Below are 468,331 nucleotides of genomic sequence, written 5' to 3' on the forward strand. Positions count from 1 at the left end.
CCATCAACATGGCCCTACACTTCATCCTGCAGCATCTGGACTCCCCAGGAACCTACGCCAGGATCCTGTTTGTGGACTTCAGCTCTGCCTTCAACACCATCCTTCCAGACCATCTCCGAGACAAGCTTTCCCAGATGAATGTGCCTGATCCCATCTGCCGGTGGATCACTGACTTCCTGATGGACAGGAAGCAGCATGTGAGGCTGGGAAAGAATGTCTCGGACTCCCGGACCATCAGCACCGGCTCCCCTCAGGGCTGTGTTCTTTCTCCTCTGCTCTTCTCCCTGTACACCAACTGCTGCACCTCCACCCACCAGTCTGTCAAGCTAATCAAGTTTGCAGATGACACCACCGTTATTGGGCTCATCTCTGACGGGGATGAGTCTGCCTACAGGAGGGAGGTTGAACGTCTGGTGTCCTGGTGCAGCCACAACAACCTGGTGCTGAATGCCCAGAAGACAGTGGAGATTATTGTGGACTTCAGGAAGCACACAGCCCCACTCCCCCCCCATCATCCTGACTGACACCCCCATCACCTCTGTGGACTCATTCCGCTTCCTGGGTACCACCATCACCCAGGACCTGAAGTGGGAGCCCACCATCACCTCCGTCATCAAGAAAGCCCAGCAGAGGATGTACTTCCTGAGGCAACTGAAGAAATTCAACCTGCCAACACGGACGATGATGCAGTTCTACACTGCAATCATCGAGTCCATCCTCACCTCCTCCATCACCGTGTGGTACGCTGGAGCCACTATCAGGGACAAACAGAGACTGCAGCGTGTTGTGCGCTCTGCTGAGAAGGTGATTGGCTGCAGACTCCCATCTTTGCAGGACCTGTACACCTCCAGGACACTGCGGCGTGCAGCTCCGATCTCAGCGGACCCTTCTCACCCTGGACACAGTCTGTTTGACCTGCTCCCCTCAGGCAGGAGGCTCCGGTCCATTCGCACCAGAACCTCTCGCCATAAGAACAGTTTCTTCCCTTCTGCTGTTGGACACATGAACAATAACCATATGACTGTTCCCGCCACTAACACATGACCCTACGCTGTGTTCACTGCATCATTCCATGTTTGGCACTGATCACCACCTGCACTCATGTATATATCTTTCTACGTAGCACTTTTAATTCTTATCCCTACTTTTTTTTCATGTCTATTTAAGTACTATTTATGACACTGTTTGCACTGAAGCACCGCAGCAATTTCCTAATGTTGTAAACCTGCTCAACATTTGGCAATAAACCCCTTTCTGATTCTGATTAAAACAAACAGGCCATGAGCAACGTCAGTTAAACAGCACTCCCTGCTGGTGACAACTGCTCATTACAATCTGGTCAAAGCAATTTCACAGTCAGTGTGGAGAGAATCTACACTGGGGTTTGTCCTTAAAACAATGTTTAATAACTGTAAATGCAGTCTTGTCTCGATGGCATCCATCTACCTAATTAAGGCCAACTCACTCATCTGAAACAGTCAAACGGGACATTAGCCTGTTAATGGCGTTGCATCTATGAAGTTGTCAAAAGTATCAAATATCCAGAGTTGAAATAACAGGCCGAAAGCAAGATTACATTTTCTGAAGTCCATCATTTATTTATATAAATACATATAAAATACAATATAAACATTTCATTTTTTGTTGCATTTTTCTCCATTAATACAAGGCGGGGTCTGGGGAAAAAGCCATTACATATCTGTAAATATTTTGTGTTGTGCATTTGCAAATGGGGAAAAGAATTAAAACAAAACAAACAAACAAAAAAACAAGTGTAAATCTTTCCACACAAATCTCAATCCTGTGTCCTCAGTCACCAGAGACGCAGAGTGTTATATTCACTTAAGGTTAAAAGGTCATCATAACATACAAAAACTATTCAAGAATTACATCCAAAAAAAAAAGCTAACTCCAGCTATGTGAAGACCCCGTTAGCTTAACAGAATTTCAACACATGAAGCGTAGCAGTCAAGCAAAGCTGCTCATATCTTCCAACTGAATGGCTAAGTTGTGCATATTGTGCAAGTCTTGTAATAGTCTTAATTTTTGCATTATGTCTCTGCAAGGAAGCAGCAAAAACTCACTAGAGCTCTGCTCTGGATCCTACAAGAACTTAGTCTGCCCTCCCCGGCATGTGTCACAGCAACGGTTCATAGGAGACTCAAGTCAGAAGTGAAAACTGATGCCGTTTAAAGACTGCATTTTCAATGAATGTCTACACCACAAGCAGCAGCTGTGAATCAAGCAGCAAAGGAGTGGACGTGCGCTCTCAAACACCTAAACCCGGTTGTGCTTGCTTGTAGCCCTTTGAACAAAGACCTGAAAAACAGGACGCGTGGCTTCTAAACAGTCGTTCTTTTAGGTAGAGTGAAATAAACAACCCTTGATTTCAGTGCAGTCTTTAAATAATAATAAAAAAAGTATATTGAGAAGTAAGATCAAATCTGAATAAAAAGGGTAAAAAAAGAGAAAAAAAGATCTGTTTTAGAAGCTTTGTGAGGAAGCCAGTATTCCTGTACAGCTCAGGCTCTCACTGGAAGAGCCCTGTAGAGCAGGTGGTCAGTTTCTAAGACTTTATTTTATTAATTTCTTAAGTGTCGACATCTGTGGGAGAACTTTGGCCTTACCCTTAAGTAGAAATCAGAAAAGCTAAACCTTTTGGTTTGGTTCAGTAACCTTAAATATAGTTTCGCTTATAATTTAAAGATTGTCTTTTGCAGTTTGTAAGTAAAGGAGTTATCAAAAAATATATATAAAGTCCAGACGAACTGGGTTTGCATCTCAGACTACCACAGTAGTTTCCTTGTTTTACTCAACCCCAAACCCCTGAGAAGCTGCTGCGTCACTCATCCTTGTCATGATTGGCATTTCCATTCATGACGCCGTTGGTGTGGTGCGACCATGTCTGAGCCTGAAGGACCTTTGGCAGTCTCTTGCCCTTGGTGTAGGCATGGTACCAGAAGTTGAGGAAGAGAAACAAGAAAATCAGCCCGTACAGGCCGATGATGTAGACGAAGATTGGGAACTGGTATGGGCAGTCCTTTATGAAGAAATACTGGGAGATGTGGCTGGTCACCATAACAAACTGAATCTACAAAGCAAATAAAGAATATAGTGGTTGACTTATAGTGCCAAAGTTTAACCCAGGTCTTTGTAAAGAAGAGCAAAAATAAATATAAAAAGCCATTTGACATACCAGCTGGATGGTTGTGAGGTACTTCTTCCACCACAGGTACTTCTGGTATTTGGGTCCCATGGCAGTCAGCCCATAGTATGTGTACATGATCACGTGAACGACACAATTTAGCAGGGCGTGGAATGTTCCCAGTCCACCTGTAACAGGGAGTGGATGAGGCATTGCGAAAGAAAATGTCAAGGAGTTCATATACTGTCATGAATGAAGGTTGCTTGTACATCGAAGAAGAGGAGGTGGTGGTTTTTACCTGCAGAAAAGCGGACACCAAACCACCAGGTGAATGGCATGATGGAGTGATGGTAGACATGAAGGAAAGTCACCTGGCTGTTCTTTTTCCTCAGCACAAAGAAAATCTGAAAAGAGACGCAGTGCTTTAAAATAAACTGGGTGAGGCCTGGGTGGATATTACAAAGACATAGGTATGCAACTTCCCCCCCCCCCCACTTACTGTGTCTAACATCTCAATGAACTTTGAGAAGTAGTAAAGCCAGCACGTTGCTGCCATCTGGAGGAGAAGTGAGAAAACTTTAGCGCCAGACCCACATACGTCAAAACCTTGAACTACTCGTTTGTAATCAGCTCATCTGAACTTAATAGTGACTTACCCTCAGGCCTTGTGGCGAGTCAGAGTAGTCCACCAAGTCGCAGCGGAAGGAATATCCGGTTCCCCATCCTGACATCACAAACTATGACACAAATGGTGGAAGTTTCGGTTACATGAACAAACAAGACAAGCAGGAAAGTTCCATGTATCAGCTTCTCACGTCATTCACTTTCCACCACCTTTTCATTTAAAAACAGATTTTTCATACAAATAGAAACAAAAGCAGTTCTGCTAGTGTACACCACCCAAACCAAACCCTATTCCAGGACATGCAGTTTGAATTTCTAATTCTGCCAAACCATTTCATCCACTTATTTCTCATCTCTTCTTACTTCCTTTTCACCTTCACTGTAACTCAAATCATGCTGCTGAATCGCATGTCTGCAGGTTAATTTCTTGACTTGCATCACCTGCTCCACCCAAACGGCACACCACATGTCTACAATTAAATCTAGCTGCAAATCACAGCTTTCCAAACAGACATGAACACAAACCGCAGCGCGTCTGTGGCTGAACATTCAGTGCAAGTAATTTACAAATTAGAGGTTGTCCTCCATCAACCCAATGCTGTAATGTTTTCCTTCAAGTTTACCTGAATATATCCAATCTCTGGTGTAAAAATAAATTCTGTCACTCAGGTTCATTCATGGCTCATTGGAAAGCAGTGAAACCAAAGTTATGTGGGACCAGAGAAGCATTTGCTGAATACAAAGCATTTTAATAAGGAAATGACACCTGCTGATCTGGTTTAACCTCAAATAACCAGTCCATGAAGGGGAGAAGAAAAAAAAGAAAAAAGAAAAAAAAGTGTATTTCACAAGAGGGCATGTGTCATAGCAATTTGAAACAATGCAAGACGTTCACTCCCTGTACGGTATGGAGTGCAAAACCTTCCAGGAAAGGATTTCACTTTTAAAATACCCGTCAGCACCAACTGAGGTAATAAAAAAAAAAAAGTATGTGGACTCACCTCATAGCACATGTAGAGTGACAGGGCCACCACGCTGAAATTGTAGACTACAAGAACTCCTTTGAGGTCAAAGGCTTTGCGATTCTCCATGATTCGAGGCCCCAGTGATGTCACAAAGTAAATGTATGCTGTGATGATGATGGTTTGGGGGATAGGAGACGACATGAGCAGCCAATTCTCCGTCCGTGTATCTGCAAAAAAAACATGTAGAGGGGTTTGAAAAAAATATGCAGACAGAAAACCAAAAGTGATAGCACAGAGTTAGTTTTGGGCAAAGACTCACCTGCATTTTGCATGAACTCATCATAAATCAGCCCAACAGTGGACTTTATGCTTCCAAACTCCATTTTCAGACAAGCTGCTTGTACTTCACCTAGAAGGAGCAGAGGCAAAGGTCACAGTGTCAGTTTAGACTACAAGTTCAGTGGTATTTGGATGAAAAGCAGAGCACAGAAGCAGGCTCGGTGATATTTGTATCTAGCAACTTCAACCCATGTATGTAGGGGCTTTTGAATATGTATGAAGACTTTACTAAACAAAAATAATAAAATAATTGTAAAACAGATATTTTTTTAATTTAAAAAAAGAAAGAGCCATTAATGGTGGCAATTGTTACTACCTCTTGAATGTTTTATACAAAAAGCACAGAGGAGGAACTGGAACGGTTTGTCTAGGGGGAGGGAGAAGGAAAAACAAGTGCAACAGGACTGCTCACTGAGACAAATTCCTCAAGATGCATTATCGCAGGATGAAACTTTAACGCATGTTCAAAATCAAAAATCATGAACCATGTTGCCGTTACAGTTCGGGTTAGGGCACACTGAACTACAGTCAACTACAAAGTCTCAAAGACTGGACTGTTTGAGGGAGGAAAGAAAAAGAAAAAGGCCACTCAGCTATTCTTGGCTGCCCTTCTGAGGCAGACAAAGCGAGAGTGTGATGGGAGTACAATGAGTAGCAGCCCCTCTCTCTCGTCAAAAAACAAGCCACTGTGTGACCAGAATTCATTCAGTAATGAATCAAAACCCAACTTCAACATAGTCCACGTCACACAGACTCTTAGTAGGCTTTGTTGGCAGTAATCTACATGCAGATACTGGGCGCTGTTGCTTTTATGACACTGAACCTTATTTAAAAACTGTTCCTGATGAGTGAAAACACCCCATCTATACAATGGATTCAGGACTAGTGCTGAACCAAGTGAAGGTAAGCAGTGAGTGATCAGACAGGTTTTAACCTCTGTGATACTATATAAAGTTTGCCAAAGGGAAATGCTCAATCTGTCATGCAGACAAAGCAGAAGTGAAGCAACTGTAGAGCACAAACCAACAGGTTAGCCTACAGTATTGTTGTAGTTTGTGAAGAAAGAGCAATACATTTGCGAAAGCAACACGTAAAACACATCATCCCTCGTCTGCTGTGGAACCTAACCCTACATGACAGGTTTTCGAGGTGTGTCTACCTGTGTGACACAGGAGCCTAACTGGCTAAAGTGATAAAAGGCATGGCCGTCTGGATTCTCCTCACTAATCAAGACACGGCAAGCCTTGACACGCCAATTAACGTTATAGTCAGAGATGATGATGTGAAAGCTGCTACTCCCATGGCGTGGCTCCTCATTTGTGCAACGTCAACTTCCGCAGGTTACTAAGACAGAAATGTACTTTCAGGTGAGAGGTGGCTACCACCCTCAATTATTAGCTTTTTATAGACCACGAAATAAAATATTTAATATTCATATTATGTGCCACAGAGTGAGCGACAGTACTAAACCCAGACTGGGATTTAGTTGTCAATTAAGAAAAAAACAAAAACTTAAGATGAACTTAGTAGACAGCCACTTCGCTTTAAGCATCACAGCAAGTTTAAAATGTGCTGTATAAAAACGTTCATCAATGTATGGCCTATACTTAACATTCTATATCTATAAGCTGAAGATTTACAGTATCCAGGTGGAAAGTTTAGGTTTTTTCGTCTTTTTTCAGAAAACAAAAGCAGCCATCATGCGTGTCACAGTGACCAGAAATGTTTCAGTAATCACGGGCAGGTTTATGGTCGTTGCGCCGGTATTTTTACATCCTTCCCGTCTTTGTATTTTTACCCCCATTAGAAAGAAAACTCACCAGCCCTCAGCGCCACGGCAGCTGAAACTCAACGACAATCCCCCTTCAACCGCCGAATCGTTGCTATCCAAATTCCCGTTTCCACCTGCAGCCCTCCTACAGGTGTACGCTTCGCTCTCCTGTCACTCGCTAACAGCGCACGCGCTGCTCGCTCCCTTATGCCGGCGAGCCGGAGGCGGGGTTCTGCCTCACGCCACGCCCCCCGCGCTCGCTGATTGGAGCAGTTGTGGTTCAACTGGACCCAGTTTAATTCTTGAGCAATGGCTCATCCGAAGCGACGTGACATTTTTTAACAATGATACATGTCTATCTTGACACGTAATTAATCATTTGTTTCAGTTGGAAAACTGCTAAATTGTAATTTTCCACTATAATCACAATAACAGTGGCATTTCCTCTGATTTTAATAAAGCAGACGGACAATTATCCCTAATGTTTATGACAGTGATGTCTTAAATGTTTATATGTCAATAAAACCAATGTGTAAAACTTGTAGGGGGTGTGTCCAACAAAGGTTTCGCCATCGCTTCTTTACTAAGCCCTGACGGCACAACAAATGCAAATTTTTTTAGTAATGACAACAGGACAATCTGTGTTTTTGAATGCCACCTGGTTACTCCCATGTAAGCAATATGGGTAAAGTCTTTTAAAAATCAGGTGTAGACTGAAACCACACCTTTTTAAATGGCCTGCAGATGTCTAGGTAAAGGTTTCATTTCAATAATGTAAATGTAGTATCAGCATTGTGACAGTAAGTATTTATTCAGCTTCCTTTAACAATAGCAGATACTGCCTAAGACTAAAAGAGACTTACTGAAAATACTAATTAAGGACCATTTTGGTTTTACATGTTTAAATAAAAAATAAAAAAAGTAACAATGATTTATCAAACGTACAAAAACATTTACAAAGTCATACCGTTGTTAACACGTTTAAGTTTTAAGGCTTTTGGAGCATTTGTTTTACAGTAATTGTGAATAATCAGACATTAAATGTTGTCCACATGCTCAAAACAAATCCAGCGTTAGTCTTCATCACTGCTCCACGCATCCTGAAAGGCAGGGTTCACCGAAGACTGGCCAGCAGCACCCTGTGAGAGACCAAAACATTTAACTCAGTTTGCACAATAAAGAAAGCTCACTTCTGTGAAAAGTACATAATATATATGCACGTGTCACATGTATGATTATATAACTAAGAAAAAATACAAGTATCTGCAGTTCCCATCAAGTGTGATAGACAACTATGTAAACATTATTTATTAACATGAAGATAACACTGAGGTTTCATAAGTTAAATTCTTCAGATGACACGTGCTTATCTATGATCTCGTTTCTGGAAGGAAAAACAAAAAATCCAGAAAGGTCCAAATCAGAGGACGTTCATTTATAGTAAATGACCACAATTATTGAAGATTAGCTTAAAAACATATATATTTATATATATGAAGATTAAAAGAGGTTTGCAGACTATAATCATTATTGTTTGCACTGGGTATGATGATGTAACATTCATGGCCTTTCTGTACAAAAAACAACCCTACAAAAGCAAAAAGAAGAAAGATCAAATCTGTTATATCATCAAGGGCACTTTATGGAAGCTCTTCTTCACCACTGAAAAACAAGGCAGGTAGAGCCACGACAAAATTTTGAATTATCTCCAAATATTTTGGGTTGTTATGTCAAAATTTCAACTTTTGTCTCAAAGTTGAAACTCTGGAATATCTAAACTGAAATTTTGAAACACTAAAAAATTTTGACTCATGCATAGCAGTTATTATTGTTGTTATTATAATTATATTGTTTTATTTTTTTTCAGTGGTGGAAGCAAAGTTCAACAGCATTTGGATTCCACAATTTTTCAGATTCTTCCATCTACTATTGTTTCCTGTTGTTATGACCTTTACCTTTACTTCATGGTCTGAGTCTTCCTCCACATCTGAGGGACGGAGGACAGGGACCCATGCTAGAATGTTACAGTCTTTACCTCCACTGTACACCTCCTACATACAGCACAAACAACAGGGACAATAATGTACACATCGACCTTTTCAGCAAACCTCAAAGTACTTCCAATGACATCAGTGCGGGGAGAAAACCAGTGTCAACAAGCATAACTGGTACCAAAAGCAAAGTAATGAACACACTTAAAACTGTCCATGTACAACAGGTGATGTCACAGGGGACAGTTTAATGACTGCGGGTCATTATATCATACAGGAAGCATAAAACGTTTTCAGAACAAGGTGTCCCTTCCTGTGACTCTTCAGAGTGACAAGCTGCCAAACTGCATTCTTATAACTGTCAAACACAGAAAATCGATGTCACCGGATGCAGCAACTCCTAATAAGGAGTGCACGGGTTAGACGGCCTTCTCCATTTGTGCCGATACATAATAGGCTGTTTCTCAGCACAAAGGACTGGCTAAATAAACATAACTAGGATTTAAATTAATTAAGGAACACTGGAGTAGAAATACATAACTGAAGTACTAAACAAAAAAACACCATCTTGAATGAAAACAAGCACTGTTTTCACTAAAATATTACTCTTAAAATAAAATGAATACAACCTATCTGAAGAATAATCTTGCAATTAATACTTATTTAATAAAAATAGAATATAGTTACTGGAATCACAAAGAATAGGCAGGGAAACCAGTAGCTCTAGATTATTGCATCCACGCTTTCATGTTGTTAAACCAAGTTGTGATCCTACAATCCAAATATCACAAAGAAGTCATTAGTACAGACAGCATTTTCAAGTCTTCCATTGTCCAAGTTTGATGAGCCTGCATGAACTTTGACACATATTACACCTATTCTTATCAATATTATATTGAAACGTATCATATAATCAATAACTGTACATTTATTCTCCCATTTACATGTTTCGTCTCAGGCACAGTGTACAGAAAAGATGACAATAGCCACCATGACTTCACCCATTGATTATGAAGTCCCATTTTGACTTGAGCGGGAGAGTGAATTTATCTGAGAAAGCGACAACGTTGCATGCTAACAAGGAAGTGACTCGTCAGTCACAACATAGGCCTACACTAGAGTGTACACTGCTTTAATAGCACTGTAAAGAGAGGAGAGAACAACTGCACCACCACTGCAAGATAGGAGTATGGTTGTTTTCTTCTGGCAACCAGCGGTGTCACTTCCTGCTTGCCTTAAGAAAAAAGTAATGGGTTCACTTTTTAAGATGCATAATTTTTCTGTATATACAGTCGATGATTCTATCACATTTTGGACTTGTGACACCTGTGAAGTAATCCTGAATCACCTGTTGCCTGTCGGTTAGCACATATGTCCATATACACAGATTTTAACATGACTCATTCACTCATTGCCTCGATTAGGTAATTCATTGAGGCACAAATGAAAGAAAAAGCTTTTGCAACATATCTGGTAGCACTGACGACTAAAGAGTCAAGAATTTATTTAGTCGAAATGGCTGTGATAAAGCACAAATGTCACATGGAACTAACTGCTTCCAATTCTGTCAACACAAGCAGAGCGTTTTACAAGGCAACAGGAAAACAACAGTAAGACAGACTGCACTGTTTTGCTCCTAGATCTGATAAAGCAGAGATAAATGTGATGGCATTAATTTTCACACATGGTAAAGAGGCTATGAGCACAAACCTGAGTTTCACATAAGAAGCACCTGCATTTGCATTTATGGAAGTCAGTATTGACTCTACCCTGTTATCTATCCGCAGGAAGTAACTCATTTGAGAGTACCATGGTGACTGCAGATTACTTACAGGTACTACTGCAGAGCTGATGAAATAAAACAAAAAGATGAGGAACAGAGAGAATCCAGCAGGGTTACTGTAAGCATGCGGGGGACAAACCACTCTTGACTGTGAGGTGATAAATCAGATGGACTCACCTGGTAGTCTGGGTGGAACTCACAACAGTCCACACTGTTATAGTGACCCCTAAGCATGGTGACCAGCTCTCCCGTGTGAAGGGTGTACACTGCAACAGAGCTGCCGCATGGCACAAACACAAACTCTGGGCTGCAGCCACGTGACACTGTGAACTGTAGCCTTTTCCGACTCTCGTTGCAGACCTTCCCATAATTTACCTGAGGGATAACGAGTGAAGGGGCACACGGTTCAGATGACATCCGAATAAAAAGTCCAAACATAAACCTCAGGCATTTTCTGCATAAGGATTAAGCCATTTTTAATCGAATGCCAAGATGTTGCAAAACATTCTGGAAGATTAGAAATTTTCTGCACTTTCATTTGACAAAAAAAACTTCAATTAATTCATGAAAATGAAAATAAGATTATCCAAAGAGCCCATTAAAAGACACTAATATTTAAAGGCTTCTAAAGCTTAACTGTGGACATAAAACTTGGACACAATTCCTTTAAAGGCTTTATATATCATGGCATTTCCAGCAGACTCTTCTGTATTGCTTTTTGGTCTAAATTATTTAACTATTTCATTTATCAGTATAAAACTCACTCATATCGTGAGGCTTTTATAACTGATCGCATTTTATTTCAATTATTTGACACTGTTTTTGTTTGATATCCTTGTTCTTGCAAAAGATGCTAGATTTTTTTTTTTTTTTTAAGTGTGTCACTATTTTTCAAGACTTGGTAGAGTTTCCAAAATGAAGACAAACAGAACTTTAAATAGGGCAGCTATGTGAACTTGAAGGCAGAGAATAACTTGTATTTTTCCTATGCATCTGTGAAACAGGCCGAATGAGGTAACACATTCCAAGGCTCGCAAAATTTCTAAATCCCTGGAAGCCCTTCGGGCCGGCACTCTACAGTTTTTGGTAGCCCAAAATAAATTTAAGTAGCCCGAATAAAAAAGGGAGCAATTTTTTTATGTTTTGTTTCCGTTACAATATTATGCTTTAATGTTTAATATTGTAACGGAAACAAAAATTAATCAAAAAATTTTTAAAATACAAATCACAACAACTGTATAAAGATTCCAATCATCAACTCAAATACTTGGTTCTCATTGAACAGAAATTTCTATGAACTTGTAAGAACTGTGTAGAACATGAATCAGTCTGTGTCAGATCCTGAATCTGACATTTCCACTGGAGTCACTGGTAAGTGGAACCAAGATCTAGGACATTTGCTTTTTGAAGTTTGCAAAGACTGCTAAATTTTGCCAAAGGTAGTTCACTCTTTGCAACATAGTACGCTGTTCTAAACAGATTTTTCAGGACTTCTTCTCGTGCTTGGTTCATTTTTAGTATGTTTTTTGCAATTGCTGTTTGTTCTGGGAAAGATATTGCAGACTGGGAAATAATGCATTCCTTGCATTTCTCATGGGTTCTGATGGGGTCTTTCTTAAAATTACTGGTCCCAGTAACAAAGGCGCTTGTCGACTCAGAAATTGAATGAAACTCACAACACACCTGGCAGAACATCATGTTATTTAGTTCGTCATATTCCAGCCACAGAAATTCTTTTGTCCATGAAACCAAAAAAGCTATGCTTTTTTTTGCCTCATAGTCTGATTTGTCATAACTTTTCCGTTTTGTGGTAAGCTTTTCTTTGGCTGTCCCTTCTTCACCCTGTCTTATTTGGCTGAGCAGAACTAAAATACCGGCTTAAATCCTGCTGCTTTTACACACGCACTCGCATAACACTCAGCGATTCTCTGCGCAATCAACCTCTCACATGTTTAAGCTTGCTGTGGGAGATTTCACTTGTCATGTTTGAATAGTAAGCTAATGAGTGATAAGACGATGTCAGAGGAATTGGTGTGCAAGTAATCATCACTCACCAATCAGTGCTGCCGCTCTCTACACACAGTTCGCGCAATCGCAAAGTGAAAGCAAAAAACAAGCGCAAATTCAAACGCGATTTCAATATGTCACATATTGACAGTGGCTCATCGATGCCAATGACATAATTACTCAGCTACATTTTCGAAAGAATGCAAAAGCATTGACATATATTTTCCTATGATAGCCCGATGGGCAGGGCTGAGATAGATTTTGGTAGCCCGACTGGAAAAACCTTTTGCGAGCCCTGCATTCCTTTCACATGTCACTCATGTGCAACACAAGTTTTGCATGGAAGCACACTTTTTTTAAGTACCCAATTTTCTGGTATCCATGTTATCTCAGTCTAGACAAAAAAAAAAAAAAAAGAAAAGAAAAGAAAAAAACAAAACAAAAAACAATCCGCCTTTTTTATTTTATGCTATTTCTTTGCTCTGATTTCTCTAACTTCTGGGCAAAACTAAAAGCAAAAGTCGAATATTCAATCTTTGAGGCTGTGAGATCTAACACGTAAACCTGGTTTTTACAACCACTAACATTTTCTGATCGTTGGTAACCAGTTAGGGATTGTCAACTTGTTTTACCTGTTTAAAAATCTGATGGCACAAGTTCATTGTTCCTGGCAGATCAATTATTTTGGGTAAAACAGAACAAAAAAGGCAAATTATTCAAAAACAGATTTTTTTCAGAAGTACATTATGTGAATTTTAGTAGCTTATAAAAAACGAACATTTATAATACTTACAATAAGAAAATGTTTAATCTGTTTGTTTGCCTGGGTGCCTGGGTTTCACTATATTGTATTTTGATGCTTCGGCAATATTCTTTTTAGAATTTAAGCATTGAAGCATCTACGAATCTGAATTTTAGTAAAACTAAGTCTGAGTCTCACCGGGATAACGTACACTAAGAAAGCCTGTGAAGTGCGTCTGTTATAAAGCCTGTGTAGCAGCATTCTTGCTCAGGTAGTTCAAGCCCTGAAGAGAAGGCACCATAGTAACCTAACTCACACCCTTCTAGGATTGAAATTCTAAAAATCTGTTAACTCCTTTCATGTTTCTAACTGTTTAAATGGTGTAACTACAACTGGCCAAGAACCAAGAACACTTGTAATAGTCATCAATATTGATTTCATCAATTCTCACACCTATTCTTATCAGTATTATACTGATATAACATATAATCAGATAATCAGCACCCAGCCTGCAGATATACTATTTGTTGTGTTATTTAGCTCACTGATAGGATTTCAGGCTTCATGTATGCGGCCTTTTGTAGCTAAAACTGAGCATAGTATTACTTCTATCAAGCTCAGCTGCAATTTCAACAGCTCAGTTGATATCAGCGTCATCAAAGAACTGCAGGGCAGCACGGTGGTGCAGTCACTGTCTGCAGGAAGGATCTGGGTTCAAATCTACTGACCAGTTTGAGCCTCTGTGTTTGCTGTGTGTGTTCTCTACAGGTACTTGAGCTTCTTCCCACAGTTCAAAAACATGCTAAATTGGTCTGGATGTGCAAGTACATGAATGTCTGTCTCACTATGTTGCTAAGCTGGGACAGGCCTCAGGCCCCTTCATGGCCATAAACTGGATAAGCCCTTAAGGAACTGGTTGGAAGGATATAGTTGTAGGATAGTCCTGACTAGATTATGACTGAGCCTCTGTTCAGCAAAAGACAAACTGGTTTGTTGTAACAACATTACATGAAGTGCTTTTTTACACAGGCTGTGAGGACAAAGCCTTCATACACCTTACCAGTGTATTCTCCCCGGTGGCACTATTCCATAGCCTCATACGGTCATCGGTTCCAGTAGTGAGCAGGTAGAGGCCATCACCAGTGAAGCACAGGCCATTCACTCTGCCGTTATGGGCGGTGTTTACTGGTTAAAGACAGATTAGATATGGTAGCAGTGTATTTGTCACCTAAAGAGTTTAAGAAATATTTGTCTTATACAGTGACAATCCATCAATGATAAGTTTTTAGTGTCCATCAAAACCATATGTCTCCCAGAAAAACTGGTTTAATTGTAATCGGCTGTTCTCTGAACTTCTGACCCCCTGGTTTGAATGCAAAGGCACTTCAAACAGGAAAAACAGATACCATTTATGCAGAATGTTGACCTTTTCCCAAGTGAGCCAAACTCAGCACTACCCTGAATATCTTGGAAGTCATTAGACATGACAATTCAGAGGAAAACAAAGCTGTCGTGGTTCATATAAATTAGAAATGTATTTTTAATTTAAAGCATCAGCAATCGGATTGGTTCATGTTGATGCTCTGAGGTCTCCCATCCAAAAGACTTCCGCTGAACTATTTTGGTGACAGGACACACCTCAGCTCCCATTTATCTACTGCATGTAAACTGTATATACAGCACCACTGTACAATAAATACTACATTATGGGGCGAAAGATGGATAAATGGGGTATTGAGGTACTGAACTAGAACTGTTTCTCTGTCAATGACATAATAACACAACAAGATCTCCTTGAAGTCAGCTCCACTCAGGAAAAATGAGACAAAAAATTTAATGAAAAGAAAAATGCCAACAATACCTGCCTCAGAGGAGGCTTTCGACTTGTCTCCATTGTGTTGGTCCAGAGTGAAGAGACTACCTGAAGCACGGCGCACATCCCATACTTTCACCTTGCTGTCTGCACTTAAGAAGGAAAACCAGGGAAATGACTTGTTTACTTTCTATGCTCCCTAAAAATTCAGGTACTTAACAAAAACATGATTTGTGTTTAAATATTCCATTAACAGGATACAAGCTGAGGCTGATGCACTACAGACGAGCTGGTTTGTGTACCCTAGTGTTTGTTTTTAAAGGTCAGTTTTCTGTAGGGAATTAAAACGCTGCTCCATATTAGAATATCATACACGTGTGTGTGTGTGTGTGTGTGTGTGTGTGTGTGTGTGTGTGTGTCTCTGTGCCAGTTGTTTTCAAAATCACTTACACTCTTTGGGGACAGAAGCACAGTGATCCCAGTGGGTTAATTAGCAGGTCTAATGTGGCATAAAACAGGTGGGGACAGTATCTACCATATGCTAAACTGGCAGGCCTGCTAGAGCGCCACGGTGCTATCTAGTAGTGTTCTGGTGCCATTATCCTTGATGCAGGGATGTGATGTAGCCAGATGGCTGGGAAGTGAGATGACAAGAACTGCTGGGAAATTACATAGAGGGGATTGTCCTGTAGCTGGCGTTTCACTTTGATGTGGCTCTGAGGGCAAACTAGGGTAGCCAAGAATGGCAAAGAGAGCTTACCTGGCAGTGGCTAAGATATGCTCGTATCTGGGTGACCACCGCACAGACAGGACCTCTGCTCTGTGACCTGCAATGGCAAATACGTTACTTTCTTTCTTCTGCGTGGGTGGATGAAAAGAACAGAAAGAACAGAGTAAAAGCACTGTGATCAACTAACCCTGAAGAATATGAATCCGTGAACCGGACTTGAGGTCACACAGTTGGATTTTAGGATTTGTGGTGCCCACTGGAAACACAGAGACACAGACATAGTTCAAAGATTAGACTTACAAGGATGATGTAAATAGTGAATAGGGGCACTCCTTCTAAAATGTAAAATCCCCAATTATCGTTATCAATGTGTAAAAGGTGTGTTATCAGGGTAAAAACAGGAATTTGAGGTTCTAAGAGAACGCGTATGATACTGTAAATATTGCTGTTTAGGAACAGATTCCCTTAAAACAGTTTCCCTTGTGTTAGTGTCTTTCTAGAAAAAACCGAAGGTATTGGGGGAGGGGGAGGGGATTCACTCAAAACTAGTTTGACAAGAATCTGTAAAACTTCTAACGAGGAATGAATTGTTTAGGAACCAAAGAAAATAAAAGAGATTGACACTGTGATTGTCTCTGAACTAGAAACAGGTGTGTCAAGGGACTGGTTATGTAAAGGACATAGAACACATTCTCCAGTAGGTATTAACAACCTGTTGGTCCAGCTCAGTGAAACAAGAACACTTCTGCTGACCGAATTATGCACCCCAACCCCACCCCTTCATACATGTAAAGCACTTAGCACCTTGCTTAGCATGACAAAGCAGTGACAGGATAAGTATTGCGATTTTTGTTCAATGAGTTTGAAAACACAATGACAGAAATGCAAGCAGCTAGTGCAGCTTGTTTACTCTGTGTCACTGAGATCAGCAAAAACTCACTGGGATCATGCACGCACCTGCAATGAGACTGTGCTTCCTGGCGATTGGGGACAGGTGGTGACAGTAGACGTTGCCTTCAAACTGAAACACTTCAGCAGGCTGCATAATCAAAGGAGGAGACGGAGAGAAAGAAAAATGTTACTTATGGTAGAAATACAGCAATCTCCATATTTAGACCTGTGTGTATTTGCTTATGTTTGCCTCAGTGACAATCTATAGAAATATACAAGCACAGTTTTAACATTTAACAGTGTTAGAAAGTCACTCTGTGAAGGGAAAGAGCTCCCAGCTTTAAGTAAAAATAAAAGGGCAATGCAGATCAGAGCTCAGAAGGCAGATCGCCTGAGCACCAGTGGCGGTTACAATGCAAATTCTTCAGCAAACATAAAAAGCCTCTCTGTGCTCCATCTGTAAGTGTGCGCCAGCACCCACATGGCCTTAACCACTGGCTGCACACACAGAGGAAGCTCTGTTTGCATAAAAATGCATCCACAATAATGCAAAACACACACTAATGGACAAACAGCCATGAGCAATTAGGAATTTAATAGATGCAACTGTGTGTGTGTGTTTGTGCGAGAGACAGAAACACACAGGTTAAACCGAGTGAAAGGTTGACAGGTTCTTTTCTGTCCCTTCCCTGACCTTTTAAAGCAACTGCGGTGCCAGTGTAACTCTAGCACAGTTCAGAGCCTGCCATATGGGACAATGTGGCATAGAAAGGTAGAAAGCATGAAGCAGAAAATAAGAAAGCGAGGGGAAGAGAAAATGAAAAGAACAAAAGGCGGGGGTGGGGAAGCCATAAATTAGAATTTGATAATGAAATGCAACACACTCTCTGTGAGCTCTACAATAAATCCCACCTTTGTGGAGTTTTAATACAACACTCAGTATTTATTGAGGCTGCACAGAGAGGTGTTGATTTAGCTCTGGTATTACTGAGTTTATGTTGGGTGGCACTGTAACGCTTCCAGTATCTCTATCTTTGTTCATGCCACTTCACACACATTTTGCAGGTGTGCCTGACAAAACTAAGCTAGGTAATAAACTTGTTAGGCATTAAGCCTCTCTGCAACCCCTACTGGCTTTGCAGTGCCAGTACAAGAGCCTTTAGCTGGCAGATGTGTTTAACTGTTCGCTGTCCACAGCTGTTACCTTATGTATAAAAGCATGACTGATTTAGCTTAGGGAAGGCCACAACTCCTTGCAAGACCTCCTCTTGCTCATCTGGCTGACCTTAAACAATCATTTTTCTAACCTCTGCTGTCAGTCTCCATTTCACCTAGTGGCTTGATTACCAGATGATACAGTAGTTGACATGCCTTACCTTTAATGTCTCTGTGTCCCAGACTTTCATGGTCTTGTCAAAGGAACTGGATACAAACATTCCTGTGTCATAAGGATACCACTGGACTGTCTCTACACTAAATTTATGGACATAGCGGCTAGACCTAAAAACAAGAACAAAAAAAATAAAAATAAAACATGGGGTGAAAGCCATGTGTCATGTTTTTGATTTGGGATTGACAAAACCAGATAGCGCAGGATGTTTTCTGTAAGAAATGAGAAAAAACTCTCATGTACAGTTAGTTCTATAAATGTTTGGACGCTGATACAATTTTCACATTTTTGGCTCTTAACTCTGACAGCTGAAACTGAAATAAAATAATCAAGATGAACCTGAAATGCAGACTTTAAACCTTAAACTGAAGCGGATGAATAAAAATACTGAACTGAAGAATTAGAGACATTTTTACACACACAACTAAACAAGTTGCTTAAAACCTGTATCATGGATGGCTGTAGGCTGTCTTTATTTCCTAATCAGTTATGCAGGCAAAAGATGGGAAGTTGACTCCAAGGCTTTCTGTGAAGCCTCAATAGTTTTCAGTGAAAGTGAAGCCAGCCATGCTCATTATGCAAATGAGCATGGCCCTGAGTTTCATGCTCATGACCAGAGCATGAAACTCAGATTAACCTGTTCCAAAATGCAAGAAGAACGTTCTGTAGGTCCAGCATTTGAAGCGTAGAACAACTTCTGCAGTGTGATCCATGGGAATAGATGGTTTCCAATAGCACTGGGTATTGGTGTTTATTGAAGACAGAAGCAGATTGATAAAATTTTGAATGGTATTGCACAGATGTGATTTCTTTTCAGATTTAATCAAATGCAGCAACGCTAAGTCAATGATACTTCACGTTACAGATGCGCAGTTCCCAAAAAACTATTAAAACAAGCTGGAAGTTTATTTATAAGAGTGGTATTCTGTAGTAGCAACGTGAATCCCCTAATCTCAACACAATTAAAGATGCGTTTTATTTGATAAAGACAAAACAACTGTAGACAGCTGTTGTAAAAGCCTGGCAAAACTTCACAAAAGGAAACTATTCTCAAACCCATTCAACACTCATTCGTTTTAGTAAAAAGATTACGCTAATTTATCCAAATCCATTTGAGCTCGTAAAATTATGGGAAGGTATTAAACAACAGCTGTAATTTCTCAGTGGTTAATGGGTGAAGGTCTGCGTTTTGATTGCATCTTGATTATTTAATTTCAGATTTACTGTGGTAGATCTCTTCTAGTTTCTGTGTATATTTTATAGCCAAAACAAAAAGCTGTAGGTAGCTGGGGACAGCACTGTGTGTACAGCCCGCAATAAAATGCTACTCTCTAGTGGATGGAATTAGTAAATGGGCTAACATTTACCTTCCTACTGTGCAGACTACCTTGCAGCTGTACTGTAGTTTCCCACTGAAGTTCTCCAGGTCATAGATGACGATTACTCCGTCTGCACCTCCAGACAGCATGCTGAACAGCAGAAAAAATGTAATCTGAAATACTTTTTTTTACTTTGTCTTACAAACCTTGTAAAATATACACACATAGATTCAATCATCAGGCTCACCCTCTGAAACCAGACTTCTGCCTTCATATTCACTATACTAACTAACAAAGATTGGGGTTACTTGTTAAAAATATGAATTTCCAGAGCAGTCAAGTCACAGTGCAGGAATGTTTCAATACTATGAATAATTGTTCTTTCATCTAAGGGTTAAATGAGTGTTTAATGTGACGTAAATATACTTACATTGTTATCTTTACTTCTACTTTATTGGGTTTTGCTTTGTTGTCATTGCTTTTATATGTTAATCTGTCTTGCTGAAATAAATTGCCCCTTTGGGATCTTAAGACTTATTTCCTATATTTTTACAGCTGCAAAGGTCTTAAACAGATTAAAAAAACATCAAGCACTTGGGTAATGTTTTTGTATTGTTTTTACTTTATTCTGGTCTGTATTTTGACCATCTTTTGTAATGCCTCTGTAAAGTACTATAGTTCTCGGATTGGTTCTTGTCTTAAAAAGCGCCAAAATAAATTAATTTTACTTACTTACATACTTATCATTGAACCACTGACAGTGATTCTGCAGCATTTCAAAACTATACAGTAGAGATGGACCGATCTGATATTACGTATCGGTCTGATCCTCAATAGTTACCCACAATAATAATAATATGAATAATAATAATAATAAACTCTCAGACCTTTACAGAGAACCCAAGGTTGCTTTACACATAAAGGTTTAAGGTCAAAGCCTCAGTGAGTAGTTGGCATTTCAACTATTTTATGAAAATGTCCAGAGACAGCTTATGGTGGATCTCAAGCGGGATCAGCAGCAGTGAAGGTTGTCCTCCGAAAGATCGCAATGTAGTGTGTGTAGAAATTAAATATTACAACTTTCACAGCCTATGGTTAAGATATTTATCTCTGTGTCAGGACAGCAAGTTATTTAGTCAGATAAATTTTACTTTTCTGCATGATTTTTCCAATAGAGCTTATTTTTTGTTGTTTTTATGCAACATCCCAATCACTGCAATATTGCAAGAATTAACATTCCAAGGGGGGATATTAATGAATTATTTTATGAACCTGTATGGGACATGGGAATGGCACAGTCTGGGTTCAAATCCACTGGCCGAACGGGGGTCTTTCTGTCTGGAGTTTGTATGAAAGAACTGAATAAGTGATTAAGAAAATGGATAGATTAAGCTTTGTTTACTATGTTACTCAGACTTACTATCTTCCCTCAACTGCTTCAATGTCAATGGTATTAATGCCATTTCCATGGATTCGGTCCACATCTCTGTCCGGATTCAACTGCAGACCGAGGACCCTTTGGAAAGAGAGAGATCGCTGGGTTTCTTAAGTGAGTCACACATATTATAATGTAAAAATGTATGAAGGCAAACTGAAACCTAAGTAGTTAACTAACTCTAAAACGTTAGAGATGAATTAACAAACAATGGCCCAGACTAAGGCGCTTAAATCTAGAGTTAGTGTTTCTTTCTTTTGTTAAAATAAATAACTTTTCAGTTTGTGGGAATTTCCAAAACATAATAAGTCTGGCACAGATTCGAGAGTCGTATGTAATACAGCAATGATGCTAACAATAGTTAAGAACTATTTATAAACAAAACCTCATGTATGTGTATTAACTAAGATGCTTGTTATGTTACATAATGTTCATATAGTACCGGTATAATTTCGATTTCATAGTTTTATTAGTCCAAAGCTTGCTGTGGACTTCTTCTTGCTAGTTATGTTTATAAGAGCTTCTCTCTCACCTTCTCGTTGATTCCGCTCGTCTCAGTCTCAGAGGGTCATCCAGACCAGCCCGCCTGGCTGTCAGAAAGCCCAACATAGCTTCAACATGAAGACAACTTCTTTCTGTTTTAACAGTTAGCCAGTATTTAAACCGCGTTACAGTTCAAAAGCTAACATGTTACCCACAATGTAGTGACGTTTTAATCCAAAGTAAGTCTCGGGACGTCCTGTAAAACATTACACGATATGAAATAGAAAAATACCCAACTTAAATACTTCCATCGTGATATTTTTACAATTCATTGCTTATAATTCAAAGAAATTTAAGTGGCCTCTCAAGAATTCAAAACAAGTCGCCGCCATGTTGGATTCTAAAGCATTCAACTACAGATGCGATGATTGGTGGGTCTGATACCGTCACCCAATCACAAACTAGTTTGTTCATTCTGTTCCCAACCCATGAACCCTTGCATAAACGATCACCGTGAGAGGACAAACAGCGGATAGAGCTGCATTAAACTATATTTATATATACATATTCACACACAGGGGCTTTGGGTAACCCTATAAGATGAGCAGGATTGCTGCAATCCTACGGCGTGGCTTCGGAGTAGTACGCGAGCACGTCGGGACCGATCATTTGGGGAACAAATATTACTTAATCCCAGAGCAGAAGACATGGACAGGTAAACTAACATGTGTGCTAACATTAGCATCTACAGCTTTAACTACTGTTTAACTACTGCTTCTTTCACTTTTAAATAGTTATTAATGCTAGTTCAGTGCCAATGCATGTGACATGTCTTCTTTCTCTGTATTGAGTTTTTCATATGCACGTTAGCCTTGTAGTGTCATAAGATTGCCACTAGATGGCGTATTAGTCTTAATAACAACATTGTCGTATTGGATGGAAGATTTAATGCATATAGTGAAGGAGGACCTGCACAAAGATGTGTTGACAGTGGAGGATAGTTACGGATTGGGTGAGATGCAGGCAGATGATTCGCTGTGATGACCCCTGAAGAGAGCAGCTGAAAGAAGCAGAAGAAAAAGAAGACGTCCATGCTGCAGTAACTGCATTTAAGGTTTTTTGGCAGTGAAGTTTTCTGTGATGAGGTTTAAATACCTGGATTAGTTTAAATACCTGCGGTCAACCATGCAAAGCAATGGACAGTGGACAAGACAGGTGAAGAAGGGAATGCAGGCAGGGTGGAGTGGGTGCAGGCACCTGTCAAGGGTTGATTTGTGATAGAAGGATAGCAGCAAGAATGAAAGGAAAGGTTTACAAGATGGTGTAGTGAGATCTCATTTGAGGGGTGGTGTGACAGAGGAGATTACTAGGCAAAGAGTGAAATGGAGGTGACCCCTGAAGGGAGCGGCCGAAAGAAGACATAAAAGAAGACGAGGCAGACAGTGCAGTGAGGTTTTTGGCTGTTCCACTGTTGCAGATGAAATTGTTACTCAACTCTGTGGTGAGGATTTATAAGGTCATATATCCCTTCTGAGACGTGGCAGTTCTACGGTATGTAATGCTCAAGCCAAGCAGTAGAACTGTGTCAGGCCTGTGGGATGCCAGTGGTGTCCTTCACACCCTCTCTGACTGACTTAAAAGGGCAACAACATGCCTTGCGGGTCACAGAGCAGGACCTTTGTCTCCCTTGGACTGATATTGCTTAGAAAACATCAGAGACATCTGGCTTATTGATTCCAAAGGATTTTTCCAGAATCACTGCATGTGAGCAGGATTTGCTCTCCTACACAAGCTTGTGTTTGTCTCCCTCTCTTGGTCCCACATTTTACAGGCTAGATAAAGTTTTTCTTTCACTTGCAGCGGGTGAATAGTCATTACACACCGAGGTGCTGTAAAAACAAAACAAAAAACCCCGAACTGCTTGTTTGTCTGCGTTTTTTTGGTTTGCTGAAGAGGAGCGAATACCTGGCAGGTTGCAAGCCTGCTTTCTTTTTCGACTGAACTTGACTTTGTGCTTCACCTTTTCTCAGCAGTTTGCGGGGAAACCTGCACCCACCTTGTATTTATAATTCATTACAAGGCCGCTTCTCTACCCCTGGCTGTCAGACTATTCAAATGAGACATCACAGCAGCCCATTTTTTGGCACGCTACAGGAAAAAGTGTTCACTGTCCCATCACAATGACTGACAGAGTAGAGAGGCTAGTTGGCTTATAGGAAAACTGGTACCTAGCAGACACCATCATGACTGTCAGACAGGCACGTATACAGTCTCATATATACATTCATAATAAACATAAAGGAATATATGGCAGACACATTTGCTTCCTTTTATTTCTGGCACTCAGCCTGTCCAGCCTTGTGGAACTAAAGCAGATACATTATTCAGTCCATATGTCTTGCTAAAGCGAGCTCTTTTTGATCTTAAACTGATAGGCCAAGAAGGGGCTTTAGGTTCTTTAGGCATGGACCGCAGGGCTTTCCACTGCAGCACATGAGTAGCAGTCGATGCAGGTGAGGCGGTCATCCTCCGGCATTATCTTCACTTCATTTTGTTCACCCCTAGTGCTCCTTCCATCCACCTCTACCTTTATCCATGCTTTCCTGGTTCCATTTTCTACCTCTCTCTCAGTCTGTTATCTTTAGAAATCTGGGGCATAAGCAATCCTGACAGCCAGGGGTGGTCTTTTTTGTGTGCATCTGTCCTATCTGATTTCAACAACTTCTTCTTAGGTTGCCCTTCTTATTTGCGTTCACGTAGCCCTTCCTTCCCTCGCCCCTCCCTTTCATCGCTGCCACTGGATTTTTCCTCCTTTGAAGTATTTCCAGTGAAGATTTCTATTCAAAACACTGGAGTATTTCAGCAGTGAGGAGGGCTAGACCCAGCAGAGAGCTTTCTAACCCCTTCTCCTCAGATGCTGCTCTTCATCAAAATGAAAGAGCCTGGGTCTGAAGCACTTGCCTTGAGAGAGAAAGAGCGAGAGTCTCTGTCTTTATAAAAAAGGTTGGGCTATAAAGGCCTACCGTGTGCTGCTGCTTCATAGAAAGAAATGCGCTATAGGCTGTGGAGGCCCAGCGATTGTTGTCTGTGGCAGAGCTACTAGAGAGCCACTGGCAATCTGGCCATTGGTCTTAGAAGGTCTTTGCTTCGGTGTTGTCTCCACAGAGCTAAATAGAGAATCTATATTCTTTCTTTCTGTGTGCATCTCTCCCCCGGGCCCGGCTCTTCCTCACGCTGCATGGGGCTCCATGTCATGCTGCCCAGATGAAAGCAAAGCATTCTGTGGATGGGCTCATTTGTCTTCGGCAGTGGGCCTGCAGCTTTGACGCCTGCCTTCCCTCCCTTTATTTAGTAAGAGAGGCGCACTGACATTATCGGCCGCTGCAGGCACATTTGAAAATAATTGCCTGTATGATTGCTATTTTTCTTACCTCTTTGAGGAGGTGTAGCCTTTGTCTTGGAATCAATGGCTGCTCAATACTGGACAGGGGAAAGGCAGTTTCCTTTCATGTCTCAGTGAAAAGGATGTATTTTTAGCGCTATTCATTTTCGCAGTGTGTGCCATGCAGTTTTAATCTATTGGTCCTCTACGCTGCACGGAGAATGGAAGAGATTCAGAGGTGCACCACGCTGTTGCAGAGAAAAGATGCATTGACTTGTCGTCCTATCACTATCCCTCTTTCTTTGTCTATTATTTATTTGATTCCCCAGCTCTGTTCTATGAAGTGAAAAACTGAAAAGGCCTCAGTTCTGCTATTTCAGGATGGGCGACTCTGGGGACCGAGGGAGGAGGTGTGCGCTTTTTGCACTGGCGTACGCGTATTTGATTGTGTGTGGATGTCTTTAAGTGAAATGACAGCTACACACTTTGTGTACTATCAGCTTTGTATTTAAAAAAAAAAAAAGGAAGAAGAAGAAGATCTGCCATTGTGTGTTTTCTCTCCACTTCATGCCCTAACACACTTAAGACAACAACAGATGGCTGTGTGTCATCAGAGCGTTGATTCAAGCCGCATATTTCCACAGAAAGGAGTCACAGCGGAGAGCGACGAGGGTCCAAATGGCTGTTTATTCTGCCACGACTCATCCCCAGGGTGTGATGAAGGAAGGTCTACCCTAGAGTAGGACACCAAGTCGGCGTTTGCCACAGTGCAGCTACGTCCAGAGACGCCACAGTAAATCACGCTAATTGATGAGCAGCTTTGCAATGCTTGCAGTTTAAATGAAGGTTGTTTAATCATTATAGGCTTTAGCTCATCTTGGTGTATACTGGCAGGGTCCTTCTAGGCATTTTAATGTCTCTAAAAATGGCTGCCAAGTGTGTATTTGTATGTGTATCTGGTTGTACATCATGGAGTGGCTTAACTACTTCATTAAAAAGGCATTTGAAAGGATAGAGGCTGAAAATGAGAGATGGGAACATTTATTTTCTATGGCGGAACATTTCAAGTGGGCCTCCATCCAATATTAGGGGTTTAAGTGGCATTTCGCAGGTCCATTAACCACTGCCTATCTGCAGTAGGACTGTATCTGTAATACATTAAGTCTGAATGTCAGTTGCATTGTTTTCACATCTTCCAAACGGACATCTTGCCAACAGAAGAAAGACAGCAAAATGGATTTAAAGAAATGTTGCCAGATGACCCAGATGTGATTCACATCCAGCACGGTCACAGCTCTGCGCGGTAAGATAGCCAGCGAGGTGTTTTGACACCTCGGGGGTCTTTGTCGGTCAGAAACTCAACCAAGAAGGCTGACAGACAGGCCAGCGCACGAGCAGCCTGCCACTGCTCATTCAATTCAGAATATTTTAATAAAGCAGACAGGCAGAGAGAAATAAGGTGAGGAGTATGGGAGAAAAGATAAGGGCGAGGGAGACTCGCGGAGGGTGGAGAAGAAGGTGGGTAACGGGAAAGTGAGTGACGAAGAACAAAGGGAAAGCTGACATATGGGGTGAAATTATAGAGTGTGGGGAGAATGGAGAGAGTAAAAGTGAAAGAAGGGTATCCTGACAGAAAGAGGGTGAAATGAGTGGGTGGAACAGGCGGGCAGATAGAGGGGGAGAGAGGGGAGGTGGGGATAGGTTAACGCGGAGAAACAGTGGGGGGACTCAAGGTGCAATGGAGGGAAAAGGAAGAGGGCTGGATGGGAGTGATGCGGGTGAATAGAAAGGGGTGGACAGCTTGGTGTATGGACATCACACAGATGGGCCTCTTAGGAGCCGCTGAGGTAGCAAGGGGCTCCATGCCGCTCCACAGCCTTACAAAGGACGCTGACTTCCTGGCTCACTACATTCCTTTTTTATAACCACTGGGCAGGAAGGAAACTTGAATTTGGGTGGTCTTGGGCAGACGGGGCCACGGTATCTCCACTAGCCTTAAGCTTTTAGTTAAAAGTAAAAACACAGGGGAAATCCAAGTATTCCTCTTAAAGCGCTACTACTTCGATATGAGTTGTTCTCCCCTGTTCCTGCAGTGAGGCGCTCCAAGCCTCAGCGGGATCGACGGCAACAGGGACAAACAGAACGAGGGCTGAATGGAAGTGAAAGCAGCGGCAGGAAGCCTACTTTAGACCTAAGCTCCTCCTCCCAGCTGAACTGATGCAAAACAGCGACTGGCCTTTTCCCTCTAAACCGCATCCTGCATCACTTGGCTCTGGGCTAATGGGTAACCATGGTTACAGGCCTCGCACATCCCCTCCATCTTTTTTTCCCAGGGAAAGAAATTGGAGTGAGGGAGTTGTGGGGGCTGTCCATATTGTTACCTGCTTGCCCTTGTATCCCTGAAGCTTATCGGATCACTCCATCTTCATAAAGCTGTCCATTACGATGCACGTACTGGTCCCCCATTCCTCTCCAGTAGCACGGAGAGGAATAAACGAAGCTCAAATACTGCTCGCTGCTTCAGGGTGGCTTTTTTTGTTTCTGCACTGAACCAGGCCTAAAAATCTCTGGTTCACCTCCCACAAGCACAAGGAGTGGAAGGAGAAAAAACAAAAAAAACAAGCCTCTTTCTGCTGAGATGTTGTTGCAGTTTTTTTTAAAGTCTGCAGTTTTTTTAAAGTCTGCATTACAATTCAGACCCACAAAGCTGGGGTCAGATGCAGAGAGCTCATTCAGCTGCATCCTGTCTACGTTAAAGGACTCTCATTACCCGGATGTTGCAAATCGAAGTGCGTTCCCTTGACATCCGCGTCTGTAATGAAAAACGGAGTGCGGGAGAAAAGTGTGCAGTGGAGGCGACAGCGCAAGATGCCTGGAATGACATTGTGGAGGTGAAAAACCTCTCAGGTCGCCCTCAGCGGTACTCACCTGGGAGCTGATGTGTGAAGTTGGGTGTGTGCGTGTGTGTGTGTGTTGAAGCAGGTGATGGAGTTTAGCGGGGTGTGTTCGGGGTTCAAAGAGCAGCCCTCGGAGCGCATCATGTCTTATTTTAACGAGTGGGAAGGATTGAAGTGTGGCTGCCACAGCAACCCCCCTCTGTCACCTCCCTTCCTTCTTTCCTTCCTTCCTTTTCCTCTCCCATCCCTCCCCCACAGATTCCACAGCTAGGCTCACAGATGAGTCGCGTTCAGACAGGTGAGATGGCTCATGAATATTTATGCAGTGGGATTTCATTCCTGTTGCCGGTGGCCCCTCCCCTTCTCCAACGCAGCACTGCGTTTGTCCTTCACAGTAAGAGGCAGCGTCCTCGCTCCTGTCCCTCAGGTTAATCTGCCTGCTCTCCAGCCAGTTGTGCGTACGCGCGCGCGTCCGTGGTTGTGCGCATTTGACTGGTAAGTAGGTTTCCCCTAGTGAGTGATGAGAAGGCAGACCTGTCACAAGGGGGCCCACCGAGATGGAGAGCTCCCAACACCCTTCATACCTCACTTTCTCTCTCCCACCGCTCTCTTGCTCTCTCTAAAGGTGGGGGAGTAGGTGTGTGCAAGGCTGAAGTGCGAAGCAGAAAGATGGCTTACACCTGGTCTGATGACTGTATGTGTCAGGAATCCTAAAGTCTGTAGACTCCAGTAAAGCTCACACTAACGATATATAACTGAGATATTTTAGGTACAAACGCAGACGAATATGAATGATATGAAAAGAGATGATTTGTAAATATAGTCATTTTTATTGTTGTTGGCAGTTTGGTTATGATACATTAATTAAAAAGTAAGGCTGTATGCACTAATTGTAGTTCTAATACTGCGTTCTTATATCAGCTGTTGTAGAACTATGACTATGGCCCGTGTCTCTGTGTTTGTGCATGTTTCATTTCATAGCCGTACAAGAACAGCGATTACCTACAGAGGGAGATTCACCATATCAGACTGACACACCTCCACCCAACACGTATGTGATGGGAGGATCGGTCGTGTTTCATAAATATATGTACATACTGTATTTGTTATTTAAATGCGGGGATAAAGGCTGTGGTGGAAGGGCTGCAAAAAGCAACAAGACAAGAGGACAGCCATGTTGGAGTGTGACGGAGAGTAAAGGGGGAGGATGCAACCCAGTGAAGAGCGATGGAGACAGAGAGAGACAAAGTGGGTGCCTCTCTTTATGCTTATTAGCCAGGCATTAGCTGCAGCTAAGCACATTGCTTGTGGGGACTGTAATATAATTGTACCATTTTTGTCTGCTGCCACCCATACCCGATGCAAATATGGATATGATCTGTTCATAATTAGCATACCTGTTAAATGCATTTGTCAGTATTGCCCGGAGAGCACAGCATTTTTGCTTGCTGGCAGTTGTTTTTGTGTGTGTGTGTGGGGGGGGGGGGGGTTTCGAGGAAAGTATTTCTCAGAAGACATTTTAAGGCATGAATGTAAATAAGTGACAATGTTTTTTTGCACATTGCCGGGCCTATTTTGCAGTTTTGGGGTGTTTAAAGTATGCAGTGTTTTGTCAGACCTGGATACCACTAAAATAAGGCTGCAAAACTGGAGCCTGTGGGGCCCTATAGTGACAATCTAGTGGGAACCAAGGCAGAACCAACGCAATAGTAGCCTAATTAGATGACCTGATTACTATATAGGCTGGATAAAGTATGGAAAGGAATCATCCTCATAAGAAGTAATTACAGAAGGGAACATGGATGAAAAATGCTTTTGTCTTCCCCAAAACGAACTTGAGCGGGACAAATACATTTCAGTGACACAAGTGAAGCAAAAACACAGTCGACACTTTCTTCTTCTTCTTCTCTTTTTTTATTTCCAGGATGTCATCATTTATCCATCCCAGTGCCATAGCTATCTGTTATGGCTGAAGTAAACATTAAGGCCATCAGTCTGCAGTGTGCATGGAGGTGGTTGCCTCCATTTGTCCATGTCCAGTCAGCTCCGGAGAAACTGTGATGGATTCCTGACAGATTGTCTGTGTTTTGGAGCGTGTTGTTTTTCCTTGCCCATCCATTTCTCTCCTTCTAGCCATGTTTGCCATGCATCATCACTCTCCCTCCTTCCACCTCCTCTTTCTTTTGCCTCATCATTTCTCAGAGGGATGGAAGCGATAGGATAGACACCCGGCTACCTGTGAGGAGAAACTATGGAAACACAGCGCTTGTTATTAGTGAACACTGTGTGACGCTCTGTAGCACCACCCAAAGACATACACAACTGGGTCTTTTTTTTTTTTTTTTTTTAAATTCTCTTGCTCTCTCTCTCTCTCTTATTCTGCCTATATCACTCTCCGTTGCTCCTGCCACCATCTCCGTGTCATTGTGTGCCAGCCCGACTTGTCTAATCAGCAGATTTGTCCAAAATAATTGGCGGTGGCCTTGCTGCTAGCGAGCGTTGTGCTGTATACAGATAGGGAAAGGAGCACTTAATATTCCACGCAGCTCGTGCCTCTCCTGTTCTCTGTCATATCTGACCTCTTTTGTCTCCCGCTCGGCTTGATGTTGATTTTGGAGGGCATTGTTAGCCGGAGAGCTGTGATTGGAAGAGGTTGTCAGTGAGGAGGGCTGTGGTTGGTTGGTTTAAAGGAAGGCTGATTTGCATAAAGGCTTAGCCCAGATTTAGAGCCACTCAGCAAGATCTGAGGAGAAGGGCCCGAGGGCCGCGAGGTAATCATCCATGGCCTGTCACGGCGCTGTCATCCCTCTGCGTATTTGTGTGTCTGTCTGTATCTGTGCGTCTGCGTGAGCAGGAGACTGAGAGCATTGTGTCTGCGCTTTGTGTTTGTCCTGTTTCGCGTTTTGTATGCATCGTTGTTGGGCGTCTCTATCTCACTCTTGTTTCCTCATGCTGTCTTTTTTTTTTTTTTCTTTGCTTTTGTTTTTTTTTCCAGGAAGGATTGTCCGTGCCAAGCGGATAGTAGAAGCAGCCAATGCTAAAGAATATGAATATATGGAAGGCAGCATTCCGATGGAGTGGGACGGTAAGTCTGGGCAGTAGCATCACTGTTACATATTTTAACTATCACTAACATGGATAAATGGCAGTGTTTACAAAAAGAGCTATCCGGGAGAGTTTATTTAAAAGGAAAAAAAAGTGCTGCACAAATAAACTGGAGTGACATATTCATGGTTGCATCTTTTGGGGCCTCAGCTAATCCACTGATTTGTTTTTTTCTTTTCCCCCAAACTGCAAGATGGAGTTGGGGGGCGGGGTTGTGAAAAGGGTATTCATGAGTTTATCAAAGATGCCTTCTGCTAGTGTTATACAACCGTACCATAAAATAGTGTTTCAAATTTCTTACAACTGGATACAAACTGTTCCCTCTGTCTCAGACTGGCTTTATCCACCTTAAACCCCTCATCCTGCTTCGCCCCATCCCTCATGCATTTTCATCAGGATGCAAATAAGAAAGGGATAAAAGAGGCCCAGAATCCCCGTGCTAGCTGGAGGAAGAGTTACAAAATCTCTCTCGCTCTTTCTTGCTGGCTCCCTTTACCCTTCTGTGCTGTGCAGCCAGCTCAGCCAAAATAGAGCTTCTTAAAAAGAAGAAGTGTGTGGGGGGGGGACAGACAGACACAGTTCTGCTCGGGAGGAAGAAGAAGGACAGAGGTATTGATGAAGAATGACAGAGTGTGTGCTTTCAAATTCAAAGATCAGAGCAGATCCCCTCTTTCCCCTCTGAGATGCAGAGCCCGATGGCCCTGTTCTGCCTACACTAAAGCAGTATTAGTGTTTTGAGTTTGCCATGTGTATAACTCTGGATGTTTTCCCTATAGAGTGCTAAGTAAAATGAAACAAAACAAACCAAAAAAAAACCCCGCATACAGTCCCCGAGCTAGTTTGGTTACCCGGTAGTTACGCTGAGCTACTGAAGTGCCCCCGAAACTCTGTGATGCTATAGTTGCAGCTTTTAAATATGACTGCAGGTTGTGTTTGTGCAGCATATGTTTGTGTGGGTGTTCTCACTCGTCTTATTTCTGCTCTCTCCTCCTCCTGCTTCTCCTCCAGCTTGGATCCGAGGCAGACGGAAGGAGCCCCCCTCCATCGAGGTACGTCTCCACCCAGCCTCCCCACTGTGCTGATGGTTGGACTCTGGGGGACTGGTTACAAGGGAGGGAAAGAAGCAAAGATGGGAAGGAGAAAGGCTTTGATTTGTTTTATCTTACAGTCTCGAACTGAATCCGGGAACTTTGGGGGACAGGTGTTAAAATAAACAGCAGCTGAAGTGCATTGATGGTGAGGCTGAGAGCAAAATCAGCCTCTGAACAAGGGGCTCACTGACACCATGTCCTAGTTTACTTTCTTTCTCCTTTTTTTTCCAGCAGAAGCCTGCATCTCGCCTTTTTTGTGTTTTATTTCTGGCAGCCTGTGATATGGGAATGGTGAAGGAGTGCAGTTTTTCCCCCTTGTGTACCTCTCACTGGGTTTATTGCTCTTTAAATGTGAGAATGCTGGAAATTATTTGGCCTGTGAAATGTAGGTCTATAGGAAATCCCTTGGAAGGCCAATACCCAGGCACTCTTTCTATCTCTCTGTCCACTCTGCCTGCCAGTAGCCAATGCCATCCCCTGCCTCTACTGCCAGAACATTCTCTTCCAATTTTCTGCCTCGCGTCTGCCCAATAGCTGCCATTGACAGCTGGACAGTGTTGATGTGGCCAAGGCTTCACTCCCCACACATTACCCTACCCCTTGTCACGCTCCCTCTTTTCCCGGTCCAAGCCGACATAAATTGATTGGATTAAATCCTGTCATTAACAGGCTGGAAAAGCAGCTCAGTATGTTTGTCTCCCTCCCCAAAGCAGGGCTTTTTGGCCACAGCTCTCCCCTCTCTTTTCCAGTCCTTCATTTCAGCCAGCACACAACAGCATTATGCCCATTCCTCCCTTCCTTTCTGGCTCCTTGAGCTAGGGCGAGGCTAACATCACTGGACACTAACAGTGGCTCAAGTGGGTAACTATTCCACCAGTGGACTGTGACCAGTTTATAACTGTTTCCATGGAGTGGTTTATATTGCGAATGTCTCCTGTCATGTTAGCTTACCGATGTGTTCCAAGTACTACATTTTTAACCAGGTTTTATTGGACCAATCCAGGTTAACTGAACACGTTTGTTATTCTTCTGTTGAATGCCCTACTTCATACTGGACACGTGCACACATTTGTTCCTGGAAGCTTCCCAGTGCAGCTTAATTTCTCCTTTAACTTTGACTGGTGAGCAGCTGACGCTCTAAGACGAAACAGAGATAGTCGATTAAGGAGTGGAAATTATCACCGCTTGAGTTTTGCAGGAGAGTTTGTAGTTTCCAGCAAGTAGGACATACTCAGATTTTCCTATCTTCACGAAACTGCCAGCTCAAGATTTCCAACACCACAATCAGATAATGTCCAGCTGGGTGGGTGATGCAAATGGATAGAGTGTCAGAGATGTTGCGTGCCCTCATGATCTCAGGAGCTCATTGTAACTTATTGTTAAGAGGTTCCAAAGAGTGCAGTGTTATACATTCACAAAGCAGAAGTGGTCTATTTTTAATCTTCTCTTTCTCTGTTGAGTTTCACTGAGCTGAAACCTGCAGAAAACACTGCTAGTCAGCTAGTCCTGAAAATGTTGACTGAAGTTAATCTATTTCCTTTGTTAAAGCCAGCTTTCCTCTGATTGGTTGCTGCTTGCAAACAAGTAAACGTTAAAAGTGTTTGGGGCTTCTGGGGCTTAAAGAGAGAGCTGTTTGCCTAAACTCACTGCATCCAGGATACCTGCTCTCGCTGACATCATAGAGAGCTGAGAATTAAAAAAAAACTGTAAGAAACAGAGACATAAGTGCAGTCTGAAGTCTGAGCTTGACCCCCAGACTTCAGACTGCTTATCCATATACAAAACCTGGAGCCTCAGCCTCTCTAAAAGCATAATAGGGTAAATTATTATATAATAAATGAATAAGCTTATGACATTTATCTGAGTCCTGGTCAGGGGAATTATTGCTTCTAATTATTATTGTTATAGTCTATATCTAGAAACCACTGATACAAGTATTATTTGAATTATTATTATTATTATTAGTCAGAAATATCCTCATGGGATTTCCATTATTCTGTGACATTTAAAATGGTGTTCAGCTGCACTGTGTGCAGTATTGAAAATGTCTTAGAATTTGACGATGGCTGCAGAAACCCTGAGTATCCACGTATGTTTGTGCATTTTATAGGAGCTGCTGAAGAACCAATCCAACAGGGAGCAGATAAAAACAAAAGCCAAGGAGGTGGAGGAGAAAGATCGGGCTCTGCTGGCTAAAGAGTACAAGGAGGGTCTGGTGGCGACTCCAGCAAGGACTGTGGCCAAGGGCCACGCAGCTGCCACCAGCTTCGACAAGCAAGAATTCAACGAGGAACCAACCAGCACTGCAAACACGTTCCAGCCTGGCTCCTGGATGCCCACTTCCAAGAAAGACTAATCCAATCAACAAAAAGGGGCCCTACAATAAAATTACTTGAGATTTAATATTGGAAATTCCTTCCAGTACAATGTCGTCAACGTCCCCATAAATTTTGGGTGTTTACGTTACCAGGAAAGTGAAATAAGTATAATTATTAAATGTGGTTACATTAAATGAACTATTGTCTCTTTGTTACAGAATATTGATTTGAAGATCACAAATAATAATAATAATGTTGCAGTTTATGGATTTAAAGACATTCTTCTCTCACTTATGTTGACAGTATATGTTGGGCAGACACGGTTCTGTGTAAAGTCTTGAGCTACTCCTGATTTCTTTATTTTGCTGGGAAACTGGGAAATAGATGCAGCAATTTATCTGAAATGTGCAAACCTATAAAAATACAGTAAACTAGGCAAAAAAGTCGATATTTGGTATTCCTGCCTTTATTCTTCAGAACAGCCTGAACTCTTTTAGGCAGGTTTTCCTTGTAATTTCTACAGGAATACTTCTTGAAGGACATTTAAAGCTCTTCTTTGGATTTTGGCTGCTTTTTGCTCTGTTTTCTGTCCCGATGATCCCACCCTGCTTCAGTAATATTGAGGTTTGGGCTCTGGGGAGACCAATCCATGACTGATAGTGTTCCATTGTGTTTTTTCTATCCACGTATATTTTTTACTGCATTTGAAATGCATTTGGGATGATTTTCATGCTGAACAACGGTATTGCATGGAGGATCATAATCTGATGTTCGTAATTCCATCAGTTTTATTAAGATCTCCAACATCAGTGGTTGAAACGCAGCTCCAAACCATGACAGAGCCTGTGCTGTGTTTTGCAGATGGCTGTAGATGTTCACTGTTGTATCTCTCTCCTGACCTCCTCTGTACAATGCTCATGACGATTTAACCCAAAAATGTCAAATTTGCATTCATCACTGAATTTTCAGTCTAGTTCTTGTAGAATAACTCAGCCTTTTCTTCCTGTTTCTCTTTAAGCATAGATTCCTCACAGCCACCCTTCCACTGAGACCATTTATGATGAGACTTTTGCATCTGTGTCAGATCTTTGCTGCATTTTTTTCCCCCATTTCTTAAGGACATAACTTTCAGATACCGATCATCTTCGATAGATAGTTTTGTTTAAGGCTGTCACTTCTTCGTTTGTCCAGATTCTTTAAGGGCAAACTGCTCAGCATGCCAAAATATTCCTATTTGTCACCCTGTTGTTGCAAAAATACTATTTTACACCTCTACAAACCATGTTGTCTTTGGCAGTTTTCATAGATTCTACTACAGAAATGGTAATGATGTATTTTTGTGACAGGCTGCTAGTAATAAAGTGCCTAGAGGTACAATTTGAAATTGTTTTTTTTTTCTTTGTTATGTGTAGACACAACAGTGGTTCATCCCTAAAGTTATAGGAGTCTTTTAATGCTTGGATGATTCATTGTAAAGTTAGTGGTTAGTGGCTTACCAAATTTTTTAAAAATCCTCTGAAATGGTCAAAGATATACTTTTGCTCTTTTTATTGGATACTAAGTAGAGATGGACAGGAAATTGGGGAGAGAGAGAGGGGAAGACTGTTAGCTTAAAACAGTCTTCCTTCTCATGTCTGTCATTCTAAAAGCAGTCATGAGACATCAGTTCTCTGAACGCAGGGAAGTAAAACTAAGAAATAGAAAACAGTTACACTAAACTGCTTTGACTGCCTCTTTATAGGCTCACGAGTACTCAAAGCCAGTCGCCACCCATAAAAATACCAACCCCTGTGGACTTTTGAATGTTTTATTTTACAACACTGAGTCAAAGCGAAGGTTCACTTTCTCCTTATAAACAAAAATAAAAAATGTCTAATAAAATGAGCAAAGGTCTGCATCCAAATTAAAAGCATACAGTACATGAAACACGAGTTGTTTAATATGTAATCCTGGTTTACTATTTTTAAATTGATATTTAATAAAGGCACACCTGTTAAATATTACTTTTCACCTTCCTGTACCGCAGATCATGCTGATTTGTTTGATGCTTTTATATTTTAGAACTCCATAATCAACAATAAGACCTTGCACATACAGGAGTATTACCCTTAAATGCACTTGCTGTCACCTTACTGAACATTGCGAGCCTACTTTTTTGAATTTGTGGTAGTGTATTTTATTACCAGCCCTCTGATTCAGTGTTTATGGGTAAATAAGTACACAGCATAATATTAAATCCAAAAAAAGGAAGCTTTCTTACCAACCATGAAAATTTTATTGATCATAAAGTAATCATTTGGATAGCTTGCAAGTTATCAAGCTTAAAAAGTTCCATTATTCTCATTATGTCATCATTTCAGCAAAACGGGGATGCCAACAATGGAATGCAAGGTGTTGCAACAGCTGCACGATATAACAGCAGGTCACTGTATAAAAACGTTATACAGATGACTACTGTGCTGTTGCTGACCAAAGTCCCACTGAGACAAGCTTCCTCAGGGCAGTACTGTCCATCAGCACTGTTAAGTCTGTGGGGCCAGCGTCCCTCCTCCTACCCTGGACATGAGGCATAGTGGCCCTGTGCTGAGAGTAGGTCTGGGAGAAGGAAGGGCACCGTGTCATTGTTTAGAAAAGGAGGCCTGCGAGCGTGATGGTTTGCTCGTCCTTTGCAATGCCCCTATCCTAGCCCTCGCCAGCTCAGTCTTTCTTGGTCCTCTTGGCTTTGGCTATGTTTTCCTGACGTTTCTGCTTCTTCTTCTGTTCGCGGTCACGTGCCTCGATCATCTTGGCCAGCTTCCAGGACAGCAGAGCGCTGGCAATGAAGAGAGGGGTGAGAGCCAGTATGATAGTTGTGAGAAAACCATAGGGGTCTTTGGCAGCCCACTCCACCACATACTCTGCCCATGCTTGCACGTCGATCATCCTGTTCAGGAACGATGAGGCTCAGACCTGAGAAAGATGGCCACGAGAGAAAGCTGTGAATATGTGCGACATGTCATACTCAAAACATATGTGTATATTCAAATATTACAAAAGGGGGAGTATGCTTTATGGACAACTTTCAGAATGAACTTAAAGGAAAGTTAAATATAAAGTTGTTTATAGGTTATAGTCTTAGTTGCTCTTTTATATCATCATATATCTTTGGTTTGTAAACTGTTGGTTCCCCAAAGAGTAACTTGGCAGCATTACAATCAACTCTCAAATCAACACAGATATCATTTCATTTTTCTGAAAGGTAAGATTAACCAATTGTTGTATTAACTAGTAAATACACTGATCAAGGATACCATTATGACCACTAGCAGGTAAAGTGAATAAAACTGATTACATCTTCATCATGGCACGTGTTGTTGGTCGTGATACATTAGGGAATAAATGAACATCGTCTCCTCGTGGTCGATGTGTTAGTAGCAGGTAAAATGGGCGGGTGTTAGGATTTGAGCGAGTTCTTTTTCCAAGGGCCAAACTGTGACAGCTAGACGACCGGGTCAGTTCATCTCCAAAACTGCAGCTCTTGTGAGGAGTTCCTGGTCTGCATTGGTCAGTATCTATCAAAAGTGGTTCAAGGAAGGAACGGTGGTGAACCAGTGGTCGGGAATGTTCTGCTGGGAAACATTGGGTGGATGTTACTTTGGCACCTACCTAAGCATTGTTGCAGACCATGCACACTATTTCATGGTAATGTTATTCTCTGACAGCTGTGGCCTCTTTCAGCAGGATAATGTGCAGTGCCACAAAGCAAAAATGCTGCTTGAAAAATGTAATGAGGAGCACACCAACGAGTTTGAGGTGTTGACTTGGCCTGTGGATTCTCCAGATCTCAGTCCAATCGACCATCTGTTGGATGTGCTGGACAAACAAGTCCAATCCATGCCCCACCTCGCAATTTACGGGACCTAAAAGATCTGTTGTTAACATCTTAATGCCAGATACCACAGCACAGGGGTCTCAACAGGTCAGGACTGTTTTGGCAACAAAAGGGTGCTCAACACAATATTAGGTGGTCATAATGTTATGTCTGATCAGTGTATATCACCTAACAATGTGAGGTACTTTTTAAAATTGTAGCAAGAAAAAAAATCTAGAACTGAATAAATGGAGAGAAACCTGGGAGGTGTTCAAGCAGCAACTGCATTATAACACAAAAACATGTCTCACTCTCCTGTCATATACCAAACACAACCTCCCAGCATCCACCTGCAGGCTCCCAGAGGATGTGTACACACCACACATATTTGCAGGGAGTGATAAGTCTTACCGGATACGACAGCAAGACATTAATGAGTTAAGTAAAGACATTTAAACAGAAATAAAGAGATCCAATGCTGGTGAGACAAATGCAAGTTCTAGAATTAAATATTTCTAACACACTGATAAGGAGGAAAGTCTAATTCTGTTACTTTAGCAATCCTAAGCTTGATATCAGATCAAACTGGAACCATACAGTCTCATGGACCATACAGTCGCTGATCCTCACAAGCATGTCCGATCTTGGTGGAAGAACACCTCACTTACACATTTGTTTAACATAATATTGCCAAAACATCTGAAAGATCCATCTGGACACTGTTGAACTGCTGTCCTCAGATGTTTAAGTACATTTAAAACAAGAACAAACATGTAGAAAAAAGCTTTTACCCAAAAGCTACAACAGCACTAAACACTGCTGAAACCGAACCTTGTAAGATAATTGTTTTGCATGTGTGATATGTGTGTTTTACCTTCTTTTTTATGATTACTTTTAGAAATTTCTGTGTATTTATAGACTTTTTTTTTTTTTTATAAATAATTACAATGGGAATACTTTCAAGCCTTTTTTCCCAGACCTTTGCACTGCACCCGATTTCGTTGTACATGTGCAATGACAACATTATTATTAGTTTAACTGCGGTCCTTTTACCCAAACACAGTCACTAACTTTGTCCAAGTGCCATGAATAAGAGGACAACAGAGGCGCACTTCTTTCATTGCACACGGACCAGCTGGGCTGTAGTTAGCCCCAAAGGATCATTCAGAGCAAGGAAGTATAGCGAAGTCTTTTTTTTATGTTTGATTACAGTTAAAAACGTCAAATGGACTTAGATGATCTGTTAGATAACTGAAGTTACCCCCAAAGACTTCCGTTCCCACAGTTTTCGTGTATCGTCCCTACGACAGTGAAAAGATTTAGGGCGCCATTCAACAGGAGTCATTTGTAAAGCGCTCCGACCAGCGGTACACAAGCAGCTAATGACCAACGACTAACTAACTAGCTAACCAACTAACCACAGTCTCTAGCTACAACCTTAAGACATCAAGTTATGCGAGCGATTTTAATGTGTATGCATATAGGAACAGATATGCATTTCTTAGACGCGGATGAAACATTTAGTTTCATTTCTACTGCCGCTAGCTAGCCCACCCGTGCATTAAGGCCTGACTTTTCGATACAAGAGCACTTACTCTCGGTTAAACAGTAAAACGACCGTCTAAATGAACGCAACAAACCGCCTAATTTATGTTTTCAAAACAGTTAGTCCTGATAAAACTCAGAGTGGCACAAAATACACCAACTTACCAAAAGGAACGGAGATTTGTGTTTGTATCCGCGATAAACTACCCAGCTCCTCCTTGTTCCGGGAAGTGGAACTGGTGTGGCAATGAGGCATTCAGGTGATATCGGCAAAATGTAAAAATAAGAAAAAAACATTGGTTTTTGTTTGTATTCATGAATTATTCTAAATGTGTAACACTTTCACTAATATTAGATGCCAAATATAAATAAATATCTAAATATAGATAAGATAAATACCCTTCTGTGTTGCATTTGCAGACCGTCAATACCAAAAATGCACCGGTATAACTTATGTAGAACAAGCCAAATCGTTCAAATATAATTCAGAACGTAATTGTAATTCCAGCTTAATATGTTTTTTTTTTATCTTTACTTAAAAGGGTATGAAATTGTCTGAAATTTGTAATTTTTTCTGTTTCCCCGCTAGAAGTTTTCGAAATTACACTTAATCAGTATTATTTTAATGCACCATGAGTTCTCGCTTGTGGTTGGACATGATGAGATTCCTTGGTTATTGGGATATGTAGTCCTCTGTACCATCAAGCTATAGGAATGACTCTAAAATCTAAATATATTTAATACATTTATTTGCCAGTTGCTCTCAAGAAAATTAAGGAACATTTAGTTTAGATTACCTTATTTATACTCTAGTTGGAGGTTGCCTGTTATGTCCATCAGTATCAAATTGCTCAAAAGAAACACGGAAACGCAGCAGACTATGCAATAAAGACATATAGAACAATTTATAAACATATATATATATATATATATATATATATATATATATATATATATATATATATATATATATATATATATATATATATATAAATAAAGCTGAAATGTCTGATTGTGTGTGGAGCTGTTCTGTCTGGAGAATAAAGCAAATGATAACTGTGTTAAAATAAAATAGAATAAAAAGGCTTCATTGACCCTCTGAGAAAGATGACTAACATAACAAAGGAGGACCTGCTGGCTTTGTGAACTTCCTGTGGGGAAGTATTGAAACCAAATCAGGTTAGGCCACATCTGCTCCGTCCATACGGCATGGATCACTTTCAGAGCAGTTCAAAGGCCAGCCTTTTAGACTTACTCACAGAGCAATGAGAGGGGCAGCTGGGAACACATGCGGCAGGCAGACACATTGCAAACACACATTCTGGTATACCAGTGTAGTTTTGAGCCAACTTTTATAGACAATTTAGAAAAACATACCCCAACCTGGCAGCTTTTCTTTGTTACTTGCTTATAACAATTAACTTCTGTAGTGGCTCATCATACAGGAAAAACCAGGGGGCAACAGCAGCCACACCCTAACCCCTGATGAGTATTCTACCCCTATAAAATTGGGGGGGGCCCTTTCATGACACACAGACATGGAACTAGCATTATCAACAGACAAGGTGGGGGCCAGTAAAAATGAGTGTACCACAGTTTGTGGTTAACTGGCTACACTAATCCATGTGTCATAAGTGTTTCAAGAAAGAAACACACTAGGTCTGGCTCTCCTATGAGAATTTTCTAGCATTTCTTTTCCTTTTTTTGTTTGGCAGAATGATAGACTGAAATACAGGAAAGAGTAAAAAGAAGATAACGTGATGGCTATGAGAACTTTAAAAAAACACACAAAAGCCTAAAAGTTATACCTATAGCTATCTAGAACTACAGTTGTGGCCGGTGCTGTCTTGGTAATGTGAGGCTTTCAATGACTTCTTTGGACTGTATTTTTTTTCCCAGGGTGGAATAAAAAACAAGAACTGAGTGCATAAGTTTGAAATTATTTAGAATTGTTACTAATCCACACAGGGCCAAACCCCTTAATGGATTAATGCCATTAACATTTTGTGAAATGCCCCTCAACGCCTTCCACAGATGTTTCTGGTAGCTGTTAACAAGCTTCTGGTATAATTCTTTATGGATATCTCACAACTCTTCTTGGAAGAATTTGTAGAGGCCATTCCAGAGTTTGATTTATCTACTCCAAAACCAGTTTTGATTTATTTGGGATCATTGTCCTGTTGGAACACCCAATTCTATGCAAGTTTTAACTGTCCAGCTGGTGATTTGAGGTGAATTTCAAGAATTTGGAAGTTGCACTCCTTAATTACTCTACTCCACTTTGTGCAATGTACTAGTGTCACCTTCAGCATCCCCAGAACATGATGCTACCACCACCATGCTTGGGAGAGTGAATAGGTTTGAAAGCTTCACCTTTACTCTGCCAAACCTACCTTTTGTAATTGTGGCCTAATTGCTCAATCTTTATTTATTCTGACCATCAAACTTTTCTTCGGAAGGTATCTTGCTTTTTCATGTAGGCAGCTGCAAATTTCAGTCTATAGATTTTGGAACAGGGAGTTCTTTCTTTGTCAGTGCATTCGTGGTCCATGGTGATGTAAAACTGGCTTCACTTTGGGCAGTGATGCTGGTATTCCAGCAGTTTCCAGTTCATGGCAGGTTTGAGCCTCGGATGGTTCCTGGGTTGTTTCTGAACATCCTAACAAATTTCCTGCCATCTGAGGGTGGCGGTTTGGGTCTTTCCAGTCCTCGACAAAGTGTTGACATGTCTGAATAATTTGTGCTTATGTACAGTTGTTGGAATTGATGATCTTGGATCATCATTGGATCATCTGCAGTTGTTTAGAAATTCCCCTATGAGACCTTCCCAACTTGTTTAAATTAGATCTTCACTGAGGACCTTGGACTTTCCTATAGTTTTGAGTACTGCTGTGTCAAACAAATCCTTTTGATACAGACAAAGAAAGTCAATAGGGCTTGGAATCGTCAAGTTAAAAGGCACTGTAGAACCTTCAGAACCACTTATTAAAATATTGATGTGAGTGTATGAATATATTTGAACCTGTATGTTTACTTTGACCCTGTGTGGATTAGAGAAAACCCAAAACAAACTGAAACTTGAGCAAACAATTTTTGTCGTTTTGAAGTCTTCAAAGATTCATGCAGTGCAATCATTCCACCCTGGAAAAAAGAAAAGTTCAAAGAAATTGTTAAAAGCCCCAAATTACCACTACATCGGTGCCCAGGATAAAACTTCTACTTCGAACTAGAACTCTAAAAAACACTACCTTGATAGCATCATTGACCCGTATACCTGGTAGTATCTTAAGTTACCGCAACCAAACTTTTGGACTTATTTTCTCAGACTTTATGTATCCAAGCAACAATTATACTGATCTCCAAGTAAAAAATCAATAGAGTCGCCCCTTAAAATAAATAATATAGGCAAAAAGCTTGTCTTTCATGAGTGCATATGATTACTTGTCAATTGGCTGCACCATATAAGAGCTGATGTGACTACAGAGGACAGGCATGTCCACCTTCATATGTTCTTACCCTCTGCGGCCTGACAGCTGAAACCACTTTTGGACTAAAAAGCCGCAAAAACAACGATCAAGTTGTTATTGAAGAAGCTGGAGCCCGGGGTGGTAGCTGAGGCTCCAAAGGAAAAAAAAAGTCAGTTTTCTTGCCCCCTTTTACCCCTGTGGGAAACTGCGAGGCCGCCCCTGGATTAAGTCCCCGCCTTTAAACTCAAATAAGAAGGAAACTTCAAAGGCCGTCGGCCGCCGGGGCTCCACCCTCGCGCTCCCGAAAAGCTTCACAAAGGATTTGCCGACGTTCGGGAATTCCGCCTCCAGTTCCTTTTATAGCGCCACTCGTGCGCTGGCAGCTCTCCAGGATCCCGCCCATCCGGTTACTTTGACAACACAAAGGACTTCACTGAACTCACAAGCTCCGCCCACTTATCCAAATAAGGGCAGTCTCTCCATGTACGGCAAACAATCGGTGCGAGATTGCCCTTTTCTCTTCCTTATCCCGTTTATATGATCGGAGAGGAACTGCGCTTCAGGTTGGAAGCGGTGCGAACATGGCCGAGCGAGTCCAGCAGCCCCCAGCCAAGAGGCTCTGCTGCCGGCCCGGCTACAACCCGGCGTGCAGGCAGGGGCAGCGGGCTGGAGGTGTCCTGTGTGGCGGCGCGGGGTCCGCTCCGGGAGGGTCGGGAAATGGGAAAACGCACAACCCCGAGTCGTTGCTCGATATCGCGGCTCGCAGAGTCGCGGAGAAGTGGCCGTTCCAGAGGGTGGAGGAGCGGTTCGAAAGGATCCCGGAGCCCGTCCAGCGGAGGATCGTATATTGGTCTTTCCCGAGAAGCGAGAAGGAAATCTGTATGTATTCCTCTTTCAACGCTGGAGGAGAGGAAAGTGGAACTAGCGGGGACAATAATGACGAGACCCAGCTGCCTTTCCTACGGGGTGTCACTCTGTTGGAGGGTGGCTGGGTGGACAACGTATTGCAAGTCGGTGAGTGGACCATAGCGTTAGAGTAACGCAGGGAAACAGCATATAACCAACAAAACACCCAACTAGCACGGTTTGCCTTTTCCATTGGAGCCATGCCAGACTTTTAAAGGGCTCGTGTTTGCCTCCCTTAGTCTCGTCTATTATAAACAATGCAGGGTATTTCCACACCAGTCTACCCTATAGCTGTGTGTGAGAGCAGCCTATTTTCAGACAAGCCCGTAATAGTAGCCCACTTCTTCTTGTTTTTACCCACTGAGCTGCGCGCATTGAATGGCCCACAGCCATCCCAATTGGAAGCTTAGCACTTTGTTCCTATTTTTGTGTCTTTCTAGCTCTCCATGCCCCCACCGATGGGTACGCAGACAAAAGCCCCCTATATCTTTTCACCGCTGGCTAAATAGACGATATTTAGAAAGGGTGGGAGGGACGGTGATTTAAAGCCACAGTGCTTCTGTTTTGTTTGCCAAACACCTTTGTGAGACGGACTGAAGTCTTTCTTTCTGCCTTTCCAATATTCACTTAAAGCCCAAGCTATATGCACGGGGTAATGACAAATATGTTTTTTCCCCTTGGCGGCATTATTTTTGGTAAAGCTCGGGGTAATTAGAGGTGCTATAGGCTCAGCAACCCCCTGGCTGGCTGGCTGGCTGGCTGCCTTTGCCAGAGCCACAATATTTCACTGCAATCGTCAGTGCAATAGACTCAGCTGTCAATCCGACTCCCCACCCTTGGAAACGGTTCAGGATTCTAATCCCATTACCCTCCCCAGTTCATCTGAATCTTAATGCATTCTGCAAACAAGATTTTATGCATGATCTTCTTCCTCCTCCCTCCCTCCCTATCTCTCTCTCTCTTCCCCCTCCTTGTTCCCTCTTCCTCTCTCACTTCTTGGCTTACTATCCCTCCAAAGAATCTGTGTGGAGATGGCTTCAGCTCTTGTGGGCTCAGAGAATGTGCAGTGCACAATAGTAGCCATGGAGTAGGCAGACAGGAAGGCAGCTCTCCCTCCCTCTCTCTGGCCTGTTTACCAGATTCCCCAGCATTAGTCTCATTTATGGGCTCGGTCATTTGGGGCTTTAGGAAGCAAAGCACTCAGCTTAGGGTTAAATAAAAAGTGTGAGGCGTCAGCGAGGTATATGTAAGCAGTGTGTGTGTGTGCTTTGGGAAATAGTGACAGGCAGGGTAACGAGGTCATTTACTGTGGCCATGCATGTGCTTCTGTCTGCTTTAAAGAGATGGAAAAGTGTGTCAGAGTGTGTGTGTGGGCTTGATAAACACAGAGGGAAATTGCACATGCATCTCTCTCCCTCTGTGTGTGTGTGTGTGTGTCTGTGTGTCTGAGTCTGCATGGGCTGTCAGTCTCATCCCGCATGCTCACAGAGAGTGGAGAATGACAGGCGAGTACACAGCAGGAGGAGGGCATGTTATGCTGATTGCAATTTTCACCCCAGAATTTTTTATTTTTTTAAAGCTTGGGAAGATAAAGCCAGGAAGAGAAAATGATAAATAAAAGATGCAATCTACTCCAGGGGACAGGCAGCCACTGGAGGATGAGGGCTTAAAAGCAGGGCAGCGTGGGAGGGAGGAGGCTGTCAGCCACATCACACACCACATGTATTGGCCCATCAAACACATACAGTGGGTCTGGCCTGGAAAACAGTGCAGGGTGGCTGTTAGGGCGTGTATGTGTGCGCACACAAGCGTATATGCATGCATGACTTTGTGTGGCTTCTTGTGTGCAAATGTGTGTGCTGTCAGTGGGATGGGATTCAGTGTTGATGATGAAAGACAGTAGAGCAGTAGAATAGATGCAGAGGTTATTGTGTATGGGGGTTGGGGGGAGCTAATATACTTGAATGGATCTGCTGTCGCTGTATTCCACTCCTTCCCCTCCCATCCCGTCCTCTACCTCCCTCTCTCCCAAGTGAGCAGCTATAAAACTCTCCATATTTACTCCCCTAAGGCCAACTACCAGCCCCCAGTCTCCTGTGATTATTTATCTTTTTCTCAAAGACATTAATCACAAGCCTTTTTCCTTTTTTTTTGGGTCCCTCCATCTCTTTCCATACATCAGTGCTATGGAGAGAATGGATAGGGGGATGGCGCTTAAGGGGAAGAGCAATAGATCGGGTGATATCAAGAAAAAGAGGGGAAGCCTAGAGGGAAAATGTGGGTGGAAAATGCAAAAGAGGAAAGAAGCATTGAAATGGTGATTGCAAGAGAAGGGAGATGCATGAAAGTAAAGAATGAAGTGCGGAAAAAGGGGGAGAGAGTGAGATGGATGGCTCGCTCTCTCTCCCATGCGGGCTCATCTGTTCCAATGCCAGCCTCTGAGATAAATTTTCATATACGAAATTCAGGCGTTATCTTAGCGGTCCACTGCTCCTCGGTTATAGCGGCGTTATAACAACCCGGCTTCGGTATTTTTGCGCTCCTCACTGATGTTCCGGTCAGCCACAGAGCAGGTGTCGGACCACATACCTAACCTTAACCTCTAAAGGCTTCTGTGTGTAATAATACATGAAAAACTGCAAACGAACAGCATTAAATATGCATCTTGCTTTGGAAAGCAGTCCCCCTAACAGCAGCTGTCTGTCATAAAAAATTACATTGTCATGAGGTGATCACAGAAACATCAGTAAATCTCACCAGTGGTGCCAAATTTTGAATCTTTTTTTAGCTTGTCAATCACACTGTACCGTGTGGCAACTGAGCATCATTTACCGGTATAGAAAACTTCTAGACCAGCCTGTTCTGATCACAGCATCTGTTCTCTGGTCCCCTTGTGTAATTTAGACTCAGCGGCTCATCTTCCTGAAAAGGAAGGCTAGTGTTATTGTGCCCCATCCTCTAATTATAGAATTCTAATCCTATGGCTGTAACATGGCATGACAAAGCATGTTTGCACTTCATTACCCTCCTTCCTGTTTTAGTCCTCCAGCATGGGTCAAGTTCATCTCCGCTGCTGTCATTTATTCAAGACTTGTACCTTTCCCTTGAACTCTCATCCCTGTGTTTCTAAACCCTCCCACCCCCCGTCTGCCTCCAGGGCTTTGTACTAAGAGTTAAAAAGGAAAAACCCCATAACTCACCACCGTACACACCACCACCTTCCTATCCTGTTACCGTAAGCCCCCATGTCCCCGAGGAGTGACATACTGATGCCTGGCATATGTCGCTCTCTGCGTCGTCATTAGCATAGTCTACGCGGGACAGCCTGTTTATCCAGCTCCGCTTGTTAGGCTAATTTTTTTTTTTTCTTCCACATGAAGCTACATGTCATTTTTATCATCCTTACTGCCCCAAATCTGAGTGATGAGGCGGACACTTTGAGGGCGCTTTAAATTAAACTTGAATGAAAGTAGATACGCCATAACCTGTGGACCATTTTGCTGTGTTTTCCATGGTGGTGTTATCGGACTAAATGGCCTGTAATATTTTGCCTTGGCCCTGCCAAAAATATCACTGAGTGTCCATGGCAGTCATGCCGGTGTAAGTGTGAATGTCATCCTCCCCGACTCCACCTATTCCAGAGATAAACTGTTAGGTGTGTGTGTGTCTGTGGGTATGTTTGCATATATGTGTGTCTTGTCTTTTGCTTCTGCATGCTCATAACTCAGGTTAATTTGTTCACGCTCTGGAGAATCTTAATTAGGTTTCTGCGTCATCTGCTCTCACCAACTCTCCGTTTTCTTCCTTCTTTTAGAAGAAAAATAAAAAATAAATCATGATGTCAATGAAACAGTGAAATAACAACCAGGCGAACCACCCGCCTGGTTGTTATTTCACCTGTTTTTTGATTGTTTGTTTTTTTTAAAACCTCTTCCTATTTGTCACATGGAGAAAATCATAACACAGACTCTGCTTAAATTGTCTGTGTGGCTCCATTATTGTGCACCATGGGTGTGTTAGTGGAGATGCTGCACAAAAACTTTTATTTAACATTCGGCCAATATGAGACGACAATACAACATACAGAGAACAGCATTTAAACAAAAGGCTTGGTAAAAACAATGAAGGTTTGCACACATTGTTAAGTTATTGCTGGTATGACAATGCCAAAGAGAAATATTTTACAAAGTTGAAGGAACACAAACTTGTTTGTGCAAGAACAGACTCATGGATCCACATCCTTTTTTTTTTTTTTTTTTTCCCTATGCACTTCTTTTGAGCTAAGGATTCATAAGGCTTTTTAAAAGAGCTTCTTCGGGGCCCACATCGACAAGCATTCAAACATTCTGTCCACAAAGGTGCAGAATTTAAGATGCGCAACGCAAATCTTGCAGGAGCATGTCGTCTGCGAGACGCTATCGGGCTGAGCGTTAAGGCTGTTTTTGTTGGGTGAGGGCTTATTCTTTTTGTTTGTGTGTGGGCTGTTTCTTTTCATGTGGGTGGATCTGGTTTTATTTTCCTGTTAGGTTAGAGAGTTCCTTTATCTTTTTTACAATACCCGTCGAGAATGAGCCCACATGCCCACCGCTGAAGACAGGGAGAGCTAGAGAGAGAGACTGAGCATTATTCGAATATTCTGGGAGGCCATACTGCTGTAAAGAGGCAGAAATTGCCAGAAATGCTGTCACAATAGAATTCAGAGGCTTTTCAAAATTATTCCCCATGAAGGTTTTGTGCTTTCCTATAAAGCAAAAGTTCTTTTAGAGGATTCTGTGAAAGTCAGGGTTATCAGATGTCTGTAGATCAAGCTTGAAGGTGATAGCGACGAGGGAGCAGTGATCCAGGATCCGGTGCATCAGGTCTACCCCTAGGCATATGACTAACCCTGGGCTTGTATCGTCATGGAAACATGCCTGAGCCTAGAGCTAGTGTAAACATCTGGCTGTCCAAGAGGGAGCGAGAGGGGCAGCAACTGCGTCCATGTGAAGAGAAGTGGAGTCTTTAAAGAGAGCGCTCTCTCTCTCCGTCTGGCTTTGTGTATCTGAGCCTGGGAGAAGGAGATTCCAGGGCCTTGTCTCATTATGTTGGCCGAATGGAAAGAAGATAGGATACCTTTCAGCTGTCGTGTAATGGAAACATGTTAGCTTAGTACCTCCGCGTGTGTGTGTGCAAGTGTGTGCACATGCAAATGCGGCTTTGCAGTCGTTTGGTTAGAGACAACAGATTGTGTTTTGTGTTTATCTTTTGATCTCGCTATTGTTTATTTCATAATATTACTTGATGAGAGATAATGCCTAGATTGGCAAAGCATCCAGGAAAATGACTCTTTTTTTTTTTTTTTTTGTATGTTTCCAGCTGAGCAGAATATTTTCCATCTAAAGCAAAAGTTGCGTAAGCGTCACAGTAAATCCAAAATGTGTTTGCATGATAATTACTTTAATTCTGCAATAATAAGTTTCAGCTCGATCTCAGTTTCCGCTTTCTATCGCTTGAAAGCAATGTGGGTGGCCTCCTTAAGGATATACCCTATAAAGAAACAATGCCATGCTGCAGCCACTAAGTGATAGATGACCACTGGTTCCTCTGCTAGCTGTGCCTCGATCCCATCATGTCAGAATTTTCCAGAAGGTCCCTAATGCTTGTCACAGCCTTAGCTCCAAACTCTAACCAACCCCGTTCCCAGATGTGCCTTTAGATAGATTTTTCCCACCACAGACCATAACTTCCTGTAGCCAGCCATGTTCCATCTCCTAAACTTGGCTTTAACTGTCCCCTGCTCCTCCCATTTCCAATGCCTATACCTGTAGACAGTCCTGTCATTTCAAGCTCGGACTAATGTCTGTGTGCCCTGTTTCCAGTCTTTCTACCTGACTGGAGCCAGCCTCTGTCTCATTCTCAGTCCCAGACATAGCCGTTTCCTCCCTACCCCTCTTAAATGAACGTTCCCAGTTCCAACCATAGCTTCACTATATCTGCCACACTGCCAGACCTATCGCAAGTAGACCAAAGACCTCTTTTCAAAATGACCCTGCACACTAATAGAAGCATATATTCAGAGATGCTCAGCGTTTAAGATCAGCGTGTGTTGGTGCTTGTTAAAATAAACCAGCTAAAGTAATAAAGTTCCAGCATGAGCTCTGTAACGTCTGCCCCAGTCCCTGTTCCAGCTTGACTTGTCTCCTGTCCCAGACTGTGGCTGCTGTGTGTGCGTCAGCACAGCTCCTCGGCTGGCTGACTCTGTCTAGGAATCCAGTCCTTCCTCCACACAGCTCCTGCCCCTCTCTTCTCTGTCAGCAGAGGGAATGAAGCACAGGGAGCAGGCGATAGAAAGGGTACTAAATCCACAATGACAAGGCCCTATTAAAAGACGTTTTTTCTATTTCATTTAATGACTTTTATTACCAGCCACCCCTCTCACTTCGATTTGGCAATAATAACAACAGGGGAATGCAGCACTCAGCGTTATCCTATCTGATTCTCCCTTTCACTTTTTTTTTCTTTTTAATGAATTCCACTTTGCACCAATGTGCTGCTGAAATAAGCACAAAAGCAGTCCAAGTCTGCGCTTACTGCAGCGGAGAGCTAAATGTGTATATATTTATTGTGGATGGATGCCTGTCTTTGTGCCTTGCATGCATGCTTGCATGTACATCTGTAGTAAAGACTTTGCACACGTCTTCACTGTTACCACAATCCAAAGCTTCTCCATGTGGTTTGGTCAACAGCTGTTGTCACCTCAGAAGCCAAACGTTTTGCGGTTTTGTGTGTGTCTGTGTGCGTACATAATCACTGTGTGCTTTGCTCAGAAAGTAGAAAGCTACCTGCCGTGGTCCAATATTAAGAACAATTACTTTGGTCTATCCTAAACAAATACACAGCATAATGATAATAATAATAATAACACAACTTTCCGTTGTAGTGAGTGTATAATTCTTGTATCATGTTCGTCTATATCAAACGAACAGCCCAGGGCTTTCTAATAAGAAGGCAGTCAAGGCCATAAAGATTTGGACTTGGACTTTAACTCGGGTGGATCTGCCTTGTAAAGCTACTTCTGAGACACAGCTCGCCCAAATTCCTGCACAGCTTATAAGTAAAGGCAGGATTCTTTCAGTCTATTTAACTTTGTGTGAATAGGCGAATGTACGTGTGTGACTTTGTGTGTTAATGGCTCGCTGAGCGTGTTTATGGCTGTGTGTGTCAGGCTGAATAAAGGTGAGGCATGTTAATGATAAGAGGGTGGATGACATTCCCGTCTGTCATCATTCCCACCCTATCTCGTTTCCACTCTTGCATGTACACACACACACACACACACATTTACCTCACAGTGCCGGGGTGCCGGTGACTAGGCGCCTTTGAATAAACAACAGCAGAGGATGAGGGTTTACCTGCCACTGACCCCTGTTGCTCGCACACATACATACTGATAGAGGTGTTCACTCATTGACTGGTCCCTCCCCCATCACTAAGCTGGCCCAGTGTTGACCTCTTCATCTGATCTCCAGGGATTTACCGAAGTCAAAGGTCAATCTGGTCAGACTGTCCCTCCAGTGGCTGACTGCCTTCCTTGAAAGACAGGCCCCTGCTCGCATTATTGTTTTCCAATAAGTAGCACCTGACCAAAGGAAAAGGCTGCTTGCTTGATTGAATGTGTGCATGCGTCTTTACACGTCCCAATAAGCAATTTCTCACCCGAGAGAACGGTCCAGGAGGAGACAAAGAGTATGCCCACTTTTGTTGTCCCTTTTGTGGAACAATCGGGAATCTGAGCCAGATTGAGACGAGGGGGGTTATCCCCTTCTCTCTTCTTGCCTGGCAGGCTCAAGTGCCGTGTGAGCTATGTAGAGGAGGAGGCTTTGAGAGTGCAAGGTGCCTCTGGCTGTGCCTGGTCCAACGATGTCGTGGCGGTGTGGCATGTGAGACATGCATTCATTGCTTTGTGGCAGAGCAGGGCTGAATAGAGCTGGAAAGGCTCTCCAGGCATGAGAGACAGAGAGACAAAGAAAGAGAATGAGAGAGATTCAGAGGGAAGGAGTAGAAGGCTTTCAAATGACTATGGAATTTAGTTTGCCCTTCTAAAGAGGTTTTTTTTCTTTCTTTCTTTTCTCTCACTTCTATGCTCTTTTTTTTTGTTTTGTTTTTTTGCTTGCTTAGTTTTTTTTTTCATATTTCATTCCTGTTTTCCTTGTTCTTGCCAGCCTGTTTTCTTGGTCTTACCATACCTCCATACTTGCACTCCCTCTCTGTGCTTCTAAGCTCCCATTGTCTCTGTTTCTCTACTTCCTGATTTTCAAGTTTCAATTCCCAAGCCAGGCTAAAGACACCCATATTGTATTTTACACGGCTCCTGTCTAGATACAGCATGTTTCCATCAAGCTTCCTGTGTCTAAAGTCCCAAAAGAAGGCTAACAAGCTTTCTAATTCCTCCTCTCTGTGCTTTGCTAGAACTACCAGTTTGTGTCCAGGTCTCAGGGGCAGTCGCTCTTTCTACATTCACAAGCTCTCTGTTTACTACAGGATTTATGAGAGAAACAAGACTTGGCCTACTTGCTGTGACGTGTATTTGTCTGAAGTTTTTAAATGATCCTCAATCTGATGTTGTTGTTTTTTTTAGGCATTGCAGACCATCCTGGAACCTTTTTAGGTCGACACTGATGAATTACACTTGTTTATTGCCCTGATCACAACACTTCTGCCAGGCCACAAACATAAACCTAACTAAAAATCCTGACTGATCGGCTGATCTGAATGCTAGCCCACAATAGCAGATAAACTTCTACACATCAAAATGGCAAATGTCATACACGGTGTGCTGTTTAAGATGCTTTACACAACCCACAGTGACTTCTGCAGGCATCTGCAAGCTGCTTTGCAACCCGCCTCCACTGCAGTTCCTCTTTTCACTGCTGTTTCTCAATCAAATCTGCTGTGATGATGCCTGCTCTGTTCTCTGCTGGGGGTTTTGCTGCTTCTCTCCCCTCTTCCCACTTTCCATGTCTGAACATGAAATGGGATGCAGGTTCCCAAGCAGAGCGAAATGTGGAAATAATAATCTTATTTTGACTGAAACCGGTCTATGCCTGTCCCACGCTCTGCTCGTTGAACGGCATGGGTATAGTGTGGGTGAAGTATTGACGCTAGCATTATTGCCTGGCATTGTTGAGGATGATTGTATGCCATTGTGTGTCACTGCCAACCTGTCTGTCTGCATTCTAGCTGAGACTGGCTTGCTGCTAGCAGGCTAGCTGTCCCTCCTGGGTGGCTACATCACCTCATCCTATACCCTCCTCACAGCCAGTGACAGCCCAGCCCAGGGAGACATAGGTAATGGTCCTCTCTGATGTACACCCCGACTCAATTGAACTGGATGGCAGACACACGCCTAAAATAACAAAAGGAGGGGAGCGAAAGAGAGGGGGTGGAAAGGAGAGAAGGGGAGGGAAGGAGCGAAGCGATCGATAAAGCAGGGACACATTGCCTAATAAAGATTTATTCCTTTCCCCCCCCCTCGCCATCCGCCTTGGCAGGGCAGACGAGGAGGGGGGGAGGAGAGAATGTGATTAGTGGACTTCTTCTCCCAGGGTGCTTCTGATAGCATGTGTGTATGCGTGCATGGCGGTGCACTTGGCCCCATGCGTTGTGTGTATTTTTGCATCTCGGTGTGTTTATCGCATGTGTTTGTCTCTCTCCCAAGAGCAATAGGGGTTAAAAACGGTCTCTGTCGTTTGTTCTGCCAGCAGCGGCACTAGCAGCTGCAGCTGTGTCCCTGCCTCTCTCTTCCTGTCAGCTAATATTTAGTTAATCTTTGGTCTGGGACCTACGGGACTGGCCGGAGCTCCTGGTGCCCCATCCATCTCGCACTGATCTATATTCCACGCTGGATCCCTGTGCCATTAACCACTACCAAGGGGAGGAGAGCAGGGGATGGAGCGGCGCAGAGGTAGAACTAAGAGGAAAGGGCAGATGGGTGGAGGTAGAGCTGTAGAGAGACAAGAGAGTGATGGAGAGGAAGCGATAGAGGGAGGAGGAGGAGGGGTAGCTGTCTACCGTATCAGCGCTAAATAAGAGGGAAAAGACAGGCAAGGAGGTGGGTCAGCTATTCCATACATGGCAGAAATTGCTCCTAATAATTTAGGGGAAAGTGCAGCAAAAGAAATATGCACAGATTTATTTATTTATTTTGAACTCTGCAGCTCCATTTATTTCCTGCTTTATTGGATGCCGTCCCGATTTAAGTCTTTCATATAGAGGAGCAGGTGGAATTACTTCAATCCGACAATAAACAACAGAGAGGTAGAGTGTTTCCACAAGGAGGTGTGAAAGGTTGAGGAGGAAAAGGCCGACGTGGGTGGTGGAGGAGGATGGGCAAAAAAGAGAGAGGCAGAGGCGTGGGAGTGAGCGATCCATATGCAGTGAGTGGGCCACTTCATTGATATGCATTGTGTAGTTATGAGGGGGTCCACCTGTGAAGGCTCCAAGTGCTGAGTCACTCAGTAACGCACAGACTAAATGCTTTTATCCCAGACGCCTCGTCCATCTGAATGGAATATAATGGGCCGTAAAGTGCTTTGCTAGCAGCGGCTGCTTGCCCCATGGCAAACCCTTGCCCCTCGCTCTCACTCATCCTTCTCCAAATCTAATTTCGCCACTTTCATGGAAACAAAGTGTGCTTAGCTTTAATTACATTGTTGTTTTTTCTATATATTTTTGTTCTTCTTTCCATCTTTCCATGTTGTTCCTCCTGCAGTGCTTTTCTGGCAGCAACACTGAGCTTTCTCTCTCTCCCCGCTACAGCCCTTCTGTCCACACTCCCTGCATATCTTCCCCCTACAGTTAAGTGTGATCCCTCTGCTGCTGCCGCTGCCGATGCTGTGTGTCTGCGTGTGTGTATTTTGTGTGTGGGGCACCTGTTTGGGATCTCGGTGTGTGTTCAGGGTCACGCCTGCAGGTCGTGCGTAATGAATAGCAGAGCTGTTGGCGAAGCACAACTGGTCGGGGAAGGAGGTGGCCAGAGAATAGCTCACCAGTGACGGAAGGAGAGGAGGAGGATGGACGGATAGATGGAGGGAGGGAGGAAGGAAAGAAAGAAAGGGATGATGGAGCGAGAGGACCAGTAAGGGAGGAAGTGAAGAGTGGTTGCGAAGCCAGTGAGCCTTAACCACCTTCTGTCAGTCTGTCTGGTCTTGGTGCTGTTTTCTCTCTCCTCGGAATCTAATGGCTTTTCCACTGTCCTCTTTCCAAACCTCCACACCTCCCCTCCTCACCCCCTTCTCTCTACTCTTACCTCTCTCTCTCTCTCTCTCTCTCTCTCTCCCCCCCTCCCCCTCCCTCCCTCCATTTTTTTTCTTTCTAATTCCTCTCCATCTCTCACTTTCCCAGTTAAAATTCTCCAACGAAGTCCCTGTCTTCCCTTGCTACCTCCCCTCCCTCACTCTCCCTATGTACTTCCAGCTGCTGGCCAGGGGAACAGCTGACTAAATCTAAAGCTGGGGCCCCTGGCTCTGGCTCTGGCTCTGGCTCTGGCTCTGGCCCCAGCTCCAGCTCCAGCTCCAGCTCTGCCATAGCCTCCTCCTATTCTCAGCCCCCCTTTTCCCTTCCTCCAGCTCTCCCTCTTCTCTCTGGCCTCTAGCCCTGGCTCCTCTCTCAGCAGCCCCAGCTCAGCCCTGGCCCTGCCTCTGAACCTGGGCTCCAGTTTTGCCTGACTCTCAGTGGTTCCTTCCAACCATCCCCCTCCATCCCACTTTGGAGCTGAAAAGCCTCAAAACCCTTCGCTCTCTCTCTCTTTCTCTCTGTTTTGCCTATAAGCCTTCTGTTTTGCTTTCTCTTTTTCGTGTGGGTGTGTGTGTGTGTGTGTGTGTGTGTTGGCTTTTTTGTTTTGTTTTTTTTAATTGTGTATTTCTTGCTACTTCATTTGCTCACCCTCCTCCCTGCTCTGACAGGCTGTAGCTGGGCCCCTGGTACTGTCCCAACATATCTGGACTGAGGCCTCATCCAGGTTGGCTGCAGTTCAGTTCTCTGGCTCCTTTGCCCAGCATCCATTGCCAGGCATCTTCCTCTCTCTGGCTATAACGTTAGTCACTGTAACTCAATGTGGCTCGCTTTACTCCAAGCCACACTCGGCTTGTACATTCGGTTGTTTCTGGCTTAACACTTTCCGTGAAGCTCTCAGACTCGTCGCGTGTCTCCTCCGTCTCCTCGACTCCAGTTTCCGTGCGTGTCTTTAAGTTGTGTAGACGGGCTCTGGCTCAGGCAACGGCACAGACACACACGGCAGGCGCATGAAAGCATGCGTCGTGCGAGAGTGTGAAGCATATGACACATGATTGGCAGTAGGGGGAGGATGGGGAAAAGCAGCGAAAGGGGAAGTGGGCCTTGTCACAATTCTAGACAAGCCGAGGGCTCAAGTTTGATCGCTGCCCAGGGAAAGGGAGCCTTTGTTCACTCCCCCCGCCCACCTCCTCCCTAACCTCTGAGGCTGTCAGAGCGAAGGGTGCAGGCTTGTGTGATTAGGTGCAGGCACAGGTTCCATCATCACTCTTTTGAACAGACATTGCCCACAGAAGACACACGCCAATACGCTTCTTCCTTCTTGACACAGAGCAATTCTGAAAGGGCGACTGTAGGGACTGACAGGGTAAAGTTCAGAGAGCAGCCTGCAGCTACACTGGGATACACATTCCCTTTGAGTGGAAGTGGGCCAGTGAAGCCCAGGCAGGAAGAAAAATAGTCTCTCCTGTGGAAAAACTTGCCGTTCTTTGCTTATTATTCAACCCATTCCTGTCTGTCTAATGCCCACAGCAGTCTCTCCCCCCCCCCTCCTCTCTTGTTGCATTTGTTGTCGGCTTTTGTTGTTATGTTTTAATTTTGTATGTATGCGTGGAGAGTGATTTGCTGGGTGGGGGTGGAGGGGTGGGAGAGCAGCAAAAGTTTCCTTTGGAGTCACGTTTTCTCTTGCTGACTGACAGACGCGGGATGATGAAAGCGAATCGCAAAGTGCCACAGACATCAAAGGTTCCTGTCTTCCCTCACTTATTGGCATCAGTGCACAACAACCCGGCGTGGATTCCTCAAAACAGGGAGGGAAGCAGGGGCGGGTGGGGCGTGGAAGGAGCTGCAAGACGTGGAGGCATATGACAAAAGAAACTACCGTCCAAACAGCTTGAGGGGGCAGAGTCAGGAGGTGGGGCCGCTAAATAATCAAACCTAAGCGCTGTAACTGAATCGGACTGCTTTTCAAGAGCATTTTCAATCAAAACGGGCTTTTGATGTGCACTGATTCTGATACCAGCAATGTTTGAATAGAGAAATAGTGACAGGCTTGAAGTTATGAAGAACTCTGCTTTGGGCCCTCACTTTGAGGCTGCTTTCTTTTTTTGGTGTGCATGTACTTTTTTGTATGGACCAGTGCAACAGTAATTAACTGAGTGTTAAAGCTGAGATGAAGTAAGCCGCTTGGTTCTGCTCTCCTAACCTTATAGACCCCCGCCCCACCAACCCCTCTTCTGTGTCTGTCTCTCACTCCCTCCCTTTTATCCTTTCTCTTGTTCAGGATGGCACCCATTGACTGCCTCTGACCTAATTTGGGCAAATTTCACTGACCTACTTCATGGGTGAATGCTGACTTGCCCACGGGAGGTGATTCTCTCACACACATGCACACATAATCTTTTCTATCCTTACGGTTAACATGCAGGCCCCTCGATGCCCCGTACAGTGGATGTGGTGGCGGGCAAGTGACCCCCCCTCAGCTCACCCCCTCGTTCCCCAATCAAACCCCCTTCTATCCTCTCCTCCTTCAGCAGTCTGGCATCCCAAATGAACATAATGAGGATATCAAAGTGTGAGCGCATAGTAAAATATAAACAAAGCTGTTGGCCTCTGTTTGATGTGGTCTCAGAGGTGACATAGCGCTTCACTTCACTAGTCTCTGAAGAGATGTAATCAGCATAATTGGGTAAGGATACGATTATTCTTCTGTCATTTATGAAAATGCTAATTTGAGGTAATTCGATCAAATAATCTGGAGGTACTTTGGGTGTACTGGCAATCACAGTAATTCATTTTTTAAAGTTTAAAACGATACAGACTATGTGCATGTTGAGCAACCTGAGAATTAGTCTGTTAATGTGCTAAAAATGAATTCAAGCATCATTGCATTCCTCTGGCAGATTAATTCCCAGTCAACTGGACGAGGTCCTCTGGAGGGTTTTGGAAAGGGTGTTGTCATTCTTGGATTAGTTCCCCCCCCCCCCCCCCCCCCCCTTTTTTTTTTTTTTTTTCTTTTTTAATGTGAGGATGATCAGTAATAGACTTCTCTGCCTACAGGCCTTCACAAGGACATGATGGTTAGAATGAAGTCTAGCTTGAAACTGTGTTTCGGTCACGCTTGTTTTAGTATTCTTTGTAATATTTTGTGCAACCGGTGTTTTGTGTGTTTGACAAAGAAGATACTTGTGTTCATATTTTTATTGTCTGCATATTTTGCACTGTGTGTGTGTGTGCTTGCCCCCTGAATGTACATGCATATAGACCCAACACCGGACAGACACACATTGTCATGGCAACGCACACGGATGTCAACAAAAGAGGCTCCAGGGTGAATATTGTCCCCCCTCTTGTCCAGCAGGGTGCAATTTATCTCAATGTAGCCATGAAAGGCAGCTATTTACATGAAACCAGAGCTGTTTCTGGGAAATAAGGGTCTCTCTGAAGGTTTTGATGTCAGCTGCCTGCTTTTAGTCCAAGAATGGAAACCTTAACCATCCAGAGAGAGAGCGAGCGAGCGAGAGAGGGGAGAGGAGAGGAGTGAGTTGTAAACCTACCGAGAGAGATCTCAGTTCCCCCATGTGTTTCAGGTCCTCACCCTGAAAAGTCTCTCATCCTTTCCCCTTCGACTTGCTTTCTGAAGGCCGAGCGTAGCGTGTGATTTCAGATGCTTACAGTTTGCACAGAGTAAATCTGACTCTCTCCCACCCCCCCACCCCCCTTTGCTTTATAGCTTATCCTTAAGAGAGTGGTGCTAACATCAACGTCAATATTTACAGGAATAGCCCGCAGGCAAGCGAATCGACCACCTCGATTCAGCAGAGACATCAACCTTTCTCGTGCTCCCCCTCCTTCCTGCCCGTTCTCTTCTTTCCCTCACTTGTCTTCATCCCAGCTATTCCCGTTCTCTGCAACAGCCCGTCGATCAAGGCGCCAGGTGGCTGAGTTATTTGTCTTTGGGTTGCCTTTGTTTTGTGTGTGTGTGTGTGTGTGTGTGTGTGCACAAGGTGCGTCCTGTATGCGCAGGATCTTTGACAGGGCCACGGCTTTGACACAGGCTCAGCTACTGTTTGAGAGATGCTGGATGACGCGTGTCAAGCGATATTAAATGTGAGAGAACCTCCCCTCCTTTCTTCCTCCATCCCATCCCCCACACCCCGAACCCCCACTCTGCCCATCCTGCCACCGTGGACTGTGTCTGCTGTGGTTAGTGTGAGCTATGACACTTTCCACTGGGTCTTTTTTTTTTTGTTTGTCTTTTTAGGGAGGGGGGTAGGCGGCACATCTGATGCATGAAGCCTCACATCACTTCGGGTATAGAGTGGAGAGAAGGTCAGCAGATACACAGAGGAATAGATGCAGTGCACAGACACCTTACCTGTGTCAGGTTTTTCCCTTTTTAATGGTCAAACTGATTATTGTGCAAGCTACATATTTTTCAGTTATGGTGTTTGAAAACTGCTGCTGTAGCTGTTGCACAGTTTTGTCTTATCTGGGGTGTCGCTGATGAAGCCAGGTCACTTTCCAATAGACTGCCCACCTGTTTAATTGTTCCATGTAGATTTGTTTATTTTCTTTGTGCAGGGAGACGATAAATAACTTTTTTGTACATTTCACTGTGGCACTAACACACATGTGCACCTGCTTCCATCTCTGCCAGGTAAGGCAGAAGCACAAGTAGCATGCCAGCAGGCCTGATGCTCTAACAGGACGCTCCGAGATGGGGGGGTGCCGGCAGAGGCAGCTTTATGGCAGGATGTAGCACGCGCCGGCGAACAGAGAACAGCCAGTGTGACCTCAGTGACTCCAGGAAAGAAGGGGTTAAAAAAAGCCAGCATGGCTACATTGGCTGCGTTACGCAAACTGGCGGCTGGCTGGAGCTGAAAGGGGAAGTGCTGAGCTCAGAGGAACACTGGCTCAGAGCCATCGCTCCCTCCTCCCTCCTCTGAACCCCCCACCCGCCATCCTCCCCCTCCTCCCCGCTACAGCTGAGTGCTCCCCATGCTTCCCACCGCCAGGCGTGGTGATGTGTGTTTGTGTGTCTGTGGGCCTGTGCTGGAATGCAGCTTCCCCCTCGGCTGGGGCCTGTGTGTGTGTGCGCACGTGTTCGTGTCTGTCTGGAATGATGCCTCTCCTTGTCTATAGTGTGACGTCAGTACACACACAGCAGGTCAGCTTAGGGCTAGGCAACATTCTGCGTGTGTGTGTGTGTGTGTGTGTGTGTGTGTGTCATGGGAGGGGGAACAGGGGAGGAGTCAGTTATTGGAGAGAGAAAAAGGAAAGAGGAGGGGCTGTTTGTGAGCAGAAGGAGGTTGACTGCAGAGAGTCACTGAAGCCAGTATGCGTGCATGCATGAAGGAATCATGAGTGTGTGTCAAGGGGTGGGGTTTTGTGTGTGTGTGTGTGTGTGTGAGAGAGTGTGTCGGGTGACTTTCCAAATGAAATGGGAAGGGTAAAGAGAGTAAGGTTATTTCCTGGCGTGGAGAAGTGAACCTAAAAACACGCACATAACCCACGCATGTGCACTCGCAGTCATGCTGCAGTTTTCAGTCCAGTGCCATTAGTGCCCAGCTATTTTCATATGCAAATAAATTCTGTTCACTTTCAGCAGCATTAACTTTCACAGTGGCTTTTTGTCTGTGCGCTGTGCTGCATTTACAGAATCTTTTTTATTTAAACCACACTTGCTCTTTTTTTTTCTTTTTTTTTCTATTATCGATTTTAATATTTGAGCTTTAGTGGCTCGACAAACTTCTAAAAGCTGCATTATCGCCAAAGGATTTCTGGGTCAAAGTTCAGATTAAGTGAACGAAACGCATCTACAATCTATTTTGCATGTCAGTCTGGGAGTTTCTGCATGCAGATTTTGCATAAAAGCTGAAAAACACACTTTTCAATAATCCCCATTTATTCCTTTTACTTTGTCTACTGAACAGACCAGCTCATTTTGAACAAGGCTAGTGCTTTACTGTCTCAACTTACTCTATAGGTTTCCCACCAGAAAGTTACTCAAGTGCTGTAGTAGCAAACAATGGCTTTTCAATGGATCCCTTTACCTTCATCTATAGCTTGCGTGGGTCTTCTGGGACAGACTTCTGCTAATTACACGCATTCATTTCCAGCCATCTGTAATTTCATTCACACTAATGAACCTTGCACATGGATTGGGATAATGTATAGTTAATTTACAGATGGGAGACAGAATTAGCAGGCTGCTAACTTATCAAGTGACAGAAATTTGTTGGATACCAACTAAAGGAACAGTTCACCCAATACCACACAGGTGAAATTACACCTAATAGTAATTTTAGACTTAAGCGTTAAATACTTAAATACAACTAACATAGCACGTTTTGTTAGACCCCAATTTTAGTTTGTCACAGTCACACAGGTCTGAATGCCAGCCATGTTCACCGGGCAATTACTGGTTGTAAGGAAAAAATGTAGATTTCCCTAACCAGTTGGTGAGTGATTGCAGGATGTTGATGGTAGTCACTATGAAACTGATTACTAAAATCCTAGTCACCCTGGCCTAGAGACTGGTCAGTGACCTCCTGGCAACCACAGGTCATTAGGGATAAATATGTATTTCCTGACCAGGTTGTTTGTAGTCAGAAGATGAAATTGGTTGCAAAGAAGTGTACAGTTATGATTGCTTTGATTATAAGCAGTTTGCTTCAGTTGCCCATTTTTGGAACGGGAGACACTAACTCGACTGCAAACACTTGCCATCGAGTCTTCATGCAGTAGTGAAACTGAGAAGTGCAACACAAACCGGAAATTGAAAATGCTTGCCTCAAAGGAAAATTTGTGGCTTTTGAAATGTGTTAGCTGCAACTTTTGTGCTCAGTACACACTGTAGATGATCTGCTCGTCAGCTATAGGTTTGCAGCTGACTGCTGGTCACTTGCCTCCATTCCAGGCTCTGGTCGCCTAAGCAGCCTTCTAATATATTTACTATCTGATCATATGTCAGTCGGCTGTATTCTTCTTATAAGTGATTATTTCAGTCGTTTGCATGGAATTTCAACAATGTTTATGCTGCTCATTTCCCATCACTTGAAGTCGTGGGATGTCATTCACTTTTTATGCTTTCTGGTCTGACTGAAGGCAAAGAACGCCTCAGGATGCCAACAGCTAGTGTTCTCCTAGTGGCCCATCATAAGCCCAGATAAACTGGAGGATTGTGTCACATAAAATCTGTGCCAAATCGATATGTGGATCCATCCACTGTGGGAAGTAGCTGAAAGTATTTGCAGTCAAGCTGGCATCCCTCATGCAAAATACTGGTGACCTTTCAGGGAGGTTTTTCAATCTCAACTGGTGGTTCTCAGATGGCCAATCAGTCTCTAGGCCTGTGTGACTGAGGCCTAATAAACTTTTACAGACTTTTATGTATCTTTTTATATAGAGTCATGCTAGCTGGTTATCCCTGTTCCCCAACATTTTCTAATGAATATCCCTTAAACTGTTTTTTTTTTTGTTTTGTTTTTTTTTCCTCTTGTCTCAAGCCCGTCCATGACGAGAGGCTTCACTGTCTTCTTATACTGGTCATTTTCTTGAACACCAACCTTTGGGATCCGTCAGCAGAGCAGTAACACCATCTCTGTCTGACAGGCCCAATCCAGCAAAATTAGAATCCATTTTGAAAGTGATAGTTAGAAAATTGCAAGTCATTCCTGATGTACCGCGTGGCAACGAAGTGGCAGCAGCCCAGTAGTCGACTGTCATTTCAACCGCCAGCTGATGACAACTCCAATCACCCACACATCCGTCAGCGTGCGCGCACACTCGCACGTAGACACAAACACACAGACATACACGTATACTTTCCCTCCCGTCCCTATGATTAACATTCAGATTTTGCTGTCAGATTCTCAAACGGAAGTAAATGCATTGAAATTCATAGAATATCTCAGAACATTAATTTATGCTTATGTGTGTCTTGTCAGGATAAGCATTCGGACTGGGAGCTTGTGTGTGTGTGTTTGTGTACAAATATGCATGTGTAAATGTGTGGGTGATGAAAACACACCCGGGGAGGAAAAATACTTTTTTTTTTTTTTTTTTTTTTGGTGCACCAGTGGGTTTAGGGCATGAATATGGCTGCCCCTGGAGCTCAGTTGTGTTATTCAAGCCTGTCCCATACCTAGGACACACACACACACACACACACACACACACACACACACACACACACACGCACGCACGCACGCACGCCTGGAGCAAGGTCTCCTGCAGAATAGCTCTGATGTCTGTTTATAGTCTCTGTATGGGTTCTTCCTTATAGGACCACACACGCATGCACTTATTGTTACTCACACAGACCTACCCTTTTAGATGCTGCATAGCCTTGTGTACGTCTTTGTAACCTTATTAATTGGGCCAGTTCAAGGAGCTGCGACGAAGGAAATGCTCCTTTAGCTGTGGGTGGGATGGCGTGTTAGAGGGTGGGGGTTGTTCATCAGTTTATGTCCCTTTTCTAGCCTTGTAGCAGTTCAGATCTCCTTTCAGCAGGGCCTCTCAGTTTAGTCCGACCAAATGGATTGGATTCCAGGCCAATAGCCTTTTCTCTGTTAGGTTTAAGCAGGCTATCTTTGGTCAACATAAAATAGGATCCCATGTTAAAGCTCACACTGCTGCAGGTGGTCCCCTCTGGATCAGAGAAGCTCTAGCAGGGCAGAGTCGGATTTAGGTGTTGCTCTCTCTCTGTCTACAGCCCACGAGGTAATTTGATTAATGTGCAAGGCTAAAGTGAATCTGTGCAGGCGACTGGGCCTTAAATATTTGCTCTGGCTGTTTCTCCCTCTTTGCCTTTGTTAACTTGCTTTCATACCGGCCCATTTGTTTAATCTTGGTTCTTTTTATTTTTTTTTGGTTTTGTTTGTTGTCTTTTGTTTTTTCATTCAAATGCATCATTTTTTCAGAATAAATCACACACAAACAAACTCTCTCTCACACACACACACACACACACACACACACACACACACACACACACACACACACACACACACACACACACACACAGGATGAGTGCTGTCTGAACTGCAGGGTGCCATATTAGATTTAGGTGACAGTCACTCATGGACCAATTCAGCCAATAAACTTAATGACCTTCCCACTGCTGGGCCTGAATTTTCTCCATTGACTTGGAATCTTAATTTGATTGCGGAAATATATGTATGTTGCTCAATCTAATTTAGTTCACTGATTTTGGAACACTGGGCACTTTTGTGCTTAGCGAAGCAAACCCCCTCTCCCCACCAACTGCCTTCATGTGGGAAGCTAAATCCTGTTTCATAGGGAGCATATAAAGGTGGCATTCTTCCGTCACAGCAGACGTACGTTGAAGGGGCTGCAGGTCTTAGCCCAGGTCTTTCCTCCCTGAAATAAGAGCACAAATCTGGCATTTCAGGGGGGCCCTTGTTTTTGGAATAAGCAGAAGTGGTCATAGCTGGTCAAGACGTCACATACTGGCTAATCTGCACTTACACAATTTGAGAATGAAAGATCGAAGTGCAATATGAAAGAATGCTTTGATGTGGGTCACCCAAAGAGTGTGGGTGGTCCACAGACATTTTTGGATATCTATCTGTCTGTCTGTTTAGCTGTCTAGCAAGCTAGCTAGCTTTACACACACACACACACACACACACTCATTCTCACTCACTCTTTCACACACTGTCATTGCCTGCTTCCTCTGTGTTTTGGGCCAAGTGTGATTTCACCAGGGCGGTCAGAAGGGGTTTCTAGGGCAACCTCACAGAGGCCTTGTTCTAAAAATGGCCGCCATGGTTACTTTGAAAGCCAACACTGGCCTCTTGAACATGCACAGAAAAGAGCCCTGAGTACCACTTGGGGAGGAAAGCTGGGTGGACTGGGTGAGGGGGAAACCAGGCTCTTTAATAGCTAGCACATGAGACATTGAAGGTTTCATACCCACCCAACCAGGAGTCAGGGGAGGTGTGTTTGTGTGTGTGTGTGTGTGCTAGTGCGTGTATCTAAACAGTAATATCCCTGTACTCAGCGCTTGGCTAAATTAAAAGGGCATTTTTGGCGTGGGGGGCAGGTTTTGGTGCCCAGACGATTGGACGGGGAAAGGCGAAACTCATTACCTACCCATCTGTCAGAGAGTGAGAGAGAAAGAGCTGTGGGAATGTGGATGGATGAAAAGGGCTTGGAAGGGGAGAGAGTGAGAATGCCTATTAAAGCAAGGGAAACACGACAGAATTTAGCTTTTTAAATACGCAAGTCTTTTATCGCTGTTCAGTGTTTTATACTCCATGTGTTCTGAATCCAAAAAGTATCCCTGTTCATTTTCTCTATGAGAAAGAAAAATAGTTTTGGTTTTTAAAGTGCAGCTGGTTTTACAACCGTGTGTGTGTGTGTGTGTGTGTGTGTGTGTGTGTGTGTGTGCAATTGTATCAAAGGTTCATTTTTTTTGGGCTCTCTAAGCCCCACATGTTTTTGATGTTCTCTCTTTCTCCCCCCTCTGTGGACCAGGGGCCACTCTCGAAACACAAGCTTGACATCCTCATTTGTATGTTTTTTTTTTTTTGGTTTTTTTTTACAGCTTAATAAGCTAGCTTTCTGCTCTACAACCAGGTGCACCATGTCAGCGTTTTTGTCTAGTTTAAGATTGTCTCAGTGCTGGAGTCTCCCACAGCTGGAGACATATAGGCTTTGATCACTGCAGATGCGAGTGGCTGCCATATTTGATCCACACTCAATCTACTGTGGATATTGTTAACAAACATGTGTTTCCTCTGCCAGCTGGCTTTCAGAATGGAAACGCATATCTCCATGGCAGTGTTGTGCAGTGTTAGGTTTTTGCAGCCAGCATTTCTTAGTTTGCAGATAATGCTAAGCGAAAGGGTAAATATCATAATTCATTGCTCTTTCTGTTTTACAAACTCCAATTACATTCATGCTGATAGAGCTTTTTGAATGTTGTATTGATAGATTTATATTAGGCATCCGTCTCATAAAACCGATAGCAACTATTCTCATCCAAGGGAACAAGCATTAAATGGACACAAATGCTCAACTAATCCAAAAGGGGGGGGAATTCAAAGCAATTTAAGAATGGAGGGGCCTGAAGAGGCTTGAGAAGAAAAGTTAACTGCTAACTGAAGTTAATGGATGTGAAGCAGAAAACAGACAGTCAAAATAAATAGGAACACATAGTTTATTCACAGTTTAGATAAACACGTGAAGTGGTTATCTAAAGTTTACTCAAAGTAAAGCTAGAAGTTAAGTTTGTTAACTAAAAATATAGATAAAGAAATAAAATTGTTAGTTAAGCAACAATAATTTAAATTGGCTTGTAATTTAAATTGTTAGCTAACTGTTAAAATGATTATTTTCACTATTTCAACTGTTAAACTATAACTAAACCGTTTAAAGTGGTTTAAAATGATTACCCAAATGCATGCCTTGTAAGTGACATTGTTAGCTAACTGTTAAAACAAATAAAAGTCAAAGTATGCTATGCTAAGTATGCTATTCAATGCTAAATTAATAAAAAGTTTGAAATTAATAGTTTAAAAAATTGGTTGAAATTGAAATTGTTTCCTTAATGTATTAACAGCTTAAATATTGAGAAAAGTATCCACAGTTTGTTAGCTAATTGTTAACTAAAAATAATGAATAAACATTTAAATTAGCTCAGTAAAATTTTAAATGAAGACTCTGAAATGAGAAGCTAATGGTATGGCTTGCTACTGAAATATTTAGCCAGATGTATTGATTAACAGTTGAAATGGTGAGATAAAAGTGAAATAAACAAACTAAAATGTCTGGATAAAATGAATTAAGAGTTTTAAATGACTAGCTGAAAGCATACCATGTCATTAAAATAGTAACTATTGAAAGGATATAAATGTATAAATAAATGCTTGAAATTGTTGGCTAAAAAGAAGGAATAAACCAATGAAAGTGGTCACCAAGTATGAAATGCTATTAGATGCAGGACTAACTAAAACTTGTTGGCAAAAACTGTAAGACAACAGCTACTGACAGCCTTGTGATATGCAAGATATTTAAATGAAGTTTCCAACTATGCTTTTCTAGAAGCTGCTTTAGGGACAATGCTGACATTTCACATTATCACTATTTTAGTCACCCGCTTTCTTATTCCACTCATTGAGGACAAAGAAAGAAGGGTGTCTATTTTGACCTCTGTTTAGCTTTCCTGAATAATCCTCCACTCATTTCCATCTATATCCTATAAAATATTCAACTCCTGCCCCTCCCTTCATACCAAATATAGAGCCCCAGAAAACACTTTGATATATGCGTTAATACATGCTTGATATCACATCTATGTACGCGCTCGGTCCTTTGATAAACATATTAAACATATGTATGTCTTTGCATGGTCCACATGAATTTCAGAGTTCTCTCTTGAGCGCATAAAAGCATTCATAAGCTACTCCTGGCCTCTGCTAACCACTCCCATTATTAATAAATGCATGATCGCACGCTGTGCCTCAATATGTGTGTGTGTGCCCATATGTGTGTCTCTTTCATATGCTCATAAGTGTGTGTTTTAGGCCACTGCTGGGAACCCCCACCTGGTTCATTCATATGTATTCTCGAATAATGACTAGCCACGCCTCTGGATGGTGCAGTCAGGACAAGATCAAACATTATATTCAAATGAGAGCCTGTATAATTCATACTGGAAAAGTCAAGCACGCTGCTCACTTCCTTATCTCTTTCTCAATTCCTTTTGCCGTGGATCAGCAGTTTCCTGCATCTAGATTTCTGTCAGGCCCTTCTACTCTCACTCACAGTAATGGTAGTAGACTGCAGCTGGTCCTGATCATACTGATAAGAGAACATGGGGCCTTTGGCAGGTGACTGCGGCCGAGTGAGTCTGTTTAACATAACTCCATCCTAAGTTTATTCATTCTTGTAGACAATGTGCACAGTAGTGTCATTTATTAAAGAGCACACTTGGTGAACTAGCTGCTGTAGTACAAAACGTCTTGTTGCCTCTGTGTGTCTGTAGATCTGTAAACCAAGCAGCAACCTTCTTGACTAAAAACTCAATCCAATGCAGAAGCTTCAAACGCTGTACTACCTCATGTGGCTACCTTAGACTAGCCCCTTTTACTCAAGCAAACCACAGTGAGAAGCATTATCCACAAATAGAGAAAACTTGGAATAGTGGTGAACCTATCCAAGAATGGCCATAATGAGCTCTAAGAGTGCATCGATGATTCATCGAGGAGGTCACAAAAGAACCCGGCGTATGATCTAAAGAACTGCAGGCCTTACTTGTCTCAGTTAAGGTCAGCTTTCATGATTCAGCAATACTAACAGTTGTGGTCATTTGTATATTCTTAAATCTGGCTCAAAAGTAACACAGTATTTCATAAAAAGAACAACATACCAACAGTCAAACATGGTGGTGGTAGTGTCATAGTCTGGGACTACAGGACCTGGACCATCTCCAGCTGAGATCTATTAGCATCACCCTAAACAGACCTTTCATGCTTAAAAACCCTCCAAAGTAAACCAATTCTACAAAGAAGAGTGTAAGCACCGTTAACTAGTGGCTGATGGTGGTTATGTCCCTGTATTATATAAGACGTTGCTTAGTTGTCTGCTGTTTCTGTAGCTTGGCTTGTTGTTTTAGTTGCAAAGACAAATGGAAAACAATGAAGGATTTAACAAAAACGTTCCTAAAACAAAGCACGTTCTCTTTTGTTTCTAACATTTTCAGGCTTCCACCTGAGCGGCACAGTGACGGACCCCGCCACCCCCTCGTCACCGGAGCTCGTTTGCAGCGTCAGCGTGAGCTTTGATCGTTGCAAGATCACGGCGGTAACGTGCACTTGTGGAAACAAGGACATCTTCTATTGCGCCCATGTAGTGGCGCTGTCGCTTTACAGAGTACGGAAACCGGAACAGGTCAAGCTGCACCTGCCCATCTCGGAAACCCTCTTCCAGATGAGCAGAGACCAGCTGCAGAAGTTCGTCCAGTATCTGATATCAGTCCACCACACTGAGGTTCTGCCTACTGCGCAGAAACTGGCAGACGAGATTCTGTCACAGAACTCTGAGATCAATCAGGTCCACGGTGAGGAAACCTGTGTGTTAGTGTCTTTGTGAGGTAATGGGCATGTTTAAGATCGCATGTGGGTTTTAACAGCCTCTACGTGCGCACGTATTGACTGTGAGGGGAAGGTGAAGTGTGGCGGGATCAATGTTACTCATTAATAAGAGCCAGACAGCAAGCAGAGATTCTGTGGCTGCAATCAACACTATAGAGCTCTTCTTTACCTCTGAGAGAGAGAGAGAGATATAACAATGCAGAGATACAGATCAAGAGGTTACTAGACAGATTTGTTTATCTCTTGTTATCAATGCTGTACTTACTGCTTACCCAGAAGAGGTAAGCAGCAAGTACAAATAGAAGGGCAAACAACTCGGGAAGAGAAACCAAGGAAACCAAGAAGCACAAAAAGGCATAAAAGAGTCTGGATGCGTTTTTTTTTTTTTTTGTCTGTGTGTGTTGCTGCTTTGTAACTGGAGAAGTGATGAAGGAAGCAAAAAAGAAGTTATGGGGAGGTGTCCAAAAATAACGGGACACAGGAAACAGACTTGAGCAAAGGAAACTGAGAAGGAGGGCCAAAAAAAGAAGACGGAGAACAGAAGAGACAGAGTCTTTTGAGAATGAAGAGACCTGTCAATGAGCCATTGATAGCTCTAGAAATGTAAACTAACTCTTGCTAGCAGAGTTACTCCTGTTCAGGTTCTCAGTTTGAGCGTCTCCTCAGCGAGTCTTCGGAAAGACATCTTTAAAACTCAATTTGTTATTGCATGCTTTTAACAAAAATCTATCTCAGTGAAACCAGTTAATTTGCTTAATCGGTAATGCAGTTTAATTATTGAGGGCGGCACTGAAATAATGACGTTATGTTATATTAAAATTAGTTTTATTAAAATGCAATGGTGGCAAGTTTGTCTATTGTTAAGATCAAATAGCTAAATGGCTTTGCTGATGTGTGCTTGGTAATGTTATAGAAACAAAACACCACATTGCTGCCTGAAGTACGAGTAGTGCACTTGCAGGTTGCTGTAGTCATAGGACATAAAGGTGTAGAAAGATGAGTTACATTGTCAGTCTTTTTTTTTTTTTTTAATTTCGTGGCTATTTATGGAGATATTTTTGATCTTTTTCTTAAAAGGAAGGGCAAATGAACTTGGAAAGAGATGTTTTTTTGGGGTTTTTTTTGTAGACTTAGCTTTTAACTGTGTTTGCTAAGATCAAAGTGCACTGTTTTTGTGCTTTTCATGAACAAAATTAAACTGACTTTCATCTCATTCCCCGGAATATAAAATCTGCACGGGGTTTTATTTGACAAATATATATTCACAAATGTCCTATACCAAAAATGCCATAGTATTAATTAGGATAAGAGATAATGAGGGGAAAAAATGTTATGGCCTTATGCACATTTAAGATTTGAAGTGTGTGTGTGTGTGTGTGTGTGTGTGTGTGTGTGTGTGTGTGTGTGTGTGTGTGTGTGTGTGTGTGTGTGTGTGTGTGTGTGTGTGTGTGTGTGTGTGTGTGTGTGTGTGTGTGTAGGGGCCCCGGACCCCACAGCGGGAGCTAGTGTGGATGATGAGAACTGCTGGCACCTGGATGAGGAGCAGGTTCAGGAGCAGGTCAAGCTCTTCCTGTCCCAGGGAGGATACCACGGCTCGGGCAAGCAGCTCAACCTGCTCTTCAGCAAGGTCAAGACCCAGGAACACTCCCACATACACGTACAAAACACACCAGCTCTCATACAGTACATACCAGCCCTGCCAGTCACGGACACGTTCACGTTGCTCTTTTGTCTTTCTCACAAGAACAAACAGCTACTTTGAATAAATATTTTCTCCATAATGTTAGCGCACTTTTATAAGAAGCAGGAGTAAAAACAACATAATACAGAGAGCACATACACTGAACGTCATGCTGGAGCTAATTGCAGGAGGGACAGACACTGTAAGATGAAGAAAGAGAGAGGTATCGGAAGGCGAAAGCTCGCGCTGTATGCTCCTTTGTACCCGTGATTAAATGATTACATGAGAGACGTGCCGTTCGCTCCGTTACCTGGTATTACAGTGGCAGAGCTAGACCAGCATTAATGCGCTGTGTGCTATGTAAAGACTGCAAGCCAAGGCCATTATCATCCAGTCCGCCTGGCTTTTAGAATATCTCTCGGCTTCATCCTCTTTGTTGCCTGTTATATTCATTTCAGTGCGCGCGCACGCCCACTAACAGCCGCGTATATGCTTACACAGACGTGCACGCCCACATCGAGAGTCACGTACGCACTTGCGCTTACGCAGAGCTCCCCTTAAATCTAAAGCACACATCCACTGCATTTGAACTTTTGAATCTACTGCAAGTGTCCATGCGTGTGTGTGTGCGCGTGAGTGTTGTCTCCGCACATGTTGCAAAGTTGAAATTGACTGTTTTTTGTTTTTCTGGTGTTTCACTGAAAAATCCCCTCCCCTGTCTTTAAAGAAGTAGCAAATCAGATTAATATTTGATATTCCTGCACACCCAAGAGTGTTAATGCCTCCTAGAAGAAGTTGCTGACCACCATAGTTTACAATAAACCAGTCCCTCTTGTGATTAGCGCTTCTCACGAAAAGTGAAGTAGAGAAGAGAAAACTATCGCTGCTGTTTATGCACAAAGAAACATGTTTACTTTTTTCTTCTAGTAACTGATTTTATTGAAGTTGGATTCTCATTCTTTTTAATTTTTTTAATGATGCCATATTGTATGTAATGTAATGAATGGATTTTCTTTGTGACATCTAGTTTTGCAGAATATTAAAACCCCTAAGTGAAATCGGAGAACTATTTAGAAAACATAAATGATTATTCCGTTTCTGTGTCAAGAACTGGATTTAAAAAGCACAGTAAGTATTTAAAACAGCGTTTTAAGGAAACAAAACACGACGAGAATGAGAGGAATTTTGTCATGCGACCATTAAACCTGATTTGACCGTTGTCAAGTGCAGTAGCTGCAAGATTAAAATATAAATGTTTGCTGCCACTGTATTTACCTCTATCACCAAGATCAACAGATTACACACAGTAGATATGAAAACATGCCCGGCCATCTTTAAATGTGCTACATGTGTTTTGCGCCATCCCGAGGCATAAAAGTTGTGTTCTTCATTGATTTAAGCCTGCGTACGTGCCATGAATATTTCAGCGCGCACACGATGTTAGAACAACGTGCCGCTCGTGTTATCGCTGCTCTTTGTTCCTCAGCTGCTGTAAACTACATGTGTGCGCGGGCCTGTCCCTCTTGTGTCCTCCTCTAGGTGAGGGAGATGCTGAAGATGCGTGACTCCAACGGAGCGAGGATGTTAACACTGATCACAGAACAGTTCATGGCAGACCCTCGGCTGGCGCTGTGGAGACAGCAGGGCACCACCATGACCGACAAGTACAGACAGCTCTGGGATGAGCTGGGTGAGAGCGAGAAACACACTGCACACGCACATACTGTCCTATAAATGTGCACACACCTCTTTGCCTAGACGGATTTAGCAAAAATCGACACAAAGGTGTTGTTTTTTTTTTTTGTTTTTGTCCCGCACACACTTGTCACTGACAGCCCAGTCACTTTCTCACTGTGACTGGTGGTGTATAAAAGTGTCTTTGTGAATTACAAGCTATTTAATGCATCGTGCTGAAACCCTAAATGTTATAACCTCTGCAGTGTTTTCAGACTCATCTCATTACATATTAAGCTGATGTGACAGAGTGCCGCTCGCCGTGCTCTCGCTCGGCTTGATACATCCTGTAGTTCTCCTGACAGACGTGCTGTACCTACAGCAAAGCACATCCTCACAAGCCGCAAAACCAGCAGGCTCATCACCAGGACAGCAGCCGTGTTGTCTCCGCGTCTTTGTTGTTCTTTCTCTAATGCCTTGGTTGCTGCTGTTGTTGTTGTTTTTGTTGTTGATGATGATGTTCGTTTTCTCCCTTTGGTCTTGTTCTGCACTTTGCGAGGACAGCGCAGTGATCTCATCTGTTTCAATCCCACGTATTTTTGGAAGTGTGTGTGTGTGTGCACGGTCTCTTTGAAGTCCACACTTCAAAACCTTCTTCCCAAGTCCTTATCACTCCCCCTGATGTGTGGTAAATGCTGCCTCTTGGCGCCGCTCTCTTTTTCCCTCTCTCTCTCTCGCTCTCTCTCCCCCTCGCTCCCTCTTTTGTCTTGCTCCTCTTTGAGTTGCAGCTACTCCTCTCCTCCAGACACAAAGCCTTGCCTCATTCACTTGTCCTCACCCGTGTCTTCTCGTCCACATCATCCGCGCCCCCATTTCATTTTCTCCACTCACCCCCTCCTTTTTACACTTTCTCTCTTTTCTCCGCCGTGTTTTCTTCTCCCTTCTTATTCTGTCTATGTCCTTGCCTTCGTCCTTCCTCCCAAACTCTGTCTGCACACATATGCATCTGTAGAATACAGTCACACACAGTCTCTCTCTCTCTCTCACTCACACACACACACACACACACACACACACACACACACACACACACACACACACACACACACACACACAATGTGAGTGTATACATATCTCTTGGAGTCTGGAGAGTAAAATCCCCGATTGTGCTTGTATCCCCAGAGACATAGCCACTTTTCATATTCTGTTTGTTCCAATTTACTCTAAAATGATGTGTGTGCAGTCAGCGTTGCCTCGGGACTAGTCAAGTTCTCTGTTTTCACAGAGTTTTGTATTCCAGTACAAGATGGCGGCAGCACGTAAAATGTGCTCCTAAAAGAACAAGAAACAGTGTTAGGGTGTAAAAACAGCCCCGAGCTTTCAATCTCACATGATATCTGTATTAAAGGTATTTTAAATCTCAAAAGACACACTTTATGGCATTTGTATGACTCATTGCTTACATCACTGTTACAAACTGAGAAGTATGGCAGGTAACTGAAGTGTGTGTTTGTGTGTGTGTCCAGGTGCCCTGTGGATGTGCATCGTACTGAACCCCCACTGTAAACCGGAGCAGAAGTCATCATGGCTGCGCCAGCTGCGCAGATGGAACAGTGTGGATGTTTGCCCCTGGGAGGACGGTAACCACGGCAACGAGCTGCCCAACCTCACCCACTCACTGCCTCAGGGCGCCCATGGCAACCAAGGTAAGACATCGACAGGTTTTGTATGTCTGTCAATAACGTATTTATTGGTCGTGACACGTGTCTGGCAGTTGTAGCAGGTGAGAGGTGAGTCTCGTCACAGCTGTGGCACCTCCAAGATCTGTTGTGCAGGAATGAATAGCGAGCAACCAAAGAACTGTTTTGGCAAATTTCTTTCCCATAAATTTAGTCCATTCACGGTGGTGCTGTTAGCAACATCACCTGGTCCAAGGTTTGAGTCCAACCTTTGTGTGTTCTCTCCGTGTCTATGTGGCCTCTCTCTGTTCCCATAGTTCAGAAACATGGGGATGGGGCTAGGTTGCTGATTGCTGATTGGCCATAGGTGTGAATATGAGTGCGACTGGATGTCTACCTCTGTATGTTTGCCCGGCGGCCAGCTAATTAATTTTGTTGACCAATAATTACCTTCATTTTTTGTGTAATTCAGACAATAATTACATAGAAATCAAAGCACAAGGACAGAAGATATGCTGAAACACATTGACGAGATCCAATAAGAACTAATTAATTTGTTCAGAAAGGCAGGAATGTGATCTGTGGTGCAGTGAGGTTAGGTGCACACAATTGATCTGTCCATGAGAAACGGTTCTCTGTTTTTCATGAAAAGACAAAATGTCAAAACTTGGAAGGAAGAGAAAAGTAGGCATATGAACACATTCCACATTAGATGTTAAGGCAAATAAGACGCTTTGTTAAATCGTGTGGAGCAACTCTCACTGGTAAAACCACGACAAAAGTCTACACTTTATTTTTTTTACTGAATCATCTCAAGTTTGCTGTCAAAATGAACACGGCCTTGCCTCTCGCCCCTCCGTGACCCTGATTCGGACAAGGAGAAGAAGATGCTTTCTTTTAACGATCGATTCAAAAATGAACAAGAAAAAAGAAATTTTTTTTTTTTTTTTTAAATCATGATGTCAGCAGAGAAGTTCAATTTCATATTGGTGTGACTCATATTCGGTTTATTTAAAATGAATTAAAAATTGTAAATCAAAGAATTGTTGCCTCACTGTGAAAGGGCTCAGGAGCTTTGGCTACAGGGTGGGCGTATGTGTGTGTTCGCTTATCAGTCTGTCTCTATCCAGTATTTGTCCTAAAAGATAATTTTACACAGGCAGCAATTCCAAGCTAAAAGAGCCACGCATGTGCTGGAGATGAAACAACAGATTTCCATTTTTTTTTTTTCTTTTCCTGTTTGTTTTCATACACATTTTATTTTCTTACAAGATGGACAAAGCAAAAGAAACAGAGAAAAACCGCGTCGACGATAAATCTCAACTCAACAACGAGAAGTACAATTCCATACATTAACCCAACAACTGCAAAAACACAATAATTTTCCTGCCCCACATAATTGCTGTGTGAATCCGGTCTGCTGGAGTCGAGAGGAGGCCGCTTAGATTGCTGTTTGCTTTCCGGCTTTAAAACACCACAGCAGATTTTCTGTGGTACACAAGCCAGATCAAGCTGCCAATCTTCCGAGTGATGGTTTTTTGTTTTTTTTGGGGCGGAGCAATTATGCTTATGTCAAAAAATTAAGCTATTGAAATGCTAGGGCTGTCTTTTAAGACAAAAAGAAGTCCACAAATTATCGAGCGTTTGGCTGTTATCCATCTTTTTCTCACCTCACCTTTCCTTCTCCTTCAGAGATGCGCCCCCACAGGACTGTGTTCACACGGGCCATCGAGGCCTGCGACCTGCACTGGCAGGACCGACACCTCCAGCACATCATTGCCAGTGACCTCTACGCCAACTACTGTTACCATGACAACCAGGAGGGTTCTCTCTTCGACTCACGTGGTTGGCCCTTATGGCACGGTGAGTGTGTGTGTGGAGGTGTGTGTGTGTGTGTGTGTGTGTGGAGGTGTGAGTGAGCACGTGCCAGAAAAGTTATTTATACAGAGTGAGCCGAACTGAGATTGTCCAGGAGGTGAGAGAAAAACGCTGGTTTTAAAACTTCTGTCTTTCCCTCAGAGCATGTCCCAACAGCCTGCGCCAGGGTGGACGCCCTGCGTTCCCACGGTTACCCGAGAGAAGCCCTCCGTCTGGCCATCGCCGTGGTCAATACGTTACGAAGGCAACAGCAGAGGCAACTGGAGCACTTTCGTAGGCACAAGAAAGGTGAAACTAAATTGCGGTATTCAAGCCTTATTTATTTTTTTTATTCTCAGAATCCAATTTGGCAGCAAACCATTCTTGGAAACTCACTAATTACCTACAAACAACACCAGCTCACTGTGATATCATATATAATGCCTAATAATCTCAAAGGAAAATTTAAAAAGGAACAAGCCAGAAATGCTTTCAGTTCCTGTGAATCCTTTTGCCTCCGTAAAGTGTAACTTCTAAACATCTAATTACTCTTGCCAAACTTCAGAGTAGATGAGCTCTTCATGCAAGGTACTGAAAAATAACAAATACTCATGCCATTGCTGAGATATGGTCTGTATTGATTTTTGGTAGTTTATGGGGCCTATCGCTGCTGTTTCTTAATCAGGTATGGATGACAGCTCTGTGCATATTAGTTTTCATACCCTTGCGCATTTCACTTTAAGGGGTGGAAGAATTAAGATGAGGTCTTGCTGGGACAGACAGTGGTTATTTATGTGTATATGTGTTAATATGCTGTTCAGCTTGCAGAGGCTAATGATGTGCATTATTACTTTAAGATGTTGTCAGTTTTTGCACTGAGACGTGTCCCCGTTTGCTTTGTCCTTTTCTAGAGTTGCTCCATAAAGGCCACACTTCCATAACCAACATGGAGGGCTGGGTGGGGCATCCCCTGGATCCCATTGGCACCCTGTTCAGCACCCTAACAGAGTCAGGACGAGTGGGCGAGGAGGGCTCTAACACCTGCTTAGACCTCTCAGGTACTGCTGGTTTATGGAAACTGGCCTCTTAAATAGCTACAAAAAAACCCCCACACACATCAAAATGCGACTTTATCGTATTCTTTATTCATCCCACACCCTTTTACAAAGTGATTCATGTGTCTGTCTTTATGTATCTACATGGAAAAATCAGCTACTACACACAAACAAGTCATGAAAATACAGATGTTTTTGTGTAATTTAGCACAGATGTTTGTTCTAATTCTATAGGACTGATTTTTAACATGAGATAGGAAATTTATACTCTCCATGTATATTTCTATCTCATCGATTATAGTGGAGTAATTTTTAGTCTATACAAAGCATAGTTTAAGTGTAGCTTCACCTTCACTCTCTTTGTCTTATTCTTCACCATGTTTTTCAAATTCTCCTCGCCTACTCTCTGCGATTGCTCCGTCCCTCGGTGCGTCTCCTGCTTACAGAAATAGCCCACTCCTCTGAGGAAGAGCAGCGAACCGAGGAATGCTCCTAAGGGGTCGATCTTTATTTTGGGTGGTCACTGGATTAAGACCTGCACTGTGTGACGAACACAGTGTGTTTTTCACAGGAGACGGACTCCTCTATTGTTCAGCGCCTCAGAGAATTACACAAACGTTCCCAGCCAGTTTATGCTGACTCATTTCTTCTCATCTGCCTCTTTGTCTTCTCCTTTTCCCTCTTCATAGATTGCTCCAGCGTTGTAAGCCGAGCGGACCTCCAGCGGATGCCCGTGCAACGATTGCTGGGGGACGGCGAATCGTACGTGGCGCTGGCCGTGGAGACCGCTCTGATCGGCCTAGGCCAGCAGCGGGTGATGCCCGATGGGCTGTATGCTCAAGAAAAGGTGTGTCGCAATGAAGAGCAGCTCTTGGCCAAGCTGCAGGAAGTGGAACTGGACGACTCCCTGGTCAAAATCTTCCGTAAACAGGCCGTCTTCTTGCTGGAGGGTAAGAGAGATAACAGAATATATTCCAACTATACTTTTGTTTTGGTTTGGTTTTTTTAAATTTACATTTAAATGGTTGCTCCCAACGTGGTCAAGTGGGTGTGTGCTCCTCCTGTCCACATGATAAAGTGTGCTGAGGCAGCACTGAACTCCAGCATGCTGTATGGGTGAATGAGAGATAAAGTCTAAAGCTCTTTTCATAAGTGTAACCTGTTTACAATTTACTTTTTTTCACCATATTTCCCTATAGCTCTCTTTCTCTCTCTATATAATATCTATATATTTAAATCTATCTATATATAGGCACACCTCCTCCCTGTTCTTCCTCTACCTCCCACACACCAAGAGCCTACACATTCCTGCTAAAACAGGAAAAACACTTTTGACTCTGTCTCGCTATTTATTATCCTTTCATTTTGTGGTGCAAATAGAGGCTGAGCTGCCCTGGGCCAGACCAAAATGAGCTCTTTACACAGTAACACCAGGGGTATTGTGTCAGCACACATATATGCGTGCACGCACACCAGTGTGTACATTCACAGGAGTGGAGCTAGAGCAGAATGGGGTTTGGTTATGGGAAAACGAGAAGGAGGAAGAGGAGGAGGAGGGGTGCGGTGGTGGCTCATCCCTGAGGGCCCAGCCCAGTCAAACTCTACTCCAATCCCCACCCAAACCCCAACCCTGCCTCATCCCTGGCGCGACCACCCACCTCTGGCTCCGTTACTAATAGAGCACCGGGCTCCGAGGCCTCTGTGGGTCCCTGGAGACTGCAGCCGCGCCACTGTGTGATGTGGTCTGTGGCTTAGAAGCCTGTTGGGGTTTAAAATAACCCACCAGAGATGAGGGGGGAAGCACAGGAAGAGGGGGAGGGAAGGAAAAGTGTGAGGCCAAGGCTGCACACACGGCCATATGGTTTTTGACGTCAAAGTTTGTTTTAATGCCGCGTGGCTTCACTGCTTCCTGGCTACGAGGGACAGACCAGATAAATCACTCGTCAGTGTGCAACAGGAAAATAATGACTTAATGTGCAGCAATACCAGAATGTGTTAATTGTATGGTATATATTATAAAATATAATAACTTGAGGACACACTTCTTCCTCCTGTGTGTTCCATAGCTAAAAAGGACCCACTTTTCTCGGTGTGTTTATATTGTTTTCTTGTGCTTTTTGTCACAGCTGGTCCGTACTCTGGCCTCGGAGAGATCGTCCACAGAGAAAGTGTCCCCATGCACACCTTCGCCCGCTATCTCTTCACCTCTCTCCTACCTCACGACGCTGAACTGGCGTACAAAATTGCACTGAGAGCCATGCGGTAGGTCTCCTGTGTTTGTGTGGGCTTGTTTCCGTAATCATGTCAAAACCTTGTAAATCAGATTTTTACCAGCTGTGACAGCAGGTCTCGCTTTGTTTTCACTTTGTGCGTCTGCGTGTGTGCGTGCATGTGTGTGTGTGTGTGTGTGTGTGTGTCTCCGTCTGTGCCATGTCATCATGGCAGAATGTGATCCTGGGCACCTTCTTTAACTATTACCAAAGCTTGGCAGGTGTTTATATGTCTGTCTGTGGATGGGTTTTGTCAACATGATGGTGTCATAAACATGCAAGGGACAGCTATGAAACTTTACAGGTGTAGTTAAGGTGACTATTGAGGAGAAGGCTCTAGATGTAGAGAGGCCCTGTTTGGACTCTCAAATAAAACTTTTTTGAGCTTTGGAGATTTCCTATGAAGTAATGAGTAAAACAATCAGAGATGGAGCAGTGCCCCACGCTCTAATAGGAGCTGTTGTGGGAGAGAAAAACTGGTGATCGTGAAGCAGTAGCATCCATGTTAGCATCCATGGCCACAAAGTTTTAAGTTACCACTCAGTGATGATCCTGAGTGTGTTTTACAGATTTCTGAAAAACAAATGAGCTTACCTGTGCAGCACACTAATATGTGAACAGCTGAATATTGGTATGCACGCCCCAACCCACTATATGATGTATCCTCGCATCCTGTATAACCATAAAATATTTACGTGCGGCTTATAAATGGTAAAATGGACTGATGCTCATGTAACACTTTTCTACTCTGCGGACTCAAAGCACTTTTTACTACAAGCCACTCTTATCCATTCACACACACACCCATACAGCGCTCTATTCTAAGCACTGTCTGACGATCACACACACTGGTGGGGAAATTACGGTTCAGCTGTGGTAGTGCATTGGCGTTGGCTGCCCGTCTACCTGCAGAGAGCATCTGTTGTCAGATGGGGGCAGTGTCAAAAATATGTGGCGTAACTGCTCTGTGGGATACTCTTATTTGTGCTGTTGTTGGTCCGTCAGTCTGAAGCTGTAACGTGCGATTTGGTGTTCACTAACCTCCCCGAGGATATGACGATGCAAACTGCATGAGCCAGCGATTCACCAACCTTCTGATTCATAGACGACCTAGTCACCCTCGCTTAAAATCTGAGTGAGGATTGAAGCGATTTGAGTTTAAGTTTAAGATCCCTCCTATTTGTGCAAGCTTGTCTTCAAGCTTTAAAGCTTGTAATGTCTGCAGCTCAGTGTGCGTCTGTGTTTTGAAGGGAATTCCACGCTGTTTGCTGGCCTGTGCGTTGTCCGTGTGATCTCTCTATATTAAGCTCCTGTGTGTATTCATCTGTGGACAATGTGGACATGTGTATGTACGTTAATCAGTCTGCGCTGCTGTGTTTTGATGTTGTGACTAGTGGGAGCTGGATCAGTGAATATTAATTACATTAATGAGAGTATAATTAGTGTGGCTGTAATGAGGAGGATTCACACACGCACACACTTATGCACACACACGCACACACAAACACATGCATATGCCGAGCCAACGGGGAGAGGACACAGAGGAGGAAGATGTTTGTTATGTTTCTACAAACCTAAGCCTTGCGAAGTCCATCACTGTAAAACTAGCAAATGATTTGTGAACGACTAAAAATGAAGCGATTCTTGTTCTTCTTTTTAACTTTTTCGGGTTCTCGTGATGTGTCACAGTTGGCCGAACGGAGAACTAAAAGACAAGAAGCGCATCCCTTGCACCTTTCTACAGTTAACCATTTAGAGGCGTCAGGATGTAAATAACACACTTACAAAACCAAAACGAGATGGTTTGGATTTCTCAGTGTGGTTTCAAGGTTGCAAATCCAGCTGGTGTGTCCCTTCCATTCCCTCTAAACCCAAGTCCCAAGCCTGTTTTCCCTGAGTCAGCCACTCCCTTCCCTCCCTTGCTACTTCCCGTCACCTTTTTTTTTTTTTGTTTCCTTCTCCTCCGCTCCTCCATCCTCACTCCTTTGGCGTGAATGCGTCGATTTAGAATAATACGGCCACTTATGGGTGCTCCTGGGAGCCAGGGGTGTCTACTCAGCACATAATGAATGTGTGTAATGTAGCGTAGTGTAATGTGATAGCATATACCTTCCCGCTCCCACGGGACGGTGGACAGTTAAATATAGAGGAGGAGGTAAAGTAACCAGGGCTATTTTAATGGACCTATTATAACACTATCATTGATACAAGGAGAGAGAAAGAAAGTCTAGCTCTCTCTCTCTCGCTCTCTTGTACACACACACTCTCTCTCACACACTTTTTTTTTCTTTCTACTTGCATTCTCGATTTTTCTCCTCTGTCACAGTTGCTCTTAAAACGGCTTTTTTGCAAATGAGAGGAAGTCAGACTGCCTCCATGTGTGCATGCATATCCATGAGAGTATTTTAAAGTGCCTGGGAGTTTATGTGTCTTGGATGAGGTTAATTAAAGTGTGTAAGAGCAGCATATGCCGTGCAATGGCTCGACGTTAGCGGCCAACACAAAAACAGAGAAGCTGCCTACTAGTTCAGGGGCTGCCCAGAATTTGACTGCAGCCACAGAGGAAGAAGAGGAAGAAGAAAGAGAAGAAGAAGCTCACTGCCTCTCCAGAGACGGTGCTTATCTCAACTCTTTTGGAAGCCAAAGAAACAAATCCCAGTCGCCTGTTATCATATGTGATTTCCATATGAGATATGAGCCTTCCAATGCTAATGACTCTGGATCTTCGCTGTAATCCACAACCTTTGATCCTCTGCATAATCCATAATCTTTGAATATAAAGTACTCTATATCACGATTGCCGTCTGAGGATAAGATGAGACTGATACATCACCAGTGCACACAGGTAGCAGCCATCATTTCAGTCGGGACCACTTTATTCCAAAGACGATTATTATTTCCAGACGGGGGGGAAGGAGAAAGACCTGTGGTGCACAACACAGCAGGCATTGGTGATATGACATCGTCAGACGTGGCATGATAAGGACGAGCTGGGATCAAGGCGGGCTGCAAAGCGGCTTGCATGAGCAACAGTTGACAGAACGTTAGAGCAGTTTAAATTGTATACCCTATATGAGATTCTGTTAGCGCTGTGTGATAATGCAAATTTTGGTATAGAGCTGATAACAAGTGAATACATGGCCAGTATTACCGATACTATTACCGATACTTTAAACCTATAAAGCACTGATCATAACTGTGACCTGGAATGTAAATGTCCCTATGGATATTTGGTTAGATCCGCCTACCTCTAGATGTTTCAGTAGGACACACAGAAGCGTATCAGCTGATGTCGTGTGACATTGAGATCTACTGTTAACAGCTAATGTGCCTTACCCAATGCTTTGGTGGCTTTTTTCTTTAGTCTGCATAGTAAAACCCCTATCTAGTCTCTCTCTTTTTTTTTTTTTTTACATGACTTTCAGATTAAGATGCTGGGAATCATTGATGTGGGACATGTAAACAGCGCAATACTATCGTGCTGGTCCCAGTGAAAGAAATAGACGTAAACCACACTGCCAAAAGAAATACTAGTAATGTAATGGGTTGATTTCCCTTTGAAATATAATGTTTTATACAATACAATTTTACTATCAGTCAGTGAAATCTTTAAGTCTGTCCCTTGTTGCCTTCTACCTCTGCATATAATAGTTTACTGTCTGTCCACACAAAGCTATAAAGAATCACCACTACACAAACTCTCACACACGTACAGGCAGTGTATTTGCAATCACTTTGCTCATGCACATGTGTTTATTGTATTGTATGAAATTTATTGAACAATATAAAGAAACATGCTCATCTGTGAGTTGCAGAAAATCCAAGTGCACGGAAATAAACAAACCTCTCGAGAATGATATTTTAAACACAGATTTTCATGTGACTGCGACAGTGATGACTTTAATGTAGAACATGTTCCTCAAAAAGCATCACTCAAAGCAAATGTCGTTTTTAGCATCCTAGGCTCCTGACGGCTAAAATATCTGCTCATCTCGTTCATGTATGACTTCATCCCTGCTGCCAGGTGTTCTGCAGGTTTTATCCCACAGGAGTTTGTGTATGGTCTTCCACCGGATGTGTCACTTAGCTGATAGATGTGCGCTTGATAAATTCTGGAAGTGAAGGGTGTTTACAGTCAAAGGGGGAACAGAGAAAGAGGTAAAGAGGTCAGTAGTCATGGTGATGCAGACCAGAAACCCAAAGGGCCTCAGGATTTAGGTAAAACCTGCACGCACTGCTTTTTATCATTGTATCCTTGCAGCTTTTCTGCAAAGCGTTACGCATTTCATTCTTCTTACATGGGCACGTGAATGTGTGACCCTAAACGCTGGTTTACCCATCACTGCCTCGTCACAGGCTCCTCTTCTGTAATCTGTTGCCAGCTGCCTCCACGTTGACTGTATTGCATATTTCTGCCCCTTTCAGATGTGACAGCGTGCTACAGTGCCGCAGGAGACATTTGACACCAGAGCGACAAACCCTTCTCACTGACCCTCACAGGAATTGATTGCCTCTTACCGATCACTCTGTTTCTTTTTAGATAATATATTTATACGCAATTACTTCAAACCATGGCAAACCTGTAAAGAACCGTTTGTTACAGTTTTTTATGATACTGTAAGCACACAGTAAATTGGTGTTGGATTTAGATGTGCAGCATTTTGCACTAATTATATTAGCTGGCTGGGATTAAACTGTACTTGTGGTTGGATTGAATACTTTGGAGAAGTTCATGAGGGTTCATTTACCTCTCCTACATTGAGGTATTCTTCAGCAAATCCAGGTCCTTAAGCACCCATCCGATGCAAGTACTCGGCTCTCTGGTGAACACCAAACAAAAGCAGGAATGTTGATGAGGCCTCCATCTTTATCCAAGGCATTTTTTTTTTTTTTGCTTTGCTTTGCTGCACCCCAGGAATCTTCCAGAAGGTCCCAGTGTGGCAAAAGCTTTTAGCAGCTCTTAAGCTTTGTGTGGAATGAATCCGGCTGTTGCTAGGGCTTCCAAACATCTCCATTTTCCACCAAGTGTCAGCGTTCACACTTGCGTGCATCTCAACTGGGTTTTTGACACCTTTTGTCTCTGAGAAACGAGCTCCGCCGGTGCCCTCTTGGGCGAAACGGAGCGAAGACGAGGCTGTTTTTGTACATGCCTTTACTCAGGTGGCAGCGGTATCACATGCACCTTGCTCTGAAACTGAAACTGGCATTTAGCATTACATTGCTTTTACTGGGCTGCTTTGATGTGTTTTCAAAAGGGCAGGTGTGTGTGTGTGTGTGTGTATCTGATCTTGTGTGTGCGCGCGTGCGTGTGTATGCTCTGGGTTTTTTCATTGATGTGTGTTGGTATTTGTTTGATGTGTGTCCAGCCTTACGGGGCTAGAAGGTGAATTCCTTAATTTCCCCATGGACTCAATTAGCTTTGTGATTGGCTGAGAGAAGGCCAGGTTGCGCTGTCTTCTGAAGGAAAGAAGACCTTTGAAACTGAGGTGGGAGGGAAGAGAAGTGAAGCAGAATAGGAGATGAGCCGGCCACAGTGGTAACTGTGTTGTGCTCGTGGCTCTTGTGAAGACTTGGCCCTGTCAGTATTATTATAATGAGAGACAGAAACTAGTGAAGCTCCTCCATCCACTAGCAGGTGTTGCACGGCTCTGACTTCATTATGACCAATTAGAGTGAAGAAAATACTAATTATACCATGGTTTCTAGGTGATTAAATACTAGGTTGAAAGTAAATTGCTGGGAGAGGCTAACTGTAATCCCCCTGTGTCGACTGAAGTCATTTTGATTTTGAAGTGACTTTCAGGCATTCATAATGAAGCCCTTTTTTTTTCTCTCAGTACAGTATTCTGTTTGCTTGTTACAGTATGGAGGAAAAAAGGGGTTTCATTGATGATGATTCACGGACCTTTGTTGTCTAATTTCTCTTCACTCTTGTAGTTCTTTAATTTAGTGTTTTTGAGTTTAATATTCTTAATTAACTGAAATACACTTAGTTCTCCAGACTTCTTGAAGGACATTCCAAGCTCCTCTTTGGATGTTGGCTGTCTTTTGGTCCGTTTTCTGTCAAGATGATCCTACACTGTTTCAGTAAAGGTCCGGGCTCTGGGGAGGTCAGTCCATGACTGATAGTTTCCCATTGTTTGTTTTTCATTCCATGCATGCTGTTATTGCATTGGCAGCGTGTTTGGGATCATCGTCATGCTGAAAAGTAAAGCTGTTGTCAGTTACAGGCTTTCCAGATGGTATTGCATGGAGGATTAAAACCTGATGGTACTTTTCTATGTTCATAATTTCACCATTTTTGATAAGATCCCCAGCACCACTGGCTGAAATGCAGCCCCAAATCATGACAGATCCTCGTACATGTTTTACGGATGGCTGTAGACACTGTTGTCCTCCATATATACCATTAATGATTTGAAACTCATCGCTCTATAAAACCTGTTGCCACTGATTTTTCAGTCCACTTCTTCTTCCACTTCTTCTCCCTGTTTCCTTTCCTTAAGACTTGCTTCTTGGGTGACTGCCCAAAACCCACCTCTGGGTCTCGTGTCAGTGATGATAGTGTTCATCTACTGCTTCTTCCATTGTTCTCCACTTGTCTGGTTTCCTCATCATTTTTAAAGGCATACTGTACTCCTTTGACACTTTTTTTTTGCAAATTATTTTGTTGCTACAAAAATACTGCTCTTTGCTTAGTTTCCTCTAAATATATTCAGGCATAAGGATGGACTAAATCTGAGTGAAAAAGCAGCCAGTGTCCAAAGAAAAACTTGGAGACCTGGAGAAATATTGCTCAAGACCACTTTAGAAAAGTCTGGCTTCTTGAAAGCAAACTATAAAGAAATAAGGGGTGGCTCAAGACTCAAGACTCTACTTAATATTTATGTATTTAATTGAAGTACATAATTCTCCACAGAATATCTTTAATAATTGTGCTGTGGGTCTGTTTCTCCGTCAGGTTGCCGGTGTTGGAGTCGACGGCATCATCCGGTGACCTGTCGCGACCTCACCACATCGTGTCCGTAGTGCCCAACCGCTACCCGCGCTGGTTCACCCTGAGCCACATAGAGTCCCAGCAGTGTGAGCTGGCCTCTACCATGCTCACTGCTGCCAAAGGTGCACAGATATTTGCACAATTACAGATCCCGCCATTAACTTTCCTAATGTTGACGTACTATTAGTAACACAACACATGCGTTTGCATGTATACAGGTAGGGGTAGCAGTAATTTCTGTGCAATTATAAACTATTTCTGTGTTTGTACCACAGGCGACAGTCGCAGGCTGGAGACGGTCCTGGAGTCCATCCAGAAAAACATTCACTCCTCGTCTCACATCTTCAAACTGGCGCAGGACGCGTTTAAGATTGCCACGCTCATGGACAGCCTGCCTGATATAACACTTCTCAAAGTCTCTCTGGAGTTAGGACTGCAGGTATGCTTTTTTTTTTTTTTTTTTTTTTAAGTGTACTTCTGTGAATTTATTTTCACCTTTTAGTGGAAGTCAGGTTGTAAATTTCCATGGCACACCTTTGTTTAAAAAAAAAAAAGCCTAATAATACATCCACATGTGTATGTGAAGGTAATATTCTACTTATACCAAGCCGCTGTTCACTTGTATCTTTGAGTAGAGATATATTGGATCATTTTCTTACAAGAAAAGCTTGTAGCTCTGGAGGATGACATTAACCCTGTACATCACAAGGGTTTAGTTATCTTGGGTCAGTAAAAGGATTTTACCCTGATGTTCATGAAACAGAATTTGACATTATTGTCTTGGAATACAAGAAGATTACCTGGAAACGGCATTTACACTATAGGGTGCTCTTAATCCTGTAAAATAGCTCCATTATATGACGAGTGTAGAGGAATCAGAAAAGATATTGTAACAGATCTGTATCTGTGGATCCTTTGGTTTCCTGAATATTTAATTCTAGATGGAACAGCACTGCAATGCTATTTTCTAAGGGGCCTTTATTTTGTGCACCTCAGGGAGGAGAATGAGCTTTTGAGAGGTGATGCTTGGTAAATGTCACAATATTGTTCATTATGTTTTATCACCTTATTCGCCTTTGCAGACTTTAATAAATTATTTATAGATTTACCTTGGATTATATATTTGTAAAGGTATTCACTTTGATGGTTTTCCTGTGGGCCTTTCCCCCCAAGGCTGTTGCAAAATGTACCACAGTCTTTTCCGCCACAGTTCTAGTGCGTCGTTGAAGTTACAGTTGAACTGGTTACAGGAATATTTATAATACTCTTCAGCGGTAATGGTAGATATAGCTCATCTTCCCTGTGCATTTTAATGCTTTACATGTCTGATCAGTAACTCACCTTTCATTCCCTCCTGCTCCATCATTTTTCACCTTCCTCAGGTGATGAGAATAACTCTGTCCACATTAAACTGGAGGAGGAGAGAGATGGTTCGCTGGTTAGTCACATGTGCCACTGAAGTTGGTAAGCCACGCTCTCCGCTTAAATTGGTGTTTTTCAGCTGTTTTAAGGATTATTATTAGCTTCTGCTCTATATCTCTCTTCACATCTATTCATGCCTCGATGTGTGCCCCAGGTGTGTACGCACTGGATAGCATCATGCAGAGCTGGTTCACCCTCTTCACCCCCACGGAAGCCACCAGTATCGTGGCCACCACTGTCATGTCCAACAGCACTATCGTCCGCCTGCACCTGGACTGCCACCAGCAGGAGAACCTGGCTTCATCTGCTCGCACCCTCGCCCTACAGTGTGCCATGAAGGACCCCCAGAACTGCGCCCTCTCCGCTCTCACGCTCTGCGAAAAGGACCACATTGCCTTTGAGACAGCCTACCAGATTGTACTGGACGCGGCGGCGACAGGAATGAGCTACACGCAGCTGTTCACTATTGCGCGCTACATGGAACACCGTGGGTATCCAATGAGAGCGTACAAGCTGGCGACGTTAGCGATGGCCCACCTGAACCTCAGTTACAACCAGGACACGCACCCGGCCATCAACGATGTGCTGTGGGCCTGCGCACTCAGCCACTCGCTGGGGAAGAACGAGCTAGCGGCCGTAATCCCCCTGGTGGTCAAGAGCGTCAAGTGCGCCACTGTGCTGTCTGACATTTTGCGGCGGTGCACGCTGACCACGCCGGGCATGGTGTCGGCGCTGCACAGCCGCAGGAATTCTGGGAAGCTGATGTCGCTGGACAAAGCGCCGCTCAGGCAGCTGCTGGACGCAACCATTGGGGCCTACATCAACACCACACACTCACGGCTCACGCACATCAGCCCGCGCCACTATAGCGAGTTCATCGAGTTCCTGGGGAAGGCCCGGGAGACTTTCATGATGGCTCACGACGGACACATTCAGTTCACCCAATTCATAGACAACCTGAAACAGATCTACAAGGGCAAAAAGAAACTAATGATGCTAGTGAGGGAGAGGTTCGGCTGAGGGCGAGGCCGAAGGGGAGGTGGTGAAAAAGCCCGCCCCTCCCCGCCCTCCTCCCACTCTAGTACTTTTCTATTAACTTGAGTCTGCCTTTTGAACTTCTTTTTGGACTGATTAAAAATAGACAAGTAAAAAAAAGAGGGATGCGACTTGTAGAATGAAGCAAAAAAGAGAAAGGAAAAGATGACAAAAAAATCAACAGAGCCACACACGGTATTATTGTTCTTGCTGTTGTTATTGTCATAAACATTATTACTATTATTATTATTAATAATAATATTATTACTACTATGTGTACAGAAGTGTTTTTATTTTTCAGAAGAGAGGAAATTTGTCACATTGTGAATGTTGTGTGTATTTCTCTACATGTGTGCGAGACGAAAACGAAAGCGAAACGGCTTTTTTTTCCTTTACGTTCCTTTCCGTTCCTCTAATGATTTAAAGCATCTCTCCCCCCCCCCCCCCCCCCCCCCCTCCCGTTTCAGTGTATATTGAGTTACATGTTGTCAAGTGGCTGAAGCCCTTCTACAATGGCGCTCATGTTAAAAAAGAAAAAAAAAGAGAAAAAAAACACAACAAAAAAAAAAAAGAAAACTTGGTATCCTCAAAGAGAAACTAAGGCTTTAAAAAAACACACTCAAAACACACAGAGCACCTCCCTCTGTCCACGCCCTCACCGGCGGGCGCTGGCCAGCACTGCACAGCTTAGCTCGGCTCGGCACAGCTTGGGTTAGCACTGAAAGAAAAGCTGCCATCAGCATTTTCTCCAGACACAGCAGCAGTAGCAGCAGAAGCAGCAGCACTGGAGCAGCCATTAGTTTTCTCTGGGTTCCAGGCATTAGTTTCATTATACACAACAATGCTCTCAGCTAACTTGTGTTGTTGATATTGTTATAATCTCACCCACCTCCATAATGAGTACCTGTTCCAGACAGAAGACCGTAATGCAGGCGCTATAGACAAAGATAATGAGTATTCTTGTTATAGCTTCAACTACTTCAAGCTGAAGCAGAACCCCAGAGGCAGACGACTACCTCATGATACGGTATTGAACTGCTCCCAGATATATTTTTTCTTCTTTTTTTATTTGCTATCGTGATTGTTATCGTCTATGATAGCTGACAGTGTTAATTAAACAGGGGGATTCATCAGTGAGACCGAGGTTATGAGGAAGCTTCAGATTCCCGCTAAGTGTTTCTGCCCTTGGCTCTGCTGTACGTCATTGCTCTGGCATCGGTACTTGCACCCCCCTCTCCAAAAAGCTTCAACACGCGCGCGCGCACACACACACACACACACACACACACACACACACACACACACACACACACACACACACACACACACACACACACACACACACACACACACACACACACACACACAACATGTGTCAGTATATCAGTCCACTCTCATCTATATACAGCCGCCATCATCGTGGTGTTTTCCGACTCGGCCAGTGTCACCTCCCTCTGTGCATGTGAATCATAGAAATTAGACTTTCTACTGTTATAGTTGATTGTGTGGAACCTTCAGTAATTGTCAGCCAGAACGTTCTCAGGGATTTCTCTACACAGGAAGAAACAACAACAAAAAAAGGCGGAACATACGAACAACTGAACTTCGAGGAGAAAAAGAAAGAAAGGAGAAAAAAAAGACAAAAACACGACACAACATGAGCGAGCATTTATTGTACTCTGTATATATGCCATAGTATATGTCTGAATATGGAGGATCTGAAAGTATATGTTAACTAATTTATACAGAGTATTCTATGTAATGTGAAATACTTGAAGCCGCTGTAGTTTGCTCTCTCTCCCTCTCTCGCTCTTCATCTCTTTCTCCCTTTTTGCCCTTTTTTTTTCTTTTCTTTTTTTGAGGGTGTGGGCTTTCCTCCCTCCCCTCCACTCTTTTGTAAAAAAACAACAACAACAAAACAGAACATATCAGAAGGACTCGACTGACCTTGTTGACAGCTTTTTGGACTCGCATGTGTTCACGCACGAGACGCTGGATCCTGTCAGAAATGTTGTTCCGCTGAGTGACGTGTAGAATGGGAAGAGAGGCAGACTACTCCACGCCAGTGGCGGATAAATGTTTAAAAACACGATACGTGATTTCATACTTAGTTATGCATGTAAGCTGTTGTAGTAGCCTAGATTTCCATGGGATCCTATTGGAAAAATACTATAATGTGCTTTATACAGGAGCTAATTGGCGAACAGAGCGTGTATTATGTGTCCAGCCTTACAGTCGTACATTTAAAAGGACATATTTTGCTGAGAACCTGCCTCATGTTCCAGTAATATATAATAACCGCGCAAGTAACTTATTAGTCATCAAACTCGACAATTCTGCACATGGACAAATGAGTGTCCTCAGCTCTCTCCTTCATTCCCTGCAGATTTTCCAGTGTCTCCACTGCAAAGTTCAAGCTGTCCCATCATTACCTGCCTTTTTACCTTCTCTCTCTCTCTCCTTCTTCTTCTCTTTTTTTTTTTTAATATCTCATTTTCTCTGCGTCTTTTTTCTATCTTGTGTTGATTAAAGATAAAAGCAGCCTTTTCTCTTGCCTTGTCTTAACGCTTTAAAGTAACCAAACAGAAGATCTATCTAACAACCAAACGCGTTCTAAGAGGGGAGAGACAACCAACCTTGGTCCCAGCTTTAGTGTCCTTAATTAGTAAGTGAATGGCTGTGTAACTGATGCTTTAACAAAGCAATTCCTCACGTGTGTTTGGTGGAAAAGTTGTCCAGTGTCTCTTGTTCTCTTCAGAAACAATTTCCTCTGAGTCTTTCTAGCTGTTTGTTTTATTTTATTTTAATTTTCTTGTTTTTTTTGTTTGTTTGTTTTTTGTTGATTTTGTTCGTGTAGGAATGTTCTGCTCTCCCATTTTATTTATTACAATGACCCATGTATACATGCTTATGAAATTAAGATTTGATACACCGATATCAATTTATTTATGTAACTAAATCACTGTTTTATAATCTTGTTAATGAGTCAATAATTGATTCTTTTGTTTTTTGTTTTTTTTGTTTTAATAAAAGTTAGTTTTTTGAAATGTATATTTATTTCCTCTCAAAGTTGATTTTTTTTCTTTTATACTTACACCCTGCCAAAAACGGGAAGCATTTCTTTTATCTATTTATTTAATTTTTTATATGTTTTACAGCTGCACTTTTGTCTGAGAAGGTCTGTCGTAGATCATTATGTGACGCGGTCCCTGAGCATGACGGCGCGCGCTGCTCGGCGTATCGGCGAGAGACGATCAGTCAGGACGGTTCAGATCTCCATCAAACGGCGATGTCAGAAAAAGGCAGAGAGGGATCACTCTCGCTGGCAGCAGCTTTCACGCTGTCATCCCGGGCGAGCTGACGAAGAATGTGAAATGTATCAATTGATATTCCCATGGTCTTTGTAGCTTCTGTCAGGCAGCCAGGCTCAGCCAACCACAATAACCTGTTTACATGTATCCAACACTGACAGTGGTGCCACAGAATGACTAAATCAGTGTATGCAGTTTGTCAAGTATGTGCGTTTGTGCAGGCATGTTTTGGTGTGTGCTGCTCCTTGTTTGCGTGCCTCTGCGTGCCTGCATGTATTTTAATGTGCATATGTGTGCACGTGTGTGTGTGTGTGTGTGTGTGTGTGTGTGTGTGTGTGTGTGTGTGTGTGTGTGTGTGTGTGTGTGTGTGTGTGTGTGTGTGTGTGTGTGTGTGTGTGTGAAGGTCTTTAGGGAGCGGATGGGAACAGGTGGTAGCTCCAGACTACAGGAGCTCCTGACAGCAGTAAGGTCCCCAGACTCCCAGCCCCTCATTAAACATTGACACAAAAACACTGCAACTGTCTGTGTGTGAACAGTAATGAAGCGCAGACGGCTACACTGGTATACACACTGCAACTTAGCACAGCACGAGCTTGCAGTCCGCATGTGTGTTTGTGTGTGTGTTGTCCATCTGTGTGCGCTCATTAATGAGGTGCATTTGTCTGTAGAGGTGTCCACTTAGATATTGAGGAATTCGTCTGGTTCGCCAACAAAAGCACCGGTCTGCTGTCAGAGGCCAGACAGCACTGTCCATTTGTTATCTTATGGATGCCATCCTGTGAGAAATGGTGTGTGCGCTGAAGGAAAAACGCACTCATGCAAGTGTGTACACATGCGAGGAAGAATACACTTGCTTGCATGCGTTTGTAGGAGATACACGCTTCCTGTGTGCCTGACCTGTGCTCGGGTCCCTGCTCAGTTTCAGCTGGTAATGACGTCCCTTGGGTGTAGCACGTTACAGCAGCCTCCTCCAGTCTGTCTCACTGTATACTTCTAATGACATCATGATCACACGCTGGCCCCTTTTATGCCAAAAGCCCTCTTCCTCACCATCAACATCAAAAATCCCATCTAGGGTATTAATTCTGTCTTTCTCCCCCTCTCTCTCTCACACACATCACGACTTCACAACACATCAAGACTTTGACAAGGCCGTGGCTTTTTTTTTTTTGTCAGATGGTAAATTCAATATGCTTTATATTTTCACCTATAGAAAGTCAAACCTCAACTGTTTCTGAGTTTTAAATGTGCTGTGCAAGACAGCTTATAGTTGCGGGCGATCGCTGCCAAGCAAAAAATTGTACACTTTATATTGAAGTCGTAACCTGCAGACAAGGATGCTTCTGTACAGCTTCCCAGTAGAGAACACTGACAGCAGCATGTTACACCATGAGTTGCTCATAAATCATCCCGGTCTTGTAGGAAAAAGTTTCTTACCTGTTGTCCAGCAGACAAGTGACAAAATAAAGGGAAAACCATGAACAACCTCCAGTTGTCCCTTTAGATGAGGGGTGGGCAATTCATTTTTCCAACAGGCCACATAAAAACCTGGGCTGCACCAATAAGACATACATTCATATTTAATACAACTGGCTCTATTCCACAGTGTGTCTCTTGCCCTGTCTTCCTCCGCTCACCCCCAACAGTCATTGTAGATGTTCAATTGTTGTTTTTTGTTTTTATTTTACTGTAGCGCCTTGTCTTACAATATAAACCATGTTGAGGTGACTGCTGTTTGGTGCTATATAAATACAGCTGAATTAAAGTAAATTGAATTAGGTTCAGTGTATTGGTGCACACTCCACACAACAGTCCCAGTTTCTCATGTCCTTTGGGAAAATGAATTACTCCCTCCTGCTTTAGAGTTAACAGTCACTGCAAATTATTGCAAAGTTTTTCTGGGCAATCACATATTTCCTATGATTAATTATTTGCGTTCTGATCTGAGTACATCTATCCAAAAAGCACGAAAGTTTCAATGCTTGTATGGTTTCCGTTTTAATGAGTTTGATAACAGTTTTATAGGCTTTTCAGTTGTATCGCAACCCAACTGAGCACCTATGGGACGATTTTAGAACCAGCTGTTTAAACAGCTTTTTCAACCACTGTCTGTTTTCTTAGTTCTTATCCAATTCATGCTCACAGGTCGCTCCAGTTGTCATAGACCTGGACAGGTTACCCTTTAACCTAGCACCCATGGCTTTGGACCTTGGGAGTGAGCCAAAACGCATAAAGGCCCTAGCCTGGATTTGAATCCAGAAACTTCTTGTTGTGAGACACCAATGCTAGCCACTGTAGCACTGTGCCACCTTACGAAAAGCCTAGAGAACCACTTCAAAAGTACACTAAAGCATCTCTAATGGCACGTGTTGGGCAGCTCAAAACGAAGTTATTTTCCTTTGATTGTTTTTGTCTGCTTCCACTTGTCTTTGCACTAGGATGATGTCGGAGTAAATGTGCAGTCATATTCGTTGTGTTCCCACTAGTGCTGTCAGCGTTAATCTCGTTGAAATGACGTTAACGCCACAACACAGCAAATCTCCGTTAACGAGCTACCGCGGATCGCACCGTGGTGGGGCTGGACGGCCAACACGTTAACGAGCAAACTGCGCTAACACACTAGTTCCCACCAATTGAGCATTGCGTGGCACATCCAACATACTGTTTTACTTTTGTCCATAACGCGCCATAACGCACCTTCAGGGTCATACGTCACATGAAAACCAAAATAGTTCCAAACGCCAGATCTGAATGAGGGTGGGGGAGGCTCAATTTGCCATGTTGCAACGACAGCTTAACTTCTCTCTCGCTAGCTTGCCCTGCGCTCAGTGAATCTGCGTTCGACTACTCCGGCTAGGCTGCACTGTCGAGCGCAGATCCACTGAGCGTTCAACACAGACAGCATCGTCAGAAGAAAAGTTGATAAAATAAATTAAAAATTTTGTATTGTTCGATACATATGCGTACCGAACCGAAAGCACTGTATCGAACGGTTCAATATCGATACGAGTATCGTTGCACCCCTACTTTATGTCTATATCTTTTACGTGGAATTTTCACATATGTTTGAGTGCACTGTTTAGATGTTGAAAAGATACTGTGATATTATTAGGTTTAACAGGCATTGCTTTGTTTTTTTCCATTGGCCTCACATTTTATCCTTGCAGGCACATAGTTGACTTTTGTGGATCACAGAAATGTTTTATCGTTTACAATTGCAGATGGCTCTGAACACTGTAAGACCCTTGTGAACAGGAGTTGCAGCAGCTTCAAAAACCTTCATTGCTCTGGCAACAAAACCCACAATTCAACTCACAGAACTCTTCCAGGATCTAAAAGTGACCCGCAAAAGCAATGGCTGGATGTTTCTTACTGAAATGTTTCTTGATCTTTGATTTTTCTTACATTTTATTGGCTTTTCGATGCTTATTAGCATTATTGGAAAACTGAGCTTCACACCCATCCAGCCCTTGAAAGACTGCAAGTCACCTAAAGTTATGCAAAAAAACAAGTCTTTATTATCTTTATTTGCTTGTATATCTGTGACTTAAAGCACATTCTTGCAGAAGAATATATGAAAATGCTTTTAGACCCCCAGAATTTGATCCTTGTATCTTTAATATCTCTGCAAATAGCACGCTTTTTGTGATCTTTTCAGCACTTCCAGCATCTGTCTAGGAAAAGCTCACAGGCTGAGCATTTACAGTATATGAGAGTGCATTCTGTATTCCTACTTACTACGTTATTCTGCACAGGGTCTGGGGCCTTTGTGGTGCACTGAGCTTGCCATCATTACAGGAGTACAAAAAGAGGATCACAGACATGTGTTCTTCAGCACAGCCTTCAGCATCGGCCGCGCTACCACAGGGACTGACTTCCTTTCCTCCTCTTCTTACAGAAGGCCGTTGGATTTTGATCTCCTCTCTCCCCCTCCATCGGCCCCGAGGCATCTGATTAAATGCTAATTAAAGCCGTTAGCGCTGCTATCACCACTGCTAACTCCTCTCTCTCTGTCACAGAGATTAATGTCCCTCGTTCATCATCCCACCTCTCCCAGCCTGAGTACCTGCCCGGCTCGCAAAACCTGATCAAGTCATCAGCCACCACCTCCCCCCCCAAAACCCCCTCTCATCCACCACCCCTCTCCCATCGCGCAAAGATGGACGAGGGGTTTAAATTTTAATTTGAAAATTGCCCTCAATTACTTCTGTGCCGACCACTTGCCGGAGCTTCTCATGTGGTTGAGTGGGAAGGGGTTACAGCAGTGGGTCAGCGGCCATGATGAGCGATAAGGGGACATTAATAAGAAAGGCAGAGGTTCATTTAAAAGCAGAAAGGACAGTGGGAGCAGCTTTCTCATTATTTAACTCCCCCAGCTTTATTTAAAGGACTTTATTTAAGGATACCAAGTTAATGTGTCCTCCAGGACAGACGGTTAAAGCGCCTGACAGAGTGAGAAAGTTACAGCCATAACTTACACCCTGAGCACACACTGCGGTGCCATCTTTTTTACCTCTTTTGACATTCCCGCCGTTTTCAGGCAGAACGGAACGAGCCTCTGAGGGACATAAAATGTTAGAACAAAGTTACACACATCATTTAATTTTATTCTTTCACAATTTCTGGCCCACAAATGTTTTATTGGTTCCAATATCGGTAATCATTATAAGCTATTGGAATATATTGAGCTATGTATAACAAGTCAGCCAAATGTCATTTGAACTACCACCAGATTGGGGGAAGCTGTGCCCTGGAATATGCAACTGCTCTGCAGGGCCTCATCTGGTGTTTGTTTTATCCTTATGATTTTTACTGAATTGCACTTCATGACTCACGAATGATAAACTTTCCCAGCACCTAAGAGCAAACATGTTGCTGTTAAGGTAGCTTTTTGGGAAGACGTCAGGATATTGAAACAAAATGTCACACTGATAACAAAAAACAACAATGTTCCTACCTGGCAGCCAAAGCAACACAAATAAGCCAAAAGTGCTGTCATCCAGCGATTTCCAAAGACAATTAACAAATATACAGAGATTTATGCACCTGTGCCCCAGCTGTTAGCACACCAGGAATACTTTTCCTTAATTTCTCACAGTTTTTTCCAACGCTCTGCCGGATGCCTGTCCAAAAGGCTCTAAATCTCCGTGAAAGTGTTTATAACATCACAGCGATTGCCGGGAAATGGGGGGAAACCCACTTGACTTCTCTTTTCCTCTTCATATATATTTCACTGACATAAGACACACATGTAAGAGGACACCATGCTCACAAAGCATGTGAATTGGATATTCCGTGGTACCACAATGGGGGGAAAAAATGTGCAGACTTTGATAAAGATGCCAAGGGGAAAGAATCTGAGCCACATTCTTTTGGGCTTGCAGGAAAAAAATCCTCAGAGCCAAAGAGAGTTTCAGCTTCTAGGTAATGTGACATTTAATAGGATGTGCAACACGCTCGGAGGATCTGGGGTTGCGCGCTGAGAGAGTGAACAACTCCACATAAAGGTGAGGCAGGCTTTACAGGAAGAGATAGCTTTAACATTTCACTGGTGCTTGATTAAAAGCCTAAATGAGTAACAGCATAATGTTCCCACTCCTTCCATCATCCGTTCATTCCTGCTTCTTCATCTTCATTTTTTCCCCCCCTATCCGGCAGCGGCAGGCACCATGTGTCCGGCGAATGGGAACAAAGAAAGGGGAAGAGAGACAGAGAAAAAGAAGGATGGAGCGACAGGAAGAGGAGAGAATTAGAGCATATATCAAGGCCGTTTTCTCTGACATTTGTGCTCTCGGTGTGGAGAGGCACTATGAATATCAATATGAACCCATGGAGAGGAAACACTTTTTTTTTTTTAACTTCTCACTGGGCCATTCATGCACACAAGAAATCTATTCAAGTCAGTGTAATGGCCAGTCTCTGAGCCTGTGCACAGTTGTGTGAACAGCGCTGCCTCGCCTCTACATTTTTCCCTCTCATGAGTGTGGCCAGGCTTGTATTACTGAAAAACACTTTACGTCAAGTGCAACTGTGGTGAACACTACAGTATGTAAATCAGACTGGATTAAATGCTTGCATGAGTTGAGCCTGACAACACCAATCAGCAACACCTACCTACCAACAGCTTTCTCTGTATAGTTTTTTGTGTGTGTGTGTGTTTTCACACAGCCTCTCTTCTCCTCTCGGTTCTTAGAGATATAGAGTCAAAGGGATGCAAATCTACCCACTTCCTTCCTCCCCTCCCCCACCTGCAAACATAGATAGCCCCAGGCCAGTTCCAGACCTTTCTATATGCAGAACCAGTGACAGGAGTTACACACTATTCTCCCCCCTGTAAGTTCCCTCAGTAACAAGCTGCGAGCCATGCTCTCTCTCTCTGGGCTGCATGTATGAAGCTGTGTGATTGGTTTGGTATGGTAACAATATGGGAATAGTGCGATGCCCACGCCCCCACCTTCTGCCTTTTTTGCACGTGAAGCCTTTCCCTGCTCGCAGTCGTGCATGCATGAGTGTGTGTGTGCATATGTGTGTGTGTGTGAATGTGGACTGCTGGATCCAAGCTTATTACTTTAAGTTGTCTCCAGCCCCAGCGCTAATCCCTGTCTACTTCAGGGAGGGATAACAATAATACAACAAGATCCAGAGGTACTAATGAAATCCTATCAGGTTCCTGAATGTCAGAGAGGGGGCGGGGGGGGGGGGGACTGAGAGTGTATGAGGTATTGATTGAATAGAGACCAAAGCAAGAGAAAGATAAAGGGGGAAGTGAAGAGGAAGAGAAAGGCAAGGAAGCGTAGTTGGTGAAAAGTAAGTGAATAAACAGAGGAGTTCAAAAATAAAATAAATTAGAGGCAGACTGAAAGGAAGACGAGGGGAGAGGAAAGCAAAGATTTTTAGAGTAGATGCAAAAGTTGGGTGCAGTTGTCGACAGAATGTTTTCTCCTCGGTGACTGAGCAGGCAGCAGCTAAAGTGCATCAGCCCTGACTTGAATAGGTTTCAGACCTAGACCAATTCTCCCTCTGCGTCCCCGCCAGACCCACCATTCGCCCCTGGGATTGAATTAGGCCTGCCCCATTATACAGTTGCCATGGGGACTCTGACACCTCCGCTGACGAAGTGAGAGCCACGCAAGGCTGAGTTGCTGATCAGAAAGTGTGTGTGTATGTACGTGTGTGTCATTTGTGACCGTACAAATGTCTTTATGTTTGTTACTGATATGTGTACCTATTCTCTCCTACGTGTTTGTCGCTATAGAAGTAGCTGAAATAACTGAGGGCTTTTCTATACATCCAAAAGAGGGAGAACTGATTATGCCTCTAAACATCAGCACAATGGATTTAAAAGAAATTATTTTACATGTGATTAAAACTTTTAGCTTAAATATTGCAATAACGTTTTTAGGAGGCGCAGCCTGTTTTCTCTTTCAAAGCAAAAGAAGTGATGAAATTATATCTAGTAGCTGTCAATGGGAACTTTCAATATGTGTTCAAAGGAGTTGTTAATGAACGGAGAAGATGTCCGTGATCACAAAGCTGAAAACACACCGGATAATACAGTCTGGTGTATTACTATAATACACTGGCACTCTGACACGATCAGGAGTTCAGCATTAAAACGTAGACAAAACATACATCCTGAAGGTTTGTGCCTATATCAGATACTATGACCTTATTAGGATGCCTAGCAGCCAGCAACCTGAATTAAAAATATTCTAGAGATAGTACATAAAAATCATTTTTATGTACTATCTCTACATAAAAAATAAATAATAAAATTGCATGGAAAATTCTCTCTTTCTTTATACTTTATTTTTAAACAGTACGTTGTACTGTGTTTTTACTGACTTTTTCATTTTACAGCGTTGCTCTTCACCTACACCACTTTATAAACAAACAGTCTAACTAAGCTAATAATACACAGACAGATGTACCAAGCCCACTTAGTAAGCAATCACAGCGTGGGTTGGAAAACGTTGGAAACGTTGGAAAACGTCAATGAACTTTTGAACTGAGAAAACCCATTGGGGCTTACCCAGATGGCATGTATAGAATTATTTCAAAGCTGACATGCTAATGTCAAGAAGTTACTTTAAATGCTAAAGAGGTACCAGGTTTGAGTAACATTTGATATGTTTAAGGCCCAAATAACCCTGTAAAAGATACTGTATAGCTATCTGTATAAAGCACTTTCATCACAACCGTCAATGCCATGTTAAATCCAGACTAATCACAATGCTATTTAATTTTAATGAGGAAATCAGGTCTTACACCAGCAATTTAAGCCTGGCTAAAAGATTAGGCTTGACTTTTCTTTTTTCATTCAGCTGTATAACGTTTAGCTATTGTCATAATTTACACTTAAAAATGTCAGCTACTCAGTAGAATAGAATCTAGACGTACTCAATTATTTTTTAACGAGCACTCAATCTGAGTCAGCACGTGCATATAAAAAGTAGGTACTTACATAGTACTTCCAGTGTCATTTTTCCTTATTTCTGATATACCCTGTAGGTGCCCATTATATTTAGAATATTAGAACATGTTATTTTTCATTTCCACTGAAATATAATGTTGTTCTGCTGTCCTGTCAATTATTTATAAACTCATTTGATGTCAAACATAGTCTAGAAGTTCAGATAAATTTGATGAATTAGTAAAATGCAAGATTAATGACAAGCCCAGTTATGGGCTGAGCAACACAGGACTCTAATCATCTTAACAGAGATATTGTAGGGGAGACCGGGGATAGTTGTAACATTTTTGACATTTCTGTCTGTAAATTGAAGCTCTTTTAAGGTAGTGGATTCAAAATGTAATGCAAAGTATTTACATGTCTCTGCTATTAAATAGTGCAGCTATTTTCTCTGCAGCACAATTACCCATTGCATGGTATGGTCTCAAACACGAAGAGTGAAATGTTACAATTAACCCCATAGTCTGGGTTAGTTGTAACATATCCTGGGGTAAAATGTAACACAATGAAAAAAGGGTACTAACAAAACATTAACATGTAATCTTTGTTTATTCAACACATGAATGCACTTACATCCATTTATGTAGCTATGTGCAGAAATCTAGCTTTTGAACATATTCCAACCCCCCAAAAAAAAGACAAGTTATGGAATTTTCTGCAACTGAATATTTCATTAATTTTGGTTGGTCTTCCTTGAGTTTGGCCTCATTGGATCAGTGGGCATTATAACCTACAACTCTTGCACCAATTTTGAATATAACAATGAAGCTGAAAAAATGTAGTTGTTCACCAGCATCGCAATTCCATTACTTTTTATCATGGCTTACCTTTGTGTGGTTTGCAAAGTGCTTCAGAAAGATGAGGAAATCTGTTTCTTGCACCCATCTTGATTTATTTCCACTACCAGTACTTCCTACTGGTCCATCTCTGACACAGTGGTCTGCATAATGTATGTGTGGGAACACAAACAGTGGAGGAATTGTGTTGCCAATGGCATTAACTGCATATACAAATGCGACCAGTGAACCTCTCTCTGCTGATGTCGTTGCCCCAACTTGTTTAATATAAGTTAAAGTAATAGTGTGGTAAGTTTTAACATCTGCATTATTGTTACAACTAACCCAGACTGTTGCTGTTACAACTGACCCAGACTCCTATAGCCACGAACTAGCTAACATTACAGCCAACGGCTAAAACATTAGCACTAAAGACCTACGCAGAATATATCCCCATAGACATACAAATAACACAATTTAAGTTTGATGAGTTTAACTGCAAAGCAGATAATGTTATTAGAGATTGAAATAAAGTAGAAAAACGTACTTTTTGGCATACAAATTACTTTTTTTCATGTTAAATTGTCTGTGTTTGACAAAATGTGCTGATTTTTCACATGTGATAGCAGAACTGAGTTGGGCATGCACAGGATGAGTCACATCATTTGAAACTTAGCCCTGATTGGAGAAATTGGAAGTGTTACAACTGACCCACGTTACAACTATCCCCGGTCTCCCCTACAGTCTGAGCCTGGATTTTAGAGCACTGTGGTTCTTTTTACATCTAAGAAGGGTCAAATACACCAGAAAGATCTTTGCCTTGAGCTATTACAGCAACTGTACAAGAGGTTTCTCATTTAGGTCTGACATTTTCAGGTTATTAAAGTGAGAGTTGGTGGCTTTTCTTCAAAAAACGCTTTATAAAGTTTAAATATCTAATGTTTTCAAGAAAGATATATTATTATTCATGTTGACTTTGGAGGATGTAAGTTCAATGTTCACTTTGCTTTTACCTCAATTTTGGTCTCCACCAAACTCTTCTCATCTGACTTTTTTTTTTTTTGCCGTATTCTCTACTAACATCAAACTTTGTATGGCTGTTATTTGGTTTTGGAAAGGTAATGCACCATCTTCTAGAATTAAATCTTTTAATATCATTCAATTTGCAACTGAATCCACAAAGTAAATTTAGCTGTATGAACTCTCACCTTTACATATTAGTATACTAATATGTAAATATGTATTAGTATACTAATATGTATACTAATATGTAAAGATTGCAGAGTGCAGTGAACTTTATTCTGTTTTCTTATCCTGGCAATGGTGGCTGCTGTAGGACAAACAACTCTTGCTTCTATTCGTCTGGAGTGAGGAGTCCAGTACGATTTGATGAGTTAATTTCTGACCAGTGAAAACGATACTGAGGAGAATTATTCAGGATAACCTGAACGTTTTGCTTTTGTTATTTGCTATTGTCAGTTGGTGTTAGCCTCTGTTAGCTATTGTTAGTCTGTTAGCCAGCACTAGTGAAACTTTCCTTGAAATGGGTCAGACATTGTTGGACTTGGACATTTCACAAATAAACTCTCATACAATACAGTATGAGAAGGCCATCGGACTGTTTATCAGACTGTAGGACACTCAAGGTTAAGATTAGATGGCATAAGTTAGCTTATAACCAGCTGTTGATGTTTAGCTAGCTCGTTGTCAGCAGTTTGAAGACTGGAGGGTTGCATGTCTAATCTGTTGATAATAAGTAACTGCAATGAGTACCATTAATAAATAAGCATGTTTATGCACATTGTCACATATCACAGCTGTGACTTCAGCTCAGGAGATGAGGTGTGAGGTGAGGAGGAAGAGGATGGTATTTCTTTGGTGACGGGGATCCCTTCTGAGATCATAAAACACAGGTACGATCCTTTTTATCTGGAATCTGAAAAGTAAAGGTGCAAGTAAAACAACTCTTTTCTAATGTTTTTAATGATTTTAAATGTCTGAAATAAAGATGAATTAATTAAAATATTCACTGAAAGCATACCACTTGAATTTTCAGGGAAAGATTGGATTTTGGTTGCAGAACCTTAGACTAATAATGTCTTTTTGTTGCCTGACCTTAACAACAGACTGCAGGGGAGATGTATATCTGCCATTCACCACCATATTCCTGCAAATCATTAAGAGCAGCAAGTGATTCAGAATTTTGTTATGCCCCATTTTAACAAAACAATAAATTGAACAATGATTAAAAAAACATAAAAAAAAAAAACCCCATCAGAACTGAAGGGATGGGAAACACAGATTTGAATGAATACTGACTCAATGTTTATTGCTGTGAGTGACCTCTACCACTTTTTGTGATCTTTTTGTACTTTTTTTGGATCTATTTTTCATATGAAATGATTGATTTCCACAGCTTTACAAATCAGATCTTTGCTTGCTGTTTATATTTACGAGAGAAATGTTGCAAGTCTTTATGAGAATGCAGATATTCCTGTGACAAAAAGGGTCAGTGAAAGATTAATGCGTTTTTTGTTTAGTTGCAGTAAATAAAGAGGTGAGACATAACAAATTAATGGGCATATATTTATATTTCCAGCTTTTTCTAAGTCCCTGTGGCTTGCAGTCTTTAGTTTTCTTTTAGGAACATTTTGTAGGTTAGCTAGGAACTGATCATAAATTTCAGCATAGTTTCACTGTATCTAAATATATTCCTGAATTTATTCATTTCTCTAATTTAACTTGTCTCCCCTGAGAGAGCCGGCGTTCAAGAGATCTCAGTTATCCACTTATTGCAACCTCACTGCACAAACACCAAAACAAACAGTTGGATGGGTACTGAAAGCGGATACCTTGTCTGTCTCCTCACATTGGAATTTTGTCACCAACACAGTTCTAATGGATGGCCAGAGAAAGGATGCCACCCACAGCACCATCTGGCTAATGCCCCGTCCTCGGCTTATGAATTACGCTAAATTGTGCCCAAGAGAGAGAAGCCACATGTTCATTATGAAAGCTGCAGGGGTATTAGAGATCCCCTGAGTCGCGCCAAACGAGCTGCATGTCACAGGATGGTGTGACACACAACATGGTGCCATGAAGGGGGGGGGGGGAGACACAACCTTCTCCGGATTTAATAGGATGCATTCATCAGGCAACCTTGACTGGACTCTGACAGGGTTCGTTTTCTTTTGTTTCAACAATGATTCACTGTTCAGTCACAGCTGAATACATACAGTATGGCCAGGTTGTTTGGGAAGTACACTGATGGATACGACTACCAGCACCTGGGAACACCTGCGCCTGATGTGACAAGCTAGTATCATGAAATGGCGAATGAATAACAAGCCAGTTTTTCCACGTTATTGGTAGCATTTTGGGTTTTGACATGTCATTTGTAGTCCCAGCTGACTGTATTCATTCAGCTCTGTGCAAAGAAAACAACAAATACTATCACATATGGATACTATCACTCAAATTAACCAATCATTTAACCTTAATGTTTCCATGATTTGTAGTCATTCTAAAGATATTAAAAGATGCTCACAAGCCCACAATGTAAAAAGTCTGCTTGGGCTATTTTAAGTACAGCTAATGGACCAGCCAATGAAAAGTGTCCCAGCCCTCTACTAGAAATATAGCACAGATATTTTTCCTATCTCTGTTTGGCTATATTTGGCATAGAAAGAGGTTGAGTGCAGGTGAGGATCAGGGTTTGGGACTTTGTTGTCATTGTTAGGACAACTAACATGCAAAAAGGCCATGGTCAAAGTAACGTGGACTATCAGCTTGAAAAGGTAATGAACATTGGCTTTTGATGTTAAGGTCCTGTGTTTTATCCACTCGCCCATCCACACCACAGTCTTCCATGTAGACCATATGGTTTTACAATCCCATTCTTTTTAATCATAAGTACTATGGCTACTTTAGGGCAGCGGTCCCCAACCCCCGGGCCTCGGACCAGTACCGGTCCGTGAGTCGTTTGGTACCGGGCCGCGAGAGTTGAGGCTCAGGTGTGAAATGTATAGTTTTCGGGGTTTTTATCTGTTTTCAGCGTTATTTTGTTATCGTTTTTATCGTTAATTCGGTTTTCCTGGGTCTTTTCACGTGTGTTATGAATAAATATTCTTTTTTTCGGTACCGGTACTGCTTTTATTTTGTTGTATTTATCCGCGACACTTTAAAGGCCGGTCCGTGAAAATATTGTTGGGCATAAACCGGTCCGTGGCGCAAAAAAGGTTGGGGACCGCTGCTTTAGGGCACTGTTACAGTGAAGTGTAGCCTTACCACTGGTTGTAATGAGAGGCTTGATCAAAAAACCATTTGGTTAGTTTTTTTTTTTTTTTAATGAAATAAAGGTCTCCATTTGAAGCATGGTAGCCATTTTGAAGGAAAATGCCTGCACCAGCAGCCACTATTAGGTGTCTTTATCTGTGTCTAGACCATCATGAGACCAGGCTTACAGCATCTGTCAGTCCCTGCAAAAACTCCCTGGGTACCATAAAAGACCGGGCCCCCTCGCTAAAAGAACTGAGGCTAGAGAACCCAGTGGGGACCCATCGGACGGTATGGAGAGAAATAAAATTATCTGCTGTGGGTTTTTTTCTCCTTCTTTCATTCCGCCACAGTGTATGCCATGCATTGCCATGAAGGCAGATGGGGGAGGTGGAGGTGGAAATAAAACATGCATGAGTCGCCTGCAGCCCAGGAAAATAATTACTGTCATTTAGCAGACATGTAGAGGAGAGCAGCGCAGCCCAGTCTGCCCACAATATACCACCACACTCCCTGCATACCGATGAACTGGAGGCAAAACAGAGAGGGGTAGGGATGCACTGGCTGGGAGAGGGTTAGGAGACTGTAATAGATGCTATGGCTTACTTTTGGGGATGTTTTCATAAGTCGTTCATAGACGACAGAATCCTCACAAACTGTTGCAATCAATCGAAAAATAAAAAGAAAGAGACTTTCTTTTTTCTTTCTCTGCACTCACAGGAGCTCCAACATTGCTTGACACATTATTGAGCACTGTTCTGTCTCCAGTAGTCCCGAATGACACAAGATGTACAATATATTTCTCTAAAGATCAGAGGAAAAGATTTGACCTCCGTGTCTTGGCTGAGGCTAAATCAAGCAGTCCTTCTCTCTCATTTAGCCTGTCACTCATCTCTTTTCTCCCCCCCTCCTCTATTTTCTCCACATCTGTCTATCTCCTTCCTGTCTTTTCCTCCTTCCCTTCCACTTGCCTGGAGTCAGACCACAGCACAAATTTATAGGAGGTGGAGGGATGCCAGTGGAGGTCAAATGCGTGAGCAGCTTCCCGTCTGCCTCCCCTATCATTCTTTATGGCTGATCTATCGTGGCGGAGCCTTCATTACCCTGAATTATACGCTACGATTATTACCTCTCCCCCCGGCCTATGCAGGACGGCCCTGGCCTTATCATCTTCTTGGCTTACCCAGGAGGAACGTAATATAGGGAACCCTGGATATATAGCGCAACATCTGCCTCCAACATGACTCCACTGCGAATCTTTGAACTTTAGATCTCTACATTCACAGTATGTGATGTATGTGGTGTGCGACTGGGCTCACTGGGTTTATTTGTGGAGAGCTATAATGGGCTGCAGAGACACATCGCCTGCTGCGGGTGTGGGATGCCATGCTGTATATATTCTGTAGGTTTAATTACTGATCACCACATAACTTTAAATAAGAGGATATTCCTTCTGATGCTAAAGTGGAAACCCACCTCCTGTTGTTCCGAGTCCTTTGACTGACTTAGACCGCATGCTCTTCAAAAGATACACAGCACCTCAATTGTAACTATCTGCAATGTAGTATTTGGGCGTGCAGCCTGCATTTTGTAGAGCATTTTCCCAAGAAGCAGCAGCTTCCACATACTTATTTTCCTTCCATCTGGTTTTGATGTTTAGGGGAAAATGCAGCAATGACCCAGCTGCAAAGAAATCATGGTACTAAACTAAATGCTCACTCTCATTGAGTTTGCAAATGACAAAATCCTGGAATTTTGCACTGTATAAAACACTTAGTTTGGACTCCTGTTGATATTGTTCCTCTCCTCACCAACAGTGTCACTGCAGATGTTTAGTACCACAACTTAGTTGCCAGTGTGAAGCTCGATAATCTGAGAAATCAGCAGGGTGTTCAGATAGCAGCAGTCTTGATATACTCCACTTTTTCACAAGTCATTTTCGAGTGGGCGCGCTGAGAGAACCTGTGCTGAATCTTGGTGTAAATATCAGTGCAGGCACAGAGGGGGGTAACAGACAAGGACTGGATGACACATACACTGCAGCACACTTCATCATCTAGGCTGCAAATCAGAAGTATTTCTCAGGGGTTTTGCAAAAGTTTTGCCTTACAGATATCTTTCTGTAATATCAGAGACAGAGAAACAAATTCTTCTGCTCTAGTGAAACCTCTGTGGATGCAAATGCACACCAGGCGGAGCCAGAAGTAGAGTTACAAGCCCAATTCTGAAAATGTTGAGATGCTGGGTAAAATATAGATAAAAATAGAACGCAGTGATTTGCAAATGTCATAAACTCTTATTTAGAACACTGAAAACATCAAGTGTTTAAACTGGGAGATTTTCATGAAAAATATTAACTCATTTTAAGTGTGATGGCAGCAACTCATTATAGGAAAGTTAGGACCAGACTGGAAAAGTAAGTTGTACTAAAATTAAGCAGGTATAATAAGAGCAAGAGTTTCTCAGAAGTAAAAATGGTTCAGAGGTTCACCAATCAGCAAAAAATGGTGTAACACCTTCTACAAATTGCAAAGAGTTTGAATATCTCATCATCTACAGTAAATAAAAGATTCAGAGAATCTGGAGAAATCTCTGTGTGACCTCGGCCTTGCATATTTTAGCAAGACAAAGCTGTAATATTAATGCTGCATCTAGTTTAATAGAATGGCTTTTTTGGTAGAAGAATCCAGGTGTTGAACTAGAGTGCCTACAGACCAGAACTAACCAAGAAATCGCAGGACTATATTAGACAAACATGAGGCATTGCAGCTGCCTCCTCAGTTCCCAGATGTTTACAGACTATTGTTAAAAGTTGAGGAAATGCCAAACAGTGGTAAACATGGCCCTCTATTCAGATTTTACACAGCATCCCAACTTTTTCTGAATTGTGTTATCCAGCTGGAAATGTGTCATTTGGCTTGAAGCTGCAGACATAATCAGATCTGTAATAGCATTACACATCAAAGTCGCAAACAATCTTGTGTTTCAACCATTAGGTTCTTTCCATTTATGAGAATAAATTGGTATTAGTGCAGTTTAAGAGAACTGCAAGAGAAAGCCCCCAAATGGCCATAAATTTGAATGAATAATATTGTATTGCTTCAGCAGGTTTCTAATTTTGCCAGATGTTGTGGGTCGAGTTTATAAAGTTAATGTATGTCATATAAATAGCCATCATATTACGCTATGAAAGGCAGCAAACTATAAAAAGAGTAAAAAAAATCCTAAAAAACAAAACAAAACAGGAGGATGAAAATATTTGCTTTTTCTTCAAACTTAACTGTGTATCTAAAGTGTACTTTTTCTGTACCAGAAACATCCAATACCTATTAAAAGCAAACTGATTCACTCACCATGGAGCTGGACAGATTGGTTTGGTGGATCTTTGTACTGGTAGTCTAATAAATCAAAGACCAGCACTGGTTGTGGTCCTCTGCTGCTGTAGCTCATCTGCTTCAAGGTTTGATGAGTTTTACATTCAGAGATGCTCTTCTGCATAGCTTTTAACGAGTGGTTATTTGAGTTACTGTTGCCTTCTTGTCAGTTGTCAGGTTTTTCTCGATAAACCTTAGAGATGGCTGTGTAGGAAAATCCAACTCACTTGGATCACCTCTCTTCCTCTACCATCCTCAGGTTGTCTTAACTGTGTCTGCATGGCTAACTTGCTGCCCTGTGACTGGCTATTTTTCTTAATCAGCAGCTGTACAGGTCTACCTAATAAAGTGTCAGCTAATTCCATGTGAAAATGTATTATTTGCTCATCTTGGAAAACAAAATCTTAAAACTAAAGGATATTTTTTTTGTAAGAGATTACTGAACCAGTGTTAAAGATTTTAATAGGAACCGCAGGGATCAGTTGAACAGAGGAGTCGGAGAAGCCAGAAAGTACAGAGAGTTGGACATTGCTGGCTTCAGTCTTTTCGGAAAACTTGTTGACAGCAAGAAATAATAACACCAGACCTGATCTTTGAAGGGGTCCTCCAGCAAATACTGCTATAAAGTTTTGTAATCTCACCAGAGACAGATAATAAAACAGAATGGTCAAAATCAATACGGCAGAGATGAAGATCTCCAAACTTTTAGTCAGTAGTATGAGTCATGCTTCAAAACAGCTGGCCCAGCAATTCCCATCGTGCAACTCAGTAACATGTTTCATCAGGCCCTTCCTGTCTACAGTGTATATCTTTGAGCCTCCACACATCAAGCTTCTAAAGCATACATCAAGACATAATCTTTCAGACCTTAGAAACTCTTTACCGAGCAGCTGTTTTCTGTGGCTGAGAAGCACCACCCAAACCAAGTGAACTGACAAACATGTATGAAATCCAAGCATGCTGCCAAATAAGAGCGTCTTTATTGGACTCATCTGCAAGACTGGATTACATTCAGGGACCAAATGTTTTTGCCAGTAACAGAGACGTAAATGTACACATTTTGAAATTTATGTAAAAGGATTTGGTTACAGCAAAAAAGAAATACTAATTAAAGGCCTGCAATCTGATGCACACAGTCTCATGGATAAAGGTCTTGACATTCACATCACATTTTTTGTTTTATAAATAGGATACATTGCAATAATATAATCTTTAGGAGACTGTACTGGGATTGGAAAAGTGGCCCATAAAATAAAATACAGATACCTGAAAACTGATATAGTTACACCACAAACGTAGAGTTTTTTGTTTTTGTGTGAATGGCATTTATTGTATTGCACTACTTTCTTGTAGCTTACAAGGCAGAAAGCCAGCACGTACAAAGCCATCAGCTCCACCGATGGGCACAATTACAGAACTTGTTGTGTTATATCATGTCCTAAGTGTAAGTACAGACTCAACAGGGGGTGGTAGACAAGATCTGGATGCCACACACACACAGACATATACAGAAACACACACTTCTCACCTCCCAGCATGCTGCTATATCGGGCAGTCAGGCAGGGAGTCAGGGAGCAGTAACAGGGCTATTAGGACTCTCAGGGACCCTATCGATCTCCTCATTGATCCCCTCCTGCCTTGGCTGGTTCAGACTACTGTGCGGGTTTATACGGTTACTCCAGGAAAGAGCAGTGAAACACTACAGGTTAAGAGCACAGTGTAACAGCTGAGGACCGACATTAAAAGAGAAGCAAAAGAGTCAATTAAAAAGCTTCAAACCTTCCTCTCCTCCCTTCCTACCTTTTTTTACTTCCCCCTTTTCCCCCACTTTTTGTCCTATTTTCTTAAGAAGAAGCTTTTAGCTCACTTTTTCCTTTCGTGCATCTTCTACAGGATAAAATTACATCATCCCTAAAGAGTGAAGTGCATGGTTTCACAGTGTAAAGACGTTAACTTTGCGCTGAGATTTATAATCTGTGACAAAATAGCAAAGAAATTTAGCCACAATCCTCAGTGTGATAGAGCATCAACATGGTTATTGAAAACAGGCAGGCTGGAGCCTTCATCCTGCTTCAAGCTGGGTCATATTAAAGTTACATATGTGACTAAAGGAATAAGACATACATTTGCTCCACATGACGAACCCATCAGATTTGTTTTTGTAGATGAAAGGGATTTTTTTATGTATTTATTTCAAACCTTTCTTTATCCTGAGATTACCAAGCAGAGCTGCGGGGATTTCACTCTGTAGCCACAGGCTCTGGTAATAGAGAATAATACAGCAGTGCCCCCAGTGGGCTTGTTGTGGTACTGGTCTACAACAAACTGTCAATCTCGTACACACCTTTTTTTGTGTATGCATAAACTACCCTCTTGTATTTCAAGAGGGTCATCAAAACAGTCTTATTATTGATAATAACATTATTGATTGAGCGAATAACTGTATAAAAAGCGCAGTTGTGTACTGCTGAGTGTGCAGTGTGACCCTGATTAATGACAGGGGATGGCAGGTCCTCATCAGAGTCCATCTGATTAATAACCGGCCCTTCAGTCCTTCCCTCACAACTAATGGCTCTCTGTCTCGCTGTCTATTATTATCACTCAATAATGAGATCTAAAAGAAGGTGTGTGTGCTTGTGTGTGTGTGTGTGTGTCTGTGTGTGTGAGAGAGAGGTTTATCAGATATTTGCATATCTAAAATCTCTTGATGTGATGAAATGTAACTATATTTATTTACTCTGTATTTGACAAACTTTACTACTCAGTTCAGTTCTTCGTTATACCACCACTCTGCTAAAATGAGAAACATGCAGTACATTTAACTGCATCAGAGTGCAGAAAAAGAGAAAAGAGAGCACTGAAGGAAAATATCAACAGTGGGAATTCTAGTATGTGACCAAAAAGGTGAGGAGGGAAGAAACAACAAAAACAGAGGCTTCAGTATAGGGTTGGAAAGGATCACTGAATTTCCTGATAAGTATGAAAATGATATAACTTAGTTCCCTTGACCTTTGAAGTCATCAGATCAAATAATATCACATCAGTGTCCGTCCTCTCCACCTATAGGAGTATAGGTGGAGAGGACGGACACTGATGTGATATTATTTGATCTGCATCAAAAAGATTATCTTTTTGAGGAATTTTGTTGCAGCTCCACAAATGACTACTAAAGGTCTTCTGAATAAATTTTGTTTTAGGATTAACCTTCATTCAATTACTGTTCTGAAAGTATATTATAAATGATAAGTACTGTAGGCTTTCTTTAAATGTGGGTGAACTGAATGTTTACAGTCATGTGAAAGAGATAGCTGCGTATACGACTGTAAGTTAATGGTACAGGGATCAATGATAACTGAATGTGTGAAAAGCTACTGTAGTTACCATGGAACCGCCATAATATGACAACAGATAATATCAGCTAATCAGTTAATGATAGGGGCCCTTGCAACAAAACAGCTGTTACGCTGTGTTGGTGTTATTGTGCTGTGAAAAAGCATTTGCCCCCTGCCTGATTTTTTAGTTTTAAATAAATACAAAATGCAGCTTTTAAATGGTGATCTATTTTTTTAAGGGGAAGACTTTAAGAAAAACGTATTGTGGACTGACGAGACAAAAGCTTAACTTTTTGGAAGGTTTGAGTCCCGTTACATCTGACGTTAAACTAACACAGCGTTTCATAAAAACAACATCATGCCAACAGTAGAAAACATGGTGGGGGTAGTGTGACGGACTGAGCCTGCTTTGCTGCTTGAGGATGACTTTCTATAGTTGATGGAACCATGAATTCTGCTCCCTACCAGAAAATCCCGAAAGACCAATGGACAATGATCTGAAACCCAGATCGGACATTCGTGCTCGAAAACCCTCCAATGTGGCTGAATTAAAACAATTCTGCAAAGAAGAGTGGGCCAAAAATCCTCCACAGTGATCTGAAAGACTCATTGCCAGTTATCACAAACACTTGATTGCAGTTCTTGCTGTCATGGTTAGCATGATCAGTTTTCCCATGGTGGTGAGCATTGTTTTTTCCATAATAAATGAAATCATCATTTAAAAACTGTGTAATGTATTTACTCGGGTTATTTTTTCTAAATGTGAGGAATAGGGGGAAAAAACTAACTAGGAAATCAGAAAGAGAGCAAATACCTGTTCGTGTCACTGTACACACACAGAAGAAGAAAGTTGGAGGTACACTGAGATATTATTTCTCACCTACAGTCAAGCTGTTGTAATGGCACAGACACTGAAATCCCCATGGGCAATGGTGCATTCCCAGATGAAAATTACACACAGCAGCACTTGTTCCTGATTATTTCCCGGCTGTCTGCTATGTACAGACGGCAAATTGCGTGTCATTTATGTCTTGCAGGTCAGCCTATTCATACTATCGGTCATGCCAATTTGCAATAGTGTGAGAGGTAAACACTCTTTTTTTTTTTTTTTAGTCGTCATCTCCAAATTCAGCCAAAGTGGTCAGAGTAAAGTTTCTGTGCTGCTAAAAATACCTCAGTTTGAAATCTCACAGGGCGCCGGGCCCTGTGTCAGGATTCTGAATTCCTGTTACTGATTCATAGGAGTCACTGTGCATGCTAATCACTTTCTAATTCCAGCATACTAACAAGCTGATACATGACACGATCGTCACATACAAACAAGTTGTTGCAAAAACATGGCTGTGGTGCAAGCTCTAGATCAGGGGTGGGCAAACCACCTTTATTTTTATTAAAAGACAGCTTTTTTTTCTTCAGTTTCATTCCACTGTTACATTTGTTCAAAACAGTAAAACAAAAAAGAACACTTAAACTACTGGCCTGTATCCAGTATTTTTTGGCTCCAATATTGAGCAGGTTAAATAGTAATTTTTTAAAAACAAAAAACTATATTTACTAAGCCAAAACATTTAAAGTTAAGCAGTATTTGTGTTTCAGGCATTTTAAATAATGTCCTTGATGCTATACATGCGGGGTATAAACTTAAGAATGGTACTTAAAACTGCCACTGCACTTAGAAAGGCAGAATATATGAAGGAGTACTGTCCTTTTTTGTGTGCATTTTTACTTGTAGACTATGTAAAGGGATCAGGAAATAACTGCTGTATCCACTACCTCTTAGTTAGTCAATAATTATGTGATAATTATGAAGAATTAACTTGTATTTATATATCATATTTTTTAGAACGTTTGCTAAGTGTGCACATGCATTATGTTCTAGTGAAAATCAGTGGTTTACAACCTTCTTAAGCTTATAAAGCCTTAAAATGTTTCAGAAACAGGGTTGTTGTTGTCTTTGACTTCCTTTTATTTTGTGATATTTTGCTGGGACTATTTTATCTGGTGTTTCAGAAGAACAAAAGTAGCTTTTCATTTTCTTTTTTGTTTATACCATTACACATCTTCGTGACTCAGATTTTTACATAATAGGTAACCACTGAGTCTTCATCTTCTCCTCCAATCAAGCCTGTCTACATGCGCTGCTGATACCTGTCTAATAAGCTTTGGTTGTTGTCTTTTCAGAGCTCAGCTAAAAGACGATCCTCTGGCTGTGTGTCTGCCTTGCAGTATCGCTCTAATTCTTCTGACCTTAGAATAATACTGTGTTAATATACAACCGAGAGGAGGGCAGGCCCTTCCCCGTATGTCTGAAGAGGCAGGGCAGCTTTAGCAGGCTGACAGTCTCTGCTACAGTTCAGTACTCAAACGTAGTCAGGATTTTTCTACTACTGGCAAGGCTACACTCATGTCATCCTGAAAGGTACCGAAGAGATACTTCATTGCTACTTGTGAAAGAGCGTCTTTCAATCACAGGACAGAATAGACAAAGAGGACTGCAGTAAAATGCAACAAGTGACCATGAATGTGAAGAAGCAGTTGTTGTCCTTATTTTGTTTTCTTCTGCCTTCTGTGGGACTTGTGTTGATGTGTACCGGGATCTACCTGGTGTCCCAGGAGAACGTGCATGAGAAGGCTCTGAGGGTCATTTTTGTGTATATCATGATTGGCTGTGGCCTCCTGGCTATGGTCATTGGGGTCTGCTGGGGCCTCTGCTCAGGCATAAAGACCGAGAGAATTGGACGCGAGCGACACATCCAGGTCTTCACTATTGAAAGGTAAATCTGTGTTTTCGTAAGAGGTGTGCATTCAATGCAAAAAACAAATGCAGAAAAAAATGTTTGTGTACCATAAAAATTCTTTGAGTAGAAATTGTACATATGATTGTACATATAACATTAGCCCCTATATTAAATGTATATATGAAACAATACACCAAATATCTATCTATCTATCTATCTATCTATCTATCTATCTATCTATTTTCCCTTACAGACTGAGCTCTTTTCCTCCTTCATATGAAGATTCCCAAGAAAGTCAAGTCTGCCCTGATGCGTCTCCTGGGTTTATGGTCATAGTCGATAGCACAGACATGCTGATGAGCCTGGCTCCTCCGTTGTACAGCCAGGACAGCCCAGAGGCCCCAGACTGCAGGTTTAGCTGGGAGCAACCTCCACCATACAGTGAAGTTGAAAGTATTCAGCAGGGACATATGGATGCAGAGGAGCTGAGGGAGCGCTTGTCTGGACACTGAGGGAAGAACAGTTTTTGCCTGACTGGTTGAGAGAAAAAAAGGAATGCAGATTGCAGAAGTGAATGACTTCCACACCAAGCTGAGTGAGAAAGTTCCAGAACAACTGGAAATGTTTTTATGTCACTGGATCACTCAAGTGCCAAAAGATGGACAGCAGAGATGTGCTGACATCATCTTTCTGCCATGAATCTACAACCTAGTATCTGTCATCCGTCGTCTAACAGGCCTGAGGGTCTTTACACGGGTACGGCCAGAATGAGCCCCAGTTTTAAGCTGCAAAAATTATTTGTTGTGACCGATAAGCATGGTTGTATTACTCCAGGTGGACGAGGTTTCATTTAACAAGGAGAACTTACTTTTATCTGCACTTCATTCAACCACTGCTGTGTTGGATGATTTATGCATTAGAAAATGCATAAACTAGTTTTTAAAGGTTAATCTTTGAAGCCTGATATATTGTCAGAGTTGAATCAGCTTTACTCAGCATAGCAAACGGGTAAGCTCACTGTCTTTATCGTCTGTTTGTTCATGGAAATAAAATGTCTTTATTACATTTCTAACAATATTTACACTACAGTGAGTAACAAATGCCCTGCCTATTGCAAACAGAATAACATTGAGTTATCAATTACCTCTGAATCTCAGTGCACCATAATTTATATGAATATTTGCTGTTTGTTAATCAGAAGTTCTTATTTAACCTTTATTCAGCTGGGCTATTCACAGAAATTCTGAAAACCTCTTTTCAGTTAACAGTATTGGAACGTGTAGATGAAACACTGAACAACATGGCTACTTTTACACTTTTTACACTACAAAATTTTTGCATTTCATATGAATTTCTTATAAGACGCATTAATTTAAAGTCTTTCATCCACTTTTTGCTGTCTTTTTAAAAAAAATGGATGAAGTGGTCCAATCTGCTGATTGCAAGATCATCTTGCAGAGATGGACAGAAAATGGAGAGTGCATTGATGAGTGGTTTTTAATTTGCAGTCTTTAACAAATTTACTATGCCATTACCCAATGTAAGGTTTATGCCACAGCTTCCTTAATGAATAGCGTTTGTAATTACCCAGACCATTTTTTATGTTTCTGCAAGTTAAGCTACCAGTGTGTGCACGCACTTTAATCAAAGTTGTATTTTTAATTTTGAAATTAATTTTTGCTGTTATCCATAAATTGTAAAATTTGCTCTTTTACAAAAATTTAATATTAAAGAACTTTTTTTTAAATTAAGATGCCAAATTACAGTTCTTTTTCTTGTATTTCTGAATAAAAAAATATTTTGGACTTCTCAGAGAAGTCCAGCGTGCCAGCTCAAAGTTGAAGACCTGCCTAATAAATAAAACTATCATTTTTAGTTTTAAACAAATTTTTTGAAATATTTTTGTTTATATGACAGGTGACCTAACAAATTATTATTTAGCACTGTAAATTATTGTCTGATCTTTTGAGTACATTAATGTGACTTGTAACTATGTAACTAGTGTGACCTAACAATATACTGTGACTGAAAATACTGTCTGACTGTTACATGTTTTCTGCCTTTGCTGAATGTGCACATGCTTTCTGTGTATGACACTATAAGATGTCCTAATAAAGTATTTCAACACATGAAGACTACAACTGACGGCGCACTTTATCCCAATAAAAAGGCCGGTCGAGCACAAACAGCAGCATTGCAGCTAACCCATTTTTATACACAATATAAAGAGGAAAAGAGTGGTTGCTGCCATTTTTTAAATTACACTATTGGTGGTATTTTTTGATGGTATTTTTTTTTTTCTAATCATGCTTTTGGCTATAATATGCTAAAGCTTAAACAATTTTAACTAAATTGTGTTTTTAGCAACTTGTCTAAAGTTGATAAAGTGCCCCCTATCCCCGTCCAGCTTAAGAAATAACACCTGATGCTATAAAACTGTTGTATGGGGCAATAACCTGCTATGGCTGGCTGGTAATGTCTGGCTGGCTGAGTGAACACATCCTTACGGATATCCACTGGCATATCCTCAACTGATAAAGACAGCAATCAGGCTGTTTATGAGTTCTGCGTGTCTCATTCAGGCCATATAAAGATCAGCCTTCTTCATTTTTTTGTCTCAACACAACAACTTCAACACACTTTATGCTTAAAAGCACGCTCTTTCCTCGAAAGAGCGTGCATTCATACACCTCCTGATATATGGTGTCAGCACAACAAAACACCCAAGGGCAACATATTTCACTAAGTCTGTTTTTTTCTTTTTGTCCTTAAAGCCATCTGACTAAATGAAAAGGACAAGAATTACACACAAATATTTTATTTGGATTAAAAAAAAAAGAAATAATGAATTCAAACATGATCATACAACATTTTCAAATCCTAAATTAAAGAATAAAAGCTAAAACTCTGTTGAGAGTACATTTTTCTTTTTAACTTATGTAGGTTTGAAATATGACTGTGGTTACTTATCAAGTATTCATAGAAGAAATATGTTTTAATTTTATGGCTTTAATAAAGTTAACACATATTTATACCACAGTATGCCTTTATACTGTATGTATTATGGTGCAGTACTAGCCTCGGTTTAGGCAAATATGATGCAAATTTCAACTCATACATGCAAATTAATATTTAATTTGTTTTAAAGTTTAAACAGAAGGTTAACTAAAGTGTTCAGATTTTTAAAAGGTCAAATAGTTGAAAACATGCTGTGATAGGTTCGAGCAATCTGAAATGTGAGTTTGCACGCTCATAATCTGTTCGCTGTCGACCTTTTTTCATTATTTATCCACAACAATAATTACGCCTGCCACGTTGATCCACTAAATGGTAGTCGTCAATAAAGAACAGAGAACACTGTATGCGACTTTAACTTTATTTTTGAGAGACAAATGTCAGCGGTAAGCATCTGAGTCAAAAAAGAAATGAAAAATGAGGCTGAAACTACAGAGATATTTTAAAGATGAAACCAAGAAAGTAACAGGTGCTTTGAGGATATTTTTCATGTGTTTGCATATGAGTGTGAGTGTTTTTTGGTTGGTTGGTTTTTTTCACTTGCTCATGTGATTACATTTGGGCCACGGCGTCCTGTCCTCTCGTGAATGTTAGAGATCTTCAGGGCAATGGCAATGAGAGGACCCAGCACCACCTGAAGACAAAGCAAAGAGAGCTGAAGGCAGAGCTTCGAAACTCAATCAGACCTTTAAATCTTTCACATTCACACTAAGTTACTGTCGAGTTCTTGAGAATTTCGTGAGCTTTTTGGTCAGTTTTTCTGTGCGAGGTTGGCACATTATACTTATAGACATCACGTGTTAACAGATTCCAGAGCAGATAACCAAGTTAGACTTACGTAAGTCTAGACCTTTAAAACTGTTTCAACATCCGCATTAAGGGGATTTTATAGGAGCTTTAACTTGGTTATTCAACTGGTTCTTTTTTATTTTTACATTTAGAAAATGCATACAAAGTGAGCATGAGACAACAAATAATGACAACATCCCACAAACTTGACATTATGACTAACAGGTTTGCTGTTGGGTCAGTGTTAATTTGAACCCTTTACTGCACAGCAGTAGTAATGAAGGTGTTTGAGGCTGCTGAAGAACATCATCTCCTCCTCCATCCCAGACACCACAGATCCGCTGCAGTTCGCCTACAGATCCAACAGATCCACAGAGGATGCCATCGCCCACATCCTACACACCACTCTCAGCCACGTGGACAAGAAACAGGGTAACTATGTTTGTTGATTACAGTTCAGCGTTTAACACAATAGTGCCCTGCAGACTGTTCACAAAGCTCAGGGATCTGGGACTTAACAGCCGTCTGTGTGCATGGGTGTTGGACTTCCCCACTGGCAGAACTCAGGTGGTGAGGGTGGGTAGATGCGTCTCTAACAGCATCACCATCAACACAGGAGCACCTCAGGGATGTGTCCTCTCGCCACTGCTCTACTCCCTCTACACTTCAGACTGTGTGGCCACCCATGGCTCCAACACCATTGTGAAGTTTGCTGACGACACAGTGGTGTTGGGTGCCATCTCCAACAACGATGAGGCGGCCTACATGGATGAAGTGAAGAATCTGGCATCATGGTGCCAGGACAACCACCTCCAGCTGAACGTCGGCAAGACCAAGGAGCTGGTGGTGGACTTCAGAAGGGGTCAGCACAGAGACTACAAGCCCATTATCATCAATGGAGCTCCAGTGGAGAGGGTGCAGTCCTTCAAGTATCTTGGTGTCCACATCTCCTCAGACCTGACATGGGCTGCCCACATTCAGGTCCAGACCAAAAAGGCTAGGCAGCGCCTGTATCACCTACGACAACTGAGGAAGTTCAGGGTCTCTCCAAAGATCCTCAGGATTTTCTATACAGGCGCTGTGGAGAGCATCCTCACACAGAACATGACATCGTGGTTTGGGAACAGCTGTGTGAAGGACCAAAAAGCTCTCCAGAGAGTGATCCGTACAGCAGAACGCTGCTGCAGGATTGTTCTCCCCCCGCTTCAGGACACCTACACCAGGAGATGCCGGACTAGAGCAGCGCAGATACTGAAGGACCCGTCCCATCCTGGCAACAAACTGTTCCAACTTCTGCAATCTGGTAGAAGGTTCCACATCTTCCGGGCAAGGACAGAGAGACTCAAGAGGAGCTTCTATCCCCAAGCCATCCGTGCCCTAAACACACACACCCGCCCTCTCACATCATCTATAATTGACTGAGACAGGACTCTCTTCCAGACACTCTAAAGTTTAGAGTGTCTGGAAGAGAGTCCTGGTTTAGAGTCTAAACCAAGGCACAATGTACATTTAAAATTCCTTTAATTTTAAATATGTTTATATTGTCTATCCTGTAAAATAGTCAGATGTCTATTCATATTAATGTACAGAATTCACCTGCTTGCTGCTACTACTGCACATTCACCCAATGTATATACTATATATATATATATAATGTTCTCCCCCCCATTTTTGCACATGTCGAGGAGCGTGTCAGGCTACATTTCACTGTGTGTTATACTTGCATAACTATGCATGTGACAAATAAAGAACCTTGAACCTTGAACCTTGGACCTTGAACCTTGAACAGTATTGTGTGATGGAAAACAACAGACATGTACAGGGCCGTGCAAAAGTCTTGAGACACCCCTCATTTCTTTATATTTTGGTTGAAAGTAGCCAAACCTTGTCTTTACAAAAATCCAGCAAGGACCTGAGAGATGCATCTGAGCCTTCAGCTGATCCATCTACTGCTCACTGAACCCTCATCAGAAATGGTCTCAGTGGAAGAGTGGCTGTCAAGAAGCCATTGTTAAGGAAGGGAAACAGGGAGAAAAGGCTGAGGTATGCCAAATTACACACTGAATTTCAGCCAGATCTTGTCAAAATGCATGGAATTATAAATGCAGGAAAGTACAGAAAGATTTTAATCTATCACATAGTACCATGTGGAAAGCAACTGATAGACAACAAATGCATTTTTCAGCATGACATTGATCTGACATATACTCCCAGTCCGGTAAAAACATATGTGGATAGATAAACACACAGTAAAACACAATCAGTCATGGACTGGCCTCCCCAGAGCCTGAACTTCAATATTATTGACAAAGAACAAAAGAAAAACCAGCCAACATCCAAAAGAGAGTTTAAAGTGTCCTTCAAGATGCCTGGAGAACTATTCCTGAAGAAATTATAAGTACATCACTAAATCTATTTACCATTTTCTGGTGATCTCAAGACTTTTCCACAACACTCTACATTGTATGATATTCTCATCCCAAAACTGCTACATGCAAAAAAACATGTATTACACTGAAAGCACAGATTTTACTAAGGCTGCACACAAACATGTGGCTTTTTTTTTAGCTTGGCTGAGAATCTTGTATATAAAATCTGTCCCTCTAATCTAGCTGAGTAAGCATGGCGTGCAATCATGTATGTCGTCTCTGATAATTCATGCGCGCTGGGTAAGGGCCAGAATGATTAGATGTTGAATTTATGATCTAATGATGGATAATCCGAGGGTTCAGTGCAATGCCACAAATAACACATTTTTATTGGCTGAATAAACACAGCAGTTAAATCACAGTTCAGGTATGCTTATCGTAACAGCAGTTTAGCGAGGAGGATTTTCTATTTTCATGAATAAAAAGGGGGATGTAACATTGGGACATAACTTCATGCTGCCCTATACGTTTTGAATTACCGCACCTGCATTTTAATAATAAAAGACTAAAAAGTAATTCTCAAATACACACTTTGTTGCTTTTCTTTGCTTTTTTATGTGGCAAAGTCAGAATTGAAATGTCGTTAATCTGAACGCACGCACACACACACACACACACACACACACACACACACACACACACACACACACACACACACACACACACACACACACCACTCTAAATTGCGAAGGCATCTTTATAACTCCCGGAAGTGTTTAAAGTACACTACCTATCCCAAACATCCATAGCCACACAACAAGCTTTCATTGTTAAACACTCCAAAGTCTACAGGCCAGTCATCTAACAGTTTGAATGAAAGTTATAATACATAATCACAATACAACCACAGTACATGCTGTATCCTCTTTTTTTTTAACTGCTCAGCCTGACATAAACCTCGGATCAAAATTTAACCATACTTCATCAATTATTGTCTGAAGACGTGAGCTCAAGACAACAAGTGATGAAACCCTTAGACATTTTATCACTACAGAGTATTTACTCTGCTAATATGTAGTGAATTACAGTATGTCAGAAGTAACATGTAAACAATTAGTAAATAAACTGCAGCAGGAGTGTTTTCCCCTGTTCCCTGCTGAACAGCCATCGAACCGTCTTCTGGCCTTTAGACTCAATTAAAAGTCGCGGCCCTGAATACTCAAAAACAAAACTGCCTGGGAGCAGGCGCTTGTAATCAGGCTGACTGATCAATGGTACACCGTGTGCTAGGTTTAAGATATTAAATAGAGTCTGTTTCTCAACTTCTAGATAACATATTCCAACATTATTCCTCTTGCAATCTGAGCCATAGGTTTTATTTCTGCTATAAACGTCACAAGTTTTGGAACGACTGCTTCATAATTATGTTAAAGGTTTTAAGGGACCCAGATAAATATGGACTCTTTTCATTCCTATTTTTGGGGTTCCACTTGTTCCTCTCTGCAGCACAAATATTTTTCCTTTACATCCCTGTTAAATTTCCTCCTCCTCCTCCTGGAAGTCATCTAATTCCCGCATCCAAGTCTTTGTTGCTTAAAGACATGATGTCAACTGGAAATAAGATGAATTTCACAGCCTCTATGTTTTATCCCAAATTGGGATAAAACAGAGGCTGTGGTTATTGCTTATTTAAATTCTGTACCAACAATGACTGTATATTACTCCATTCATCTTGTGCATATATTTAATCTATGTTATTATGCTTACTTGCATACATAAGTTTGGACTTTATTTAAATGGTAAATGGCCTGTATTTGTATAGCGCTTTACTAGTCCCGAAGGACCCCAAAAGCGCTTTACACATTCAGTTATCCACCCATTCATGCACACATTCACACACTGGTGATGGCAAGCTACATTGTAGCCACAGCCGCCCTGGGGCGCACTGACAGAGGCGAGGCTGCCGGACACTGGCGGGCGCCACCGGGCCCTCTGACCACCACCAGTAGGCAACGGGTGAAGTGTCTTGCCCAAGGACACCATGGCCGAGACTGTCGGAGCCAGGGCTCGAACCGGCAACCTTCCGATTACAAGACAAACTGCCAACTCTTGAACCACAATCGATTTAATTTTATGTTTGCTAAATCACAGACTTAAGTAGTAGTTTAGGAGTATATATGTATATAATTAAAGTTTTTAAACATTCAAATGATAGAATATCTCCTGTGTATCACACAGATACATATCATGCATTTAATATGTTGAAAAAGCTCATTATGAAGCATCATTTCTGCTACTGTGTGCCAACAAAGCTTTCCTGCGGTGGTAAAACTGGCTAAAGATGACATAATAATGCTAAATTAATAATGTTGGAAGAATTTACAAATGGCAAACAAATGGCCACACCATAGTTCAAGATAAGGATAGTACTTCTATACAGTCCTCTATTTTCTTTGGATCGTGATTTGGGTGGAGCCCATCCTGGCTGTCATGGGGAAAGAGGTGGGTACACCCTGGGATAGTCACAGTCTATCTCAGGGGAAAACACAGAGAGACAAGCACACATTCTCTCATCCATGTCTTCGGACAATTAACCTCACATGCACCTTTATTGAACCCAGAGGGAAACTAAAACACAGAAAGGCACCAGAGCCAGACAAAGAGGTTCAAATGTTCAACCTTGGCTAGATGCCATTCCTGAAGGGATTTAGGACAGGATTTTTCCACTGAAAGGTGAGAAGTAATTGATATAAGCACAAATGTCACAAAAAGAAGGTACATAAACACCATCAAACCCATCTGCGTACCTGTGTCTCTCTGTTGTGTCTCTCCGGGTCTCTCTCAAAGCTCTCAGCATAAATGCGAATGGTGGACCCCATCCCTCCGCCGCTCCCGCTCATTCGAAACACCAGGCGGGACGCATCATTAAAGATAATCCTCAAACCCTGGAAACAAAAAAAAAAAATTGTTTTCTTAATTTTTATCAATTGACTTTTGTCTACTTTTTCATTAACTTACTATTCTCTTTCTCTTTTAAATATTAAAAATTATATAAACATATTTTTTTAAACACAAGTAAATGGCTAAAAGTAAAAGACAAATAAATGGTCATGTATTTGAGTGGATAGGATAAAAAAATCAAAAATCATTTGAATGCACAAATTCAGTGTGACTTTACAGCACACAAAAGTACAAATCTTGTATCATCAGACCTCTGTTAAAACATTCAGTCCTGTAATTAGTGATGCAGTAAAGGCAAACATCCGCTAGATGTCACTGTTACTGTGTGTTTTGTTGGCGCATGATTCAAACTGTACTCTTGATGCATGCAGCGCACTCACATTCCTAATGATGTTGGCTATAAAGTTGCATAAGGTTATAACTACAGCTGCACTTTCCAAGAATCTCCTGACTCTTACAGCAGATAACATTCTCGCTAAGGTTCATAACTGAACTCTGTGTGTGACTCTTCAAACTTAATCCCAGGATATCACTGCATTGGGACCAATCAAATATATCTCCTGCTGACTGACGTAAGGAAGAAACTTTTCGACTAATGCATCTGTAACAGCGCTTATCTGTCCTGAATTCCACAGTCTCTCCTTCATTATTCGATTAGAGTACAAGAGTTCAAGGGAGGTGACGGCAACATGTTATGAGAAAAAACAGGACTCCAAACTGTATTGTCAAAGTATCCCCACCTCAGGCGTTAAGCTGTACTAGATGTCTCGATACTGACAAATGTTATTGCAACTATAGTAAACAAAAGTTTTGTATAGTAGTAAAAGTCAAGTGGATGCACTGTCCCAGTTCCAAAGCAGCCAGTCTCAGACAAATGGCTGTGAGCCTATTAGTTAACTGTGGCTCAGCATTATTGTTTACAGAACGCAGTACTAAATGGAAATATCTGAACCACTCTGGGAATGAAGGATAAAATGCCAGAGTCCAGGTGAAGAGAGACGGCAATAATCAGAGACGTCCGTCCAGCTGTCTGTCTCTCTATCTGTGAGTCTGTCAACTCACTAACAATAGAGTGGCAGTTATCAGAAGGCTGACTAATGCTTGTTAAAAACACTTGCCAATGCAGAGCTCAGAGGCCCCGAGTGGAGCACATACCAGCCATAACTCATGTGTGTCGTGCATGTGTGTTCATCTTTATTCATCTATCAATCCATTTGTTCATCTACCAGCCTAAAGGTGCTTAGAGATTTTGGAGAGGTCTTTGTCTGAGCCTCCCTCCCACCTTCCAGCATCCATGCCAACTGCTGTTCCTCTGCAACTGTGTGGAATTATTCATGGATTAATGTTGGTGTGGAAATGTGGGGAAAGAAAGCACAGAGCAATAAAGTCCCACTAACACAAGAGGGGAAACAAGTCATGGCTCTTCATTTGCATTTTGATTTCACACATGAAATGAGCTGCAGCAGAGAATATCTACACGAGTCAGCACTGACCATCGTAATCAACTGCTTCTTATAAACACATTAGGATTTTTTAAATTTACCTTCGCCTCATATGTCTATTGTAGTTATTGAAACAGTTCAGTGAAGTTAGGATGTCCTGTTGTCAGTTCCAATGCGATAAATCAGCATACATTACCATATTGCCAGGGCCATATGGGCTATAATATAAGGGCAAGTAATAGTGAACGAAACCGAGTAGTCTTCAGGAATAGTTCCCTAGACTTGTTGAGGGACATCAGCCCTCTTATTTTGATGCTGGCTGCCTTTTGTTCTGCTCTTTGTCAAGATGACCCTGCACTGCTTTAGTATTGTTGAGACTCTGAGGAGGCCAATCCATGACTGACAGTGTTCCACTATCTGTTTTTCTATCCTGCATAGGAAGTGTCTTTGAGATCAGTGCCGAAAAGTCAAGCTGTTGCTAAACTGATGCCTTCTTCCTGGCATTACACGGTAAATCAGAATCTTATAGTACTTTTGTGTATTCATAATCCCATCAGTTTTGACAAGATCCTCAACACCACTCACTGAATTACAGCCTGAAACCATGACAGAGCGTCCACCATGTTTTACAGGTGGGTATAGACACTCACTGTTTACCTCTTACCTCTCTGACCTCCACTGACAACAATGTGAACCAAAAATTTGTATCCATCACTCTATAATCCCTGTTGCCACTAATTTTCAATCAAATTCTCATGTAATTTATCTCAGTCTTTTCTCCCTGCTTCCTTTCTTTAAAGATGGCTTCTTCCCAGCCATCCTTCCACTGAGACCATTTCTGATGAGGCTTCAGTGAACAGCAGATGCATCAGCTTAAGGATCGAATGACCCTCTAAGGTCCTTTGTCAGAATTTCTGCCTATTTCTTAAGGATGTGATCTTCAGATACTGTTTATCTGCTGTAGATCATTTTTCACGCCTGGCAGTTCTTCTTTGTTCCTCCATTTATCTATTTTCCTCAGATTTTTTTAAGAACACGGTCTGGCTTTTTAAGGATGAAATATGTCAAGTTTCTAATAGTCCTTTTAGAATCACCTTGTAAGTGCAAAATTATGATTTCATGCCTATGAAACTGTGGCATTTCTTAATAGATTCGACTAAACAAATGGGGAAAAAAATCATCTGTTTTTCAAGACAAAGCATGAAAATAATAAAGATCTATTGCACAAAACCACTTTTTAAAAAGATAAAAAAAAAAGATAAAAGATAAAAAACAAAAAAAAGATAAAATAATAAAATAAAGACAATGCCTTTACACAGAACTGTAGATCAGACTTGATCTTAAAAAGTCTGTCTATCTACACTCTCCCGAGTGTAAGTGCTTGAAACGTGTGCCTAACAGCGGACATCTTAGAACAAAAACATTTGTGTTACTACAGCCCTGCTTTCCACACTCTGAGGCACTTACAGTCAAAAAGCCATCAAGACACTGCTAATTCTATAGCTATCTTAAGAGATACAGCCACAGCCAGCCTTAGCTAAAGATACAATCAAAGTCATTCTTTTAATGAGCTGTCATCTTTATCATTTAGTCATTAGCTATTAGGTAAAGCAACATTTGATCAAATTCAGTCATAGATTAAAAAAAATTACCACAAACATAAAGAAGACAAGTTTCTTACTCGTTTAATAGAAACCTTCGCTTCTTTTTGTTGGTAGATATTTTTTACTAAACAAATTTCGCATAATACCAAATTATCCAAAAGGCAGTATCTACATTTAGCGCACAAGTTGTTCCATCATCTGATATGCAGACGACGTGGAATGAATTCAGTAGCCAGCTACAAAAGGCCGCGATGCCACTGCTGTGTAAATCCCCCAAGCTTTGTCTTGTGTATTTGTGTATCGTGTTTGAGTGTGTTTGCGTCTCTCGTGTGCCAGCTCTTCCCCCTTCAAACACACTTGCAATGGAGAGACTGCAAAGTGAGACGACAGCTGATATAATTCTGTCCTGGGAGGAATGTGTGTTGTAATAACATTCACTGGGGCGACTGGGATGCTGAGGATTTATCAGTATTTTGGGGTGACTGACTAAAAAGCTGTTGGCCTGCTGTATCCATGGTGACACAGTGGAATAGTCACAGCAGGATAACAAAAGACTCCTTCACGGCGTTAAGATATACAAGGTGAAGCCGGTGGTCAGAGTGGAAAACACAAGTGCGAACAAGGATCGGGAGTGGAAGGGTACGCATGTGTTCACGCTTACGCTCATGGACAACTGGACGGATGTACACACCAAAATGCACAATGTGTGTGTGTTTGTGTGTTTGTGAGGTGGGGCGGAAGCTAAGAAGTGTTGACAAATTTCCACAAATTTCTGGGCAGGAAAGAGAAGTCAGCTGGGTGAAAGTCACAGACACAAAGAAGAAGAAAGAAGGGAAGGAAGGAAGGTTGCATTAACCTAGCGAGTTATCGGTGTTTGTAGTGATACATGATGTATGTTATGTGCGTGTATGCATATGTTTATAATTTCAAAAGGAAGATAGACTGTCATGTCCAAACATGGAGCCTTACTGATCAGACAGCACTGAAGCTTAGTGGGTGGTCTGGCTTACACCAGGCTGAGTACATGTATGTGAACAAAGGGAAGAGAGAGTGTGTGACCTGATGTGAAGCAGCTTTTCAGTCACTTTTCTAATGCAATGCAATTCGATGTTGGGTTGAACAAACAGGTTTGCGGCTTTTGGTTGGTCAACTTATTGTCAATCTCAGTTTAAGGTAACCAGTCTGGAGAATGGAACCAATAAATGACTTCAAAGTTGTTCTGGTTGTTTTTAATCTAATTGAGACCATGACAGAAACGACTATATTCTGCTGCATTCTACACAACGTCTGCTCTTTGCAAGCATCTGCACGCACAGCATGCTGACACCAAGCCAGTGAAGAATCCAACACTTAAGTGATGTAAACAGTAGTGTCATGAAGCACTTTCTCTAGCGAGTAATTAAGTAATGCGCTGTGCTACGAGTGATGTGTAGTACTTTACTAAAACAATTACAACTCAACAGAAACAGCAGGTTCAAGAGATAAGTAAAGCAAACAGGACACTAATAGCACCCAGCTTCTAAGAGTAACTCTAGCCTGAGTGGCAACTATTTAAAACAATCTTTTTTGCACTTTTTTGCACAAAAGGATCTACTGATCTGTCTTGTTACAGCTTAAGGTCCTTCTATGCTAAATTAATGTGTCGGTTCATGCTATGCTGATTGGTTTACAGGTGAGTTGGGACAGGGAAGGGGTGTGACTTATGTTTCCTGGTTTCGTTTTCTCCCGCTCTTTACTTTTTCTGTATTTCTAATTTAAGTTGTATTGTTTGTTATGTGGTCCCTTTTAGGTCCTTGTCTCTGTGTCCTTCCCTCAGAATCTCCCAGGTAAGTCAGTCTTGTCCTCATGTTTGTTTGCCTGTCAGTCTCCTAGTTTAGTTGCCTGTTTTCCCAGTCGTTTCTCTGTGTGTCTCTCTCGTCCCTCGCTCTCTCGTCTTTCATGTAGTAGTCAGTTTGAGTCTTATTGTGTGCTTCTTGTGCTTCCTGTTTTATTTTGACAGTCTCTTGTCCTGTGTCTGTCGTGAACTCCTTCTTGCTGTGTGTCCTGAGCGTTGTGATAATTCTCTGTATGTCGGTTTAGTGTCTGCCCTTAGCCTTCTCAGTTTTGTTATGTATCTATAAATTCAGCAATAAAGATTTCGTTAAGTTCAGTCTTGCCTGTGAGTCTGCACTTTGGGTCCAGTCCTGCCTGCCTCACACAGCGTCACCTGACATGTTGTTCTCCGTTGTTGAAGCGGGTCCTGAGATTAGCTGAGTGGGATTTGTCACAATGTAAAACACCTAGCCAGTTAGCCAGGGCTTTTTAAACTCTGCCTTCCTGTTGACCTGTGCTCCCTTCACCTGTAGTGATGCCTGTGTCGTCACCATGTTCAGTTTTGCACTACATGCATTTCACATTTGTCAGAACATCCAGCATTGGCTGCTTTGGTGGGCCACAATAAGATAAGAAACACTTTATTTATCCCATATTTGGGAAATTCTTGAAGAATTTTTTTCCCTTGTGTGCAATTTATAAATTGGTCTTGGGATTCCCTCCTAGTGTGTAATTAACCTTATATGGTACGGTGGTGGCACTGTGGGAGCTGAACGGAAGCTGACGTTTAATTTGTTGTAAAAAAAAAATTCCTTTTTCAGGGTGCTTATGCTGGCAGCTGGCCTTTGTTCTGCAGCTGGACGATCGAAGTCAAGAGCTGCACCACAGTAGACACCGTATCTACTGGAGTGTTTCCCATGGTGGGCTGTATATTCCCATTTGGGCTTCTTTGGGTCAGAGCTGTAGTGTGAATGGCCAAATAATAACGTGTCATGCAACATCCTGCTGTTACAGCCTTCCTTACACTGACCTGGTTTCGAGCCACTGTTCCATCCACAGGGTCAGTGTACTCGAAGTTGTCAGCCTTCTCCACGCTGTACATGTGGTCCCCTACAGCAAACTTCTGGCTGGTGAATGCTTTGTCTGAGATTACTGCCTCCAGATCTCTCATTAGGTAAAAGGCTGCACGTGGGTCCAGACCTTCATAGTCAAACCTGACAATCATAAGATGCACACAAGATTTATGAACACACGTAAGACTCAATGAGGTCATGAAAGCAGAAAAGGGAGAGTTTGCTTATGTTAGGTACGTTCAGTTTTCTTGCCGCATCATCTTACTTATGTTACCGAAAAGGGCTCTAAATTGCAAGAGATGTACCACAGAGATTCTGGGGACACGTCTTGTATAACCTGTCCATCTACTTTATGTGTTGTGGGAAACAAGCATCAGTTTAGAGAAGCTCTCTGTGGGAACATAAAAACTACTGCAGCTATCAGTGGGAAGACTGACTGTGGCAGCTATCTGTGCCTCTCACAGGGGAGAAGTTAAAATAAGAACGAGTGAGAAGGACTGGAGGGAGGGGGGTGGATTAAGGTGAAAGCCAGCGAGGCATATGCGGGGTCGGTAAGGACTAAGACGAGGTGAAGAGAAGTTATTACTGAAGTTAGTCAGCATGTATTCACACAATCATGATGAAGGTTCTGACGAAAACTAGTAAACGAGTGAGAAAAGATTTGAGGTAACCACACGGCATTAGCTTGTAGGCTATTTTGGATGTGTGACAATCACAGTGACGTTGTAGGATCAAGTGAATAAGGTTTCAGTCACACCAGCTTAGAGGCCAGTCGGTGATCATCTATCAACCACTCATCGTGGGCTGTCCGTAGTCTGAATGGAAGTTACAGGCTTGCCTACAAACACCATCCAGCTACTTTTTGAGCTGCTGTGAAACTGTAAAAATGCAACACAAACTGGAAACAGGAACCATTAACTTTCAAAGTAAAAGATTCTTGAACAACTTTTGCTTTGAAGGCAAATCGTCTCTATTTCTGTGTCACACTTTGTCAAGTTTTACTACAGCTTGGCTAGAAGTTTACGAGTATTGAAAACCAAACATGAAAATGCTTGTGGCTACCAGTGCGGCCCCCTAGCCTTCTAGTAGATGCACATGTGTTATCAATTTCAAAATCCTAGGTGACTCGCTCTGAGAAATTGCATTCATAAGATTTTCAGAAAAACTGACCTCTGACCTCTTAAGGTTGAGGTGACTGAGATTCAAACTGACCCCTGAGTTTTAGTACATGCACCTGTTTGCATGGTATAATTTTGAAAATGATATATCGTCTCATTTTGAAGTTATCGCATTGACAACAATACCACATCACCCTCCAGGAGCCACTATCAACTACTTGGGAATAAGCCTTTTTTAATAGCAACGTGTGGTTGCATCGCACCATAATATAGCGGATGAATCTCGAGCAATGTGCACATGACGTCACATGAGAAACCTCAATAGATACACAATGTTTTGATTACTTAGCTGTTTACCTGCAGAAGTAGTTACGCCCAAACCTGGCCCAGTGTTCTCTGACAATCTGCTCAACGCCTTGTTTCTTGGCTGCCATAATGGACAACCACACCAACACGGACCACAAACCGTCCTTCTCACGAATGTGGTCAGAACCTGGAAGAGAAGGAAAACGTGCAAAATTCAACATCTCTGTGTAAACTTCTCTTAGTTATTGGGGCTAAACTTCCATAAAAATCTGCAGTGGAGCTAAATGTGGCCTCATGCAAGACATTGAAGGTTATTTTAATTTTGGAAATTATGATTAGCCCTTTAGCTCAGTGTAACACAAACATTAGAAACAAGGATAAGCAGTTAGCATGGGTCTGTATAAGAAGTTGTTTATACTTTCTGCACTGTTGCTTACATGGTAGCGCAGGTGGTCTACCAAGCTGAAGTTTGGCATATTTGTCACCAGCTCCTCCAGTATACGTTTCAAATTATCTTTGGACAAGATGCTGAATCTCAGTCTCAAGGTATAGATAAAAGTGCTATATGAATAGGTTTCTATGATTAGGTGAATGAGCTTTGCAGTAGAATGTAAGGCTCAAATTCAGTAGAAAAGCCCTACATAAGTACCATTACCTAGCACAGGACTTCCACTAAATCCAGATATACGGTACCAAGGTAGGAAAAACATGTTAGTTTGGAGTTAAGCTAGCTATTTTATCTAGCTTCTCATTTTTTATAACACCTCAGCTAACCATCTCCTAGTAATAGCTGCATGTTCGACTTGATTTTACTATCTGAATCTTGTTACAGTAACAATGAATTAAAATTATGAACTGTTACTTTATCAAAGAAAGGGAACAATACTTTCACCTGCAGTTTAACTAAAGGGAATGTTTATTGTATTGACCAATTATTAATGTAACTGTATAATGGTGGGTTAATTTTAATCTACAACATTCAACTGAATTCATTCACAGATCCAATTCGCAACAGTTGCCTCGGGCTCTTGGAAACGTACAAAAAGTTGCAACACAAACAATCTTTCCTGCCAGCCCAGAGCAAACAAACTCAAACAGAGGAGCGCATCACACCCACAGTCTCCTTCACTGGGGAGCTTTCGCTCTGTTCTCAGAGACAGCTGCACTGTAAAGGTATGTGTTGAGGTTAAGCATGTGTTACATTCCCCTGCTTGAGCTTTAAATGGAAAGTGAGCTGTTATTTTAAGCTGGATTTATATATATTTTATAAATCGGAAAGAAAATAAAAACTAAAAAGCAGTACTGTGTCTGTTTTACTATTCCTCTCAACATCTACACTAAAAATAAGAACCTAAAGCTTTATGTCCGGCACATTAGGAAACTGGCAGTTGTTATTGTTAAGTCCCTGCCTCATTCTCTGTGTCTTTGTCATTCATCTTAACAGAAAAGGTGGCGGAGATTGACACCTAATAAAAGACATCTAATATCTATGTCAACAAAGCTTAACCTGATGTGCCTTTGTTTTCAAAGTGACACCAATAAAACCCACAAAGTTTGACATAGCTCTCTAAATTAGCACTGTTCTTGCTGCGTGTCTCAGAGAGAGCAAGAGTGGTGTGCAGCTCTGATGATTTACTATCCAGGGCTACCTCTGAGCTTTTTTGCCTTACATGGATAGATAACGAGTAAGCTCCCATAGTCCTCTCTGAGTCTCAGCTCCTTCCCTTTCTCTCCTCCTTCTCGATACTTCTCATATTTGGATTTGCTCGCCATCTTCTCCTCCGTTTGCAACAATCATGGGTCTTTTCTCTTCTGTTCACACCCACTGGCGTGTTTCTTTTTACTTCAAGTTATAAAATGTTAAATGTGTCCTCTCTAGTGAATACAAAGGGTTGAGTAGTTGAAAGAAAAAGAAGCAGAGGAAGTCACAAGGAATTAGAGAACAACGACTAAACTTTGGGTGAGGTTCGGACTGTAGCAAGAGGGACACGCATCTAAAATGCAAGCCTATACATGTCTGTATTTTTATGAATTGTTTATACTTTCCGGCGTGAGTGCGTGTCTGCATTAGTATTCACAAAATGCTACCACTGGAGGAGTGTCGGTTTGTTGCCGTGATTCAGGGAGCCCCTGTCTCCTTTTATAGCAGAAGAATGGGGATTATTTACACATGCAGTCAGGGTCACGGCCCTCTCATCTATTAGTTGACTCTGAATGGAGCTATGAGCAGGCAGGATGCACTGCTTATACACGTAGACCTCGAACAGACTGGAAGAGAACGGAATAGGGAAATTTTCACCTTTAAAGGAAAATGATGATTTGATAAATAGTTGAATGTTCTTTTTTTGTTTGTTTCCTTTTAAGCAATCTCATCAGTCATCAATATTATTACACACAGCACACTAGTTACTAAAGAGCTGGAAGGAATGAACCAAGCAGGAATGATGCCAACACAGTGGCAGAAACTGCAGTTCCTGTAATGTCCACTTGAGTGCTTCAATCCCACAGACGCCCATGTTTAGATCAGAATCAGAATCCGAATACTTTATTAACCCCTAAGGAAATGATGTGGCCACGGTTGCTCCAAGACAATAGGAACAATAAAAAGTGAAAAGATAAGAAATAAACATGTTTATAACCAGCAAAAAATAAAAATAAAATTACAGTTGTGACAACTGGAGTCACATTATAAATCACGTTTTTTACCCAGGGTTATTAGATGATATTATTCCAGCTCTCATACAAATAGATCACCTATTCTTAGAGGTGACAGGTCGGTAGTGTTTTGTCTTTTGGTTGCATCCCAGCAATCAAAGTAGTTCCAAAATAAAAGCTTAACCATGGTCGCCGAGGTTACCACGACATCAGTTGGAGGTATCACTCAAACGTCGTCAGGATGTCCTCGTTAGACTTCCTATCAAGAGAACTTTTGCAGTTTGAGTCCACCTGCTGTCACACTGAGGATTTGATTTTACATTAGAATGAAAACATTCCTGAGTTTTTAATAGGGACACTGTGAACAAAGAGGGGACGACTGTAAGAGTCCGATTTGTTAAAGTTACCAAGCGACAAATTAACTTGAATTTAAAAGGGCAAAACCATAAATAGCTTAAAAGTGTTACAGTAGTAACTAATATACAGGAATACTTGATAAACCGTTTGCAAGCCATATTAGTTGTCCTTTTAAAAAAACAAAAAAAACAAAGACAAATCTATTTAATTTCTTCTTTACAATAATCTGATCTATGTTTCTAACTTTGTGACATGCGTCCATCTATGGTTCAGTTTTTGACGTCGTACCCCGACCAGTTTTGACCAGGGAGATTCTGGTCTTCAACCATGTTTGCTGGGATGCTAAGGAATGAGCTGTTGAGCTGATGGGGTTGTTATGGCTCAGGAGGGGGAGTTGGTCGTCTACCAGTCAGAAGGTTAGTAGATTGGGTTCGTCAGTCTGCATGTTGAATTATCCTTGAGCAAGCTACTGAACCATGAATCCCGCGATGCATCAGTCGGATTGGCCAAAATGCCAAAAAATTAAAAAATATCGTCTTTAAAAATAACACTTACAAACAAAACAATAGAGCAAGAAATATTACGAACCAGATGACCATAAAGCTTTTAAACAAACCCTAGCATTATAAATATTAACTGACTTGACTTACTTAAAAATGTAAATGTGCAAAGTAATAACGTGTCACGTGTCTTACCCTGTTAGGCTGGATTTTGTTGACTTCTTACAGCTCAGCTTTTTTGGCAAACTTAGACTATAATAGTAGCCGATTGGCAGACAAAAGTAGCAAAAAAGACCAAAATCGTAGGGAAAAATGTAAAGGTTTTTTTTGTGGTGGTGGTGGTGACTGTTTCAGCAAGTTCTTGCTGCACATTTAGCAGCAGCAGCTGCTGGCCACTGCAGTCCTCTAGTGACAGCTTTGTTTGCAGGCACCAGTTGTTGCTGAGGGGAAAGGATGCACATACTCCCACTCACATTTTCAAAGATAGTCCGGGGATTTGAATGAGCGATCCTCTTTTCACAATCTAACCAGCTGATCCTGCCTTGCATTTGCATTCAGTAGAGATCTGTACTCATAATATTCAGCAATTTCAAATCTCTCTTTATAAAGGCAGTGCTTTTTTCTGTTTGGATAGTAAGTGAATGTGCTAGGTCATACCTGTCCCAAAGCTTTCCTCCCCACAGACGGAACAACGCCCAGAATCCATCAGGTTCCCGAAGTATCTCCAGCCTGTGGGAGTCTCATACAAGGCCAGTTTCATTGCTTTGGCAACCCTACAAACACGCAGAGGAGAAAAGTCAGAAAAACTGCCTGTACACGCGATGTATTTGCTCACATACACACAATATATTCATCTAATATCTAATAAAATCTAACATCTAACATCCCAGGTCTGATGTAGAAACTAGCTTACACACAAAAACTCTGACCTTTGAAATAAAACAAACCAAATGCTGTATGACAAGCGCAATCTGCCAGCAGCTCATCCAATAACTTAATAAGGCAAAGGGAGTAGGAACAAAGTGAGTTAACCTTTTAGTTCATGTTTACTTAGAACCTCAGCCGTGTGCTAGCATAGCGAGAGGAGAAGATGGAGTGCGTGTGCGCGTGAGTGTGTCTGTGTGTGTGAATACATGTGTATGTTGGGGTCACGTGGAGGGGAAAAAAGATGCCAACAGTTCAATATGTGGGAGGAAAGGGAGTGCAAAGAGCCAAAGTGGAAAAGAGCAAAGAGAAAGTCTAATAAAAGTTCCCAGTTGCAGATTACAAAATAGAGAGTAACTAATCGATTTACTGGAACTGCAGTGATGCGATAAGAAGAAAAATGCACACTTTATGGTAAATGGATCAGTACTTATACACTGCTTTTCTACTCAGTTTGAGCACCCAAAGCACTTTCTGCTAGACATTCATACAGCACTTTAAACTCATGGTTCAGCATCTTACCAGAGGATGCGTTACCACTCAGACTGGGGGGAGGGCGGGGATCGACACACTGACACTGACTTTTGATTGGTACTTGAGCCTTGAGCTTTCATTCGACCATTTCCGCAACTTTTGGTTTTACGGCCAACAAATGTTTTTGTTTGTTAGCAGGATTAAGACAATTTAATATTTGCGTTCTTGCTTACAGCTTGATATAACTATCGCTTGAAGAAAAGGTTCGGTCTTTGATCCTATTAGAAAAGTTACCAGCTCAAGCCTGCTTAGTTTAGTTTTAGTTTTAATGATTAGTTTGCAACAAACATCTCCACAGCAATCATTGCATAATATATAAACACTTTACAGGAGAAGTCTAAAAACTGCAGAACCAAATATTTCAACCAACAAAACAGATTTTGCAGCCAAGGGAACAAATACATGGATACCAGCATCTCAAATGCTCGTACTGTGGGATGTGGTGAGAGTTCATGGTGCAATACTATAAATGTGAATATGGGTGAGTTTCAAAATTTTTAAGTGGTTTTATACATATACACATGCATAAAACCCCCAGTGCCCTCCGCAGCTGTTTACAAGAGGATGGGATAAATGACCAAATAAGAGTAAACCAGCTTTATTCCCCCACCCTGGGGAAGAAAGTACTGGAATGGAAAGACTGGCATTCCTAAAAGAAAACAGGAACTCTGAACTTCTGACGAGCATTTGATGTTTTCAGAATCAGAATCAGAATCAGAATACTTTATTGATCCCTGGGGGATTTGAACGGCACGTCCACGGCCAACATAAGCACTGACACTGACTGTAGCAGTGCTCGGCTTTCATGCAACGTTGCAAAAATGTAGCGTCCGAACAATGTGAGAATAAAGCAAATCGTGCTTTCTCAAGTTTGATGATTGCACCAACAGAGCTTTGCACACACACCCATGCATAGCATTCACATCCATACATCCTCAGGGATAAAGCACAAACAAGAACAGGTTTTAAGATCAAATTTCCAGTTCCACTAAAAGACAACTTCTTGAACACACAGTGCTAGAATGACTGTACAAGTGCATTTAAACAGATATAATAAAATGTCTCAGGATAACCGGGATGTTGGATTCTTCTGACGAGATTTAAAAAAAAATTTTTTTTTAAAAAAACCTGGCAGATTAATACGTCTGGAGACACAAGGAATGAAATTGGAAGGCCTATTTAGAGCTGCAATCCCCTCGTGTGTAGGTGTGAGCCGTAAACTGTAATGCTCTCCAGTCAAAGTTCATTTTCTCACACTAGTGTTGACAATTTACAGGCAAGGAATCTAAAGTCGGTCACATAATATACAGTATTTTTAAATGGTTAGTATCAATCATTTATTAGCTATATTATCCTTCCCTGTGAATACCTTCTTTAGGGTATTAAGGAAGTTCTATTTTTGGATGTTGATTATTTTGATGTTTACTGTCTGTGTTTTACTTACATTTAATCTTCTAATATACATGAAGCGATGAGCAAGTCCAGCCTTGCATGTATGAACAAAGCTAAATAACTTCATTCTAGGATGTGACAACACTGAGCTGCAGTTGAGGAAAGTTAGAGCAGGTCTGTCTTGAATGGTTTGGAAGCTCTGCTCCGACAAGATTAGAGCTGGAAAGAAATTTCATAACTGAGCAGGTAGGAGGTATGTCCACTTTCCTTCATCTCAACTCTCTGGAACCTCTGTTGCACACACGCTTACAATATGACCCACACTAAGTAACCTTTATCTTGCACCTCAGTAAATCCCAGCGGAGGGGGAAGGTACAATGAGTGAAGATGTTTCTCTACATCCGTGAAGTAAAATAAGGCCAGCTTTTGGCTTTGGCTTGACATTTTACCAAACATAGCCTTCAGCACCCTCACGCCTCAGTTTGGATTTAGGGCTCAGGCTAAAAGAGCAGCAATGCCGGAGCATTACTTGAGCTTGACCCGAACCAATAACCCTTAGTAGTCAAAGCAGAAATGCAATGTTAATTGCTGATAATGCTGCCACGGAACTCAACGCTGAACTTCTTTTTCTTCTTCTTTACGCTGCTCTCTTCAGGGGGCACCACAGCAGATCATTTGCTTCCATATCCCTATCCTTAGCAATCACACATTCTTCTCTGTGATCTTATTCTTCTCCTCCTGTCGACATCCTTTGTCCAATGCATTTACTGTCCATCTTCTGAGATCTTCAAACCATCTCAACTTTGGCTCTGTTACTTTGTCTCCAAATCGCTTAATCTGAGCTGTCTTTCTGATCTACTCATTTCTAATCCTATCCATTCATCCTGGTCACTCCCAACAAAAATCTAAGAATCTTCAGCTCTGCCACCTCCAGCTCTGCCTCCTGTTTTTGGCAGCACTACCATCGCCACACCACATATCATATATCATATGTATATATATATATTTACAACCATCTTGTAACCCTCCCCTTTCACTCTTACTACTACTATCAGTCATAAATCCCCCCTGACACTCAGTACATACTGTATATTCACCTTTCCATCCTCCTCTGTCTCAGTTGTACACAGATTCTGTTGCTTTCATTCCTCCACCTCCACCCCTCCAGTCCCTCATCCACCTTCACCCTACTCTCACTGCAAGTCACAATGTTATCTGTGAACATCATAGTCCACAGGAATCCTTCTCTGTCAACCTGTCCATAATCACTGGAAACAAGACGGGATCTTGAGTCACTCCCTGATGTAATCCCACCCCGACCCTGAAGCCATCTGTCTCTCCCTACCTTCCTCTCTTGGCATTTTATTCCATGATTTTTCTGTTAGTTCTCTACAAGTCAGAGCTGAACATACTTTAAAATTAATTTTAGCATAATTATTGGAAGTGGTCATAGCTATTTTGGAGTGCCAATCTCAACATACCTTTGTGACATAATGTCAAAACAGTTTTCTAGGATTTTGCAAAGCTGTGTCAAGAATATATTTGCTATCGATCATAGTAAATCAGGCGATAAATGTGCTTGTTAGAGCAATGTTTATCTTTGCCTGCCTAGTTCTGTGTTCTTGATGCTGCTCTCCCTGCCTGACCTGATTTAAGTGGCCTTGTATGGCGTTACCCGGCACAGCGTCGAGGTCAATTACTCCTAATGTTCTCTGTCAAAGTAAATATAAAAGGTACTGTGTAAAGGTTTTAATCACTTTAGGTTCTTATTCATCATGCAATACCACTAGAGAGAATTAGTGGCTTGGTTTAATTACTAATTCTTTCCTCAGCACAAAAACAATCCCGATGACCACAACGCCAACGGTCATTAACAGCTTTCTGTAACTGTTTAGCTACAGCACAACATCAAATATTTGACCTTTCTACTTTGCCGTGCTAATCAGTAAAAGAGCTCACATTTCATGATCGTAACACGCACACCAGTGGCTCAATCCTACATCCTTCCATCCCTGGAACTGTGAAAAGAGAGGCAGATGTTTCCTTTACCAACATTTCCCACCCACTTTCCCTTCCTCCCTCACCGCGTCTTGCATAGCATGTGCACAAAGACATAAAATCACCCACGCACACACTCCAACCAAAGTGATAGATTTAAATCCAGCCTCCTGTCCACCTGAATCCAGTCAGTTTCCTTTGCTTATCTGAAAACAGTTGCATTCACTTTCTCTCTGTCTTTTCTGTTAACACACACTAACATACACATCAGCGCACAGAGTATATACACCATCGCATTTATCAAAGCTTTTATAACACAGTTTGCTTGACTTTAAACACATAGCAGGGAGGGAACCTCAGTCTAAACACTCAGAACACAGATACACACGGTCTCCTAAAACAGCCCACACTTGGACAGACTCCAGGGTCCGACTTCACACTACTAAGCACTTCAACACTTTCTCGAGTTTATCAGGTTCATGCCGTTATATACATGTGTGTGTGTGTGTGTGTGTGTGCGCATGTGTGTGATGAGGCCAAGCTGACTGGGGAGCCAGTGTATGCAAACCTTTCAAGCAACTCATTCAGTGTGATTATTAGGGCTCAACATCATAAGACATGACCTTAGGCAAGGAGTAGTGCAATATCAAGGGATGCAGTCTGTGTGTTTGTCTGCCTTAGTGTGCAACAGCACCATGTAAATAAAGATAACCAGCAATTCTGTGACGTAAAATTCCAATTCGCATACAATGGGGAAATAATTATTTGATCCCCTGCTGAATTTGTAAGTTTGCTCGCAAAAAGTTATCCTTCTCTAATTTTTATTGTAGTTTCATTTTAATGGAGAGAGACAGAATATCAACCAAAGATCCAGAAAAGAACGCAGTACATAACAGTTATAAATTGATTTAAATGTCATTGAGTGAAAAAAGTGTTATCCAAAAGTAAAAATGACTTAGTACTCAGTGAAGAAACCTTTGATCACCAGATTTATTTGCTGCTGCTTGGCAACTCACAAGTTTAGCTCCCTCCACTCATTTTCTATAATGTTGAGGTCTGGGGACTAGCATCTAAGCCCCTCCATGACCTTAATGTGCTGCTACGGCGTTATGTTTTGGGTTACTGTCATATTGGAAGACAGATTCATGACCCATCTTCGGTATTCTTTATGAGGAAAGGATCAGATAATTTCTTTGTAAATTAGCAAACTTACACATTCAGGAGGGGGAATGACAAAATTGTTTCTCTTACTGCCTCTAAGCATCTCTCACAACTGTGAAACCCAGATGGATCAGGGTTGGTAATAGCATCACTTCATGTGCCTTTCAGCAGTTACACACAGTAAAGGATTAGTTCTTTCACACACATAAAGACACACATGAATAAATGAAATAAATTTCACGGATGCTGTTTAGATTTTAAATCACACATGGTGGTTTAAGAAGACAGTGTGACACATCACTGCCCACCACAGGCCTCTCTTCATCAAGTACCCTTTTAGGAAGGAGTCTTTTGAGCTAAGAGTAACTTCATCGGGATAATGTAAAATATTGAAAATAGTGATTTACTTTCTTAATCTCGTCCAAATGCTTTTGGAAGTCCATTACCTCACTTTAGTGCATCTTTAATGTGTCTAGTTCATGGACACAAAATAAATATGCACCTATACGCTTCTTCTGGTAGAGGGTCAGATTAAATAAATATAGGCAGGGGTCAAAAGGAGGTTGTGTTGAAAGTTACTAAAAGGGAGGATGAAATCTTTGCACTTCTATAAGGTCTATTATTTATAAAATATTAAATCAGGATGTTAAATGTTTTAATGTAGTTAGGTAGCACATTTTAAACAGCTAAACTTCATGACTGCCATCCATATACATAGTCTTTAGCAACTATAGTAGATTCATCATTCATCAAACGGCTCCCTTGAGCAGCATTCTGCAGAAGCGTCAGCGAGGTGCTGTGCCGGGATCTCTCCTGCTGGAACAATGTTAATGGAGATGACTTTGGCGGTGATCACATCCTCTCACTCACCACCCTCTGCTTAGCTTTACCCTTACATAACACACAGTATTTATAGGGGGGTGAGTAAGTGTGTGTGTGTGTGTTTGGTGTGTGTGTGTGTGGGGGGGGGGTGATCTCACAGCTTTATTCATAGTGGGTGTCGTCCCTCTCCGGAGACTGGACTGATGCAGGAGTTTGTAGGAAGAGTGTGGGTGGTGTTATAGAACTTCTTACATCTACTGATTGTGTGTGTGTGTGTGTGTGTGTGTGTGTGTGTGTGTGTGTGTGTGTGTGTGTGTGTGTGTGTGTGTGTGTGGTACCTATCAAGGGCAGCACTGGTGGCCATACTTCGAGCAAATCCTTTGACGCCATACTGTCTGAAGTAGGGGATGGTGGAGAGGTTAGCACCCATGATGGCCACTGAGTCCGATGGGTTCACAAAGAAGCCATTTTCTCCAAGGATCATGTATCGGTCCTGAGAACACGACAAAACCATAAAGTGCTTTGTGAGTCCTGTGTAGTTAGTTAGCATAACTGCATTAATTAACCCTTTTTATAGTACATGTATTGCCAACAACCCCCACAAAAAGACCAAAACAAATTGCTTAATTCTCCTCAGGCCACCATTGTTGTATGTCCCTTCATTACAATGAATATAGCAACTCTAGTTTATTTTGAGTCGGTCCCCAGCACTCCATCCTGCTGCCGTAAATACTTTTGAACTCGCCAAATAATGACTTAAATAGTAATGAGCTGAATTCTGCTAAAGGGATAGGAAAGCTGTCACATTTAAGACACTGATTAGAACATTGTTGGTCTTTTCATGAGCGTTACTGATAATGAAGAAACATAAGAAACAACATCCTTTAAGGACAAAGTGTGTTTGTATCACAAACATTCACATTACTATAAATGATCTTTAGTAGACGGTTACAAAACATAGAACAGTACAAGTAACAAATTCTCAGTACTATCCCCCCACCCCCCAGGATTCATTATTACTGTGGGGAGCGTAGAAGATATCGGTTACTATATATCCCCAAAAAAGAAACATCCACCCAGTATGATAATAACCACCGGTGCTAATCACAGTGGAGATACCGATCCTTGGGGGAGAAACAGAGCAGATGTGATGTAATTCTCCTGATGTTACACTACTAAGCAAACAGTGTGTGCCTGTGTCTGTTTATACAGAATAAATGTCTATTGGATGACATTGTGGAAAAAGTGAGACGCCCGTTGGATTATTGTGCATGCACTGCAACTTTGCACCCATTGCCTTCACTCCTGAAATCAACGTGCAATTATAAACAAATAAAAAATAAATAAGGATTTCTCTGCTGCCTCTGGCTGGAGTCAATATCTTGGATTTAGCTTTTATAGCAATAAAAGTCAGCTAGGCTTAAAGAAATGAATGAATAGATTGTGGAGCAACATGGCATGTAAATACCACAAAAAGGATCTATTTAATTATTTAATATTATGGATTATTAGAGATATTATGTATGTATGAGAACTAAAACAGCCACAGCCACTTAAATATGTTCTTAAATATGATCCCAGCGCACACTCAGGTCAGTATTTTCTGTTTCTTTTTAAAAATATATTTTTAAATGACTTATTAAACCAAATTTTGAAGGATATTTGCAGGAGTCCAAGTTACTAAAGATCTCTTCATGCATTTTCCAATCCCTGTATTTTAATTTCCTTTTAAGCCAAATCCAGTTGAAGGAATACTGGACAATTCACAGGGGGCAGCTCATAATGTTCTTTAGGAACATCCTCCTGTGCAGTACAGATTAATAAGACCTCAGAAACATCCCTAAAATGTACAGTAAGTGATTTCGAGTATTACCTATTAATTTTTGCGCACTTCTTCCTTTGTCCTGGTTAATAAGAGTGTTTGCAGTACAACACAGATCAAAATAGGTTTTAGTGGAAAATTGCCGGTCATCCTATTGCATGTTATTTTATCCAGTTTTTGAATAACTTGGGGGTCTGTGTAAACGTTTCAAATGTCGCCTTAAATCTGTTGTTTTTTTCACGGTTGTTTGTTTTTTAAGGCAAACAGTACTAAAGCAGCTTTCCCCTCAAGACAGCCCAGAAGACATCCTACATGACTTTTGTCATTGTGCAGAAAATAATTATCTATATGTAAGAAATTGGTTCTACGGTTATGTAACTTTCTCCCTGCTCCCTTTTTTCCGGTGTAAATTAGTAGCCAGTTGTCAAAGGATGAATGTCCTGGGCAGAGGTAAGCTTAAGATTACAATTTTTCTTTAATAAAACTTTGAGTTTGAGTTCTTTAGGTCTTGCGCATGTTTCACAATATAAACAGTGAAGCCTTTCTGTTTCCTGAAATAATAGAGGGCTTTTAATTTGAAACTTAAACAGGAAATCTTGTTTGTATAAAGCGTTTACTGCGGTAACCAAACATTAACAGAGGTACGCAACACACTCTGTGATTACTGAATTAGATTAAAAGCCACTTCTGGCCATTCCCTTGTCACAGTGGATTGCCACAGTAGGTAGCACTGTTGTTTTGTTTGACTTGGCAGTTTTATGCATGATGCCTTTCCTGACAAAACCCCCAAAGTGGATTTGTGTCTTCAGGTAGAATTGTACCAGCAACCTTTCATTTGTGAAGCAAATGTGTAAACCACTATTATATGGTACACTTGAAAGTATCAGACCATGGGTGCAGTGCTTTTCAGCACCACTACACCCATGTAGTCTTGAATAAATGATTGCACATTCTGGAGTAGGACTTCAACCAAATGGCTTACCCCATCTGCATCAAATGCCGCCCCAAAGCCAAAGTCGCCTCCTTTCATGGACTCTACCAGAGAGGTGGCATAAGTCAGGTTGGGCTCAGGAGGTCGGCCACCAAAGTCCTCCAGAGGTACACAGTTTACAGCAGAGTTAGCAGGAGCTCCCAACTCATCACACAGAATCCTACGTACATAGGGGCCCATCACTGTAACAAAGCAAAAGGTGAGTAGAAGTTAGCAGAATAATATGAATAACAGTAACTGCAGTGCAGGGCTTACAGGACGTATGCTGATGAACTGACCTCCGTTCATGGCATCTATGTGTATTTTAGGCTGATCTGGTCCTGTGAGGAGACTTTTAATGGCAGTGAAGTCAAAGATGTTTCGTAGCATTTGTAGATACACTTCAACCGAGTCTACAATCTCCACTGGATAGAGACAGAAGAACCTGTTAGTACTGGATGAGAGTATGTTTTTTTTCTGTGCATTTTGAGTGACAGAAAGAGGGGTTCTACTAGCATCACACAACAGGAAAGTTTGTAGCAATGTGAGGGAAAATCCACGCTTGTGGATAACACTGAAGAATTCAGAATGATGCAGAGAAGCTTTTTAACTAAACATGCACGAATGTTGTACCTCTGAAAGGTTTGAATTTGTTCTCGAGGTCAAACTCCTGTCTTCCGAGCCTAGAGAGATCAATGCGGAGATCGGGGCATATGGCGTACTCCTCGAGTGTCCGGCTCACCTGGTAGATCCTCTCCATCACTGTGTCTGGAGAGGGCCCTGCCAGACAGAGAAACAAAGACAATGAAAAATGCATCCCTCACTGGTGTTACAACTCCTGGCAGTGCAAGAGTCTTTGGATACATGCATGAGTTTACTTAACTGCCCATCCAGGAGAAGGTGTGGCACAAAGGCATGCTTAGAGAAACTTGTAATGTTATTAAAGTTTTATTTGGTGCCCTAGGTTTTTTACAAATCTAGGGCACCAATCTTTAACAAATCTTTAACAAATCACCTGTATTTGTCAATTCTGATATCACACTCCATTTTATATCATGGCCTAGGAGCCAAGTTGTAACATTAGCATTAATTTTTGCTGTAATATATATATTTTTTAAATCAAATTGTCTCAAACTTCTATTTTTGACTTTAAAATTTCTAAATAAGAGTCAGATGGAAAAGCAAATGTATTTTCTAAATCCTCACCTCCATTTGCCACATTGAACTTGATTCCAAAGTCTCCTCCAGGGCCTCCAGGATTGTGACTTGCCGTGAGGATAATCCCTCCAATGGCCTTGATCTTCCTGATGATGCAGGAAACCGCAGGGGTGGACAGGAGCCCACTGTGGCCAATTACCAGACGACCAATCTGTGCATCACCAATATTAGTGAGAAGCAATAATGGTTTCATATCATGGCAGATATCACCTGGTCTAAAATCATAATATAATATAATATCTTTGTGTTTCAAAAAGAGTCATAATGCTTTATAAAAACAGAATGCAACATATTTGTAAAAAATGTTAAAAATGTTTGTTCCATTTTCAATCAAACATATGCTTTGAATTTTTTTTTAAATCCAATCCATTTGTTTCTCTCCTGATTTCAAAAAGTTAAAAATCACTTCCTGTCCCAAAGAATCTTGTCATTCTGCAGGCGACTAATTGGCTGCCTGCTTTAAAAGGCAAATGATCTCCCTCTAGAAGGATGCCTAAATAACAGAACTACGCCTCTATTTATACTAAAGTGGTAATACCACCAACATAATTCTCCTTCTCTAAATAAAATTGTCCTCACTGGAGAGGAATTTGCTCTCCTGGCATCCTCTAAACATCCGGGATGTTGCATGTGTATATAAAGGACAGATCAGAAAGTGAGGGAAAGCCCTAACAAATGGAATCTTCTCAGTAACCAGTGTTGAGAAGGACAGCACATGCACTGGGTGGGTAGTTGGCAAGTGTTTCTATTATCCTTCTGGTTCTTTTCCTTGCAGTATGACAGAGGATCCCCAGCATGTAGACTTAGCCCTTGATAGATTGAACACCGAGGTGTAGGCAGTGTGTTAGCGGTGGTGGGGGGCAGACGTAGGCAGGAAAATAGAGCAGGATGGATGGAAGTGCTGATAAGGCTGACACCAGAAGACATTTGGCTGGACCAGCAGAAAGAATTTTTTTTAAACGCACTGATCCCCAAAACAAATTATATTCCTTTCCAATTTTCCTTTGGAACTTTTCCAAGCCAACTGCAAAGATCTCACAGCCTAAGAGCTGCAGGGACTTTCCTCCTCAGTGCCTCACTTTGTCTTCTTATTTTAACCTATTTGCAGCTGACTTGTTAAATTCAATTCAGCAGGTTTGTATGTATCAGTATCAACAATTACTGCAAATGTGAAAAAACTATAAGCGACTGCACAATTCTGATTTATTATAAAACTCCCAAAGTCCCACCAGAAGTAGCAGAATAACATCTGATGACCCTAAATTTCCCAGCCCAGTGAATTGTTCCATCTCTGTGTTAATGATTTAAACATATGTGCAGGTCAAAAGAAGCCATAGGCTACATTAACATCCTGAGTTTGTTGGTGAAGTTGAATAATTATTCCGCTGGTCTTCCATTCCAACAAGAAGTGTTTTTTCTAAAAGCGTTTAAGCCTGCTTGTAGTAACTCACACCAACGCAGAGCAGAACAGTAACATTACTGCTGGTTACAAGTGACTCCTGCATGCTGACAGAGAGGAACAAATGCATGACACTGGTGGTCGCCCTATTCTTACCCCGTTTGCAGCTGCCATTTGCACTATCACCTCGATGGCAGCTCGGCTGAAGTAGCGGCCGTCGCTGCCCACCACCATGGTGCAACCCTGTCGGTCCCGCAGGTCGATGGAGGACAGCACGCTCTGGATGTAGTTCTGCAAGTAGTTTTTCTTCCCCTCGAACACCGCAGTCTTCCTCCGCAGTCCATTGGTACCGGGCCGCTGGTCCTCGAAGGGGGCGGTTTGGACCGTCACCACCGGGATCGGGCTCGTCTCCATCCTCTTTAACCAATCAAGCAAGTTTGGTGGAGTTTTTTGTTTGTTTGTTTTGTTTTGTAGGAGTTTACAGCACTGAGTACAAAAATAAGTTCGATAGAAACAGCTCAAAGATGCAACTTGTCAGTCTAGAGTGAAGTAAAGGTTGTTTCCCCACCGTCGAGGAAAAAAGCGGTGACAGCAGTCCTACACAGGGACGAAATGGCTATAGTGACAAGAAACAGCCAATCAAAAATGTTTTCACCTCGACCCAAGCCAGGAGTCGCATCCTATAGTACTGGCTGAGCTAAGCAGCCACCAGCACTCTCCTCCTCTGCTGGCGGACAACTCCCTCTTCTAATAAGCCTGAACAACTGACTATGAAGAAAAAAATAAGGGAGGGGTGGACTCGTCAAGACTCACAATCAGCTGAGCCTCCGGCCAAAAATAGACATCTGACTGATGGCAAAAGGGAATTGTGTCGGCACCGGTCTGCAACCGGACACGCCTGTGTGTGTGTGTGCTTTTCACTCTAACCCAGGCCATTACTATAGTCACAGAAATCTAGAAGTATCAGAGTGTACCGTTTTTATTTAATTGTTATTATTTTCTGAATTGAAAATGTTTTGATAGATCTTGAATTCTGGGTGTTCTGTAAATTCTTAAGTAGCCCATCCCATAACACGGACCAACTTCAGTGCGCTAACATCTGCTCCAATATTTTGGAAACAGTGCGACCTTGAGGCAGAATGGAAAAAGTGACTTTTAATTATCATTATTATTATTTTGTATACTTGATGAAACACGTAAACGTGAGAGTACCAATTAGGGATACAGAGTTTCATTTCTAAAACCTGCCAATTAACTTTCATTTGAGTGAGTTTCATTATTTTATCGGCAATGACCAGTGCGAGTTTAAGCCCTGCGTTTGTATAGCTTTTATTCATTTCCTGGTTGGAAATGTGTTTTTATAATTTGACATTGACTTACTTTAATAAAACCTGATTTTTGTCATCATTCTTGTAGCCTGCAGACTACAAGTGAGTTCAGTTGATCAAGAGGAAGCAGGCCAACACAATGTTGAACCCTTACGGTAAATACTGTCAGTTAAATTATAGTAAGTCATTTTTGCTGTAGCTAAAATAAAAGTTTGGCATCACCTGTACTTCAGGTACAAATATCAATAAAGACTACAGAAATATAGAAAATCTAAGTGTTTTTCAAACTTACACACAAACAATAATTTCTGCTCTGAGTAAATCCACATATAGCTCTTACGAGCACTGTGCACTGACTCAGATTATAACAAAACTTGCAATCGTTTCCCACATATTCATTTTATTTTGCCACGTTACTTAATAAAAAAAACACATTCACATTGACGAAGTTTTCCCCTGAAGCAACCTTGACAAATATATTACAACACATCTTATTTACAGACATAACGCACATAAATATCATGCAATAAAAAAAACATTTCTTTAAGAAATGAGCTACGCCAAACATACAGACACTGTAAAGTGTTTTCAAAGGGTTCAGCAACGAGGGTACGACAGTCTGAGGTGCTCGTTTATAAAAGGAGCAGTGCTCAGGATGGGAGGAGGGCAAAACTGATTCCTTGAAGGCTGCAGGAGGGTCGGAACCAAACAGGCAGCAGGGCCAGGCATGAGTTGACCGTAACCGAGAGCACCGTGCGGGCCTTGCTGTGGATTTGAGTTGTGCTGACTGATAGAAGAGGGTCTGCTCATGATGCTGTCGATGCTGAAGGAGCACTTTGCCTGTGGGCCGGATTTCGGCTCAGCTGGTTCTGCTGCGCAAAGCTGTGCTCTTAAGTCTTTAGGCCCAACGCACTTTCCGTGGCTGTTCAGGGGTTGTGGTAGGAGGTGGTAGGATGAGGAAGGCATCATGATGCTTTCCTGCAGGGGCATGTAACGAATAGAAGAGGCAGCCGTGTGGCTTACCTGGCCAGTTATGCTATATGGGTGTCCGTACGGCCGGCAGCAGTTAAAGCTGGAATAAAACATCAGTCCGTCTTTGCCGAACTCGGGCTGGTTTCTCTTGAACCGTTTCCTCCGGCGAAGGAAACTGCCGTTGTCGAACATGTCCTCCGAAGCAGGGTCCAGAGACCAGTAGTTGCCCTTTCCCGGGTTTCCGGGCTCCCTCGGAATCTTGATGAAACAGTCGTTAAGGGAGAGGTTGTGCCTGATCGAATTCTGCCAAGCGGGAAACTTGTCTCTGTAGTAGGGAAACTTGTTGCTAATGAAGTCACATATGCCACTAAGCGTTAGCTTCTTCAGCGGGCTCTGCAGGATAGCCATGGTGATGAGAGCAATGTAGGAGTACGGGGGCTTTACCGAGCTGCTCTGGGCTTTCCTTGACGCCGGTGCGTCTGCGCAGAAACTGTTCTCGCTTTCCCCCGACGATTCTGGTTCTGAAGAGTCAAATTCCGCACCAGATTCTGCTGAGGAACCCGTAGAGCACTCATTTCGATAGTGGACATCCTCGCCTACTATGTCAATCGCATCCTCTTGTATAGGCAATCCGGCATGTTGTGAAGCTTCAAATTCACTTGAGAGAGTCATGGTCACACCTAAGATTTCTCACAAACGCGTAAAAACTAAACTGTGCCAAAGAGGCCTTAATGGTTTGCCGTGCGTAAAAACCAACAGGCCCCTCGACTGTGCGTAAAAGCGAATCTATTGATACTCCTTGTGCTATCGTGATGAGAGCTGTGGCTTTATATCCTAGTAAGCTGCTGCCCTGGAGGCCAGTCCCATTAACCCTCTGGACCTATCAGAGTAGCCTTACACCGCGGGGAGCCCCGGGAAGCAAACAAATGAGGAAAGGGGGATTGCGTGGTCCTGATGTGCGTAAGGCCCATTCACACAATACATAGAAACACCACGGTGCCAGTATGTTATTATTGTGTTTATTACGCGTTTTATTTCAGTTATACAAATCCTGGAAGCGGAGACAAGTCAAATTGCGCGGCGCGCGCGCGCACACACACTCTTATACAAAAAACATTGCATCTGATTTACTAGTTGTTGGGTTTGGGTTTGTTTGTTTTTTTCGCTTTATGGTTGCCGGTATCGAAATCTTTGATTCTTCATCGACCTGTAACTGTCTTGTTCTAAGAAACAAATAACAAGTTAAAACTTACATTTTATATTACAAATCGCACAGCAGCAGAGTGGTGTGTGCGTGTGGGGGGGTGTCTTGAGAATTTTAACACCAGGTCTAGCACGTGATAAGAAATCAAGGCTTTCTCACTCGGAACCCCCTGTGGGTTCGTTTAGTTTGCCACCTCTGGATGCCCGTGGGTGGTTTGACCATGAAAATGGCCATGGTAGGGCTTCCCGCAGCCAGTTAAGAAAAGCTGCAGCAGTCGCCTTAACGAGGCCATCAGCATCAGAATCGCAGTCGGAAACGGCACAGCTGCACGGTGCGCTTTGTGTTTGCGCGCACCTTGGTTTTACAATCGCGACAAATGTAATGCAAAGCCGTTCTTAAAGCAAACCTGGCCGACATCAGACATGTGCTAAAACAGCGCTGCTGTAGCATCTCCATTGCAAATGACTAAGTTGGGGAAACTCCACCCATTTCTTCACCTGACAGGACCTACTGTGCGCGCAAGAGATGGTTCTCACATACCTGTATCAATGAAGGCTTAAGTAACAAATACCAAAAATAAAAAATAAAAATAGAGTAGCTGTATTTGTCAAGGGCGAATTTGTCAAGTGTTACAATCATCAACTAAAGCTGCAAGCGCTATTATTTGACAATACTGTGAGGCGCGCCCCTCACAGTATTGTCAAATAACTGCATTATTCAAAAGAAAATAAATGACACAGTGTATTTTTTGAAAAGGAAATTAATTTAAAGAAAACCGTGCTACTTACATTTATCTATTCAGAACAATATTTACAAGCAGTGATGCTATTTTACCAGGAAACTGATGAAAAACAATTGTTTTGAGTAGGTTTATCAGGAAATCAGTAGAATACATACTTCAGAAGAAAAACAAACGTTTATTTTGAATAATTTAAAATCCACATATTCAAAGTGGGAAACATAGGTAGGACCACTTCAAGTACCATCCATTCCCCAAGTAGCAGAGCATGTGCATTGCTGGGTTGGCTCCTAACTTTGTAAATATGTTTATTTTATTAAATAAAACTTTCTAAAAATGCAATGGATTAATTAAATCACTGGACTTGTTTTGGGTAAATTTTCAGGGTCAGAATCTACAACTCCTTCTAAACGTAGCTTTTAAAGCAGGCTGTGATGGACACTAGTGCCTAAACACTTTATCCACCCTCTGATCTACCAAATCTTCATATAGAAAAGGAGTCTGAATGACAATCGCAGGACAGCCAGTCCCAACGCTTTTGCTCCAGAGTCAAAATCTGAAGCGAAGAAGAGGAAAAAAGGGCTTGAAGCTAATTTTTCTCTGAGCCGAGTAGCACTGTAGAAACAAACTTTTCCTGCAGAATGTCCTTGTCCAGGTTCCTTCCTGCAAAACAAAGTGGATTTTAATAAAGTTTGGCCACACACAGATATGAAAAGTGTAGGAGTTTTTTCCACTGCAGATAAAATGCCTCCATTTACAGTAACGTCCTTTGGTTATTAATGACCAATAAGTAAGCTAGACAGAAAACTAGGACGCAAAGAAAATTTATGATTTTTTTTTTTTTTATAACCAGAAAAACAATTTTACAATGGTGAATAAACGTTAGTAAACTATCTCCATGTAGTCAATACTGGCACAGAGAATGATTTAAAAATCTATAACAAAAGACCATTTTAATCGTTTAATGCAACATGCTGAATTTTAAGTAGTAAGAAAGCAAAAATTGTGTTTTTCACTGATATGCAGTCAAAGTGATTTACAATAAAATAGAGATAAATAAATCAAAAGTAGGAGGAATCACAGTAAATTAAAGTGCTGTTAATACAAAATCAAGTTACAACACAGAATAAAGTAAACCGGTAGAGTAAAAATAGTTTCTATGAGCAAAAGTCTCAACATCAACAAAGTTGTTTTTACAGCTTTTCAAAGCAACCCACAGAGTCAGCTAAACACAGCTGGAGTGTGATACTGTTCCAGAGTGGTATGAGGTGCATAAACACAAAAAAGTGTGTGTGCGTCTTCACCTATAAAGACAAGCCGGTTTATTCGCGGGTTCTCCCAGAGCTGTTGCGTCTCATTCAGCTCGTACAGCTCGTGAACCCCCTGCAGCATCACTTGGTGGCCTTTATCTGCAAACGACACTATGCCCTGTAAAAAACACACCGGTGACACATTAACCACACATTTGGAACTGATTACAGTAGTTAATAAGGCTGACATTATTGATCACTGTCGCCACCGGGGTGTCTATTGTGTTGTGCTGTACCTTTAAGCGGATGACGCTCATCGGCTGCCCGTCTTTGTTACAGAAAATCTTTTCCCACAGCAGATCCTGAAACGGAGGAAAATAAATTCAAAGGACGTTGCCGTTTTGCATATAATTAGCAATAACAGCAGAGATATGAATGATGAAGAGCGTGTTCACCTGGATGAAGGCGTTCAAGGCGTCCTCAGACAAATCCCCAGCAATTTCAAAGGTCACAGTTAAAATACTCTGAGGATGCAACATACAATATCAAAATCAAACATATAATTAGAAAAATATTATTACTTTTAAAATTAAAAGTATATACTTCAAACATGCTTGGTTTCTATACGTTTGTGCCCTGAGCAGAACTGATGGGATTTACTTCAAACACAAATTCACATAAATTTTCAGTTTACTGAAACTAGCAAAGTCGTAATGAAAGCTAAACAAAAGAAGTGTTTTTCTAGCACCCAAACTGATGACTTTGTAAATGAACGTGAGAAACAACACGACCCCGTGTGGCACCTGAAACCCAGCTCCACACTCCTTTTTTTTTATCACCCCCCCCCCCCCCCCCCCCTCTCTTTTTCCTCTCTCTCACACAGAAACACAGTCCCTCCCCTCCATACTTCCTCACAGCATTTAAAGGGCACTTTGCAGATATTTGAGGGGTTTTGTGTCAAAGTGTTAAAGTTATATACTTCCTTGTCTTTTAGTATAACAACAGAATAAGAGCATTCTCATTTACATGAAAAGAGCAACATGGGGGGAGAAGAGGTGGAGGGGATTGAGAGTGTGCCTGTTGAGCTTCATGCGGGAAAGGAAACCTGAGAGAAAAAGACAACAATGCTGTGATTTACCCACACAAATAACCCTAATCTCTCCTCATCCTGTGATAAAAGTTCATGGGTATAAAGCACAAGTGACAACAGAAAGAGACCTAATTGCTTAAAGGAAGCATACGATCTATTAACTGATGAGCATATCCATGTGAAACTAACCCTGGAAGAAACAAAGTTTTGCCAAATATTATTTAATATGAAAACAAATCAGCTCAAGAGACAATTGTGATTAGAGTTACACTTTATATTTTGTATTCATATCCAACATCCTGGATTCATAAATGGATTCTGTTTAAACAACTATAACGCCACAAAACGCAGAGAAGATTCTTGCCAGTGTCGTGATCATCTAGTCAACACACAATATTGCGTAAAATTCTTGAGCGACCCTCAAGTTCTCTATATATTTAGTTGTTCAGGCTTTCTGAAAGGGTTGCAAACGGCTGTTGTGTGCCAAATAGAAAGAACTGGGCTGAAAAACAAGTGGCAACAGGTCTGATGGCATGATGAAGCTTTGGTACAAATTCTCATCAGTGTATAAGGCAGAGGTCAGCAGAGAGATACAGCAGTGAGTGTTTACACGATGGAGGCTCTGTCATGATTTGGAGCTACTTTCCAGCCAGTGGTGTTGGGCATCATGTCAAAATTGATGGAATTACAAATGAAGGAAAGTACAGTGTGATTTTGATCCACCATGCAATACCATCTGGAAAGTATCTGATCGGCAACAGCTTCATTTTTTCAGCATGACAATGATCCCAAACACACTGGCAGTCAAGTAAAAGCATACATGGATAGAAAAGCACACACTAGAAGACCATTAGTCTTGGACTGGCCTCCCCAGAGCCCGGACCTCAATATTACTGAAGTAATGTGGAAATATTGTATTTACGTGCATGATTCAATAAATCACTGCACCTATTCCACATTTTCCTACCAAAATATAAAGAAACAAAGACCGACTTTCAACTTTTGCTCAGTACTGCAAGTCTGTCAGCTGTGAATGTTAAGTTGTGTATGACTCAGTCAGGGTTTGTTTAAAATGTCATAAAAAACATCAAAAGCCTCAAGTTGATCTAATCACAAAAAGCATTGCGGGAAGGGATTTTTCACTACAGTGAGACAGCCCAGGGGAATGCAGGGCAGAGTTTTAGCCTGAGGACAATGAAGCCCTCTTTCTCCCGTAGGAAATGATGTGTTGAAATAAATTAGCAAACAAAACAAGAAAAACTCCCAGTGGTGTACAAAGTTCAAGAACAGGAAATAAATCAACTGAAAGAGACAATACCTTGTCAAGATGTGCTCTTGTAGGTTTGACAAGTTGGAGTTTCTCTGCAAGACTTCGAGATAAGAGAAATTATGGTTTTACATAGATTTTTTGTGACACTCAGATAAAAACAGATAAAGTAAATCAACCTCATTTTTAAAATATTACAGTAGAGTATTTGCAGTTTTGCCTCTGTACGCCACCCCATTGGATTTTAAATGAAATGGTTGAAGTGCAGACTTTCAGCGTTTATTCAAAGGGTGTAACAAAACTACATCATGAACTATTTAGGAATTACAGACATTTTCTTTTCTTTTTTTCTTTTTTTACACAGCCTCCTGTTTTTCAGAGGCTTAAACATAATAGGACTGTCGAGTAGTTTCACAGCCAGGTGAGACCCGTTTTCTTATTATTTCATGACAGATTAAGCAGCTAAAAGATCTAAAGATGATTCTAAGTGATGAACTTTGATATTTGGTAACTGTACACTGGAAACTCTATATATGAGGTCCACAGTGCATGTCAGTAACCTGGTTTCAACCTAACAGAGCATCCAGAGCTGCTGAAGGCAGAAAAATCCACAAATGAGCAGCAACTGAAGGCAGCTGCAGTAAAAGCTTAGCAGAGCAGGGGGAGAAACAGTGTTGGGAGTTATTGACCAGTGTTTTTTAAATAAAAATTTAAAAAGTAATTACTTAAAAAAATTATTTCTTTGTCCAATTACATTTGAGCCTCTGAAAATGGGAGATTGTGGATAATATCTGTAATTCCTAAACAGTTAATGCAATAGTTTAACCCCATTGTTTTGACTTAAAGCCCACTGCAGTGGTGTACTGAAGCAAAATTTTAAAAAATCTAATTTAATCTAATTATATATATATACTCTTTGCATATTATGTTATGTTAGACCACCAATTACATTTTGTGCCTTTGGAGCTGCCTCTACTATTTTTGTACTGTGTGTCCTCTTCTCTGATAGCTGACGTCGCGGGACATTTAAGAACCTGTTTGTGTTGATCTCACACTGTTATTATTTTAAATTGGTAACAGTTAATCTAAGGGGTTTATTGCTTATTGCAGTGCTTCCTACTGCGGACAGTGGGATCCCCTCAATGGACTTTAAGATGAAGCACAAGTTATGAAGTTTGCTGCTATACTTGGAATTATTTCATTTCATTAAAAAAAAAAAAAAAAAAAAAACACAAGCAGAAAAAAGAATTCACTTTTTCCTCCAGAGTTGGTCAGGAGTGATCAATAACAATCAAACACTGATGCTGAGCTCATAAGAAGCCACTGCTTTGTTTTTGAGGTTAACCAGCCAGACAGGTTTAAGCTTCTATCTAAAAATGGCATCTGGAAAAAATGCTTGGAACCATCTCCGTTGTCTCGAAAGCTGCAAAGTTTAATTCTGATTTTGTGGTATGTTTACTTTTATGTATTACTGCCTATTGCAAAAACATTATCATTATGGCCTTCATTATTAAATAAAGGTTAACCAACTGCAAATGTACTTGACCCTACTGATGACTTTTATCTGTTTCCTCCTAATCTTCTACAGAAAAGAAGTGGACTTTAGAGATTTCTTCTTTGTGTTTGATCTCAAAGTATAATGCAATGTATGCTGTGCTTAATTACAGCTCTAAACAGACTTGCAAAGGCTTTAGAAATGCCAATTAAATCCTACAGAACACCCACCAACACTTCCAAACAAACTACAGCCCTTGTGCCCCCACTTCTCCCTGACCTCACAAGGAGGCTAAATGTTGTGTCCAGCTGCTTGAGCCCTGCGTGCTGTTAGTGCCACACAGGCTGAGCGGCGGGGGGCCGCTTCAAACAGCCAGCATGGGATTGAAGGGAGGCGGGGCCCGTGATCTCAAAGGCAGGGGTAAAGGAGCTATCTTTTGGGACAAGGGAAACTCCTCGGGAGCCAATGGACACACACAGCACTAATCCTCTGCAGCTGGCCCAGAGACAGCATGTAAGAGAGCTTTAACACATTCACATGAAGGGATGAACACTGATTCTTTTCATTATAATGGCATTCTACAGGGGATACAATGTGATGATCATCCTGTGGTGTAACAGAGGGATGCTCAATAAAAGAGTCTGTTAATTAGGGAGAAACATGGTCACCACGGTATCAGGACTGCTGGGTAGACAGTTCAAAGTAGCAGCAGAGGCCATCAGTGGCATCAAAATTATTATGTTTTTATCTTTGGACTGCAAGTTTTTGAGATGAGGACAACAGATATAAGTAGTGAGCAGTACATAAACTGGACAATGCATTAATAAAGTGCCAAAGAAAGATTTCAGCTCTGAAATGCTTTTATGTCAATATATTTTCTTGAATTTCTTTAGGGTTTCACGTCAGTTCTTATTCTCAGTAACATACCGTAAACACCTCAACATAAATATTTGTATCATCTTTAGTTTAAGCTTTATTTTGAAAATCTGTTTCTTCATATGAGGATGTCAATAATCATGCAGCACTTACACGTGTACCAGTTATCTACACTGATGTTATGTTTGGCTTTCAATAATAACTTGAGTTACATTAAACTGACTCACTTTGCTCCGTCCTTACTGTCGAAGGAATGCAGATCCAACACTTCAGAGAGATCAACCCTGCAGACAAAGATCACAAGTTATTTTATTTTATTCTTTAGTTTAATTTAAATTCCACACCAAGTTGAGTAATAAATCAATAAATTAAGCCAGACATTTAAACTTTTCTAAAACAAAGTAACCAAGTCAGCTGAATTAGGCACAAAACCCCCAAAAGTTTCGACAATGTTTTTTCGGTTAACCCCTCGCTGCATGGCGTCTTTCATCTGCTCACCCAGTTCTGAACTCTGAAGGAGTTATGCTTGTGTTAGCCAGATGCTACCTGGGTTCAATAACGCACAGCAGGGTGCGTGCGCACACATATTTGGATGCATGCGCATTCGCACATATGCAGACCTGGGGTCAGAGAGCAAAGCCTTGTGGGAAACTGGACACCACGCAGGGGTTTGGTGTTTACTCAGGTCACAGCAGTTTGTGTTTGTACATGTGCAAGTCACGTCTGAACAGCTTTATCTTTGACACAAAGATCTGAGCAGGAGTCACACCAAACACAGCAGGGGACCAGGCCACAGAGAAGCCACTTAACCCTTTCTCACAACACGATTCCCTATACCTTACCACTCACCTTGATCTTTGGGTTTCTATGATCTTGACGAGCCCATTTATAGACCTGAAGTCAGAGAAACCATAAACTTTACACATATCCACTCTACAGACACCTAAATAGGGAGATGACAACCAGGACAAAATATTGAATGCTGACCTGACAGTGTCTTTGACTTCCTTTAGTTCCTCCTCCGTCACCAAGTCTGTTTTGTTGATAATGGTCAAGTCAGCAACAGCAATTTGTCTGAAAGGATAATAAAGACAACGCTGAGTTCATGTGACAAGTGAACACGCACTTTAAATTTTCTATGACACCAACAATGGACAAAAAACAAAACAAAACCCACAAAGAAGTGTAGAAAACCTGACACACAGGTACACCTCAGTCCCATGAAGGTTCTTATCTATAATCAGATATTATGCAGTCATGATCTTGCCTGGCAACTGGCTAAAAGAGCATTTCTAGTATTTATGCACCTGCAACACCTTTCACAACATTAATATTTGATGTACATCTACAGAAGTTTTTAGTCAGTTTATTTTATATTAGAGAAGCAAGTGAACACAGTTGTTAAAACCAGTTCTTATTGGTTATCTCAAATTGCCAAAGTAAAATCTCAACTTCCTCCAACTTATCATTGCATCATCACCTCTGGATTAAACTACTGTAACTCTCTGTAATTTGATTGTGCACACATTAATCTCTCCTTTGCTTCCAGTTAGTCCTAAATATTGCTGCACATCTCTTTAACATGATCACATAACTCCAGTCTTAGCAGGTTTACACAGGGCCCTGCCCATTTTCGAATTGATTTTAGGATTCTTTTACTCACTTTTGGTGCTACTTCTTAACCAGCTGCTCGACTTATATAATCCTAAAACTGCATTTAGAACATCTAGTCGAGATATTTTTAAATCCCATCTTAAAATGAATGCTTTTACCATGGCATTTTTTCAAGCTCATTTTCCCATCAGGTGTTTTACGCTGTGGCGTTTGTTTGGTTTTTTCCAACTTGTTTTTAGTCAGTTTGACTGGTTTTGTTTCATTGATATGTGGTTTTATCTTGTTTGTTTGAAATTAACTTGTAAAGCACTTTGACCAACCTTGTTGCTTTCAAGTGTGCAACAGAAATAAAACCGACACTGACAACCACAAAAGTTAAGTTATACATGACCGGCAACCATCTACCGCACCTCTTTTCATTGTGATTAAGTGTGTCAATTTTCCAGCGGAAAAAAGAGGCTAAATAATACAGTAGCATGGGCATGTATTAGTAAGTCTTAATGTGTAGCAACGTGAAATGCACAGCAAACTCAAGTGAGACTTGAGCACTGTTTAGTTTAGAGGTGAATACACAAAGACAAAGGATGCAAAAGGTCACACAACTGCTCTTTTGTCATCAGCATATTTGTTCAACGACAACAGCACACAGCTGCTGTAAGACACAAGCTGGGAGACAAACACAGAGCCGCGACGAGAGCAGAGTCCACATTGAGTCATAAAAGCTTGATGATGGCGATACTGTGCGGTTGGTTCTGTCTGTAATTTTGGGAAATCCACCCTATTCATGTCTGCACAGTAATTATAAAGTTTGTTAGCATAGCTTTGCAAAGACAATAAATGGCTCCTGCTTCCAAAGAAATTATTTAAAAAAAAATACAGCCAACTTACCTGGCTGCTTCATTGACAAGTCCATCTGCTTTTTCCTCTGCTAGTTGCTAACATGTGGAGAGTGGAGATAAGTTACAAATGCAACGTCAAAATGACAAATAATAATAAGAATTTAAAGGGGCTGCATTGCTCATGCTTTATGCGTTCTTTCAAGAATCAGAATAGCTAATATGTACAAAAATGTGACACTGAGATAGATAAGAAAGGCCTGCGTTTAATATCTGCAAATTAAGTGATTTTCTTAACACGTGGAACCACGGGAGATCACTTTCCATTTTCTTTTTATCTCCTCTTCTTGCTGGATGGGACACAAAAGACTGCACTGGGGGTGCTGCATTTTCCAAAACAGCTTAATATGTAATAACAGGGAGAGCAGGAGGTGTTAATCTGGGTCCTGACCCTTAGTGCCAGTGTGACATTAATCTGTCATCGGCTGAATCACCACAGCTTTGTCTCTAGAGGACTGAATGACAAAAAATGTATTAAATAAAACCTAATAGAATGACCAATTGCTGCTTTTATCTGACATCCTCTCTCCTGGGACTGAAAAGTCAGGGGCAGATAGATTTATATAAATTTAGGACAGACAGATATTTGATGAGATAGATGAAAGGAGAGACAGGTGAGTGGATGTGACATTCCTATTACATGGTCACATCTCTGATATCCATTACTCTTTCACTAAGATTTAAATCCCCTGTCTTTCTGTCAGGAGTTTCTTCACGTTGCCTTTGAGGAGAGGACAGCGCCTAGGCCATGAAATGTGTCACCTCAGTGAGTATGACACCTTCAAATTAGAGCCCATTATCTAGATGTCACTTGCCCCACTCCTTTTAAGTAGCACAAAGGGGGCAGGATGTGACTGCGTATCTATTGCTGTTTACTGCAGGTTAACAAACAACTGCACAAGTTTAGCACCAAAAAGTCACTAAATGAGTTTAGCTACTACTCAGAATTTGCACTGAAGCTGACTGACATGGTCAAGACTACAACTAACAGTTATTTTCTTCCTATTATTAATTATTCAGTGTGAAAGATCAATCAGAATGTCCCCACAATGCAAAGTGAACTTATTAAACAGTTCAAAATCTCCCAAATTATTAAACTCAAATGCTCATTGCAGACCGTTTCTTGAACATCTTGTCTGTCTTGAGTAATTATTTTAGTACTAAATGTCTCAAAGCTACTCAAAAGTACACAACACAAACCTGCAGTCCATACTTGGCATCAATGACAGTGACGATGCCTAGGAGAGACAAAAACACCACATATCGAGGATTAGTGAATTAAAGGCGAAACCACAACTTGTGCTTGTCCTCTCTGTGCAGCAGCTGCCTGTTGGTGTTTGGTTTTGTCTGTCTGAGCTTTTGGTTTTGTAGCCTGTAACAACAGAGTAGACAGCTGAGTATTGAGCGTGAGAACCAAGGTACCATTTAAAGTAGACACAATTTGGCCAAGTCAGATACACTACATGGACAAAAGTACAGCTCCACCCAAATATAACACCTACAGGAACTGCTCACCCGTGAAAACCCATGCCGTGAAGCTCCCGGTGCACAGGTTTCATGCTGATGTTAATGTCAGTTATTGAGGCTGCATCCACCTCAGCACTCGCTGACCTGCTGCCAGTTGGTTGTTAAGCAGTTCCACTTTGCAATAACACCACATATGAATGAATGAATTCAGTGCGCTCTTTAGAACAACCCATTCTTTCATGTTTGTAAAGGCAGACCGCATGGTGAGGTGCTCTGTTTTATATTTATGTACTTTTGAAAATAGGACTGAGAAGACTAGAATTCAAGGATTAAAAGGTGTGGCCCAATACTTTTGTCGAATGTACGTCATCGCTATAAAAATAAAATAAAATAAATTAAAAAAACACGCAGAATTTAAGCCAGTGTGATCATGTTTTTTAAAATCACATTTATTCTGCAATTTGAGCTTCATAGGCCCGAAACAGAAAACCTAAATTTTAGCCTTTAAGAATATTTTAATTCCGTTCAAATTTTGTTTTTAATGGTACAGAACAGGTAGTAATAGTAGTAGTAGTTATACACATAAGGGACCAGAGAAGCTTAAGTAAACACACCAGAGTTTACATTAGGATCTTTATACTGACAACACTATTATCATGTTATTTGTACAGAATAATAAGATCTGTGCTGGGATTTTCAAATTAATCAACTCTGCAGTGAAAAAGTTGCAATTAATCAAATTCAGAACAATTTTTAACTAAAGAAAGTGTTTAGTGTAGTTAAAGGCTGTTTGCATGAGCACCAAAACAGATAGAAATCCAGCCACAAATGTCAGCTGTTTGCAGTTCTCTGCTCCGTGTGTGTGTGTGTGTGTGTGTGTGTGTGTGTGTGTGCGCGCGCGCGACACAGTGTGACATAGCAGAAACACGTGCAGCAGTACATTAACAGTGAAAGCAACTGCTAAAGAGTGTTAAGAGTGGAGGCTTTCACATTTACCTTACATGACGCAAGTGTGCATGCACCTGATGAAAAATACGTTTCTTAAACTATTTGGTTTTTAAACTGTTGCTTTATACTTTTAATTCTCCGTCTTTACAAACACAATAAAGGCAAACACATTCAAATGGAAAGACTTACAATATGTGCACGCAACTAGAGAAGGGTGCAATAAAACGTAAACATTTGAAATGTGATTTCACGCCTCACCAAAGACGCCATTATCTCTGTTTATCTCTACATAGGAAGTAGATGTGTGATGGGCTTTACAGCTGCAAAGTCAAAAAACCTGACAGACACAGCAAAAGCGCCAAAGTACAAACTTACATCATTACATATCTCTTACCGTCCAGATAGATGTCACTGCCAAGCTCTGCATCAACCCAGAACATGGAGGCCACAGCTCCTGTCAGAGGAAATGCAAAGTGTCTGATACCAAGGGCTAGATCCACTGACAATTTTCTTTCTGATTTATTTGAAAATGCTTTAGCTATCACAATTTCCACAGATTCAAGACATCTTAATAGTACGTCTTTTATTTGAACAAAAGAACCAGCAAATATGTAGTAAACACTTTAATTATTCTCACAAACCTTTCATGCATTTTTTGTCTGTGTTTTAAACAAAACCAATATCTGAAGCCTTCAGTTGTTCCTGTCCTTCTCGTACATTTGACTTGTTTCTATTTTCCTGAGGACGTGGTTATTACAAGACCCTCTGTTACCATGCCAGCCACCGCTTGTTCACATAGCTCCCTTTGTCTAAGTGCCAAGCCAGAATAAGAAAGCATTGTAAATATTTGATGCACGTGTAATGAAAACACTGTTTTTGAGTGGCATGTTTCACATAACTCATCCAGCCTCTTCTTGAAAGAAATGAGATAATCCCCTTGGGAGTCTTTATGACTGACAGCACTGCCAGAGCCAATGACAGACCTGTCCTCGTCCGTAACAAGCCAATGACGTGGCAGAGACGCGAGCCCTAGACCCACTCTGAGCGTGCTCAGTTGGTTCTGTCTTTTGTGTAAGCCATTAGCGCCTGACACCTGTCATTTAGTGGCACATCCCAAATGTTATAGCACTCGCCTTGTTATAGCCCAACACTGATTTTGTGATTCAAGCCTAAGCAATGAATGGATAGCAATACTATCACAGCAGTTAGTTATAAAATGGTAAACTTGAGATGAATATCCCTAGTAAACGTCTTAGTGCAGTGGTTAATACATTTGCTCGGCAAGAAGAAGCTGGTTCAACTGGGGTTGCATCAGGAAGGGGATGTGGTGTAGCAAGGCAGAGAGAGACACTGTTACCATAACGATACAGAAACCTAAATAAAGAATTATGGTTCACTTTTTAACCCTCTCAGGCTCAAATTAAACTTTTTGTTGCTAATGCACAACCAAGTCCTGCAGTGGTACTTCTGAATAAAATAAAATCTCATAAAATATGTATGTGGGGTAATCAGGTTGTTAGTTTTTAACTGTTGCAAATCTGCAACGCCCACCTTGAGAGGGTTAAAACTTCTAGGCAAGAATTTTATCTCACTAAAACAGATCGTTTAGCCTGTCAAAACAGTACTGGAAGTAGACTGACATTAATTTAGCACTACTCTAGCCTTACTGACCAAAGCCATATTTAACCATACATGCAAACAGTGCATTCAAACACAGAATAAATCTGTGCAAGCCAGAGGAAACCCACGCAAGCACAGGAAGAACAAAAACCACAGAGATAGGCCCGAGCTGGCCAAGACACTAGAATCAACCATCATCCCTTGTTGGTTCTAGTTTACACCAATCTTTACCTTTACATGACTTGAAAAACTTTAACTGGTGTGTTCAACTTTCTCTAGCATTCAGGATATAAAACGTAGCAGCTGAAATTGTGAATTTAAGATTTATGATAAAAATCAATCAATAACCGACTGGCAGACACAGAGACTGCGAAAAAATAAGATCTGACGTTCATGACATGACATCTGTGTGTGTGTGTGTGTGTGTGTGTGTGTGTGTGTGTGTGTGGGGGGGGGGGGGGGGGGCTGTAAAAAAACTGCTTCCAGCCCACACACACCACCTGGTGGAACAGCTGGTGACTGAGGTTTCACAGAACCAGCAAATAACTGAATGTTTGCTGCCTGTGCTGCAGATTAAAATCAGCTACAAACACACATATATGCTCAACATATTCTAACTTCTCCAAAAAAATGAAAAAGTATGTTACCTGGATCAGCAAGTCCAGTGGTTTCTAACAAGATGTAGTCAAACTTTCCTTTCTTCTCCATCAGGTTTTCAATGGCTTTGAGACCATTGTCCCTTAAAAAAAACAAAACAAAAAAACCCAATGACCAATAACTAAAGACAGCTTATATTTAACTTGCCAATTGACATCCTATCGTCTTATCCAAGAAAACACAATACAAACTCTTATTTGACAAAACAGCCAAAATCAAGGACTGAATACCCGCTCATTTATGTTTATATTTTTATATATATTTTCAATCATCTCTACATTACAGAGCAGTGGAGGCCACATGAGAAACTGGGTTTTGCTGTGGAGGGCCACACCAAAAATGGGGAACTCAATTCTGCTCAATAGTCATTTTATCTTTTTATAAACTGCCACTGATAAGATGCTCTGATCAGGCCCCAACGGAGGCCAACTGGGAAAATTCACTGGACACCCCTGTTATAGAACAATACCATATACAAAGAATTATGAATGTAGGATATAAGGTAAGTTCACATATAAAATATATGAAACATATATCACTTCTTCTTCTTCTTTAGGTTTTTCCCTTTAGGGGTCTCCACAGCAGATCGTCTGCCTTCATTTCACCCAACCCTACCATCCTCCTCTGTCACACCAGCCCTATATATGTCCTCCTTCACTACATCCATGAATCTTCTCAGTGATCTTCCTCTTTTCCTCCTGCCTGGCAGCTACAAATGCAATCTCCGACTACCTCACCGACAGACCACAGTACGTCAGGCTGAAGGACATCACGTCTGACACAGTGGTCAGCAGCACAGGAGCACCACAGGGAACTGTGCTGTCCCCTCTTCTCTTCACCCTGTACACCTCTGACTTCTGCTACAACTCTGAATTATGCCACATTCAGAAGTTTGCAGACGACACAGCCATCATGGGGTGTATCTGGGATGATCAGGAAGAGGAGTACAGAAGTCTGGTGAGGAACTTTGTCGCATGGAGTCACACAAACCACCTGCAACTCAACACCTCAAAGACTAAGGAACTGGTTGTGGACTTCGGGAGGTCTAGAGCAGGTCCACTGCCGGTTCAGATAGAGGGGGAGGAGGTGGAGGTGGTCAACAAGTACAAGTACCTCGGGCTGTGGGTGGACAATAAACTGGACTGGTCATGCAACACAGAGCACCTGTATAAAAAAGCCCAAAGCCGACTGTACTTCCTCAGGAGGCTGAGGTCTTTTAACATCTGCAGGAAGTTCCTGAGGATGTTTTACCAGTCGGTGGTTGCTGGAGTACTTTTCTATGCTGTGGTGTGCTGGGGGAGCAGCACAGCAAAGAAGGACTCATCCAGGCTGGAGAAACTGATCAGGAGGGCTAGCTCTGTGGTCGGCATGAAGCTGGACACTCTGGTGACAGTGGCAGAGAAAAGGACATTAAAGAAACTGATGGACATTATGGACAATGCCAGGCATCCTCTGCACACGGCCATTAACAACCAGAAGAGTCTGTTCAGTGACAGGTTGCTTCTCCCAAAGACAAGAACTAACAGACTTAAAAACTCCTTTGTCCCACACGCCATCAGACTGTTTAACTCCTCCCTGGAGGGGAGAGGGAGGGGAAACAGGAGGACAAAGGAGGGGGGAACAACTAAGCTGTAGTGCCTCTTCACCTCACTGTACAATACCTTTTGTGCAATACTTTTGTAAATAGTCAACGGTGCAATAGACTCAATACTTGAAATGTGCAATTCACTTGTATTTTTATTTTTATTCCTATTTATTCTATTTATCCCCTTCGTATATTTTATTTATATTGTCTCTGTATTTATATATATATATATATATGTGTGTGTGTGTGTGTGTGTGTGTGTATTATATATATATATATAATATTCTGTAACTCTGTAACTTCTGTCGGTGCTGTGCTTTTTTGGAAATCGAATTTCCCAGAGGAACCCACCCGAGGGATTAATAAAGTTCTATCTAATCTAATCTAATATCCTTAATCCAACATATCTACTATCCCTCCTCTGCACATTTCCAAACCATGTCAGCGTCACCTCTCTAACTTTAACACTAAAACCCATTCCTAATCCTGTCCATGTTGGTCACTCTCAATAAATACTTTTGCAAAAAGTAACAATAAATATATAAAACAATTCAAACTGGTCAAGTGATACAGCACTTAATCTTCCTGTTGGTCAAATAAGCCTTACAGACACAACAGATGTATTTTAGTTTATTTAAAAAAAACTATGCTCACAAATTATACCCTCACTGTACGCACAAATCAGTCCCACATCCTCCTTCACGCTTTGTGGTCGGAAACGCACACTTTGTGACTCACAAAGAAACCACAACTGAAGGTAATTCATCAAACCAAAGTCCAGGTTTCCACAGGTCTAATGTCCCAGTTTCTTTGCGACAGTTTGATGATGAAGACATGATTCACAGAGTATCCTCTCGCAAGTTTATGTTAAGGTGACGCTGACCGGACGTTGCAGGCATTGGTGTGGGCTCTGATCTAAGACTGCAATAACTGGGGACTAATGAAGCTGGAAACTTGAAAAGGACTGTTTCTGTAAACCCACACAACATGCTGATGGTCTAAAGAACATTATGATCGCAAGAAATCACACTAAAAAAAACTACATATAGCACATATCTAGTAATTATTTCCTATGAATATCTTATGTAGCTGGTTAAGATGCTGAAGTAATGTAAAAGGCGACACCTTCAGAAATTCAAAATTTGTAACATATTTTTTCTTCGCAGACACTTTTATTCATGATCCTCTTTGTATTATTTCATATTTCAATATCTTCAGTATTCCTCTATATCTGACAAAATGTGAATGAGAGGATAATTTATTTATTTATTTTTTGATCGTGGGACCCATAGTGCCAGAAATTATACATGTGTTTAAAAATCATTGCATAATAATATCCCTGAAAAATCAGAGTGAAACTATGAGTTTTATCGGAGATGGCTGTCACACTGAAAAGAAATCTCATACTTTTCCAATCTCACATAAAAATGCACCAATTATTACCACAGTAGTAGTATTATAATGTCTTATTAGAAATAGAAATGAGTCAAAATGTATATTCTTAATGCTAACTCAACACTAAATGGGCTTTAGCTACTCTACATACTTGACAGAGCAGCAGAGGCAGCCGTTCCTCAGTTCTAGCCACTCCTCGTATAGCTCTCCTGCCTGACTCACTGCAAGGGACTTCTCAAGGGCACTGCCTGCAAGAAGAGGAAAGATGAGCGATTCACACCTAGAAATTTATACCAATACATTCAACATTTACAAGATCTATAAAGATGTCAAATGAGGTTTTCACACCAATCAAACTAATAAAAACACAAATGTAAATAGGCTAAACTACAAAACTGTCCACTGCTTGACTGAACATAAATGAAGGCAACAATGCCATACTTCAAATGCAGTTCCTAACTTTAAAAAATCTAGATGAAAAACTTTGGCTTTTTGTATATCAGTGTAAGTTTGTTACTGTGCTGCCCTCTAGTGGAAATCAGAGGAAATAACAACAACAATCATTCACCTGTCACCAAGAAAACAGAACAAAACAGGCAAAAATAACGCCTGCTTTTGATTTCTCTGAGGCATATTAACGGTTTACTACCTTCTCCAAATTCATTTAGTATGACAGCAATCCGCTTGTTGTGTTGTTCTGTAAGGATATAGTTCAGGAGTGTAGTTTTTCCAGCACCTATGAATAAATAAATACAGAAACATATAAGGAGTGATATTAGTACCATACTTATGATGTAACACAGGCTGAGTAAACAATACCCTGCAGCTTAGTCTCAGATTATAACTCTTTTATAAGCTCATTAAAGCAGCTCGTAATACAGATCTCGCTCACCAAGATAGCCTGTGATGATAGTGACCGGTATTTGCCCTACGGGAGGACCAGGCTGTGTGTCGATGGGCACCAACTCTGGGCAATCATCATCCTCATCCAACATCATGCCAGAAATTATGTTTTAGGTGCACAAGGTTTATCTGACCTGACCAATAAGCACAAAACACATATTGCTGAAGATATGCACAGTAAATAATAATAATAATTACTTAGTACATCTGGAGAAAAAGGTTAATGACATTAGTTAAACAATATGCCGAAGAAATCCATGAATAAAAACATAACTCAGGCACATTTTCTTCAGTTGTGTCATAACACATGACTGAACAGGCCTATGAGAATTTTTTAGAAAGGGACTTACTGTATAATAGAGAAATGTTTACAAGTCTAAACAAACCAGCAGATGTAATGTTCTCCACAGTTTTACCAGAACAGCAAAAGTGACATTCACTGAATTATACAGTTGTGATCAAAAGTTTACATACACTCGTCATGATTGTTCAACATACATCACCAACTACTTTAAAACACAAGAAGTAGGTGCACAAGTTTGAGTTCATTTAGGAATTTCTCAAATCCACACAGGGAAAAAATTATACAAACAGATTTAAATATAGATGTGTACCCAAACTAATATTTTTAAATACCCCTTAGCAAGTTGCACTTGACCAGATTCTTTTGTTAGCCATCAACAAAGTTCTGCCACAGTTCCTATATTTGACTACTCTTCTTGGCAGAATTGGCAGTTTATTTAAATTTGCTGGTTTCCTGACACTTCTACCACTTATAATGAGCCATGATTACTGATGGGAAGTTAGCAGGCATTGGTCTGATCTGGTTAAGACATTTTAGAGCCTTCAGCGCAACTTACTAACAGACTGAAGTCAGTGTATGTAAATATTTGTGTGGATCAGAGAAAATCCAAAATAAATCCATACTTGTGCAACCAATTCTTCTTTGTTAAAGTTACTAAAAACGTATGCTGCATAATCATTCAACCTTAAAAAAATTAATAAGAAATAAATTTAAATAAAAAACCCTTTCAAGAAATCATCAAAAATCTAAAATTACTGCTACATTCATGCCCACGATGAGTGGATCTGTCCACAATCGTACGAGCCACCAGAATCGCCTGTATAACATAATGAAGAATAACGAGGAGGAACCGTTGTCTCTCCTACCTGCTGAATCACAATGACAACAGAAACAACCGGACTTCCTTCGAGTTGCTATGAATTAATTAAAAGGCTGTTCTTCATAAAATTGCAAACACTTGAAGCTTCATCAAAAAGCACTCGTCTCCACTGCTGTTGCTTAGACAGCGTGTTACACCGTCTACACTCCGCTCAAATCCTGAAGCAAGGACAAAGTTCCGCTTTTGCTACCAGCGATGAACTCAACAGGCAGAGTAAACGCTAAAGGTGGAAATTACAAAGAATAAATTACAAAGAAATTCTTTTAAACATTTAAAACTTTTTTTTCATTAAAATAAATACGCTAACGTGTGGTTTCTCTCGGCTCTAGAGACAGTTTCTCTACACGGACCTGGTCCTGGTTGATGGTGGCAAACAACCACACGGTGGGGACAAAAAACAGTTCATGACAAAGCGTGTCACATGGGCAGATTTTTATAAAGGAAACTTTTAGATATAACATATAATAGTAGCATTAATACAGTGCAACACATTTATGATTCTGTATATTGGATTAATACTGTTTTAGTATTCTATAAAAGGCCGCTGTATAAGGAATATGGAGTCAGCTGCAACAGCTTCCCACGTTTATTTTTCGTTTATCAACTGTCTTCAAAAGTTTGAGTTTGTGAAATTTATAGAGAGGCTAAATATCAGACATCACCCAGGATCACAATGTGATCCCCTGTGTTACAGATATATGACAGAAAACAGATATTACAACTAAAAATTTAAAGCCACAATTTACTTTAACTTCTCCAGATCGATAAACCTTCAAACATTACTGATAGGACACTTGTCAATAGGAAACATTTTTATATTAGGCTCAGTTACTTAAATATTGCATTTAGTCTTTTATTTACTTTCTTCTTATGCAAAATTTACCTGTTGTTTGAAGACAGTAAGCAATAGACAATTACAGACAATTTTAATCCTAAAGACTTAATTTAGTAGTTTTGTCTTTGCTATTTTAGTTATTGTCATGGTTGTCCGTTTTGAGCCCTGAGCTTGTTTGTTTTTTGTTATTGTTAAGTATTCTTCGTTTGGTTATAATCCATGGTATGTATTTCATGACTGTGAGTTTTTTGACAATATTTAATTGTTATTCCCGAGCCTTAACTATGATTCCTTGTTTGGACTGAGTTTTGTTTATTTCTATGATTCTTTTCGCATTCTGAGTTTGGTTTAGATTCTGTTTGGGAGTCATCCTTGGTTTTGTGTAGTCTCACTGTGTTATCTCCTTGTATTGTCAAGTGTCTGTGTGAGACACTTGAAAAGTGATGTCTTTCAGATTAGTATGTTTTATTTTGATTTGCCTCTCCTGTCTTCTATTTACTTTTACTTCCTGTAGCTTCTTATCCTTGATTAGCAACAGCTGTTTTTGGTTACCCAAGTCTTTCCCCTCTTCTTTGATTTTCATTGCCTCTGTATGCATAATTAAAGCCTCTTTTTGTACTTACACTGCTACCTGTCCATCTGCTTCTCTGTGTGTATCCCTGTCCTTGTTTGTATGTTTCTTGGCAATTGTGGACCATACTTTGTTTCCATTTTGGAATGTATGTTATTATGGGCTTTGTAACAGTCTAAAATAAACAGCTCATCATTTGTTCTTGTACTCTGCTGCTGAGCTCTGCTACACTCCAAAACAAGACAGTTATGTTCTGTTTAGATTTTCTTTTCTTTTCTTTTCTTTGTGTGTGTGTGTGCATCCCCTTGATGTGTTTTCCAGTGTTTGTGAGGCTTAGACCAAGCAAAACGGCACCATAGCATAGACTCCCATAGGAACTTATAACTTCTGGATTGCATAATTTCTTGTTTTGGTGGCTAAACACTGCGTGAAACATGGAGAATAGTGAAAAATATCTTCCCCCCCAAAAAATGTGTTGTTAAAAAACTTTACACTTTTTAGAGGTTACATACTCAGGAACACTTGCGATATACAACAAGACTTCAGCAAGAAGTGGGAGAGAAAAGGTTGGAACAATAGCACTGTTATCAGATTTAAGCTAATACCGTGAGGTGGAAGAAGTGTGTGTGTGTGGGTGGGGGGGAGGGGGGTTATGTACAATTTTGGTTTATTTTGAATGTCATCCCTATTGTCCTATTTTTTTGCTGTTTTGTATGTGAGTGTATGATGTGTGTGTTGTTGTTGTTGTTTGGGTTTTTTTGCTTTTTGAACATTAGGTGCTTTGCACTGGTTACACTGAAGCAGTATAGTTAATGGGACCCTTTCTGTCACAATAAACATACCGTTAGTTCTCTTAGTGAGAGACTATCTCTCCACATGCTAGAGAACAACTTATTCTTTAACTTACTAAGGTTTCGTTAAGATGGCTCTTTACTTAGTTTTAAACATTGTCTGCAGACTTTTTAACATTTTGACAATTTTACAATTAATGAATGATCAAACAGTTTGCTCCCACCTGTTTAATTAGCTCCCAAACTCCTGATGCTTACATTTGTTTTTTGTTAGTTTGTCAATGTCTAATATCTTTGTTCATTTTTGGTAAATAGGCTGTAATCAACTGAAACAATGGAGTTATACATAATATAAAGACATGCCCTGTTTTTCCTGTATCCTTATGAGTCTACATTATTGCACCTACTCAGTAATCTTCATTAAAACCAATATAGCTTTTTTTTTTTTGAGCAAGTTACAGGCCAGCAAGGCATTTATAACAGTTTATATACCAGCAATCTTTTTTTTTTTTAGCAGATGATTTGATTTGTGCACCATCATACTGGTGGCACGATGCATAGCAGAGATAATCTACACCTATGTTTGGTTCAGGGTTCCACCGCCAGGGTTTGGGTTAAAGCACCTTCATGTGGTTACGGTTGTGGTTAAAAGTGAATCTGACGTTTTTGGATTTGGACAGAGCCAACCTATCAAACAAGTGTATTTATTTGGTTTCCCTCTCAGTCTGAGTGTCACGCCGAAAGTGGTCAGCGCTTTTCTCTCTCTCTCTCTCTCTCTCTCTCTCTCTCTCTCTCACACACACACACACACACACACACACACACACACACTGAAGGAAAGCGCTTGTTAAAGCTCACCACGGCAGCGAGGGAGCGCGCGCGCCTCATCCAGCCTGTCCCATCACATCCCCTCCCACTCTCGCACCGTCGATGTCTACCTCCCTCTCTCTCCCCCTCTGTCTCCACGGGATGGCTCTCATTAAATGCGGAAGTTTACACCCAGTTAAGCTGCTGCCGCCGCCGCAACCAAGATGAGCGTTGGTGTGACAGTTGAGCTGTAGCGAAGCTGGAGGAGCGGTGCGTCGGAGAGAGCGACGGTGCCAAACCGCGAGAAAACACCAAAGCCACCAGCGACACCGTCGCCGGACTGGACTTCAGACTCGCGTATGGCTTCTCTGGGCAGCGCAGATCGGCGGGCTTTCGCTCTGAAAATCAACAGGTAAATGTAGAGAAATTATAATATAGTATTGGGGGCACGGTTTGGTTTGGTTTGGTTTGGTTTAGTTTAGGAGTGAATGTGAAGTCTTACTTCTCCTTCAGGGAAGTCCAGAGTGAAGCAGGCAGCCACATGTTGTGAATGTCAATGCTGCAGGTTGATTCACTGTGTCCCGGGAAAAAAAGAGAAAAGAAGGCAGCCTGGAGGATTATAAACAGCCAACTTTACTGCAACTTTAAATGCTCAGAGAATTTATGGCAGGTTATGATTAACTTGTGTTAAGCTTACAGTGGCAGCCATGTGCTCAGTCGGTCATGCATGAATTTGTTTATTTCTTGCTCTTTATTTACATACATGTCAGATTTGAGCAGCATGCTGAGCTTTTATCACCAAGCTAAACGATTTGCACATTATTTATGTCACTTCCTCCTCGTGAGGATGCTGATTATATATATCTACTGTTACTAATGTGACCATTTCCTGTATTTTTGGAGGGCTGACTAGCTCATAGAGCTTGTATAAATGACTAGGGATGTGGTCATAGTTCCTGCTGTGACACTTGAGCAGGTGTGGAGGAAGTATGTACATGGAAGCCTATTGTGTACCATGCCTCCTGTGCAGTAGGGTCATTTAACAAAAATACACTATTTATCTACTGTGATGGAATATATTTATAAGGTTCTGTAGGGCCTCCTTTGAAATGGTAGAGGAGGTCAGTTTGTGTGGATCAGTTTAACCCTGAAAAGGTTTTTTGTTTTTTTTTGGTCATATACAGCTTTTAGAAGTTTTCATATGTGTAACGCTTAAAGAGCCATATAGTAGTAGCCATATTTTGTGAAAGATGAGCACACTGGTTACACCAAATGTTTGATACTGTCGATTGACAAATCACTTAGTCAAGAAAATCCATGTTCTTGTTTTTAATAGCCTGGAAGAATCATGACGACTTGCTGTGATGTGATGTGCTGAGCAGAGCTGAGCTCAGCTGCTAAGGGATGTGAGAGATCTTGGGTCACAGCCTGAATCTACTGATGAGCCAGCAGAGAGGCACTGATTAGTGGCTGCTGTACTGTAGCACCTTTTCATAGTAAAAGAGCAACGATGGAATAGATTAACACTCACTGTGATTAGATTTTGGATATTCTGCTGCTATTCAATGTGACATGAGAACCACATTGATTTATAACCCATATTATACTTAAGGGTTGTATCCTCCTGAAAGAATCTTATTGTTGTCGAGACTGAAGGCACTGATGCAGATACTTTAAATATCTGTTGTTATGTTTGCTTTCAAGTGCTTGTAGTTAAGGGGAGGGGGGGGGGGGGGCTGGCTGGGATTGAGTTTGTGCTGATGTCAGTATAAAGACTAAACAGGTGCTCGATGCAAGTGAAAAAGAGAACAGCAAAGTCGATCACGGAAATTGATAATGGTGGAAAATGCATGGTGAGGGGGAAATGCTTTTGAGTGGATGGCAAGTAAATGCTGAAAACACTGATGAAGATTTAACACAAATCTATGAGTTACACTGGCTGCTAACTGAGTTGGTTTTGAAATCTGATAATGAGTACAAACTACTGCACTCATTGTGGCTACCATGATACTTAACGTTGTTTGGACAATTGTTGGAGAAATTAAAGTTCAAATGCACTTGTTTGAAAAAGTGCAAGCTAAAGTCAGATGTGAAAGGGGGAAAAACCTAGAGAGCCATGCAAGGCAACATAGTCCATACATAAGCAGCTCACATGAACAAAGAGGAACAGTTGTCACAAGATGAACCTGATCTATGCTGTCTGTGCACTAGTAAGCTGTAAGACCTGTTATTTTCCATGTCAACAAATCAAATCCATATTTACTGAGTTCTTCTTGTATGTTACTTGTATTTTATATATTAATTATGAAGACTTCCTTCCTTGGCACCTCTTATCAGGATGGAGTGCGAAGGAAATCCTGCGACCTGGGACACTAAGTCACTCACTGGTTTTACTTCACTTTTTTGCTAATGGCAGTTTAAAATCAGGAAATGTGTGTTTCTTCATAAGCATATAAAAAAAAAAGAGGAATGGAAAACTGCAGTGAAAATATGTCAGTCAAAAATATAACATGAGCTGAGTGTCCAGTTTTTTTGCGTAGACTCTAGGTAGCTGCTGGACATTTAATATTCCGAGATTGAATGTGATTGGACTGAAGAGCATATGGTAACAGGTGTGAGGACAGCTGTAGATGCTGGGCCTCTGTCTTTCAATACGCTTCAGCGAGGAGGGGGGATCTAGATTGAATTTCATCTGATTTCCTCTGGGTTTTTTCGCTAATGACATCTGTGAACCTGCCTGTCTGTTGGTGGGCCACTGAGTTATGAGCCAGTGGAGTGTCAAAAAAAAGCAGTTTCCTACAAACTTTGGCTAAATGTGTGCAGATAAAGCAGTCGGACTAAGCTGGAAATTATAATTCCTTACAGCCAGTTTTTCATGCTTTGAGCCTGCCTGTGACCTGAGCCTTGCTAAATGACTGCTGTGTTTGTGCGTGCCTCCCTTTGACAGGAAGCTGAGTCGTGATTGTGCTGATAGCACTAAGGCCCATTAAGTCTGGAGACATATGATAGTATGAGATGCACACTGGGGGCATCCCTTTGGTCTGCTTTCCTGCTCTTGTCATTTATACCACACTTCTGTCTGTTTTCCTGTGTTTCCTCCCCTGCTCAGATTAAGGAAAAACACTGAGAGGAGGGAAAGGGTTTTAAAGGTTCAAGGATCTACCTATGTCTTGCTAATATAGATAATTTTATGCTTGGTGGGAGTAATCAAATTTGCCATCTCTGGGGCTTATTGATCAGAGATGTTGCTGTGAGGAAGGGGGTAGAAGCAGACTCTGTCTGAGAAACACTTGGGTATTGATTTCTAAAAAGCTGGAAGGAATACACCATATGCACACATGGCAAGTGGAGACCTGCAATGTATGACATAACAAAAAGGGGCCTACTTCTTTGGGGTAAAGGGTTCTTGCTCTACAAGTAGGTGTGGTGTGGGGATTAACAGTATTTCCTCACAGCAAGAAGGTCCTGGGTTTCCACCACCTGTCCTGTGTGGAGTTTGAATGTTCTCCCTATGCTTGTGAGGGTTCCCTTCAAAGACTGGACCTCAGAACTGCACAAGAATTACACAACTGTTGTGCCCACAGATAAGGAAATTCTCCCCCAGCATGATCTAATATAACTATACAAAAGTCTTGAGCCAAGCCTCATTTTGCTAGGAAAATTGGGACAGTAATTTGTTTAAGCTTAAGCTTAACAAGTCAATATTTAGTATGTCCACCTTTATTCTTCAACACAGCCTGAACTTACTTTAGCAAGCTTTCTTGCCATTTTGTTTAGCAGTCTTCGGGAAAAGTTCTTCAGGCTTCTTGAAGGACATTCGAAGCTCTTCTTTGGATGTTGTCTCTTATTCTGTTCTTTGTCAAGATAATAACACACTGCTTCAATAATGCTGAGCTCTAGGCTCTGGGGAGGCCAATCCGTGACTCAGAGTTTTCTATTTGTTTGGTATTATTGTCAAAGCTGATAAATTAAGCTGTCACCAATCAGATGCTTCCTAGATGGTACTGCATAGTGAATCAAAATCTGGTGGTGCTTTTCTGTGTTCATAATTCCATCCATTTTGACAAGATCTCTAACACCGACTGAAATTCGGCGCCAAATCATGACAGAGCCTCCACCATGTTTTACAGGCACTGTTGTACATATTGTGCACGTTGACCATTTGAACCACAACTTTAAAACTTAGAGTCATCACTTGGCCTTTTCTCCTTGTTTCCCTTGCTGAAGAATGACTTCTTGACTGCTGAATTTTATTTCCTATTACTCAAGGACTTAAACAGTATTTGAAAGTCATTATCTGCTGTAAATAGTTTTAAAAGCTTCTTCTATTGTGCTTTTGAGAGATTCAACTAAAGAACTGGGAAAGATTTGGTGTTTTTCTGACAGACTGAGTAATAAAGTACCCAAAAGATACAATTTAAAATTGAGTCTTTCCTAAGTTGTCTATTATGTGTAGGCACAACTTAAGGTCTCTTGAGTTAGGTACGTATGTTCGAATGATTCATACATCAGTGTTAAGTGGGTCAACAAATAAAACTTTCTGCTAAAAATGTTCAGATAAAAGAAATAGATTGAAAACTGTTGAAAAAGCAGATAATGTCCAAAGAAAAGGTTTAAAAGACCTTCAGAAAGCCTAGAGAGCTATTTTTCAAGACCATTTAAAAAAACTGCAAGAAAGTCTGGTTCCTTGGAAGCTAAATATAAGGAAAACAGGGGCAGCCCGAGACTTTTTACAGTACTCTATAATTGGTAAATGGTAAATGGTAAATGGCCTGCATTTGTATAGCGCTTTTCTAGTCCATAGGACCCCAAAGTGCTTTACACTACATTCAGTCATCCACCCATTCACACACACATTCACACACTGGCGATAGCAAGCTACATTGTAGCCACAGCTGCCCTGGGGCGCACTGACAGAGGCGAGGCTGCCGGACACAGGCGCCACCGGGCCCTCTGACCACCACCAATTCCCCTGTGTCATCTGATAAAAGTAACCCATTGTTTACTGACCAATGAGGGGCGTACCTGACATCTTGTGTATATATTTAACCCACAAAGCAGCTTCAACAAAAATTATTTATGTCTGATAAATGATAAGATATTTAGCCTTGCTGTCCAGTCTCAGTGTCTTTGAAAAGGAGAATCTTATTTTTTCTTAAGAACAATGTCATTGTCATAGTATGACTGTGAAAATAATGCTGACAATATCGTAACAGCTGATCCATTAGGGAAGTCTTACAGACTGTAAATGTCTAATTATTCAAGCATGTTATCATTCACCAATTTTTTTTTTTTTTTGTCTAATAAGGTATGAACTAATCAACTGTGTTTATAATTGAAAAATATCAAAGCTGATTAATGATGCTAAGCTAGGGTTTTATTGTAATTGCAGCATTTTGTCTGCACAGTATGACTTGTGAGGCATTTTAAGCCCTTTTACTAACAAATAACATGATTATAGTGTGAGGCTTGTTGTGTCTTAGCACTGAGCCTGATCTCTCATCAGCAGTTCAACAGTGGCTTCATACTGACTCCCGGGGAGCAGCTGTTTTGATAGTGCCGTCCTCATCAGTGTTGATTAAATTTTCTAAAATCATCACTTGGGGAGGAAAAAGGCAAAGAAAACTACTTTTAATGATTGTCTTCAGGCTTTGTGTTCAGCTAGGAAAATGTTTTCTTAATAGTGATTCAAATGTCATGTCCCCAAAAGGAGAATTTATGAGAAGTTTTAATTGAGGTTTAGCGTGATCTAAAAAGCCTATAAGCATGTTTTATGTGTCCGTCAGTAACACTACAAACACACACAATAAGGTTACTCAAAGATATTAAGTTACATAGAAACTCAATGTTTTCATATGCACTGTGGTAACCTGATTACTGTAAAACTGAATATATATACAGTAATTCAGGCAATATAATGGTGAAATCACAAGTTACTTTTAGATTTTTAAAAAAAAATAATTTTATATTATTTTTTTAAGTTGCCACCTTGCTTTTTTGCTGCTTTTTGTATTGCATTGCACCTCAAATGCTTTCTATTTCATTTCTGCTTATAATTACACAATGAAATGTAGAATAAAGGAGGTTTATGACCCCAGAGTTGACAAAAATTATGCAAAAATGATGACAAAATTAGCAGTCGTGAAAAAGTATTAGCCCCCTTTCTGATTTCTTAGTGTTTTGCATATTTGTTATACTTGCATGTTTCAGATCATCTGTGGAACCATGCAGCTTCCACTTTGGATTTGGGACACAGACACCGTCTCTACTTTTAAGATCAGGCTTATCAAAAACACTCTCTCCTTTTTGATAAAGCATATAGCTGGGGCTGGATCCTCCCTTAGTTATGCTGCAATAGGCGTAGGCTCCTGGGGAATTCCCATGATGCATGAGTGTTTCTTCTTCAGTCACCTTTCTCACTCACTATGTAAATATAATTGAATTGAACTGAAATTGAGTTGTACAAAGTGCAGTTTTTAAACTTAATTAAGGGAGAAAAGTTAACCAAACCTACCTGGTCTTGTGTGAAAAAGTAACTGCTTCTCTTGTTAAATAATGAATTTGATTAACCACATTTTTGTAAGGCTGAGTTTCCCTAAACACACTCGGGCCTGATTACTGGTGGACCTGCTGAATCAAGAAATCGCTTAAAGAGAACCTGTCTGACAAAGTGAAGCAGGCTAAAAGATCTTGAAAAGCAACACATCATGCCACGATCTGAAGAAAGACCTGAGAAACAAAGTCACTCTCTGTCAGTCTGGAAAGGGTTACAAATCAGTTTCTAAAACTTTGAGACTCAATTGAACCAAAGTGAGCGCCATTATACACAAATGGAGAAAACTTGGAAGAGTGGTGAAGCTTTTTCCAGGAGTGACCGGCCTACCAAAATTACTCCCTAACCCTAACCCCACGACGACTCATCCAGGAGGTTGCAAAAGAACCCAGAATGACATTAAAGAACCGCAGGCGTCACATGTCTCAGTTAAGGTCAGAGTTCATAGTTCCACGATTTTAAAAAAGAAAAAGAAAAAGAGAGGGACTATGGAAATGGCATCCATGGCAGAGTTCCAAGACACAAAACATTGCTGAGCAAAAAAGAACACAAAGGCTTGTTTCACATTTGACAAAAAAAAAGAACTTTTTGGAAGGTTTGAGGAAAGGAACATCATACCAAAAGTAAACTATGGTGCTGGTAGTGTGATGGTCTCGGGCTGTGTTGCTGCGTCAGTACATGGAAGACTTGCTGAATTCTGCTGTCTACCAAAACATCCTGAAGGAGAATATCTGGCCATGTGTTTGTAAACTCAAGCTGAAGTGCACTTGGGTTCTGCAGCAGGACAATGATCCAAAACAAACCACCAAGTCCACCTCTGAACAGCTTAAAAAAAACAAAGACTTTAGAGTGGCCTAGGTCAGTTCTGACCTGAATCTGATTGAGATGCTGTGGCATGACCATAAAAAGGCAGTCCATGCTCGAAAACCTTCCAGTGTGGCTGAATTACAACAATTCTGCAAAGATGAGTGGGCTAAATTTCCTCCAGTTATTGCAAATGCTTGATTGCAGTTGTTGTTGTTGTTGTTGTTGTTGTTAAGGGTGGCCCAACCAGCTATTAGGTTTAGGGGGCAATCACTTTTTTCACACAGGCCCATGTATTGTTTGATGATCTGAAACATTTAAGAGTGACAAATATACAAAAAAGAGGAAATCAGGAAGGGGGCAAACACTTTTTCACACCACTGTAGGTGCGTGATGTCTCCAAGATTGGATTAAATAGGAAATGGTGAATGCTTAAACATTGGAGTCTTTTGGATGCTTTTGATTCCTGGCATCCACAAATTCACCCCAGTAGGAGCCAGGCACCTTACATGATGGTGGTGGCTGAGAGTTTGTGTGAGTAGGTGAATGAAAATGTATTGTAAGGATCTAGCTAAGGTTAAAAGTAGGTATATACAGTAATGTGGAAAGGTCTTGAATCAGCCTTTAGTTCTTTAAACTTTACTAGGGAAATGGGTGCAGAGGTTTATTAAAACATCTGCAAATAAACATATTGTACAATTCTAAGAACTTGGAAAGTCAATATTTGGTATGAACATCTTTGCTGCCTGTTGTTCCGTTCTCAGTCATCATCGCTGCTTCAGTAATGTTGAGGTTTGAGCTCTGATCGATTTCCCTATGGGGAAATTGGCTTGCAGTGGAAGTCAGACATTTGTACACACCACATCAAAACAATCACATCAACATAAAACACAAGCACACAATATGCAGACATTTTCGCTCTTCCACACTAATTTGGCAACCTACATTGGTATCATAATTAAGCTGTTGCCACTCAGATACTTCCCTGTTGGTATTGCACGGTGGATCAAATCTGATGGTGCTTTTCTTAGTTCATAATTCCAATAATTTTGACAAGATCTCACACCATTAGCTGAAATGCACAAACCATGACAGAGTCTGCACTGTTTTACAGATGGCTGTAGACACTTAGAATCTACTTGTTTCCTCACCTTCTCTGTACATACTGACAATGACTCTAACCAAAAGTCATTATTATGCATTCAAAACTTTATAAAAACCTGTCACTGATTGTCAGCTACTTTTCCACTGAGACTATTTCTGATGGCGCATCAGCTTCATCAGATATAGTCTGAGTCCTGTTAAAGACATGACTTTTAGATACTGTTCATCTGTTGCAGTTTTATGTCTGCCACAGTTGTCCTCCAATTGTCTGGTTTCCTCAATTCTTTTTAAGAGTACAGTGCACACCATATTGATATAGGCTGCTAGTAACAAAGTGTCTAAAGATGATCTAGTGTCTGGTTACTTTTTTAGGGCAAGACATAAGAGCACAGTGGAAGTTGGCAGCACCACTGTTGGTATTCTCAGAGATCTCAGGCTTGCAGTTCTGTATGAGAAGCTGGTTTAAACCAAAGCTATTTCAGTACTTTTCTTTACTCAGCAGGATCTGATAGATTTGATGAAAGGTCCTACAGTGAACATTTTTTTGCTCTTAGAGTCTTGACTTTTATTCAACCCTGTTTATGAACTTTGCAGTGCTTCCAGTAGTGGCAAGTATTGCTTAAAATCAAATATTTGTCCCTTTATAAAGTTTTGTCTCTGGGTTGATCCACAAGAAGCAATTCCTTTTTCCAGGAATTGTGTCTTTATGATGTCTTACTAAAACCACAATCAGATACCAGTTTTTGCTAGATCAGCGATGCAAGCTGTTTTTGGTGTTATTTTGCTTAAATGACCAAAGCTCTGTTTTTATCTTTCCTAACAAAAGCAGCTTTGGTTTTATGTAGCAAAGGACGCCAAGACCCATCACCACTGAAGAGAGACACAGATGCTGTCTGCTGTGTCAAGCTGTTTGTGTAGTGGTAAAAAAAAAAATGCCTGCTTGGATCTGAATACTGTTTTACTTGCCTTGTCTTTTTATAGACGGGCATTTAATCTGTATCAGTGAATGCGTAGTAGCACATGGACCCATGTGCATATATTAGCTATACTTTATGTACAGTATGTGTTATTAGGTTGTATGAGCTAGAAAGTACCAATGGAAGATATGTAGAAATGGCACAAGTTAGAGTGGTTAAGGGCATGTCTTTATAAAGTCTCATGTAATGAGAAGGGTTATTACAGAGTTTATATCGTCTTGGGTATAAACTCAATACACCCACCAGACAATCTGCTTTTGGACAAAAAAGCCTCAGCCTTATTGGATTTTTTTATTAGTTTTGTCATGAAAATCTCAACAGTGGCTTATTCTGATTTCAAAGAGACAACATGACAGAAGAAGAGGCATTTGAGGTGGGTGATTTCTTTTTGTGTGTGTGTCACTTAGGTTTCCACAAATAGATTTTTTTTTTTAAAGCTTATTATACTGCAGCCCCTTTTAAACCTCATCTGTGTATGCAGTTCTGACATATTACATACTAAAACTGTAACCTGGCACATTCCCTTTAAGGAGAGCGAACAGAGATTAGTTTATTGATATGGAGGTACAGGGTAAAGGTGTGTATGCGAGAGTCCTCCACAACCAGTGTCCACCGTGTTATCTTGCGAGGGACAAACATACTGCTCTACACTTGTTCACTAGATACCGCCATATGATTGTGTGCGTATACTGAGCAGACATGAGGTGTGAGCGTTTTTATGATATGTGTGTGTAACTTTGTAGACTATAATCAGGCCGCAGCTGTATTTTGACTTGCATAGTGGTTAAAATATATTTTAAACCATGAATGCAAAGCTTTTTTTTGCATTGCATTGGTGTTGCTGTTGCTAATCTGGTCAATTGATCAGCTGTACCTGTTCGTGTGGGTGTGTGTCCTCTAATCTGGCTCGTGTGATTATTTTACAAGCATATTGCTGCAATATGTGTTTGTTTTTTAATCTACACAATCAATTCTTTTTACTTATTGTGCAGCACCACTTTCTTAAAACTCTGTTTTAATGGCCGTGAGCAGCTAGCTATGGCTTTAAATAAAAATGCTGCTGCAGTGCTGGACTTTGGCCTTTGTGTAAATTTGTATACTGTTTTCCCACCCATGCCATGACCTTTTCTGGCATTCAGTTATTTTATTGACTCAGCATATTATGTGCTTTAGAGGGGGAGGAGAACGTGTTATAAACAGCATGACTGAAACAGGCTCGCTCAAGTATAGTAAACACATTCATAATAATAGTATGTCATGTTGTTAGCTCAGTACAGTTCAAAAGTCTTAATCCGCCTCTTATTTCCAAGCAGCCAGACTTTCTTGGAACTTTTAAAGCGATCTTGAGCAATAGTTTTCCAGGCTGTCCAAGTTTTTTTTTTTTGTTTTTTTTTTTGTTGGACATTGTCTGGTTTTGCAGTAATTTTTAGTCTAGTTCTTCTACCTGATGATTTTCAGAGGGATGGTGATAGGGGGAAAGGGGATGAACCAGTGAACCACATGAATCACAAATTAATTTGGTTTTTGCGTTGCTTGGCATATTGTGCATCGCCTCCTTAAAATATTTGGGGAAACTGGACAAGTGGAGGACAAAAGAAGAAGTGGCAGGCCTAGGGGACAATAGCTGCAGCAGATGAACAGTATCTGAAAGTCATTCCTTTAGGTAATGGGGAAAAAATCTAGTAAAGATCTCAAAGAGGGCCTGAGAGATGCCTCTGTCATGGTTTAGAGTTGCTTTTTAGCCATGGTGTTGGGGGTGGAATTATGAACACAGAAAAGTACCATCAGATTTTGATCCATCATGTAATGCCATCTTGAAAGTATATATATGATTGGCAACAACTTCATTTTTGATTACAATGAAACTCATTGCCAGTATAGTAAAAGCATACATGGATAGAAAAATACACAATAGAACATCATCAGTCATGGATCGTCCTCCCCAGTGCCAGGACATCAACATTATTGAATAAAGGTTTTCATGCCATGTATTGATTTTTAAGCTTATTAGAACTGTGCAAGCTCTGATTTTGCCTGATGTACTGTATTTACATGCATGTTTATGTGTTTCAGTACACCCCTGCACCCATTTCACATTTTCTGAGGAAATATAAAGAAATGGGGCTTGGCTCAAGCCTTGCACAATACTGTGTGTCATGTTGTTAGTATTCATATTATGCCAGTTTGTTTTTAAGCTTTGAAAATTGTACTTGTTTTGTAATTCTTTTTCGAAATTTCCATGAAAGTGCTCATCAGATTGTGCATGCTCCATGATTCTGTAGCTTCAGTGGTTTTGACATACTGGCATTCCTTTACAGCATTTGTTATTAGTTTGCGGTGATAATTAGTAACAGCGATGTTGTAACAATGGCCAAGGGGACTTACTGAACCCGTGAGACTGACCACAGGCGAAGCAGTCGGGAATGTGACCCATTTGCTCAAGTCTTTGCCCTCTAACGCTTCCCTGTGCGTCAGCGTTACAATAAACTCTTTCTGACGCTTGCATATGCAACAATACACAGAAAATGGAGTAAATTTAACAGAAGACGCACACGAGAAAACTCAAAATGACATATACTTACACATACATACACAGACTGGGGTTTTGTTACTGAGCTGCTGTTGCGCAGATTTGGGTGGGGCTCCAGTGATATGGTGGATTAATTAGAAATAAGTAACTAGTGTATTAGTGGCCGTATCATGGAGATGGAATGTGTGCAGAAAATCAGGGCACTGTTCTCCCTTCTTATTGGTAAAAGCTACAGGCAAACACAAACACCATCTACCCAACATATTTGAATAGTACTCCATTCTTGTGTCATGTTGATTTCCTGCTTGCTCTGACCCTTACAGCGGGACACCATATCATTCAACGCAAGCATGACAAAGCCTCTACACAGCCAGCAGCGGTGGGCTTCTGTAGAGAGTGAACAATAGTTGAATAGGAACACCATGGCTGGCCGATTCGACTAAGAACAATTGCGGAATTGGTGCTGTTGCATCTGTCATTAAGATACACTATGTGTGCATGTGGTTGGAATTATACACAAAAGATGAGGTTGTAGAGTTTTTAATGCTTGTTTTAAAGCAAACATTCCCTTTAAAACAGCACACAAATATGATACTCTGGCTCATGAACACAAAACCTTATAAATCTGTGTTTTCTAACATTTTGTTTCAGGCACTCTTCTGCAGAGATCAGGAAACACTTTGGTGGGAACCATGGCTTGCATCACAGCCGAACCAACTCGAACGCTTCGGCCACAGTGTGGCTTACTGTGGTGAGTTTCCTTCTGTTAAAAGAATTCTTTTGCTTTTGGAGTTTAGTCTTTTGTTTTATTCAGCAGGAAATTGTCATATCATCCAGATTTGAACTGCAGGCAGATCTCAGGAAAGGAATGTTAGCAATATGAACTTTTTTTTTTAAGTATTTTTTCCCAGTTATGCTTATATTTCCTTATTCAAATGCGTAACATGTTAAGTGTGCTGTAATATTACATCTATATATTATTACTTCCCTTGTACCAGAGCAGTAGTGATGAAATCCTAGTTGAAGTGGGGGAAAAATCATGCTGTGACTAAAACATCAGTGGAGTGGCTTCCTCTTATGCTGCTTTAGTGATTCTGCTTATACCACTGGAGAGTTATAAGTGCATCATTTTCACATCCTGCCTTTGCTGTCATTAGCTCTGGGACTGTCTGACTCGGTGTGGTGTCTCACCTTGAAGATTATGCTTTGAATCCTGAAACAGTTCTTCTACAGCATGAGCTGCTGCTTTTGCAAAGAGCTGCCTGCATAGCCGTTTACACCGGCCTGACGCTGCTCTTTGGCTTAACATGCGTTGAAAAATGTAGCACATACTGAAAAGACTTGAAAGTCATTATGGCAGGTTGTTTTCTACTCTCCTCATTTGAAGCGTGACAGAGAACGATCCCTGCCCTCCAATGCCTACAGACAGAATGATGCACAGTAATCCTTTGCGGGGATTTGCTCCCACTGCACTCTCTGTAGTACCCTCTGAACCTCTGTCTCTGCCTCCCAGCTTTATATGTTCTGCTCTCAGTCTTCTCGCTTTTCGTCTATTTCTGTCTTTTCCTCGCATCTTTTCTTCTGTGTCGCCCTACATTTCTCTCATGTAAAGTTCTCTAAAGCTTGCAGTTGTTAAGTTTTGTGACATATATTTGTGTTTGAGTGACAGAGCTTAAACCCTTAAATAATGTTTTTTTGGGCTGTTTTTTTTTTATTTTTATTTTTTTTATTTTAGTAATGATTCTTGAGCTTTCTGGCTGACAGGTCTTGAGGAGAAGTACTTGAGCCAGCTGTCCTGACCCGGCTTGTAGCATGCAGCATGGTTAATCTGTAACCTGCTTGAGAAATGGGTCAGTGCCTTGGATACTGACAGGCACTGGATGGGCGCTGCCTACCTTGCAGCTTATCCAGGCAAATCTTCAATATGTCCGGATTTGGGATGCGGGAGAGGATTTTTAATACCATAATCTCTGGGATGATAGTTTTACATTATTCAGCAGTCCCGTCTAGCAAAGGGATGAGGGAGGGGTGCTTGTTGCTGCAGTTGTTATGCGGATCACTACGTTAATATTGACTGAACCTGAGTTGAAACTGTTGCCTGGTCAGAGACATTAACAAATTTAAAAGCTTGCTGTGTGTGTGTGTGTGTGTGTGTGTGTGTGTGTGTGTGTGTGTGTGTGTGTGTGTGTGTGTGTGTGTGTGTGTGTGTGTGTGTGTGTGTGTGTGTGTGTGTGTGTGTGTGTGTGGCATGCACATGTATGTATCTCTAGTTTCTGTTCCTGTCTGTTGAAACACCAGTTGATGGAGGGACGCCTTGCTGATGTCACTTCCTTCAGTGTTTTGTGGTTTTGTCCCTTTCAGCTGAGAACTGTAATGTCTAAAACTGATGTCTAAACGTTTTGTGGGTCTCTAAACAGTCAGGCTCCAATTAAAGCATTGACTCTGTGGCTTCTGATTTATTTTTGCTAATGCTGATGGTTTTCTTTAAGCTTCTAGGTCTATGAAGCCCACTTTAAAGGGGTTCTGTGCATTGCACTGTGGCTTAGTTTCACTCAAAAGCACTGAGCGCCAGTAGGTACACAGTGTAGGTTCCCCATATCCGGAGTGCGCCATTTTGTACACTTCCTTTTTATGGTGTTCAGTTTTCAGCAGGGTAAGTTTGCGATGTCGGCTTGAGCTCAGTCTTTTTGTGAAACTAGAGTGAGATTTTGCTCACATATCTTCTGTCATGTTTACTGTAGCTTTATTTTCTCTTGGGTTCTTTACATCTGTTTCTTTTTTCTGTGTTCCTCCTGTATATCGACAGCAGTAATGTGCTTCTAAAAATGGTCATTTTTACATGAAAATGCTTTATTTGTTTTTTTTGTTTTTAAAAAAGCTTGTCTTATTTAATCATTTGTGCACATTCTTCACTGAGTTTTGTCACATCTTCCAGCCGTTCATGGTTTTCACTGCAATTATTGCACCTGTGATCAAGTTTGTCAAAAACGTCTGGTGGCTGTTGGCTTTGCAAGGAAAGCTGGATTCTTGCTGGCACCTCTGATGACTCCACAGAGCAGCAGGCACTGATCAGAGGCATGCATAGATTTGCATTCATTTGTTTTTGTTAGCCTCCATACCAAACAAGAAAAAGAGGCCATGTTACAATGATTCTTTGAACTTTGAGGCATACAGCCAGAGAAATGCACATGGAGTCAGATGAAGTTTGCTACTATAATGGTACTACTGAGGTTGTCCTCTGTAGAGAGGAGGAGTTAGTTTTTTTTTTTTATACCGGAGCCCTCTCATTTAAAACAATAATGATATAGTTCTTCCTTCTGGCTGTCTGTGTATTCTTTTGTCATGTGTTGCATGCTAAGCATTAATAATCGGCCGTGTGCAACAACATGCTCGTCGTTGCTTAGTGGAGGAAAAATATCCCTTAGGGTGGGTTGATGTGCAAAAACATGTCTGAAGGCAAATGGAATTTGCTCAGCTTTTAAAAGTTAAGCACAGCAGTGACTCATGTTTTTCTGCAGGTATTTCCACCTCTTATGTGTATACATGTTATCTTTTACTGTCTATACCAGTAGCTGGTTTGGCCCCCTGTTTCCTGTCTGCCTGAAGACACACTTTCTCTCACAGTTTTTGACAGGCTATCTGTATTTTACCTGTATGGGACAGTCCGCGTGACTGAAAGCTGAAATATTCTTCTAAAAAATGTCTGACTGTTCTTGTTCAAATTCATACTCTTAGAATGGCTTCCTTTTATTGTTCATCAGTTTTGGGGTTTTTTTTCTTTTTAGTAATTTTTCATTATGACATTTAGCCCATTTCCATGGCTCAGATTAAGCACAGTCACTAAAAATATTTCCATCAACAACAAAAACAAAACAAAAAAACTAAAAAAAAAAAAAAAAGCTTTCCGTCTGGGACTAGGCTTAAAATTGGTCTGGAAAATGTAGCCATTATAGGATATGGTTCTAAACCTTTGTCCTACCTCAGCTAACCCCTGATGATTATCAGATTGGAGGTCTGCCCAGTTTGCTGCAGTGACACCTGCTCCATGCAGGTTCCTTTTTTTTTTTTTTTTTTTTTTTTAACGACCACAGTCAGCAATGCACGACAAAAAAGGATGTGTGGTGCGCTATCTCATCAGTTGTGCTCCCCCCCCCTTTTGGTACACTTTCTAATGATTATAAAATCTCATCTGTGTCAGAGTACAGATTTGTTAAAAGGCTTAAATATGAAACTTTCAACCCATTTATATTGTACTTTGAAACCACTACAGCTTTGCTTTTGTGATGATCTGATGTAGTAGAGATGGAGTTACAGTTTCTGTTTAAAAATAGGATTTAAAAAAACACACACAAACAGCCTGAATGCCAGCTTGTTCTGGTTTCCGCTTGTGTAAGTCCCTGTGTCTTTTGTTCTCAGACAGGTATGAGGTATTAGAAAATATTCATGATTCAACATGTTTGGTTATGCTTCCCTTTTTCTTCTCTGTAGTGTGTCTGAATTTGACAAATGGCTGTATAAACTGTAAAATGAAAAGTGTTTGGTTTTCCATTTTGCTTCTTGTAAAAGCTTATAGTTAGGGCTGGATCAGGTAACCGTGAACCAGTGTTTAGATACACTGCAGTATTCCTGCAATAGGACTCTCTATAAGTTTACACATCACTCTGCATGTAATCATTAATTATTATTCATTTGTTGCTCTCTTCCATAGTGTCCTCTTTGTCTTGTAGGATAGCACTGGTGGTTGCCAGTATTTTCTAGATATTTAATTTTAATGTTGTTTTTTTTTTTTTCTGATATGTATTCTCACTTTTTTTTTCCATCTTCCCAATCCCAATATTTTCTCCATCATTCTTCGATTCTCCAGCCTCAGACGTATGATGCAGTGGAGCCCTTGGACCTGGAGGAATTCTTCATGTCGCAGTTAAAAAGTGGAGACTCTGCCCTGATGCAGGAATTTGGAGACTTTCCTGATGATGACCTGAAGGTGGAGCAGGTGGAAAAGGAGTGTCGCACTATTCGACACTCTGTCCCAGAGGATGGGTATGTTACAGGCCAATGATTGTTAAATAAGAGGATAATTTATGAGTCAATTAACATGGTTTTCTAGAGCTCACAAAAAGCCAAAAAGGACAGCGTTTTTTACTGACAGGTTTCTCTGAATGTCTTAAAATATTGATTAAACTGATGTTCAGAGGTGGGTAACAAGCCTTTATTCATCTTCCAAAGAAGTTTAGCAGATTGTTTTGTAATAAAATAAATATTTAGACTGTCTCCCCAAATTCATTGTAAAACAACTTTCTGCACGTTATCTTTGCTTATTCAGAGTATTCACAACGTGACCATGAAGTCCAAATTAAGACAGGAGAAGAATTCAAAGTTTTCAGCTGCTTGCATGTGTCTGCATATCTCATTGTCCTCATCCTTATCTCTTAACAGAGTGGAACTAGATCCGCATGTAAGAGACTGCATAAAGAGTTACACCCAGCCGTGGCTCGTCGTCTCCAGAAGGTAAAAGACTGCGTGTCCTATCTGATACATTCTTATGTTTACATGTTTCCTACAAAGACTCTCATATTCACTGCACACATGCACTGCATAATGCTTCAGTGTTGTTATCCAGACTGGTTCAGAGGTCTTTTAGTTAACCATGAATGCCCTTTTTTGTGTTTTTGTGTCTTTTCTGTCTTATGTGTATGCATGAAGATGCCAGGGGGATGGCTGGAGTGTGTATTCAGAGCGAACTGGCCTACACAAACTTCTTCGGAAACAGACCTTTGAGTCGGATTTTCAGCCAGAAAATCAAGAAAAAACGGTAAGAAACACAAACACACAGTCATGTGCTAAAGTTTTAGTTTAGAGGTTCGGATAAATAACCCAATAAATATTGAGTGTAAGTACCCTTTTACTTAGCCTGTGTCTTAACCAGCACCCTGTTACTCAATGAAGGAGCCTTCCTCCTGTTCAGTGTTGCGTGCAGCATACTATGAAGAAACAAGTCCTCACTGATTTCCTTCTCGGCCTCTTGTGTGCAGCGTGATGCTTCAGACATGCATTGTTGCTGTAGTCTCAGTTTACAGTTAGGTCGTCACATCTGATTTTGCTTGTTATTATAGAAACAGGTTTTTGACTAGATGGTGTTGCTTTGGTTTGTTGGTTATTACCACTTTAGACGGTCAGAACAACTGTGTAATTTGTCTATCTGCAGTTGTGATGTAACTATTATTTGCTGAACAACAGCCAGCAGTGAGAGATGGTTTAGTTTAGTGGGTTTTTTGTTTTTTTGTCTAGCTAAGCTAGAATATGAGAAAGTTAATGACTTTCCAATCTAAATACTGACAAGAAATGGAGTAAGTGGATTTCCCCAACAGCTTAATGCTATTTTTAAGCAGAACTACAAGAAAAGTTACTTGCCACAACTTGTCCTTGAATGACAGTGCGTTGGAACTCTGATAAAGTGACTTCTGTGTGGCAAAGACATTGTAGTGAGAGCAGTATGGTAGTCCATACTGATCAAGGCTTGGGAGACAATTGTTGGTGTGAAATGTGAGGCTGGGGGGAGACTGGGTTGGGAGACTGAGCGGGGAGTGGGTGGGGGTTGCTTTAATAGAGAACACAACAGTGTGTTGTTATTCACATCACTCTTTTTTTACCCTACACAGTGGCTCTTTTAAGTTTAGTGCACCACAGCCCTGTTGTATTATATTCAGCATTTTTCAGATCAGTAGCTGCCATCCAAGTGTTTGGATCTTTCATTATGGATCCTTGCCTCAGTCCTTCACTGAGCCAAGTTCACATCCTCTCTGTGCCCTCTCAGTCGCTTATTTGTCTTATAGTGGCCAAATCCCAGCTCCCAGAATCACACAGTCGCGGCCAATCCAAGTCCCAGCCAGTGCCACTCCCAGTTCCTGGCCCAGCCATCCCTTAGCCCCAGCCAGTCTCTTGTTGCTTCATCCTGCCAATTCTGACTAATTACCCAAACCAAAAGGCCCTCATTACTGCTGTAGGCTTCCCATGATCTATATGCCAGAATGAGAGTGACAGAGAGGGGAACAACAGCTCTATTGTCCTTCAGCACTTAATAGTTCTCTTCTATGGACCAGTCTGCTTTAACAATCATGGCGTGATGGACTCTTGGAGCCTCAACATTGTGAAGCTTAAGCAGACTGGAAACTCAGTCAGTCCTAGCCTGTGGTGTGAGAGCTGGGATATGAATTTGATGGATGATAGGAGTGAAAGAGACAAGGAGAACGGGTGGCAAGAGGGACTGCTCAGATCAGGATGCAGCTTGGGAGCAGTGAGGTTATGACCTGCAATCTGGCTAAAAGGTCATATGACAATTTTTGGGGTTAGAATCTTGAACTCGTGTCATTATAATTACGGTTGTGCATACGTGCTTGCCTGGATACAAAGGCTATCGCTTCAACTCAAGGTGAAAAGCTCAATTCGGAAATCTCGACACAGGAAATGGTTCAGGGCTGAATGAAACCCAGGCCCCTTGCAGCCCTTTGGCATATGGGTTGCTTGCTCAACTGAGTTAGCTACAGCGGTGCCCCACCATCCTGTTTTTTGGGGGTTTTTTTGTAAATATTCCAACTACAGGCAGTGATTCATATCCCGGGCACTCTAATGCTACTTTTAGGAAATTTGATTTCTTTGCAGATATTTACTTGGCGACAGGGGGTTTTATTGTTTGTTTTTGTTTGTTTGTTTTTTTGTTTGTTTTTTTTGTTTTTTTTTGTTTGTTTTTTTTAAATGAAATCATTGATCCATTTGAAGAGGTTATACACCAAATTAAGTTACTTTTGTAGGTGGACTTCCTTATCATGCAATGCCTTTCTGAGAGACCTCCCACTTATGATTTCTTACTTGAACCATAACAGCAGATCAAAAAACATGATTTCAATGGGGGAAAAAATCTGATCATGTGATCTCCTTGTGCAGTCAGGCTGGTTTTGGGTTTTTTTTGTGGGGTTTTTTTTTTTCTGATTCTGGTTTAGGTGGAGGCATTGATGCCTAAAGAGTTTTTAACATGTAAGAATCTTTTATATGCCAATTAAAACTGCTAAAAAACAAAAACTATAAAAGGTTGACCCTTTTTTTTGGAGTAATAAACGAAGAAGCTTGCGGTGCATTTTAGAATACTTGACTGAATATAAAGTTTTACATACAACATTGCTCACAACTACTCAATAGGTCTCCCTCTGGATGCACAGAATGTGTCAGTACAATAGTCAAATTCATCACACACTTTTGTGAGCAGTTCTGGTGTCAGTGCAGCCATTGCTGTTTTTATGCCATCTACCAGAATCCACTCTTTCTGACAGTACGTGTTTCGATCATTACTAGTGAATGGTGGCGGGATTAAAGCACTTTTGAAATCAGATTATTTTTAATACACTTCATTTTTTTTAAAAATTAGACAACATATTCAGATGCTGTTTTTTCAAAAGGCTTCTGAGCACATTTATGAATCACATCACATCTAAGTGTCAAAATTATGCCGCTTTTTCTAGCTCTGGGTTAGCTCAGTTAGCTCAACCCTCTATGCTGTTCTCACTTTTGTTGAAAAACCCAAAGGCCTGTTGGGAGATCTGATTACAGAATTTGATTAACTCATTTAAAATTCTGTCAATATCATATCAGGAATGATGAGTAACTTATACCTCATTACCTTCTGGCCCTTTGTTACTGATTGGCTGGTCAATTTTTATGTATCAAATATTAAAAAAACAAAACAAAGCTTCTTGTTCATAAAAAATTAAGGATTAGTTATACACACCTGCTGAATATTGTGAAGTAACTCAAGTCATTTTACTCTCTTTTAAATACAGTGAACATAAGCACAGCTATATGCTGTGTCTTCTATACTGAGTAAGCCTTGTTTAGAAAAGTACAAGAGCCTGTCATTGTCTCAATCTAAAACAGAGGCTGTCTAGACTGACTAAATGCCTGTTTTGTTGTGTCCGCTGACCACGTAATAGTGGAAGCTCTATTTTTAATACAGTGCATGTTGATGATGGTTGATAAAATGCTTTTCCAGCACGGTGTTGATATGCTGTTGTTACAAACAAGGTTTGAGGTAAATGCATGGTTGTCTTTTTCTTTAAACCAAGGGTGAACAACATGTGTCTACTAATCTTGTTCCTCTGGATATTATAGTCCCATAATTTGGCTTTCCTTGTGCTTTCCTGCCTTTTTCTTCCACTTCCTTGTGTTTTCATTTTATTTAATTCCTCTCGTCCTGGCCATGACATGACCCTTACCCCTGCTCTTATTCTGTCATTGCTCCAGGTCAAGTCACCAACTCTAGCAACGTTGACAGATGACTCTGGCCACACACTGACCTCCTCTGACTTTAACTTGCGGTGCCTGACTCCAGACAAGAGAGTTGAGGGTCTTCTGGCTTTCAGCAGCCATGAAGAGCTGGATCGTTTAAACCAGGAAACACGGCAAGGGAACAGACACCCTGAGCTGTTTGCGCTCTACCCACCACCTGATGAGGTGAGATATAAAAACAAAGTTGTTTTTTTTTTTTTTTGTTTTTTTTCCATTAATATTTCAGCTGCTGCGTTTGCCTTTCATGATAGTTGGGATCTGCAAAAATTACCAAAAATCGAACGGATGTACAACCACTTCTTTCAGATAGTAAATAGAAAGTTTTTTATTTTAAGACATCTAAAACTGAATAGTAAATAGAAAATACTCTTTTTTTTTTTTCTTTTTTTTTTTTGACTACACAAATTCATAAATGATACAAAAACTAATAAAATTGTGACTGGAAAATTGTAATGCACATTTTCACTAAGATTTTATAGACTGCCAGTTACAAATAATCTATAATGAAACTAATAAGAGTTGCAGCCCTTTCTCGTTTTTCATAATATATTAAATACACATCTGAAACCTTAGGTGCCCACACAGGGAGCAATATGCAATGAGCTTGGGGACTTTCCAGTTCTCTGTTGCCTAGGTAACTCTCTAATGTATTTACTACCTGGTTACATGATGATCAGTGTATCCTGCACTCTCATTGGTAATAACTTTAGTTGCTCGTCTCGAGGTTGAGAAGAGTTTATCCGGGAAGTTGCCTGTAGTTGCTTAAAGTTCACAAATATCACTGACTTTCTATGGTCTCTGGTTGTTATATTGCTGCAGATCGCTTCCTGTGTGGACATGACTTGTGTTCTTAATTTCGCTTCTTCTCCATCCACAAGCATCTGTGCTTAGTTAAATCTTTATTTTTTTAAACATATTTCTGTAAATATCTTACAGGAAGATACAGTGGAAATCCGTCCTGTTCCCGACTGCCCCAGAGAACACATTGGAGAGCGCGTTATGATCAGATGCCAGTCTATAAAGTATGTCATACGTTTTCATTATACTGTAGTAGGGAGAATAGTCTTGTAGTTTAAACAGCTGCATAGCTGAGTAGTTGTTTAAGTTATGGATGGAGGATTATGTGAGGGTGGAGGAGTGTTGTTCGGCAGTGGTTGTTTTCCAGAAACTCTCCGTCCCTCCCTTTCTCTGTGGGATTCTGTCTCTTTTGCTCCTTCTTTCATTCGAACACATGCAAATGCACTTTTCCTGCATTATAGTCTTGATCTTCGTCATCCTTGTATAATTCGTACAGTTGCCAAATATTTGAGTTGAACTGCTTGCAATGCTTTGGCAACTTTTCTAATCCTTTTAACCCTCAGTTCAAGCGCATCATCACTTCCTCTAACTAATTTGTGTCTAACAGGAATTAAAATTCCTGAAAAATCAGTAGAATCAAAAACTGATGGAAAGCTAATTGAGGAAAAAAAATGAGGATTTGTATTCAGGATTTGCATCTTCTCCTGCGATAAAACTCCTAATCTAATTTTCCTTTGTGTGGCCTTTTAGGTTTGAAATAGAAATTGAACCCATATTTGCCACCATGGCACTGTATGATCTGAAAGAGAAGAAAAAGGTGAGCAAACTTTTTTCACTGTCAAATTCACTTTTTTTTTTTTTAATGTTATACAAAAGTGTGTGTGTGTGTGTGTGTGTGTGTGTGTGTGTGTGTGTGTGTGTGTGTGTGTGTGTGTGTGTGTGTGTGTGTGTGTGTGTGTGTGTGTGTGTGTGTGTGTGTGTGTGTGTGTGATAAGCAACAAAGAATAACAGTAAAAAAACACTTTCCTCAGTCTTGGGACTCTCTGCTTGTTTGCATACTTGCTGTGTATTTTAGCATTTTCTCACACAGCTGGGAGAAATAATTATTTTATCCCTGGCTGAATATGTAAGTTTGGTCACTTTAAAAGAAATTAATAGTCTCTCATTTTTATGATAGTTTCATTTTAGCGGAGAGAAACTGAATATCAACCAAAAATCCCCCCCAAAAACCCCACCTTGACAGAATTCTGCTCCCACAGTCAACCAGTCCATTACATCTATTGCTTGTTATATGTATAAAGCACACCTGTCCACAAAATGAGCTTCTTCCATTCCAACCTCTCCATCACGATTGGGCAAGACCAAAGAAATGTCAAAGGATGTCAAGGACAAGACTGTAGACCTTCACAAAGCTGGAATGGACTATGAGGCTGTCAACAAGAAGCTTGGTGAGAAGGTGACAACTCGTGGTGCGACAATTCGGAAAGGGAAGAAATATAAATCTTTCCTCACAGGGTAATGATGAGAAAGATGGTGGATCTGCCAAAACTGCCAAAACACGCTCCTTGCGTGTTAATGGTCTGAAGGCACCATGAACACCACAGATAACAAACTACAGCGTAATCTATTGAAATCTTGTAGCACTTGCAAGGTCCCTCTGCTCATGAAGGCTCGTACATGTATAGGCCTTCTGAACTGTGCTAGAGTTCTTTGGCATCAGCTCAAACCGCTGTGTTTGGAGAAAACCAGGAAACTGTAAGAGTGGTCCAGTATCACTCCTGAGTGCACACCTGGTGACCTACTTTAAGAAATATCTTACAGCTTACTGTAAAATAAGTCATGTTTTGCTTGGGCATCAAATACTTGTTTCACTCAATGCTCAATAGCTACTCATGCTTTTCAATTAATAATTGATAATATAAGTTTATATACGTATTATACTTTTATGTAATGTGGGGGTTTTTTTTTCTGGGTTTTTGGTTGATATTCTGTCTCTTTCCATTAACAAAGAAACTACCATAAAATTAGAGACTGTTAATGTAACTGAGCACACTGCTGGGGACTGTTTGATATCACACGACAAACAACCACCATAACAATCCTGCTAATGTTTAATAAAACATTACTGGTCACATATCAATCCTCAACACTGATAGATAGTCACATGGTTTGGATACTTGCTGTGTATTTTATAATGAGTTACAAGCTGGACAAGACTGAATATCAAAAACCAGTAGTTACAAGTATTGTATACTTAATAAAAATCACAGTTTTAAAGGTAGCTTTTGCATGTTATTTGCATCTTGTTGATCTGGCGCAGTCTTGTAGTGGCTTTGGAAAGTCAGCTCTGCTGTGTAGTAAGGGATCACTGTAATCTGTAAGGTTTTATGTCTCATCATCCTCAGAAATTTATAGCCTCGGGGGTCGTCATGTTTGGCCTTGTATCTACTAATACTGCACATTATTTTTGCAATAAAGCATTTCTGAGCTGTGGCTGTTTGTTTGTTTTCTGTGGATTTACACAGCTGGATAATAGTAGGGGTTGGAAGGATTAAGTGCTCGTGGATCTCTCACATAAGACGAGGTTTTAGCCACCGGGTTTGCCCTCTCATCTGTGCTGCCCTGATTTACTCTGGCTTGCCTGGAGGACTAATGGCTCTAAGATACTCTGTTGGGTGAGATAGGGCAATTTAATACATCACAATTTTCAAAACTGGGCCATATCTAACCTGGTCTTGGGTCAGAATCAGTGAAATATTTCTTGCAATGAAACATACTAATATGACATAAACAAGGGTTGTTTTTGGTTCTGTTGGAAGACTTTAAGAGCAGCGCTGAATTCTGACAGTGTCATGCATTTTGTTAAAGGTGACTGATTTTTATTATGTGCTGAGCTGAAGTGTATCCTTGCAGAGGTTAGTATAATTTCCAGCTTATTACACTGACTAGATACTAGTTAATGAACTGTGTCTGCAAACATGAATTTGAACTGTAAACACAAAGTGCATCTGTGAACGAAGGAGAAACTGTCAAGCTTGTTTTGTCAGTTGTTGTTAAGGCCTCTTTTTTTTAATCTCTGAACTGTTCACTTTTACTTTATCTTGTTTGTTTTTCTCTTTCTTCTGCAGTGCTCAGCGCAAGTTGTTTTCTTTATGAGAGCCTTATCTTCTGTTTTCTTACTTGCTGTTCTTCGTTTTCCCGCATCCCTCGTTGCCTTGTTTGGTTTTGTTCACGTCATTTCGTTGTTTCACATCTGTGCAGATGTTCGTATAAATCAAAGTCTCTCTGGTCAATAAGCCAAGGTGCAGACACGGGATTTGACCTAACAAGTGGCCTACTTATGATGCAATATTCATGAATGTAAGCAGAGGTTTATGAGTAGGCAAAAAACAAAACATTATGTTCTTTTAGCAAAAAGGAATATCCATTAGTTATTTTTTTCTTCGTTTGTTTTCCTGGTGTTACTTTGCAACACAAGGAAAGCCACATTTTACTCGACTGACTGGAACCAAGTGGGAGGACGCAATAATGAAACCACAGTTGGCAAGACTTCAGAAAAGCAGAGGCCTTGAAAGAACAGTCTAATGGATTTATGGAGCTATATTGTCTAATATTTGTAAAGGAAGCGGCTGTCAGATGTCTGCCTGAACATTTGCCACTCAGATCTGTGTTTGAATGAAGCTGCAAAAGGAGTCATTGTAGCGTCCAGCTGCTAAATTGGCTACACAGGGTGTTTGCAAGTGCTCTCATCAGAAAATGTTAATCATCTGTCCTGAAACAGTGTGTGCTAGTGTTTGTGTGTGTCAGTCAGTCACGGACATGGTGTTTGGGGGTTAAAAATATCATGTTGAAGAGGTTTTTACATTCCTTGTGTTTCATTACATCAAAATTTGAAGTTTTCAAATGAATGCTATTATGATTTACTGAAAATGCTGACTCATTTAACACTTGTCCTTTGACCGGTTTATTTTTCTTTATGAACAGAGGATATTTTAGTCAGCTGGCTTTGATTACCAAGATTATTATTTCTCTGATTCCAAGAAGTCATTTTTCAGTAACAGGGAGAGTGTGGCTCTTTTTCTTTTTCTTAAGTTAACTGGGTCGTTTCCGTCTCAGAATCTGTGCCGAGTTTTGTCCTTTTGGCATGTTACACAAGCATGGAAGTATGCCAGAAGTCATCATCATTGAAAATTTTCTTGTGCTTATCTTGAATAAAGTTGCTGCTTTGAGGATTTTAGTTATCAGCCAAGTTGGCTTTCTAGAGGCTTCTTGGTGTGGTCAGTGTAGTGGAGGCCCTGTGGGATAAGCAGAATGAGGTAGAGTAGTTACTGGCTTTCCAGTGAATAGGATCACATGACAGATACCAGGCCGGCCCACATCTGTGTTCCTACACAGAGGTCATTATAGAGGTGAGAAGAGAAACAGCAAAGCGGGCTGAACAGATGAACATTTGGTTTACATCAAACTAATCACCTAGATTAATGTATTCTTTCAGTCTCTCATCAGAAACCTTCCAGTTTGTTATGCCCTGATTACCAAAACAAATGTAATCCTGGATTTAATTTTGGTAAGAAGATAATTTTCTGTTTTCCAAAGTAAAATGTTTCATCTGTTTCCCTGCAGATATCTGAGAATTTCTACTGTGACCTGAACTCTGAACAGTTTAAGAACTTCTTGAAAAATCACACTGACCACATTGATCCGTCCTCGACAGCCAAATCTGCCATCTTCTCTATCACCTACCCTTCCACAGATATATATCTGGTCATCAAGGTAATGAGAAAATCTATTGCAATCCACTGAGACGAAAAAAGCAGAAATGGTAGGCCTAAGAAAAGCAAATATACTATGCAGCGGATGAATAGTATCTTAAAGGCATTAATAAAACACAGTGGAGGCTCTGTTATAGTTTAGCTGCATTTCAGCAAGTGATGTGGGGAATTTTGAACATGGAGATTTTGATCTATCATGTAGTACCATCTAAAAAGCATCTGATTAGCAGTGGCTTTATTTTTCAGTACAACACCGATACCAAACACACTACCAAAGCAGTAAAGGCATACCTGGATAGAAAAACACACAATGGGACACTATCAGTTATGAATTGGACTCTGCAGTGTCGTTAGAGTCATTGGAGTTTTGAAGAAGAGTCAGCAGTAATATAGAGTTTGTGCAGTTCATCGTAAACTGTTGCTGTGGCCTTGATATAATTAATGTTTCCGTGTTTCAGATTGAAAAGGTCCTTCAGCAGGGAGAGATCAGTGACTGTGTCGACCCCTACGTGACACTGAGGGAATGTGACTCTGGAAAGGTAATGAATGCAGAGCAAACAGTCAAATTATTTACAAAAAAATGCTCTCCGGTTTACCTTTTAGCCTCTTATTAATACTTGCTGGGTATGTAAAAGGATTCTGGAGCTGATGTTTTTCAAAATGGCTAACTTTATTTATTTATTTATTTATTTATTTATTTATTTATTTATTTATTTATGTCTTTATGGTCAGAACAAGGACAAAATTGAGAAGCTGCGGAACCAGGCGGATAGTTTCTGCCAGAGGCTGGGTCGCTATCGCATGCCATTTGCCTGGGCAACTGTTAATATAATGGAAGTGATCAGCTCTGCTACATTGGAGCGTGACATCACAGACTCTGAGAACACAAAAGGAGGTGTGTGCTAGCGTCATCTTACCTTCTGATCACTTTGCATTTGTCTGCATTTCCTAGGAGTCCTTGAAGCTTAGTATCACACTTGACCCTTGACATTTTTTTTTCCTCAGGAAAATCCAGCAGCATTGACCGGAGAGGACTCCCTAGGAGGAACTCTGAACGTTACAGTACCATCGATGAACCGTTTTGCAACGTTTCTGGCTTCAAGCCTGCCACCATCACTATCTCCACCATCATCAAACAGGTTTGTCTGCTGCCCAAGCAAAGAAATGGATAAATCTGTGAAAATGCTTGAAATGCAGTGAGATACCAGATAAAGATAAAGTTTCCCAGACAGACATGCTTGTGTTTACATCTTGGACTTTGATAAAAATCCTATGTGTTTCATCAGATTCTATTATTCAAACCTGTAGGGCTATTACTGTGAAAAATTACATGCATATTCCAATGTTTGTATATTTTTTATTGCTCTAATGGTTCATTTGGTCCTTGTCATCTGGGTTTTTCATTTAAAATAAATAAATAAATAAAATCACTGTGTTTTTTAGGAAGGAGATCGTCTAAGCGATGAGGATTTGCTCAAGTCCCTGACTGAGATGAAGAAACCACAGAAGAGAATCAAGACAATACCAGGTTATCACTCATTACATGAGTATATTTTTATTGTTAATGTTTTCTTTTTCTTTTTTGCTGCAGAGAAAATTGATAAAATTTGTCGATGGAAAGATGGATAGAGAGAGACCTGGACCTCTGCAATAGTTTTAAATCACATAGGTCACCTGTTTAACTCAGTTAAACCAGCACCTGTAGCCTGATACTTTCATCCATATAGAGCGTTTGGGTACAGGAAATTGCAAAAACACAGCACAGTGATGTCACACTTTACAAATAATTTTTTAAAAGAGCTAAAATGTGTGTTCATAGCATGCTTTAAATTTCAAGTCGGTATATTTTGTTACTAAGCTTTGCGGTTGCTTCCTGAAGAGGACACCGAAACCAGTGGTACTTCTCATCCAGCTCTTGACAAAAAAGCAGTGTGCCAGTTTATATATTATTAAATGATATCATAGGCTTTATTCTGGATATTGCATATGCAGGTTACTGACCTTTGACCTTTGCATCTTCTAGGTACCATAAAATTGGACATGTCTCCAGTCAACGATACACCAACATCATGTTTGTCAACTGAGCTTATCCCTCTTAAACCTGTGGCTGAGAAAAGCACTCGTCTCATTAAGGAGGTGCTGGAGTTCCCCTCCAGTGAGGTTTATGTTCCTCACAACATCTACAGGTGGGCTGGAGTATGCACTATGTTGGCAAATAAACTCATGCTCCTTAAACATTTAAATGTGAGGTTGTGGGATATTTTATTCTTTGCGTTTCTGTGTCCTAAATGTTTTTTTGTGACTTTGGCTTTCTTAGAGAAAAGGAAACTACTTATGCAAGCCTTGCACCTTCAAGGGATGAAAAGCGAACAAGCCCAACAAGTTATTCTTGCTAAGAATATAAACAGGTTTCTTTGTTAAAATAGGCAGCACATTTCGAACAAAGGGCCAGAGGCAACATGAACTCTCGCTCAACAAGATCACTCAAGAGCTGACATTAGAAATTGTTCTCCTTTTTAGTGTAGTTTATATTTTTAGGCATTTCCATCCAGGCCACCTGCTAAATTACCATCAGTCAGTTAACAGTACAGAGTCAAGAATGGGGATTTAATTCTTCTCAGTACTCCAATCTAAAAAAAAAAAACATGCATGAACAAGTCTCGGTAATTGCATGCTGGTGTTCTCTAAACAAGTGTTCAGTGGAATCTTTGGTGTTTTCCTGTATTTCAGGTTTCACAACAGATTACAATGTTGAATTAAACCCACAAAAGAACACAGATAATTACTGGTTGGCTTTACATTTCTCTGACATTACTGTCGCATCAGCCCTGCAGCTGTTGTACAGACAGTGCCATCTAGTGAGAAATAATCAAACTGCTTTGGTTTACATAAAGTGTAGCATAATTTATTTATTTGACTGTTTTTTCTAAACCAACAGTGTTCCTGACACAGTTTCTCTCCCTTTGCATGTGCAGGAATCTGCTCTATGTCTACCCCCAGAGGCTCAACTTTGTCAACAGGTTGACATCGGCAAGAAATATTACCATCAAAATCCAGTTTATGAGTGGAGAGGATCCTGGCTCGGCTATGTGTGTGAGTGCTGTTGTTCATTACCTGTCACTCATTTTTACACTAAAACTGATTTAACTTAACTTTTACTGATATTTGGTGATTTTAAAAATAAAATAAAATATGAAAGTGCAGTTTAATAATTGTTTTATTCTCACAAATTATTTCCCAGCTGCTTGTCAACAGGGAAGTTGCAAAATGCCCTCTGGTGGATAAACTATGCAACCTCAATAGTCATAAAACTTTATTTAATCCCACACTGGGGGAAATTCACTTGTTCCAGCAGCACAAGGGACAGGAAGAAAGGTTGAATTAGAGATATATTAGTTTTTTAAAGTAGAAAAAAATAGATAAATAAATATTGTACAAGAAAAAAGCTAAAACTCTGCACAGATGGTTACAATATACAGTTAAATATGCCAAGATTTTTATTTTTATTTGTACATAATGTGCAGCAGGAGTAACAATAATATATACATGTGTTTTTAAACAGTATTTATCCTGTGTGGGGTATTGTACAGTCTGACTGCTGTCAGCCTGTATAAATGCCGATATTGCCATTTCAGCAGATGGCTAATATCGGCTGATATATTGGTCACTGTCTATTTACTGACCCAAGCTCTGACAGTTTGGGTCAGTAGTTCAGATGAACATTCAAGTCAAGCACAGTCTACACATAGGATTCAAATTTATCATGTTAAATTAAAAGTACCTTTTTATTCTTTTCTTCTTCTGTCTCTATATTCAGGTCATTTTTGGGAAATCGAGTGGCCCTGAATTTTTAAGTGAAGTCTATACCCCTGTTACCTACCATAACAAGTAAGGACACATTATTGTGTTTTGTTACACTGGACTGTGTTAGCGTCTTTTTATCTATTTTGAACAATCAGAGTACCTTGACTTCATTTATCTTTTTGTTTTTCTTGTTTCCTTCCCGTTGCCTCCTCTTGTTACTCCGTATTTCCCCATCTGTAAGGTCTCCAGACTTCTATGAGGAAGTGAAGATTGCTCTTCCAGCACGTCTGACGGAGAGGCATCACTTGCTGTTCACGTTCTTCCACATCAGCTGTCAGCAGAAACAGAACCAGAGCGGCAGCTGTGAGACGCTCATTGGATACTCTGTAAGCTTTTACACATCACAAATCTTAAGAACAAAGAAAAAGACTGTTTAGTGTTTCAGCTGGCAAATCGCTGTCATCATTGTCAAAGGAAAGTGTTGCCAGACATTTTACTATTAATATGTTGTGACATTTGTGTGTCTGACTGCTGCGTTTTTAAATCGTTGAAGCTCGGCTGACATGCTGAATTTGTCTTTTTTCCTCTGATGCAGTGGCTGCCCATATTGAATATTGATCGACTGCAGACTGGTCAGTACTGTCTGCCCATCATCTTGGAGCGTCTCCCTGTCAACTACTCTCTACACACACCTGAGGTATAAACATCCTCCTGTTAAAAGATTAAAACTATTTTTTATTATTATTTATTATTATTATTATGAAAGTAGAGTAGCAAACACAGGCACAAAAGTCATATTTATATTTCCTGTGTCTTGTAGAAACTTCCTCTTCAGGTCCCTCCAGTCAAGTGGATGGAGGGTCACAAGGGACTTTTCAACCTTGAAATCCAGGCGGTGTCATCCGTGCACACACAGGTGAGCGAAGGCTGGATGCCTCCAGACCAACACAGCAACACAGTGAATGTCTTTTTGGCTCACCCTGTCTATCTGTATACATCAGTACACACATGCATACCACAAGTGTCCATGTTGTTGTTGCATTCGCCCTGAAGCATGTCCCGACTCTGTCGCAGTACATTTGTTTCCTTCTCCGTCTCCTCTCCTCTGTTGCTTTTGCTCTCCCTGCTTCCCGTTCTAACAAACCCTGCCTTCTCCCTACCAGGACAACCACCTGGAGCGTTTCTTCACCCTCTGCCATGCACTGGAAGGTGGAGTAACATTCCCTGTGCGGATCAGGGAGGAGAAGATTCCAGAGAACAAGCTGGAGCATGAGCTGAAGCTCAGCATCATAGCCCTGTCCTCGTCCAGTCTAGAGGCTCTGGTCCTCTCCCTCCACCGAGTGCTAGATAAACTCTTCACTCTCATCATGCAGCCCATGGTCATTGCTGGCCAGACCGGTGAGTGGACTCTGTATTGTATCATGTATATAATGGATGTATAGCAGTGATTGTGGTGCTACATTTAAAAATGTCTTTCCAGTTGATTTTTTTCCCCCCAACATATTCTCAATTTAGTTATTGAGCTACCATGAAAAAACTGTGAAAGATATATCCCCAGAAAACAGATTACCACTTTATATTTGTACTTTTATTTAACCAACACTGCAAAAGAAAAAAAAATCCCATAAATCATCAGATTTGAAGCTAAATTAGGTAAATAATCAGATTTATTTTTCATTCACTGTACTCATTTAATTACTTGGTTTTTTTTAAAAATCCATGCTTCCTTTCTGCAGCCAATCTGGCACAGATAGCCTTTGAGTCAGTGGTGTCCATCATCAACAGCCTTCATAACAGCCAGGAACTGATCAGGGACCAGCTGGGTAGGAACAGCCTCTTGGCAACCTACCTGTACTGGGTGTTTCGCCTGCCCGATCCCCCTCGAGACATGCAGAATCCAGGTGCTTCATCATTTAAAAGGATGCATTTCTTTTGTTTTGTCGTTCCTGTGAACATATTTGCTCTGAGTGTTTCAAGTATTAAGAATTTTCTTTGTTTCTTTTTTCCTTTTGTATCTATGAACATGTGATCAGGTACAGGTGGCGCAGTACCTTCAGCAGAGAGCCGATACAGCACTATGGGTCGGGCCACGGCTGCCACCGTTGGCAGCATGCTTCTCCAGTCCAGGATCAGAAGCAGCAGCAACCCTGATATCCCAGGCCCACATAACTCCGCTGAAGATGACGAGGTCAAAAATATTCTCTCTGCCAAGGTACTGACCAGCTTCATCAGCTGAGATTTCTCATGTCTTAACCTGGATCTGGTGCAAAATACAGAAAAGTTAGTTTAGCTTGTGTCCACTTTTTTTTATTTTAACATACTCTTTAAGGTTTTACTAAGTCCATGTTGCACTAGGCTAATGTACTGTATGAATTTGCCTAATTGAGCACACACACACACAAAGTACAGTATGTAAATATGCCAGCATGCATCTTCATACACACAAAATAGCCATTTGCTCTTCATCCCCACAGTACATTAGCTATTGTAATAGGCCACTAGACACCCACTCTAATGAATGCATCCATCACATCCAATGTGATGGAACTTGTGTGTTACTGTCTCCAGGGCCACAACAACCCAGGCAGCCGCATGTCCACCTACGTAGACGTAAACAACCATCAGAACCCATCAGGAAACACCAGGCCATCCAACAGAAAGGTTCAAAGTTCTTACTTTCTTTACTTTTTTGGACCCGTTTTATTATGTAGCAATGCAATTACATTTTTATAAAAGAATTAGAGACGGAAAATAATGATACAGAAAACGGCAAGGAATGAGTATGAACTGGGTAACATATTTCCTTTTAATGATTTGTATCAACATTGACTTTATCTAAACTGATGGATATCTGTTGTTTTCATCAAAGGTGATCCGTCCCTGTTATTCATGTCTTCCCATTTAAAAGATTAAATACCATTTTTATGCCATCACATATACTGAATATGCTGACTGTGCATGTGTGTATACTCGTGTAAGTCAACAGACATTACCTTTGTACTCAAAGAAGGTTAGCTGGACCGAAACAGGCTAATTTAATGTCTAACTGAATTGCTTTCAATTAAGAATAAATGAAAAGCCTTGTTATTTTAGTTTTTGAAGTAGAAATTCTGGTTAGTCATCTCTATTATACGTTAGAGACACTGCAGTGACTGAAAAATAATTCTGTAGCAGTACATGGAACGATACCATAAAAGCTGTGTTTGATTTCTGTGTTCTATTTCAACATTACTTCTATCTCAAACATCCTGTAACACAGCTAAACAAATACTTTCATCCTCCAGTTCACCCTTATGACCACAAGGTGGCAGTGTGACACCAGTGACACTGATATTGGAGCTGTTTATGCTTTTTTTTTGTGTCTATTCAAAGCAGCCAGCATATTAAAACCAGTTCACAGCAATATGTTAATATAATAATCTATTAGAACTCCAATTATGAGGCAGTCTTTAAAAAAATTCTCTACCTGCTATCAGGGTAAGACTGGTTCTCGTGAATTAAAGCATTTGTATTTTTTCTCTTGCAGCAATTTCATGAGGAGCTGGCCCTGCAAATGGTTGTCAGCACCGGGGTCTGCAGAGAAAATGCCTACAAATACGCCTGGTTCTTCTTTGAGCTGCTGGTCAGTGTTTATTTTTATACCTCTCTGCAAGAGGGAAGGCATCCACAGATGTTAATGATAAATAGACTGAGTTATAAAAATGAGTCATATCAAGCAAATGTGACCTCATGGCCAAACACCTCCAAAGATAAATGATAGTGGTAGTATTGTATGAATATTAAGAGGGTGTTCGAAAGCGCCCGAGGCAATAAATTACAAAAAACACTTGACAATTTATTTTCTGTTTTGCAATTCAGCTATGTCATCACTGACATTCATGCTCATTCACTCAATTCGTCTTGCTTATTTATGCTTCTGCCCTCAACCTCATTGCCTACTTTAATTAAATTAGGGATTTTTGCGTGGCTTGATAGGCTTGTTGATTTGAAAATAGAAGCTGATGATAAAATAATCAAACACTGCCCTCTTTAACTATCAGGCCACCTTTTTAACAAAAAGAAAAATCAAAGATTGCGTTTTTCACCTTTTCTTAACAATTATCAATGGGTGTGTTATGGTTTAAACAGGTGAAAAGCATGGCTCAGCATGTGTCCCAGCTGGACAAGTACAATATTCCTCGCAGAAGTCGCTTCTCTGACCGATTTAAAGATGACATCACCACAATTGTCTCTGTGGTTACAGCTGAGATTGGGACCATCCTGGTCAAACAACAAAAGGTAAGAAACGTTAGTAATGATGACGACGAAAATAAATCGTGAGCTTCTGAGCCTAATCAATTTGACTTCGATCTGCAAACTCTGCAGCCGAGCGCATTCGTGTACCTTCTGTCCTCCTGGGTTGTGTTGAGAGAGGCAATTTCAACCTGACTGTACATGTTGTCGATGTCCTCCAAACAACAGGAAGTTGGGAGTGCTAATTATATTTGCCTCTGTGGAATCGAGAGCACAGCTTACACAGCTAGATACTCAGTAAGATCCATCTGGTGCAGCTTCCTGATTGCTGTTTGTTGACTGTTGTTTTAGGAGGTAGAGCAAGCAGAGAAAGTCAACATCAGCCTGGCTTTTTTCCTTTATGACCTGATGTCGCTCATGGACAGAGGATTTGTATTCCACCTAGTGAAAAACTATTGCAATCAGGTAAAATAACAGATTAATGTTAATAATTATATCCCTCCAGATGCTGATTCTGGAAAAATAAACTTTTATGCTCCCTTTCACTTTTAGATGTCGGCTAAGAGTGTTTCAATGCCGACGCTGATCAGCATGCGTCTAGAGTTCCTGCGAATCCTGTGCAGTCATGAGCACTATCTCAACCTGAGCCTCTTCTTCAGCAGCCCTGCCTCCGCACCCGCCTCACCGTGTCCATCCATCTCCTCACAGGTTCGCCCACTCGCCAGTGCAAATTTTACATGAATTATTTGGACACTCGGGTTACCGCTTTACCAAGTTGAGTTTATTTATACAGGAATATTAATGTGGCTGCAAAAATGTTAAGGAAAGTAAGGACTGGCCATCTAGGAGAAGATAACTGGGAAAAATGCAAACACAGAACGGGAGTTTAGGGAGTAATTTAACTGACTAGATGAGATAAGATTAAGTTTTGTTTTGTTTGTTAGTTTTCTTTTAGTGAAAAATTCTGTTTAAAAAGTGCTTTATTTTCCATTAAGAAACATTTTTACGCTAATCTTGTTGCCACTCCTTCATTTTATCTATGTTTTCAGAGTTCTGGCTCATGCAGTTTCCAGGAGCAGCAGAGGATCTTGGCTCTGTTTGAACTTTCTCCTGAATTCAAGCAGCAACACTACCTCACGGGTCTGTTACTGACAGAGCTCAGTGCAGCGCTAGACATGGAGTCAGAGGGGTATGGAAGTACAGCTACTTGCACGTTACTCAAAACTGCCTGCTTTCTTACTTGACTAATTACATTCTTACTAAAAAGCTCCTGTCTTATTTGTTTTGTAAAATATATCAATTAAATCAATATCGACCTCTGTAAACATGTGAAAGCTGTGTACTAATCATTGGCGATATTATTCAAATGAAACAGTATGCATGCGTGTTCACAGGGGAAAGGTCCAGAGAAGGTCCATCAATGCAATCTACAGCCTGCTGTGTGCTCATGATCTTGACCATCGCTGTATCAAACCTGAAGTCAGGGCCAAGGTGGCTGCTCTCTACCTCCCCCTGGTAGGGATTATTATAGAATCCACCAACTACCTGGATTTCACTGGTACGTGTGTACACACACACACACACACACACACACACACACACACACACACACACACACACACACACACACACACACAGGTTTGCTCCAGACTACAAGCTCATTGAAAAGGTTCTCCATGATACTTTATTACGATAAGAAAACTGAGCTCTCTTTCTGCTGATTTGAGACTCTGTTCAATGTTAATTATCAGAAACAAATGAAGGGCCTTTGGCTCATAATTAAAAAATCATTTATATTTATATTTATTTGTCCTTTTTGTAAATTCCATTCATGCCTTGTGGTGACAAATATAACTACAACAGTAAAGACATCACAATTAGAGACATTAAGTCTAGTCAAGTCACCTTTATTTATATAGCACATTTAAAAGACATCAAGTGTTGGCCATTAAAGACATTGCCAGTAACGTCACCAAAAATCAAATACAAACACAAGTGACACCCATTTCACACCATTTAACATCACTTAGATTTGTTTAACAGATCTTTGTACCGCTGCCCTGATGGTAGTGATGAAGAGGATATGATAGGTCACCTTTCCCACCAATACTCCCAAAATTGCATCATACTATCTTGTTGCTGTGTTTCTGAAAGCTACATGAAAATAAATATGTACGCTTTTATTGATTTTAATTTATGACAATAACTCATATGAAACGTATTTACTAAATCTACGTTTATAACCATCCAACACCTTCTCAACTCTGTATAGTTGTAACAAGTAACTTTTCTGTTTTATGTATTTTATCTCTAATTGAGATACAATTGTGTTACTTTTAATGGTGTAAGGTAATCCTGTGTGCTGCAGTCCTTCTCTTCACCAGTTTAATATAATTGCCCCTTGTTTGTCTCCGTAGTTTCTGACTCGCGCAGCGGGAAAAACAAGTCAGGCGGACCTGATGATGACCTTGAAAATGTCCCACCTATCAATCAGTCTGTTGCCATGGCAATTGCTGGGAACCCCTTCAACACACTGGGACGGAACGCTCTTCTTTCCATGGCATCTATGGTAATGGCCATGTGTATTTAATTTCCTAATAAAAGGACGGTAACAGATTATAGCCTGCTGCCTGTTGTTTTTAAAAGTTCAGACGTGCTTGTGTGTGCGCATGTGAGCGACTGTATCTGTGAATATTCCCATTCCTAACAGGTGAGCTGCACAGAAGCAGATTGATTAGCTGTCAGAGCCACACACATACTTCATTCATCCTGAAAAATCACGCACACGCATACACACACGTCTCCGGGAGATGGTTTATGGGCAGGCATTGCCATCATAAGTGAACAGGGCCATCCTCCCTGACAAACACATCCATCAAGTACAGCTACAGCAATAACACAGGCGCCAAAACCGAACGCTGCCATTCTTTTTATCTTCCTTCTGTTTCTTTCCAAAAGATGAATCAGTTCCTTGTATGTTGCTGCAAGAAGTGCTGTTGTGGAAAATATGATTTTGACAAGAGTGAGCCATTGTTCTGGTATCCACCACAAAACTAAACACCTCCCCCAGAGCACTTGGTCCTCATTTTTGGGCAGTCCACCTTCTAACAATGTTTCCAGTGAATCTTACTCATAGAGAGAACAATATTTTCCTATGATAAACAAGAGATGCTTTTAGATTAAACTGTAATATTTGATGTAGGTTCTGGTAAGCTCCGGGCAGTCCTGCTCTTAAAAAACCCAAAAAAACACCCCAAAAGACAGAGACCTGGAAACAAGGTTCTAGGTGGGACACCTAGAGCACTAGGAGGTTAATGGCTACATTTATCAAAGCTGCTGCAAAATGAAGCAGCGGTAGCCGTCTATACTAGCGATTCATCATCTCACGAGTGAAGGTAAATGAATCTGCAATAGATTTAACACCTGTTAAGATGGAGGAGAGAACCATATTTCATTGAAGCTAGTGAGAAACCATATTTGTGGTTTAGAGAAGCTTGTCAGTGATGTACTGTTAGTTTATTGTATGCACTTGTTAGAGTACACTGTATAACTCAATAGGTTGAGCACTGGCAGTTGTGTCACATGAATTTAATATGAATTGGATCTATGACGTTATTGCATGCAGAGTGTAGTTTTAGAACAGCTTCATAGATTTTGTTTTGCGTGTGACAGTTTAATTTATTTCTAGGACACAGTTTCTAAATGTGTAATCTGCAGCAGATGCACACATTTCCATTCAGTGAGAGCTGCACTCCATTGGATACAACACATATCTGTCTCTGTCCTCTCTTCTTCCCAGCAAGGTAAATCCATAGCCACCCTGGCTGCAGACACCAGTCGCCACCTTTTGGTGTGCTTCCTGTGGGTGATGAAGAATGCCGATGGGAACCTGATTCAGCGCTGGACTATAGATATGCCTCCCTCACAGCTCAACAAACTGCTGGAGCTCCTCACCATCTGTATCTCCTGCTTTGAGTATAGGGTCTGTCTTTGCTTATTTTCTAATAATTTAATTTAATGCACTACTTTGGATGTTTGTGTATTTGCATACCTTCCCTACACGTGTTTTTTCTCACACTCCTCAGTGCATGTTACCAATGTATCCTTGTGTATTTTCTTCCTGGTTACTACGTGCTTATTGTGTGTTTTGTAGGGAAAGCAGAGCAGTGACAAAGTGAGCACCCAGGCCTTACAGAAATCTCAGCAGGCCAAACATCAGTTGGAGGAGGCCCTGCTGAGAGGAATGGGAGCCCGTGGGGAAATGATGAAACGAGTTGGAGGTGATGTGTTTCTTGGCACTTTAAGGAATAAAGCCTGGAATTGGTTTTCTGACATTTAAATGTAGAATGTTTCAAAGATTTACACACAAACTTCCTCTTAAAATAGTCAACACTCAGATTTTGGAAATCTTATGATAATTTTTATAGTTGTGCGGTCGAGGATTGCTGCATATATGAAAAGCCTTTTGTTTATTTTGTAATCCACACTTTCAGGCACTAATCATATAATTTTCTTCTTACACTGCAGTAAATCTTTTCACATGACAGGCTGTTCATACTTCTACCACATGGATGCAGTTTTAGTTTATAGTCTGCACAATAAGTGTACTTTTTTTTCTTCTTCTCATGCTCTGTTTTTATATACCACACAGGAACAGATAGGACCATGGGTCAGAGAGAGGTCCTCCGCTGGAGAAAGGATCTCACTCAGTGGCGACAGACCAATGACAGACAGGATAAGTATGTTGTAATCTTTGTGTCTCCTTCTCAGTTTTTTTCCCTTTAATTATTACCTCTTGATGCACCTGGATGTCTTCTTCTATGCCTTTCCCTTTCTCTCCTTTTTCTTTTCCTTCTTTCTTTTATATTTTTAATATTTGCCTCTCTTTCCTCATTTTCCATCAGGACTAAAGCTGAGTTGGACCAAGAAGCTCTGATCAGTGGGAACTTGGCCACTGAGTCAAACCTCATAGTGCTCGACCTGCTGGAGACAATTGTCCAGGTCAAAACTGTCTTAAATACCCTGAGTAACGTTAATGTGCATTTAATAAATACATTTGCAATCATTTTAGACTTACTATGCTACGTTGTCATTATATATTATCGCCAGCCACTTCACTAGTTACACCTTGCTAGTATTAGAACTGCCTGAACTCCTCGTGGTATAGATTCAACGACATGTTGGATACATTCCACAGATATTTTGACGTGATGGCATTACTCAGATTTCTCAGCTGCGTTCTGCAACATCCCAAAGGTGTTCTGTTGGCTTGAGTTCTGGTGACTGCAGAGGCCATTTCAGTGAACTTGCTCTCTTGTTCAAGAAACCAGCTAGAGATTATCTTAAATTTGTGACACGGCACATTATCCTGCTGGAAGCAGCCATCGGAAAATGGTCATAAAGGGATGGACATGATGAGCAGCAACAACTCAGGTTGACTGTGGCACGTAAACAATGCTCAGATGGTACTGAAGGGCACAAAGTGTGCCAAGAAAATATCCCCACACCATTACACCACCAGCAGCAGGGCGGATGCTTGCTTTCCGTGCTTTCGTGCCAAACTTGGGCCCTTACGAAAAATTGCTGTAGAGTAAAACAAGACTCATCAAACCAGTCAACATTTTCCAATTTTTTCCAATTCTTGTTGCTGTTGCCTCAGTTTCCTGTTCTCAGTTGACAGGAGTGGCACTGGGTGCCCATCTGCTTCAAAGTTCAATGTTGTTCATTTGGAGATGCTCTTCTGCATAGCTTGGTTGTAACAAGTGGTTATTTGAGTTACTTTTGCCTTCATATGACAAAGCAGTCTCACCATTCTCCTCTAGTAGAAGGTTAGTTAGTAGACAAGGGTACACGAGGGTATCCACTCTATGCAGCTTTAATGGTCTATCATAAACTTTTTACTCATCTGCTTGTTGTGTACTCTCTAGCTAAGAAGTTAAACTGGGACTTTTGTATTCATGTGATTTATTTATTTATTTATTTTTTCCCCAGTGTTTCCCTAGCGTATCATCTATTTTTCTCTCTGTCTCACATTCAGGCGGTGCCATTGGCTGATTGTAAGGACAGCGTAGTTGGCGGGGTGCTGAAGGTGTTACTCCACTCTCTCACCTGCAGCCAGAGTACCACTTTCCTCTCTCACACCTTCAGCACGCTCAGAGCACTTGTCGTCAAGGTAGTTTCATGATGACGTGTGTGTGTGTGTGTGTGTGTGTGTGTGTGTGTGTGTGTGTGTGTGTGTGTGTGTAGTTTCACTTTTTGAAAATTCAGGAGGTGGTGTGTGTGGGTTGGTCTGTTTAGATGAACACTATCTGTGTCTAAATTAAATGTTCTTATTTGTTTGTGTGGGTGGCCAACTGCTGATACAAGCCAGAATTATTTATGTATATATCTGTGTGTGTGGCTGTGTATATCATCGTGTGTGTGTGTGTGTGTGTGTGCGCGTGTAGTTTGGAGATCTGTTGTTTGAAGAGGAGGCGGAGCAGTGTGCAGACCTGTGCCAGAAGGTGCTTCAGTACTGCAGCAGCCCTGTGGATGAGAACAGAAGCCAGGCCTGTGCCACCCTCTATCTCATCATGAGATACAGCTACAGTAATGCCAGTGTAAGCGCACACATCACAGCAACATGTAATCACACAATATCCTATTTATGTGTTCTAGTGAGCAGTAAGGATGCATAGGAACGTCCACAAATCAAGAACTAGCCACGCACTACCCTTTTTAAGCTTTCAGAAAAAAATGCTTTTGTATCACTTTGAGCTGAAGTGCTCACACAAGTTCAGAATTGCTTTTTATACATGTTCTCATGAAGACACACAGAAGCAGGGAGTCACACAGATCTTATCCCATCTTCTGCTCTCTTCCCCTTCTGCTCAGCTTTAATGTCTTTTCCGTGTCTATTTTAAGCGTGCAGCAAGAAAGTTTCTGCTGAAGGATGTGTCTCTAAGTGGAAAGCAGAGAGATATGTCACTGTCTGCCTCCCCATGTTCCAACCCCTCTATAACTAATGACAGCAACTCTGTGTGTGTATTAACTGTGCGTGATTCACTGCATATGTGCGTGTGAATGTGTAAGTATTTGTGCCGAAAGACAGGAAAGGAGGAAAGTCATGACAGAGTCGGGGAAGTGTTGGTAACGGAGGTGAAGCAATGATAGGAGGGAATGAAAAGGACATGATTGAGAAAAGACAGATATGAAGGAAGGGAGGCAGAGGCTAGAGTATCTTCTTTCATTCTCCACGCTGGTTCGATAACTGCTGTTGCAGTCGATATTTCCTGTGTTTACAGTCTGTACACTTTAATGAAAGTCAGACTCCAGCCCGCACAGCACATGCACGCCCATGCACACACGCACAGCATCTCCAGTTTAAATGGAGTATTTCTCCTTTGCATGTCCCAGCGTATGTTTGTTTATGTGCTGTATACAGAGGGAGCTGTGATCTGAATTAGCGTAGCAGCCGAATGACTCATTGATGCAGAACTTACTCCCTACCTCTTTCATTGTTTATGTTTTTATCCCGTGATCTCCCCTCGTCATGTTCTCAGTCTGTCGTGACACTTTTTCCCTCCCTTGTTATTTTAGTTAATTTTAGACTGCTTTAAAAAGACAAAGAAAAAAAAAAGACAACTGCAGCCTTTTCCCCCTCACAAAACAGATAAATGTTGCTAAAACCGGCCCATTTATGGAGAGGTTAAAATGAGAACAAGAGGAAAAGGGGGCAGATGAGAAATACAATTACAAAGAAGGACAAAGAGGGTTATTTGTTGACTTAAGCTATCATTTAGGCTACTTCTCCGTACTTTTCTCTCATACGCACACACATGCACACACTGAGTTAGAGGGCAGTGATGGGTGGTTAGGCTCTGGCTCCATGCTCAGTTGAACAGAATGGGGCCGTAGAGATGATCCATGGGTGATTATGTCTCTGCTAATGGGAGATCATTTCCCGCTTAGCTGGTCATGCTGGAGATAGATGGGACTTCACACATACACGACCACATTCTGTCTCACACATACACACGGTCCTCTCTGCAGAAGATGGAAGGGTGTTTGTCACACCTGTTTTCTTGGACAGGTAGTGTGAAGGATGGAGAGACGAGGATAGGATAGGGAGGGGAGCGGGGGGGGAAACAGGGAGACTTTTGTGCAATCAGTATTTGCTCATGCTTGCTAATGGGGACTATTAATTCTTTCCAAGCGCATAGCAAAATATGTGCTGTAGCTCACTCATTGTGCTATTAAATGGTGATAACAAGAAAATGTTTCCAAAGACAAACTGCATATTATTAGGTATTACAGTGTAGTGGTTTACACAAGCAAAAAATCCCCGTTTAGTCCCAGGAGGAGACACATATCCCTTAGGGGTTGCTTCAGGAAGGGCAACCGGTGTTTACAAAAACAAAAAAAAAATCCACCTACCTCCTGCGGTGACCTCTTGTGAGTAAGGGAGCAGCCAGAAATGGCGTTTCCTTCTTAACTGTTGTAAAAAATGTTAGCGGTTTATTTTTTCCATGCAACTTGAAGGCAAAATGTAATCTTGCAGTTCCTGTTATGTTCTGTTCTGTTTTGTCACCAGTACTTCCCCTGCATGCTATAGAATAACTATGGAGAAAAAAGGTTTAATATTCTGGTCTGTGGAAATCCAGTATACACTTACAAACAGTGCAAAGCGTTAAACACATATTCACTGCGGTCTCTTCTGTCAGAATTTCTCGAGAGTCAAGATGCAGGTCACCATGTCTCTGGCCTCGCTGGTGGGCAAGTCTTCAGACTTCCAGGAGGAGTACTTAAGACGCTCTCTGCGCACCATCCTGGCCTATGCAGAGGAGGACACTGAGATGCAGAATACTCAGCTTCCCTCCCAGGTATAAAGTTATACGCACAGTCACACAGTTGAGCAGTTGCATTACTGATTTTGATTCATAACCTTAAGCCTGCTTTTCGATGTATGTCTGGGTTTTTTTTTTTTTCTTTTTACAGGTGGATGAGCTTCTAAGAAACCTGAACAGTATTTTATCCGACACAGTGAAGATGAGGGAGTTTCAGGAAGATCCTGAAATGCTCATGGACCTCATGTACAGGTAAGAAACCAAAAGCATCTGGTGTAAAAGGCATTCACTTGGTTTCTGTCTGTCTTCAGTGTCTTCCTCTTTGCATCCTACTCTATCATCATTTTCTCATCACTCTGTGGCTTTTCTCTGTGTTTCACCACTGTTTCCTATTTCTCTGTGGCCTGGATGTTTTGCCTCTATTTGCTGCCCTCGCTATGGTAACCATGTGGTAGCAGTTTAGTCTTCTGATCTGGCTTTGTGTATATGCAAATGCAAACAGTATGTGTGTCCGAGCGTGCATGCGTGTGAGAGAACACGAAGGGGAAACACTGAGACAGAGGTCATGTATGTGCTTTTGGTTATTTTGGCACTTCAGCGTGCTTCGCTGTCACCTATGGTCATTTATCATGCACCTTTCTATTTAGTTTTTGGTCTCGGTCACATGGCGAGTCTCTCATAGCTTTACAGACTGACCTGCTAGCTTTACACATATACCTCCAAGCTTTCTAGCACACATAGGTCATTGATGAGCAAAACATGTGGTCACCAGATGCTTGAATTAATTTGTAAATTTTGTAGGGTGATTTGCAAACATAAATAAATAAATAAATAAATAAACAGTGTTTTAGATTTAGTCTTCTTCTGTTTAGTCGATAATTTTCTGTTCTTCTCAAAAACAGGAAATTGTGTTCAGCGTTCATGTTCCCCATAAAACACAATAACCCACTAATGTTGCTGTGCTCACTCTCATGCTCACATTTTATTTTGAGAAATTTGTCTTTCACACATTGGCATTTATTTATATCTGTGCCACAGTTAAACTGATATTGCTTAAGACTATTATTTGATCTCCTTTTATGTAGTGTATTACACAAAAGTCATTATTTTCATACAGTACATTCATTTCCAACTTTTCTTTTTCTCTATTTGATTTCAAAATATTTTGACATAAATGCAGTCATTAAAATACACAGTTTATGCAGAACCTTATCTGCAGTGAGCCCATATCATTAACTACCACTTTTGCACTTGTTTGTCCAGCATGTGACGGTTTTCTGATACGGAGATTTTGATCTCAGATAGGCTTTTACCAGATGAATTAGGGGGGAAAATGATCCCTTCTCCCACTCCCATATCTCTCCAGGATAGCGAAAGGCTACCAGACGTCTCCTGACCTCCGCCTGACCTGGCTGCAGAACATGGCAGAGAAGCACAACAACAGGAAGTGTTACACGGAGTCTGCAATGTGTCTGGTGCACGCTGCCGCCCTGGTGGCTGAGTACCTCAGCATGCTGGAGGATCACAAGTACCTGCCTGTTGGCAGTGTCACCTTTCAGGTAGACCACACAAACATATACATACAGAAATAACAAGGAGATAATAAGTTTTTAGGACTGAAACACAGGAACATAAAATAAGCAGTCTTCATTTGTTTATTATGGCTGTTGGTTGTTCTGTTGAATGAAGGCAAACCTTCAAGTGCACAGCAAGAAAATCTCACATCTCCCCGTGGATTGCTTCCATATTTGGTTGTGTGTGTCCAGAGGGGGGAGCTGTACACTCATAACGTCAACATGTAAATATGATCCCCTGGTATATCTGCTTAACGCTGTGTCTTTGAAGATGAAGAGGAGAATAAAAAAGCAAATGTGCTCCCGTGGGAAGATGGGAACAGCCTGTTTCCCTCATCTGAAAACAAACAGTTATAACAGTCACAAAGTTGATTATGTTATTGATGAGCTGTGTTATACACAAGACCTCTGTGCTCAGGACAGTCTAACCTGCAGCAAGCCACTGATTGGATGGTCATTAAACGAGTTCCATTTCTCACCGCAGGACATCTTATTTTAAGCCGTGTTATTGATCATGTGATTAAATGAGTGATTAGCTGACGGATCTTCTCCTCAGAATATCTCCCCCAATGTGCTGGAGGAGTCTGCGGTGTCGGACGACATCCTGTCCCCGGATGAGGATGGGGTGTGCTCAGGTCGCTACTTCACGGAGAGCGGCCTGGTGGGATTGCTGGAACAGGCTGCTGAGCTCTTCAGCAATGTGAGACCATAAAACTGCACTAGTATTTGTGCTAACATAAAAAACCTGTAATGATTTTTTATCAAGGTTGGAGTAATTACTTTATAAAATTAGTATTATTAATGTGTTTTGTTTTTTTAAGCGGTAAATATCTACTTTGTTAATGCTAAAAAAAAAAAGCCAGCCTTTAAGGATGCTGTATAACTGAAACAGAGAAAATCTTTGCACTTTAACAATAAATGTTTATATTTTCTTAAAATATACTATACTCTGTGCTAAACAGCAGCTATGGCTGTCTTTCCCATCAGGGTGGTCTCTATGAGGCAGTAAATGAGGTCTACAAGATCATCATACCAATCCTAGAGGCACATAGAGATTTCAGAAAACTGGCGTCAACACATGACAAACTTCAGAGAGCCTTTGATAACATCATTCAGAAGGTAATGACAGAGGAGGTGCTGTGTCATTTATTTAGTTAAAGTGAAAATAAGAAAGATCGTAAGATGCTGTAGATAAAACATTTTAAAAATCATTTTGGTACATGTTCTTATTCAGTATTTAAATATGTGTTTTAAACATCCTTGAAAACAAAAAACTGCTGCAAATTTATTTTTGGCTTTTAATAAAACCTTCAAAGTCTTCTTTATAATTTAAAAAATCCACAAAGGATAATTGACACAACAGAAATATCTGATTAGTATTTATTTGAGTGTGTTTTCTTCCCTCCAGGGACATAAGAGGATGTTTGGAACTTATTTCCGAGTGGGCTTTTATGGGGCCAAGTTTGGTGATCTGGATGAACGGGAATTCATCTACAAAGAGCCTGGGATCACACATCTGCCTGAGATATCACACAGGCTGGAGGTATGTAAGAGGAAAATGTGTGCATGTGTAGGTATGAAATAAAGGATATGGTGCCTGGCTGGACTGGTGAGATCTGACGCTTGAGGCTTTAAGTGAGCAGAACGACAGAGTGAAAGATTCACAAATTGTACTTCAGTTTTGATGACATTTAGAGCGCCTGAAAGCTATCATTTGCATGCTAAAAGGTGAAAAGAGGAAAAAAAAGAAAGTAGTGGATGCATTGTCAGCTGCACTTGAGTCAAATTAGTGAATCAGTTCACGTTTAGTGTATTTCATGCTTTCGAGTGTTCTTTTAATGCTTTTTATTCTTTAAGGAGTAGCCACCAATCGCAATTTGTATTTGAGTAAAAATGATTCTGCACTTTTTAAAGACCATATATTATGAACTGTACTGTATATTAACGACACAATTTCTTGCATTCCTAGAACTTCTACAGTCAGTGCTTTGGAGATGACACACTGGTGATGATTAAGGACTCTACGCCAGTGGACAGAAAACAGCTCAACCCCAATAAGGTGAGTAACTGTTATGCCAAACAATCAACTGGTAAATGTTAATCTCTAAATGATCAAATACTAATTTTAGTAGCAAAAATCTCCCCTGAGGGCATTTTTTGCCAGGCTTGTAGTTGTGACACCTGTAAGGACACTGCACTGTGTATTTCTACAATATTGTTTCTCCAAAACTCTAAAACTGCAGTGGTATGTCTATAGCAGCGTTTCTGCACTCGAGGGTTTGCTCCACTTTCTAAAATTGCTAGGCGAGACAGAAAGCGTCGTGATAGATGAATGACAGGTTCCTCTCCTGCAGCCAAGCAGCCCGGAAACTAGCATGACTGCTCATTTGCAACCTTTCTCTTATGTTATTAAAATAGTTCAAGGAATTACAAACACTGAAAACGTTCGAGGTCCTAGAAAAGCCAGTCAGTTGTTGAATTGTCTTCATTTGAGATCAACAATGTGTAGATTAAAGATTCATCTGGAGTTTTCAGAGGCATCGACTCAAGCTGGACAGATCTGATTTGCATAAACTGGCCCAAATTTATGCAAATGACAAGTGGGAACTCAATTCCCTGTGTTTTAAACAGCAGCACAATGCAACCAGAATGCACTGCACGTAGACTATCAGCGAGAAATTATGGATTCTTTGGACACATACCAGAGTTTACTTTATTAGATATAAAAACAGACAATAAAACGCAGCTAAAGGCACACGTTCCTTAATCACGATAAGATGCTATTTTCATGAATAATAACTTAAGAAAACACTACCATTCCTCTCTAGGCGTATATCCAGATCACTTATGTGGAACCCTTCTTTGACGACTATGAGATGAAAGACCGACTGACAAACTTTGAAAAGAACTTTAACCTGCGGCGCTTCATGTACACCACACCCTTCACCAAGAGTGGGCGACCTCGGGGTGAACTCAATGAACAGTACAAGAGAAAGACCATCCTCACCACCATGCATGCTTTCCCCTATGTCAAGACCCGCATCAATGTCATTCAGAAAGAGGAGGTAAGTGCTGAATACACCTGGTGTGGAACACCTAGCAGCTATAACAGCAGCTATCACAGCTGCAGCAATACCCGTTGGCTATATTTACTCGTCTTGTATTTCCAGTTTGACTTGACGCCTATCGAGGTGGCCATAGAGGACATGCAGAAGAAGACCAGAGAGCTCGCGGTTGCCACACACAGAGAACAACCCGATGCTAAGATGTTACAGATGCTGCTACAGGGCTCTGTGGGAGCCACTGTTAACCAGGTAATGAGCATTTGGGGCCGTTCGGTAAATAAAGGCAGCGATGCCATTTTGCACTACTGTGTGTCTTCTCCTGTTATAGCAGAAATGATTGCGCTTAACCAAATGACAGCTGTTCTTCTTAAATGCCACTTTCTATCATGCATAATGTGATGGGGAAAATAACAGAGTGATTTACCTCCTATTTATGCTACCACATTTACAGTTTCCATTGTAGTCAAGGAGTGCAGGTGGGAGACATGGCAGTGATCACACATCAAAGCCCTCACCCCATCCGCAACCCTAATCCTTCCTTTGCTTTTCTCCTGATTTAGTTAAAACGTCAATTCAGGGCCCCTCTTCCTTTCATGTATCCGCTGCATGGCGTGCTGCACCGGAGGTCTCTTTGATCTGATAGCTTCCAGGTCCTGCCAGCATGGTGAATGTCGGTGTAATGACGAAGCAAGCTCTAGCGTCTCTGCTCGCCTTACTCTTTATCTTCCAGTGTCTAATCTGACAGGTCCCTTGCTCCAACCTGATGGTTGTATACATAACGCTAATGCTCTGCAGCTCAGTAAACATATAACTCTTGACTGTAATCAGTACAAGAGGCCGGGTTTCTGTGTGCGGGTCGGCAGCTCAGACCCAGGGCTGAGGCCCGGGCCCAGTGCATTTATGATTCTAATCAGAGCTGTTTAACTGCAGATACTGTGCGAGCGCGCTGCGGTTTTATGATGAATATAAGTTAGGATAACAAGATCTCATACTGGGCAAATGGGAGCCAAATGGAGAATGTATGCAGGGTTAGCAGTGACATTAGCTATACAGGAGGTAATCACAGCAGCTCCTTTCCTGATGGCTTCCTCGTGTTTTCAGTTCAGAATCGTAGCTCTTAGCTGCGTTTAGCCATTCAGGTAGTTGGTCATTTCCCCCAGTATGAATGAGGGGCTTTCTTATTCCTCCTTTGTTCACTTGCTGTCAAAACGCTTCCTCTCTTTCCTTCCTCCAGCCCCTCTTTGCTTTCTCTTTCTTCATCTCTCTGCTTCTTTGTTTTTGCTGATTGCCTTGTATCTCCGCCCCCTGTTTGTAGGGCCCGTTGGAGGTGGCCCAGGTCTTCTTGAATGAGATCCCAGCGGACCCAAAGCTCTTCCGTCACCACAACAAACTGCGCCTGTGTTTCAAAGAATTTATAATGAGGTAAGACGCTATCAAAGAATCACCACCTAGTGACAAAGGGTGAATAAATGGTGGTGAACAATGGGCACTGACTCAAGAGATTGAAGTATATAACAACATGTTAAAGAGATTTTCTTAGTAGGAAATGGAATGTATTTGTGAGATGTGACTTGGAAAGAGTGAAAGTCTTCTCCAGGATCTATATGCCTCTATTGTTGCCTGCGTAGGAAGATAAAAGTGCGCCACAAAGAAGCGAGAGTGAGAGATATCCTAAGATAAGATAAGATAAGATAACCTTTATTAGTCCCACACGTGGGAAATTTGTTTTGTCACAGCAGGAAGTGGACAGTGCAAAAGTTATGACGCAAAAATTAGAATACAATAAGAATAGATACAGTACACAGCTGTACAGAAACAGCCTGTCAGTCAAGATGAAGAGACTGAAGTGATAATCACAACTACATTTCCAACCAGATCACAGTTTAAATGAAGCAAAGAAGTAGGAGTAATGTGAATAATTATATATTATTTACATATTGAGACTATTTCCACTAAGCTGTTATTCTTCTAGCTAACTCTAGATTCATTATCACCAATAGTTTTAAAATATTTTCAATGATCACGACATAATTTGAACCATCATGCCCTACACGCTGCAGTGAGTCATGATAATTTTGTGCCGAGATTGTGTCATATCTGCACGTTGCAAAGTATTGGTGCGTGTGCTTGAGTTTGTTTGCTTTCATCTCATGGTTATTTGTTGTTTGCTTCCAAAAAATGGTGTCTTTCATTTTGTAACCTTCATATTACTTTCCACCTGCCTTAAATGTTACAAACAGATTTGCTGTAATTTCAGAAAGGTTTATTTTCTTTCCTAAATCCAGGTAAACAGGACTCACGGAACGCCAATTTTCTCAGCAGTGGCATTCTAATAAATCCACTTAGGAAAGCATTATTTTTCTAAGCTGGTCATCTTGTAATATTTAGTGTTGTATTATGTAGCTACATGAACTTCAAAGTATTTTTAAATGAGTTCTGTGGAGCTAAAAATTTAAAGAGAGGTTTCGGGGGATTTGTTGTTTCCTGGATTTGCTGATGTCCCACTCTGCCACATGCTCTGGTGTTGTTGCTGTCTAGTCCCATCCTGCATTTATAGATTTAGATCCTGTACACGCAGTAATGGTTAAAGAAGCCCATAGGCTTTTCTTGTTTTGTTTTGTTTTTTTGTTTTTTGTTTTCAATTCAGAAACCTAAACAGCCAAGCATATTTTCTTTTTTTCTTTTTTTCTTTTTTTCACAAACGGCGCTCACTTTGCAAATCATAAAACAAAATGAAGATGCCAAATGCTCATCTGAAGAGCTGTCTAAATAAGCCAAGCATTCAGATAAAGAGCTATACACCACCAGAAAATCCTGCACTCTTGTGAACTGTCATTAATGCTCATTACCCTGCTTATTTACTGTATACTGTTACATGACATTGCAGCTTCCATATTAACTTCATTAAAGGCTAAAAGATAAACATGTGTTTGCAATCATCCCCTTCCCTTGATTTCCTGCAGACTGCCCTGTATGTTGGCCATTATACATATCATGATAGAGTACTGTGGGTGCAACCCAGACTTGCCCTCTACTTGCACTTCAACTTAGACCCATTGTTCCCCCCCCCCCCCCGTTATAACAGAACATTGTCCCCTTCCCGGCACATGAGAAAAGAGGGGTTTAGAGTTCTTGCTTCTGCTGCTACTGTGATTTAAATCAGACTTCTGGATCGTTTGCATCGTAGCTCACATTCTAGCAGCGTTACTTGACAGAGCCAAATAGGTGGTCCCTGCAGTAGAGTATAAATTTGAGCTTATTTAGAGTTCTGGTTTGCAAAGGATTCAAATTCTGGTCAAGCAGTTACAGGACGGTGCTTAGCATACACAAGCACAGTGACTTGTAAAAAGATTGTTTCGTTTCATATTTTTGAAGCTCTTCTTGAGGTTACTGTATAATGATGATAATAATTTAAAAAAACAAAAAGCTTGAGGGGAAAACTCGATTCTTTTTTTCATTACAGCCAGTGAACTTACATGTCACTTTCTGTCCTGCAGGTGCGGTGAAGCAGTGGAGAAGAATAAGCACCTGATTGCATCAGATCAGAAGGAGTACCAGCAGGAGCTGAAGAAGAACTACAACCGCCTGAGAGAGAACCTAAGGCCAATGCTCGAGAGGAAGATTCCCGAACTCTATAAACCCATCATCAGGCCTCGGCTGGAGAACAGGTAAACAGAGCCACCGCACCAGACGGCTTTGACAAGGGAAACGGAGATGAGAAACACACATTGATCATTTTATCAGGCTGTGTCATCACTGAACCAAAGGGGAAGAGAGAATGAATTGATTACGTTTTTTCTAAATCAGACATCATGAGTGAGGATGGCTTTGACTGACAAACCAAGGACACTTCATGCTCAAACAATAGAGTCTTGTGGCTTAGTCACATTACAGTGAAAATACTGTAAGGCCACAACCTTCTTTGTAACTAGGAAAAATCGATGGTTGCACGGTGACTGCAGTGAACAAAACTGCGTTCGTTGCAATTAAATTGAAACTGTTGGGGTCTCCAACCACTGTTTCCCAGTATGACTGTAGCATTATTAATCACAGTCAAACTGTTTATCACCTGTTTTACTACAACACTAACCACTGAGATGATGCACTCCACCCAAAAGGGGTTCCACGGGTCAAATATGAAGCGAGCAGCATGGGTCACGATCGGGGTTTTTTTTTTTTTTTTTTTTGCAACCAGAAGAGTCACCCCCGTTTGAAAGAATGCATTAATGCATTTTGGTTTTGCCTTTAATTATAACTGGCAATTTCTATTTATTTTTAGATACAATGTGGATATGATTTCAGTAGGGTTACTTAATATTAGGAAGCTATTAAACTAGAATATATAAATATAACCGTGTTGTTGCTGGTTTTGTTTACTGCTATACACGTAACCACAGATGCATCGATTTATCTCCATAGTTTTTAAAAAGAGAGGGAAAAAAATATTACAAGTTGTGATAACTGTTATATCTTTCATGTAATTATCTTATATGTGACAGTGTCTAACACCCGAGCCTCGGTAAAAGAACACTAGCTAGTTGGTGTTGTGGAAAAAATATCTGCTGCTCTCGCTGTTATCTGGTAGAAATTTATGGTTAAGATTCAGGGTGTTTTTAGGTTGTGGGAAGTAAATGATTACCTTACATCTACGCACCTTCGCCTACTCACCATGACTGTTCCACCTCTTCTTCCTCATAATCATTCATTATCTTTTGTTTCTGTTTCCCCTCCCTCGTCCGCTGTCTTCTCGCAGGGATTCCTTCAAACGTCTAAGTTTCCGCAGAACTCAGGAGGAAAACTCCTGAGTGCTTCAGACAGGATGAGGAGGCTGTCACACAAGTGAGAGAAAAAGAGAAGATAAGATGAAAGAAGAGAGGGGGGGACAAGAAAAGGAACAGCAGGAGCAGTACGCCGTGTCAACAATGGAAGACTCGCGGTTTCTCAGTGATCTGGCAATGTGTATTAATGTTGGCTGCGTGTTCACTTTTATGATGTCAGGCTGTTTGTCAGAGGAGGGAAAGGCGAGTGAGCACATACAAAAATGGATGGTGGGGTGGGAATCACCGGCAAAGTGTAGCTTATTGAGCATTTCACTGTAAAATCTTCAGTTGCTGTGTTAATTTCCATTTTTGGATAACTTCAAGTCCTCAAAATGCTGCAAACACTTCCTCTGGGTCAGTAAACTAGCTCTCTTAGGTCCTTACTAATCCCAGGCCTTGTGTGTGTGTGTGTGTGTGTGTGTGTGTGTGTGTGTGTGTGTGTGTGTGTGTGTGTGTGTGTACCAATAATCCTCGTGTTCTGTGTATGTACATGTATATAGATGTATGTGAATGTCTGAACGAATGTGTGTTTATTTAGATTGTGTTTAGATTAGAAGCTTTTGGTGCCATACTGAAGTCACTTTGTACTCAGTGATGATAAATGATTCTGTTATGTGCTAAAGGGCCTCTGAAATTCCACTCTGGGCGTCTTATGCATGACATGTTCCAGTGTGAGCAGTGAGTGTAGATGGATTTTTGTGCACTGGAAAAATAGGTACAGATTCATGTGTTAACAGTTGAGGCCAGCCATGTACCTGGATATGTAGCTAACAGAAAAGTTTAACTTATCAAGAGTTTCATAGGCGACAGAAAGGCTTTTAAGGCTCTAAAACACACGTGGAATACACATAAAGTGTGCATTGTGGATATATTTGAAATATTACTTCAGATAATAACAAGATGTTTACAAAGTTGTTAAAACTATTTTGCGTTGTATTTTATGGAAATGTATTTTTAGATAAAATAACAGCAATAATGATACTAATTGGAAGTATATTATTCAGTTGGTGGGATTCAGTGACTGAGTTTACTGTACAATCTCAGTGTATGTTCCAACAGTTTCAGTTGCTCTCTGTAAGTAGACCGCGCTTCCTGCAATACACACAGTGCCAAATTCAATTCCTTATGTATTTACTGTGAGTGAGGAGTAGGTGAGGAACTTCAGCAGAAATGCAATAATGTAAAAAGTCACTCCACACGGATTTACTTTGCAAATTATGTTTACTCAGTATGTGAGAACACATTCCAGTGAAGAAATTTTATTACTGCTTGGAATATTAAATTGTGACAACTTGATTTTATGTGACATCATGAAACATTTCATCTAAATGATGTTATGTTGCAGGTCATTCTGTATTGCAGTGATGTAAATGCGCCTGGAGTTTCAAAAAATGGGTGTACATGTTTGTCAATGTGATTAATGCTCATGGAAATATTTGTTTCTAGGTACATATCTTATTTATTAGCTGCTGGGTGATTTGTTTTGTTGTTGTTGTTGTTGTTGTTTTTTTTGTGGGGTGGCTAAATAAAATGATAGCTATGCAGTATGCATCAGCTGTGAGCATTGATAAAAATGTATACCTATTTTTAAAACGTGTGCCACATTAGCGCTGTAAGATGTATTCATGGGATACACCCACTGAGACTGAGTTAATGTTTCATGGTTATCCTTTATGTTCGTACATATTTTTTGTTTTAATGTAGATCTTTTTCTTCCAATTGTCATACTTGCAATGCTGTTGAAGAACCTGAATAAAAATTAATATATGTCACCACTGTGTCCAATCACATTTTAATATAACTGAATTAAAATGCAAAAATACATGTATTACTAATAAGTAGACTATTTAAAGTTTGTTTTTGTTTTTTTAAGGTTCCTGTTAAGAGTCTTGAATATCTTGGATCAGTATCGTCGATACCACCCTGAATATTAATTGGTATCGGATCGGAAAGGAAATCAGTGGTATCGCACATCACTACTATAAACCCTAAAGATGGTTATGTGGGAAAATCAACAGTTTCTGAAATACTCAGACCAGCCCATCTGGCACCAACAACCATGCCACGGTCAGTTACTTAAATAACTTTTCTTCCACATTCTGATGTTCAGTTTTAACTTTAGGAGGTCATCTGGACTATGTCTACACACTTAAAGGCATTGAGCTGCAGCTGTCTGACTTACTAATTAAATATTTGCATTATTAACCGGTTGAACAGATGTACCTAATGAAGTAAGTAATGATTGTACAGTATTTGTGAAATTATATAAATGTTCCTATTCATTTTTTTGGCGTCCTTTGTCTCAAAATAAAATAAAAATAGAACAAATAGGGGACTAAATAAAACTAAATGTTTAGAAGTAGACAAAAAAATAAAGAAACAAATAAATGCAATAATTACATTGAAGAGTATCCCCAGGTTGCAATTTAACTGAAGCTAAAACTGAACAGGAAGTAAAATTACACACACTGGCAACTTTATTAGGTATACAGTTTCATCTGCCTGATACTAATTATTGAATTAGCCAGTCACATAGCAGCAACTGTACGCATTTAGACATGCAGACATGGTCAACACAATCTGCTTAAGTTTAAAGCGAGCATCAGAATGGGGAAGAAAGGTGACTGTGGACTTTTCACATCCGCTCCAGCTGTTCTTGCACCTGGTACTTCTCTACTTTCTCGTTCTCATTCATTCTTTTTGATATCATATATCAGAATGTATATATTAATTCTAAAAAAGCATTTTAATCGTTACTTCCGTAGTTATCATAAAAAATAAATAACGTGCAGCGCTCGAGAGAGCGGGGAGGATTCAGGTGAAGGACTACAATCCGCTGCCGTCGCACTAATGTGACGACATCAACGCTCGACTCGCACAGGACGGATACAGCTTTGTTGTAGAACAAACGAGAGCTTGTGATGCTCAGCGGTATGTTACCAGCTGTTTTGTACAAATATTAGTAAATACGCTGTTATCCACAGCGAAGCCGGTTATTTGTGGCGACACCGTCGCTGCGGTTGAACCGCAGACTGTTTAATGACAGAGACCTGTGATGGCAAGTTAGCCGAACTCCTTCATGTCAGTCAGCCAGCTTCACACTTTAGTGAATTTTAAAACTTCAGATGTTCATTTACGTCGTGCGGCGTTTGGAAACACTGAGGTGAAGACCTTCGTTTCCTGTGCTGACCGAAAGTTTCTGTTTTATGTTTTCTCACACTTTAGCCTGTGATTAAAAGAAAGGAAAACCCTGGTCGAAGTTGAGCAGTATTGTGACTTGCCTGCAAGCCCTGCTCTGCCTCCAAGAACACAACTTAATCACTTTTAACTGTGTGACAGCTATCTGGCATTCACTTCCGCCCACTGCTACATAATTCCTATACCCTTAGAGCAACACTCAAGTTTTCTTTCCTTGGTAACAGTAAACAGACACTAATTTTATTAACAAGCTGCACGAGCTTAATAAAAGAGTGGTCACATAGATCAGAGTTGGCTGTTGTTGTCCAATCTTTTACAGTTATGGAAGATATGTTTTTCTCCATCCTGTTGCTCAAGATATCATGTTTCTCAGTGCTCATAATTTTATAAACTGCACTGAATAAGCTCTGAGGGTTTCTCACTGTAAATAGTAATTGCACCTCTGTCGTGCCAAGCCTCCCTCCAGCCCCAAGCAGGCTAAATAGAAGGACTGACAGGAAAAATAAAAGCAGGAGAGCTTTAATATAGGTTTCTGCAGATAGTTAGCTGTTACTGTCTGTGTGTTGAGTTTTTTTTTAACTTGTACTGCTTTGTTAACACACATCAAAATTGGATCATGAAATTGTTTTCCTGTTTGAAAGTCGTTTCATTGTGGAATGTGGGCATGTGTAGAGTTCATTGGAGTTAAATGCAGCTGTAGCCTGCAGTCACCATGATGGTGTATTCACATCATAGTTTATGCACAGACAAAAATGAGTTAGATTTTTTCCTCAGATTCTCAGTCAGTGTGGGTTAGTTTTTTTTCTGTTTCCTCTGTTTCAGCTATCTTATACTCAACTTTGATGTCCTTGGTGTAACATGGACCCAGATGGGGACCTAAACCCTGACACGAATGACCTTCCGCTTCGAGCGAATACTAACCACATACTGGTCAGGCATTATGTCCTGGACCTTACTGTTCACTTTGACAGTAAGGTCATCAGTGGTAGTATTGTTCTGTTCCTGGAGCCTCGTTCGGGAGTGAGGACTGAGGCTGGAGGAAGTCAGGATGGTTTTACATCCAAATACAAGGAGGTGGATGCTCTGGAGGATGGTAAAAAAGAGCTTGAAACGACTACAACAAAGGTGGTGAAGATGTGTGGTGATGCAGAAAGTATTCAGTCTTCAAGTCTGTGGCACACTACAAGTGGTGGTGAGTTCACCTTAGTGTTGGACTGCTGTGATCTTGACGTGTCAAAGGTCGAAGAGGTGGACGTCACCTCTGTGGCAGCCATGTTAAGCCGCTTTCCAGAGGTAACATCTAAAAAGTCAGGGGATGTTTCAAGGAAGCCACAGGCAGCTTTTATTCAGAACCTCATCTCCATGCCCTCCAGCCAGTGGAGGCAGCAGCATCAGCTCTTTTCACTGTGTGGCCGTGCCCCCGGTGCTCAGGATGGAAGCACACTGCAGTTCCATAGAGACCGATGGAGTCTACAGGTGAGGAAAAATGGAGTCACATCACCTCAGGAGTTCCCTTGTGCTCTCAGGATCTGTTATGAGACGAAACCAGCAGGAGGTTCAGTGCGGTGGACCAAAGATCAGGACAACAGGTTTGTTTCAGGATGCAAATCATCTGAATTATTCCATTAAAGATTGGCACATTATTTAAAAAAAGCAACAACTGGCAACTGGCATAAAATCTGCTCTGTTCAAAGTTACTGTGTAAGATACAAATTAATTCATTCACAAAAACACACCTCGGGCTATTTTATTCTCTCCTGTGTGGGGTATGCCTTACTTATGTCTGTGTTTCTATGTGCATTTGGGCATTGAAGTGAGGGTTGTTTATAGTTTACCATTGTTTACCCTTCCAGGGTGTGTGTCTACACCGCCGGTTCTCCCATCAACAACCGAGCCCTCTTCCCCTGCCAGGAGCCGCCTGTTGCCATGTCAACATGGCAGGCAACAGTACGGGCCCCCAGTGAGTGCGTGGTTTTGATGAGTGGGGAGGAGCAGGCAGTACCTGCTGAAGATGGGGACACACGTAAGCTTTTCAAAAACCTCAATTGTATATGTATTTCTTTGTTTTATATATATATATATATATATATATATGTGTGTGTGTGTACATTTGTAAACTTTTGAATATTACACAAATTTATTGACTACTAAACTGAAAAGAAGAGATTGGTATTAGATTTCATTACTTGGAATAAATGGGTCTGTAGTGTCCAGTGTTGAAGCTAAAAGCTATTATGGGAGCATGGACTATTGATGTGTTTGAGAGATTGGATTTGTTGGGTTAAATAAAAAGGGTACGTGTGCACCAAAGTATCGGCTGAAAGCTGGTACCAGCCATTATCAGCCTAATTCCCAAATAAGATAACATTTACCGATTGCCCACGTTTATCTGCGTGTCACCTCCAGTTTGAGCTGGCTAAGTCTTCAGATAGTGTGACAGTGAAGCTTTTAAAATGGCTTAGCTATGTATTTATTTATTTTTTGTCTGCCAGGCACAAAAAATAGGAATAAATAAAAACATAAACAAATAAACAGAAAAAAATCAGCCTAATGCTTTTTAAAAAACAACAACATCAATATCAGTGCTTCGAGAAAAGAGAGCATTGTTGAGGAGTACGAACTGCACTGAAAAAGGTCTTTGTATTTTATTGGAATCAGTAGAGAACATTTTTCAATAAATACAAATACAAACCTTTTAGAGCTCCACATTTCAGATTGGGTCAGTAATTCAAATATGTATGATGTCAGCATCTGTTCCAAACAAACCAGTGAGAACAGAGAAGGTTTACAATAAAGGATATGCTGTGCAAAAGCTCACAAAAGAAGTAGATGTAGTTATTAATGGGAAAATGTGTAAACATAAATGTAAATACGGTATATAAGGGAAAAACAGAGTTTGTGCAATTCTAATGAGACTGAAATCAATATTTGGTATGACCACCTCTTTATTCTTTATCACAGCCTGAACTCTCTTGGGCAATCTTTCTTGTAATTTCTTTAAGGAGTCTTCAGGAATAGTTCTTGAATGACATTCAAAGCTTTTCTTTGGATGTGTGCCTTTTTTTTAATCCGTTCTCCATTGAGATGATCCAACGCTGCTTCAGTAATGTTGAGGTCCGGGCTCTGGGGATTCCATCCATGGCTGATGGTGTTCCATTGTATTTTTTTCTCTCCTTTGTATGCTTTTACTGCATTAGCAGTGTGTTTGGGATCATTGCCATGCTGAAAAATGAAGCTGTTGCCAATCAGATTCTTTCCAGATGGTATTGGATGGTGGATCGAAATCTGATGGTTGTACTGCATTCATTATCAGGATCCCCAACATCACTGGCTGAAATGGAGTGGCAAACCATGACAGAGCCTCCACTGTGTTTTACAGATGGCTGTCAAGACCTCTCTCCTGACTTCCTTTACAATTTGTAACTTAGCATACATCAGCCCTTTCTTCCTGTTGCCCTTTCTTAACAGCCACCCTGTGCCCATTTATGATGAGTCTCAGATCCCGCGTCAGGTCTTTGTTGGGGTTTTTTTCTTTTTCCTAGTTATTAAGGATATGACTTTCAGATACTCTTCATCTTTTTCCTAGCTTCAACTAAATAAAGTGGAACAAATTATGTGGTTTTGCAACAAGCTGCTGGTAACAAAGAGTCTAAAAATAAAATTTAAAATTGGGTTCTTGGTAGGTTGTCTGTTGTGTAGACATAACATTGATTCATTCCTTGAGTTTGGTGCTTTTTTTATTCTTGAATGATTCATAGGTCAGTGTTAAGTGGCGTAAACAAAAAAGCATTCCTCTGAAATAGTGAGGTTCAAGGACTGGAAATTAGGAAATGTGCGAAAAAGCAGCCAGTATTCAAACAACCTTTGAAAGACATTCAGAAAGACTGGAGAACTATTACTTATGACTATTTAAAAAAATTAGAAGAATGTCTCTTTTCTTGGAAACAAAATAAAGAAATATGGCTCAATATTTTTGCAAAGTACTGTGAGTTTACTTATAATAGAAGTAACAGTTTCCAGACTGAGATAATTCTCTGGCTGCCTTTCAAGATTTTAATAACTTTCACATCATCTGAAAGGTGGACATGAGAATTGTGTCACTCTGTACCGATGGGTGGGACTAGAAAGAAATAAAATGTCAAAGATAAACACATCAGATTGGACAGTGTAGTAAAAGCAAAATGGCATTTCAGTTCAGATTTTTCTTCTGTTTCTTTCTCCATGCTGCCAGTCGTCTAAACTCTTTACTACTTCTGTACCTTTGACATTTTTATTTTCTCTCTCTGGCACTTCTTTGGCATTTTCTCTGCAGATTTCTTAACGTGGAATTACTATGTTACAATGCCCATGCCCGCTTCCACCTTCACTTTGGCAGTGGGTCACTGGCAACAAGTCACAGCAGAAATCCCCCCAGAGCTGGAAAAAGGGGTGAGGGACGGGACAGACTGTGGCAAGACTGCCAAACTTGGGCCTGAGTATGGGCAGTGGACTGAGGCTGAGCGTGTGTCTAGACTTGGAAGTTCTTCAAGTGAAGTAGTAAAGGGCTCTCCTCTCCAGACTGGCAGGTATTTTATTAGTTTTTCCTGTGTTCTTTCCTTCTAGTAGGACCTCTTCTTCAGACTGTTATTAACCTAAGTCTGGCCATTCCACATTCTATGGTCAAACTTTCCTTACACTTCACCAAAAATGGTGCAGGTGAAATTAGGGTGATGAATAGTGTGCAGCACTCAATCAGCTTTTTTATGACAAATGCATAAAGGCTTTCACCATATTACATTAGGTTCAGTGCCCAGCAGAAATTATTGTTGGATAGAAAAACTGAGGCTTACATAAATTTTATAGACATACAGGATATAAAACGCAGGTTGGAGCATTTCGAAAGGGCTGGTTTCCTCTGTGCAGGGCATGGTCGATCTGGGGTCTCCCTTTTGCCGGCCAGCAGGTTGGCAAGTCTGCCAGTGGTTTCCAGTAATTCTCCTCCTCCCCCTCATGGTTGTCCTCCAGCAGCAGCCCACCATAGCCTGCTGCAGGCCCCATGATTCCCCAACTACAAGGAGGGCCTTTATTTTCAGTGAATGGCTTGAAGGAAACTTGGCTGTTGCTTGAAACCCTTGGAACGGTTCTGATGCCGAGGACAGACTTAGTGCTGGATATTGGATTAGAGTGAATGTGATTGCATGTCGGCACTTAGATATTTTTGGGCTCATTGTGGTTTGTGATGTATACTGTCATTTCCATATTTCCACTCCTTTCATTTCAGTGAGACAGTGCACACTGTGCCATGGATGGTTCAGTATTTCAAGGTCCATGTAGTCAAAAAGAAAAAAAATGGAAATTTAAAAAATGTTGTTATTAGCCTTTGGTTAAACTTTTCTTTCCTGTTTTCTTCTACAGCAGGGACCAGACTACCTGCGTAGACTCTGCATTCTGTTACTCTTCCCTTGAGGATGAGGGACTCTCTGTAACTGATTATTCAGGCATGGTGGATGACGGCATTTCTTGTTCCCATGGCGACTACCCTTGCCGATTTACTGAGTGGTCGGCTTGGTCCCAGCGGGTGATTCCACACCGTGTATTTAGCCCTGCCTGCCTTCTGCAAAAGGCCCAGGTGGGTTCTGACAAAGAGCCACTGAGAGTTGTGCTAATTAAATTTTGTATGATTAAAGGAGATGGCATCAGTTGACGTTTGTGTCACTGTGTCAGAGGTTTTCAACTACCATCTCTTGGCACCCTGGTAAACATATTAGACTGTATTTCCATGGGGAGCGGTTAAAAAAAATCCTTATCATTTAAATATGTGAGCTATAATAACATTTCTTTGCTTTTGGTTTGTTTCCCTTTTGCAGATGGGAGTCCTTAAGCTGTTGCCTCAATGTTTGGCTGCAGCCCATGCTGTTCTGGGGGTGCACCCCTTTCCCCGACTTGATGTTCTCATTGTCCCAGCAGGGTTCTCAAGTCTGGGAATGGCCAGGTAATGACATCTATGTTTTTGTTAAGAGGTTGCAAGGAGTAGATTATAAAGAAATGCTGGAACGAGAGAAAAAATACTAGTGAACAGGACTACAGGTTTAAAATTAATACAGGGAGTGCAGAATTATTAGGCAAATGAGTATTTTGTCCACATCATCCTCTTCATGCATGTTGTCTTACTCCAAGCTGTATAGGCTCGAAAGCCTACTACCAATTAAGCATATTAGGTGATGTGCATCTCTGTAATGAGAAGGGGTGTGGTCTAATGACATCAACACCCTATATCAGGTGTGCATAATTATTAGGCAACGTCCTTTCGTTTGGCAAAATGGGTCAAAAGAAGGACTTGACAGGCTCAGAAAAGTCAAAAATAGTGAGATATCTTGCAGAGGGATGCAGCAGTCTCAAAATTGCAAAGCTTCTGAAGCGTGATCATCGAACAATCAAGTGTTTCATTCAAAATAGTCAACAGGGTCGCAAGAAGCGTGTGGAAAAACCAAGGCACAAAATAACTGCCCATGAACTGAGAAAAGTCAAGCGTGCAGCTGCCAAGATGCCACTTGCCACCAGTTTGGCCATATTTCAGAGCTGCAACATCACTGGAGTGCCCAAAAGCACAAGGTGTGCAATACTCAGAGACATGGCCAAGGTAAGAAAGGCTGAAAGACGACCACCACTGAACAAGACACACAAGCTGAAACGTCAAGACTGGGCCAAGAAATATCTCAAGACTGATTTTTCTAAGGTTTTATGGACTGATGAAATGAGAGTGAGTCTTGATGGGCCAGATGGATGGGCCTGTGGCTGGATTGGTAAAGGGCAGAGAGCTCCAGTCCGACTCAGATGCCCGCAAGGTGGAGGTGGAGTACTGGTTTGGGCTGGTATCATCAGAGATGAGCTTGTGGGGCCTTTTCGGGTTGAGGATGGAGTCAAGCTCAACTCCCAGTCCTACTGCCAGTTTCTGGAAGACACCTTCTTCAAGCAGTGGTACAGGAAGAAGTCTGCATCCTTCAAGAAAAACATGATTTTCATGCAGGACAATGCTCCATCACACGCGTCCAAGTACTCCACAGCGTGGCTGGCAAGAAAGGGTATAAAAGAAGAAAAACTAATGACATGGCCACCTTGTTCACCTGATCTGAACCCCATTGAGAACCTGTGGTCCATCATCAAATGTGAGATTTACAAGGAGGGAAAACAGTGCACCTCTCTGAACAGTGTCTGGGAGGCTGTGGTTGCTGCTGCACGCAATGTTGATGGTGAACAGATCAAAACACTGACAGAATCCATGGATGGCAGGCTTTTGAGTGTCCTTGCAAAGAAAGGTGGCTATATTGGTCGCTGATTTGTTTTTGTTTTGTTTTTGAATGTCAGAAATGTATATTTGTGAATGTGGAGATGTTATATTGGTTTCACTGGTAAAAATAAATAATTGAAATGGGTATATATTTGTTTTTTGTTAAGTTGCCTAATAATTATGCACAGTAATAGTCACCTGCACACACAGATATCCCCCTAAAATAGCTCAAACTAAAAACTACTTCCAAAAACATTCAGCTTTGATATTAATGAGTTTTTTGGGTTCATTGAGAACATGGTTGTTGTTCAATAATAACAATATTCCTCAAAAATACAACTTGCCTAATAATTCTGCACTCCCTGTAGAAGTAAACTGTGAGGTGTTTGTTAGTTGTACAGCGAGTTGATGATGAAGAATTTATACTCTGCTAGTCGTTTTCATGTTTGCTTGTGGGTCCTCCAGTTTCCTTTCACGGTCAAAAGATTTGTTTGTTAGTGTAACTGTTAATTCTTTGACTGGCCAGTGAGTGAAGAAAAGCACTATATAGTACTGTGCTAAAGTCTTGAGCCACTCCTCATTTCTTTATATTTTGGTTACAAGAAGAAGACTGTCTTTTATGTTTTTTAAGAGCAGTCGTTCTCCAGGTTTTCTGAAGGTCTTTTTACAGTTTGTCTTTGGACACTGGCTGCTTTTTCACTCATTTGCAGTCCAGTCCTTGTACCTGAACATTTAAAAAAAGAAAAGAAAAAGAGGTGGCCTAAAAACTAAATACAACAGTTAAATATCATCTGTCATTGTTTAGGGCTGCATTTGAAAATTGATGGAATTGTGAATGCAGAAAAGTACTGTCCAATTTTGATCCACCATGCAATACCATCTGTAAAGCATGTGATTGGGAACTGCTTAATGTTTCAGCAATGATCCCAAACATAATCCTGACATAGCAAAAACACTCAATGAACCACTATCAGTCATGGATTGGCCTCCAGAGCCCTCATTCAAGACGCCTGGGGAACTATTCCTGATGACTACTTAAAGAAATGAGAAGAAATCCTGACTAAGAGTTCAGGTTGCATTAAAGAATAAAGGTGGTCATACCAAATATTGACTTTCAGTCTTGTTAGAACTGAACAATCTCAGCTTTTGAGTTATGTACTATATTTCCATGCTTGTCTGCACATGTTTTAATAAACCGCTTTCACCAGTTTACTCCAATTTCCATCAAAGGTCTTTTATTACAGCTTTTTTAAACTTATAACATTTGATTGGTTGACCACCTAGGAGCAGCAGAAACAACCTGTCAACACAGAAATGTCACACTGCTTCTCTGTAGTTCCTTTTTTACTTTCACAAGTTGCAAAACAAAGTTATTTGAGTAAAGTTGTTTGCTCACTAATGGTTGGTAGTTCTTTTGCAGAAGTTTCTTGATTTCTTCAACAATTAGCAGAATAATGCCGAAAAGCTGCAGAGGGGAACTGAAAGGTTGGGATTTACACAAGTGGATACTGTAGTCATACAGTATGATCCCCTGTTAATGTAAAAGAATATTATAGCAGTTATTTGGTTTCAGCGGAGTATTTTTTACTGTCATTTAATCTAGGTGTACGCAGACCAATCTATGGACGGCCATGTAAAAACTTGTGAAGAAACATCAAAGATTTCCCACAGCAAAGCGACAATCAAGCACTTGTTTTTTTAACTTCAACCTGCTGCTTCTGTTTTGGTTTCTACAGGCAAAGTGTTTCAGGGTTGCATGATTAATGGCACACTCCACATTTCGAAACCCCCTCGCTCTTTCTTAATCTTTTCTGTGGAGATCCTCCACATACGAATTCTTTCTGAATTAAAGACTCCAGCTTTAAACTTTGTTCAATCACTTGTCATCCCTCCTTTGTGCCCCCACATAACTGCTTCCAGCACGGGCCTGCAGGAGTTATGACTCGCATATGCATGGTGCTTAAAAAATGATGTAATTGTGTGGTGTTGTTGTCTTTTTAAGCAGGAAACATTAAAATAGCTATATTAAAGCAAATAAAAAGACTAACACAGAGTTTCAAAGAAGACTTCAGCCTCTTTACTAAGCATCTCCTTAAACCCCTTTTTCCTTACACTCTCCTCCTTATTCGTTGTCCATTAATTTGCCCTCGACCATTCTTTACTTTTTCTGTTCCCTCCCTTCCCTCATCCTGTTTCCAAAACTCAGAAACTCACCACCTCTTTTTGCCTCCATTCACTTTTCCATTCCAAACAGCTATTTCCTGAGATTTTTTCCAAAATTGTTATTCCAATTCTTTTTCACATAATTTAACCTTGGTGCTTTTTTCCCCCTGTTTCTTTTTTTCTTTCTTCCTTTGTTTTTCTTCTTGAACTCACAAGGCCGAGCCTGTGTGACTGAAAGGACCATACTAGGGATATCCCCTCTAACTGACATCATCATCAGTCAATGGGCTGCTCTGTTGCATCTTTGTTTTTTTCCAGGATGTTTCAGGTGGTCTTTAGCCTCTCCAACTTACACTAGACCTGTGTGTATTTATGTTTTTATGCAGGGTTAGTAGTGGAGGTCTGGAGGCTGATGGGTGGTCACGAAGCCACAGGATGACAGGTTTATTGTTTTGGACGCTATAGATAATAACCCTTCATGTATTTATTTCCTCTTCACCCTCAGCTTGTGTCTGTCCTTAGATCTGTTCCCCGTGCTCCATTTCCATATTTATTCTCCTTTTATTAGCTTAGTCTCCCCCCCTTTTTTTTGTAATCCTTGTGTTCTGAAAATCAGATGTGTCCTGCTTCTGTCACATCTTTACCCTTCACTGCTTCTCTTTTCATCCCCCGACTTTCTGTTACTCTCTTTGCTCTCGTAATATTGCTCGATCTTCAAGGCTACTGTGTTTGTCGTCCTTGTCTTTCCTCTCCACTTGTGTGGTTGATCACATTTCGTGCCCTTGGGCATTCCCCAGAAGTCATAGTTTCATATTTTCACTACATTCTTTAGGCTGCGTATGACATCTTTATAGATACAGCTGATTGCATCTAGTAGCCTTATAAGTTAAGCAAAACTTGGATATTAAAGTAAATTCAAGGTGATGAATGTTTGGGCCTTTAAAAAAACTATTCTAATTAAGTAAGCTGATCAGGGTGGTCGGTAAGCATCCTAGTGTCTGCGGTTTACAACCACAGTCTCTCTTTCTCTCTCCATCTGCTTTTATCCTCCCCTCTTTTACACTGCTATAGAAAAAGTGCCCCAGACAGGATATGAGCTCATACCTGGTTATGTAGTCTGCGTGATTTGCTGACGTTGTAGCAAAGTGTGGTCTTAATCAGAGCTATTTTAAGCAACAAAGCGGGACAAACGGGCAACAGAACAGACCTCATTCTCTACTTTGCATTTTTTTTAGTCTCTTTTTATCCAAAAACCCAGCGGTCTTTCATCCATGGAAAACATTCTTGCCCCCATCTTGTGAAAATGTGTCTCCCTGCTGTATTTATTTTGAATGGACATCAAGTGCTGACACTGAGGCTGTTCTGCCGTGGTTGTTGTTTGACGGATGTTTTCTTTTCCTTATGAGGATGGCTCCCAGGCACTTATCCCCTTTTCTCTGGCTGCTTAGGCTCCAGTTAGCTGCAAATGACAGAAGAGATTTAGGGCCTTCATTAAGCTTCAGACAGCACCTGCACTGACTCCCTATAAAACTCTGCATAGTTCTCAACCCAGTGTCAGACAACTGCATCCTCCCTTCAATGTTGGTGGTTCAGTCGTGGATGCCTCAACACATAACCGCAGGGTTGTGCTATAGAAAGGCTGGGAGGTCAACCAAAATGGAAGCGCAGATTGAGATGGAGATGAGAGAGACATGAAGAGGGTAAAGGCGGGGTTCACAACAGGCCAGCAGACCCCCAGGATGTGGGAGAGGATGTGTGGATTATTCCCAGCAACAAAAGCCATTAGCCCCTGGAAAGACTTCAGAGACTGGTGCTATTTAATCTAGAGATTGGGAGGTATGAGGGCCCCATTTGTTGGGATCAAGCCAAGCGCAGTTTTTGTGCAGTGCCCCAGTGGAAACAGCAGGAGCGGAGGGGCTATGGACCAGGGAGCTGTGGCAAGAAGGCATAAAGCTGTTGTAGTGTGATACTGAGAAGAGAGGGGAGAGGCGAAGCAGGGGAGGAATCACAGTGGCGTGAAGTTTTTATACTGAGATACGAAAGGGAGGGCAGGAAACTGAAGATTAAGAAGTCAAGTAAGGGCATGTCTGGACTCAAAGGCTGTACCACGTATGCTGTGTACCCACGAGGCTCTATGATTCACACACACAAAGCACTAGACTTGTGCAAATGTAGCTTTAAAGATATGAAGCCAGCAGCTCAAAGTATTTCCATAAGACTTTTTTTGTTTGTATTTTGTGCAACAATTTGGGTTCAAAAGCGTTGCAGGAGTTGTTGAGTTATGAACAGCCTGCTACCAGCATCCTGTACAGTACATACAAAACAGGATCATCTATTGCCTATTTGTATGTATTCCTGTTGTCTTCATGGCTGTTTCTTCAACAAACCAAGCTTTGACATACATTGTAGAGACACCGATGTGTTACCTCTCCCCATGTTATTAGTACAACCTTTAAGGCACTGAAGAGCCGATAAGGGAGAGGAAGACAAATACATGGTTAACCATTTATAGAGGAGTGTGGAGATGGATGAAGAGATGTCTGGGTTACAGTCAGTGAGCACATTAGGGGAATCCCTTAAAGTTAATTTGGCATCCAGTCAGGATAAAAAGTTCATTGTTCTGAGTGATTGAAGGACATGAGAATGGTGTAAACTAATGCCCTGAATATGATTGGAGTGGTCGTATTAAACCTTGCACTCTTTATTGAAAGCTCTGTATATATGTGTGTGTGTGTGTGTGTGTGTGTGTGTGTGTGTGTGTGTGTGTGTGTGTGTGTGTGTGCGCGCGGGCATTTGTACAGTGTTTTTCATTTTTTACCTTTCTTAGGTCATACTGTTTTTTCTCTCTTTGTTTTACAATTTGAATCTGTAATCTCTTCATAGCATCACAGTCACGTCATTTCTGACTGGGAGTGACAGGAAGGGCACGGCATTTCCTCTCACTCTTTGAAGCTGATGTCTGTGTATCCCAGAGTGCTGGCTTGACTTGCAGGCCTAATCTAAGATCAGCGTGCCCAAAAGAAGACATGTCTGACATCCCTTGGAGAGCTTCCGCACAAGCGTTGAAATGCGCCTTTTCACTAGTGTGGGTGATGTGGGTTTTGTTTTGCTTCAGTGTAGACAGGCAGATTCCTGTTCTCGTGTGTGTGTGTGAGTGTATGAATGTGTGCATTGTTCAAATAATGGAACAAGGATGTGTATTTACTGTACTGGCATGACGTCAGAGGAGACCTACACAGATGATGTGTAGGTTTGGACATTAAATGAGCCAGATCAATGTGCAGTACTTTGTTGCTGCTGTTGGCGTATTTTTGTTTATCTATTTATTTATTTAATGACAGGGAAAGCATGCCCCACATTCTCATATGAATGGCAAAAACTCCAGCATTACGTTTAACTTAATCCTTAATATATCTTACTTATTCTTGTTATTTAAACCATATATTTAGTTACAAAATAGCAAAAAGACTAAAAAAATGAAATGTTGAAAATGAGACCACTAATTGTATTGTGAAAAATATATTTTTATTTGTATTGAATTTCAATTTGATGACAGCAATGTCTTGACAGGAGACTGACATATGTGCGTCAATCGCAAAAAATGTGAAACATCTCAAGACTAGAGGAAATGGTCATCGAAGACTAGACCTGTTGAAGGGGAGGATGAATGAACTTGTGATCTTGTTGCCTTTAAAATGGTTGCTTTGAAGAAAGGGATCGGGTCTGTGACTACTTGCAGGCAGTTGCCATTTGAAAACAACTTTTGTGAGTGAAATGCATTAAGTCATGACTGACTTGTGGAGGCAGTCTTCCACCATCCTACTGTCAGTTTGCAATTACAGTTTGTAGCTGTCTAAAAAATCTACATGCAGAAATTAACTGACAGAAATAAAGCCATAAATGTATACATTTGAATTAGAAACTTCTCCACAAATAGTGCCATAGCTGCTGCTGGAAGCTTATTAAATGCAGAAGACATAGGCGTTTAGCAACTTTGCTTTTGTATATGAATATAACCAGAATAAAACCAGCTGTAGGGCAATAGGGTACTCAGATCGTTGAGTGCCATGTTGCAAAGAGATGTGCCGCTGATTTGTTGCACTCATCGGCACAGACTGACTCCGATTGATTACGATGTGTTAGCAATATGTCTGCATTTATAGATTAGACAACAACTATTTGCAAACCTTTACCAATCTGTCATTGAGTGATTGAAGTCAGTCTGAGTCAGACCATGATTGTTTGGAGACAAGTTTTCTCCTAAAAGTTGGCCTGTGGAGTTGCTCTTTGATCGAAAAGTGGTCACCCAGAATTTGAGAGTGTTGCACAGTCGGCCTCTCTGTGATGTGACGGAGAGAAAGAGATTATTCAGCAACGGTGTAAATAGAAAGACTGTGGAGGCGATGCAGTATAGAGTATAGAAATTTAAGGATCATGCTTCTCAGCCAAATTGAAGTTTGAGAAGTTTGTCATCATCGGTGCAGAAAGATTGAAGTAATCCAGAGAAATCTCTGTATACAGGGAATCAGACTGAGAAGTCTCAATCTCAGGATAGTCCCCATCAAAAGCAAAACACGTTACACAATTGCAAGCTAAAATTCATGCAAAAATAAAAACAGATATAACAAGATCTCACAATGTTGCCATCCTCGCTGCAAGCTGGTTCATTTAAAAACAGAAGGAAGATGTAAAATCGTCCTGCGGTCTTCCAAATCTAAATTTGTGTTTTTTGATATTGCTGATGGATAAATACTGTTTGTTAAGGAGAGGGATTATCTGGCTAGTTATCAGAGTGCACTTCAAGAGCTGTGATTCATGACGGCATGGGGTGTATGAGTTCATGTGGCATGAGTTGAATGAATTTGCACATCTGTCATTGAGTAACATATTGTGTGATTATATTTAGATTATGTCCTTTCCATGGAAAGCCTTGTTTATTTAAGCAAGAAAATACCAAATGACAGCAGCATGGCTGTAGTAAACAGGTCTGGCAATTAAGCTGACCTGCCTGCAGTACAGATCTGCCTCCTACTGAGAACATTCGGTGCATTATGAAATAAAAAATCCTGCAAAGGAAATTTCAGCCTGAGATCCAGGAACATGTGAGTCCGAGAGATCATTTAGTTTTCAAAACTTCCATTTAAGCGTATATTTTGTTAACATTTTACACAAAGTCCCATCTTTTTTAATCAACAGAGTTGTATTTTACACCGCTCCCTCCTTGTAGAGATGGGCTGCCTTAAGAAATGGGAGGAAAATGTTCAAGTAGTTAAACTGCTTGTTCCACTTGCAGTACAGCCAAACTAGGCAGCCATATAACTGTCACAGCCACAGCTGAAAATTATGACTGGTGTATACCTCTTGACCTCTTAGGCAGTAGAGGATTTTCAGCCTGACTTCAGTTGATTGCATTGTTTGTTTATGGCCTAGCAGGAAGTTACATTGGCGATCGGTCCCCGTTGTGAGGAAGTAGGGAGCTGTAGTGCCGGGGGGAGTTGGTACCCTCTGGAATAAAGTGCTCTCATTATAAGCCACATTCACCCATTTTCCACACATTTAAGCAGCACTTTATTCTGTGCTTTTACACACTGATGAATGCATGATAGACAATTCAGGTTTAAGCAGAGTAGACTGGCTAGAGCTGGTGCCCTGGACTGAACCTCTCAGTTGACGATCACTGTTTTTATTACTGTTTATTGTTGTTTTTTGAGTCTCTTTTTGATTAAGATGACTAGTAAATCTAAAATCTTAACCATGAATGAATTATTAGCGGTAAATTTCTCCAGCTTTATTTTCATGAAATGGTTGTTTGGAACAAAAGAAATGATTTCCTACCCTTTTGCACCCTTGCTAAATTGCACCTCCTGCCATCTTGTTAAGCTGTGCCATTCCCCCTTCTCTCTCTCTTCCTCCTCTCACTGTTTGTTCCCCAGTCTTCCCACTGCTTGTCCTTCCCTCTTCCTTCTGAGATCTCAGAGGATTTCTTGCCTTTCTGCTCTCCTCTCCAGTTTGATCTGCAGAGTAACTCTAGAAGTGTGTGATACAGACCTGCTCTTTCAGGAGACAACTAGGGGTTCAGGGTTGGGAGGGGAAAATGTGGGGGTTGGATTTTCTGGCACAGAAGACAGCTGTTAATCAAATAGTCAAGGATGAGGTGTTTCTTTCTTCCCACCTTGAGTGGATCTCCCTTTCGTCAATGGGCCTCACAAAAGAGCCAAGGGAGTCGGAGGAAAAAGCCAGCTCTGCATGCCTGCACCTGGACAGAAGGAGAGGGAGTGTTTTACGCATGCTTTTAAAGTGATTGCAAGTAGTTAAGACTTTTAGTTTCCCTTGCTGGTCTACTTACTTCGTGCTGAAAACACAGGCAGTTTCAAAGGTGACAGCCTGTTCTATCTGTCTCCCTTTGGCTCTTTGTTTCTTTTTCTTGGTCAGGACTTCCTCTTAATGCTGATAGCAGTGTACAGCTTAGCAAGTGTCTTGTTATTGCAAGAATATTCCTTTCTAGTTATCTCGAGCCTCTCAGCTTCCCTTCCGCCCCTGTATATGAGTTTATCTGTGCTGCTACACTATCTAATCACAACTGAAGCATCCACCTTTTTAACTCTTTTTCTGCTTGACAGGAGAGCGCCCCACATTATGTTGTGAACATGCAGGTGGTTTTTTTCTGCAGGAGTGAACCTGAAACAATTTATTTACAGTACTTGTTGAATTTTACATTATGACCTAAATGTCCTGCTCCTTCTCGGGCAATATTTGTGCTTTTATGTTCATCATAGAATGATCGATGATCGACGGTGTGCTTCTTTAGACTGTCCTCAGATGGGAACCTGCTGGCAACAGCTGGCATATAGTACTACATTTAACAGTAACACAGACACACTGTGCCATAACTCTGGATTAGAGGCTTTAGCAAGACAGGCCTGTCACGGCATATCCATTCGTTAACAGAATGGGTGAGTCCAGTGGACCCATTCCCTCGAGTGATGGATGGGTCCATTGTATGGCATAGGGGACAATGGAGCTGATCTTGGTGTGCGTCCTCAGGCGTGTGTGATAGTGGAACCCAGAGGCTGGGGGTAATTTCATTCTGGGCAAAGCCAGACAGTTTAATGTCCGTGGGTCCTCTGTGCTGAACTGACCAAAATGAGACATTTGAATCAAAGTGCTGTGAAATATCCCTGGTAATGCTTCTCATGTGTCACTTTGCTTTTAGCCTCAGGGACTGGCTGCACTCTCAGTTGGTCTGTTAGTTGTCGTTGTCATGCTAGCAGCATGAAGCTGTGTACAGCGGTGTGTAAGTCTCTCTGGTCAGTCCACCATTTTGATCAAGACATGTCAATTATATGTTTTTGGAAATTCAGAACATGCTTTCTTGCTTTGTTGATCCTTGAGCAAGTTCAAATTTCACCCATGAGAATATTTCAATAAGACTTACTGGAGGTTGGATTTTCTTATGAACATTAAGGGTTTACTACAGGGGTTGACTACAAATCAAGATGATGCCCTTTTTCTTCTTCACTGTTTTATTTTCAAGTATCTTTTAGTGAAATACACTCAACAAAAATATAAACGCAACACCTTTGTTACTGCTCCCATTCCCCATGGGATGGACGTAGAGACCTAAAATTCATTCCAGATACACAATATAACCATCCCTCCCAAACAGTGGTCACAAATCAGTCCAAATGTGTGGTAGTGGGCACATCTGCTATATTGAGATAATCCATCCCACCTCACAGGTGTGCCACATCAGGATGCTGATCTGACATCATGAGTAGTGCACAGGTGTACCTCAGACTGCCCACAACAAAAGGCCACCCTGGAATGTGCAGTTTTGTCTCACAGCAAAATGCCACAGATGCCACAAGCAATGAGGGAGCGTGCAATTGGCATGCTGACAGCAGGAATGTCAACCAGATCTGTCGCCCGTGCATTGAATGTTCATTTCTCAACCATAAGCCGTCTCCACAGGCGTTTCAGAGAATATGGCAGCACATCCAACCGGCCTCACAACCGCAGACCTCGTGTAACCACACCAGCCCAGGACCTCCACATCCAGCAGGTTCACCTCCAAGATCGTCTGAGACCAGCCACCCAGACAGCTGCTGGAACAATTGGTTTGCACAACCAAACAATTTCTGCACAAACTGTCAGAAACCGTCTCAGGGACGCTCAACTGCATGCCCGTCGTCCTCATCGGGGTCTTGACCTGACTCCAGCTCGTCGCCGTAACAGACTTGTGTGGGCAAATGCTCACATTCGATGGCGTCTGGCACGTTGGAGAGGTGTGCGCTTCACGGATGAATCATGGTTCACATTGTTCAGGGCAGATGGCAGCTGAGAATGTCCCAGTTCTTGCATGGCCAGCATACTCACCGGACATGTCACCCATTGAGCATGTTCGGGATGTGCTTGACCGGCGTATACGACAGCGTGTACCAGTTCTCACGAATATCCAACAACCTCGCACAGCCATTGAAGTGGAGTGGACCAACATTCCACAGGCCACAATTGACAATCTGATAGACTCCATGCGACGATGTGTTGCACTGCATGAGGCAAATGGTGGTCACACCAGATACTGACCGGTTCTGGGTCCCCAGACCCCCAATAGCGCAAAAAACTGCACATTCCAGGGTGGCCTTTTGTTGTGGGCAGTCTGAGGTACACCTGTGCACTACTCATGATGTCAGATCAGCATCCTGATGTGGCACACCTGTGAGGTGGGATGGATTATCTCAATATAGCAGATGTGCCCACTACCACACATTTGGACTGATTTGTGACCACTGTTTGGGAGGGATGGTTATATTGTGTATCTGGAATGAATTTTAGGTCTCTACGTCCATCCCATGGGGAATGGGAGCAGTAACAAAGGTGTTGCGTTTATATTTTTGTTGAGTGTATTTCGTATTTACAAAATTTTAGTAAATTCTAAATTGGCATGGCTGCAGCTCTTCCTATTAACAACAATGAATCCTAATTTGAGCTACATACATCTGAAAGTTTTTTTTAAATGTTTTTGTCGGTAGTTTGATTTATGCACGAGTTCTCCATAATCTAAGCGATTTAAAGAATAGTTTTTTTTAAGGGTAGTTTTCATCTTATTGTCATTAAATTCCTTGAAAACATCTGAATCAAGAATAGGGTGAGGTTGTTGAGATTAAAACAGATGCATCATATAACCTGTGACATAATCCCCTTTTCAAAGTAATGGCTAAGCCACTCGTGGCTTTACATTTTCATAGGAAATGAAAAATAAATAAAATAAAAGCAGTGACTCATTGACACTTTCAAACATAAATGAAATTGCAGTATATAAGTCAAAAGCAGAGTTTTTCTAACAAACAGTTCTAATCCTAATAATTCTACCTTGAAAGAGAATATTTGGTGTGACCACCTTTATTTCACAGCACTGCCTGAACTCTTTTAGACAGGTTTTCTTCCAATTCTTTAAAGTAGTCTTCAGGAAAAGTTCTCCAGTCTTGAAGAACATTTTAGGCTTTTCATTGGATGTTCTTTGCCTTTTTTTCCCTTTTCTCTCATGAATGTTGAAATCCAGGCTCTGGGAATTCCAGTTCCATTTCTATCCAGGTGTGCTTTTACTACATTCGCACTGTGTTTGGGATCATTGTCATGCTGAAAAATGATGCTGTTACCAATCAGATGTTTTACAGATGGTATTGAATGGTGGATCAAACTCTGATGTTACTTTTCTGTGTTGACAAGATCTCAAACACCACTGGCTGAAATGTAGCTCCAAACCATAACAGAGCCTTCACCATGTTTTATAGATGGCTATAAACAGTCACTGTTGTACATATCTTCCGATCTTCTCTGTATATGTTGATGGTCATTTGAACTAGAACACTCAAATTTGTATTCATCTCTTCATTAGACCTGTTTCCACTCACTTTCAGTTCAGTGACGCTTCACTGAACAGTAGATGGACCAGTTGAATGTCCAAATATGTCTCTCAAATATGTCCTAGTAAGGGCATTACTTTCAGAGGAAACACTTTTTAAGGAACCAGTGCAAAGCATACTGAGATATGCCAAATTTGTGGGTCTTCAGAAATCATCTTGTTGGTGCAGAAATACTATTTTATGTATGCATGGCATTTTTACTAGATTTAACTAAAGGAATTGGAACTAAAATTGTTTTTTAAGACTGCTAGTAACAATGTGCCTAAAGATACAGTTTCTGTTATGTGGAAATACCACACTGGTTCATTGCTTGAAATAGGTGTCTTGTTTATGCTTGAATGAGTCATAGGTCAGTGTTAAGTGGCTTAACAAACAACAAAAGTCATTCCTTTGAAAGTGGTGAAGGACTGGACTGAAACAAAAAAAGAAAAAAAAAACAACTTTGAAAGAAATTCAGAAAGAGCACTATAAATTACAGCAAAGTTTGGTGCCTTGGAAGCAAAGATAATATAAAGAAATAAGGGCTAGTTCAAGACTTTTGCACAGTTCTGTACATGCTGTATCATCGCACTTTTTAAATGGTTTAGGTCTTCAGTAAGAACCACTGCCCCTTTTTCTTCATATATCTCGCCTTGGGATATGCATGTCAAAGTTAACAAGAAATATAACCCTGTATCCTGACCCTAACCCTCGCAAAAGGCCGTGGCCATTCTTTGACGTCGTAAAGATCCAAGAGTGAAAAGAAGCACTGTTACAAACTGAGCATTTAGCATAGTCTGAAGCCTGAGCCTTTTGCTAATACTCATTGTCTGAAAACATGTTGAAAACACCAGAATCAAATACAAGTTAAGGTAAATCGTCCACTTTAAGTCTGAGATGGGCTGGGAAGGTGTAAGGAGGCAGGCCGATCATTGATTGATTTGGCCTCTTTATCACCAACTTTATTGTTCAACCATTCTGCTTTGGATTCAATTTTTTTGGGCCACTTTTGTCCTTAGTGTTAAGATCACGAGGTAACAACTATTAATAGTACAGTGCAGTGATTATATTTTCTTTTGTTAGTATATATGTGAAACATAAAATATGTTTCATCTACGCTATAGCCCTCAGTTGCAGTGTTTTGTCTCAAGGGTACGCAGCCTGGTCAGGTGGCAACCCAAACCCTCTGCAGAAAAAAACAGCTCTGCTCGTTGGCTAATTTCACTTCAGTCTCGCCCTAATCCATCTTTCCACTCTGTCAAACACTTCTTATATAGCCTCGGAGCACTGAGTGGTCTCACTTTCCATCTCCTCACTGTCTCATACTCTTACGTTACATAAGATAGAAAAAAAAAAGCAGTCTATTTATTACCCTGCAGGCAAGAAAATGTCTCAAATTATAATTCTGTGAAATAGATTTGTCCTGTCTTTTTCATTAAGGCGGAAGTGGAAGCTAAAAGAGGGTTCTGAGTGCTGTGTGTGAAGAGCGATGGGGTTTGGATGCAAGTAGCTACAGTCATAGAGGAATGTGGGTTATGTCATGTAGGTAAATGTTACGTCAGGCTGACTGACTGATTGGTCTTTAGTGCTCATCAACACATTGTGCATGTCCCTTTTAAATTTATAGAATTGAAGAACAAGCGGATTATTCCTATCTTTGCATTAGCCACACTAGCAAATTTCTCATGTCTAATTTTCCATTAGTTTTGAGTGTATGCCCACAGATTAGTGTTATGTCAAAATTGGTTGAGTGACAGCCGGAGAGTTTGGAAACTTTGACAACAATTTTAAATCAATAAACAGGGACAGAGTATCACTTGGTATAGGAGATACAAATTTTGAGGGCTGGACACGTGCATATCTTGGAAACAATCTTGTCCTTACTGGGAAAGGGACTTGTGCTGTTGTGGAGTTGGTAGCAACTGAAAGTGAATTTCACTCCAATGTTATGTGATATAGTGAGTAATTTAACAAGTAAAATGTGGCATATTACTCTTTCTGTATAATGTCCCTAACACTGAATATAGCAACTTCTGCAGAAGTGTCTCAGATTTGGGTTCAAACATGTGTGAAAAAAGTCCAAGATTTGTTGCCAGCCAATAACTCTCAAGGAGCGATACTGAGACTCATAGAAAAGGGGTTAGAATTAATTAGGTACCAGTGTTATTTTACTTATATTTCAGTAGTTCAGCCCACCAGTCAGAGCAGGCTAAGCTTTATGGTAGCAGAAACTAAACTAGACAGGTGCTAAAGTGGAGTGTTTCAAACTTACGGCTTATTTAGATTTCTGCAGCGAATCTTTGAGGAGCCTATGATGTAATCTGTGTAAGTGGCAGATGCTGTTACTGGCATTCATGCTTTTGTGTGGTGTTTTATGTGTTAATTACATTGTGGTCATGTCCCGGTGTTTTATATCCAGTGCAAGCCATGATAGAAACATATTAAATGCTGGTACTTTTTCCCTCCTGGGTCCCCACTCTTTGTTGTGGTCAGTTTTGGGTTTTTTCTTTTCAATTTTTAGAGGCAAATATACCGTTGTGGTCAGAAGTTTACACACACTCATCATGGGTATGACTCTCATGGTAATTTGGGGCTTTTAATGATTTCTTTGAACTGATCTTTTTCCACTGTTGAATGATTGTACAGCATGCATCTTTAATAGTTGGTAAATGCTTGTGATAGCCATCAGCAATAATTCTGGCTATTTAACCTGGCAGAATTGGTAGAGTTCATTTATATTGGTTGCTTTTGCGGCACAGACACAGTTTTTACGTATAGTACAGATTTTCAGTAGAGTTAGAGTCATGGCTTTCGGAAGACGATTTCAGAAGCTTCATATTAGACTGTTTCATCCATCCCAAACCTGTTTTGATGTGTGTTTGGAATCATTGTATCCAAGTTTTAACCATCTAGCTGTTGATTTGATGTGAAGTTAAATACTCTGGAGGTAGTCACCTTTACTCCTCCCAATATACCTCTTGTCATTGTGGCAAAATAACTCAGTCTTTGTCTAATTGGACTATCAACTTCTCACCAGGATCCATTTGGCCTGTTAATGTGGGCAGCTGCAAATTGCAGTCGAGCTTGAAGGTGCTTAGCAGGTGCTTCTTTCTTGGTTGATCCATGGGAATATAAAACTCGCATCATTGTGGAACGTGATGGCGGTGTCCCTGAAGTTCTTGAAGAGAACCTGTTCCTAGTAATTCAGTTCCTTGCAATTGTTAGTCTGCCTGCTTATTGGTTCTTGCACTTGCGCTACAGTTGATTTCAGTTCGTGTGTCCGAGGAGAAACATAGTCTGCAGTGTGGATATGGACTTTACTTTTATTTGACTTTTATTACTTTTTTTTTTTACTTTTAGTCCACAAAAGGATGAGAATGCAATGGTGAAAGCATTAAAGCTGAGTGAATGCCCAGCACAGCAGCCAGACCCTGAACTTCAACAAGTAACAAACCGATGAACAGTCAGGCTGCAGCCTCAATTTGTACATGTTCATGTTTCTAAAGCAGAATCACTGTGGCGATTGCTTTAAAGTCTCTTTGTGCTGGTTTTCATCTTTGCTTTGTGATGTCAGCTTTGTGTGTCCTATATGTGTGTCCTTATTAGGATAGGGATTTGTGTTGGTGTGTAGAACTGTAGCCTATAGTTTTTTTTTTTTTGTTAAATGGTGCATATCAGGTCTTTTTACAGCGTAACATGAAACTAATGTAACGAGTATACAAATTACTTGCTCTTGGGAGTAATTAAGGTACTGCATTACTTTTAAGTGTTGTGTGTAATATGTTTAGTAATTTTAGAGAAATAATTCCAAAACTGATTGCAACAAAGTGAGGAAATACATTCAACATGCACAAACATTTGACCACACAGTATAGATTCAATTTGCAAAAATGTATTGTCTTTGATGTGCTGCTTAGAAATGGTGCTGACTCTCAAAGGGGAACCAATGAGAACCCAGTGAGATACGGAATCGTATCGATAAGCGATATCAGTAATGGAATTGGAATTGCTAAATTCTTATCAATTCCCATCCCTAAGTATAAGATAATAATTTGAAGCAATCAAAATAAAATTTTAAGTTGTGAGCATTACATAGGTTGTTTAAATTTATCATATTAAATAAATTACATTAGAAGACACAAATCCCTTGGGCTTGCCTTAGGAAGGTGTAAAAAATCTGTCAAATCAAACATGCAGAGCTACCCACCATAGTTAAATTCAATTCAATTCAATTTTATTTATATAGCGCCAAATCACAACAACAGTCGCCTCAAGGCGCTTAATTAAAGACTGCTTGTGAATAAGACAGCAGCTGAAAGTAGCTTTTCCAACTGCATTGCATTAAGATAGTGTTGGACTGCAAAAGTTTGGTATTTTGTAAATTGTGATATTTGGATATGATTAGATACCACATGTTGCCTCTACAGGTGATCTCTAGGAAGTATCAAATTATCCCTTTAGTGACATTCATGTTAATTTTTGCTGTTTGGGTTAATGTATTTTGGTTGCCTTGGAACAATAACCCACAAACCCAATAGGTGTCCATAGTGTTTTTAATATCCACTCAGAAACACACTCTTAAGAACAGTCCTCTGGGATGACATCACTTTTGAGGCTCTGAATTAAACAAAGAACAAGCTGCACTGTGGATTGTTTTTACTGTAAAGGGAGGATGGATCAGACATCTGCTCTCCCTTTCCAGCTGTTACGCACTGAAAGGAGATTTGCTGAAAGTATGTGGGTGAGTGTTGATGTGGTCTACATTTGGACTTCTTGCTTGTTTATGTGTGTGCTCTGCTATGCCCACAGGTTATATTACTTTATTGCATCTACAAGCAGATTTCTATTTGTCGATTTCATTAGGTGACTCTCTGGCATGGCATCCAAGACTGAGTATAAGCACTTGACAACAACTAGAGTCTAACCTTGAAACGTGTCACTCATTCCTTATGCGCCGGCACTACAAAGCCTAATTTTCCCCTAACTTGAGGCACAGAGTCGCCTCCTTGTTCCTGATGACCTCTGATATTTTTTTCTGCTATTTATTTTCAGAGTCTGATGCGATGATGTGTTTGTGGGTGGGACAGCTCTCTCGGGGCCCCAGCCTGGCCCTTGTTCATGTGATCAGGCCCTACATGGAGTGGCATTTGGCCTGGCCCTGTGGGGCCCCGTCTGGGAGCAGTGAGCTGATCTGCAGCCAGCCTAGAATGCCAGACATTTGAAGTCAGACTTGTTAAAAAAGAACAGAGGGTGGTAGGAGTTTCGTCAAATATGCCCCTGTGTCTGAAATAACCCACAAACTGTCCGAGATGAAGGGAAAAGAGACAAAGCTTATTCCCATAAGCTGACATTAGGAAGCACAGCCCTGCAACCTTTGCTTGGACAAGCTGTAATTTGTCTTATATGTGTGTTTTTCCACAGGTCTCACAGGTCTGATAGCATGTCTTAGTGTTTGTTTCAATATGTGAACAAAGTGTGTAACATCATCTGTGCTATGGAGATTGAGCAGCTTAATAGTTATCATGGAGAGGATACTGTGACAAACAACAGGGTTTCAATATTTCAATAAATATCTATCAGATAATTTTTTCATTTAACCTTCTTTTTTTACCCATTTTCACAAATTCTTTTCAGTCTCTGTGTCTACAGTCTTTCATTCACACATGCAGGATCAACACTCTGTTCTCATCATCTTTTTTCCACATCGTTGTGTCTCATGGGGCTGTTATACTGGTGTCCCAGCTATGGGCTGAGCTGGACTGGGGTTGTCAATTATAGAACTATGATAGGGCCCTTGCTGCATTATGCATGGAAGTGTCCCGCTGGGGTAAAAAACGGCCTACAGCCAGGAACAGGGGATGGAGAAATGAAGGGATGAATAATGGATGGAGAGATGGAGTAGCAAAACACTATTGCAATCTGTGTCTCACCAAATTGAAGACTTGCCCTGGCTCACACCTCTGAAACTCAGGGCCAAGTAACCCTGGGTGACTCAGAGTCACAAGGTTGTCATGTGAGAAAGCACAGGATGGCTTTAACCAGCCTTGAATTTTGTGTCAAGGACCCAGTAGGGTACTGCCATCAGAAAGGTCAGCAAAGGTCATGTCTGTTATTTTATGTGCAGATAGCCTCGCATCATGATCATATTTGTTTAACAACCTCTGGAAATTAATTAATTACATCGTTTGGAAGCCCTTGCGTATTGTCTCTGAGTCGTTTAATTATCAGCTAAGAAAAGTTCTATTTCAAATCTAATTAAATGTCAGAAAGTATAACTCCATGCCTTTAATGCATTGTTCAGAAGAACATGATTAAAAAGGGAAGACCAGTGAGTAGAGTTAAGCCTTATTACACCCAAAGGGCAATGTGTTGTACAGCTAGCAGTCAATTAAAAAACAAATGAAGATCACTGCAGACACAAAACGGGGGCAACAAGTATGAATTAATTTACATAAAGATATCCAAGGCCCAATCAAACCTTCCATCATCAAACATTAACCCATTAATGTTCACAGAGGACATTTTATAGTTTCACACCACTTTTTTCAGTTATTAGACTCAAAGTCTTTTGTGTTTTATCATTTTAGGTGAAAATGATAGTGGAAGTGGAAATGACACAAGATGAGAAATGCAGGTATAGATGTAGTCCAGGTAAACTCATTTCCTCTTCCTTCCTTTTATGTGCTTCAGACACTACACGAACACACACACACACGAAAACACATGCACACGGAGAAAATACAGCCCAAAGCCAGCTGCTTGTTTACCAACATTTTTAGTCCTTGAAATACTGGTGCAGGTGTATTTTTATTCACGTATCTGGTTTGTTGCAGTTGGCCACTGTAAATCTTACAGGGAGGCACAGGAGAAGAGGTGCCTCAAGTGACATATGGCTAAATCTGAGAAAGATTCATTATTCATGAGGTGATTGAATTAGTACATTCAACTGACACTGAGAGGCCGCGTTATGCGTAAAGGAAATGAATGCTAACGTTCCAAAATGTAAGATGTCACATGCAGCCAAGTAACTAAGCCCTTTATGTAGAAGTCCCAATCTGTTTTATTTGGCATATACAGGTTGTACCCAAGTTAATTTTAGAAAGCCTGAACAGGAAAAAAAACAGCATTAAGTGGATTTTTTGGAAAATTGGATTAAAATCTAATTTAGAGGTCGGTTTGAAATGTGACTACAAATGTGTTTCTTCAGATATGTCTAAGTGGTGATGTACTAGATATGTCTCTTCTCTTTTTCTTTTTTTTCAAACCTTTTTTGAATTGTCGATAATAAAAGAAACATAAAAAACACTTAACACAGCAATAGAGAGCATAAATCAGGTAGAGATAGTTTAGAACAAATTTGCATACAACAAAAAGAAAGTTTTCATAGGACACTATGCACTCATGTGAAAAACTAACCCTACTATCATAGGACTTTGGAGAATTAGGAGCAGGGGGGTGTTGGTAATCTTAATTGATCATCAACAAGTGTAAGCACCTCTATAAAAGCAGACATTTTGGCAGTTTGCTGGTCTGGAGCATTCAGGTGTCTGTTAACACAGTCTCACAATCTTCCCAGGAGTGGACAACCCTGCAAATTCATCACAAAGTCAGGCTGTGCAATACTGACATAATAAATAAGCCAAGAGCTACTCTCAGAGCTCAGACTCTAGTCCTCAGTTAGCATGTTAAATGTTAAAGTTATGACATACAATTACGCTTGTATGAAAGGGTTGCCAGGTTAAAACCTCTCAAAAAAGAATATGGAAGCATGGCATGGATTTGCAAAGATGCATCTGAACAAACCTTATGACTGAAGTAATGTTCTTTGGACAGAGCAGGTCAACATGGACGTGTGTGGCCGTGTTACCAAACATAACAACACAAACATCTCATGCCAGCTATCTAACACTGTTATTGAGGGGTGACATTTTGGATTTGTTTTGAAAAAGTGAAAAATAATAAAAGGAACACATAGAAAACATGTAAGGAAAAAGATCACACTGGATATCTATACTGACATGGACTGGATAGTGTGTTAGGAACAATAGGATGCCACATTGTTTGATGACAATAGAAATGATCAACCTACACAGGGTTGAATTCAAAGACATCTGGAAAATCAAAGTGAATGGGACAACGCATGGTGTCCTGGGGGTTGTCCTCTCTTATCTACACCTGGGCATCACTGAGCTCCATAATGTCCCAGTGGTGTTCTATTGGAATTAGGTCAGACAAGTGTTAGGGGCCAGCTAATGGTACCAATTCCTTCATCCTCCAGGATCTGCCTGCATACTCTCGCCACATGAGGTCGGGCGTTGTTGTGTTGTCCTGATACCTAGCCTGGGGAGGTTTGTAGGTCCCTGCATGGATATGGGTTCCCAGAACACCACTGACCAAAATTGATCATGATGAAAGATGTTAAAGGCACCACAATGTTCTCCACGACTTCTTCAGACAATTTCACATTTGCAACATGTGCTAAAGGTGAGCCTGCTCTCATCTGTAAAACGCACCAATCGGGCTCCATGGTACTTGGCAGTGAGCGCAAGGCCCACTAAAGCATGCCGTGCCCTCAGGCCACACTCATGAAGTCGGTTTCTGATTGTTTGGTCAGAGATATTCATACCAGCGGTCTGCTGTCCTGGAGTTGGACTACCTGTGCAGCCTCTGTAGGGTCCAGGAATCACCTCGTACTACCAGTAGTGACACTGAGCCTAGCCATTTGTTACAATGGTCCAGTCAAAGTCCAAATCTCAAACTGATTAAACTGCTTTGGTGGGACAGTAGAAAGCTGTGCACAAACCTCAATGAATTGATGCAATCTTGTAAAGAAGAGTGGGACGAAATTCCTTTGTAAATGATGTGATAGACTGTTAAAGTCATACAGGCTTTATTCTTTTTCGTTACTGATGGTTATACAAGCTCCTGAATGATGGAGTGTTTCTTTTTCACGGGAATGTAGCTAGTTTTTGGTTGTTTTTGTGTAAATCTTTAAAATTCTGATAGATATACAAAAAGGTAGGGCATGAAAACAACAAACGGTCTGGGCCAGTTTTGAGCTCAAACTCTTCCACCAAAGACAAGACCTTGAAACATGTTATAAGCGTTGCCAAGTGACCTTCAGGGTTATCCTTTTCTCATTCATACTGTGGTGCCATTTTGATGCAGTTCTTCAAGAAAAGGCTGAAAGTTTGGCTTTCAAGTTTGCCAGTCTCTTTTTATGAATATAATTTCTTAATAAGATCAAGTTTACAAAAAATTGTAACTTTGTCCTTCTCATTGTCCTCAAAACATCAGGGAGACCTGTTATGCTTATTTCCAGTTCCATGATTTTATTCCTGGACTGTATGGTTCAAGGTCCAAACATTAATTCCTCATTATGTACTAGGCCTTTGTCCAGCCCCTGAATTCATGCAGTGTCTGAAACAGGACATTTCCGCTCCTTTCCCTTTAAAGCTATCCTCTTTTTAAGCCAACTTTTTTCCGACTGGCTGCTATTCAAACAGAAGGTTTGAATAGTTTGCTCTTGTGGTAGTTCTGTTGTGCATAAGCTGATAAATGAGTTTGTCATTTGAATTTCTAGTAGTATTTGTAATTTTCTGTAGTCTTGCAGTATTATCACTCTGTGTTTTGTGATTGATTGCAGTTGTTAGTGAAATCAACAGTTTCAATGAATAGCTTCTTTTTAAACATAATGTGCAATTAAAACAGTTTACTTACAAATTATTGTGAGGCTTTGTTTCTAAACAGCGCTGAAAATGTACAATACATATCAGGTACAGCCATTCATCCCTGCAGCAGACACTAGACTCAGATGTTTTGTGGGCTTAAACGATGCATACACATGTGCAGGTAGTACATATACATGAATCTGTATGGAGGTCTTACCATGCATGTATTCATGACAGGTCCCCAATGTCAACTAATGTCAGTCAGTGTATCAGTGAACGTGAAAGATGCTGTTGTTGCTCATCACCACCATGGTGGGGTGACACTATTTGTCACTGTAGTGATGGATTCCGTCTCCCTCAGAGGAACATGTGCAAGCGCCGTCTCTGAAAGGCTGTCTTTGTTTTTCACACTCACTCACTCACACACACACAAACACGGTGCTGTAACTGACAACAAAGGCGTGCTTATCCAATTGTGGGGGAATAAGATTAAGCTACAAAGAAACTCATATGCTAATGTTAGCATCTCCTGCTCCAGTGAGAGCCTTTGTTTGTGTAATCAGGAATAACATGGAATTAGATTTGAGATGCTGTCTCGGAAATGATGCTCATAAGACCCCATTGTATGATGTTGACATGTTCCTAAATAACTGAAGGGGAGGGCCTGCTTTCTGTCTGATGTAACAATCCCCTGGGAAATAAAGAGTAGTTGTGCTGTTCAGATATCTGATTTTGTTTTCCTCTAAACAGGCTGTGTGGCAGACCCGGCCTAAGCTATGTCTTTACTCACTGTTTTCCTTTATAATTGACTTAGCTTGTCACCATAATTAGGTTATGGCAAAGAAGAAATAACTCCTCTGTCATCTGGTGGTTTAAGATTGTAATCTTTCCTTGATGAGAGCATCTCATTTTACAGCTTACTGTATTTCATCAATAGCAGCAATATGGAGTCTTAGTCTTACTGTCGACCCAACAGGTCAACCAGTTGCTGCTGTTGTGTCTCAGAAGTTGAAAGTAAGGCCACTCTGCATGGGGCAAATGCAATAATGTGTGGTCTACTAAGCCACACATTATAGCATCTTTAACATATTTGTCACATGAGTGGGGTGGTGTGGCCTTTTGAAAAGTGCTTTTCACTAGGACCTGCAGTTTGCCATAAATTCTCCCACCGGTGTCAGGTCAATGGTGGTTGGGACGCTTAAAATCTAGCGAGTGTGAAAGGAACTCTAGACAGTCCGGTGTTGTTGTATGAGCCAGGAGAGAGGGAGGCCATTCATTCGCACCTCTGTGACCCCTCTCTCATTCTTCTGAAGAAGAATAGCCTGCCTCTCACGCACAGTCAGCCCTAAGCCCCTCGGGGCATCAACAGCCTGTTACATAAGAATGAAGTAAAGAATGCTCCAAAAAAGTCTTCAGCCATGACCTTGGCTTTGATAGAGCCCTGTGATTGGTCCTGCTCTACTAGTGCAAAATCACTTATTTATTCCTGTGATACCAAGCTTGATATGGATGTTGCTGAACCTGTAATAGCAACGACTAGCTTGTATTATCTGTTCATGATGAAAAGTTCGATTTTCAATCAAGTACAGATACTATAAAGGAACGTGCAAAAGTCTTGAGCCCTACATTTCTTTTTATATTGCTAGGAAAATGGAAAGTAGGTGCTGCAATTTATTGACGTGTACAGAGTTTATAAAATTCTGACAAGCCTGAAAGTCAATATTTGGTGGGACTACATTTGCTTCTTTTTTTCCTGTTTCTTAATAACATGTAATCAGAAAATATTCACAAAACTTGTCTGTGAAGGTTCTCAGTCATCCAGGTCATCGTAGTCAAAGGAGCTGCAACTTATCTTAAGGATAAAGGACACTCTTTCGAGGATGCCAATGTTCACATTTTGGACAGAGAGGACAGATGGTTTGAAAGAGGAGTGAAAGAAGCCATCTATGTCCACTGTGAGCGACCATCTTTGAACAGAGGCGGGGGTTTACGACACCAACTCTCTGCCATCTATAATCCAGTTTTGAGATCCCTTCCCAGACGCCTTAACGCCCACTCACATCCTGGGCCATCTGACCTCAGGAATTCGCATGATAAGGTGGGGCCAGGTTTCACAATGAACACACCCGAAACTCTGGCTGATTGGGACCCACGCCCAGTTTCCCACCTTGGCTCAGGCGATTAGAGGATCATCAGGGGGTCCTTTTGTCCCTCTGTGGGGGGTCACTCCCACTAGGTTTATATCTGGGACTCTCCACCATTTGACCTTAGAACTGAAGAAGCTTCTCGGATGAGAGGTGAAACGTCTTCAAGCAACTTAAAGAAGTCCAGACGCTTTTCTTTGCAAGCTCCTTTGATTCACAAAACTTCACTTGTTCCACATTTTGTTATGTTTCAGCCTTATTCCAAAACATAATAAATACATTTTCACCTAAGAATTCTGCACACAATGACAGCGTGAACAAAGTTTACTTGAATGTCTTACAAATTTATTAAAAATAAAGGTCAAAAATTTAACATGTACGTAAGTATTCACAGTCTTTGCCACAATACTTAAAACTGAGCTCAGATGCATCCTATTTCCACTAATCTTCTGTCAAATGTCCATCTGTGGTAAATTCACTTGATTAGACGTTATATGGAAAGGCGCACACCTTTCCATATAAGGTCCCATAGTTGAAATTGTCTGTAGACATCTGAGACAGTATTATACTGAGGCACAGGGAAGGTTACATAAAAATCATTAATGATCAACCCTGAAGGTCCCAGTGAGCACAGTGGCCTCCATCTGTAAATGCAAGAAGTTTGGAACCACCAGGTCTCTACCCAGAGCTGGCTGCCTGGCCCGTCTGAGTGACCAAACTAGAAGGGCCATAGTCAGGGACGTGACCAAGAACCCAGTGGTCATGCTGACAGAGGTACAGCATTGCTCTGTGCAGAGCGAAGAACCTTCAGGAAGGACAACAATTTCTGAAGTACTTCACCAATCTGGCCTGTTTGCTAAAGTGTCCATTCCTCAGTAAATGGTAAATGACAGCCTGCCTGGAGTCTGACAAAAGGCACCTGAAGGGCTCTGCTCTGATGAAACAAAGATTGAACTCTTTGGTCTGAATGCCAACCAAGTCTCATGTCTGGAGGGAGGAAACTAGGCACTGCTCATCATCTTTCCAATAGTATTCCTACACTGAAGCATGGTGGTAGCAGCATCATGCTGTGGGGATATTTTTTGGCAGCAGGAAGTGGGAGACTAGTCAGGATTGAGGGAAAGGGGAATGCAGCATTGTAGAGACGTCCTTGATGATAACCTGTTCCAGAATCCTTTGGACCTTAGACTGTGGTGAAGGTGGATGTTCTTGGGTGACATGTACAGTATCCAGTTCACAAGTGATTGAATATCTTTGAAGAGATCTGATGGCTGTGCACTGATGGTCCCAATCCAACCTGATGTACCTTGAAAGGTTCTGCAAACAAGAATGGGAGAAATTGCCCAAAAATAGTTGCACCAAATTATAGCACTATACTCAAAAAGACTTAAGGCTGTAATTGCTGCCAAGTGCACTTCTATATTGTACTGAACAAAGGCTCTGAGTATTTATGTATATGTTATATTTTGTTTGTTTTATTTTTAATACATTTCCAAGAATTTCAAGCAAATGTTTTCACTTTATGGGGTATTGTGTGCAGAATTTTGAGGTGAAAAATTCATTTAATACATTTTAAAATAAGACTGTAACGTGACAAAGTGTGGAACAAGTGCAGTGCTGTGAATATCTTGTTGGTGCAAAAATACTATTTTGGCTTCTTTGGCATTTTAATAGATGCAATTAAAGAAAGTGGAAGAAAGAATGTGTTTTATGACATGCTCCTAGTAACAAAGTGCCTAAAGGTATAATTTAGTCTATGTTAATTGGTTCTTTGCTAAGTTGTTTGTCATGTGTAGACACAACGTTGGTTCATCCCTTGAATTAAGTGCTTTTTTCTGTTTGACTGATTCATGGGTCAGTGTTAAGTGGCTTAACAAATAAAACATTCCTATTAAAATGGGCAGGTAAAAGGACGAGCTAAAAATGGGTGTAAAAGTAGGCAACATGTAAAGAAAAACTTTAAAAGATACATGCAACAGTCATTATTCTCTGCTGGGTCATAATTAATAAGACCACAAATGTCGCCTTAAAAAAATTATTTCTTTCCAAACGTCATTAAAACTAAAGTGTATTTACTTAATTAAGAAGTAAGGGCTTGTATAACAAGATAATTAGTCTTAATTTAGACTTTAAAATCTGTTATCAAAGAATGGCACAAAGGTAAAATATTATCTTTTAATTTGGGCAAAAAAATCTTGCTGTTTTATCCCTTTGTACAAGCAGAAAAGGCTTCTTATCTTTGGCATCACTAAAAGCACTTTGAGGATTTGTTTGAGTAGTTACTATCTGAATGTTTTGCATATACTACTTTTGCATTCATATCGAGGGTGCACCTAGGTAAATATCACTTTCTGTGTTTGCATATGCTTCAAATACACAATCTGAAGTGTTTTAAATACATCTAATATTTATTTCGCTTTCAAAAGTCACTCTGGCATTATAAATCTGTAAATGTTGGAAAAAACCTACTGAACTTGCGTAATTTACTTTTAATTCAAATCATTTTACCCACTGTTGTTTAACAAGTCCAGTCCTGGGAAATTGTGGCATTTAGGTTTGGCAAGTCTTCTGCATGAGTAAGTTGCCCTTCTCTAAACATAATGAAGAACTTGAGAAAAGGATGGGCAGTTTGTTCACTAGAAAATATGTGGGGTTGTGTTACATGACAGGTTAAGGCCAAATTTTCTATAATCCTAGGTGTGGAGCGTTACGTCAGCATCTTGATCTTTCTGCACAGAAGAACACTAGATCTCTGTGTCTCTGTTAGTTTAATTTTTTCTTGACTATTAATTCTGATGTCTGCAACATATTTTCTCATCTTTCACTCTGTGAACCTCCTAGATTACAATATTTTTTATCAAAACATTGCCTAATATTTATCTGTGATTTGTGCCTCAGACTCCTTTCTTGCCTTTAGAATGTGCTTTTTTTCAAACATGCTATTATTGTGTCATTACTTTTGTCTTCCTCAGCCCCCATATAATTTTCCTGTCCCAGAGTGTGTTGTCTGCTGGGAGTCCAGGTTCTGAAGAAAGTCTGTCTCTGTGTGGATCCAGGATTTGCCACGAGATTTCCCACTCCTGGTTTGGCCTGGTTATCGGAGCCAGAGACTGGACTGAAGAATGGATTAGCGAAGGCTTTGCCACCTGTCTTGAAGACATTATCTGGGCCCAAGCACAACAAGTATAAGATAATGTGTTTTCCATATTAACCACTATATGATAGTAACATACAATCACCGGCCACCACATTAGCTACACCTGTACAGCTGCTGGTTAATGCAAATATTAAAGCATATAAACATGTATGTTAAGACAACCTGCTGAAGTTCAAACTGAGCAGCACAGTAAGGAAGAAAAGTGATTTAAGTGCCTTTGGATGTGGCGTGGTTGTTGGCAGCAGAGGGGTTGGTCTGAGTATTTTAGAAACTGCTGAGGAACTCTACTGGGAATTTCCCACAAAACCATTCCTAGGGCTTACAGAGAATGGTTCAAAAAACAGAAAATAACCAGTGAGCCAAAGGACAGAGAAGAATGGCCAACAACAACTTAACAACAATAATTAAAAAAAACAGGAGCTACAAGGATCACAGCAGCAGACGTCAATGCTAGGTGACATTCCTGTCAGCTACGAGTAAGATACTAAAATTCACAAAGAAATCATCAAAGTTAGACAATAGAAGGTTGGAAAAAACATTGCTTGTCTGATGATTCTTAATCTTGCTGCAAAAATTCAGAAAATAGGGTGAAACTTTGGTGCAAACAACATGAGCGCAAAGATCTTTTCTTGTATCTGTGGTTCAGGCTGCTGGTCCTGGCGTGGTCAATATTTCCTTTGCACTTTTTGGACCCCTTAGTATCACCCGAGCTGACCATATCATACCTGTCCATGCCTGCTATTCTGTCAATATGAACCCAAATCTCACATAAATGCTTTCAGCACCTTGTTGAATTTATGCCACGAAGAACCAAAACAACTCTGAAGGCAAAAGGAGGGCCAAGCTGGTACTAGAAAGGTGTACCTAATGAAGTGGCCAGTGAGAATAAAGGCAAGCGGGTGCCTCTGAGAAGATAATCTTCTCTCATTAGAAATGATTTATATGTAAATATTTTGAGTCATAAAAAAACAAATACTGCTAAAATATCATATAGCAAAATTCATTAAATAAATAATATGCGGGTCAGTATTCCAACCTTTCGTCTGTTCAAACATCACTGTGACAAAAACATACGTTAAACTTTTTTTTTTTTTTAAAGGCAACTAGAGAATATTGGAATACAAAAAAGCAAAAACAGGAAATAAATTTGAAAAATCACAAACAAACAAAGTTTTCTCAACCAATCACAACATTAATCAATAGACCATATCTCTTTAGGTGTAAAACCACATCAGTCGCATAGTTGATTCGTTAGTAAATTCTTTTCTAAAGATTGTTTTCCAAAGAAATTTTAACGTCACATTTTCCCAAAGGTCCTTCTACAGCCAGATGGTTAATTAAGGATCCCTGCAAAAAATATAAGAGACTAAATAGATAAAAGAAGTGGGTGTAGCATTAATGTTTGCAACACTTCAGCTCTAATCTTGTAGTTGATGGGGCTACAGACCTAATCCTCCCACTTGTATTCCCACACCATCTAGAGTTACACAAGTGCTTTTCTTTTGTCTGTGATGTTAAATCTAAACACCTTTATGATATGAACTTTGCTCTGCTGAAAGGATTTAATCACATCTGCTTCCAAGTGTTGCCAAACTGAATAACAGAGAGCGCTTCTATCACAGTGTCTTTATGTTTTTGCAGAATTCACCATATTTAGCTCTTTTCATCTGGCAATTTTGCATCGACTTTTGTCCATGTGTGTCTCCCTCCAGCTCTCTTTAGAGGAGAAAACCGAGCAGTTTGACCTGAAGGCCCTTCTGAGGTGGAGAAGACTTTCCGATGAGTTGCAAAACTCAAAAGAGGAACTTCAGATCCTCAGGTGTGTGTCTTTATACAGAAACACGTTTTTGGAGGGTAACTAAAGAGCACCATGGCAATAATCAAAGCCCTTACCTGAATTCAATTAATTGTGCATAGCCCACTTCTAACATGATGGGATGCCTTCAGACTTGGAATCTGTGGAACCTTCAAACAAACTGCTGTTTGGTGTCTGGCCATAGTCTAAGACACCAGCTCTTATCACCACTGATGATGCTCAAAATGAAGTTAATGTTCGTTGGCAAAATTAGGTTTTTAATTTGTTTTATTGATTCAGTTACCACCAATTTTTGCATCATGTTATGGTTATGTTGACCCTAAACAGTTTGCTAAAATAAAAAAATCCATATACAATGAGATAAATTTCTTTTGCAATGAACAGATTCTTTACAGTGAATGTTATCTTCTATTTTCAGGCCAGACTGTGCCTAGATTTTTCTTAGTGTCTGCACATGCAGACGCACACATGAACGTAGAGTCTAGGCATTCCAGGGGTACAGGTGTGGCAGGTGTGGCAATAAAGTATATCCAGGTGTGCTGTACCGTCATGTCTTAGAAAAGCTCACATCACGAGGAAGGCAAGTGTGCGCAAACACATAAATTCAGACAGACGGACAGTGTGGGACCCACACCCTGCTTTATTTCATCCAGGGTGGAAGCAGAGTGTCATCGGGGGATTATAGCTGTAAACCCCAACAAGGGCTTAACCCTTTAGCTAATGAAAATGCTGGTGATTTCTCTGTGCGTATTGCAGCTCTCATTAGACATTAAATCAATGGTGGTTACACTTGTGATATTTATGGATATTCACATTCACTTTAACAGTGAAATTCAGCCTGCTTCAAATACTTCATGTGGTGTTAGTGATGTTCTTTATTGGTGAATTTACCTTTGTTTTTAAAACTTTGCTATGATGATTTAAATTGTTCCAGATCTTTAAGACTGCTGTCTGATAACGTCTTTATTTGTGGTAGGCTTCAACATGAAAGGAGCCATGGCTGTGAATTACAATGTACCTTAAAATAAGAAGCTGGCAGTGCAGGAAAGGGTTAAATATACATTGGAGAGTGGTGTCGGTCAGAGTTTTCCTCCACAAGACAGACACATGGGTTGTTAGAGAGGATCAGGCTTATGTTTCTCGTCACCTGATGGGGTTACATCAACAACATCAAACTTTTTACAGTATGCGCACACACACATGCACACATGCTTGCAAGCCTGGCTGCATGTTTTGACTGACTGCTACATGGAAATATGGTGTGTTGCATTTGTAGTGAAAAACACGTTATTGTCAAAGTGGCAAATAACTCCAAAAGGATTGCCAAAGCAAGTTGGGGCATAAATGAACCCTGCTCACAGGCTTAATGATCTTAATGATTGAACACATTTAGTCTGTGTATATGTACTTCTATAATGCGGCTGTTACTCTGCAAATGTGCTCCTGTTTGTGTTCCTTTACTTCTGTCAGCATGTACATTTTAGCAAAGCTAATTATTGTTTGTTTACTTTCAGCAGAGGCCCGTTGTAATTATAGTGCATCTACGCATTTCATTATAACATTTTATTTTCTGAGTCCTTCCTATATAAAAACTCTTTATCAGCTTCCAGGGAAGAGCTAAGACATTTGCTGCCAGTTATGAGGTAAATGCAGTCATTGTTCATGTAGTTTGAGTTGACTGATTTGTAATGTTGAGTGCCTTTTAGTGCCCAGCAAGTCAGATAAAGCTGTGGACATTTGACGTGACACCATAGTGAAGAATGGAATTCGGCATACAGTATGCGTCGATGGAAAAAGAAAGTTTTACGATAGTAAATGACTAATGACTCAGTTATTACAGTTGACTTGGAGCAGCTCTTCTAGTTTCACCTATAATTACTACTAAATTACAGTTATTTTTCCAGGGGAAATTTCCCATATAAAAATGAATTATAACAGTTTTCTTAAACAAACAAAGTTATTGAGTTTTTTGTTTTCCAACTGTTGTCTGATGAAGTGCACAGCAGTCGAGATTAAGCTTGATCTTTATTCTTGATCCTGTGGGTAATACAGGTGATGCAGAACCTCAACTGTGGGGGTTTTTGAGGCCTTGACCACACTGCAGTCTTCATCAGTTTTCTCAGTGGACATTAAAATGACTCTGAACTCATCATCATTATTATGGGGCAATCATGGCTCAAAGAGTTGGCAGTTCATCTTGTAACTGGAAGGTTGCCGGTTCCAGCCCCGGCTCGGACAGTCTCGGTTGTTGTGTCCTTGGGCAAGACACTTCACCGTTGCCTGCTGGTGGCGGTCAGAGGGCCCAGTGGCGCCAGTGTCTGGCAGCCTCGCCTCTGTCAGTGCGCCCCAGGGTGGCTGTGGCTACAATGTAGCTTGCCATCACCAGTGTGTGAATGTGTGTGTGAATGGGTGGATGACTGGATATGTAAAGCGCTTTGGGGTCCTTAGGGACTAATAAAGCGCTATACAAATACAGGCCATTTACCATTTATAGAGTATGAATTGAATAACAATTCCTGAAAACTTGAAAACTGATAACTAACTCAAGGATGCTGCTGCATGTCCCCTTAAAGGTCCCATGTGACACAGATTTTTGTTTTCTTTAAACTGGCTCCCTGGGAAGTTTAAGGGTTCAGTTTGAAATTTTGGTCATCACGGTTTGATGCCTCCACATATCAGTGAGCTACTACAACCACACATAACACCAAGATCTATTAGGTGTATTGGTTGTACCAAGATCCAAGTTAAAGATAAAAGGTGATTGTGCTTTTGAGGTTGTGGAACCTCATGAAGATCTGTGGACACTAATGATACCTTTAAAAAGTAACTTAGGAACCACCTCTGTCTCTGTCAGCTTGCCTTTATTGTTTTTTTTTTTTTAATCTATTTTTTACACTTTTAGTTATTGTATCTTGTAGGGCCCTCAAAGTCCTGACACAGATCACTTTTTCATGTGGAATACACAACCTTTGTGCCCAAGTCCACATGTAACTTCATTTGCATTAGAACCACATGCACATAAACACTAACTCAGTGTCACAACACAGTGAAGACTCTCTAAGGATCTGCTGAAGGGAAGGAAAGGAAACCACAGTGGGATATATACAAAGAGATGTCCTCACCATACACAAATGCACACACAAAGGCTAAATGGTAGGTTGTTCTTTCCAAGTTCAGTAGGTCACAATTGACACCCCATGATCCAGCAGGGGCCCCAGTGGCCAGTGTTTATCAGTCCATTTCAGATGAGTTATATTTAGGGCAGCCTGGGCCAGACGCCATTCTCCCTGTTGATTTACTGGGCTGCTGGGAGCGCTGCTCTACCTTATCCGGTTTCCACAGTCAACCCAGTGTAATTTGTCAGGATATGGCTCACGGAGCTATAAACCTCTCGTGTGTGTATGTGTGTTCTCGTTTGACATTAAGTTCTGTCAGTAATAGCTCCTGATTTCCTCTCGCTTTTTCTCTCCCTTTCAATCTCAGACACACCCAGGTGTACGCACGGCTACGCATGCACACACACACACAGACAAACACCCCCCCTCTCACTGCCCTACAAGTCAGATAAGAACGCCATTTATTCTGAAATACATTTAGCTATTACGAGACGCTGAAGGCAGCAAGCACCGTTTCCTCCTAAAGTTTTAGTTAATCATCCCTGACAAAGACAGGCAGCAAAACCCAGGGATTCACACATCAATAAATCCCTTATAAAGAAGGCTGAAGTCCCTTTGTTTAACATGACAGTGATGAATCAACATTTTGTCTCTCCGTGGTCTGCTAGTGTCTCTGACATAAGAAATGGTTACATTTTCCGTGGAAAGACAGTACATGTTCTGTCACTGTTTTCATCTTTTGTCCTAATCCTTCTTTTTCCTCTCAGACCCACACATACACACAAGTTCCCAGGGGTACAGCACATCCCGCTGTCTTAAAAAGAGTCCATTTCATCTTATCGCAAGGAACAGACAGCCACAGGCTGAAATGAGCAGGTGACTGGACAGAGAGCAAGTTTTAAAAAAAATCCAGTGTTTAAAGGAAAATGTTGATATAAAGGAACCACATATAAAACAAACACTATATTGCATATTTTAAGTTTTAACTTGTAGCCCGTTTGTTATATCCAAATGTGTTATTCATTATATACAGTCACTGACAGACTGAGAATAATGAAAGTCTTTATTTCTGGAGAGTCAACATCATTAGTTTGATTTTCTGAGGCAGATTTTCCGAAATCAGGTCATTTCCATAGCGATTTCTCTCGCACAGCATTTATATGACATGCATACATCCACACAAGTGGGAACACGCCCTCAGATGCATGATGAAAGTGCTTGAAAGAATGACCAGTTGAATTTAGAAATTCCAGGAAGCTGATGACTTCCTCTCTTTCAGTACACTAAGCAAACCAAACATTCCTGTCTATCTTCTGCCCTTGATTTCTCCCACACCTCCTCCTTGTCTTGTCCTCAGCCCTAGTCTGCTTTACCCCCCTCTCTTCTGCATCCTGCCTTCCCTCTTCTGCTCACCATGGCTGGACAAACACTTGTGTAAATCAAATATTTGACCAACTTGTGGCTCCCTGCTTAAGCTCAAGTCAAAAATTTAAACAGTCACATGTGACTCTCTGTGCCTTTAGCCTTTCCGATCGTCCATGTACGTCTGCGTGTGTGTGTCTGGCCGCTTCTGTCATGAAGCGGTCTTGTGGAAAAGTGCAAGCCAGTGATGAAGGGTGTATTGATTGGTGGGCCAGGCGCCTGCCGTATCGACTTGGCAGGAGGGTGATCCTTCAAGGCCTTCCTATTGGCACACTGAGTTAATCTGCTCATTCTGATCAATACCAGCTAACTAAAACTATCATTGCACAGCATCCCATGTCAGGGATTTGTTTGTCTGGTTTTTTATTGGTTTTATGCGTGTTTGTTTGTGTGTTTTATGGAGGTTGAGGGGATGATTTGTATCTTCGTGACGGGGAAAATGAAACCCAGAGCGTGGCTCTTTTGTGCTGGTAGTCAGGGGTGCTTTTTTTGTGCGCAAGTGTTATATGTTCGCTCCATGACTCACGGGCAGTAAAAGTTAGAGCACAGCACTGTGAGGTCATATAAACACTATAGTATGCTATTATAAATCCACAGTTTTATTTCCAGCCTGCCTCTGGCAAAGTGTGGCAACTTGGCAATGTGTTCACCATTGAGAAATGGCCTGAGTGGTGCCATTTAGTGTTGCTGACAGTGTACTCTTGCTCTGTTGAAATGGTGGTTTTCCTGCAACTAAAATGTCTTGAGAGCAAGATAAAATAAAAATGTGCTCCTGTTCTCCAACATCTCACTCCTGTTTTGCCTTCTGGTCTTGTCATGTACCTGTGCACAGTACTGCTGATGGTGTGTGCTGAAAATCTCGCTTTGTGTGCTGTACTCTCTTCACTTGTTCAGTGTTTCTGTGAGCAATTTTTTCTTCCCTGCTCTGTTTGCCCTCCTGCAGACCTAACATGGAGAAGACTGGTCAGGTCAGTGAATCTGGCTCCTCCACAGTTAAGCATGCCCTCAACCCTGAAAAACCCTTCATGCAAGTCCACTACCTCAAGGTGAGACTAATGTCGTAGTAGGAAGGTGGGAAATGAACAAAGAAAGGAGGGAATTAATGAAGACAAATAAAAGAACCAGATCCAATCAAAGTATCGAATAAACTTATAGTATCTCTTTGTTTTTTTAAAATTTCTGTGAGCTTTCTTGTTTGGTGCTTTAGACGTTTGTCTATAATTGATTGTTTGCATGTCTCACCCTTTGTCCAGGGCTACTTTCTCCTCAGGTTCTTGGCCAGTCAAGTGGGAGAGCAACAGTTTATTGAATTCTTCCAATTATTTGTGAAGAAATACCACGGCCATCTAATTTTGTCCCAGGTGAGGCTGGAAACATATCTCTGCTGCTACTTCAGAGGCTGCTGATAACATTTTAGCTCACGTGTGAACTATTTAATTCGACCCGTCTCTCCAGCACATTTGCTGCTTTTATAAATTATTGGGAGGCTGATGTAAACCTGATTGCCACATTGTTACAATAGCTTTCTCTCAAATTGATGATTGTACATCAACAGAGGCACATGTGTTTATTCTGGTGGGGCCACAAAGCTGAGTGATCCCACCTGGAACTGTGTGTGTGTGTGTGTGTGTTTGTGTGTGTGTGTGTGTGTGTGTGCATATGAGTTCCACCTGGCTCCTGTTACTTCAGTCGCAGATTGAGTCCTCCCACTAAATAGAGGAAGTAACATAAACACTGTTTGACCTTGTACTCTTGACTTAAGATCAGGTATGCCTTTCTCTTTTCTTTTTGTCTTCCTCCCACATTTACCTAAACGACTCCATTTCTGCTTGTCTTTTTTTTTTGTTCTGTTTTAAACAGGATTTCCTGCAAATGTTACTGATTAGCTTTCCCGGCATGGAAAGGTATGTTGTTTGCTATGAGAAATCTCTGCAGTGTAATTCATGAATAATGTAAAGATGCATTAAAACCAATTTGGTTTGTACTATAGCAGGAGTAGTCTTAGTTTCTAGTTGCAGACAAATATGAGATGCGGTTAAAGATTATTATTTTTTGTTTGTTTCAATGTAGCTTTTAAACTTTCAGTGGCAGATGTGATATGTTAATCGATTTCATGTGAAATGCGTTTGGTCCCACTGTGGAAATATGGCAAACTGAAGCATCCAACACCAGTTCTGTTAGGTGAACAGTCTCATTCACTCTCATATTCACTGAAGTGTAAAAGGATAACTGCTCCTCCTGCTCTCCTCCTCTCTAATTCTCTCTCACTCTCTCTGCACTCTCTTAATCATTCAACTTTCTTTTTCTGCCGATTGCCTCATTAACCTCTTCATGTGTCTTGTCCTGCTGTCCCACGTTTTCTTCCTTGTCTGTCATTCACATTATCAGCCCTTTCTTTTCTTACTCTTCTTTTCTCGAGCATCTATTTGTCGGCTCTCAGTGTTTTCTTTCTGCCTTCTCTGTCATGTGGAGTGTGCTGCTGCTGGACGAGAAGAGATTGATTGAATTAAACAGAGGGAGTTGGGCAGAGTCAATATTTGGATTTGATGCCTCTTTCAGTAAACAGCTCAGTGAAATAGAAGGGTTTAAGATTAGAATAGACAGTTGCTGCTCTGGGTCATGGCCAGTCTTTTCGTGATGTGAGGTCATGTATCCTTGGAACAGTGGCATGCAGGGACTTTTACAGAAAGGCAACCAGAGACAATCCCAAACCTCTCACTCCCTGACCCCAAGCACACACAGAAATCAAAAACATACCATGCGCATTGCCTGTATGCTGTATTGAGGAATTTTTCAAGCAATTCCTTTAGGAAACTAAGCAATAAAACACCTCATTGCACATAAAATTGTATTTTTGGACAAATTTTGCGTAAAGTATCAAAATTCAGAATAATTATTATGCAGAAAAATGTTTCCTATCAGTGTTAAATATCTTAAAAATACTGGTGCAGATGTTTAGTTGTTGAGCTCATTTTAAATACTTTATGTTCTGTTTAATATCCAGCATCATATTCTATAAATTATATATTTTGTAGTGGATATCCTTTCCTACATCTTGATAATAAAAAGTGTGTTAACATTTTGAGAGATTCAAAAGTAATTGACTGACAAGCAGTTTCATGGCCAGTACATCCCAGTTTCCTCTACAAATTAAGCAGATAAAAAATCTTTACTTTGTTTAATCAAAGTTTACTTTGCATTTGGATCTGTTCATTAGAACTTTCATGGTGAGGTACAAGGAGGTGTAGATGTAAATGAAGGTCATCATTGGGGTGAAATGCCAAAATAAGTTATTTTGATAGTTAAAGATCACACTGCACTGGCCAGTAGCACCCAAAGCCCTCAAAGACAGTGTAGGAAAGCTAAAGTGAGTGCACATTCTCTCCTTGGTTTTAAAAAAGAAGCCCTTCATAACGTCTATGCAAGTCAAGAACACTCTTGAGTAAGTAGGTATATCATTGTTAAAACCACCGATCCATTTTCTCTTGGAGCTGGAGCCCAGCTGCCATAGGACGAGAGGGAGGGTACATCTTGGACAGGTCACTGATCTGTTGCAGGGCTAACACATAAAGCCACAACCAATTTAGAATCTCTGATTAATCTAAGATGCTGTGGGAGATAATGAGAGCAAACGTGCAAACATCAGAACATGTGAACTCCATATAGAAAGTCCTAGCTGCCTGGTGGAATTGAACCTAGTGTTGTCTTTTGTGTGGCAATGATGACAATGGAAACCACTTGTTACACTGACGACTAGACCTTTTTCAGAAAACATCTAAAAGAACAAATTAAACCAATATTAACTTGCACCAAAATGATGGGAAATAAAAAGTATGGAGAAAGTAAGAAAAATAGCTTATGATCCAAAGCGTATCACATCATCTGTCAAACATGTTGGAAGCAATGTTATAGCATAGGCATGTATGGCTGCCAGTGGAACTGAGTCACTAGTGTTTATTGATGGCTGCTGAGAGAAGTAGGAGGATGAATTCTGGAGTGTACAGGGTTATACTTTCTGCTAAGCTTCAACCAAATGCTGCAAAAACTTTACAGGACAAATGGAAAATGCCCCAAAACATTCTCCAAAAGCAACACAAGAGTTTATTAAGGCAAAGAATTGGATATTTTTTAATGGACAAGTCAGTTGCCTGGTTTCAACCCAGTAGAGCATGCTTTTCAGCTACTGAAGACAAAAATGAAGGCGAAGAGGCGCACAGACAAGCAGCAACTGACGGTGGCCACAGTAAAGGGCTAGCACAGCATCTCAAGGGAGGAAAAACAGCATTTGGCGACTTCCTGCGAATATTAAAACGGTCCTCACATTCAACATTTTCTAAGTGTATCACATTACTTTACAAAATGCAGTACTTTTGCTAAATCCTTTTAATTAAACTCTGCACTATTTTTTAAAATTTAAAATCCACAGTGGTGGTGTTCTGAGGCAAAATACAAAACATATCATTGTCCAAAAACATATAGACTTAATTGTGAATTCTTACATGTCACTAAGAGGATGACTAATTAGTGAAACTAAAGTGAAGTTTACATTTTAGCGTCACAGAACGGAACGGGTAGATACATGCCTCATATGCTCTCGTGAGAGATGAAGCTTATTTCTCACTAGACCTATTATTAAGCATCACTTGATGAGTCATGTGGTATATTAAGTGTATTAACCTTTTGTTTGCCACACAAGAGAAGTATGCTGACATAATCCCATGTAATCCGACTTTGTGGGTTCTCACTGTTGGTGTGGCATATGTTTAGTCTCTAGACTCTGTCTATAATTTCAATCATGCCAAGAGTTTAAATGCGCTTGTGATGAAGTCGCTCATCACATTCTTAATCCTTGGTTTTTAAGCAAGTTGATGTTTTATTTGGAGTATTGCTTCTTCTAATATGCTTTAAAGTGTAGTTTCCCAATACACCACTCTTTTAATTTGCCTAGAAATGCACTAGATGAGCTCAGCTAGTGTGCGGGAGCGAGGAGCTCAGCCTCAACCCCGCAACAAAAAGCCAATTTAGTCACATGAGCAATGTTGAGAATTAGGTTGGTTGCTTGTTTTCAAGTTTGTCTCAAGGCAACAGATTGTTTTTGTGAGCATGTTATCTTTCTATAATTAACTTTGAGCTTAAACCACTGAGAATACATTTTGACTTTTACAAGTTGGAATAAGATTAAGGTGACTGAGCCTGATGAACTGAGTTTAAGATTACCTTAAATGGTCACTACAGGAGGTTAAACCCATTGTGACAATTATAATAGATTTACAAAATAGACCTATTTACATTCTGTGTCTGTTATTTTTCTCAACGTGTCCTTTTAGGGATAAGTTTGGAAAATGTGGGGGAGCCTGAATTGCATGTGTTTAATAAAGAAAAAATACTATCCAGAAATAAAAAATAAAAATGTTTCAGTGAAGGTATTACTGTATACTTATACTGCACTGAAACCTTCAGAGTAGCCAAGAGTGGAATTTTTTCTCTCTAAGCACAGGCGGGTAGGATTGATAGTGGGGTGAAGGGCATGCTATTTAGTTACTCTTCGACTCTTTGTGCACTTTGTGTGTATACTTGATGTATACTTTACTGTTTGCATAAATACACGAGGCTGAATGTGGGATGTTTGTTTGCATTCACATTTGTCTTTGCAAGTCAGCCCAGTCACTGTGTGTGTTCTCTGTATGGTGTTTGACTATTTCCACATGCAAACCATCCAATTTGGCCTCCTTTCAACTACTCAGACATGCATATACATAGACTCTTTTTTTTTTTTTTGCATGTCCATATGTATAACTCCAATTCATTGTCTGTGCATGCCTCTTTTCTTGCCCATGTATAGGAAGGTGGGTGTGCCCCTTTTTTGTTTAAGGTGTTGGCCTAAATCTCAAGTCTGCCATAACCCTAACAGTATTTTCCCAGAACGATGTTTTTACAGTGCGTCTTGGGCAATAACAGTCATTGCTGTAATAATAGGAATAATACTAACACTTGTGCCATTGTGTTCCAGAAAAGGCCTCACCCTCGGTGCTATTTATGCTGACTGGCTCGATCAGCCGGGAATTCCAAAGGTACGAAAAGTCCTTCAGTATTTTTTTTTTTTTTTTTGGCTGAGTTTAAAATAATTAAATACCAGTTTATGAAAAAAACAAGGCAATTCCTCACTTTTAAGCCTGACAGCTCTTTAAGTAGATAAAAACTGTGTTGGAATTTGTTCTTCATTGTAATGTTTAAGATAAATCAGTATTACTTAGGCTTCATTGTACACAATAATGCAGTAATTTAGTCTCACTAATTGTTGTAATTGTGCTTACAGGGTTGCAATTCCCAGTGCATTGTTTTTCTTGTAGTCCACTGAAGATTTCATTGTTTTAATGTTTTACAACCATTCTTACTACTCAGTAGTTAATGTTTACTTACTGTGGCAACAACCTGGCTGGCATTACCATGAACCGTAGAAAGACTGGTTCAATCCTGGTCACTCACAGGTTTGTGAAGTCCCATTTTGAAGCCCTGACTTTCACATTCTGGCAGCTGCCATCTTGGTTTTCTTTTAACCCCCAGATGTGTTTAGACAAGGTGACGGAGTTCTGAATTATGAGCAGCAGCCAGCAACATCCAGGAACCACTTTCCTCCATTGTCTCACGTCTAATGGAAGCTTCTCGTGTCGCATCTGCCACATTGGTTGTGTCGCATCCGGTATGGCATGACGCTACATCAGAAGAACAGCTTTAAAATGGCTACGCAGCAGGGAATATTATTAACTACTATAGTTTAAATTGTGTGCAATAATTCAGAAACCATTTGTTAAAAATGGCTTATATTTAAATTGGTTATAAAAGGTTATGTATATTAAGATTGTGACTGCTTTGCATTAAAGGTAGGTGCCAACCTTGCTCGGCTTCAACTAACAGAAGTTACTGAACTGAGCACCTTGTGCAGTTATTAACACCCTGACCTAGGAATGTGTACTCCACCAAGCAAGGTAGTTATAACCCCCCAAATAGTCATAATGCTAACCTTAGCTTTAACACAGGATTTCACAAACCAGTTTTTAACATCATGGTGGTCACATCCATCTTTAAGTTATATTTAGCCATTGCAAGACTGCTACTGTATCTTGGTGAGGTGAGCAGTCCTGCTTTATCTGCCCCCTCAAAGGGTTACAAATACTAGGATTGCTCAGACAATCAATCCACTCCAACAGCTTCTTCAATTCTGCCATCTCCATGGTTACAGATCTTAATTACCACTGTGCGTGTGTGCAGTTTTTAGTGTCTGTTCCTGTGTCTGGGAGCCTTCACCTTCTGGATGCGATGATGTAACTTGAGTCTTCCAGGGGCCTCTCAGGGTGGAAAGGACAGTGCGGAGGGAGTGCTCCGCTGTTTTTTCACACCCGATTGGGTGAAAGCTGATTGTTTTTGCAGAGGCTTTTTTTGTGTTTGATGTGCCAGTCAGATCGATGGCTAATAAGATCAGCCCGATCGATTGAAACCTTTCACAAATGCAAGTGCTTGTGCATTATGTACACTGGGCACAAACACATTTTTAAAATCTCTTTCTCCTCTCTGCCTCTTTTGCTCTTGAATGTGCTTGAATTGAAGAAAGGCAGGAAATGATTTGGCCTAATAATAAACAATGACATCCACCAATCCTGTGCTGAACGATGGAGAATGAGAAGGCCAGTGTCGGTTTATTTTAGACCTCAAGAGTTCCCATTGGGATTATGATGTAGCATGGAATATTTTGTTGATTCATTGATTCACCAGAGCTTTTAGCTCCTTCTTCTACTTAAACTACACCTACATGATAGTGTTTATTTTTTGTATTAATTACCAGTTGTCATATACTGATTTAAGTGCTGCTGATTTACCTAGTACATAATTGATGCTTTTTGATCTTCCTGGCAGGTATTAGATTTAGATTTCCTAAACCTAAAAATCTTTAAAAGAGCAAAATGAAACTCTGGGATTTGACAAAGAAAATAGTACCAATACCTAGAGCTCTGTCTTTGTAAAAATTTGCTCTCACACTTGTGCAATACAGCAACACGTATGTGTTTTGTAGCAATAAAACTTAATTAAGACAAATATCCTGAAGGTGTTCACCAAATAAGTTTGATTTTCAGTCTAATTTTTAAAATATATATAAAAATATAAAAAGGTATTTTTCCCTTCGTGGTTTAATTTTAATTTCTTAATGTTAATTTGTTTAATTTGTCTGAATTGTAATATTAGAAAAAAATAATCCGAGTACATATGAAATGGGGTTTTTAAATGATGATTTCATTTATTAAGGGAAAAAAGCTATCCAAACTTACATGAAAAAGTAATCGACCCCTAAACCTAATAACTAGTTGTGCCATCCTTGGCAGCAAAAACTGCAATTAGGTGTTTGTGATAACTGGCAGTGAGTCTTTCACATCACCGTGGATGAATTTCGGCCTACTCTTTTTTGCTGAATTGTTGCAGTTCAGCCACATCGGAGGGTTTTTTGAGTTTGAACAATCTGTTAAAGTTCAAGCTAATGATGCTTAATCGGATTTAAGTTCAGACTTTGACCATATATATGTGTAAATATATTCATTTATTTTTAACCATTCAGAGGTGTGTTTTGAATCATTGTCTAGTTCCATAATGAACTGATGGGCTCGACATTCTCTTTCAGGACTTTTTAGTAGAGAGCAGAATTAATGGATTTTTTTTTATCCTTGAATTGTGGCATGATGTGTTGCAGCTTGTAGCTAAGTCATTTTTTTTGTATTCAACAGGTCTCACAGTAATCAGGTCTCGGTGTGGGTCGTGAAATTAAACTCAGCTTTCCAAAAGTAGTTAATCCATCCTACAAACATCTTAAACATATGTGTGACAGATATGGGAAAAACTAAGAAATCAGGAATGTGGCAAATATTTTTTCACACAACTGAGCTTCATATTAACAAATCTGGATATAAATACACTTCCTCTAAACATATCCGGATGTGTCCAGATCCGGAGCTTTACAGTTGGAAAAACTGGATGTATTCACATTATTTATCAAATGAAAAGACTGCTGTGAAGAACTTTAAGTATATCCGTGCAAAGACATTTCAAGTAAAATATGGTTAAAGCAAAAATACCAAAGCATGAAAGGATCTGAGAAACAAAGACAGAGACGTCACCATTTACGAGTATGAAATGAATGAGAGGCACTTAAGAGGGAAAGAGATGCAACTTGTGAACTTCTACACGCAGTCAAATATCGATTCACTAAAGAGACTAGAGAGACACCACAGAGATGCAGGCGCAGGACGAGAGAGTTGGAGAGAGACAAAGGTCTTGCTATTCAGGGAATGGCAGTGGAGATCTAGGCAGCAAGAGTTATGTGTGGTATCCTGTTACACAATGGCAATTTAGTACTTCAACACTCACTACATTCTACACTACCCACTCTCAAAACCTCCCTCTCTCTGTACCTCTCTGTGTCTCTCCATCCTTGCCTTGTACACACACCTTCATGCTATTTCTGCTTGAGCAGCAGACACTTTTGTATAATACTTGTAGAGAACTACGCAGGCATCCAGTTATAGTATTGAACTTTGTGTGTGTGTGTGTGTGTGTGGCTATGGTAACGCTAATACCTGAAACACAGCGCGGCTCTGTGTGTGTGCGTGGGAACGTCTGTGGAGTGCATACCGTGGATTGAGGCTGAGGCGAATATCGTGTGTCGCTGCTGCCTGTGTGTGTGAGTGAGCTGTGTGACATTGTGAACACCTTGCTTCCACGCACTCCTGTCTGTCTCCTTCTTTTTCCCCACTCCACGTACACACCCGCAAGCACACGTGTACACATGGCATCATCGCTCTGGTGCGTGATTCACATCACTTGAGCAGCGGCTTTGCTGAGGGCTTAAATAAGGTGAGAGAGTAAGGGCTGTGGGTGCGTAGATGTTCGCTTGCATGAATGACTGCACATATATGTGTGCGTGTAATGGTGGAGGACTAAGGTGACTATCAGTCCTGTAGTTGCTTGTAAATCAGGTGATCCCCCCCCCCCCCTCCTTTTCGTACACCACCCCTTCCTCCTCTTTACTCCTTTCTCTCATCCTCCGGAGTCAAGTTGCGAGTTTCCGTCAGAGGAACAAGTGATAGCGCTCCCACCTCTTCCCTCTCCTCCCACCTCTCTTCTCTCTCCCTCCCCTTCCTGCTTTGCTCTCTCTCTCTCTCTCTCCTTCTCTGCCTCTGCAAAGCATTCCACTCTGTCCTGATCACTTGCCCCTGGCTCACTGCTTTCCCTTCTTCTCTCTCGTTCAGTGGCTGTATGAAAGGAGCGCCGTGTGGTCGCAGGCAAGGCTGGTGGAAGAAGTCAAAGCAGAGGTAGGCACTCTCTCTCTCTCTCTTTCTTTCCTCCTCTTCTTTCTTTCCCTGTCCCTTCCTCTCATCTTCAGGGAGTGGCAAGGAAGCACTCAGATTTTCAAATATTGCACCTTAGATTGCTTGATATGATTGTCACCTGATTCCCATCAGCCTCGTTTCCTTCGGTGTGTTACTCTGCCACTGTTTCTCTTTACTTGCTTTGTTTTTCTACCATCTGGTTGTGTCCTCTGCTTCACAGGGATTGATACCATCTCTTATCTCTACCTCTCTTGCACTCCCTTTACCTCTCTTTTTCTCATCTGCTCACTTTCGTTTCAGTCTCTCCCTCTGTCTGTCTCTGAGTGAAGTGCGGCACACAGCGCTCTACATCTGTTGCGTGTCATTCTGTGCAGCCTATCAGATTTCCCTTAAAGCTCTCATCTTGTTCTTAATTGCTTTGCCTATATTTTCCAGTTCTCCCAGTTGTATCTCTGTAAAAAGTAATTATTTGTATTTTAACTACCTTAAAACAGGAACTGTGCTTAAGCGACTGCGCTGTAGACGTGATTAATTTACTTTACATACTTTACATTTACTTTACATACTTTTTGGGAACTTGACTTTTCCTGTAGTCGTGTGTTTCTGTGAATTCATGTGGAACAAAAGGAACCAATGTTGGTAGATATGACTTTGGCCTTGATTGTGATTGGCTGTTGCACTCCAGGCTCTGTTACAACAACATACTTTCACTAGAACTCTTTTGTCTCAGCCACTTGTTTGGGTTGGAGCACGAGTGAGTGTGAGCCTGTGAGAAGGAAGGAGCTGTAGACTGTTATATATTATTGTGCCTGTCATGCTAATGGCTTGTTAACCTTACTTTTTTTTCATGGAGATTTGATTTGGTTTACATTTACTTCTTGCTATTTACTCTTTTCTCTACTGTACACCCCTTCTTTCTCTCTCTCTCTGTCTGTGTCATCATTACACCCTGTCATAATTTCTTCTGCGGTTGTCCCCTTTTTTCCTGATTCTCCTTCACGCTCTCTTCCCTCTCACTCAAACCCTGCTACTTTGCTGTCTCCACTTGTCTACCTTTACACGCTCTTCTTTTTCCCGCCTTCATCCCCCCAATTCTCCCTCCTGCAGGTTGTAAAATGGATCCTCCTCAGTCAGAGTCATCACGGGAAGGGCAGAAAGCGGAAGAGAATGGAGCCCAAGGTGAACTACAAAGAGGTAGGAGGCACTCTGCTGTATTAAAAACTCCATCTACCTTCACTCTGCTCTACTTCTAACTCTTGGACATGTCCCCTAGCTTGTTTGAAAGCCTCTTTCATTCTAACCACCTTGATTTTTTTTTCTCCACTTAAAGTAGCTGATCGTTACAGTATTTCTTGTTTTTCTGAAAACACAATTATCCCTAATTCTGTTTATGTGTTACGTCTGTGAGGACAGTCTGCCCTGTACTTGTTTAAGTCTGTGTTTATGTTGTGTCCTCTGTCTACATATTTAACCTTTTAAGAGCTTGTATACATCACATAGCATGTGTGTGGCCTTGGTAAGTGTGTGTGCGTGTGTGTGGGTAGGTGTCTGTGTTTCTCTCAGGGAGGTGGACATCATTGCGCTTTTTTGACATTGAGGAGATACTTTCTGGAACTTTCCTTTGCAAACAGTTTTCTTCTCATTTACCAGCAAATAAAATAGTAAAAATTCCATTAAAAACAATCCAAAAATGATGCTTTAGCCCGTGTGAGTATGTGTAGTGTTAATTAGGAATCTCTGGAGACTGCTAATCCCCTCCACCCACTAATTGACACATGGACTTGCACACGCCTGCATCATTAATGAACACACACTGATCTATAAGCCACAGAGGGCCAGAAGTCATTAGCGAGAGTGGAGCAGCTTTTATATATCACTCGCAATATGTTCAGATGTTGTACACTGTAGGAAACATTTGCAAAGCTACTCATCTTTTTCTACAATGTATTTTATGTCATGAATAAATTAGGTGCCCCCGGAGTCTTTGAATAAAATTTTGGAGGAGGAAATAAAACACTGCTCTTTACATCCACTTTATTTCTAGGGTTTCACATTTTCTCTCTTTGTACTGCTGCTTCCAGTGAAAGCAGGGGTATACATATTTAAGGTGTGCTTAAAAGTTTATTTTAAATAAGATCTCATGTTGGAGCATGACCTTTTTTCTGGATTCAATTAGCTTCAGCTCCTTTCAATTCCTGTGTTGTAATTTGGAGCACACGTGAATGAAATGTCAGAGCGGTCCCTACCCCCACCCCCTCCTCCCTTCAACCCACCTGATACCTATCGTCTGGCTTATTTACAACATAAGCACACACATATATATACACAAATACACTTAGTTCTATGGGGCAGCAAAAGGGACTGTTCCTATGGGGTGGGGGCAGAGAGTGCTGAAATCAGCCTCACGAAAGAATAGCCAATTACTGTCCACTTGGCCGTGCACAATAGTGAGAAAGAGGAGGGAGGGACGGATGGACGGACGGACGGATGGAGCGAGAGAGCAGGGGGGATATAGGGGCAGGGGTGTGGGAGGTCAGCGTTTGAAGTTACACCATAAAAGCCATCCTGAAAGGAAACACTGAGTGACCCCTCCCCCCCAATCCATCCACTCCTCTCCCCTCTCTCCCCTGCGGCCTGGCCCTCTCCTCTTCTCCTCCCCTGCATCTCCCTCCCCTCCCTTTGTTTCAGCGAACAGAGTGCCCCATGGACCAACCAGGTGTATTTTATATTACTCCTTCATGTACTTCAAACGCCAAACAGCCCAATTTCTCCTCACCCCCTCTCCTCTTGATCTACTACTCCTTCTTTCCTTTTCCCTCCATCTATCAGCCTGTTGTAAGGCTATAAATCACCTTGCAGATCTGATCAGCAAAGGTAAAGAGAAAAACCAAAGGTAGGAGCATAAAACGGCAGAGACGGGAAGGCAAGAGAGGACTGACTTAAATAGCTGAGGCTATGATTGGATCATTAGATGGAAAATTGTAAACCCTTGATATCACTATTTTGAATTCTGTATCTCCTGTGGTTTATTTTGGATCAATTCAGCTGAAACTTAAACTTAAAATAGATCTAAGCCACAAAATGATGAGCTTCAGTGGAAAATGACAAAGGGAGGGGAAATGGGAGATGCTACTTGAGACAAGAGGGGGCATAGGTGATGGCATGACTGTACAGACAGAGGACAGCCACGGGAATAAAAGGTTAAAAGAAAAAGTAGAGGACAAGGGGAAAACAAATTGGTAAAACAGGATTTTTGGACCTCAAGCTGGCGCTAGACTAGCGGTGGATTAGAGGTTGATGATTGTGGAATCCAGTACGGTAATGAATCCGCTGCAGACATTTGAGGAAATGAGGACCAGAGTGGATATTTGAAAAGATGAAGCACACATGTGTGGATACATATGCAGCATTGGTCAGTTGTTGTAGAGGTGGTTAGGAAGAAAGAGAAGAAAAAGTGAGGGGGGCAAGAGAAAAAGTAGGATATTTAGTGGGGAGGAATCAGGCTGAGCTAGTGTTTAGCACTAATGACATCAGGGATGATTAGGGAATATACACACATTTTCGCACCGACACAAACCTATAGGTTCATAAAGTGCATGAGCCAGACACCCCCTGCAGAGCAGCCCGAGATCTGGTCAATTTAATAGAGCCAAAGTTTATTACCAACTTCCCCTCGTCTTTGTTTCTGTGTAACGTTATTGATTTACAAGCATCTCGGTGTGCACGCCGAGCATTTTCCTTGTCCACACGTGTAAGTTGCGCGCGCACGTCTGATATGTGTGCATGTGTCCAGCGTGCGTGGAGAGGTCTGAAGAGGGATATTAGTCACGCCCGTGTGGTAATGGGCCTCATTTTGCTCTCATTTTCATCTGTGGTCTCCGTAATGAGGGGGTCCATCTGCCCCTGCTGATCAAGACAGGAAACCCTGTAGGGGAATTTTGTGAATAACTGGAGATCTTGGCCAACTAGTTTGGCAAAAATCTGCTTGCCTGTTCTGATTGTGCAGTTAGTAATTTGTAATTGATGGTACTTTATCATCAACTAGCTTCCATGTTAAATAGCTGGGAAATGGTCAGTGGGCATCGTAACAGACCAAAGCTTATCCTAAAACCTCAGTGCAGCCTTGTTAGCTGTATGGAACTGCATGGAAAAAGTGGCTTGTGGAAATTTCTTGTGGGTTTAATGGCAGGCGAGTTACAATAACATTTTAAAACTCCTATAATGGGGTTAAATTAAAATCTGGGTGTTTAATATTGCTAATGTTGATCAAGTAAACAACCTCCACACTTTAGGCTTTTTTAAGGTACTTTTGTACTTGAATGCAGTGTATTAGTTCAGTTTGTCCTGCTGTATTTAGCGCAGATGTGATAAGGTTCTGTATATAGAGCATGTTTACATAGCTCCTTCTCCAGATAAACATATCTGGAAATTGTGTAATCCTGAATTCTTTTCGTTCCAGCTGAAATTGTTTTAGACCACACTATTTTTAATTCCAAACTGCAAACCTTTGTGAATGTAAGCATGCACGAGTCTTCTGTCAATGAGATCAATGAGATTTTATTGTCCCAAACATTGTAATTTTAGTCATAATTAACCGAGGACTTCTAATCATTTCATTTAGATTGTATGATTCCACATTTTCACCATGCTTTCACCCACACAAAAAGATTTTTAGCCTTGTAGTATTTATTGCACGGTTTGCCATATGATTATAAACACAGAGTCTCTGCAGGCTCAGAGCGATAATGTAAGAACAGGGACATCTTTCTCTGGGCCACAGACGCAGCAGAATACGCTGACAATGAATCAGCTTCCATCTCAGTGTCACTCCGTCACCTCATTTGCACCTACACGCCAGTGTGCATCTTCCTGGTTAATGACACGAGTTACTATGGAAACACGCATCATCAAGTTTGTGTTTGTTGCCATGGAAATGTCAACAACAACAGGTTTAGAAGAACATCCTGTCTTGCAACAGCACTTCGATGGTTAAAGTGTACCCTCTTGAAACAGAAGCAGGGCGGTTGACTTAGACGTTGTCACACGGGCTGGCATTATCACAATATTCAGCAGCTGCAGCTTATATATTTTGTGAGAAATTATTGATAACTTTAACTTTATACTGCATGCCTTCTAGGTTAAAATTTTAAAGATACGCATGTCCAGTGTGGAAATTTAATTCTACTTCCGTTTGCTCTACAGCAGTTACTAAACGTACCTTGCAGCTCTGGAATGCCGCAAGGACATATATGTTGGCTTCTATTTTAGGAGACAATTTAAACCCGTGAATAAATGAACTGAGTTTGAGTGGTGACTGAAATCTCTTGTGTTGTAATGAGGTGCGATGTTGATTGATGTTGGTTCGACAGGGGAAGTAGTTGTGGTTATAACAGGGGCCCCTGTTGGAGAGTAAACAATTGGAAGGCCATGATCAAAAGCCTCTTCAGTTGGGTGGGGTTTGCAGGTGGTGCACATTACCCTTTCATAGTGGGCTTCTGTAATTAGCAGATGGGAAACACGAGAGAGAGCAATGTGGAAATAGTTTCAATCAGTGTTATTTGGTACTTCTTCATGACTTTGATTATTGTAAACATAGCTGAGGAGTGGGAGATGTTCCCACATAAAAGACAGACAGAATTTAATCCTTAGCCCATGTTTTGCAAACAAAGACTTAAATGTTTTGCGTCTGCATGTGTAAAAATTGCAGGAAAGTCTTAAGAAGGAAGTCCGAGACGCACGTATGCCCGAAAGCCTTGTATTTATTTTTCTCTCCTTCTGAATCTGTCTTCCTCTTCTTGCCGTTGTTTAGAGTTTGACCAGTAGCCATGAAATAAAGCATATCCGTTTAGTAATGGTGTTTTTCATGGCATCTGTGTTGCTGTTTTCTTCAATAAGACGTCACTGTTTCAAATTGCACTCAGCCATAATTGGCGATCTGAACTCCGCCCCTGTGTACTGTTGACAAGGACACATCTGGTTTTCCCTCGTTTTTGTTTTCCAGTCTCCAGTGTGCTTCACTCCTGGTTTATTCGGCCTTTTCCTTTACTCTTTATATCAGTCTTTTTTTCCCCCCTTTCTAACTCTGTCTCACTCTTTCTGTGTGTGTCTTTCTCTCTGTGATTTATTGGCAATGAATCAGGGATGAGGGAGTATGCCGAAGGAGAGATGGGAACATTCAGGGAAATGGCTGTTTCCGGCCAGACTTCACATCAGGGTGGGAAAGTGTATGTGCATGTGTGTGTGTGTGTGTGTGTTTCTTCGTCATCACCAACTGGGGATCAGCGAAGGGCTGCTTTCTGGCTCTGTCCGCTTTCGTGTAACAGCCCATTACACGAAAGCGGGCAGCCCACTGTTTTTAAATAAAATCCCGATGAAGCTTTTAATACACACAGGAGCACATGTGAGTTTTTGGAAAACATTGCATCCTTCCTTTTCGATAATACATTGAATAAAAAATGACCTTCGGCTTTGGTTGTGATTTTATGATGATTAGTTCTACTTTTTTAAATTTTAGACTTTTCTTATTGAACAATCATGTTATAGTCAGTGTTGGTGTGATGGGAGGTTGAAGGCTGAGGTTTTGTTCAAATTATAGATTGTTATAGTTTGCGAGTGGCTGCTGGCTGATGCCAGGTCACAAAGAGGGTGGCAGACCAAAAAACCACATTGTGATCACTTTGATTGCTAGCTGCAGTCGCATGTGGTTGGACGTTGACTTGTCTGCAAACACTTGCCGTTTACTTCCCAAGTAGTAGTGAAACTCGGGAGTGCGACGTAAACCACAAATGGAGACCTTTCACCTTTAAAGTAAGAGCTGTGTCTTACTGCTGCAATAACAACACACAAGTTTTTATATTTAGAAGTTTTAAAACTTTTACTTTGTCAGTGAACCTTCTCCATTTCTGACTTGCATCATAGCAATCTGCTACCAACCAAAGCAGTCATGAGGATGTTTTCTGTGCAGCATCCTTTACCTCTTTGCTACCAGTTTCACACTAGTGACAGCCACACGTTGGTGGCTGCCACTCACCGTTCTCTAGGCCTGCATGAATGGAGCTTTAGCAATGCATCTCATTACAGTAACTGGCAGTACCAACTCAGAACTGTTTGAACAATACAACATTTTCCCTTTAAACTGGTGGTCTCCAGGCCTGTGTTACTGAGGTCAAAGCTTAGATTCTTTTGTAAATATGATGTACAGATTGTCTGGACTCTTGGGTGTTAGATAAAGAGTTCAGGGAGGCGGGAGGCAGAGTTTAAATAAGGATGCGGTGTGAATTTGAAGTTTCATACACAAAGTGTTTAATATGAAAAACAAAATTCTTGTATTTCTCTTCAGTGGGTTCAGTCATAATCACTTATTTATTTTAAGCTTTATTTTCTTGAACTTTTACATGTGATTTTCAGTTACTGAACCATAGCAAACCATCTCCACAGTGCAGAGCTTTGTGGGTGTAGTGAGATAGGTGCCTGCAAACCAGAGGGTATTATCTTTGCTTATTAGCTGTGTTTTATCATCTGCATCCATTTATTCTCTTATGCTGTTAGTAATGCGTCTTTTGCGTTACACTATTTGAACTTGTGTTGATAGAAATGGAGATACCCTCTAAAGAGTTTTTTCTAGCCATGTGAGTCTTTGGCACTACATATTTACATATTTCACAAAATGCACAAACACTGTACACCTGTATATCTAATCTATGTGTGACTGAACAATGATAAGTAGCCAGAAATTAAATAAACATGAGATAGAATGGGCAGATATATGGACTTTATTCTCCCCCACTCTGAGCTTTTAGTTTTCAGTTTCCAGAAACTGTAGAGAAGTATGAGCACACAGAGTCATTTACTGTCTGCTCAACATATACAAATAACACATTAACCACCTGAAAGACACAATGGCACATATAATGTAGCTACAGATAGGGAGTGAGGGTGAGTCCAGGACATGTTGAGACAATGGAGCACGAGCAAAACAACAGATCAATAAAAGTATCTTTGCAGCTTTGTCATCTTCTGCAGTATCTGTTGTGCAAAGTGCTGACCAGGAAGGACAGATTGTGTGGGAATTGAGGGATCAGCAGCAAACAACTGCTCTTTGATTCACTGTTCTCTCACAATTGCTTTGCATCAATAAGCTGTTGATCCACCGTGACCTTCCGTGGAAACTTCTCAGTCTAGTTTGTGCTTAATTCAATGAATAAATAGTCAGGGATGAAGTAGTTTCATGACAGACCTGATGTCATAATCCATAAATCCAGTAAATGCTTCCTATAATGAGTTTAACTCACGGTGCAGCATAATTGGATATTACTGTATGAAATGACACGCAAAGTCTGTAAAAGTTACACCCAGTTTTCCACTTTCTCCTGCAGTCATGCTGAAAATAGTTTTTCCTAGTGACAGATAGCAAAAAGCTAGACAAAAATAAAGTGAGAGGAGATAATTAAAATTTATCAAGGTTGCAAGTGTTAGTGATGGGGAAGACTTATGTTTAGAGTCGGGCGAAGTGGAGATGGCTCCATTTGTGTTGCGTTAATGAGGGCAGAGACAGAATGAAAGTGAGAGGGATAGAGTGCCAGTGCCTATTTGTCCCATTTATCATTCAGCTGCGTTTCTGTTTTCGGGGTCATTTGAAGCTCACTGGCGCCCTCGTCTTATCCGGAGTTCCCCACCATCTGTGTTTGTGCATTCGTGTATGTGATGTGTGTGTGTGTGTGTGTGTGTGTGTGTGTGTGTGTGTGTGTGTGTGTGTGTGTGTGTGTGTGTGTGTGTGTGTGTGTGTGTGTGTGTGTGTGTGTGTGAAGTTGATTAACAGTAAAGGCGTAGGGCATATAGAGATCAGCAGTCAGGGCTGACGATGTTGACAAGCTGTTTTATGCCGGTTGTTGCTGCTCAGAGATACCACTGCAAATGGGTGTTTATGTGCACCTGTCCATACACACACACATTAGTAATACTGTCTTTGTGTGCATCCTCTAGCCTTGTACAACTTGCAGCTAAAAGCTTAATCCCAATCCATTTAAAACCAGATCTTAACCTTCAAAAAACCTTTTAAATACATGTCAGAAACTGAGGATGAGCCAAAATGTTCAAACTTTCCAAATGTGTCCTCACCTTAAGGTCTCAAATTCAATTTGGTTTGCATAAATATTGACGTACGCGGACACATGCACACTCACGGACACACAAATATAGAAATATACGAGAAGGCAAAGAGTTTTGCTGAAGAAGAGTGGGGTTGGCGTAAAGAGTAGTTGTATACAACGAGAGTAGCTCCAATAGGCTTTTCACTGAAGTGGTCAAAAGCAAAAAAAAGTACACACACACACATACACATGCATTCTGAATCCCTGAAGCATTTGAGTGTCATTAAAGTGCAGCTGTGTTTGTCTTTCCAGCACACATGGAAAACACATCAGGGACAGACGAAGCGAGAGAGATCAGCCTTCTGAATATGTCTGCCACAATACGTAGAAACAGAGCACCACACTTTGTCACTGGCACAGATCCCCATCGTTCATTTTGGAGTCTGTTCAAACACAAATGTAGACATTTGAGTATAATGCAGTGCTATAAAACGCAGTGTAGCGCAGAGGTCGCGATGTTAAAGCTGGCGACACTTCAGCCGGACATTTAGTGTAGAGTCATGTTTAATATTGGGCTGGGCTGTAAAATGGAAGTAGCTTTTTAATGGTGGGAAATGAATCAATGCTTTTCGCATAAAATCTGATTTAGGCGTCACCTCGCTGTTTTCATCGTTTAGGAAACAGCGCGCAATGTGGTGTTTGTGTGTCTGTGTGTGCGCATATGAACGCAGAGTGATGAGTGCTACAACATCTGTCTTTCCTGGTAATGACTGGGGAGACTACAGCGCCTCCGGGCATCCCCGACACATTTAGTGGCGTTAAGAAAAAAAAACTGCTCACACACAAACATTCACACATGTACACAAAGTAATGTCAGCTGTATGCTACTAGATCCAATGATTACAGAAATCCCTGTGAATGAGTGCAATAATATTACTCAAATATTTGACACTAAGTGTCTGATGTGCGGGTGCAGTGTGAGAGAAACCCTGGCTCATAATCCCCTGTTCTTCATTTGTTGGGGTTACGCTTATTCACTCCATGTGAGTGGGTGTATGTGCTAATGGCCGCATTGGCTTTCCTTTAACGTTAGAGACATTTTAAAACTGTTTGAGAAGCAGAGATAGATCCATCACCTAACTGTGACTTCACTAAGAGGCTTGTTGCCAGAAACCCCCGTTTTACAAATTTTATGGCCCCCCTTTGAGACCCATTGAGGTACTGGACCTCTGTGGGGTCTCCGTTAAGTGTCTGGCACCAGGATTGGATTGGAGTCTGGGGCGTTTGTTGGTTGGGTCCGTGCTTTGTGCTCTTTGTTGTGTTCGCCGTTGTGTGTGGTAGCTGGTTGGATTGTCCCGTTAGGATGGCTGCTGCCATTGGGGAGTGTCGTTACCATGGAAGTGCATGGTTGGTCTGGAGCAATGTTGTGCTGGGTGGTACGTCTCAAAGTAACATCAAGAACATTTCATCGTAACAAGATAATCAATGTTATTCACTTCACCTGCTAGTGGTTTAACTGCTCATCAGTGGAGACAGATTAAATATGTATTTTCAAACCACTCATTTTCTGAAATATGAGTCAGGTTTTTCCAATAAATCATGTGGTTTATAGAATTGTAAAAAACAAAAAAAAAACAAAAAAAACCAGGGTGTCTTCTATCTGTTAATTTTGCCTAACCCACAGTTTTAAAAATATTTCATTCACACAGGACAAGGAAAAGCTGAAGATCATCACAATTAAGAATTTGGAACAAGGGGCCTGCTGGGAATTATGGACATTTTTAGGTCTGGTTTTAGCTCTTGAAATGTTCTCATAACAAAATGTCACAGACACCGTCGATTCTTGCCCTGTTAAGAAGTAATAAATGCAATAAAACAGTAGAAGAAAAATACTCAAAAACAAAACAATAATTTTGTTGACATGTCAAGGTACCAAAAAAACCCTGCCGGGGGATGACAGGACTCACAGTTTGAATCTTTTCAATGCTCTTGTACTGTCTAGTATTTACAGTCAGATACAGATAAATATTCCTCTCCCAGTCTGTCATATATTGCAAAGCTGAGTGTGATATCATAATAGGAAAAAAGACGGGTTGTTGTGTAAGTTAATCTCTCCTCTTTCTGTTGCGTCTTCCTTCATTCTCTAATATCTTTTCCCCCTTTTGTGTCTGTATGTGTGCGTGTGTGTATCTGGCTCTTTGTGGATGCGCATGACTCCACAGCTGTGTGTGTCTGTCTGTCTGTCTGGGCAGCAGATATCTGGGTTTAGTCCATCCCACATACCTCTGTCAGCTCAGACTGCTTCAACCTACCAAGCCCAGAGTTCACTCATGAGACAACACGCATATGCAGTATACTCCACACATACACACAGATACACAGGCAAGCCACAGGCAAGTTTCTCAGCTCGCACACAAACAAAAAGACACACTGAGACTTAAACTTTGAGCCACAAGAGGATTCATACAGTCTCTTCCTGAACATGACCTTTCCTTTTGATTGGTCTGGCAACATTAGCCTCACTGCTGCCGCTCCTTTGTTTTTGACTATGTCTGGCAGACACCTCCCATTTATCGCCCACTGTGTTTTCTTTTCCACTATGTTTTCCTTTCCCCTATCCTGTTTTTAATCTAGATTTCTCAGTGTATCTTTCAACAAGAGTTGATGCTGTCACTCCAAACTGGAGGTCATTGCTGATGCATGTTTGTGTTTTACCCTTATTATTGTTGTCATCTGAGTAAACCTAGCTTGAGTAGAGTCCTATCTGCCAGTGTGGGTTTGTGTGCATGCTTTTGCCTTCACTGTGTATGCTGACATTTAGAAACCTAACCACATCCAAAATGGCGTGGTGGAACTCTGTTGCACAAGCCGACAAAAGTGCTTTGACCCATTTGCTTTTGTTACTGTGCCCTGTTAACCCCTGTAATTATTATAATTTAGAACAGAAACCACCACTGATATTTATCTGCCAAATCCATTATATGAAAATGGATTTTATTTTATTTTTTTATAAATACTACCCCGGTGGTAATATTTAACCACACCCCATAGGCTGCTCTCACCCTCCAAGTATAGTGCTAAAACAAATGAGATAAGGAAATTAAACTGAGGCTATTTCCAGCCTTTGTCACAATTCATGCATTTATACTTAATGCCTTTAAAGAGAGTGCAGTTTGAAATTTGTGAGGTATTTGAATTGTATTTGTGTCGAGCATCTGGGACGAATCAAATGCTTCAGCTAAAATCTAGCATGTTGATGATTAAATCAAAAAAGTTGCAAGACACTTACTTAATAAGTGCTGGTATCAGATAAAGTTGACATCAGCTCTTATTTGGTAAGTTTAAGGCTTTTTTGTGAACTGCCAGCACGAGTAAATGTTTATATTCAAATTGTGTATAATTTAACAACCTTGTTATTGGAATTTACATATTAAAGGAAAAATCTGCTGTGTATGTGTGTGTCTCTGAAGAATTCACTGTGACTTCTAGGTGTCTGACAGGCATGTATTTTAACTTGTAGATCCACTCGAATTATTTAGACAGGGATAAAATAGTTTGTAGAGCTCTGTTTTAAGTTGCAGAAATCTGTTGCACTGATTTGAAAGAATTATCTGGCTTTGGATATGCATAAAACATTAGTTGAAAGGATCAACTCAAAGTTATGTTGGTATTGTCATTGGATTTGGTGATAAAAATATAGACTATCATCAGGCTTATGCTCTGTCTGCTTTCATAAGAGTTTGTCTCCCATCACTTTGTCCTTGTGTAGCTGCACAAAAAAGCCTATATGCCTCTGTTCTCCACAATCCCTTTCTCCTCACCTCTCTCTTTGTCTAAGCTGACGTCCAGCTGTTTGGTTGTGTCACTGTTGTACAATTGCTACAGAATCCCCCCCCCCCCCTAACACACAAACAGCGGTCCTTTTGTTCTTGCTCTGTTTGAAAGGCCTCTCTCTTTCAAAGGCATACGGGTGGTGCAGGGGCAACACACTCAGCAGCCACCACCGAGACCTGGATTCGGTCTCCTGTTGTAACTGTGACTAGTTGTTTGGGGCACCTGCTTGTAGGTGCGTTGGAGCTAAGGTTGCTTGTTATAACCTTCTGAGAAATGTAATTCTTGTGGCACACTGGGGAGTAGGCTATTGCCTTTCTCTGCCTTCCCAGATTAGCAGTAGCACACTAGGTAGTAAGGACTGTCCCACAGGGGAATTGAGCTTTGCAAAATTGAAGAGAAAAAAGAAGAAAAAAAAAAGGTTGTGCTGATAAGAAAGAAGCCAGGTCTGAATTGTTTGAGGAGTTGTTTCTCTGTCCATCAGAACTTAAACAGAGGATTGTGGGAGGAGGAGGAACAGTAAGAGGGAGGCATCCACTGGAGACAGTTAGATTTGCAGCTTGCGTCAAAGCACAAAGTGCCAGAGATTAATTAAACTTCTCCCTGTTTTGGAGGTGTGTGCATGTGTGAATAAGTATGAGTCAGGGTGGTGATGAGTAGGAGAGAAAACATCTTAATTGCCTTCATCATCAGTGCCAAATTGCAGGAACATAGAATTTTACATAACAAACGCCCCACCTTCTGCAGCGCACAAAGAAAGAACAAAGTGCTGAGGCAGAGATGGAAAACCATCTAAAGAGCAGCAAAGTACACACCTCAATGCATGCTTGTGTATACTTGCACACTCATTTTGTGCAGGTGTTTTCTTTTTTATGTTGTTGGTGCATGTGCTGCTGATTCCCCACTGAGTCCCTCCCTACTTACAGGTCCACTGTGTGTGGTTTTTAAGCTTAACCCGTCAGTCGCAACCCCGTTGTGACCTCATGCTGCTTTTTGATTGGCCTGAGATTGTGAACTTGAGGCCAAGAAAGAAGACGAAGGGGGTGGGGGGGGGGGGGGGGGGGGACAGGCAGCTACCCACCCTAACAGCAAGCTGCTGATTAAACATACTTGAAAAGTGATTCATTTACATAATCATGTATGTACATAAGCTGGGTTAAACGTTGGGGATTTAGGGTCGAGAACACAGGCTGAGTGCAGAGTGTATAATAAAGCTGCTCTTTGTATACGCCCTCAAAATTGATTCCAGCACATTTGACTGAGAGAACCTAATTTCGGCACATAGGCTTGTTTGTTTTCTAAATGAGCTTTTCATTCTCGTTCTCACAACGGTGAATATCCCTGACCCTTTGCGTGCTGTCAGCCCATATTTGTGTAGGGAGATAAATGAACAAAATAATTGATTTCAGCAGCTATTGTACTGTGAGGATAAAGCTTCTTCCCCTATATCTGTCCCTCAAAAGCCCTCTATATGTTTTGACCCCCTGAACGATTGCAACAGTAACTCACACAAACGCATGCATATATACTGCCTCATTCCAGCATCTGTAGCTATTCCGGTTTTTTGATTAGGCTGGTTTCCAATTTGGAAAGACAAAGAATGAGGGATATTAATGATTAAATTACAGATAGACAGGCACAGTTGTAGGTCATCACCGAGGTCATCAGTCTGTGACCGGCACTATCTGTGAGATCATCACCATGCTGTAGCAACAGCAGGTGTGACATCATTTGAGGAGATGATAGAATAGAGGATGGCTCCATTGCACAAGTTGAAAGGGCAGCATGTGACTCATAGATAACCTTTTAGTATCTCCTGTGCGTGTGTGTGTGGACTTCAATCCATTACCCAAAATTGCTTTACAAAACCTATGTCATCAGACCCTTTTGTAATGTCTTTTTGGACCTTGTGAACCCACAAGATTGCAGTATTATATCCTCACAGTGAATGAATTTATTTTTCTCGAGCCACTTATCATATTTATAGGGTCATCTCAATATTGCTGCACCTTCAGCTAAAGTCTCCCACACTTGTTCCACACCAGCACAGACTTACCACTATTGTGTAACAGGGACCTTTTGCTAATAAGTGATCATGTGATGTTACAATTAAATAAAACGTTTCTTTCTGGGGAAGGTAGTAAGAGTCGGTAGGAGTACACATTGAGAAGCAAAAACTGATTAAACAGTTAAAGTAAAGCAGCGGTTCAGAGATTTCAGAGAAGCGGTTGAAAACGTTCCAAAAAGTACCCAAGACATAGAAAGTTTCTTTCAAATTATTTGGTTTTGGTTATTTTCTTGCCTTTTGATTAGTATTTTATTCTCGGCCATCTGCCCTGTTTTTTTTATGTTTTTTTTCTCCTGCACATTTTAATTTCGTGCAGCTGTATAGAGCAGTTACGAGCTAATTAATAGTGTAAGTGTGTGTGATGCTGTTTATGCTGTCATGTCTGTTGAGAGAACTTTAACAGCTGCTTGGTGTACTGTTCCTCTATCAAGCTCAGTCCTGCCACTATGGTTTGAGCAGATGTACATTTGGGCCTTTAAATCAACTGTTAAAAAAAATAGGCAAAAAGAGATAAAAGAAGCAAGGAGGAGCTTTAATTGAAGGAGCCAGACACATAGTTTGGAGCTCTGAAAGAAAGAGTGAAAGGCAGTTGGTATGGAGACAGGGAGCAGACAGTCATGGAGACAGAGGCAGAGGGAGAAAGAAAGGGAGGTGATCTGAGTAAAAGAAAGAGTGAAACCTTAGTACCTGAGTCGTGGGTTGAGGCCTTTAGCTGCTGGTGCCAGAATGTGTTTTTACGAGCCTGCGGTCAGACAGACATAAAAGGCAGCCGAGCGGCTGAATGGCATCACACACGCACGTGCATGCATACACATGATTCAATGGCCTCTTAGAAATCACAGTTTGGTTTTATAATGTCACAGTTAGTCAATGTCTCCAACCCCCATAATGCAATGTGACTGAACAAGCAGCACATTCTCCCCTGTGGTACTGAGGTAGGTAGGGACGGAACTGAGGGGAAGTAATGGAGGAAAAGAAAGCATTTGTGTTAGTTCAGATCAAACTTTATTTAATATGGGACAAAATCACAAGTCAGAAATTTGATTTAAGAGACTTTATGATCTTCACATCACACAACTTTCTTTATGTTGAGGATATGGAACACCCCCCAGAGCGGGGAGCAAGTCTTCAAGAATTTGTGGTCAACGGCAATGAGACAGAATCAGTCTGCTATAAATTTCTGCTTAATGGGTTGGCAATTACACGCAGTTTGTGATAATGTTGCTATTAACTGAGAAACATTAGTGAAAATCAGAAGTATCTTGCAGTCTGCTGGAAATCCATTGCTGTCCTTCTTTAACTTAAGAATGGGGAAAATTCCCTCCATAATCCCTTATTTCTACAGTCTCGCTAGGAAAAACATTGGTTGCAACCGTGTGCAGTAAACTTGCAAATGGTTGCTTCGAAGACAGTGATCGGGTCTGCAATTACTCGCAGTCAGTTGCCAGTTTCAAAGCAACTTGGGTACATCAAGATGGTGATAAAATGTTAATGACATATATTAATTCTAATGAACGTACATGTGTCTAACGTGCAGTTTATTTTAATATTGTAATTAACTTTGATAAATTGAAGGCAATAGATGGAAAAATTCTATCTTTTGCCAACTATTGTAAATTCCTTGCTGTTTACATACACAGAAATTCAAAGGAGCAGCTTAAATTCTGCCCAAACTTCATAAATTTGAAACAGAAATAATCAGAACGCAACCAACTGGCAACCATTTGAGTCCCTTATTACAAAGAGTCTCTGCAGCACAAACAGACTCAGATTTATTGTGACGTGCTGGCAATCTGTTTTAGACGGCAGTTATTTGAAAACCTTCGCCAATCTGTCTGAAAGTAATTACAGTCAGTCAAACCACAATCGTTTGGAGATTGGTTGCCTCCTACCAGGCAACCTGTGCAATTTCCTTGCAATTAAAAGCGGTTCCAAATGCGAAAAAAATTCAATGCAATCACCATTTTTTTTCCCCTAGATGTGAGGAGGTTTCCACTGTAGTGGGAGTGAGCCATATAGGGACAAAAGAAACAGAAGGGCATCAGAGGAGGTCGGATACCTGGTTGGACAGGTTTATTGTGCAATATGTGTTATGAACAACATATCTGTCCAACCAGGAAGAGTTAGAAGATATGCTGAGCATTATAGTAAAGTTGCAGTTAGAAAAAGAATATCAGTACTCCTAAACTGATACTCTTACTACACAAGATTTGACAAGAAACAACACAATCTGTAAAAAGTGTTAGTTATAATCCGTACCCTATCAACAATAGTTAGTTTAGCCTTGAAAGATAACTTCATAGAGGAATTACAACAAAACGGAAACAAAAAAGGAACAACTTTTCAGTAGTGCCTGGCTATAACTGATTTTTTATTTGTTTACATAGCTTGAGATGATTTGATCTACCACATTTTTTCCGTTTTGCAGGCTTTAATTTTAGTATAAAGTAATTCAGGATGTAGGACGTCTGTTTTGTCTGTCGTCTCCTTTCTGTTGTTTGCCTTTGTTTCCTGTAACCGTTGCTGTCGTCATTCCCCTTTTTATTTTTATTTACAGTTGTAATTGGTTGCACGCGTCTTATAATGGAGTGGAAGCAAAAAACACACCAAATAATAAAGTGCTAAAAAAAAAAAGGATATAGAAATAGAAGCATTTTTAAAAATTCAAATCAGAAAGCAGAAACGTGGGCGAAAGCAGGGATGATTCACCCACCAGGGGTTACTTGAGGTTATTGCAGTAATGTGATTGTAAATGGTGATTGGCTGCTTGAGCTAAGGAGAATAAAAGAGGTAGAGATCCTGACCTGATTTAACACAGAAGATGTAAAGGTTATATTAATGTTTTGAATCTATTTGTGCATGCATAAAGGCTGCAGAAAATTGACATGGGCTCGCTGTCCTATGTACTGTACAGAACAAGAGTCCTGTTGCCATGGAAATGCTGAACAAGTGATGGATTGTTAGATAGGCACAGAAAGGATTTAAGATTTACCTTTTCTTAAAAGAAAAAAAAATCATTATTTTTGTTTAGTTTTTCACAATTTTAAAGAAGGAGATGCAGTGGAGTCAGCTGCCCCTCGTTATCGCTCCTTATGGTGATCAGTATTAAGGATAGAAATCCCACAATAAAGCTTCTGTTGAGCTTCACGTGATTTTGTGCTGTGCAAATGTGTTACACCGCAGCAGTAGTATGACTAATACAAGTCCCATAGTCCTATACACCCACACGTATGTACTGACACACACGCACACAAAATGTAGCTGCTTCTTTCTTTTGACTCTCAATTACTCTCAAACTCTAATTTTCTCCAACTCTTCCCGCTCTTATAGGAATACATGCACACAACTGTATATATACACACACACTCGCACCTACACACAAGGCAATATATACCTTATTTCATTTATAGTTTGGGGTGGATATCATATCCTGTGTCTCATTGAGCTGTCAGTCACTGAGGCAAACAGTGTATATTTGCGCATACATGCGCTCACCTGGGTGCGTGTGTCATTGTGTATGTGGATGAATGTGTGCGTTTGTGCATCTGAGAGGGAGCGACTGTGAACTGTGTCCCTCCTGACATTCCTTAATTTTAACAGACAGCATGGGAATGTAATGCTTCTTTAATTTGGTCAAATTCTTCTGTGTGTGTGTGTGTGTGTGTGTGTGTGTGTGTGTGTGTGTGTGTGTGTGTGTGTGTGTGTGTGTGTGTGTGTGTGTGTGGTGAACTTTTCACACAAATCATTGCGCTAGAGAGGGATATGTTTCCCCCGTCAGTGGGGTTTTCAGCACTGTACTATTAAGTGCTATTGTTAGGTACCAATGACCTAGCGAGAGTGTGTGTGTGTGTGTGTTTGCTTTCTTCTATTAGCTGTTTGTGTTGGTGTGCCATTCTCTACCCATTAATAAGGGAGTACTCATCCGTAGAGTTCACCTTTTACCCACAACCGGTCTTTCTCTTCCTCTCTTTCATCCACTAACACACATGTCCACGCTCAGGCTGCCCTGAAGTCAGAATTTCGTAAAAGCCCAGCAGTACAGCAGTTCTCAATCCATAATCCATATTTTAACATGAAACATAAAAGCGGATTAAACGCTTACCAAATTCTTATTATTTATCACATCATTGTGATAACATTAATGAGACCTTTTATATACATTTACATAATGTTATGTAAGTTGTACAGTCAGTCCTACAGGCGTAGGAGGAGACAACATTGTGAATAAGTGCTATATCACTCACTTCAGATTTCCACCTGATACAGGCTTCTCAGGTTTGCTGATGGATGCTGCAAGGCTTAAAAGAAAATGAGTTAAAGCAAGTTGAGCAAGTAGCTACTCTTAACCAGGGGTTCCCATATCTCATATTTAAAAAGTCAGCATTTATTAAAGTATCAACACTTTAACATCACAGAAGGTTTTGGGTTTTTATTAAGCTACTTAGAAATGCTGTATATTCATGTTTCTTCCACTGCTCAACCAGTGCAATATGTAAAATATCCACCGACAATTTGTTGTCTTACTTTTGCATAATTGTTGGTTATCGCAAACCCCAGAATGAAATTGACAGGTTTTACAAATCTTTAAAATTTATACATTTTCACAAAGACCACAGTCATGTGGACAAACGATGCAAATCTGGTTTCCCTGTTTTAAAATAACTCGGTACACAACCACATACCTCAAATACAAGCAAAATATACACTTCAGGATAAATTGTATAAGCCACAAACAACCCACCTTTTTCTTATGTTGCACCAACGTGAATGCAGCGTAGGTGTGTGGGAATTTTTTTGGTTTAAATTACACAAACCAATATGAAATGTTCCCTACTAACCAGAACCTTTTAGACCAAATAAATACCTGCCCACAGAAGAAAAATAAATAGCCTTTTTTTAACCAGTGAACGTTCCCTGTCATTTTTTTCTGGCTTTAATTCAAGTCATTCAGTTAATTTTTTTTTCTTTACAGACGGATCAGTGGGGGAAAAAAATGGTCATGACTTTTTTCCCCCATAAGTCCCCCCCAAAAAATAATGACCAAAAAACAGTGGACCTAATCCTCTTCTGTAACTACCCCATCTAAAAGAGTCCTTGTAATTTAAAAAGTTTCCTTTTGTTTCTAACTTTAAAAATTTTCCACCCAATTAAGTATCCACCGTTTTAAAAAAAGGATTTGAATAAATAAATAAAATGCTTGAGGTAGGGAACTTGGCAAAAATGTGGATTTAGTATGGAATTGATTAGGAATTTAGGAGTTTTAAAGTTTTTAGTTGTAGAAGTAAGGATCCCTACCCAAGTAATCATGGGCTAACTAATTATGCACATAATAAGGTTTTAAAAAAGTGCAGTATTCTCCTCTGAAGAACAGACAGAAGGAGTATAAAGTAGCTTAAGTATTTTAGTTTGTTTGTGTTTTTGTTGATGTATGCTCGATAGTGTTGGTGTGGTGTGATGGTAACTTCACCATGGAGATGACAACTGATGAGGGAGACGATCGTGTTTCAATGTGTACAGTGTCTGTGTGCGCGCGTGCGTGTGTGAGGGTAATAATAACAATGTAAGTTGGTTTGTAATGTACCATCACTGACCAGGAATTTGCTTTTGGAGACACTGTTGCAGACATATTGATTACCACCATGGCAACACAAATATATACAACACACAACAGGCTTTCACAGTCACCGCAGAGGGATGTGAGGAGAGAAAGAGTTAGAGAGAGAAAGACAAAGAAAGAGCTTGCTCCTCACTTTTTAAAGGGAAGGGTAGGAGAGTGAGAAGGATCATGGGTGGGCCCCAAAGAGACTCTTTAGAGATGGAGACGGCACTTTAGAAAACACTCAGCCTTCACAAATTGGAGGGAGGAGGGATGAGGAGCGAGGAGAGTCAATAGAGGGTGAAGAGAAAGACTGGATATCAGATTTTCCACAGAGCTGGATGATCGTCAGTATTTGTGTGTGTGTAGCAGCGATAGTAATGTTTGATTTGAATGTTTTCCAGCTTGAGTCTGAGTGTTATTCCCTCAGCCTCAACAGGTACATGCTAAAGTACTTCCTGGTTTTAGATCAGGTATTTCCCAGCAGCACTAAGGAGGTTGTTTACCATAAATAGCTTTCAACAGACTGCACAAATGTAGCTATTCATCATGCATTTGCTGGCTGCGTTCACCTCAATAGAAAGAGGTAATCGTATCCAGAAAGAGCAGAATGTAGCTTTCTCCTCTGTGTCACTTTCTCTTCACTTCCACGCACCCTGCCTCTCTCAGTTGCGCATGCACGCACGCACACACACACACACACACACACACACACACACACACACACACACACACACACACACACACACACACACACACACACTCACAGCCACTTCATACTTATTTTCACATTAGTCTCTGCGGGGCCTTCAGCCATTAATTGTGTCCCAGACTGGGACCACAGAAGAAGTGTGGCCGGTAGTGCTGGGTGTATCCAAGAGAGAGGCAAGCAAGGCTGGGCACAGCTGTCTCCGGAGGAGGAAGCCACTCTCTCATATCGTTGCCCACATCCATCCTCAGAATACTCATCTAAACTCACTGTCCCTGAAGATGGCAATCACAAGAAGAAAATAGATTGTTTCCTTCAGGTCTACCTCAGGATAACACAAGCAATATATGCACGATTAGGAAGCAGCAGTCAGGCATCTAGTTTTTCCTGAAAACCTTTTAGTCTGTGACATTGATACAGTGGGGGATTTCACTGCAGTCTCGCAGCCTACGAGCAGAAACGTTGTCAAAGATGCCCCCCCCCCCCCCCCCCCCCCCGCCCAAAAGTGTGTTCCTGAACAGTGCTCCTCTGAGTTTCTCTCCAATAGAACAATATCAAAAAAGACAACTTAATTTCTTTGCCCTAATATTTTCCGTTCATCTGTCTTTTGCCTATTCTGTAATATTTCCCAGCTGTACAAGATTCACTTGATTTACCATATTTATTTAATTACCACTTCAGCTGTTTTATTATTCCACCATTTCCTCTGTTTGAAAGGCGGCATTAATTGCCTGACTTTTATTGATGTATTTTTTTTTTTTTCATCAAAGCTTTCATTTCACGGAGGAGAAAATCTAACTCGCGGAAAATAATGCAAATGTGCTTATGTGTGGGTGCACAGGATCCAACATGTAAATGATTCAGCTAGTCTTGATAATTTTTGCAAGTTTGGTAATTTGAAGCTGCTGGTGTAAGGAAAATGTGAGTTTTCCCACCCCTTGTATTATTTAATAATGCCTCAATATGTTTTATGAGGCTGGCTAGATTAGTCAGAGCTATTAATATCATAAACCGTTGTCTCCTCAGCTGACGTCGGACCAGCTAGTGATGCTTCTGGAGCTTCTGTTGGAGGAATCGGAGTTAAGCGTGGCATCACTTCGTGCTCTGCAGAGAACCTACAGTCTGCAGAATCAGGACGCTGAGGTAAGACCACACACTCGCTTATTCACTCATACAAACGCAGACACATGCTCAGACAAGTGAGCATATTCACCCAACATTTACAATCCCCTCCGATAATAAAAGTAGCTTTCCTCTCCGTGCACATCTTAAAGCATGGCACTTAGTAATGTGTTGTAAATTCTGTTGTAAGAGCTCTCTTCTTTACAGCAGCCATTACTGACTAAATCCCACAAGTATTTGCTTCATTTTTTAATGTTGAACAAAGTTCCTTAATGGTACTGTTAACAGTGTTTGCCTGTGTGTGTGTGTGTGTGTGTGTGTGTGTGTATGTGTGCATACTTTTCACTGTTTGTACTCTCTGGCTATGTGTGTATGTATGTGTGTGCGGATGATCAAGTGCTTCCTCTCAGTACAGGAGCGCTGTGAAAACACAGCTGTGCCCGAGCCTGTAAACTGTCCACGCTGACTTCCATCATTAACACATGGCCTCTCTTGAAAAGAAAAATTTGATACATATTTAGGTTTTTTTTACGAGTTATTATTAGTTATATGAGCTGTTTTGTTGGGGCGGTAATGTATATAATGGAGCTCAGATGTTCTGTTATATAGAGGCTGCTCAATTGTGGTGCGTTTCCACTCATTTACTTGCTGGAATCTGAAATCATAAAGGCGTGATTTTCCCTAGCAGGTCCACGTAGCAAGCAGTGTGTTGGAAGCTGGAAACATTCCTTAGGGATTTTGGTCCATATTGACATGATAGCATCACACAGTTGCTGCAGATTTGTTGGCTGCAAATCCATGATGTGAAACCACATCCCAAAGGTGCTCTATAGGATTGAGATCTGGTGACTGTGTTGGTCATTTGAGTGCAGTGAACTGATTATCTTGTTCAAGAAACCAGTTTGAGATGAGCTGAAGTTTGTGAAATGGTGCATTATCCTGCTGGATACACTGTCTTCACGAAAGAATGGACATGATCAGCAACAGTACTCAGGTAGAATGAGGAATTTAAGCAATGCTGAGCTGGTACTAAGGGGACTGAAGGGTGCCAAGAAAATCACCCACAACATTACACCACCAGCATCAGCCTGAATTATTGATACAAGGCAGGATGGAATCATACTTTCATGTTGTTTATACCAAATTCTGGCCTTACTTTCCAAATGTTGCAGAAGAATTTGAGTGTTTTATTTTTTAAGCTTCTGTTGTCCAGACATGAGTGGCACCAGTTGTAGTCTTCTGCTGCTGTAGCACATCTGCTTCAAGGTTTGATGTGTTGTGGCATGCTCTTTTGCATACCTTGATTGTAACGAGTGTTTATTTGAGTTACTGTTGTCTTCCTGGGCATTCTCCTCTGACCTTTGGCATCAACAAGGCATTATTGTCCATATTTTCAGTTTTTCAACCCTGGAGATGGTTATGTGGGAAAATCCCAGTAGAATATATTTCACTCACTAATCTAGCCAGCCTCAAACATTTCTGAAATATACCGTGTTCAAAGTCCCTTAAATCACTTTTCTTCCCCATTCTAATGCTTGGTTTGATTTTCAGCAGCTTATGTTGACCATGTCTACTCAGTCAATATGACCTACACCCCAATATTTCCAAGATAAAGCTGGAAATAAATGGAAAAGGATTTGTGAAATTTGGATGAAAACTTAAAAGCTCCATCTGAGACCCATTAAACTCATCTTTATTTAGTAGGTTGCAGAGGTAATGTGAGGATTTGAATGTGGTTGTAAATGGAGCATTGCTCAGTCTACATTCTTCAGCTGCAAGTAGGTGGAGGGCGCGGCAACATCTGCTGCACAAATAAAAAAAAGTCAAAAACTTCTGTTAAGCTTAAAAGAAAGGTAGTCTTTGGTTCCTTTCTTGACCTTTCTGATTTTCAATTTAAACTTTAGCAGGTGATCTTAACCTACATGCCTAAATACATTGTAGTTGCTGCCATGTGATTAGGCAGTTAGATATTTGTATTGATGAACATGTGAATAGGTGTACCTAGATGCATTCAATCAGAATTCTCAACTGGCACTACCCCCCAAGTCAGGCTTCCAACTCGGAAAGTCGGAGCAGCCCCGCCACCCTCACTTATTCATCCAAGATGATGGCAGTACATGTAAACATTAGTAAAACTGTAAAAACTCTAGACTTCTACTGATATATATTTGTGACTGGCAAAGCTGACTAAGCCATATGCAGGGCTAGGCTCGATTGTGCTGTGTTGCTAGTGATAAGTAGCTGTATCTTGCTACCAAACAAATCCTGTTTTTCATTAGTTTTCTGATGTTCCTTTGGAACACATTCAAATCGGGAGTGATGTCACTTCCAGCTCCGACATCCGACTTCCGAGGCAAATGGAACGCAGTAAAAGTGGGTGTATTTCAGTAACTCGTCTGTAGTTCATTGTCTTATTTTCACTTCTAGTAATCCACCTCGTGGTCTCAGTCTGAGGTCACTGTGTTTGGCCTTGAGTCCAGCTTTTTACACGTACACCTCTTTAGTCAGACTTCCTGGCAGATGAAAGTAGATTCCCATCTGCAATTTCCAGGAAAAAAAAACTTTAAGTGTTTGCTAAAAATACGCAGGGCCATTACGCACATAGTCATGCATGGAAAAACACTCACCTACATACACACACACACACACACACACACACACACACACACACACACACACACACACACACACACACACACACACACACTCACTCACACAAGCATACCTGCACACACCTGTCTGAAGGCAATGGGCCAGTCCTAATGTCAGTAATCTCATTCAGAAGAGGTTAATCACCTACGTCTCTCCATATAAACGTGCCCATTTATTCTCTCTGTCCAGAGGTCTTTTTTCCCCCCCTTACTTTTTCTGTCCTCTTCTCACGCAGCTTTGCATTGTCTGCTGCCACTTTCATCGCAGAGGATTGATGATTGATCTGTTTAAAATAAATACAGGACTGAGTGCAGTCGAGCCCTCTGCAGCTCTTCAGTGTTTACCTGATGTAGAAAGAGCTTTTCAGAGTGAATGAATATTGGGTGATATGAATAGCTGTTATGACTTCTAAAAAGGCCGTTAGTAATGCCGTGGCTCTGAATGCATTGTGAAACAACTGATTGATCACTTGAAGATAGACGTGTATTATCAGCCCTTAGCAGCCTATAGTAAACCCCCAGCTGTTCCTCTTATATAGCAGCATGACACTACATGTTATATATGTAACACAGAGGGCGGTCGAACAAAGTTTCACACAGTCAAAGTGGAGTGAAGTTCACATGAGATGCTGCACAAAGCAACAGAAGACTAAAAGGTCTGGACTAAAGGTGCTTTCAAGACTGGCATGCAAACTTGAGTTTCCGTGTGTGTGTGATTTGCGTAAGCATGTACACAATAGTGAAAGGAAATACGTGGCTGACCACTGGTGTGCGTGCTGTCGGAATGCTTTGTCTATGGCGTCAGTGACCATGAATATGTGTGCGAGTGTGTCTGTGAGCTGGGGCATGTGTTTGCATGTATGAGACCAAGTGCGTGGCCCTCTTCCTTTCATATGAGCCTCATGTGACGTGAGATCCCTTGTTGTGTATTGTTAGACTTATTGGTGCAGAGCTTTTGCACACCTGAGTCACATGCAAACCTTAAAAAACACAGTTTCTACACTCCGTACAGACAGGAGATAATACAACAGTGAGGCTGAAAATCTGCACAAGCTTACTGTGTTCCCACACAGGAAATTGATAAGGAATTGTTCAAGTGCTCTTATGAAGAATGGTATCAGTCTTAATGAGATCGATCCTTACCTGTGTGATGCTACATGAGCACATGAACATGCAATTCAATTGCGCCACAGTGCACATGCACATATGGAGCATTATCTGAGACTATAACTGGCCTTATTGTGCAAGCGTGATGCTAGGATTAGGTTTACTGCAGTCACTGGAGACTTCACCAAACCACATCAAGAACTGGGAACATGCGGAGCCGAGTAGAGGAGACAACAGAACAAGGCAAAAGAGTTATTACCAAGGGTCATCTAAAAAGAAGTAAATCTCAAGTTTATTTGTGCGCTTTAATCCAAAGGACTTCAAAGGACTTCACTGGCTCATATTAGACTGGAAACAAAAAACAGCTCCTCAAATGGGCAAAAAAAAGCCCACCCCAGTTTCAAAAATAAAAACCTAGGGGAGGGAAATTCCTTGTAGACTTAATAGATGCCACTGGGCAAACAACATAAATAAAGCGTAATGGTTAAAGTAGTATAAAAAAAATGATAAAAAGGCAAAGATTTACAAAGAAAAGAGATAAATGGATAGTTCATTAAGTTTTTATTTTGTCGTTAGAAAACCAGATCCCACTCACATACACAGTTACACTAGCTTTACCAAAAGGTCTCCTAATAGCAGCTCTAAGGTTCTCTTGTATACATTTGTCTCATCCCCTTGCTTCATTTTTATGGAACTGGTATAAAATTTGGGAAAATCCTTCGTGAAGAAAGAGAATATTTCCCAAAATGCTGGTATGCAGTATGAGCATTCGCATCTTTGCTCCATGCGTGTTTTTGTGTGAGACGTGAAAGTTTGTTCATTGTGATAAGAGCGCACACACAGACGCTGTTCCTCGGTTGTGAGGAGGATTTGGGGGGGAGAGGGGAGGTTTGCAGTAATAAATGAAGGAATGTCACTGTGTAATTGCATGTGCTGTCAGAGAGAGGGGCCCAGCGAGAGGAAACGGGAGGGGAAGAAAAAAAAAGGAGGGTAAGGAGAGGTGCACCAGGCAGCTGCTCTGCCCCCGGGCTCTCCCCAGGAATGTAACCCAGCACGGGGAACAGCTGCCGGGGCTACGCAGGCCAGAAGGGCAGGGCTGGCACCAGAGGCTACACATGCTGTACACGCTCATGCACGCACACCCACCAATGCAGACGCACGCAGACGTTCCAGTGCGGGGTAGAAGAGCATTACTCTTAATTTGCTTTCTGCTCTGGGATTCTCACTGTCTTCCAGAATAAAGCTGAAAATAAATGGAAAAGGATTTTAAAAATCTGGATGAAAGAGCAACTTCAAAGCCCCATCTGAGACCTGTTTAACTCATCTTTATTTAGTCTGTTGCAGAGGTAATGTGAGGATTTGAATGTGGTTGTAAATAGAGCATTGCTCCGACTCCATTCTTAAGCTGCACAAGTAGGTGGAGGCCAGGGCCACATTTGCACAAGCAAACCAAAAACTCCTATTAAGAGTGTGACTGCTTAAAAAAAAGGTAGAGTCTATTGGTTCTTTTCTAGAATACACTATCTCAAAATGAATATCTGTACTGCTCCTTTAGAAATGCCCAAAGCCTGAGGTGTTGAAATAGAATCAATCTCCAGAAATCCCACGCTTGGTCACTGTACTGCCCAAAGGACCAGTTTATCATCCTGAGTGTGCTGAGATAGTTATGGAGAAGACTGAAACACCCACAAAAAAATCAGCCAGGGGAAACTGTCAGGCTTTAAAGTAGCGACAGTTCTTTAAAACATTTTTCATCCACATTTCCTTTTTCAAATCGCTCTTCTGTCTCTTTTATCATCTGTGTCTGCCTGTATATCCATACACGCACTTGCTGCAGATCCATGCACGGTCGCACATGTTCACGTGCACGCTCGGAGCAGATGATGAAGGATGATGGCTGAGGCAGGGACAGAGCCAGTCTCTGATCTCTCCTGTAACCGCGGCAACAGAGCTCCTATTGATCCTCTGGAAGAAAGGCCAAGCGTTAGCTTCCATGCGCACACAAGTGCACACATGCACGCGTTCAGTAGAAATACACCTCGACACACACGCACATGTGGAATTAAATCAAACTTTTTAATTTTTACTTGAACTTTAGACTGTTTCGGAAAGAAAATCATCTCAGTCTTCTTAAATATTAAATATATTAAACGTCCGATTGTGGATGACTCAGTCCACAGGCTCCCAGCTTGAGCTGTTTTGGTTAATCGCATGTTTGAATTCACTGGCTACAAGCAGGAAAATATATCTGTCAAAGTGGTGAATGCAAAAAAAAACAAACTACAATAAGATGTGTTTAGGAGTCAGTTGTTCCTCAAAATCATTACTGTGTACAATCTTCTGTCTTGGTTTGCAGGTCCGACATCGCTGGTGTGAACTTGTGGTCAAACACGCGTACGCTCAGGCTTACGGAGATGTGGAGCACTTTCTGATTCATGACCAAGTAAATACGCACAGCTGTGAAGCCTTTATCTGATTCAACCTGAGAAAAATTAAACTAAATAAACAGTTTTTTGTGTATGTGTGCTCCAGGCCATGGGTGTGTATCTGTACGGGGAGCTGATGGTTCAGGAGGACCCTGAGCAGCAGGCTCTGGCGCGTCACTGCCTCTCACTAGTCCAGGGAGAGATGGACCAATCGGCACGCAGAGTGGTGGAGGAGATGGTCCTATAACAGCAGAGGTGATGTCTTATTTTCAGTTCTTCATTCCAAATGCTGTCAAACATATTGGCTTTTATTTTTATGAATGCTGTTGTTCTGAGATAAAGTATGTAATAAATTTAACCTGACTGAAAACTTTCCGACAGCATAATTAGTTTTCCTTTTTCATCTTCTTTTTTTGCTCTCATTATTGCATAATTGGTTTCTCCTCAACTCAGAGGAATTCTGGTTTAATCGTAATTTTAGTGGCTTTCACTGGCACAGAATGGTGGGAATTCTCCAAACAAGCCAAATAAGAAATATAAACTATATTTGCTTAGGTTTATAAAATAAGATTACAAGTTACCCGCTCAGGGATTTGGTGGCTTTTTATTTGGAGCTCAGACTGCAACAGGATGCTTTAATAGCTTGGTGAGTTTCTTGAACCATACACGGGAAAAAGAACCAGTAATCAATACTTTGTTATCTTTTGAAGTTTTAAAATATTTCTCGGCTACAAAGCCACTATCTTTATCTCATAGTTGACCTTCTAGCCTGAAATGGAGTCTGTAAAAGAAAGCTTTGTATTGAATTGATCCTGATTCCATCTACCCCAGCGGACAGTCCGCACTTGAGTCACTTGGCTACTTTTACTGCACATTCCTTCCTGAGCTTATTGAGTGTGTATGCACATGTGTGTTTGTACATTTAGAATGGGGCCTTTTCCGTGGTTTCACAGCAGCGCCGTCAGGATGTGTTTGTCAGAGAAGGAATTTGGGAATGTGTTCCTCAAACAAATGAGAGGGAAGACAGAAAAAAAGAGAGAGAGGGGGAACGGGTCAGTGAGCATTTTCTGATGGGCTCAGGATGGTCTCTACTCGATGTGGAGGCATTTTCATACTGTTGACCCTGAAATTCCTCCTGCGTGTACGTGTGTGTGTGTATGCAGAACCACAACTGTCAACCACTGGGCTTTTGGATGACTCCGTACAGTGAGGGGTGCATTGGTCTGACTCTAAATGAAGGAGAGAGGAAAAAATGGTTTAGTGAGAGAAAGAAGGAAGAGAAGGAGCAGAAGAGAGGACAGGGCTCTTTGAAGCTGCTGATCTTTTCATAACAGTCCTGTTATTACTGACATTAATAATGAATAATGAGACGAGGCAATTAAGTGGATCTAGGGTTGACAGTTGAAGTAAAGCAACCCAACTATTCTTCAAAATATTATTAGAGTGCTGTAGTATGTTATGAATAGTGTTATAAAATCTTATTAACTTTCAAGCGAAATACCCTGAGATTATAGCTTTACTTTTAAAAGTGCAAATAACTGAACTGAATTGAAGTTATGGCCACAAGGACACAAGATATTATTTTGCTACTGTTTTTAAAAGGCATGAAAAGCTGGATCGTGAAAAAGTAATTCTTTGTGAAAATTTGTTCAATTTTTACTCAAAATAGCAGCTTATCTGTTTTAGCGAACTTGTCAGTGTTGTCAGGCTACAACTAATACTAGATGTTTTCTTAAAAACCGTATGGTCTGTGGTTGCTCCCATAGCTCGGTTGGCAAAGAACGAGACCCGTGTGTTGAAGCCAAGTCTTTACTCCTTGAGTCTAGACTAGCGATCCTTTTTCTCCATGGCATTTCCTCTCCAGCAAAGACATCAGAAGCCAGTCAGAAAACAGTCGATTTACTGGTCGATCTACGCCCTTAGCTTCACCTGGTCACGAACTGTGTGGGTAGTGACTGCAAGAATGAGATTGTGGATACAAGCGGTGGAAGTAAGCTTTCTCAGAAGGGTGCCTGCGTCCTCCCTAGGAAATAAGGTGAGGAGCTCAGTCCTTGGGGAGGGACTCCAAATTGAAGGAGCATCTAATTAGGTTGCATCTTGGGTGAGGTGCTCTGTCCTACCTGGAAAGAACCCCAGGGTAGACCCAGGACATGCTGAAGAGAGTATATCTCCTGCCTAGCTTGGGAATGCCTCGGTGTTCCCCTAGGACCGACCCCAGATGAGCAGCAGAAAGTGGAGGGAAGCAATAAGCAAATTAAAATAAAAAATATTAAATATAAATTAAATAGTTTGTTAAAAGCTTAAAAATCTCAACAATCTTCTAATTAGTGGGATTGCAATCCAATGGATTGAGAGAGATCCATTATAATTTTGGAGAAAAGTATAAACTAAGTGACCCATTTTAATACAGAAACAATGACCCCCCCCCCACACACACACACACACACACACACACACCTCGAGGGCCACTCACAGTTTTTACACCAAGTTGATGAGTTATGGTTTTGACTTCATAAGCTGTTTCTCTGGAGGTGGCCCTGAGGGAAGTTTTGCACAACTGCTGCTTAACTGACACAGGTGTCAACAGGTGCTGATAGCTGACAAGCTAGGATCTATTTGGATTTCATCATCTGATTGGAAGATTTGAATCTCCTCTTGCTCTCATTCTGATTGGAGGACACTTCTGATAGTTTTTCTTTGCAAAAACTTCTCAGTCTGTGTCTCAGCCAAGCGACTGAATCTGATTATAGAGCCAACGTGATTATCAGAATCAGAATCAGAATCAGAATACTTTATTGATCCCTGGGGGAAATTATTTTTTGTTACAGTGCTCCATTTTAAACCAACATTAAGACAAGACAGACAATACGCTAACTAAGAATAGTACAATATATACATATATATACATACATACATACATAAGTCACTTATAAATAAATATTTGGAAAAGAAACATGTGTAGCTGTAGCAGCAAACAGTGTGTTAAGTGGATGCGTTGTACAGGGAGATGGCCACAGGCAGGAATGATTTCCTGTGTCGTTCAGTGGTGCTTTTCGGTAATCTCAGTCTCTCACTGAACGTGCTCCTGTGACTGACCAACATGTCATGGAGTGGGTGGGAGGTGTTATCCAACATTGTCTTTATCTTGGACAGCATCCGCCTCTCCGCCACCACAGACTCATAGAAAATCCTCAGCATTTTCTGGCAGATGTTGAAGGACCTCAGTCGCCTCAAAAAATAGAGACGACTCTGGCCCTTCCTGTAAAGTGCTGTGGTGTTTTTAGCCCAGTCCAGTTTATTGTCAATGTGTACTCCAAGGTATTTATAGTCCTCCACAATGTCAACACTGACCCGCTTGGGATTGCACACATTTTCACCATATTTAACCCTCTGTAGGACCTACAGCCATTTTTCATCCACAGCGTTTTTTAATATTAGGCCATTTTCACTGTGTTGAATAGAATATAGCCAAACCTTCCAACCCTTTTTTTTTTCTTTTTTCTTTAGAATTGCCGTCTCCGTTTATTAGATTATCTTAAAGTGGCTAAGCTACAAACCGCCATCCACATGAGGTCCTAGAGCCATAAATCGCCCCATTGAAACCCATTATAAACGCTATTTTTCACTGCAGGATTTTTACCGTTAACATCTGGGTGACGGCTTAGGTTTCGTTTTTGTTTTGGAGAAGAGGCCTTAGAATTTTAATTTTTTTATTTGTCCACCGGGTGGCGCCCTTGCTCCACATTTGACCCCGGGCTGGAAAACAGCGGGCTGCTTAGAGAGACCTGCGGGAAATGAAGCCTCATTTCCGGCGTGCAGCAGCGGCTTTGCCCGCTGATCGGGCGGGACCATTTTCGGCCCCTAGGACCGTGTGAGGGTGCTTTTTTTTTTTTAGTCAACAGGAAATGACGTATTTGTTGTCACGTGGTATCGGGCGTGTGTGCTGGAAAAAGCGGTCCCCGGTGATCGTCCCCGGTAATCGTCGCGACGTACCCCGGCAAGATGCACTTATTTCGGCCTAGAGGAGGAGCATTTGCCGCCTGGAGACCATTTTCTGGTCCTGAAAAAAAAAAAAAAAGGCGATCGAAATGACTGTTGGTGCCAATCTTTAGTCCATCTAAAGGCCTAATTAAAAGTACAATAAAATATAACTTTCAAATGTATTTTATGGAAAATATTTAATTTTTTCTTTTTTTTCGCCAAAAACGGCCGTGCGCTCATGTGACAAAACCGGGATATAGAGGGTTAAAATCCGCGAAATGTAATTAAAACTTGACATGAATATTTCAAGGAGAAGTAGGTCTAAAAGATTGGCTAATTTAAAGTGGAAAAAAATATTAATGTATAATCTTTTTATAGCACTTTTTATGGCGTGGTCGATTTTTGGCTCTAGGACCTCATAAGGGGTACTTTTTTTTTAGACTTACCAAGGGTTAAATAGTTTCATCCACAAAGACCTTACACTGACTGACAGGAAGCAGTAAGAAAACAGATATGCTCTAAAATGTGTGGGATTTTCAAAATAAAAGCCTTCAATTAGCAGTAGCAAGTCCATCCATCCACTTATCAAATTCAGGGTTAAAATAAAATCTTCCAGTTATGTTTTTTATTTATGTATTTATTTTATTTTATTGAGATTTCTAATCCATGTGTTTCAAAATAAAAACCCGAAACTCGAGTGTTCAAGTATGAAGCTGCTGATTTTTGGTGGCTTTTTATTTGTTCAGATTTGACATTTACTTTTAAGGCAAAATACAAACACTGCTAAACCCAGTCACATTTCTTTATGCCCCACCCTTTCATTCACACACATCAGGTAGCTTTGTTGCTACACTAAGTGTAAGGTCAGGGGAAGCGTCAGCAACCTCGGTCAACACAGGATGCATCACGAGGTGCTGCTAAACAGTTGTCCACATCATCCTGAGTGACTTACAGCACTACATCCTATTTTAAGCCATGACCGAGACGGGCTTTTATCTTCACACACGCACACACTCCGAGAAAGCTTTATGCATTTGCACCGGATGTGAAAGGCTTTCTCGACAAGTGCTTGGCATCTGGCTCAGTCCTGATAAATCTGTCTAACACACACGTACAACACGCACACGTCCAGCGCCTATCTGTCTGTACCCACCGATCTGTTTCGTCATCATTCAATCCCTCACGACACTCTGTGGGTTGTTACTACAAGTGAGGAAGAAAAGAAACAATAGAAGAAGAAAACAAGCAGTTAGAGACAAATTTTCTAACTTTTATTGTTCCTTCCCATTGGACTGACCCAAACAAGCCTCCATAAACATCAGCGGATCACGCCGGTCAACTGAGCTAAGGTCCAGATCTCTAACCAATTAAAATGATGGATGAACAGACCTCCCCGCTGCTTTTTCATATCGCACTGTAGGGAGACGGATTTATGTTTTACTGCTCACTTTGTGTTCCAGCGTCGTCCTTTCTTAAGTAGAACAGTTCCTCCCTGTACCCTTTTACGCCCTCGCGCAGACCACAGTACAGTGGGATTAGGCTGAGGCGGGCTGAGAGGGTTTTAACTGAAAACAACATGTCTGTCAAGGCTCACTCCCTGCTCTGTGTTCCTAAACCCAAAAAGCACAACCCTTAAAAAGAGAAGGGTGGTCTCTCCCTGTCTTTTTTTCAAGTTCTTTTCCCCCTCCCTGCTCACTCCCTCATTCTTTTCTTCCCCCTCCGGTACATGCCTCTGGAATCCCTCTTGATCCGCTTAATGAGGGGCATATCGCCGGGTTAGCCGAGCGTGGCGAATGGGAGACGAGGAGAGGGGTGACCAAGGAAATAGTACGAGAGAGAGAGAGCAAGGTTCTACAGGTCTGAAAGAGACAAACAAGCTGAAATCATATATATATATATATATATATATATATATATATATATATATATATATATATATATATATATATATATATATATATATATATATATATATATATTAGTCTGAAGGTAGTTATAGGTTCACATTGGACTGGAGCTGGACTTGAGGATGTAACTAGAGAAAATAAGAGTGGAGCTCTTGTTCTTTCATGTCTGGGCTGTGAGGGTTCCTGGCGTGCTGATTTGTGACTTATGATAAAATCACATTGCCAGGGATTACCACACAGCCTTGACCCAGTCGGCTGCTATGGCAACCACAGCCCCTCCTATACACATACATAAACACACTCGTCCTCCAGAAACTTGTGGGGGGGGAACAAAAAAACAAACAAAAGAAGACTTGATTATCTGAGTGTGTGATTGTGTTTGAGGAGCTGGTGATTTGGAGGAGAAGAAGGGAAAAAAAGGGGGAAAGTGTGATGAAGGAGCTCATCACTGCAGCTGTTTTGTAAGAGCGCGTACACGTCGGACAGGTTTTTGTATCCTCTCTCCAGCCAGACACAGAGCTTAGCTGATTGGTGAACAGTGATTGATTCCCTCTTTGTTCACAGTGGCTAAGTTCTGCACCTGAGGAGAGCATGACCCAGACAGGGAGACAAAGAGGAGACGACAAATGGGTGTGGGAGGAAGAGAGAAGAAAAATGTGCCACAAAGTTTTTACAGTGGCGGTTACGTGCGTGTGTGGACAGTTGGGCCTAATTTTCCTACTTCAATTATCAAATGTGTGTTTATACAACACTCCCTTCCCCTTCTCTGTTTTAAGCCGTTTTCCCGCTCATTGCTTGATTGTTCTGCATCTTTTTGCACCTTTTTAAAATTATTTTAATTTGTTTAAAATCTCATTTCACTTTTCTTTTTCCCCTTATCTCACTGCTTTTGCTCTCAATAGCTCTCCTCTTGCATGTCTGGAAAAACTTTCCACTGAGACGACCTCGCTCAGAAGAATTAAACACGCAAGCACCCCCTTCGCAAATTCAAAACACTGCGCAGGATTACTAATGAGCGCCACGTTTCGCTCTCCTGCTTTGCCTGTTGTTCTTTCTCCTCCTTTCATCTTTCCCTCCCTGCTCCGTACTTCCACCCCTCTGCTTCTATCTCCTTGCGTAGTAGAAGAGATAATCCTGCAGATGATGCCAGTTGCACGCTTTATAGTTCTAGAGAAGGTGAGAGTATCTCAGGAGAGAAAGTGTACTTGAGGTACTAATGAGGTCTGGGAAGACCCAAACTCTGCTTAATGGTGCCGACAGATATTTCATCAGTCCTTAAGCAACGGCTACCATCATCAGGCTCATCACCATCGATGCTGCGTTAACTACACCCTCAGCATATTCGAGTACTATATAATACAAGGCAATAATATGATTGAAATCAAGACTTTGGACTCAAAAAAGTGGCACAGAATTGATGGATGAAATGAACAGATGTAAAATAAACTATTAATAGGCCATTGTGAGACACTGACTTAATACTTCCTGCAGGCTATAGGTGAAAAAAATGAATTTAAGCCTTTCTAATAACCCTCAGAGCCTTTTTTAAAAGTCTCCACTCAAGGTGTGACGATCAGGTGACCATAAAACTTTAGACATTTGATACATTTGAAGACGTGCTTTCACCTGAAGCACGGTTTCATGTTTCAAGTTTTCCCGTGTGAACATACTGCATAGAAACCTGTTTGGAATTAGCGTGTAACATGGGTTTTAGATTTGGCGTCTTGCTTTGTAAACATTTTTTTTGTAAACATTCTGTGAATTGCGTTGCCCAAACTCAAAAGCGGGGCTTGATACCGCTCTCATAACTGCCTGCTTGATAGGAAGCCAGCAGCCAAAGCTGAACTCAGCACAGGCCTGAAAAGGGAGCGTGAGGATAGGCTGCGAAATCCTCTAAAGCTGAGTCATTCATTTTGTTTATTTACTCTGCTATAAACTGACTTTTCGGTTTTACAGGGGATTATATGAGAGAGACGGTTTCTTGGCTAGGTACAGTTGCTTCCTGCAGTCTCCGTCGGCCACTGAGCACCCGCAGTGACACCCTGCTGATATGCCGCCGGCGTCGTTCTCATTCTTTATATTAGGCATAAGTTAACCATGCTGCTGGCTGTGGCTTCATATCGAGTGGCATCAGTGTGAAGTCAAATAACTGTTCATTTAACTTATCAGTCATGTTGGGGTAAAGCTGGGTAACTTCTTTTAAAAAGGTTGACAGGGCCATCATAAAATCCCTTTTTCAAAAATGATCCTTTAAGAAGTTTAAGTGCCTCAGGTTTAACCTAAAATCACGTTGGCAGCCAAAAGTGCTGTCTGGGCATCCCAGGCTGATATGTATTGATTTTTGATCTAATCTCAGCCCGAGGAAGCAGAGATACAGAGACCCATAAAGCAGACCGATTCTCACACATTTCCACGCTGTGGAGAGAAAACAAGACCGAGGCCTCAAAGATGGAAACGCTGATAGTGATTTCAAGGTCTTTCCAATATTTTAGGTCTCCCCTTCTCTGTATTGAGTTCCTCCAGTAGATTTAATGTGGCGATATACACGTCTTATTGTTTTGTCTGAGATGGGAGAAACAAAAAAGCTGTGATCCTGCGAAACCCCCACTGATAACATGAAAAACAGGAATTCTTAGCTGGGTTACACACGCTTTGTTTCAAGCATCATGGGGAGTGCTGAGAGAAGGTTTTCTTTCCAAGTTCCTTAGACTGAGAGAAGGTTCCTGAATTAGTCAAGATAAGCTATACAAAAACAATGCACGCACGGTATGAAGCTTATCATGGACGACTATATTTTCCTTTGCAACTTCTTCCAACGGAATGATCAGTAAAACTCAGTCCTACTTCACATAACACAAAAAATAGTTATTTTGAACGGGTTATACAACAATATGTGAACAAAACGCATCTCAGAAAAATGAATTCCACAAAATGAAGTGCGCCCATCAGCTGTGCAGCTGGGCTATGTGCAGAGAGTGAATCTGACTTTATAGTTTAACTTGCAGTATAACCTCTGATCAGATGTGGGTGTAGTGTGTGCCAGAGTCCACTTTTTATCCAGCTAATTGTAATGCAAATCTATACTATTCTGGACCAACGGCTCCCTGATCAAAACAGTGACAGATGGTTGAAAATGTATTTTAAAACCGGTCAGTCTTTTTGGAATGGAAGCCGTGAGGAGGCATTACAGCGCTCTATATTAACAACGAGAAAATGGCGGCTAAACGAGGATAGATGTGTGAATTAGAAATGAGGGCCATGTGGAGCCTGCCATTTTTAGACCTATATTTAGGGCCTGTTAAAAGAATAATGACCATCAAAGGCCTGTAAAAGAGAGGAATTGCCATCAGAGCCCGTATCCAAAAGGTGATTTATTGCACTCTAATGGGAAGGAAATGGTCCTCTGCACATCAAAGAACAAAGCAACATTGTATAAAGAGACCGAAAATAAACTTATTCGCCCCACAACGCCCACATTTTCTTCTCCTCATGCATGTGAAACTCGACTGATCGGCTGTTGAACATCGAGTGTATTTCAGGGAGTTGAAGCATTGAATTCCATTTCAAAGGATAAGCAGTTTGAACCAAGTACAGATGCTCATCGCAAGCAGGGAGTGGAATGTGGATTTGATGGGTTTAAAATTTCTATTTTTATGATCAGACACTCGAAGTACCCTTGTAGTTTTTTTCTTTGAATGTCAAAAATGTACACTTAATTTGTGCCAGCTCCCACCATCTATCGGTGGCCTCGCTGACACTTGTTAAGTTTCAACCATGCGAGCCGCAACGTTCAACAGCTGGGGAAATCCAACAGTGTCAGCTGTACGGTTTTTCTCGTGGGTTTAGCAAAGTGGGTGGAACGCTGCTCGACATGCTACCTGAGTTGGAATTGCTTTTTGCCTCATTACAAAGGGAAAAAACAATGCTCGTAGCCAGCACTTGATGAGAGATGGAGTGAGAACGAGAGATCTGGGCTTGGATTTCTGTGCCTACTGAGCTGATAATCAGTCCTACAGAATCACTGGCTCAGTTCAGCAGGAACAGGAATCCAGTCCACTCACCACCAGAGCAGAACCAAACGGACGTCACATGAAAGATATGAGTTATGGAACAGTTTTGGGGGTTTAGAAATACGATCGATCCATGGCGGGACGGCAGCTTCCACACAGCAGGGGCGCTGGAGTCAGATTAAATGCATTGTATTTTTTTAAGAGAATACTCTACATCGTTTTATTAACAGGTGAAGAAATATTTGGGAGCAAATGTATTTTTAAAAAAAACATCTGTGTGATAGGCCTGGGACTTCTTGGTAAACCTGGCTGCAGAAAGATATTGGTTAACACTTTAAATGTACTGTTGTCGTTGTTTTTGTTGAATATTTTGGATTTTGAACTTGGTGACATTGAGAGCAAACGGAAAAATGTCTTTTTAGGATATAAAAATGTGTTTTATTTAATCGAAATATTTTCTACTTGTATGTCCTGCATCTTAGCCAATGACACCTGCGTTGGATTCCTTAGACTAGACTAAAACCTGCATTGTGTGTTTGTCTTCACACCACATAGATAACCCGTTAGAGCATTGTAAGCATCTACCAAATGTTCTGTAAGGCTCCTGTGTGAACATATTCTTCATTTTCTTCCAGGTTGCTGACTACAGACAGGAGGGACAGGAGTTTGGCACAGCAGCCGCACGAGAGTCCAGCACTCACCTGCTCGTTTGCCTGGATGCTGCAGAATAGCTCAGCAGTGTGAAAACCAGAGGGTTGTATTCATGCTCTGCAACTAAGACCAACTGGCAAAGTTTGGAGCACAGCAGTTCTGTTCATTCAAGTCTAAGAAATAGCTGGTATGTGCTAGATATGTGCACAATTAGTCAGCCGGAGGCTTGAATGCTGGTATACTTGCTGGTCAGCTGAAGTAATTATTCATATTTTATTAACCCTCTGAGGACTGAGTCATCAAAGGTGTTAATCCCGATCCCCTCATATGAAAAAAGAAACAGATATTTGTGTAAAATAAGACATAATGTGTGATGGGTCTGTATAGAGTCTCTATTGTCTTTATTCCATGATTGCCAAGACAGCCACTTTGTTAGGATCACCCATTCAACTGCTTCTAAAAGCAGATTTCTGATCAGCCAATCATATGACAGCAACTCAATGCATTTATGCATCTTTGGAAGTGGCGTGCTTTTTAGAACTAATTGCAACTTGGATCTCAGAGGGTTAATGTACAATGCCAGTGACTGGAAATTGTTAACCACTAAAATGGAAAGTTCTGCACATTTTAATATATTTGGTTAATGAATAAATTGATTAACAGCTTTAGATGACTCAGTTACACACAAAATATTTGTACGGACAACGTTTAACCTCATCCGTCAAATTTGGCTCAATTTTTGACTGTTTGCTGATTTCCCACCAGTCAGTTAATCCAATTTCATTCTCCTATTTAAATGTAGGAAAAAAAGTGAATTGAAAAGTGAATTGTAACCCATAACTATACAATCTGTTCATTATGAGATGTTGTATTGTTGGTGTGGAAAGAGAAAATAGAAAAGAAATAATGTAATTATGTAAAAAACAAAACAAAACATATTTCAAGGAAAAGTCACTGCATGTTCATCCAAGCTGAGCTGCTGTTAGTGTCTGTTTGTGTAGGTGTGTGTGTAAGTGTGAGTCTGTTTAGTCTAAAGTCACGATTCGGTTCTTTGGAGTTTAGACTGGAAATTCTTTGAGGTGAGTAATGTTTTTCGAGTTTTTTTCCTGTATTGAAACAGGCAACTCTCAGGGCATTTCTACATGTGCTGCTCTGCAGATACTAACGGCAAACCTGTTTGTGTATAATTTATTTTTTTGTATTTGCTGTTTATGTTAAAATAAAATGATGTTTTGTTAAAAATCCGTGTACAGCTTTTGTTTTAGAGACAAAACAGAGAAAAGCTGAAGATTAGTCAGGCACTCGTGGATGTTACACTGATTTTATATGTAAATTACATATCCGAGACACTTATTACAGCCGGGCAGACTCCATACCACCTGGAGGAGAAATGTTGCGGCAGAGCTACAGGAGATGGGCTACACCTGGAGGGAAGCTCAGCGTGGAGGGAACTTGATGTGGTCTTATGTCCCACTATGACATGCAGAGGATAAGAAGGCGAGGAGACTTATAATAAGGTGTTTCATAACAAGTGCATTTAATTGATTAATATGAGGATGTATATCTTTTGTTTCACAAATCCAGAGCATAAAAATAACAAAAAACAGCGCAGCACTAATGTTCTGCTAATACTTAATGGTTCAATGACATTTTTAAGCGCACAAATTCCAGAAATCACTAATTTTTCATTTGAATGATGCATCATACAACAAAAACTATTTCCTGAATAATGAAAGAAGCCAAAAATTAATTATTCTACAAACTATACATGCATAGTTTGCATAAATACATGCACATGTATTTGTTTACATTCTATCCAACTCCAGCAGTCAGCTAGTAGTAACAGTAAGTGTAATCTAAAAGCACCGTTTGCTTCCAGTTTTAAATCAAATGTGACCTAGACCTTGAGCTTTACAAACAATAAAGCTATTTACATACAGTACAAGTACATACAGAAATATCTGCATGAGTGACATTAATCATTTACATTTATCATACACTCAGCACTGTTGGAGCATGTTTTTCAAGCCAGAAACAGTAATTACACGACGATAACTGGCGTTTGGCTTTCCTCCCCACAAACCTACGTCTTACAGTCGGCATGTGTAGCATGAAGGATTTATATTGTGAGGCAATTATGAGAGTGGGAGGACTCTGACACGTCGTACGAGCTGCTGCTGCTATGCAGCGTGATCTGTCACGCAGAGTGTCCTTGTGGGCCTCGGCAGTTGTTTGTTGTGTGCGTATGTCTGTGACCTGGCTCCGTTGTTTTGACACAGTCCTGTCACCGCTCCACGGTATATCAACAAGAGAACATGGCTATTTGTTATTCTGCAAACGAGCTAAAAGCCCAGGGATGAGCTCACAGTTGCGTGGTTTTGTACAATTTGGTATGTAATTGTGCGTGTGTGCCTATTGCTCACTCTGAATGCATTTGCGTTATCGTCTTTTGAAGTTCCTTGATCCTTAGATGAACTGTGTCTCTTGATAAACAGCATCCTTCGTTTAGTCTGAGCTCCAGTGAGCTGAGAACACATGCTGCTTCATCAAGCAGACCAGACTGATCCACCACCTGGACTGACACACACACACACACACACACACACACACACACACACACACACACACACACACACACAAAACAGTTATTGCCGTGACTGGGCCAAAAATCATCACCAGAAAAACCAAATCTCGTCTCATGGGCATAATCATAAAGAAACCTGACTTCACGTTTATAATATGACACCAGATAATTCTTAATATTGGAACGTGTAGAAAAATCTTGTGTTTCCCACATTCACACGTAAGTTAAAGTACATGTTACATCATTAGATTTGATGCATATGAGACACATAAAAATGAAATACTAAAATAACTTTTTAGTTAAGCAAAGAAATGATAACGTACAAGTACTTCAAAATAAAGCCTCACGTCATGCTTGCTTATTTTAATCATGACAACAGCTACAGCAACCACTGCCATTTATACATTTTGACTTTGTTATAAGTTTTATTTTATATACAAGGTATAATATAAAAAATAGAAATACAATCATGTCAGTTTATTTTATCTCCAATTAGCAAACCTAATTTTTAATATTCTTCCTTTACATGGACAGTGTTGCTGCCTAAGATGTTTTGGGGTTTAGATATGAAAATATGGAAAAAGATTATTCAAACTAAACAGCTTTTCACCTCATGGTTTTGAATACATTTCAAATACACACAGAAATGTACATATCACACCAATGATCTACCTGCCCATTACTGTGTATCCACCCTCTTATTGTGGAAAGCAGTAACAGGGTGGACGTTTTATTCTTAAATCAACCATTATTCCTCATGTGATGCACAACAGGCTAGCAAATGAAGACCATAAACATTATTTTTAACATGTTTATGAACCATGTGATCGGAATTACAAAAGAATATCTGTTTACACTGTAAATAAGGGTAACAGGGTGAACAGGTTATGCTTTAACGCATCTGTGAACCATTCTGAAACATGGGGGGGAAACGGTTGATGAAAGATTGATGTTTACTCTGGCTTTTATAGAGGATTTCCCTCCAAAACACTAATACAACTTACTGTAAGTCATGTAACTAGCAGACCAATAGAGGGGAGCTATCCAAAAAGACTGGTAAGAGTAACAGGACGGACGGACAAATGTGGGACAATTTATTTTATTTCAGACTTTAAACGTTAAAAAAAAAAAAAAAAAAAAAAAAAAAAAAAAAATATATATATATATATATATATATATATATATATATATATATATATATATATATAAATAAATGTATTAATAGGGGGAAAAACATCTAATGTAGAATATTACTATTAAGGCTGTACAACAGTAATGAACAAGTTTGTGTTTTTTAATGACTTATATTAGCAAATGAACTTGAACTTGAATGAACGGGGGTGTTTTAGGGTATTTGTGCTTAAAAAAAGAAAATAATTTTAAAAATAAATATTTTCTAAACATATAACTGTTTTCTAATAGTTAATAGTGTAAGGCAAGCTTTTGAAATAAGTATTTGCCAATTTTTATACAAAACGCACTCAGATCTGTGATCGGGATTGAAAGGCATTAAATACTAGGAATGATTCACATTCCCAAAGTGTTGGTATTGCTATTGGGAATTACATGTCACATTTCTCCAAACTTTACACTTTTAAAGCATAATAAAGATGACAGACTTCATATATGTTTTAGAGGCTTTAAAGACCTGCCACAGGATTGACTTTGTCAAAAAGAGAATCGAGAAATATTCTCAGATGGCTGCATCTGATCCATGTTTCAACCTGTCCAAATGTCCAAGAATAGATTAGAATAGAAAAGCACTTTACTGTCACTGTACATGTACAATGAAATTGTAGAAAAAAAGACCGGTGCAGGACACTGAACCCTCCAACCCAGTAGGTTATGCAAAGTGCTGGTGTACCTACTTTTTGTGTGTGTCTGTGTGAGTGAATGAGTTAAAGAAAGTCACATTTAAAAAACAGCTGTCAACATAAAATAGTTTCTATGGACCACCACCTTCTTTCAGACCAATCATTTGCACTCGTACTTATGTATCTGAGATGATCCAGTGTGTCAAAATGTTCACCCTTCAGCTTGAATGGGTGGTGGGCTAAGACTGTGCTGGTGTAGCCAGTAATTCCTGGACCCTTCCACCTATCCCTGAGACCTAATTATCATTACTGCAATGACCTTGGACATGGACGTTGGGCCAGTTTGACACAGGAGCTTGCACGAGTTTGACTGGTCAACCTTCTGAAAACTAGCAGAGGGTGTGGAAGTAGTCTATAGGTGTCCCAAGGACACAACCTTGAGGGGAAAACTAGCCAGGTTTTAATTATGTATGTTTCCTGATTTAAATGGATTTCATTTGCAGAACATTCAGATCAAACCTTGCATACAGCATGAAAGGAGGGCCGAAATGATTAACATCTTTCTCTATAAAATGGACCCTTTGAAGCATTTCTTTGTCAGTAGCTTGTATCTAAGGTCCAGCATTTCAAGCATTATGCATACTGAGCTTTGCATTTAATAAGAACTGGATGGAACAATAATCTGAAAATGACAGAAGAGAAACAGTTTTCCTCACCGCCTGTAAAACCTCTGCCGAGCCACTTGGTGGTAGCTGGCAGAAAACGGCAACATTAACCAAAAGGCTGACAGTCAATGATGGAGCAAATGATTGCTGCTCAGGTTGTGGTGAAACCAGCGTGCCCAGTGACTGCAGGCGGTCGCTGGGAAGAGGATGAGCTGCGCCTGAGAAAAGAGTGCGTATGTGGTTCCAAGCTTCTTTGGCCCGTGCCTGGTGGGAAAGATGTTTAAAAAGAAAGGAAAGAAAGAAAGAAAGAAAGAAAGAAAGAAAGAAAGAAAGAAAGAAAGAAAGAAAGAAAGAAAGAAAGAAAGAAAGAAAGAAAGAAAGAAAGAAAGAAAGAAAGAAAGAAAGAAAGAAAGAGAGCATGCTCAATTTCAACCAAGTCAGATTTAACGGGTCTTCTGGTGTCTTTCATGTAAAAAAATAAATGACAAACAGACTGCTAATTCAAAAATGAGACAACAAGAACGCCTAGCAGAGAAGAACGTACAACTGTAGTAGAGGAGATGGTGGAGTCTCCAAGGGTTATGATGGGAGGCGGACAAGCAAGAGACAGAGAGGTAAAACTCAGGCAAAGCTGGCCCAGACACTCACTGAGAAATCAATACTACATCACCCTTTCCACCCAGCCCTCTCATCTATATCTCTCTCCCTCTCTTCACCACTGTCTCACTCCCTCCCTCTCAGTTAGGGGTCATCCATAATTAATTCATTAATGTGTTATTCCGTTTTTTGCCCCTCTGTATTGTTTCTTTTGCTTTCAACAACAACAGACCTGCAAATAACAGACTATCCCCGATGTTATGTTGCCGAGTTATGCTGAAGCACTTAGCTGCCGCAGTGTTGGTAAAAGAAGAGAAATAGTTGGAACAAACTGGTTTTCAAACAAAGTCTATTTAAGAAGATCCCCGGTTGCCTTCTTAGTTTATAATGACGGGGCAGAAATATCTGCATCGATCAGTTCAACACTTACTAAGCAATTATTTAAGTGGAAAATTTTGGATTTCATATAACTAGATTAAAATGATTTATGCAAAAAACAAACAAACTCACCAGCTGTGAAGCTCTGTGGTGCCACCTCTTGGTGGGGTAGTGGTAGAATATCAACAGCCACAGAAAGGGATCACCATCTTCAGTCCCAGATGTGACCAGCAGCTGGACAGCCACCTGTACCCAGTGGGCACACTGAACCAGCAGGAACCAGGCCTCAAACACGTTGTGGTGCCCCCTGCAGGACATTAGGAGAAGCAGCATTTAACAGCAGAAGTAGAACCCTTCATGAACAGTGGGTATCATTGGGAAGTGATTTGTTACCGAAAAGACACTGTACCACATGAGAGAACATATATTATATGAACACATACCTCACAGGGTACAATTTCTTTTTAAAAAAATGAATAATTCAATAGCAAACACCATCAGTTATATTAAACCAACAGTTTGTAGGATTTAGGGGGAATTGTAGCTTAGAAGAAGTATAGGATTCACGATTATGTTTAAATTAGTGTATAATCACCTGTAAGTAGAAGTTTTTTTGGGGCAACAGTGGCTCAGGGGGTTGGGAATCGCATCTGTAACCGGAAGGTCGCCGGTTCGATCCCTGGGCTCTCTGTCCTGGTCGTTGTGTCCCTGGGCAAGACACTTTACCCTACCGCCTACTGGTGTTGGCCAGAGGGGCCGATGGCGCGATATGGCAGCCTTGCTTCTGTCAGTCTGCCCCAGGGCAGCTGTGGCTACAACTGTAGCTTGCCTCCACCAGTGTATGAATGTGAGAGTGAATGAATAGTGGTATTGTAAAGTGCTTTGGGTGCCTTGAAAAGTGCTATATAAATCCAATCCATTATTATTATTATTATTTTTATTTTTTTTGTAAGCTAAAAAAAAAACTCTTCCATCAAGTAGACCATGTTGTGCCAGCAATATGTCTACAGGAGCCCAAAGTGGACAGAGCACCAACTGGATATATATATATAGAGAGCTTTCCTGTGTGGCTTAGCTTCACTCTTGGAAAGGGAGGAGTGACGGAAGAGTATTTAGTTGCTTGCAATCTGCAACCAAACTGCAAGATGCCAATAAATCCTACATGCTGGTCATTTATGCTTAAAAATTCATGACTGATTATGTCAACTATGTCAACATCTGTGGTCATGAAATCCTTCGAACGACTGGTGTTAGCCCACCTGAAAGACATTACAGGCCACCAGCTGGACCCTCTGCAGTTTGCCTACCGGGCAAACAGGTCGGTGGATGATGCAGTGAACATGGAGCTGCATTACATCCTGCAACACCTTGACCGCCCGGGAACTTATGCCAGGGTCCTGTTTGTGGACTTTAGTTCGGCTTTTAACACCATTGTGCCTGAACTTCTTTCCTCCAAACTCTCCCAGCTCAGCGTGTCACCAGCTACCTGTCAGTGGATCACCAGCTTCCTGACAGACAGAAAGCAACAAGTTTGGCTGGGGGAGATCACCTCTGAAACCCGGTCCCTCAGTATTGGTGCCCCTCAAGGATGTGTCCTCTCACCACTACTGTTCTCCCCCTACACTAACAACTGCACCTCCAAGAACTCAGCTGTCAAACTCCTAAAGTTTGCAGATGACACCACTGTCATTGGCCTCATTCAAGATGGTGATGAGTCTGCATACCGGCAAGAAGTTGAGCGGCTGGTACTCTGGTGCAGTCAGCACAATCTGGAGCTGAACACTCTTAAGACTGTAGAGATGACAGTGGACTTCAGGAGACATCCCTCAACTCTGCTCCCCCTCACCATATCAGACAGCCCTGTGTCAACTGTGAAGACCTTCAAGTTCCTGGGTACAACCATCTCCCAGGACCTGAAGTGGGAGACCAACATCAACTCCATCCTCAAAAAGACCTGGTTCAGGTCTGGTTCAGTTTGTTAATAGCTTGGCACTTAATCTACAACTTAGTCTCAGTTTTTCCGAGGTATTTGTGTGAATATGTACAACTTTCCCCTCTACAAAGCCTTCCCCAAAGTCCTGGTGGAAAATACAACTGCTGACTGTCAGCCTAACAATTTATACCCAGGCTGCTTTCCAAACATTGAAAAAAAGTGGCCATAAAGAAGAGAAGATGGTTTGTTTGTTGTTGTTGTTTTAAATACATGCTGTCAAACTGAGATGGCAACTGAGCAAAATTATACTAAAACAATCTGGTGTTCAGTGTAGAGCAGAAAAAAAACTCTGATAGCAGGCTGTCAACTGACTCATTAGGACTTTATGAATGAACCACAACTGAGTCCCTGCCATGGAAATTAGCACACCCCCATTGACAGGATCAATGGAAGATCAAAGCGACTTAAATGCAGATGATGCAGATCTAAGTCATTGTCTGATCTATTGATGAGCATCATAAACAACACCTCAAACTACTACATTTGTACAAAACTAGAAAACCTTCATTCAGCCATCACGATTCGTGATGGGCTCTGCGTAATTAGCAACAAGGTCTGATGTCCTTTGATGTCCAAACCAATCAGCTGATGGTTATGATCTTGAAAGGTATCAATATTCTCTGTATTTTCTCATCATTCGTAGACAAGTTCATATTGTAGGCAAGCTGCTTCTCGTTAGATTAATGTTTTATAAAAAATGAGAACCGTAAATCTAAAAGTAAAAAGAGAAAGAAGAAATATTGGCAAAGAAATTGAGATTTGGGCAGACAAAGTGGTACAACAGAGCGAACAGAGCTTCACAGCTGCAACAGCAAGAATGACTTCAAGTCAGAAGAGCGATAAGGATCTCGTTCTCAGATTTCCCTAATACCATCATTAGAGCTCTCCTCCTCATCTTCCCTCTCTCCACTTGGCTTCCAAATAGGAACAGCAGCAGCCCTCTGCAGGGCCTTGGCAGCTGCAACTTTGCTTGGAGCAACACAACACACTACTTTCCCACCGCTGGCTCCGAACAATGTTTTGGGAATTTTGCACTCAACTCCAGAATGAGGCGACAGTGGGGATAATGGGCCCTGTTAAAAACCGCAGCTGAAGGGCATCAAGTCATCCGTCTCCGTCTCCACGACATCACCTAGTTGATGTTCTTTTAATCAGAAACCCCTATTCTCTTTTTTCATGAATCCCAGACTAAATAGTCTACTTTTCTCTGTTTCGTTATATCTTTTTTCTACTCTATCCACTTCTTCTCCACTCATTTTCCCACTCACTTGTATTCTCCACAGTTCTCTCTTTCCTAAGCTAATAGCCTCTAATGAATGCTTGGAGAAGCTACGCACTCCTCCAGGACCTCTGTACTGTGAGGCAAGGGAAAAATATCTGACTAACCACCCGCTCAACAAGAGCTAATGGAAATAAGAACACCGCACAGGCATTCAGTAGGGTGGTGGAAGCAGGCACACATTAACACATTCTCTCCGCGAGCCATTCTCACTCTAACCTGGTGCTTCTGCCGTCTCCCTCCTCTTCCTCCTCTGTCAGGCTCTGTAATGAGCTGCTCAGCCAGTTCAGGTGATTTCTCCAAGCCCCCTGAGGCATCTCTGCAAGAACAGATTCAGATTTAATGACATAATGATGGCTTGTTGCACAAATAATCGCTTCTTACAATCCACTGATCCAAAGCTAACTATTAAGTCAATCTTGAACTAACCATTCAAGAATAATGAAAAATAAGTTTATTATTATTATTAGAAAAGTTATATTACTGAAATATGTGTGTGGTAAATGTAGCACTACAATAACCCAAGAATCAAAATGTGACTCCAACATTTAATTCCCCATAACACCGCAAACTGCTGCAACCAGCAATTATATTAATTATTGATTCATCTGCCAGCTATTTTCTACATTTACGGGAAAATTATTTGGTCTATTGAAAGTCAAAATACAGCAAAAATGGCACAGCAGTTTCACTGAATCCAAAAAGAGATCTTCATAGATAAATTTATTCCCTTAGTTTGAAATAGACGGATAAGAGGACCAAAACCAATAAATATTTGTATACCTTTGACAGCCTCGTTTTAGATTTGTTAAATCTTATCATATTACCAGAAAAAAAGCATGTTCACATATATTAAAATAGATAATATAATTATATTTAGCTAAGATAATAGTTAAGCTTTTTATTAGTAAAATACATAAACAATCCTCCAAATATCTTGCACATTTACACTCACTGGACACTCTGTTAGGTACACCTTGCTAGTGTTGAGCTGAGAACTGCCTTCATTCTCTGTGTTACAGATACAGCAAGGTGCTGCAAACATCGCTCAGAAATTTTGGTCCATATTGACATGATCGCATCACACAATAGCTGCAGATTTTTCGCTTCAAATCACAGATGGTTCTCTCCCTTTCTACCACATCCCACAGGTGTCACGGTTCGGATGTGTGGTAGACAGGGAGTGGACCCAGATGCAAGACTCCAGAGACCAAAAGTAATCTCACAAAGGGAGCTTTATTGCTGAGCTCTTTACAGAAACACAAAGAATCACAGGCCTGAGGTAAGGAAAGGAGCAGGAAGGTAACTAATAAATCTAAAGTCATCAATAACTAAAGTAGAGACACAGATAATACAAGAGGTATCCAACACAAGGATCAGAAAACAAAACTACTGAAATTACAAAAGTAAAAACTCGAGCTCACAACTCATGGAAACTAACAAAAGGTGCTCTACTGAATTGAGATTTGGTGACTGTGGAAGAGTACAGTGCACTCACAGTCATGTTTAAAAACAAAACAAAACAACCGTTCACATTACCTTACATTACCCTGTTGGAAGCAGTCATCAGAAGATATCAAGACTCATTAGAGCAGGCAACATTTTTACAGACTTCTGTTATCTAATTTTGGTGAGCCTGTGTGAACTGTACCCTCAGTTTCCTTTTCTTAGCTGGCAGGAATAGGACCCAGTGTGGTCCTCTGTTGCTGTAGCTCATCTGCTTAAAGGTTTGATGTTTTGTGTGTTCACAGATACTTTGGTTGTAAGGAGTGGTTATTTCAGTTACTGTTACTTTCCTATCTGCTCAAAGCAGTCTGGCAATTATCCTCTGACTCCTGGCATCAACAGGCGTTTTCACCCAGAGAGTTGCTGCTCACTTGGTATTTTCTCTTTTTTGGACCAATCTCTGTAAACTCCGGAGATGGTTGTGTGGGAAAATCTCATTGGAACATTTTCTGAAATCCATATGACATCCAGAGTCCCTTAAATCAGCGGTCCCCAACCCCCGGACCGGTACCGGTCCGTGAGTCGTTTGGTACCGGGCCACGAGAGTTGAGGCTCGGGTGTGAAATTTATGGTTTTCAGGGTTTTTAATTGTTTTTTATTGTTATTTTTATCCTTAACTCTGTTTCCCTGAGTCTTTTCCCGTGTGTTATCAATAAATCTTCTTTTTTTTGGTACCGGTACTGGTTTTATTTTGTTGTATTTATCTGTGACACCTTAAAGGCCGGTCCATGAAAATATTGTCAGACATAAACCGGTCCATGGTGCAAAAAAGGTTGGGGACCGCTGCCCTAAATCACTTTTCTTCCCCATTCCGACGCTTGTTTTGAACTTCAACAGGTTGTTTTGACCATTTCTAACTGCATACCAATACCAAACAGCTGAACAGGTGTACCTGAAAAGTGGCCAATGAGTGTAATTTCAAAGCAGAAATGGCCCAACTGTGATTACTTTCTTGTGCTTTTCAGGATTCATTTTAACTGCTGTTAAAATAGTTTTTTCACATTGCATTGTAAAAAATTGATTTCCCACCGCAAACCAAATTTTTTCACAGAAACGCAGTCCAAATGACACCTGAGGTTGACAAACAAACTTGAATAAATATTTCAAATACTTGTCAGCGTGATCCAAGTTTTTTCCCAAGGCTGTGTTTTAACAATGCAATGCTAAAATGTAATTCGTGGCTTTTTCAGAGAGGGCACGAATCATAATAAATCCTCAAATCTTCTACTTTTCTCAGTACCATTTCTATTCAGTCCCTGGTGAAAAATTGCCCTTCACCACACACACACACACACACACACACACACACACACACACACACACACACACACACACACACACACACACACACACACACACACACACACACACACACACACACACACACAGTAATAATTAACTCTGAGTTCTGGCTGGGCTCCAGCGTGTCCCTAAATGGCTCCATTCATGTAAATCATTCCTGCCTACAGGCCAGTCTGGGCACACACTGATAAGCTTACTGCTCCGTTTTGCTCCTGCACTCACCTACTGTGCATCTCTTTAATTGTAAAGATTCCCAAACACAAAAACTGTTAGCACAGTGATACACATCCAGCATAGATAATACTGATCCTTTTTGATAAGACAAATAAAAATGCTTTGTGTGTTTATGTATGATGACCCATATTTTCATTTGTTCATTTTTATAAAAAACAGGAAAACAGCTATCCCAATAACACAGGCACTGACACCTAAGCCTCCGTTTCTTTTCAAATCACCATTTTTCATGTCTGACATAAAAGGCTTCATAGTTATAAACTAACTACTATTGATTAGCAAGAACAAGACGCACAAAAGACCGTTCATTCTGCTGCAGGAAAACTGTTTACACAGTGATAAAGCGTAACTAATCACGGTCTTCTTCACAGTGATGGGTTTTGTGCATAGTGTCAGAGTGAAACATCCAAAAGCAGACGATGACGCACACAACATGTGTGTCTGCACACTGACCTGATGGCATCGTCAAGAGGGGAACCAGCAGACTTGAAGGCGACTGTGGGAAGAAGGCTTTCACAGATATGCTTGTCTGAAACAACACAAAGCACATTTTTACCTGAGCTTCATCAATGTAAATCACAGTTTCCTTCAACTCATGCATCAGTGTGCTCTGAAAGCCTGAAAAATGGCATTTTGAATGGGAGGCTGTGTAACAGTGATACAGTTGGTGCTAATGTGTAATGTAGCGTGTAATAGGTAGCGTTTTGTGCAGGGTGACTACAGCCATTAAAATCGAGGCCACTGTAAATGCACTATAGCACTGCCATCTAGTGGTTAATAGAGGTGAAAAGAAAGGAAATGCTCTACTCACAAAGCTGCATAGCAGATAATACATCATCCCTACATAGTAACACATCTGTTTTCTGGAATGGCTGACATGTAAGTGCCAGATTATTCCTTACAGTCCCACAAACTGTTTGGATGAATGCTCCCCAAACAGTGACAGAGAACATGTGTCAGCTGAGGGCTGAGAGTTTTAGCAAAAGTTGGAAAGTACACAGTGACACAGAAGTGTAAGAGCTCACAGTGGTTTCCACATTTATCTGTACAGAGTTATTACCTGCAAACTGATGATGTGAATTCATTGTCTATGATGCAGGGGTGTGAAATGTGCTGTGTTAGGTGTGAGCAGCAGGTTCCCAGCTGGAGTTCAAGTGATAATAAAGTGGAGGATTCATCAAGTAAGTGATTTTTCCTGCAGCTCTAGAGGTAATTGCTTGTCGACTGCTGTGTTTGTGTATAACCCTCAGGTTTAAAAGTACCCTTTCTTTAGTTTCCACGCTAGATAAGAATCACTGGAGAAAATCTGCTCGACACCTACAATCCTGTGAAAGAGAAAGTTTTCACAGGACTCCATACGGCCTGCTGAAAAACTGTGATTCAGTAGCTTGTAGAATCACCTTTAGCAGCAATAAGCTGAAGTGATCATTTTCTGTATGACTTTAACAGGCTCTCACATTGTCATGGAGAAATTTAGTTCTTTTTATGACAATGCTTTAACTGAGTGAAGTTTGTGGCAAATAATTTATGCAAAACTCTCTTAAGGTCCTGTCACAATTTGACTGGACTTTGAGCAGCACCTGGACTCTCTTCTTTTCCCTTCCATTGCAGATTTTCCGCTGTGACTGAGATCCCTGTCCTGTTGCAAGCCCATATCATCACCTCTCCATCACCGTACTTGGTATGAGGTTTTGTGCTGATCTGCTGTGTTTTGTTTTTTTTTGTGCATTATGGCCAAATATCTCGATGTTGGTCTCAAATGTCCAAAGGACATTGTTGCAGTGTTGCAAGTGTTGTGGTTTGTTCAGATGCAACTTTGCGAATCCAAGCCTTTGTCAAAATGTTTTCAGTAACTAGAGATGAATAGACTGAAATAATCTATTAGTCAAATGACTGTTTGCAGTGCTGCAAGAAACAAACATGTATGCATTTATTGTAGCTGACCTGAGGCTTCAGCAGTGCCAGTTCCCTCAGGAAACACTTGGTAAAGGTTTGGACCAGAGTCTTAACAGACTCATTTCCTTCGGCTTGCTTAAGGATGGACCTGCAAAGTACACGTTCAGTAACAGCATATCACTGTAATATTCAGTAAGCACCAGAAATATATACTGACTTTCTACACAAACATAACATATTTCAGCCAGAACTCACCTAAAGATGTCATTTACAACCAAGAATATTGAGCAGTGCTGAGCACAAGCTTTAGGCTGAAACACAGAAACACACAAAAATTTAAATACTTCACAAATGCTAAAAAAATAAAAAAAATAAAAAAAATAAAAAACCCTACCAATCCAATCCATACAGAAATTACTGACAATAAATACATGCTCCCATTAAACCACTTTGAATGTTTGTCCAGAATACTGACCAGAAGGTGTCACTGTTGAATCACCCAGAAACATTCTGCTTTTAAGCCTCAGTTATCCTTGTTCTCACTCTCTCCTCATTAAACACTCAGTTTACCACTCTGTCAGCCCTTCCTTCACGTACACACAAACACCCCCACACACAATTACTTTCTCATCTCCTCCTTAAATGCACTCATCATGTGTTTTGGATTTAACACATTCTTAAACGCCCCAGCACAAAAATTTAACAGCTGCACTGTTCATATTTTCTAGTCCCTAATTATCCTCCAACCCAACACCCATCTTATATAAGGACAAGCACTTCACTATGGGGGAGAAATGGCTTTATTCCTGCAAAATAATGTGCTAGTGGAATGATACAGAAGGGATGCAGATAGGAGTAAGCCTTTTAACTTATTTAATTTACACATAGCCAATTTAGAGCTACCACTTGTGTCAGTATTTTAAAAAAAATGTAGCTCACCGTTCACTGTTTGAATTAAAACACTAATAGGTTAGAACTTGATTATTTAAATAGGGTGCTAAATTTCATTTCCACCAGTTTAGGCAGACTTTTAACCACACAAAGCGCCAAATTATGAGACCAATTACATTCACAGAAATAAACAGCACCGCCAAGTGTTTATGTGGTGTAATTACAACATCTTGTAACAAAGTGATTTTATTCTTAGTTTTATAACATGTGTGTTTCTTTTCTCTCCTCTCAGTTCAGAAGACACCATTAACCAGCCTGTTTGCACGGGTATGGAATTCCATAGAGTTTATGTATAACAGTGTACATCTGCATATTATGTGGGTTGCATGCCAACATGCATGCATGCATGTGAACTGTCATGGTTTCCGCCTTAGTAAAAACAGATGGGACTTTTTTAGCGTCTTCCTCCATACCTTACCACTAACACTTCAAGGAGGGTCAATTACAGCACACAACAAACATTCTGTTTTTGGCAGTCAGACCCAGGAAGTGAGTGTTTATTGTTATTGGGCCTGCGCTTCTCACTGGATCACATGGGGGTGGGACAAGCCGAAATGAGGAATGTAAGAGTAATTCCATGGTTCCCATTTTTGAATGTAGTCTAAACAAGTGAGCAAAAGAGTTGAGGAGAGACGCAATCCAGTGTGCTTTTATGTCTCACGTTATTTGTATCCCGACAGAATATTACACATTGTATACTCAACATGCACGAAACACGAATCTGAATGTATATATTTGTGTGTAAGGTGATGAAAATCAGAGATCGTACAGCTCTACCAAAAGTGGAGGCACACCTTGTAAAGTACAACCCCTTTAGCAAACAGACATTAACATATACATGAATAATCTGTCCAGGGGTTCCCAAACATACAAACATGCCATTGTAAATCCGGAGCAGAGAAATAAACAGGCAAAAATTACATCCCTTATATACAAAGTTAGTTCAACTGTTTATAAAACTTTCCATCAAAGCAGTCCCTGCAAACTAAAGAGGAAGAAGCAGGAATCTAACCCAGAAGTTAGCAGACACGCACATTTTTGTGCATGCAGTATCAGTGCATGCAAACAAGCATGTCCCTATCTAAAACTGAGAACGTGTGCTTTGCTACCTTGTTATATACACAGCTCAAGTAGACCATCACTCTGTGAAAACAAGAGTGACACAACTGACAAACTTTATCCAAGTTAACTGGAGCAAGATGACAGGTCAAATTTTGTTTCCGAGTTTCACTGACATTTATAACTTCCACTCGGAGTGCAATCAAAGGGCTAGGTAAATAGGATGCCATTCATAACGCGCACACAAGTATTTTATTGTTGTGTACAGATGTTTGGCACAAACAATGTGTAAAAAATGTCTGCTTTAGACACACATCCAGATTCGGGTTGGCACTGTTGTATCTAATTTCAGTGTTTTTCCACAGCTTTCTCGAATTGTCTTGTTTCAGTGACACACTTAATTATTATTGTTGTCCTTACATCTCACTGAGGCTTCACTAATTTGGCAAACAAGTTTTAAATGTGGGATAAAAAAAAAGCAGCCTCTGTTGCCCCTCCTCCCAAAAAAAAGAACACCACTCACTGCTTTTACTTTGTGAGCACTTTGCAGCAACGAGGACGTCATTTTCATCAACCAGTCATAACAATTTATAAATCAAAATCACCTCTGACTGGACATGATCTTAAGTTATATGAACTTAGGAGTGGCCAAGAACTCGAGCGACAGAGAGCTCCGTACTTACCCGGCACAGCAAAGGCTGTGTAGCACAGGCCAAATGATGTGAGATGGGGTTAAGAGCTTGCCAAATTATGTGAGACCCATGCAGCGCAAAGCCAACTGGTGTTAGCCGGGCAAGAACAGTCCATAAAGAGTCACCAAAAAAAGCAAAGGAATGTTTCCCAGAATTATGCATATTATAATCAGCAAAATTTTGCAGCAAGGCCTATATTAGAAGCAGCTAAAACTGCAGCTTAACACATAAGGAGTGTGCAATGATTTCTCATGCGAGCCCCTGTAATTCAGGGCAGATGAGTCAAAGTTTGTGCATAACAAACTAATTTAACAGCAGCAGTATATCACCAATATATGAATAAATGAGGCCAATTCATGCAGCAGTAAAACTGCAGAAAATCTCACAGTACAACAGGACAACATTCTGCACATTCTCTCCAACTCTGTCAACATAAAACAACAATATCCTTAGATACTCGTATTTCATCATAAGTTCGGCTCTTCAGATACAGCACGTATACTTTTTAAAAACTTTTTGGCACTTCTGTGACTGTCATGAACTACAATAGTATTGCCAAATTGTTGCTATAAAATGTAAATGATGGGGGAAAAAAGATGAGACTTGATCTATAGCCCAGCAGACTAGTCAACAATCGTGTCAGGTACGATTTAGATGTAACTGTTTCAAATGTATTTTAAATCAGCTCCTAATTTTCAAATGTTCAAAGTTTACAATATAACTGATTGTCTGGGTTTCAAACTCAGGCTTTGATAGAGAATCATGGGTATTTTTTGATGACGTTTTGTACACTGCAGAATTAAGGTAGAAAATAACTAGAAAACAAACGTTTACCCACCAGCAGTGACTGTGCTACTTGTTGCTCTAGCTTCTGTGGTGTTAACCCTGTAGTTATAACAGACTGCAACAGACTGAGGACTGCTTCTTCCAGGCTGGAAAAGCTGTGATACCACAGAGATACCAAGGCCTGCTCCTCCAATGCCAAACCCTGCCTGGGAAAAGAAGAATAACTTACATCACTGGATGTATATTCCCAGCTGTGAATATTGTGTATATTGTAGATGCATGTATATCACAATCAGATAAAATTCCGGGTTACATTTGGGAAAATCCTTTCTACATCTCAACTATATGAGCCAAGAAATCGCCCTTTGTTTGCCTATGTAATGCTCCAATCTATAAAATACAACAATTAAAATGCTCAATATAGTACAGTAAATACAATGTGATAATGGACTAGGTCATAAAATATTCAGCTTCAAACCCTTAATACTTTACTACCTTGAGTAAGCAGAGGTCAAAGCATTCAGAAAGTCTTCACTGAGACCTTCTGTGACACAAGCCACCGGCCGCTGTAGCAATAGACTAATGAGAGAAGATGCCTCGGGACAAGTGACAATGGGGATGCATGCCTCTGATATATCCACAATCCTGTCACATGAACACCTACATGGAAGATAAGATAGATCTTTATTGTCACTGTTACCAGAACAATGAAACACAGTACTTTACCTCAAGTTAAACATAAACAACTCTGCTATTATCATAGAAAAGACAGAAATCCATCCAGGCTCAAGTTTTATTTTCAGTCCTCCTTTCCACACATCCTATTATTTAAAAATTCACAGTGTGTTGGATTCAAATGTGATTTTAAGTGCACACATAATTATACTAACCATTCTACAAGCTAATACTAACAACTTTGACAAAAGCTATCTATTAGTGTCCTCTAGAGTGGCAGCAGTTAGTCAAAGAGTTAGCTAATATGATGTTAAATGACTGATTACATCACCATCCCTGGATCTAAACTGTGAGGATTTGTTATTTTCTCTGCTGTATATAAATGCTAATAAATACTTTTATTAGCCTTTATTAAAGATAGTTTCAAGAAGGTTTTATATAAACTATGATGATTAATTTTTTCACCATTTTACAACATTTTCGTTAAGAAACAAAACAACCCACTGATGAAATATGAATGGCACTTATCCAGCTGGTCTACATATTTTATTTATTTATTTTTCACATTTACCTCTGACTGTTAAATAATGTGCAGCTTTGTCCAACGTTTTCCTGCAGCAGCGCCACCTTCTGAAAAGCCGGTCAAAGCACAGTTTACATATAAAGCATGTTAAATTCAATATCTTTGTATGTAATGAATGATACCAACAGAAACAAAGCAATAATACCTTTCTCAGGACTTTAAGGTGGTACTCTTTAGCTGGTACACCCGTACACTTCATTAACGCTTGTGCTGCAGTTTCATCTTCTTCTGTGGAAAGCTGACACAATACTTTCTGTGGAAGGCCAGAAAACACAATGTGAAGAAAAATATATGTACTGTATGCATACAGCCATGTGGAAAAGAAACACCCTTATGGCTTCTATAGGAATTAAGAACGCAAGTAGCAATCAGGTGCTGCTAATAAAAGATTGGTTTGGTGGTCTGCACCATTCAAATGTGTGTTTACAGAATCTTCTCGGGAACGGACATCCTTGCCAACCCACTGCTCAATACTCTGGAAAGTTCCCAAAAAGTGTAAGAGCTTGAGCTCAGGCTCTACTAGCCTTAGTTAGAATGTAAATGTTAAAGCTTATGAAAGGACAATCACAAAAAGCCTGAACAAGCATGGCTGGTTTAGAACTGCTACCAGAAGAAAGCCTTACGCCTCTAAAAAGATGGCACCATTTAGGTTTGCAAAATTTCACCTGAACAAACCACAAGCCATCTGGAACAATGTCCTTTGTATATGAGACAAAAAATAAAGATGTTAACAAAAAACATCACATTTCAGCCTAAATCTGTTATATTAACTGTGAAATACAGTGATGGACAGGTGGTGATCTGGGCTTGTTTTGCAGCCACAGAACCTGGGCACCTTGCATCAAGTCAACCATGAATTCCCCCTGTATACCAAAGTATTCAAGAATCACAGGCAGTCTGTACAACAGCTAAAGCTTGGCCCAAACTGGGTAATGGAACAAGATGGAACAAGATGATGAGACAAAACACTTGAAACAAATGGACAACAGAATGACTGAAAAAGAAAAGAATCAAGGTTTTGCAGTGGCCCAGTCAAAGCCCAGACCTCAATCCAATTGAAATGCAATGGTGGGATCTTATGAGAGCTGTGCATACACAAATGCCCACAAACCTCAATGAATTAAAGAAATGCTGTAAAGAAGAGTGGGTCAAAATTCTTCCACAATGATGTGAGAGACTGATAAAGTCCCAGAGAAATGATTACTTCAAGATTTTGCTGGTAAAGCTTGTTCTGCAAGCTCATGAATCAAAGGGTGTACTTAGTTTTTCACAGGACTGCAGAGTCCAGTGATTTTTTTTTCTTTTGACTGTACGTGCATCACAATATAACAAGACTTTGATACAATTTTCCAAACCCTAAGATCCATAACATCAAAGCTAATTAGTTACTGGAATATAGGATGACTCTACTGGCATCACATCATTTGAAACACATGAGTGGAGAAAAGGTATTCCAGTAAGTGAGACTGTATGGACAGCATATGAGCAACTTCAGAGATGAACATTCCTTCTTACAGAGGGCCTTGGTGTTTTACGAGAATTTTTTAAAAGGGGCCTCATCATACACTGATAAACTAGACTAATAAACTCAGCTGATTCTGGTCTTCAAAAAAATGCTGGTCGTAATCAAGGAACAACAGGAGGGAACACAATGCTCATAGTGTAAGGCACAATGCTACATGAGTAACTCTCAAACCGCTTTCAATAAAACAGCAAAACTGCCAAGATGTACGATTTCTCAAAATATTTAATAAATATGTCACAGCAGAAGAAGCGTTGAGACATATCGCCTTGTTTTTACTTTCAGTGTTGGCATTTAAAATCCAAAAGTGATGCCACACAGCATTCAGTGGTCTCGTGAATGATACGCTGAATTTTTGACAAAAATATTCTTCAGAATTCCTTCAGAAGTGCTTGAAAACTCAAAGATCCATAACATGAAATTAGAGATTGATTTAAACTTTAGAAATCCCCTCAACTCAACCACAGATTTGACATACTGTTGCAGGCTGGAAAGTGAGATCCAACAGAAACAGCCAAAGCCTCACATCTTCACTAGACATAGAGCTGCAGTAAAAACAGAGAAACATCTATACCACAAAGAACCAATCCCCTAAAACTACAAACAGTGTGCGCTTAACAATAGATAAGGAGAAAAGGAGACTTTGGAGCACAATTTATAAAGAAAAGAACTCAAGTGAAGCAGAAAAACAGAAACCAATGTAGGGATGCTGCAGCGTTGTTGGTGAGGATGTGTGGTTTCTTTGGCAAAGCCCTACAACACGCTAAGATGCTTACCCTCCACATAGTCGCAAAAAACAACCCAATAACTACCATCTGAGAGCCCTCAAACTCTGCACATTGAGTGCATAAAAAAAACCGATCAATCTTATCCCACCCTTGGTAAGGAGGCACAGTGAGGCTGGGGAATGAGAGGGAAGGGAGGCTGGTTAGAAGAAATATCAGAGGGACACTGGAATGCACTGCGATGGCTGCAGTTTAAAAGTCATAAGCAACTAAGTTGGCTTTGGGGACATTGACTGCCATTGCTGCCATAGAAATTATCCCTCCATAAATCTAAAATTAAAACAGAGGATGTAGAAAAATGCACAACGCAAAGGCTTGGGTTGTTTTTGATGGGTGTCTGTTAACAATTACTAAGCCATGACTGAATTCTCCCAAAACCAAAGAAAGACTGAAGTATAACCTCAGATGGTCAAAACAGCAAAGACAAAAAAAGAAGACGAAATGAAGGATAAGAGTGCAAAAAAGGCTCATTATAGAAAATAATAAAGAGAGAAGCAACTGCCCTCAAACCTGGCACAAAGACAGCTACAGGAAAGAAGCAAGAGCAATTTAAGTTTTCCACCAAAATGGCCAAATGTGTCACTTTTGACCCCATAAACCTTGTGTATATGGACATTTTAAGACATTGATTTTTGAAAGAAAATCATTTGTGTCATGTAGCCAACTCAGATTGAAAATAAAAGTTTTACAAGAAACACCCCTTTTAAATTCAGCAACTTTTATGATATAGTTTTAGCTTTTTGATTCTTTTCAATGCACTGATTCTTTTTTAGACTGAGCTTCCCTTTTGTTGACACATTGGTCATGATTTATGCTATGATAGGAAAAGAAAAACAAAATCGTTAGCAAGTAGACAAAATAACATTAATTATATTCCTTTATTCTAAATTTTAACTTTTGACTTTAAGGGAAAAGTATGACAAAGTGCTTTTGGTAATTAATTGTAATTATAAATCCACCCACCCTTCCGCTTCATCCCAAATGTGCTTTATTGGACTGAGTTTGGGAGAATTTCTAAACAAAAATTGAGACTCATCAGACCAGGCAATGTTTTTCCAATCTTCTGCTGTTCGGTTTTGATAAGCCAGTGTGAACTGTAGCCTGCGTTTCTTGCTCTTAGCTAAAAGGAGTGGCACCCGGTGCGGTCTTCTGCTGCTGTAGCTAATCTGCTTCAAGGTTTGATGTGCTGTGCGTTTAGAGATGCTCTTCTGCCCACATTGGTTATAAGAAATGTTGAGTGGTGAGTTGCTGTTGCCTTCCTACTGGATTGAAGCAGTCTGGTTATTTTCCTCTGACATCAACAAGATACTTGTCCCTAGTTTTTTGTATAGTTTTTTTTTTTTTTTAAATAAACATTTTCTCTAAACCCTACAGATGGTTGTGCAGGGAAGTCCCAGATGATTAGCAGTGTCTGAAATACTCAAACCAGCCCATCCGACTTCAAGAGCCCCATTTCCATTAGTAACTCCTCTGATTGACTCACCATGGATCGCCAAGGTTTCCAGGGTTTTCCATTAGGTTACCTGCTCGGCTGTTGTTCCAAGCGATGCGAGCAGGCACTAAAAAAACGTTGTCACACTGCATGCCACCGATTGCCATGCTATGCAGCACTGCTATGACAACGACAACGTACATTAGGTGGTACTCGATTATAATAGAAAATTGGTCAAACCAAGTAGGTACTAATGGAAAAGAGGCTTTAAATCAACCTTTCTTCCCTTTTCTGACACTGAGTTTGAACTTCAGCAGGTGGTCTACATGCCTAAAGCAATTGAGTTGATATGTGATTAACTGACGAGATATTTCTGTTAATAAGTAGCTGAATGGGTGTACCTAATAAAGTGTCAGGTGCATATTCATTTTACATGCCCAGTATTCTTGCAAGCCCTACTCATAGTTATTTCTATTAATTCTATAATTATTAATTCTGACATGAGAATGCATGTGTCTGTTGGTGGCCATTTAAAAGTCACAGTCTTTAACGCTTAGATATGTTGTTTGTGTATCAAGTAGAAAACAAACAAGCGATGAAACGATGAAAAACTCTTCCTCATAAATAAAAGGAAGAAATGGAAAAGAGAATCTCAGTCAATCGGGCAATGACACCCAAAAAGAATCAGATAAATGGAGACAAAGCTACTTTCATCTTCAAATAAAAACACATAAAAGGAGCCAGTGTTAGCCAATAATAAGAAATATGTTTTAAAAGTGAAGTAGCCACTGTGGCTCCAGGGCCAAGCTGTGGTTCACTCTGTTTGAGTCACTAAAGATAGACATCAAAGATTAAGATATCAAACGGTTCATCTTCTGTCCCTCTAATATTATACTCTCATGCTCTGCTTATCTGTCATCTCCTCAAAGCTCATGCCATGGTAGTGCAGCACTGTGTGGTCTCTCTGCAAGTACAGGATGTCGAGAAACAGACCAATTGAGTTAATGACTATCTGACATAGCCTACAGCTATAACAGGAATTCTTCAAACCCAGTCAGAACACTCAGATGTGGGGAAAAGAGGCAGACAGGGAGGGGTGAGGCAAAGACACATGGGAGAAAAGGCTGAGTACTCTTAAGTACTATCATTTTTTTAATAATAAAAATAGAAATATATGGCTACTAACATTACACACAGTAGCAGGCAGGCAAAACACACATATTAGTGCAAATACTCAAATGTGCATGCACAAACATGCACAAAAAATAATTAAATTTAAAAAAAAATAAATTAGGTGCCACTTAGCATCAGAAACTCAGCTTATTACAGAGGCAGCAAGAAAACAATGTTGGGGAGCAAGATCAGACAGGGCTAACAGAAAACAGGCTGCTTTCTGCATTCCAGGACAGTCAGCCCAACACAACACAGACACGGGGAGAGACACGGAGACAGACCATTTCTGGCCTAAAACCATACATCTGCCCTGTTCTCCCAGATGGGCCGAGTTGCGGTGAAAAGGTTTTTTTGTTCTTCCCGTTATTCCCGTCTTTTGCGGTAAATGGAAGCTCCTTTTGAGGACAAGAGAAGGACAATGAGGAGCAGCTACAGAGGTGGTTATGTTATGTTATTGTACTTTCAAGTGCTACACAGTACACAATACATGTGAACCATTTTTCTAGAAATGACCTCAGTGAACCCAGCACTGGCTGTCAGTGCAGCTACTACCAAACCATCATGAACAAGCATTACATTACTTTGAAAATACAATGGAAAAACTGGAAAAACTAACCAAGTTGTCTCTAGATTAATTTATGGTTTTATTTACAGTATGGGAAAAAATCTGTAGCCACCCCTAATTTATATTACTTTACTAGGAAAAGCCTCCACCATGTTTTACAGATGGCTGTAAACCACTGAACCTCTCTCCTGACCTCCTTCGTACATAATGACAATGATTTCAACTACCTCAAGAATGGCTTCTTGACAGCCAGCCATCCACTAACACTCTTCAGTTGGGGTCCTTTGTGTCAGGTCTTTGCTAGCTGAGTTTTTTCACCTTTCTTAAAAACATGACTTTTTAGATACTGTTCATCTGCTACAGAAAGTTTTTTAGGCCTGCCACTTTCTGTCCTCCACTCCTCCAGTGTAATCTGATTTTTTTACAATGCACAATACACTGACATATGCATGTGTGATAGGGTGATAGTAAATAAATGAATAAATAAATAGGTTTTTCTAGCTGTTCGTGTAGACGGCACCAGTTCATTCTTTAAGTTACAACTGTTGTAACTGTAACTGAGCGGTTATATCTTCACCATCTATCCATTTTTATTAACCCCTTATCTAAACTGGCTCAAAGTCATGAGGGAGCTGGGGCCTACTCCAGCTGTCATCAGGCTAGAGGTGAGCTACACCCAGGACAGGTCATCTCTCCTATCTAATCATAAACGAGTCTTATTGTTATTTGAGAAAGTAATATTAATCTTCATATCTTAGTATAGTTCACGTACACCTATGTACACAACCACAATGCACACATGCACTCTGCTTCTCCTCTTGCAGGTCAAAGACCCTCTGGAAAAATTTAAAGTTTACTTCCAAGACACTGTTCCAATTAAAAGGATGTTTTATTAGATGAGAAATTAATCCAAGTAATACTAACACACAGATAATCTGGCAAAAATGTGAATGTTCCACATTGTTTATCATAAGCCATCTGTGTGAACCCTCTCAAAGTTGAACACCACAGAATCTTTTCTTCCCTCTGTTCCCGTTCCCTCCTTTGTATGTGCGCCCTGAGAACACACAGTTAACAGGATCCGCTAACTATAATATGAAGGCTGATCCTCCTCTGGTGACAAGAGGCAGTAAAACAGTCCATTTTGATTTGCTTTCAAAATATGTTTTACAGTTTGGGGCACAAAAGCTTAGGCAAACAGAGATCCAATCTACGACATTCATCATCCATGTTCAATTGAAGAGGAAAGAGAGAGCTGGCCATCAAACTCCTATTAAAAGTATATTAGACTGAAAATCTCTTCAGCAGCCCGAAGGCAGTCAAAGAGAGATTCTTTTATGAGTATTTGCTAAAAGAATGATCTGTAACAGCCAAATAATCTGTATGTCAACTCGGTCCAGAACGAATTAGAACATGAATAGCAAACACACCAGGTTTTAATATGATGGCAATAGGAAGGAAAATGCCTAAATGTTATAAAGGCATAAAAACAACTAGTACAATATCAGAATTTTATAGTTCCTTTCGCCTCTATTTTTTCCAGGATTCCTTTTTTGTGATAGATATCTACTCACAGTAGAACTATAACACATATAGTACATGCCACAAGTTTCTATATTAAGTCAACTTGTGAAGTGAACTTGAGAATTTTGGCTTCAGACACGAATTACATCTTCACTGCATATTCAAGTGAAACCATCTTTGTTCCCCTTTGTGTAATATATTTTGTGTCTTTTTCTGACATTCTCACAATAAAATATATCAGGTCACCAGGTCTTAGTGAATATGCTGCAATTATCACTGATAATCACTAAACTTATATGACATAAACAGTCACAGATATACTGAAAAAAAGCACTGAGCCATATACAAAACTGTGACCATCTTCAAAATATATCAAAAGTCAGACCAACTTTTATTAGTAACCTGAATGAGCCACTGATAAAGATTTAAAATGCTAAGTGCGTACCCGTATCCACTGGTTGGCTTTTTTCTCCACAGCATTGCTTGGACGCTCTGAGTACAGTCCCCAAAGACACCCAAGCAGCAGCCCTCTGCTTGTATCTGCAAAAAAATACACCACCACATAACGCATTATACACCATGCGAGAATGATTACCATCATTATTACTTTTATCTGTTTTGGGGCTGTGAAACCCACTAGCGATTGAGTGAAAGTTGTCCAGAAGCTCCACTCACCACACACGGTGACATAAGGATTCCAGCACAGCTGACCCAAAAGCTGGCCTAAGAAGGGCAGCCTCTTCATGGTTTCTGTTGTTGAGCTCTTAGAGGCAGAAAGAGGGAGAGAAAAAAAAGACTTTATACTGTACGTGTTTTTCATTTTCAATACTCTCTTACTTCTGGGAAGGTACATGCAGAAATATGTTTCTAATAGGATGGAAATATGACACAAATGGAAGAAGGACAACAAAGGAAATATCTTTTCATTGTTTCACTGTATTACAGATGTTTGCACCTCGTCACCTGTTTCATTTATCCTTTTAACCTAGCAACACTTTGTCATAACATTAAACATTAGAAGAATCTTATAATCACAATCCTTCCTAATTAGAACTGAGCTGAGTAACAGACACATCAACAGCTGTACAGTATACTGCTCACGCATCACCTTGTTTCCTTTGTTATGGTCATGTCACAACTCCTTCCATAGACTCAACAGTGATAGATACAGAAAACAGAACACATTGCAAAACAGGGCTCTGGTCAAGGGTGCGATACCTGTAAGGGTTTAAGTACTCATGTGTGTGCTTGTTTATCCAGCTCAGAATAACAGACCATGTGATATAGTTCACCTCACAGCCAATTAAAACATCCAGAGATGTTTGGAGCAACAGCAGATGCTGCTTTTGAACTGGAATGACTTTTACACTTGACTTCTTATAACTTTAATTTCTATCCATTTTCATTTAATGGAATATCAAAAAACACTGCCGATACCCTCATATGAACAATAATAAAGCAGAGCTTGTCCCAGTACTTATCTTTTAAGGCCAGAACTAGTTTTACAACTTCTACAAATGGCTCTTTAACAATATCCAGACCTAACTTATAGTTTAGCAAAATATAAATATATCTGTCACAAATTTAATTCATTCTAGTTTTACCTTTGCTAGCAAAAGGCAGAATTTTCATTCAAACTGGAGACTGAGGCTTTGAGCTTAGATTTGGAAAAGAAAATACATATAAATAAACAGGTGTACGCTTCTTTTGCTGTTTTAACTTATTATTTTATGGGTTTACTACATCAACATGATTGCCCGCACTGCGACATGCAGAAAACAGATCAAAGAGATGACGCATGACTTAAATTTACAAGCATGTCTGCACATGTGAGCAGGAATCATGTTTACGTGCATGTGCAAAATTTCTTATTATTCAGCCCATATTAACAGACTATATCATACATTTAACCTCTGGGCTAATTTAACTCTACAGCAAGTCTTTACAGCAGAAAAATCCCACACAGTGATTCTGACATATGCCAGATGTAATTGAAGCAGCGTGCTGTTGCCTAATCAAAGACAATTGCTCTTACTTCACTCCCATGTAGGGCTGAAATAATTTGTTTATTGGAGAAGCTGAATGACAAACAATTAATCTGGAAAACAGATCAACAGGCAGTTAGAGATGTTTACTAGGGTTCTGTTCAAATCTAAAACTCTGAGTAAAAATGTGTGTGGAAATGCAATAGACAATCAAACAGAAGTACAGATGGTGGTAGACACAAGGTGCACTCGAGAAATTCTACTTTCTGTTTTTTGCATGACTTTAGTTTCCAGCTTTTACAGGAAAAAAGACAATTGGAACAAAGTGATTATTGTTCCAATTGTCCAATTAACAATTACCCGCTTTTTTGTTTTGTCTTGTGATATAAATCCGGCCCAAGTTCACTTTGCGGTAGGTTGTTGCATGTGAGGTCTACATCATTTTTTCTCTGGTGAATTATTTTTAGAGTTCAAAGAAATCCGCTGTTGAAAATCTGTTTATTCTAAAGTCATTGACTAACCTTGTAGAGCAAAGTCTCCTATTGAACATGCCTGGGACATGCCGGGTCAATGTGTGCATCAGATACAGCCACAACTAGGGTTATGCCATATCACACTGTCCGCAATAAATGGTAACTGGCCTGTACTTGTAAAGTGCTTTACTTAGTCCCTAAGGACCCCAAAGAGCTTTACACTACATTCAGTCATTCACTCATTCACACACACATTCACACACTGGTGTGAATGTGTACAAATGTTTACATGACTAAAAAAGTGTGATATTACGATATCAAGAATTCAATTCAATTGTATTTATAGCACCAAATCAAAACAACGGCCGCCTCAAGGGGGCAGCCATATGCCGCGACCAGTTGGGGTGAGGGGAGGAAGACAGGACAAGAGACATGCTGTGGATTATTAAGAAGAAGAAGAAGGTTTACGTTTCTTAGCGTACAAAACAACATGAAAAAACCAGCCATGTCTGAAAGTGAGAGCCGAGTGCAGCCTCCAATGAATTAAGTTAATAGGGAGCTACTTTGAAATCTTCCAACAAACAGCAATGCTTTGTGAGGAGGGGGGAAAAGCAGCTGGTGATATACGACCCAAAAGAAAACAAATAGGAACAAAAAACTATCTTGGTATTTTAAGAAAAATAAATCTGCACATTTAAAAAACACACCACCCTGTTTTTTTTTTGTTGTTGTTTTTTTAAATCAACAGCACATAAGAGCAGTTACTAATACTGCTGCATATTATTTTACAGTGAACAGTAAGCAGTAAAAAAAGAGAAAATGAACGTTTCTTTCGAAGCCATTATGCATCAATAGTGCTCTTTCCACCAGAATCAATCAGAAAACAAATGCAGAAGTTTCAAAGCAGGTGGGGGGAGGAAAAAAATGAGGCAGCATCAGGCTGATGCGTTTAAAAGGATCACCAGACTGTCAAGGAGACCGATTTGACTCATTCAAGGGGATGAGATCAACATTAATGGGAAGCATGATGATAATAGGCCAATCAGAGTTTCTATAAAACCCCAACTATGCCTAACAAAACCAGCAACGCCATGTGAAACTCAGCCTCTCACACACACTTAGCCTTACCATCAGCTCAACAACCCATGGCAAATGTTGTCTGTGGGCATATGCATGAGCCTTTGCATGCTGCTGGTGCAACTAAAAAGGAATGCTCATTTACAATAGAAACAGCACCATACTCTGTGACTGCACTGACTGAATTCCCACAAGAATAAGCCATCGCGAACAAAGTAATTATCTAAGACTACCAAAGCAAGAATCAGCATCAAAGCCTTGTCAACCATGTCCCTAATTGTGAAGTGGGTTTGCATCCATGTGTCTTGTTTTGATTAGGGACAGACATCTCAGACAGAAGTGACTGATTATGTACAAGCGAAACAGCCAATGGGACAAGTTTATAGAGAAGTGAGGTAACACTTTTGTCCCTGACATCATTGATCCACAGTCGCAATAGCCTTGACAATAAATACCAAAGTTGCTATGTTGATCACATAAATATACACTCACCAGGCACTTTATTAAGTTCACCTTGCTAGAACCAGATTGAACCTGTTTATGCATTCAGAACTCCATTATGAGACTCAGCAAGGTGTTTCAGAGATTGAACATGGTAGCATACAGCTATTAACACAGATTTTTTGGCTACACATTCATAATGAAAGTCTCCTGTTTCCAAAAGTGCTCCATTAAATTGAGATCCTGTAACTGTAGAGACTATTTGAGTGCAATAAACTCATCATCATGTTCAAGAAACCAGGTTGAGGTGATTTGAGCTTTTTAAAATCAGGCTAGAAAGCACCCTTCAAAGGATGGGTACATTGTGGCCATAAAGGGATGGACAGGGTCAGCAACGATATATAACATATATAAAATAACAATGCCAAGAAAATATCCACCACACATCTGTTGCTAGGTTTGGACTTCAGCACATCTCTTTGACCATGCCTACATTCCTAAATGCACTGAGTGGCTGCTATATCATAGATATGATACCTATTATTTTATATTGTGATAAATTACATACTTGTGTTTACAAGTACACCCAACAACATCCTCCCTTCATGTTACTTTAGTGGTCCAGGATTTTCTGATCAACTCCTTTGAGGAGTGATGTAATAATGCATCTGTAGTGTAGCAGGCATGTTTAAAAGAGGACTTGTACAACAGATAGCAGGTGCACATATTTAAACACTTGACATTTGAGGTGAATATGATCGCTTATTTTCTTGTTCAGGGATAAAATAAAACAATGAATATACTGTATGAAGCTAGAGCCAAAATTCGGCTTGGCATAAAGATTAGAAATAGGGGAATGCAGCTAGCTGAGCACCCTCCAAAATTCACCCAAATCCCAGCTCAGCAGCTGATTAATCTCATTCATCCTTTCTAAAATGTAGGAGCAAAATAGCAACATCACAGTGATGGATACAGTCACACTAGCTGTTAAGGTAATTAACCCGTCTTCTGGCTGCAGCTCCAGATGGATAGAGATGACAGCAGCAGTGGTCTTCTCATCCAAGATCTCGATAAGTGAAAACGCATACCTCCTAAAATGCAACTATTCCATTATGCAAGGCAACATCCTCCACTGTTCTAATCAAGTGTAAACCTGGAAATTAACAATAACTTGGAGTATTTTTCATCTCAGACCATAAGCCACAAGAAAGTTGTTAAGTCATCAAGGGATGTAAAATGCTGCCAAGAAGCAGGCTATCCTCAGCTGGTCTTTTATGAGCCAACTGCCAGTAAAACGGATTTCAAGCCAATTAAGCTATACCATTCTCTCTCTTTGAATCCGTGCCATCATTCTACACACACTGACACCTCGGCATGACATATACCCAGAATAATGTTAACGGAAAAGAAGAAAGACTGAGAAAAATATCTAGAAAAATATGGGGCTAACCCCAAAACCAACAGGGAAGAAGAAAGACAGGCAGACATGGGACTGTTTCTGACTATTATCAAAGTGTTGCGGTAAAACATATGGAGTACATAGCATCACAAATTAGATCCTGAAAGGACACTATGACTCATGAGAGGACTCCTTTTGCAAGAAAAGCGGGTCACAAGAACCCGTGAGAGGAGAAAAAGCTGGAACGAGGCAAAATGACCATACAGAAACACCGAAATCTCACAGCGGCCATCCTGTCCCCTTCCCAAATTTGCTGAACCTGATACTGGGATACATTAGGTTAGCACTGGAGGTCCCAGTGCGGCTATTACCTGACTAACTCAACATCGCAGTGCTGCCAGCCAGACATACACAGCCTGTCCACAGCACAGAGCAGCTTCTGTTAGCGGGCTCCTAACGATGGACTCATGTTCATGCCCTGGCTCTAAAAGGGAGTGAACTCGCATACGGGGCGTGATTTTTAAACTAACTTAGCGCTTCGTTATTCAGATGGCTGCTTGGCTGTTCAACCTAGCTGATTAATTGTTCTGTTCTATTTCATCAGATAAGGCGTTTGGAGCCCATTAAGCACACCTCTTAAAATATACAGAGCATTAAATCAGACTGAACAAGCATCTAAGAAGTCTGGTGTAGGAACAAGACCATCCATATTTGTCAGAAACATACACCTCAGGCTTATACCTGCAGCTTGACAAAGTTTACATGGGCCCCACTGTACACTTTTTGTGCTTACCATGCTGTTCACTTGTGTAAGAAGCTGGTGGAGGAAATCCCTAAGTCTGCTCATATGTAGGCAGGTGTCTTTCTGCGTGTCCGGACTGTCAGCCTGGCCCCATGCCACTGCTTTGTCCAGCCAGAACTGCATCTCCTGGTCATTCAGCAATGGCTCTTCAGTTTGCAGGGGCTGGCTCAGTGGCTGCTGCTCAGACATTTGGCTGCTGGTCAATGAAAATTTACTGAGGAGCTAAGAGTGGAAAGATAAACAAAAAAAAAAAGGTAAAATCCAAATATTACACAGAGAGTATCTTATAATTTGTTCTTTATCATTTTTATTGGTACTTTCATTTATATACTATTTTTACATTTATGATCTTGACTTTGTGCAATGATTTAAAGCATATTAGCAGAATCTCTAAATGTTTTAAAGAAATTCTGTTTTGTATTGTGGAACTGGGCCACCCAAGACACTTAACCTGTAAACAGTGTTGAACACGGAAACTCCTTTGAAACCAGAACCTTCTTGCTGTGAGGCAACAGTGCTAACCACCACACCAACGTGCTGCCCTGTATTGAAAACATTAATCCAAATATATCAGTTAATAATTTCAATCTGCCAGTGTTATTGCTGTGCTCTTCTTTAATATGTGTTCCAAAACTTTGTAGCACAGGTGGCACAGGGGGATAATCCAATAACAAGCTGAATTTACAACAAGCAGAAAATAAATTGAGGCAAATCCGATTATGATAACCTCTCGGCGATCAGGCCTACTTGCACACACATTCATGACAACCTACTGAAAAATAAACAGCACATTCTTCACCTTTTATGAAGACGGGGAGAGAAAAAAACGTGTGTGGGGTGTGTGTGTGTGTGTGTGTGTGTGTGTGTGTGAGGATGTGTTTCGTGTCTGTAAATAGCCTGCTGAGAATGGTGTGTGTATTTGTTGTTTTTTGCTATAATGACGGGTCTGCGTGGGACACCACAGAGTTGTGTTTTATGATCACGTCGTTACACACGATTTGTTTAATGTCTTGCCATCATCTCTGCTGGAAAGCCCCTATGGCTCGCTGATGTGAATATATAAATACTCATTTTCAGGCAGGAAAAAACCCAGACCAAATTAGGAACAAACACCCCTTGTTGACTTGTGTCTAAGGGGCTCCATTTTTCAGTACAGTAGAATTGAAAAAGAACTACGTGCTTAATAACTAAAAGTAATGATGTCACCCACAATTTCTATCACACAGGCAGCTACCTGTGCACAGGAACATGCTAAAAACTGTGGTCACACAAAGTTGTTGGTCCAAATGCATGTCAGAAGAAATATGTACATGCACAAGCACACTCGTCAGCAGCTCTGGTGTTGGCTGAACACATTTTGGAGCAGGAACGAGATGTGACTGGTCAAATATTTTCTTTGAAGATTTGTTAAACTAAGCTTGTGGACTTTGGGTTACTCTGCGTTTGCTGTTCCAATTATGAGATTGTTGACATTATTTCAGTATAATCAAATCAGTCAAACATCACTTCTGGCAAATTTACTTCTGTATGCTCAAGTATGTCATATTTAAAAACACTTGGAATAACTGAGAAGGGCTGTCACAATATTAGTCTTGTTAAAGAGTTTAGAATAACAAAGTAATGCATTTATTCATTTTAACCAGTGTAGACAAAGCAACAAGGGCCATGGAGTAACTTAATAAGTGGAAAATTATGTGAATTATATGCTATTACTTTCACCTCACCAACTGCAAAATGTTCAACTGTGCAAAAAGGCTTATTAGTTGGGTTGCAACAAAGCATTCTCATACTTAATATATTAGCTAGCAAAACATCTTCATTCATCTGTAATTCGCAAAGAATTTCTACAAAAGGGCCATGCTTTTTTTGCAGCTGAAAACTAAGTGGAAACCAAAGAGAGTTTGGTACTGACAATCCATTAATCTAATTTTAATTTCAGCAACACATCGCTACTTCCCAAAGTGATCTATTAATAATAATAATAATTAAACCACCAAAATCATTAAATTTATTGTAAAACACAAAATAAAGGCAGGTACTCCCCCAAATTGAGCTGTACCTGTCAGTTTCCAAACACAGAAGCTCAACGGCTTGAATGCAGTAACTACGCCACACCACATGATGTCAGTATTTCTGCCGCTCTGCACTTAGGTACACATGCTGAAACATTGTCACTTCAGTGTTAACACACAGAATAACTTCGAATTACAACTCCTATGCCAATCGGTTTCATACTGCTGCATGAGCCCAGCGCTGATTTTCTTCCTTCGTAGCCCGCAACTCCTGGTATTTCAGCTGTTCGCTAATTAACTAAACCACTCTACAGTTACACGTCAATTTGCTCCTGTAGTTTCAAATTACGACTTGCCTGTAAATGAGACGTATAGCCATTAGACTAAAATCTCCACGGAGCAGAAGTCAACTGTATCCAATCATTCTTTATGACTTCGGAGAAGAAGGAAAGCTATTTGTGACTCGATGAAAACAAACTGAACTTCCCTCTTCAACCGGGGTTCCGCGTATGGAAGAAGACAATTGGCTGGGCTCGACGTCACCCGCGAACTTCCTCTCCGCACTGCCAGGTGGGAAATTGAGTCATATGGCTGAACGCTAAAATATTATCTGATAATGGCCTCGGCACACTGCAAAGACTGAAGTATGAGCAATGTTCCCTCTAATTTTTCACGTGTCTGAGCGAACACACAAACTCCCTGAGCGGTCCCTTGGACCACTGTAAGCAACATTAGACGTGTGCACTGTGGTCACGCCAGCATCGAATCCATCCAAGTTACATGGTTTATTAATATAACCAAATTACAGCCTTCACATTTATGTTAGACTTCTTTTAATTAACTGCTTTAGCCCACTTAGAATGAAAAAAAAAATCTTGTTCATGACCTGTGCAGTATGTTAACACTATTGGAAGTAAAAATAACATGAAGTCCAATTTTGAAAACACAACTTTCTTTTCTTTTCTTTTCTTTTTTTTTTTTATAAAGCTCTGACTTGTATTATGAGTATGAGTCTGTGGTCTCGGAGAGAGTCCTGTAACTCTCTGTCTGCAAAATACAGTATATAATGACCAATGTTGGGCAATTAATTATATAGTTACTTCTTCAAAACAAAGTTTTTTGCAGCTGTTTACCTAAAAATGCAGCCAAGGCGTTTTTTGTTTTTTTAAAATAAACATTTCAAACTATTTACAGAACAATCAGGTGTTCTGCATCAAATTTGCCACACAAATTATTTGTGCCACTCCAACAAATAATTTCTGTCCACTATGAGATAAAGGAGAACAACAACAAAAAAAAAACTGGTATAAAGTCCACACTTTTTCCATCAATTGTCCTGATCGCATCTCCAATGGTTGTACACGTTGTCGTTAACGTGGCTTTACTCCACATCAGCCGCTTTGCTAGCTAAAACACCGGCGTTGGCACATAAGGACGCTGTCATAGCCTGTCAATGATGTTGATTAGCTGCATAGATGTGAATGTGAATCGCATGATTGGCTGGACTATGGGATAAGGTGGCATCGTTCTGATCCCATACTGGAGCAACCAGTCACTTACTAATACTGAAAACAGAATTGTTAACGTATTTATTTTAATTTCAATTCAGGTTAGATATTTTTTTGTGCGCAAAGCAGATTTTCTGTGCGCAGAGACCGTGCCAGCAGTGCGTAATTGCGAACGCGCGCAGCTTGTAGGGGATATGGAGTATGAGTATAACGAACAACCATGAAATTTGAAGGTTTAAAGTGGTATGCATAAAGAGTTACCAGTGCTTCACGAAGAAGTAAAGAAAATAGTAAAATAAAGGTTTATTTGGATATTTTGTTAATGTAAGTAGTTTACAATGAACCAGTAGTCAGAGAAAGAATAGGACCTTTTCTTCTGTTGAAGAAGTAGAGGAGGCTGCAAAAATGTTAGGAATGTTTGAAAGTCTTGCATAATATAACACCATTATGGTTTGGTTGGTTCTCTGATTATTGTCATAATAATGCCTTACTTGTGCTGTTTATTTATTTATAGAACAATTACAGAGCAATTTTAAACATTATATCCTGACCAAAGTGATGAGATGCTGACTGATTACTAAGAGGATGTGAGTACACAAGCTAAAGTCTTGACACAATAGTATTTAAGGGAACAGACCAATAAAAACAAAAAGTGAAAAATGAAAAACAAAGCCTGGCGGTCATGCTGTTTGATTTAACTTAATGAATTCCATGTGATTTCCAACTTGTTATAAATTATAATTGCATGTGATCTATTGTGTTTTCACACTGTCATTTTGTCATAATTTGTTTAATCTAATCGTTTGTTTAATGATGAAAATATACATCTTTTCCATGCATAGCCTTATGTTCTCATCTGAGTGTACACATTTTCTTCGGGTTAAGGGTCCACAAGGTGAAGCAGAGTGCGTAGCATGGCCAGGAATTCAGGGGTCCCAGAGTGTGTCCCTCTGGGACCCAAACCCAAAACTGTGAAGGGTTTCTAATCTGCATAGCTCAAACTGACAAATCACCCAGAGGCTCCAGTCAGACCCAGAGCAGCCTAGCACTCTGCACCAGGAAACGGTTGTTTAAACATACGTAATACATTGTGGGAGTTCATGCATGTACGTCTGTGTACATAAGCACGGATCCCAACATTAGAAAAAGAGTAAAATGTTGGTATTTGAACTCCTTGCAACACGACTTGTGCGTATGTGTGGCCCGGTAACGGTTAATGTAAGCCTTTAATGCTGAATATTCAAGTACAAGCTATGCAATGTGTGCACACTATTAAAGCTATGCAGTGTGTTTGATTTGGGAATATGTTTAAAGTGGTTTAGTGGCTCTACATTAGACTTCAGAATTTCTGTGGTAGGAAAGCCCAGGCCTGTGGTTTTGTGCAGATGAGTGTAAGCTATAGTGGGTGTGTGACTACAGGTGTGTGCGCTTATTTAAGTATGTGTGTTCAATAGCTTTAAAATAATGCTGAAATTGTATGTACAGGCTGTGAGATGTAGCTATCTATCTGTCTTACACATTTAAGTATATAAATGTGTTTCTAATATTGGGATCTGCTAACATCCAGAAAAAGCAGATGATAAGCCACCACCAGAAGCTTGCCATCAGCTCCACCCTCGTTGCCTGCTTGGGCCAGCATGTAGGTCAACCGGTGCTTGATCACTCCACATGCATTGTGGTGTGTGTGTGCGTGCGTGTGTGTGTGTGTGTAAGTCTTGTAAAAACATCAGACTATGGGTTTGGAACAAGGTCCCTGGCAAAACTCAAAAAAACTAGCGAGAGAAGGAAAGAAAAACCACGGCAAAAACTTTAGAGAGTGTGGTTTGATGCCCAAAGTGGAAACCCACAGGCTGATGTTTTTTGTGTGTGCACGCGTTTATGTATGCGGCTGTGGGTGTGCGTTGCGATGCTTATGCTTGAATGGGCACATATATGGATTCTAGAAGAAATGTAGTGTAAACCACGTGTGTTTTTCCTGTACTGCTACTCTGTGATTATTACAGAGCCAAGAGACGGGTTGTCATGCAGTGGAGCAGCAATTCATCCATTTGCTGGTGTGTGTACGTTTTGCATGTGTGTATGTTTGCTTTCGTGCTTGGAACGGAGACCTGATCACAGCCAAATGGGCAATTGTGCCAGTGGGATCTTATTTCAACATCCAGACACAGTTTGGGACACTAAATAAATAAATAAGATAAATAAAAATTTATGACTACTATTGTGTTGATTTTGACATGTAGAAACTCTCTGCACTCTCAAATTCCCAGGTTCACCATCTCAATTACAATATCGAAATCACTAACAGTAGTCCCATTAGATCATTTAGGAAAACATAAAGACACAAAATAGAACATAGCCAAACTGTGATGCTGGAAATTAGAAATGCAACTCCCACCCCAGTGAAAAAAATATTAAGCATAAATAGAGTTTAGGGAAAGGCAAAGCATGTGATGAACACATTTTTCAAGTTGTCTTTTTGACCTTGTGGTTTGGCCAGAGAGAGATGGAGCCAAGTGAGGAGATTGGATATCAATCTCTCCCAGGGTCACTGGAACCAAGAGCTGCACAGCTGCTGACAAATTAGTCAGTTCTGATCCAAACCAATGCTTTTACCAGTTCTGGTCCAAACCAAAGCTATTACCAACCTGGCTCTGCCACCGTGGTTCTATACGACTTGCATTTCTCACTAAACCATCCACCGATGCTGCTCTGTTATATGGCCAGCTTCTGTGAGTGTATTCGTGTGGAAAATATGATGGCTAAGATAAAGTACATTTTTAATTTCATCGTTTAAGAAAACAAGGATTATTCTTTTTGCATTTGTAAAATAAAGTGAAGAAAATGAGATATAAGCTAATCTTGTTTGGTGAAGTTACGTATAAATCAAGAAGCCTTGAAAGTTGTACTTTATTTGAAAGTGTGTTTACAACAAAAAAGCATGGAAAAGACAAATTTTCCAGCATCTCAAAGGTGTTGATTCCTCTGTGATAAAATTTACTATAAATGATCACAGCTGGGCTTTATCAGGAACTCATTAAGGGGAGGAAGGGGAGGAAGGAAAGAGACATTTAAATTAAAACAAAGGAATGTGCTGTTTAAAATCTTCAGATCTGTTTGGGCTTAACTCTGATGTCTGGCTTTGAGGAAACACAGAAGGAGGGGGCCAAGGAGAGAGAAAGAGAAAAAGCATTTTTTTTTTTTTTGAAGAAAAAGGAGTAACTGTTAGAGGTGTCTCCTGACATTGGGCAGCTCTCCTTCATTAATGGATCAATGTCTCAAAAAAGTGTTAGTCTGTAACTGCATCTCTGGTGGTTTTACTTTAATGTGCATTCAATTATTAAGGAAAGTTGGGACAGGCTACAATGCCAGTAATGTATTTTGATAGAAATAAGTCTATTTTAAATGTACTAGTCTAGTTTAACTCCAGCGATTTTATTTTTGTTATCTTCTCTTTTCATTTTCTTTGAAATGAAGTAGGAAGAGTTTGCTGGGTTTAAAGGTATCGACTCCATATGCTTTGGTGGCTTTGTTTCAGAAGGAAGAGCAGATTGTCCCCGGCTACTCACGGGACCCTCAAGTTGCCCTGATGTGGGAGTGTATGAGTAAATGTTACACAGGGTGCTTGCATATGGAAAAAGTGTTTGCATCAATCTATGTATGATTAGGTAAATAAGGCTTAAAAAAAAGGGAAAGGAACAGGCCAGTCTTCCAGCGCCCTGTCAGCTCCTGTTAGCACTATGTCTTTTACTGATTAGATTGCTGTTTGCTCACCTCCTGGAGCTCTTCGGTCTGCTCCAAACATGGAAATTTACTGATTAGCAATCAAGGTGTTTATGCTTGTATCCAACACTTCTGTTTAGGACAGGGACAAGCTACCTAACTATCCTTCATTGGTCTAAGGCCTGGTTCTTATATAGGGTGCTTTGTGAGAACAAAAAACACATTTGTCAGCCAGTGAGTATGAATTTCTAGCAACTTCCAGCAACTGCTACCTGACGAGACTGCATGGAAACCATTTTCCTACAAGTTAACCATATTCCTAAAAACATATTCTTTATCCTCCTTTTTTTTTCTCTGAGGCCAAAACAAAATCAAGAACATGTGATATTAAATTAAGACTTAAAACTTAAGACTGAGGTCATACGTGTGTAAAGAAAGTGTCTGCAGAGGTCATCGATCAAGGGAGCAAACTGAGAATAGTTGCATAGAAGTCTATAGTTTGTAGCTAGAGGAGATGCTCCCTGCTGGACGTGATAAAGAATGCAGCACTAAGCCTTTTCAGATTTAACTTAATTTTTTTAAACTCAAGAGCTATGCCCATGATCTGTCTCACAACTGCATTAAAATGTTTTCAAAAGGCACCAAATTCACAAACATAGTAGGGAGGTCACGCTCAGTAACTTGAAGTGTGCTTTAAACTCTGCTGTAGGACACAAAAATGTTAAAAAGCAGAATATGAAAATTTGTCATGCAGAAGGAAATCAAGTTCCACTGCCTTATAGTGCTTGGTGCAAACAGTCACAGAAAAAGTGTTTCAAATTCTGCCTAGAGGAACACCTCCCACCTCACACAACCCTTCTCACGTCTTTCAACTGCAGACACTTAAACATGTAATAAGGTAAAATACATGGCATCTAATAACCTTACAAATATACAAAAATGTATTTACTCTATCCTATTCTCTCGTTCGTAGACAAACACATGTAGTCACAAGGGTACATGCTTTATTGGCACTAGTAGGCATTTTAAAGTATTTTTCTTTATTGCTTTGAGAAGGAAGCTGGGGGTTGGCTGAGAAAGGGTGAGCGATTCTTGGACCAATGTGAAACAGTCTGTATACACCATCACACTATCAGGCATGCATGGACACACAAATACACACTTTCTACAGTGAAGTGAACTTGAATACTTACAGGAACTTTGCATGAGGTTGTAAGTATTTACACAAATGTTTATGTTTGAATGTATTCATAGAGTGCTTTTTTGGTACTGTGTGCGTTTTTTTATGACATGTCCTTGAAGTCTCGCATCTCTTTTAGATTGAAACATTTTATGTAGAGGTTTCAATCTACTTTTGTCTGTACCTCTGCCTTTCTCTCCTTAAAACCATACTTACCCAAAACCTCCTCATCATCTCTCTTCCCTTCACCTATATGTCCACTGAAGTCTCCTCCAATCACTGCCCTTTCCCCCTTTTGGACACTCTCTTTCACTTCATCTGATTTACTCCTGAATAGCTCTTACTCTGCTGACTGACATCCAGCTTGTGGGGAATATGCACCGATATCACCCTTTCAGTTTCCTGCTTCAAACTCATCATCCTGTCTGATAGTTTCTTCACCTCTATTCACATCCTGTTACTTCAAGATTACACTTGCTCCATTTCTCTTCCTATCTACACCATGGTAGAACAGCTTGGATCAACCTCCAATGCCCACAGCCTCCCTTCTCTCTATCATCAGCCAGTTCTCTCCCTTTAATAGACTTTTAAAGTCCCTACTCTCCCTCCGCACTCCTGCCGTTCCTTCTATTGCTGCCTTCCACCGGCACCTTGCTGGCCAACAGCACCGGAGCCGCTCATTGTTAAACCAGGTCTCAATCGATCCAACATGGAAATCTCATTCTTGATGATGTGAATGTTTGATCTGGCAAAGGCTTTACGCTGGCGCTTCCTGACGTAACTCTTCCCATTTCTCTGGGCTTAGCTGAAAGTCAAAATTTGCAATCAGTTAGTTGAAAAAAGCAAGAAATCAGCACTGAAACTCTGGCAGCTGTCACGGCTGACATCTTTAGCTTCTAATTGCCCCTCTCAATGTCAAATCCAGAAATGTAAAAACTTTCTTTGAACTCCACAATTTGTGTTTCAAGCCCAGAAATTCTCTAAGCAAAGTTTAATCCATGTTTGATTGATTGCCAGAGTTTAAAACAGTACATTATAAATATATTCATTATTGCAGTGAACACTTTTAACTATTTATGTAAGTCGGATCACTAGTTTAACGAACATGAGCTAAAAGTTGATTGTGCTGTTGCCAAAGCTGGAATCACTCCTGGCTCTGTTGAGCCCCTAAAGACTCCACTTGAGCTAAAAATGACAGCAACACAACTTTGTTCATGTCATTCATTCATCGCCTAAATTCAACAAGCTGATACCAGAGACGTGTGCACATTTTTGCCATGACATACTGTACAGTGCACACACACATACTCTTGAATTCATACCGACACAATTACCACACACACACACACACACACACATACATACACACACTGGGACACCTGCTTTCTATTAGTCCAGTAGATTGCAGGGGAAAAGAGTGGGAGTGTTAAACACACACACATCCATCTATCTGCCCCTCTGTCCACAATAATTACACACTTCCTGCTCTAAAAACCTTCTCCAACAGCTTCCAATCTAGGTTTGAATGTGCATATGTAGGTGTGTGTGTTTGAGGGGTTCGGTTAGCAGATGCGTAAGTTTGCATCGCTTCATCATTAGCAACACAGACACATACTTCAAGCAAATATTTGACTCTAGCGCCTCTAAAATATTCCTAGGGGTGGCCAGATGAAACCAACTAAAATCGTAGTGTGTCACAACAACACTAAAAGCAGTAACAGAAGCTCCCATTTTGTTGTAGGAATAAACAATGAACAGTTGTATAAACACACAAATGCACTCACTCAGTGGCCACTTTCTTCAACTGCTCGTTAACAGAAATACCTAATCAGCCAATCACATGGCAGCAATTCAAAGAATTTAGGCATGCACACATGGTCAAGACAAATTCTGAAATTCTCACAGGCTCAAGAAAATTGGACAAGAGAAGACTGAAAAAAACATTGGTTGGTCTGATGAGTCTCCATTCCTGCCGGGTCACTCAGATGGTATGGTCAGAATTTAGCATGGAAATATGAAATCATGGATCCACCCTGCCTCATAATATGTGAGGGGTATTTTTCTTGCACACTTTGATGCAATTTTCAATAATATAGAGGAACATTACAAAATTAAGAGGCATTTAAAATGAACAAATAATTAAATATTAGAACAATACTGGTCTGAGTAAATGTATTCTACCTCAGCCCTGTTTATTTCCTTGCGTATGATGAATTGGAACCATGTTTTCTTGCTGTGCTCTCATGGTACTAAAAATTTTATAATATTAGTAATGCAAGTAGCATCACATTATCAGAATTTTGGTTCTGATGGCTGCTTCCAGCACAAACAATCTCTCAACCTGGTTTCTTGAACATGACAGTGGGTTAATTGTATTCAAATGGCCTCCACAGTCACCAGATCTCAATTCTTTGAATGCAAAAGGTGGGTCCAACCTGGTATGATGAACTTGTACCGAACAGAGTAGCTAGTAAGTGTACATGTTCCAAACGCTGCAGTTCAACAGAATGGTGCTTTGAGAATGACCACGAAAGCTAATCATTCACACATATTGTATCAAAGAGGAATAAAGCCACCATGATATTATTCATCGGTTTTGTACTCACTACATTTTTAAGTCTCTGTTTTAGTGTTTTACAATGTTGTGGGGGGGTTTTTTAAGCTAGAAGGAACCATACTTGGACGAGAAAGTGGTGCACACGTTATTGGCTAATGCAAGCAAGTTTGGTTTATTAGCTGATTTTACTAATCACTCACATTAACTGAAGTGCGAATGTCTTGTGCCACATAAACACAGCATAAAGCACATTTAGCAGAGGCGAAACTTAGCAGACAGCTACTTGGCACAGCTACCTGTTTCAGCCCATGTCAGTCAAAGTGTCTACTTCTCAAAATCCGGTATCCAGATGAATGATTAATCAAAGTTAAAGATTTATTTTAATGATGCAGACATGGGCGATTTAACATGGGAGCCACTTTTACAGCAGAAACAGGCAACACAGGTGGCCGTAGCTGCTAGCGGCCTGCTAGGTTTCAGCCACATTAGTTCAAGTCACAGAGCTGTAACCTTTAGTTATGTTTGTGACTTTTGGAGCATTTTAATACATTTGTGATATATTAAAAAATGCTTTTTCTAAGTCTTTATTCTGTATGTAGTGGCGACTCAGACAAAATTCACAGATATAAATTTTGGTATATATCAAATGTAACATTGCATTTGCAGGGATGTGATGAAATCAAAACTGAATTGGGATTCATAATATCCTTTTTTAAAAGCATATCGTTTTTCTTTAATCATCTATATCTATATGTGTATTTTATTCATCTGTTTCATCCCTATTCTAGTTGTTAATCTTTGTCATTAGCTGAGATAACTGAAAGACTGAGGTAGACTTAACAAACTTGACATATAGATGAAGGACAGGATCCTGCCTTCTTTAAGTTTTGTAAAGGAACAAAAGGAGCGTTTAAAGACCGATCGTTAGACAAGTTATGACCTTGTGGTGTGCAAATACTCGGGGGCTCATCTCCGCGTATTCACACACTCATATCTGTATATATATTGCAGACCGACTCTCTCCTTCTCTGGGGTCCTCAGAGCCTCCTTCCAGCCCTGTTCCTCATTAAGCATCTGTCATGGTGCCAGAATCAATAAGCACACATGGAAGAGAAAAATATTTCTCCTCTCCTCTCTTCTTCTCTTTGTGAATGGGGTGATCATTAGCAAATTCCAAAGTGTTTACCATCATCACCAAGGAAAGACCCTCCCCAGATTTACTGTACTTAATTTGTAGTCGTATTATTTCCATCTTTTAAAAAAACAACTTTAAGTCCTCCGCCTTCACACAAAGTGGTGCATATATGTGAAAATCATATGCTCCATTTTGGCATATCATGTCTTTTCTCAACTCTTCCAGACACAGATGAAAATGTTTAGTTGTGGGTTTCTTTCTGTTGCTCTTTCCCTCTTCTGACCCCCCTCCTTCATCTTCAGATGATACATCTGTTTCCATACATTGTTGCATGTTCGCTGGCTGGCAAAGACAAACAGAATTGTTTAAACAAAGAGGTGGGTGGTGTGTGCTCATCTGGTGTGTGTGCGTGCATGCCACCAGGACTACATTAAACAAAAGGAAGAAAGGATGACAGCATCCAACCTCAGTTTGTCATCTGCAGTGTAAACGGCCGTGCATCACGCTAACATCTTGCATGTGCTCGCAGCAGCCGCACATAGCCGTGTCAACACAGCAGCAGTGAAAACAAAAGGCTGGAAAGAGGGAGCTGGGAAAGAGATGGATAGAGACAAAGGAAAGTTTAGCAAAGAGAAAAACGAGAGACGTCAGATGGAAGCAGAATATTAGCGAAGGAGAAAAAGAGAAGCTGAGGGCAGAATAAATGTTTCCAGTATTAGCGGAAGAGAAGAAATTATGGCATGGCTTGGCACCACTCCGTAGCGCTCGTCTGTAACGCAAAGAAAGAGTGGGTGGGTTTTCCACCTCACAGAATAAATGATGCGAAGGGAAATGGGAGTAAACAACATCAGTCATTATAATTACTCTCATACGGCTACTCCCATCCACCATCAACCATCCTCCATCCCTCCTCCCTTCACTCTTTTACTCCTGCTATTTTCCATCTGTCCTAACTTCCAGTCTCTTGACTTGATTACACTTTTTACTCGATTCTCTCTCGCTCACACGCTTCTTTTACCAATCCTCAGTTTCTTTTTTTCGGGCTATTTCCAAATTAACCGATCTGTTTCAGGCCATAGATCTGGGGGGGTCTGGATCTACAGAAGTAATATGAGGCTGTGAGAGTTCGAAAAATCAGGAGATCAGCATTTGAGTTGGGGAAGACAATAGCCAATAACCATAAGCCAGCAATAACAATAATAATGGCATATACATTTCTTAATCAAATAAAGGTTTTGAATTTTGGCTCTGTAGGCGACTATCTTGCAGCAGAAACCTCTGAATGCTGCTGGGTGAATACAGTGGATCATATCAGCTGTTTTTAAGACTGGATGTGGTTCCCTCGCTGTCCTGGATGTCTCTGCTACTCTGTCTCCCCAGCTCTCTTTCTCTCATTTCTCATATGATTCCTGGAAAGCTGTAGTATGTTGTTTGAAAAATGTGTTCCTGGGCTATTCCAGGATTTATTTATTTTTTAAAAGAATGTGGTGGCATATGTTGAACCAAGAACTGGGCAGGGAGGCCCATGGGAAATCAGAAAATTCAATCAGAAATAAATACAGTGTTGAAGATTGGCTGAGAAAACATTGTGGATGATTTATTAGGCAGGGATCTGTGCCCTAATACAGATGGTAATAAAAGTAGTGATGCCCAAGACTTTGGAAATTGTTTTGATTAACTGTTTTGCGTTTTGGACTGTGGAAGAAAGCTGCAGCACCCCATGGAGAGAAAATGCAAACTCCTCGCCAAGTCCTCGCCAACCATGAGGTTTGAGCACATTATTGCTGTGAGGTAACAGTGCAAACCACTGCAGCATCATGCCACCCAGATTTCAGTGTAGACCATGTGCTGAATAGCATTTTACCAATGATCTTCACCATGCTATGATACGCTACATGTTTATTTGATCAGTTTTTGAATTTCTAATAAAAGGGATTTCGAGAGTCGCTGCATTCGTAATTATTCTAAGGGGCACATGTTCAGCATACACATGCATCATGGCAATCTATCCAACCCAATGTTGTTGAGACACATCACTTCTTTTTTTTGCAAAATCTAATCTAAATTTATATAAGCATAACCTGCTTATCAGACTGTCAGTCAGGTAATATCATGGCTTGTGAGGTTAAAGAACTCAAATTTAGAGTGAGGACTCAGAGAGATAAACTAAAGGCAAGTTTTATTAGAAAGCTAGAAATTAGTTCCAGTCCAGAAAAGACAACAAACGAAGGGTAATCTAAATAAAATAGCTAAAAAAAAGGCAAGAACAGGCCACGGGAATACAGTGAATGCATGGCACAATGTGACAAAAACTGCAGCAAAGACAGGACTTTTTATACACGTCAGGGCAATCGGGGAATTTGGCACAGGAGGCTAGCAACATGGACAATCAGTCACAGGAAGAAGTAAAACTACAAGACACCCAAGATGTGTGATTACCAAAGTAAATTAGGAAATGTTAACTGAAAAAATAACTAACAGAATTCTAAAATTATAAATAGTAATTAGAACTAAAAGAGAACCAAGACTAAAAGCTCGAAAAATAAACTTAAGTACCAAACTCTACAGAACTAGCGCAAATATAACATAATACAAAAGGGGCAAACAAAAACATTTTCTGTGATTCTAATTAAACACAGAAAAAACAAAAACCATGACAATGACAAAACCCATAAACCACAACAGGTAATGGATCCTTAAAAGGTCAAACCTGATTTTACTATTGATTAAATTCTGAAAACAACTTTTTCAAGAATCAAGGGCTTTCACTTTATCAACATTAGGAAATCCAGCACAGATAGCCACTAAGAATTAGCATCCTGATAAACTGTTTTCTCAAATTTGTGAATTGCATATTTCTCAGATATTTCACAGGGACCTGTTTCTTAAACTATCCAACTGCCCGCCCTGCTGAACTGCTCTTTAACACTTGAGTAAATCTGGGCACTGGGGACTTGGACCTAAAAAAATCATCTGGCTTACTCTTGTAGAAAGAACAGCTATCTTCCTCTGCAGGAGATAAAGCAGTCAGCCAAGTAAAACAGGTCCCAGAATGGAGCTGAACTCTAGCAAAACCTTCCCTAAACCACCCACCTTGTTGCTCCTACAGAATAGATCCGCACAGAAGAGGTATGTGTTGTAATGACAGTGGAGCTTCTAAATCTCCCTTAAAAATAATTTTCCCTTAAAAAACAATTTATTGCAAGCAAATAAAAGAAATATTTGCATGCTTTTAATAAATTACAGATAAATGGAAAAAAAGAAGCTATTCTTCCTTGTTTCTAGCTTAAATGCTAAGCTTAGCTAAGGATCGTCTAGCTCATATTTAGCACCCTATGCCTGGGGATTATCTTATTATCAAAATACTGATGACAAAAAATTAAGTGAATGACTGAAAACCCCTTTTAAAATGCCATTCAAATGCCTTTTGAAACAAACTGGCACCATCTTAAAGTGTTTAATGTTGATTTGATGAATGATCAGTAGAAACTGATGCATGCCTTTCTTTCTCGACTCAGGTATTCACAAACCTCCAGCGATCTTGACGTCAGTTTGGTAAACAGTGCTTAATCATTGCTGTTAGACACATGGACACAGAAGCAAACACAAGTCGACGGTTAAATGCCTTTCAAGGTGTCTGTGAGGCCTCAAAGGTAAAACTCCCATTCGTCTGGACCTGGAGTTGAATCACAACACTATGTGATGTTTCTTGCAGATTTATTCTTGAACTCCCTTTTTAATAAAGAATGTGCAAATCTGCTTCCCTGGATCTCGCTCTGTGTGTGTGTGTCCCATGCAGTCATGTCAACAGAGCAATCATTCATGTAAAGGAGAGCATACACTTAGAGGGTTTAGCTCTGCTGGCAGGTGATGATGGACAAGCCTTTCAGGGAACAAGTGAGGGATGGAAAGAGGGAGGAGGGAGACAGATGGTTGGAAAAGAAGGAGTGGAACAGAAGAATCCATAAACCTCTTTGTGGAATTCTCCTCACAAGTGTGGGGTGGCGATGAGAAAGGAAAGGGGGCAAAAAAACAGCTTAAAACTTTAAAAAGGTAAAAGCTATCATTGTATGGGGCATTTCCGTTCCATTGTCGCCCACCCTGGGCAGAGAGCCATGGCCAAACAACCTCCCTTTCTCTCTGTTGAGAGGACAGGTACAGGAAACAGTCATTCATTAACAACCTGGAGCTCATTAGCTTTGGTGAAGTACTCTTCAGAATATGTGCAATTCCACCTCTGAGGGCAACTCTTAGTGTGTGCGCATACATGTGTTTGTGAAGGGGCTTAGAGGTGAGGGGGGGCTAAAGGGTAAGGCAGGGCCAGAGGAGGTGGGTGTGCAGGTTTGGTGACCTGGGGTCCTCCAGCAGATGAGGGAAATGCTGGTGCGAGCGACTTTAACAACATTAGAACTCAGTGAACCATGTCACCTACAAACAACCACGATGATTTACCTTTCAGCAACTTGTTTTTCATTAATGGTTTGAATTGTGATTTTTGAGAGACTATAAGAGCTTGAAACCTATTTGACTGTTTTAAGTGCCACATCACAATCTGCATGTGCCACATTACCTCGGCTCTGAATTCTCATCAAGCAGCAAAGTAAAAAAGTCAAGTCTAGTTAGAAAAGTTCAGAACACGATACACAACAGGCTACCACCCAGTTTTCCAAGTGCACCCTGTCATTTGTAAGTTGTCAGCCTGCCCCTTTGCACTGGCTGGACAGGATGCAGGAGAGTTGTGTGCCTTTATTGGCTTTAAAAGATAATGACATGCCTACTGCCCACCGTTTACTGCTGATCCAGGGTCAGCGAGTTCCTCAGCCTCCTTGAGGTCCAGGTTCAGACTGCAGCTTAGGAAAATAGCTCTTGTATTTGTAGTTAAGAACACCAGAAAGGACACTTGTATTTTGATTGAAGCACTTTCCTCCGGGGTGGCTAAAACTTTCTCTCACAACCTTCGAATATGAGAATAAATAGCTGCCACCCATGCAGTTGACAAGGCGCTCGCACTCTTTCACCATCACTGCAGCAAGCTTAAGGCCACATGCCCTTTTTCATTACTCCGAACAGGCCAGCTGTATTGTAACTACAACCAATTTCCTTGCAGTCTATAAAGCTGTCAATCAAAATCATGCAGAATGAGGAGCGGAGTGGAGGTGGTTGGGGCTGCTGGGGAAGGGCTGCAGGCCTCCAGACCAGATGTCAGAGTTTAAAACTGCAGGACGTGTCAGAGGGAGGAGAGAGGGGTGGAAGAAGATCATGTTTATCTGGAGAAGAATCAACCAATCAGACCAAAGCAAACGTTTTAAGTTCCATTTATTAAAGTTATGAACAAAAAGACAAATAAGTTATATTTTTATTTGTTAGAAATCTATCAGTGTTTGAACATTAATATTTAGGGAGCTAGTACAATTTCTACTTTCATGACTAGCTTTCGACAAACCCATAGAAACAGCTGATCGGAACATAATACTGAAGGGGAGGTGTCAATGTTGTCTAACAAGACAGTTAGCAATGAAAGTGTGCACCTTAAGGCTTTTTTTCTGTTATGGTATATCATTACATATAAACTCTTTAAAAATATACTTCTGTCAAATACCTTGACAACTACTATGTACACTACAAAAATAAATTTTCATATAAATAAATTATATGGCATACATTTATCTTTGTAACTGAAAACAGCATACATCCACGCCAAGCAAGACCAGAAAGGCAGTCTGGAAGAACCAATTTTTTTTTTCCTTTTAAAATCCTCTAAGAGCTATGATGAGACCTGTAGTGTAATATTGTTATATACTCTTTTTTTCCTATTTAACATTAGTAAGCACTTTATACAGATCAAAATCCATTAATGTAAAAACATTAAACTGTAATAGTGTTTTTTCAATAGACATAAAAATCCCTGCATTTGTTATCCACATCACAACAATAATGAAAGAAAAAAAAACAACAAACATTTTTTATATTACAAAAATATAAATATCGCAATTGACTGAAAAACAAACAAAAAACATTTAAAATGAATAAAATAGTTGCCAGCTATGATTCTCTCCGCTACTGCCAATGTGACACTGGGAGAAAACAGAACAAAAAACATAAAAAACAAAACAAAGAGAACAACCACCTATTTCATGCAAGCAGCTGATGTAACAGGACGAGAAAAACTGCAAAGATTTCTGGGAAAAGCTACAAGTGTTTAACAGGATATGAGTGTAAAGGTTTTGAGGAGGGTACTCACGGGGTGCCAAAGGGGAATGGGGAGTCTATGGGTACACATGCAGGTATAAAATGGCCATTGGTGGTGGAGTGAGGGGCTGGCGGTGTAAACTCTGACCCCTGAGGCTCTGTGCTGTGTAATGCAGCATTTTGAGGGGAGACGTCCAATTAGTGTCGTGGCATTTAGCTGTGGATGTTTTGTGAGATGAAGACAGTGGCGACAGCTGTTGCTAAACTGGAACCAGCTCTCTTTACTGTCACTAAATTGAGCATAGGCAGTAAGATGATGGACCCGCACACATACACGAACGATTATACACACATGCACATTGTAACACACATGGAGCGCATTGTCAGGCCATATAGGGCTTAGCCCTTAGCAGGCTGCATGGGCTTAGCTTACTGGATGGACAGAAAGAGCTACTTTACTTCCTGTGAATAAAGTTTAAATGCAGTCAAGTGCCTTGGTTAATCGGGTCATACAGTATACAGTCTGATTTTTTTAGCTTATCCACTAGACACAACCACTTAGGGTGCAGAGTTAGCACCCTGTGTTAACCCTGTTCCAGAATCAGTAACATGAATGTCCCTGTAAAGGTAGAGTGAGTTTTTGAGGTGGGTTTACTGCTCATAAGTCAGTATGTAAGACGGAACCTGTTTTGAGCCTGCTAGGGTTAAACAATACATAACCTCATACAGTAAAATACAACCAGCTTAACAGACAGTGATACAAAGCTGAGAGCAGAAACAGGTTCCAATGCCGAGGCGATAAAATTAAACAAAATTTAAAAAACAGCTTTTAAAATTCTTCATATCAGCTCATATTAAATAGCACGCATAGCGTGTCAAGTTAAACAGTAAATGTTTCATAACTACCACAGGTTTGTGATAAAATTAATAGTTTTACAAACGTACCTTCTTACAATACACACACACACACACACACACACACACACACACACACACACACACATATATATATATACATATACATATATGTATATATATATATGTACCATAGCTTTGTTTGATGATTCTAACACTTTCCTTCATGTTTTAAATGAGTTTAAATGTTAGTCAGTTCTGAGGATGTATCTGATGTGTAAGCCAGAAAATTATGATGCTGTTTCACATTATACAGCCCTACACACTCCTATCACACACACACACACACACACACACACACACACACACACACACACACACACACACACACACACACACACACACACACACACACACAGATAGATCTCTTCTTTTGTTTAAAGAGAGATTTGCATAGAGTTATAAATGTATATCACTTAAAAAATATTCTCAGCAGCAGCAGTGAATGCTGACAGATGATTTTTGCCAAAATGAAGTTTTCTAATGGCACAGATCCACAGATAGGTCGACAGTAATCAGAGATCTATCTATCTCTTGCACGCACACAAACACACGCACGCACACACCAACATAAACACACATGCATGTACACACCACAAATAATATGGCAGCCCCAGTTTGTTAACATGAGGAGTTGTACAGCTCCTAAAATTATACCTACTTTATGTTCATATTTACATATGTATACATCTTTTAAATATAGATAGAAATATCTAAGACAATAGTCCACTGGGTTACAGTAAGAATGAGCACCATTATGGGAACACTGGCAAGTTTCTCGCTGCTTAGCATTGGTGGTGAGCCAACTTGGGCTATGCTGGGCTGGGTTGGGCCAGACTGGGTCAGCTGCTCAGTAATACCGAAGAGTCCATCTTTGGCCATAGTACTTCTATTCTCCAGACCTGAAAACCAAAGGAGATTATACTGTCAGTGGTTTATGATGAAACAGACATTTATTTAAAAAAAAAGGACAGTTGTGCTACACGTCAAGCTCCTCAACTTGATAAGATCTCACCTCAGCTAGCCCGTCTGCCATTGTTGCTCTCAGCTGCCTCAAACTCCAAATCTTGGAGCTCCATGGACTCTACTTTGACTCCCCTGGTACCTGTGTGGGTGTAGAGAGGCACATGTGGGTCCTGGAAGGCAGGCTCTGGCCCCTCTGTCCCTGACTGGCAGTAACTGTCTGCTGCAGCGTATCCTGGGTAAGTGGAAGCAGGGGTCTGGCTGGACAAAGGGGGTGGGTGAACTGCGACGGTGACTGAGGCCGATGCTGTCACCGTGGTGATGGGTTGGCCATATGGAGTAGGGTTGAGGTGTTGGTGCGGGAGGTGATGACTAGGTTGTGGGTTGTGGGAAGAGCGGCTTCTGTGGCCTGCTGAGTGTTCTCTATGGCTATGTGAGCCATAATGGCCCCCAGCCTCAGTAGCAGTTTCAAAAGCGTCCATGCGCGGCAGGGCTGGGGGCGGGCCCTGCCAGTGCACCTGGCTCTTGGGGTCCCTGCTGCTGTTTGGAGTAGTTCCATTCTGCATCCCAGGATCACAACCCTGAGAGAAGACAAAATATGGAACAACAACAACAACAAAATTATCTTTCCATTTCATAATGTGACAAGCAAGAGAAAATATGCAATCAAAAGAGTCATGCAGGAGACACAATATGACATATTTCTCTTACCGAGGACACAGTATAAGCTGGAGGGTCAGGCTGTCTAGCTGAGCGCCGATGTCCTGATGCTCCCCTCCTCATCTCCTCTGTCCTGGCTCTTCCCCTGCTGATCTGGAGGTGGTACTGCTGCTCGTCTGCTCGAGCTTGTCCTCTGTGTGAGTGCAGGTTAGAATTTTGCAGCTCCTGGCTGATACCAGATGCTGTGGTGTTTGAGCTGTACTCTGAGTCTGATGAGTCTGAAACTGCACCAGAGGTGGTGGTGGCTGCAGTGGTGTGGTGAGGACGGACTGAGAAGTGGACCACATGAGGAGGGGCCTCTGGAGATGGGGTTGGTAACCGGCTGCGACCATCAACTGGTGATACCTGAGTGTTGAGTACAGAGAGTTGTCTATAGTTTGGCTTTTGAATTTAAAAAAAAGTCACTAGTCCTGGTTGATTTAGATTTTCTTGCATTTGCATTTTGTAAGATCTTACCTCTGGATAAGGTCCAAAGTATGATAGTAATACTGGGAGCAGGACTAATCCATTCAGTACCCCAAGAACTGTTAGGATGGCTAACACTGCAAAGAAGTACCTGCATTACAAAGAAAGAGTTCACAAAGGGAAATTAACTTTAATATCAGCTATAAACACAATGAGCAAAAAATGCATGTAAAACACAACACTTTCCTGTGGCTTCTGCGTCACACAACACAATAACATTTATTAAAAATAAAAGATTTAAGCAAAGTCACTCATACCAACAAGGACACACAAGAAGTGAAATTAAGCAAGCTGAAGAAACAAAGAAAATACCTGCGCAAAACCACAGAGGTTTAGACGTGGGGAGACATGTGCAAGATCAACCATTACACATGCCCAAAATAATACTTTCACAAAGACACTCACCACTCCCAAAACACACACACACACACACACACACACACACACACACACATATATAAACCCCCCACAGACAGGCTGGCATGCACTGCAGTCTTGAGGAGCAAAACATAAATGTACCTTGTGCGTTTCTAAGTCCTGCCAAAGAGGGTTAGTCTTAAAGAAGCCATGTAGAGAAAAGAAAGGGGAAACATAATTAGCCAGAGCTGGTTAATTCAAAGGCACGGGGGGAAAGGAAAAAAGACAGGGGGTGGGGGGTTATTGGGGGGTGAGGGTACTCTCTTGGGTGTGTGTGGTGTATAAGCAAACAAGGAGAAAACAAAGCAGTGAGGAATGTGAAGGGGGAGTGGTAAAAGAGAGCAAAAGTGGGGAGGGTGACATTGGGGCATGGGGGGTGGGGGGTACAAGAGGACAGGGGCCTCTCTCTCTCTCTCTCTCTCTCTCTCTCTCTCTAGCTCTCCAAAAAAAAAAAAAAGAAAAGAAAAAGAAAAGCGAGAAGCAAATAAATGAAGTGAAGGGTATAGAATTTAAACAATTTAGTCTAGGAAGAAGAGAAGGGGACCCTCAGCGCCACCCCTCCCTGGCCTCTCTCACTCTCCTTTCTCTCTCTCTCTCTTCCTCGCTTTTTTCCCTCCCTTCCTTCCAGCTAAGCCCCTGTGAAATTCCCGGCCACTCCACAAGCCACTCCATCTAATTAAATCTCCAATGTATCAGGTAAGACTCCCCAATCTCCACTCTAAATCTCCCTCTCTCACTAACCCTGCTTCCTTCATTATGGAAGCCCACCCCATACCCCGCACAGCCACCCATTGGTTTTCCGCTGGAAGCTCTCAGGTATTCAGGGACACGCCATGAAGGCTTTTTCTTGACTCTTGACTATGTTCTTTGTTTGTGTGTGCACGGGTGGGTGTAAATAGGAGCTAACAAAGGTGTAGATGTGCCATGCAGCTGGGCCTCAGATTAAGTGCACATTCATAACTAATCCTTCAGTTGTGTTTTATTGATGTGTGCGTGTAGAGAATGAAGGGACACTGTGGAAAAGACTATCCACAAGTACGGAGCAAGGGTCCCTGTCTACACAGCAGGGGTGGCCTTTCATGCACAGTTCTAGAAAACCGAATTACAGTGAAACAGTCTCACCCTTTCCATTTGGTTTACTTGGAAAGTAACAGACATGCTAAGATCGAGTAAAAAGCAACAACCCAAAAACCAATGCAAAGCGACCCAAAAGATGGATGAAGTGACTTGTAGAAATTCTGATACTGCAATGATGAGGCAGCGAGGCACAATCTATAGACAAGAGCAGCATATTTTTGTAGTTAACTTGAAATAACTTGAAAGTTCTGTTAACTAATTACAGCGAGTCAGGATTTAGTTGCATAGAGATAAATAGTCTATGCAGGGAGCAAAAGAAGGACTGCATTTCCTAAATTGGATAATGATCAACTACGGTCCTAGGATGATTTTTTTTTAATATAGCTACCTAGAGCTAAAATAACAGTTTCATAATTATGGTTTGCATTTCCATACAAAGCATCAGGAGTAAAAGCCACGTCACCTTTGAAGAAACATGTGCACACATATGTACGAGTGCACGCGTCCAGCCCACATACCAGGTTGCATGCCCCCGCCAGGCTGTTTAGAGTGAAAACATTCACAGGGCTGATGGGGAAAGTCAGGGAAGCATTTCTTTCGGCGCAAGCAGAAAAATATGAGCTGGGCCTGTTGTTATTGCACCGTCTTGGGGCGCTGCTTTGTTTGCTCAGACAACAGCAGAACCTTTAAATGGAGGCCCGAGACCAGAGCACACCACTGGAGGTGCGGAGAGAAGGTCTATAGGCCTCTATAGTTTGTGTGCGTATGTTTGTATGTGTCTCTCTGAGTGTGTATCTGTGTGTTCTCTCACTGGCAGGCGCACCATCATTGACCCCCATGATTAAAGGGTCAGGGAGCAGGTTGGTGTGTCTATACGAGGGGGGAACTGTGTAACTGTGCGGGTGTGCACAGATGAACGCTTGCAGATCACATGGAGTTCAGTGATTCTAGCTCTCAAAGAAGAAGGCCAAATCATACAGCTACCTCATCTGGCAGCAACCAAGAATGTGTGTACATATGGCCATGTAAAGACATAAGGTTGTTTAAATTACACACTAAAGTCTGGGGAAACTTCTCATAATACTGTAGGAGTTGAGAACATACAGAATTATTCATACTCCTCCCTTGAACGGCAGCTGGTCGCTACCTCTCTGTCTGACGCTTAAGAAGGTGCAAACACAAAAGCAGCCACCTGCACGGAGCTCCGGCAGTGTGTCGGTTTTAATTTCCACTTCTCCTGTCTTTGTACAACTGCTCTCTTGCCCCCCACTCTGTTACTCCTTTCCCTGCTTATAAATGTCTAGTGAGGGCAGTTAAACCAGTTGAGGGAGATTACAAAAGCCAGAGGTCTTTCCTGCTCTCCCTCACTCACTCACTCTCTTTCACTTTGCTCCCCTCTGTCACCTCCCTTACAGCCTACTCCCCCCCACCTATTTTTCACCTTTAATTTTCAACCCTTTCCCTGGTTTCCCATAAAATGTCAGGCACGACAGATATTAGGAGGAGGAAGAGGTAGATAAAAGAAAAGACAAAAAAGGAAAGAGATTTTTGGTGAGGTTTCCTGGAGATCATCCCCCAGAAAGAGACAAAAAATATAAATAATAATAGTAAATAATAATGAATAATTGCTAGTGGTAGTGAAAATTGGATGAGATTTAAAGAGGAGAAGCAAAAGAAGAAGTGAGTAGCTGTCATGCATGATCGGGGTCTGAGGTGGATTCCTGTGTGGTATACAGGTTGAGGCATGGTCTAAGAACATTATTTAAATATATATGATAACTTCTGTATGTGCAAATATGCATGGTTTCAAGTTCAAATTAAAGCAGTAGTTTCTTGTGAGTTTGATTTTGTAACTGACCTGACAATAAAGTCAAACTCAGAGCCTGCGAGCATCAGGACGCCTAAAAACGTGGAAAAGGCGCCATCGAGCACCGGTGCAAACATGTGCTCCAGTGCCAGCACTGCCCGCTTGTGACGATCCCCTATGGCTGTCAGGAATGCCTACAACACATAGAAAAAACAAAAAACAAAAAACAATTTATGTCTTGTTCTCAAAAGGTTAACTTTCTCCACAACCATCAGAGAGACCTGAATCCATCCAGCAATAGACCTCACCATTCCAGCAAGCAGCATGTAGGATTAGAAAGTAAGTAAATTCACTAATTCATTTTTAAACTTACCAGGGCCACATGGACAGTGAATTCCACTCCAATGCCCACAGAGGCGATGAGAATGACAACAGGGACGGCACTCAGCTTAATTTCCATCAGCCCCATGAAGCCAAACAGCTCCACAGTCATGAGAGAAAGCACCAACACCTGAAGAGAAAGCAAGAGTTTCTGTGAGAAATGTGGGTAGTTGTTCAATTTACATGAACCTTTAGTTACACTTGTGTAGTTAATAAACTCAAAGTTCTAAAACATTTTTACACATAGAAAGTGCCAGTTGTTACAAAAAGCCTGCACGATTCAGTGTTTGCAACCGTTTTATTTTATCCAATATCCATTCAAATGGTTTCTGTAGGTTTTTCAGGACACATCGTCTTTTTCTCTTCGATGTTTGACTTTAAAAGATACAAACAATACCTTTAAAAGGGATAAGAAAATGCCAGCTAATTCAGAATTATAATGCACATTTGCTAGGTGAAACAGGTAAAACTTGTCTGTGAGCACAGTGCGTTTAATTACCACAAATGGAGTTATTCTACTTTATGCTGTTTTATTATAGAAAGAACAAATCATTATTCCCTGCTTTAACTGTGTGAACTTCCATTTGACCTTAAATTTGACTGCATACAAGACAGATGAGGCAGAGAAATAACACATGAGGGTGATATGTGTGAGTATATCTGCCTTATAAATGTGTTGAGCAGTAACCATACATGTGGGTGAAATGTGTGTGTTTGTGGAGACTCCGGAGCAAAGCATTACAGGAGCTGCTATTATCAGCTGACAGGTGTCAGGTTACACGGGGCCCAAATCCTTTGAAGAGGGTTAAGGTGGGCAGAGGAGGTAACTATGTGTACGTGCACCTATAGGTGACCCAGCACAGAGTATGTGCACATCCACAAAGGGTATTTGTACTGTGTGGTGTGTCTGCCACTTTATTCTGAAGGGCATTTTGGGTGATCTAATTACAAGTGTGCAGATACTGTATATTAAAATAAAATAGTTTGAGGAAAAGATGTTACTAGATTTAACACATTTTCTTGCATTATATTACATTTACTATTACTAAAATTCTCTGTGTGAGGTAAAACCTTGTATACACCTGCCTTTTTGTTTCTTTTAAGCAATGTTTTTTCTATAAATAACATAAAACATAAATCAGGAACACAGATTGAGATTACAAAGGATTGCTCTAAATCAGGGGTGCCCAATCCCAGTCCTCGAGAGCTACCGTCCTGCAGCTTTTAGGCGCATCCTTCTTCTGACACACCTGAATCAACTGAATGGCTTGTTATCAGGCCTTTGCCAAACTTGATGGCATGCTAAAGAGGTAATCACACCATTTGATTCAGCTGTGTTGGAGTAGGGATGCATCTAAAAGCTGCAGGATAGTAGATCTCGAGGACTGGGATTGGGCACCCCTGCTCTAAATGTACTGAGACCCATTCAGATTTTAAGTGTTAAGAGGAGTCAAAATCAAGTGGATTAAAAACTAACTGTATAAATCTAAACACAAGACATGATATTTACACAAAGCCTCTGTCTACATGGTCATGGTGGATTTCAGGGCTTGAAGGCTTTGAGAGTTTGATGTTGTATCGCTGCCTGTGCTTTGGGCTTTGATAGAACTCTCTTATAACTGATGTTTTGATCTTACTAGTAAGGCCTGAAGAGGATGAACATGAAGTCCCCTCCTCCCTTGTTTCAAGGTTCGGGTGGCCTGGCCACTGCCGGTTGTAAAATACAACCCACTAGAGAGAAAAACCAGAGTACTCTTTGTACGTGTTTCCGTGTGAATTATCACCTGCGAGTTTAAACATTCATACTGTATGTGTGTGCAAGTATGTACATGCACTAGAGTGCTCAAAGTGTTTTTGAGAACTGGCTTGTGTATGCGAACACGTTTGCCAATATCCTTGGAAACGTCTTGTCTGAGAGGAGCAAGAGTGGATGAATGTTAGAGACGGAAATAAAATCAAACATTTTATAGGTTTAGAGTGGGAGCCAGTTGCTGGGGCAACTTTTTGTCCTCTTCCCATTTATTTCAGAATTTGTGTCTGGGAGTATTGGACTAGACTAAACAGACTGGTCCTAACAAAACAGCACAAGATAAACACTGGTGACTGGGGCTACGATAACACACACCAGCCCCTTCTCTTTTCCGACTCTCTCCTCCTGACATGCATTCTGGACCACACGCAAAAACCAGGAAATGACATGTAGAGAGGGAAGAAATTGACTTTTAAATAATTGAAAGCTAAGATCTCTCTCTCTCTCTATGTAAGTAGCAGACACATTTGTATCTTTCTCTAAAGTTATCTCTCAGAACATCTGCTGCAATCTATGGAGCTACGTGTGTTTCCCTGGGCATTGTCATACCACATATTTGTAGTTACTGCATTTGTCTCTGTGCATGTGGTGTGTTTTCTCCAACACTTACTATAATGCCAGCGGTCCAAGGGTTGAGCAGAAAAAGGGCACAGACGAGAAAGGTGCAGGCGAGCACCACACTGATGGACAGCAGAAGCCAGTGGCGTAGACTAACATACTGTTCCCAGAACAGGAAAGGGTAGCCGTTGGGGTAGGAGGGCAAGCCTTGTCGGCTGTAGTTGCTGCAGATGGCCCGTACGCTCTCGATGGCTTCCACAAACTGCGGCGTCTCCCGGAGCCCGTTGAGGTAGAAGGGGAACTGTGCGTATTCGATGGGCTCAGCAGCCGGGACTGGATGGTGAGAAAATCAGAGAAGGTTGGTTTAATTGTTAGCAAAGCTGTACCCCCCCGACTTAGATTTTTCATTATATGACATATGCCATGAAGCAACTGGTGAAGTATTCTCTTTGGGGCCTTGGAAGCAAACACCACACAGATGATAACGTTTCAAGACTGTAGACATTGACGAAGCAATCGGATAAATCAACAGTGGCTTCTGCAGATCACATTTGTCTATTCTGATTAATTCTCATTATATTCTGATCATTTCGTGTGTCTGCAGAAATAATTGAGGCTCTATATCCAAACCACGAATACCAAGACTTTCCGTTCCTAATGCAGCTCTGTTCCAAGAGAAGCTACGTTTGCAGACGTATGTGCATGTGTGCGTATCTGCATGTGTGTGTGTTCTGTGGGGGTGGCGGAGGAGAGTGAAACAGACCTCCATTGACTCAGTCCTGGCCAGCCTGTGGCCCAGCCTGGCTAATGAGGGCCTATCAGTTCCAGACACAGCAGACTGTCAGAGCTAACGATGATTCAAGCTAATTACAATGTCAGAATCACTGCCATTACCACACCCTAATCTTAGCACCACCACGTAAGGCACAATATAAATGTGTGATCACGTATATATCTGCCTGTCACGATGCTATGGAGGCATAGTAGGTGCTTACAAAAGATTTAGAAGTTGCCACATTTAGAAGTAGCTTTGCAGTATCACTACTAAAGACCAGACTACTAGACCAGTCTACTGCCTATTTTTTATCTTATAGAACATGTTGTAGTATTGTCTAATGTTGCTTTGAATGTATTCATTTCATAGTAAGTGTAGGGTTAGATGGAAGAGCTTGCTAACATGGTATGGCCCATTATAGTCTCAACTATAAAATTTCGATTAGAACACCTGCAGCTTTTGGCAAACATAGATCTGCTCCGGGGGTCTCCCGCACAGCCAAACACTTCATGCAGTTTATCCAGTCACGTTCCCCCGCTGTCAAGGACTTCCTGTTTGTTATCCAATTGTGCTTCCAACCCAAACCCTGTCTCTCTCTTTTAATTATCCAATCATCCCCCTTCCTTGTCCTGTAACACCTTCTTACACCAAATCACAGGCTAGAGTCAAATAACAATGTAAGTATATTTTTTATGTGTGTGTGTGTGTGTGTGTGTGTGTGTGGTAGGGAAACGAGAACAGGGTGGGTGCTGTTTTTGGGGTCGCTGAGTTTTAATAATGTGTGTATGTGTGTGTAATGCTAGAGCCCCATGGTAGTCAGGATTATAGCATTTACCACAGGCACTATTAAAAGAATAACAGCAAGTTGTGTCTTGGTCCTCGGGTTAGCAGAGTGAGCTCAGTCATGCACAAATGCACACATATTGCAGTGGTACAGTAAAGTCTAATACCTCACTTAGAGCTAAAAAGGACCAATAACTCAAACCACAAGATGTGAACATTGCTTATATGCAGCTGCTGCCTTATGGAAACTGAAAAAGTTGCAGCCGAGACTCATAAACCTCACAAAAGTTAGGCATAAAATTTCAGTAAGCAGATAATAAATGCAGTATGTTTGGCCGTACCTTACAGTAACATTTCAAATTAATGTGGAGCTGGATTACCGAACTTGTTGGAACTAAAAGCAATATTATTTCAAATTTCTTCCATTCTGTCGCACTACTCAGTATTCAGCGGTAAAATAATGTGAACATAGGTCATGCAGACTTACTGCTGAGGCGTGTCTCGGGCATGGAGTCGGTATGGTCGTGGAGCCACTCGGGAGGGTGTGGACGAATGTTAGCTTGTGAGGCAGCATAGGCCACAGGATCATTGCTGACCCAAGCTGTTAGGTAGATGTAAAAAGCTCCGGGATTGATGATCCCATCTGCATCCACAAGCCTCTGGCGAGTCAGCTACAAAACCCACAAACGAGATGAATTAATGACTGTAATATTAGACTTATAGGTTTTGGTATAGCCTCTTAAATTACAATTTTCAAACACATAATTCATCGAATGCATTATGTCATTCGTCTGTCTACTACACCCAAGCAAACTGTCAAAATTTGAACTGAAATGGAATTATTAGAAAATGGAAAAAATTTAATTGAGGGGGGAAAAAAAGTAGAAAAAAATTGAAGTGCTTGCGGCTGTTAAGTACACGCTGGAAATGAAGGTATTGTAGAAATAAGGGATGTTTAACCATAACATTCTACAGGTGAGCTGACCACAGAAATGCTTATTTATACACACGCATGAGTGCAAGAGAACGGAGCAGCTTTCAAAATATGAGTCAAATATTAGCCCCTCTCTCTTTCCAACCAAAGAAAAACCAACAAGTCAGACACTGGTTGCCTTTCTGAACATTCCCGTACTTCTGATCACAGCTTCCCAGAATTATCATGCCACATTAAAACATGGAAAATGTTGAATCAGCTTCTCCCTTTACATATAGTAGATATTGGCTGGCCAACCTCAGACCCAACGTCCTGACCACTCTGAATAAATTTCTAAAGGAAGCCTTGCAACGCTCTCCTGTCAAGAAGTAGCTGTTGCTGCTGCCTGTAGAACCAAGCAATCTGAGCAAGGAAGCTTTAAACAGGCATTCTGGTTATTTTAGAGCTGTGCAGGTTGTGTTTTGAGTTTCTGGAGTTGGGCACTTTCAGGTGAACAAAAACATAAAAGTATTTTTCTTTCTAATTGGTCTTGTTAGGAGAATAAGTGCAATGAATGCATTGTTGACTTTGGTAAGGTGGTCCACCACTTTGGTCCAGGCTAAATATCTCAGAAACATAGTCAAGGCTCATTCATTCAAATACTGAATCTGTGTGACTTTATGAGCTACTGGATCAGCCATCCATCCATCCATGGGGGAAGGAAGCAGGTAGTGTGGGAGTAGCCGGAGAGAACTCACACAGATAGAGGAAGAACATGAAAGGATTAGATTCGGACTCAGGACATAAAAATACAAAGATTGACATTCCCCTCAGTAGAATTTGAATAATACGTTTATGTTTTATACAGCGCTATCAGGTTCAAATTGTAATTTTCTCATATTTTATTACCACAATACTGAAAAGCTAATTACCCGTTTGCCTCAGCGACATAGCTATTTAGTTACTGTGTTAACATAAGCATGATATTATATTTTAGCATCCTGGGCTAAACATCATTGCACCATTGTATTGTACCTTTTGTCTGTGCATCCAGGCGAAAATGGTACAAGTAATTACATCACATCAAACTGTCAAAAGGAAATCCAAGTGGAGTTGTCACTCCACTTGGATTTCTTTAGGATAAACTCTCTGAGGCACTTTGTTTATCTTTGTGAGCGTGTGAGTCTGTGATTCTGCCTTATTGCACTCTTTTATTCAGCGTCATTTGCCTTGACGGCAAAAGTCAGTAGGTAGACGCGAATGACTGTCTCACTAAGGGCTGTTAGTTTTGCCCTCCCATGTGGAAACAGGAGTGTAGTCTAGCATTGCTACCTCCTGAGAGGTAAAACCATTACTGCGCACCACTCTGCCATTCTCCCTTCTAGGAACCATAAATCCCTCTTTCACAGAGGCAGGGAGCGTTCTGGGGGTTAAAGCTAGACTCGTGGGGTTAGGTACAAGAAAGGAGTAGTTTTTTTGTGGTGGGGGGTTGGGAGAGAAAAATTGCTTGAGTTAGCGTAACAATAAAAAAATTGGCTGGAGTCCCTGAGCGCGTCTGTGTGCAGTTAACCTGGTTGTTAACACTGAAGGAAATGCCACCCAGCAAATGGAGTAGAGCTATAAAAATAACACAACATCTGTACAAATGTTCCTCACACTTGGTTCTCCTGACCCCTGTGGGTACCCAGAATGCCTGGCGCCACAGATGGACCTGCCCTACGAAGAAAAGAGCTCTTGATAATGTTAGCATGGCCTTTCTTAGGACTTATCTCGCACGCCACAGATTTTTTAATTGCGATGCAAATAGCTTTAAGCCACACATATAGGGAACAAATGGTCACCAGCACAGAGTAGGGACAAATCAAAAGCAGAACACCTCTGCACAGATCCAAAGAGTGGCATATCAAAATAAAACATCTAGCTATGCAATTTACCAGGGATGTTGAAGATCTGGTCCTCATTTTAAGGAACAAAAAGGAAGCTACTGCTCAACAAGTACACGCACAAAGAAAAAGGAGAAGCACACATTCAAAACATACAAATGCACACAGAGCTGTCTAAAAGAAACCACTTGTTTCTAGCTCCCTCAATGAAAGAGGACAGAGCAGTGGAGAAAAGGAAGAGAAAGGGAGGGAGGAAAAGACAGAGGGAGTGAGAGGGAGAGAGCGAGTGGTGGTGCGAGCTGGAGTTTGTGAGCAGGAGAGAGAGACAGCTAGATTCCAGTGGATCTGGATCGAATTTAACAGCAGGATACTCAACAACTGTATGTCTTCAAGCTGTCACGGGAAGCCCAGGCAGCTCTGCTGGCGGCCCCCACGCCTCACGGCAAGTACACTTCTCTCACAGGCAGAGGAAGTGATGTCACGGGGCCGCACACCAGGACTGGCCCTGTTTCCTGTCAGCTAGATAACTGCTGCAATGGAGTTTATTTGGATAAACAAATAGCCATAAGAGCAAAGGGGAGAGGTGGGCAACCCTTAATAAACATCTGTAGAGCTGTATGATTGGAACACAGAGTTGCACAAATTCTAAATACAAATAAACAGGAGACACAGAAGAGCTATGCGTCAAAGTTAATCACCCTTGATGAAAATGATTTCGATGTTGAAACGGACATGGCTTGTTTTGTGTTTGAGGTTTGCAGATATTCTGGCCAAGAATTTTGTTTTTATATTTCTCCAGTTTCTTATCTTCTGTTTTTGCGTTTTCCTGCCAAAGAATGCAGCCATGCATCCACATATGTTGTTTTTTGGAGGTGATACTAAACTAAGAAAAGCATTCAATGCCCTGTTGAAGCTGAGAACATTTACCCAGCTCCACAAATGCAATCTTTCCCCTCATTTCCTCCTGTTTCTCCCCCAGACTTTCACATTATCAGGTTGGTATCTTTCCACTGACATACAAGAGACCTGATTTAATCTTCCTCAATAAGTTCCTGTCTCGACCTCCTTCCGAGACCCAAGGTGCTCAAGTCGCTACACTCGAGTTACTGCTGGACGTCAAACACTCATTCGGTGGCACGCAGGAGACAGTTTCAACAGCTCAGCTGGAGTTTACCACATGATTCAGATAACATGCTTTGTTGTATACTCACTTTATGGCTTAATTTTGCACTTCAGCTTCACCAATGGCTGTGCAAACTTTTCAGAAGCTCATGGAGAACTACTTCAGTACCAGAGATGAAGCTAAACAGTCATGTTCTGATTATGGAATTAAGTATGTGTAAAGAGGAGACATTTTTACTTTTATGTGCAGTGGATATAGGACTAGCATCTCAGACCTAAACAAATGCAACCAAAACCAGAGTCACCCTGGAAGCCTTGTGTCAGCTCATAGGGCTATCTATATAAGCAATAATGACATTAGTTTATCACACTCTTTGTCCTTCAAGGCTTAGAATGTATTAACTGCAACAGACAAGCATTTCTATACCACACCAGTAAACCTCAACTGCTCCTCTCAGAAAGTAGTTTGACGAAGCAGACGCTATTGTTTATATTAGAAAAACATGCAAATATGTTTTAAAAATTTAGTTCTCAGTGAATCAGATTCAGGTTTCTACTTAGAGCCACAGAATCCAGATTAATTATTTATAGACACTTTGGGGTTTGCAGGCGTTTCTCTGCACCAGTTTCAGCCATCCCAGCCTCTCATACTGTAAACCGTGGCTGGAAGCACTGACGATGTGTCAAGCTGAAAGACTTGATGTTTAAGGGAAACAGCTCACTGTCAAGGCCCTGCTATACACACACACACACACACACACACACACACACACACACACACACACACACACACACACACACACACACACACACACACACACACACAAAAAACCCACACGCAAACTGACAAATCGTTTAAATGAAGAGTTAATAGGTTTTTCAGAGTCAGGCTGCAGCTCCAGTGAGAGCTTTAAATTCCTGAGCTCGGTAAAGTCATCACACGAACACAGACAGAGAGAAAGAAAGAAAAATATGAATAGTCAGAGATGGTTTTAAGCTGGGTGTGGCTCCCCTAGAGTCATAACAAAATGTACAGATATGCATACACATACAGCGTCACAAAAGAGCTTTGAAAGTGGTGGAAGCATCTCTCAAGGCTATTATCAAGTTGTAGTCCATGTAATACAGTCTGCATGGTCTATGCTTACATAACATCTGCACATACTTCCTCATATAATGCAAATCAAGCTGCTAACCCAACATGTCCACACATCTTTTGAATTGCAGTGTACCATTGACAGTCAAATAGCCAGACAATAGACACTCAGATAGCCAGGATTTCATTTATCAGGAACCAATTCACTCGCAGGCTAGTGCTAACTTCCAGTATTAGAACTGACAAATGAGAAGGAGATTTCTCTAACGCAACAATAAAAGCTTACAGAGGTGTGTTCATCCATCTAAAGCCTTTGTTTCAGATCAAAGCTTTGTTTTCTTTCAACAGTTTGCACCTGGGCATTGACCAGGAAGCTTTTTTCATGATCTCTGTGAATTATTATCCCCTTTCATCACCATAGCAGCACATTCAATTTACATCTGATGCATTTGATAGACGGATGAACTTTTACGTGTTAATGACAAGAGGAATCGCTTATCCACTTTTAATAAATTCAATTTAAATCCTAAACGTACCAGGTTGAAGTTGATGGGCTTGTCCCTGCGCCCTGTCTGCACCAAGAGTTTATATGCTAGGACGCCATCATCAGAGCCATTCCTATAATTGTTGTGGGTGATGCGGCCAGCCTCCCAGTCCTTGTCAAAAGCCTGCTGGAGACCTGTAGGAAACCACAGCAAAACACACTGGTTAGATGTGGATGTTTAAAAAGGTTACATGCCTTGTTATCTTCATTCTCCCACTGCAACACACAACAAACAATAACCCAACACAGTAAATAACACAACACCCTAACCTAACCCTAACTCTATAATAGGCTTGATTGATTTAATATGATAACTCAGTTCCATTCTCAACCACTAAACATGACTTCAAAAACAGAAAATCTGCTGCTTTTAATTCAAAGAGATCGTTATGGGGCTTTATCAGTAACATCTGCCTTCTTTTCTATACTACTCTCTGATCCATATGTGTATCACTCCTCTTTTCTCGGCTCTCCCCCAAGGCCCATGCTGTGGTCCGTCTGTGGGAGATGTTGTTTTGGGTCTCGTTCCTTGGCCTGTCTGGCTCCAATTTGTCCCACCATTGCAGAGAGCAATATCAGACACAGTTCTCTCTCTCTCACCCACACACACTCCCTGTGTGGTTCCCAGCCGGCTCACACACACACACACACACACACACACACACACACACACACACACACACACACACACACACACACACACACACACAGACTCTCACGATGTGTTTTATCGTTAAGTACATTTCCTCACTGAGAATTAAGCCATTCATAGATTGGGCTGACATATGAAAGAAAATACTGTTCACTGATACTTTGCAATTCTGTATGAAACAATAAATCCATCCATCACTCCTTTCAAAATTAATTTAAAGCGTTGTGTACCATGTCTTACGTGTCAAATATTAAATTTTTATCTAGAAAAACAAACAAAAACACTAGAGCAGGCAGTACTGGTTCAATACGTGCCGATTTGCACTGACAACATATTTGCTGCCAAAGGTTTTTGAATATTGTACATTTCCCAAGATGAAGTTGAAAAATATTGACTCCCACTATACTCTTCGCCATCAATCCCACTTATGGAAGAAACAAGTGATTTTAATCAGCTACTGTCAGTGTCCATTTATGCAGTCCCTCCTACTTCTGAACTCCTGCCTAACATCTTGTTTTCTGCGGATTTATGTCAAAACACGGAATAAAATTGTGATCTCAAAATGCTTTCATGGGAAAGTAAATTATTCCCATGCCTAAACTATCCTGAATAGCAAAGTTAAATAAGTTAAATAAGCAAAGGTAAAATTTCAAATGAACTAACACTGGCTCTACACCATTATGCCACATCTGACCCATTTTATTCTCAACCAGAAGGTGCAGTTTATGTCCATACCTGTCCACACTCATTTCATACCCGAAAATTCGAAAGGAATTTATGATGTGGACACAAATGATTAGTGTCACTAACTCAGTATCCAACCACATGTGAAATATGACCACAATTTCCCGTTTAGCTCCTTTGAGTTACTTTGACGCTCATGAGAAGATTATGGAGAGCCCAAAATATGACACCTCCAGTCATTGGTGTGTTCAGTGCTGAGCCACAAAAATTTGACATATTCGGTTTTATTCACTGTTTAGGTCGGGTTGAGGTGGCATGTGTACGTCAAGCTTAAAATTACTTAGATTTACCTTGCAGCCAGTCCCTGAAGTAATGAAGCCACATGCGAGGCAGCTGTCCATTTTCCTCCTTCAGCACGTAGCGAATGGTGTGGAACCTCTGGTGGAGCTGGTGAAGCAGTGGCTGGTTTTGAGCATAATCGGCGCGCTGTGTTACCACATACATGTTGTAGAAGGAGAAGAACTTGAACTGGGCGCCGAGAAAGTCGTACTCGCTTGTCTCCCTTGGTACAATATCTGTCAGCTCCAGGCCGTCCCTCACTTGGGTGGTCCCGTATAAACTGACTCCCAGCAGGCAGAGGAACAGCACAATCACAACCACCTGGAATCAGAGGGATGAAGAGACAGCTTTATCAAAAAACAAATATCCAATTAAAACATCTGCCTGTTTATAAGCTGTCAGATGCTTTTTGATACAATGTAGCAAAAGTGCTACTTTTTCTTTTTTCTGCAAAAAGTAAAGTGCCGGATTAATGCCTTGCAGGACTACGTGAAGCAATTTATATAAAATTAAAAAAAAGAAGAAGAAAGAAACTGAGGAACATTTTGTAATGTCAAGTACAGACCACCACATGATTTCAGTTCTGGAAGGCTTTAAAAGGTCTGGCCACCCACTGTGTGTCTGTGTGTGTGTGTGTGTCTCAGATAGGACATAACCACAATTTCCACCCCCGATTTCCTCCTTCCTTACACACTCCGGTGACTAACCCTCCCATTCAAATTATCACCACAGTGAGTCAGCACACAAACCCACTTTTACCTCATACAGAAGCTATTCCGCTTGTTTCTTTGTCTCCCTACTCTACAGAAACACAGAGAGCAACTGAACTCACCTTGGTGGTGGGCTGCAGAAGGAATGGCGCATAGTGCTTCTCAGCAAAAGAGGCCAGGGTCCAGCGCGAGCAGGGGGGCTTGAGGCAGCGTAGGCCCAGCGAGGCTTCTCCAATCTGGGACAACAGGTCCCGTGTGGAGCTGTTGTTCTCTGGACTCTGGCCAGTCGATGAGGCTCCATCACCCTGAGCAACTGAGCTAGCACTTGGGGTCGATGCAGCAGGAGGAGGTGCGGGATGATGATGATGGGAGAAGCTGGCAGAACCTCGAGACCCCCCATTATTCAAGCCCCCACTGTTGTTGTTGTTGCTGATGTTGGCGTGATTGCTGCTACTGTAATACTCGTTGTTACGGTTGGTCCTAGCTGGAGCTGGGTTGATGGGCTGCACAGAGATTTGGGATCTGGGCTCAGCTGTGGTGTAGAAGGCCTGAGTTCGGGGGTCGTACTCCGTCCTGAGCTGCACTGTGGACTGCATAGTGATTTGGGTCTGCTGAGCAAAACCATGGCTACTGTAGGAAGGAGGGGGACTGCTGTAGCTTGGGGGAGGCATGTGATATGAGGGAGGAGGGGTACGATATGACGGGGAAGGGCTGTAGCGACTCCCTTCTGTCCCATCCAGGTACGCCTGTGGCTCTATCTGAATCACACGATTGGAACAAGGGCTGCAGACATAAATACGATGAAACACTGTCAGGCACTGCTGTGAAACAAAATTTAAAACCAGACTTAACGGAAAAAAAAAAAACATTCCAGTACGCATGTACAACATCTGATTTTGTGAAACAGTTAAGTGTTGCATTACAAAAAATATTTATTAGCCCTATGTTATTGTGAATCTTCTCTCCTTTGCCAGCAGCATGAAATATAGGGCCGGGACCCAACCGTGGAATTTAATAGTGTGTGTACACATCTGTACAATAACCGAGCCAACGAGCATGCCCGGGCTGGCAGGCAGACTGGCAAACTTTAATGAAGACTGGAAAAGATAAACATACAGTCAAACAAGCAAGCAGTCAGACGGAAAGAGACAACTTTTGCAGTAATTAGTTTTTAACTGAGGGGGATTACGGTGAAGATATCTTTAAAGATAGCTTTGTGCGTACACGGTTCATTATCATGGAAGAGATCGGTGGAAAACATAAAAGGAGGAACGGTAAAGCAATAAGTGTCTCGTCAGATATGAAAGCGCGTCTTTGTGTGTGCACACCTGTAGAAGCAGCAGAAAATGTCAAAACGCCTGTCCTCTCGCCGATAGAGATCCATGCTGAGGATGGCAGGAAAGATGAGCAGTACCATGGCAAAGTTAAACACCACCACCACTGCAGCCTGCAAGAAAAACAGAAAGGTTATTTCAGGTGAAAAAACCCAAACAAAACTGCTTTTTATCAAGAAAAAGGATCAGATTGACGTTTTTGGAGTTGCAAACAGTGGGAAAAAAATACAGGTGATCATATGCAGTGTAGACAGTGAAGATGTGAAATGATATGTAACATTTAAAAAGGGCATTTTGCTGTAAATTTAACTGCATTATCATCCATACACATGCTGCAACTTACAAAACTACTTTGAAAGTGTATTAAATGAAAGAATTACTGTTTAACAAAAACAGTGTTGCTCTGAATATAAATCAGAATAACACAAGCTGAATAGGCTCAAGTGAGGGAAAAATTGCCTTTCGACACATTTCCAGTTCCTTTCAAGGCAAAAACACTGAGTGTGCAGAGAAAAAGTGAGGCATATGTATGTGTAATAGAAGCCAGTACAATGTTGTGGTTAAGTATTTGAAGGTGGTGCACTAGAGCAGAGGGTGGGGGTTGAGGTTAGGTTGGGGCCCTGCCCAGAGTACAATCTGGATATTGCGTAGTTGCCAGACCACTACACACACACACACACACACACACAATCCCGTGTGTGTGCCAGACCACCCAAGGAGTCAGAGGCCCGCGGGGCCTGAGGTGATGAGCAGTCGCTGTGGCTGTACAGACAACACACACACACCCCTTACAGACTCACACAGAAAAATGCACATAAACACACATATCTGTCACCTTAAAAAACGTACAGCCTCCTACTTAAACCACACCATAACACCAACCAGACACAGGCACACACACATCCTCGCCCTCCCTCATTCCTCAGCTCGCTACTCAGTCAACGAGAGAGATATAATGTCAATGAAGGAGACGTGGAGAAAGAAAAAGCTGTAAGTAGAGCAGAACAATTAATTCTCAATTGGCCCACTAACATCCAGACAGATACAGTATGAGTCCACTGACACACACACACACACACACACACACACACACACACACACACACACACACACACAGTGACCGTGAGCTGACCCCAGAGTGGGGATATTTATCATCACATCTGTTTTCTGCACATGAATGTGTGTGTTCCTCTGTGTGTGTGTGTTTTGCTGCTGTTATCAGGACAAGATTCCTTTTCTTATGTTTATACTGATAGGAGGAAGTGAATGAGACATAACGCAGGAGTGCGCGGGAAAGAGCGATGAATCCAAGGTGGAGTCGACCATGGGAAGTGTTTAATGCTGATAAAGAGACGCACACATGCACGCCAACACAAACTGCAGGCACTGACACAAGGTTGCGGTGTGTGGATGCACTCGATAATAAAAGATGAGTATCACCGTGAATGTCGACTTCGTGAAGTTTTACCGTCTAGCGGTAACAAAACCACTAGTGTGAAGTATGCATGGTATGCGTGTGTGTGTGTGTTGAGCATGCGTCTTTTCCAATGTGCGTGTGTAGAAAACGAAGCTCCATGGATTAGACCCATGGGGTAAATGGATCATGTTTGACAGACTCTCTCTACTAAAGCCATCAATCCACACATGCTAATATTGTACTCAATGTGGCAACATCTTACCTCACACTGTGTGTCCATGCAAGTGTGTGTGAGTCTATGCATGTGCGTGAGGACTAAAGAGCAAGAAACAGGAGGGGGAAATCACTTAATATTTTCATATAGTCAGTGATACATCACTTATGTAACTGCAAATACTTGCAAATGCGTATTACAACAAGTTTTCATAGCTTCCTTATGCAAAATATGTGTTGAAATTCTCAGCTGAATGCTTTTATTGTGTGTGCTTGATTGTGATGGTTCAGTGGTACAGTGGACTGTCCTTCAGGTACTCTGGCATCCTCCCCAAAGACCAGAGGCAAGTAAGTTAACATAAGTGGTTATTCCTATTCTGTCACAAAAGTATATTTGAGTCTTAATGAGTGCCTTTTTGTCTTAGTGGCAGATTGGCGTCCTGTCTTGGGTGAACTAACTGGCTTTTGTGATCATCCACTTTGGCTTGCTAACCCACATAAGAGTGCCTCTGACTATAAAGATGGTGTCAAGAAAACCTTATGTAAACAATAAAACAGAAACTCTTTTGGGTAAATAAACTGAACAAACCAGATTTTTGACAAAACGGCAAAACCTACACTCACATTAATGGAGGGTCACCCATGTGATTAGAAGATTAAGGTGATCATCACACAAAGGTGAGATGTCAAATTTGTTGTTGTTGTAACCATCACTTTTTAAAACATGTATGTAGCCTTTTCTTTCTCTATCCATCTGGTTAGTGCTGCAGTGACTCAAACTTCAAACCAGAGATTTTTATCTGACCTTATCCTCTCTTTAGCGCACGTATCGCTATGACTGACTGTTTAAATGAATTAGGAATTCATTGATTATTGGAGGCATTTTGTACTAGTTTTCGCTGTTCTGGTGATGTCTGTAATTACTGACAGATGTTAGAGAAGTCAGAGCTCCCCTCTCGTGTTCCCCCACCTTTGCTCGTACATTCGCTCACATGCGCACATGCAAACATCTAGGCCATTGCGTTTCAAACCTCCCACACAGATACTACAACTCCCCACATGCACACATGCACATGGATGTGAGGGTATGTGAGTACACAGACGCGCACACACACTCGCAGAGGGATTCAGTTACTAGGACCTCAGCCACAATCTGGACAGACACCGGGCCCACCACTAAACAGCCTCAAAGAAGGAGGAGGGGGGGATTTAACAAAACGCACACTTCTCCTCATGCACACACACAAACGCACACAGACGTACACACTTTCAATGTGATGAATGAAATCAATAAAACAACAGTCTGGAGAAATCTGGAGCCAATGAAGACGGGAACAGGACTATTAGTAAGAGAGAGGCCCCACACGACTGAACTCTCACACACGCACACGCACGCATACAACCCTCACTCACTAGCCACTGTACCTGTAGAGAAAAGGCTCTGAGCGCTGGGATGGGGATGAGCGCTGCCATGAAGAATGCTGTGACGTTGCTGATGGAGGTAAGAGCCACACTGGCCCCTGTCCTCTTCAGACACTCCCCCGTGCGATCCTTGTCGAGACAGAAAGAGAAGTTGGTGAGAGGAAAAGCAATGAAACTTTTGATCAGAGTTTAGCCAGAGGCACACGTGTAATACTGGAGATTATGTATCATTATCGTGATACTGATATGACTGACAGTGATTACGATGTTTCTTGAAGCCCTGAAGTGCTTAAATAATCCACCTGGGCCTGTCTACTTCTGTTTGAAGTAACGGAGGAAAAAGCCGACAGAACAAAACAACGCTTGGTAAAATCACTGCTGCTGAAAACTTGTAATATAATGCGCACAAAGAGAACAGTGATAAACACACAACTCTAGAAGACTTTGGCGGCAACTGTGTGAAGATCTAAAGACGTGCAGGACCACACAGAGAGCGTCTGCAGGCATGCGCATCTTTGTGTGTGTCTGTGTGTGTGTGTGTGTTTGTGTGTGTGCGCATCAGACAGGAGAGATCAGGTTTGGCTCTGTTTAGTTTTCATCTCAGCCACACAATAGAAGCTCGGGGATGAGGGAGGCATAGAGACGAGGGCTTGAACGAGAGGGAGGCAGGGGAAAACAAAAACAAGCAAATACATGCCTGTGTTTTCCCCTCTGGAGATGAAAAGCTACCACACACACACACACACACACACACACACACACACACACACACACACACACACACACACACACACACACACACACACACACACACACACACACTCAGCCAGTTCTTTTTTTTTTAATGCTATTTATTAGATTCTGTACACTTCATCAGCTAATGGATGAGAAAGCTCTTGCTCCTGGTTTAATCCATACTTCAGACCGCACAGAATACTTTAAATGCATCAAATTAATTAATTTATTTTTTTTATTAGACCCACTCACAAGTGTGTGTGTGTAACTTATCAATCTGTGTGTAAAGCAGAAACAAGGAAGTCATAATCTAAAAGAAACAGACATATTAATCCATTTAAAAATGAACGTCTTTAATTCGGAGCATTGCCGAGATAAGAAGGCTGGGTGTGTGGCACATGGTTTGCTTGATGCTACATCACAGGCACAGACAAGCTTTCACACATTCCTCCGCGGAGTAGATAAAACAACAAAGGGGATGTGCAGGAATGGGTGATGGTGGATGTTTGCCTCACCTCGAATGGGATCCTCTTGTTTTGCCCGGTCTCACTGAAGGCATGGGCGAGGAGAAACACATCATCTACTCCAACTCCCAGAGCCAAAAAGGGAAGCACCTGTGGCACACACACCCACAAACTTAATGAGCTCCTGCATGATTTTACCTCAGAGGTTCGCTATTCTAGGGGTAGCCACAAGTGCATATTATTATAGATACACACCCATGCAATATTTTTCAAATTCTGGTGCTAAGGTAAATTAAAATGAAGCGTCAAAACCTGTCTCCAGTGTCCAATAATATCTACTACATTATCTTCTGTACATTATTCTGCTGGTGTTGACCCACTTCAATTAGGCAATTTAAGAAAATGATTTTAAGTCTAGCAGAGACTTCAACTCAAGTCTACTAGCAGCTGCTGTGTTGACCTTTAGCCCATTGGGTCCAGTGGCATGTGTGTGAGTTACCTGCGTAGTGGCAGCATTGAAGGAAATGCCCAGGAGGGAGCAGAGGCCCAAACCAGCTGCCACTGACAACGTCACCAGGAGGACACCTGCCAGCCCCACAGCCCCCTGAGACTTGGCACAGTCCCATCGCAGCATGGTCAGGCATGCATAGGCCAGCTAGGCACAAACAGCAAGCAAACCATTAATCAATCACCCTTTTGTCTGTAAGTCCCTTCTCAGTTTCAAGCAAAGCAGAGAAAAATTGAATAAAATTTTCCTTCCCTCTAGTCTTACCATCAGAAGGTACCCACTGGCCACGCGGATAACACTTATGTCCGAAAAAGACTTGAGAATATCTTCCAGAGTGGTGGTTGTGAAAGATAAGACCTTCTGAGACGAGTTTGCTGACACGCTGTGCTGCACCGCCTGAAGACAAGACAATAGTAAATAAAGAGGAAGAAACTCTTTAAAATAGGATTAAATATCCTATATATACACACTATAAAATATATATGTATATAGATTAGAAATAATAAAATAGGTCACTTATAAATGAACTCTTAATGCAGCACCAGTAGCTCCATCAACATTTAAATCTGGTTTACTGACCAGTAAAGCATTTACTGGTTTGGAACTTTGCAACAAGATTTTCTTATCCCTATCTCATTTTCCCTTAATATACCAACTAGATCTGCATCAGCTATCAAAATACAACTAAATCTAATTTTAGCAGAATAGATAATTGACCAACCTTGCTGCCGCTTACTCAGTGGTATCTAAAATGCACATTCTGGAAAAAGGGAATTAATTTTCAGTGATTTAGCGCAAGCTGTCCCTCTTTTATGTAATATAACATCTTCCCTAGGTTTAAATTAACTAAATATTACAGGCTGTCTCTGAAAAAAAAAAGCCTTGAATCAGGAGGCTCTGCAGACAGTATCCTGACCTATTCCCTCTGTCTCTCTTGCTATCTCAGGACAGACAGATGGCTTCGGCATTGAACTGCTGTTACTGCTCAGTGGGGAGCAATGACGGCTGACACACATTAAGAAACATGCTCTAGATCACACACACACACTCGCACCCACATGTAAACTTCCACATGTGTCTCACACATACCGACATATTCTTGCAGACACGCCTAAATGTGAATAATACAAATAAAAAATGCAATTTTTGGCATATTTTTTCACTTTGAAGCTTAAAAAAATAAAACTATGTGTTTAAAAATATGATCACATTTTGTTAAAAATCTGTGATTTCTGGACCCAAAGATAAATGACACACACACACACACACACACGCACATTCATACACACAAGGTCACACCATGTGGAACAGAGGTTGGGGCCCCCAAAACAAAGACCAGATGATGTCACACATGAGCCACCAATGGGGCCACAGCTGGGAAAGCGATTGTGTGTGAAGTTGTGAGTGTGTGTTCATGTGTGATTGTGTGTAAGTTTAAGGGGGAGAGCGAGGAAGAAAAAGAGAGATATCCAGCACTCACTTAATGTATTCCAGACATGCTCACCCTGTTGCTCTATTGCCCCTCTCTACTCATGAGTGAGAGGAAAACTTTAGTCCTTTACCACACACCAACAGTGGTTTTAGTATCTATCAGGGGCCCCGGCTTTGGATGGGGCCTTCCCATGTTCACCTGTATCCGGTCTGTGATTTACAACGTGGCTATAGAGGACTTAGGGTAGATTTCGCTACTCTTTTCTCTTTCGTTCTCTCTTTTTCTGAATTTTTCTTGCTCTCATTTCTAAATTTTCTGGCCCTTACCTCAGAGTACCGCCTCTGCCAGGCTTCAAGTATAGCTGCAGCCTTTTCTTCATTCCAGTTGATGTGGGAAACCTCATCGTAGCCCCGAAAGTGCTCAAACATCTGCTTGGGAGTCATCAGCTGGAAGATGGTCTGCAAGGCCTGGGCACTGGAAGGGAGTTAAGGGGGAAGGTGGCAGAGAGAGAATGAGGGAGGGAAATGGGAAGGAAAACATGGAAAGGATGAGAGAACAAAAGGAAGGAGGTCAAGACTTCAGTGAGAACATCCCATCTAGAGAGGAAGCGTGGGGCGATGAGCAGGCTCTCTGGATTGTGGGAAATAATAACAAAATCAAAACTTGGACTTGCAAAGTTTTAGGCTCTTTGATTCACAGCGATGTCTAACACTCCATGAATATAAAGTAAAAATAAATTAGGTGTTCATCAAAATGATGGTCCCTCAAAAGCATCAAACCAACAGGGAGATGAGAGAATAAGATTAAATCATCCCAGGAAAATTTTTAATTTTTCAGTTTAATCTCTAATCCCAGAACAAAGAATGTGTTAATTTAAGCAGTAAAAGGGAAAGAAAAATGAAACAAAACCAAAGTCACATTGCCTGGAGCACATTGGATATCAGTCATCATAAACAATGATATATATATATATATATATATGGCAGCCTCCACTCTGGATATATATATATATATATATATATATATATATATATATATATAACCCCCTAACCCTAACCCTAACCCAAGGGTGGTGGAGAATGACCGAGCTAAGATCCTGTGGGACTTCCAGATACAGACGGACAAAATGGTGGTGGCTAACCAACCGGACATAGTGGTGGTAGACAAACAGAAGAAGATGGCCGTAGTGATCGATGTAGCGGTTCCGAATGACAGCAATATCAGGAAGAAGGAACACGAGAAGCTGGAGAAATACCAAGGGCTCAGAGAAGAGCTCGAGAGGATGTGGAGGGTGAAGGTAACGGTGGTCCCCGTGGTAATCGGAGCACTCGGTGCGGTGACTCCCAAGCTAGGCGAGTGGCTCCAGCAGATCCCAGGAACAACATCGGAGATCTCTGTCCAGAAGAGCGCAGTCCTGGGAACAGCTAAGATACTGCGCAGGACCCTCAAGCTCCCAGGCCTCTGGTAGAGGACCCGAGCTTGAAGGATAAACCGCCCGCAGGGGCGTGCTGGGTGTTTTTTATATATATATACACACATATATATATATATATATATATATATATACACATATATATATATATATGGCAGCCTCCACTCTGGATATATATATATATATATATATATATATATATATATATATATATATATATATATATATATATATATATATATATATATATATATATATATCCAGAAACTACTGATATCAATATCTCAAAATCATATACAAACCCAGTGAGAGGAAATTTAATAAGGATTTAATAAGGATAATTTAATTGTGTATTTACATATTTCCTCACATGCATCCTCTCCCTCCCACATGCAAGCTCTCCTTCAGCCCTTCTATGGGTTGCTGATCTTAAGGACCAAGACATTGAGTGTAATGAAAAATGCACACCGCTAATGGGGTGATAAATTATGAAGGTAATAAAGTAATATGGCGGATTAGGTAATAATAAAGGACTCTGGACCAGAGTGCAGCTTTTTAACAGTAGTCTACTGAGTGGATTTATTTTCAAATCATAAAATTATATAAACCAAAGCAAAAGACATTTGCCCGTCTCTATGAATGTGTGCTGTGTAATATGGTGATAATCACAGTAATGGTGGCAGTTAGTAAACAAGGTGAAGAAGCTGAGTGCCAGCAGTAACAGCCCAACAGAGAGAGCAGCCATACTACACATATTCACTCACACACACGCAGACACACACAAGCAGCCAGGCACGCACAGACACTCTAATGACCCAACCTTGCCAGGAAAAAACACAACCACAAAACACAAACAACGCACCCCACTGTACTCCGTGACCAGTATGTGTGTTAATGTGTGTGCGTGCGAGTTTGCTTTGCACCAAAAGTGCATTTTAGCCTTAAAGTAGGAGGTCCACAAGCAAAAGATGTTACTGCTGCTGTAGCTGCTGTTGAAGAAACATTTTTCATTTCTATGCAAATTTCATGCTTTCTACTTACATAAACATCACACAAAAAGTGCAAGACTTTAATTTGTTCCCTTATCATGCGTTGAGCTTGTATGTTGTCGGACGGCATACAACCAAATCTTTAGGCTTTTACCTGATTCTTGTGCTGGAATTAAGTCCACATATCGCTGTATATTTGGACAAACTAGCCAGGCAATACATCACTCTGTGCATACACATGTGTGTGTGAGTGGGTAGTGTCCAAGCAGAGCAGCCAGAGCTGAGCAGGAACAGCTGGAGCTCTAAGATTTCACTGGAATTTGCTAATGACTGCAAGATTTATAGCACACAGCACACACGCAAATGTGCACGTGCTGCACAAGAGAACAAAAACCACACAGTCTGTCCAGAATACGCGCTGTCATGATTACTACAGTGTTTACGAAGAAGCAAGTTCGGTTATGTTACCTGAGCAGGGGTCCGCTGCCATTCTTGGTGGTCCCTCCAACAATCAGTTCCTCCTGCCAGTGCATGTACTTCCTGGCCAGACCATGGCAGCCTCCACTCAGAGCCCGTGCCACATCGAATGGCTGGAGCAATAAAAGCAATAACTGTCAACAACTAATCTCAAACTAAACACTTTACGTTTGAGCGAAACATATTAATACCCCACACGTATTGAGATATTCCGAGCCAAAAGCTTGAGGCTTGATGCATGCCCACCTTAGTCGAGTTCTTATTGGGCGCGGTGCGGGGGCAGTCAGGATCGGCTGGGTTCAGGCAGGGTCTATCCATGTAGCCGTGCCCAATGTCCGCTTTTTCTAACATCTCCTCAAAGATTTCCACGTGGTTTTGCTGTGGCAACTCCTCAAGGAATTCCTTAGGGTCAAAATTGGTCCACTGCACAAGTCCTTTGCCTCTGCAAAGGTTAAAGGCAAATGTTAGTGTGCTTTTATGATGCTAGGTTTCTGTTCCTAAGAATAGCTGCATTTGGATCCCCAAAAAGTAAAATCTTATAGTCAAATGACAATAAAAAATGTTACCTAAGCCATCCACTATATCCATTAGAGTTGACAGGTCAACACTAGATTCAAATTCTGGCCTATCTGGATGATTACAAAAGATTACCTTACACCTGTTTGAATGAAAGGTTTTGTTTTATGTTCTTAAACATTATCTGCCCATCACTTTTTATTTCTCATTGAAGGGAATAAAACCACAAAAAGATAAAAAGTTCAAGATTACATTTTAGCCGATGAAAAAGGCACAATTCTGATAACGGTAACTAATCTCTTTCTTGCTATGTAATAAGTGGCGATAATTTCCCATCATGCAAAAGCTGAGTTCCTGCTCCAACCCAGACCTCGTCCCTCTATGCTCTCTTTTCCTCACACATTCCGATCTCTCTTTTTCTCTCTGCCATTCAGACGACATTGTATGTGCTTAACCAGGCTTGGGTTATTATTCCCAGCCTCCCAACCAGAACATAGTAAAAACCTTATTTACCATCTAGGTCCAGACACTCACACTCACACAGATAGACACACATCCACGCACTCTGATGATGGTGACTCAAGCTGATACACCTTTACACATCGACAGAAACGCATGTATGCACTGATGAAGACGACGCACAATATGGGCATGCATAAACACATGCAGAGGTAAAGGTCTGCTGAGTATTACTGTAGCAGCAGGCCATTAGCAACAGAACGGCCAGACAATGGTGTGAGGCCCAGGGCTCGAGAGAAACCATCGCCAGCGATACGCATGCCAGCAACCACTACAATAGAGCCTTCAGAGGGGACGAGTTCAGGACACACACACACACTTGTTTCTCTGTGGTGTTTCTTTAGATGGGTTGAGTGTGTTAGAGCTGCCACTTATAAAAGGGGCTAATGCAAGATCCAAAGATTCACATCTCTTGTCATCTCTTTCTCATTATCACATTGCCACTGCTACTGTATACACTACCGTTATGAGCTGAGCTCAGCACTTCAGGTCTTATTGTCCCAACATCATCTGAATCAGTTTGCCAACTGGCCTCACAGTAGATAAAGCTATTATGTAAGCCCAATTAGGATTTGATCATTTGGCCATAAGCTTGGAAGAGTTTGGTCAATCCAATGATATGTAGTAATGATCACATCACAAATGCAGATTCTGTCTAGTCAAAAAGAGCTTTTAAGTACTTACGGGAGATAGCCTGTTCCAGGCTGGAGCTTAGCCCCCTCCCAGAAGCAGTCCAAAGGTGTGATGATGAGGCAGGGATGTAGCCTTTCTATGATCTAAATGGTTGAGCAAATAATAGAATTGACAAACACTGAAGAAGTAGCAACAATACAGAGATAAAAAGTAAAAAACAGAAAAACTATACACACTGTGCTGGTTGTGTCTCACCTGATTCAGGTGATGTGTTTCTGTGACTACTTCCCCTGATTTGTAGCATAAGTCTTCTAATTTCCATTGTCTGAAAAGGAGAAAAAGAGAGTGAAAAAGTCACTTGGATGAGTGACGAAACTTTTCATCCCAATGAGAATGCTTCATCCAGAACAAAAGTTTAACTTTTTCATCACCACATAAACACGACGAGTGCACCCAGGATCAACTGAACAAGGAATAATACAAATATATCCTTCATCATTACGAATTTCTTTGTGTTTGTACACACAGAATAATTGCTATATCTCGTCATGTACAGCAATGAATTCACTCAGAGATTACCACTTGAGGTGCATCGATTTGTTTTTTTCCTGCTGATTATAGTGTTGGCTGATATGATTTTGTTTAAATAAGCACAAGAGTTGATAGCATACAGAAAAAAGTTTGCACATGTGCACCACGTTACAGCACCTTTCAGCACTCCTACTCAGACATATTTCAAAATAAATTGTTCCAGCTTGTAGGATAGAGCTTTTTTCATAAAGTAAAAGGGTTACTAAAAAAAATTATTTTTTGTGCCGTTCTGCAATCACACCTCCAAATGCTAGTTTGCAGGAGGGTTACTCCACTGTTGGGATCAGCTTATTCGTTTACTTCCAACAATGTTGAATGAGCTGAGCACATCGTGTCAGCGTTGTAGCTGAGAAATGTTGACTGACACACAAGTAAGAGAATTTATACCTGGACCTATAACAGGGCTACACTCACAGATTACTGGCCACTGTGTTAGAATAAAGAGGAAGCCAGATACAGTTATTGGACTAAAGATATTAAACTTGAATTAACTTGTCCAGAATTGGAAAACATGATGCTTAGATACAAAATGACAAGAGGCACGTTACCTGTTATAAAGGTAAACATGAACTCTGCTGGCTCGGATAGCTGACTCCAGGTGCTGCAGGAGCGCCTCCACAGTTAGAACATTGGCTCCCTCCTCCCGCGGCGTCTGGATCATCAGCTGAGGGGTAAACATGGCCTCCTCGCCTATCTTCTGTCTTGTATACTTGAGTTCCTGGTTCACACGCCCGCCAACTTGACAAAGAAGAGTGAAGTTACATATTTAAGGCTTTTGTGAAAACATCCAGACCATTATTGCATTTGATTCACAAAATCTTATTTAGTAAAGTTAAAGGTTAAGAAAAACTGCATGTAAGGGTTAGGGGCCAGAATTGTGCTGGCTTTGAATATGTGCTTAAAAAGTCTGTGTTTTTCTGACACAAAGGCACAAATATCTGCAAAATATAGACACAGTAAAGGTTAAAACACTGACTTTCGTTCTGGTTCTTCAAGTAAAACAGGAGTACAGCTGACTAGAAAACATCACACTGCTACCAGATCCATTCCAGATCATGCATACTTTTTTTATTGTAATGCATTATTTTGCTCTGAACTACAAGATAATAATAATGCACACACACAAACAGCATGGTGTGCTATAAAGTCTGCGACTCACACAAGAGATCCCCTGCTCGTTCTGCAAAGCAGACCCACAGACATCGCAGCCTGTCTGTGACATTATCTGACTTGTATCTTAAATAAAAGCACTCTCCTCACAGTAAGCTTGTAACACTACAATGGCAAACATCCCAAGTCCTTTGAATCCACAAAAGCAGCATCACCTCAACAAATCCACATTTCACAAACAGCTCAGTGTTTCTCCTTAAATTTGCTAACTTGTCAGCAGCGCCAAAACACGTTGTCTGCATTTGTGTGTGACACTAGTGTGTGTGTGTGTTTGATAGAGAGAGGCTGTCTTCCAGGCTTTGCTCCCAGTATCGTGGTGAGACTAAGCCCTGTGCGTGCGCTCTGAGCCCTGAGCTAGCCCGAGCTACAAAAGCAGCCTTTCAGACCCTTTAGCTGTCCAGCTCCACCCAAGTACATCCAAGGAAAGTCTGGCAAAGTATCCCTCACAAACACACACGCACACACATAAACACACACATGCATGCAAACGAATGCGGGCATGCAAGGATGGGCAGATATGAGCAAAATTATAAGGCAAATTAAATTTTAAAAAAGTACCAGAATTGTTTACGTTTTGTGTTCAGGTTTAAGATTCATGTGTCTTCATATGCATCCCCCAGTTTGGTGTGTCTGTTTCTAATTTACGAGCTGATAATTTGAGCCGTTCAGCGAAAGCTCGAGCAATTTATACTCATATTATTTCACTTGGTCACCCAGCCACACACATACACAAAACAAGAAAACTGTCCAGTGAGAGAGCAGACTGTGTGAAAAATCTGTAGCATTTTATTATGCCTTAATCCAATTTAACAATTCTGCTCAATCCGTGTAACAGTGGGCATGGATTGAATATTTTTTTGTCTACTGTAATGGCATTAAAGTTGAACATAAGCATGCCTGTTCTGCTGGGCTGGACCACCCAGTCAGACCAAGGGAAAAGGGAGAGATGGGCCATGTCTTGGGGCATTAGGAAAACACATTTGATTTCTTTTTTTCTGGACTCAAACAGCATTCCTATCTGAACCTGTCTGAATGCATGTTTATAATGCTCATCATTAATAGCAGGCCTAGGCTAACTGGAGCGACATGCTTTCCACTGCTAGGCCAGCTACAGAGGTCCGTTACACCAGCCCTCCCTTCAAAGGAAAGCGCACGGAACTGATTAAGATCTGACGCACACTGACAGCGCACTAACAAGTCGGCTTGTCTGATACACTCAACGCTCAAAGGCAATGCTAGCCTGAGGCTTGGTTTAAGTGCACTGCCAGGAGGGACAACGGAAACACGGGTATATGGAAAAAGGTGCATCCATCAGTCAATACCCTTCTACACGTGTGGAGATGGCACAGGGGGATGGGAGGATCAAGTTTAGAAAGAACCCACTGTCTGTTTTGAATTCTTTCCAAGTCGTGGACTGCCACCCAAAGATCCTGAGTTTACAGCAAGCAGCGAGGAATGGGACAAGTCAAAGGAATGTACTCTCCCGCTACAGGAAACAGCACATTACAGCCTCGGGCTTCGAGAATTCCACACTTCACGAGGTTACAAAGTTTTGGGGTCAACACTCACACAGCCTTGGGGTGAAATTAACACCCCAGCTGGACCAAGAAAACATGTATGTGTGTGCGCACACACTCAGCATACGTGCAAGCATGTGCACACGAGTGTGCGTGAACACACAGCTGTGTTTCTTCAATGACACATATTCCCATATTCCTTCTCCTAAGAAAACTGGTTGACCCCAGCATGTGTTGATATCTTGAAGGTGTCCCGCTCCAGGCTCAGCTGCTGAGACCAAAACAAAGTGGAAATAATTTTCAATCCCTCCCTTACCGGCCTCGGTCTCTTACGAAAACAAAAATCATTTGTAATGTTTTAGAGTGACATGAAAAGTACACATCCAAAATAGATAATTAAGAGAGTCTGGTGAAGTCAAATTGTACTATCCATCAACTGGTTTTGAGCCAAAATGCTTTCATTCCAATAAATCACAAAACTTATATGTATTCTGACAGAACTGGAATCAGCAAGCTGCTTTCTGGTTTTCAAAAGTCCAGTTTCTTCACCTGTGTTCATGAACTTAGGCTCCAGAAACTTGTGACAGAAATATTTTATTATTTTCTTACTTGTAATAGATCAAACTGCTAATCAAAGTAATCAGCAGCATATGACTAGTTAGTTATTTAGCTAATCATGTCTGTATTTATTTTTACTGAGTTAGTGCGCACTGTTGACTACATGGGTTTGTAGTGTACGAGTTATTAGTTATTAATGATTGACAAACGAAACCAAAAACCTTAGGAGAAGAGAAGAGAAGAGAAGAGAAGAGAAGAGAAGAGAAGAGAAGAGAAGAGAAGAGGCCTATGCTTGTCACTGTAGTGGAGCCCTCGGTGTGGGTATTCAGCATGTTGCATAACATTAACCCCTGGTCCCCCTATTCTCAAAGTAGAGGAATGGTGGGGGGTGGCGGGCACCAAAGGAGAGAAAGTAGGTTTCTAAGGAACTGACATCACCCCCTTCCTCCTTTCAGATCTGAACGCCCCCTCCTCATTCTCATTTTCTCTCTCTCTTTGCTCCATTCAGCTCTACACTGTGATTGGCCAGATCATGATGGCAATCAGCCCGGCCCCTCTGTCAAAGCCAAACCACCCCCCATATCCTTTCGCCAGCTTTCTCTCCTTTCCATGCAACACACAACAGCTTGTCCCCACCCCAGCACATCTCTTATGTCTGACAACGGAAGCAGCCCATAACTTTCGAGGAGAACACGCACCACCGGCGGCAACCACTCCTGTAACTGTGAGTGATGCTGGTATAATTCCAATCCCAATTATGTTCAGTGTACACCTGAACATATTTACACATCTATGAATAAATAGTCTGAAACACCTGACCTGCTCCACTAACTAAAGATTTGTGACATAATGTATTATATGTATTTGCATGCGGCTGAACACATCTCTGTGTGTGAGTGTGTGTGTGTGTGGGTGTGTGTGTCTGTTTGCAGAGAACGGATTAGCTGGATTAGCCCTCCATCCCAGCAGGCACCCCCTATGGTGAAGAGGAAGCCCCCCAAAACCAGGTCATCTCACTGCTACCAAGTCTACAGCGACCTCCCAAAATCTGAACCTCCAGTATTATCAAAGGGATAAAGAGACGACCACCCCATGAAACTACAACGGCATGTACTTAAAAAGCTGCTTTAAAAGTTGTGTAAAGAAAATCAAATTTAAGTTGATTTACACTGAAAAGATCTTTTAAACTTGGGAAGTGACACCTGTTGCATGAGACAGAAAAATGATGCTTTCATACAAGAGCTTGATATTTTGGGTTTCTCTGGAGTTTAGCAATACTGGTACTTAATGAATATTTGCAAAGGTATGAAAGGTTCTTACTGTGGTTTTTCAAGTTGTGCTTTCAAGTTTTCCATAGGCTGGTATTAAAAGATTGATATTATTAACCATTTTCTTTCTAATGAATCAACCCATAATCTCCTATAAAGACATTTTGGTATTTTCTGTTCAATTATTAAATAACTATAACATAAATATCCCATTTACCTACATACTGAGAACCTTATCCTAACTTTTGTCCTAAGTGAATTAATTCAACGCACTGAGCACAGGCACACACCTATTCATAGCAGGTCTCACAGTGGATGATATAAGCCAGAGTGAAAACCAAGAAGTGAAGTCAACAGGATTGCGAACTTGAAACATTATTGTATTAATACTTGGATCTGAGGAAGAGGAACACTTCTGCAGAATTCTTAAATGGTGGTTTTCTTCCTACCAAGAATCTTTCTTGGTCTGACCACTTAGTCAGGGGTGAAGACTTCTTCGTGGATGCTCAGTCAGTGATAAGAAAATTTTCAGTCCATAACAACATCCAGAACTTCTGACACTAAAGTAATGTAGGCAGCAGAGCAGTTTGCCAAATCCTCCTGTAGGTTTAGGAGTCAGACGATGGTTTTCATTTTCCGTTTTAGCAATCCTATTTGCAGTACTCTTGTCAAAGTTTGTTACTTGATCTCCACCGGTTCTGTATACTGCCATTTCTTATTACATTACAAACTGCAAAAAAACAGCGACCTACAAAATCTTTGCAGTTTTCTAGCAACACTCCTTTAAACTTTCAGGCAGGTGCTTAGAGGCAGCCTTGGGCTATAGGAGTCCTAAATCCTGAGGCAAAGTTTGAGGAGTATAGAGAAAAATTATATAACTCTTTCTTTCTTTTTGTCTTCCAACATAAAATTGCACAAGAGACAATAAAAACATTTGTCTTTTTTTAAAATGATAAGAATATTTCATCTTTAACTCCATGCCGTTGCACACAAGGTCATCTTTTTCTCATTGGTAGTTCAGTTATGTTTAAGACATAGTTTTATTTAGACTATGGCTGATTTCAAACTTTCTCATGAGGTTTGGAAAGAGAGTATATACTAATATAATAAAAATACATCTGTTTGCATGTTCTCCCCGTGTTTGCGTGGGTTCCCTCCGGGTACTCCGGCTTCCTCCCACCGTCCAAAGACATGCAGCTTGTGGGGATAGGTTAATTGGATAATCCAAATTGCCACTAGGTGTGAATGTGTTAGTGAGTGTGAATGGTTGTCTGTCCCTATGTGTTAGCCCTGCGACAGACTGGTGACCTGTCCAGGGTGTACCCCGCCTTTCGCCCTATGACAGCTGGGATAGGCTCCAGCGCCCCCCGCGACCCTGAAAAGGATAAGCGGAAGCAAATGGATGGATGGACATCTGTTACTTGGCTATCTTGGTCATTTATTTGAACTTGCTTGGTATCTGCTCCTGGTCACACTGCTCAGGTAGTTTCCCACAGTAGGTCTGTCCAGTGACATCTCCTACTTCCTGTTTGTCTCCCATTCAGCTGCTACTGTCAATAACCTGCTTTGATCACTAAGAGGACCCCACCTGTTTCTGTCCTCCACCATTTGTCTGCTTTCTCTTATCCATCTGCTGCCACGGCTCTGAGTTCATCTTTTTTCTTAGATTTTCTGCTGCTCCCATTTTCTGTAGGATATCATCACTGCAATGTGACAGACCCTCTCAATAAAAGTAGATAAACATCAACAGATCTATGCTAGAATGCATTTGTTTATCACTTTATACACCGATCTAAAATATTTAGCTGCAGCGGGGAAAAAAAGTGGCATAGATTTCTGTCAAAGCATTGTCAAAAAGTGTTAGAGAATTGTTGAACTGCAGGCGGGCACAAGATTATGATCAGCCCGCCACAGGAACAAGCAAGAAAGAAGTCCAGGCTTTAATCCAGGAGCACACAGAATATGAGGACAGGGTTTGATGAGAGGAAAAAGAGAGACAGGAACTGGCAAAGGAGATGCCAGTGTGTAAAGAGATGCAAAAGGCTCAGAACAACTTTGCGAGCAGGAGAAGGAGCGCTCACTGCAGCAGCACGCACAGCAATCCACAGAGCATTAACAGCAGTTTCCAATGTTCACTCTGCAATGCAGGTGTGCACACAGCCACAAATATGTGGTGAAAGGCCTTACTGGGAGCCGAGACCCTATCTGACCCGTGGTGAGTTCCCCTCACTTGTACTGCTCTCCCTCCCTTGCACTCTCTTTCCCTCCCTCCTGTCAGCTTATAAGAAGAGGGGGCTGCCACACAGAGAGGGGAGTGTAAAACAATCGTGGTCAAGAGTGGAAAACTGTGAAATAAAAAAATGAGGAAAAAAACATGAGAGTGACAGAACGGAGACTGGAAGTCCTCGGGCTGGCAGCTGTAGCCGAGGGTCTCCTCATGCAGCAGCGCACCCCCGAAACACTCCGACCCCCGACACACCCCAGCTGCCAACCACTGCCCCCAGAATCCCCACCCATACCACCAAACCTCACCCCCCAACTACTGCATTACCATATGTATAGCTCCCCTCTCTCCTGATTATGCTAATCACCTGTCCGGCCTCTGCGGCCCCTAAAATGGGTGTATTTAGCAGTCGGCTGGCTCCCAATGCAGCTTCCCCTGGGCCCGAGGTGTACATTCACACACTCCTCAATGGGCAGATTCTTCCACGTTGCTGCCTTCATTCAGGTCCCTCTCGCCTCTCCCACCCCCCACGAAAAAAAAAAAAATCCTATTCAGTGCCAATGGATTCAGAGAGCTGTGTAAAGAGTAGTTGGGGAAGGAAACATTGACAGAAAGTCTGTTTTTGTAGCATGTGTGCATGCAGTGGTTGTAGTTCAATTAAAAGTGATGTCATAATGCAGCCAAACAGACATGGCAGATCTGAAGCCACCATCACTAAAGTGACGCGAAAGCTTTATAAACTCTTCAGCGATAGTACACCTCTTACTCTGATAAAGTCTAGCCGATTTTACCCATGAATTCTGTACATTTTTTAGAGAATCAAACTGAGTTATTTTCTACAGTTGTCTGCTTCATAAAACTGTAAATATTCTGTTTGGTTTTATAGAGGGACCTGCTTGAATGCAATGCAAAAGATGCACCACACGTTACGCTCACTCACTAGCGGTGAATGCCGGTGATAATTGTGTGGTTTCACACATCTGTAAAATCTGAAAGCACACGTACTTTGTTCCAGGAAGCTGGCAGGTAAAGACCAGATAATGTCCAATTAAACTGCAGCAGATTTTCTGCATTCTCAGGTGTGTGATAATGAAGAAAAAAAAAAAGACTCCAGGACAGGGAAAAAAAACCCCATCACATTCTGTATTCTTCTGCAGTGCCTGTCAAATTTAAGCCAGCCTTTTGCTGCATTTACAGCCTTGTGATTGGCTCACAACCAAACCATAACAGACCGTGACATGAGCCTCAACAACCAATCTCAACTAGCTATCTCTTTGTCATTTCCTGTAAAGATGGTCAATGATTTCAGGGATCCCAAAAAGAAACCACACATTCTTGAGTGTGCAATAAAGGACACAGAAACAGTATGAAAGTAAGACAAAGAAAAACCAACAGGATCTGTATTTGTTTTTTGAGATTCACGGCTACCACCCTCATAATTCAACTATTATTCCATCTTACTAATAAATCAAGGAACCTCTGAACTTGCATCTGTTCTGCACTCATCACAACAACCAGTCGCCCAGTCTGTTTTAAACATGGGCAAACTTAGTACACTACTGGGAATCTGAGCAAGTCAGATTCCCAGCAGTGTACTAAGTTTGCTGCATTTACAGCCTTGTGATTGGCTCACAACCAAACCATAACAGACCGTGACATGAGCCTCAACAACCAATCTCAACTAGCTATCTCTTTGTCATTTCCTGTAAAGATGGTCAATGATTTCAGGGATCCCAAAAAGAAACCACACATTCTTGAGTGTGCAATAAAGGACACAGAAACAGTATGAAAGTAAGACAAAGAAAAACCAACAGGATCTGTATTTGTTTTTTGAGATTCACGGCTACCACCCTCATAATTCAACTATTATTCCATCTTACTAATAAATCAAGGAACCTCTGAACTTGCATCTGTTCTGCACTCATCACAACAACCAGTCGCCCAGTCTGTTTTAAACATGGGCAAACTTAGTACACTGCTGGGAATCTGACTTGCTCAGATTCCCAGCAGTGCACCCACCGAGTTTAAAACAGACAGGATGTTGAGGTTATTTGGATAAGGGGTGATCTCATTTTTGCGTTCAGGGCATCTCATGGACCTTCTGTGTCTTGCTTGCTCGTGCAGCTTTCTGGGATATATCCATCACTTTGTGCCTGACAAAGGTAAGAGTGAAATGCACTACAACTTTCTCTTTTTTTGTTAATGGCAATTATCATCTAGTTTATAAGTCCAGCAAATGGTGGTTGTTTATACTCCATTCTGTTATGTATAGGTCTGCCCAACAACCAGAGCCAAACTTTTACAGAAGGGCGGATTATAGTGAGAGCACTGGTCCCTTTATTTTGAGGCAAAGTGTTTATGGTTTACATGGATCACAGTATTAGGGTCTGTGGTGAAACATGTTATTTGGTGAAATTCATACATTTTTGAATGAACATATACATTTACAATGTATGTATTAATAATTCACACAGTAAATACATCAACTATAAAACAACTGTAAATGTGTATGAAATAGTTATTTTGAAACAAGAAGATGGAAGATATATGAAACTGACCCAACTCGATACTTTAATGTGCATCTAACCTAAATATCAAACCCGTGCATTCAGCTACCTTTGTCACTGTAAGTGTTGTTTTTAAACCAAAAACAATCTCAATCCATTGTAAAAAGCCTAGAAATACATATTAAATGATCATTTGCACACACAGTGAATGTGTAGCTAGCTAGAAATCAGCGCTAGTATAGACACAGACTATACTAGAAAACGCCTGCAATTTGTTCTTCTTGCTGAATTAACTGCTGACAGTCAAGACAGATTTCCTAATTTTTTTTGTTTTCTTCTGGAAAGGGTCATGCAATGGGGGTGAGTGACAAATTAGAGAATGACATTTAGTGACTGATAAAACCCAGCATGACAGGAAGAGTTCAGACTGAAAGACAGCACAGTGGTGTCCAAACTTGAAGAGCATTAGAAGTATACAAAAGCTTCCCATTTCTGGGATCCTGTGATGGACTTGAAATCTATCCAATGTACTATAAGCAATACTTATTGCTCTGTGTCAGCTCCAGTAGGCCCTAGACCAGGGGTGTCAAACTCAAATACACAGTGGGCCAAAATTCAAAACTAAAACAAAGTTGCGGGCTAACATTAATATTTATTGAAATATATTTATTCCTCCAGATATAAGAATGAATCTTTTCTAATGGACTCAAACACGTTTTGCTGAAAAACTGAATATGGAACAAGCAAAGCTTAATACTAAACAATATATATATTAGCTGTATAATACCAGTAGGCCAGCTCTAATAGTAATTTGGTATGGCTTCGCGGGCCAAATGTAATTAGGCTGCGGGCCAAATTTGGCCCGCGGGCCAGAGTTTGACACCTATGCCTTAGACCCTCTGCAACATAGGGTGGGTGAGCAAATAATAAAATGGACAAATGCACAGGTCCAAAAACACTGGAGTAGTGCACGTGCCAGGGAACAACGAAGTAGAAAATGTTTAAGTGTAAACATGGTCTTTATAACACCCAGTGCTCTTTATGCAGATAGGTTATAGTGCAAGAGACGATTTCACTCAGTTGCATGCTGATTCAATCTGGAGCTCCTGACTTTTCAATCATCTGACAGAGGAAATGTTATCTTTGTATCTTTATGTCTTGCATGTGCATGTGTGGTACTTGTGTAACTGCCGTGGTTGCCAGATTCTATGACGACGTGCTGCAGGAATTGCAATGAAATATACAGCTACGTATGTAACTGTGGTGTGCCAGAGGGGCTAAAAAAAAATAAATAAAACAAAATACACACACACACACACACACACACACACACACACACACACACACACACACACACACACACACACACACACACACACACACACATACACACAGTTGGAAATGTTAGCGAGAAAATTTCTCTGCTCTGCAGTCTGAGAAGCATCAATCCACACCCCAATCTCTCTTTCCTAGTGTACGGTAGGCACTGCAGCCAAAACACAAACACACTACTGCTACTATACTCTTGCTTCTTCCCTCACTCAGTCTCCTCTCCAACACACACACACAGACACACACACACACACACTCTCCCTCTGCTGTTTTGTACAGAAGGGTGTTTCTCCACCCTTCTGGCAGTCATCGCTGTGAGGGAGGGAACAGAGGAAAGGGGAAGAGGGAGGGAGAGGAGGCGAGGGGAGGGAAGGGAAGGAGGGAGGCCAGACCACCCTGCTCTCATGGCAGGGCTGAGTGTTTACATTGCCGTGGCTCACTCTGTAATACATCTGGCATTCTGAGGCCACTCTCTCTCCAGCCAGGGACGGGGGAGTGGTGGGAGGGTGGGGGGCAGGAGGGGGGGAAAGGAGGCTCGGGTAAAGAGAGAGACCTTTCTGGCAGAGAGAAAAAGAGAAGAACAGAAGAGAGAGAGCGAGAGAGAGAGAGGGAGGTAGAGGGGGAGAGTAATTCTCTCCACAGTCTCCTGTGGTCGGTCATTCGCAGGGCTCTGGTTTTTGAATAAGAGCGCCTGAAAGAATGCAAAATGTAAACAGAGTGCTTGGAGGTATCTCAGGATGTTGTTTGTGAATGGGAGCATGCTTGCCTTGGGAGCACACACACACACACGCCCGCACACACGCGGGGAACGCTTGACGAGCAAATTTTTAAATGGTATTTCACATTCACTTTTGCCAGGTAGGCCTAATATACACAAAGCTGTTTTCAAACGCTAGCTTGAGAAAACAGCGCAGCGAGTCTGTGTACAGTACCAGAGGCGCAATGTTTCCCCACACTAAATCCCTCACCAGCCAGCCTGCACTTTTCATCAACTCGTAAAGTTTAACACAACACACTGGAATGTTATTCCTTATAGAGGGGTTTAATCATGTTTGTAGTGAACTGATAAACACAAACTCAGCGGAGTGCAGTTTGGAACAAGCGCGCATGTGTAGGTGCGCTCACGTTTGAGTATTACTGTATACATTTGATGTCAGGGAGCGAAACTGATGAGGAGAGAAGAATAGATGACTCTATGTCGTGTATGCCGCGCTAACTAGGGAGAAATATTGCGTGTGGGGGGGGGCGTTTGTATGTTTGATCGCTTGCTGCTGCTTCTGCTGAAAGAAAGCTGCAGGAGGTGTAGTGTGAGAGAAAGAGTGAAAGGGAAAGAGAGAAAAAGAAAGATAAAGGGAAAAAAAAGATACTACCAAAATAGACTGGCATGCCAACCCTGCTCAACCACCCACTCATTCACAGAACCAAAACTCCAAAGCCTCTTTCTGCGTACATGTGTGTGTGCACATGCACCCATGCATGTATCTATGCTTGTATACACATCAAAAGCTGAATAATTCAGCCATGCAAACCACAATCCTCTCAGTGGAGACACCACATTCAGGGCACTCCTCCTCCTCCACAAAAAAGGATGTCAAGGCTTCTTCTGCATGCACTTAACATTATACTGCACCCTTTTCCACTGCCATTACCAGCAAAACAACAAAACAACCACCAGCTCTGTTGACTCAGTTCTTAATCATACTAGATACAAAACAGACACGGAGGAACGGGCAAGGAATGGCTTTAGAAAAAAAAAAAAATAACAACAACAACATTTGATCCTATCAGACTGGATTTTGAAACCTTAAATCCGGCTCCACACAAACATAGCCTGGCACCACTGTAACTGTTACCATACTGATTTCAGGGACAGGCTAGAGGCGCTCCACTTTCAATTTAAAAGGAAATTAAATTGTGAAATTTCTGCAGTATGACTTTGAAATTACTCCCTCTGTGACATGTCGCTCCTTCAAGTGTATTCTGTCGTTGAAGCTGGAATGATGATGCGCGCTGTTGTTGCACTTGGATATTTATTTGACATAAAATTATTATACAGTAATTCAGAGATTAAATAAAAAATAGATTCACTGCCCTCTGCTGGAGAAGAGATTTTAAAAGTTTGATCAGAAACTCACAAAACTGAATCATCACACAATGAGAAAAGAGTGCAAACTCGAAACAAAACAGCTGGCACTGAGGCGCTCTATTATACAGTAGGCATACACATGCGACATGCCCGCACGTGAACATATACAAACAGTGACCGGTGACAGCTGCGACCTTTGCTGCAGTTCCTCCACCCCCCCCCCCTCCCACTTCTGCTGTGAGTCTTCACTCTGCACCCAGGCCACAGGGTGAGTATCAGGTAAGGTTTTAAATAGTGGGGCCTCCACAAGATGACCTCAGGGTCTCAGGGGTCTACCCCAGTGGCCCCCAGCCTCTGCACTTATGCCCCCCAAGAAAGCACTCCGGGACCGAGGCCCTCCCCTCAGTCTGCAACCTTGAGACTACAATCCACTGCCCTGTGCCCCAGTCCCAGCCATAAATCTGGAGACCACAAGCTCTTTTTAAACTTGAATCATTCATATAATTGCCATACATTTGATATCAGACACAACTGTCAGGCAATTACACTCTTTTTCCTTCTTGGTAATAAGTTTCCATAGGGGAAAGAGATTCAATTTTCCTTAACCAATCATTACGGAGCAAAGTGTCTGACTGGATGTAATATATTTCTAGGTCAACACTGATGTGTAGCCATGTCAACATGTCAGTGGTTTTAAGATTGGAGCACAGCTAAGTTAAAATAAACTCTGACATCGGTCAATACTGCAAAAACATGCCGTTTACGTAGCAGTCGCCAGTGTTAACACGAAGCCTCTGTCTTCTCCTCCAGTTACTGTTCTTCACTTATCCTTCATCAAACCTCTTTGGTCCACAGATTCACAATTCTGGATCCTGAGGTGTGATGAGAACAAAATGCAGCCACTTAATTCATCCTCGCTTCAGTCTAGGCTGAATCTATAGACTAAATAAAACTCCAGCCATGATTACCCCACAGCTCCACATCGTCGGCTTCACCCCTGGCTTCAACTTCAACCCTTGCCCAGAGCTCAAGCTTCAAAAGCCCCAACTTCCAAACCATCCCCTCCCTGCGTCTCCTCTTCCCAATCAGCACAGCTCCATAATCTCCAGCCTTTCTCTCCGCAAAGAAACGGAGCAAAAGAGAGAGGGGCTGTCCTACAGGAAGGCCAATGTTTATGTGATACTGTTTTAATTAGTGGCAGGCAGTGCTCCTATTTTCTTTACAATTTGGCCTGTTTTTGCCATAACCTAGAATGCCAAGGGATGGCTCCATTTTCCATTTGCAGCCAGGAGGAAACCTAAAGGACTCTCATTCCTCGCTTATCCATGTCTCTTCTCCATGAATGTGGCTTATTGTTAATCACTGCAAGATCATCTAGATGATCTTCAGGTTTAAGCTGAGGATGCATCTGAGGTCGCAAGCCAGTGAGCATGTTTTCCAACACTGAGGAAAGCACACAGAGAGCTTCAGACCACAATTGTGTGTGGGGAGACAGTACACCACAATACTACAGCTTCCTGTTTGAACTAATCATTTCCTGTGAGTGGATATAAACACAGAGATTGTCTGTAGTGTGGATACAATCTGCCCTAAATAGAAACCACGGTCACTTTGATGTTTTCTAAGTGGGAAAACAAGACTGAAAATCTTACGATCTTGCCCCGATTGTTAAGTAAAGAACAAACTTCCATGCATCCTCAGAGGTCTGACACCACTGCGTCTTTGTGCAGGCATGCATCTCACTCCCAATTGGTCTCTGTCACTTTGTCTAATAAACAGAACTTCCTGTGTCAGAGTATTTATAAACAGTGCTGAGTGAGCACTGTGTGAGAAAAGACAATCCCTGCAAAAGCTGTGGCACGTGACCTACAAGCTAACTGCAGTAGAGACTTAACGGCGGTCTGCCGGAGACCTCAGCTGCTCTGCAGCTATCAGAAAGCAGGTGACGACCGACACGACACGAGATCGCAAACGTGAATGTTGCTCCGGTCAACACTGGAGGAGCTGAGAGATCTGATGGGAGCTGGGCTGTATTGTATGAGCGCACGCATCCACAGGCCACACAGCTTCCACGTGGGGTCGTCCATGGGTCGCCTGCAGTTCCAACCAAATGAAACATAAACAGGCACTCTGTCCTCTCCTCTTTTTCCTCTCGGACGATGGGCCAGTCCCCCAGCACGGCCCAGCACAGCGTTCCACGGTCCAGGCAGAACTAATCTATCCCTCAGCTGTGCAGTCTAATCTAAACAAACAGATCTCTCCCTACCAGCATCTGGAACCCCTCACTTATCGGGATGTAGAAAACCACAGCAGCCCTGTCTTGTAGTCAGAGCCTGTGTACGAGCAGGGGTTCGCATCTTGGTGTGAGCCAGTATGAGACCATTTTGTAGACGCCTACCAGAGGTCACTACACTACTTGTGTGTCAGTCAAGGTCAGGTTCAGTTCTGTCAACACCAAAATTTATTGGTGGAACAAAACAAAAGTGTACAGTCACTCTGGGTTTGAGTATCCTGAATTTGATGCAACACCAGCAGCGCTAAACTTGCAACAGAATCAGCTGAAACATCTGAAAATGCTGATAAATCACAAGTTACCAGACCTTGCAAGGACAAAAAGGTGCAAATAATAATGGGAAACTGAGAAAATCTAAAAATTCTCACATTTGAGAAGCTACAAGAAGACCGTTTACCTACTGAATCAATAACTCTGAAGCTATAGCTTTTAGTAATTTTAACCTCAGTACTCTGAAGAAGCTGAAATAAGTCTACAGTTTGCACTTGCAATGTATCTTGAAGCCAAAAGACTTCATTGCTGTCCTTTTAAATATGCTTTAAATAAAAAGTTTGCCAAAATGTTTCTAAACCCCGTTCTTTGAGAAGGGCAGCAGTATGAGAAGGAAGACGCCAAAGTGATGCTCTTAGTATTTTTTAGTAATTTTTGTTAAAATCCCACACAGCGTTTAAAATTAAATCAAACAGGCAACAAAACGGCGACAGGTCCCTGCAAATCTTTGATTTATTCATTTTTTTACATAAATTACAAGAAGTTATAAATATATTACTAATTCATTTGAGCACTTGTGTGTAAGAGTAAATGATGCACTGTGAAGTGTGCAATAATATTCAGTTCCAAAAGGTGCCGGTCACTTTAGTATACGCGACCGTGGTCAGACATGTGAAAGGGTGTGAAAACAGTGCGATCCTCTGAGTATAATCAGGATTCCTATCCCAAAGAGGCTCCCCTCTGCCTAAACTGTTGCCAACTGCGCCTGCGCCGCAGATTAGAAGAACACGCTGTCTGTCAGACCCCTGCAGCTGCACGCAAGGGGAGAACAGCCAACCCCGGGCAGGAGGTGTGGTGTTTGATCTGTACAGGAATCAGTTTGCTTTAGTGCTTGATCTTGTTAACTTTTTTTTTTAAACCTGAGACAAAGTGGTTTAAAAAAGTTAAAAAGGCAACCACACAAGCACACGCTAAAAAAATGCATTCATTTTTATAACCAAACAGTACTCCACTTCAATTTCTCAACAAGTCTGCTCCTCCATTCATGACTCCTACAGCCAACTCTACCCATAAGCGCAGGAATGTGGATCAAAGGAAAGGAAAAAAAGCTCAGCCCCTTCCCCTTAAACCCCCCACAAGCACCACCCATATGCACAGTTTCTTTCTTCCTTATATATTTTCACTCTTCATAAGTTGTTTAGGAATTTCAAAAACAAGGAAAACTAACAAATGTTCCATCCACCCCGCAAACACGAGTTCCTGCCCTCACTCCGCTTTTTCCCTGCAGCCAGAGACAAATCTTTTTGGAAAGTTGAGAGCTGTCCAAAACGGGACCACACACAGTCAACTGCTGGGGGCAGGCAGGCAGACACACACACGCGCACACACACACACACACACACACACACACACACACACTCACACACATCTCACAAAATGGCGGCTTTCACAAAAATTTCTTCTACCCCGAAAGCCCCTTATGAACTTAATTACAACTTGTTATGAGCATAGTTACACTCAGCCCTTGCACATCTTATGTGTGCATCTAGAACGGTTTTAGAAGCTAAGTGTGTTGGGAATAGGCAAGTATTTTCAAGTTTTGCTTGGGTGCTTGCCAGCACCTATACAATAAACAATCCCCATACCTACTTCATTAAGTAACACCAACAAACCTTCTTCCTCCAAACTAAACTGTGTCAAATTCTTGGAAACATGCAATATGAAGTCAAACAGTTTCAAAAGCACTGAAATAAAGAAAAGTCCCAGCAGGTCACACTTAAAAACATCATGAATTGCACAGCTTGTCAAAAAACAAAATAATCAAGAGCGTCTTACCTTCCACCCAGAGTTTCTCCACATCCGTTTCCAAATTAGCTGCCCGTAAGCCCACAGCAAAAGCTCCAAAAATCATGAGGCCAACAACCAAAAACTTTCCGCAGTTCTTTTGAATGTAACAGCCCAGCCTAAATAAAAGTCTCTGGAACTTCGCTCTCAGCCACAGAGGTGCTTTCCTCCCAGTTGCCTTCCCCTATGATAAGACAAGAGTCCCAGAGTTACTGTCAGTTAACAGACAAAGCACCATACTTACCTGCTCAGGTGAGGCTGTAGGGTTAAAGACAAAAGATTTTATGGTATACATGCAAATAAGCTACAACAATAAATGTGTCCACTTAAAAGAACCTTTACAGTTTTAAAGTACAAGCCTCTCTTTGATCAAAGAATCCCACCTGCTCTCTTTTCAGTAAGACTGCACATTTACCTACAACCGGGGATCTAAAGTCAGAGAGCTGGGATCTTCCAACACATCCACTAAATCCCTCTGCTAACCTTTATTCACTGAAAAACCACAAATCTGCTGGGGATCCTGGGCAGTGCTGAGGACTCCCCAGAGTGCGAGCTACAGGTCCTGTCAGATCAGAATCCTTAGCATAATACATGCACTGGGAAGGTACCAACATTCCCTGTCACTTCACAGCCACAATAACCAGTTGTGAATACAAATAATAATAATAATAATAATAATAATATTAATATATATATAATTATTTTTTTTAATAGTCCAAAATAAGTACATCTGGACCTCCAGAGTAGACACAGGTAAACAGGACATAACTGTCAAACCACAACTACTAAGCAGGCTCCCTTGTGTCTTTGTTCTACTCTTTATGTAAAATGGCCATTGGAAGCACAATACTGCTGTTAGTAGCAGACTATAAGTCTTAAAAGACAGAATAAAATAAAATACTGAATGCACTGTAGACCACATGCTCCCCACTTGACAGAAACTGTTACATTTTGAGGTGTAGTGTAATTGCTACTGAAGTAACCTGCACGCACACATCGCCCGGTGATATTAAATACCCTGAATCGGCGCATGTGGTAAAACCACAAATACCACCACCACGCACTCACACGCGCTCTCCCAGTCTGGCCGCTCGTGTGTTCCGGCCTGCACGGGGAAGTGAAGGAGCTATCACGGGGAGGAATCACAATATTTGTGAACGGAAGAGGGCAGCCACATGGATTCTTTACTTTCCTCCTCTTTACACGAGTCACCCAAGTTTAGACAGTGTCACCGAAACTCTTTAAAGCTTTGGGTGCTCCGCGTAAAAGAAAGGCTGGATGTTATGAAACGGTCAATGGCAGCGTTGCCTGCGAGAGTAAAAGCTGCATGTTTTTTGCCTGGTGCGGGACTGCTCTAGGTTGGGGATGCACTGGAAACAATCGCGTGTTTGTACTGGGGAAACGGGCACTTAGAACTTGCAGCACATCTTTCATCATAAGCCGGTTGCATCGGAAGAGTCGCGTGAAATCAAACACAACTACTTTGCGCTTTTCTGCAACCTTGCCTTACCGCTGTGTACCCCGTGCCCAGCCCGTCCCGTTACCTAGCAGCGACTGGACAGTTTGGCCACATTTTTTTCTTTTCGACGAATACAATGAAAGCAGCATCACAAAGCCTTTTCCCGTTCAAGATGAGAAATAAAAGCACCTCTGAAATCTGCTCCAGAGCAAAGCCCGCATCGCAGTAACTCGGCCGCTGCAAATACTCCAAATCCAGCGGTGTGTTGCGGGTATAGTCCCCCCTGTTCCTCCGCGTTATCCTCGGCCGATCGGGGTCTCTGTTTTCCTGCTCGGAGGGCGCATTACCAGCCGAGGCCATGTTGCGGGGACAGCGATATGGTTTCCCACTTTATAGTATTTCCCCGAAAGCGTGTAGCGATATCCCAAGAGAACAGAGTTTCACTCTCGGAGATCTCACACCCGTGAAGTAGGGCTTCATACTCCTGTTGGAGACGGCGAGTCAAAGTCTGCGCCTTCCATCCCAACATTTCGTGATCCGGAGGTCTCCACCGCTTTCACCGCATTCACCGTGTCTCTTAAAAAAGTAAGTTTCTCTCAAAAAGCGAGCTTCGCGAAGTGATTTCCATACACAAGTTGTCGGGTATGAAACCTCGATAGTCGTAGCATTCTGGTGACATCTATGTGGTCTTCCCCTGGGCCGCGCGTCACGGCCAACTCTGAGATTCAATAGAAATGAAGAAAAAGACCTCTCTCCATTTGGAGGCAGAGAAAGAGGAGGGGTGAGAAGAGGAAAAAAATACTCGAGATCCCGCCTCTGGGGCTGTCAGATTGCAGGAGTTTCTTGCATCTGATTGGTTCCAGAAGGGCAGAAATTACTCAGCAAACACGACTATTATTAGCTGCTTAGCAACAGCTCACTAAAGTAGAGAGACCACCCAGGCAGGCAGACCTCATGTGAGCATCTCCAACTTCAGGGGAGGCTCGCCGAGAGTCGAACCCATTTGGTGCATTCAGGTTTTCACGTAGAGCTCCGTTACAATAATGAAGCGTTTCCCCGAGAGGACCCGAAGTCAAATACAAGCTACCCGTTTGTGCATCGGAGGGGGCTTTTTGGCATGTCAGAACTTTAACTATTTTTTTCCCCTCAGATGATCCTCTAACTGGTTCAATGAGAGGGGGGCGGCTTGTAGGCTATACTGTTGTTGCGATCTTTAGAGTCCAACACCGCCAAAATCAGCTCATTAGTGTTTTGTACATATCAAAATACGCCACAGCCTCAGGACCACAGCTCTCTACAAAGCAAAACAAAAGCCCTTTGATAAAACGTCTAACTGGGAAAATATTACCTATAGAGAACTGCGATGTGTTTATGCGCAATTACGCATACAAATGCCTAATTATCTCCCCTTTAGTCTAGTGATCCGACAGGGTAATATCACAGTATTATGGTTATTTAGCTAAAAAAAAAAAAATCACATTTCATATAGATGCAGATATACATAAGAACTATTTGTGCATTTACATCTTGCTGCACAGTAAGCAAGCGGATTTTAGGATTTCATTATAATCTCATGTCCCTAAACTGCCAAAGGAGGTAGCATTTATCTATCCGTGCTGCAGGCATCATTTTTATAATTGACTTTATTCTGATATAACTTTTTTCATGAAATAAAGATAAAAACAAATTAATTCAAATAAACAGACATCGGGTCAAAATAATAAGGTTATAATAAGCAAAACAATTAACTCCAGCAGCCACTCTTGGCTCGCCAGAGCATCAGGTGTACTTCACACCTAAGCCATCTAAGCTGACTCTGGGCGTGTGGCTGCCAGCCGAGCTCTTACCATCTTCTGTCCTGGTGGGGAGAACATTCAGAACAAATCCGTGATTTCCCGCTCCTCGGAGAGCGAAACGAGTCAGTTATAATAAAGATAAAAAGGAATGATTAAGTGTTGTGAGGAGAGAAAGAGATGCATCGTAATCTGTCTTGGTCACAGTCAGAATGCTCAGAAAAAAAGTTTACCCAATTATAGGACTGTTCCTTTTTTGGCCACGTTGGTGGTCTCCTTAGCTTCATAGGCAGGACCCTTTGATTGTCACGTGATTCGTCGTAAACTGTGCCAATCACGCAGCAGCAGCTTCCAGTATTTTAGGCTTTGGTAATTGAAGGGGAAAAAAAGAAAAAGAGCCCGCAACGCACACCTGTGTACTCTGACATCAAAGAAGTGAATGCAATGCAATATAGAGACGCATGTGCACATGTGGGTACTTAAGGAACAAGCACATAGGATCAAGCATACAGATTGTTTCCATTGATGCATAAGGGACTGTAGATGCTGTACAATAAGGAAACCACAAACAGATTAATACAATCACATGTCCTCAGCCACATAGTCTCAGATTATATTAACTTACAAAGACCGATTTGTGTTACTATCAAAGTAAGTAATTTTACTACCCTTAGTGTCACCCTTGGAGCAAATTACTTTACATTTGGTCTGGACAGAAACTGTCCATTTTACTGGAAATAACATAACATTCATATAAATGCTTATTTCTGATCTGTCTGTATCATAAATACTAAGATTCTTCTTTGCAGTTAGTATGAAGGTTGGTTGTGATGGAGAAAACCAACCTTAAATATATACAATTTAACTGCCATCAGATACTCCAGGTGTAGTATCAGATACTGCAGGTGTAGCATCCGAGTGAGGGAAAGTGTCCAAGGGGGAACAAAGTTAGGCTGCGATGCCCCCTAATGCTCCTGAGAAGAACCAGGCCTGTGTCAGTGGAACAGGAGGAAGTAGGAGCCGTAAGTGCAGCACAATATCTGTGCTATGCATGTTCAAGTTGTTGTCATGACAGTAACGCTGCAGGACTCCATATATGTGCCTTAGGTCATTGTGGAAAATAGTCCCCCTCCCCCCATTTGAATACTGTAGTTAAAAGTTGTAAAGATATGCCTGTAAAAATGCTCTCGGGAGATTATATTGCAAGCATCTGTGTGAACTAATGAAATACATATGCACAAACAACACTAAAACACCCTAGACCAAACATGAACATATATCATTTTTTATTTATTGACCATTAACATGGATGGGATGCACTAATTGCTGGCTTTAGGAAGGGAGAAATTAATCCAGCTTATTCTGATCTGTAAATGCAGGAAACAGTTTGGATTTCAGATTTTGTAAGATCAACAACTCCATTCAACTTGTAAGGCATGGAGCAACAAACAACAAACTAAAAGGTTTCAGTAGTCACCTTTTCATACTTGTCATCAAAATCAGATTACTCCCCTTTTTGTGACCGAATATGTTTAATAAATCTGTATGTAAACATCATTTGTTACATGTTGATCTACAAAGAAATAAGTTAAACTACTCTTCTGCATCTGCTGTGACACACTCACTGTTCAAAACAATGTCCTACAGAGAGAGTTATCATATTTTTCTTAAATATTTGTTAGCTTTTCTTATGCATTACATTTTTTAAAAATTGTTTCAGAGTTAGTTTGCTTGTTTTACTCAAGTTGATTGTTCGAACTGTTTAACTCTAGGTTCGTTTTTATTATTAATATGTTAAGTTTTGTCAAGAAGACATACTTTAATTTTTATCTAGCCCTCTTTCACAGCCACATGGATTTCTTAATGAGGAAAGGAGATGAAGTATTCATTTAGGTGCTTGAGGTATTGGGCATTGATCCCAGAATGACTTCACCAACAAGTCACCTTTGGTGACCCCTGGCAGGGCCCCTCACACCCCTCAAGGCTGGTTGCTGGCCAGTGGCCATGAGAAAACACTGAGAAACCTTGCTTAGTGCATGCGTTTATTTATGATTTGCAGGTGGATTACAGTTCCAAGCAGAACTGTGCCAAAACATTACTATCCCTGAGTCAAAACAATAGCGTCTTTTTAGCCAGGACCATGGTTATGCTTGATGCAGGGATAAACAAAGATTTCTAATCAATACTATTTCCATTACCCGGCGTTATGGACATACTTTGAATTTTTTTTAACCAGTCCAACCACTGCATTTTTAGTCAACTCGTTTTCTGTCACATCAGTAAACAGTAGCAGTATCCAACCAACCAATAGTTAAAAAAAAGTCTCGTAAATGCAGAAAGTTCATAAATACTCAGTTTAGTTGAGTATTTATGAAGCGTTCGTTTTTTCCAGTCGTTATAAGACTACAGTAAGTGTAAGTCACTTACAGTGAAGTGTATTGAAAAAAAAAAAGACCAAAAGGGGCAACAACAACAGAAGAACACCTGTTTATTGAAAACAAATGTTCCCAGTTAAGCAAGAACATCCTCTACTTTTGTTTTTCATGCCACTTACAAAAAGTAAAGTGAAGGAAAATCAATATGGATGCGTGGGAGTGAAGGTTTCTTGGTGCTTGAAAGCTTATGTGATATGTTCCATTCATGGGCAAAAGTGTTGTTTATACGTCCAATTTAGCTTTAGCAGCATTACACTGATTGTTAACCAAAACAAAACAAAAAGAAAACAGGTATTGCAAAATGTGTAAATGCCCCTAACATGACTGCTTGTTTTCTTGTATGCCCTTATGCACACATTGCTGTGACTATGATAATCATATGTTGTTTTCTAGGTTTTGCCCCAAACTTCTAACCAAGTTGAATAGTTTGCTGTTGAACCATGGGAACTTTGCTTATAGAACAGCCAACACAGTAAACAATAAGACAATAACAGAGGTTTGATACAAAATCCTGGCTAGCCAAACCTTGAAAAAGAAAACAAAGCTTTGTTTCAACCATCTTTTGTAAACATAAATAAAGAGTAACATTCTGGTTTTGTTCTGACCAATATCGTAATGCCTAAAGGGGACCAGCTATGCCCTTTTCTATATCTACTCGGCCTTAGAGCTGCTCATCAAATCATCCACCGTCCATTGTCTACTGGCTTTTCGCAAAATTCAAAAGAGCCCACCCACCACTTTAATCGCAGTCGCATCTTTTTCTAACATATGCCATAGAAATGGAATATTTAACAGTATTCCCAAAAAGCCTATTTTTTCTGACTGTTTTCTTAATGACATTTACATTTACAACAATGGTTTTCACAGCAGTGGGGAATAAATTTCATTACAGTAGATTTCTTTCTGAAAGTGCTGTAACTAAGTTTAAGGATATAATTATATATGATAGCCTTGAGGAAAACTATTGTTTTGATTTGGCGCTGTATAAATAAAATTGAATTGAACTAAAAGAGTTTTTGATCTGCGGTTGATTTTATTAGTTTAGTTTCCTAGTGTCTATCTTTCCTCTATCTCATCCATGTGTTTGTACAGCTGTCTTCCCAGTTCATTTTGGTAACTATTTTTTTATGTGTGTTTCTGTGCACAGGCCTGTGCAGCAGGATAAAGTGCTGTGATACGATGGGCTGTATCACCGTGCTAACTTATACTGCAATGGTTAGGTTCTAGATTAGAGAGGAACATGTGCAAAATCACCACCTACTGACCAATAAATTCTCCTGAAAAACTGCATCATTACTCCTGCATAGATAGTAGCAGAGTCTAAAGTTTTTCAATAGCATCTCATGTCTTTGCATTTCCCTGATGAAAATTCTTAGATGCAACCTTGTTGTTTGATTTTTTTCCTCCCAATTTTCCGCTAACAATCTTACAAAAATATTATTGTTCTACAAGCGTTAATATATGATCCTAAAACAGAGCTGCTATTTGTACTTGTGGACTTTAAATCGAGTTTCCTTTACTCTAAGCCCATTTTTGCACTCACACATTTATTCAGTGCTTTTAATACCAAACCTGCTGTGGAGTGCCTTTCCTCTCAAATACTCTGGTGCTTTTGTCTTTCGCTCTATACACTAATTCTCCAAACTATGGAAATGGAAGACGAGTTGTATTAAACGGGAAATGTTCTTTGTGTATTTCTATCTGTAAGGCTGGACATTTTTAGTCAGCGGAAAATCTCTCTGTCAGTACATCCTTACGGTATTCCCCTTTGGAAGGCCCATATAGGTACCATTTCCAATATTTCTGCCAGGTCATAAAGCTCTCCCGTCCTCCTCCATCTTAACTGCCCCCCCCCCCCCCCCCCCACCTCTGCACCACCATGGCTCCCTGTGAAGGAGTAGGGGCTGAGTGCAGAGTGAGAGCCTGCTGGGATGTTTATGTTGCAGCTCAAGATTGTCTTCAATCATACGTAGAGCTGTTTGACAGGTTGCAGCAGCAGACTTTGGCCTCTGTTTACCTCTTCCAATTTCTGTGAGGGTTTGTATGTACAATAAGAGGAGCTCGGCAAGGATACATTTAGCAGGAACATAGAGAGGTGGACCAAAACTATAAGAAAATCAAGAAAATGCTTTTTTTTTGTTTGTTTGACTGGCACAGTGAAGAAAGCAGGACAGATTTTGATTCTTCTTCTTCTTCTTTTGTGAAATCACAGTGATATGTGAAAAAAATAAAGCTTACATAAAGCAAGTTGATTTGGGTGTCTTCCTAGTGATGTCTCTCAAAAGTCAGTAGGCATGATGTGAGAATAGAGATATGAGATGAGGTTTTCCTGACAAGAAGTGTGTGACTGCTAATGAGAAACTAAAAATTTTAAATTGTGTCAGTTTTATTGGAACTATGTGCAGCAGTTGACAGTTAGTCTGCTGTTTGGCTGACATTTACTTTGAAATCCGGGATGGACAATGTTGGAGCAAGCAGATATTTAGACAAGGCAGTGGTCTGTTCTGCAGAACTGGCCTGAGAAGCTGTAATTTTTGGAAGCGAGCTGAGCCTCCAATGTTAACAGGAAATGTGTGCTGGTCTCAATGTATACACATGGCCTCAACAAATAAGCAGTATAATACAATATCAACGCTGTGGCTCTGTAGAAAAAGGGCTTACAAAAAAAAAAGGAAGGAAAGTTATACAGTCCAAAAAAGGCTGAGAGGAAGGGAGAGCAGACAGATGGAGTTAGTTTCACAAAAAATTCATTTTTATAAATTGCACAAAGAAAGAAGGGAAATTTTGAGTCACAGACACACATTCACAAACAAATATATTTGTTTAAATTCAAACATCTGCACTCTGCATCTTGACTGCAGCATATTAATGGAAGATTTACTTGTATTTGAACTGAGGTAGGTCTCTGTGGGAGGGCCACTGGAAAAAGTGACACATTTAAGAGTATGAAACTAATAAGCTGTCCAGACCTCTGTTTACTCACTCAGACCTCCTGTTCAGTTTGGTCGCAATAACAGCGGGAACTGTTACCTTTCTGGAATGTAAGCTCATAAACAAGCTGCATTAATTCTTGTTAGGGGAAAATTGTTTCAGCTGCGCAGAGAATGGATGCTCACTTTGGTGTTTGTAAATGCATCTTTCAAACGTTTCCTATTAAATATTGATGATGCATTTCAAATTTATAATTTAATACAACTTCCTTGTAAATGTCTGTAGTGTGTCAGTGGTGGCAGTTTGAGCTCAAGAGCTGTATTAATGGGAATGAAAGGTATTTAGCAGTTCTCGGAATACCAGCGCTCTTCTCAGGTGTGCCTAATAGCGTAATAAACCTATAATTGCAGGATTTTGTGTTGGTTTGTCAGAGGAATGAAGTGCACATATGGCGTCCTGAAAATGTAAAAATAATTAGAAATAGATTCACAATGTCTATTTTAAATCAAGCAGAAATGTCAGAGTTGTAAATAAATCCAATATATCGAGTGCAAAAAACAGCAGTTTCTTGAGCGTAAACTATGCCGCAGCATCATGTATAGAATTAAAACTACTGAAATGTTGGATGAAGAGAGCCAGGGAAGGGAAGGAAATACGGTGGCCAAAACAGAGAAGAAAAATCTGTTTTCATGTTTACATTTATCGCCATGTGTAATTTTGCGTGCAATAAAATGACTGTGCTCTGGGACTCGTGTGCCATGTTTGGCTTTAATCTGCCAAGAGAATATAAAAAAAGACTTGTGATGCTAACTTGTTCACCATTTTGGTGAGTGTTTGCTATAGAGGTTGATGGCATTAACTGAGAAAATTATTGCTAAAAACCCAGTCACGCAGGCCTAGCAGCCACTTGTTACTAGGTAAAAATGGTTGGAAAATATCTCCTTGTGATTGCTTTGGTCAACAAGTATTTTGTTGTGGTCATAGTTTGAATGGAAATTATAGATTTCCACTACCCATCTCTTCTCTGTGAAATGTGCAACACAAATGGGCTTTTGGGGTTTGAGTTTTTCAAGTTTACTTCTGCTAGGCTAATTTTTTACCACGTATTTGCAGACAAACATAAAAAAACTAGAGGAAACCCTGGCAATCTGCTCAGCAACCAAAGCAATCAATAGAAGGTTTTTAACATGGCTCCTTCCTTACAACCAATTTCATCCAGGGACATCCAGCAACCTCCAGGAACCACTGCTAACCAGTCAGGGAATACAGATTTTTCCCTAGCAACCAGTGGCTGTATCACATCCAATATGGCAGATAACTCTTAAGCAATATATGTCTGACGTAATGTGAAACCTCAGTAAGTTACCAGCTTCGACATGCTATTGTCCACTAAGTCTACAGCTCATTGGGTAGTAGGCTCATCATTTCTCACCGCTGAGATGATCAATTACCAGCTGATTGGGCAAAGATATACACTTCTCCAACTTCTTATAGTGTCACTGTTTTCCATGTTGCTGCACCTTAATGAAATACAGCTTCGATGTAAGTTCATTAAGGAAAATCTGTAATTACTCATGCCCGCTTTCTACCTTCATGGTTAGGTGTTAGGCTTCTTGGCTGTTCTTTTCATCAGTACAACCTTTCTGTCAACCTCAGTACTGCCATCATTACTCTGGTCCAATCACCTTCTTACCTGCCTTCATTGTGCAAATCAGCCTCTACTCTACGTGGTTAAAATCTGTGCTCTCCATCATTTTCTGTGCCTCTCATTTGTGCAACTCACTTCCTTCCCATCTCCACCTCACAACCACTTCAGTCAGAACTCAGTCCAAGCCTCAGTCTTCATCTTCACCACCACCACCACCAGTGTCTAGATTCCAGGGGGTCCTGTCCTAAATCCTAGGACTGCTGGGATTCTGTTCTGCCTTGATGGGTCGCTGGAGTCTAATCGCTAAATACAATAATTTGATTTCTGACTGAAGTGTGCTTAATGACCAAATATTCAGAGTACTGGATGGTGTCACCATGCCTATGTCCATCCTTTATGTACACAGTCTATGAGTAGGTCTAAAGCACTGAGTAAGGAAAATAGTCTTTATGTAAATTCTACTGTGTTTCCTCATTATCTTAATTAGAAAGGTTTAATAGACGTGGCACACTAACCAGGCTTCATCATAGCTGATAACCTAGCACTCCACTTTCTTGTTCTGGTCCAAAAATGTTAACACTAAAGTTTTAAAAGCCGGGATTCACAAAAAAGTGGGTGACATCATAGTTACTGTGGCAATCTTTTATATACAGTCTGTATTTTAAATTCAACTACAGCAGCGTTTCACAAAGCTAGCATTATATTGTGTATTATATACTGTATAATTATACATTGTTACTCAAAAGACAAACAACAGACAACAAAGGCAAAAACACTACAATTCTATTCAAGCAATGTCTCTCTTCACCACATTTTTGTTGGGGATGTTTTACCCTAATCTTAAATAATGACGAAAGATGAATAAAAGCACAGCTTTGCACTGTGGACTGAATTAGACAGCATGCGGGTGAAAGCTCATCTATCATTAAACCCTCTCATTACATTGATTGGGATGTTTGCAAGACTTTTAATTATGATGCTTTTTTGCATCAGCTGTGCTGGAATTTGGGCTTTTTGACAAAATGTCAATATTTCTTTGGGAAAATTTACTTTGGTGCAGCCACATTTGATTCTGGATTGTTTTGACCATCAGAACACATTAAGAAAAAAGAGATAATGAGGACACACCAGGCTTGGAAATGTTGGAACATGGATCATTTTTAAAAAATTGTTGCTCCCTAGTTGAAATACAGACACAACAAGGGAATTTTCTCATTCGCTGCTCTTTTTCAAGTCACATTTCTTCCACGTTTATGGAGTGGAGGAAAAAAGGGGGGAATGAATAAGTGGAACAGAGACAGGGAAACAAGCTGGGACTATAGGTTATATTCATTTTAATAACACTGCTTAAACTGTGGTAAATACCTATAGAATATGTGCTGAGACCACCTGCTGCCAAACCACTGCGTCTGACTCGGGTTTCTTCTGACTCATGAATGTGGCGTCACAGTCATCGTCTGCTTATTTTCTTCACAATACCATGAAGTCATAGCTTAAGCGGCCCAAACACGGTTAAATCCGGGACATATACGGTGATAGCATGAGCAGAACGAAGAGGGGTATTTATGGTTGCTTCACTGGACATCTGCAATCAGAGGATTATGAAACCTGTCTAACTTATCCCCATCACGGTAACATCACACCTGCACTTCTGTGCGCTTAGCTATGTGCATTTCTGGTTTATGTCTTTGGGCATCAGGGCTGTTTTGGTTAAGTGTCTAGTGTGCTTACTGTGAGGTCTGAGTTGAGCAGGGGAAAATAGCTGTCATAATTACCCAAGCCTGTATCTTGTAGCTGAAATCCAATCCCTGTTTCCTAATTACCGCCTGCAAGCAATCTTGCTAATTTATGCGTATTGGTCAAGAGATGTGGGCATTCCCTTCTGTAACTCTTTTCCAGTCCTGCCAAAATTGTTAGTGGTGAACATTCAACCATAATTTCTGCTGAAAACTTTAAACAGCTTCACATTAAATTGAAGAATGAGGGGTCCCCCTTTTCATCAGCAAGAGAATGACACGGCAGTTTCCACGCAAGGTGTGCATGAATATGTAAATATTTCAAAGAGATAAAACAATACATTAAAGAAGCAAAAGAAATGGTAACAGCCAGAACGTCAGTATGCCTTCTCTCATTTCAGAAAGGAATGGATCAGTGTAAACACAGCTGGATGAGAGTATTTATTAGTTTGATTTAAATTATTGCTTTGCTTTTCTGTAGACTGCCAAAGGCTCTTATGTATACAAAGAATATCAATCTGAATTGACTCTCATGTTTTGCAGCAAAGGTACTTGCTCAGAAGTCTTGGAACTCAGGAGATATCCATCTGCACATTTCAAAAGCAGCATTGTTTAAGATTTTCATCATGTAGTCAAGTGTGATGCAACCAGAGCTTTTTGTGTGTCTGTTGCAATCATTTCTCAATAAATAATGAGGGACAAAAGAAGTTAAAAGAGAAATAAGTGGGTGAAATACTTAGGAAGTTCATAGAAATAAAAGTAAGTTGATATCATGCATCATATTAACACATTGTTTGCAGGCTTTGGTCTCTAGACATCAGAGAAACACCCATTCATCAGTGCTCTCGCCACCATGGTGGTGTGCAGCACAGAAATGTCAAACAGTCCGAGACAAAGTCAACATGCGCTTGTATACAGAGGGACTCTGAAATTTGCAATGGGGGGAATGTCAGCTTGAAAGCTGCTCTTGGTTTTATCATTCGTGAGGAGCATGTTGACAAAGACTACAGACTCAAGAGATTCGAGAAATAAAGTACTGGAACTTAAGTTACTTCATCCAAAGTACAGATGTTGTATTATTCATCTGTCCTCACACCAAAACATTTTAATGGAAAACCCAGCACAACGTGGAGCCGCCCTGACATACTATAGAGTAGGGGAGGGTTCTTATAATCGATTCATCGATTAAAATCGATTCTGGCTTGGATAACGTAAAATCGATTCATTAAAATCCTGAATCGATTTTTTAATATAAATTTATTTTGCCCAAAATGCCAGAATCTCAGGTGAAATCTCACAAAATTTCAAGAACCACCAAACAGTTAAGACAGTAAATGAGAGCAGGAACACGGATTCTGCACAAAGACTTAAACACACAGCGGGACCCGCGGATCAGAATCAGTTAGATGTCGCTTTTCTCACAGTCGGGGCTGAAAGCCGACAGCTCGCTGACTCTGATCTGTCGGCGGGTCTGCGCTTTGTGTGCACGCCCTTTATGCGCCGATTCTAAAGCTGTTAGTTTGATCTCTCTCCAAACAATATTGACCGAACCAGCAGCAAAAGAAGATCCAAACGCTTCACATAAACATCGTCATGAATTCACTCAGACTTTTACTGTTTTGCTTCCACTGCGATGCACAGCTCTCTCTCTGTACTTCAAGAACAGTTTCCCTTTCTTCATTATTCGCTTGCTTGTTACGCACAAGTCTACTGTTGTTTACAGGCTGTCGGCCGCTGTTTTTTCCCTTTTACATTCTTCCGAAAAGAAAACCTCATTTCTGCTGTTCAATACTGAACAAATGTAAACTTTTTAAAATTATTCAAAATGCAAAACGCTGTGTCTGTAATAAAACCGCTGTAACTTCAGAGGTGATGTTCATATGTTGATTAATGGTTTTCTTTCGTTTTTGATGTACTGCAGAATATTTTTATAAAATCCCAGGCCAGGAAAATCACCTTCATGTTTTTCTGTGTTTTATCCTCAGCTACTTTGACACAAAGGCCTCTGCTGTGATGCTCACACCTGTGATAAAGTCTTGCGTGTGTCAGCTTCCTTTTTATTGATACAAAAATATGTAAATGTACTGATCTGAATTATAATATTTCTGACTGTCAAAATTTCCCAGATTTAAATCGAATCGAATTAAATCGAATCGTGGATCGAATCGATTCGGGGCCTTGTGAATCGGAATTGAATCGATTCTAGAAATCAGTGACGATACCCAGCCCTACTATAGAGCTGAAATGAATGTGTAAACAGGTTTTGAAGGCACAAAGGTGCAGAAAAAGGCACAGTTTCCTTTGAGCATCTGGAGATAAAATGCAATTATCAGTGATACGCTCCACTTCATGAAAATCAGTGATCTTTGTGGATTGAGCTGTAAACTAAATAGAAATTTGTTTGCATTACTTTTCTGAATACATGTGTGCATTTTAGGCAAGCATGAAGCCTTAGAGTGGAATTATCAAAATAAAAGCATCACTGACTAACACAGATCCAATCCCGAGTCATATCCTTATCATAAAGTCAAACTTTCAGTTGTTGAGTGGGGATTGATGGGATTCTAGCCAACGATCTATTCATCTTGCAGATGACTAATAGTCACATGATCCCATGTGGATAGTTTCACTAGGACTGCCCTGGCTTCACCTTGCACAAATAAATTCCTAGCAAGGTTGTGCTTGAACCCACATGCTTTTTTCCCCCTCTCTTTTGTTTCCATGGGGGTTTTTTTATGTTACAGTAGCAAAAGTGTAAAATAGCCCCATAAAGAATTGTTCAGGTGGCTCATTTTGCCAAGAAGGATTAATTACAATTCGGTTAAAATAACCATTTTCCTTATTTTAAAAACTCACAGAGCTTTCACTAGTAATCACCTAAGAAGGCTTACACATACATGCTAATAAGTGCAAGAAAAATGGACCTCGGCTTCAAGGAGGAGGCTTTCCGGTACGTGGCCTTACTGTCGTCGTTTCAAGCAGTCTTTTTTCAAAAAAGGTCATGCGTGACATTAAAGAAAATCCAAGGGGCCTTAAAAAAAACATATTTGGATTCACACATGGACAGTTACAGATGCCTGACATACCACAGAATTGCTCACACAAGTTCATCAGTCGCTCAAACTGTCCACTGCTGACAACTGATCAGAGACTGGCTTCACAAACATTTCAAACACACACACTCCGAATCCCCCTGTGACTACACTGACCTTTGACCTTAGGTGAAGGAGGTTGTTGTCTGATGGTGCGGATCCATTCTCCGTGTGTGAAATCATTTCCTGCCAGTGTCACTGTGAGGGACAAAAGGGGGCGAAACTGGTTGACCTCGAATTGGGTGCCAGAAGGTAAGGGACATCGGCAGAAGGGCACCATATTTTGTAATAATGTGCGGAGTTTTAGTAGCTTGGAAGACACTTATTTATATGAAACCAAATCCTGATACACTGGGACAGCAGCATGTAAATGACTTTATTATGTAAAGTGTTACAAAGGCCAGCTTCATTTTGTTGATCATGCTTAGGTAAAATAGTGTCATCGCTATACTTTTACCCAACCCGAGCCTAACCCTATATTTGCTATAAACCATGGCGCTGAGGGCCGTCTCTAACAAACAGAACCTTTTATATGATAAAACCAAAACCCTCATTGTTTGCAGTTTATGTCAGAATGGGCGTCTGTGTATATAGACCCAGCAAGGGAAAAAGGCCAAAAAATGGAGGAATCTGCTTTGAGCAGCATTTGTAAACAACACAAACATAATCAGCATCTTTAGAGCCACATCTGGCTCTTGTCGAATTTGGGCCTGGGTTGAGATTCAGAGACCAATGTTCAATTGTTTCCTCAGAGTTATTTTGTTGCATGCCACAGGAGGGAAAAAACAAAATGCTTGGTATGCAAAACATTGGTATTTTCAGGAACAAATGGCTAAACCTGTCACATACTGTCTACTACTTTTAGACAATATCTGTCACAACAGTAAAGAAAAAAGAACGTAACAAGGTGGTAGGTGGTATGTTCCATCCACTTAAGCGTAGCTGAAGACCAAGGAGACCCCCAGTGGCAACAGCACACCCTGATGGCAGTGGTCTCCTCCAAGAGGAGAATGGTCCCTCCCACACCTCAAAACCTATTCAAGGACCCCTCAAGGAATCATCCGATCATCCACTTGAAAAAGCGCGGCCTCACATCACTTCACATTCACTGCCACTTCCTGGTGACAGAGGTCCCGTGTTCCCATGCTCCAACAGGTCAAAGCTGTGTGGTTGGAATGAAGGGGACCGACACAGAATTACAGAGATGATTTTAATGTTGGTCAGTGTATAAAGTCTAGAGTTAGATGTAGATATCTGTTGCTATTGACAAAGACGGCATTGTAGTTTCCTACTTCTTGCAGATTGATATGTCAGATTTATGCATTCTCATACATCTGAACAGGAGTGCAGATTTTGACAGCCCACTTTTATGAGTACATATTTGTGGCACTGAATCACATTGGTTTATATCAAATCAATACACCACAAGCCTGAAAAGTAAAACAAACATACTACAGTGAGGTTTTTTTTAAATTTGCCATTACTCATTCAAGGCATTAGTAACTACTGCGTGTGTTTTTCCTAGTATTTCTGGAAGCATGGCTGCAAAAAACATATGCTGCTATGCTTTTTAAAGAGAAATGAAGCAGAACAGAGCTTGGGTTGAATGTCTTACAGTAAAAATTCCAGTGAATATCATATATGGCTTCTGCCTTGTATTTAGCAGACATCGTGAAGTCACAGCATATATACAGAACACTATTACAGCGCTCCAGAGTTGTGTTTAAAAACCATTGTGCTGTGATGAGAGAGCCCCAAACTTGCCCCAGGGGAACCTCCTCTTCTTCTTTACGAGAAAGGCCTTAATTCATAGAGACAAACCAAGCCGTCGTTATATTTAACAGAGTGTCGTAAACATTCCTGCATACTGGATCTAAATGGCAAGTGTGTCTGGTAAGATAGACGGTTGGGTAAACAAACAGTGATGTGACCTTACAACATATACACAGGTTTCCCATGCAGGCACATCTGTATGAATGATAGCTATAGGTGGGAATGCACCTTGGGCTGCTTTTAATTGAACACTCTCTGTGTTCATTCATTCTGTGTATTATCTTTGTCTTAAAGTATCACATATTATTTTTAGATGTTCCCAACCACTCGAACCTGAATAACACAGTTGAATGAGTGGTCATTTAATTCTGTTGTTTTCATTCTAATTCTGTTCTTTGTTTTAAACTTCCTTTGTTTACATTCAAATTCTGTTGTTTTCATTCAAAGTCCGTTGTTTTCTTTCTAATTCTGTTCTTTTCATTCAAATTCCATTGTTTTGATTCAAATTCCATTGTTTGTTCTCAAATTCTGTTGTTTTCATTAAAATCCCATCGTTTTCATGTTAATTCCATTGTTTTCATTCTAATTCTGTTGTTTGTTTTAAACCTCCATTGTTTTCTTTCAAATGCTTTTGTTTTCATTCTTATTCTACTCTTTTTATTCAAATTCCATTGTTTATTCTCAAATTTTGTTGTTTTCATTCAAATGCTTTTGTTTTCATTCTAATTCTACTCTTTTTATTCAAATTCCATTGTTTTGATTCAAACTCTTTTCTGTACATTCTAATTCCGTTGTTTTCATTTAAATTCCATTGTTTTCATTCAAATGCTTTTCTTTTCATACTAATTCTACTCTTTTTATTCAAATTCCATTGTTTATTCTCAAATTCTGTTGTTTTCATTCTAATTTTACTCTTTCTATTCAAATTCCATTGTTTATTCTCAAATTCTGTTGTTTTCATCAAAATTCCGTCGTTTTCATGTTAATTCCATTGTTTTCATTCAAATTCTGTTGTTTTCATTCAAATTCCATTGTTTTCATTCAAATTCTGTTCTGTTCATTCAAATTCCATTGTTTTGATTCAAATTCTGTTCTATTCATTCTAATTCCGTTGTTTTCATTCAAACTCTGTTCTGTACATTCTAATTCCGTTGTTTTCATTACAATTCTGTTCTGTTCATTCTAATTCCATTGTTTTGATTCAAATTCTTTTCTGTTCATTCTAATTCCATTGTTTTCATTCAAACTCTTTTCTGTACATTCTAATTCCGTTGTTTTCATTAAAATTCTTTTCTGTTCATTCTAATTCCGTTGTTTTCATTAAAACTCTGTTGTTTTCATTCAAACTCTGTTCTGTACATTCTAATTCCGTTGTTTTCATTAAAATTCTGTTCTGTTCATTCTAATTCCATTGTTTTCATTCAAATTCCATTGTTTTGATTCAAATTCTGTTCTATTCATTCTAATTCCGTTGTTTTCATTAAAATTCTTTTCTGTTCATTCTAATTCCGTTGTTTTCATTCAAATTCCGTTGTTTTCATTCAAATTCTATTGTTTTCATTCAAATTCTGTTCTGTTCATTCAAATTCCATTGTTTTGATTCAAATTCTGTTCTATTCATTCTAATTCCGGTGTTTTCATTCAAACTCTGTTCTGTACATTCTAATTCCGTTGTTTTCATTCAAATTCCATTGTTTTGATTCAAATTCTGTTGTTTCTTTTAAACTTCCATTGTTTTCATTCAAATTTTGTAGTTTTCATTCAAATTCCATTGTTTTGATTCAAATTCTTTTCTGTTCATTCTAATTCCATTGTTTTCATTCAAACTCTTTTCTGTACATTCTAATTCCGTTGTTTTTATTCAAATTCTGTTCTTTTCATTGAAATTCCGTTGTTTTCATTCAAATGCTTTTGTTTTCATTCTAATTCTACTCTTTTTATTCAAATTCCATTGTTTGTTCTCAAATTCTGTTGTTTTCCTTCAAATTCTTTTGTTTTCATTCTTATTCTACTCTTTTTATTCAAATTCCATTGTTTATTCTCAAATTCTGTTGTTTTCATTCAAATGCTTTTGTTTTCATTCTAATTCTACTCTTTTTATTCTAATTCCATTGTTTTGATTCAAATTCTTTTCTGTTCATTCAAATTCTGTTCTATTCATTCAAATTCCATTGTTTTCATTCAAATTCTGTTCTGTTCATTCTAATTCCGTTGTTTTCATTAAAATTCTTTTCTGTTCATTCAAATTCCGTTGTTTTCATTCAAATTCCGTTGTTTTCATTCAAATTCTATTGTTTTCATTCAAATTCTGTTCTGTTCATTCAAATTCCATTGTTTTGATTCAAATTCTTTTCTATTCATTCTAATTCCGGTGTTTTCATTCAAACTCTGTTCTGTACATTCTAATTCCGTTGTTTTCATTCAAATTCTGTTGTTTTCATTCAAATTCCATTGTTTTGATTCAAATTCTGTTGTTTCTTTTAAACTTCCGTTGTTTTCATTCAAATTCTGTTCTGTACATTCTAATTCCATTGTTTTCATTAATATTCTGTTCTGTTCATTCTAATTCCATTGTTTTCATTCAAATTCTTTTCTGTTCATTCTAATTCCGTTGTTTTCATTCAAATACCGTTGTTTTCATTCAAATTCTATTGTTTTCATTCAAATTCTGTTCTGTTCATTCAAATTCCATTGTTTTGATTCAAATTCTGTTCTATTCATTCTAATTCCGGTGTTTTCATTCAAACTCTTTTCTGTACATTCTAATTCCGTTGTTTTTATTCAAATTCTGTTCTTTTCATTGAAATTCCGTTGTTTTCATTCAAATGCTTTTGTTTTCATTCTAATTCTACTCTTTTTATTCAAATTCCATTGTTTGTTCTCAAATTCTGTTGTTTTCCTTCAAATGCTTTTGTTTTCATTCTTATTCTACTCTTTTTATTCAAATTCCATTGTTTATTCTCAAATTCTGTTGTTTTCATTCAAATGCTTTTGTTTTCATTCTAATTCTACTCTTTTTATTCTAATTCCATTGTTTTGATTCAAATTCTTTTCTGTTCATTCTAATTTTGTTGTTTTCATTTAAATTCTATTGTTTTCATTCAAATTCCATTGTTTTCATTCAAATTCTGTTCTGTTCATTCAAATTCCATTGTTTTGATTCAAATTCTGTTCTATTCATTCTAATTCCGTTGTTTTCATTCAAACTCTGTTCTGTACATTCTAATTCCATTGTTTTCATTAATATTCTGTTCTGTTCATTCTAATTCTGTTGTTTTCATTCAAATTCCATTGTTTTCATTCAAATTCTGTTCTGTTCATTCTAATTCCGTTGTTTTCATTAAAATTCTTTTCTGTTCATTCTAATTCCGTTGTTTTCATTCAAATTCCGTTGTTTTCATTCAAATTCTATTGTTTTCATTCAAATTCTGTTCTGTTCATTCAAATTCCATTGTTTTGATTCAAATTCTGTTCTATTCATTCTAATTCCGGTGTTTTCATTCAAAATCTGTTCTGTACATTCTAATTCCGTTGTTTTCATTCAAATTCCATTGTTTTGATTCAAATTCTGTTGTTTCTTTTAAACTTCCATTGTTTTCATTCAAATTTTGTAGTTTTCATTCAAATTCCATTGTTTTGATTCAAATTCTTTTCTGTTCATTCTAATTCCATTGTTTTCATTCAAACTCTTTTCTGTACATTCTAATTCCGTTGTTTTTATTCAAATTCTGTTCTTTTCATTGAAATTCGGTTGTTTTCATTCAAATGCTTTTGTTTTCATTCTAATTCTACTCTTTTTATTCAAATTCCATTGTTTGTTCTCAAATTCTGTTGTTTTCCTTCAAATGCTTTTGTTTTCATTCTTATTCTACTCTTTTTATTCAAATTCCATTGTTTATTCTCAAATTCTGTTGTTTTCATTCAAATGCTTTTGTTTTCATTCTAATTCTACTCTTTTTATTCTAATTCCATTGTTTTGATTCAAATTCTTTTCTGTTCATTCTAATTTCGTTGTTTTCATTTAAATTCTATTGTTTTCATTCAAATTCCATTGTTTTGATTCAAATTCTGTTCTATTCATTCTAATTCCGGTGTTTTCATTCAAACTCTTTTCTGTACATTCTAATTCCGTTGTTTTTATTCAAATTCTGTTCTTTTCATTGAAATTCCGTTGTTTTCATTCAAATGCTTTTGTTTTCATTCTAATTCTACTCTTTTTATTCAAATTCCATTGTTTGTTCTCAAATTCTGTTGTTTTCCTTCAAATGCTTTTGTTTTCATTCTTATTCTACTCTTTTTATTCAAATTCCATTGTTTATTCTCAAATTCTGTTGTTTTCATTCAAATGCTTTTGTTTTCATTCTAATTCTACTCTTTTTATTCTAATTCCATTGTTTTGATTCAAATTCTTTTCTGTTCATTCTAATTTTGTTGTTTTCATTTAAATTCTATTGTTTTCATTCAAATTCCATTGTTTTGATTCAAATTCTGTTCTGTTCATTCAAATTCCATTGTTTTGATTCAAATTCTGTTCTATTCATTCTAATTCCGTTGTTTTCATTCAAACTCTGTTCTGTACATTCTAATTCCATTGTTTTCATTAATATTCTGTTCTGTTCATTCTAATTCTGTTGTTTTCATTCAAATTCCATTGTTTTCATTCAAATTCTGTTCTGTTCATTCTAATTCCGTTGTTTTCATTAAAATTCTTTTCTGTTCATTCTAATTCCGTTGTTTTCATTCAAATTCCGTTGTTTTCATTCAAATTCTATTGTTTTCATTCAAATTCTGTTCTGTTCATTCAAATTCCATTGTTTTGATTCAAATTCTGTTCTATTCATTCTAATTCCGGTGTTTTCATTCAAACTCTGTTCTGTACATTCTAATTCCGTTGTTTTCATTCAAATTCCATTGTTTTGATTCAAATTCTGTTGTTTCTTTTAAACTTCCATTGTTTTCATTCAAATTTTGTAGTTTTCATTCAAATTCCATTGTTTTGATTCAAATTCTTTTCTGTTCATTCTAATTCCATTGTTTTCATTCAAACTCTTTTCTGTACATTCTAATTCCGTTGTTTTTATTCAAATTCTGTTCTTTTCATTGAAATTCCGTTGTTTTCATTCAAATGCTTTTGTTTTCATTCTAATTCTACTCTTTTTATTCAAATTCCATTGTTTGTTCTCAAATTCTGTTGTTTTCCTTCAAATTCTTTTGTTTTCATTCTTATTCTACTCTTTTTATTCAAATTCCATTGTTTGTTCTCAAATTCTGTTGTTTTCCTTCAAATGCTTTTGTTTTCATTCTAATTCTACTCTTTTTATTCAAATTCCATTGTTTGTTCTCAAATTCTGTTGTTTTCCTTCAAATGCTTTTGTTTTCATTCTTATTCTACTCTTTTTATTCAAATTCCATTGTTTATTCTCAAATTCTGTTGTTTTCATTCAAATGCTTTTGTTTTCATTCTAATTCTACTCTTTTTATTCTAATTCCATTGTTTTGATTCAAATTCTTTTCTGTTCATTCTAATTTCGTTGTTTTCATTTAAATTCTATTGTTTTCATTCAAATTCCATTGTTTTGATTCAAATTCTGTTCTGTTCATTCAAATTCCATTGTTTTGATTCAAATTCTGTTCTATTCATTCTAATTCCGTTGTTTTCATTCAAACTCTGTTCTGTACATTCTAATTCCATTGTTTTCATTAATATTCTGTTCTGTTCATTCTAATTCTGTTGTTTTCATTCAAATTCCATTGTTTTCATTCAAATTCTGTTCTGTTCATTCTAATTCCGTTGTTTTCATTAAAATTCTTTTCTGTTCATTCAAATTCCGTTGTTTTCATTCAAATTCCGTTGTTTTCATTCAAATTCTATTGTTTTCATTCAAATTCTGTTCTGTTCATTCAAATTCCATTGTTTTGATTCAAATTCTTTTCTATTCATTCTAATTCCGGTGTTTTCATTCAAACTCTGTTCTGTACATTCTAATTCTGTTGTTTTCATTCAAATTCTGTTGTTTTCATTCAAATTCCATTGTTTTGATTCAAATTCTGTTGTTTCTTTTAAACTTCCGTTGTTTTCATTCAAACTCTGTTCTGTACATTCTAATTCCGTTGTTTTCATTACAATTCTGTTCTGTTCATTCTAATTCCATTGTTTTGATTCAAATTCTTTTCTGTTCATTCTAATTCCATTGTTTTCATTCAAACTCTTTTCTGTACATTCTAATTCCGTTGTTTTCATTAAAATTCTTTTCTGTTCATTCTAATTCCGTTGTTTTCATTAAAACTCTGTTGTTTTCATTCAAACTCTGTTCTGTACATTCTAATTCCGTTGTTTTCATTAAAATTCTTTTCTGTTCATTCTAATTCCGTTGTTTCCATTCAAATTCCGTTGTTTTCATTCAAATTCTATTGTTTTCATTCAAATTCTGTTCTGTTCATTCAAATTCCATTGTTTTGATTCAAATTCTGTTCTATTCATTCTAATTCCGGTGTTTTCATTCAAACTCTGTTCTGTACATTCTAATTCCGTTGTTTTCATTCAAATTCCATTGTTTTGATTCAAATTCTGTTGTTTCTTTTAAACTTCCATTGTTTTCATTCAAATTTTGTAGTTTTCATTCAAATTCCATTGTTTTGATTCAAATTCTTTTCTGTTCATTCTAATTCCATTGTTTTCATTCAAACTCTTTTCTGTACATTCTAATTCCGTTGTTTTTATTCAAATTCTGTTCTTTTCATTGAAATTCCGTTGTTTTCATTCAAATGCTTTTGTTTTCATTCTAATTCTACTCTTTTTATTCAAATTCCATTGTTTGTTCTCAAATTCTGTTGTTTTCCTTCAAATTCTTTTGTTTTCATTCTTATTCTACTCTTTTTATTCAAATTCCATTGTTTATTCTCAAATTCTGTTGTTTTCATTCAAATGCTTTTGTTTTCATTCTAATTCTACTCTTTTTATTCTAATTCCATTGTTTTGATTCAAATTCTTTTCTGTTCATTCAAATTCTGTTCTATTCATTCAAATTCCATTGTTTTCATTCAAATTCTGTTCTGTTCATTCTAATTCCGTTGTTTTCATTAAAATTCTTTTCTGTTCATTCAAATTCCGTTGTTTTCATTCAAATTCCGTTGTTTTCATTCAAATTCTATTGTTTTCATTCAAATTCTGTTCTGTTCATTCAAATTCCATTGTTTTGATTCAAATTCTTTTCTATTCATTCTAATTCCGGTGTTTTCATTCAAACTCTGTTCTGTACATTCTAATTCCGTTGTTTTCATTCAAATTCTGTTGTTTTCATTCAAATTCCATTGTTTTGATTCAAATTCTGTTGTTTCTTTTAAACTTCCATTGTTTTCATTCAAATTTTGTAGTTTTCATTCAAATTCCATTGTTTTGATTCAAATTCTGTTCTATTCATTCTAATTCCATTGTTTTCATTCAAATTCTTTTCTGTTCATTCTAATTCCGTTGTTTTCATTCAAATTCCGTTGTTTTCATTCAAATTCTATTGTTTTCATTCAAATTCTGTTCTGTTCATTCAAATTCCATTGTTTTGATTCAAATTCTGTTCTATTCATTCTAATTCCGTTGTTTTCATTCAAACTCTGTTCTGTACATTCTAATTCCATTGTTTTCATTAATATTCTGTTCTGTTCATTCTAATTCTGTTGTTTTCATTCAAATTCCATTGTTTTCATTCAAATTCTGTTCTGTTCATTCTAATTCCGTTGTTTTCATTAAAATTCTTTTCTGTTCATTCTAATTCCGTTGTTTTCATTCAAATTCTATTGTTTTCATTCAAATTCTGTTCTGTTCATTCAAATTCCATTGTTTTGATTCAAATTCTGTTCTATTCATTCTAATTCCGGTGTTTTCATTCAAACTCTGTTCTGTACATTCTAATTCCGTTGTTTTCATTCAAATTCCATTGTTTTGATTCAAATTCTGTTGTTTCTTTTAAACTTCCATTGTTTTCATTCAAATTTTGTAGTTTTCATTCAAATTCCATTGTTTTGATTCAAATTCTTTTCTGTTCATTCTAATTCCATTGTTTTCATTCAAACTCTTTTCTGTACATTCTAATTCCGTTGTTTTTATTCAAATTCTGTTCTTTTCATTGAAATTCCGTTGTTTTCATTCAAATGCTTTTGTTTTCATTCTAATTCTACTCTTTTTATTCAAATTCCATTGTTTGTTCTCAAATTCTGTTGTTTTCCTTCAAATTCTTTTGTTTTCATTCTTATTCTACTCTTTTTATTCAAATTCCATTGTTTGTTCTCAAATTCTGTTGTTTTCCTTCAAATGCTTTTGTTTTCATTCTAATTCTACTCTTTTTATTCAAATTCCATTGTTTGTTCTCAAATTCTGTTGTTTTCCTTCAAATGCTTTTGTTTTCATTCTTATTCTACTCTTTTTATTCAAATTCCATTGTTTATTCTCAAATTCTGTTGTTTTCATTCAAATGCTTTTGTTTTCATTCTAATTCTACTCTTTTTATTCTAATTCCATTGTTTTGATTCAAATTCTTTTCTGTTCATTCTAATTTCGTTGTTTTCATTTAAATTCTATTGTTTTCATTCAAATTCCATTGTTTTGATTCAAATTCTGTTCTGTTCATTCAAATTCCATTGTTTTGATTCAAATTCTGTTCTATTCATTCTAATTCCGTTGTTTTCATTCAAACTCTGTTCTGTACATTCTAATTCCATTGTTTTCATTAATATTCTGTTCTGTTCATTCTAATTCTGTTGTTTTCATTCAAATTCCATTGTTTTCATTCAAATTCTGTTCTGTTCATTCTAATTCCGTTGTTTTCATTAAAATTCTTTTCTGTTCATTCAAATTCCGTTGTTTTCATTCAAATTCCGTTGTTTTCATTCAAATTCCATTGTTTTCATTCAAATTCTGTTCTGTTCATTCAAATTCCATTGTTTTGATTCAAATTCTTTTCTATTCATTCTAATTCCGGTGTTTTCATTCAAACTCTGTTCTGTACATTCTAATTCTGTTGTTTTCATTCAAATTCTGTTGTTTTCATTCAAATTCCATTGTTTTGATTCAAATTCTGTTGTTTCTTTTAAACTTCCATTGTTTTCATTCAAATTTTGTAGTTTTCATTCAAATTCCATTGTTTTGATTCAAATTCTGTTCTATTCATTCTAATTCCATTGTTTTCATTCAAATTCTTTTCTGTTCATTCTAATTCCGTTGTTTTCATTCAAATTCCGTTGTTTTCATTCAAATTCTATTGTTTTCATTCAAATTCTGTTCTGTTCATTCAAATTCCATTGTTTTGATTCAAATTCTGTTCTATTCATTCTAATTCCGGTGTTTTCATTCAAACTCTGTTCTGTACATTCTAATTCCGTTGTTTTCATTCAAATTCTGTTGTTTTCATTCAAATTCCATTGTTTTGATTCAAATTCTGTTGTTTCTTTTCAATTTCCATTGTTTTCATTCAAATTTTGTAGTTTTCATTCAAATTCCATTGTTTTGATTCAAATTCTTTTCTGTTCATTCTAATTCCATTGTTTTCATTCAAACTCTTTTCTGTACATTCTAATTCCGTTGTTTTCATTAAAATTCTGTTCTGTTCATTCTAATTCCATTGTTTTCATTCAAATTCCATTGTTTTGATTCAAATTCTGTTCTATTCATTCTAATTCCATTGTTTTCATTCAAATTCTTTTCTGTTCATTCTAATTCCGTTGTTTTCATTCAAATTCCGTTGTTTTCATTCAAATTCTATTGTTTTCATTCAAATTCTGTTCTGTTCATTCAAATTCCATTGTTTTGATTCAAATTCTGTTCTATTCATTCTAATTCCGGTGTTTTCATTCAAACTCTGTTCTGTACATTCTAATTCCGTTGTTTTCATTCAAATTCCATTGTTTTGATTCAAATTCTGTTGTTTCTTTTAAACTTCCATTGTTTTCATTCAAATTTTGTAGTTTTCATTCAAATTCCATTGTTTTGATTCAAATTCTTTTCTGTTCATTCTAATTCCATTGTTTTCATTCAAACTCTTTTCTGTACATTCTAATTCCGTTGTTTTTATTCAAATTCTGTTCTTTTCATTGAAATTCCGTTGTTTTCATTCAAATGCTTTTGTTTTCATTCTAATTCTACTCTTTTTATTCAAATTCCATTGTTTGTTCTCAAATTCGGTTGTTTTCCTTCAAATTCTTTTGTTTTCATTCTTATTCTACTCTTTTTATTCAAATTCCATTGTTTATTCTCAAATTCTGTTGTTTTCATTCAAATGCTTTTGTTTTGATTCAAATTCTGTTGTTTCTTTTAAACTTCCATTGTTTTCATTCAAATTTTGTAGTTTTCATTCAAATTCCATTGTTTTGATTCAAATTCTGTTCTATTCATTCTAATTCCGTTGTTTTCATTAAAATCCTTTTTTGTTCATTCTAATTCTGTTGTTTTCATTCAAATTCCGTTGTTTTCATTCAAATTCTATTGTTTTCATTCAAATTCTGTTCTGTTCATTCAAATTCCATTGTTTTGATTCAAATTCTGTTCTTTTCATTGAAATTCTGTTGTTTTCCTTCAAATGCTTTTGTTTTCATTCTTATTCTACTCTTTTTATTCAAATTCCATTGTTTATTCTCAAATTCTGTTGTTTTCATTCAAATGCTTTTGTTTTCATTCTAATTCTACTCTTTTTATTCAAATTCCATTGTTTTGATTCAAATTCTGTTCTGTTCATTCAAATTCCATTGTTTTGATTCAAATTCTTTTCTGTTCATTCTAATTCCATTGTTTTCATTCAAACTCTTTTCTGTACATTCTAATTCCGTTGTTTTCATTCAAATTCTGTTCTTTTCATTGAAATTCCGTTGTTTTCATTCAAATGCTTTTGTTTTCATTCTAATTCTACTCTTTTTATTCAAATTCCATTGTTTATTCTCAAATTCTGTTGTTTTCATCAAAATTCCGTCGTTTTCATGTTAATTCCGTTGTTTTCATTCAAATTTTGTTGTTTTCATTCAAATTCTGTTCTGTTCATTCAAATTCCATTGATTTGATTCAAATTCTTTTCTGTTCATTCTAATTCCATTGTTTTCATTCAAACTCTTTTCTGTACATTCTAATTCCGTTGTTTTTATTCAAATTCTGTTCTTTTCATTGAAATTCCGTTGTTTTCATTCAAATGCTTTTGTTTTCATTCTAATTCTACTCTTTTTATTCAAATTCCATTGTTTGTTCTCAAATTCGGTTGTTTTCCTTCAAATTCTTTTGTTTTCATTCTTATTCTACTCTTTTTATTCAAATTCCATTGTTTATTCTCAAATTCTGTTGTTTTCATTCAAATGCTTTTGTTTTCATTCTAATTCTACTCTTTTTATTCTAATTCCATTGTTTTGATTCAAATTCTTTTCTGTTCATTCTAATTTCGTTGTTTTCATTTAAATTCTATTGTTTTCATTCAAATTCCATTGTTTTGATTCAAATTCTGTTCTGTTCATTCAAATTCCATTGTTTTGATTCAAATTCCATTGTTTTGATTCAAATTCTTTTCTGTTCATTCTAATTCCATTGTTTTCATTCAAACTCTTTTCTGTACATTCTAATTCCGTTGTTTTTATTCAAATTCTGTTCTTTTCATTGAAATTCCGTTGTTTTCATTCAAATGCTTTTGTTTTCATTCTAATTCTACTCTTTTTATTCAAATTCCATTGTTTTGATTCAAATTCTTTTCTGTTCATTCTAATTTCGTTGTTTTCATTTAAATTCTATTGTTTTCATTCAAATTCCATTGTTTTCATTCAAATTCTGTTGTTTCTTTTAAACTTCCATTGTTTTCATTCAAATTTTGTAGTTTTCATTCAAATTCCATTGTTTTGATTCAAATTCTTTTCTGTTCATTCTAATTCCATTGTTTTCATTCAAACTCTTTTCTGTACATTCTAATTCCGTTGTTTTTATTCAAATTCTGTTCTTTTCATTGAAATTCCGTTGTTTTCATTCAAATGCTTTTGTTTTCATTCTAATTCTACTCTTTTTATTCTAATTCCATTGTTTTGATTCAAATTCTTTTCTGTTCATTCCAATTTCGTTGTTTTCATTTAAATTCTATTGTTTTCATTCAAATTCCATTGTTTTGATTCAAATTCTGTTCTGTTCATTCAAATTCCATTGTTTTGATTCAAATTCTGTTCTATTCATTCTAATTCCGTTGTTTTCATTCAAACTCTGTTCTGTACATTCTAATTCCATTGTTTTCATTAATATTCTGTTCATTCTAATTCTGTTGTTTTCATTCAAATTCCATTGTTTTCATTCAAATTCTGTTCTGTTCATTCTAATTCCGTTGTTTTCATTAAAATTCTTTTCTGTTCATTCAAATTCCGTTGTTTTCATTCAAATTCCGTTGTTTTCATTCAAATTCTATTGTTTTCATTCAAATTCTGTTCTGTTCATTCAAATTCCATTGTTTTGATTCAAATTCTTTTCTATTCATTCTAATTCCGGTGTTTTCATTCAAACTCTGTTCTGTACATTCTAATTCCGTTGTTTTCATTCAAATTCTGTTGTTTTCATTCAAATTCCATTGTTTTGATTCAAATTCTGTTGTTTCTTTTAAACTTCCATTGTTTTCATTCAAATTTTGTAGTTTTCATTCAAATTCCATTGTTTTGATTCAAATTCTGTTCTATTCATTCTAATTCCATTGTTTTCATTCAAATTCTTTTCTGTTCATTCTAATTCCGTTGTTTTCATTCAAATTCCGTTGTTTTCATTCAAATTCTATTGTTTTCATTCAAATTCTGTTCTGTTCATTCAAATTCCATTGTTTTGATTCAAATTCTGTTCTATTCATTCTAATTCCGGTGTTTTCATTCAAACTCTGTTCTGTACATTCTAATTCCGTTGTTTTCATTCAAATTCTGTTGTTTTCATTCAAATTCCATTGTTTTGATTCAAATTCTGTTGTTTCTTTTAAATTTCCATTGTTTTCATTCAAATTTTGTAGTTTTCATTCAAATTCCATTGTTTTGATTCAAATTCTTTTCTGTTCATTCTAATTCCATTGTTTTCATTCAAACTCTTTTCTGTACATTCTAATTCCGTTGTTTTCATTAAAATTCTGTTCTGTTCATTCTAATTCCATTGTTTTCATTCAAATTCCATTGTTTTGATTCAAATTCTGTTCTGTTCATTCAAATTCTATTGTTTTGATTCAAATTCTGTTCTATTCATTCTAATTCCGTTGTTTTCATTAAAATTCTTTTTTGTTCATTCTAATTCCGTTGTTTTCATTCAAATTCCGTTGTTTTCATTCAAATTCTATTGTTTTCATTCAAATTCTGTTCTGTTCATTCAAATTCCATTGTTTTGATTCAAATTCTGTTCTATTCATTGTAATTCCGGTGTTTTCATTCAAACTCTGTTCTGTACATTCTAATTCCGTTGTTTTCATTCAAATTCCATTGTTTTGATTCAAATTCTGTTGTTTCTTTTAAACTTCCATTGTTTTCATTCAAATTTTGTAGTTTTCATTCAAATTCCATTGTTTTGATTCAAATTCTTTTCTGTTCATTCTAATTCCATTGTTTTCATTCAAACTCTTTTCTGTACATTCTAATTCCGTTGTTTTTATTCAAATTCTGTTCTTTTCATTGAAATTCCGTTGTTTTCATTCAAATGCTTTTGTTTTCATTCTAATTCTACTCTTTTTATTCTAATTCCATTGTTTTGATTCAAATTCTTTTCTGTTCATTCTAATTTCGTTGTTTTCATTTAAATTCTATTGTTTTCATTCAAATTCCATTGTTTTGATTCAAATTCTGTTCTATTCATTCTAATTCCATTGTTTTCATTCAAATTCTTTTCTGTTCATTCTAATTCCGTTGTTTTCATTCAAATTCCGTTGTTTTCATTCAAATTCTATTGTTTTCATTCAAATTCTGTTCTGTTCATTCAAATTCCATTGTTTTGATTCAAATTCTGTTCTATTCATTGTAATTCCGGTGTTTTCATTCAAACTCTGTTCTGTACATTCTAATTCCGTTGTTTTCATTCAAATTCCATTGTTTTGATTCAAATTCTGTTGTTTCTTTTAAACTTCCATTCTTTTCATTCAAATTTTGTAGTTTTCATTCAAATTCCATTGTTTTGATTCAAATTCTTTTCTGTTCATTCTAATTCCATTGTTTTCATTCAAACTCTTTTCTGTACATTCTAATTCCGTTGTTTTTATTCAAATTCTGTTCTTTTCATTGAAATTCCGTTGTTTTCATTCAAATGCTTTTGTTTTCATTCTAATTCTACTCTTTTTATTCAAATTCCATTGTTTTGATTCAAATTCTTTTCTGTTCATTCTAATTTCGTTGTTTTCATTTAAATTCTATTGTTTTCATTCAAATTCCATTGTTTTGATTCAAATTCTGTTGTTTCTTTTAAACTTCCATTGTTTTCATTCAAATTTTGTAGTTTTCATTCAAATTCCATTGTTTTGATTCAAATTCTTTTCTGTTCATTCTAATTCCATTGTTTTCATTCAAACTCTTTTCTGTACATTCTAATTCCGTTGTTTTTATTCAAATTCTGTTCTTTTCATTGAAATTCCGTTGTTTTCATTCAAATGCTTTTGTTTTCATTCTAATTCTACTCTTTTTATTCTAATTCCATTGTTTTGATTCAAATTCTTTTCTGTTCATTCTAATTTCGTTGTTTTCATTTAAATTCTATTGTTTTCATTCAAATTCCATTGTTTTGATTCAAATTCTGTTCTGTTCATTCAAATTCCATTGTTTTGATTCAAATTCTGTTCTATTCATTCTAATTCCGTTGTTTTCATTCAAACTCTGTTCTGTACATTCTAATTCCATTGTTTTCATTAATATTCTGTTCTGTTCATTCTAATTCTGTTGTTTTCATTCAAATTCCATTGTTTTCATTCAAATTCTGTTCTGTTCATTCTAATTCCGTTGTTTTCATTAAAATTCTTTTCTGTTCATTCAAATTCCGTTGTTTTCATTCAAATTCCGTTGTTTTCATTCAAATTCTATTGTTTTCATTCAAATTCTGTTCTGTTCATTCAAATTCCATTGTTTTGATTCAAATTCTTTTCTATTCATTCTAATTCCGTTGTTTTCATTCAAATTCTGTTGTTTTCATTCAAATTCCATTGTTTTGATTCAAATTCTGTTGTTTCTTTTAAACTTCCATTGTTTTCATTCAAACTCTGTTCTGTACATTCTAATTCCATTGTTTTCATTAATATTCTGTTCTGTTCATTCTAATTCTGTTGTTTTCATTCAAATTCCATTGTTTTCATTCAAATTCTGTTCTGTTCATTCTAATTCCGTTGTTTTCATTAAAATTCTTTTCTGTTCATTCAAATTCCGTTGTTTTCATTCAAATTCCGTTGTTTTCATTCAAATTCTATTGTTTTCATTCAAATTCTGTTCTGTTCATTCAAATTCCATTGTTTTGATTCAAATTCTCTTCTGTTCATTCTAATTCCATTGTTTTCATTCAAACTCTTTTCTGTACATTCTAATTCCGTTGTTTTCATTAAAATTCTGTTCTGTTCATTCTAATTCTGTTGTTTTCATTCAAATTCTATTCATTTCATTGTAATTCCGTTCTTTTCATTCAAATTCCGTTGTTTTCATTCAAATGCTTTTGTTTTCATTCTAATTCTACTCTTTTTATTCAAATTCCATTGTTTGTTCTCAAATTCTGTTGTTTTCCTTCAAATGCTTTTGTTTTCATTCTTATTCTACTCTTTTTATTCAAATTCCATTGTTTATTCTCAAATTCTGTTGTTTTCATTCAAATGCTTTTGTTTTCATTCTAATTCTACTCTTTTTATTCAAATTCCATTGTGTATTCTCAAATTCTGTTGTTTTCATTCAAATTCCGTCGTTTTCATGTTAATTCCGTCGTTTTCATTCAAATTCTGTTGTTTTCATTCAAATTCCATTGTTTTCATTCAAATTCTGTTGTTCTGTTCATTCAAATTCCATTGTTTTGATTCAAATTCTGTTCTATTCATTCTAATTCCGTTGTTTTCATTCAAACTCTGTTCTGTACATTCTAATTCCGTTGTTTTCATTAAAATTCTGTTCTGTTCATTCTAATTCCGTTGTTTTCATTCAAATTCCACTGTTTTCATTCAAATTCTGTTGTCTGTTTTAAACTTCCATTGTTTTGATTCAAATTCTGTTGTTTTCATTCAAATTCCATTGTTTTGATTCAAATTCTGTTCTGTTCATTCTAATTCCATTGTTTTCATTCAAATTCTATTCATTTCATTCTAATTCCATTGTTTTCATTGAAATTCCATTGTTTTCATTCAAATGCTTTTCTTTTCATTCCAATTCTACTCTTTTTATTCAAATTCCATTGTTTATTCTCAAATTCTGTTGTTTTCATTCTAATTTTACTTTTTCTATTCAAATTCCATTGTTTATTCTCAAATTCTGTTGTTTTCATCAAAATTCCGTCGTTTTCATGTTAATTCCATTGTTTTCATTCAAATTCTGTTGTTTTCATTCAAATTCTATTCATTTCATTGTAATTCCGTTCTTTTCATTGAAATTCCGTTGTTTTCATTCAAATTCTATTGTTTTCATTCAAATTCTGTTCTGTTCATTCAAATTCTATTGTTTTGATTCAAATTCTGTTCTATTCATTCTAATTCCGGTGTTTTCATTCAAACTCTGTTCTGTACATTCTAATTCCGTTGTTTTCATTCAAATTCCATTGTTTTGATTCAAATTCTGTTGTTTCTTTTAAACTTCCATTGTTTTCATTCAAATTTTGTAGTTTTCATTCAAATTCCATTGTTTTGATTCAAATTCTTTTCTGTTCATTCTAATTCCATTGTTTTCATTCAAACTCTTTTCTGTACATTCTAATTCCGTTGTTTTTATTCAAATTCTGTTCTTTTCATTGAAATTCCGTTGTTTTCATTCAAATGCTTTTGTTTTCATTCTAATTCTACTCTTTTTATTCAAATTCCATTGTTTGTTCTCAAATTCTGTTGTTTTCCTTCAAATGCTTTTGTTTTCATTCTTATTCTACTCTTTTTATTCAAATTCCATTGTTTATTCTCAAATTCTGTTGTTTTCATTCAAATGCTTTTGTTTTCATTCTAATTCTACTCTTTTTATTCAAATTCCATTGTGTATTCTCAAATTCTGTTGTTTTCATTCAAATTCCGTCGTTTTCATGTTAATTCTGTCGTTTTCATTCAAATTCTGTTGTTTTCATTCAAATTCCATTGTTTTCATTCAAATTCTGTTGTTCTGTTCATTCAAATTCCATTGTTTTGATTCAAATTCTGTTCTATTCATTCTAATTCCATTGTTTTCATTCAAACTCTGTTCTGTACATTCTAATTCCGTTGTTTTCATTAAAATTCTGTTCTGTTCATTCTAATTCCGTTGTTTTCATTCAAATTCCACTGTTTTCATTCAAATTCTGTTGTCTGTTTTAAACTTCCATTGTTTTGATTCAAATTCTGTTGTTTTCATTCAAATTCCATTGTTTTGATTCAAATTCTGTTCTGTTCATTCTAATTCCATTGTTTTCATTCAAATTCTATTCATTTCATTTTAATTCCATTGTTTTCATTGAAATTCCATTGTTTTCATTCAAATGCTTTTCTTTTCATTCTAATTCTACTCTTTTTATTCAAATTCCATTGTTTATTCTCAAATTCTGTTGTTTTCATCAAAATTCCGTCGTTTTCATGTTAATTCCATTGTTTTCATTCAAATTCTGTTGTTTTCATTTAAATTCCATTGTTTTCATTCAAATTCTGTTCTGTTCATTCAAATTCCATTGTTTTGATTCAAATTCTGTTCTATTCATTCTAATTCCGTTGTTTTCATTCAAACTCTGTTCTGTACATTCTAATTCCGTTGTTTTCATTAAAATTCTGTTCTGTTCATTCTAATTCTGTTGTTTTCATTCAAATTCTATTCATTTCATTCTAATTCTACTCTTTTTATTCAAATTCCATTGTTTATTCTCAAATTCTGTTGTTTTCATTCAAATGCTTTTGTTTTCATTCTAATTCTACTCTTTTTATTCAAATTCCATTGTTTATTCTCAAATTCTGTTGTTTTCATTCAAATGCTTTTGTTTTCATTCTAATTCTACTCTTTCTATTTAAATTCCATTGTTTATTCTCAAATTCCATTGTTTTGATTCAAATTCTGTTCTGTTCATTCAAATTCCATTGTTTTGATTCAAATTCTGTTCTGTTCATTCTAATTCCGTTGTTTTCATTCAAATTCTATCGTTTTCATTCAAATTCTGTTCTGTTCATTCAAATTCCATTGTTTTGATTCAAATTCTGTTCTGTTCATTCAAATTCCATTGTTTTGATTCAAATTCTTTTCTGTTCATTCAAATTCCATTGTTTTGATTCAAATTCTTTTCTGTTCATTCTAATTCCATTGTTTTCATTCAAACTCTTTTCTGTACATTCTAATTCCGTTGTTTTCATTCAAATTCTGTTCTTTTCATTGAAATTCCGTTGTTTTCATTCAAATGCTTTTGTTTTCATTCTAATTCTACTCTTTTTATTCAAATTCCATTGTTTATTCTCAAATTCTGTTGTTTTCATCAAAATTCCGTCGTTTTCATGTTAATTCCGTTGTTTTCATTCAAATTTTGTTGTTTTCATTCAAATTCTGTTCTGTTCATTCAAATTCCATTGATTTGATTCAAATCCTGTTCTATTCATTCTAATTCCGTTGTTTTCATTCAAATTCTATCGTTTTCATTCAAATTCTGTTCTGTTCATTCAAATTCCATTGTTTTGATTCAAATTCTGTTCTATTCATTCTAATTCCGGTGTTTTCATTCAAACTCTGTTCTGTACGTTCTAATTCCGTTGTTTTCATTAAAATTCTGTTCTGTTCATTCTAATTCCATTGTTTTCATTCAAATTCTATTCATTTCATTCTAATTCCGTTCTTTTCATTGAAATTCCGTTGTTTTCATTCAAATGCTTTTGTTTTCATTCTAATTCTACTCTTGTTATTCAAATTCCATTGTTTATTCTCAAATTCTGTTGTTTTCATTCAAATGCTTTTGTTTTCATTCTAATTTTACTCTTTCTATTCAAATTCCATTGTTTATTCTCAAATTCTGTTGTTTTCATCAAAATTCCGTCGTTTTCATGTTAATTCCGTTGTTTTCATTCAAATTTTGTTGTTTTCATTCAAATTCCATTGTTTTCATTCAAATTCTGTTCTGTTCATTCAAATTCCATTGATTTGATTCAAATCCTGTTTTATTCATTCTAATTCCATTGTTTTCATTCAAACTCTGTTCTGTACATTCTAATTCCGTTGTTTTCATTAAAATTCTGTTCTGTTCATTCTAATTCTGTTGTTTTCATTCAAATTCTATTCATTTCATTGTAATTCCGTTCTTTTCATTGAAATTCCGTTCTGTTCATTCAAATGCTTTTGTTTTCATTCTAATTCTACTCTTTTTATTCAAATTCCATTGTTTGTTCTCAAATTCTGTTGTTTTCATTCAAATTCCGTTGTTTTCATTTAAATTCTGTTGTTTTTATTCAAATTCCATTGTTTTGATTCAAATTCTGTTCTGTTCATTCTAATTCCATTGTTTTCATTCAAACTCTGTTCATTTCATTCTAATTCCATTGTTTTCATTCAAATTCTGTTCTGTTCATTCAAATTCCATTGTTTATTCTCAAATTCTGTTGTTTTCATTCAAATGCTTTTGTTTTCATTCTAATTCTACTCTTTCTATTTAAATTCCATTGTTTATTCTCAAATTCCATTGTTTTGATTCAAATTCTGTTCTGTTCATTCAAATTCCATTGTTTTGATTCAAATTCTGTTCTGTTCATTCAAATTCCATTGTTTTGATTCAAATTCTTTTCTGTTCAGTCTAATTCCGTTGTTTTCATTCAAAATCCTTTGTTTTCATTTTAAAAGAAAAAAAATTTCAACCTCAGCTAACATGAACCGATAATTCGGAGTAAAATGCAACTGAAATGTATAAAGTAAGAGGTTTATTTATTCAAATACTTAATCTTTAAGGTGCTTAGTATAAACTAAATATATACAAATCAAGCAAATTTCAGTTGACTAGATTAATATTTTACATTGTACTAATGTAAAATTAGTCAAAAATCAAATTTACTTATATAGTACATTTAAAACAACAACTGTTGACAGTGCTGTACATTTCAAATAATCAAAAGAGATAAAAATAGGAAGAAATGACAAAATTTAAGAAAAGAAGCATAAAATGAGAAGACTTCAGTGAGAAAGGTTTTAAAACAGGTTTTGAAAGTATCTAATGTTGGGGAGGTCCTGATGTGAAGGAGCAGTTTGTGCCACAGTGTAGGAGCAGCCACAGCAAAGGCCAATTTCCTCTGTGCTTTAATCTGGAGCTTGGGACAGCTAGGAGCACTTGATCTGCAGACCTCAATGATCTTGCAAGAGTGTACCAATTCGAAAGATTAGAAAGGTATGAGGGTACTAACCCGTGCAATGCCTTAAAAACGAATAATAAAATCTTAAAATCAATTCAAAAACTAACTGGTGTGATCAGGAGATATTTTATTTTGTATTCTCACAATCAGTTATCATTGATTAATCATTTACCATTGTTGAATCTGTTGACAGTAGAATCTGTTAATTACATCTGTGTTATTGTGAGCAAATATTAATGCACACTGACTGTTTATATTAATGCACACTGACTGTTTATATAAAGTTGTTGCACGTTAGAGCAGAGCAGTCACACCATACAGATCCACGAGTCCTGTTGGGCCCTGGCAGGCCTGCGTGTAGTTCTGCACGTACGCCGGCCTCTACTTACATGCACGTTCACCTACACACTTAGTAATAATAGGAGGGTCATCTGAGGACGGTTTGTCTGATAAAATACACTTTCACAAAATGCACAATGTAATACACACTTGTTTTTCTCTTAAGAGTAGCAGTTGATGTCTATATAAGGGAAAACTTTGGGATAGGCGGGGAATTGTTATCATTTGAGATCATTTCCAGTAAAGATCCAACTGTGATGTCATAAAGGCAATATAAGGAGACTGATGCTTCAGTTGACGAGAGGATTCGATTGCAAATTGTCTTTTCCCACACTAAGTGCGCAAAGTGTGTAATAAAGATCACTATTTTTGACACCTACTTCGACTTGGGCTTGCTTTCTTCTCTTCCCTAACTCGAACGAACCTTAACAATTCCTGGTGCCGAAACTCCGGGTGGGGAGGAGTTGCAACCTGCAGCTCGTCGTGGAAGGTGACAAAGGGGGCGAAGGCCAGCAGCCTATCTGAGTGACGCCAGGCGACATAAGAAAAGGTGAGTGCCACCTGTTGATTTTTATCCAAAGGCGCTATATTGGAAGTTAAAACTAAATTTAATTAAATAATATTCACTCAGTCTGGGCTTCTGGCGTTGGTCCATAGTGATCTTGACTAATTAGTTTTAAAATAGGGCATAGTAGTCTGACTAAATTCATTGCTGTTCATTTTGGGGGTGAATTTTGAGTTAAGAAGTTATGTGTTTAAGTTAATACGGTTTAAGGTGTGTACAGCTGCGGCCCTATTTCTCCCTTTCTGTCCTTCTGAGCTTCTTTTCGGTAGGTGAAGGGGGGTCTCAGAAGTATGGTTAAAAGATTTCAGTAAATGAAATAAACTAAACCTTGTAGTCTTGTGTTGGTGATTTCCTAATGTGATTATGGTTTAATAGAATTCCATGAGTAATGAGCCCTTGTGTAAAACTCCAGTAAGGTAGGAGTGCGGGGATAAATATCTTGACAAAATTTGTAAATAAAGCTTTTAAAAGTTGGTTGAGTCTCTCGTATAAGGAGGGAAAACGGTGCATGGTAGATTGTTTGGATTATTCTTGTATGTGAAAACTTTGTAGTTGTCAGGGAAGTGAATGTGAGAGTGAATTTTCGCTGGCTTTGCGTGCTTAAAACTGTTATATTAGACGTTTGTCAAGCTTTGAGCTTGAAAGGAGGATTAGAGGGTGTGTGTGTGTGTGTGTGGGCGGTCTCTCTCTCTCAGGCTGGAGCCTAGCGGAAGTTCGGCTTGACCAGCTTGTGAGATTCTGACTGCCGAAAGGAAAATACAACGAGGCAACCCCTAGGGGAGGAGCCTAAGACCGGCCATTTTGGTAAGGTAAGTGAGGTCAAAAAGCAAAATGGCTGAAGAGGAAAAGGCGACCCCTGGAGGGGGAAAGAGATACAAGCCACTGAAGGAGCAAATACAGGAATTGAAGAAAGCCATTAAAATGACTGAAGGGACGTCTTCAAAAGAGATTGCTCGTCAGTGTCAGGATTTAGAAAAAGAAGTGAAGGAATTATGTGAAAATCAACAGAAGACATTGGAGGACAGAATCCCTCTGCACTCCCTCTTTCAACGACAAGGGGAGAAATGTGAAGAGAGAATCAAGGAGCTTGAAGAGGAATCTTTAGGACGTTTCCAGGAAGAGATATACTTATGTACGTCAGCATCAGGCTGAATTCATTAGAGACAAGGCACCCGAGATGCACTCAGCATGCCATTGGGGTGTCAAAAATTATACAAAAGACAGCACATATAGTGAGGGACCATCCGTTGAAGGTGCTGACCACCCACAGTGTGGTGGCATATGTTAATTCACAAGCCTTCACCATGACACCTCTTACACAACAGAGAGTGTGTAGAGTTTTAGACGCTCCTAACTTGACTTTCACACATGAAGGAATTAACATGGCAGATTTAATGGAGTCAGGAGGAGAACCTCATGACTGCGCAAAGAGAGCTGAAGTGGACGAGAAGATAAGAGAAGACTTGAAAGCAGAACCTCTGACAGGAGCTGAAGATTGGTTCACTGATGGATGCTGCTACAGGGACAATGAAGGATTAAAAGCAGGCTACGCGGTAGTTTGCAGAAAAGGGGCGGCATTTGAAGTGAAGGAGGCTGGAAGACTTGAAGGGCAGCAGTCAGCCCAAAGAGCAGAAGTCATTGCTCTAAGTCGAGCTTTGAGACTTGCAAAAGGAAAAAGAGTCAACATTTACACGGACTCAGCTTATGCTTTTGGAGCAGCTCATGTGGAGCTAGCCCAATATAGCTAATGGGGTGTTGTTTCAGAAAAAAGGGGGAGGAAGAGATATACTTATGTACGTCAGCATCAGGCTGAATTCATTAGAGACAAGGCACCCGAGATGCACTCAGCATGCCATTGGGGTGTCAAAAATTATACAAAAGACAGCACATATAGTGAGGGACCATCCGTTGAAGGTGCTGACCACCCACAGTGTGGTGGCATATGTTAATTCACAAGCCTTCACCATGACACCTCTTACACAACAGAGAGTGTGTAGAGTTTTAGACGCTCCTAACTTGACTTTCACACATGAAGGAATTAACATGGCAGATTTAATGGAGTCAGGAGGAGAACCTCATGACTGCGCAAAGAGAGCTGAAGTGGACGAGAAGATAAGAGAAGACTTGAAAGCAGAACCTCTGACAGGAGCTGAAGATTGGTTCACTGATGGATGCTGCTACAGGGACAATGAAGGATTAAAAGCAGGCTACGCGGTAGTTTGCAGAAAAGGGGCGGCATTTGAAGTGAAGGAGGCTGGAAGACTTGAAGGGCAGCAGTCAGCCCAAAGAGCAGAAGTCATTGCTCTAAGTCGAGCTTTGAGACTTGCAAAAGGAAAAAGAGTCAACATTTACACGGACTCAGCTTATGCTTTTGGAGCAGCTCATGTGGAGCTAGCCCAATGGAGAAGAGCAGGATTCAGGACAGCAGATAACGCACCAATCTGCCACAAAAAGGAAATGGAAGAACTTGAGCAGGCCTTGGGAGATCCAGAGGAGGTGAGCATCATAAAATGCAAAGGCCACTCCTCAGGGACCGGCCTGATGGCCAGAGGAAATCAGGAAGCCGATCGAGCTGCAAAAGAGGCAGCGGGTTATAAAGCATCACGACAGATGGTACAAATAACGGTGGAAGAAGAATCAGGAGTTAACATGCTAGAGGAGGCCAGGAAGGCCCAAGGGGAGGCTGCCCCAGAAGAGAAGGGGATCTGGAAGAGTCGAGGAGCCTGGGAAGAAGGAGGTCTCTGGCGAGGACCTGACGGTCGACCAGTGTTGACAGCCAACTTGGCAAAACAGAAGATTGCCGAAGCGCACGGCCTTGGACATGTAGGTGTCGCCCAGATGGGGAGACATCTGTGCCATTGGTGGCATCCCTTTTTGAAGGATATGATCAAGGGAAAGGCTAGGACGTGTCTGATCTGTGGGAAGCACAATCCGAAGCCAGTGATTAAACCAGAGGCAGGTAAGTTCCCCATTCCAGAAAGACCAGGTGAAGAGATTGTCATTGACTTCACTGACATGATTGATCCAGGTCCAGGAGGAGTTCGATATCTACTGGTAAGTGTAGATGCTTTGACGGGTTGGCCTGAGGCATGGCCTACCAAGAGGGAGGATGCAAAAAGTGTGATTAAGTGTTTAATCAATCATTACATCCCCCGGCATGGTTTCCCTAAGCGGATTAGGTCCGACAATGGGACTCATTTTAAAAACAAAGATTTGGCAGAGGTAGAACAGAAGCTGGGGTTACAACATAGATTTGGCACGGTATATCACCCCCAGTCGCAGGGAAAGGTAGAAAGAATGAATCTAAATCTGAAGAATAAAATTGCTAAGATTTCAGCTCACACGGGGCTAAATTGGGTAGCGGCCCTGCCAGTTGCATTGATGATAATAAGATGTTGTGTTAATCAATCCACAGGTTTCACACCATATGAGCTGTTGACAGGACGACAGTTTCCAGGTCCTTGGACAACAGTTCCGGCGGAAGAAAGTGTAAAAAGTAATAGAAAACATATTGAATGTTGGAAAGAATTAAAAGCTCTTGTGTCTAGTTTCACACAACAGGTTGGAGAAGGGGTGAAAGCGGAGGACAGGTCCATCCCCGATGCCAAGGCGGTGTGGCTGAAGGTCATTAAGCGAAAGTGGAGAGACCCAAGGTGGACCGGACCTTTCGAAGTAATTGCCCGAACCACCAGTGCTGTCCGTCTAAAGGGAAAAGGGGAGACCTGGTTCCATTGGTCTCAGTGTGCAGTCGCGGACGAGAGTTTGTTGGAGCTAGCTTCCACCCAATCGACGCAGGAGGGAACATAGAGCCAGAATAATACTCGTTCCACCTGTGCCACGGTCCTCCTCAGTAGTCTACCTGAGTGAGGCGAAGAAAGAAGAGGAGCGTCACGCGCCAAGGAGGAATCCATTACAGGCTCCTAAATAGGCTAGGGCTCTAGTCTAAAGTAGTTGATAGTTTGAAGGAATCGTAATAGTTTTGTATGTTACTCGCATATTTTTATACTCATAACCTTATACTCTTTTTGTAACTTTATCTTTTTAGTATAGAGTAAAAGTAAATGAGCCTGGGAACAGTCATCATGAAATTGTGGGAAAATTGGAAAATAACGGGGGTGTTGGGGTTAATAAGTGTTATAACGTGTTTCTTTGTTTTTTGGCAGACAGGTGAATTGCCCAGACACAGAGGTCTATCCGCTCCTGAGCCCGAACCGATCAAATCGTCGAAAAAAGTCAAGCGTGCGGTTGGTTCAGGTGGGGATGATGGGTGTCTCAAAGCCAGTGGCGGAGTCGAGTTTGGGTATGTTAATGGATCTACAACAGCGTTCACATTCGATTTGTGTCAGGTAATTAAATGCTCGGGTGACGGGAATAGCTGGAGAACATATAATGTGTGGGTTTGTTATCATCCAATGATGTGTTACCCTAAGTCGGTGTGGGGCCCATCATGGGATAGTGACACCTACACCTATGTAACGGATCAGTGGTGTTCTTGGCAGGATGTGGTCGCGTGGACAGGAGTAGGATGGCAGCCAACGGTGCCACCGGCCCTTGAAGGAATAGCTATTCAGAGAGATTATTCTGTTACAAATAACCCTATTACTCTTTCCCTAGGACCATGGAGTGAACTCCCTGAACCTGGGTTTGATGGAGGTGCGTTTTATTTAGTAGTAGGGGTAGATAAAGTAGGGACAGATCCATTCGGGTTAATTCGGGTGAATTTATTTAATCCCAGGTTTAAACCGCTGGGAAATGACTCAGCACTGAATCTCACGGTGCAAACGGATCCCGTAGAGACAGTTACTTACAAGGATCCAGAAGAAAAATGGTTTGTTGCCACTGATTATACTAGGTTAAGACCTCAGGAGTTGATAGAGCGTGCCACAGGTTTTGGAGATAGGAATCTTTGGTTAGATTGGGTGGCTCAAAATGCTAAGGAGCAGAAAGTGGTTGATTGTGTTGCTTGTGCTACCGCTCGACCACATTTGTTTACTGAACCCGCTCCTCTGTATCCAGAGGATGAGTGGGGATATAATTGCATGTTGAGATTAACTAGAGAGGCGGTGGACACAGGTAACTGCACCACTTTGTCAGGTTTATATCCGCCAATTGATAAACGCACACAACCAGGTTCATTCACACCAAAACGAGATAATTATACATGTTTTGAGTTTTCTACAGACAGAGTGAGATTTAGGCTAGGAAGGATTAATCCAAGCTGGTGCCAGAGGACAATCACAGGTAGGACTAACAATGATGTAGGTGACCCAAGCACAATTATAGGCACCTGGGCGAGAGGTGGGCTATATTATTATTGTGGGGAGTACACCCTTTTGGTGCAGGTTCCCTTGGGGAGTGTGGGAACGTGTGCTCTGGTGCGCTTAGCTGCACCTTTGATGCTCATAGGCAGTAGGCTAGAGACAATCCCACAGCAAGGTGCGGATGTGTCTACAGCCAGACGGAGGAGAGCCGCAGGAGCTATCCACAAGTATGATCCAAGACGGGACTCGCCAACCTGGATAGACTCAATAGGAGTTCCCCGAGGAGTTCCAGATGAGTATAAGTTAGTTGATCAGATAGCGGCCGGGTTTGAAAGTGTGTTTCTGTGGGTGACTCCCAATAAAAATGTTGATCGCATTAATTATGTTCATTATAATGTGTTGAGACTCTCTAATCTCACCAGGGACGCGGTGGAAGGTCTTGCAGAACAATTAGGTCCGACGTCGTTAATGGGAATCCAAAATCGCATGGCGCTGGACATGTTATTGGCCGAGAAGGGAGGCGTGTGCGCGATGTTCGGAGATTTATGTTGCACCTTTATTCCCAACAATACAGCTCCGGACGGAACAGTCACGCGGGCGCTGGAAAATTTGAAAACGTTATCTAGAACCATGCATGAGCAATCAGGCGTGAACTCAAGGCTGGGAGATTGGTTCACATCTGTTTTTGGGCAATATAAGGGATTGTTTATGTCTGCCATGTTTTCTCTTCTAGTTTTTCTAGGTTTGTTGCTGATCGGGTGTTGTCTCATTCCTCTGGTGAGGCAGGTGTTGGGTAATCTGGTGAGCAGGGCCATAGCTTCTGGTTCAGCTGGGTCAGCTGGTCCGGAACATATGATGCCGTTGCGAGAAGCCGCCTGGACGGAGGAGTGACACAATATCTCTAAATGTTGGCCTTTTTTCAAAAGGCCAAAGAGGAGGAGTGTGATCAGGAGATATTTTATTTTGTATTCTCACAATCAGTTATCATTGATTAATCATTTACCATTGTTGAATCTGTTGACAGTAGAATCTGTTAATTACATCTGTGTTATTGTGAGCAAATATTAATGCACACTGACTGTTTATATTAATGCACACTGACTGTTTATATAAAGTTGTTGCACGTTAGAGCAGAGCAGTCACACCATACAGATCCACGAGTCCTGTTGGGCCCTGGCAGGCCTGCGTGTAGTTCTGCACGTACGCCGGCCTCTACTTACATGCACGTTCACCTACACACTTAGTAATAATAGGAGGGTCATCTGAGGACGGTTTGTCTGATAAAATACACTTTCACAAAATGCACAATGTAATACACACTTGTTTTTCTCTTAAGAGTAGCAGTTGATGTCTATATAAGGGAAAACTTTGGGATAGGCGGGGAATTGTTAAGGTTCGTTCGAGTTAGGGAAGAGAAGAAAGCAAGCCCAAGTCGAAGTAGGTGTCAAAAATAGTGATCTTTATTACACACTTTGCGCACTTAGTGTGGGAAAAGACAATTTGCAATCGAATCCTCTCGTCAACTGAAGCATCAGTCTCCTTATATTGCCTTTATGACATCACAGTTGGATCTTTACTGGAAATGATCTCAAATGATAACAATTCCCCGCCTATCCCAAAGTTTTCCCTTATATAGACATCAACTGCTACTCTTAAGAGAAAAACAAGTGTGTATTACATTGTGCATTTTGTGAAAGTGTATTTTATCAGACAAACCGTCCTCAGATGACCCTCCTATTATTACTAAGTGTGTAGGTGAACGTGCATGTAAGTAGAGGCCGGCGTACGTGCAGAACTACACGCAGGCCTGCCAGGGCCCAACAGGACTCGTGGATCTGTATGGTGTGACTGCTCTGCTCTAACGTGCAACAACTTTATATAAACAGTCAGTGTGCATTAATATAAACAGTCAGTGTGCATTAATATTTGCTCACAATAACACAGATGTAATTAACAGATTCTACTGTCAACAGATTCAACAATGGTAAATGATTAATCAATGATAACTGATTGTGAGAATACAAAATAAAATATCTCCTGATCACACTCCTCCTCTTTGGCCTTTTGAAAAAAGGCCAACATTTAGAGATATTGTGTCACTCCTCCGTCCAGGCGGCTTCTCGCAACGGCATCATATGTTCCGGACCAGCTGACCCAGCTGAACCAGAAGCTATGGCCCTGCTCACCAGATTACCCAACACCTGCCTCACCAGAGGAATGAGACAACACCCGATCAGCAACAAACCTAGAAAAACTAGAAGAGAAAACATGGCAGACATAAACAATCCCTTATATTGCCCAAAAACAGATGTGAACCAATCTCCCAGCCTTGAGTTCACGCCTGATTGCTCATGCATGGTTCTAGATAACGTTTTCAAATTTTCCAGCGCCCGCGTGACTGTTCCGTCCGGAGCTGTATTGTTGGGAATAAAGGTAAGGAAGAGATATACTTATGTACGTCAGCATCAGGCTGAATTCATTACCTACCAAGAGGGAGGATGCAAAAAGTGTGATTAAGTGTTTAATCAATCATTACATCCCCCGGCATGGTTTCCCTAAGCGGATTAGGTCCGACAATGGGACTCATTTTAAAAACAAAGATTTGGCAGAGGTAGAACAGAAGCTGGGGTTACAACATAGATTTGGCACGGTATATCACCCCCAGTCGCAGGGAAAGGTAGAAAGAATGAATCTAAATCTGAAGAATAAAATTGCTAAGATTTCAGCTCACACGGGGCTAAATTGGGTAGCGGCCCTGCCAGTTGCATTGATGATAATAAGATGTTGTGTTAATCAATCCACAGGTTTCACACCATATGAGCTGTTGACAGGACGACAGTTTCCAGGTCCTTGGACAACAGTTCCGGCGGAAGAAAGTGTAAAAAGTAATAGAAAACATATTGAATGTTGGAAAGAATTAAAAGCTCTTGTGTCTAGTTTCACACAACAGGTTGGAGAAGGGGTGAAAGCGGAGGACAGGTCCATCCCCGATGCCAAGGCGGTGTGGCTGAAGGTCATTAAGCGAAAGTGGAGAGACCCAAGGTGGACCGGACCTTTCGAAGTAATTGCCCGAACCACCAGTGCTGTCCGTCTAAAGGGAAAAGGGGAGACCTGGTTCCATTGGTCTCAGTGTGCAGTCGCGGACGAGAGTTTGTTGGAGCTAGCTTCCACCCAATCGACGCAGGAGGGAACACTGAGACCAACTGGCAACCAGTGTAAGGATGCTAGTATTGGGGATGTGTGATCTCACTTGCGCATGCAAGTTAGTAATCGTGTTACAGCATTTTGGAGCTGCAGTCGGCTAATTGATGACAGACTGACACCTATTACAACCTATTACAAACTATTACAAATGTTGAGGCGAGATGAAATGAAGTTATGAATAGCTCTCTCAAAGTCTCTAAAACAGAGAGATGGCTTCACTTTTACAAGTAGCTGAAGATGCAAGAAACTGGTTTTGATTACAGCATTGATGTGTTTATCAAACATCAGATTACTGTCAAAAATCACTCCTCGCAAAGGGTCTTTTTAAAATAAATTTCTAAAGGGCCAAAGTCATAGTAGTCACAGGGACCAAACACAATGACCTCTGTAGTTTGTTCATTTAAATTAAAAAATTAATTTAATTAATTTTTTAATTTTTACCTTCCAGTATCAGAATATTTGCCACTTGCCATTAAAGTAAAGACCTCCAACCCAAAACACTTACCCATTCAACTCATGTAAGATTGTGGTAGGAGATAGGAAATAGATAGACTCCTAAGTTCTAAATAATATAATTTGACTTCCCCCTTTGTTCCAGCTTTAATTCAGTTTGATGGCAAAATACCAAGCCATGGGTTGTAATAAAAAAATAAATAAATCTGCCCCTCCTATGACATAGAAGCATTACAACACACCTTGTTTTGCCTCAAATTTGATAAAAACGTATCTGGCATATAGGATTTGTTGCAGTGTTAAACCATTACCGCTGTGCTGTTGCCTAGACTCTATAGCTGGGTGACAAACAGTGCCTATGCAGAAACACCACTGACCCATCACAAACTGTTTACATCTCCAGGGACTACCACAGTAAAGATGAGGCTATGAATGACCCCACCAAGGACCACAGGATATGTCTCTGAATGTGTATAAAAGTGACAAGTGGATTTAACAAGTGCATGTAACAGCCTCACAGCCATGCCTTTTATGGCCTTCTAACCATTATACTCTTCTTCTTCTACAAAACACAGCTGATCAAAAGTATATCTTGTAAATTATCATAATCTAAAACCAGTTTGCTCACTACGTCAGGTGGCGCAATCCCATTGTAAAGTCTGGATATATAGAAATAATGTGTTATCTGTACGCTTGCCCACTTGCAGGAATCTGTAGATGAAAGCAGGGCTGAAGATGTGACAAAGACACCAGACTAGAGTCTTTGTGAGCAGTGTGCACTGTGTATTTGTGTCTTTGTGCGTTGCTAAGGTAGAGTGACTAATGACTGATTATTTCTAGCTGTCAGACAGGACATCCTGTTTGCACTGGGATCCATGTGGGGCTGTGGCAAATGACCTCAACACATGCTGTAATTCTGAGAAGCAGTCCTGACTTGATAAACACTACATCCATACCTCAGTGTTTGCCTGCAGATAACCTCATCCTAACTGATTCTGCATGCATGTAAAATTAATGTGTTTGTTTCCCCCACTGTTGAAATAGGTGCTGTAGAGAATACTAACACTATGTAAATACTCATGTGTTTTCCAAATGTTCCAGTACTTTGTCTGATGATGAAGCTGACCCACTGGAAATACCCTAATTTGTTAACTATCAGGTGCTATGGGGAAAAAGAAGATAGCAATACTTTGGATATGACCCTGAACCAGATGCTACATAACAAATAACATCATTCATAAAATATAAATCACTGTTTTGTTTTTGGAGGGTTTTTTTGGATTCTGCCCAAAATATATTTTTGCAGAAGCACAGATAAACCCTAACACAACCCATAAACACCGTTTGTTGTCAGTGAACAGGAATATCATACTTGATATTGCCTGTGAGCTTTAAGTATAGATCCCATCTATTTCCCCTGATAAACCCCTAAACTGCAGAGATGCAGACTTTTGAACTGAGTGCTGGCAACAAGTTGGATGTCCCCTCTTTAGTTTGGAGGAGATGGCATGCATTCTTTCCAAAAAATAATGATCAAATTTACATTCATCTGACCACAGAACAGTTTTCATCTTTGTCTCTGTACGTTTCTGTCTCTGCACATTTTCAATGATTTTTGGCCCAGAGAAGATGGTGGGGTTTCTCGATCATGTTTACACATGACTTCTTCGTTGTATGGTAGAGCTTTAAACTGCATTTGTGGATGGCAAGGTGAACTATGTTCACAGACAATTCAATTCAATTTTATTTATGTAGCACTGAATCACAACAACAGTCTCAAGGCACTTTATATTGTAAGGCAAAGACCCCACAATAATAGAGATAAAATCCCCAACAATCAAACAAACCCATTTAAACAGGCACTAGGTGACAGTGGGAAGGAAAAATTCCCTTTTAACAGGAAGATACCGCAACAGAATCATGCTCAGGAAAGGGCAGCCATTTGCCATGGCCAGTTTAGGGTGGTGGGAGGAAGACAGGATAAAACACAATGATTTCTGGATGTGTTACTGGGCCCATAGAGTGATTTCTATGACAGAATCATGCCTGTTTTAAGGCAGTGCTGCCTGAGGGCTTTAAGATCATCCAATACAGATTTTCAGCCTTGTCCCCAGCACATGGATATTCCTCCAGTTTCTCAGAATGATGATGATATTATTTGTTTGCAATTTTTTAGGAGCATTATTCTGAAAATATTCCACTATTTGTAGATGCAGTTTTTTTTTCTTTGCAGATTGGTGAACCTCTGCCCAATGTTACTTGTGAAAATCTCTGCCTCTCAAAGATTCTCTTCATATATTTAATCATGTTACTGATTACTGGCTAATGAATCTAATTAGTTGCAAAATGATCCCCCAGCTGTTTCTTTTTAGTACCACTTACTTTTCCAGCCCTTTGTTGCACACGTTCCAACTTTTTAAGACATGTTTCTGCCATTAATTTCAAAACGAGCCAATGTTTTTCACTAAATTGTAAGATGTCTCATTTTAAACATTTGATATGTTTTCTCTGTTCTATTGTGAATAAAACATGGGTTTATGAGATTTTCAAATCATTTAATTCTGTTTTTTATTTACATTAAACAGAATTAGGGTTGCATATAGGTCCCATATCTGGCCTCAGGATGTTGTCTGTGCATGTGAATGTGTGTGTGTGCCTGTGCATAAGTGTGTTTATCTGTCAACATCTGTTCTCCTCCAGCTTGAAGGTGAAAAAACCCTGTGGTTCAGTGCTAACAGATGACTGATGGAGTCTAATCAGAGTCTTTA

The 468,331-nt window shown here is 40.5% G+C and overlaps 13 protein-coding genes and 1 long non-coding RNA gene across 22 annotated transcripts; 5 read left to right on the forward strand and 9 right to left on the reverse strand.

The window, feature by feature from the left end:
- Positions 1-1,572: 1,572 nt before the first annotated feature.
- Positions 1,573-7,042, reverse strand: elovl7a (ELOVL fatty acid elongase 7a). The gene is made up of 8 exons (XM_085425799.1): positions 6,894-7,042; positions 5,054-5,143; positions 4,771-4,961; positions 3,802-3,882; positions 3,645-3,701; positions 3,444-3,549; positions 3,197-3,333; positions 1,573-3,091 (listed from the first exon to the last, which is right to left on the reverse strand). Exons 2-8 carry the CDS (start codon positions 5,115-5,117, stop codon positions 2,843-2,845), a joined length of 885 nt encoding a protein of 294 aa, XP_085281925.1. The 5' UTR covers positions 5,118-5,143; positions 6,894-7,042; the 3' UTR covers positions 1,573-2,842.
- A 594-nt stretch (positions 7,043-7,636) lies between these two features.
- ercc8 (excision repair cross-complementation group 8) lies at positions 7,637-21,829 on the reverse strand. Of its 2 annotated transcripts, none has more exons than XM_085425797.1 (12): positions 21,478-21,829; positions 20,931-21,026; positions 19,559-19,660; positions 18,178-18,301; positions 16,868-16,949; positions 16,098-16,166; positions 15,941-16,007; positions 15,229-15,332; positions 14,428-14,552; positions 10,796-10,993; positions 8,800-8,895; positions 7,637-7,983 (listed from the first exon to the last, which is right to left on the reverse strand). In XM_085425797.1, exons 1-12 carry the CDS (start codon positions 21,552-21,554, stop codon positions 7,918-7,920), a joined length of 1,206 nt encoding a protein of 401 aa, XP_085281923.1. In that variant the 5' UTR covers positions 21,555-21,829; the 3' UTR covers positions 7,637-7,917. The 2 variants fall into 2 exon arrangements, with proteins under 2 accessions (XP_085281923.1, XP_085281924.1); XM_085425798.1 differs by lacking the exon at positions 21,478-21,829 and adding an exon at positions 20,783-20,848 and having other exon boundaries at positions 20,931-21,018.
- Positions 21,830-21,889: 60 nt separating this feature from the next.
- Positions 21,890-36,441, forward strand: ndufaf2 (NADH:ubiquinone oxidoreductase complex assembly factor 2). Of its 3 annotated transcripts, none has more exons than XM_085425801.1 (5): positions 21,890-22,143; positions 28,836-28,955; positions 30,703-30,792; positions 31,821-31,861; positions 34,014-36,333. In XM_085425801.1, the coding sequence occupies exons 1-5, from the start codon at positions 22,029-22,031 to the stop codon at positions 34,257-34,259; spliced, it is 612 nt and encodes a 203-aa protein (XP_085281927.1). In that variant the 5' UTR covers positions 21,890-22,028; the 3' UTR covers positions 34,260-36,333. The 3 variants fall into 3 exon arrangements, with proteins under 3 accessions (XP_085281927.1, XP_085281928.1, XP_085281926.1); XM_085425800.1 differs by having other exon boundaries at positions 21,954-22,143; positions 25,455-28,955; positions 34,014-36,441; XM_085425802.1 differs by lacking the exon at positions 28,836-28,955.
- LOC146657597 (uncharacterized) lies at positions 28,964-43,234 on the reverse strand. The gene is made up of 3 exons (XR_014914076.1): positions 43,133-43,234; positions 31,779-31,912; positions 28,964-29,956 (listed from the first exon to the last, which is right to left on the reverse strand). It is a non-coding gene; the product is annotated as an uncharacterized LOC146657597 (long non-coding RNA).
- Positions 36,474-39,866, reverse strand: smim15 (small integral membrane protein 15). Its single transcript, XM_085425803.1, has 2 exons — positions 39,782-39,866; positions 36,474-37,170 (listed from the first exon to the last, which is right to left on the reverse strand). The coding sequence occupies exon 2, from the start codon at positions 37,141-37,143 to the stop codon at positions 36,919-36,921; it is 225 nt and encodes a 74-aa protein (XP_085281929.1). The 5' UTR covers positions 37,144-37,170; positions 39,782-39,866; the 3' UTR covers positions 36,474-36,918.
- Positions 43,235-43,664: 430 nt separating the features above from the next.
- Positions 43,665-91,535, forward strand: LOC146657599 (zinc finger SWIM domain-containing protein 6-like). The gene is made up of 14 exons (XM_085425796.1): positions 43,665-44,097; positions 68,993-69,349; positions 70,862-71,010; positions 72,604-72,754; positions 74,265-74,444; positions 76,110-76,280; positions 76,437-76,583; positions 77,186-77,332; positions 78,019-78,279; positions 79,456-79,591; positions 86,561-86,718; positions 86,872-87,035; positions 87,979-88,060; positions 88,173-91,535. Exons 1-14 carry the CDS (start codon positions 43,665-43,667, stop codon positions 89,036-89,038), a joined length of 3,402 nt encoding a protein of 1,133 aa, XP_085281922.1. The 3' UTR covers positions 89,039-91,535.
- A 23,564-nt stretch (positions 91,536-115,099) lies between these two features.
- Positions 115,100-115,844, forward strand: LOC146657600 (transmembrane protein 252-like). Its single transcript, XM_085426786.1, has 2 exons — positions 115,100-115,368; positions 115,586-115,844. Exons 1-2 carry the CDS (start codon positions 115,112-115,114, stop codon positions 115,842-115,844), a joined length of 516 nt encoding a protein of 171 aa, XP_085282912.1. The 5' UTR covers positions 115,100-115,111.
- A 2,321-nt stretch (positions 115,845-118,165) lies between these two features.
- pgm5 (phosphoglucomutase 5) lies at positions 118,166-148,343 on the reverse strand. Its single transcript, XM_085425806.1, has 11 exons — positions 147,730-148,343; positions 146,163-146,325; positions 145,590-145,736; positions 145,256-145,381; positions 144,969-145,159; positions 142,503-142,657; positions 135,991-136,106; positions 131,873-132,008; positions 130,355-130,538; positions 124,313-124,450; positions 118,166-118,981 (listed from the first exon to the last, which is right to left on the reverse strand). The coding sequence occupies exons 1-11, from the start codon at positions 147,985-147,987 to the stop codon at positions 118,892-118,894; spliced, it is 1,704 nt and encodes a 567-aa protein (XP_085281932.1). The 5' UTR covers positions 147,988-148,343; the 3' UTR covers positions 118,166-118,891.
- A 376-nt stretch (positions 148,344-148,719) lies between these two features.
- Positions 148,720-150,578, reverse strand: foxd5 (forkhead box D5). The gene has a single exon (XM_085425809.1). The coding sequence runs from the start codon at positions 150,543-150,545 to the stop codon at positions 149,499-149,501; it is 1,047 nt and encodes a 348-aa protein (XP_085281935.1). The 5' UTR covers positions 150,546-150,578; the 3' UTR covers positions 148,720-149,498.
- A 300-nt stretch (positions 150,579-150,878) lies between these two features.
- Positions 150,879-170,215, reverse strand: zng1a (Zn regulated GTPase metalloprotein activator 1A). 2 transcript variants are annotated; one of them, XM_085425808.1, is made up of 16 exons: positions 170,050-170,215; positions 168,869-169,008; positions 168,626-168,712; positions 168,128-168,224; positions 164,987-165,078; positions 163,114-163,173; positions 161,505-161,542; positions 160,297-160,343; positions 158,782-158,868; positions 158,644-158,688; positions 158,022-158,078; positions 155,475-155,526; positions 153,522-153,590; positions 153,363-153,428; positions 153,121-153,244; positions 150,879-152,479 (listed from the first exon to the last, which is right to left on the reverse strand). In XM_085425808.1, exons 2-16 carry the CDS (start codon positions 168,972-168,974, stop codon positions 152,406-152,408), a joined length of 1,101 nt encoding a protein of 366 aa, XP_085281934.1. In that variant the 5' UTR covers positions 168,975-169,008; positions 170,050-170,215; the 3' UTR covers positions 150,879-152,405. The 2 variants fall into 2 exon arrangements, with proteins under 2 accessions (XP_085281934.1, XP_085281933.1); XM_085425807.1 differs by having other exon boundaries at positions 168,869-169,013; positions 170,050-170,214.
- A 2,967-nt stretch (positions 170,216-173,182) lies between these two features.
- Positions 173,183-228,034, forward strand: dock8 (dedicator of cytokinesis 8). 2 transcript variants are annotated; one of them, XM_085425811.1, is made up of 48 exons: positions 173,183-173,479; positions 185,687-185,786; positions 189,900-190,075; positions 190,472-190,543; positions 190,739-190,847; positions 194,327-194,536; positions 195,308-195,393; positions 195,920-195,986; positions 199,793-199,942; positions 200,400-200,480; positions 200,674-200,836; positions 200,947-201,080; positions 201,385-201,469; positions 201,965-202,127; positions 202,917-203,034; positions 203,759-203,829; positions 203,987-204,131; positions 204,341-204,442; positions 204,566-204,661; positions 204,909-205,143; positions 205,482-205,646; positions 205,779-205,957; positions 206,314-206,406; positions 207,272-207,367; positions 207,874-208,023; positions 208,330-208,443; positions 208,531-208,686; positions 209,028-209,167; positions 209,373-209,536; positions 210,396-210,547; positions 211,778-211,960; positions 212,132-212,258; positions 212,630-212,717; positions 212,883-212,979; positions 214,016-214,150; positions 214,425-214,577; positions 216,681-216,839; positions 216,955-217,055; positions 218,170-218,362; positions 218,934-219,077; positions 219,365-219,496; positions 219,786-219,920; positions 220,347-220,436; positions 221,206-221,442; positions 221,548-221,691; positions 222,758-222,864; positions 224,940-225,110; positions 226,196-228,034. In XM_085425811.1, exons 1-48 carry the CDS (start codon positions 173,427-173,429, stop codon positions 226,245-226,247), a joined length of 6,273 nt encoding a protein of 2,090 aa, XP_085281937.1. In that variant the 5' UTR covers positions 173,183-173,426; the 3' UTR covers positions 226,248-228,034. The 2 variants fall into 2 exon arrangements, with proteins under 2 accessions (XP_085281937.1, XP_085281939.1); XM_085425813.1 differs by having other exon boundaries at positions 205,785-205,957.
- A 1,090-nt stretch (positions 228,035-229,124) lies between these two features.
- aopep (aminopeptidase O (putative)) lies at positions 229,125-320,878 on the forward strand. Of its 4 annotated transcripts, none has more exons than XM_085425814.1 (18): positions 229,125-229,193; positions 230,283-231,049; positions 231,314-231,483; positions 233,773-234,025; positions 234,855-235,068; positions 235,307-235,431; positions 263,583-263,793; positions 265,480-265,586; positions 271,065-271,167; positions 271,375-271,482; positions 271,982-272,025; positions 276,132-276,192; positions 280,414-280,476; positions 281,602-281,688; positions 302,814-302,930; positions 309,024-309,110; positions 309,200-309,348; positions 319,627-320,878. In XM_085425814.1, exons 2-17 carry the CDS (start codon positions 230,319-230,321, stop codon positions 309,338-309,340), a joined length of 2,622 nt encoding a protein of 873 aa, XP_085281940.1. In that variant the 5' UTR covers positions 229,125-229,193; positions 230,283-230,318; the 3' UTR covers positions 309,341-309,348; positions 319,627-320,878. The 4 variants fall into 4 exon arrangements, with proteins under 4 accessions (XP_085281940.1, XP_085281942.1, XP_085281943.1 ...); XM_085425816.1 differs by having other exon boundaries at positions 263,667-263,793; XM_085425815.1 differs by lacking the exon at positions 229,125-229,193 and adding an exon at positions 229,273-229,425.
- Positions 320,879-321,163: 285 nt separating this feature from the next.
- fancc (FA complementation group C) lies at positions 321,164-354,328 on the reverse strand. Its single transcript, XM_085425818.1, has 15 exons — positions 354,183-354,328; positions 351,806-352,036; positions 346,313-346,400; positions 346,083-346,177; positions 338,782-338,889; positions 338,625-338,683; positions 337,874-338,038; positions 337,431-337,584; positions 334,146-334,201; positions 333,939-334,038; positions 332,448-332,523; positions 329,172-329,271; positions 325,813-325,987; positions 324,757-324,969; positions 321,164-322,214 (listed from the first exon to the last, which is right to left on the reverse strand). The coding sequence occupies exons 2-15, from the start codon at positions 352,001-352,003 to the stop codon at positions 322,062-322,064; spliced, it is 1,740 nt and encodes a 579-aa protein (XP_085281944.1). The 5' UTR covers positions 352,004-352,036; positions 354,183-354,328; the 3' UTR covers positions 321,164-322,061.
- Positions 354,329-369,225: 14,897 nt separating this feature from the next.
- On the reverse strand, positions 369,226-420,647 carry ptch1 (patched 1). The gene is made up of 24 exons (XM_085425820.1): positions 420,070-420,647; positions 418,413-418,605; positions 401,960-402,149; positions 401,076-401,145; positions 400,872-400,963; positions 399,399-399,594; positions 399,144-399,265; positions 396,581-396,728; positions 395,087-395,218; positions 394,814-394,969; positions 394,366-394,464; positions 393,119-393,244; positions 390,058-390,176; positions 388,852-389,512; positions 388,031-388,340; positions 386,337-386,479; positions 381,274-381,457; positions 379,281-379,561; positions 376,853-376,990; positions 376,531-376,673; positions 373,170-373,269; positions 372,705-373,058; positions 372,046-372,574; positions 369,226-371,932 (listed from the first exon to the last, which is right to left on the reverse strand). The coding sequence occupies exons 1-23, from the start codon at positions 420,238-420,240 to the stop codon at positions 372,047-372,049; spliced, it is 4,656 nt and encodes a 1,551-aa protein (XP_085281946.1). The 5' UTR covers positions 420,241-420,647; the 3' UTR covers positions 369,226-371,932; position 372,046.
- Positions 420,648-468,331: the final 47,684 nt, after the last annotated feature.

Source organism: Rhamphochromis longiceps, linkage group LG12 (assembly GCF_057381845.1).
Source record: "Rhamphochromis longiceps isolate RC_006_pf linkage group LG12, R_longiceps_female_GT1.1, whole genome shotgun sequence".
NCBI classification, from domain to species: Eukaryota; Metazoa; Chordata; class Actinopteri; order Cichliformes; family Cichlidae; genus Rhamphochromis; species Rhamphochromis longiceps.

Coding starts and splice junctions, on each gene's coding strand:
- elovl7a (XM_085425799.1), bottom strand. CDS start 5,117: ATGGAGTTTGGAAGCATAAAGTCCACTGTTGGGCTGATTTATGATGAG. Junction 4,962..5,053: donor TGAGTTCATGCAAAATGCAG/GTGAGTCTTTGC, acceptor TTTTTTTTGCAG/ATACACGGACGGAGAATTGG. Junction 3,334..3,443: donor TGGTGTCCGCTTTTCTGCAG/GTAAAAACCACC, acceptor TCCCTGTTACAG/GTGGACTGGGAACATTCCAC.
- LOC146657599 (XM_085425796.1), top strand. CDS start 43,665: ATGGCCGAGCGAGTCCAGCAGCCCCCAGCCAAGAGGCTCTGCTGCCGG. Junction 79,592..86,560: donor ATTGCACTGAGAGCCATGCG/GTAGGTCTCCTG, acceptor TTTCTCCGTCAG/GTTGCCGGTGTTGGAGTCGA. Junction 86,719..86,871: donor CATGCTCACTGCTGCCAAAG/GTGCACAGATAT, acceptor TTTGTACCACAG/GCGACAGTCGCAGGCTGGAG.
- ercc8 (XM_085425797.1), bottom strand. CDS start 21,554: ATGTTGGGCTTTCTGACAGCCAGGCGGGCTGGTCTGGATGACCCTCTG. Junction 8,896..10,795: donor AGTTCCACCCAGACTACCAG/GTGAGTCCATCT, acceptor TGCTGTATGTAG/GAGGTGTACAGTGGAGGTAA. Junction 7,984..8,799: donor ACTCAGACCATGAAGTAAAG/GTAAAGGTCATA, acceptor GGTCTCTCACAG/GGTGCTGCTGGCCAGTCTTC.
- foxd5 (XM_085425809.1), bottom strand. CDS start 150,545: ATGACTCTCTCAAGTGAATTTGAAGCTTCACAACATGCCGGATTGCCT.
- ptch1 (XM_085425820.1), bottom strand. CDS start 420,240: ATGGCCTCGGCTGGTAATGCGCCCTCCGAGCAGGAAAACAGAGACCCC. Junction 381,458..386,336: donor AGCCCATCAACTTCAACCTG/GTACGTTTAGGA, acceptor TGGGTTTTGTAG/CTGACTCGCCAGAGGCTTGT. Junction 372,575..372,704: donor CAGCTTATACTGTGTCCTCG/GTAAGAGAAATA, acceptor GTCTTCTCTCAG/GGTTGTGATCCTGGGATGCA.
- LOC146657600 (XM_085426786.1), top strand. CDS start 115,112: ATGAATGTGAAGAAGCAGTTGTTGTCCTTATTTTGTTTTCTTCTGCCT. Junction 115,369..115,585: donor CAGGTCTTCACTATTGAAAG/GTAAATCTGTGT, acceptor TTTCCCTTACAG/ACTGAGCTCTTTTCCTCCTT.
- fancc (XM_085425818.1), bottom strand. CDS start 352,003: ATGTCTGAGCAGCAGCCACTGAGCCAGCCCCTGCAAACTGAAGAGCCA. Junction 332,524..333,938: donor TGGCACTGCTGAAGCCTCAG/GTCAGCTACAAT, acceptor GTGTTGTTTCAG/ACAAGCATATCTGTGAAAGC. Junction 324,970..325,812: donor ACCACAGAGCTTCACAGCTG/GTGAGTTTGTTT, acceptor CTTTCCCACCAG/GCACGGGCCAAAGAAGCTTG.
- dock8 (XM_085425811.1), top strand. CDS start 173,427: ATGGCTTCTCTGGGCAGCGCAGATCGGCGGGCTTTCGCTCTGAAAATC. Junction 202,128..202,916: donor GTTCCTCACAACATCTACAG/GTGGGCTGGAGT, acceptor TTGCATGTGCAG/GAATCTGCTCTATGTCTACC. Junction 207,368..207,873: donor GGTTCTTCTTTGAGCTGCTG/GTCAGTGTTTAT, acceptor TGGTTTAAACAG/GTGAAAAGCATGGCTCAGCA.
- zng1a (XM_085425808.1), bottom strand. CDS start 168,974: ATGATGTTGGATGAGGATGATGATTGCCCAGAGTTGGTGCCCATCGAC. Junction 168,713..168,868: donor TATCATCACAGGCTATCTTG/GTGAGCGAGATC, acceptor ATTTATTCATAG/GTGCTGGAAAAACTACACTC. Junction 158,689..158,781: donor GAAGTCAAAGACACTGTCAG/GTCAGCATTCAA, acceptor CTCTGACTTCAG/GTCTATAAATGGGCTCGTCA.
- smim15 (XM_085425803.1), bottom strand. CDS start 37,143: ATGATCGACGTGCAAGCATGGGCAGAGTATGTGGTGGAGTGGGCTGCC.
- pgm5 (XM_085425806.1), bottom strand. CDS start 147,987: ATGGAGACGAGCCCGATCCCGGTGGTGACGGTCCAAACCGCCCCCTTC. Junction 145,737..146,162: donor GTTCAATGTGGCAAATGGAG/GTGAGGATTTAG, acceptor TCTGTCTGGCAG/GGCCCTCTCCAGACACAGTG. Junction 124,451..130,354: donor GAACAGTGGCTCGAAACCAG/GTCAGTGTAAGG, acceptor TTTTGTTTCCAG/GGTTTGAGGATTATCTTTAA.
- ndufaf2 (XM_085425800.1), top strand. CDS start 28,673: ATGTTTCATTTCATAGCCGTACAAGAACAGCGATTACCTACAGAGGGA. Junction 30,793..31,820: donor CATTCCGATGGAGTGGGACG/GTAAGTCTGGGC, acceptor CTTCTCCTCCAG/CTTGGATCCGAGGCAGACGG. Junction 31,862..34,013: donor AGGAGCCCCCCTCCATCGAG/GTACGTCTCCAC, acceptor TGCATTTTATAG/GAGCTGCTGAAGAACCAATC.
- aopep (XM_085425814.1), top strand. CDS start 230,319: ATGGACCCAGATGGGGACCTAAACCCTGACACGAATGACCTTCCGCTT. Junction 234,026..234,854: donor TCTCCTCTCCAGACTGGCAG/GTATTTTATTAG, acceptor TTTCTTCTACAG/CAGGGACCAGACTACCTGCG. Junction 263,794..265,479: donor TCTGGGCCCAAGCACAACAA/GTATAAGATAAT, acceptor GTCTCCCTCCAG/CTCTCTTTAGAGGAGAAAAC.